A 576,716-nucleotide genomic window follows, 5' to 3' on the forward strand; every position below is an offset into this window, starting at 1 on the left:
AATATCCGCATGCGATTTTCCCGCCAGGGAGAAGCGTAAAAAATATGCTTCAGGTCCGCAACGTGGGCACATAGCCTAAGTAGCTGAATTTCCATTTTGGGTTAACAAACTCCTTTTGAGAGATTCATTGAAGTTACTTTGCTTGTTGATTCACTTTGTAAGGACACACGTGCACACATTTCAGATTTTGTCACCTTTTTTCTGTGCAGATTTGTCACAAAACCTAAAGGGTTTCCCGATGCCAGGAAAGTGACTGAGAATCCTGACGTCTCCTGCACATGTTACTTATTTGTGACTTGCAGGTTTGGTGAAGATATAATTCTGCAGGATGTCAATTCTGTCAGCGTTTTTGCTGCAGATTTCACCCACACTGATGAGTGGGGAAAAATCTGCACCTATTTACAGCATTTTCCAGACAAGAGATGCAGAAATATTGCAGAAACCAAAAGCTTAATGTGTGCACACAGCCTAATAGACGTCATTACTAGTGTTGAGCGAGCATGCTCGTTACTCGCCCGAGCATCTCACTACTCGGGATGTTCGGCGAGCACCGAGCATTTCCGGGTTTCTCGGGCGGGAGCTCGGGTCTCCGCCCTGCATGTTTGGCGCTCTTTACAGAGCCAATGAACATGCAGGGATTGCCAGCCAGTCACTGTAATGCCGCAGCCATGTTGTTTGTGGGCATTACAGTGATTGGGTGGCCGCCCAGCGTCACCTCGAGTATTTAAAACCGGGCGCCGCCATCTTGGACCCAGTCGCCCGGGATCACACAGTGTAGGGAAAGTACTGCTGATTTAGGGAGAGATATATACTGCGAAATAGTTAGTGTAGGGTCTGTAAAAGCTGCCAGATCAAACAAACCATCCTCAGGACTAATATCCATCCCAGATATCAGGCAGGCAGGCAGGCTGTATAGGAAACGCAGTGGTTATACCAGCAAACGCTGCATTACAGTCCTGTGTGCTCCTGCTGCTCAAATTGCTAGACTTAGCTCCAGGTTTCGGGGGCCAGGAAAAATCCTTTTTTTTTCATCTAAATCCTCTTTTTTTCTCCGCTAGAAGTGGTGGAATAGAAGATCCCATGTAGCGATGCCCAAATATTTGAACAGCCATGGCCACAGGAAGGCGACGCTGGCAATTTGTCAAAAGAGGTGGACGATGACGAGACACAATTGCCACGAAGTGAGGAGGAGGATCGTGGTGCGGAAGTGGAAGAGGAGGACGTGGTGGATGATCTAGTAACTGACCCAAGATGGCAGGAGGACACGCAGAGCGAGGCCAGCAGCACACAGGGGGAGGGAGGCAGAGTACCCCAACAGACAGGAAGAAGCAGTGAGGTGGCTGCACACAGAAGGCGGGCAACCGTTCCCCGTAACACTAACACGAGGGACTTTGCCAGTACAACCGGTAGGTCTTCCAGAGTCTGGAATTTTTTTAAAGACTCTGCTGATAACCCCAAAAAGGCCATTTGTACCACCTGCCATGCCAGCGCCAGCAGGGGTGACAAAAGTACCAGCCTGACCACCACCAACATGATCAGGCACATGTCAGCAAAGCACCCGACTTTGTGGGGCGAACCCCAGGGTCCACGACCAGTGTCAGCGGGTGTCACCACTGCTTTTTCCGCCGTTGTGCGTGTAAGAGAACCCCCTGTTGTGCGTGCAAGGTAATCCCCTGTCCATACTGCATGCAAAGATGCCCCCTCCTCTCAGTCTTCACTTGTTATGGCAGTTTCTCAAGAAACCGCATCAACGTCCACGTGCCACCGCAGCGTTCAATTGTCTTTATCCCAGACCTTTGAACGAAAGTGCAAATTCGCAGCCAACGCCCCACAGGCCACAGTCCCAAATTCGCACATTTCACGACTACTTGCGTTGGAAATGCTGCCTTTTAGGTTGGTGGAGACAGAATCTTTCCGCAACCTTGTGGCGGTGGCCGTCCCTCGGTGCTCGGTCCCCAGCCGACACTATTTTGCCCGGTGTGCCATCCCCGCACTACTCAAGCATGTGTCCCAAAACATCTGCCGTGCCCTCAACAACGCAGTTACTGGGAGAGTCCACCTGACAACGGACACGTGGACAAGGGCTTGTGGCCAGGGACGGTGCATCTCCCTGACGGCACACTGGGTAAACATAGTGGAAGTCGGGACCCAGTCGGACCTTGGAACGGAACACATCCTCCCCACACCGAGGATTGCGGGCCCTATGTCAGTCAGAGTTGCCCCCACAGTGTACTGCTCCTGATGATCATCCTCCTCATGTTCAGCCTCCATCTCAGATATCACCGCATCAGTTACAAGCTGGAAGCACTGCAGTACTGCCTCCGCCAAGCAGCAACAGGCTGTGCTGAAACTCATAAGCTTAGGTGATAAACCTCACAGTTGTGGACAGCTGTGAAAGAGCAGGCAGATCTGTGGCTGAGACCGCTGAACCTACATCCTGGCATGGTCGTGTGTGACAATGGCAGTATCCTGGTGGCGGCTCTGAGGCGAGGCGAAATCACACCCGTACCATGCCTGGCTCATGTGCTTAAGCTCGTGGTTCAGCGGTTTCTTAAATCGTACCCCGAGTTGCCAGATCTGCTCGTCGAAGTACGCCGCCTGTCAGCTCATTTTTGGAAGTCAGCTACAGCTTCCGCCGCCCTTGCTGTGTTGCAGCAGCGTTTGCAGCTTCCGTCACACCGACTTGTGTGTGATGTCCCCACACGTTGGAACTCTATCCTCCACATGTTGCAAAGGATTTGTGAGCAGAAGAGCAGTTGTAGAGTACCAGCTGCAACAAGGCCGTCGATATTCAGGTCAGACTCCACACATAAGACCTCAGGAGTGGACCTGGATGTCTGACATATGTACCATCCTGACAAACTTTGAGGAGTCCACCAAGATGGTGAGTGGCGATGACGCCATCATTAGCGTCAGCATCCCACTTGTCTGTCTTTTGCAACGCTCTCTGCAGATAATTAAAGAGGAGGCATTGCAGCCAGAGTATTATGAGATGGATCAAGAAGCCGTAGCGGGTGATTACACCCAGCCCAGCCTCATCTCATCCCAATGTGCATTGGGGGACAATGAGGGAGAGGAGGAGGAGGAAGAAGAACAGGAGCTGGTATCATGTTCTTTAGACGGTAGTACCTGTACAACTGTCATATCATCGGTTTAGCGTGGGTGGCCTGAGGACGGGGAGGAGGAGGAGGAGAAGAGCATGGTCAGTCGTGATCTTGTTGAGCACACGGAAGTCTTGCCCATTACCAGTCTGGCACGCATGGCTGACTTTATGTTACGCTGCCTTAACCGTGACCCTCACGTTGTCAAAATGTTGGGTGACAGTCATTACTGGTTGGTGACACTTTTAGACCCCCGCTACAAGGAGAACTTTCACTCTCTTATTCCTGAGGTGAAGAGGTCTACAAAAATGGGGCAGTACCAGAAGGCTCTTGCTGCAGAACTGTTAAAAAATTCCCATCTGAACACGCTAGCGGCAGAGGTCACAGCTGGTTGCCCAACCAAGGCGTACAGGCGAGCGAGACGCAACTCCAATCCAGCAGAGGCAGGGGAATACTGTCAACGTTCTGGGATAGTTTTCTGAGACCCGCCCAATTTACAGGCCCTGAGGCTCGGGGCACTCTCACAAGGAGTGGAAAGTTTCAAAAGATGGTGAGGGGGAGTACCTTGCCGACCGTACCAGCGTCCTCCGTGATTCCTCTGTGCCTTTTAATTATTGGGTATCCAAGCTGGACACTTGGAATGAACTTTCTCTGTATGCCTTGGAGGTTCTGGCCTTCCCTGCCGCTAGCATGTTATCGGAGCGTGTTTTTAGTGCCGCTGGGGGAATTATAACTGATAAGCGCACTCGCCTGTCAACTGACAATGCTGACCCTTATCAAAATGAACAAGGGCTGGATTGGGCCAGACTTCTCATCATCACCAAATGACAGCAGGGTAACATAAAGTCAAATCCACTGTGTTATTTCGGGAGGTGTATTCCCATGCACCGCTTCACACCCACACATGGGGGTATACGCTTCCTTATTTTGGCTGTATTTTGCTCTTCTCCTTATCCTCAGCCTCCATCACCACTATACCACCAGGGTGACCTTGGTCCGTGTTGCCAGCATTACAAGTTCCTCCGTCCTAATTTTTGGCAGCTTTTGCTTGGAAGGCATAGGCGCAGACTATGGGAGACCCACTCCCTAATTATGGGTATAAGGTTTTTAATATGCTGTACTGCATGGCTCTTGTAAGGGGCATTAAAACCGTCTTGTTAAGCTACTGCGACCTCCACCACTCTTCCAAGGGGCATTAAAACCGTCTTGTTAAACCACCCTGTACTCCACAGCTCTTCCAAGAAGCATTGAAATGTTGTTTTTAATTACCTCTAATCTCCACGACTCTTCCAACGGGCATTGCATTTCCTCCTAATATTAGTCAGCTTTTGCTTTTCAATGCATAGGCAAAAACTAAGGGAGACTCGCTCTCCAATAATGGGTAGAAGGTTTTTAGTACGCTGTAATCCACGCCTGTTTCAAGGGGCATTGCAGTTCCTCATAATTTTTGGAAAGCCTTCCATTCACTGCTTAGGCCAACAGTGTACGGGAGACCCAGTTGCTATAAATGGAAAAAAACGGTTTAATTAAGGTCCTCTGACCTCCATGTCACTTCCAAGGGGCAATGGAGTGCCTCGAAATTTTTGGTAGGCATTGCACTCACTGTATGCCCTATAACTGTGTAGCTGAACCGCTCCTTTTGGTACAGAAACATATCCTACAAAACATGTGTGGTTGACTGGCCTGATATTGATGTGAATGGTCCCTGTTCATTCTGCTCTTTCTCCTTTGCCACCACCTCATCCATCATTCATCACCTGAAGCTTTGTTTTAACGGGAGTCATAGTAGCAGGAAAACATCGAGCAATCTACGGAGGAGGTAGGATATGCGCCAAAACGCTGACCACCTCAGGCCTAGCTGCTACTACATACATGTGCTTGCATTCCAAGGAACAGAAAGCTAAGGAGATGGATGGCCTCATGATCATGAATAATTTGTTCGTTGTATAGGAGGCCGACCACTGCTGCTGTCTACCTTCTGAACCTTGTTTTGAAGCCTGATTGACCCAGGACGCGCAATCCTCTATGTCTGGAGGACGTGTTGCATCCCAGTGTCCAACGGTGTCCCGGCTTCCACAATATTAACCCAGGGTGAAGGCGTCAGTGAGATGGACCATCCCTGGCCACATTCACAAGGACTTGCACGGGGATAGTTGCAAGTCTGCATCTTCTGATGCGGCAAGGATCACTTCAGATGGGCACACTTTTAGGCAGTGACCTGGGTGTCAGAGATGCTTCCAGGGGTCTTCCCCATGCTGTTCCCATGTCTTTTTAGCACTGTATGCATGTGTCATACAGCACATGGCCAGATAAGGTTGTAAAATGTTAAAATGACATTTCCCGGTGAATGCATTTGTCACGGTTGAAAGCAATACAAAAGTGCAAAAACGCTTAAACAATGCTACTTGTGAACATAGCCCAAGGTGTGCAGGAATATTTTTGTTTTTGGTTATTTATTTTACCTTATACACAAGGCTTTACCCTGGAAAGGAAGTTCCTTAACATATTTCACAGGAAAACCGTTTCAGTTTCGTTTTTGAACGTTTTATTGTGAGCCCGTAAAAGTGGCTTAAACGTTGTTGACAGCAGTGACCTGGGGGTCAGAAATGCTTCCTGGGGTGATCCCCATGCTGTCCCCATGTCATTTGAGCACTGTCACTATCGTTTTGGGCACTTTTTAGGCTTTCTACAGACTGTCGGGGTGCTGCCGCAAAAATGCTCGGGTCTCCCATAGACTAACATTGGGCTCGTTGCTCGGATCGAGCACCCGTGTATCACGGTGAGCTGGGCCCGAGCTTCGAGCACCCGAGCATTTTAGTGATCGCTCAACAATAGTAAGCATCATTTATCTGCATTGCAAGCTCCCAAAGCCTGTTTTCTGTATTAATGTATTTTTCCTACTACTTTATGAATTTAGTTATTAGGGTAAGATCAGACTTACTGGATTTTCAAGTGGAAATTGTGAATAGGTAGAAAAATGGCAATATATTAAAATCCACAGCACCAACTTTATCTGAATGAGGCATTTAAACAGCCCTCCAGTCTCATTACTCTTGTTGTGTGTTCGGCAGTTAACGATCAATGATCTTTATTATTTTACTCATTTTTATAGCCCCATTACTTACATGCCACATTACAGACATTGTGAGCCCCAATGGGGACAGTGATGATGATCTACTGTACATTCCCTATCAGAGTGTGGGAGGAAACCAATGAAAACACGGCGAGAAAGAACAAACTCCATGCAGATGTTATCCTTAAGCTCTTCCTGTTCAGCTCTTGTTCTTCTTCCAGGCTCTGCTGTTGACGGGGCGTGATTGCCTAAGTCATGGTGATTGACAGCCGTCTTCACAGTGGCCTGTCAATCAGCAGGACATCAGCAGTCATGCCCCGTCAGCACAGCGGAAAATAAGCATCTGCTCTGTTATATGATGTTATCGGAAGCCACAGAATCGCCGTCAGAACCCATCCGTGATTGCTCAGAGGATTGGTATCGGACACTACAGTCAGGTATTAGCAACTACCTGCCTGTAAGTTGTTATGCCCATGAAAAGAAAAAAATAGACCCTGATAACCCCATTAATGGGAACCTAGCAACCTAGTGCTAACCACTGAGCCACCATGCTGCCCATCTTGCAGTATGTACTTTATCATCATTCTGCCCGCCTTTTAAAAAAAAATGTCCTACTGGTGAGCTTGTGATGGTATTCTGCTGGTATAAAGCAGTCAGTAAGCGGTGACTGAGCTTCCGGGAAAGGGACCAGTAATAATATGGAGTGTCTGACTACCTCCCTCTGTAAGCACCGTACTCGCAGGTCACAGTCCTGATGGAGCGGAGTTAGAGGAGGCTAGCCGCAATGCAGTAGTGAAATAAATGACAGTCATGTATTGACTTGGATATATTATTTTTGTTGTGTTCATGATCCACTTTTAAAGGGGGGGGTGTCTTCTGCTGACACTGGTATAGGGGTAATATCCCCCAATTCTGATAATATCCCCCATCCTGGTATATATGCCCCCCCCCCTTCCTTTTATACATGGTCCCCATCCTGGTATGCCTGGCATCCCTCCATCCTGGTATGCCTGGCATCCCTCCATCCTGGTATGCCTGGCATCCCTCCATCCTGGTATGCCTGGCATCCCTCCATCCTGGTTTGCATGGAACCCCTCCATCCTGGTATGCCTGGCACCTATCATCCCTATCCTGGTGTGCATGGCACCCCTAATCCCTATCCTGGTATGCATGGCACCCCTAATCCCTATCCTGGTATGCATGGCACCCCTAATCCCTATCCTGGTATGCATGGCACCCCTAATCCCTGTCCTGGTATGCATGGCACCCCTCATCCCTGTCCTTGTATGCATGTATCAGCAATCCCCATCCTGGTATGCATGGCACAGCAATCCCCATCCTGGTATGCATGGTACCCCTAATCCCTATCCTGGTATGTATGCCCCTCTCATCTTTATCCTGGCATGTATGGCCCCCTCATCTTTATGCTGGTATGTATGGCCCCCTCATCTTTATCCTGGTATGTATGGCCCCCTCTTATTTACCCTGGTATGTATGGCCCCCCTAATCCTTACCCTGGTATGTATGGCCCCCCTCATCCTTACCCTGGTATGTATGGCCCCCCTCATCCTTACCCTGGTATGTATGGCCCCTTCATCCTTTTTCCTAGTATGCATGGTCCCCGTAATCCCCATCATGCTGCACATAAAAAAAAATAAATATATAAACATTGCTACTCACCTTTCTTCTCTCCTCCAGCGCTGACGCCTGTCTGCCCGCACTGATCTCCCCATGTGAGCCGCGCATGGTGTCACTGCTATGCGCGGCTCACAAGGAGAGATCAGCTGACGGAAGTCACCTCTCCCCGCGCCGGGACTGTGTGCGCGGGGAGCAGTGACTTCATGCTCCTTCATAGCCGGCACACAGCTTAGCCGCGCTGTGTCTCCTGCTGCTGCCGGGTTATCTCGTATGCCCGCTTATTAAAGGGCATGAATATTCACCCCATCCCCACGCCCATGGGCGTGGAGAGAGGTTAAATATTCATGCCCTTTAACAGCGGGCACAGGCGATTCCGGCAGCAGCTGCGGCTACACTGTGTGCTGCTATTAAGGACCATGAATATTCAGTGCTCCCCATGGGCGTGGGGAGCAGTGAATATTCATTTTCTTTAGCAGCGGGGACAGTGTAGGCTGCAGCAGGCGGCTGTTGCCCCCTGTGCCCCTCTCCTCCACCGCTACAGCTCCCCCCAGCACAGTATATATACTCACCCCTCCCCAACATTTGGACTATAAGAATCTCCCCCCATTTTCCTCCAAAATTTTGGAGGAAAAAAATGCGTCTTATAGTCTGAAAAATACGGTACTATTCATGGAGGGGATTAGAAATGCACAGGATAAGGCTTGTATAGGGCGCCAGTCACACAGATACATGTAGTGCAACATGCCAACTTGCTGCCTATTAGTGATGCCAAAGCTATTACAGAATTTCCCCAAAAATAAGCCCTAGCATGATTTTACAGGATTTTTGGAGGATGCTTGACATATAGGCCCTACTCCAAAAATAAGTCTTAGTTAGTCAGGGCTGGCGTTAGGAGAGGGGAGCAACTGGGCAATTTATCAGGGCCCCTACTCTCTTTGGGGCTCTAAGCATTTCTATTCCAAGGCTGCTTAAGGACCTTTGGTGACATCATAGTCATGTGACCATAATGTCAGCAAAGGTTCTTGAACTGTGGGAGCCTAGAGTAACTGAAGAGTAGATAGACTGGTATGTAGGGGGGGAGACTGGACAATTTCTCTAGGTTCCCACTCTGAGGCCCTCAGCGTTTCTATTCCAAGGTTCAGACTACTTAAGGACCTTTGGAGAAATCACTGTCCTATGACCCTGATGTCACCAAAGGTCTTTTAACAGAGGAAGTCTAGAGGAGCTGAGACAGGCTGGTATGTATGTGCAGTGTGTGTGTCTGTGTATATTCTTGTGTATGTGCAATGTGTGTGATATGACATGATTATTATATATGGATAAATGAAGACATTCCCTGAAAATAAGCCCTAACCCATCTTTTTGAGCAAAAAATGATATAAGACCTTGTCTTATTTTCTGTAAAAGATGCTAGATCAGGCGGTCTGCCGAGCACTATATATGTGCACCCTACAAGAACAGACACATGGTTTCCACCAACACTACAAAAGCCTGGCTGCATCCTGCAAGGATGGAAAATTATGTAAGGTATTAGTTAATATTTTGACCAAAATATGTAAGCCTGCACCTACGTCAGGGGTCCTCATTGTCTTTCCAGCGAAAAGACAATATAACGTATTGGAAAACCAGATTTAACGCTGGCAGTAAAATGTTTTACCTCATAGAAAGAATAAGGCTGTGTGCCCACAATGTGTTTTTCAAGCATTTATGCTGCGGAATTTCCGCAGTATAAATGCTTCAAAAACGCTTGGTAATCCGCCCCCCATGGTCCCCAATGACAAGCCGCACTTTCAGTGCCCATGGTGCGTTTTTTTCCGCAGCGTTTATGCTGCGCTCAAAAATCTGCAGCATGTCCATTAATTTTGCGGAAGCGCGGCGTAATCGCCGCTATTGACTTGCATTGAGACGCATATAATCCGTGTCAGTACATTTGTACTCACGGATTATATGCGTTTCTATGTGCGGATGGTACCCAGGTCTGGAGTAGAGTAGACTCTCATCCAGACCTGGGTACCATGAAACTGTAAAAAATAGAATTTAAAATAAAAAATAAGGTTTATACTCACCTTCCGATGTCTTCCCGGTGTTTTGTCTGCTACGTCCAGTGACTTGCAATGTTCGCGTGGTTGTGAAGGACCTGCCATGACGTCACTGAGTCATGTGACCCATCACATGGCTCAATGACGTCACCGCAGGTCCTTCACACCACCGCGAGCAGTGCAAGACACTGGACGGAGCAGACAATACACCGGGAAAACATCGGAAGGTGAGTATAAACTTTATTTTTTTTTGTTTTTCACCATTCTTGTTCTCTTTTTTAACTAACTTGGTCACACTACTATAAATCCATGCCCGTTGCAACAAGGTGGACAAGTTGTCAAGCACTTTTCCAAGTGATGCTAAAATCGCTTGGAAAAGTACTTGATAACCCGCATGCAGAAATGCGCATGCAAAGACGCTTCACAAACGCTTCTACCTGGCGGGAAAAACGCATGTAAAATCCGCATGCGTTTTTCCTGCCAGGGAGAAGCGTAAAAAATATGCAGCATTTCTGCATCGTGGGCACATAGCCTCTGTTATGCACACGCCCGGGCTGAGCGGCGTGTGCGTGTGATTGTAGTGATTCCACTGGACCATGAACCGGAGAGTGCCTGGAGGGGCGTGACTAAGTATCTGGCCGATCCGACCAAGATGGCACGACGGCATACGACGCCAGTGCACCAGGGAGAAACCGGGCAGAGGGACCAGGTGCTACTCCAGGTCAAACTCCGGACACGGGGGTTGACCCACACAGGGATTACTGGATCAGGCTGGTTAGGCTGGCGCACAGACTGGAGGGTATAGGCAGGCACGACTGGTATGCAGGCAGGCGGGTAAAGGCAAGCGCAGCTAGAGTGCAGACAGGGAGGCACTAGCAGGTAGGAACACAGGCGGGATAGGACCCAGTACACACTGGGACTCAGGAACAATACAGGTAGAGGGGTACAGGCAAGCACAGCTAGAGTGCAGACAGGGAGGCACTAGCAGGTAGGAACACAGGCGGGATAGGACCCAGTACACACTGGGACTCAGGAACAGGCAGGTTAGGCTGGCACAGACTGGTGGATATAAGCAAACACGGCAGGTATGCAGATGGGTGGATACAGGCGAGTATGCAGGCAGGGAGGTACTGGCCGAAAGGACGGGCTGGAGCACAGAAAGGTTAAGACCCAGTACAGACTGGGTCACAGAACCGCAGATGCGGTAGACAACCACAGCAGAGAGGGAACGCCCGAAGCGGTGGGCAAGAACAGAGCAGGACGGGGCTGCAGGAGCAGCGAGCACAAGCAGGTCAGGACAGGACTGCCGGAGCAGCGGGCAGAAGCAGGGCAGGACAGGACTGCCGGAGCAGCGGGCAGAAGCAGGGCAGGACAGGACTGCCGGAGCAGCGGGCAGAAGCAGGGCAGGACAGGACTGCCGGAGCAGCGGGCAGAAGCAGGGCAGGACAGGACTGCCGGAGCAGCGGGCAGAAGCAGGGCAGGACAGGACTGCCGGAGCAGCGGGCAGAAGCAGGGCAGGACAGGACTGCCGGAGCAGCGGGCAGAAGCAGGGCAGGACAGGACTGCCGGAGCAGCGGGCAGAAGCAGGGCAGGACAGGACTGCCGGAGCAGTGGGCAGAAGCAGGGCAGGCTAGAACCGCCGGAGCGGTAAGCAAAGGAGTCAGAGCAGGCTAGGCTGAGTAGGGGGGACAGGGCTCTGTTCACACGGAACAGACAGGAAGGGAAAGGCAGAGCCAGACACCCACAGGGTACTAGCAGAGAAGTAGCGAGTGGACCACAAACTCACAAACGGGAGTACAGAGACAACAAGCAGGAGTTAGGTACGAGTTCAGACTCTGCAGAAAAAGGAAGGGAACGGACATAGAGGCAAAACAGGTAAAGGATAGGAGAGAGTTCAGACTGGAACTGAGTGTACGGAGGAGACCGACACTGCAGCGGAATACAGGAGCGGGTCTGGGAATACGGCCCCCAGAGAGGCAGGACGAACAGGCAAGGTGCGTGTTCAGACAGGACAGACAAGATACAGGAGCAGGTCTAGGTAATCGGCCCCTAGAAGGCAGGAGGAACAGGCTAGGAGCGTGTTCAGACAGGTCAGACAAGATACAGGAACGGGTCTAGGTAATCGGCCCCTAGAAGGCAGGAGGAACAGGCTAGGAGCGTGTTCAGACAGGCCTGGAAATACAGCCTCCAGGATAGGCAGACAAGAGAACACAGAACGGGACCTGGCACCTTCAGAGTGCAAGCACACACTGAATGAAACACTATGCTCAGGCAGGGATAGATGGGAGCAGCTGAGCTATATACCAGGTGACAGACAGCAATAGGCTGAGGACGCACAAGGGGTGTGACCCACAGCAGGTACAAAAAGCAGGAAGTGATCGGGCGCCGCCCTTAAGCAGCAGAAACAGACACAAACAGACAGCATGGAGGGAAGCCAGAGAGACATTCTGGACAGGAGATCAAGTGCGCGCTCTTGCACAGTGGGAGATGGACCACTATGCAAGGACGCCGCCAGGTATGTTACAGTACCCCCCCCCCTTACGCCCCCTCTTCTTCAGGCCTGCCAGAATCTTCCGCAGGGAATTCGAGGGCCAATTCTTCACTTCGAAGAGATCACTTCCCCTGTCCACCGGAAAAACTGGTCTCCTCTGGGTAGCTAGGATGCTACCTCCCATCCAGCCACCCTTAGCAACAGACGAAACGGGTGGAGTACCAGGAACAGCACACAAGGAAGTCTCTCTCCACATATTTTCAGGTGGCACCCCAGAGGGTACAGGAGACAACTGGAAGTCCTCCACCGGGTTGGAGGGGGACAGAGACTTGGGGGTAATCTCTGCTTCGAGGTACATCTTGTCAAGCTCACAGGAAGAAATAGACGGGTTATCAGGTACATAATGAGGAAAAGTCACTGTCTCTTTGTTTTCTGGTGGTACCCCGGAGGATTCAGGAAACAACTGGAGGTCCTCCGCCGGGTCAGAAGAGTGCAGAGGCTCAGAGAAAACATCTGCTTCAGAGTACACTAGGTCGGACTCACTGGACGAAGCAGGCGAGGTATCGGGTACCGAGTATAGGAAAGTCTCTGTCCATTCTCCACCAGGTGGCACCCCGAAGGGTTCTGGAGACAACTGGCGGTCCTCCGCCTGGTCAGAGGGGTGTAGAGACTCACGGGTAACCTCTGCTTCAGAGTACACTAGGTCGGACTCACTGGACGAAGCAAGCGAGGTATCAGATCCAGGATATAGGAAAGTCTCTGTCCATTTACCACCAGGTGGCACCCCGAAGGGTTCTGGAGACAACTGGAGGTCCTCCGCCTGGTCAGAGGAGTGTAGAGACTCGGGAGTAACCACTGCTTCAGAGTACACTAGGTTGGACTCACTGGACGAAGCGAGCGAGGTATCAGGTACAGAGTATAGGAGAGTCTCTGTCCTTTCGCTATCAGGTAGCACCCCGAAGGGTTCAGGAGACAACTGGAGGTCCTCCGCCTGGTCGGAGGGGTGTAGAGACTCGGGAGTAACCACTGCTTCAGAGTACACTAGGTTGGACTCACTGGACGAAGCGAGCGAGGTATCAGGTACAGAGTATAGGAGAGTCTCTGTCCTTTCGCTACCAGGTAGCACCCCGAAGGGTTCAGGAGACAACTGGAGGTCCTCCGCCTGGTCGGAGGGGTGTAGAGACTCGGGGGTAACTACCACTTTGGGGTACCCATTGTCAGGCTCACAGGACGAAGCGGACAAAGTATCGAGTACCGGGTGTAGAGAATTCTCTCTCCATTTGTCATAGAGTGGTATCCCGGAGGATTCAGGAGGCAACAGGGGGTCCTCCGCCAGGTAGTAGAGGTGCACAGACTCTGAGGTAACCACAGCTTTGGAGCATCCTTGGACATGCACACCGGTTAAAGTGGGTGAAGCATCTGATGCCGGGTGCAGGAAGTTCTCCTGTGTGGAGTCTGGATGGGCAGAAGTCTCTTCGGGCAGGAGAACTGGTGCACTACCCACGCACATTACCCGTTGGGGCTTCTCCGGGATACAGGGAGATGAAGCTTCAGTAGGGACTTCAAGGTTGGGGTCAGGAGGTCTCAGGGAGGACAGACCCTGGCGTGACGGCTTGCCTCTACGTCTAGCACGTCTGGACTGCCTCTTGAGGTTGGGAGAAGTATTCCGGAAAGCGTAGTCACCCTGTGAGGATTCTGGGTGGGCAGTAGTCTCATTGGGCTGGAGGACTATTGCGCTACCCACACACATTACCCATTGGGGCTGCTCCGGGATATTGGGAAGTGAAGCTTCAGCAGGAGCCTCCGGGTTAGGATCATCGAAGACCATTAGAAAGGCCACCAGGAAGGCCATTAGGTCCAGGAGGATCGGATCCTGTGTTTCATATAGGGGGTTGATCCATTCCAAGGCATCACCCGCCAGGTAAGACATAATGAATGCCACCTTAACCCGATCGGTGGGAAAACATAGAGGGTAGAACTTGAAGTGTAGCATGCATTGCTCCACAAATGCACGACTTTGTCTAGGATCCCCATAATAACGTAGCGGATCCGCGGGAACGAGAGCAGATAGATCCATCTGGACGGGTGCGTAATTCGCCTGGAACTCAGCTAAAGGAAAAAAAAAATATTTATTTATTTATTTTAATGCATGTATTCGCTGGAAAACTTCTCAGAGAGCGAAGGCCGTGGGGCTCAACGGGAACCATGGCCTGAGCATGCTGTTATGCACACGCCCGGGCTGAGCGGCGTGTGCGTGTGATTGTAGTGATTCCACTGGACCATGAACCGGAGAGTGCCTGGAGGGGCGTGACTAAGTATCTGGCCGATCCGACCAAGATGGCACGACGGCATACGACGCCAGTGCACCAGGGAGAAACCGGGCAGAGGGACCAGGTGCTACTCCAGGTCAAACTCCGGACACGGGGGTTGACCCACACAGGGATTACTGGATCAGGCTGGTTAGGCTGGCGCACAGACTGGAGGGTATAGGCAGGCACGACTGGTATGCAGGCAGGCGGGTAAAGGCAAGCGCAGCTAGAGTGCAGACAGGGAGGCACTAGCAGGTAGGAACACAGGCGGGATAGGACCCAGTACACACTGGGACTCAGGAACAATACAGGTAGAGGGGTACAGGCAAGCACAGCTAGAGTGCAGACAGGGAGGCACTAGCAGGTAGGAACACAGGCGGGATAGGACCCAGTACACACTGGGACTCAGGAACAGGCAGGTTAGGCTGGCACAGACTGGTGGATATAAGCAAACACGGCAGGTATGCAGATGGGTGGATACAGGCGAGTATGCAGGCAGGGAGGTACTGGCCGAAAGGACGGGCTGGAGCACAGAAAGGTTAAGACCCAGTACAGACTGGGTCACAGAACCGCAGATGCGGTAGACAACCACAGCAGAGAGGGAACGCCCGAAGCGGTGGGCAAGAACAGAGCAGGACGGGGCTGCAGGAGCAGCGAGCACAAGCAGGGCAGGACAGGACTGCCGGAGCAGCGGGCAGAAGCAGGGCAGGACAGGACTGCCGGAGCAGCGGGCAGAAGCAGGGCAGGACAGGACTGCCGGAGCAGCGGGCAGAAGCAGGGCAGGACAGGACTGCCGGAGCAGCGGGCAGAAGCAGGGCAGGACAGGACTGCCGGAGCAGCGGGCAGAAGCAGGGCAGGACAGGACTGCCGGAGCAGCGGGCAGAAGCAGGGCAGGACAGGACTGCCGGAGCAGCGGGCAGAAGCAGGGCAGGACAGGACTGCCGGAGCAGCGGGCAGAAGCAGGGCAGGACAGGACTGCCGGAGCAGCGGGCAGAAGCAGGGCAGGACAGGACTGCCGGAGCAGCGGGCAGAAGCAGGGCAGGACAGGACTGCCAGAGCAGTGAGCAGAAGCAGGGCAGGACAGGACTGCCGGAGCAGTGGGCAGAAGCAGGGCAGGCTAGAACCGCCGGAGCGGTAAGCAAAGGAGTCAGAGCAGGCTAGGCTGAGTAGGGGGGACAGGGCTCTGTTCACACGGAACAGACAGGAAGGGAAAGGCAGAGCCAGACACCCACAGGGTACTAGCAGAGAAGTAGCGAGTGGACCACAAACTCACAAACGGGAGTACAGAGACAACAAGCAGGAGTTAGGTACGAGTTCAGACTCTGCAGAAAAAGGAAGGGAACGGACATAGAGGCAAAACAGGTAAAGGATAGGAGAGAGTTCAGACTGGAACTGAGTGTACGGAGGAGACCGACACTGCAGCGGAATACAGGAGCGGGTCTGGGAATACGGCCCCCAGAGAGGCAGGACGAACAGGCAAGGTGCGTGTTCAGACAGGACAGACAAGATACAGGAGCAGGTCTAGGTAATCGGCCCCTAGAAGGCAGGAGGAACAGGCTAGGAGCGTGTTCAAACAGGTCAGACAAGATACAGGAACGGGTCTAGGTAATCGGCCCCTAGAAGGCAGGAGGAACAGGCTAGGAGCGTGTTCAGACAGGCCTGGAAATACAGCCTCCAGGATAGGCAGACAAGAGAACACAGAACGGGACCTGGCACCTTCAGAGTGCAAGCACACACTGAATGAAACACTATGCTCAGGCAGGGATAGATGGGAGCAGCTGAGCTATATACCAGGTGACAGACAGCAATAGGCTGAGGACGCACAAGGGGTGTGACCCACAGCAGGTACAAAAAGCAGGAAGTGATCGGGCGCCGCCCTTAAGCAGCAGAAACAGACACAAACAGACAGCATGGAGGGAAGCCAGAGAGACATTCTGGACAGGAGATCAAGTGCGCGCTCTTGCACAGTGGGAGATGGACCACTATGCAAGGACGCCGCCAGGTATGTTACAGCCTCAGCCTCGATCCCATGCTGTCCTGTCTGTATACTTGCTTTTGCTTCATTCTCTGCCCAGGAGCTGTGGTTCCTGCACAGTCAGACAGCCATTACACAGTATACGATTATCTCCACACATTATATTTTTACACATCCAATTGTGGAACTTATTAATCCAATGTATGTTGATTAAAATGTACTTTAATATGACAACCCCTTTTGAACTTGGAGGGACCCTTTACTGCCGTGCAGCAATCATAAATGCCCAAAGGCAAAACCCTCTTGGGGAGGGGAGAATAAGTGAACATGTTTGTTGGTAATGCCTCAGTGTTGTTGGACACGTGCACTTATTGGCACTTGCAGTAATCGTTGTTTATGGCTACTTGTAGCATCTGCACAGTGGAAACCTACCTTACTTAAAGGGGTTGTCCGTACTTGGCCAGTGCCAGTCTCTTGAATGAAATTGGAAAACCCTATACTTACCTCCCACACCAGTGCCGTTCCAGCAGTGTTGGCGCCAGGTCTCTCGGTGCTCACGTGACAATATGAAATCTGCAGCCAATTGGGGGGTGTGATCGTCCACTCTGATGAAATAATAAAGGCAACAGCCGGCGACATAGTGTCATGTGAGTGCCAGGAGACCCGATGCCTAATATTGCTGAAAAGGCGCCAGTGCAGGTAGTATAAGCCTCTCTTATTTAACATGGAGAACTCAGGCATTTAGGATGGGGTTGTCCAAGTAGAACTCTTGTGTATATTATTTAGCCAAAATTAAAATGTACCAAATATCCACATGTGCAAATACCGTATATAAAGCCTTTTACTCCAAATTCCGTTATTTCTCCTCTGATCTCATCGGTGGCCGTTCATTCAAAGCCACAAAGTGTTTGTCTATCCTGATATCTTGTGGAACAGCCTGGCCTCACATGGGTTCTCCTCCCTCTTATCTCGGACCCTCAGTATTGACACCCTCACTTTTTTCATGCCCCTACATCTTTATATTTAATGCGGAAAGACTACCAGGAAATGTAGTTTCTGATCACTTGAGTCTTTTCTAATGTGATCGGTTTCATTATACCCTTATACCATCCACAGCAGTATACGAAAAGGAGTGTAGGTGTGAGTTGTGCAGAGGTAGTGGCTGCACCCAGGCACTGATGCGGAAATCCCAGCTCCCCTCTGCCCATTACCGTTCACCAGTTTTATATGTGATGCATGGTGGTTCAGCAGACAGATTCTAGGGCAAAATAACTACTAAATAATGTCATGTTATAATGACAGATCTGTCACAAGCAGTTTTTCAAGTTGTAGAGCAATAACCTGAATCTCCCCAGTTGTTCTTTCATAACCATATTCACCAGCATTCATAACCATAGTCACCAGCATTCATAACCATATTCACCAGCATTCATAACCATATTCACCAGCATTCATAACCATAGTCACCAGCATTCATAACCATAGTCACCAGCATTCATAACCATAGTCACCAGCATTCATAACCATATTCACCAGCATTCATAACCATAGTCACCAGCATTCATAACCATATTCACCAGCATTCATAACCATATTCACCAGCACTCATAACCATAGTCACCAGCATTCATAACCATATTCACCAGCATTCATAACCATAGTCACCAGCATTCATAACCATAGTCACCAGCATTCATAACCATATTCACCAGCATTCATAATCATAGTCACCAGCATTGGCTGCAATTTCATGAAACCTCATTGTGCGCTAAGGGGATAATATATCATCTAGACATATTCAGAGATAAAGCTAAAATACAACACCAATAGCACAGTAATAATGGCGATCATTTATTGAAAGCAATGTAATATATAGAATTTTTTTATTTTTCCATGTATAATGTAGCCAGCAAGGGTGAGTCTATTTTAGCTTTTAATAATTATTTGCTAAAATAAAGTGGCTGACATTACAAATTATTGCCTAAATGGGCACAAAGCTGCCAGTCAGCGAGCAACAATGACCATAGCACTGGATAGGGGAAAGCTGTGGACCCCGTATAGCCAGGTTGACAATCGCACCAAGGACGGCTGTAGATGCCGCAGTTGTGTCCTGTAATTCATGCGTCACATCTCCCAACAAGGATTCCAGAGTTTGGATTTTATGACTTCACTTCTGAATCCACCTGGGGAACGTGGCACAGGGGCCTCATTGCTGCTTATGCTCCATCCCAGTTGGCACAGAGCAGACTGCCAGTGGTCACGTTGGCAGTGGAGCAGCAGCTTTCAGCCCTCTGTAAGTAGGTCAGATACATTGTGTGACTGCTTTGCCGCAGATCAGCACATATAGAGATGGAGGTAATAGGAAGATGTGGAAGAATGTTCTTCAGATTGGCAGGCCAGCCATGCTTGTTACTGATGACATGAAACATGATGATGTTGGCATTTTGAGTGCAGGTAGTAGGAGCTGATGGTACAGAAATAAATGAACTCCAGTAGATAGTCTTGCGTCAAGATACAGGAGGATTAGATGGTATGACGGTATTATGCTGTTTCTCCGCTTAGTGGTAAGTTGTGCTCCATGCTGGACCCACAAACGGGAAACTCGTGAAAATCCTCTGTTCTCTAGCAGGAATTGTCTCGTTCACGCCATCACTGCGCGGTGCTGGGATCTGCTGTCTCATGGTGACATACGGGTTCCTTCCTATAATAACTGGAGATGGCGCTTTTCCTGTCCTTATGTCTTTCCAGTTTATATTTGAAAAGAAGGGGTGCGTTCTGATTTTTCCATTAACCCCTAGCCGGACATAATGGTCTTTGCAGAGTAGTTTGGACATAATGTCCATAGCATCGTGGTCAGTGAGGTTTTCATATGATGGTTCTTCGTACAAGACATTATTCACAATCTCTTCAGTGGTGTCTCCTGGAAATGGTGAGTCTTGGAAAATCATGTCGTACAATATGACTCCAAAGGCGAACCAGTCCACACCTTCATCATAAGCGTCTCCCATGATCATTTCTGGGGCGCCATACCCAGGTGTTCCACTGAAATCTCTGGCATTAAATCTCTTATCAAACTCGTATAGAGATAGTCCAAAATCAGTAATTTTTATGTGGCCGTCACCAGTCAGCAGGATGTTATCCGGTTTTAAGTCCCGGTGAATGATGTCATTGCTGTGCAGGAATTGTAGGCCACAAACGATTTCTGCTCCTATAAATCTTACAGGTTCCTTCAGGGGAATGGTACTATATATATAGTGAAGCAGATCCCCTCCACTGGCCAGCTCGGTGACAAAATACGCATGGTTTTCCGTATGAAACGCGGCATGGCAATGGGTTAGGAATCTGCTGTTGTGGCTAAGCTTCAGGACATGGTGTTCTACAAGGCATTCAGGGAAGGAGATTAGGCTTTCTTTCTTAATGATTTTAAGGGCCACACTTTCTTTCCTTATTTTATCAGTGGCCAGCATAACCTTCCCATAACTCCCTTGTCCAAGTATGCCATGGCAGATAAACTTATCCCTGGTGAGAGGGACAGTGGTCTTTATTTTTTTGCTACTGGGGCCACTACATTCACCTGAGATGTCATCTTGACTGGTGGCTGGATCTTCATTATGTTTCCTTTTTCTCCCAGTTCTCTTCTCTTCTGCTGCACTTTCATTACCTTTCAGGTTAATGATCCTGGTTGGACCCAAAGTACTCAGTTTTTTTAGATTATCAGCTCGATTTGTGATGTATCCCACAAGCTTTTCACATCTGTTTTGTACAGTGTCTAGGAAGGAAATATTCTGGGTTCCCTCATTGACAGGTAATACCTGACCAACCTGCCCAGATTTCTTGGAATCCATCTTCCTTATCTTTGCTGGAGGTTCCTGGTTATTTCCAGTGTCTTCTCCATCTGGTGTTTCTTTCCTTTTTCTCTTTCTATTCCCTGTAAAGTCCATGTTGCATCAGGCAACAACAGGGCAATTATCCAAAAACGTATGTAAAATTATCAGAGAATGCAATCCACACGTATATTGTAGTCAAAGCCAACTACAACTAAAGCTCAATGGCTGCAGTCAGTTGTTTATGGAACTTTGTGGAATGTGATGTCACTGTGCCGGTGATGTCACACTCACTGTGATGTCAGCAGATGTATGTGAGTGTTCCATCTCTGCTGAACGTGAAAGTCTCGGAAGGGGCGGGGCTTAGTCACCATTGACTATAATGGAGTCTGTTGAGTGGGTAGTATTTAGTGACCTGAAGCTGGAAATCAGTGGGATAAATGACATCAGGATTCAGGAATAAGTTACAGTAGTTTTATATTTGTTTTAATTTATTTTATACAAAAAAAGAGCATGGACCGCACCTCCAAAAAAATCATACATTGATCTAATGCCTCTCAGCAAAAATATACATAACTGAACATGAGGTTCTTAGTTTAACATTCTGATCAGACTGTATGAAGCCCACTGCCACGTCACGGCAAACCTCGTAGTGGGTCCTAACATTTCCTGCCTAAAAGGAGCGGCGCCATGTGCCAACCACCGCTACAGTGAGAATGCACCAGCAGGGCGGGCGGCCTGGTGCCTCACAGCATCCATGCTTCAAGACCGAGTCCCCATGACTCCAGGCCACGCCGCCCCACAAGCACAAAACCACAGCAACAATGGCTGACACATTGCACCAACACCACATGAAAGGAGCATTGTGACTCACCTTCCTCAAGCTCTCAAGTGAGAGCAAAATAGGCTAGACCCTCTTTGCAGACTCCTGCTAATTAAAATTGCCTGTGCCAAATGGGATGAGTGCTGGTCCAAGAAAGGGAAAAGAATAAGCTGGTTCATTGACATGGCAGTGGGCTTCACACAGTCTGATCAGAATGTTAAGCTAAGAACCTCATGTTCAGTAATATGTATTTTTGCTGAGCGGCATTAGATCAAATGTATGATTTTTGGAGGTGCGGTCCATGCTCTTTTTTTATTTTTTTTTATTTTATGTTACATTATTTTGTGTAGGGCTGTGATGATATACATTTTTCAGTTCTTTTGTATCAAATTTAAAGGAAAATGTGTTAACCACTTCCTGACTGCCCACTGCACATAAACGTCCGCGCTTGCTGGGCTCTGTACATCGCCGATGTTTATGAACGGTCGGCGGTCTTTTAGCGCTCAGGGCCCCCAGAGTCCTGCACCCTGCGATTCCTGTGCAGAGCGATAGCTCTAACAGGTGACATCCTCGAGACCGGATTGGATCAGGTTCCAATAAAGTTAACCCTTTGCTATCTTCTACTACCCCTGGCAAAAATTATGGAATCACCGGGCTCGGAGTATGCTCATGCAGTTGTTTAATGTTGTTGAAAAAAAGCAGATCACAGACATGGCACTAAACTAAAGTCATTTCAAATGGCAACTTTAGGGCTTTAAGAAACACTAAAAGAAATCAAGATTAAAAATGTGGTGCTCAGTAAGGGTAATTTTTTTCAGACCAAGCAGAGAGGAAAAAATTATGGAATCACTCAATTCTGAGGAAAAAATTATGGAATCACCCTGTAAATTTTAATTTACAAATCTAACACCTGCATCAAATTAGATCTGCTCGTTAGTCTGCATCTAAAAAGGAGTGATCACACCTTGAAAAGCTGTTGCACCAAGTGGACTGACATGAATCATGGCTCCAACACGAGAGATGTCAATTGAAACAAAGGAGATGATTATCATACTCTTAAAAGAAGGTAAGTCATCACGCAATGTTGCAAAATATGTTGGTTGTTCACATTCAGCTGTGTCTAAAATCTGGACCAAATACAAACAACATGGGAAGGTTGTTAAAAGAAAACATACTGGTAGACCAAGGAAGACCTCAATGCGTCAAGACCGGAAACTAAGCAATATGTCTCCAAAACAGGAAATGCACAACAAAACAAATGAGGAACGAATAGGAGGAAACTGGAGTCAATGTCTGTGACCGAACTGTAAGAAACCGCCTAAAGGAAATGAGATTTACATACAGAAAAGCTAAGCATAAGCCATCATTAACACCTAAACAGAAAAAAACAAGGTTATAATGGGCTAAGGAAAAGCAATCGTGGACTGTGGATGACTGGATGAAAGTCATATTCAGTGATGAATCGCGAATCTGCATTGGGCAAGGTAATGATGCTGGAACTTTTGTTTGGTGCCGTTCTAATGAGATTTATAAAGATGACTGCATGAAGAGAACATACAAATTTTCACAGTCATTGATGATATGGGGCTGCATGTCAGGTAAAGGCACTGGGGAAATGGCTGTCATTACATCTTCAATAAATGCCCAAGTTTACATTGATATTTTGGACAGTTTTCTAATCCCATCAATTGAAAGGATGTTTGCGGATGATAACATCATTTTTCAAGATGATTATGCATCCTGCCATAGAGCAAAAACTGTGAAAACATTCCTTGAAAAGAAGACACATAAGGTCAATATCATGGCCTGCAAATAGTCCGGATCTCAATCCAATTGAAAATCTTTGGAAGTTGAAGAAAATGGTCCATGACAGGGCTCCAACCTGCAAAGCTGATCTGGCAACAGCAATCAGAGAAAGTTGGAGCCAGATTGATAAAGGGTACTGTTTGTCACTCATTAAGTCCATGCCTCAGAGACTGCTTTAAAGCCAGAGGTGGTGCAACAAAATACTAGTGATGTATTGGAGTGTTCTTTTGTATGTTTGTTTTTCATGATTCCATATTTTTTTGCTCAGAATTGAGTGATTCCATAATTTTTTCCCTCTGCTTGGTCTGAAAAAAATTACCCTGACTGAGTGCCACATTTTTTATCTTAATTTCTTTTAGTGTTTCTTAAAGCCCTGAAGTTGCCATTTGGAATGACTTTAGTTTTGTGCCATGTCTGTGATCTGATTTTTTTCAACAGCATTAAACAACTGAATGAACATCCTCAGAGCCCGGTGATTCCATAATTTTTGCCAGGGGTTATAGATGCTGTGATCCATAGCGATCACGGCACATAGAAGAGAGGGAGAGGCAGTTGTGCACTCACCTTTGACGGCCTCCGAGATAAGGTCTGACGTGGTCATGGCAGCCGGAGATCACATGATGACCTCCGAGGCTGCCAGGTACGGTGGCCTGTTAGGCTCAGCCATCAACGGAGTCTAACACGAGATCTACCAGTGTAAAACTGACATCCGGTCTCATGCAATGCAATACATGTGTATTGCATTGCATGAGACCTGTGATGATAAAAATATTCCCATAGAGGGACTAAGTGAGAAAGTTAAAAACAGAAAGTTTAAAAATTGGGTCACTTGAGGGGGATTCAGCTCTTCTAGTGCTTAAGGGCTCTGTATACGTAGTCCGCAAACTATTCTACAATAATTTGTTCTCCAAAAGCGAAATAGTGCTCCTTCCCTCCCGGGTGTCGCCGTGTGCCTAAGCAGTACTGTACAGCCACATATGGGATATTGCCACGTTCAGCAGAAATTGTGTGATACATTTCGGCACCATTTTTACCCATTGCCTTGTGTGAAAATGTAAAATCTGAGGCTAAAACTAATTTTTTTTGTGGTAAAAATAGAATTATTTTTTTCTTCGCTGCCCAATGGTATAAATTTCTGAGAGTCACATGTGGTGTCAGTTTGATCACTGCATCCGTAGAGGAATTCATTGAGAGGTGTAGTTTATAAAATGGGGTCACTTATGGGGGTTTCCTGCTGCTTTAGGACCTCAGTCTCTCCCAGTGGGTCATGGCACCTGCAAAACACAACAGTAAAATCTGCACTGTAATATGACAATTTTTCCCTTCTGAGCTTTGCACTGTGCCTGAAAAGTAGGCTTCCAGTATCCATTGTTTCAGATGCTGCACATCTCGTATCTTGATGGTCTGGTGTGGTATATGGGGTACAAAGATAGTGGGGCCATTCTTCATCAGTGGAAACCTCAATGCCACTGGATATCTGAAATTGCTACACGATGATGTGTTGCCCTCTTTATGCACTGAAGATGGCACGTTCCCTGAGTTTTTCCAACAAGATGGTGCACCACCACATTATGGGTGTCAGGTCCGAGCATTCCTACATGAACAGTTTGCTGGAAAGTGGATTGGTTGTTGTGGACCTGTTGAATGGCCACCAAGGTCTCCCGATCTGACCCCCTTAGACTTTTATCTTTGAGGTCATCTGAAGACAATTGTCTATGCTGTGAAGAAAGGAGATGTGCAGCATCTGAAACAACGGATACTGGAAGCCTGTGCTAGCATTTCTTCTGCAGTGTTGCTATCAGTGTGTCAAGAGTGGAAGAAGAGGGTTGCATTGACAATCCAACACAATGGGCAGCACTTTGAACACATTTGATAAGTGGTCATAAACTTGTAAAAAACTCATGAAAGAATAAAGTTACGTTAAAACCAAGCACATCATTGTTTTTCTTATGAAATTCTCAATAAGTTTGATGTGTCACATGACCCTCTACCCATTGAAAAAAATTAAGTTGAATCCAAAATGGCCAACTTCAAAATGGCCGCCATGGTCACCACCCATCTGGAAAAGTTTTCCCCTTCCCTTATACTAATGTGCCACAAACAGGAAGTTGATATCACCAACCATTCCCATTTTATTTAGGTGTATCCATATAAATGGCCCACCCTGTAGTTTTAATCCTTCTAACTTCCTAACCAAAAAAAATTGTTTAAAAAATTGTGCAGATGTAAAAGAACTATTTTGTGTGACCTAACTCTCTGGTTTAAGGGCATAAAAATTAAAAGTTTAAAAATTGCAAAATTTTCCCAATTTTGCCAAATTTCTGATATTTTAAAAAATAATCTAGTTACCGTATTTTTCGGACTATAAGATGCACCAGACCATGACCATAAGACACACCTGGGTTTTAGAGAAGGAAAATAGAAAAGAAAATTTAAGCAAAAAATGTGGTCATGATGCTCTGTTAAGGGGGATGGGGTCTGCCGCTCACACTGTTAAGGGGTAATGTCCCCCAATTCTGTACTAATATCCCCCATCCTAGTAAATATGCCCCCAACTTTCCTGTTATATATGGCCCTCATCCCCATCCTGGTATGCATGGCACATCTCATCCCCATCCTGGTATGCATGGCACCCCTCATCCCCATCCCGGTATGCATGGCACCCCTCATCCCCATCCTGGTATGCATGGCACCCCTCATCCCCATCCCGGTATGCATGGCACCCCTCCATCCCGGTATGCATGGCACCCCTCCATCCCGGTTTGCATGGCACCCCTCCATCCCGGTTTGCATGGCACCCCTCATCCCCATCCTGGTATGCATGGCACCCCTCATCCCCATCCTGGTATGCATGGCACCCCTCATCCCCATCCTGGTATGCATGGCACCCCTCATCCCCATCCTGGTATGCATGGCACTCCTCATCCCCATCCTGGTATGCATGGCACCCCTCATCCCCATCCCGGTATGCATGGCACCCCTCCATCCTGGTATGCATGGCACCGCTCCATCCCGGTTTGCATGGCACCCCTCCATCCCGGTTTGCATGGCACCCCTCATCCCCATCTTGGTATGCATGGCACCCCTCATCCCCATCCTGGTATGGATGGCACCCCTCATCCCCATCCTGGTATGCATGGCACTCCTCATCCCCATCCTGGTATGCATGGCACCCCTCATCCCCATCCTGGTATGGATGGCACCCCTCATCCCCATCCTGGTATGCATGGCACCCCTCATCCCCATCCTGGTATGCATGGCACCCCTCATCCCCATCCCGGTATGCATGGCACCGCTCCATCCCGGTATGCATGGCACCTCTCCATCCCGGTATGCATGGCACCTCTCCACCCCAAAATTTTGGAGGAAAAAAGTTCGTCTTATTATCCGAAAAATACGGTATATCTAGAAAAAAAATTACTACTATCCTGACTACTATCATGAAGTACAATATGTCACAATAAAACAATCTCAGAACCACTGGGATATGTTGAAGCGTTTCAGAGTTATTACCTCAAAAAGTGACGCTGGTCAGAATTGAAAAAAATTGGCCTGATCACAAAGGCAAAAACTGGCTCTGGCGCGAAAGGGTTAAATCTATAAGTTTAAAAAATATCTATTTCTGCTATTTTTATTAAAAACACAAAATTCTACTGTGGAAGGGCTAAGAAAATGTACTTGTGAACAAATCTTTTGCAAATTACCCAGATATCAAGAGTTTCCAAAAGGTAATTCTGCCCACCTATGGTACATTGGGTAGTAAGAAAAGGGGAGTCAGTGTTTCGCAGGTCTATATTACAGCTCCACAGGGTTTATTACCCCTCTCCCATGACCTTGTAAGGTGAGGCTCCATAGCTAAGCTACAGTATGGAGATTGTGACCGCATATCTGGGCAGATGAGTTCATTACAGCTTCACACAGATCTTTACCCGGCGTTTCTAAGCTTCTGAGTAGCAACCTGACTAGTAATATTATTATACAAGATTTGATCATTTATTACATAGTTTGTAAAGCCGAATAAAGACTTGCGTCCATCAAGTTCGACCTGTTAGTCCTGTAATTGCTACAGTTGATCCAGAGGAGGGCAAAAACCCCAAATGATTTAGCCAATCTTCACCTGAGGAAAAATTCCCTCCCGACTCTGAAACCAGCAGTCAGAATAAATCCCTGCATCAACCTACTATTTTATTTTATTTTTAAGTATATGCTGAAATCTGCCTGGTATCTAAAAATGCATCCAGTCCCCGCTTGAACTGGTGTAGTGAATCCGACATTACCGTCTCCTCACTCAGTGAATTCCATATTCTCACTGCTCTTACCGTAAAGAACCCCTTCCTATGCTGGTGCTGAAACCTTTTCTCTTCCAGTCTTAGTGAATGCCCTCTTGTTACCGTAATATTCCTCCTTTTGAATAAATCCCGGGCAAGGTCTCTATACTGTCCCCTAACATATTTGTACACATTTATTATGTCCCCCCTCAACCTTCTCTTTTCCAGGCTGAATAGTCCTAGTTTTGCCAACCTCTCTGGGTATTGCAGTCCCTCCATTCCCTTTATTAATTTTGTTGCCCTCTTTTGTACCTTTTCAAGCTCATTTATATCCTTTCTATATATTGGGGCCCATAACTGAGCACATTATTCCTAGTGTGGTCTGACCAGTGCTTTGTACAGTGGGAGAACAATGTTCTCATCCTTTGCAGCTATACCTCTTCTGATACATCCCATTACCCTGTTTGCCCTTACAGCAGCGGCCTGACTTTGGGCACTCCAATTTAGTTTGCTATCAATCAAGATGCCCAAGTCCTTCTCCATCTCTGAATTCCCCAATGATTTCCCATTCAGTGAGTACTGGTGACTTCCATTTTTCCTTCCCATATATATGACCTTACATTTCTCCTCATTAAACCTCATTTGCCATTTAATGCTCCACCTACCCAGTTTATCCAAATCCCTCTGTAGGTCTGCACTGTCCTCTTTTATATTAATTGTTTTACATAACTTTGTGTCATCTGCAAATATTGACATTTTACTATTTATCCCGTTGACTATGTCGTTAATAAAGATATTAAATAACATTGGGCCTAGTACAGACCCCTGTGGTACCCCACTAGTGACGCTTACCCAATCTGAGTATATTCCATTTATAACCACCCTCTGCCTTCTATCTTTTAGCCAGTTAGCTACCCACTTGCAGACATTTTCCCCCAGCCCCATCATTCTCATTTTGTATACCAACCTATTATGTGGCACGCTATCGAACGCTTTTGCAAAGTCTAGATACACGACATCCATTGGTTCCCCCTGATCTAATCGAGAGCTAACCTCCTCGTAGAAGTCAATCAGGTTTGTTTGGCAGGAGCGATTCCTCATGAATCCATGTTGGTTCGGGGTTAAAAGATTATTAGCATCAAGATGCTCCGTAATTGCCTCTTTAATGAAGCTTTCAAAAATTTTGCCCACAACGGACGTCAGACTCACCGGCCGATAGTTTCCGGCGTCACTTTTTGCTCCCTTTTTGAATATTGGCACTACATTCGCCTGTCGCCAATCAAGTGGTACAGACCCAGTCTCAACAGAGTCCTTAAATATAAGATATAACGGTCTGTCTATCACATTACTTAGTTCCCTTAGTACCCGTGGGTGTATGCCATCAGGTCCTGGTGATTTGTTTATTTTAATGTTACTGAGGCGTTTCTGTACCCCAACTTGGGTTAGATTAGTCATACTTAGTGGAGGATTAAGCTTGTCACTTCTCATTTCGCCTGTTAGTTCTATTTCCTTTGTGAAAGTTGTCGAAAAAAAATTATTTAATAGGTTAGCTTTATCCTCATCTTTCTCTATGATTTTGCCTTCATCACTTTTTATCGGTCAAATATTATCCGATTTAATCCTTTTACTATTTATATACGTAAAGAACAGTTTGGGATTTGATCTACTTTCCCTAGCAATACGTCTCTCTGTTTCCTCCTTCGCTATTTTTATTTGTTTTTTACAGGTTCTCGTTTTTTCCTTGTAACACATTAGTGCCTCCTTACTGTTTTCCTGTTTTAATCTCTTGAATGCCTCTTTTTTTGCTATTTAACGCCCCTTTTACGTTCTTGTTCAACCATATTGGTTTCCTCTTATTTCTGGCCCATTTATTCCCATATGTTATATACCTCTCGCACTGAGTATTCAGAATTCTTTTGAAGGTTTCCCATTTACTATTCGTATTCCTTTGATTAAGAACTTTGTCCCAGTCAATAAGTTGAAGGTTTTCTATCAGCTGATCAAACTTCGCCCTCCTAAAGTTTAATGTTTTTGTTGTTCCCTTATTGATAACCCTACTGAAGGGCATTTTGAAATTGATAATATTATGATCGCTATTACCTAGGTGCCCCCCTATCTGTACCTCAGTTATTCTATCAGGCCTATTAGTCAATATTAAGTCCAACACGGCCTTCCCTCTCGTTGGTTCCTGCACTAGTTGGGAGAGATAATTATCCTTAATATTTGTCAAGAACCTTTTTCCTTTCTGAGATCTACAGGTTTCTGTTTCCCAGTCAATATCCGGGTAGTTGAAATCCCCCATTACAATCACTTCATTATGTTTTGCTACTTTGTCTATTTGTCCTAATAGCAGACTCTCATTCTCCTCTGTTATATTTGGTGGCTTATAGCAGACCCCCAATAATATTTTATTATTATTTTTTGCCCCCTCTATCTCTACCCACATGGACTCGACCCCCTCTTCTCCCTCTCCTATATCTTCCCTTAGTCTGGGCTTTAGACATGACTTTACATATAAGCAGACTCCTCCGCCTTTCCCCTGTTTCCGGTCCCTTCTAAATAAACTATAATCCTAATAAATTTACCGCCCAGTCGTAGCTATCATCTAGCCAAGTCTCTGTTATACCTACGATGTCATACCTCTCCTCCGATATAAGCGCCCGCAGCTCATTCGCCTTATTGGTCAGGCTTCTTGCGTTGGTCAGCATGCAAGATAAAATTTTGGGGTTATTTAGCTTCCTATTCTTCTCTAGCGATCTAACTGTACTATCCTCACCCCCCTCTCCACCCTCATTATATTCACTTCTCCCCTTCCCCCTTGCTTGCCTCACATCCCACCTATTTCCTTGGCCCCCCCCCCGTCTCTAGTTTAAATACTCCTCCAACCTATTAGCCATCTTCTTCCCCAGCACCGCTGCACCCTCCCCATTGAGGTGCAGCCCGTCCCTACGGTAGAGCCTGTAGCCGACTGCGAAGTCATCCCAGTTCTCCATGAACCCAAACCCTTCTACCTTGCACCAACTCTTTAGCCACTTATTCACCTCCCTAACTTCCCGTTGGCGCTCCTGTGTGGCTCGCGGGATTGGTAGTATTTCTGAGAAAACTACTTTGGAGGTCCTTGCCCTAAGCTTCCTACCTAGGTCCCTGAAATCATTTTTAAGGACCCTCTATCTACCACTCACTTTGTCATTGGTGCCGATGTGGACCATGACCGCTGGGTCTTCGGCAGCCCCACCCAGTAACCTGACAACCCGATCCGCGATGTGCCGGACTCGAGCGCCAGGGAGGCAGCACACCGTTCGGCGATCCCGGTCTTTGTGACAGATTGCCCTGTCTGTCCCCCTAATAATAGAATCACTCACTACCAGGACCTGTCTTGCCTGCCCTACACTTCCCCCCTCCCCCTCATTACTGGAGCATACACTCCCCCGGCGGTCAGAGGATCTGTCGTGCTCCAATAATGCCGGTTCTGAACCAGCCTTCCTATACTTCTTCCCTCTATCCCTCCTAACTGTTATCCAGCTCCCTGCCTGTTCAGCCTGCACTTCCCCTCTATGCTCCACCCCCAGTATTGACCCATTGAGTGTCTGCTCGGTGAGCAGCTAACTCCGTTCCATGTTGTCGATGCTCCTCAGTATCGCTATCTGAGCACTTAGATCCAGAATTTGGGCTTCCAAGTGCACGATATGCTCACATCTCTCGCAGCAGTATAGATCCTCGAGCGGTAGCTCACGGAATGCATACATTGCGCAAGATGTACACTGCACGGCTCCGGCCAAGATGGACGCCATTCTAAATATGGGGATACAGTCAGTATATATATACAAGTACAAAACACAATTATTTATATATAGGTGTATGGACGGGGATCAATTAGGGATGTGCAAGTGTATCAATTAGATATCGGCGGGGGATCAGTTAAGTATGGACGGGGGATCAATTAAGTATGGACCGGGGACTCAGCTGAGTAGGTCAGGTGGATTAATTAAGTATGGACGGTGTGTCAATTGACTATGGACTGGGGATCAATAAATATGGGCTGGGGAAATAATTAATTGTGGACTGGGGAATCAATCAATTAATTATGGACAGGGGGTTAATTAAATATGGATGGGGATAAGGCAAATAAATAGGGACTGGGGGATCAGTAAAAGTGGACAGGGGGAATCTATTAAATATGGACAAGGGGGATCAATTGATTATGGGCTGGGGGGGTCAATCAGTTAAATGTGGTCGGGGGATCAATTTAATATGGACGGGGGGGTCAATTTAAATGTTGTCAGGGGGATCAGTTAAATATGGACGGGGGGTTATCAGGGGATCAATTTAAATATGAACGGGGGGTGATCAATTAAATATGGTCTGGGGGATCACTAAAGATGGCCTGGGGAGTTGTATTAAATATGGATAGGGGGGAGATCGATCAAATATGGACAGGGGATTAATTTAAATAAGGCCGGGGGGGGGAGCACTTAAATAAAATACAATTACAATACAAATACAGTACAATACACGCTCGGGTTCAGTAGGGCCTCTTATCGCGGCCTCCTGCCCCTCACTCACCTCCTCTAGGGACGCTGCACGCTATCACAGCGCGCTCGCCCCTCCGGTCGCCTCCTACCGGTCCTCCCGGTCCACTTGGTCACCTCCGCCTGGCTCCCTCGCCAGAGGGCCGCGAGCCGAGTCGGACCACGCCGCACGCCGCTCACCACAGCCACACCACAGCCCACGTGTTCACACCCCGCGCGCGCTCTCACTTCCGGTCACCTCCACGGTAGTGTTTAGATTGACTGGCCGGGCAGATCTGGCATTCTGCAGACTGGAAAAGCTGGGGAACAACCATTATATAAAATATGAAAAAATAGAAAATATTAGCAATGTTCTATAATGGTTAATTTTTACATAACACTGGTTCAATTCACTTGATATTAACCCGTTCATGATCTTGTGATTTTCTATCTTTGCACTTTAATTTTTTTTCTCCTCTTTTTTCCAGAGCCATAACTTTTATATTTTTTCAATATAACCAAGGGCTTGTTTTTTGCAGGACAAGTTGTACTTTTGAATGACACCATTTTTTTGAAGTGCTACTGACGCGTCCCTGGGCCTGTGTCGCGCTGCCTTGCGCACGCGGGAGCTTACCCGGAGCCGGATCTGTTTAGGGTTGTAGTCTCGTGGCGGTGACCCGGTCCGTGCCCAGGGAGTCAAACTGGACGGCAGTCTGTTAGCGGTAGAAAATGGTTGATGACTACGCCACCCGTTGAATGCAGCCAGGGGGCTGCTGCTGCAGGGCAGACCGCTGAGGCCGGTGGAAGGATGGTGCAGCGTGATAGTATAACCCCCAACGGGAGGGGTATGGCCTCAGGGCAGCCGACGTGGATGATGGGGGTAGCAGGAACCACTCAGAGACGGTATGGTAGCGTTCAGGGTCTTTACTGGTAACAACGATAGACCCTCCCGGAGTACTTGCTAGCGAACGGGGCCTGGTCAGTCCTTGAGCAGATGGGATCTCCCCTGGCCAGGCGTAGTTGTAGGCCTCCCAAGCTGACTGTACTCTTCTGGCTACCTTGCTAGAAGCTGATGTAAGTAGCCCACGTCCCTGAGTGTACCGTGTGGTGCTCACCCGTATGGCCGGTGACTCGGGGCCTTCTAATGGCTTCCGCTCCACGATGGCGGTGCTGGTCCCACGCGTGTGACCGGGCCTTCGGGCTTCTGGGCCAGGGGACCTGAAATCCCCTGCCTGACGGATTCTGCTGCTGGGTAGAAGTTAATCCCCACAGCCTCGGACTCCGGGTCCGGTAAAGAATCTTCTTAGTCAGGGCGAGCTCTTTAGCTGCCAGCCCCTGACTCCTTGTGACTCTGCTGCTTCCTATGCTGCTCTTGTCTCTACTCTTCCTGGACTCACTAACCCTGCCTCAGCCCCGGGTTTATACAGGGGAAGTTCTTCCCCTCCCAAGGCTGGGCAGGAGGTGTGGCATGCACAGGATCCCTGACCAAAGGACCTCCCACCTGCTCTCAGACGTAATATCTCTATCACTGTGACAACCAGACCCCTGGGGTGTCACACTCCCCCCTAGTGAAATTTAGTACTCCGGGACTAAACACTTTTTAGAAAAATATAACAAGGTATATCAAAGAACAATAAAATACAATAAGGAAACACAATAAGATGGTCACGGATGTCCGCAACCGGGTGCAGTCTTTGAAGAAAAGCAAAGGTGTCCATTTCACCAACACAGGGAGACGTAACCAGGTAGGGGTCTGTCCTACCCCGAGTCCTTAACAGTCTCTAGTCCATCCTGGGTTACGCTCCAACTATATACAAAGGATTCCCGGTAAATCCACCAAGGTTTCCTAAAAATAACTAGAAACACAAAATTATACACAAGCAACAATAAACAGGTAAACATTGTAAAACAACTTAAACATTTAGATCCTCCAACGTGCGGGTAACTGGCCTCTAGTGGCCCTAGTGGACCTACGGAGCTGACTGTCTGGCCCTGAACTACAGGGTGTAGGAGCTGTCAAGGGTAAACTGGGCAGCTGTCTACCGGCTCTTTGTCTCACTAGGGGTACGGCAGGCTCACTATAAGCAGAGGGTGGATTCTCCTGTTCCGCTTGGGTGGAGTCTTCTGCCTCCTGGACCGGCTGCTCTTCCAGCTCTACCCGTTGCTCCGTAGGTTCTTGGGATGATGGTTGGAGGAAGGTGAGTACGGGTACCACAACTGCACCATTGACTTGAGTCCAAGACCGAGGGAAGTCCCCGAGCACGGTACTAACCATATCTTCCCTTTCTTCCACGGGTCGATGGTCTTCCTGTTCCTCCTCAGGGTTCCTCAGTTGTTCGGGGCACTTCTTCAGGTGGTCCCGGGATACAATGGCTGTGGTTTCCCCTCCGTCTTTACTGATGGTACAGACCTTCGGGTTCTCGTGGCTTGAGGGCAGTACGGTGTACGGGTCCTTCTCCCACTGGTCGTCCAACTTGTGGAGCCGTCTCTTCCTCTTCAAGACCTGCTCTCCGGGTACCAGGGGAACAGCGGGAGCATACTGGTTGTAAGTCTTCTCTTGTCTTTCCCTAGCCTGACAGAGACTTCACTCCACGCTCTCCTGTACTTTCCGGTACTGCTGCTGCCTCTCTGTGTCCCAGTCTGTTTCTGGTGAAGTGTCCTCGGGCGTCAGGACTCCCATTTCCAGGTCAACAGGTAACTTACCAGGTCTTGCCCTCATTAGGTAAGCCAGGGTACAGTTGGTGGAACCTACCGGGATGTGGTTGTATAGGTCCACCAGATCGGGCAACTTCTCAGGCCACAGACTGCGTTCTTCCAGGGGCAACGTTTTTAGAAGATCCATTACCACCTGGTTCATTTTCTCACAAAGTCCATTAGTTTGCGGATGGTAGGGTGTCGTCCTTATCTTCCGGCAGCCATACAGATTGCAGAATTCCTGGAAGACCTCCGCTTCAAAGGCAGGTCCCTGGTCCGTCAGCACTTGGTCCGGGTACCCGTGTGGACGGCAAAAGTGCTGCTGGAAGGCTCTAGCTGCTGTTCGAGCCGTTAAGTCCTTGACGGGGACGACAACCAGAAACCGGGAGTAATGATCCACGATGGTTAACGCGTAGACGTAGCCACTTCTGCTGGGGGTCAGTTTTACATGATCCAAGGCTACCAGTTCCAACGGTTGCCGGGTGACGATGGACTGCAGGGGAGTCTTCTGGCTGGCCCGGTCCTTCCTTCTCAGATTGCACGGGCCACAGTCTCTGCACCACTTCTCGATGGTTCCCCTCATGCCTACCCAGTGGAACCGCTCGCGCAGCAGGAACTCCAGCTTTTTCCACCCGAAGTGTCCAGCTCCGTCGTGGTATGCCTCCATCACCATGGCTGCGTCTCTTCGTGGCACCACTACTTGCCAGAGTAGTTCATGCGTCCTGGAGTTAACCATTCTGCGGCACAACTTCCCCTTGTAAAGGAACAGTCGACTCTTCTCTGCCCATAGTTGTTTGGCTTCCTCTGGAGCGTCTGATTCCAGGCTAGCCTCCGGGCGAGTCAGCATCTCCTTCACCAGTCGGACGGCAGGGTCGCTGTCTTGCGTTTCCGCCCAGTTGTAGTGAGGTAAGGGGTTCAACGTAGCAGCCTGCTTACTCCTTACCCGGTGGGAATACTGGATAGTCCCATGACGGTGGAACGCAGGGAGTTCAACTTCTTCCAGTCCCTCCGGATCTTCTCCTCCGTCCGGCAGGTTGGGCATCCTGGACAGGGCGTCCGCGTTGGTATTGGAGCGCCCTGCCCGGTATTTAATTGTGAACTCGTAGTTGGACAGACGGGCCATCCACCTCTGCTCCAGGGCACCGAGTCTTGCCGTGTCCAGGTGTGTCAGCGGGTTGTTATCCGTGTATACGGTGAACCGGGAAGAAGCGAGGTAATGCTTAAAGCGCTCGGTGACTGCCCATACCACGGCCAGGAACTCTAGCTTAAATGAGCTATAATTCTCGGGATTCCTTTCGGTGGGTCGCAGTTTTCGGCTGGCATAGGCGATTACTCGCTCTTTCCCCTGCTGAATCTGGGACAGTACGGCTCCTAGCCCGACGTTACTGGCGTCGGTGTAGAGGATGAAGGGCTGGCTATAGTCCGGATACGCCAAGATTTCATCCCCCGTGAGGGCCATCTTCAGCTGGCGGAAGGACTCTTCCTCTAGCTCTTCCCATTTGAAGGGCGGCTTCTGGTTCTTGGCCTTCCGGGACTGGCCTATCAGGAGGTCCTGCATAGGCGCCGCCTTTTTGGTGAAACCGGGAATAAACCTTCGGTAGTAGCCTACCAACCCTAGGAACTGCCGCACTTCTTTTACGCTGGAAGGGCTTGGCCATCCTTTGATTGCGGTGATCTTATCGGGGTCGGGAGCCACTCCGTCAGCGCTCACCACGTGTCCCAGGTATTGCACCTTTGGTTTCAGGAGGTGACACTTGGAGGGTTTCACCTTTACTCCGTAACTCGCCAGAGCTTCGAACACCTCCGCCAGGTGTTTCAGGTGGTCCTCATAAGTTTTGGAGTATACGATGACATCGTCCAGGTACAACAGGACCGTCTCGAAGTTTCTGTGGCCCAGACAGCACTCCATTAATCGTTGGAAGGTTCCTGGGGCGTTGCAGAGTCCGAACGGCATGCAGGTGAACTCGCTAAGTCCCATCGGGGTGGTGAATGCGGTCTTCTCCCGGTCCGCCTCTGCTACAGGAACCTGCCAGTACCCGCTAGTGAGATCCAAGGTAGAGAAGAAGTTAGCAGATCTTAAAGCAGCCAATGACTCCTCTATCCTTGGTAAGGGGTACGCATCCTTGTGTGTGATACGGTTGATTTTCCGGTAATCTACACACATCCTCATGGTGTTGTCTTTCTTTTTGACTAAAACTAGTGGGGCTGCCCAGGGGCTACAGCTATCCCGGATTACCCCAACCTCCTTCATGTCTCTAAGCATCCCCTTGGCGTGTTGGTAATGTGCAGGGGGTACGGGTCGATACCTCTCTTTTATGGGAGGATGATCTCCCGTGGGGATGCGGTGTTCTACCCCCTTGACTCGCCCGAAGTCTAACGGGTGTTTACTAAACACTCTCTCATACTCTTGAACCACCCGATAGACTCCTTGTTTCTGGTGTGAGGGAGTGGAGTCAGTACCCAGATGTAGTTGCTGACACCAGTCCTCCATGTCTTTCTTAGAGCCGTTACCTTCCTCCGGGTGAGATGGAGGCAAGGGTTCCACAGATTGTATAGAATTTTGATTAGTGGTATATAATTTGGCTAGCGTGGCATACCGGGGCAGGTACACTTCCCTCTCCCCGATATTTATTATGCGAACGGGCACCCTCCCATGGCGTACATTGACCACCCCCCGTGCTGTCAAAATGGTGGGCCTACTGTCTGAGTAAACTGGTTCTACCATTGCCTGGTAATCTCTACCTCTCAGACCAATAGCTGCCCGGCACCAAATCATCATTTCACTTTTTGGGGGCATGGCAATAGGAAAAGGGTCACACATTCTTACGCTACCAATCTCACCGCCGGAGAGTTCCACTTGTTGCCGTTGCATCAGTGCCCGGATCTCTTTCTGGAGCACCCGCTGCTCGCCGGAGCTGGCATTCTTGGCAACCTGCTGTAAAAGGAAAATCACCTCTGCAAGACAATTTTCAATTACATTAGTTCCTAGAGTTATTTTTGGGTGACTCTCATGTTTGTCAATATCTACAATGATCAGTCCCTGTGCGGCCAGTTCGACTCTACCAATTTTGATGGTCACCTCTTTAAATCCGATCTGTGGCACGGGCTGACCATTGCTGGCGATGATACTCAAGTCGTCGTCAGGGTAGCGGGTAATATCCGAGTCATTCCAGTACTGCTTGAAGAGCACGTACGGGATGGTGGTGACCTGTGACCCGGTGTCCAGTAGGGCACTCATGGGAATGCCATCCAGTACCACAGGCAAGACTGGACGTCCTCCCACATATCTGTCGCGCCAGTTCGATGGGCCTGGTGATCTTTTTCCTGGGGGTTGGCCCTCTACCCCAGGTTGTGCCCGTTTAAAGAACAGTACCTTTCCATATGTCCGGGTTGATTGCAGCGGCGGCAGATGGGTCGTCCGTCCTCGCTGTATCGGTCACTGGGTCTTCCTCTGGCCGGTGGGGTCCTCCTTGGTCGACGCCACGGGATGTCCTCCGGTCCGGATGCCAGCTGGATCTTCCCTGGAGTGGAAACCTGTAAAGACTGCACAGTTCGGGTTAGCGCAGCAACACTTTTAGCTAGTTCTTGGACCTGATGGTGTAGGTCTGGAGCCGGGTCATTGTCCAAAGCCTGCGCATCAGCTCCCACAGGCCCTGCTGACAAGGGCGCCGCCTCCTGGTAGTAAGTGGTAGTGGGGCGTCTGTGGGTCACAACGCCACCTGGTGCCGGTTCTCGGAGCACCCGGATGGCTCTGTCCTTGAACTGTGCAAATTCTAGATGAGGGTCCTGTAAGGCCATTGCCCGCAACTGGGTGCGGTGGGCATTGCAATATAAACCCTCTATAAATTGTTCGGTCAACAGCCTGTCCTCGTTTCCCACTCCATTAGGGTCGGTCTGCTTAATGGCCCTCAGGGCCTCTTGTAGGTTGAGTGCATAGTCCCTTATACTCTCATGCGCTCGCTGCTTGCACCCGTAGAATCTAAGTTTAATCTCGGCTGAGGTGCGGGTATCAAAAGTGTCCTTCAGCCGGGTTAGTATCCCTGCAACAGTCTTCCTCCCAGGTGGCCAGGATTTTACTTCCCTTTTGGCTGCCCCAGTTAGTTGGGCCACCAGGATGCTCACTTTTTGCTCTTCTGTGAGGGGGTACACCTGGAAGAGGCTATCCAGCTTTTCTCTAAAGTCATGCAGGGTATGTGACTCCCCTGAGTACTGGGGTAGCCAAGCTGCTCCCGGGATATAGGGCATGGTGAAGGGCATAACTGCAACAGCGGTAGCGCTGGCGGGGGTTGAGGCAGTGGAGCTCTCCTCCGTATCCGACATCTTCCTCCCCCCTAGTGGACCGTGGCCTACCTTGCGATGATCCTGTTCCGTAGGCCGCGGCTCCGCAGTGGATCGTCAGGGTTGAGGACCTTCCGTCGCGCTCCTGTGACGTCGGCGTCTGCTGGGCTCCTTCCAGGACCTTACGCAACGTCCGGACGTGAGGCGGGGCTTCAGTTCTCGCGCGCTTTCGGAGTCCACGCCCCTCTTCTTCCCGCGCGGCGTCCTCAAGATGGCGTCCAATGGCGGGAAAACTCCACGGATGGCGGGAAGAAGGCTGAAGATGGCGCCGGATGGCGGGAAACTTCACCGATGGCGGGAAGAAGGCTGAAGATGGCGCCGGATGGCGGGAATCTTCACCGATGGCGGGAATCTTCACCACTGGTAAGTTTGAACAGTCTTTGCTTTTCAGGCACGCAGTACCCGGTGGTTGCGGGCACGTGATCCTGCCGACTACGCCAAAGTTGACGCGCCCCTGGGCCTGTGTCGCGCTGCGTTGCGCACGCGGGAGCTTACCCGGAGCCGGATCTGTTTAGGGTTGTAGTCTCGTGGCGGTGACCCGGTCCGTGCCCAGGGAGTCAAACTGGACGGCAGTCTGTTAGCGGTAGAAAATGGTTGATGACTACGCCACCCGTTGAATGCAGCCAGGGGGCTGCTGCTGCAGGGCAGACCGCTGAGGCCGGTGGAAGGATGGTGCAGCGTGATAGTATAACCCCCAACGGGAGGGGTATGGCCTCAGGGCAGCCGACGTGGATGATGGGGGTAGCAGGAACCACTCAGAGACGGTATGGTAGCGTTCAGGGTCTTTACTGGTAACAACGATAGACCCTCCTGGAGTACTTGCTAGCGAACGGGGCCTGGTCAGTCCTTGAGCAGATGGGATCTCCCCTGGCCAGGCGTAGTTGTAGGCCTCCCAAGCTGACTGTACTCTTCTGGCTACCTTGCTAGAAGCTGATGTAAGTAGCCCACGTCCCTGAGTGTACCGTGTGGTGCTCACCCGTATGGCCGGTGACTCGGGGCCTTCTAATGGCTTCCGCTCCACGATGGCGGTGCTGGTCCCACGCGTGTGACCGGGCCTTCGGGCTTCTGGGCCAGGGGACCTGAAATCCCCTGCCTGACGGATTCTGCTGCTGGGTAGAAGTTAGTCCCCACAGCCTCGGACTCCGGGTCCGGTAAAGAATCTTCTTAGTCAGGGCGAGCTCTTTAGCTGCCAGCCCCTGACTCCTTGTGACTCTGCTGCTTCCTATGCTGCTCTTGTCTCTACTCTTCCTGGACTCACTAACCCTGCCTCAGCCCCGGGTTTATACAGGGGAAGTTCTTCCCCTCCCAAGGCTGGGCAGGAGGTGTGGCATGCACAGGATCCCTGACCAAAGGACCTCCCACCTGCTCTCAGACGTAATATCTCTATCACTGTGACAACCAGACCCCTGGGGTGTCACACTACTTTAGTGAAGTAAAAATAATAAATTTAGGATTTTTTATCTTCGTTATTTTTTTATAGACTTTACATTTATCATATTGCGGGCTACAATTAAGATAGAGATGGGAGAGGCAGCATTTTGTTCAGAATTGTACAGGCTTTAATTCGACATGTCTTAACCAAGTTTGTTATTTTGTTTTCGAGGAGTCAAATTCTAAATTTTGATGGGCGATTTCGGGAAAACTGTGTTTTGTAAAAAAAAAAAAAATGCGTATGTGTTACTTGTGTTATTGGTTACATTCCTTCAGGGATTCAAGTTGGTATTTCTGTAGGATCATATTTTGTTGTGTGATTTTCTAAATACAGTCTCATCCTAGTCATAGGTTTAATGCTAAACTAAAAGAATCAATATTTTAACACCTTTTTAATATACAGTTATACATGTAACAACTTTTTTTTTATTATTACTTCACTAGACATTTCCTTTTTCCAGTTTAAAAAAAAAATGAAAAAAATACAGTAAAATCGTCCAGCGATAAAATAAAACATTATGAATTAGTCTGAACAATTAATAGTACGTCTTTACACTGATCTTTTCTCAATAATTTGTTCTCCCCTCTGGGTGAAATGTAATCTTGTCCACAATCTCTTACTAACAATGGCCGTTTCCTTTTGTGTCAGTATGTACGCCTGTTATGGGGTTTGGGTCCACTTGTGTTAATATCTGATTTTTGGTTACTTTCAAAATGTCTGCTTTCTTGGATACACAAAGGATGGTGATGGACCAGAAGGTGCAGAAAAATGGCTTTACTTCTTCATTGTCCTAGTCTTTGGAGAGTCCATTAGCCAGCAGCCACCAGTGCTGATCATACTCACAGGTCACATATCCAGTTATATCATCCATCGCCAATCTTGTGCCACCTTCAATCACTTCATGGACTTCACTGTCATTTCTGGATGAAAAAATCCTTGTTTATATTTTTGTTTCACTACATGGAATTAAAGTGTGGTATTGCTTAGTTCCTTTGATGGGTTCTGCTTTTTGTAACCAATGTTTTAACAAACTTTCCTCTTCTTCTTAGTCCTGGTTTGTACAGTACGTGAACTGGATGTTAGGAATATTTTTCTCACTCAGTTGGAAAAGTTGCATGGGTGTTAAAATTTGGTCTGAATGTGGTCTATGGAGGCTAGCTTGAGCTGCTAGACATTTCACCGTGCCTCCTAAACCATCACATACACCTTTTGCCAGAAGCTGAATGGCAAAAAAGTGCCATTCAGCTTTCACTCCAAAATGTTTCTTGTGATGGCATACAATTATAAGGTTTCTCCTATTTTTATACTGTGCAGAAGAGTCATCCGAGGAGTAGTAGACCTTGCTCAAACTTGTTAGGATGTCAGTTTTATCACTGAAATCAAATTTTTTTGGAACAAATGAACAGCTGTTGAATCGTGAAGTAAGCACTCAGACATAAAATACATAAGTGTAGTTCTGATATCTGACTGTAAGCAGAGTCGGCTTATTAGTAATAAGTTATTACTATTCAGCTAAGCAGACAACAGACCGGATGCTGCACTTATCGCACAGGGCGCTGAGGGAGACATTGCACGGACCAGCCCCTGAAAACAGCATCACTGATGGGCGGCAAACAAAGCAGGGGAGAGTAGGGATGTCCCAGTCCCCTCCTTTTCGATGATCTTCGTTTCAGTGTGGAAAGGGAAGTGACAGCAGTTTCCACATTTTTGGGTTCACTGTTAAGCCCACGGCTGTGTGCAAATCCACTACTGATTGTACCAGGGACAAGTTGGTATGCCACTTGGTACTAAAGGTAATATCATCCAAATACACCGATACATACTTCTGATAAGGCTCTAACACTATGTCCATCAGCCTCTGGAACATGGCCGAGGCTGCATGTAACCCAAAAGGCAAGACGACCTAGTGATAGAGACCCTCCGGCGTTATGAAGGCTGACTCTGTCCGAGGCACCTGCCAGTAACCCGTGGTGAAGTACTGGGCCTGCCCCATTCTCTCAATCAGCTCGTCCACCCAGGACATTGAATAAAGGTCAAATTTCAACACTTTATTACATTTTCAGAAGTCGTTACAAAATCATAACGATCCGTCCAGCTTCAGAACCAGTACAATGGGGCTAGCCCGCTCCCTCCTGGACTCCTCGATAACTCCTAGCTGGAGCATTTGTTTTTCCTCAGCTGCGATGGCTTGTGTCTGGGCCTCTGTCACACGGTACGGTTTCATTCGTACCCTTACCTGAGGCTCTGTGACAATGTTATGTTGGATCACAGATGTTCGGCCAAGCAGTTCCGAAAATACATCCGTACTCTGCAGCACCAATTTCTGAGTCTCCCGTCGCTTCTGTTTAGAGAGTGTGTCACTTATATTTACCTCTCCCCTGGCCATTGTCGGAGGGTCCCCAGACGATACGACCGGAGTCGCATCCGTAATCATACATTCCCAGTCTTTCCTTGCTTATAGCAAATTTACGTGATATAGCTGTTTGGGTTTTCTCTTCCCAGGTTGATATACTCTCTAATTCATCTCCCCAACCTTTTCCCGGACTTCATATGGCCCTTGCCACTTGGCCATGAGCTTACTTTCTGCTGTGGGCACTAAGACTAATACCTGATCCCCTTGGACATTGACCATGCCAGGGGTGCAACAAAGTGCCATTAGTTGCATAAGGATTAAAAGTGAATTTAGGCTGTGTACCCACGATGTGTTTTTCAAGCGTTTTTGCTGCGGAATTTTCCGCAGCGTAAATGTAGCACCCTGAGGACTCGGCTGCTACAGGGGTATTGCACCTCAGCCAGAGGTGTGATATTCCACTCCCGGGTAAGGATGGAGTGTGGAACTGAGCTCAGTAGGCTGCATGCACTACACACATCCCATTTCCGGGGGACAGATCAATGGTACTCCCACTAGAGAAATGTGCAGGTACGACAGTGTCTGTCCCTGGCTGGAGTGGGAGGGGGGTGGAACATCCCAGTAGTGTAGGGGCAGATAGGGGGAGCAGTCTGGGTAATGCTAGGAGCTCATTGGGTGCTGGTCACCTGAGCTCACACATAGAGGGAGTATATAAGGTGGGAACCATCTTAGATCAGGGTCAGACAGGCAGACAGTTACCAGTCAGTCTGTTGTAGAGGGTCAAGCAGTCCTGAAAGAAGAGAGAGAGGAGAAGAGAAGGACCCAGAGGGGGAGAAGAAGGAACTCCAAGAACCCAAAATTAGACCAGAGGGTGAAGAGTTGGCACAAGGGTACCGGATCCCAAGCTGGTGGAGGGCACTAATCCTCAGCCAGAGACCGGAGGTCGTGGGCAGGATTTGCCACGATCCCCCACTAAATCCACCCGGAAGGCAAACCGAGAATAGGGTCAGGGAACCCAGAGACAAGGGTTTTACCCAACAAGAGGCCCGAGGGAGCCGGACATAGGTGGATCCCTGGTGGGGAAGGCCAGAGAAAAGGAACGTCAGAAAGGGAGCTCAGGACCACGCTCCAGAATTACTTGGGGGTTGGCCGAGTCCAGGACCTGGTGGACGCAGCACAGCTCGGGCGGTCACTCAAGGCCAGAGTGACCACAAGAACAGCAGTAAGTAAAGACCCTGAACTGCACAGCCCGACTCTGAGTCTTCTTACCGTCCACACTGCACCACCACAACCACCATCCTCTACAACTGACCCCCTGAGGCTATACCCCTCCCGTTGGGGGTTATACTACCAGAGCTGCACACACACCACCAGCCTCAGCGGACCCTGCTGCAGCGGCGGCCGTATTGACCGCAAATCAACGGGTGGCGTAGTCGACACTAAAGAACATCCAGTAACATCTGTAGGACTGCCACACACTGAGCTTGACACCCTGGGCACGGACCGGGTCACCGCCACTCGGAGACTACAACCCCCCCATCTGATCCGGCTCCGGGTATCCCCTAAACAACACTGGCCCAGGGGGCGCGTCAACTTTGGCGTAGTCGGCAGGATAACGTGCCCGCAACAACCGCGTACTGCGTGCCTGAAGAAAAGTTCACCGTTACCTCAAAAAGAAGTCTCCCGCCGGTTCCGGAGGGTCCCCGCCAACGGACTCCATCACAGGTCGTTTCCCGCCGGTTGTCCGCCATTTGCAGCTTTTTCCCGCCATCCATGGAGTTTCCCGCCACTGGGAGACGATTCCCGCCATTTCCAAAGATTTCCCGCCTTGGAAGAGCGGACGCCATTATGGGCGTGCCAGAGGGTGGCAAGATGCCACCTCCCATCGTGGGCCAGGTCGAAGAATGGCGCCAAAAGCGGAAACCGCGCCCACCAACAGAGACTGTGATGCTGGAAGTGTCCATCAGCGTGAGAGAACTGCCCCTGGAACTGACAATCACTAAGTTGCCCCGGGACCACCCTCAATGTGGGCGGAGACAGAGAAAAAGAGCAAAGATGGGTGCCGCCTGGAGGAGTCTGGAGAGAGCGCACCCGGAGACAAGAAGTCTGGAGAGGACTCCGGAGAAGTCATACCCGGAGATGGAGGGAGAGACAGGCAGCACCGACCCAGTAGTCAGGAGCCTGCTACAAGCCACAACCCCACTAGGCTTAGTGTAGATCCTGGCACAGCTCCCCCGAGACCGGGAGTGTGCACAGACCGCGCTGGAGGGCCTCGCACGGAGGATGGCCCAGGTGCAGCGAGAGACGTTGGCGGAGTGGAGCCAAGAGATGGCCCAGCAGACCGAAACCCGTCAGCGGAGCACGCCACCCGAGATGAGGAGACAGACCGCCTCTGAGGATGGTGCAGGAGGACTCAAGGCCGGAGACGGCGCCGAGAAGGGAGCCGAACGAACGGAGGCAGGTAAAGGGGATGTCTCTAACCCGAGCCGGGAAACCGCGTGCCTGCCCCAGCTCCCCGTCGCAGAGCCCGAAATTCCCCCTGCCGTGCCCGTCGCTGCATCGTCACCGCCCCGGACTAGGCCTCGAGTAGAAGCCGCGGCCGCGACCCCTGTGACGTCACACGCCTCGACCCTGAGCGCGACCAAACAGGAAATACCACCGGCCTGGTCGCAAGGCCTAGTACCCCCGGGCGCCGCCATTCCAACAGCGCCCCCTACCTCCGCGGAGCCACCGGCCTGGTCGCAGGGCCGAGTAACCCCGGGCACCGCCGTCCTTACGGTGCCCTTTTCCTTTAGGGTGCCCCAAGCCTGGTCGCAAGGCCTGGTCAATCCGGGCGCCGCTACCACCACTGCGCCCATAACATCTAGAGTGCCGCACCTGGGTGAAGATCTATTTGCCCAGCACACGTGCCCGGATGGGCAGCCCTTTGTATGGCCCCAGGAGTACTACCAACTGGAACTCCAAAGAGCAAGGCCCCTGTGCGAGCCCCTGATTCCGGCTCCGAAGCCCGTCAGGAGAACCCCGCTCCCGCTAGTAGAAGCACAATTCGAGTGGGACCCCACCGGAGGAGACCTCATGGGGTTCACTCAAGAAACGCGGGCAGCCGTAGCAGAGCGAGTGGAGTGCTGCCGCCAGCAGTTGGCAGCCTTCGAGCAAGAGCGGAAAGAGAGGCGGATCCGTGAGCAGCGGCTGCAGGAACAGAGCGCAGGGCAGAAGAGCCGGACCAGGAGGAACCCCCGTGCAGCTCATGGTCCCCGTACCACCGGGACTGTGATTAAATTCAACCTGCAGCATGGGTGGGGCTTCATAAGAGACCACCACACCCCCGGCGACGTCTTTGTCACCCGCAGAGACGTAGAGAGACATCTGCCGGAGGGACACAGAGGTCGTGACCTTTACGTAGGGGACGAGGTCACGTTTACCCGGCACAAATGTGCCAAAGGACCCTACGCCCTCCATGTGCATCGCCTGACGGAGGAGGAGCTGCGGTGTGGGGAGGAGCAAGAGGACCCGGACGGGTCTGAAGATAAAGAAGGAGCAGGAGGACGCCGTCATTGAAGTACGGTAAAGAGAGACTGTAAATAGTTACCCATCGGGGTACAGTGAACTGTTGCTGCTTTAAAATATGTTCCCCGTTGGGACAAGTGTGAACTGTTAACCCGTGTGTCCCTTAATGCCACTGACCGAGGACTGAGAGCGGTCATTCCTTCCTTATACCTGGCCGAGGACTGAGAGCGGCCACCTTCCTCCTTGTATATAGTTGCGCCTCCTAAGGCGCCCCCTATTGGTTTTATAAGGAAACCGTTTTTTCTACAAGAGACTGTCGCACTTTACCCGGTCACAAGTCGCACCGTGGCCGGAGGAGCAAGAGTGTTAATATATATATAATGTTTTATATGTTATTGTTGTTATGAAAATTTGTATGTTTGGTGTTTTTATTCTCTTACAGCCCGAGGACGTGCTGTGATTTACCAGGGGGGAATGTAGCACCCTGAGGACTCGGCTGCTACAGGGGTATTGCACCTCAGCCAAGGTGTGATATTCCACTCCCGGGTAAGGATGGAGTGTGGAACTGAGCTCAGTAGGCTGCATGCACTACACACATCCCATTTCCGGGGGACAGATCAATGGTACTCCCACTAGAGAAATGTGCAGGTACGACAGTGTCTGTCCCTGGCTGGAGTGGGAGGGGGGTGGAACATCCCAGTAGTGTAGGGGCAGATAGGGGGAGCAGTCTGGGTAATGCTAGGAGCTCATTGGGTGCTGGTCACCTGAGCTCACACATAGAGGGAGTATATAAGGTGGGAACCATCTTAGATCAGGGTCAGACAGGCAGACAGTTACCAGTCAGTCTGTTGTAGAGGGTCAAGCAGTCCTGAAAGAAGAGAGAGAGGAGAAGAGAAGGACCCAGAGGGGGAGAAGAAGGAACTCCAAGAACCCAAAATTAGACCAGAGGGTGAAGAGTTGGCACAAGGGTACCGGATCCCAAGCTGGTGGAGGGCACTAATCCTCAGCCAGAGACCGGAGGTCGTGGGCAGGATTTGCCACGATCCCCCACTAAATCCACCCGGAAGGCAAACCGAGAATAGGGTCAGGGAACCCAGAGACAAGGGTTTTACCCAACAAGAGGCCCGAGGGAGCCGGACATAGGTGGATCCCTGGTGGGGAAGGCCAGAGAAAAGGAACGTCAGAAAGGGAGCTCAGGACCACGCTCCAGAATTACTTGGGGGTTGGCCGAGTCCAGGACCTGGTGGACGCAGCACGGCTCGGGCGGTCACTCAAGGCCAGAGTGACCACAAGAACAGCAGTAAGTAAAGACCCTGAACTGCACAGCCCGACTCTGAGTCTTCTTACCGTCCACACTGCACCACCACAACCACCATCCTCTACAACTGACCCCCTGAGGCTATACCCCTCCCGTTGGGGGTTATACTACCAGAGCTGCACACACACCACCAGCCTCAGCGGACCCTGCTGCAGCGGCGGCCATATTGACCGCAAATCAACGGGTGGCGTAGTCGACACTAAAGAACATCCAGTAACATCTGTAGGACTGCCACACACTGAGCTTGACACCCTGGGCACGGACCGGGTCACCGCCACTCGGAGACTACAACCCCCCCATCTGATCCGGCTCCGGGTATCCCCTAAACAACACTGGCCCAGGGGGCGCGTCATAAACGCTTGGGAAACGCATGGTAAGCCTTCTGCCATGGTCCCCTATGCAATTCCGCACTTTCAATGCCCATGCTGCGGATTTTTCCGCAGCGTTTATGCTGCTCTCCAAAATCCGCAGCATGTCCCTTAATTTTGCGGAAGCGCTGCGTTTTCGCCGCCATTGACTTGCATTAGAACGCGCCAATTCTGCAAGACTGCTTCTGTACATGCGTAATTGGCGCGTTGTAATGTGCGGATGGTACCTGAGTGTGGAGAAGAGAAGACTCTCATCCACACCCAGGTACCATAGAAACTGTAAAAAAAAAGAATAAAATAAAAAATAAAGATTATATTCACCTACCGACAGCCCCCGGTCTCCTTCCCTGTGCTTGCCAGCAGACTGAAGGACCTGCGCTGACGTCACAGTCATGTGACAGCAGGTCTTTCAGTGCAGTGTCCCGCGATCAGCTGGCAGCCAGGAAGGAGCGCAGCAACACACGCCGGGCCATCGGAAGGTAAGTATCAAGGTTTATTTTTTTATTTTTAACCACTCTAAAGGTCACACTATATAAATCCATGCTGTTTGCATGGATTTATATAGTGTGACCTAGTTGTCAAGCACTTTGCAAGTGATGCTAAAATCGCTTTGAAAGCGCTTGTCAATCCGCATGCGGAAACGCATGTGAATCCGCATGTATTACGCAGGAAAAACGCATGTACAATCCGCATGCGTTTTTTCTGCCAGGGAGATGCAGAAATGCTGCAGAAATTTTCTGCTTCATTTCTGCATTGTGGGCACATAGCCTTTATGTAAATCATTAAGGCTGTGTGCCCACGTAGCGTTTTTCAAGCGTATATGCTGCGGAATTTCCGCAGCGTAAACGCTTGAAAAACGCATGTATATCCGCACCCCATGGTCCCCAGTGGCATTCCGCAATGTCAATGCCCATGCTGCGGATTTTTCCGCAGCGTATATGCTGCAGTCAAAAATCCGCAGCATGTTCATTAATTTTGCGGAAGCGCAGCGGAATCAATGTGCGGATGGTACCCAAGTCTGGCGGAGAGGAGACTCTCATCCAGACCTGGGTACCAAAGAACCTGTAAAAAAATTAATAAAATAAAGTTTATACTTATCTTCTGATGTTTTCCCTCCGTCGCGCTGTTGTCTGAAGGACCTGCCACGTCATTGAGTCATGTGACCCACCACATGACTCAATGACGTCACCGCAGGTCCTGCACACAACAGCGTGAGCCGCTCAAGACTCCGGACGGGGCAGAGGATGCATCAGAAGGTGAGTATAAAGTTTATTTTTTTATTTTTTACCATTCTGAACAAGTTGTCAAGCACTTTTCCAAGTGATGCTTGGAGAAGTGCTTGATAACCCGCATGCGGAAATGCATGCAAAGACGCCTCACAAACGCTTCTACCTGGCGGGAAAACCGCATGTAATATCTGCATGCGATTTTCCCGCCAGGGAGAAGCGTAAAAAATATGCTTCAGGTCCGCAACGTGGGCACATAGCCTAAGTAGCTGAATTTCCATTTTGGGTTAACAAACTCCTTTTGAGAGATTCATTGAAGTTACTTTGCATGTTGATTCACTTTGTAAGGACACACGTGCACACATTTCAGATTTTGTCACCTTTTTTCTGTGCAGATTTGTCACAAAACCTAAAGGGTTTCCCGATGCCAGGAAAGTGACTGAGAATCCTGACGTCTCCTGCACATGTTACTTATTTGTGACTTGCAGGTTTGGTGAAGATATAATTCTGCAGGATGTCAATTCTGTCAGCGTTTTTGCTGCAGATTTCACCCACACTGATGAGTGGGGAAAAATCTGCACCTATTTACAGCATTTTCCAGACAAGAGATGCAGAAATATTGCAGAAACCAAAAGCTTAATGTGTGCACACAGCCTAATAGACGTCATTACTAGTGTTGAGCGAGCATGCTCGTTACTCGCCCGAGCATCTCACTACTCGGGATGTTCGGCGAGCACCGAGCATTTCCGGGTTACTCGGGCGGGAGCTCGGGTCTCCGCCCTGCATGTTTGGCGCTCTTTACAGAGCCAATGAACATGCAGGGATTGCCAGCCAGTCACTGTAATGCCGCAGCCATGTTGTTTGTGGGCATTACAGTGATTGGCTGGCCGCCCAGCGTCACCTCGAGTATTTAAAACCGGGCGCCGCCATCTTGGACCCAGTCGCCCGGGATCACACAGTGTAGGGAAAGTACTGCTGATTTAGGGAGAGATATATACTGCGAAATAGTTAGTGTAGGGTCTGTAAAAGCTGCCAGATCAAACAAACCATCCTCAGGACTAATATCCATCCCAGATATCAGGCAGGCAGGCAGGCTGTATAGGAAACGCAGTGGTTATACCAGCAAACGCTGCATTACAGTCCTGTGTGCTCCTGCTGCTCAAATTGCTAGACTTAGGTCCAGGTTTCGGGGGCCAGGAAAAATCCTTTTTTTTTCATCTAAATCCTCTTTTTTTCTCCGCTAGAAGTGGTGGAAGAGAAGATCCCATGTAGCGATGCCCAAATATTTGAACAGCCATGGCCACAGGAAGGCGACGCTGGCAATTTGTCAAAAGAGGTGGACGATGACGAGACACAATTGCCACGAAGTGAGGAGGAGGATCGTGGTGCGGAAGTGGAAGAGGAGGACGTGGTGGATGATCTAGTAACTGACCCAAGATGGCAGGAGGACACGCAGAGCGAGGCCAGCAGCACACAGGGGGAGGGAGGCAGAGTACCCCAACAGACAGGAAGAAGCAGTGTGGTGGCTGCACACAGAAGGCGGGCAACCGTTCCCCGTAACACTAACACGAGGGACTTTGCCAGTACAACCGGTAGGTCTTCCAGAGTCTGGAATTTTTTTAAAGACTCTGCTGATAACCCCAAAAAGGCCATTTGTACCACCTGCCATGCCAGCGCCCACAGGGGTGACAAAAGTACCAGCCTGACCACCACCAACATGATCAGGCACATGTCAGCAAAGCACCCGACTTTGTGGGGCGAACCCCAGGGTCCACGACCAGTGTCAGCGGGTGTCACCACTGCTTTTTCCGCCGTTGTGCGTGTAAGAGAACCCCCTGTTGTGCGTGCAAGGTAATCCCCTGTCCATACTGCATGCAAAGATGCCCCCTCCTCTCAGTCTTCACTTGTTATGGCAGTTTCTCAAGAAACCGCATCAACGTCCACGTGCCACCGCAGCGTTCAATTGTCTTTATCCCAGACCTTTGAACGAAAGTGCAAATTCGCAGCCAACGCCCCACAGGCCACAGTCCCAAATTCGCACATTTCACGACTACTTGCGTTGGAAATGCTGCCTTTTAGGTTGGTGGAGACAGAATCTTTCCGCAACCTTGTGGCGGTGGCCGTCCCTCGGTACTCGGTCCCCAGCCGACACTATTTTGCCCGGTGTGCCATCCCCGCACTACTCAAGCATGTGTCCCAAAACATCTGCCGTGCCCTCAACAACGCAGTTGCTGGGAGAGTCCACCTGACAACGGACACGTGGACAAGGGCTTGTGGCCAGGGACGGTGCATCTCCCTGACTGCACACTGGGTAAACATAGTGGAAGCCGGGACCCAGTCTGACCTTGGAACGGAACACATCCTCCCCACACCGAGGATTGCGGGCCCTATGTCAGTCAGAGTTGCCCCCACAGTGTACTGCTCCTGATGATCATCCTCCTCATGTTCAGCCTCCATCTCAGATATCACCGCATCAGTTACAAGTTGGAAGCACTGCAGTACTGCCTCCGCCAAGCAGCAACAGGCTGTGCTGAAACTCATAAGCTTAGGTGATAAACCTCACAGTTGTGGACAGCTGTGAAAGAGCAGGCAGATCTGTGGCTGAGACCGCTGAACCTACATCCTGGCATGGTCGTGTGTGACAATGGCCGTATCCTGGTGGCGGCTCTGAGGCGAGGCGAAATCACACCCGTACCATGCCTGGCTCATGTGCTTAAGCTCGTGGTTCAGCGGTTTCTTAAATCGTACCCCGAGTTGCCAGATCTGCTCGTCGAAGTACGCCGCCTGTCAGCTCATTTTTGGAAGTCAGCTACAGCTTCCGCCACACTTGCTGTGTTGCAGCAGCGTTTGCAGCTTCCGTCACACCGACTTGTGTGTGATGTCCCCACACGTTGGAACTCTATCCTCCACATGTTGCAAAGGATTTGTGAGCAGAAGAGCAGTTGTAGAGTACCAGCTGCAACAAGGCCGTCGATATTCAGGTCAGACTCCACACATAAGACCTCAGGAGTGGACCTGGATGTCTGACATATGTACCATCCTGACAAACTTTGAGGAGTCCACCAAGATGGTGAGTGGCGATGACGCCATCATTAGCGTCAGCATCCCACTTGTCTGTCTTTTGCAACGCTCTCTGCAGATAATTAAAGAGGAGGCATTGCAGCCAGAGTATTATGAGATGGATCAAGAAGCCGTAGCGGGCGATTACACCCAGCCCAGCCTCATCTCATCCCAATGTGCATTGGGGGACAATGAGGGAGAGGAGGAGGAGGAAGAAGAATAGGAGCTGGTATCATGTTCTTTAGACGGTAGTACCTGTACAACTGTCATATCATCGGTTTAGCGTGGGTGGCCTGAGGACGGGGAGGAGGAGGAGGAGAAGAGCATGGTCAGTCGTGATCTTGTTGAGCACACGGAAGTCTTGCCCGTTACCAGTCTGGCACGCATGGCTGACTTTATGTTACGCTGCCTTAACCGTGACCCTCGCGTTGTCAAAATGTTGGGTGACAGTCATTACTGGTTGGTGACACTTTTAGACCCCCGCTACAAGGAGAACTTTCACTCTCTTATTCCTGAGGTGAAGAGGTCTACAAAAATGGGGCAGTACCAGAAGGCTCTTGCTGCAGAACTGTTAAAAAATTCCCATCTGAACACGCTAGCGGCAGAGGTCACAGCTGGTTGCCCAACCAAGGCGTACAGGCGAGCGAGACGCAACTCCAATCCAGCAGAGGCAGGGGAACGCTGTCAACGTTCTGGGATAGTTTTCTGAGACCCGCCCAATTTACAGGCCCTGAGGCTCGGGGCACTCTCACAAGGAGTGGAAAGTTTCAAAAGATGGTGAGGGGGAGTACCTTGCCGACCGTACCAGCGTCCTCCGTGATTCCTCTGTGTCTTTTAATTATTGGGTATCCAAGCTGGACACTTGGAATGAACTTTCTCTATATGCCTTGGAGGTTCTGGCCTTCCCTGCCGCTAGCATGTTATCGGAGCGTGTTTTTAGTGCCGCTGGGGGAATTATAACTGATAAGCGCACTCGCCTGTCAACTGACAATGCTGACCCTTATCAAAATGAACAAGGGCTGGATTGGGCCAGACTTCTCATCATCACCAAATGACAGCAGGGTAACATAAAGTCAAATCCACTGTGTTATTTCGGGAGGTGTATTCCCATGCACCGCTTCACACCCACACATGGGGGTATACGCTTCCTTATTTCGGCTGTATTTTGCTCTTCTCCTTATCCTCAGCCTCCATCACCACTATACCACCAGGGTGACCTTGGTCCGTGTTGCCAGCATTACAAGTTCCTCCGTCCTAATTTTTGGCAGCTTTTGCTTGGAAGGCATAGGCGCAGACTATGGGAGACCCACTCCCTAATTATGGGTATAAGGTTTTTAATATGCTGTACTGCATGGCTCTTGTAAGGGGCATTAAAACCGTCTTGTTAAGCTACTGCGACCTCCACCACTCTTCCAAGGGGCATTAAAACCGTCTTGTTAAACCACCCTGTACTCCACAGCTCTTCCAAGAAGCATTGAAATGTTGTTTTTAATTACCTCTAATCTCCACGACTCTTCCAACGGGCATTGCATTTCCTCCTAATATTAGTCAGCTTTTGCTTTTCAATGCATAGGCAAAAACTAAGGGAGACTCGCTCTCCAATAATGGGTAGAAGGTTTTTAGTACGCTGTAATCCACGCCTGTTTCAAGGGGCATTGCAGTTCCTCATAATTTTTGGAAAGCCTTCCATTCACTGCTTAGGCCAACAGTGTACGGGAGACCCAGTTGCTATAAATGGAAAAAAACGGTTTAATTAAGGTCCTCTGACCTCCATGTCACTTCCAAGGGGCAATGGAGTGCCTCGAAATTTTTGGTAGGCATTGCACTCACTGTATGCCCTATAACTGTGTAGCTGAACCGCTCCTTTTGGTACAGAAACATATCCTACAAAACATGTGTGGTTGACTGGCCTGATATTGATGTGAATGGTCCCTGTTCATTCTGCTCTTTCTCCTTTGCCACCACCTCATCCATCATTCATCACCTGAAGCTTTGTTTTAACGGGAGTCATAGTAGCAGGAAAACATCCAGCAATCTACGGAGGAGGTAGGATATGCGCCAAAACGCTGACCACCTCAGGCCTAGCTGCTACTACATACATGTGCTTGCATTCCAAGGAACAGAAAGCTAAGGAGATGGATGGCCTCATGATCATGAATAATTTATTCGTTGTATAGGAGGCCGACCACTGCTGCTGTCTACCTTCTGAACCTTGTTTTGAAGCCTGATTGACCCAGGACGCGCAATCCTCTATGTCTGGAGGACGTGTTGCATCCCAGTGTCCAACGGTGTCCCGGCTTCCACAATATTAACCCAGGGTGAAGGCGTCAGTGAGATGGACCATCCCTGGCCACATTCACAAGGACTTGCACGGGGATAGTTGCAAGTCTGCATCTTCTGATGCGGCAACTATCACTTCAGATGGGCACACTTTTAGGCAGTGACCTGGGTGTCAGAGATGCTTCCAGGGGTCTTCCCCATGCTGTTCCCATGTCTTTTTAGCACTGTATGCATGTGTCATACAGCACATGGCCAGATAAGGTTGTAAAATGTTAAAATGACATTTCCCGGTGAATGCATTTGTCACGGTTGAAAGCAATACAAAAGTGCAAAAACGCTTAAACAATGCTACTTGTGAACATACCCCAAGGTGTGCAGGAATATTTTTGTTTTTGGTTATTTATTTTACCTTATACACAAGGCTTTACCCTGGAAAGGAAGTTCCTTAACATATTTCACAGGAAAACCGTTTCAGTTTCGTTTTTGAACGTTTTATTGTGAGCCCGTAAAAGTGGCTTAAACGTTGTTGACAGCAGTGACCTGGGGGTCAGAAATGCTTCCTGGGGTGATCCCTATGCTGTCCCCATGTCATTTGAGCACTGTCACTATCGTTTTGGGCACTTTTTAGGCTTTCTACAGACTGTCGGGGTGCTGCCTCAAAAATGCTCGGGTCTCCCATAGACTAACATTGGGCTCGTTGCTCGGATCGAGCACCCGTGTATCACGGTGAGCTGGGCCCGAGCTTCGAGCACCCGAGCATTTTAGTGATCGCTCAACAATAGTAAGCATCATTTATCTGCATTGCAAGCTCCCAAAGCCTGTTTTCTGTATTAATGTATTTTTCCTACTACTTTATGAATTTAGTTATTAGGGTAAGATCAGACTTACTGGATTTTCAAGTGGAAATTGTGAATAGGTAGAAAAATGGCAATATATTAAAATCCACAGCACCAACTTTATCTGAATGAGGCATTTAAACAGCCCTCCAGTCTCATTACTCTTGTTGTGTGTTCGGCAGTTAACGATCAATGATCTTTATTATTTTACTCATTTTTATAGCCCCATTACTTACATGCCACATTACAGACATTGTGAGCCCCAATGGGGACAGTGATGATGATCTACTGTACATTCCCTATCAGAGTGTGGGAGGAAACCAATGAAAACACGGCGAGAAAGAACAAACTCCTTGCAGATGTTATCCTTAAGCTCTTCCTGTTCAGCTCTTGTTCTTCTTCCAGGCTCTGCTGTTGACGGGGCGTGATTGCCCAAGTCATGGTGATTGACAGCCGGCTTCACAGTGGCCTGTCAATCAGCAGGACATCAGCAGTCACGCCCCGTCAGCACAGCGGAAAATAAGCATCTGCTGTGTTATATGATGTTATCGGAAGCCACAGAATGGCCGTGAGAACCCATCCGTGATTGCTCAGAGTATTGGTATCGGACACTACAGTCAGGTATTAGCAACTGCTTGCCTGTAAGTTGTGATTCCCATGAAAAGAAAAAAATAGACCCTGATAACCCCATTAATGGGAACCTAGCAACCTAGTGCTAACCACTGAGCCACCATGCTGCCCATCTTGCAGTATGTACTTTATCATCATTCTGCCCGCCTTTTAAAAAAAAATGTCCTACTGGTGAGCTTGTGATGGTATTCTGCTGGTATAAAGCAGTCAGTAAGCGGTGACTGAGCTTTCGGGAAAGGGACCAGTAATAATATGGAGTGTCTGACTACCTCCCTCTGTAAGCACCGTACTCGCAGGTCACAGTCCTGATGGAGCGGAGTTAGAGGAGGCTAGCCGCAATGCAGTAGTGAAATAAATGACAGTCATGTATTGACTTGGATATATTATTTTTGTTTTTTAAAACCCGAGTGTACAATTGCTTACAGGGGACTGCCTGAGCTGAACTGAAACCTCTACAGAATCGTGAATGTGTGCAATGTCCCCAGCTGATCAACGGTCACATAACCGCATGAAAGCAATTTGTATACTTGTGGGCACATGCCAACTATACGTAAGAATTGAGCGAAACTGAGACCATCCACTGACTGGGGAACTATGACAGTGTGTGCTTTACTCATGGGCACAATTCTGTAGTCTGCAAACTTTTAATTTCAGCCCTGACAATCCCGTTCTTTCGTTTTATTACTCTTTTCCAAGAGCAAAAAGGTTTTATTATTTTTCCATTGACACAGCCATGTGAGGATTTTTTTTTTTTGCAGAACGAGTTGTAGTTTTGAATGATGCAATTAATTTTGCTATATAACATACATTATAAAAGAGGCAGCCATACTTGCCAATTCCTAGTCGCATTACTAATGTACAACGGGATGTAGCAGCCCTCAGGTGGAGAGAGAGCTGGTGCAAAATACTAATGAAATAACCACTCACACCTACCATATTGTTTGGACCATAAGACGCACCGGACCATAAGACGCACCTAGGTTTTAGAGGAGAAAAAAAAAATTTAAGCAAAAGATGTGTTCATGATCCACTTTTAAGGGGGGAGTGTCTTCTGCTGACACTGGTATAGGGGTAATATCCCCCAATTCTGACAATATCCCCCATCCTGGTATATATGCCCCCCCCCCTTCCTTTTATACATGGTCCCCATCCTGGTATGCCTGGCATCCCTCCATCCTGCTATGCCTGGCATCCCTCCATCCTGGTATGCCTGGCATCCCTCCATCCTGGTTTGCATGGAACCCCTCCATCCTGGTATGCCTGGCACCCATCATCCCTATCCTGGTGTGCATGGCACCCCTAATCCCTATCCTGGTATGCATGGCACCCCTAATCCCTATCCTGGTATGCATGGCACCCCTAATCCCTATCCTGGTATGCATGGCACCCCTAATCCCTGTCCTGGTATGCATGGCACCCCTCATCCCTGTCCTGGTATGCATGGCACCCCTCATCCCCGTCCTTGTATGCATGTATCAGCAATCCCCATCCTGGTATGCATGGCACAGCAATCCCCATCCTGGTATGCATGGTACCCCTAATCCCTATCCTGGTATGTATGCCCCTCTCATCTTTATCCTGGCATGTATGGCCCCCTCATCTTTATGCTGGGATGTATGGCCCCCTCATCTTTATCCTGGTATGTATGGCCCCCTCATATTTACCCTGGTATGTATGGCCCCCCTAATCTTTACCCTGGTATGTATGGCCCCCCTCATCCTTACCCTGGTATGTATGGCCCCCCTCATCCTTACCCTAGTATGTATGGCCCCTTCATCCTTTTTCCTAGTATGCATGGTCCCCGTAATCCCCATCATGCTGCACATAAAAAAAAATATATGAACATTGCTACTCACCTTTCTTCTCTCCTCCAGCGCTGACGCCTGTCTGCCCGCACTGATCTCCCCATGTGAGCCGCGCATGGCGTCACTGCTATGCGCGGCTCACAAGGAGAGATCAGCTGACGGAAGTCACCTCTCCCCGCGCCGGGACTGTGTGCGCGGGGAGCAGTGACTTCATGCTCCTTCATAGCCGGCACACAGCTTAGCCGCACTGCGTCTCCTGCTGCTGCCGGGTTATCTCGTGTGCCCGCTTATTAAAGGGCATGAATATTCACCCCATCCCCACGCCCATGGGCGTGGAGAGAGGTTAAATATTCATGCCCTTTAACAGCGGGCACAGGCGATTCCGGCAGCAGCTGCGGCTACACTGTGTGCTGCTATTAAGGACCATGAATATTCAGTGCTCCCCATGGGCGTGGGGAGCAGTGAATATTCATTTTCTTTAGCAGCGGGGACAGCGTAGGCTGCTGCCTCCTGTGCCCCGCTCCTCCACCGCTACCGCTCCCCACAGCACAGTATATATACTCACCCCTCCCCAACATTTGGACTATAAGAATCACCCCCCATTTTCCTCCAAAATTTTGGAGGAAAAAAATGCGTCTTATAGTCTGAAACATACGGTACTATTCATGGAGGGGATTAGAAATGCACAGGATAAGGCTTGTATAGGGCGCCAGTCACACAGATACATGTAGTGCAACATGCCAACTTGCAGCCTATTAGTGATGCCAAAGCTATTACAGAATTTCCCCAAAAATAAGCCCTAGCATGATTTTACAGGATTTTTGGAGGATGCTTGACATATAGGCCCTACTCCAAAAATAAGTCTTAGTTAGTCAGGGCTGGCGTTAGGAGAGGGGAGCAACTGGGCAATTTATCAGGGCCCCTACTCTCTTTGGGGCTCTAAGCATTTCTATTCCAAGGCTGCTTAAGGACCTTTGGCGACATCATAGTCATGTGACCATAATGTCAGCAAAGGTTCTTGAACTGTGGGAGCCTAGAGTAACTGAAGAGTAGATAGACTGGTATGTAGGGGGGGAGACTGGACAATTTCTCTAGGTTCCCACTCTGAGGCCCTCAGCGTTTCTATTCCAAGGTTCAGACTACTTAAGGACCTTTGGAGAAATCACTGTCCTATGACCCTGATGTCACCAAAGGTCTTTTAACAGAGGAAGTCTAGAGGAGCTGAGACAGGCTGGTATGTATGTGCAGTGTGTGTGTCTGTGTATATTCTTGTGTATGTGCAATGTGTGTGATATGACATGATTATTATATATGGATAAATGAAGACATTCCCTGAAAATAAGCCCTAACCCATCTTTTTGAGCAAAAAATGATATAAGACCTTGTCTTATTTTCTGTAAAAGATGCTAGATCAGGCGGTCTGCCGAGCACTATATATGTGCACCCTACAAGAACAGACACATGGTTTCCACCAACACTACAAAAGCCTGGCTGCATCCTGCAAGGATGGAAAATTATGTAAGGTATTAGTTAATATTTTGACCAAAATATGTAAGCCTGCACCTACATCAGGGGTCCTCATTGTCTTTCCAGCGAAAAGACAATATAACGTATTGGAAAACCAGATTTAACGCTGGCAGTAAAATGTTTTACCTCACAGAAAGAATAAGGCTGTGTGCCCACAATGTGTTTTTCAAGCATTTATGCTGCGGAATTTCTATGTGCGGATGGTACCCAGGTCTGGAGTAGAGTAGACTCTCATCCAGACCTGGGTACCATAGAAACTGTAAAAAATAGAATTTAAAATAAAAAATAAAGTTTATACTCACCTTCCGATGTCTTCCCAGTGTTTTGTCTGCTACGTCCAGTGACTTGCAATGTTCGCGTGGTTGTGAAGGACCTGCCATGACGTCACTGAGTCATGTGACCCATCACATGGCTCAATGACGTCACCGCAGGTCCTTCACACCACCGCGAGCAGTGCAAGACACTGGACGGAGCAGACAAAACACCGGGAAGACATCGGAAGGAGAGTATAAACTTTATTTTTTTTTATTTTTCACCATTCTTATTCTCTTTTTTAACTAACTTGGTCACACTACTATAAATCCATGCCCGTTGCAACAAGGTGGACAAGTTGTCAAGCACTTTTCCAAGTGATGCTAAAATCGCTTGGAAAAGTACTTGATAACCCGCATGCAGAAATGCGCATGCAAAGATGCTTCACAAACGCTTCTACCTGGTGGGAAAAACGCATGTAAAATCCGCATGCGTTTTTCCTGCCAGGGAGAAGCGTAAAAAATATGCAGCATTTCTGCATCGTGGGCACATAGCCTCAGCCTCGATCCCATGCTGTCCTGTCTGTATACTTGCTTTTGCTTCATTCTCTGCCCAGGAGCTGTGGTTCCTGCACAGTCAGACAGCCATTACACAGTATACGATTATCTCCACACATTATATTTTTACACATCCAATTATAAAACTTATTAATCCAATGTATGTTGATTAAAATGTACTTTAATATGACAACCCCTTTTGAACTTGGAGGGACCCTTTACTGCCGTGCAGCAATCATAAATGCCCAAAGGCAAAACCCTCTTGGGGAGGGGAGAATAAGTGAACATGTTTGTTGGTAATGCCTCAGTGTTGTTGGACACGTGCACTTATTGGCACTTGCAGTAATCGTTGTTTATGGCTACTTGTAGCATCTGCACAGTGGAAACCTACCTTACTTAAAGGGGTTGTCCGTACTTGGCCAGTGCCAGTCTCTTGAATGAAATTGGAAAACCCTATACTTACCTCCCACACCAGTGCCGTTCCAGCAGTGTTGGCGCCAGGTCTCTCGGTGCTCACGTGACAATATGAAATCTGCAGCCAATTGGGGGATGTGATCGTCCACTCTGATGAAATAATAAAGGCAACAGCCGGCGACATAGTGTCATGTGAGTGCCAGGAGACCCGATGCCTAATATTGCTGAAAAGGCGCCAGTGCAGGAGGTGAGTATAAGCCTCTCTTATTTAACATGGAGAACTCAGGCATTTAGGATGGGGTTGTCCAAGTAGAACTCTTGTGTATATTATTTAGCCAAAATTAAAATGTACCAAATATCCACATGTGCAAATACCGTATATAAAGCCTTTTACTCCAAATTCCGTTATTTCTCCTCTGATCTCATCAGTGGCCGTTCATTCAAAGCCACAAATTGTTTGTCTATCCTGATATCTTGTGGAACAGCCTGGCCTCACATGGGTTCTCCTCCCTCTTATCTCGGACCCTCAGTATTGACACCCTCACTTTTTTCATGCCCCTACATCTTTATATTTAATGCGGAAAGACTACCAGGAAATGTAGTTTCTAATCACTTGAGTCTTTTCTAATGTGATCGGTTTCATTATACCCTTATACCATCCACAGCAGTATACGAAAAGGAGTGTAGGTGTGAGTTGTGCAGAGGTAGTGGCTGCACCCAGGCACTGATGCGGAAATCCCAGCTCCCCTCTGCCCATTACCGTTCACCAGTTTTATATGTGATGCATGGTGGTTCAGCAGACAGATTCTAGGGCAAAATAACTACTAAATAATGTCATGTTATAATGACAGATCTGTCACAAGCAGTTTTTCAAGTTGTAGAGCAATAACCTGAATCTCCCCAGTTGTTCTTTCATAACCATATTCACCAGCATTCATAACCATAGTCACCAGCATTCATAACCATATTCACCAGCATTCATAACCATATTCACCAGCATTCATAACCATAGTCACCAGCATTCATAACCATATTCACCAGCATTCATAACCATATTCACCAGCATTCATAACCATATTCACCAGCATTCATAACCATAGTCACCAGCATTCATAACCATATTCACCAGCATTCATAACCATATTCACCAGCATTCATAACCATAGTCACCAGCATTGGCTGCAATTTCATGAAACCTCATTGTGCGCTAAGGGGATAATATATCATCTAGACATATTCAGAGATAAAGCTAAAATACAACACCAATAGCACAGTAATAATGGCGATCATTTATTGAAAGCAATGTAATATATAGAAATTTTTTATTTTTCCATGTATAATGTAGCCAGCAGGGGTGAGTCTATTTTAGCTTTTAATAATTATTTGCTAAAATAAAGTGGCTGACATTACAAATTATTGCCTAAATGGGCACAAAGCTGCCAGTCAGCGAGCAACACTGACCATAGCACTGGATAGGGGAAAGCTGTGGACCCCGTATAGCCAGGTTGACAATCGCACCAAGGACGGCTGTAGATGCCGCAGTTGTGTCCTGTAATTCATGCGTCACATCTCCCAACAAGGATTCCAGAGTTTGGATTTTATGACTTCACTTCTGAATCCACCTGGGGAACGTGGCACAGGGGCCTCATTGCTGCTTATGCTCCATCCCAGTTGGCACAGAGCAGACTGCCAGTGGTCACGTTGGCAGTGGAGCAGCAGCTTTCAGCCCTCTGTAAGTAGGTCAGATACATTGTGTGACTGCTTTGCCGCAGATCAGCACATATAGAGATGGAGGTAATAGGAAGATGTGGAAGAATGTTCTTCAGATTGGCAGGCCAGCCATGCTTGTTACTGATGACATGAAACATGATGATGTTGGCATTTTGAGTGCAGGTAGTAGGAGCTGATGGTACAGAAATAAATGAACTCCAGTAGATAGTCTTGCGTCAAGATACAGGAGGATTAGATGGTATGACGGTATTATGCTGTTTCTCCGCTTAGTGGTAAGTTGTGCTCCATGCTGGACCCACAAACGGGAAACTCGTGAAAATCCTCTGTTCTCTAGCAGGAATTGTCTCGTTCACGCCATCACTGCGCGGTGCTGGGATCTGCTGTCTCATGGTGACATACGGGTTCCTTCCTATAATAACTGGAGATGGCGCTTTTCCTGTCCTTATGTCTTTCCAGTTTATATTTGAAAAGAAGGGGTGCGTTCTGATTTTTCCATTAACCCCTAGCCGGACATAATGGTCTTTGCAGAGTAGTTTGGACATAATGTCCATAGCATCGTGGTCAGTGAGGTTTTCATATGATGGTTCTTCGTACAAGACATTATTCACAATCTCTTCAGTGGTGTCTCCTGGAAATGGTGAGTCTTGGAAAATCATGTCGTACAATATGACTCCAAAGGCGAACCAGTCCACACCTTCACCATAAGCGTCTCCCATGATCATTTCTGGGGCGCCATACCCAGGTGTTCCACTGAAATCTCTGGCATTAAATCTCTTATCAAACTCGTATAGAGATAGTCCAAAATCAGTAATTTTTATGTGGCCGTCACCAGTCAGCAGGATGTTATCCGGTTTTAAGTCCCGGTGAATGATGTCATTGCTGTGCAGGAATTGTAGGCCACAAACGATTTCTGCTCCTATAAATCTTACAGGTTCCTTCAGGGGAATGGTACTATATATATAGTGAAGCAGATCCCCTCCACTGGCCAGCTCGGTGACAAAATACGCATGGTTTTCCGTATGAAACGCGGCATGGCAATGGGTTAGGAATCTGCTGTTGTGGCTAAGCTTCAGGACATGGTGTTCTACAAGGCATTCAGGGAAGGAGATTAGGCTTTCTTTCTTAATGATTTTAAGGGCCACACTTTCTTTCCTTATTTTATCAGTGGCCAGCATAACCTTCCCATAACTCCCTTGTCCAAGTATGCCATGGCAGATAAACTTATCCCTGGTGAGAGGGACAGTGGTCTTTATTTTTTTGCTACTGGGGCCACTACATTCACCTGAGATGTCATCTTGACTGGTGGCTGGATCTTCATGATGTTTCCTTTTTCTCCCAGTTCTCTTCTCTTCTGCTGCACTTTCATTACCTTTCAGGTTAATGATCCTGGTTGGACCCAAAGTACTCAGTTTTTTTAGATTATCAGCTCGATTTGTGATGTATCCCACAAGCTTTTCACATCTGTTTTGTACAGTGTCTAGGAAGGAAATATTCTGGGTTCCCTCATTGACAGGTAATACCTGACCAACCTGCCCAGATTTCTTGGAATCCATCTTCCTTATCTTTGCTGGAGGTTCCTGGTTATTTCCAGTGTCTTCTCCATCTGGTGTTTCTTTCCTTTTTCTCTTTCTATTCCCTGTAAAGTCCATGTTGCATCAGGCAACAACAGGGCAATTATCCAAAAACGTATGTAAAATTATCAGAAAATGCAATCCACACGTATATTGTAGTCAAAGCCAACTACAACTAAAGCTCAATGGCTGCAGTCAGTTGTTTATGGAACTTTGTGGAATGTGATGTCACTGTGCCGGTGATGTCACACTCACTGTGATGTCAGCAGATGCATGCGAGTGTTCCATCTCTGCTGAACGTGAAAGTCTCAGAAGGGGCGGGGCTTAGTCACCATTGACTATAATGGAGTCTGTTGAGTGGGTAGTATTTAGTGACCTGAAGCTGGAAATCAGTGGGATAAATGACATCAGGATTCAGGAATAAGTTACAGTAGTTTTATATTTGTTTTAATTTATTTTATACAAAAAAAGAGCATGGACCGCACCTCCAAAAAAATCATACATTGATCTAATGCCTCTCAGCAAAAATATACATAACTGAACATGAGGTTCTTAGTTTAACATTCTGATCAGACTGTATGAAGCCCACTGCCACGTCACGGCAAACCTCGTAGTGGGTCCTAACATTTCCTGCCTAAAAGGAGCGGCGCCATGTGCCAACCACCGCTACAGTGAGAATGCACCAGCAGGGCGGGCGGCCTGGTGCCTCACAGCATCCATGCTTCAAGACCGAGTCCCCATGACTCCAGGCCGCGGCGCCCCACAAGCACAAAACCACAGCAACAATGGCTGACACACTGCACCAACACCACATGAAAGGAGCATTGTGACTCACCTTCCTCAAGCTCTCAAGTGAGAGCAAAATAGGCTAGACCCTCTTTGCAGACTCCTGCTAATTAAAATTGCCTGTGCCAAATGGGATGAGTGCTGGTCCAAGAAAGGGAAAAGAATAAGCTGGTTCATTGACATGGCAGTGGGCTTCACACAGTCTGATCAGAATGTTAAGCTAAGAACCTCATGTTCAGTAATATGTATTTTTGCTGAGAGGCATTAGATCAAATGTATGATTTTTGGAGGTGCGGTCCATGCTCTTTTTTTATTTTTTTTTATTTTATGTTACATTATTTTGTGTAGGGCTGTGATGATATACATTTTTCAGTTCTTTTGTGTCAAATTTAAATCAAAGTGTGTTAACCACTTCCTGACTGCCCACTGCACATAAACGTCCGCGCTTGCTGGGCTCTGTACATCGCAGATGTTTATGAACGGTCGGCGGTCTTTTAGCGCTCAGGGCCCCCAGGGTCCTGCACCCTGCGATTCCTGTGCAGAGCGATAGCTCTAACAGGTGACATCCTCGAGACCGGATTGGATCAGGTTCCAATAAAGTTAACCCTTTGCTATCTTCTACTACCCCTGGCAAAAATTATGGAATCACCGGGCTCGGAGGATGCTCATGCAGTTGTTTAATGTTGTTGAAAAAAAGCAGATCACAGACATGGCACAAAACTAAAGTCATTTCAAATGGCAACTTTAGGGCTTTAAGAAACACTAAAAGAAATCAAGATTAAAAATGTGGTACTCAGTAAGGGTAATTTTTTTCAGACCAAGCAGAGAGGAAAAAATTATGGAATCACTCAATTCTGAGGAAAAAATTATGGAATCACCCTGTAAATTTTAATTTACAATTCTAACACCTGCATCAAATTAGATCTGCTCGTTAGTCTGCATCTAAAAAGGAGTGATCACACCTTGAAAAGCTGTTGCACCAAGTGGACTGACATGAATCATGGCTCCAACACGAGAGATGTCAATTGAAACAAAGGAGATGATTATCATACTCTTAAAAGAAGGTAAGTCATCACGCAATGTTGCAAAATATGTTGGTTGTTCACATTCAGCTGTGTCTAAAATCTGGACCAAATACAAACAACATGGGAAGGTTGTTAAAAGAAAACATACTGGTAGACCAAGGAAGACATCAATGTGTCAAGACCGGAAACTAAGCAATATGTCTCCAAAACAGGAAATGCACAACAAAACAAATGAGGAACGAATAGGAGGAAACTGGAGTCAATGTCTGTGACCGAACTGTAAGAAACCGCCTAAAGGAAATGAGATTTACATACAGAAAAGCTAAACATAAGCCATCATTAACACCTAAACAGAAAAAAACAAGGTTACAATGGGCTAAGGAAAAGCAATCGTGGACTGTGGATGACTGTATGAAAGTCATATTCAGTGATGAATCGCGAATCTGCATTGGGCAAGGTGATGATGCTGGAACTTTTGTTTGGTGCCGTTCTAATGAGATTTATAAAGATGACTGCATGAAGAGAACATGCAAATTTTCACAGTCATTGATGATATGGGGCTGCATGTCAGGTAAAGGCACTGGGGAAATGGCTGTCATTACATCTTCAATAAATGCCCAAGTTTACATTGATATTTTGGACAGTTTTCTAATCCCATCAATTGAAAGGATGTTTGCGGATGATAACATCATTTTTCAAGATGATTATGCATCCTGCCATAGAGCAAAAACTGTGAAAACATTCCTTGAAAAGAAGACACATAAGGTCAATGTCATAGCCTGCAAATAGTCCGGATCTCAATCCAATTGAAAATCTTTGGAAGTTGAAGAAAATGGTCCATGACAGGGCTCCAACCTGCAAAGCTGATCTGGCAACAGCAATCAGAGAAAGTTGGAGCCAGATTGATAAAGGGTACTGTTTGTCACTCATTAAGTCCATGCCTCAGAGACTGCTTTAAAGCCAGAGGTGGTGCAACAAAATACTAGTGATGTATTGGAGTGTTCTTTTGTGTGTTTGTTTTTCATGATTCCATATTTTTTTCCTCAGAATTGAGTGATTCCATAATTTTTTCCCTCTGCTTGGTCTGAAAAAAATTACCCTGACTGAGTGCCACATTTTTTATCTTAATTTCTTTTAGTGTTTCTTAAAGCCCTGAAGTTGCCATTTGGAATGACTTTAGTTTTGTGCCATGTCTGTGATCTGATTTTTTTCAACAGCATTAAACAACTGAATGAACATCCTCAGAGCCCGGTGATTCCATAATTTTTGCCAGGGGTTATAGATGCTGTGATCCATAGCGATCACGGCACATAGAAGAGAGGGAGAGGCAGTTGTGCACTCACCTTTGACGGCCTCCGAGATAAGGTCTGACGTGGTCATGGCAGCCGGAGATCACATGATGACCTCCGAGGCTGCCAGGTACGGTGGCCTGTTAGGCTCAGCCATCAACGGAGTCTAACACGAGATCTACCAGTGTAAAACTGACATCCGGTCTCATGCAATGCAATACATGTGTATTGCATTGCATGAGACCTGTGATGATAAAAATATTCCCATAGAGGGACTAAGTGAGAAAGTTAAAAACAGAAAGTTTAAAAATTGGGTCACTTGAGGGGGATTCAGCTCTTCTAGTGCTTAAGGGCTCTGTATACGTAGTCCGCAAACTATTCTACAATAATTTGTTCTCCAAAAGCGAAATAGTGCTCCTTCCCTCCCGGGTGTCGCCGTGTGCCTAAGCAGTACTGTACAGCCACATATGGGATATTGCCACGTTCAGCAGAAATTGTGTGATACATTTCGGCACCATTTTTACCCATTGCCTTGTGTGAAAATGTAAAATCTGAGGCTAAAACTAATTTTTTTTGTGGTAAAAATAGAATTATTTTTTTCTTCGCTGCCCAATGGTATAAATTTCTGAGAGTCACATGTGGTGTCAGTTTGATCACTGCATCCGTAGAGGAATTCATTGAGAGATGTAGTTTGTAAAATGGGGTCACTTATGGGGGTTTCCTGCTGCTTTAGGACCTCAGTCTCTCCCAGTGGGTCATGGCACCTGCAAACCACAACAGTAAAATCTGCACTATAATATGACAATTTTTCCCTTCTGAGCTTTGCACTGTGCCTGAAAAGTAGGCTTCCAGTATCCATTGTTTCAGATGCTGCACATCTCGTATCTTGATGGTCTGGTGTGGTATATAGGGTACAAAGATAGTGGGGCCATTCTTCATCAGTGGAAACCTCAATGCCACTGGATATCTGAAATTGCTACACGATGATGTGTTGCCCTCTTTATGCACTGAAGATGGCACGTTCCCTGAGTTTTTCCAACAAGATGGTGCACCACCACATTATGGGTGTCAGGTCCGAGCATTCCTACATGAACAGTTTCCTGGAAAGTGGATTGGTTGTCGTGGACCTGTTGAATGGCCACCAAGGTCTCCCGATCTGACCCCCTTAGACTTTTATCTTTGAGGTCATCTGAAGGCAATTGTCTATGCTGTGAAGATACGAGATGTGCAGCATCTGAAACAACGGATACTGGAAGCCTGTGCTAGCATTTCTTCTGCAGTGTTGCTATCAGTGTGTCAAGAGTGGAAGAAGAGGGTTGCATTGACAATTCAACACAATGGGCAGCACTTTGAACACATTTGATAAGTGGTCATAAACTTGTAAAAAACTCATGAAATAATAAAGTTACGTTAAAACCAAGCACATCATTGTTTTTCTTATGAAATTCTCAATAAGTTTGATGTGTCACATGACCCTCTTCCCATTGAAAAAAATTAAGTTGAATCCAAAATGGCCAACTTCAAAATGGCCGCCATGGTCACCACCCATCTGGAAAAGTTTTCCCCTTCCCTTATACTAATGTGCCCCAAACAGGAAGTTGATATCACCAACCATTCCCATTTTATTTAGGTGTATCCATATAAATGGCCCACCCTGTAGTTTTAATCCTTCTAACTTCCTAACCAAAAAAAATTGTTTAAAAAATTGTGCAGATGTAAAAGAACTATTTTGTGTGACCTAACTCTCTGGTTTAAGGGCATAAAAATTAAAAGTTTAAAAATTGCAAAATTTTCCCAATTTTCTGATATTTTAAAAAATAATCTAGTTACCGTATTTTTCGGACTATAAGATGCACCAGACCATGACCATAAGACACACCTGGGTTTTAGAGAAGGAAAATAGAAAAGAAAATTTAAGCAAAAAATGTGGTCATGATGCTCCCCATCCTGGTATGCATGGCACCCCTCATCCCCATCCCGGTATGCATGGCACCCCTCATCCCCATCCCGGTATGCATGGCACCCCTCCATCCCGGTTTGCATGGCACCCCTCCATCCCGGTTTGCATGGCACCCCTCATCCCCATCCTGGTATGCATGGCACCCCTCATCCCCATCCTGGTATGCATGGCACCCCTCATCCCCATCCTGGTATGCATGGCACCCCTCATCCCCATCCTGGTATGCATGGCACCCCTCATCCCCATCCTGGTATGCATGGAACCCCTCATCCCCATCCTGGTATGCATGGCACCCCTCATCCCTATCCCGGTATGCATGGCACCGCTCCATCCCGGTATGCATGGCACCTCTCCATCCCGGTATGCATGGCACCTCTCCACCCCAAAATTTTGGAAGAAAAAAGTTCGTCTTATAATCCGAGAAATACAGTATATCTAGAAAAAAAATTACTACTATCCTGACTACTATCATGAAGTACAATATGTCACAATAAAACAATCTCAGAACCACTGGGATATGTTGAAGCGTTTCAGAGTTATTACCTCAAAAAGTGACGCTGGTCAGAATTGAAAAAAATTGGCCTGATCACAAAGGCAAAAACTGGCTCTGGCGCGAAAGGGTTAAATCTATAAGTTTAAAAAATATCTATTTCTGCTATTTTTATTAAAAACACAAAATTCTACTGTGGAAGGGCTAAGAAAATGTACTTGTGAACAAATCTTTTGCAAATTACCCAGATATCAAGAGTTTCCAAAAGGTAATTCTGCCCAACTATGGTACATTGGGTAGTAAGAAAAGGGGAGTCAGTGTTTCGCAGGTCTATATTACAGCTCCACAGGGTTTATTACCCCTCTCCCAGGACCTTGTAAGGTGAGGCTCCATAGCTAAGCTACAGTATGGAGATTGGTGACCGCATATCTGGGCAGATGAGTTCATTACAGCTTCACACAGATCTTTAACCGGCGTTTCTAAGCTTCTGAGTAGCAACCTGACTAGTAATATTATTATACAAGATTTGATCCTTTATTACATAGTTTGTAAAGCCGAATAAAGACTTGCCTCCATCAAGTTCGACCTGTTAGTCCTGTAATTGCTACAGTTGATCCAGAGGAGGGCAAAAACCCCAAATGATTTAGCCAATCTTCACCTGAGGAAAAATTCCCTCCCGACTCTGAAACCAGCAGTCAGAATAAATCCCTGTATCAACCTACTATTTTATTTTATTTTTAAGTATATGCTGAAATCTGCCTGGTATCTAAAAATGCATCCAGTCCCCGCTTGAACTGGTGTAGTGAATCCGACATTACCGTCTCCTCACTCAGTGAATTCCATATTCTCACTTCTCTTACCGTAAAGAACCCCTTCCTATGCTGGTGCTGAAACCTTTTCTCTTCCAGTCTTAGTGAATGCCCTCTTGTTACCGTAATATCCCTCTTTTTGAATAAATCCCGGGCAAGGTCTCTATACTGTCCCCTAACATATTTGTACACATTTATTATGTCCCCCCTCAACCTTCTCTTTTCCAGGCTGAATAGTCCTAGTTTTGCCAACCTCTCTGGGTATTGCAGTCCCTCCATTCCCTTTATTAATTGTGTTGCCCTCCTTTGTACCTTTTCAAGCTCATTTATATCCTTTCTATATATTGGGGCCCATAACTGAGCACAGTATTCCTAGTGTGGTCTGACCAGTGCTTTGTACAGTGGAAGAACAATGTTCTCATCCTTTGCAGCTATACCTCTTCTGATACATCCCATTACCCTGTTTGCCCTTACAGCAGCGGCCTGACTTTGGGCACTCCAATTTAGTTTGCTATCAATCAAGATGCCCAAGTCCTTCTCCATCTCTGAATTCCCCAATGATTTCCCATTCAGTGAGTACTGGTGACTTCCATTTTTCCTTCCCATATGTATGACCTTACATTTCTCCTCGTTAAACCTCATTTGCCATTTAATGCTCCACCTACCCAGTTTATCCAAATCCCTCTGTAGGTCTGCACTGTCCTCTTTTATATTAATTGTTTTACATAACTTTGTGTCATCTGCAAATATTGACATTTTACTATTTATCCCGTTGACTGTCGTTAATAAAGATATTAAATAGCATTGGGCCTAGTACAGACCCCTGTGGTACCCCACTAGTGACGCTTACCCAATCTGAGTATATTCCATTTATAACCACCCTCTGCCTTCTATCCCTTAGCCAGTTACCTACCCACTTGCAAACATTTTCCCCCAGCCCCATCATTCTCATTTTGTATACCAACCTATTATGTGGCACGCTATCGAACGCTTTTGCGAAGTCTAGATACACGACATCCACTGGTTCCCCCTGATCTACTCGTGAGCTAACCTCCTCGTAGAAGTCAATCAGGTTTGTTTGGCAGGAGCGATTCCTCATGAATCCATGTTGGTTCGGGATTAAAAGGTTATTAGCATCAAGATGCTCCGTAATTGCCTCTTTAATGAAGCTTTCAAAAATTTTGCCCACAACAGACGTCAGACTCACCGGCCGATAGTTTCCGGCGTCACTTTTTGCTCCCTTTTTGAATATTGGCACTACATTCGCCTGTCGCCAATCAAGTGGTACAGACCCAGTCTCAACAGAGTCCTTAAATATAAGATATAGCGGTCTGTCTATCACATTACTTAGTTCCCTTAGTACCCGTGGGTGTATGCCATCAGGTCCTGGTGATTTGTTTATTTTAATGTTACTGAGGCGTTTCTGTACCCCAACTTGGGTTAGATTAGTCATACTTAGTGGAGGATTAAGCTTGTCACTTCTCATTTCTCCTGTTAGTTCTATTTCCTTTGTGAAAGTTGTCGAAAAAAAATTATTTAATAGGTTAGCTTTATCCTCATCTTTCTCTATGATTTTGCCTTCATCACTTTTTATCGGTCCAATATTATCCGATTTAATCCTTTTACTATTTATATACGTAAGGAACAGTTTGGGATTTGATCTACTTTCCCTAGCAATACGTCTCTCTGTTTCCTCCTTCGCTATTTTTATTTGTTTTTTACAGGTTCTCGTTTTTTCCTTGTAACACATTAGTGCCTCCTTACTATTTTCCTGTTTTAATCTCTTGAATGCCTCTTTTTTGCTATTTAACGCCCCTTTTACGTGTTTGTTCAACCATATTGGTTTCCTCTTATTTCTGGCCCTTTTATTCCCATACGGTATATATCTCTCGCACTGAGTATTCAGAATTCTTTTGAAGGTTTCCCATTTACTATTCGTATTCCTTTGATTAAGAACTTTGTCCCAGTCAATAAGTTGAAGGTTTTCTATCAGCTGATCAAACTTCGCCCTCCTAAAGTTTAATGTTTTTATTGTTCCCTTATTGATAACCCTACTGAAGGGCATTTTGAAATTGATAATATTATGATCGCTATTACCTAGGTGCCCCCCTATCTGTACCTCAGTTATTCTATCAGGCCTATTAGTCAATATTAAGTCCAACACGGCCTTCCCTCTCGTTGGTTCCTGCACTAGTTGGGAGAGATAATTATCCTTAATATTTGTCAAGAACCTTTTTCCTTTCTGAGATCTACAGGTTTCTGTTTCCCAGTCAATATCCGGGTAGTTGAAATCCCCCATTACAATCACTTCATTATGTTTTGCTACTTTGTCTATTTGTCCTAATAGCAGACTCTCATTCTCCTCTGTTATATTTGGTGGCTTATAGCAGACCCCCAATAATATTTTATTATTATTTTTTGCCCCCTCTATCTCTACCCACATGGACTCGACCCCCTCTTCTCCCTCTCCTATATCTTCCCTTAGTCTGGGCTTTAGACATGACTTTACATATAAGCAGACTCCTCCGCCTTTCCCCTGTTTCCGGTCCCTTCTAAATAAACTATAATCCTAATAAATTTACCGCCCAGTTGTAGCTATCATCTAGCCAAGTCTCTGTTATACCTACGATGTCATACCTCTCCTCCGATATAAGCGCCCGCAGCTCATTCGCCTTATTGGTCAGGCTTCTTGCGTTGGTCAGCATGCAAGATAAAATTTTGGGGTTATTTAGCTTCCTATTCTTCTCTAGCGATCTAACTGTACTATCCACACCCCCCTCTCCACCCTCATTATATTCACTTCTCCCCTTCCCCCTTGCTTGCCTCACATCCCACCTATTTCCTTGGTCCCCCCCCCGTCTCTAGTTTAAATACTCCTCCAACCTATTAGCCATCTTCTTCCCCAGCACCGCTGCACCTTCCCCATTGAGGTGCAGCCCGTCCCTACGGTAGAGCCTGTAGCCGACTGCGAAGTCAGCCCAGTTCTCCATGAACCCAAACCCTTCTGCCTTGCACCAACTCTTTAGCCACTTATTCACCTCCCTAACTTCCCGTTGGCGCTCCTGTGTGGCTCGCGGGATTGGTAGTATTTCTGAGAAAACTACTTTGGAGGTCCTTGCCCTAAGCTTCCTACCTAGGTCCCTGAAATCATTTTTAAGGACCCTCTATCTACCACTCACTTTGTCATTGGTGCCGATGTGGACCATGACCGCTGGGTCTTCGCCAGCCCCACCCAGTAACCTGTCAACCCGATCCGCGATGTGCCGGACTCGAGCGCCAGGGAGGCAGCACACCGTTCGGCGATCCCGGTCTTTGTGACAGATTGCCCTGTCTGTCCCCCTAATAATAGAATCACTCACTACCAGGACCTGTCTTGCCTGCCCTACACTTCCCCCCTCCCCCTCATTACTGGAGCATACACTCCCCCGGCGGTCAGAGGATCTGTCGTGCTCCAATAATGCCGGTTCTGAACCAGCCTTCCTATACTTCTTCCCTCTATCCCTCCTAACTGTTATCCAGCTCCCTGCCTGTTCAGCCTGCACTTCCCCTCTATGCTCCACCCCCAGTATTGACCCATTGAGTGTCTGCTCGGTGAGCAGCTAACTCCGTTCCATGTTGTCGATGCTCCTCAGTATCGCTATCTGAGCACTTAGATCCAGAATTTGGGCTTCCAAGTGCACGATATGCTCACAACTCTCGCAGCAGTATGGATCCTCGAGCGGTAGCTCACGGAATGCATACATTGCGCAAGATGTACACTGCACGGCTCCGGCCAAGATGGACGCCATTCTAAATATGGGGATACAGTCAGTATATATATACAAGTACAAAACACAATTATTTATATATAGGTGTATGGACGGGGATCAATTAGGGATGTGCAAGTGTATCAATTAGATATCGGCGGGGGATCAGTTAAGTATGGACGGGGGATCAATTAAGTATGGACCGGGGACTCAGCTGAGTAGGTCAGGTGGATTAATTAAGTATGGACGGTGTGTCAATTGACTATGGACTGGGGATCAATAAATATGGGCTGGGGAAATAATTAATTGTGGACTGGGGAATCAATCAATTAATTATGGACAGGGGGTTAATTAAATATGGATGGGGATAAGGCAAATAAATAGGGACTGGGGGATCAGTAAAAGTGGACAGGGGGAATCTATTAAATATGGATAAGGGGGATCAATTGATTATGGGCTGGGGGGGTCAATCAGTTAAATGTGGTCGGGGGATCAATTTAATATGGACGGGGGGGTCAATTTAAATGTGGTCAGGGGGATCAGTTAAATATGGACGGGGGGTTATCAGGGGATCAATTTAAATATGGACGGGGGGTGATCAATTAAATATGGTCTGGGGGATCACTAAAGATGGCCTGGGGAGTTGTATTAAATATGGATAGGGGGGAGATCGATCAAATATGGACAGGGGATTAATTTAAATAAGGCCGGGGGGGGAGCACTTAAATAAAATGCAATTACAATACAAATACAGTACAATACACGCTTGGGTTCAGTAGGGCCTCTTATCGCGGCCTCCTGCCCCTCACTCACCTCCTCTAGGGACGCTGCACGCTATCACAGCGCGCTCGCCCCTCCGGTCGCCTCTTACCGGTCCTCCTGGTCACCACCACCTGGCGCCCTCCGCCGGCCGGCGCTGCACGATATCACAGCGCTCTCTTGCGCTCGTTCCTCCGGTCTCCTCCTACCGGTCCTCCCGGTCCACTTGGTCACCTCCGCCTGGCTCCCTCGCCAGAGGGCCGCGAGCCGAGTCGGACCACGCCGCACGCCGCTCACCACAGCCACACCACAGCCCACGTGTTCACACCCCGCGCGCGCTCTCACTTCCAGTCACCTCCACGGTAGCGTTTAGATTGACTGGCCGGGCAGATCTGGCATTCTGCAGACTGGAAAAGCTGGGGAACAACCATTATATAAAATATGAAAAAATAGGAAAATATTAGCAATGTTCTGTAATGGTTAATTTTTACATAACACTGGTTCAATTCACTTGATATTAACCCGTTCATGATCTTGTGATTTTCTATCTTTGCACTTTAGTTTTTTTTCTCCTCTTTTTTCCAGAGCCATAACTTTTAACCAAGGGCTTGTTTTTTGCAGGACAAGTTGTACTTTTGAATGACACCATTTTTTTGAAGTGCTACTTTAGTGAAGTAAAAATAATAAATTTAGGATTTTTTATCTTCGTTATTTTTTTATAGACTTTACATTTATCATATTGCGGGCTACAATTAAGATAGAGATGGGAGAGGCAGCATTTTGTTCAGAATTGTACAGGCTTTAATTCGACATGTCTTAACCAAGTTTGTTATTTTGTTTTCGAGGAGTCAAATTCTAAATTTTGATGGGCGATTTCGGGAAAACTGTGTTTTGTAAAAAAAAAAAATAAAAAAAATGCGTATGTGTTACTTGTGTTATTGGTTACATTCCTTCAGGGATTCAAGTTGGTATTTCTGTAGGATCATATTTTGTTGTGTGATTTTCTAAATACAGTCTCATCCTAGTCATAGGTTTAATGCTAAACTAAAAGAATCAATATTTTAACACCTTTTTAATATACAGTTATACATGTAACAACTTTTTTTTTATTATTACTTCACTAGACATTTCCTTTTTCCAGTTTAAAAAAAAAATGAAAAAAATACAGTAAAATCGTCCAGCGATAAAATAAAACATTATGAATTGGTCTGAACAATTAATAGTACGTCTTTACACTGATCTTTTCTCAATAATTTGTTCTCCCTTCTGGGTGAAATGTAATCTTGTCCACAATCTCTTACTAACAATGGCCGTTTCCTTTTGTGTCAGTATGTACGCCTGTTATGGGGTTTGGGTCCACTTGTGTTAATATCTGATTTTTGGTTACTTTCAAAATGTCTGCTTTCTTGGATACACAAAGGATGGTGATGGACCAGAAGGTGCAGAAAAATGGCTTTACTTCTTCATTGTCCTAGTCTTTGGAGAGTCCATTAGCCAGCAGCCACCAGTGCTGATCATACTCACAGGTCACATATCCAGTTATATCATCCATCGCCAATCTTGTGCCACCTTCAATCACTTCATGGACTTCACTGTCATTTCTGGATGAAAAAATCCTTGTTTATATTTTTGTTTCACTACATGGAATTAAAGTGTGGTATTGCTTAGTTCCTTTGATGGGTTCTGCTTTTTGTAACCAATGTTTTAACAAACTTTCCTCTTCTTCTTAGTCCTGGTTTGTACAGTACGTGAACTGGATGTTAGGAATATTTTTCTCACTCAGTTGGAAAAGTTGCATGGGTGTTAAAATTTGGTCTGAATGTGGTCTATGGAGGCTAGCTTGAGCTGCTAGACATTTCACCGTGCCTCCTAAACCATCACATACACCTTTTGCCAGGAGCTGAATGGCAAAAAAGTGCCATTCAGCTTTCACTCCAAAATGTTTCTTGTGATGGCATACAATTATAAGGTTTCTCCTATTTTTATACTGTGCAGAAGAGTCATCCGAGGAGTAGTAGACCTTGCTCAAACTTGTTAGGATGTCAGTTTTATCACTGAAATCAAATTTTTTTGGAACAAATGAACAGCTGTTGAATCGTGAAGTAAGCACTCAGACATAAAATACATAAGTGTAGTTCTGATATCTGACTGTAAGCAGAGTCGGCTTATTAGTAATAAGTTATTACTATTCAGCTAAGCAGACAACAGACCGGATGCTGCACTTATCGCACAGGGCGCTGAGGGAGACATTGCACGGACCAGCCCCTGAAACCAGCATCACTGATGGGCGGCAAACAAAGCAGGGGAGAGTAGGGATGTCCCAGTCCCCTCCTTTTCGATGATCTTCGTTTCAGTGTGGAAAGGGAAGTGACAGCAGTTTCCACATTTTTGGGTTCACTGTTAAGCCCACGGCTGTGTGCAAATCCACTACTGATTGTACCTGGGACAAGTTGGTATGCCACTTGGTACTAAAGGTAATATCCTCCAAATACACCGATACATACTTCTGATAAGGCTCTAACACTATGTCCATCAGCCTCTGGAACATGGCCGAGGCTGCATGTAACCCAAAAGGCAAGACGACCTAGTGATAGAGACCCTCCGGCGTTATGAAGGCTGACTCTGTCCGAGGCACCTGCCAGTAACCCGTGGTGAAGTACTGGGCCTGCCCCAGTCTCTCAATCAGCTCGTCCACCCAGGACATTGAATAAAGGTCAAATTTCAACACTTTATTACATTTTCAGAAGTCGTTACAAAATCATAACGATCCGTCCAGCTTCAGAACCAGTTACAATGGGGCTAGCCCGCTCCCTCCTGGACTCCTCGATAACTCCTAGCTGGAGCATTTGTTTTTCCTCAGCTGCGATGGCTTGTGTCTGGGCCTCTGTGACAATGTTATGTTGTATCACAGATGTTCGGCCAAGCAGTTCCGAAAATACATCCGTACTCTGCAGCACCAATTTCTGAGTCTCCCTTCGCTTCTGTTTAGAGAGTGTGTCACTTATATTTACCTCTCCCCTGGCCATTGTCGGAGGGTCCCCAGACGATACGACCGGAGTCGCATCCGTAATCATACATTCCCAGTCTTTCCTTGCTTATAGCAAATTTACGTGATATAGCTGTTTGGGTTTTCTCTTCCCAGGTTGATATACTCTCTAATTCATCTCCCCAACCTTTTCCCGGACTTCATATGGCCCTTGCCACTTGGCCATGAGCTTACTTTCTGCTGTGGGCACTAAGACTAATACCTGATCCCCTTGGACATTGACCATGCCAGGGGTGCAACAAAGTGCCATTAGTTGCATAAGGATTAAAAGTGAATTTAGGCTGTGTACCCACGATGTGTTTTTCAAGCGTTTTTGCTGCGGAATTTTCCGCAGCGTAAACGCTTGGGAAACGCATGGTAAGCCTTCTGCCATGGTCCCCTATGCAATTCCGCACTTTCAATGTCCATGCTGCGGATTTTTCTGCAGCGTTTATGCTGCTCTCAAAAATCCGCAGCATGGCCATTAATTTTGCGGAAGCGCTGCGTTTTCGCCGCCATTGACTTGCATTAGAACGCGCCAATTCTGCAAGACTGCTTCTGTACATGCTTAATTGGCGCGTTGTAATGTCTGGATGGTACCCGAGTGTGGAGAAGAGAAGATTCTCATCCACACCCAGGTACCATAGAAACTGTAAAAAAAAGAATAAAATAAAAAATAAAGATTATATTCACCTACCGACAGCCCCCGGTCTCCTTCCCTGTGCTTGCCAGCAGACTGAAGGACCTGCGCTGACGTCACAGTCATGTGACAGCAGGTCTTTCAGTGCAGTGTCCCGCGATCAGCTGGCAGCCAGGAAGGAGCTGTTTGCATGGATTTATATAGTGTGACCTAGTTGTCAAGCACTTTCCAAGTGATGCTAAAATCGCTTTGAAAGCACTTGTCAATCCGCATGCGGAAACGCATGTGAATCCACATGTATTACGCTGGAAAAACGCATGTACAATCCGCATGCGTTTTTTCTGCCAGGGAGATGCAGAAATGCTGCAGAAATTTTCTGCTTCATTTCTGCATTGTGGGCACATAGCCTTAATGTAAATCATTAAGTAGCTGAATTTCCATTTTGGGGTAACAAACTCCTTTTGAGAGATTCCTTGCAGTTACTTTGCATGTTGATTTACTTTGTAAGGACACAAGTGCACACATTTCAGATTTTGTCACCTTTTTTCTGTGCAGATTTGTCACAAAACCTAAAGGGTTTCCCGATGCCAGGAAAGTGACTGAGAATCCTGACGTCTCCTGCACGTTACTTATTTGTGACTTGCAGGTTTGGTGAAGATATAATTCTGCAGGATGTCAATTCTGTCAGCGTTTTTGCTGCAGATTTCACCCACACTGATGAGTGGGGAAAAACTTCACCTATTTACAGCATTTTCCAGACAAGAGATGGAGAAACCAAAAGCTTAATGTGTGCACACAGCCTAATAGACGTCATTACTAGTGTTGAGCGAGCATGCTCGACACTGCTCGTTACTCGCCCGAGCATCTCACTACTCGGGATGTTCGGCGAGCACCGAGCATTTCCGGGTTACTCGGGCGGGAGCTCGGGTCTCCGCCCTGCATGTTTGGCGCTCTTTACAGAGACAATGAACATGCAGGGATTGCCAGCCAGTCACTGTAATGCCGCAGCCATGTTGTTTGTGGGCATTACAGTGATTGGCTGGCCGCCCAGCGTCACCTTGAGTATTTAAAACCGGGCGCCGCCATCTTGGACTCAGTCGCCCGAGATCACACAGTCTAGGGAAAGTGCTGCTGATTTAGGGAGAGATATATACTGCGAAATAGTTAGTGTAGGGTCTGTAAAAGCTGCCAGATCAAACAAACCATCCTCAGGACTAATATCCATCCCAGATATCAGGCAGGCAGGCAGGCAGGCTGTATAGGAAACGCAGTGGTTATACCAACAAACGCTGCATTACAGTCCTGTGTGCTCCTGCTGCTCAAATTGCTAGACTTGGCTCCATGTCTCGGGGGCCAGGAAAAATCCTTTTTTTTTCATCTAAATCCTCTTTTCTTTCTCCGCTAGAAGTGGTGGAAGAGAAGATCCCATGTAGCGATGCCCAAATATTTGAACAGCCACGGCCACAGGAAGGCGACGCTGGCAATTTGTCAAAAGAGGTGGACGATGACGAGACACAATTGCCACGAAGTGAGGAGGAGGATCGTGGTGCGGAAGTGGAAGAGGAGGACGTGGTGGATGATCTAGTAACTGACCCAAGATGGCAGGAGGACACGCAGAGCGAGGCCAGCAGCACACAGGGGGAGGGAGGCAGAGTACCCCAACAGACAGGAAGAAGCAGTGTGGTGGCTGCACAGAGAAGGCGGGCAACCGTTCCCCGTAACACTAACACGAGGGACTTTGCCAGTACAACCGGTAGGTCTTCCAGAGTCTGGAATTTTTTTAAAGACTCTGCTGATAACCCCAAAAAGGCCATTTGTACCACCTGCCATGCCAGCGCCAGCAGGGGTGACAAAAGTACCAGCCTGACCACCACCAACATGATCAGGCACATGTCAGCAAAGCACCCGACTTTGTGGGGCGAACCCCAGGGTCCACGACCAGTGTCAGCGGGTGTCACCACTGCTTTTTCCGCCGTTGTGCGTGTAAGAGAACCCCCTGTTGTGCGTGCAAGGTAATCCCCTGTCCATACTGCATGCAAAGATGCCCCCTCCTCTCAGTCTTCACTTGTTATGGCAGTTTCTCAAGAAACCGCATCAATGTCCACGTGCCACCGCAGCGTTCAATTGTCCTTATCCCAGACCTTTGAACGAAAGTGCAAATTCGCAGCCAACGCCCTACAGGCCACAGTCCCAAATTCGCACATTTCACGACTGCTTGCGTTGGAAATGCTGCCTTTTAGGTTGGTGGAGACAGAATCTTTCCGCAACCTTGTGGCGGTGGCCGTCCCTCGGTACTCGGTCCCCAGCCGACACTATTTTGCCCGGTGTGCCATCCCCGCACTACACAAGCATGTGTCCCAAAACATCTGCCGTGCCCTCAACAACGCAGTTACTGGGAGAGTCCACCTGACAACGGACACGTGGACAAGGGCTTGTGGCCAGGGACGGTGCATCTCCCTGACTGCACACTGGGTAAACATAGTGGAAGCCGGGACCCAGTCGGACCTTGGAACGGAACACATCCTCCCCACACCGAGGATTGCGGGCCCTATGTCAGTCAGAGTTGCCCCCACAGTGTACTGCTCCTGATGATCATCCTCCTCATGTTCAACCTCCATCTCAGATATCACCGCATCAGTTACAAGCTGGAAGCACTGCAGTACTGCCTCCGCCAAGCAGCAACAGGCTGTGCTGAAACTCATAAGCTTAGGTGATAAACCTCACAGTTGTGGACAGCTGTGAAAGAGCAGGCAGATCTGTGGCTGAGACCGCTGAACCTACATCCTGGCATGGTCGTGTGTGACAATGGCCGTATCCTGGTGGCGGCTCTGAGGCGAGGCGAGATCACACACGTACCATGCCTGGCTCATGTGCTTAAGCTCGTGGTTCAGCGGTTTCTTAAATCGTACCCCGAGTTGCCAGATCTGCTCGTCGAAGTACGCCGCCTGTCAGCTCATTTTTGGAAGTCAGCTACAGCTTCCGCCGCCCTTGCTGTGTTGCAGCAGCGTTTGCAACTTCCGTCACACCGACTTGTGTGTGATGTCTCCACACGTTGTAACTCTATCCTCCACATGTTGCAAAGGATTTGTGAGCAGAAGAGAGCAGTTGTAGAGTACCAGCTGCAACAAGGCCGTCGATATTCAGGTCAGACTCCACACATAAGACCTCAGGAGTGGACCTGGATGTCTGACATATGTACCATCCTGACAAACTTTGAGGAGTCCACCAAGATGGTGAGTGGCGATGACGCCATCATTAGCGTCAGCATCCCACTTGTCTGTCTTTTGCAACGCTCTCTGCAGAGAATTAAAGAGGAGGCATTGCAGCCAGAGTATTATGAGATGGATCAAGAAGCCGTAGCGGGCGATTACACACAGCCCAGCCTCATCTCATCCCAATGTGCATTGGGGGACAATGAGGGAGAGGAGGAGGAGGAAGAAGAACAGGAGCTGGTATCATGTTCTTTAGACGGTAGTACCTGTACAACTGTCATATCATCGGTTTAGCGTGGGTGGCCTGAGGACGGGGAGGAGGAGGAGTAGAAGAGCATGGTCAGTCGTGATCTTGGTGAGCACACGGAAGTCTTGCCCGTTACCAGTCTGGCACGCATGGCTGACTTTGTTACGCTGCCTTAACCGTGACCCTCGCGTTGTCAAAATGTTGGGTGACAGTCATTACTGGTTGGTGACACTTTTAGACCCCCACTCCAAGAGAACTTTCACTCTCTTATTCCTGAGGTGAAGAGGTCTACAAAAATGGGGCAGTACCAGAAGGCTCTTGCTGCAGAACTGTTAAAAAATTCCCATCTGAACACGCTAGCGGCAGAGGTCACAGCTGGTTGCCCAACCAAGGCGTACAGGCGAGCGAGACGCAACTCCAATCCAGCAGAGGCAGGGGAATACTGTCAACGTTCTGGGATAGTTTTCTGAGACCCGCCCAATTTACAGGCCCTGAGGCTCGGGGCACTCTCACAAGGAGTGGAAAGTTTCAAAAGATGGTGAGGGGGAGTACCTTGCCGACCGTACCAGCGTCCTCCGTGATTCCTCTGTGCCTTTTAATTATTGGGTATCCAAGCTGGACACTTGGAATGAACTTTCTCTGTATGCCTTGGAGGTTCTGGCCTTCCCTGCCGCTACCATGTTATCGGAGCGTGTTTTTAGTGCCGCTGGGGGAATTATAACTGATAAGCGCAGTCGCCTGTCAACTGACAATGCTGACCCTTATCAAAATGAACAAGGGCTGGATTGGGCCAGACTTCTCATCATCACCAAATGACAGCAGGGTAACATAAAGTCAAATCCACTGTGTTATTTCGGGAGGTGTATTCCCATGCACCGCTTAACACCCACACATGGGGGTATACGCTTCCTTATTTCGGCTGTATTTTGCTCTTCTTATCCTCAGCCTCCATCACCACTATACCACCAGGGTGACCTTGGTCCGTGTTGCCAGCATTACAAGTTCCTCCGTCCTAATTTTTGGCAGCTTTTGCTTGGAAGGCATAGGCGCAGACTATGGGAGACCCACTCCCTAATTATGGGTATAAGGTTTTTAATATGCTGTACTGCATGGCTCTTGTAAGGGGCATTAAAACCGTCTTGTTAAGCTACTGCGACCTCCACCACTCTTCCAAGGGGCATTAAAACCGTCTTGTTAAACCACCCTGTACTCCACAGCTCTTCCAAGGGGCATTGAAATGTTTTTTTTAATTACCTCTAATCTCCACGACTCTTCCAACGGGCATTGCATTTCCTCCTAATATTAGTCAGCTTTTGCTTTTCAATGCATAGGCGAAAACTAAGGGAGACTCGCTCTCCAATAATGGGTACAAGGTTTTTAGTACGCTGTAATCCACGCCTGTTTCAAGGGGCATTGCAGTTCCTCATAATTTTTGGAAAGCCTTCCATTCACTGCTTAGGCCAACAGTGTACGGGAGACCCAGTTGCTATAAATGGAAAAAAACGGTTTAATTAAGGTCCTCTGACCTCCATGTCACTTCCAAGGGGCAATGGAGTGCCTCGAAATTTTTGGTAGGCATTGCACTCACTGTATGCCCTATAACTGTGTAGCTTAACCGCTCCTTTTGGTACAGAAACATATCCTACAAAACATGTGTGGTTGACTGGCCTGATATTGATGTGAATGGTCCCTGTTCATCCTGCTCTTTCTCCTTTGCCACCACCTCATCCATCATTCATCACCTGAAGCTTTGTTTTAACGGGAGTCATAGTAGCAGGAAAACATCCAGCAATCTACGGAGGAGGTAGGATATGCGCCAAAACGCTGACCACCTCAGGCCTAACTGCTACTACATACATGCGCTAGCATTCCAAGGAACAGAAAGCTAAGGAGATGGATGGCCTCATGATCATGAATAATTTATTCGTTGTATAGGAGGCCGACCACTGCTGCTGTCTACCTTCTGAACCTTGTTTTGAAGCCTGATTGACCCAGGACCCGCAATCCTCTATGTCTGGAGGACGTGTTGCAGCCCAGTATCCAACGGTGTCCCGGCTTCCACAATATTAACCCAGGGTGAAGGCGTCAGTGAGATGGAGCATCCCTGGCCACATTCACAAGGACTTGCACGGGGATAGTTGCAAGTCTGCATCTTCTGATGCGGCAAGGATCACTTCAGATGGGCACACTTTTAGACAGTGACCTGGGGGTCAGAGATGCTTCCAGGGGTCTTCCCCATCCTGTTCCCATGTCTTTTTAGCACTGTATGCATGTGTCATACAGCACATGGCCAGATAAGGTTGTAAAATGTTAAAATGACATTTCCCGGTGAATGCATTTGTCATGGTTGAAAGCAATACAAAAGTGCAAAAACGCTTAAACAATGCTACTTGTGAACATAGCCCAAGGTGTGCAGGAATATTTTTGTTTTTGGTTATTTATTTTACCTTATACACAAGGCTTTACCCTGGAAAGGAAGTTCCTTAACATATTTCACAGGAAAACCGTTTCAGTTTCGTTTTTGAACGTTTTATTGTGAGCCCGTAAAAGTGGCTTAAACGTTGTTGACAGCAGTGACCTGGGGGTCAGAAATGCTTCCTGGGGTGATCCCCATGCTGTCTCCATGTCATTTGAGCACTGTCACTATCGTTTTGGGCACTTTTTAGGCTTTCTACAGACTGTCGGGGGTGCTGCCGCAAAAATGCTCGGGTCTCCCATAGACTAACATTGGGCTCGTTGCTCGGATCGAGCACCCGTGTATCACGGTGAGCTGGGCCCGAGCTTCGAGCACCCGAGCATTTTAGTGATCGCTCAACAATAGTAAGCATCACTTATCTGCACTGCAAGCTCCCAAAACCTGTTTTCTGTATTAATGTATTTTTTCCTACTACTTTATGAATTTAGTTATTAGGGTAAGATCAGACTTACTGGATTTTCAAGTGGAAATTGTGAATAGGTAGAAAAATGGCAATATATTAAAATCCACAGCACCAACTTTATCTGAATGAGGCATTTAAACAGCCCTCCAGTCTCATTACTCTTGTTGTGTGTTCGGCAGTTAACGATCAATGATCTTTATTATTTTACTCATTTTTATAGCCCCATTACTTACATGCCACATTACAGACATTGTGAGCCCCAATGGGGACAGTGATGATGATCTACTGTACATTCCCTATCAGAGTGTGGGAGGAAACCAATGAAAACACGGCGAGAAAGAACAAACTCCTTGCAGATGTTATCCTTAAGCTCTTCCTGTTCAGCTCTTGTTCTTCTTCCAGGCTCTGCTGTTGACGGGGCGTGATTGCCCAAGTCATGGTGATTGACAGCCGGCTTCACAGTGGCCTGTCAATCAGCAGGACATCAGCAGTCACGCCCCGTCAGCACAGCGGAAAATAAGCATCTGCTCTGTTATATGATGTTATCGGAAGCCACAGAATCGCCGTCAGAACCCATCCTTGATTGCTCAGAGTATTGGTATCGGACACTACAGTCAGGTATTAGCAACTGCTTGCCTGTAAGTTGTGATGCCCATGAAAAGAAAAAAATAGACCCTGATAACCCCATTAATGGGAACCTAGCAACCTAGTGCTAACCACTGAGCCACCATGCTGCCCATCTTGCAGTATGTACTTTATCATCATTCTGCCCGTCTTTTAAAAAAAATGTCCTACTGGTGAGCTTGTGATGGTATTCTGCTGGTATAAAGCAGTCAGTAAGCGGTGACTGAGCTTTCGGGAAAGGGACCAGTAATAATATGGAGTGTCTGACTACCTCCCTCTGTAAGCACCGTACTCGCAGGTCACAGTCCTGATGGAGCGGAGTTAGAGGAGGCTAGCCGCAATGCAGTAGTGAAATAAATGACAGTCATGTATTGACTTGGATATATTATTTTTGTTTTTTAAAACCCGAGTGTACAATTGCTTACAGGGGACTGCCTGAGCTGAACTGAAACCTCTACAGAATTGTGAATGTGTGCAATGTCCCCAGCTGATCAACGGTCACATAACCGCATGAAAGCAATTTGTATACTTGTGGGCACATGCCAACTATACGTAAGAATTGAGCGAAACTGAGACCATCCACTGACTGGGGAACTATGACAGTGTGTGCTTTACTCATGGGCACAATTCTGTAGTCTGCAAACTTTTAATTTCAGCCCTGACAATCCCGTTCTTTCGTTTTATTACTCTTTTCCAAGAGCAAAAAGGTTTTATTATTTTTCCATTGACACAGCCATGTGAGGATTTTTTTTTTTTGCAGAACGAGTTGTAGTTTTGAATGATGCAATTAATTTTGCTATATAACATACATTATAAAAGAGGCAGCCATACTTGCCAATACCTAGTCGCAATACTAATGTACAACGGGATGTAGCAGCCTTCAGGTGGAGAGAGAGCTGGTGCAAAATACTGATGAAATAACCACTCACACCTACCATATTTTTTGGACTATAAGACGCACCGGACCATAAGACGCACCTAGGTTTTAGAGGAGAAAAAAAAAATTTAAGCAAAAGATGTGTTCATGATCCACTTTTAAAGGGGGGGGGGGTCTTCTGCTGACACTGGTATAGGGGTAATATCCCCCAATACTGACAATATCCCCCATCCTGGTATATATGCCCCCCCCCTTCCTTTTATACATGGTCCCCATCCTGGTATGCCTGGCATCCCTCCATCCTGGTATGCCTGGCATCCCTCCATCCTGGTATGCATGGAACCCCTCCATCCTGGTATGCCTGGCACCCATCATCCCTATCCTGGTGTGCATGGCACCCCTAATCCCTATCCTGGTATGCATGGCACCCCTAATCCCTATCCTGGTATGCATGGCACCCCTAATCCCTATCCTGGTATGCATGGCACCCCTAATCCCTATCCTGGTATGCATGGCACCCCTCATCCCTGTCCTGGTATGCATGGCACCCCTCATCCCTGTCCTGGTATGCATGGCACCCCTCATCCCCGTCCTTGTATGCATGTATCAGCAATCCCCATCCTGGTATGCATGGCACAGCAATCCCCATCCTGGTATGCATGTTACCCCTAATCCCTATCCTGGTATGTATGGCCCCCTCAACTTTATCCTGTTATGTATGCCCCCCTCATCTTTATCCTGGCATGTATGGCCCCCTCATCTTTATCCTGGTATGTATGGCCCCCTCATCTTTATCCTGGAATGTATGGCCCCCTCATATTTACCCTGGTATGTATGGCCCCCTCATCCTTTTTCCTAGTATGCATGGTCCCCGTAATCCCCATCATGCTGCACATAAAAAAAAATAAATATATAAACACTGCTACTCACCTTTCTTCTCTCCTCCAGCGCTGACGCCTGTCTGCCCGCACTGATCTCCCCATGTGAGCCGCGCATGGCGTCACTGCCATGCGCGGCTCACAAGGAGAGATCAGCTGACGGAAGTCACCGCTCCCAGCGCCGGGACTGTGTGCGCGGGGAGCAGTGACTTCATGCTCCTTCATAGCCGGCACACAGCTTAGCCGTGCTGCGGCTCCTGCTGCTGCCGGGTTATCTCGTGTGCCAGCTTATTAAAGGCCATGAATATTCACCCCATCCCCACGCCCATGGGCGTGGAGTGAGGTTAAATATTCATGCCCTTTAACAGCGGGCACAGGCGATTCCGGCAGCAGCTGCGGTTACACTGTGTGCTGCTATTAAGGACCATGAATATTCAGTGTTCCCCATGGGCGTGGGGAGCAGTGAATATTCATTTTCTTTAGCAGCGGGGACAGTGTAGGCTGCAGCAGGCGGCTGCTGCCCCCTGTGCCCCTCTCCTCCACCGCTACAGCTCCCCCCAGCACAGTATATATACCCACCCCTCCCCAACATTCGGACTATAAGACGCACCCCCCATTTTCCTCCAAAATTTTGGAGGAAAAAAATGCGTCTTATAGTCTGAAACATACGGTACTATTCATGTAGGGGATTAGAAATGCACAGGATAAGGCTTGTATAGGGCGCCAGTCACACAGATACATGTAGTGCAACATGCCAACTTGCTGCCTATTAGTGATGCCAAAGCTATTACAGAATTTCCCCCAAAATAAGCCCTAGCATGATTTTACAGGATTTTTGGAGGATGCTTGACATATAGGCCCTACTCCAAAAATAAACCTTAGTTAGTCAGGGCTGGCGTTAGGAGAGGGGAGCAACTGGGCAATTTATCAGGGCCCCTACTCTCTTTGGGGCTCCCTAAGCATTTCTATTCCAAGGCTGCTTAAGGACCTTTGGTGACATCATAGTCATGTGACCATAATGTCAGCAAAGGTTCTTGAACTGTGGGAGTCTAGAGTAACTGAAGAGTAGATAGACTGGTATGTAGGGGGGGAGACTGGACAATTTCTCTAGGTTCCCACTCTGAGGCCCTCAGCGTTTCTATTCCAAGGTTCAGACTACTTAAGGACCTTTGGAGAAATCACTGTCCTATGACCCTGATGTCACCAAAGGTCTTTTAACAGAGGAAGTCTAGAGGAGCTGAGACAGGCTGGTATGTATGTGCAGTGTGTGTGTCTGTGTATATTCTTGTGTATGTGCAATGTGTGTGATATGACATGATTATTATATATGGATAAATGAAGACATTCCCTGAAAATAAGCCCTAACCCATCTTTTTGAGCAAAAAATGATATAAGACCTTGTCTTATTTTCTGTAAAAGATGCTAGATCAGGCGGTCTGCCGAGCACTATATATGTGCACCCTACAAGAACAGACACATGGTTTCCACCAACACTACAAAAGCCTGGCTGCATCCTGCAAGGATGGAAAATTATGTAAGGTATTAGTTAATATTTTGACCAAAATATGTAAGCCTGCACCTACGTCAGGGGTCCTCATTGTCTTTCCAGCGAAAAGACAATATAACGTATTGGAAAACCAGATTTAACGCTGGCAGTAAAATGTTTTACCTCACAGAAAGAATAAGGCTGTGTGCCCACAATGTGTTTTTCAAGCATTTATGCTGCGGAATTTCCGCAGTATAAACGCTTCAAAAACGCTTGGTAATCCGCCCCCCATGGTCCCCTATGCAATTCCGCACTTTCAGTGCCCATGCTGCGGTTTTTTCCGCAGCGTTTATGCTGCGCTCAAAAATCTGCAGCATGTCCATTAATTTTGCGGAAGCGCGGCGTAATCGCCGCTATTGACTTGCATTGAGACGCATATAATCCGTGTCAGTACATTTGTACTCACGGATTATATGCGTTTCTATGTGCGGATGGTACCCAGGTCTGGAGTAGAGTAGACTCTCATCCAGACCTGGGTACCATAGAAACTGTAAAAAATAGAATTTAAAATAAAAAATAAGGTTTATACTCACCTTCCGATGTCTTCCCGGTGTTTTGTCTGCTACGTCCAGTGACTTGCAATGTTCGCGTGGTTGTGAAGGACCTGCCATGACGTCACTGAGTCATGTGACCCATCACATGGCTCAATGACGTCACCCCAGGTCCTTCACACCACCGCGAGCAGTGCAAGACACTGGACGGAGCAGACAAAACACCGGGAAGACATCGGAAGGTGAGTATAAACTTTATTTTTTTTTTGTTTTTCACCATTCTTATTCTCTTTTTTAACTAACTTGGTCACACTACTATAAATCCATGCCCGTTGCAACAAGGTGGACAAGTTGTCAAGCACTTTTCCAAGTGATGCTAAAATCGCTTGGAAAAGTACTTGATAACCCGCATGCAGAAATGCGCATGCAAAGACGCTTCACAAACGCTTCTACCTGGCGGGAAAAACGCATGTAAAATCCGCATGCGTTTTTCCTGCCAGGGAGAAGCGTAAAAAATATGCAGCATTTCTGCATCGTGGGCACATAGCCTCAGCCTCGATCCCATGCTGTCCTGTCTGTATACTTGCTTTTGCTTCATTCTCTGCCCAGGAGCTGTGGTTCCTGCACAGTCAGACAGCCATTACACAGTATACGATTATCTCCACACATTATATTTTTACACATCCAATTGTGGAACTTATTAATCCAATGTATGTTGATTAAAATGTACTTTAATATGACAACCCCTTTTGAACTTGGAGGGACCCTTTACTGCCGTGCAGCAATCATAAATGCCCAAAGGCAAAACCCTCTTGGGGAGGGGAGAATAAGTGAACATGTTTGTTGGTAATGCCTCAGTGTTGTTGGACACGTGCACTTATTGGCACTTGCAGTAATCGTTGTTTATGGCTACTTGTAGCATCTGCACAGTGGAAACCTACCTTACTTAAAGGGGTTGTCCGTACTTGGCCAGTGCCAGTCTCTTGAATGAAATTGGAAAACCCTATACTTACCTCCCACACCAGTGCCGTTCCAGCAGTGTTGGCGCCAGGTCTCTCGGTGCTCACGTGACAATATGAAATCTGCAGCCAATTGGGGGGTGTGATCGTCCACTCTGATGAAATAATAAAGGCAACAGCCGGCGACATAGTGTCATGTGAGTGCCAGGAGACCCGATGCCTAATATTGCTGAAAAGGCGCCAGTGCAGGAGGTGAGTATAAGCCTCTCTTATTTAACATGGAGAACTCAGGCATTTAGGATGGGGTTGTCCAATTAGAACTCTTGTGTATATTATTTAGCCAAAATTAAAATGTACCAAATATCCACATGTGCAAATACCATATATAAAGCCTTTTACTCCAAATTCCGTTATTTCTCCTCTGATCTCATCAGTGGCCGTTCATTCAAAGCCACAAAGTGTTTGTCTATCCTGATATCTTGTGGAACAGCCTGGCCTCACATGGGTTCTCCTCCCTCTTATCTCGGACCCTCAGTATTGACACCCTCACTTTTTTCATGCCCCTACATCTTTATATTTAATGCGGAAAGACTACCAGGAAATGTAGTTTCTGATCACTTGAATCTTTTCTAATGTGATCGGTTTCATTATACCCTTATACCATCCACAGCAGTATACGAAAAGGAGTGTAGGTGTGAGTTGTGCAGAGGTAGTGGCTGCACCCAGGCACTGATGCGGAAATCCCAGCTCCCCTCTGCCCATTACCGTTCACCAGTTTTATATGTGATGCATGGTGGTTCAGCAGACAGATTCTAGGGCAAAATAACTACTAAATAATGTCATGTTATAATGACAGATCTGTCACAAGCAGTTTTTCAAGTTGTAGAGCAATAACCTGAATCTCCCCAGTTGTTCTTTCATAACCATATTCACCAGCATTCATAACCATAGTCACCAGCATTCATAACCATATTCACCAGCATTCATAACCATATTCACCAGCATTCATAACCATATTCACCAGCATTCATAACCATAGTCACCAGCATTCATAACCATAGTCACCAGCATTCATAACCATATTCACCAGCATTCATAACCATATTCACCAGCATTCATAACCATAGTCAGCAGCATTCATAACCATAGTCACCAGCATTCATAACCATAGTCACCAGCATTCATAACCATAGTCACCAGCATTCATAACCATAGTCACCAGCATTGGCTGCAATTTCATGAAACCTCATTGTGCGCTAAGGGGATAATATATCATCTAGACATATTCAGAGATAAAGCTAAAATACAACACCAATAGCACAGTAATAATGGCGATCATTTATTGAAAGCAATGTAATATATAGAAATTTTTTATTTTTCCATGTATAATGTAGCCAGCAAGGGTGAGTCTATTTTAGCTTTTAATAATTATTTGCTAAAATAAAGTGGCTGACATTACAAATTATTGCCTAAATGGGCACAAAGCTGCCAGTCAGCGAGCAACACTGACCATAGCACTGGATAGGGGAAAGCTGTGGACCACGTATAGCCAGGTTGACAATCGCACCAAGGACGGCTGTAGATGCCGCAGTTGTGTCCTGTAATTCATGCGTCACATCTCCCAACAAGGATTCCAGAGTTTGGATTTTATGACTTCACTTCTGAATCCACCTGGGGAACGTGGCACAGGGGCCTCATTGCTGCTTATGCTCCATCCCAGTTGGCACAGAGCAGACTGCCAGTGGTCACGTTGGCAGTGGAGCAGCAGCTTTCAGCCCTCTGTAAGTAGGTCAGATACATTGTGTGACTGCTTTGCCGCAGATCAGCACATATAGAGATGGAGGTAATAGGAAGATGTGGAAGAATGTTCTTCAGATTGGCAGGCCAGCCATGCTTGTTACTGATGACATGAAACATGATGATGTTGGCATTTTGAGTGCAGGTAGTAGGAGCTGATGGTACAGAAATAAATGAACTCCAGTAGATAGTCTTGCGTCAAGATACAGGAGGATTAGATGGTATGACGGTATTATGCTGTTTCTCCGCTTAGTGGTAAGTTGTGCTCCATGCTGGACCCACAAACGGGAAACTCGTGAAAATCCTCTGTTCTCTAGCAGGAATTGTCTCGTTCACGCCATCACTGCGCGGTGCTGGGATCTGCTGTCTCATGGTGACATACGGGTTCCTTCCTATAATAACTGGAGATGGCGCTTTTCCTGTCCTTATGTCTTTCCAGTTTATATTTGAAAAGAAGGGGTGCGTTCTGATTTTTCCATTAACCCCTAGCCGGACATAATGGTCTTTGCAGAGTAGTTTGGACATAATGTCCATAGCATCGTGGTCAGTGAGGTTTTCATATGATGGTTCTTCGTACAAGACATTATTCACAATCTCTTCAGTGGTGTCTCCTGGAAATGGTGAGTCTTGGAAAATCATGTCGTACAATATGACTCCAAAGGCGAACCAGTCCACACCTTCACCATAAGCGTCTCCCATGATCATTTCTGGGGCGCCATACCCAGGTGTTCCACTGAAATCTCTGGCATTAAATCTCTTATCAAACTCATATAGAGATAGTCCAAAATCAGTAATTTTTATGTGGCCGTCACCAGTCAGCAGGATGTTATCCGGTTTTAAGTCCCGGTGAATGATGTCATTGCTGTGCAGGAATTGTAGGCCACAAACGATTTCTGCTCCTATAAATGTTACAGGTTCCTTCAGGGGAATGGTACTGTATATATAGTGAAGCAGATCCCCTCCACTGGCCAGCTCGGTGACAAAATACGCATGGTTTTCCGTATGAAACGCGGCATGGCAATGGGTTAGGAATCTGCTGTTGTGGCTAAGCTTCAGGACATGGTGTTCTACAAGGCATTCAGGGAAGGAGATTAGGCTTTCTTTCTTAATGATTTTAAGGGCCACACTTTCTTTCCTTATTTTATCAGTGGCCAGCATAACCTTCCCATAACTCCCTTGTCCAAGTATGCCATGGCAGATAAACTTATCCCTGGTGAGAGGGACAGTGGTCTTTATTTTTTTGCTACTGGGGCCACTACATTCACCTGAGATGTCATCTTGACTGGTGGCTGGATCTTCATGATGTTTCCTTTTTCTCCCAGTTCTCTTCTCTTCTGCTGCACTTTCATTACCTTTCAGGTTAATGATCCTGGTTGGACCCAAAGTACTCAGTTTTTTTAGATTATCAGCTCGATTTGTGATGTATACCACAAGCTTTTCACATCTGTTTTGTACAGTGTCTAGGAAGGAAATATTCTGGGTTCCCTCATTGACAGGTAATACCTGACCAACCTGCCCAGATTTCTTGGAATCCATCTTCCTTATCTTTGCTGGAGGTTCCTGGTTATTTCCAGTGTCTTCTCCATCTGGTGTTTCTTTCCTTTTTCTCTTTCTATTCCCTGTAAAGTCCATGTTGCATCAGGCAACAACAGGGCAATTATCCAAAAACGTATGTAAAATTATCAGGGAATGCAATCCACACGTATATTGTAGTCAAAGCCAACTACAACTAAAGCTCAATGGCTGCAGTCAGTTGTTTATGGAACTTTGTGGAATGTGATGTCACTGTGCCGGTGATGTCACACTCACTGTGATGTCAGCAGATGTATGTGAGTGTTCCATCTCTGCTGAACGTGAAAGTCTCGGAAGGGGCGGGGCTTAGTCACCATTGACTATAATGGAGTCTGTTGAGTGGGTAGTATTTAGTGACCTGAAGCTGGAAATCAGTGGGATAAATGACATCAGGATTCAGGAATAAGTTACAGTAGTTTTATATTTGTTTTAATTTATTTTATACAAAAAAAGAGCATGGACCGCACCTCCAAAAAAATCATACATTGATCTAATGCCTCTCAGCAAAAATATACATAACTGAACATGAGGTTCTTAATTTAACATTCTGATCAGACTGTATGAAGCCCACTGCCACGTCACGGCAAACCTCGTAGTGGGTCCTAACATTTCCTGCCTAAAAGGAGCGGCGCCATGTGCCAACCACCGCTACAGTGAGAATGCACCAGCAGGGCGGGCGGCCTGGTGCCTCACAGCATCCATGCTTCAAGACCGAGTCCCCATGACTCCAGGCCGCGGCGCCCCACAAGCACAAAACCACAGCAACAATGGCTGACACATTGCACCAACACCACATGAAAGGAGCATTGTGACTCACCTTCCTCAAGCTCTCAAGTGAGAGCAAAATAGGCTAGACCCTCTTTGCAGACTCCTGCTAATTAAAATTGCCTGTGCCAAATGGGATGAGTGCTGGTCCAAGAAAGGGAAAAGAATAAGCTGGTTCATTGACATGGCAATGGGCTTCACACAGTCTGATCAGAATGTTAAGCTAAGAACCTCATGTTCAGTAATATGTATTTTTGCTGAGCGGCATTAGATCAAATGTATGATTTTTGGAGGTGCGGTCCATGCTCTTTTTTTTTTTGTATTTATTTTATGTTACATTATTTTGTGTAGGGCTGTGATGATATACATTTTTCAGTTCTTTTGTGTCAAATTTAAAGGAAAGTGTGTTAACCACTTCCTGACTGCCCACTGCACATAAACGTCCGCGCTTGCTGGGCTCTGTACATCGCAGATGTTTATGAACGGTCGGCGGTCTTTTAGCGCTCAGGGCCCCCAGGGTCCTGCACCCTGCGATTCCTGTGCAGAGCGATAGCTCTAACAGGTGACATCCTCGAGACCGGATTGGATCAGGTTCTAATAAAGTTAACCCTTTGCTATCTTCTACTACCCCTGGCAAAAATTATGGAATCACCGGGCTCGGAGGATGCTCATGCAGTTGTTTAATGTTGTTGAAAAAAAGCAGATCACAGACATGGCACAAAACTAAAGTCATTTCAAATGGCAACTTTAGGGCTTTAAGAAACACTAAAAGAAATCAAGATTAAAAATGTGGTACTCAGTAAGGGTAATTTTTTTCAGACCAAGCAGAGAGGAAAAAATTATGGAATCACTCAATTCTGAGGAAAAAATTATGGAATCACCCTGTAAATTTTAATTTACAAATCTAACACCTGCATCAAATTAGATCTGCTCGTTAGTCTGCATCTAAAAAGGAGTGATCACACCTTGAAAAGCTGTTGCACCAAGTGGACTGACATGAATCATGGCTCCAACACGAGAGATGTCAATTGAAACAAAGGAGATGATTATCATACTCTTAAAAGAAGGTAAGTCATCACGCAATGTTGCAAAATATGTTGGTTGTTCACATTCAGCTGTGTCTAAAATCTGGACCAAATACAAACAACATGGGAAGGTTGTTAAAAGAAAACATACTGGTAGACCAAGGAAGACATCAATGTGTCAAGACCGGAAACTAAGCAATATGTCTCCAAAACAGGAAATGCACAACAAAACAAATGAGGAACGAATAGGAGGAAACTGGAGTCAATGTCTGTGACCGAACTGTAAGAAACCGCCTAAAGGAAATGAGATTTACATACAGAAAAGCTAAACATAAGCCATCATTAACACCTAAACAGAAAAAAACAAGGTTACAATGGGCTAAGGAAAAGCAATCGTGGACTGTGGATGACTGGATGAAAGTCATATTCAGTGATGAATCGCGAATCTGCATTGGGCAAGGTGATGATGCTGGAACTTTTGTTTGGTGCCGTTCTAATGAGATTTATAAAGATGACTGCATGAAGAGAACATGCAAATTTTCACAGTCATTGATGATATGGGGCTGCATGTCAGGTAAAGGCACTGGGGAAATGGCTGTCATTACATCTTCAATAAATGCCCAAGTTTACATTGATATTTTGGACAGTTTTCTAATCCCATCAATTGAAAGGATGTTTGCGGATGATAACATCATTTTTCAAGATGATTATGCATCCTGCCATAGAGCAAAAACTGTGAAAACATTCCTTGAAAAGAAGACACATAAGGTCAATGTCATAGCCTGCAAATAGTCCGGATCTCAATCCAATTGAAAATCTTTGGAAGTTGAAGAAAATGGTCCATGACAGGGCTCCAACCTGCAATGCTGATCTGGCAACAGCAATCAGAGAAAGTTGGAGCCAGATTGATAAAGGGTACTGTTTGTCACTCATTAAGTCCATGCCTCAGAGACTGCTTTAAAGCCAGAGGTGGTAGTGATGTATTGGAGTGTTCTTTTGTGTGTTTGTTTTTCATGATTCCATATTTTTTTCCTCAGAATTGAGTGATTGAGTGATTCCATAATTTTTTCCCTCTGCTTGGTCTGAAAAAAATTACCCTGACTGAGTGCCACATTTTTTATCTTCATTTCTTTTAGTGTTTCTTAAAGCCCTGAAGTTGCCATTTGGAATGACTTTAGTTTTGTGCCATGTCTGTGATCTGATTTTTTTCAACAGCATTAAACAACTGAATGAACATCCTCAGAGCCCGGTGATTCCATAATTTTTGCCAGGGGTTATAGATGCTGTGATCCATAGCGATCACGGCACATAGAAGAGAGGGAGAGGCAGTTGTGCACTCACCTTTGACGGCCTCCGAGATAAGGTCTGACGTGGTCATGGCAGCCGGAGATCACATGATGACCTCCGAGGCTGCCAGGTACGGTGGCCTGTTAGGCTCAGCCATCAACGGAGTCTAACAGGAGATCTACCAGTGTAAAACTAACATCCGGTCTCATGCAATGCAATACATGTGTATTGCATTGCATGAGACCTGTGATGATAAAAATATTCCCATAGAGGGACTAAGTGAGAAAGTTAAAAACAGAAAGTTTAAAAATTGGGTCACTTGAGGGGGATTCAGCTCTTCTAGTGCTTAAGGGCTCTGTATACGTAGTCCGCAAACTATTCTACAATAATTTGTTCTCCAAAAGCGAAATAGTGCTCCTTCCCTCCCGGGTGTCGCCGTGTGCCTAAGCAGTACTGTACAGCCACATATGGGATATTGCCACGTTCAGCAGAAATTGTGTGATACATTTCGGCACCATTTTTACCCATTGCCTTGTGTGAAAATGTAAAATCTGAGGCTAAAACTAATTTTTTTTGTGGTAAAAATAGAATTATTTTTTTCTTCGCTGCCCAATGGTATAAATTTCTGAGAGTCACATGTGGTGTCAGTTTGATCACTGCATCCGTAGAGGAATTCATTGAGAGATGTAGTTTGTAAAATGGGGTCACTTATGGGGGTTTCCTGCTGCTTTAGGACCTCAGTCTCTCCCAGTGGGTCATGGCACCTGCAAACCACAACAGTAAAATCTGCACTATAATATGACAATTTTTCCCTTCTGAGCTTTGCACTGTGCCTGAAAAGTAGGCTTCCAGTATCCATTGTTTCAGATGCTGCACATCTCGTATCTTGATGGTCTGGTGTGGTATATGGGGTACAAAGATAGTGGGGCCATTCTTCATCAGTGGAAACCTCAATGCCACTGGATATCTGAAATTGCTACACGATGATGTGTTGCCCTCTTTATGCACTGAAGATGGCACGTTCCCTGAGTTTTTCCAACAAGATGGTGCACCACCACATTATGGGTGTCAGGTCCGAGCATTCCTACATGAACAGTTTCCTGGAAAGTGGATTGGTTGTCGTGGACCTGTTGAATGGCCACCAAGGTCTCCCGATCTGACCCCCTTAGACTTTTATCTTTGAGGTCATCTGAAGGCAATTGTCTATGCTGTGAAGATACGAGATGTGCAGCATCTGAAACAACGGATACTGGAAGCCTGTGCTAGCATTTCTTCTGCAGTGTTGCTATCAGTGTGTCAAGAGTGGAAGAAGAGGGTTGCATTGACAATCCAACACAATGGGCAGCACTTTGAACACATTTGATAAGTGGTCATAAACTTGTAAAAAACTCATGAAATAATAAAGTTACGTTAAAACCAAGCACATCATTGTTTTTCTTATGAAATTCTCAATAAGTTTGATGTGTCACATGACCCTCTTCCCATTGAAAAAAATTAAGTTGAATCCAAAATGGCCAACTTCAAAATGGCCGCCATGGTCAGCACCCATCTGGAAAAGTTTTCCCCTTCCCTTATACTAATGTGCCACAAACAGGAAGTTGATATCACCAACCATTCCCATTTTATTTAGGTGTATCCATATAAATGGCCCACCCTGTAGTTTTAATCCTTCTAACTTCCTAACCAAAAAAAATTGTTTAAAAAATTGCGCAGATGTAAAAGAACTATTTTGTGTGACCTAACTCTCTGGTTTAAGGGCATAAAAATTAAATGTTTAAAAATTGCAAAATTTTCCCAATTTTGCCAAATTTCTGATATTTTAAAAAATAATCTAGTTACCGTATTTTTCGGACTATAAGATGCACCAGACCATGACCATAAGACACACCTGGGTTTTAGAGAAGGAAAATAGAAAAGAAAATTTAAGCAAAAAATGTGGTCATGATGCTCCCCATCCTGGTATGCATGGCACCCCTCATCCCCATCCCGGTATGCATGGCACCCCTCATCCCCATCCCGGTATGCATGGCACCCCTCCATCCCGGTTTGCATGGCACCCCTCCATCCCGGTTTGTATGGCACCCCTCATCCCCATCCTGGTATGCATGGCACCCCTCATCCCCATCCTGGTATGCATGGCACCCCTCATCCCCATCCTGGTATGCATGGCACCCCTCATCCCCATCCTGGTATGCATGGCACCCCTCATCCCCATCCTGGTATGCATGGCACCCCTCATCCCCATCCTGGTATGCATGGCACCCCTCATCCCCATCCCGGTATGCATGGCACCGCTCCATCCCGGTATGCATGGCACCTCTCCATCCCGGTATGCATGGCACCTCTCCACCCCAAAATTTTGGAGGAAAAAAGTTCGTCTTATAATCCGAGAAATACAGTATATCTAGAAAAAAAATTACTACTATCCTGACTACTATCATGAAGTACAATATGTCACAATAAAACAATCTCAGAACCACTGGGATATGTTGAAGCGTTTCAGAGTTATTACCTCAAAAAGTGACGCTGGTCAGAATTGAAAAAAATTGGCCTGATCACAAAGGCAAAAACTGGCTCTGGCGCGAAAGGGTTAAATCTATAAGTTTAAAAAATATCTATTTCTGCTATTTTTATTAAAAACACAAAATTCTACTGTGGAAGGGCTAAGAAAATGTACTTGTGAACAAATCTTTTGCAAATTACCCAGATATCAAGAGTTTCCAAAAGGTAATTCTGCCCAACTATGGTACATTGGGTAGTAAGAAAAGGGGAGTCAGTGTTTCGCAGGTCTATATTACAGCTCCACAGGGTTTATTACCCCTCTCCCAGGACCTTGTAAGGTGAGGCTCCATAGCTAAGCTACAGTATGGAGATTGGTGACCGCATATCTGGGCAGATGAGTTCATTCCAGCTTCACACAGATCTTTACCCGGCGTTTCTAAGCTTCTGAGTAGCAACCTGACTAGTAATATTATTATACAAGATTTGATCATTTATTACATAGTTTGTAAAGCCGAATAAAGACTTGCGTCCATCAAGTTCGACCTGTTAGTCCTGTAATTGCTACAGTTGATCCAGAGGAGGGCAAAAACCCCAAATGATTTAGCCAATCTTCACCTGAGGAAAAATTCCCTCCCGACTCTGAAACCAGCAGTCAGAATAAATCCCTGTATCAACCTACTATTTTATTTTATTTTTAAGTATATGCTGAAATCTGCCTGGTATCTAGAAATGCATCCATTCCCCGCTTGAACTGGTGTAGTGAATCCGACATTACCGTCTCCTCACTCAGTGAATTCCATATTCTCACTGCTCTTACCGTAAAGAACCCCTTCCTATGCTGGTGCTGAAACCTTTTCTCTTCCAGTCTTAGTGAATGCCCTCTTGTTACCGTAATATCCCTCCTTTTGAATAAATCCCGGGCAAGGTCTCTATACTGTCCCCTAACATATTTGTACACATTTATTATGTCCCCCCTCAACCTTCTCTTTTCCAGGCTGAATAGTCCTAGTTTTGCCAACCTCTCTGGGTATTGCAGTCCCTCCATTCCCCTTATTAATTTTGTTGCCCTCCTTTGTACCTTTTCAAGCTCATTTATATCCTTTCTATATATTGGGGCCCATAACTGAGCACAGTATTCCAAGTGTGGTCTGACCAGTGCTTTGTACAGTGGAAGAACAATGTTCTCATCCTTTGCAGCTATACCTCTTCTGATACATCCCATTACCCTGTTTGCCCTTACAGCAGCGGCCTGACTTTGGGCACTCCAATTTAGTTTGCTATCAATCAAGATGCCCAAGTCCTTCTCCATCTCTGAATTCCCCAATGATTTCCCATTCAGTGAGTACTGGTGACTTCCATTTTTCCTTCCCATATGTATGACCTTACATTTCTCCTCATTAAACCTCATTTGCCATTTAATGCTCCACCTACCCAGCTTATCCAAATCCCTCTGTAGGTCTGCACTGTCCTCTTTTGTATTAATTGTTTTACATAACTTTGTGTCATCTGCAAATATTGACATTTTACTATTTATCCCGTTGACTGTCGTTAATAAAGATATTAAATAACATTGGGCCTAGTACAGACCCCTGTGGTACCCCACTAGTGACGCTTACCCAATCTGAGTATATTCCATTTATAACCACCCTCTGCCTTCTATCCCTTAGCCAGTTACCTACCCACTTGCAAACATTTTCCCCCAGCCCCATCATTCTCATTTTGTATACCAACCTATTATGTGGCACGCTATCGAACGCTTTTGCGAAGTCTAGATACACGACATCCACTGGTTCCCCCTGATCTACTCGTGAGCTAACCTCTTCGTAGAAGTCAATCAGGTTTGTTTGGCAGGAGTGATTCCTCATGAATCCATGTTGGTTCGGGATTAAAAGATTATTAGCATCAAGATGCTCCGTAATTGCCTCTTTAATGAAGCTTTCAAAAATTTTGCCCACAACGGACGTCAGACTCACCGGCCGATAGTTTCCGGCGTCACTTTTTGCTCCCTTTTTGAATATTGGCACTACATTCGCCTGTCGCCAATCAAGTGGTACAGACCCAGTCTCAACAGAGTCCTTAAATATAAGATATAACGGTCTGTCTATCACATTACTTAGTTCCCTTAGTACCCGTGGGTGTATGCCATCAGGTCCTGGTGATTTGTTTATTTTAATGTTACTGAGGCGTTTCTGTACCCCAACTTGGGTTAGATTAGTCATACTTAGTGGAGGATTAAGCTTGTCACTTCTCATTTCTCCTGTTAGTTCTATGTCCTTTGTGAAAGTTGTCGAAAAAAAATTATTTAATAGGTTAGCTTTATCCTCATCTTTCTCTATGATTTTGCCTTCATCACTTTTTATCGGTCCAATATTATCCGATTTAATCCTTTTACTATTTATATACGTAAAGAACAGTTTGGGATTTGATCTACTTTCCCTAGCAATACATCTCTCTGTTTCCTCCTTCGCTATTTTTATTTGTTTTTTACAGGTTCTCGTTTTTTCCTTGTAACACATTAGTGCCTCCTTACTATTTTCCTGTTTTAATCTCTTGAATGCCTCTTTTTTGCTATTTAACGCCCCTTTTACGTTCTTGTTCAACCATATTGGTTTCCTCTTATTTCTGGCCCTTTTATTCCCATACGGTATATATCTCTCGCACTGAGTATTCAGAATTCTTTTGAAGGTTTCCCATTTACTATTCGTATTCCTTTGATTAAGAACTTTGTCCCAGTCAATAAGTTGAAGGTTTTCTATCAGCTGATCAAACTTCGCCCTCCTAAAGTTTAATGTTTTTGTTGTTCCCTTATTGATAACCCTACTGAAGGGCATTTTGAAATTGATAATATTATGATCGCTATTACCTAGGTGCCCCCCTATCTGTACCTCAGTTATTCTATCAGGCCTATTAGTCAATATTAAGTCCAACACGGCCTTCCCTCTCGTTGGTTCCTGCACTAGTTGGGAGAGATAATTATCCTTAATATTTGTCCAGAACCTTTTTCCTTTCTGAGATCTACAGGTTTCTGTTTCCCAGTCAATATCCGGGTAGTTGAAATCCCCCATTACAATCACTTCATTATGTTTTGCTACTTTGTCTATTTGTCCTAATAGCAGACTCTCATTCTCCTCTGTTATATTTGGTGGCTTATAGCAGACCCCCAATAATATTTTATTATTATTTTTTGCCCCCTCTATCTCTACCCACATGGACTCGACCCCCTCTTCTCCCTCTCCTATATCTTCCCTTAGTCTGGGCTTTAGACATGACTTTACATATAAGCAGACTCCTCCGCCTTTCCCCTGTTTCCGGTCCCTTCTAAATAAACTATAATCTAATAAATTTACCGCCCAGTCGTAGCTATCGTCTAGCCAAGTCTCTGCTATACCTACGATGTCATACCTCTCCTCCGATATAAGCGCCCGCAGCTCATTCGCCTTATTGGTCAGGCTTCTTGCGTTGGTCAGCATGTAAGATAAAATTTTGGGGTTATTTAGCTTCCTATTCTTCTCTAGCGATCTAACTGTACTATCCTCACCCCCCTCTCCACCCTCATTATATTCACTTCTCCCCTTCCCCCTTGCTTGCCTCACATCCCACCTATTTCCTTGGTCCCCCCCCATCTCTAGTTTAAATACTCCTCCAACCTATTAGCCATCTTCTTCCCCAGCACCGCTGCACCCTCCCCATTGAGGTGCAGCCCGTCCCTACGGTAGAGCCTGTAGCCGACTGCGAAGTCAGCCCAGTTCTCCATGAACCCAAACCCTTCTGCCTTGCACCAACTCTTTAGCCACTTATTCACCTCCCTAACTTCCCGTTGGCGCTCCTGTGTTGCTCGCGGGATTGGTAGTATTTCTGAGAAAACTACTTTGGAGGTCCTTGCCCTAAGCTTCCTACCTAGGTCCCTGAAATCATTTTTAAGGACCCTCTATCTACCACTCACTTTGTCATTGGTGCCGATGTGGACCATGACCGCTGGGTCTTCGCCAGCCCCACCCAGTAACCTGTCAACCCGATCCGCGATGTGCCGGACTCGAGCGCCAGGGAGGCAGCACACCGTTCGGCGATCCCGGTCTTTGTGACAGATTGCCCTGTCTGTCCCCCTAATAATAGAATCACCCACTACCAGGACCTGTCTTGCCTGCCCTACACTTCCCCCCTCCCCCTCATTACTGGAGCATACACTCCCCCGGCGGTCAGAGGATCTGTCGTGCTCCAATAATGCCGGTTCTGAACCAGCCTTCCTATACTTCTTCCCTCTATCCCTCCTAACTGTTATCCAGCTCCCTGCCTGTTCAGCCTGCACTTCCCCTCTATGCTCCACCCCCAGTATTGACCCATTGAGTGTCTGCTCGGTGAGCAGCTAACTCCGTTCCATGTTGTCGATGCTCCTCAGTATCGCTATCTGAGCACTTAGATCCAGAATTTGGGCTTCCAAGTGCACGATATGCTCACATCTCTCGCAGCAGTATGGATCCTCGAGCGGTAGCTCACGGAATGCATACATTGCGCAAGATGTACACTGCACGGCTCCGGCCAAGATGGACGCCATTCTAAATATGGGGATACAGTCAGTATATATATACAAGTACAAAACACAATTATTTATATATAGGTGTATGGACGGGGATCAATTAGGGATGTGCAAGTGTATCAATTAGATATCGGCGGGGGATCAGTTAAGTATGGACGGGGGATCAATTAAGTATGGACCGGGGACTCAGCTGAGTAGGTCAGGTGGATTAATTAAGTATGGACGGTGTGTCAATTGACTATGGACTGGGGATCAATAAATATGGGCTGGGGAAATAATTAATTGTGGACTGGGGAATCAATCAATTAATTATGGACAGGGGGTTAATTAAATATGGATGGGGATAAGGCAAATAAATAGGGACTGGGGGATCAGTAAAAGTGGACAGGGGGAATCTATTAAATATGGATAAGGGGGATCAATTGATTATGGGCTGGGGGGGGCAATCAGTTAAATGTGGTCGGGGGATCAATTTAATATGGACGGGGGGGTCCATTTAAATGTGGTCAGGGGGATCAGTTAAATATGGACGGGGGGTTATCAGGGGATCAATTTAAATATGGACCGGGGGTGATCAATTAAATATGGTCTGGGGGATCACTAAAGATGGCCTGGGGAGTTGTATTAAATATGGATAGGGGGGAGATCGATCAAATATGGACAGGGGATTAATTTAAATAAGGCCGGGGGGGGGAGCACTTAAATAAAATGCAATTACAATACAAATACAGTACAATACACGCTCGGGTTCAGTAGGGCCTCTTATCGCGGCCTCCTGCCCCTCACTCACCTCCTCTAGGGACGCTGCACGCTATCACAGCGCGCTCGCCCCTCCGGTCGCCTCTTACCGGTCCTCCTGGTCACCACCACCTGGCGCCCTCCGCCGGCCGGCGCTGCACGATATCACAGCGCTCTCTTGCGCTCGTTCCTCCGGTCGCCTCCTACCGGTCCTCCCGGTCCACTTGGTCACCTCCGCCTGGCTCCCTCGCCAGAGGGCCGCGAGCCGAGTCGGACCACGCCGCACGCCGCTCACCACAGCCACACCACAGCCCACGTGTTCACACCCCGCGCGCGCTCTCACTTCCGGTCACCTCCACGGTAGTGTTTAGATTGACTGGCCGGGCAGATCTGGCATTCTGCAGACTGGAAAAGCTGGGGAACAACCATTATATAAAATATGAAAAAATAGGAAAATATTAGCAATGTTCTGTAATGGTTAATTTTTACATAACACTGGTTCAATTTACTTGATATTAACCCGTTCATGATCTTGTGATTTTCTATCTTTGCACTTTAGTTTTTTTTCTCCTCTTTTTTCCAGAGCCATAACTTTTATATTTTTTCAATATAACCAAGGGCTTGTTTTTTGCAGGACAAGTTGTACTTTTGAATGACACCATTTTTTTGAAGTGCTACTTTAGTGAAGTAAAAATAATAAATTTAGGATTTTTTATCTTCGTTATTTTTTTATAGACTTTACATTTATCATATTGTGGGCTACAATTAAGATAGAGATGGGAGAGGCAGCATTTTGTTCAGAATTGTACAGGCTTTAATTCGACATGTCTTAACCAAGTTTGTTATTTTGTTTTCGAGGAGTCAAATGCTAAATTTTGATGGGCGATTTCGGGAAAACTGTGTTTTGTAAAAAAAAAAAAAATGCGTTTGTGTTACTTGTGTTATTGGTTACATTCCTTCAGGGATTCAAGTTGGTATTTCTGTAGGATCATATTTTGTTGTGTGATTTTCTAAATACAGTCTCATCCTAGTCATAGGTTTAATGCTAAACTAAAAGAATCAATATTTTAACACCTTTTTAATATACAGTTATACATGTAACAACTTTTTTTTTATTATTACTTCACTAGACATTTCCTTTTTCCAGTTTAAAAAAAAAATGAAAAAAATACAGTAAAATCGTCCAGCGATAAAATAAAACATTATGAATTAGTCTGAACAATTAATAGTACGTCTTTACACTGATCTTTTCTCAATAATTTGTTCTCCCTTCTGGGTGAAATGTAATCTTGTCCACAATCTCTTACTAACAATGGCCGTTTCCTTTTGTGTCAGTATGTATGCCTGTTATGGGGTTTGGGTCCACTTGTGTTAATATCTGATTTTTGGTTACTTTCAAAATGTCTGCTTTCTTGGATACACAAAGGATGGTGATGGACCAGAAGGTGCAGAAAAATGGCTTTACTTCTTCATTGTCCTAGTCTTTGGAGAGTCCATTAGCCAGCAGCCACCAGTGCTGATCATACTCACAGGTCACATATCCAGTTATATCATCCATCGCCAATCTTGTGCCACCTTCAATCACTTCATGGACTTCACTGTCATTTCTGGATGAAAAAATCCTTGTTTATATTTTTGTTTCACTACATGGAATTAAAGTGTGGTATTGCTTAGTTCCTTTGATGGGTTCTGCTTTTTGTAACCAATGTTTTAACAAACTTTCCTCTTCTTCTTAGTCCTGGTTTGTACAGTACGTGAACTGGATGTTAGGAATATTTTTCTCACTCAGTTGGAAAAGTTGCATGGGTGTTAAAATTTGGTCTGAATGTGGTCTATGGAGGCTAGCTTGAGCTGCTAGACATTTCACCGTGCCTCCTAAACCATCACATACACCTTTTGCCAGGAGCTGAATGGCAAAAAAGTGCCATTCAGCTTTCACTCCAAAATGTTTCTTGTGATGGCATACAATTATAAGGTTTCTCCTATTTTTATACTGTGCAGAAGAGTCACCCGAGGAGTAGTAGACCTTGCTCAAACTTGTTAGGATGTCAGTTTTATCACTGAAATCAAATTTTTTGGAACAAATGAACAGCTGTTGAATCATGAAGTAAGCACTCAGACATAAAATACATAAGTGTAGTTCTGATATCTGACTGTAAGCAGAGTCGGCTTATTAGTAATAAGTTATTACTATTCAGCTAAGCAGACAACAGACCGGATACTGCACTTATCGCACAGGGCGCTGAGGGAGACCTTGCACGGACCAGCCCCTGAAACCAGCATCACTGATGGGCGGCAAACAAAGCAGGGGAGAGTAGGGATGTCCCAGTCCCCTCCTTTTCGATGATCTTCGTTTCAGTGTGGAAAGGGAAGTGACAGCAGTTTCCACATTTTTGGGTTCACTGTTAAGCCCACGGCTGTGTGCAAATCCACTACTGATTGTACCTGGGACAAGTTGGTATGCCACTTGGTACTAAAGGTAATATCCTCCAAATACACCGATACATACTTCTGATAAGGCTCTAACACTATGTCCATCAGCCTCTGGAACATGGCCGAGGCTGCATGTAACCCAAAAGGCAAGACGACCTAGTGATAGAGACCCTCCGGCGTTATGAAGGCTGACTCTGTCCGAGGCACCTGCCAGTAACCCGTGGTGAAGTACTGGGCCTGCCCCAGTCTCTCAATCAGCTCGTCCACCCAGGACATTGAATAAAGGTCAAATTTCAACACTTTATTACATTTTCAGAAGTCGTTACAAAATCATAACGATCCGTCCAGCTTCAGAACCAGTTACAATGGGGCTAGCCCGCTCCCTCCTGGACTCCTCGATAACTCCTAGCTGGAGCATTTGTTTTTCCTCAGCTGCGATGGCTTATGTCTGGGCCTCTGTGACAATGTTATGTTGGATCACAGATGTTCGGCCAAGCAGTTCTGAAAATTACGTCCGTATTCCGCAGCACCAATTTCTGAGTCTCCCGTCGCTTCTGTTTAGAGAGTGTGTCACTTATATTTACCTCTCCCCTGGCCATTGTCGGAGGGTCCCCAGACGATACGACCGGAGTCGCATCCGTAATCATACATTCCCAGTCTTTCCTTGCTTATAGCAAATTTACGTGATATAGCTGTTTGGGTTTTCTCTTCCCAGGTTGATATACTCTCTAATTCATCTCCCCAACCTTTTCCCGGACTTCATATGGCCCTTGCCACTTGGCCATGAGCTTACTTTCTGCTGGGGGCACTAAGACTAATACCTGATCCCCTTGGATATTGACCATACCAGGGGTGCAACAAAGTGCCATTAGTTGCATAAGGATTAAAAGTGAATTTAGGCTGTGTACCCACGATGTGTTTTTCAAGCGTTTTTGCTGCGGAATTTTCCGCAGCGTAAACGCTTGGGAAACGCATGGTAAGCCTTCTGCCATGGTCCCCTATGCAATTCCGCACTTTCAATGCCCATGCTGCGGATTTTTCTGCAGCGTTTATGCTGCTCTCAAAAATCCGCAGCATGTCCATTAATTTTGCGGAAGCGCTGCGTTTTCGCCGCCATTGACTTGCATTAGAACGCGCCAATTCTGCAAGACTGCTTCTGTACATGCTTAATTGGCGCGTTGTAATGTCTGGATGGTACCCGAGTGTGGAGAAGAGAAGACTCTCATCCACACCCAGGTACCATAGAAACTGTAAAAAAAAGAATGAAATAAAAAATAAAGATTATATTCACCTACCGACAGCCCCCGGTCTCCTTCCCTGTGCTTGCCAGTAGACTGAAGGACCTGCGCTGACGTCACAGTCATGTGACAGCAGGTCTTTCAGTGCAGTGTCCCGCGATCAGCTGGCAGCCAGGAAGGAGCGCAGCAACACACGCCGGGCCATCGGAAGGTAAGTATCAAGGTTTATTTTTTTATTTTTAACCACTCTAAAGGTCACACTATATAAATCCATGCTGTTTGCATGGATTTATATAGTGTGACCTAGTTGTCAAGCACTTTCCAAGTGATGCTAAAATCGCTTTGAAAGCACTTGTCAATCCGCATGCGGAAACGCATGTGAATCCACATGTATTACGCTGGAAAAACGCATGTACAATCCGCATGCGTTTTTTCTGCCAGGGAGATGCAGAAATGCTGCAGAAATTTTCTGCTTCATTTCTGCATTGTGGGCACATAGCCTTTATGTAAATGATTAAGTAGCTGAATTTCCATTTTGGGGTAACAAACTCCTTTTGAGAGATTCCTTGCAGTTACTTTGCATGTTGATTTACTTTGTAAGGACACAAGTGCACACATTTCAGATTTTGTCACCTTTTTTCTGTGCAGATTTGTCACAAAACCTAAAGCGTTTCCCGATGCCAGGAAAGTGACTGAGAATCCTGACGTCTCCTGCACATGTTACTTATTTGTGACTTGCAGGTTTGGTGAAGATATAATTCTGCAAGATGTCAATTCTGTCAGCGTTTTTGCTGCAGATTTCACCCACACTGATGAGTGGGGAAAAACTTCACCTATTTACAGCATTTTCCAGACAAGAGATGGAGAAACCAAAAGCTTAATGTGTGCACACAGCCTAATAGACGTCATTACTAGTGTTGAGCGAGCATGCTCGACACTGCTCGTTACTCGCCCGAGCATCTCACTACTCGGGATGTTCGGCGAGCACCGAGCATTTCCGGGTTACTCGGGCGGGAGCTCGGGTCTCCGCCCTGCATGTTTGGCGCTCTTTACAGAGCCAATGAACATGCAGGGATTGCCAGCCAGTCACTGTAATGCCGCAGCCATGTTGTTTGTGGGCATTACAGTGATTGGCTGGCCGCCCAGCGTCACCTCGAGTATTTAAAACCGGGCGCCGCCATCTTGGACTCAGTCGCCCGGGATCACACAGTCTAGGGAAAGTGCTGCTGATTTAGGGAGAGATATATACTGCGAAATAGTTAGTGTAGGGTCTGTAAAAGCTGCCAGATCAAACAAACCGTCCTTCTCAGGACTAATATCCATCCCAGATATCAGGCAGGCAGGCAGGCTGTATAGGAAACGCAGTGGTTATACCAGCAAACGCTGCATTACAGTCCTGTGTGCTCCTGCTGCTCAAATTGCTAGACTTAGCTCCAGGTCTCGGGGGCCAGGAAAAATCCTTTTTTTTTTTTTTTCATCTAAATCCTCTTTTTTTCTCCGCTAGAAGTGGTGGAAGAGGAGATCCCATGTAGCGATGCCCAAATATTTGAACAGCCACGGCCACAGGAAGGCGACGCTGGCGCAATTTGTCACAAGAGGTGGACGATGACGAGACACAATTGCCACAAAGTGAGGAGGAGGATCGTGGTGCGGAAGTGGAAGAGGAGGACGTGGTGGATGATCTAGTAACTGACCCAAGGTGGCAGGAGGACACGCAGAGCGAGGCGAGCAGCACACAGGGGGAGGGAGGCAGAGCACCCCAACAGACAGGAAGAAGCAGTGTGGTGGCTGCACACAGAAGGCGGGCAACCGTTCCCCGTAACACCAACACGAGGGACGTTGCCAGTACAACCGGTAGGTCTTCCAGAGTCTGGAATTTTTTTAAAGACTCTGCTGATAACCCCAAAAAGGCCATTTGTACCACCTGCCATGCCAGTGCCAGCAGGGGTGACAAAAGTACCAGCCTGACCTCCACCAACATGATCAGGCACATGTCAGCAAAGCACCCGACTTTGTGGGGCGAACCCCAGGGTCCACGACCAGTGTCAGCGGGTGTCCCCCTGTTGTGCGTGCAAGGCAATCCCCTGTCCATACTGCATGCAAAGATTCCCCCTCCTCTCAGTCTTCACTTGTTATGGCAGTTTCTCAAGAAACAGCATCAACGTCCACGTCAGCGTTCAATTGTCCTTATCCCAGACCTTTGAACGAAAGAGCAAATTCGCAGCCAACGCCCCACCGGCCACAGTCCTAAATTCGCACATTTCACGACTGCTTGCGTTGGAAATGCTGCCTTTTAGGCTGGTGGAGACGGAATCCTTCCGCAACCTTGTGGCGGTGGCCGTCCCTCGGTGCTCGGTCCCCAGCCGACACTATTTTGCCCGGTGTGCCATCCCCGCACTACACAAGCATGTGTCCCAAAACATCTGCCGTGCCCTCAACAACGCAATTACTGGGAGAGTCCACCTGACAACGGACACGTGGACAAGAGCTTGTGGCCAGGGACGGTACATCTCTCTGACGGCACACTGGGTAAACATAGTGGAAGCCGGGAACCAGTCGGACCTTGGGACGGAACACATCCTCTCCACATCGAGGATTGCGTGCCCTATGTCAGTCAGAGTTGCCCCCACAGTGTACAGCTCCTGATGATCATCCTCCTCATGTTCACCCTCCATCTCAGATATCACCGCATCAGTTACAAGCTGGAAGCACTGCCGTACTGCCTCCGCCAAGCAGCAACAGGCTGTGCTGAAACTCATAAACTTAGGTGATAAACCTCACAGTTGTGGACAGCTGTGAAAGAGCAGGCAGATCTGTGGCTGAGACCGCTGAACCTACATCCAGGCATGGTCGTGTGTGACAATGGCCGTAACCTGGTGGCGGCTCTGAGGCGAGATCACACACGTACCATGCCTGGGTCATGTGCTTAAGCTCGTGGTTCAGCGGTTTCTTAAATCGTACCCCGAGTTGCCAGATCTGCTCGTCGAAGTACGCCGCCTGTCAGCTCATTTTCAGAAGTCGGCTACAGCTTCCGCCGCCCTTGCTGTGTTGCAACAGCGTTTGCAGCTTCCGTCACACCGACTTGTGTGTGATGTCCCTGACGCGCCCCTGGGCCTGAGTCGCGCAGCGTTGCGCACGCGGGAGCCTACCCGGAGCCGGATCTGATAGGGGTAGTAGTCTCGTGGCGGTGACCCGGTCCGTGCCCAGGGAGTCAGACTAAGTGGCGGTGTATTAGCAGTAGATGTAGGACGACTACGCCACCCGTTGAATGCAGCTATGGAGCTGCCGCTGCAGGGCAGACCGCTGAGGCCGGTGGAAGGATGGTGCAGCGTGGATGGTATAACCCCCAACGGGAGGGGTATGGCCTCAGGGCAGCCGACGTGGATGATGGGGGTAGCAGGAACCACTCAGAGACGATGCGGTGTAGTTCAGGGTCTTTACTGGTGACAAAGATAGACCCTCCCGGAGTACTGGCTAGCGGTCGGGGCCTGGTCAGTCCTTGAGCAGATGGGATCCCCCTTGGCCAGGCGGAGTTGTAGGCCTCCCCAACTAATTGTACTCTTCTGGCTACCTTGCTAGAGGCGGGTAAAGGTAGCCCACGTCCCTGAGTGTACCGTGTGGTGCTCACCCGTATGGCCGGTGACTCGGGGCCTTCTAGTGGCTTCCGCTCCACGACGGCGGTGCTGGTCCCACGCGTGTGACCGTGCCTTCGGGTTTCTTGGTCAGAGGACCTGAAATCCCCTGCCGGTCGGTTTCTGCTGCTGGGTCAGGGTTAGTCCCCACAGCCTCGGACTCCGGGTCCGGTGGTAACTCTTCAATCAGGGCGAGCTCTTCAGCTGCCAGCCCCTGATTCCTTTTAGCACGACTTCCTCAGAGCTCCTGATCTTTCTTTCCTATAGCTGCTTCTCCTCTTCTCTCTCTACTCTTCTCTTCTCTTCTCTCTAACCCTGCCTCAGCCCCAGTTTTATATAGGGGAAGTTCTTCCCCTCCCAGGACTGGGCAGGAGGTGTGGCATGCATAGGATTCCTGACCAGGAGACCTCCCTCCTGCTCTCAGACATAACATTGCTATTACTGTGGAGACCAGAGCCCTGGGGTGCCACATTCCCCCCTAGTGAAATTTAGTACTCCGGGACTAAACATACTTTTGTAAACATAACAAGGTGTAAACAAAAACAGTACAATAAAGAAAACACATTAGGATGGTCACGGCGTGTCCGCAACCGGGTGTAACTGTTGAGGAAAACAAGGGTGTCCATTTCACCAACACAGGGAGACGTAACCAGGTAGGGGTCTGTCCTGCCCCGAGTCCTTAACAGTCTTTTAGTCCGTCCTGGGTTACGCTCCAACTATATGCACAAAGGATTCCCGGTAAATCCACCAAAGACTCCTATAAATAACTAGAAACACATAATTATACACAAGCAACAATAAACAGGTAAACATTAATAAAACAGCTTGAACATTTAGATCCTCCACCGTATGGGCAACTGGCCTCTAGTGACCCTAGTGGACCTACGGAGCTGGTTGACTGGTCCTGAGCTACAGAGTATAGGAGCTGTCAAGGGTAAACTGGGCAGCCGTCTACGGACTCTTTGGGTCACTAGGGGTATGGCAGGCTCACTATAAGCAGAGGGTTGATTTTCCTGGTCTGCTTGTGTGGGGCCTTCTGCCTCCTGGACCGGCTGTTCTTCCCGCTCTACCTGTGTCTCCTTAGGCACTTGGGATGCTGGTTGGAGGAACGTGAGGACGGGTACCACAACAGCACCATTGACTTGAGTCCAAGACCGAGGGAAGTCTCCGAGCACAGTACTAACCCTATCTTCCCTTTCCTCTACGGGTCGAGGGTCCTCTTGTTCCTCTTCAGGGTTCCGTAGCTGTTCGGGACACTTCTTCAGGTGATCCCGGGATACAATGGCTGTGGTTTCCCCTCCGTCTTTACTGATTGTACAGATCTTTGGGTTGTCGTGGCTTGAGGGCAGTACGGTGTACGGGTCCTTCTCCCACTGGTCGTCCAACTTGTGGAGCCGTCTTTTCCTCTTCAAGACCTGCTCTCCGGGCACCAGGGGAACAGCGGGAGCATACTGGTTGTAAGTTTTCTCTTGTCTTTCCCTAGCTTGACAGAGACTACGCTCCACACTCTCCTGTACTTTTCGGTACTGCTGCTGCCTCTCTGTGTCCCAGTCTGCTTCTGGTGAAGTGTCCTCGGGTGTCAGGACTCCCATCTCCAGATCAACAGGAAGCTTACCAGGTCTTGCCCTCATCAGGTAAGCCGGGGTACAGTTGGTGGAACCTACAGGGATGTGGTTGTATAGGTCCACCAGGTCGGGCAGCTTCTCAGGCCACAGACTGCGTTCCTCCAGGGGCAATGTTTTCAGAAGATCTATCACCACCTGGTTCATTTTCTCACAAAGTCCATTAGTTTGCGGGTGATAGGGTGTTGTTCTTATCTTCCGGCAGCCATACAGGGTGCAGAACTCCTGGAAGACCTCCGCTTCAAAGGCAGGCCCCTGGTCCGTCAGCACCTGCTCCGGGTATCCGTGCGGACGGCAGAAGTGCTGCTGGAAGGCTCTAGCTGCTGTTTGAGCCGTTAAGTCCTTGACGGGGACGACAACCAAGAACCGGGAGTAGTGATCCACGATGGTTAACGGGTAGACGTAGCCACTTCTGCTTGGGGTCAGTTTTACATGATCCAAGGCTACCAGTTCCAACGGCTGTCTGGTGATGATGGACCGCAGGGGAGTCTTCTGGCTGGCACGGTCCCTCCTTCTTAGGTTGCATGGGCCACAGTCTCTGCACCACCTCTCGATGGTTCCTCTCATGCCTACCCAATGGAACCGCCCGCGCAGCAGGAACTCCAGCTTCTTCCATCCGAAATGTCCAGCTCCGTCGTGGTATGCCTCCATCACCATAGCTGCGTCTCTTCTTGGCACCACTACTTGCCAGATTAGTTCATGCGTCCGGGAGTTAACCATTCTGCGGCACAACTTCCCTTTGTAAAGGAACAGTCGACTCTTCTCAGCCCACAGTTGTTTGGCTTCCTCCGGAGCGTCCGGGTCAAGGCGTGCATCTGGCCGAGTCAGCATCTCCTTTACCAGTCGGACGGCAGGGTCACTGTCTTGCGTCTCCACCCAGTTGTAATGAGGTAAGGGGTTGAACGTAGCGGATTGCTTACTCCTTACACGGTGGGAATACTGGATAGTTCCATGACGGTGGAACGCGGGGAGCTCAACTTCTTCCAGTCCCTCTGAATCTTCCCCTACGTCCGGTAGGTTTGGCATCCTGGACAGGGCGTCCGCGTTGGTATTGGAGCGTCCTGCCCGGTATTTGATTGTAAACTCATAGTTGGACAAGCGGGCCATCCATCTCTGCTCTAGGGCACCGAGTCTTGCAGTGTCCAGGTGTGTCAACGGGTTGTTATCCGTGTACACGGTGAACCGGGAAGAAGCGAGGTAGTGCTTAAAGCGTTCGGTGACTGCCCACACCACTGCCAGGAACTCTAGCTTAAATGAGCTGTAATTCTCAGGGTTTCTTTCGGTGGGTCGCAGTTTTCGGCTGGCGTAAGCAATTACCCTTTCTTTCCCCTGCTGGATCTGGGACAGTACGGCTCCTAGCCCGATGTTACTGGCGTCGGTGTAGAGGATAAAGGGCTGGCTATAATCAGGGTACGCCAGGATTTCATCCCCCGTGAGGGCCATCTTCAGCTGGCGGAAGGACTCTTCTTCCAGCTTCTCCCATCTGAAGGGTGGCTTCTGGTTCTTGGCCTTCCTGGACTGGCCTATCAGGAGGTCCTGCATAGGAGCTGCCTTTTTGGTGAAACCGGGAATGAACCTTCGGTAGTAGCCTACCAACCCGAGGAACTGCCTCACTTCCTTTACGCTGGAGGGGCTTGGCCATTCCTTAATTGCGGTGATCTTATCAGGGTCGGGAGCCACTCCGTCAGCACTCACCACGTGTCCCAGGTACTGCACCTTTGGCTTCAGGAGGTGACACTTGGAGGGTTTCACCTTTAGGCCGTAACTTGCCAGAGCTTAGAACACTTCCGCCAGGTGTTTCAGGTGGTCCTCGTAGGTCTTGGAGTAGACGATGACATCGTCCAGGTATAACAGGACCGTCTCAAAGTTTCGGTGTCCCAGACAGCATTCCATCAATCGCTGGAAGGTTCCTGGTGCATTGCAGAGTCCAAATGGCATGCAGGTAAACTCGCTAAGTCCCATCGGGGTGGTGAATGCGGTCTTCTCCCGATCCGCCTCTGCTACAGGAACCTGCCAGTACCCGCTAGTGAGATCCAAGGTGGAGAAGAAGTTAGCAGATTTTAAAGCAGCCAAAGACTCCTCTATTCTTGGTAAGGGGTACGCATCTTTGTGTGTGATACGGTTAATTTTCCGTTAATCTACACACATTCTCATGGTGTTGTCTTTCTTTTTGACCAAGACTAGTGGAGCTGCCCAGGGGCTACAGCTATCCCTGATTACCCCAGCCTCCTTCATGTCTCTAAGCATCCCCTTGGCGTGTTGGTAGTGTGCAGGGGGTACGGGTCGATACCTCTCTTTTATGGGAGGATGGTCTCCCGTGGGGATGTGGTGTTCTACCCCCTTGACTCGCCCGAAGTCTAACGGGTGTTTACTAAACACTCTCTCGTACTCTTGAACCACCCGGTAGACTCCCTGTTTCTGGTGGGAGGGAGTGGAGTCAGTACCCAAATGTAGTTGCTGACACCAATCCTCCATTATTTTCTTAGAGCCGTTACCTTCCTCCGGATGAGATGGAGGCAAGGGTTCCACAGACTGTATAGAATTTTGGTTGATAGTATATAATTTGGCTAGCGTAGCATACCGGGGCAGGTATACTTCCCTTTTCCCGATATTTATTATGCGAACGGGCACCCTCCCATGGCGTACATCAACTACCCCCCGGGCTGTCAAAATGGTGGGCCTACTGTCTGAGTAGACTGGTTCTACCATGGCCTGGTAATCTCTACCTCTCAGACCAATAGCTGCCCGGCACCAAATCATCATTTCACTTTTCGGGGGCATGGCAATAGGGAAAGGGTCACACATTCTTACGCTACCAATCTCACCGCCGGAGAGTTCCACTTGTTGCCGTCGCATCAGTGCCCGGATCTCTTTCTGGAGCACTCGCTGCTGGCCGGAGCTGGCGTTCTTGGCAACCTGCTGTAAAATGAAAATCACCTCTGCAAGACAATTTTCAATCACATTAGTTCCTAGAGTTATCTTTGGGTGACTCTCGCGCTTGTCAATGTCTACAATGATCAGTCCCTGTGCTGCCAGTTCGACTCTACCGATTTTAATGGTCATCTCTTTAAATCCGATCTGCGGCACGGGTTGACCATTGCTGGCGATGATACTCAAGTCGTCGTCAGGGTAGCGGGTTATATCTGAGTCATTCCAGTACTGCTTGAAGAGCATGTACGGGATGGTGGTGACCTGTGACCCGGTGTCCAGTAGGGCACTCATAGGAATGCCATCCAGTACCACAGGCAAGACTGGACGTCCTCCCACATATTTGTCGCGCCAGTTCGATGGGCCTGGTGATCTTTTTCCTGGGGGTTGGCCCTCTACCCCAGGTTGTGCCAGTTTAAAGGACAGTACCTTGCCATATGTCCGGGTTGATTGCAGCGGCGGCAGATGGGTTGTCCGTCCTCGTTGTATCGGTCGCTGGGTCTTCCTCTGGCCGGTGGGGTCCTCCTTGGTCGACGCCACGGGATGTCCTCCGGTCCGGATGCCAGCTGGATCTTCCCTGGAGCAGAAACCTGTAAAGACTGCACAGTTCGGGTTAGCGCAGCAACGCTTTTAGCTAGCTCTTGGACCTGATGGTGCAGGTCTGGAGCCGGGTCATTGTTCAAAGCCTGCGCATCAGCCCCCACAGGCCCTGCCGACAAGGGCGCCGCCTCCTGGTGGTAAGTGATAGCTGGGCGCCTGTGGGTCACAACGCCACCCGGTGCCGGTTCTCGGAGCACCCGGATGGCTCTGTCCTTGAACTGTGCAAAGTCCAGATGAGGATCCTGTAAGGCTATGGCCCGCAACTGGGTTCGGTGGACATTGCAATATAGTCCCTCTATAAATTGTTCGGTCAACAGCCTGTCCTCGTTTCCCACGCTGTCGGGGTCGGTCTGCTTAATGGCTCTCAGGGCCTCTTGTAGGTTTAGTGCATAGTCCCTTATACTCTCATGTGCTCGCTGCTTGCACCCATAGAATTTAAGCTTAATCTCGGCTGAGGTGCGGGTATCAAAGGTGTCCCTCAGCCGGGTTAGTATCCCTGCGACAGTCCTCCTCCCAGGTGGCCAGGAATTTACCTCCCTTTGGGCTGCCCCGGTTAGTTGGGCCACCAGGATGCTCACTTTTTGCTCTTCTGTGAGGGGGTACACCTGGAAGAGGCTATCCAGCTTTTCTCTAAAGTCATTCAGGGTATGTGACTCCCCTGAGTATTGGGGTAGCCAGGCTGCTCCCGGGATATAGGGCATGGTGAAAGGCATGACTGCAGCAGCGCTGGCGCTGGCGGGGGTTGAGGCAGTGAAGCTCTCCTCCGTATCCGACATCTTCCTCCCCCCTAGTGGACCGTGGCCTACCTTGCGATGATCCTCTTCCGTAGGCCGCGGCTCCGCAGTGGATCGTCAGGGTTGAGGACCTTCCGTCGCGCTCCTGTGACGTCGGCGTCTGCTGGGCTCCTTCCAGGACCTTACGCAACGTCCGGACGTGAGGCGGGGCTTCAGTTCTCGCGCGCTTTCGGAGTCCACGCCCCTCTTCTTCCCGCGCGGCGTCTTCAAGATGGCGTCCAACGGCGGGAAAACTTCGCGGATGGCGGGAAGAAGGTAGAAGATGGCGCCGGATGGCGGGAAACTTCACCACTGGTAAGTTTGAACAGTCTTTTTCAGGCACGCAGTACCCGGTGGTTGCGGGCACGTAATCCTGCCGACTACGCCAAAAGTTGACGCGCCCCTGGGCCTGAGTCGCGCAGCGTTGCGCACGCGGGAGCCTACCCGGAGCCGGATCTGATAGGGGTAGTAGTCTCGTGGCGGTGACCCGGTCCGTGCCCAGGGAGTCAGACTAAGTGGCGGTGTATTAGCAGTAGATGTAGGACGACTACGCCACCCGTTGAATGCAGCTATGGAGCTGCCGCTGCAGGGCAGACCGCTGAGGCCGGTGGAAGGATGGTGCAGCGTGGATGGTATAACCCCCAACGGGAGGGGTATGGCCTCAGGGCAGCCGACGTGGATGATGGGGGTAGCAGGAACCACTCAGAGACGATGCGGTGTAGTTCAGGGTCTTTACTGGTGACAAAGATAGACCCTCCCGGAGTACTGGCTAGCGGTCGGGGCCTGGTCAGTCCTTGAGCAGATGGGATCCCCCTTGGCCAGGCGGAGTTGTAGGCCTCCCCAACTAATTGTACTCTTCTGGCTACCTTGCTAGAGGCGGGTAAAAGTAGCCCACGTCCCTGAATGTACCGTGTGGTGCTCACCCGTATGGCCAGTGACTCGGGGCCTTCTAGTGGCTTCCGCTCCACGACGGCGGTGCTGGTCCCACGCGTGTGACCGTGCCTTCGGGTTTCTTGGCCAGAGAACCTGAAATCCCCTGCCGGTCGGTTTCTGCTGCTGGGTCAGGGTTAGTCCCCACAGCCTCGGACTCCGGGTCCGGTGGTAACTCTTCAATCAGGGCGAGCTCTTCAGCTGCCAGCCCCTGATTCCTTTTAGCACGACTTCCTCAGAGCTCCTGATCTTTCTTTCCTATAGCTGCTTCTCCTCTTCTCTCTCTACTCTTCTCTTCTCTTCTCTCTAACCCTGCCTCAGCCCCAGTTTTATATAGGGGAAGTTCTTCCCCCTCCTAGGACTGGGCAGGAGGTGTGGCATGCATAGGATTCCTGACCAAGAGACCTCCCACCTGCTCTCAGACATAACATTGCTATTACTGTGGAGACCAGACCCCTGGGGTGCCACATCCCTACACGTTGGAACTCTACCCTCCACATGTTGCAAAGGATTTGTGAGCAGAAGAGAGCAGTTGTAGAGTACCAGCTGCAACAAGGCCGTCGATATTCAGGTCAGACTCCACACATAAGACCTCAGGAGTGGACCTGGATGTCTGACATATGTACCATCCTGACGATCTTTGAGGAGTCCACCAAGATGGTGAGTGGCGATGACGCCATCATTAGCGTCAGCATCCCACTTGTCTGTCTTTTGCAACGCACTCTGCAGAGAATTAAAGAGGAGGCATTGCAGCCAGAGTATGATGAGATGGATCAAGAAGCCGTAGCGGGCGATTACACACAGCCCAGCCTCATCTCATCCCAATGTGCATTGGGGGACCATGAGGGAGAGGAGGAGGAGGAAGAAAAACAGGAGCTGGTATCATGTTCTTTAGACTGTAGTACCTGTACAACTGTCATATCATCGGTTTAGCGTGGGTGGCCTGAGGACGGGGAGGAGGAGGAGAGCATGGTCAGTCGTGATCTTGGTGAGCACACGGAAGTCTTGCCCGTTACCAGTCTGGCACGCATGGCTGACTTTATGTTACGCTGCCTTAACCGTGACCCTCGCGTTGTCAAAATGTTGGGTGACAGTCATTACTGGTTGGTGACACTTTTAGACCCCCGCTACAAGGAGAACTTTCACTCTCTTATTCCTGAGGTGGAGAGGTCTACAAAAATGGGGCAGTACCAGAAGGCTCTTGCTGCAGAACTGTTAAAAAAAAAAATTCCCATCTGAACACGCTAGCGGCAGAGGTCACAGATGGTTGCCCAACCAAGGCGTACAGGCGAGCGAGACGCAACTCCAATCCAGCAGAGGCAGGGGAACACTGTCAACGTTCTGGGACAGTTTTCTGAGACCCACCCAATTTACAGGCCCTGAGGCTCAGGGTACTCTCACAAGGAGTGGAAAGTTTCAAAAGATGGTGAGGGGGAGTACCTTGCCAACCGTACCAGCGTCCTCCGTGATTCCTCTGTGCCTTTTAATTATTGGGTATCCAAGCTGGACACTTGGAATGAACTTTCTCTGTATGCCTTGGAGGTCCTGGCCTTCCCTGCCGCTAGCGTGTTATCGGAGCGTGTTTTTAGTGCCGCTGGGGGAATTATAACTGATAAGTGTTAGAACTCTCCTGTTAGGTTTTTTCTAGTTTGCTTGTCACATGACCTTTTTTGCCTATTTAAACCTGCTCCGCCCTTCTGGCCTTGCTGGACTTCATTGTAATTTCAACTCTTTATCTAGCCAGGTGCTTTGTTACCTTACTCCGTCAGTTTAGCTAGGTCTCTTGACCTCTATTTTCTATGTTGTTTTGTTTGTCCTTTTCTGCTACAATTTCTGTTAGGAGGTGTCCATCTTACTCCCAGTTCCTAGTTCTTGTAGGGATCCCTCCCTCACATCTATAGGTCTTCGTACAGACTAGCTGAGGACTTTAGCGGGTCTGATCACAGGATCAGGTTCCTCGCTACAACGTAGCGGGCTAAGCTTAGTTCTATTGTAGGGACAGATCTCCTTTCTTTCCTTAGTGCTTGTAGCAGATCATAACAGTAAGTCCAGCCCAAAATTATCTCTTAAGGAAAGACTTCCCATTTCCATCATGGTGTCGGTTCAGGATTTGGCTCAACGCCTGCAGGGACTCTCTCTGGAGGTGGCCGAGCTCCAACAACACGTGAGTAGCTGTTCTGGAGCACATTTTGTGGAGCCAAAGGTACGTTTGCCTGATTTATATTTTGGTGATCAAGAAGATTTTTTTTCCTTTTAAAAATGCTTGTTTATTATATTTTCGTTTGAGACCCAGATCCTCTGGTGATGAATCACAGCGCATAGGGTTCATAATGTCACTTTTGCGCAAAGAACCTCAGGGATGGGCCTTTTCTCTCCAACCTAGTGATCCATGCTTTAGATCAGTGGATAGTTTTTTTTCTGCTTTGGGTCTGTTGTATGATGATCCTGATCGTGTCTCATCAGCTGAGACTGAATTGAGACGTTTGAGGCAGGGATCAGGTAATGTGGAAAAATATTGTTCTCACTTACGTCGGTGGTCTGCCCAGGTGGGGTGGAACGATTCAGCTTTGAAAAGTTTGTTTCTTGCGGGGCTAGGTGAAAGGGTTAAGGATCTGCTGATTGCTTATCCCACACCTGGAAACTTGCAGGAGGCAATGCAATTAGCTATATGGGTGGACAGGAGACTGCGTGCAAAGGTTAATGAGAGTAAAACCTCTGCCATGTCAGCTCCGAGTCTTGAGAGGGTCTGTACTGACATTGGAGAGCCGATGGAGATTGGGGCGATGGCACCCCGCTCTCAGGAAAAAGACCGCAGGTTTTCTGAAGGTTTGTGCTTTTATTGCGGAAAATCTGATCATTTCATTAAGAACTGTGTGCTTCGTATGAACAAAGAAAAAAAAAAAGGTCAGTTACGCCCATATAGCCTGTTTAAATACTAAGCGGGTATTCCTATCTGCTACTACCGTTGCTCAGGAAGAATTAATTGAATTTCGGGTATTTGTGGATTGTGGTTCTACTCTGAATGTGATTGATGGGGGGATTCTTGGAAAAACTTAAATTAAAACCCAAACCTTTGTCATCCCCTATTGCTGTGGTTTCCGTCGATGGCTCTCCCTTGAAGAGTGTTACTCACAAGGTCTGTGAATTTCCCCTCACTATTAATGGTGTTCACCAAGAGAATTTGGATTTGGTAGTATTAAATAATTTGCCTTGTCCAGTAGTTTTGGGGTTGCCCTGGTTAAAATTGTACAATCCTGTACTGGATTGGTCTACCAATGAAATTAAGTCCTGGAGCCCTAAGTGTTATGACAAGTGTTGTAATGGACGTATTGCTGCGGTGGAAAAAGGGGAATTACCTGTACCTATTTAGGATTTTTGGAGAGTTTTTTCTGAGGATGAGTCACAAATTTTGCCTCCCCATAGAGACTATGATTGTACCTTTGAATTTGTCCATGGAGCGACTCTTCCTAAAAGTCGTTTATTTAATCTTACTATTCCTGAGAGAAAGGCTACATACAAACGAGCTTGGCCGCCGGTCACATTAGGCCTTCCAAGTCTCCTGTGGCTGTTGGATTTTTTTTTGTTAAAAAAAAAGGACGGCGGTTTACGTCCTTGTCTGGATTTTCGTGAGATTAATAAAATTACTGTACGCAATCCTTACCCACTGCCATTGATTCCTGATTTGTTTAACCAGTTAGTGGGGGCCAAGTGGTTCTCTAAAATTGATGTCCGGGGGGCATACAATTTGTTGCGCATGAAGGACGGTGATGAATGGAAGACTGCTTTTAACACTCCTGTGGGTCATTTTGAGAATCTGGTTATGCCTTTTGGTCTTACCAATGCACCAGCATTTTTTCAGAATCTTATTAATGACATCCTTAGACCTTTGATCGGCAAAAATTTGGTTGTGTATTTGGATGACATTTTGATTTATTCAACGGATCTGGAGTCTCATTGGCGGAGCGTACGTGAGGTATTACAGTTATTAATTGACAATTCGCTTTTTGCTAAGCTGGAGAAATGTGAGTTCGCTGTACAGAGAATTAGTTTTTTGGGCTACATTATCTCCAGCGAGGGCTTTGAGATGGACCCGGTGAAAGTTCAAGCTGTGCAGGAATGGCCTAGGTCTATTGGTTTGAAATCGATACAGAGGTTTTTGGGTTTCGCCAATTAATACAGAAAATTCATTAAAAATGTTTCTATTATTGTCAAACCACTGACCGATCTCACCAGGAAAGGTGCTAATGCGGTTCAGTGGACTACTGAGGCCATTGAAGCTTTTGTGTTTCTAAAGGAGAGGTTCAGCTCTGCTCCCATCCTTATGCAGCCTGATGTGACTAAGCCGTTTTTGGTTGAGGTTGATGCTTCTTCGGTGGGGGTTGGTGCGGTGTTGTCTCAGAAAAACAAGGATGGAGTACATCCCTGTGCTTTTTTTTCAAAAAAATTTTCTGAGACTGAACTTAATTACGATATTGGTAATCGGGAATTGTTGGCTATTAAACTCGCATTTGAACACTGGCGTCATCTCTTGGAAGGTGCTGAATTTCCCATTCAGGTTTTCACTGATCATAAAAATCTGATCTATCTTGATGCTGCCAAGCGCTTGAATGCCCGTCAGGCTAGGGGGGCACTTTTTTTCTCGCGGTTTAATTTTTCTGTTACTTACATCCCGGGTACCAAGAATGTTAAAGCTGATGCTTTGTCTCGCAGCTCATCTCCCATGGTCGGTGCTGAGGAGGAGGAGAGCATTTTACAAGAAGGTGTTGTGATTGCTGCATTGGACTCCGTTTTGGAAGATGAGATTCTTAAAGCACAGGAGAATGCCCCATCTAACACTCCCCATGGGAGGTTGTTTGTGCCTAGGACCTTTAGGAGAGATTTGTTTGTTGAGTGTCATGAGTCTCGGTTGGCAGGTCATCCAGGAATTTCTGAGACCAAGAGACTTGTGGGTCGCAGTTTTTGGTGGCCTGGATGGCAGAAGGAAGTTATTAAGTGGGTGCGTCAATGTACTGTGTGTGCTAGATCTAAGTCTTCACATGCTCCTGCTGCGGGATTGCTTTGCCCTCTGGAGGTTCCTAGTGCACCTTGGACACATCTGGCTATGGACTTTATTACTGACCTTCCCCCCTCTGAGGGATTCACGGTCATCTGGGTGGTCGTGGACCGTTTTAGCAAGATGTGTCACTTGGTTCTCTTCATCAAACTGCCCTGCGCTAAGACACTCGCTAAGGCCTTTGTCAAGGAGATTGTGAGACTCCATGGCCTTCCTACTGACATTGTTTCTGATAGGGGACCTCAGTTCGTGGCTCGTTTTTGGCGTGCCTTTTGTGACAGGTTGGGAGTTCATTTGTCATCTTAATCTGGATATCATCCTGAGTCTAATGGCCAGACAGAAAGGAAGAACCAGGATGTTGAGCAGTTCTTGCATTGTTTTGTGGCAGACAATCAAGAGGGGTGGTCTGAGTTTCTGCCACTTGCTGAATTTGCTCTTCACAACCATACATCCTCTTCTGCTGGGTGTTCGCCTTTTTTTTGTTGTTCTAGGAGACATCCGTCTTTTGGGTCATTCTCCAAATTGGTATCGGCTGTGCCTGAGGAGGAGAGTTTTTCCGGTGATTTGGAAAGAGTTTGGACGGATGTGCGTGGTAATCTGCAGGAAGCTAACAAAAAATCTAAGAGGTACTTTGACAGGAAACGTCAAAAGGTTTTGTTTACGGCTGGTGACATGGTTTGGTTGTCCTCTAAGAATCTGCGGTTGAGGATTCCTTCTAAAAAATTGGAGATTCCCACCTCCTGGAAGATTAATCCGGTGTTCCATGTTTCTCTATTGAAAAAAGCTGATGTATCTGATAGAGACGCCACTGCCACTGTTCCTCTGGTGGTGGAGGACGGGGAATATGAAATTTCCCGCATCCTTAATTCTAGACGGTATAGAGGGAGTTTGCAGTATCTCATCCCTTGGAAGGGTTTCGGTCCCGAGGATAACTCATGGGTGAGGGCGGATGATGTTTCTGCTTCCAGACTTGTCAGAGCATTTCACAGGAGGTTTCCTGATAAGCCTGGGCCTAGGGGATCCGGAGGATCCTCATAGAAGAGGGGGTACTGTTAGAACTCTCCTGTTGGGTTTTTTCTAGTTTGCTGGTCACATGACCTTTTTTGCCTATTTAAACCTGCTCTGCCCTTCTGGCCTTGCTGGACTTCATTGTAATTTCAACTCTTTATCTAGCCAGGTGCTTTGTTACCTTACTCCGTCAGTTTAGCTAGGTCTCTTGACCTCTATTTTCTATGTTGTTTTGTTTGTCCTTTTCTGCTACAATTTCTGTTAGGAGGTGTCCATCTTACTCCCAGTCCCTAGTTCTTGTAGGGATCCCTCCCTCACATCTATAGGTCTTCATACAGACTAGCTGAGGACTTTAGCAGGTCTGATCACAGGATCAGGTTCCCCGTTACATCGTAGGGATTAAGCTTAGTTCTATTGTAGGGACAGATCTCCTGTCTTTCCTTAGTGCTTGTAGCAGATCATAACAATAAACGCACTCAGCCATGTGAGGATTTTTTTTTTTTTTCAGAACGAGTTGTAGTTTTGAATGATGCAATTAATTTTGCTATAAAACATACATTATAAAAGAGGCAGCCATACTTGCCAATACCTAGTCGCAATACTAATATACTACGGGATGTATCAGCCCTCAGGTGGAGACAGAGCTGGTGCAAAATACTAATGAAATAACCACTCTCACACCTACCATTTTTTTTTTTGGACCATAAGACGCACCTAGGTTTTAGAGGAGAAAAAAAAAATTGAAGCAAAAAACGTGTTCATGATGCACTTTTAAGGGGGAGGAGGTCTTCTTCTGACACTGGTATAGGGGTAATGTCCCCCAATTCTGACAATATCCCCCATCCTGGTATGTATGCATGGCACCCCTAATCCCTATCCTGGTGTGCATGGCACCCCTAATCCCTTTCCTGGTGTGCATGGCACCCCTAATCCCTTTCCTGGTGTGCATGGCACCCCTAATCCCTGTCCTGGTATGCATGGCACCCCTCATTCCTGTCTTGGTATGCATGGCACCCCTCATCCCTGTCCTGGTATGCATGGCACCCATCATCCCTGTCCTGGTATGCATGGCACCCCTCATCCCTGTCCTGGTATGCATGGCACCCCTCATCCCTTTCCTGGTATGCATGGCAACCCTCATCCCTGTCCTGGTATGCATGGCACCCCTCATCCCTGTCCTGGTATGCATGGCACCCCTCATCCCTGTCCTGGTATGCATGGCACCCCTCATCCCTGTCCTGGTATGCATGGCACCCCTCATCCCTGTCCTGGTATGCATGGCACCTCTCATCCCTGTCCTGGTATGCATGGCACCCCTCATCCCTGTCCTGGTATGCATGGCACCCCTCATCCCTGTCCTGGTATGCATAGCACCCCTCATCCCTGTCCTGGTATGCATGGCACCCCTCATCCCTGTCCTGGTATGCATGGCACCCCTCATCCCCGTCCTTGTATCCATGGCACAGCAATCCCCATCCTGGTATGCATGGCACAGCAGTCCCCATCCTGGTATGCATGGCACCCCTAATCCCTATCCTGTTATGTATGACCCCCTCATCTTTATCCTGGTATGTATGGCCCGCTCATCTTTATTCTGGTTTGTATGGCCCCCTCATCTTTATCCTGGTTTGTATGGCCCCCTCATCCTTATCCTAGTATGCATGGTCCCCGTAATCCCCATCATGCTGCACATATAAAAAAATAAATATATAAACACTCCTACTCACCTTTCTTCTCTCCTCCAGCGCTGACGCCTGTCTGCCCGCACTGATCTCCCCATGTGAGCCGCGCATGGCGTCACTGCCATGCGCGGCTCACAAGGAGAGATCAGCTGTTGGAAGTCACTGCTCCCCGCGCCGGGACTGTGTGCGCGGGGATCAGTGACTTCATGCTCCTTCATAGCCGGCACACAGCTTAGCCGCGCTGCGGCTCCTGCTGCTGCCGGGTTATCTCGTGTGCCCGCTTATTAAAGGGCATGAATATTCACTCCCTCCCCACGCCCATGGGCATGGAGAGAGGTTAAATATTCATGCCCTTTAACAGCGGGCACAGGCGATTCCGGCAGCAGCTGCGGCTACACTGTGTGCTGCTATTAAGGAGCATGAATATTCAGTGTTCCCCATGGGCGTGGGGAGCAGTGAATATTCATTTTCTTTAGCAGCGGGGACAGCGTAGGCTGCTGCCTCCTGTGCCCCGCTCCTCCACCGCTACAGCTCCCCCCAGCACAGTATATATACTCACCCCTCCCCAACATTCGGACTATAAGATGCACCCCCCATTTTCCTCCAAAATTTTGGAGGAAAAAAATGCGTCTTATAGTCTGAAAAATACGGTACTATTCATGTAGGGGATTAGAAATGCACAGGATAAGGCTTGTATAGGGCGCCAGTCACACAGATACATGTAGTGCAACATGCCAACTTGCTGCCTATTAGTGATGCCAAAGCTATTACAGAATTTCCCCAAAAATAAGCCCTAGCATGATTTTACAGGATTTTTGGAGGATGCTTACCATATAGGCCCTACTCCAAAAATAAACCTTAGTTAGTCAGGGCTGGCGTTAGGAGAGGGGAGCAACTGGGCAATTTATCAGGGCCCCTACTCTCTTTGGGGCTCCCTAAGCATTTCTATTCCAAGGCTGCTTAAGGACCTTGGGTGACATCATAGTCATGTGACCTTAATGTCAGCAAAGGTTCTTGAACTGTGGGAGCCTAGAGTAACTGAAGAGTAGATAGACTGGTATGTAGGGGGGGAGACTGGACAATTTCTCTAGGTTCCCACTCTGAGGCCCTCAGCGTTTCTATTCCAAGGTTCAGACTACTTAAGGACCTTTGGAGAAATCACTGTCCTATGACCCTGATGTCACCAAAGGTCTTTTAACAGAGGAAGTCTAGAGGAGCTGAGACAGGCTGGTATGTATGTGCAGTGTGTGTGTCTGTGTATATTCTTGTGTATGTGCAATGTGTGTGATATGACATGATTATTATATATGGATAAATGAAGACATTCCCTGAAAATAAGCCCTAACCCATCTTTTTGAGCAAAAAATGATATAAGACCTTGTCTTATTTTCTGTAAAAGATGCTAGATCAGGCGGTCTGCCGAGCACTATATATGTGCACCCTACAAGAACAGACACATGGTTTCCACCAACACTACAAAAGCCTGGCTGCATCCTGCAAGGATGGAAAATTATGTAAGGTATTAGTTAATATTTTGACCAAAATATGTAAGCCTGCACCTACGTCAGGGGTCCTCATTGTCTTTCCAGCGAAAAGACAATATAACGTATTGGAAAACCAGATTTAACGCTGGCAGTAAAATGTTTTACCTCACAGAAAGAATAAGGCTGTGTGCCCACAATGTGTTTTTCAAGCATTTATGCTGCGGAATTTCCGCAGTATAAACGCTTCAAAAACGCTTGGTAATCCGCCCCCCATGGTCCCCAATGACAAGACGCACTTTCAATGCCCATGCTGCGTTTTTTTCCGCAGCGTTTATGCTGCGCTCAAAAATCTGCAGCATGTCCATTAATTTTGCGGAAGCGCGGCGTAATCGCCGCTATTGACTTGCATTGAGACGCATATAATCCGTGTCAGTACATTTGTACTCACGGATTATATGCGTTTCTATGTGCGGATGGTACCCAGGTCTGGAGTAGAGTAGACTCTCATCCAGACCTGGGTACCATAGAAACTGTAAAAAATAGAATTTAAAATAAAAAATAAGGTTTATACTCACCTTCCGATGTCTTCCCGGTGTTTTGTCTGCTACGTCCAGTGACTTGCAATGTTCGCGTGGTTGTGAAGGACCTGCCATGACGTCACTGAGTCATGTGACCCATCACATGGCTCAATGACGTCACCGCAGGTCCTTCACACCACCGCGAGCAGTGCAAGACACTGGACGGAGCAGACAAAACACCGGGAAGACATCGGAAGGTGAGTATAAACTTTATTTTTTTTTTGTTTTTCACCATTCTTATTCTCTTTTTTAACTAACTTGGTCACACTACTATAAATCCATGCCCGTTGCAACAAGGTGGACAAGTTGTCAAGCACTTTTCCAAGTGATGCTAAAATCGCTTGGAAAAGTACTTGATAACCCGCATGCAGAAATGCGCATGCAAAGACGCTTCGCAAACGCTTCTACCTGGCGGGAAAAACGCATGTAAAATCCGTATGCGTTTTTCCTGCCAGGGAGAAGCGTAAAAAATATGCAGCATTTCTGCATCGTGGGCACATAGCCTCAGCCTCGATCCCATGCTGTCCTGTCTGTATACTTGCTTTTGCTTCATTCTCTGCCCAGGAGCTGTGGTTCCTGCACAGTCAGACAGCCATTACACAGTATACGATTATCTCCACACATTATATTTTTACACATCCAATTGTGGAACTTATTAATCCAATGTATGTTGATTAAAATGTACTTTAATATGACAACCCCTTTTGAACTTGGAGGGACCCTTTACTGCCGTGCAGCAATCATAAATGCCCAAAGGCAAAACCCTCTTGGGGAGGGGAGAATAAGTGAACATGTTTGTTGGTAATGCCTCAGTGTTGTTGGACACGTGCACTTATTGGCACTTGCAGTAATCGTTGTTTATGGCTACTTGTAGCATCTGCACAGTGGAAACCTACCTTACTTAAAGGGGTTGTCCGTACTTGGCCAGTGCCAGTCTCTTGAATGAAATTGGAAAACCCTATACTTACCTCCCACACCAGTGCCGTTCCAGCAGTGTTGGTGACGCGCCCCTGGGCCTGTGCTGAGTAGCGTTGCGCACGCGGGGGCCTACCCGGAGCCGGATCTGATAGGGGTAGTAGTCTCGTGGCGGTGACCCGGTCCGTGCCCAGGGAGTCAAACTAAGTGGCGGTGCTTGGCATAAGATGTTATATTGCTCGACTACGCCACCCGTTGAATGCGGTTATGAGACCGCCGCTGCAGGGCAGACCGCTGAGGCCGGTGGTATGGTTGTGCAGTGTGGATGGTATAACCCCCAACGGGAGGGGTATGGCCTCAGGGCAGCGGACGTGGATGATGAAACACTCAGAGACGGTGCGGTGTAGTTCAGGGTCTTTACTGGTGGCAAAGGTAGACCCTCCCGGAGTACTGGCTAGCGATCGGGGCCTGGTCAGTCCGTGAGCAGATGGAATCTCCCCTGGCCAGGCGGAGTTGTAGGCCTCCCCAACTAATCGTACTCTTCTGGCTACCTTGCTAGAAGCGGGTAAAAGTAGCCCACGTCCCTGAGTGTACCGTGTGGTGCTCACCCGTATGGCCGGTGACTCGGGGCCTTCTGGTAGCTTCCGCTCCACTACGGCGGTGCTGGTCCCTTGCGTGTGACCGTGCCTTCGGGTTTCTTGGCCAGAGGACCTGAAATCCCCTGCCGGTCGGTTTCTGCTGCTGGGTAAGGATTAGTCCCCACAGCCTCGGACTCCGGGTCCGGTCAGAACTCTTCAATCAGGGCGAGCTCTACAGCTTCCAGCCCCTGACCTCTTTTAGCACAGCTCCCACAGAGCTCCTGCTCTTTCTTTCCCTAAAGCTGCTCCACTACAGACCAGACTGTGTCTCTGTCTGTGTTCTCTCACTCCACTCTACTCACTAACCCTGCCTCAGCCCCAGTTTTATATAGGGGAAGTTCTTCCCCTCCCAGGACTGGGCAGGAGGTGTGGTATGCTTAGGGTTCCTGACCAGGAGACCTCCCACCTGCTCTCAGACGTAATATTGGTATTACTGTGGAAACCAGACCCCTGGGGTGCCACATTCCCCCCTAGTAAAATTTAGTACTCCGGGACTAAACATATCTTTGTAAACATAACAAGTATAAACAGAAACAGCACAATAAAGAAAAACACATTAGGATGGTCGCGGCGTGTCCGCAACCGGGTGCAGTTTTTTTTTGAAGAAAACAAGGGTGTCCATTTCACCAAGGAACAGGGAGCTGTAACCAGGTAGGGGTCTGTCCTACCCCGAGTCTTTAACAGTCTTAGTCCTTTCCTGGGTTACGCTCCAAACATATATACAAAGGATTCTGGATAATCCATAAAAGACACCTATGAAATAACTAGAAATACATAATTATTTACAGGCAACAATAAACAGGTAAATACAAATAAAACAGTCTAAACACTTAGATCCTCCAACGTACGGGCAACTGGCCTCTAGTGACCCTAGTGGACCTACGGAGCTGACTGACTGGTCCTGAACTACGGGGTGTAGGAGCTGTAAAAGGTAAACTGGGCAGCTGTCTACGGGCTCTTTGGCTCACTAGGGGTACGGCAGGCTCACTATAAGCAGAGGGTCGATTCTCCTGGTCTGCTTGTGTGGGGTCTTCTGCCTCCTGGACCGGCTGCTCTTCCAGCTCTACCTGTTTCTCCGTAGGCACTTGGGATGCTGGTTGGAGGAAGGTGAGGACGGGTACCACAACAGCGCCATTGACATGAGTCCAAGACCGAGGGAAGTCTCCGAGTACAGTACTAACCATCTCCTCCCTTTCCTCTGCGGGTCGAGGGTTTTCTTGTTCTTCTTCAGGGCTTCGTAGCTGTTCGGGACACTTCTTCAGGTGATCTCGGGATACAATGGCTGTGGTTTCTCCTCCGTCCTTACTGATTGTGCAGACTTTCGGGTTCTCATGGCTTGAGGGCAGTACGGTGTACGGGTCCTTCTCCCACTGGTCGTCCAACTTGTGGAGCCGTCTCTTCCTCTTCAAGACCTGCTCTCCAGGTACCAGGGGAACAGTGGGAGCATACTGGTTGTAAGTCTTCTCCTGTCTTTCTCTAGCTTGACAGAGACTTCGCTCCACGCTCTCCTGTACTTTCCGGTACTGCTGCTGCCTTTCTGTGTCCCAGTCTGCTTCTGGTGAAGTGTCCTCGGGTGTCAGGACTCCCATCTCCAGATCAACAGGAAGCTTACCAGGTCTTGCTCTCATTAGGTAAGCCGGGGTACAGTTGGTAGAACCTACCGGGATGTGGTTGTATAGGTCCACCAGATCAGGCAGTTTCTCAGGCCACAGACTGCGTTCTTCCAGGGGCAATGTTTTCAGAAGGTCTATCACCACCTGGTTCATTTTCTCACAGAGTCCATTGGTTTGCGGATGATAGGGTGTTGTTCTTATCTTCCGGCAGCCATACAGAGTGCAGAACTCCTGGAAGACTTCCGCTTCAAAGGCAGGTCCTTGGTCCGTCAGCACCTGCTCTGGGTATCCGTGTGGACGGCAGAAGTGCTGCTGGAAGGCTCTAGCTGCTGTTTGAGCCGTTAAGTCCTTGACGGGGACGACAACCAAGAACCGGGAGTAGTGATCCACGATGGTTAACGCATAGACGTAGCCACTTCTGCTGGGGGTCAGTTTTACATGATCCAAGGCTACCAGTTCCAACGGCTGCCTGGTGACGATGGACTGCAAGGGAGTCTTCTGGCTGGCACGGTCCTTCCTTCTTAGGTTGCATGGGCCACAGTCTCTGCACCACCTCTCGATGGTTCCTCTCATGCCCACCCAGTGGAACCGCCCGCGCAGCAGGAACTCCAGCTTCTTCCATCCGAAGTGCCCAGCTCCATCGTGGTATGCCTCCAGTACCATAGCTGCGTCTCTTCTTGGCACCACTACTTGCCAGATCAGTTCATGCGTCCGGGAGTTAACCATTCTGCGGCACAACTTCCCCTTGTAAAGGAACAGTCGACTCTTCTCAATCCACAGTTGCTTGGCCTCCTCCGGAGCGTCTGGGTCAAGGCGGGCATCTGGCTGAGTCAGCATCTCCTTCACCAGTCGGACGGTGGGGTCACTGTCTTGCGTTTCCGCCCAGTTGTAATGAGGTAAGGGGTTGAACGTAGCGGATTGCTTACTCCTTACACGGTGGGAATACTGGATAGTCCCATGACGGTGGAACGCGGGGAGTTCAACTTCTTCCAGTTCCTCTGGATCTTCCCCTACGTCCGGTAGGTTTGGCATTCTGGACAAGGCATCCGCGTTGGTATTGGAGCGTCCTGCCCGGTACTTGATCGTGAACTCAAAGTTGGACAGGCGGGCCATCCATCTCTGCTCCAGGGCACCGAGTCTTGCAGTGTCCAGGTGTGTCAACGGGTTGTTGTCCGTGTACACGGTGAACCGGGAAGAGGCGAGGTAGTGCTTAAAGCGTTCAGTGACTGCCCACACCACTGCCAGGAATTCTAGCTTGAATGAGCTATAATTCTCAGGGTTTCTTTCGGTGGGTCGCAGTTTTCGGCTGGCGTAAGCAATTACCCGTTCTTTCCCCTGCTGGATCTTTGACAGTACGGCTCCTAGCCCGATGTTACTTGCGTCGGTGTAGAGGATAAAGGGCTGGCTGTAATCAGGGTACGCCAGGATTTCATCCCCCGTGAGGGCCATCTTCAGCTGGCGGAAGGACTCTTCTTCCAACTTCTCCCATCTGAAGGGCAGCTTCTGGTTCTTGGCCTTTCTGGACTGGCCTATCAGGAGGTCCTGCATAGGAGCTGCCTTTTTGGTGAAACCGGGAATGAACCTTCGGTAGTAGCCTACCAACCCGAGGAACTGCCGCACTTCCTTTACGCTGGAGGGTCTTGGCCATTCCTTAATCGCGGTGATCTTATCAGGGTCGGGAGCCACTCCGTCAGCACTCACCACGTGTCCCAGGTACTGCACCTTTGGTTTCAGGAGGTGACACTTGGAGGGTTTCACCTTTAGGCCGTAGTTTGCCAGGGCTTCGAACACTTCTGCCAGGTGTTTCAGGTGGTCCTCGTAGGTCTTAGAGTAGACGATGACATCGTCCAGGTATAACAGGACCGTCTCGAAGTTTCGGTGTCCCAGACAGCATTCCATCAACCGTTGGAAGGTTCCTGGTGCGTTGCAGAGTCCGAACGGCATGCAGGTAAACTCGCTAAGTCCCATCGGGGTGGTGAATGCGGTCTTCTCCCGGTCCGCCTCTGCTACAGGAACCTGCCAGTACCCACTAGTGAGATCCAAAGTGGAGAAGAAATTAGCAGATTTTAAAGCAGCCAAAGACTCCTCTATCCTTGGTAAGGGGTACGCATCTTTGTGGGTGATACGGTTGATTTTCCGGTAATCTACACACATTCTCATGGTGTTGTCTTTCTTTTTAACCAAGACTAGTGGAGCTGCCCAGGGGCTACAGCTATCCCTGATTACCCCAGCCTCCTTCATGTCTCTAAGCATCCCCTTGGCGTGTTGGTAGTGTGCAGGGGGTACGGGTCGGTATCTCTCCTTTATGGGAGGATGGTCTCCCGTGGGGATATGGTGTTCTACCCCCTTTACTCGCCCGAAGTCTAACGGGTGTTTACTAAACACTCTCTCGTACTCTTGAACCACCCGATAGACTCCCTGTTTCTGGTGTGAGGGAGTGGAGTCAGTACCCAAATGTAGTTGCTGACACCAGTCCTCCATTGGTTTCTTAGAGCCGTTACCTTCCTCTGGATGAGATGGAGGCAAGGGTTCCACGGACTGTACAGAATTTTGATTGATGGTATACAATTTGGCTAGCGTAGCATACCGGGGCAAGTACACTTCCCTTTTCCCGATGTTTATTATGCGAACGGCCACCCTCCCATGGCGTACATCAACCACCCCCCGTGCTGTCAAAATGGTGGGCCTACTGTCTGAGTAGACGGGTTCTACCATTGCTTGGTAGTCTCTACCTCTTAGACCAATAGCTGCCCGGCACCAAATCATCATTTCACTTTTTGGGGGCATGGCAATAGGGAAAGGGTCACACATTCTCACGCTTCCAATCTCACCACCGGAGAGTTCCACCTGTTGCCGTCGCATCAGTGCCCGGATCTCTTTTTGGAGCACTCGCTGCTGGCCGGAGCTGGCGTTCTTGGCAACCTGCTGTAAAATGAAAATCACCTCTGCAAGACAATTTTCAATCACATTAGTTCCTAGAGTTATCTTTGGGTGACTCTCGCGCTTGTCAATGTCTACAATGATCAGTCCCTGTGCTGCCAGTTCGACTCTACCGATTTTAATGGTCATCTCTTTGAATCCGATCTGTGGCACGGGTTGACCATTGCTGGCGATGATACTCAAGTCGTCGTCAGGGTTGCGGGTTATATCCGAGTCATTCCAGTACTGCTTGAAGAGCACGTACGGGATGGTGGTAACCTGTGACCCGGTGTCCAGTAGGGCACTCATAGGAATGCCATCCAGTACTACAGGCAAGACTGGACGTCCTCCCACGTATTTGTCACGCCAGTTCGATGGGCCTGGTGATCTTATTCCTAGGGGTTGGCCCTCTACCCCAGGTTGTGCCAGTTTAAAGGACAGTACCTTGCCATATGTCCAGGTTGATTGCAGCGGCGGCAGATGGGTTGTCCGTCCTCGTTGTATCGGTCGCTGGGTCTTCCTCTGGCCGGTGGGGTCCTCCTTGGTCGACGCCACGGGATGTCCTCCGGTCCGGATGCCAGCTGTATCTTCCCTGGAGCAGAAACCTGTAAAGACTGCACAGTTCGGGTTAGCGCAGCAACGCTTTTAGCTAGCTCTTGGACCTGATGGTGCAGGTCTGGAGCCGGGTCATTGTTCAAAGCCTGCGCATCAGCTCCCACAGGCCCTGCCAACAAGGGCGCCGCCTCCTGGTGGTAAGCGGTAGTAGGGCGCCTGTGGGTCACAACGCCACCCGGTGCCGGTTCTCGGAGCACCCGGATGGCTCTGTCCTTGAACTGTGCAAAGTCCAGATGAGGATCCTGTAAGGCCATTGCCCGCAACTTGGTTCGGTGGGCATTGCAATATAGTCCCTCTATAAATTGTTCGGTCAACAGCCTGTCCTCGTTTCCCACGCCGTCAGGGTCGGTCTGCTTAATGGCTCTCAGGGCCTCTTGTAGGTTTAGTGCATAGTCCCTTATATTCTCATGTGCTCGCTGTTTGCACCCGTAGAATCTAAGCTTAATCTCGGCTGAGGTGCGGGTATCAAAGGTGTCCTTCAGCCGGGTTAATATCCCTGCGACAGTCCTCCTCCTCCCAAGTGGCCAGGACTTTACCTCCCTTTGGGCTGCCCCTGTTAATTGAGCCACCAGGATGCTCACTTTTTGCTCTTCTGTGAGGGGGTACACCTGGAAGAGGCTATCCAGCTTTTCTCTAAAGTCATTCAGGGTATGTGACTCCCCTGAGTACTGGGGTAGCCAGGCTGCCCCCGGGATATAGGGCATAGTGAAAGGCATGACCGCAGCTGCGGTGGCGCTGGCCGTGGCTGTGGCAGTGAAGCTCTCCTCCGTATCCGACATCCTCCTCCCCCCTAGTGGACCGTGGCCTACCTTGCGATGATCCTCTTCCGTAGGCCGCGGCTCCGCAGTGGATCGTCAGGGTCGAGGACCTTCCGTCGCGCTCCTGTGACGTCGGCGTCTGCTGGGCTCCTTCCAGGACCTTACGCAACGTCCGGACGTAAGGCGGGGCTTCTGTTCTCGCGCGCTTTCAGAGTCCACGCCCCTCTTCTTCCCGCGCGGCGTCTTCAAGATGGCGTCCAATGGCGGGAAAACTCCATGGATGGCGGGAAGAAGGCAGAAGATGGCGTCCAACGGCGGGAAAACTCCACGGATGGCGGGAAGAAGGTAGAAGATGGCGTCGGATGGCGGGAATCTTCACCACAGGTAAGTTTAAAAGTCTCTTTTTCAGGCACGCAGTACCCGGTGGTTGCGGGCACGATATCCTGCCGACTACGCCAAAAGTTGACGCGCCCCTGGGCCTGTGCTGAGTAGCGTTGCGCACGCGGGGGCCTACCCGGAGCCGGATCTGATAGGGGTAGTAGTCTCGTGGCGGTGACCCGGTCCGTGCCCAGGGAGTCAAACTAAGTGGCGGTGCTTGGCATAAGATGTTATATTGCTCGACTACGCCACCCGTTGAATGCGGTTATGAGTCCGCCGCTGCAGGGCAGACCGCTGAGGCCGGTGGTATGGTTGTGCAGCGTGGATGGTATAACCCCCAACGGGAGGGGTATGGCCTCAGGGCAGCGGACGTGGATGATGAAACACTCAGAGACGGTGCGGTGTAGTTCAGGGTCTTTACTGGTGGCAAAGGTAGACCCTCCCGGAGTACTGGCTAGCGATCGGGGCCTGGTCAGTCCGTGAGCAGATGGAATCTCCCCTGGCCAGGCGGAGTTGTAGGCCTCCCCAACTAATCGTACTCTTCTGGCTACCTTGCTAGAAGCGGGTAAAAGTAGCCCACGTCCCTGAGTGTACCGTGTGGTGCTCACCCGTATGGCCGGTGACTCGGGGCCTTCTGGTAGCTTCCGCTCCACTACGGCGGTGCTGGTCCCTTGCGTGTGACCGTGCCTTCGGGTTTCTTGGCCAGAGGACCTGAAATCCCCTGCCGGTCGGTTTCTGCTGCTGGGTAAGGATTAGTCCCCACAGCCTCGGACTCCGGGTCCGGTCAGAACTCTTCAATCAGGGCGAGCTCTACAGCTTCCAGCCCCTGACCTCTTTTAGCACAGCTCCCACAGAGCTCCTGCTCTTTCTTTCCCTAAAGCTGCTCCACTACAGACCAGACTGTGTCTCTGTCTGTGTTCTCTCACTCCACTCTACTCACTAACCCTGCCTCAGCCCCAGTTTTATATAGGGGAAGTTCTTCCCCTCCCAGGACTGGGCAGGAGGTGTGGTATGCTTAGGGTTCCTGACCAGGAGACCTCCCACCTGCTCTCAGACGTAATATTGGTATTACTGTGGAAACCAGACCCCTGGGGTGCCACATTGGCGCCAGGTCTCTCGGTGCTCACGTGACAATATGAAATCTGCAGCCAATTGGGGGGTGTGATCGTCCACTCTGATGAAATAATAAAGGCAACAGCCAGCGACATAGTGTCATGTGAGTGCCAGGAGACCCGATGCCTAATATTGCTGAAAAGGAGCCAGTGCAGGAGATGAGTATAAGCCTCTCTTATTTAACATGGAGAACTCAGGCATTTAGGATGGGGTTGTCCAAGTAGAACTCTTGTGTATATTATTTAGCCAAAATTAAAATGTACCAAATATCCACATGTGCAAATACCGTATATAAAGCCTTTTACTCCAAATTCCGTTATTTCTCCTCTGATCTCATCAGTGGCCGTTCATTCAAAGCCACAAATTGTTTGTCTATCCTGATATCTTGTGGAACAGCCTGGCCTCACATGGGTTCTCCTCCCTCTTATCTCGGACCCTCAGTATTGACACCCTCACTTTTTTCATGCCCCTACATCTTTATATTTAATGCGGAAAGACTACCAGGAAATGTAGTTTCTGATCACTTGAGTCTTTTCTAATGTGATCGGTTTCATTATACCCTTATACCATCCACAGCAGTATACGAAAAGGAGTGTAGGTGTGAGTTGTGCAGAGGTAGTGGCTGCACCCAGGCACTGATGCGGAAATCCCAGCTCCCCTCTGCCCATTACCGTTCACCAGTTTTATATGTGATGCATGGTGGTTCAGCAGACAGATTCTAGGGCAAAATAACTACTAAATAATGTCATGTTATAATGACAGATCTGTCACAAGCAGTTTTTCAAGTTGTAGAGCAATAACCTGAATCTCCCCAGTTGTTCTTTCATAACCATATTCACCAGCATTCATAACCATAGTCACCAGCATTCATAACCATATTCACCAGCATTCATAACCATATTCACCAGCATTCATAACCATAGTCACCAGCATTCATAACCATAATCACCAGCATTCATAACCATATTCACCAGCATTCATAACCATATTCACCAGCATTCATAACCATAGTCACCAGCATTCATAACCATAGTCACCAGCATTCATAACCATATTCACCAGCATTCATAACCATAGTCACCAGCATTCATAACCATAGTCACCAGCATTCATAACCATAGTCACCAGCATTCATAACCATATTCACCAGCATTCATAACCATATTCACCAGCATTCATAACCATAGTCACCAGCATTCATAACCATAGTCACCAGCATTCATAACCATATTCACCAGCATTCATAACCATAGTCACCAGCATTGGCTGCAATTTCATGAAACCTCATTGTGCGCTAAGGGGATAATATATCATCTAGACATATTCAGAGATAAAGCTAAAATACAACACCAATAGCACAGTAATAATGGCGATCATTTATTGAAAGCAATGTAGTATATAGAATTTTTTTATTTTTCCATGTATAATGTAGCCAGCAAGGGTGAGTCTATTTTAGCTTTTAATAATTATTTGCTAAAATAAAGTGGCTGACATTACAAATTATTGCCTAAATGGGCACAAAGCTGCCAGTCAGCGAGCAACACTGACCATAGCACTGGATAGGGGAAAGCTGTGGACCCCGTATAGCCAGGTTGACAATCGCACCAAGGACGGCTGTAGATGCCGCAGTTGTGTCCTGTAATTCATGCGTCACATCTCCCAACAAGGATTCCAGAGTTTGGATTTTATGACTTCACTTCTGAATCCACCTGGGGAACGTGGCACAGGGGCCTCATTGCTGCTTATGCTCCATCCCAGTTGGCACAGAGCAGACTGCCAGTGGTCACGTTGGCAGTGGAGCAGCAGCTTTCAGCCCTCTGTAAGTAGGTCAGATACATTGTGTGACTGCTTTGCCGCAGATCAGCACATATAGAGATGGAGGTAATAGGAAGATGTGGAAGAATGTTCTTCAGATTGGCAGGCCAGCCATGCTTGTTACTGATGACATGAAACATGATGATGTTGGCATTTTGAGTGCAGGTAGTAGGAGCTGATGGTACAGAAATAAATGAACTCCAGTAGATAGTCTTGCGTCAAGATACAGGAGGATTAGATGGTATGACGGTATTATGCTGTTTCTCCGCTTAGTGGTAAGTTGTGCTCCATGCTGGACCCACAAACGGGAAACTCGTGAAAATCCTCTGTTCTCTAGCAGGAATTGTCTCGTTCACGCCATCACTGCGCGGTGCTGGGATCTGCTGTCTCATGGTGACATACGGGTTCCTTCCTATAATAACTGGAGATGGCGCTTTTCCTGTCCTTATGTCTTTCCAGTTTATATTTGAAAAGAAGGGGTGCGTTCTGATTTTTCCATTAACCCCTAGCCGGACATAATGGTCTTTGCAGAGTAGTTTGGACATAATGTCCATAGCATCGTGGTCAGTGAGGTTTTCATATGATGGTTCTTCGTACAAGACATTATTCACAATCTCTTCAGTGGTGTCTCCTGGAAATGGTGAGTCTTGGAAAATCATGTCGTACAATATGACTCCAAAGGCGAACCAGTCCACACCTTCACCATAAGCGTCTCCCATGATCATTTCTGGGGCGCCATACCCAGGTGTTCCACTGAAATCTCTGGCATTAAATCTCTTATCAAACTCGTATAGAGATAGTCCAAAATCAGTAATCTTTATGTGCCCGTCACCAGTCAGCAGGATGTTATCCGGTTTTAAGTCCCGGTGAATGATGTCATTGCTGTGCAGGAATTGTAGGCCACAAACGATTTCTGCTCCTATAAATGTTACAGGTTCCTTCAGGGGAATGGTACTATATATATAGTGAAGCAGATCCCCTCCACTGGCCAGCTCGGTGACAAAATACGCATGGTTTTCCGTATGAAACGCGGCATGGCAATGGGTTAGGAATCTGCTGTTGTGGCTAAGCTTCAGGACATGGTGTTCTACAAGGCATTCAGGGAAGGAGATTAGGCTTTCTTTCTTAATGATTTTAAGGGCCACACTTTCTTTCCTTATTTTATCAGTGGCCAGCATAACCTTCCCATAACTCCCTTGTCCAAGTATGCCATGGCAGATAAACTTATCCCTGGTGAGAGGGACAGTGGTCTTTATTTTTTTGCTACTGGGGCCACTACATTCACCTGAGATGTCATCTTGACTGGTGGCTGGATCTTCATGATGTTTCCTTTTTCTCCCAGTTCTCTTCTCTTCTGCTGCACTCTCATTACCTTTCAGGTTAATGATCCTGGTTGGACCCAAAGTACTCAGTTTTTTTAGATTATCAGCTCGATTTGTGATGTATCCCACAAGCTTTTCACATCTGTTTTGTACAGTGTCTAGGAAGGAAATATTCTGGGTTCCCTCATTGACAGGTAATACCTGACCAACCTGCCCAGATTTCTTGGAATCCATCTTCCTTATCTTTGCTGGAGGTTCCTGGTTATTTCCAGTGTCTTCTCCATCTGGTGTTTCTTTCCTTTTTCTCTTTCTATTCCCTGTAAAGTCCATGTTGCATCAGGCAACAACAGGGCAATTATCCAAAAACGTATGTAAAATTATCAGAGAATGCAATCCACACGTATATTGTAGTCAAAGCCAACTACAACTAAAGCTCAATGGCTGCAGTCAGTTGTTTATGGAACTTTGTGGAATGTGATGTCACTGTGCCGGTGATGTCACACTCACTGTGATGTCAGCAGATGCATGCGAGTGTTCCATCTCTGCTGAACGTGAAAGTCTCAGAAGGGGCGGGGCTTAGTCACCATTGACTATAATGGAGTCTGTTGAGTGGGTAGTATTTAGTGACCTGAAGCTGGAAATCAGTGGGATAAATGACATCAGGATTCAGGAATAAGTTACAGTAGTTTTATATTTGTTTTAATTTATTTTATACAAAAAAAGAGCATGGACCGCACCTCCAAAAAAATCATACATTGATCTAATGCCTCTCAGCAAAAATATACATAACTGAACATGAGGTTCTTAGTTTAACATTCTGATCAGACTGTATGAAGCCCACTGCCACGTCACGGCAAACCTCGTAGTGGGTCCTAACATTTCCTGCCTAAAAGGCGCGGCGCCATGTGCCAACCACCGCTACAGTGAGAATGCACCAGCAGGGCGGGCGGCCTGGTGCCTCACAGCATCCATGCTTCAAGACCGAGTCCCCATGACTCCAGGCCGCGGCGCCCCACAAGCACAAAACCACAGCAACAATGGCTGACACATTGCACCAACACCACATGAAAGGAGCATTGTGACTCACCTTCCTCAAGCTCTCAAGTGAGAGCAAACTAGGCTAGACCCTCTTTGCAGACTCCTGCTAATTAAAATTGCCTGTGCCAAATGGGATGAGTGCTGGTCCAAGAAAGGGAAAAGAATAAGCTGGTTCATTGACATGGCAGTGGGCTTCACACAGTCTGATCAGAATGTTAAGCTAAGAACCTCATGTTCAGTAATATGTATTTTTGCTGAGAGGCATTAGATCAAATGTATGATTTTTGGAGGTGCGGTCCATGCTCTTTTTTTTTTTGTATTTATTTTATGTTACATTATTTTGTGTAGGGCTGTGATGATATACATTTTTCAGTTCTTTTGTGTAAAATTTAAAGGAAAGTGTGTTAACCACTTCCTGACTGCCCACTGCACATAAACGTCCGCGCTTGCTGGGCTCTGTACATCGCCGATGTTTATGAACCCTGCGATTCCTGTGCAGAGCGATAGCTCTAACAGGTGACATCCTCGAGACCGGATTGGATCAGGTTCCAATAAAGTTAACCCTTTGCTTTCTTCTACAACCCCTGGCAAAAATGATGGAATCACCGGGCTCAGATGATGTTCATTCAGTTGTTTAATGTTGTTGAAAAAAAGCAGATTACAGACATGGCACAAAACTAAAGTCATTTCAAATGGCAACTTTAGGGCTTTAAGAAACAGTAAAAGAAATCAAGATTAAAAATGTGGTGCTCAGTAAGGGTAATTTTTTTCAGACCAAGCAGAGGGAAAAAATTATGGAATCACTCAATTCTGAGGAAAAAATTATGGAATCACCCTGTAAGTTTTGGAAATTAAAATTAACACCTGCATCAAATTAGATCTGCTTTTTTAGTCTGCATCTAAAAAGGAGTGATCACACCTTGGAGAGCTGTTGCACTCAGTGGACTGACATGAATCATGGCTCCAACACGAGAGATGTCAATTGAAACAAAGGAGATGATTATCATTCTCTTAAAAGAAGGTAAAAATCATCACGCAATGTTGCAAAAGATGTTGGTTGTTCACAGTCAGCTGTGTCTAAAATCTGGACCAAATACAAACATGGTAAGGTTGTTAAAGGCAAACATACTGGTAGACCAAGGAAGACATCAAAGCGTCAAGACCGGAAACTTAAAGCAATATGTCTCCAAAACAGGAAATGCACAACAAAACAAATGAGGAACGAATAGGAGGAAACTGGAGTCAATGTCTGTGACTGAACTGTAAGAAACCGCCTAAAGGAAATGAGATTTACATACAGAAAAGCTAAACATAAGCCATCATTAACACCTAAACAGAAAAAAACAAGGTTACAATGGGCTAAGGAAAAGCAATCGTGGACTGTGGATGACTGGATGAAAGTCATATTCAGTGATGAATCGCGAATCTGCATTGGGCAAGGTGATGATGCTGGAACTTTTGTTTGGTGCCGTTCTAATGAGATTTATAAAGATGACTGCATGAAGAGAACATGCAAATTTTCACAGTCATTGATGATATGGGGCTGCATGTCAGGTAAAGGCACTGGGGAAATGGCTGTCATTACATCTTTAATAAATGCCCAAGTTTACATTGATATTTTGGTCAGTTTTCTTATCCCATCAATTGAAAGGATGTTTGCGGATGATAACATAATTTTTCAAGATGATTATGCATCCTGCCATAGAGCAAAAACTGTGAAAACATTCCTTGAAAAGAAGACACAAAAGGTCAATGTCATGGCCTGCAAATAGTCCGGATCTCAATCCAATTGAAAATCTTTGGAAGTTGAAGAAAATGGTTCATGACAGGGCTCCAACCTGCAAAGCTGATCTGGCAACAGCAATCAGAGAAAATTGGAGCCAGATTGATAAAGAGTACTGTTTGTCACTCATTAAGTCCATGCCTCAGAGACTGCTTTAAAGCCAGAGGTGGTGCAACAAAATACTAGTGATGTATTGGAGTGTTCTTTTGTGTGTTTGTTTTTCATGATTCCATATTTTTTTCCTCAGAATTGAGTGATACCATAATTTTTTCCCTCTGCTTGGTCTGAAAAAAATTACCCTGACTGAGTGCCACATTTTTTATCTTAATTTCTTTTTGTGTTTCTTAAAGCCCTAAAGTTGCCATTTGGAATGACTGACTTTAGTTTTGTGCCATGTCTGTGATCTGATTTTTTTCAACAGCATTAAACAACTGAATGAACATCCTCCGAGCCTGGTGATTCCATAATTTTTGCCAGGGGTTATAGATGCTGTGATCCATAGCGATCACGGCACATAGAAGAGAGGGAGAGGCAGTTGTGCACTCACCTTTGACGGCCTCCGAGATAAGGTCTGACGTGGTCATGGCAGCCGGAGATCACATGATGACCTCCGAGGCTGCCAGGTACGGTGGCCTGTTAGCCATCAACTGAGTCTAACAGGAGATCTACCAGTGTAAAACTGACATCCGGTCTCATGCAATGCAATACATGTGTATTGCATTGCATGAGACCTGTGATGATAAAAATATTCCCATAGCGGGACTAAGTGAGAAAGTTAAAAACAGAAAGTTTAAAAATTGGGTCACTTGAGGGGGATTCAGCTCTTCTAGTGCTTAAGGGCTCTGTATACGTAGTCCGCAAACTATTCTACAATAATTTGTTCTCCAAAAGCGAAATAGTGCTCCTTCCCTCCCGGGTGTCGCCGTGTGCCTAAGCAGTACTGTACAGCCACATATGGGATATTGCCACGTTCAGCAGAAATTGTGTGATACATTTCGGCACCATTTTTACCCATTGCCTTGTGTGAAAATGTAAAATCTGAGGCTAAAGCTAATTTTTTTTGTGATAAAAATATAATTATTTTTTTCTTCGCTGCCCAATGGTATAAATTTCTGAGAGTCATATATGGTGTCAGTTTGATCACTGCATCCGTAGAGGAATTCATTGAGAGGTGTAGTTTGTAAAATGGGGTCACTTATGGGGGTTTCCTGCTGCTTTAGGACCTCAGTCTCTCCCAGTGGGTCATGGCACCTGCAAACCACAACAGTAAAATCTGCACTATAATATGACAATTTTTCCCTTCTGAGCTTTGCACTGTGCCTGAAAAGTAGGCTTCCAGTATCCATTGTTTCAGATGCTGCACATCTCGTATCTTGATGGTCTGGTGTGGTATATGGGGTACAAAGATAGTGGGGCCATTCTTCATCAATGGAAACCTCAGTGCCACTGGATATCTGAAATTGCTGCATGATGATGAGTTGCCCTCTTTATGCACTGAAGATGGCACGTTCCCTGAGTTTTTCCAACAAGATGGTGCACCACCACATTATGGGTGTCAGGTCTGAGCATTCCTACATGAACAGTTTCCTGGAAAGTGGATTGGTTGTCGTGGGCCAGTTGAATGGCCACCAAGGTCTCCCGATCTGGCCCTTTTAGACTGTTATCTTTGTGGTCATCAATACAATTGTCTATGCTGTGAAGATACGAGATGTGCAGCATCTGAAACAACGGATACTGGAAGCCTGTGCTAGCATTTCTTCTGCATGTTGCTATCAGTGTGTCAAGAGTGGAAGAAGAGGGTTGAATTGACAATCCAACACAATGGGCAGCACTCTGAACACATTTTATAAGTGGTCATAAACTTGTAAAAACTCATGAAAGAATAAAGTTAAGTTAAAACCAAGCACACCATTGTTTTTCTTATGAAATTCTCAATACGTTTGATGTGTCACATGACCTTCTTCTCATTGAAAAAAATAAAGTTGGATCCAAAATGGCCGACTTCAAAATGGCCACCATGGTCACCACCCATCTGGAAAAGTTTTCCCCTTCCCTTATACTAATGTGCCACAAACAGGAAGTTGATATCACCAACCATTCCCATTTTATTTAGGTGTATCCATATAAATGGCCCACCCTGTAGTTTTAATCCTTCTAACTTCCTAACCAAAAAAAATTGTTTAAAAAATTGTGCGGATGTTAAATAACTATTTTGTGTGACCTAACTCTCTGGTTTAAGGGCATAAAAATTAAAAGTTTAAAAATTGGAAAATTTTCCCAATTTTGCCAAATTTCTGATATTTTAAAAAATAATCGAGTTACCGTATTTTTCGGACTATAAAGTGCACCAGACCATGAACATAAGACACACCTACCTGGGTTTTAGAGACTGAAAATAGAAAAGAAAGTTTAAGCAAAAAATGTGGTCATGATGCTCTGTTAAGGGGGATGGGGTCTGCCGCTCACACTGTTAAGGGGTAATGTCCCCCAATTCTGTACTAATATCCCCCATCCTAGTAAATATGCCTCCCTCCTTCCTGGTATACATGGCCCTCATCCCCATCCTGGTATGCATGGCACCCCTCATCCCCATCCTGGTGTGCATGGCACCCCTTATCCCCATCCTGGTATGCATGGCACCCCTTATCCCCATCCTGGTATGCATGGCACCCCTCATCCCCATCCTGGTATGCATGGCACCCCTCCATCCCGGTATGCATGGCACCCCTCCATCCCGGTATGCATGGCACCCCTCCATCCCGGTATGCATGGCACCCCTCCATCCCGATATGCATGGCACCTCTCCATCCCGATATGCATGGCACCTCTCCATCCCGGTATGCATGGCACCCCTCCATCCCGGTATGTATGGCACCTCTCCACCCTAAAATTTTGGAGGAAAAAAGTTTCTTATAATCCGAAAAATACGGTATATCTAGAAAAAAAATTACTACTATCATGAAGTACAATATGTCACAAAAAACAATCTCCGAACCACTGGGATATGTTGAAGCGTTTCAGAGTTATTACCTCAAAAAGTGACGCTGGTCAGAATTGAAAAAAATTGGCCTGATCACAAAGGCAAAAACTGGCTCTGGCGCGAGAGGGTTAAATCTATAAGTTTAAAAAATATCTATTTCTGCTCTTTTTATTAAAAACACAAAATTCTACTGTGGAAGGGCTAAGAAAATGTACTTGTGAACAAATCTTTTGCAAATTATCCAGATATCAAGAGTTTCCAAAAGGTAATTCTGCCCAACTATGGTACATTGGGTAGTAAGAAAAGGGGAGTCAGTGTTTAGCAGGTCTATATTACAGCTCCACAGGGTTTATTACCCCTCTCCCAGGACCTTGTAAGGTGAGGCTCCATAGCTAAGCTACAGTATGGAGATTGGTGACCCCATATCTGGGCAGATGAGTTCATTACAGCTTCACACAGATCTTTACCCGGCGTTTCTAAGCTTCTGAGTAGCAACCTGACTAGTAATATTATTATACAAGATTTGATCATTTATGAATGACTGGCCCGGCAGATCTGGCATTCTGCAGACTGGAAAAGCTGGGGAACAACCATTATATAAAATATGAAAAAATAGAAAATATTAGCAATGTTCTATAATGGTTAATTTTTACATAACACTGGTTCAATTCACTTGATATTAACCCGTTCATGATCTTGTGATTTTCTATCTTTGCACTTTAGTTTTTTTTCTCCTCTTTTTTCCAGAGCCATAACTTTTATATTTTTTCAATATAACAAAGGGCTTGTTTTTTGCAGGACAAGTTGTACTTTTGAATGACACCATTTTTTTGAAGTGCTACTTTAGTGAAGTAAAAATAATAAATTTAGGATTTTTTATCTTCGTTATTTTTTTATAGACTTTACATTTATCATATTGCGGGTTACAATTAAGATAGAGATGGGAGAGGCAGCATTTTGTTCAGAATTGTACAGGCTTTAATTCGACATGTCTTAACCAAGTTTGTTATTTTGTTTTCGAGGAGTCAAATTCTAAATTTTGATGGGCGATTTCGGGAAAACTGTGTTTTGTAAAAAAATAAATAAAAAAAATGCGTATGTGTTACTTGTGTTATTGGTTACATTCCTTCAGGGATTCAAGTTGGTATTTCTGTAGGATCATATTTTGTTGTGTGATTTTCTAAATACAGTCTCATCCTAGTCATAGGTTTAATGCTAAACTAAAAGAATCAATATTTTAACACCTTTTTAATATACAGTTATACATGTAACAACTTTTTTTTTATTATTACTTCACTAGACATTTCCTTTTTCCAGTTTAAAAAAAAAATGAAAAAAATACAGTAAAATCGTCCAGCGATAAAATAAAACATTATGAATTAGTCTGAACAATTAATAGTACGTCTTTACACTGATCTTTTCTCAATAATTTGTTCTCCCTTCTGGGTGAAATGTAATCTTGTCCACAATCTCTTACTAACAATGGCCGTTTCCTTTTGTGTCAGTATGTACGCCTGTTATGGGGTTTGGGTCCACTTGTGTTAATATCTGATTTTTGGTTACTTTCAAAATGTCTGCTTTCTTGGATACACAAAGGATGGTGATGGACCAGAAGGTGCAGAAAAATGGCTTTACTTCTTCATTGTCCTAGTCTTTGGAGAGTCCATTAGCCAGCAGCCACCAGTGCTGATCATACTCACAGGTCACGTATCCAGTTATATCATCCATCGCCAATCTTGTGCCACCTTCAATCACTTCATGGACTTCACTGTCATTTCTGGATGAAAAAATCCTTGTTTATATTTTTGTTTCACTACATGGAATTAAAGTGTGGTATTGCTTAGTTCCTTTGATGGGTTCTGCTTTTTGTAACCAATGTTTTAACAAACTTTCCTCTTCTTCTTAGTCCTGGTTTGTACAGTACGTGAACTGGATGTTAGGAATATTTTTCTCACTCAGTTGGAAAAGTTGCATGGGTGTTAAAATTTGGTCTGAATGTGGTCTATGGAGGCTAGCTTGAGCTGCTAGACATTTCACCGTGCCTCCTAAACCATCACATACACCTTTTGCCAGGAGCTGAATGGCAAAAAAGTGCCATTCAGCTTTCACTCCAAAATGTTTCTTGTGATGGCATACAATTATAAGGTTTCTCCTATTTTTATACTGTGCAGAAGAGTCATCCGAGGAGTAGTAGACCTTGCTCAAACTTGTTAGGATGTCAGTTTTATCACTGAAATCAAATTTTTTTGGAACAAATGAACAGCTGTTGAATCGTGAAGTAAGCACTCAGACATAAAATACATAAGTGTAGTTCTGATATCTGACTGTAAGCAGAGTCGGCTTATTAGTAATAAGTTATTACTATTCAGCTAAGCACTTATCGCACAGGGCGCTGAGGGAGACATTGCACGGACCAGCCCCTGAAACCAGCATCACTGATGGGCGGCAAACAAAGCAGGGGAGAGTAGGGATGTCCCAGTCCCCTCCTTTTCGATGATCTTCGTTTCAGTGTGGAAAGGGAAGTGACAGCAGTTTCCACATTTTTGGGTTCACTGTTAAGCCCACGGCTGTGTGCAAATCCACTACTGATTGTACCTGGGACAAGTTGGTATGCCACTTGGTACTAAAGGTAATATCCTCCAAATACACCGATACATACTTCTGATAAGGCTCTAACACTATGTCCATCAGCCTCTGGAACATGGCCGAGGCTGCATGTAACCCAAAAGGCAAGACGACCTAGTGATAGAGACCCTCCGGCGTTATGAAGGCTGACTCTGTCCGAGGCACCTGCCAGTAACCCGTGGTGAAGTACTGGGCCTGCCCCAGTCTCTCAATCAGCTCGTCCACCCAGGACATTGAATAAAGGTCAAATTTCAACACTTTATTACATTTTCAGAAGTCGTTACAAAATCATAACGATCCGTCCAGCTTCAGAACCAGTTACAATGGGGCTAGCCCGCTCCCTCCTGGACTCCTCGATAACTCCTAGCTGGAGCATTTGTTTTTCCTCAGCTGCGATGGCTTGTGTCTGGGCCTCTGTGACAATGTTATGTTGGATCACAGATGTTCGGCCAAGCAGTTCTGAAAATTACGTCCGTATTCCGCAGCACCAATTTCTGAGTCTCCCGTCGCTTATGTTTAGAGAGTGTGTCACTTATATTTACCTCTCCCCTGGCCATTGTCGGAGGGTCCCCAGACGATACGACCGGAGTCGCATCCGTAATCATACATTCCCAGTCTTTCCTTGCTTATAGCAAATTTACGTGATATAGCTATTTGGGTTTTCTCTTCCCAGGTTGATATACTCTCTAATTCATCTCCCCAACCTTTTCCCGGACTTCATATGGCCCTTGCCACTTGGCCATGAGCTTACTTTCTGCTGGGGGCACTAATACCTGATCCCCTTGGACATTGACCATACCAGGGGTGCAACAAAGTGCCATTAGTTGCATAAGGATTAAAAGTGAATTTAGGCTGTGTACCCACGATGTGTTTTTCAAGCGTTTTTGCTGCGGAATTTTCCGCAGCGTAAACGCTTGAGAAACGCATGGTAAGCCTTCTGCCATGGTCCCCTATGCAATTCCGCACTTTCAATGCCCATGCTGCGGATTTTTCTGCAGCGTTTATGCTGCTCTCAAAAATCCGCAGCATGTCCATTAATTTTGCGGAAGCGCTGCGTTTTCGCCGCCATTGACTTGCATTAGAACGCACCAATTCTGCAAGACTGCTTCTGTACATGCTTAATTGGCGCGTTGTAATGTCTGGATGGAGCCCGAGTGTGGAGAAGAGAAGACTCTCATCCACACCCAGGTACCATAGAAACTGTAAAAAAAAGAATAAAATAAAAAATAAAGATTATATTCACCTACCGACAGCCCCCGGTCTCCTTCCCTGTGCTTGCCAGCAGACTGAAGGACCTGCGCTGACGTCACAGTCATGTGACAGCAGGTCTTTCAGTGCAGTGTCCCGCGATCAGCTGGCAGCCAGGAAGGAGCGCAGCAACACACGCCGGGCCATCGAAACGTAAGTATCAAGGTTTATTTTTTTATTTTTAACCACTCTAAAGGTCACACTATATAAATCCATGCTGTTTGCATGGATTTATATAGTGTGACCTAGTTGTCAAGCACTTTCCAAGTGATGCTAAAATCGCTTTGAAAGCACGTGTCAATCCGCATGCGGAAACGCATGTGAATCCACATGTATTACGCTGGAAAAACGCATGTACAATCCGCATGCGTTTTTTCTGCCAGGGAGATGCAGAAATGCTGCAGAAATTTTCTGCTTCATTTCTGCATTGTGGGCACATAGCCTTAATGTAAATGATTAAGTAGCTGAATTTCCATTTTGGGGTAACACTCCTTTTGAGAGATTCCTTGCAGTTACTTTGCATGTTGATTTACTTTGTAAGGACACAAGTGCACACATTTCAGATTTTGTCACCTTTTTTCTGTGCAGATTTGTCACAAAACCTAAAGGGTTTCCCGATGCCAGGAAAGTGACTGAGAATCCTGACGTCTCCTGCACATGTTACTTATTTGTGACTTGCAGGTTTGGTGAAGATATAATTCTGCAGGATGTCAATTCTGTCAGCGTTTTTGCTGCAGATTTCACCCACACTGATGAGTGGGGAAAAATCTGCACCTATTTACAGCATTTTCCAGACAAGAGATGGAGAAACCAAAAGCTTAATGTGTGCACACAGCCTAATAGACGTCATTACTAGTGTTGAGCGAGCATGCTCGACACTGCTCGTTACTCGCCCGAGCATCTCACTACTCGGGATGTTCGGCGAGCACCGAGCATTTCCGGGTTACTCGGGCGGGAGCTCGGGTCTCCGCCCTGCATGTTTGGCGCTCTTTACAGAGCCAATGAACATGCAGGGATTGCCAGCCAGTCACTGTAATGCCGCAGCCATGTTGTTTGTGGGCATTACAGTGATTGGCTGGCCGCCCAGCGTCACCTCGAGTATTTAAAACCGGGCGCCGCCATCTTGGACTCAGTCGCCCGGGATCACACAGTCTAGGGAAAGTGCTGCTGATTTAGGGAGAGATATATACTGCGAAATAGTTAGTGTAGGGTCTGTAAAAGCTGCCAGATCAAACAAACCGTCCTTCTCAGGACTAATATCTATCCCAGATATCAGGCAGGCAGGCTGTATAGGAAACGCAGTGGTTATACCAGCAAACGCTGCATTACAGTCCTGTGTGCTCCTGCTGCTCAAATTGCTAGACTTAGCTCCAGGTCTCGGGGGCCAGGAAAAATCCTTTTTTTTTTTTTTCATCTAAATCCTCTTTTTTTCTCCGCTAGAAGTGGTGGAAGAGGAGATCCCATGTAGCGATGCCCAAATATTTGAACAGCCACGGCCACAGGAAGGCGACGCTGGCGCAATTTGTCACAAGAGGTGGACGATGACGAGACACAATTGCCACGAAGTGAGGAGGAGGATCGTGGTGCGGAAGTGGAAGAGGAGGACGTGGTGGATGATCTAGTAACTGACCCAAGGTGGCAGGAGGACACGCAGAGCGAGGCGAGCAGCACACAGGGGGAGGGAGGCAGAGCACCCCAACAGACAGGAAGAAGCAGTGTGGTGGCTGCACACAGAAGGCGGGCAACCGTTCCCCGTAACACCAACACGAGGGACGTTGCCAGTACAACCGGTAGGTCTTCCAGAGTCTGGAATTTTTTTAAAGACTCTGCTGATAACCCCAAAAAGGCCATTTGTACCACCTGCCATGCCAGTGCCAGCAGGGGTGACAAAAGTACCAGCCTGACCTCCACCAACATCATCAGGCACATGTCAGCAAAGCACCCGACTTTGTGGGGCGAACCCCAGGGTCCACGACCAGTGTCAGCGGGTGTCACCACTGCTTTTTCCGCCGTTGTGCGTGTAAGAGAACCCCCTGTTGTGCGTGCAAGGCAATCCCCTGTCCATACTGCATGCAAAGATTCCCCCTCCTCTCAGTCTTCACTTGTTATGGCAGTTTCTCAAGAAACAGCATCAACGTCCACGTCAGCGTTCAATTGTCCTTATCCCAGACCTTTGAACGAAAGAGCAAATTCGCAGCCAACGCCCCACAGGCCACAGTCCTAAATTCGCACATTTCACGACTGCTTGCGTTGGAAATGCTGCCTTTTAGGCTGGTGGAGACGGAATCCTTCCGCAACCTTGTGGCGGTGGCCGTCCCTCGGTGCTCGGTCCCCAGCCGACACTATTTTACCCGGTGTGCCATCCCCGCACTACACAAGCATGTGTCCCAAAACATCTGCCGTGCCCTCAACATCGCAATTACTGGGAGAGTCCACCTGACAACGGACACGTGGACAAGAGCTTGTGGCCAGGGACGGTACATCTCTCTGACGGCACACTGGGTAAACATAGTGGAAGCCGGGAACCAGTCGGACCTTGGGACGGAACACATCCTCTCCACATCGAGGATTGCGTGCCCTATGTCAGTCAGAGTTGCCCCCACAGTGTACAGCTCCTGATGATCATCCTCCTCATGTTCACCCTCCATCTCAGATATCACCGCATCAGTTACAAGCTGGAAGCACTGCCGTACTGCCTCCGCCAAGCAGCAACAGGCTGTGCTGAAACTCATAAACTTAGGTGATAAACCTCACAGTTGTGGACAGCTGTGAAAGAGCAGGCAGATCTGTGGCTGAGACCGCTGAACCTACATCCAGGCATGGTCGTGTGTGACAATGGCCGTAACCTGGTGGCGGCTGTGAGGCGAGATCACACACGTACCATGCCTGGGTCATGTGCTTAAGCTCGTGGTTCAGCGGTTTCTTAAATCGTACCCCGAGTTGCCAGATCTGCTCGTCGAAGTACGCCGCCTGTCAGCTCATTTTCAGAAGTCGGCTACAGCTTCCGCCGCTCTTGCTGTGTTGCAACAGCGTTTGCAGCTTCCGTCACACCGACTTGTGTGTGATGTCCCTTACGCGCCCCTGGGCCTGAGTCGCGCAGCGTTGCGCACGCGGGAGCCTACCCGGAGCCGGATCTGATAGGGGTAGTAGTCTCGTGGCGGTGACCCGGTCCGTGCCCAGGGAGTCAGACTAAGTGGCGGTGTATTAGCAGTAGATGTAGGACGACTACGCCACCCGTTGAATGCAGCTATGGAGCTGCCGCTGCAGGGCAGACCGCTGAGGCCGGTGGAAGGATGGTGCAGCGTGGATGGTATAACCCCCAACGGGAGGAGTATGGCCTCAGGGCAGCCGACGTGGATGATGGGGGTAGCAGGAACCACTCAGAGACGATGCGGTGTAGTTCAGGGTCTTTACTGGTGACAAAGATAGACCCTCCCGGAGTACTGGCTAGTGGTCGGGGCCTGGTCAGTCCTTGAGCAGATGGGATCCCCCTTGGCCAGGCGGAGTTGTAGGCCTCCCCAACTAATTGTACTCTTCTGGCTACCTTGCTAGAGGCGGGTAAAGGTAGCCCACGTCCCTGAGTGTACCGTGTGGTGCTCACCCGTATGGCCGGTGACTCGGGGCCTTCTAGTGGCTTCCGCTCCACGACGGCGGTGCTGGTCCCACGCGTGTGACCGTGCCTTCGGGTTTCTTGGCCAGAGGACCTGAAATCCCCTGCCGGTCGGTTTCTGCTGCTGGGTCAGGGTTAGTCCCCACAGCCTCGGACTCCGGGTCCGGTGGTAACTCTTCAATCAGGGCGAGCTCTTCAGCTGCCAGCCCCTGATTCCTTTTAGCACGACTTCCTCAGAGCTCCTGATCTTTCTTTCCTATAGCTGCTTCTCCTCTTCTCTCTCTACTCTTCTCTTCTCTTCTCTCTAACCCTGCCTCAGCCCCAGTTTTATATAGGGGAAGTTCTTCCCCTCCCAGGACTGGGCAGGAGGTGTGGCATGCATAGGATTCCTGACCAAGAGACCTCCCACCTGCTCTCAGACATAACATTGCTATTACTGTGGAGACCAGAGCCCTGGGGTGCCACATTCCCCCCTAGTGAAATTTAGTACTCCGGGACTAAACATACTTTTGTAAACATAACAAGGTGTAAACAAAAACAGTACAATAAAGAAAACACATTAGGATGGTCACGGCGTGTCCGCAACCGGGTGTAACTTTTGAGGAAAACAAGGGTGTCCATTTCACCAACACAGGGAGACGTAACCAGGTAGGGGTCTGTCCTGCTCCGAGTCCTTAACAGTCTTTTAGTCCGTCCTGGGTTACGCTCCAACTATATGCACAAACGATTCCCGGTAAATCCACCAAAGACTCCTATAAATAACTAGAAACACATAATTATACACAAGCAACAATAAACAGGTAAACATTAATAAAACAGCTTGAACATTTAGATCCTCCACCGTATGGGCAACTGGCCTCTAGTGACCCTAGTGGACCTACGGAGCTGGTTGACTGGTCCTGAGCTACAGGGTATAGGAGCTGTCAAGGGTAAACTGGGCAGCCGTCTACGGACTCTTTGGGTCACTAGGGGTATGGCAGGCTCACTATAAGCAGAGGGTTGATTTTCCTGGTCTGCTTGTGTGGGGCCTTCTGCCTCCTGGACCGGCTGTTCTTCCCGCTCTACCTGTGTCTCCTTAGGCACTTGGGATGCTGGTTGGAGGAACGTGAGGACGGGTACCACAACAGCACCATTGATTTGAGTCCAAAACCGAGGGAAGTCTCCGAGCACAGTACTAACCCTATCTTCCCTTTCCTCTACGGGTCGAGGGTCCTCTTGTTCCTCTTCAGGGTTCCGTAGCTGTTCGGGACACTTCTTCAGGTGATCCCGGGATACAATGGCTGTGGTTTCCCCTCCGTCTTTACTGATCGTACAGATCTTTGGGTTGTCGTGGCTTGAGGGCAGTACGGTGTACGGGTCCTTCTCCCACTGGTCGTCCAACTTGTGGAGCCGTCTTTTCCTCTTCAAGACCTGCTCTCCGGGCACCAGGGGAACAGCGGGAGCATACTGGTTGTAAGTTTTCTCTTGTCTTTCCCTAGCTTGACAGAGACTACGCTCCACGCTCTCCTGTACTTTTCGGTACTGCTGCTGCCTCTCTGTGTCCCAGTCTGCTTCTGGTGAAGTGTCCTCGGGTGTCAGGACTCCCATCTCCAGATCAACAGGAAGCTTACCAGGTCTTGCCCTCATCAGGTAAGCCGGGGTACAGTTGGTGGAACCTACAGGGATGTGGTTGTATAGGTCCACCAGGTCGGGCAGCTTCTCAGGCCACAGACTGCGTTTCTCCAGGGGCAATGTTTTCAGAAGATCTATCACCACCTGGTTCATTTTCTCACAAAGTCCATTAGTTTGCGGGTGATAGGGTGTTGTTCTTATCTTCCGGCAGCCATACAGGGTGCAGAACTCCTGGAAGACCTCCGCTTCAAAGGCAGGCCCCTGGTCCGTCAGCACCTGCTCCGGGTATCCGTGCGGACGGCAGAAGTGCTGCTGGAAGGCTCTAGCTGCTGTTTGAGCCGTTAAGTCCTTGACGGGGACGACAACCAAGAACCGGGAGTAGTGATCCACGATGGTTAACGCGTAGACGTAGCCACTTCTGCTTGGGGTCAGTTTTACATGATCCAAGGCTACCAGTTCCAACGGCTGTCTGGTGATGATGGACCGCAGGGGAGTCTTCTGGCTGGCACGGTCCCTCCTTCTTAGGTTGCATGGGCCACAGTCTCTGCACCACCTCTCGATGGTTCCTCTCATGCCTACCCAATGGAACCGCCCGCGCAGCAGGAACTCCAGCTTCTTCCATCCGAAATGTCCAGCTCCGTCGTGGTATGCCTCCATCACCATAGCTGCGTCTCTTCTTGGCACCACTACTTGCCAGATTAGTTCATGCGTCCGGCAGTTAACCATTCTGCGGCACAACTTCCCTTTGTAAAGGAACAGTCGACTCTTCTCAGCCCACAGTTGTTTGGCTTCCTCCGGAGCGTCCGGGTCAAGGCGTGCATCTGGCCGAGTCAGCATCTCCTTTACCAGTCGGACGGCAGGGTCACTGTCTTGCGTCTCCACCCAGTTGTAATGAGGTAAGGGGTTGAACGTAGCGGATTGCTTACTCCTTACACAGTGGGAATACTGGATAGTTCCATGACGGTGGAACGCGGGGAGCTCAACTTCTTCCAGTCCCTCTGAATCTTCCCCTACGTCCGGTAGGTTTGGCATCCTGGACAGGGCGTCCGCGTTGGTATTGGAGCGTCCTGCCCGGTATTTGATTGTAAACTCATAGTTGGACAAGCGGGCCATCCATCTCTGCTCTAGGGCACCGAGTCTTGCAGTGTCCAGGTGTGTCAACGGGTTGTTATCCGTGTACACGGTGAACCGGGAAGAAGCGAGGTAGTGCTTAAAGCGTTCGGTGACTGCCCACACCACTGCCAGGAACTCTAGCTTAAATGAGCTGTAATTCTCAGGGTTTCTTTCGGTGGGTCGCAGTTTTCGGCTGGCATAAGCAATTACCCTTTCTTTCCCCTGCTGGATCTGGGACAGTACGGCTCCTAGCCCGATGTTACTGGCGTCGGTGTAGAGGATAAAGGGCTGGCTATAATCAGGGTACGCCAGGATTTCATCCCCCGTGAGGGCCATCTTCAGCTGGCGGAAGGACTCTTCTTCCAGCTTCTCCCATCTGAAGGGTGGCTTCTGGTTCTTGGCCTTCCTGGACTGGCCTATCAGGAGGTCCTGCATAGGAGCTGCCTTTTTGGTGAAACCGGGAATGAACCTTCGGTAGTAGCCTACCAACCCGAGGAACTGCCTCACTTCCTTTACGCTGGAGGGGCTTGGCCATTCCTTAATTGCGGTGATCTTATCAGGATCGGGAGCCACTCCGTCAGCACTCACCACGTGTCCCAGGTACTGCACCTTTGGCTTCAGGAGGTGACACTTGGAGGGTTTCACCTTTAGGCCGTAACTTGCCAGAGCTTCGAACACTTCCGCCAGGTGTTTCAGGTGGTCCTCGTAGGTCTTGGAGTAGACGATGACATCGTCCAGGTATAACAGGACCGTCTCAAAGTTTCGGTGTCCCAGACAGCATTCCATCAATCGCTGGAAGGTTCCTGGTGCGTTGCAGAGTCCAAACGGCATGCAGGTAAACTCGCTAAGTCCCATCGGGGTGGTGAATGCGGTCTTCTCCCGATCCGCCTCTGCTACAGGAACCTGCCAGTACCCGCTAGTGAGATCCAAGGTGGAGAAGAAGTTAGCAGATTTTAAAGCAGCCAAAGACTCCTCTATTCTTGGTAAGGGGTACGCATCTTTGTGTGTGATACGGTTAATTTTCCGGTAATCTACACACATTCTCATGGTGTTGTCTTTCTTTTTGACCAAGACTAGTGGAGCTGCCCAGGGGCTACAGCTATCCCTGATTACCCCAGCCTCCTTCATGTCTCTAAGCATCCCCTTGGCGTGTTGGTAGTGTGCAGGGGGTACGGGTCGATACCTCTCTTTTATGGGAGGATGGTCTCCCGTGGGGATGTGGTGTTCTACCCCCTTGACTCGCCAGAAGTCTAACGGGTGTTTACTAAACACTCTCTCGTACTCTTGAACCACCCGGTAGACTCCCTGTTTCTGGTGGGAGGGAGTGGAGTCAGTACCCAAATGTAGTTGCTGACACCAATCCTCCATTACTTTCTTAGAGCCGTTACCTTCCTCCGGATGAGATGGAGGCAAGGGTTCCACAGACTGTATAGAATTTTGGTTGATAGTATATAATTTGGCTAGCGTAGCATACCGGGGCAGGTATACTTCCCTTTTCCCGATATTTATTATGCGAATGGGCACCCTCCCATGGTGTACATCAACTACCCCCCGGGCTGTCAAAATGGTGGGCCTACTGTCTGAGTAGACTGGTTCTACCATGGCCTGGTAATCTCTACCTCTCAGACCAATAGCTGCCCGGCACCAAATCATCATTTCACTTTTCGGGGGCATGGCAATAGGGAAAGGGTCACACATTCTTACGCTACCAATCTCACCGCCGGAGAGTTCCACTTGTTGCCGTCGCATCAGTGCCCGGATCTCTTTCTGGAGCACTCGCTGCTGGCCGGAGCTGGCGTTCTTGGCAACCTGCTGTAAAATGAAAATCACCTCTGCAAGACAATTTTCAATCACATTAGTTCCTAGAGTTATCTTTGGGTGACTCTCGCGCTTGTCAATGTCTACAATGATCAGTCCCTGTGCTGCCAGTTCGACTCTACCGATTTTAATGGTCATCTCTTTAAATCCGATCTGCGGCACGGGTTGACCATTGCTGGCGATGATACTCAAGTCGTCGTCAGGGTAGCGGGTTATATCCGAGTCATTCCAGTACTGCTTGAAGAGCACGTACGAGATGGTGGTGACCTGTGACCCGGTGTCCAGTAGGGCACTCATAGGAATGCCATCCAGTACCACAGGCAAGACTGCACGTCCTCCCACATATTTGTCGCGCCAGTTCGATGGGCCTGGTGATCTTTTTCCTGGGGGTTGGCCCTCTACCCCAGGTTGTGCCAGTTTAAAGGACAGTACCTTGCCATATGTCCGGGTTGATTGCAGCGGCGGCAGATGGGTTGTCCGTCCTCGTTGTATCGGTCGCTGGGTCTTCCTCTGGCCGGTGGGGTCCTCCTTGGTCGACGCCACGGGATTTCCTCCGGTCCGGATGCCAGCTGGATCTTCCCTGGAGCAGAAACCTGTAAAGACTGCACAGTTCGGGTTAGCGCAGCAACGCTTTTAGCTAGCTCTTGGACCTGATGGTGCAGGTCTGGAGCCGGGTCATTGTTCAAAGCCTGCGCATCAGCCCCCACAGGCCCTGCCGACAAGGGCGCCGCCTCCTGGTGGTAAGTGATAGCTGGGCGCCTGTGGGTCACAACGCCACCCGGTGCCGGTTCTCGGAGCACCCGGATGGCTCTGTCCTTGAACTGTGCAAAGTCCAGATGAGGATCCTGTAAGGCTATGGCCCGCAACTGGGTTCGGTGGACATTGCAATATAGTCCCTCTATAAATTGTTCGGTCAACAGCCTGTCCTCGTTTCCCACGCTGTCGGGGTCGGTCTGGTTAATGGCTCTCAGGGCCTCTTGTAGGTTTAGTGCATAGTCCCTTATACTCTCATGTGCTCGCTGCTTGCACCCATAGAATTTAAGCTTAATCTCGGCTGAGGTGCGGGTATCAAAGGTGTCCCTCAGCCGGGTTAGTATCCCTGCGACAGTCCTCCTCCCAGGTGGCCAGGACTTTACCTCCCTTTGGGCTGCCCCGGTTAGTTGGGCCACCAGGATGCTCACTTTTTGCTCTTCTGTGAGGGGGTACACCTGGAAGAGGCTATCCAGCTTTTCTCTAAAGTCATTCAGGGTATGTGACTCCCCTGAGTATTGGGGTAGCCAGGCTGCTCCCGGGATATAGGGCATGGTGAAAGGCATGACTGCAGCAGCGCTGGCGCTGGCGGGGGTTGAGGCAGTGAAGCTCTCCTCCGTATCCGACATCTTCCTCCCCCCTAGTGGACCGTGGCCTACCTTGCGATGATCCTCTTCCGTAGGCCGCGGCTCCGCAGTGGATCGTCAGGGTTGAGGACCTTCCGTCGCGCTCCTGTGACGTCGGCGTCTGCTGGGCTCCTTCCAGGACCTTACGCAACGTCCGGACGTGAGGCGGGGCTTCAGTTCTCGCGCGCTTTCGGAGTCCACGCCCCTCTTCTTCCCGCGCGGCGTCTTCAAGATGGCGTCCAACGGCGGGAAAACTCCACGGATGGCGGGAAGAAGGCAGAAGATGGCGCCGGATGGCGGGAAAACTTCGCGGATGGCGGGAAGAAGGTAGAAGATGGCGCCGGATGGCGGGAAACTTCACCACTGGTAAGTTTGAACAGTCTTTTTCAGGCACGCAGTACCCGGTGGTTGCGGGCACGCAATCCTGCCGACTACGCCAAAAGTTGACGCGCCCCTGGGCCTGAGTCGCGCAGCGTTGCGCACGCGGGAGCCTACCCGGAGCCGGATCTGATAGGGGTAGTAGTCTCGTGGCGGTGACCCGGTCCGTGCCCAGGGAGTCAGACTAAGTGGCGGTGTATTAGCAGTAGATGTAGGACGACTACGCCACCCGTTGAATGCAGCTATGGAGCTGCCGCTGCAGGGCAGACCGCTGAGGCCGGTGGAAGGATGGTGCAGCGTGGATGGTATAACCCCCAACGGGAGGGGTATGGCCTCAGGGCAGCCGACGTGGATGATGGGGGTAGCAGGAACCACTCAGAGACGATGCGGTGTAGTTCAGGGTCTTTACTGGTGACAAAGATAGACCCTCCCGGAGTACTGGCTAGCGGTTGGGGCCTGGTCAGTCCTTGAGCAGATGGGATCCCCCTTGGCCAGGCGGAGTTGTAGGCCTCCCCAACTAATTGTACTCTTCTGGCTACCTTGCTAGAGGCGGGTAAAGGTAGCCCACGTCCCTGAGTGTACCGTGTGGTGCTCACCCGTATGGCCGGTGACTCGGGGCCTTCTAGTGGCTTCTGCTCCACGACGGCGGTGCTGGTCCCACGCGTGTGACCGTGCCTTCGGGTTTCTTGGCCAGAGGACCTGAAATCCCCTGCCGGTCGGTTTCTGCTGCTGGGTCAGGGTTAGTCCCCACAGCCTCGGACTCCGGGTCCGGTGGTAACTCTTCAATCAGGGCGAGCTCTTCAGCTGCCAGCCCCTGATTCCTTTTAGCACGACTTCCTCAGAGCTCCTGATCTTTCTTTCCTATAGCTGCTTCTCCTCTTCTCTCTCTACTCTTCTCTTCTCTTCTCTCTAACCCTGCCTCAGCCCCAGTTTTATATAGGGGAAGTTCTTCCCCTCCCAGGACTGGGCAGGAGGTGTGGCATGCATAGGATTCCTGACCAAGAGACCTCCCACCTGCTCTCAGACATAACATTGCTATTACTGTGGAGACCAGACCCCTGGGGTGCCACATCCCTACACGTTGGAACTCTACCCTCCACATGTTGCAAAGGATTTGTGAGCAGAAGAGAGCAGTTGTAGAGTACCAGCTGCAACAAGGCCGTCGATATTCAGGTCAGACTCCACACATAAGACCTCAGGAGTGGACCTGGATGTCTGACATATGTACCATCCTGACAATCTTTGAGGAGTCCACCAAGATGGTGAGTGGCGATGACGCCATCATTAGCGTCAGCATCCCACTTGTCTGTCTTTTGCAACGCACTCTGCAGAGAATTAAAGAGGAGGCATTGCAGCCAGAGTATGATGAGATGGATCAAGAAGCCGTAGCGGGCGATTACACACAGCCCAGCCTCATCTCATCCCAATGTGCATTGGGGGACCATGAGGGAGAGGAGGAGGAGGAAGAAAAACAGGAGCTGGTATCATGTTCTTTAGACTGTAGTACCTGTACAACTGTCATATCATCGGTTTAGCGTGGGTGGCCTGAGGACGGGGAGGAGGAGGAGAGCATGGTCAGTCGTGATCTTGGTGAGCACACGGAAGTCTTGCCCGTTACCAGTCTGGCACGCATGGCTGACTTTATGTTACGCTGCCTTAACCGTGACCCTCACGTTGTCAAAATGTTGGGTGACAGTCATTACTGGTTGGTGACACTTTTAGACCCCCGCTACAAGGAGAACTTTCACTCTCTTATTCCTGAGGTGGAGAGGTCTACAAAAATGGGGCAGTACCAGAAGACTCTTGCTGCAGAACTGTTAAAAAAAAAATTCCCATCTGAACATGCTAGCGGCAGAGGTCACAGTTGGTTGCCCAACCAAGGCGTACAGGCGAGCGAGACGCAACTCCAATCCAGCAGAGGCAGGGGAACACTGTCAACGTTCTGGGACAGTTTTCTGAGACCCACCCAATTTACAGGCCCTGAGGCTCAGGGTACTCTCACAAGGAGTGGAAAGTTTCAAAAGATGGTGAGGGGGAGTACCTTGCCGACCGTACCAGCGTCCTCCGTGATTCCTCTGTGCCTTTTAATTATTGGGTATCCAAGCTGGACACTTGGAATGAACTTTCTCTGTATGCCTTGGAGGTCCTGGCCTTCCCTGCCGCTAGCGTGTTATCGGAGCGTGTTTTTAGTGCCGCTGGGGGAATTATAACTGATAAGTGTTAGAACTCTCCTGTTAGGTTTTTTCTAGTTTGCTTGTCACATGACCTTTTTTGCCTATTTAAACCTGCTCCGCCCTTCTGGCCTTGCTGGACTTCATTGTAATTTCAACTCTTTATCTAGCCAGGTGCTTTGTTACCTTACTCCGTCAGTTTAGCTAGGTCTCTTGACCTCTATTTTCTATGTTGTTTTGTTTGTCCTTTTCTGCTACAATTTCTGTTAGGAGGTGTCCATCTTACTCCCAGTCCCTAGTTCTTGTAGGGATCCCTCCCTCACATCTATAGGTCTTCGTACAGACTAGCTGAGGACTTTAGCGGGTCTGATCACAGGATCAGGTTCCTCGCTACAACGTAGCGGGTTAAGCTTAGTTCTATTGTAGGGACAGATCTCCTTTCTTTCCTTAGTGCTTGTAGCAGATCATAACAGTAAGTCCAGCCCAAAAATATCTCTTAAGGAAAGACTTCCCATTTCCATCATGGTGTCGGTTCAGGATTTGGCTCAACGCCTGCAGGGACTCTATCTGGAGGTGGCCGAGCTCCAACAACACGTGAGTAGCTGTTCTGGAGCACATTTTGTGGAGCCAAAGGTACGTTTGCCTGATTTATATTTTGGTGATCAAGAAGATTTTTTTTCCTTTTAAAAATGCTTGTTTATTATATTTTCGTTTGAGACCCAGATCCTCTGGTGATGAATCACAGCGCATAGGGTTCATAATGTCACTTTTGCGCAAAGAACCTCAGGGATGGGCCTTTTCTCTCCAACCTAGTGATCCATGCTTTAGATCAGTGGATAGTTTTTTTTCTGCTTTGGGTCTGTTGTATGATGATCCTGATCGTGTCTCATCAGCTGAGACTGAATTGAGACGTTTGAGGCAGGGATCAGGTAATGTGGAAAAATATTGTTCTCACTTACGTCGGTGGTCTGCCCAGGTGGGGTGGAACGATTCAGCTTTGAAAAGTTTGTTTCTTGCGGGGCTAGGTGAAAGGGTTAAGGATCTGCTGATTGCTTATCCCACACCTGGAAACTTGCAGGAGGCAATGCAATTAGCTATATGGGTGGACAGGAGACTGCGTGCAAGGGTTAATGAGAGTAAAACCTCTGCCATGTCAGCTCCGAGTCTTGAGAGGGTCTGTACTGACATTGGAGAGCCGATGGAGATTGGGGCGATGGCACCCCGCTCTCAGGAAAAAGACCGCAGGTTTTCTGAAGGTTTGTGCTTTTATTGCGGAAAATCTGATCATTTCATTAAGAACTGTGTGCTTCGTATGAACAAAGAAAAAAAAAAAGGTCAGTTACGCCCATATAGCCTGTTTAAATACTAAGCGGGTATTCCTATCTGCTACTACCGTTGCTCAGGAAGAATTAATTGAATTTCGGGTATTTGTGGATTGTGGTTCTACTCTGAATGTGATTGATGGGGGGATTCTTGGAAAAACTTAAATTAAAACCCAAACCTTTGTCATCCCCTATTGCTGTGGTTTCCGTCGATGGCTCTCCCTTGAAGAGTGTTACTCACAAGGTCTGTGAATTTCCCCTCACTATTAATGGTGTTCACCAAGAGAATTTGGATTTGGTAGTATTAAATAATTTGCCTTGTCCAGTAGTTTTGGGGTTGCCCTGGTTAAAATTGTACAATCCTGTACTGGATTGGTCTACCAATGAAATTAAGTCCTGGAGCCCTAAGTGTTATGACAAGTGTTGTAACGGACGTATTGCTGCGGTGGAAAAAGGGGAATTACCTGTACCTATTTAGGATTTTTGGAGAGTTTTTTCTGAGGATGAGTCACAAATTTTGCCTCCCCATAGAGACTATGATTGTACCATTGAATTTGTCCATGGAGCGACTCTTCCTAAAAGTCGTTTATTTAATCTTACTATTCCTGAGAGAAAGGCTTTGGAGGAATACATACAAACGAGCTTGGCCGCCGGTCACATTAGGCCTTCCAAGTCTCCTGTGGCTGTTGGATTTTTTTTTGTTAAAAAAAAAGGATGGCGGTTTACGTCCTTGTCTGGATTTTCGTGAGATTAATAAAATTACTGTACGCAATCCTTACCCACTGCCATTGATTCCTGATTTGTTTAACCAGTTAGTGGGGGCCAAGTGGTTCTCTAAAATTGATGTCCGGGGGGCATACAATTTGTTGCGCATGAAGGACGGTGATGAATGGAAGACTGCTTTTAACACTCCTGTGGGTCATTTTGAGAATCTGGTTATGCCTTTCGGTCTTACCAAAGCACCAGCATTTTTTCAGAATCTTATTAATGACATCCTTAGACCTTTGATCGGCAAAAATTTGGTTGTGTATTTGGATGACATTTTGATTTATTCAACAGATCTGGAGTCTCATTGGCGGAGCGTACGTGAGGTATTACAGTTATTAATTGACAATTCGCTTTTTGCTAAGCTGGAGAAATGTGAGTTCGCTGTACAGAGAATTAGTTTTTTGGGCTACATTATCTCCAGCGAGGGCTTTGAGATGGACCCGGTGAAAGTTCAAGCTGTGCAGGAATGGCCTAGGTCTATTGGTTTGAAATCGATACAGAGGTTTTTGGGTTTCGCCAATTAATACAGAAAATTCATTAAAAATTTTTCTATTATTGTCAAACCACTGACCGATCTCACCAGGAAAGGTGCTAATGCGGTTCAGTAGACTACTGAGGCCATTGAAGCTTTTGTGTTTCTAAAGGAGAGGTTCAGCTCTGCTCCCATCCTTATGCAGCCTGATGTGACTAAGCCGTTTTTGGTTGAGGTTGATGCTTCTTCGGTGGGGGTTGGTGCGGTGTTGTCTCAGAAAAACAAGGATGGAGTACATCCCTGTGCTTTTTTTTCAAAAAAATTTTCTGAGACTGAACTTAATTACGATATTGGTAATCGGGAATTGTTGGCTATTAAACTCGCATTTGAACACTGGCGTCATCTCTTGGAAGGTGCTGAATTTCCCATTCAGGTTTTCACTGATCATAAAAATCTGATCTATCTTGATGCTGCCAAGCGCTTGAATGCCCGTCAGGCTAGGGGGGCACTTTTTTTCTCGCGGTTTAATTTTTCTGTTACTTACATCCCGGGTACCAAGAATGTTAAAGCTGATGCTTTGTCTCGCAGCTCATCTCCCATGGTCGGTGCTGAGGAGGAGGAGAGCATTTTACAAGAAGGTGTTGTGATTGCTGCATTGGACTCCGTTTTGGAAGATGAGATTCTTAAAGCACAGGAGAATGCCCCATCTAACACTCCCCATGGGAGGTTGTTTGTGCCTAGGACCTTTAGGAGAGATTTGTTTGTTGAGTGTCATGAGTCTCGGTTGGCAGGTCATCCAGGAATTTCTGAGACCAAGAGACTTGTGGGTCGCAGTTTTTGGTGGCCTGGATGGCAGAAGGAAGTTATTAAGTGGGTGCGTCAATGTACTGTGTGTGCTAGATCTAAGTCTTCACATGCTCCTGCTGCGGGATTGCTTTGCCCTCTGGAGGTTCCTAGTGCACCTTGGACACATCTGGCTATGGACTTTATTACTGACCTTCCCCCCTCTGAGGGATTCACGGTCATCTGGGTGGTCGTGGACCGTTTTAGCAAGATGTGTCACTTGGTTCCCTTCATCAAACTGCCCTGCGCTAAGACACTCGCTAAGGCCTTTGTCAAGGAGATTGTGAGACTCCATGGCCTTCCTACTGACATTGTTTCTGATAGGGGACCTCAGTTCGTGGCTCGTTTTTGGCGTGCCTTTTGTGACAGGTTGGGAGTTCATTTGTCATCTTCATCTGGATATCATCCTGAGTCTAATGGCCAGACAGAAAGGAAGAACCAGGATGTTGAGCAGTTCTTGCATTGTTTTGTGGCAGACAATCAAGAGGGGTGGTCTGAGTTTCTGCCACTTGCTGAATTTGCTCTTCACAACCATACATCCTCTTCTGCTGGGTGTTCGCCTTTTTTTTGTTGTTCTAGGAGACATCCGTCTTTTGGGTCATTCTCCAAATTGGTATCGGCTGTGCCTGAGGAGGAGAGTTTTTCCGGTGATTTGGAAAGAGTTTGGACGGATGTGCGTGGTAATCTGCAGGAAGCTAACAAAAAATCTAAGAGGTACTTTGACAGGAAACGTCAAAAGGTTTTGTTTACGGCTGGTGACATGGTTTGGTTGTCCTCTAAGAATCTGCGGTTGAGGATTCCTTCTAAAAAATTGGGTCCCAAGTTTGTAGTGCCCTTTAAGGTGCTTCAGGTAGTTAACCAATCTGCTGTTAGGTTGGAGATTCCCACCTCCTGGAAGATTAATCCGGTGTTCCATGTTTCTCTATTGAAAAAATCTGATGTATCTGATAGAGACGCCACTGCCACTGTTCCTCTGGTGGTGGAGGACGGGGAATATGAAATTTCCCGCATCCTTAATTCTAGACGGTATAGAGGGAGTTTGCAGTATCTCATCCCTTGGAAGGGTTTCGGTCCCGAGGATAACTCATGGGTGAGGGCGGATGATGTTTCTGCTTCCAGACTTGTCAGAGCATTTCACAGGAGGTTTCCTGATAAGCCTGGGCCTAGGGGATCCGGAGGATCCTCATAGAAGAGGGGGTACTGTTAGAACTCTCCTGTTGGGTTTTTTCTAGTTTGCTGGTCACATGACCTTTTTTGCCTATTTAAACCTGCTCTGCCCTTCTGGCCTTGCTGGACTTCATTGTAATTTCAACTCTTTATCTAGCCAGGTGCTTTGTTACCTTACTCCGTCAGTTTAGCTAGGTCTCTTGACCTCTATTTTCTATGTTGTTTTGTTTGTCCTTTTCTGCTACAATTTCTGTTAGGAGGTGTCCATCTTACTCCCAGTCCCTAGTTCTTGTAGGGATCCCTCCCTCACATCTATAGGTCTTCATACAGACTAGCTGAGGACTTTAGCGGGTCTGATCACAGGATCAGGTTCCCCGTTACATCGTAGGGATTAAGCTTAGTTCTATTGTAGGGACAGATCTCCTGTCTTTCCTTAGTGCTTGTAGCAGATCATAACAATAAACGCACTCAGCCATGTGAGGATTTTTTTTTTTTTTCAGAACGAGTTGTAGTTTTGAATGATGCAATTAATTTTGCTATAAAACATACATTATAAAAGAGGCAGCCATACTTGCCAATACCTAGTCGCAATACTAATATACTACGGGATGTATCAGCCCTCAGGTGGAGACAGAGCTGGTGCAAAATACTAATGAAATAACCACTCTCACACCTACCATTTTTTTTTTGGACCATAAGACGCACCTAGGTTTTAGAGGAGAAAAAAAAAATTGAAGCAAAAAACGTGTTCATGATGCACTTTTAAGGGGGAGGAGGTCTTCTTCTGACACTGGTATAGGGGTAATGTCCCCCAATTCTGACAATATCCCCCATCCTGGTATGTATGCATGGCACCCCTAATCCCTATCCTGGTGTGCATGGCACCCCTAATCCCTTTCCTGGTGTGCATGGCACCCCTAATCCCTTTCCTGGTGTGCATGGCACCCCTAATCCCTGTCCTGGTATGCATGGCACCCCTCATTCCTGTCTTGGTATGCATGGCACCCCTCATCCCTGTCCTGGTATGCATGGCACCCATCATCCCTGTCCTGGTATGCATGGCACCCCTCATCCCTGTCCTGGTATGCATGGCACCCCTCATCCCTTTCCTGGTATGCATGGCAACCCTCATCCCTGTCCTGGTATGCATGGCACCCCTCATCCCTGTCCTGGTATGCATGGCACCCCTCATCCCTGTCCTGGTATGCATGGCACCCCTCATCCCTGTCCTGGTATGCATGGCACCCCTCATCCCTGTCCTGGTATGCATGGCACCCCTCATCCCTGTCCTGGTATGCATGGCACCCCTCATCCCTGTCCTGGTATGCATGGCACCCCTCATCCCTGTCCTGGTATGCATAGCACCCCTCATCCCTGTCCTGGTATGCATGGCACCCCTCATCCCTGTCCTGGTATGCATGGCACCCCTCATCCCCGTCCTTGTATCCATGGCACAGCAATCCCCATCCTGGTATGCATGGCACAGCAGTCCCCATCCTGGTATGCATGGCACCCCTAATCCCTATCCTGTTATGTATGACCCCCTCATCTTTATCCTGTTACATATGCCCCCATCATCTTTATCCTGGTATGTATGGCCCCCTCATCTTTATTCTGGTTTGTATGGCCCCCTCATCTTTATCCTGGTTTGTATGGCCCCCTCATCCTTATCCTAGTATGCATGGTCCCCGTAATCCCCATCATGCTGCACATATAAGAAAATAAATATATAAACACTCCTACTCACCTTTCTTCTCTCCTCCAGCGCTGACGCCTGTCTGCCCGCACTGATCTCCCCATGTGAGCCGCGCATGGCGTCACTGCCATGCGCGGCTCACAAGGAGAGATCAGCTGTCGGAAGTCACTGCTCCCCGCGCCGGGACTGTGTGCGCGGGGAGCAGTGACTTCATGCTCCTTCATAGCCGGCACACAGCTTAGCCGCGCTGCGGCTCCTGCTGCTGCTGGGTTATCTCGTGTGCCCGCTTATTAAAGGGCATGAATATTCACCCCCTCCCCACGCCCATGGACATGGAGAGAGGTTAAATATTCATGCCCTTTAACAGCGGGCACAGGCGATTCCGGCAGCAGCTGCGGCTACACTGTGTGCTGCTATTAAGGAGCATGAATATTCAGTGTTCCCCATGGGCGTGGGGAGCAGTGAATATTCATTTTGTTTAGCAGCGGGGACAGCGTAGGCTGCTGCCTCCTGTGCCCCACTCCTCCACCGCTACCGCTCCCCACAGCACAGTATATATACTCACCCCTCCCCAACATTCGGACTATAAGATGCACCCCCCATTTTCCTCCAAAATTTTGGAGGAAAAAAATGCGTCTTATAGTCTGAAAAATACGGTACTATTCATGTAGGGGATTAGAAATGCACAGGATAAGGCTTGTATAGGGCGCCAGTCACACAGATACATGTAGTGCAACATGCCAACTTGCTGCCTATTAGTGATGCCAAAGCTATTACAGAATTTCCCCAAAAATAAGCCCTAGCATGATTTTACAGGATTTTTGGAGGATGCTTGACATATAGGCCCTACTCCAAAAATAAGCCTTAGTTAGTCAGGGCTGGCGTTAGGAGAGGGGAGCAACTGGGCAATTTATCAGGGCCCCTACTCTCTTTGGGGCTCCCTAAGCATTTCTATTCCAAGGCTGCTTAAGGACCTTTGGAGAAATCACTGTCCTATGACCCTGATGTCACCAAAGGTCTTTTAACAGAGGAAGTCTAGAGGAGCTGAGACAGGCTGGTATGTATGTGCAGTGTGTGTGTCTGTGTATATTCTTGTGTATGTGCAATGTGTGTGATATGACATGATTATTATATATGGATAAATGAAGACATTCCCTGAAAATAAGCCCTAACCCATCTTTTTGAGCAAAAAATGATATAAGACCTTGTCTTATTTTCTGTAAAAGATGCTAGATCAGGCGGTCTGCCGAGCACTATATATGTGCACCCTACAAGAACAGACACATGGTTTCCACCAACACTACAAAAGCCTGGCTGCATCCTGCAAGGATGGAAAATTCTGTAAGGTATTAGTTAATATTTTGACCAAAATATGTAAGCCTGCACCTACGTCAGGGGTCCTCATTGTCTTTCCAGCGAAAAGACAATATAACGTATTGGAAAACCAGATTTAACGCTGGCAGTAAAATGTTTTACCTCACAGAAAGAATAAGGCTGTGTGCCCACAATGTGTTTTTCAAGCATTTATGCTGCGGAATTTCCGCAGTATAAACGCTTCAAAAACGCTTGGTAATCCGCCCCCCATGGTCCCCAATGACAAGACGCACTTTCAATGCCCATGCTGCGTTTTTTTCCGCAGCGTTTATGCTGCGCTCAAAAATCTGCAGCATGTCCATTAATTTTGCGGAAGCGCGGCGTAATCGCCGCTATTGACTTGCTTTGAGACGCATATAATCCGTGTCAGTACATTTGTACTCACGGATTATATGCGTTTCTATGTGCGGATGGTACCCAGGTCTGGAGTAGAGTAGACTCTCATCCAGACCTGGGTACCATAGAAACTGTAAAAAATAGAATTTAAAATAAAAAATAAGGTTTATACTCACCTTCCGATGTCTTCCCGGTGTTTTGTCTGCTACGTCCAGTGACTTGCAATGTTCGCGTGGTTGTGAAGGACCTGCCATGACGTCTCTGAGTCATGTGACCCATCACATGGCTCAATGACGTCACCGCAGGTCCTTCACACCACCGCGAGCAGTGCAAGACACTGGACGGAGCAGACAAAACACCGGGAAGACATCGGAAGGTGAGTATAAACTTTATTTTTTTTTTGTTTTTCACCATTCTTATTCTCTTTTTTAACTAACTTGGTCACACTACTATAAATCCATGCCCGTTGCAACAAGGTGGACAAGTTGTCAAGCACTTTTCCAAGTGATGCTAAAATCGCTTGGAAAAGTACTTGATAACCCGCATGCAGAAATGCGCATGCAAAGACGCTTCGCAAACGCTTCTACCTGGCGGGAAAAACGCATGTAAAATCCGTATGCGTTTTTCCTGGCAGGGAGAAGCGTAAAAAATATGCAGCATTTCTGCATCGTGGGCACATAGCCTCAGCCTCGATCCCATGCTGTCCTGTCTGTATACTTGCTTTTGCTTCATTCTCTGCCCAGGAGCTGTGGTTCCTGCACAGTCAGACAGCCATTACACAGTATACGATTATCTCCACACATTATATTTTTACACATCCAATTGTGGAACTTATTAATCCAATGTATGTTGATTAAAATGTACTTTAATATGACAACCCCTTTTGAACTTGGAGGGACCCTTTACTGCCGTGCAGCAATCATAAATGCCCAAAGGCAAAACCCTCTTGGGGAGGGGAGAATAAGTGAACATGTTTGTTGGTAATGCCTCAGTGTTGTTGGACACGTGCACTTATTGGCACTTGCAGTAATCGTTGTTTATGGCTACTTGTAGCATCTGCACAGTGGAAACCTACCTTACTTAAAGGGGTTGTCCGTACTTGGCCAGTGCCAGTCTCTTGAATGAAATTGGAAAACCCTATACTTACCTCCCACTGTTAGAACCTTGCTGTTAGGTTTTTTTTCCTTTGCTGGTCACATGACCTTGTTGGCCTATTTAATCCTGCTCCGCCCTTCTGGCTTTGCTGGACTTCATTGTATATCTACTTTCTAGCTAGCCTGTGCTCTGTATCTAACTCTGTTAGTTTGCTTGGTCTACGGACCTCTATGTTCTATCTATTTTGTTTGTTCGTCTGTCTGCTACTATTTCTGTTAGGAGGTGTCCCATATTCCTCCCAGTCCTTAGTACTTGTAGGGATTCCCTCCTCACATCTATAGGTCTCCGTACAGACTAGATTAGGACTTTAGCAGGTCTGATCGCAGGATCAGGTTCCCTGTTACATCGTAGGGATTCAGCTGAGTCTTATAGTAGGGACAGATCTCCTCTCTTTCCTTAGCTTTGGTAGCAGAACATAACAGTAAGTCCAGCCTGCAAATTCTCTAAGGAAAGATTTTTTTTTTTTTTTTTTTTTGTTCCATCATGGTGTCGGTTCAGGATTTGGCTAAACACCTGCAGGGACTCTCTCTGGAAGTGGCCGAGCTCCGTCAGCACGTGAGTAACTGTCCTGGAGCACATTTCTTGGAGCCTAAGGTATGTTTGCCGGATTTATTTTTTGGTGAACATCGAGAATTTTTTTCATTTAAAAATGCTTGCTTATTGTATTTTCGTTTGAGACCCAAGTCCTCTGGGGATGAATCCCAGCGCGTAGGGTTCATAATGTCACTTTTGCGCAAAGAGCCTCAGGAGTGGGCCTTTTCTTTGCAACCTAGTGATACATGCTTCAGATCAGTGGATAGTTTTTTTTCTGCTTTAGGACTATTATATGATGATCCTGACCGTGTGGCATCAGCTGAGACTGAGTTGAGACGTTTAAAACAAGGATCAGGTAATGTCGAAAAATATTGTACTCATTTTCGTCGTTGGTCCACTCAAACAGGGTGGAACGATTCTGCTCTGAAAAGTCTATTTCTTGCTGGGCTCAGTGAAAGGGTTAAAGACCTGCTAATTGCTTATCCTACACCTGAGGATTTGCAACAGGCTATGCAATTAGCTATACGGGTGGATAGAAGACTGCGTGCTAGGGTTAATGAGAGCAAATCCTCTGCTATGTCAGTTTCTGGTTATGATAATGTGTGTACTAACAGTGGTGAACCGATGGAGATTGGATCGGTGGCACCTCGCTCTCAAGAAAAAGACCGTCGTTTTTCAGAAGGCTTGTGTTTCTATTGCGGAAAATCTGGTCATTTGATTAAAGGCTGTGAGCTTCGTATGAAGAAAGAAAAAAAAATGGTCAGTCACGCCCGTATTGCCTGTTTAAATTCCAAGGGTATATTTTTAGCTGCTTCCACGATTGCTCAGGAAAAATTAATGGAATTTCGGGTGTTTGTTGATTGCGGGTCTACACTGAATGTAATTGATGGGGGATTCGTGGAAAAACTCAATTTAAAACCTGAACCTTTATCATCCCCCATTGCTGTGGTTTCTGTGGATGGCTCCCCTTTGAAGAATATTACTCTCAAGGTCAGTGAATTTCCTCTCACTATTAATGGTGTTCACCATGAGAAATTGGATTTGGTAGTGTTGAATAACTTGCCTTCTCCAGTAATATTGGGTTTGCCCTGGTTAAAATTTCACAATCCTGTACTGGATTGGTCTACCAGTGAAATTAAATCCTGGAGCCATAAATGTTATGACAAGTGTTGTAACGGGCGTATTGCAGCTTTGGATAGGGGAGAATTGCCTGTTCCTATTCAGGATTTTTGGAGAGTTTTTTCTGAGAAGGAATCGCAGGTTTTGCCTCCCCATAGAGACTATGATTGTTCTATTGAATTTGTCCCTGGAGCGACTCTTCCTAAAAGTCGTTTATTTAACCTTACCATTCCTGAGAGGAAGGCTTTGGAGGAATACATACAGACAAGTTTGGCCGCCGGTCACATTAGGCCCTCTAAGTCTCCTGTGGCGGTTGGATTTTTTTTTGTAAAAAAAAAAAGGACGGCGGTTTACGTCCTTGTCTGGATTTTCGTGAGATTAACAAAATTACGGTACGCAATCCTTACCCACTGCCATTGATTCCTGATCTGTTTAACCAGTTATTGGGGGCCAAGTGGTTCTCTAAAATTGACCTTAAGGGGGCATACAATCTGTTGCGCATGAAGGAGGGTGATGAATGGAAGACTGCTTTTAACACTCCTGTGGGTCATTTTGAGAATCTGGTTATGCCTTTTGGTCTTACTAATGCTCCTGCATTTTTTCAGAATCTGATTAATGACATCCTTAGACCTTTGATCGGTAAAAATGTGGTTGTGTATTTGGATGACATTTTGATTTATTCGCCAGATCTGGAGTCTCATTGGCGGAGCGTGCGTGAGGTATTACAGTTATTAATGGACAATTCGCTTTTTGCTAAGCTGGAGAAATGTGAGTTCGCTGTACAGAGAATTAGTTTTTTGGGCTACATTATCTCCAGCAAAGGTTTTGAGATGGATCCGGTTAAGGTTCAGGCTGTGCAGGAATGGCCTAGGCCTATTGGTTTGAAATCGATACAGAGGTTTTTGGGTTTCGCCAATTACTACAGAAAATTCATAAAAAATTTTTCTAGTATTGTCAAACCTCTGACTGATCTCACCAGGAAAGGTGCTGATGCGGTTCAGTGGTCTTCTGAGGCCATTGAAGCTTTTGTGTATCTCAAGGAGAGGTTCACCTCTGCTCCCATCCTTATGCAGCCTGATGTTACTAGGCCGTTTTTGGTTGAGGTTGATGCTTCCTCTGTGGGGGTTGGCGCAGTATTGTCTCAGGATAACGGGGATGGATTACATCCCTGTGCCTTTTTTTCAAAAAAAATTTCGGAGACTGAATTACGATATTGGTAATCGGGAATTATTGGCTATTAAACTCGCATTTGAACACTGGCGCCACTTCTTGGAAGGTGCGGAATTTCCCGTTCAGGTTCTTACGGATCATAAAAATCTGATATATCTTGATGCTGCCAAGCGCCTGAATGCCCGTCAGGCTAGGTGGGCACTGTTTTTCTCGCGGTTTAATTTCTCCGTTACTTACATCCCTGGTACTAAGAATGTTAAGGCGGATGCCTTGTCTCGCAGTTTTTCTCCTATAGTTGGTGCTGAGAAAGAGGAAAACATTTTACAAGAAGGTGTTGTGATAGCTGCTTTAGACTCCGTTTTGGAAGATGAGATTCTTAAAGCACAGGAGAATGCCCCTTCTAACACTCCTCATGGGAGGTTGTTTGTGCCTGGGACCTTTAGGAGAGATTTTTTTGTTGAGTGTCACGAATCTCGGTTGGCAGGTCATCCCGGAATCTCTGAGACCAAGAGACTGGTGGGTCGCAGTTTTTGGTGGCCTGGATGGCAGAAGGAAGTCATTAAGTGGGTGCGCCAATGTACTATATGTGCTAGATCTAAGTCCTCACATACTCCTGCTGCGGGGTTGCTTTGTCCTTTGGAGGTCCCCAGTGCTCCTTGGACACATTTGGCTATGGACTTTATAACTGACCTTCCCTCCTCTGAGGGTTTTACTGTCATCTGGGTGGTCGTGGACCGTTTTAGCAAGATGTGTCACTTGGTTCCCTTCGTCAAACTGCCCTGCGCTAAAACTCTCGCTAAGGCCTTTGTCAAGGAAATTGTCAGACTTCATGGCGTTCCTACTGACATTGTTTCTGATAGGGGTCCTCAGTTCGTGGCTCGTTTTTGGCGTGCCTTTTGTGACAGGTTGGGAATTCATTTGTCGTTTTCGTCCGGATATCATCCTGAATCTAATGGCCAGACAGAAAGGAAAAACCAGGATGTTGAGCAGTTCTTGCGTTGTTTTGTGGCAGACAATCAAGAGGGGTGGTCTGAGTTTCTGCCACTTGCCGAATTTGCTCTGAACAATCATACATCTTCTTCTGCTGGTTGTTCGCCTTTTTTTTGTTGTTCTGGGAGACATCCGTCGTTTGGGTCGTTCTCCAAGTTGGGATCTGCCGTGCCTGAGGAGGAGAATTTTTCCGGTGATTTGGAAAGAGTTTGGACGGATGTGCGTGGTAATCTTCAGGAGGCCAACAGAAAATCTAAAGACTACTTTGATAGGAAACGACAGGAGGTTTTGTTCGCTGTTGGTGACATGGTTTGGTTGTCCTCTAGGAATCTGCGGTTGAGGATTCCTTCTAAGAAATTGGGTCCCAAGTTTGTAGGGCCCTTTAAGGTGCTTCAGGTTGTCAACCAATCTGCTGTTAGGTTGGAGGTTCCTACCTCCTGGAGAATTAATCCGGTCTTTCATGTCTCTCTGTTAAAAAAAGCTGTTGTGTCGGATGGTGACGCCTCTGCCTCTGTTCCTCCGGTGGTGGAGGACGGGGAATATGAAATTTCTCGCATCCTTGACTCTAGACGGTATAGAGGTAGTTTGCAGTATCTTGTGGCCTGGAAAGGTTTCGGACCCGAGGATAACTCTTGGGTGAGGTCAGATGATGTTTCCGCGTCCAGACTTATCAGAGCGTTTCACAGGAGATTTCCTGATAAGCCTGGTCCTAGGGGATCCGGAGGATCCTCTTAGAAGGGGGGGTACTGTTAGAACCTTGCTGTTAGGTTTTTTTTCCTTTGCTGGTCACATGACCTTGTTGGCCTATTTAATCCTGCTCCGCCCTTCTGGCTTTGCTGGACTTCATTGTATATCTACTTTCTAGCTAGCCTGTGCTCTGTATCTAACTCTGTTAGTTTGCTTGGTCTACGGACCTCTATGTTCTATCTATTTTGTTTGTTCGTCTGTCTGCTACTATTTCTGTTAGGAGGTGTCCCATATTCCTCCCAGTCCTTAGTACTTGTAGGGATTCCCTCCTCACATCTATAGGTCTCCGTACAGACTAGATTAGGACTTTAGCAGGTCTGATCGCAGGATCAGGTTCCCTGTTACATCGTAGGGATTCAGCTGAGTCTTATAGTAGGGACAGATCTCCTCTCTTTCCTTAGCTTTGGTAGCAGAACATAACACCCACACCAGTGCCGTTCCAGCAGTGTTGGCGCCAGGTCTCTCGGTGCTCACGTGACAATATGAAATCTGCAGCCAATTGGGGGGTGTGATCGTCCACTCTGATGAAATAATAAAGGCAACAGCCGGCGACATAGTGTCATGTGAGTGCCAGGAGACCCGATGCCTAATATTGCTGAAAAGGCGCCAGTGCAGGAGGTGAGTATAAGCCTCTCTTATTTAACATGGAGAACTCAGGCATTTAGGATGGGGTTGTCCAAGTAGAACTCTTGTGTATATTATTTAGCCAAAATTAAAATGTACCAAATATCCACATGTGCAAATACCGTATATAAAGCCTTTTACTCCAAATTCCGTTATTTCTCCTCTGATCTCATCAGTGGCCGTTCATTCAAAGCCAAAAAGTGTTTGTCTATCCTGATATCTTGTGGAACAGCCTGGCCTCACATGGGTTCTCCTCCCTCTTATCTCGGACCCTCAGTATTGACACCCTCACTTTTTTCATGCCCCTACATCTTTATATTTAATACGGAAAGACTACCAGGAAATGTAGTTTCTGATCACTTGAGTCTTTTCTAATGTGATCGGTTTCATTATACCCTTATACCATCCACAGCAGTATACGAAAAGGAGTGTAGGTGTGAGTTGTGCAGAGGTAGTGGCTGCACCCAGGCACTGATGCGGAAATCCCAGCTCCCCTCTGCCCATTACCGTTCACCAGTTTTATATGTGATGCATGGTGGTTCAGCAGACAGATTCTAGGGCAAAATAACTACTAAATAATGTCATGTTATAATGACAGATCTGTCACAAGCAGTTTTTCAAGTTGTAGAGCAATAACCTGAATCTCCCCAGTTGTTCTTTCATAACCATATTCACCAGCATTCATAACCATAGTCACCAGCATTCATAACCATAGTCACCAGCATTCATAACCATAGTCACCAGCATTCATAACCATAGTCACCAGCATTCATAACCATAGTCACCAGCATTCATAACCATAGTCACCAGCATTCATAACCATAGTCACCAGCATTCATAACCATAGTCACCAGCATTGGCTGCAATTTCATGAAACCTCATTGTGCGCTAAGGGGATAATATATCATCTAGACATATTCAGAGATAAAGCTAAAATACAACACCAATAGCACAGTAATAATGGCGATCATTTATTGAAAGCAATGTAATATATAGAATTTTTTTATTTTTCCATGTATAATGTAGCCAGCAAGGGTGAGTCTATTTTAGCTTTTAATAATTATTTGCTAAAATAAAGTGGCTGACATTACAAATTATTGCCTAAATGGGCACAAAGCTGCCAGTCAGCGAGCAACACTGACCATAGCACTGGATAGGGGAAAGCTGTGGACCCCGTATAGCCAGGTTGACAATCGCACCAAGGACGGCTGTAGATGCCGCAGTTGTGTCCTGTAATTCATGCGTCACATCTCCCAACAAGGATTCCAGAGTTTGGATTTTATGACTTCACTTCTGAATCCACCTGGGGAACGTGGCACAGGGGCCTCATTGCTGCTTATGCTCCATCCCAGTTGGCACAGAGCAGACTGCCAGTGGTCACGTTGGCAGTGGAGCAGCAGCTTTCAGCCCTCTGTAAGTAGGTCAGATACATTGTGTGACTGCTTTGCCGCAGATCAGCACATATAGAGATGGAGGTAATAGGAAGATGTGGAAGAATGTTCTTCAGATTGGCAGGCCAGCCATGCTTGTTACTGATGACATGAAACATGATGATGTTGGCATTTTGAGTGCAGGTAGTAGGAGCTCATGGTACAGAAATAAATGAACTCCAGTAGATAGTCTTGCGTCAAGATACAGGAGGATTAGATGGTATGACGGTATTATGCTGTTTCTCCGCTTAGTGGTAAGTTGTGCTCCATGCTGGACCCACAAACGGGAAACTCGTGAAAATCCTCTGTTCTCTAGCAGGAATTGTCTCGTTCACGCCATCACTGCGCGGTGCTGGGATCTGCTGTCTCATGGTGACATACGGGTTCCTTCCTATAATAACTGGAGATGGCGCTTTTCCTGTCCTTATGTCTTTCCAGTTTATATTTGAAAAGAAGGGGTGCGTTCTGATTTTTCCATTAACCCCTAGCCGGACATAATGGTCTTTGCAGAGTAGTTTGGACATAATGTCCATAGCATCGTGGTCAGTGAGGTTTTCATATGATGGTTCTTCGTACAAGACATTATTCACAATCTCTTCAGTGGTGTCTCCTGGAAATGGTGAGTCTTGGAAAATCATGTCGTACAATATGACTCCAAAGGCGAACCAGTCCACACCTTCATCATAAGCGTCTCCCATGATCATTTCTGGGGCGCCATACCCAGGTGTTCCACTGAAATCTCTGGCATTAAATCTCTTATCAAACTCGTATAGAGATAGTCCAAAATCAGTAATCTTTATGTGGCCGTCACCAGTCAGCAGGATGTTATCCGGTTTTAAGTCCCGGTGAATGATGTCATTGCTGTGCAGGAATTGTAGGCCACAAACGATTTCTGCTCCTATAAATGTTACAGGTTCCTTCAGGGGAATGGTACTATATATATAGTGAAGCAGATCCCCTCCACTGGCCAGCTCGGTGACAAAATACGCATGGTTTTCCGTATGAAACGCGGCATGGCAATGGGTTAGGAATCTGCTGTTGTGGCTAAGCTTCAGGACATGGTGTTCTACAAGGCATTCAGGGAAGGAGATTAGGCTTTCTTTCTTAATGATTTTAAGGGCCACACTTTCTTTCCTTATTTTATCAGTGGCCAGCATAACCTTCCCATAACTCCCTTGTCCAAGTATGCCATGGCAGATAAACTTATCCCTGGTGAGAGGGACAGTGGTCTTTATTTTTTTGCTACTGGGGCCACTACATTCACCTGAGATGTCATCTTGACTGGTGGCTGGATCTTCCTGATGTTTCCTTTTTCTCCCAGTTCTCTTCTCTTCTGCTGCACTTTCATTACCTTTCAGGTTAATGATCCTGGTTGGACCCAAAGTACTCAGTTTTTTTAGATTATCAGCTCGATTAGTGATGTATCCCACAAGCTTTTCACATCTGTTTTGTACAGTGTCTAGGAAGGAAATATTCTGGGTTCCCTCATTGACAGGTAATACCTGACCAACCTGCCCAGATTTCTTGGAATCCATCTTCCTTATCTTTGCTGGAGGTTCCTGGTTATTTCCAGTGTCTTCTCCATCTGGTGTTTCTTTCCTTTTTCTCTTTCTATTCCCTGTAAAGTCCATGTTGCATCAGGCAACAACAGGGCAATTATCCAAAAACGTATGTAAAATTACCAGAAAATGCAATCCACACGTATATTGTAGTCAAAGCCAACTACAACTAAAGCTCAATGGCTGCAGTCAGTTGTTTATGGAACTTTGTGGAATGTGATGTCACTGTGCCGGTGATGTCACACTCACTGTGATGTCAGCAGATGCATGCGAGTGTTCCATCTCTGCTGAACGTGAAAGTCTCGGAAGGGGCGGGGCTTAGTCACCATTGACTATAATGGAGTCTGTTGAGTGGGTAGTATTTAGTGACCTGAAGCTGGAAATCAGTGGGATAAATGACATCAGGATTCAGGAATAAGTTACAGTAGTTTTATATTTGTTTTAATTTATTTTATACAAAAAAAGAGCATGGACCGCACCTCCAAAAAAATCATACATTGATCTAATGCCTCTCAGCAAAAATATACATAACTGAACATGAGGTTCTTAGTTTAACATTCTGATCAGACTGTATGAAGCCCACTGCCACGTCACGGCAAACCTCGTAGTGGGTCCTAACATTTCCTGCCTAAAAGGAGCGGCGCCATGTGCCAACCACCGCTACAGTGAGAATGCACCAGCAGGGCGGGCGGCCTGGTGCCTCACAGCATCCATGCTTCAAGACCGAGTCCTCATGACTCCAGGCCGCGGCGCCCCACAAGCACAAAACCACAGCAACAATGGCTGACACACTGCACCAACACCACATGAAAGGAGCATTGTGACTCACCTTCCTCAAGCTCTCAAGTGAGAGCAAACTAGGCTAGACCCTCTTTGCAGACTCCTGCTAATTAAAATTGCCTGTGCCAAATGGGATGAGTGCTGGTCCAAGAAAGGGAAAAGAATAAGCTGGTTCATTGACATGGCAGTGGGCTTCACACAGTCTGATCAGAATGTTAAGCTAAGAACCTCATGTTCAGTAATATGTATTTTTGCTGAGAGGCATTAGATCAAATGTATGATTTTTGGAGGTGCGGTCCATGCTCTTTTTATTTATTTTTTTTTATTTTATGTTACATTATTTTGTGTAGGGCTGTGATGATATACATTTTTCAGTTCTTTTGTGTCAAATTTAAAGGAAAATGTGTTAACCACTTCCTGACTGCCCACTGCACATAAACGTCCGCGCTTGCTGGGCTCTGTACATCGCCGATGTTTATGAACGGTCGGCGGTCTTTTAGCGCTCAGGGCCCCCAGGGTCCTGCACCCTGCGATTCCTGTGCAGAGCGATAGCTCTAACAGGTGACATCCTCGAGACCGGATTGGATCAGGTTCCAATAAAGTTAACCCTTTGCTATCTTCTACTACCCCTGGCAAAAATTATGGAATCACCGGGCTCGGAGTATGCTCATGCAGTTGTTTAATGTTGTTGAAAAAAAGCAGATCACAGACATGGCACTAAACTAAAGTCATTTCAAATGGCAACTTTAGGGCTTTAAGAAACACTAAAAGAAATCAAGATTAAAAATGTGGTACTCAGTAAGGGTAATTTTTTTCAGACGAAGCAGAGAGAAAAAAATTATGGAATCACTCAATTCTGAGGAAAAAATTATGGAATCACCCTGTAAATTTTAATTTACAAATCTAACACCTGCATCAAATTAGATCTGCTCGTTAGTCTGCATCTAAAAAGGAGTGATCACACCTTGAAAAGCTGTTGCACCAAGTGGACTGACATGAATCATGGCTCCAACACGAGAGATGTCAATTGAAACAAAGGAGATGATTATCATACTCTTAAAAGAAGGTAAGTCATCACGCAATGTTGCAAAATATGTTGGTTGTTCACATTCAGCTGTGTCTAAAATCTGGACCAAATACAAACAACATGGGAAGGTTGTTAAAAGAAAACATACTGGTAGACCAAGGAAGACCTCAATGCGTCAAGACCGGAAACTAAGCAATATGTCTCCAAAACAGGAAATGCACAACAAAACAAATGAGGAACGAATAGGAGGAAACTGGAGTCAATGTCTGTGACCAAACTGTAAGAAACCGCCTAAAGGAAATGAGATTTACATACAGAAAAGCTAAACATAAGCCATCATTAACACCTAAACAGAAAAAAACAAGGTTACAATGGGCTAAGGAAAAGCAATCGTGGACTGTGGATGACTGGATGAAAGTCATATTCAGTGATGAATCGCGAATCTGCATTGGGCAAGGTGATGATGCTGGAACTTTTGTTTGGTGCCGTTCTAATGAGATTTATAAAGATGACTGCATGAAGAGAACATACAAATTTTCACAGTCATTGATGATATGGGGCTGCATGTCAGGTAAAGGCACTGGGGAAATGGCTGTCATTACATCTTCAATAAATGCCCAAGTTTACATTGATATTTTGGACAGTTTTCTAATCCCATCAATTGAAAGGATGTTTGCGGATGATAACATCATTTTTCAAGATGATTATGCATCCTGCCATAGAGCAAAAACTGTGAAAACATTCCTTGAAAAGAAGACACATAAGGTCAATATCATGGCCTGCAAATAGTCCGGATCTCAATCCAATTGAAAATCTTTGGAAGTTGAAGAAAATGGTCCATGACAGGGCTCCAACCTGCAAAGCTGATCTGGCAACAGCAATCAGAGAAAGTTGGAGCCAGATTGATAAAGGGTACTGTTTGTCACTCATTAAGTCCATGCCTCAGAGACTGCTTTAAAGCCAGAGGTGGTGCAACAAAATACTAGTGATGTATTGGAGTGTTCTTTTGTATGTTTGTTTTTCATGATTCCATATTTTTTTGCTCAGAATTGAGTGATTCCATAATTTTTTCCCTCTGCTTGGTCTGAAAAAAATTACCCTGACTGAGTGCCACATTTTTTATCTTAATTTCTTTTAGTGTTTCTTAAAGCCCTGAAGTTGCCATTTGGAATGACTTTAGTTTTGTGCCATGTCTGTGATCTGATTTTTTTCAACAGCATTAAACAACTGAATGAACATCCTCAGAGCCCGGTGATTCCATAATTTTTGCCAGGGGTTATAGATGCTGTGATCCATAGCGATCACGGCACATAGAAGAGAGGGAGAGGCAGTTGTGCACTCACCTTTGACGGCCTCCGAGATAAGGTCTGACGTGGTCATGGCAGCCGGAGATCACATGATGACCTCCGAGGCTGCCAGGTACGGTGGCCTGTTAGGCTCAGCCATCAACGGAGTCTAACACGAGATCTACCAGTGTAAAACTGACATCCGGTCTCATGCAATGCAATACATGTGTATTGCATTGCATGAGACCTGTGATGATAAAAATATTCCCATAGAGGGACTAAGTGAGAAAGTTAAAAACAGAAAGTTTAAAAATTGGGTCACTTGAGGGGGATTCAGCTCTTCTAGTGCTTAAGGGCTCTGTATACGTAGTCCACAAACTATTCTACAATAATTTGTTCTCCAAAAGCGAAATAGTGCTCCTTCCCTCCCGGGTGTCGCCGTGTGCCTAAGCAGTACTGTACAGCCACATATGGGATATTGCCACGTTCAGCAGAAATTGTGTGATACATTTCGGCACCATTTTTACCCATTGCCTTGTGTGAAAATGTAAAATCTGAGGCTAAAACTAATTTTTTTTGTGGTAAAAATAGAATTATTTTTTTCTTCGCTGCCCAATGGTATAAATTTCTGAGAGTCACATGTGGTGTCAGTTTGATCACTGCATCCGTAGAGGAATTCATTGAGAGGTGTAGTTTATAAAATGGGGTCACTTATGGGGGTTTCCTGCTGCTTTAGGACCTCAGTCTCTCCCAGTGGGTCATGGCACCTGCAAACCACAACAGTAAAATCTGCACTGTAATATGACAATTTTTCCCTTCTGAGCTTTGCACTGTGCCTGAAAAGTAGGCTTCCAGTATCCATTGTTTCAGATGCTGCACATCTCGTATCTTGATGGTCTGGTGTGGTATATGGGGTACAAAGATAGTGGGGCCATTCTTCATCAGTGGAAACCTCAATGCCACTGGATATCTGAAATTGCTACACGATGATGTGTTGCCCTCTTTATGCACTGAAGATGGCACGTTCCCTGAGTTTTTCCAACAAGATGGTGCACCACCACATTATGGGTGTCAGGTCCGAGCATTCCTACATGAACAGTTTCCTGAAAAGTGGATTGGTTGTTGTGGACCTGTTGAATGGCCACCAAGGTCTCCCGATCTGACCCCCTTAGACTTTTATCTTTGAGGTCATCTGAAGACAATTGTCTATGCTGTGAAGAAAGGAGATGTGCAGCATCTGAAACAACGGATACTGGAAGCCTGTGCTAGCATTTCTTCTGCAGTGTTGCTATCAGTGTGTCAAGAGTGGGAGAAGAGGGTTGCATTGACAATCCAACACAATGGGCAGCACTTTGAACACATTTGATAAGTGGTCATAAACTTGTAAAAAACTCATGAAAGAATAAAGTTACGTTAAAACCAAGCACATCATTGTTTTTCTTATGAAATTCTCAATAAGTTTGATGTGTCACATGACCCTCTACCCATTGAAAAAAATTAAGTTGAATCCAAAATGGCCAACTTCAAAATGGCCGCCATGGTCACCACCCATCTGGAAAAGTTTTCCCCTTCCCTTATACTAATGTGCCACAAACAGGAAGTTGATATCACCAACCATTCCCATTTTATTTAGGTGTATCCATATAAATGGCCCACCCTGTAGTTTTAATCCTTCTAACTTCCTAACCAAAAAAAATTGTTTAAAAAATTGTGCAGATGTAAAAGAACTATTTTGTGTGACCTAACTCTCTGGTTTAAGGGCATAAAAATTAAAAGTTTAAAAATTGCAAAATTTTCCCAATTTTGACAAATTTCTGATATTTTAAAAAATAATCTAGTTACCATATTTTTCGGACTATAAGATGCACCAGACCATGACCATAAGACACACCTGGGTTTTAGAGAAGGAAAATAGAAAAGAAAATTTAAGCAAAAAATGTGGTCATGATGCTCTGTTAAGGGGGATGGGGTCTGCCGCTCACACTGTTAAGGGGTAATGTCCCCCAATTCTGTACTAATATCCCCCATCCTAGTAAATATGCCCCCATCCTTCCTGTTATACATGGCCCTCATCCCCATCCTGGTATGCATGGCACCCCTCATCCCCATCCTGGTATGCATGGCACCCCTCATCCCCATCCTGGTATGCATGGCACCCCTCATCCCCATCCCGGTATGCATGGCACCCCTCATCCCCATCCTGGTATGCATGGCACCCCTCATCCCCATCCCGGTTTGCATGGCACCCCTCCATCCCGGTTTGCATGGCACCCCTCCATCCTGGTTTGCATGGCACCCCTCCATCCCGGTTTGCATGGCACCCCTCATCCCCATCCTGGTATGCATGGCACCCCTCATCCCCATCCTGGTATGCATGGCACCCCTCATCCCCATCCTGGTATGCATGGCACCCCTCATCCCCATCCTGGTATGCATGGCACTCCTCATCCCCATCCTGGTATGCATGGCACCCCTCATCCCCATCCTGGTATGCATGGCACCGCTCCATCCTGGTATGCATGGCACCGCTCCATCCCGGTTTGCATGGCACCCCTCCATCCCGGTTTGCATGGCACCCCTCATCCCCATCCTGGTATGCATGGCACCCCTCATCCCCATCCTGGTATGCATGGCACCCCTCATCCCCAATCCTGGCATGCATGGCACCCCTCATCCCCATCCTGGTATGCATGGCACCCCTCATCCCCATCCTGGTATGCATGGCACTCCTCATCCCCATCCTGGTATGCATGGCACCCCTCATCCCCATCCTGGTATGCATGGCACCCCTCATCCCCATCCCGGTATGCATGGCACCCCTCATCCCCATCCTGGTATGCATGGCACCCCTCATCCCCATCCCGGTATGCATGGCACCGCTCCATCCCGGTATGCATGGCACCTCTCCATCCCGGTATGTATGGCACCTCTCCACCCCAAAATTTTGGAGTAAAAAAGTTTGTCTTATAATCCGAAAAATACGGTATATCTAGAAAAAAAATTACTACTATCCTGACTACTATCATGAAGTATAATATGTCACAATAAAGCAATCTCAGAACCACTGGGATATGTTGAAGCGTTTCAGAGTTATTACCTCAAAAAGTGCCGCTGGTCAGAATTGAAAAAAATTGGCCTGATCACAAAGGCAAAAACTGGCTCTGGCGCGAAAGGGTTAAATCTATAAGTTTAAAAAATATCTATTTCTGCTATTTTTATTAAAAACACAAAATTCTACTGTGGAAGGGCTAACAAAATGTACTTGTGAACAAATCTTTTGCAAATTACCCAGATATCAAGAGTTTCCAAAAGGTAATTCTGCCCAACTATGGTACATTGGGTAGTAAGAAAAGGGGAGTCAGTGTTTCGCAGGTCTATATTACAGCTCCACAGGGTTTATTACCCCTCTCCCATGACCTTGTAAGGTGAGGCTCCATAGCTAAGCTACAGTATGGAGATTGGTGACCGCATATCTGGGCAGATGAGTTCATTACAGCTTCACACAGATCTTTACCCGGCGTTTCTAAGCTTCTGAGTAGCAACCTGACTAGTAATATTATTATACAAGATTTGATCATTTATTACATAGTTTGTAAAACCGAATAAAGACTTGCGTCCATCAAGTTCGACCTGTTAGTCCTGTAATTGCTACAGTTGATCCAGAGGAGGGCAAAAACCCCAAATGATTTAGCCAATCTTCACCTGAGGAAAAATTCCCTCCCGACTCTGAAACCAGCAGTCAGAATAAATCCCTGTATCAACCTACTATTTTATTTTATTTTTAAGTATACGCTGAAATCTGCCTGGTATCTAGAAATGCATCCAGTCCCCGCTTGAACTGGTGTAGTGAATCCGACATTACCGTCTCCTCACTCAGTGAATTCCATATTCTCACTGCTCTTACCGTAATGAACCCCTTCCTATGCTGGTGCTGAAACCTTTTCTCTTCCAGTCTTAGTGAATGCCCTCTTGTTACCGTAATATTTCTCCTTTTGAATAAATCCCGGGCAAGGTCTCTATACTGTCCCCTAACATATTTGTACACATTTATTATGTCCCCCCTCAACCTTCTCTTTTCCAGGCTGAATAGTCCTAGTTTTGCCAACCTCTCTGGGTATTGCAGTCCCTCCATTCCCTTTATTAATTTTGTTGCCCTCCTTTGTACCTTTTCAAGCTCATTTATATCCTTTCTATATATTGGGGCCCATAACTGAGCACAGTATTCCAAGTGTGGTCTGACCAGTGCTTTGTACAGTGGAAGAACAATGTTCTCATCCTTTGCAGCTATACCTCTTCTGATACATCCCATTACCCTGTTTGCCCTTACAGCAGCGGCCTGACTTTGGGCACTCCAATTTAGTTTGCTATCAATCAAGATGCCCAAGTCCTTCTCCATCTCTGAATTCCCCAATGATTTCCCATTCAGTGAGTACTGGTGACTTCCATTTTTCCTTCCCATATATATGACCTTACATTTCTCCTCATTAAACCTCATTTGCCATTTAATGCTCCACCTACCCAGTTTATCCAAATCCCTCTGTAGGTCTGCACTGTCCTCTTTTATATTAATTGTTTTACATAACTTTGTGTCATCTGCAAATATTGACATTTTACTATTTATCCCGTTGACTATGTCGTTAATAAAGATATTAAATAACATTGGGCCTAGTACAGACCCCTGTGGTACCCCACTAGTGACGCTTACCCAATCTGAGTATATTCCATTTATAACCACCCTCTGCCTTCTATCCTTTAGCCAGTTAGCTACCCACTTGCAGACATTTTCCCCCAGCCCCATCATTCTCATTTTGTATACCAACCTATTATGTGGCACGCTATCGAATGCTTTTGCAAAGTCTAGATACACGACATCCATTGGTTCCCCCTGATCTAATCGAGAGCTAACCTCCTCGTAGAAGTCAATCAGGTTTGTTTGGCAGGAGCGATTCCTCATGAATCCATGTTGGTTCGGGGTTAAAAGATTATTAGCATCAAGATGCTCCGTAATTGCCTCTTTAATGAAGCTTTCAAAAATTTTGCCCACAACGGACGTCAGACTCACCGGCCGATAGTTTCCGGCGTCACTTTTTGCTCCCTTTTTGAATATTGGCACTACATTCGCCTGTCGCCAATCAAGTGGTACAGACCCAGTCTCAACAGAGTCCTTAAATATAAGATATAACGGTCTGTCTATCACATTACTTAGTTCCCTTAGTACCCGTGGGTGTATGCCATCAGGTCCTGGTGATTTGTTTATTTTAATGTTACTGAGGCGTTTCTGTACCCCAACTTGGGTTAGATTAGTCATACTTAGTGGAGGATTAAGCTTGTCACTTCTCATTTCGCCTGTTAGTTCTATTTCCTTTGTGAAAGTTGTCGAAAAAAAATTATTTAATAGGTTAGCTTTATCCTCATCTTTCTCTATGATTTTGCCTTCATCACTTTTTATCGGTCCAATATTATCTGATTTAATCCTTTTACTATTTATATACGTAAAGAACAGTTTGGGATTTGATCTACTTTCCCTAGCAATACGTCTCTCTGTTTCCTCCTTCGCTATTTTTATTTGTTTTTTACAGGTTCTCGTTTTTTCCTTGTAACACATTAGTGCCTCCTTACTGTTTTCCTGTTTTAATCTCTTGAATGCCTCTTTTTTTGCTATTTAACGCCCCTTTTACGTTCTTGTTCAACCATATTGGTTTCCTCTTATTTCTGGCCCTTTTATTCCCATACGGTATATACCTCTCGCACTGAGTATTCAGAATTCTTTTGAAGGTTTCCCATTTACTATTCGTATTCCTTTGATTAAGAACTTTGTCCCAGTCAATAAGTTGAAGGTTTTCTATCAGCTGATCAAACTTCGCCCTCCTAAAGTTTAATGTTTTAGTTGTTCCCTTATTGATAACCCTACTGAAGGGCATTTTGAAATTGATAATATTATGATCGCTATTACCTAGGTGCCCCCCTATCTGTACCTCAGTTATTCTATCAGGCCTATTAGTCAATATTAAGTCCAACACGGCCTTCCCTCTCGTTGGTTCCTGCACTAGTCGGGAGAGATAATTATCCTTAATATTTGTCAAGAACCTTTTTCCTTTCTGAGATCTACAGGTTTCTGTTTCCCAGTCAATATCCGGGTAGTTGAAATCCCCCATTACAATCACTTCATTATGTTTTGCTACTTTGTCTATTTGTCCTAATAGCAGACTCTCATTCTCCTCTGTTATATTTGGTGGCTTATAGCAGACCCCCAATAATATTTTATTATTATTTTTTGCCCCCTCTATCTCTACCCACATGGACTCGACCCCCTCTTCTCCCTCTCCTATATCTTCCCTTATTCTGGGCTTTAGACATGACTTTACATATAAGCAGACTCCTCCGCCTTTCCCCTGTTTCCGGTCCCTTCTAAATAAACTATAATCCTAATAAATTTACCACCCAGTCGTAGCTATCATCTAGCCAAGTCTCTGTTATACCTACGATGTCATACCTCTCCTCCGATATAAGCGCCCGCAGCTCATTCGCCTTATTGGTCAGGCTTCTTGCGTTGGTCAGCATGCAAGATAAAATTTTGGGGTTATTTAGCTTCCTATTCTTCTCTAGCGATCTAACTGTACTATCCTCACCCCCCTCTCCACCCTCATTATATTCACTTCTCCCCTTCCCCCTTGCTTGCCTCACATCCCACCTATTTCCTTGGCCCCCCCCACCCGTCTCTAGTTTAAATACTCCTCCAACCTATTAGCCATCTTCTTCCCCAGCACCGCTGCACCCTCCCCATTGAGGTGCAGCCCGTCCCTACGGTAGAGCCTGTAGCCGACTGCGAAGTCAGCCCAGTTCTCCATGAACCCAAACCCTTCTGCCTTGCACCAACTCTTTAGCCACTTATTCACCTCCCTAACTTCCCGTTGGCGCTCCTGTGTGGCTCGCGGGATTGGTAGTATTTCTGAGAAAACTACTTTGGAGGTCCTTGCCCTAAGCTTCCTACCTAGGTCCCTGAAATCATTTTTAAGGACCCTCTATCTACCACTCACTTTGTCATTGGTGCCGATGTGGACCATGACCGCTGGGTCTTCGCCAGCCCCACCCAGTAACCTGTCAACCCGATCCGCGATGTGCCGGACTCGAGCGCCAGGGAGGCAGCACACCGTTCGGCGATCCCGGTCTTTGTGACAGATTGCCCTGTCTGTCCCCCTAATAATAGAATCACTCACTACCAGGACCTGTCTTGCCTGCCCTACACTTCCCCCCCTCCCCCTCATTACTGGAGCATACACTCCCCCGGCGGTCAGAGGATCTGTCGTGCTCCAATAATGCCGGTTCTGAACCAGCCTTCCTATACTTCTTCCCTCTATCCCTCCTAACTGTTATCCAGCTCCCTGCCTGTTCAGCCTGCACTTCCCCTCTATGCTCCACCCCCAGTATTGACCCATTGAGTGTCTGCTCGGTGAGCAGCTAACTCCGTTCCATGTTGTCGATGCTCCTCAGTATCGCTATCTGAGCACTTAGATCCAGAATTTGGGCTTCCAAGTGCACAATATGCTCACATCTCTCGCAGCAGTATGGATCCTCGAGCGGTAGCTCACGGAATGCATACATTGCGCAAGATGTACACTGCACGGCTCCGGCCAAGATGGACGCCATTCTAAATATGGGGATACAGTCAGTATATATATACAAGTACAAAACACAATTATTTATATATAGGTCTATGGACGGGGATCAATTAGGGATGTGCAAGTGTATCAATTAGATATCGGCGGGGGATCAGTTAAGTATGGACGGGGGATCAATTAAGTATGGACCGGGGACTCAGCTGAGTAGGTCAGGTGGATTAATTAAGTATGGACGGTGTGTCAATTGACTATGGACTGGGGATCAATAAATATGGGCTGGGGAAATAATTAATTGTGGACTGGGGAATCAATCAATTAATTATGGACAGGGGGTTAATTAAATATGGATGGGGATAAGGCAAATAAATAGGGACTGGGGGATCAGTAAAAGTGGACAGGGGGAATCTATTAAATATGGACAAGGGGGATCAATTGATTATGGGCTGGGGGGGTCAATCAGTTAAATGTGGTCGGGGGATCAATTTAATATGGACGGGGTGGTCAATTTAAATGTTGTCAGGGGGATCAGTTAAATATGGACGGGGGGTTATCAGGGGATCAATTTAAATATGGACGGGGGGTGATCAATTAAATATGGTCTGGGGGATCACTAAAGATGGCCTGGGGAGTTGTATTAAATATGGATAGGGGGGAGATCGATCAAATATGGACAGGGGATTAATTTAAATAAGGCCGGGGGGGGGAGCACTTAAATAAAATACAATTACAATACAAATACAGTACAATACACGCTTGGGTTCAGTAGGGCCTCTTATCGCGGCCTCCTGCCCCTCACTCACCTCCTCTAGGGACGCTGCACGCTATCACAGCGCGCTCGCCCCTCCGGTCGCCTCTTACCGGTCCTCCTGGTCACCACCACCTGGCGCCCTCCGCCGGCCGGCGCTGCACGATATCACAGCGCTCTCTTGCGCTCGTTCCTCCGGTCGCCTCCTACCGGTCCTCCCGGTCCACTTGGTCACCTCCGCCTGGCTCCCTCGCCAGAGGGCCGCGAGCCGAGTCGGACCACGCCGCACGCCGCTCACCACAGCCACACCACAGCCCACGTGTTCACACCCCGCGCGCGCTCTCACTTCCGGTCACCTCCACGGTAGCGTTTAGATTGACTGGCCGGGCAGATCTGGCATTCTGCAGACTGGAAAAGCTGGGGAACAACCATTATATAAAATATGAAAAAATAGGAAAATATTAGCAATGTTCTGTAATGGTTAATTTTTACACAACACTGGTTCAATTTACTTGATATTAACCCGTTCATGATCTTGTGATTTTCTATCTTTGCACTTTAGTTTTTTTCCTCCTCTTTTTTCCAGAGCCATAACTTTTATATTTTTTCAATATAACCAAGGGCTTGTTTTTTGCAGGACAAGTTGTACTTTTGAATGACACCATTTTTTTGAAGTGCTACTTTAGTGAAGTAAAAATAATAAATTTAGGATTTTTTATTTTCGTTATTTTTTTATAGACTTTACATTTATCATATTGCGGGCTACAATTAAGATAGAGATGGGAGAGGCAGCATTTTGTTCAGAATTGTACAGGCTTTAATTCGACATGTCTTAACCAAGTTTGTTATTTTGTTTTCGAGGAGTCAAATTCTAAATTTTGATGGGCGATTTCGGGAAAACTGTGTTTTGTAAAAAAAAAAATAAAAAAAATGCGTATGTGTTACTTGTGTTATTGGTTACATTCCTTCAGGGATTCAAGTTGGTATTTCTGTAGGATCATATTTTGTTGTGTGATTTTCTAAATACAGTCTCATCCTAGTCATAGGTTTAATGCTAAACTAAAAGAATCAATATTTTAACACCTTTTTAATATACAGTTATACATGTAACAACTTTTTTTTTATTATTACTTCACTAGACATTTCCTTTTTCCAGTTTAAAAAAAAAATGAAAAAAATACAGTAAAATCGTCCAGCGATAAAATAAAACATTATGAATTGGTCTGAACAATTAATAGTACGTCTTTACACTGATCTTTTCTCAATAATTTGTTCTCCCTTCTGGGTGAAATGTAATCTTGTCCACAATCTCTTACTAACAATGGCCGTTTCCTTTTGTGTCAGTATGTACGCCTGTTATGGGGTTTGGGTCCACTTGTGTTAATATCTGATTTTTGGTTACTTTCAAAATGTCTGCTTTCTTGGATACACAAAGGATGGTGATGGACCAGAAGGTGCAGAAAAATGGCTTTACTTCTTCATTGTCCTAGTCTTTGGAGAGTCCATTAGCCAGCAGCCACCAGTGCTGATCATACTCACAGGTCACATATCCAGTTATATCATCCATCGCCAATCTTGTGCCACCTTCAATCACTTCATGGACTTCACTGTCATTTCTGGATGAAAAAATCCTTGTTTATATTTTTGTTTCACTACATGGAATTAAAGTGTGGTATTGCTTAGTTCCTTTGATGGGTTCTGCTTTTTGTAACCAATGTTTTAACAAACTTTCCTCTTCTTCTTAGTCCTGGTTTGTACAGTACGTGAACTGGATGTTAGGAATATTTTTCTCACTCAGTTGGAAAAGTTGCATGGGTGTTAAAATTTGGTCTGAATGTGGTCTATGGAGGCTAGCTTGAGCTGCTAGACATTTCACCGTGCCTCCTAAACCATCACATACACCTTTTGCCAGGAGCTGAATAGCAAAAAAGTGCCATTCAGCTTTCACTCCAAAATGTTTCTTGTGATGGCATACAATTATAAGGTTTCTCCTATTTTTATACTGTGCAGAAGAGTCATCCGAGGAGTAGTAGACCTTGCTCAAACTTGTTAGGATGTCAGTTTTATCACTGAAATCAAATTTTTTTGGAACAAATGAACAGCTGTTGAATCGTGAAGTAAGCACTCAGACATAAAATACATAAGTGTAGTTCTGATATCTGACTGTAAGCAGAGTCGGCTTATTAGTAATAAGTTATTACTATTCAGCTAAGCAGACAACAGACCGGATGCTGCACTTATCGCACAGGGCGCTGAGGGAGACATTGCACGGACCAGCCCCTGAAACCAGCATCACTGATGGGCGGCAAACAAAGCAGGGGAGAGTAGGGATGTCCCAGTCCCCTCCTTTTCGATGATCTTCGTTTCATTGTGGAAAGGGAAGTGACAGCAGTTTCCACATTTTTGGGTTCACTGTTAAGCCCACGGCTGTGTGCAAATCCACTACTGATTGTACCTGGGACAAGTTGGTATGCCACTTGGTACTAAAGGTAATATCCTCCAAATACACCGATACATACTTCTGATAAGGCTCTAACACTATGTCCATCAGCCTCTGGAACATGGCCGAGGCTGCATGTAACCCAAAAGGCAAGACGACCTAGTGATAGAGACCCTCCGGCGTTATGAAGGCTGACTCTGTCCGAAGCACCTGCCAGTAACCCGTGGTGAAGTACTGGGCCTGCCCCAGTCTCTCAATCAGCTCGTCCACCCAGGACATTGAATAAAGGTCAAATTTCAACACTTTATTACATTTTCAGAAGTCGTTACAAAATCATAACGATCCGTCCAGCTTCAGAACCAGTACAATGGGGCTAGCCCGCTCCCTCCTGGACTCCTCGATAACTCCTAGCTGGAGCATTTGTTTTTCCTCAGCTGCGATGGCTTGTGTCTGGGCCTCTGTGACAATGTTATGTTGGATCACAGATGTTCGGCCAAGCAGTTCTGAAAATTACGTCCGTACTCTGCAGCACCAATTTCTGAGTCTCCCGTCGCTTCTGTTTAGAGAGTGTGTCACTTATATTTACCTCTCCCCTGGCCATTGTCGGAGGGTCCCCAGACGATACGACCGGAGTCGCATCCGTAATCATACATTCCCAGTCTTTCCTTGCTTATAGCAAATTTACGTGATATAGCTGTTTGGGTTTTCTCTTCCTAGATTGATATACTCTCTAATTCATCTCCCCAACCTTTTCCCGGACTTCATATGGCCCTTGCCACTTGGCCATGAGCTTACTTTCTGCTGGGGGCACTAAGACTAATACCTGATCCCCTTGGACATTGACCATGCCAGGGGTGCAACAAAGTGCCATTAGTTGCATAAGGATTAAAAGTGAATTTAGACTGTGTACCCACGATGTGTTTTTCAAGCGTTTTTGCTGCGGAATTTTCCGCAGCGTAAACGCTTGGGAAACGCATGGTAAGCCTTCTGCCATGGTCCCCTATGCAATTCCGCACTTTCAATGCCCATGCTGCGGATTTTTCTGCAGCGTTTATGCTGCTCTCAAAAATCCGCAGCATGTCCATTAATTTTGCGGAAGCGCTGCGTTTTCGCCGCCATTGACTTGCATTAGAACGCGCCAATTCTGCAAGACTGCTTCTGTACATGCGTAATTGGCGCGTTGTAATGTGCGGATGGTACCTGAGTGTGGAGAAGAGAAGACTCTCATCCACACCCAGGTACCATAGAAACTGTAAAAAAAAAGAATAAAATAAAAAATAAAGATTATATTCACCTACCGACAGCCCCCGGTCTCCTTCCCTGTGCTTGCCAGCAGACTGAAGGACCTGCGCTGACGTCACAGTCATGTGACAGCAGGTCTTTCAGTGCAGTGTCCCGCGATCAGCTGGCAGCCAGGAAGGAGCGCAGCAACACACGCCGGGCCATCGGAAGGTAAGTATCAAGGTTTATTTTTTTATTTTTAACCACTCTAAAGGTCACACTATATAAATCCATGCTGTTTGCATGGATTTATATAGTGTGACCTAGTTGTCAAGCACTTTGCAAGTGATGCTAAAATCGCTTTGAAAGTGTAGCACCCTGAGGATTCGGCTGCTACAGGGGTATTGCACCTCAACCCAGAGGTGTGATATTCCACTCCCGGGTAAGGATGGAGTGTGGAACTGAGCTCGGTAGGCTGCATGCACTACACACATCCCATTTCCGAGGAGCAGACCGACGGTACTCCCACTTAGAAATGTGCAGGTACGACCGAGTCTGTTCCTGGCTGGAGTGGGAGGGGGGGTGGTACATCCCAAGTAGTGTAGGGGCAGATAGGGGCAGCAGCCTGGGTAAAGATAGGAGCTCATTGGGTGCTGGTCACCTGAGCTCACACATAGAGGGTGTATATAAGGTGGGCACCAACTAAGAACAGGGTCAGTTGCAGAGAGAAAGTCAGCGAGCAGAGGAGAAGAGAGACCCAGAGTGATAGAGGAGAAAAAGAGACCCAGAGGGGGAAACAGAAGAAAAGGACTCCAAGAACCCAACTTAAATCCCCGGGTGAAGAGTCGGCACAGGGTACCGGAACCCAAGCTGGTGGGGGCAAAAACACTCCCCAGCCAGAGACCGGAGACCGTGGGCAGCGTTTGTCACGGTCACCCACCACATCCACCACGAAGGCATACCACGAGGAGGGTCAGGGAACCCAAGGCCAAGGGTCTCCCAACAGAAGGCCCGAGGGAGCTGGACCTGGGTGGATCAATAGTGGGGACGGCCAGAGAAAGGACAGAAGGAGAGCTCAGGGTCACGCTCCGGACTTATTTGGGGGTTGGCTGGATCCAGAACCTGGTGGACGCAGCACGGCTCGGGAGGTCACTCGAAGCTGGAGTGACCAGAACATCAGCAGTGAGTAAACATCCTAAACTGCATAACCCGACTCTGTCTCTGATTGCCGTCTACACTGCATCACCACAACTCCCATCCTCTGCACCTGATCCCCCTGAGGCTATACCCCACCCGTTGGGGGTTATATCACCAAAGCTGCACCTACACCACCAGCCTCAGCGGACCCTGCTGCAGCGGCGGCCACAGTGACCGCAACACAACGGGTGGCGTAGTCGACATTAAGAACTTAGTAACATCTGTAGGACTGCCACATACAACTGAGTTTGACACCCTGGGCACGGACCGGGTCACAGCCACTCGGAAGACTACAACCCCCATCTGATCCGGCTCCGGATATTCCCCCTTGAAAGAAAGGAATATGTCCCAGGGGGCGCGTCAACTTTGGCGTAGTCGGCAGGATTACGTGCCCACAACCACCGGGTACTGCGTGCCTGAAGAAAAGTGCAAGTTTAGCTCAAAAAGAAGTCTCCTGCCGGTTCCGGAGGGTCCCCGCCATCGGACCCCATCACCAGTCGATTCCCGCCGGTTGTCCGCCATTAACAGCTTTTTCCCGCCATCTGCAGAGTTTCCCGCCACTGGGAAGCGGTTCCCGCCATTTCCAAGGATTTCCCGCCTTGCCAGAGCGGACGCCATTATGGGCGTGCCAGAGGGTGGCGAGAGGCCACCTCCCATCGTGGGCCAGGACCGAAAATGGCGCCAAAAGTGGAAACCGCCCCCACCAACAGAGACTGTGATGCTAGAGGTGTCTGTCAGCGTGAAAGAACCGCCCCTGGAGCTGACAGTCACCCAGTGGCCCCGGGACCGCCCTCGAAGTGGGAGGAGACGAAAGAAAAGAACGAAGATGGGTGCCGCCTGGAGCAGTCTGGAGCGAGCGCACCCGGAGGCAGGAAGCCTGGAGAAGAGTATCAGAGAAGCTCACCCGGAGATGGCGAGAGAGCAGAGCAGCACCGGCCCGCTGGCCAGGAGCCTGCTGGAAGAAGAGCAGAGCAGCACCGACCCGTTGGTCAGGAGCCTGCTGGAAACCACGACCCCACTAGGCCTAGTGGAGGTCTTGGCACAGCTCCCCCGAGATCGGGAGTGTGCGCAGACCGCGCTGGAGGGCCTCGCACGGAGGATGGCCCGGGTGCAGCGAGAGACGTTGGCGGAGTGGAGCCGAGAGATGGCCCAGCAAACCAAGACCCGGAGCACGCCAGCCAAGATGAGGAGACAGACCGCCTCTGAGGATGGCGCGGGAGGACCCAAGGCCGGAGACGGCGCCGAGAAGGGAGCCGAACGCATGGAGGCAGGTAAAGGGGACGTCTATACCCCAAACCGGGACACCGCTTACCTGCCCCAGCTCCCCGTCGCAGAGCCCGAAAGTCCCCCCTGCTGTGCCTGAAAACGCCATGTCACCGACGCAGACTAGGCCCCAACCGGAAGCCGCCGCCGCGACCCCTGTGACGCCATGCGCAACGACCCCGAGCGTGGCAAAACAGGAAGTACCACCAGCCTGGTCGCAAGGCCTAGTACCCCCGGGCGTCGCATCACCAACAGCGCCCCCTACCTCCGCGGAGCCTCCGGCCTGGCCGCAAGGCCAGGTAGCCCAGGGCGCCGCCGTCCTAACGGTGCCCTTCACCTTCCAGGTGCCCCAGGCCTGGCCGCAAGGCCTGGGCAACCCGGGCGCCACCACCACCGCGCCCGCACCCGTAAAACCAAGGGTGCCGCGTCTGGGAGAGAACTTGTTTGCCCAGCACACGTGGCCGGACGGGCAGCCTTTCATCTGGCCCCAGAAATATTATGAACTGGAGCACCAGAGGAGAGTTGGGGCCATGTGTGCACCCCTGATTCCGGCTCCGAAGCCCGTGATAAGGATCTCGCCCCCGCTTGAAGAGACCCAATTTGAGTGGGACCCCACCGGAGAAGACCTAATGGGGTTCACTCAGGAAACCAGGGCAGCTGCAGCGGAGCGTGCTGAGTGCTGCCGACAGCAGCTCGAGGAGTTTGCGAGGGAGCGGAGAGAGAGGCGGGTCCGGGAACAACAGGCCCAAATAAGGAGCGCCGAGCAGAAGAGCCGAACCAGGAGGGACCCCCGTGCAGCGCACAGTCCCCGCACCACCGGGACTGTAATTAAGTTCAATATGCAGCATGGGTGGGGCTTCATCAGAGACCACAACACCACCGGCGACGTCTTTGTCACGCGCAGAGATGTGGAGTCCCATCTGCCGGAGGGGCACAGAGGTCGTGACCTTTATATCGGGGACGAGGTCACCTTTACCCGGCACAAGTGTGCCAAAGGACCTTACGCCCTCCATGTGCATCGCCTGACAGAGGAGGAGCTGCGATGTGAGGAGGAAGAGCAAGAGGATCCGGACGGGTCTGAAGCTGAGATCCCCAAAGAAGGAGCAGGAGGAAGACGTTGTTGAGTACAGCGGCGTAGGAGCTGTAAATAGTTACCCGATCGGGGTACAAAGAAACTGTTATTGCTAATATAGTCCCCGTTGGGACCAGCTGAGTGAACTGTTTACCCGTTTACCTTAATCCCACAGGCTGAGGACTGTGAGCAGCCATTCCCTTTCCCTCCTTAACTGGCCGAGGACTGAGAGCGGCCATATCCCTGTATATAGTTGCGCGTCCTAAAGCGCCCCCTACCGGTTTTATAGGAAAACCATTTTTCTAGAAAGACTGTCGCATTTTGCCCGGTCAACAGTTGCCCAGTGACCAAAGGAGGAACAAGAGACGACGAGAATGTTTATTATAAAAAGTTTTATTGATGCTGCTAATTTATATAATGTTTTATATGTTTTATATGTTTATGAAAAATTTTGTATGTTTTGTGATGTTTTTGTCTTACAGCCCGAGGACGTGCTGTGATTTACCAGGGGGGAATGTAGCACCCTGAGGATTCGGCTGCTACAGGGGTATTGCACCTCAACCCAGAGGTGTGATATTCCACTCCCGGGTAAGGATGGAGTGTGGAACTGAGCTCGGTAGGCTGCATGCACTACACACATCCCATTTCCGAGGAGCAGACCGACGGTACTCCCACTTAGAAATGTGCAGGTACGACCGAGTCTGTTCCTGGCTGGAGTGGGAGGGGGGGTGGTACATCCCAAGTAGTGTAGGGGCAGATAGGGGGAGCAGCCTGGGTAAAGATAGGAGCTCATTGGGTGCTGGTCACCTGAGCTCACACATAGAGGGTGTATATAAGGTGGGCACCAACTAAGAACAGGGTCAGTTGCAGAGAGAAAGTCAGCGAGCAGAGGAGAAGAGAGACCCAGAGTGATAGAGGAGAAAGAGAGACCCAGAGGGGGAAACAGAAGAAAAGGACTCCAAGAACCCAACTTAAATCCCCGGGTGAAGAGTCGGCACAGGGTACCGGAACCCAAGCTGGTGGGGGCAAAAACACTCCCCAGCCAGAGACCGGAGACCGTGGGCAGCGTTTGTCACGGTCACCCACCACATCCACCACGAAGGCATACCACGAGGAGGGTCAGGGAACCCAAGGCCAAGGGTCTCCCAACAGAAGGCCCGAGGGAGCTGGACCTGGGTGGATCAATAGTGGGGACGGCCAGAGAAAGGACAGAAGGAGAGCTCAGGGTCACGCTCCGGACTTATTTGGGGGTTGGCTGGATCCAGAACCTGGTGGACGCAGCACGGCTCGGGAGGTCACTCGAAGCTGGAGTGACCAGAACATCAGCAGTGAGTAAACATCCTAAACTGCATAACCCGACTCTGTCTCTGATTGCCGTCTACACTGCATCACCACAACTCCCATCCTCTGCACCTGATCCCCCTGAGGCTATACCCCACCCGTTGGGGGTTATATCACCAAAGCTGCACCTACACCACCAGCCTCAGCGGACCCTGCTGCAGCGGCGGCCACAGTGACCGCAACACAACGGGTGGCGTAGTCGACATTAAGAACTTAGTAACATCTGTAGGACTGCCACATACAACTGAGTTTGACACCCTGGGCACGGACCGGGTCACAGCCACTCGGAAGACTACAACCCCCATCTGATCCGGCTCCGGATATTCCCCCTTGAAAGAAAGGAATATGTCCCAGGGGGTGCGTCAAAAGCGCTTGTCAATCCGCATGCGGAAACGCATGTGAATCCGCATGTATTACGCAGGAAAAACGCATGTACAATCCGCATGCGTTTTTTCTGCCAGGGAGATGCAGAAATGCTGCAGAAATTTTCTGCTTCATTTCTGCATTGTGGGCACATAGCCTTTATGTAAATCATTAAGGCTGTGTGCCCACGTAGCGTTTTTCAAGCGTATATGCTGCGGAATTTCCGCAGCGTAAACGCTTGAAAAACGCATGTATATCCGCACCCCATGGTCCCCAATGGCATTCCGCAATGTCAATGCCCATGCTGCGGATTTTTCCGCAGCGTATATGCTGCAGTCAAAAATCCGCAGCATGTTCATTAATTTTGCGGAAGCGCAGCGGAATCAATGTGCGGATGGTACCCAAGTCTGGCGGAGAGGAGACTCTCATCCAGACCTGGGTACCAAAGAACCTGTAAAAAAATTAATAAAATAAAGTTTATACTTATCTTCTGATGTTTTCCCTCCGTCGCGCTGTTGTCTGAAGGACCTGCCACGTCATTGAGTCATGTGACCCACCACATGACTCAATGATGTCACCGCAGGTCCTGCACACAACAGCGTGAGCCGCTCAAGACTCCGGACGGGGCAGAGGATGCATCAGAAGGTGAGTATAAAGTTTATTTTTTTATTTTTTACCATTCTGAACAAGTTGTCAAGCACTTTTCCAAGTGATGCTTGGAGAAGTGCTTGATAACCGCATGCGGAAATGCATGCAAAGACGCCTCACAAACGCTTCTACCTGGCGGGAAAACCGCATGTAATATCCGCATGCGATTTTCCCGCCAGGGAGAAGCGTAAAAAATATGCTTCAGGTCCGCAACGTGGGCACATAGCCTAAGTAGCTGAATTTCCATTTTGGGTTAACAAACTCCTTTTGAGAGATTCATTGAAGTTACTTTGCTTGTTGATTCACTTTGTAAGGACACACGTGCACACATTTCAGATTTTGTCACCTTTTTTCTGTGCAGATTTGTCACAAAACCTAAAGGGTTTCCCGATGCCAGGAAAGTGACTGAGAATCCTGACGTCTCCTGCACATGTTACTTATTTGTGACTTGCAGGTTTGGTGAAGATATAATTCTGCAGGATGTCAATTCTGTCAGCGTTTTTGCTGCAGATTTCACCCACACTGATGAGTGGGGAAAAATCTGCACCTATTTACAGCATTTTCCAGACAAGAGATGCAGAAATATTGCAGAAACCAAAAGCTTAATGTGTGCACACAGCCTAATAGACGTCATTACTAGTGTTGAGCGAGCATGCTCGTTACTCGCCCGAGCATCTCACTACTCGGGATGTTCGGCGAGCACCGAGCATTTCCGGGTTTCTCGGGCGGGAGCTCGGGTCTCCGCCCTGCATGTTTGGCGCTCTTTACAGAGCCAATGAACATGCAGGGATTGCCAGCCAGTCACTGTAATGCCGCAGCCATGTTGTTTGTGGGCATTACAGTGATTGGGTGGCCGCCCAGAGTCACCTCGAGTATTTAAAACCGGGCGCCGCCATCTTGGACCCAGTCGCCCGGGATCACACAGTGTAGGGAAAGTACTGCTGATTTAGGGAGAGATATATACTGCGAAATAGTTAGTGTAGGGTCTGTAAAAGCTGCCAGATCAAACAAACCATCCTCAGGACTAATATCCATCCCAGATATCAGGCAGGCAGGCAGGCTGTATAGGAAACGCAGTGGTTATACCAGCAAACGCTGCATTACAGTCCTGTGTGCTCCTGCTGCTCAAATTGCTAGACTTAGCTCCAGGTTTCGGGGGCCAGGAAAAATCCTTTTTTTTTCATCTAAATCCTCTTTTTTTCTCCGCTAGAAGTGGTGGAATAGAAGATCCCATGTAGCGATGCCCAAATATTTGAACAGCCATGGCCACAGGAAGGCGACGCTGGCAATTTGTCAAAAGAGGTGGACGATGACGAGACACAATTGCCACGAAGTGAGGAGGAGGATCGTGGTGCGGAAGTGGAAGAGGAGGACGTGGTGGATGATCTAGTAACTGACCCAAGATGGCAGGAGGACACGCAGAGCGAGGCCAGCAGCACACAGGGGGAGGGAGGCAGAGTACCCCAACAGACAGGAAGAAGCAGTGAGGTGGCTGCACACAGAAGGCGGGCAACCGTTCCCCGTAACACTAACACGAGGGACTTTGCCAGTACAACCGGTAGGTCTTCCAGAGTCTGGAATTTTTTTAAAGACTCTGCTGATAACCCCAAAAAGGCCATTTGTACCACCTGCCATGCCAGCGCCAGCAGGGGTGACAAAAGTACCAGCCTGACCACCACCAACATGATCAGGCACATGTCAGCAAAGCACCCGACTTTGTGGGGCGAACCCCAGGGTCCACGACCAGTGTCAGCGGGTGTCACCACTGCTTTTTCCGCCGTTGTGCGTGTAAGAGAACCCCCTGTTGTGCGTGCAAGGTAATCCCCTGTCCATACTGCATGCAAAGATGCCCCCTCCTCTCAGTCTTCACTTGTTATGGCAGTTTCTCAAGAAACCGCATCAACGTCCACGTGCCACCGCAGCGTTCAATTGTCTTTATCCCAGACCTTTGAACGAAAGTGCAAATTCGCAGCCAACGCCCCACAGGCCACAGTCCCAAATTCGCACATTTCACGACTACTTGCGTTGGAAATGCTGCCTTTTAGGTTGGTGGAGACAGAATCTTTCCGCAACCTTGTGGCGGTGGCCGTCCCTCGGTGCTCGGTCCCCAGCCGACACTATTTTGCCCGGTGTGCCATCCCCGCACTACTCAAGCATGTGTCCCAAAACATCTGCCGTGCCCTCAACAACGCAGTTACTGGGAGAGTCCACCTGACAACGGACACGTGGACAAGGGCTTGTGGCCAGGGACGGTGCATCTCCCTGACGGCACACTGGGTAAACATAGTGGAAGTCGGGACCCAGTCGGACCTTGGAACGGAACACATCCTCCCCACACCGAGGATTGCGGGCCCTATGTCAGTCAGAGTTGCCCCCACAGTGTACTGCTCCTGATGATCATCCTCCTCATGTTCAGCCTCCATCTCAGATATCACCGCATCAGTTACAAGCTGGAAGCACTGCAGTACTGCCTCCGCCAAGCAGCAACAGGCTGTGCTGAAACTCATAAGCTTAGGTGATAAACCTCACAGTTGTGGACAGCTGTGAAAGAGCAGGCAGATCTGTGGCTGAGACCGCTGAACCTACATCCTGGCATGGTCGTGTGTGACAATGGCAGTATCCTGGTGGCGGCTCTGAGGCGAGGCGAAATCACACCCGTACCATGCCTGGCTCATGTGCTTAAGCTCGTGGTTCAGCGGTTTCTTAAATCGTACCCCGAGTTGCCAGATCTGCTCGTCGAAGTACGCCGCCTGTCAGCTCATTTTTGGAAGTCAGCTACAGCTTCCGCCGCCCTTGCTGTGTTGCAGCAGCGTTTGCAGCTTCCGTCACACCGACTTGTGTGTGATGTCCCCACACGTTGGAACTCTATCCTCCACATGTTGCAAAGGATTTGTGAGCAGAAGAGCAGTTGTAGAGTACCAGCTGCAACAAGGCCGTCGATATTCAGGTCAGACTCCACACATAAGACCTCAGGAGTGGACCTGGATGTCTGACATATGTACCATCCTGACAAACTTTGAGGAGTCCACCAAGATGGTGAGTGGCGATGACGCCATCATTAGCGTCAGCATCCCACTTGTCTGTCTTTTGCAACGCTCTCTGCAGATAATTAAAGAGGAGGCATTGCAGCCAGAGTATTATGAGATGGATCAAGAAGCCGTAGCGGGCGATTACACCCAGCCCAGCCTCATCTCATCCCAATGTGCATTGGGGGACAATGAGGGAGAGGAGGAGGAGGAAGAAGAACAGGAGCTGGTATCATGTTCTTTAGACGGTAGTACCTGTACAACTGTCATATCATCGGTTTAGCGTGGGTGGCCTGAGGACGGGGAGGAGGAGGAGGAGAAGAGCATGGTCAGTCGTGATCTTGTTGAGCACACGGAAGTCTTGCCCATTACCAGTCTGGCACGCATGGCTGACTTTATGTTACGCTGCCTTAACCGTGACCCTCACGTTGTCAAAATGTTGGGTGACAGTCATTACTGGTTGGTGACACTTTTAGACCCCCGCTACAAGGAGAACTTTCACTCTCTTATTCCTGAGGTGAAGAGGTCTACAAAAATGGGGCAGTACCAGAAGGCTCTTGCTGCAGAACTGTTAAAAAATTCCCATCTGAACACGCTAGCGGCAGAGGTCACAGCTGGTTGCCCAACCAAGGCGTACAGGCGAGCGAGACGCAACTCCAATCCAGCAGAGGCAGGGGAATACTGTCAACGTTCTGGGATAGTTTTCTGAGACCCGCCCAATTTACAGGCCCTGAGGCTCGGGGCACTCTCACAAGGAGTGGAAAGTTTCAAAAGATGGTGAGGGGGAGTACCTTGCCGACCGTACCAGCGTCCTCCGTGATTCCTCTGTGCCTTTTAATTATTGGGTATCCAAGCTGGACACTTGGAATGAACTTTCTCTGTATGCCTTGGAGGTTCTGGCCTTCCCTGCCGCTAGCATGTTATCGGAGCGTGTTTTTAGTGCCGCTGGGGGAATTATAACTGATAAGCGCACTCGCCTGTCAACTGACAATGCTGACCCTTATCAAAATGAACAAGGGCTGGATTGGGCCAGACTTCTCATCATCACCAAATGACAGCAGGGTAACATAAAGTCAAATCCACTGTGTTATTTCGGGAGGTGTATTCCCATGCACCGCTTCACACCCACACATGGGGGTATACGCTTCCTTATTTTGGCTGTATTTTGCTCTTCTCCTTATCCTCAGCCTCCATCACCACTATACCACCAGGGTGACCTTGGTCCGTGTTGCCAGCATTACAAGTTCCTCCGTCCTAATTTTTGGCAGCTTTTGCTTGGAAGGCATAGGCGCAGACTATGGGAGACCCACTCCCTAATTATGGGTATAAGGTTTTTAATATGCTGTACTGCATGGCTCTTGTAAGGGGCATTAAAACCGTCTTGTTAAGCTACTGCGACCTCCACCACTCTTCCAAGGGGCATTAAAACCGTCTTGTTAAACCACCCTGTACTCCACAGCTCTTCCAAGAAGCATTGAAATGTTGTTTTTAATTACCTCTAATCTCCACGACTCTTCCAACGGGCATTGCATTTCCTCCTAATATTAGTCAGCTTTTGCTTTTCAATGCATAGGCAAAAACTAAGGGAGACTCGCTCTCCAATAATGGGTAGAAGGTTTTTAGTACGCTGTAATCCACGCCTGTTTCAAGGGGCATTGCAGTTCCTCATAATTTTTGGAAAGCCTTCCATTCACTGCTTAGGCCAACAGTGTACGGGAGACCCAGTTGCTATAAATGGAAAAAAACGGTTTAATTAAGGTCCTCTGACCTCCATGTCACTTCCAAGGGGCAATGGAGTGCCTCGAAATTTTTGGTAGGCATTGCACTCACTGTATGCCCTATAACTGTGTAGCTGAACCGCTCCTTTTGGTACAGAAACATATCCTACAAAACATGTGTGGTTGACTGGCCTGATATTGATGTGAATGGTCCCTGTTCATTCTGCTCTTTCTCCTTTGCCACCACCTCATCCATCATTCATCACCTGAAGCTTTGTTTTAACGGGAGTCATAGTAGCAGGAAAACATCGAGCAATCTACGGAGGAGGTAGGATATGCGCCAAAACGCTGACCACCTCAGGCCTAGCTGCTACTACATACATGTGCTTGCATTCCAAGGAACAGAAAGCTAAGGAGATGGATGGCCTCATGATCATGAATAATTTGTTCGTTGTATAGGAGGCCGACCACTGCTGCTGTCTACCTTCTGAACCTTGTTTTGAAGCCTGATTGACCCAGGACGCGCAATCCTCTATGTCTGGAGGACGTGTTGCATCCCAGTGTCCAACGGTGTCCCGGCTTCCACAATATTAACCCAGGGTGAAGGCGTCAGTGAGATGGACCATCCCTGGCCACATTCACAAGGACTTGCACGGGGATAGTTGCAAGTCTGCATCTTCTGATGCGGCAAGGATCACTTCAGATGGGCACACTTTTAGGCAGTGACCTGGGTGTCAGAGATGCTTCCAGGGGTCTTCCCCATGCTGTTCCCATGTCTTTTTAGCACTGTATGCATGTGTCATACAGCACATGGCCAGATAAGGTTGTAAAATGTTAAAATGACATTTCCCGGTGAATGCATTTGTCACGGTTGAAAGCAATACAAAAGTGCAAAAACGCTTAAACAATGCTACTTGTGAACATAGCCCAAGGTGTGCAGGAATATTTTTGTTTTTGGTTATTTATTTTACCTTATACACAAGGCTTTACCCTGGAAAGGAAGTTCCTTAACATATTTCACAGGAAAACCGTTTCAGTTTCGTTTTTGAACGTTTTATTGTGAGCCCATAAAAGTGGCTTAAACGTTGTTGACAGCAGTGACCTGGGGGTCAGAAATGCTTCCTGGGGTGATCCCCATGCTGTCCCCATGTCATTTGAGCACTGTCACTATCGTTTTGGGCATTTTTTAGGCTTTCTACAGACTGTCGGGGTGCTGCCGCAAAAATGCTCGGGTCTCCCATAGACTAACATTGGGCTCGTTGCTCGGATCGAGCACCCGTGTATCACGGTGAGCTGGGCCCGAGCTTCGAGCACCCGAGCATTTTAGTGATCGCTCAACAATAGTAAGCATCATTTATCTGCATTGCAAGCTCCCAAAGCCTGTTTTCTGTATTAATGTATTTTTCCTACTACTTTATGAATTTAGTTATTAGGGTAAGATCAGACTTACTGGATTTTCAAGTGGAAATTGTGAATAGGTAGAAAAATGGCAATATATTAAAATCCACAGCACCAACTTTATCTGAATGAGGCATTTAAACAGCCCTCCAGTCTCATTACTCTTGTTGTGTGTTCGGCAGTTAACGATCAATGATCTTTATTATTTTACTCATTTTTATAGCCCCATTACTTACATGCCACATTACAGACATTGTGAGCCCCAATGGGGACAGTGATGATGATCTACTGTACATTCCCTATCAGAGTGTGGGAGGAAACCAATGAAAACACGGCGAGAAAGAACAAACTCCATGCAGATGTTATCCTTAAGCTCTTCCTGTTCAGCTCTTGTTCTTCTTCCAGGCTCTGCTGTTGACGGGGCGTGATTGCCTAAGTCATGGTGATTGACAGCCGGCTTCACAGTGGCCTGTCAATCAGCAGGACATCAGCAGTCATGCCCCGTCAGCACAGCGGAAAATAAGCATCTGCTCTGTTATATGATGTTATCGGAAGCCACAGAATGGCCGTGAGAACCCATCCGTGATTGCTCAGAGGATTGGTATCGGACACTACAGTCAGGTATTAGCAACTACCTGCCTGTAAGTTGTGATGCCCATGAAAAGAAAAAAATAGACCCTGATAACCCCATTAATGGGAACCTAGCAACCTAGTGCTAACCACTGAGCCACCATGCTGCCCATCTTGCAGTATGTACTTTATCATCATTCTGCCCGCCTTTTAAAAAAAAATGTCCTACTGGTGAGCTTGTGATGGTATTCTGCTGGTATAAAGCAGTCAGTAAGCGGTGACTGAGCTTCCGGGAAAGGGACCAGTAATAATATGGAGTGTCTGACTACCTCCCTCTGTAAGCACCGTACTCGCAGGTCACAGTCCTGATGGAGCGGAGTTAGAGGAGGCTAGCCGCAATGCAGTAGTGAAATAAATGACAGTCATGTATTGACTTGGATATATTATTTTTGTTGTGTTCATGATCCACTTTTAAAGGGGGGGGTGTCTTCTGCTGACACTGGTATAGGGGTAATATCCCCCAATTCTGATAATATCCCCCATCCTGGTATATATGCCCCCCCCCTTCCTTTTATACATGGTCCCCATCCTGGTATGCCTGGCATCCCTCCATCCTGGTATGCCTGGCATCCCTCCATCCTGGTTTGCATGGAACCCCTCCATCCTGGTATGCCTGGCACCTATCATCCCTATCCTGGTGTGCATGGCACCCCTAATCCCTATCCTGGTATGCATGGCACCCCTAATCCCTATCCTGGTATGCATGGCACCCCTAATCCCTATCCTGGTATGCATGGCACCCCTAATCCCTGTCCTGGTATGCATGGCACCCCTCATCCCTGTCCTTGTATGCATGTATCAGCAATCCCCATCCTGGTATGCATGGCACAGCAATCCCCATCCTGGTATGCATGGTACCCCTAATCCCTATCCTGGTATGTATGCCCCTCTCATCTTTATCCTGGCATGTATGGCCCCCTCATCTTTATGCTGGTATGTATGGCCCCCTCATCTTTATCCTGGTATGTATGGCCCCCTCTTATTTACCCTGGTATGTATGGCCCCCCTAATCCTTACCCTGGTATGTATGGCCCCCCTCATCCTTACCCTGGTATGTATGGCCCCCCTCATCCTTACCCTGGTATGTATGGCCCCTTCATCCTTTTTCCTAGTATGCATGGTCCCCGTAATCCCCATCATGCTGCACATAAAAAAAAATAAATATATAAACATTGCTACTCACCTTTCTTCTCTCCTCCAGCGCTGACGCCTGTCTGCCCGCACTGATCTCCCCATGTGAGCCGCGCATGGTGTCACTGCTATGCGCGGCTCACAAGGAGAGATCAGCTGACGGAAGTCACCTCTCCCCGCGCCGGGACTGTGTGCGCGGGGAGCAGTGACTTCATGCTCCTTCATAGCCGGCACACAGCTTAGCCGCGCTGCGTCTCCTGCTGCTGCCGGGTTATCTCGTATGCCCGCTTATTAAAGGGCATGAATATTCACCCCATCCCCACGCCCATGGGCGTGGAGAGAGGTTAAATATTCATGCCCTTTAACAGCGGGCACAGGCGATTCCGGCAGCAGCTGCGGCTACACTGTGTGCTGCTATTAAGGACCATGAATATTCAGTGCTCCCCATGGGCGTGGGGAGCAGTGAATATTCATTTTCTTTAGCAGCGGGGACAGTGTAGTCTGGAGCAGGCGGCTGCTGCCCCCTGTGCCCCGCTCCTCCACCGCTACAGCTCCCCCCAGCACAGTATATATACTCACCCCTCCCCAACATTTGGACTATAAGAATCACGCCCCATTTTCCTCCAAAATTTTGGAGGAAAAAAATGCGTCTTATAGTCTGAAAAATACGGTACTATTCATGGAGGGGATTAGAAATGCACAGGATAAGGCTTGTATAGGGCGCCAGTCACACAGATACATGTAGTGCAACATGCCAACTTGCTGCCTATTAGTGATGCCAAAGCTATTACAGAATTTCCCCAAAAATAAGCCCTAGCATGATTTTACAGGATTTTTGGAGGATGCTTGACATATAGGCCCTACTCCAAAAATAAACCTTAGTTAGTCAGGGCTGGCGTTAGGAGAGGGGAGCAACTGGGCAATTTATCAGGGCCCCTACTCTCTTTGGGGCTCTAAGCATTTCTATTCCAAGGCTGCTTAAGGACCTTTGGTGACATCATAGTCATGTGACCATAATGTCAGCAAAGGTTCTTGAACTGTGGGAGCCTAGAGTAACTGAAGAGTAGATAGACTGGTATGTAGGGGGGGAGACTGGACAATTTCTCTAGGTTCCCACTCTGAGGCCCTCAGCGTTTCTATTCCAAGGTTCAGACTACTTAAGGACCTTTGGAGAAATCACTGTCCTATGACCCTGATGTCACCAAAGGTCTTTTAACAGAGGAAGTCTAGAGGAGCTGAGACAGGCTGGTATGTGCAGTGTGTGTGTCTGTGTATATTCTTGTGTATGTGCAATGTGTGTGATATGACATGATTATTATATATGGATAAATGAAGACATTCCCTGAAAATAAGCCCTAACCCATCTTTTTGAGCAAAAAATGATATAAGACCTTGTCTTATTTTCTGTAAAAGATGCTAGATCAGGCGGTCTGCCGAGCACTATATATGTGCACCCTACAAGAACAGACACATGGTTTCCACCAACACTACAAAAGCCTGGCTGCATCCTGCAAGGATGGAAAATTATGTAAGGTATTAGTTAATATTTTGACCAAAATATGTAAGCCTGCACCTACGTCAGGGGTCCTCATTGTCTTTCCAGCGAAAAGACAATATAACGTATTGGAAAACCAGATTTAACGCTGGCAGTAAAATGTTTTACCTCATAGAAAGAATAAGGCTGTGTGCCCACAATGTGTTTTTCAAGCATTTATGCTGCGGAATTTCCGCAGTATAAATGCTTCAAAAACGCTTGGTAATCCGCCCCCCATGGTCCCCAATGACAAGCCGCACTTTCAGTGCCCATGGTGCGTTTTTTTCCGCAGCGTTTATGCTGCGCTCAAAAATCTGCAGCATGTCCATTAATTTTGCGGAAGCGCGGCGTAATCGCCGCTATTGACTTGCATTGAGACGCATATAATCCGTGTCAGTACATTTGTACTCACGGATTATATGCGTTTCTATGTGCGGATGGTACCCAGGTCTGGAGTAGAGTAGACTCTCATCCAGACCTGGGTACCATAGAAACTGTAAAAAATAGAATTTAAAATAAAAAATAAGGTTTATACTCACCTTCCGATGTCTTCCCGGTGTTTTGTCTGCTACGTCCAGTGACTTGCAATGTTCGCGTGGTTGTGAAGGACCTGCCATGACGTCACTGAGTCATGTGACCCATCACATGGCTCAATGACGTCACCGCAGGTCCTTCACACCACCGCGAGCAGTGCAAGACACTGGACGGAGCAGACAATACACCGGGAAAACATCGGAAGGTGAGTATAAACTTTATTTTTTTTTGTTTTTCACCATTCTTGTTCTCTTTTTTAACTAACTTGGTCACACTACTATAAATCCATGCCCGTTGCAACAAGGTGGACAAGTTGTCAAGCACTTTTCCAAGTGATGCTAAAATCGCTTGGAAAAGTACTTGATAACCCGCATGCAGAAATGCGCATGCAAAGACGCTTCACAAACGCTTCTACCTGGCGGGAAAAACGCATGTAAAATCCGCATGCGTTTTTCCTGCCAGGGAGAAGCGTAAAAAATATGCAGCATTTCTGCATCGTGGGCACATAGCCTCTGTTATGCACACGCCCGGGCTGAGCGGCGTGTGCGTGTGATTGTAGTGATTCCACTGGACCATGAACCGGAGAGTGCCTGGAGGGGCGTGACTAAGTATCTGGCCGATCCGACCAAGATGGCACGACGGCATACGACGCCAGTGCACCAGGGAGAAACCGGGCAGAGGGACCAGGTGCTACTCCAAGTCAAACTCCGGACACGGGGGTTGACCCACACAGGGATTACTGGATCAGGCTGGTTAGGCTGGCGCACAGACTGGAGGGTATAGGCAGGCACGACTGGTATGCAGGCAGGCGGGTAAAGGCAAGCGCAGCTAGAGTGCAGACAGGGAGGCACTAGCAGGTAGGAACACAGGCGGGATAGGACCCAGTACACACTGGGACTCAGGAACAATACAGGTAGAGGGGTACAGGCAAGCACAGCTAGAGTGCAGACAGGGAGGCACTAGCAGGTAGGAACACAGGCGGGATAGGACCCAGTACACACTGGGACTCAGGAACAGGCAGGTTAGGCTGGCACAGACTGGTGGATATAAGCAAACACGGCAGGTATGCAGATGGGTGGATACAGGCGAGTATGCAGGCAGGGAGGTACTGGCCGAAAGGACGGGCTGGAGCACAGAAAGGTTAAGACCCAGTACAGACTGGGTCACAGAACCGCAGATGCGGTAGACAACCACAGCAGAGAGGGAACGCCCGAAGCGGTGGGCAAGAACAGAGCAGGACGGGGCTGCAGGAGCAGCGAGCACAAGCAGGTCAGGACAGGACTGCCGGAGCAGCGGGCAGAAGCAGGGCAGGACAGGACTGCCGGAGCAGCGGGCAGAAGCAGGGCAGGACAGGACTGCCGGAGCAGCGGGCAGAAGCAGGGCAGGACAGGACTGCCGGAGCAGCGGGCAGAAGCAGGGCAGGACAGGACTGCCGGAGCAGCGGGCAGAAGCAGGGCAGGACAGGACTGCCGGAGCAGCGGGCAGAAGCAGGGCAGGACAGGACTGCCGGAGCAGCGGGCAGAAGCAGGGCAGGACAGGACTGCCGGAGCAGCGGGCAGAAGCAGGGCAGGACAGGACTGCCGGAGCAGTGGGCAGAAGCAGGGCAGGCTAGAACCGCCGGAGCGGTAAGCAAAGGAGTCAGAGCAGGCTAGGCTGAGTAGGGGGGACAGGGCTCTGTTCACACGGAACAGACAGGAAGGGAAAGGCAGAGCCAGACACCCACAGGGTACTAGCAGAGAAGTAGCGAGTGGACCACAAACTCACAAACGGGAGTACAGAGACAACAAGCAGGAGTTAGGTACGAGTTCAGACTCTGCAGAAAAAGGAAGGGAACGGACATAGAGGCAAAACAGGTAAAGGATAGGAGAGAGTTCAGACTGGAACTGAGTGTACGGAGGAGACCGACACTGCAGCGGAATACAGGAGCGGGTCTGGGAATACGGCCCCCAGAGAGGCAGGACGAACAGGCAAGGTGCGTGTTCAGACAGGACAGACAAGATACAGGAGCAGGTCTAGGTAATCGGCCCCTAGAAGGCAGGAGGAACAGGCTAGGAGCGTGTTCAGACAGGTCAGACAAGATACAGGAACGGGTCTAGGTAATCGGCCCCTAGAAGGCAGGAGGAACAGGCTAGGAGCGTGTTCAGACAGGCCTGGAAATACAGCCTCCAGGATAGGCAGACAAGAGAACACAGAACGGGACCTGGCACCTTCAGAGTGCAAGCACACACTGAATGAAACACTATGCTCAGGCAGGGATAGATGGGAGCAGCTGAGCTATATACCAGGTGACAGACAGCAATAGGCTGAGGACGCACAAGGGGTGTGACCCACAGCAGGTACAAAAAGCAGGAAGTGATCGGGCGCCGCCCTTAAGCAGCAGAAACAGACACAAACAGACAGCATGGAGGGAAGCCAGAGAGACATTCTGGACAGGAGATCAAGTGCGCGCTCTTGCACAGTGGGAGATGGACCACTATGCAAGGACGCCGCCAGGTATGTTACAGTACCCCCCCCCTTACGCCCCCTCTTCTTCAGGCCTGCCAGAATCTTCCGCAGGGAATTCGAGGGCCAATTCTTCACTTCGAAGAGATCACTTCCCCTGTCCACCGGAAAAACTGGTCTCCTCTGGGTAGCTAGGATGCTACCTCCCATCCAGCCACCCTTAGCAACAGACGAAACGGGTGGAGTACCAGGAACAGCACACAAGGAAGTCTCTCTCCACATATTTTCAGGTGGCACCCCAGAGGGTACAGGAGACAACTGGAAGTCCTCCACCGGGTTGGAGGGGGACAGAGACTTGGGGGTAATCTCTGCTTCGAGGTACATCTTGTCAAGCTCACAGGAAGAAATAGACGGGTTATCAGGTACATAATGAGGAAAAGTCACTGTCTCTTTGTTTTCTGGTGGTACCCCGGAGGATTCAGGAAACAACTGGAGGTCCTCCGCCGGGTCAGAAGAGTGCAGAGGCTCAGAGAAAACATCTGCTTCAGAGTACACTAGGTCGGACTCACTGGACGAAGCAGGCGAGGTATCGGGTACCGAGTATAGGAAAGTCTCTGTCCATTCTCCACCAGGTGGCACCCCGAAGGGTTCTGGAGACAACTGGCGGTCCTCCGCCTGGTCAGAGGGGTGTAGAGACTCACGGGTAACCTCTGCTTCAGAGTACACTAGGTCGGACTCACTGGACGAAGCAAGCGAGGTATCAGATCCAGGATATAGGAAAGTCTCTGTCCATTTACCACCAGGTGGCACCCCGAAGGGTTCTGGAGACAACTGGAGGTCCTCCGCCTGGTCAGAGGAGTGTAGAGACTCGGGAGTAACCACTGCTTCAGAGTACACTAGGTTGGACTCACTGGACGAAGCGAGCGAGGTATCAGGTACAGAGTATAGGAGAGTCTCTGTCCTTTCGCTATCAGGTAGCACCCCGAAGGGTTCAGGAGACAACTGGAGGTCCTCTGCCTGGTCGGAGGGGTGTAGAGACTCGGGAGTAACCTCTGCTTCGGAGTACACTAGGTTGGACTCACTGGACGAAGCGAGCGAGGTATCAGGTACAGAGTATAGGAGAGTCTCTGTCCTTTCGCTACCAGGTAGCACCCCGAAGGGTTCAGGAGACAACTGGAGGTCCTCCGCCTGGTCGGAGGGGTGTAGAGACTCGGGGGTAACTACCACTTTGGGGTACCCATTGTCAGGCTCACAGGACGAAGCGGACAAAGTATCGAGTACCGGGTGTAGAGAATTCTCTCTCCATTTGTCATCGAGTGGTATCCCGGAGGATTCAGGAGGCAACAGGGGGTCCTCCGCCAGGTAGTAGAGGTGCACAGACTCTGAGGTAACCACAGCTTTGGAGCATCCTTGGACATGCACACCGGTTAAAGTGGGTGAAGCATCTGATGCCGGGTGCAGGAAGTTCTCCTGTGTGGAGTCTGGATGGGCAGAAGTCTCTTCGGGCAGGAGAACTGGTGCACTACCCACGCACATTACCCGTTGGGGCTTCTCCGGGATACAGGGAGATGAAGCTTCAGTAGGGACTTCAAGGTTGGGGTCAGGAGGTCTCAGGGAGGACAGACCCTGGCGTGACGGCTTGCCTCTACGTCTAGCACGTCTGGACTGCCTCTTGAGGTTGGGAGAAGTATTCCGGAAAGCGTAGTCACCCTGTGAGGATTCTGGGTGGGCAGTAGTCTCATTGGGCTGGAGGACTATTGCGCTACCCACACACATTACCCATTGGGGCTGCTCCGGGATATTGGGAAGTGAAGCTTCAGCAGGAGCCTCCGGGTTAGGATCATCGAAGACCATTAGAAAGGCCACCAGGAAGGCCATTAGGTCCAGGAGGATCGGATCCTGTGTTTCATATAGGGGGTTGATCCATTCCAAGGCATCACCCGCCAGGTAAGACATAATGAATGCCACCTTAACCCGATCGGTGGGAAAACATAGAGGGTAGAACTTGAAGTGTAGCATGCATTGCTCCACAAATGCACGACTTTGTCTAGGATCCCCATAATAACGTAGCGGATCCGCGGGAACGAGAGCAGATAGATCCATCTGGACGGGTGCGTAATTCGCCTGGAACTCAGCTAAAGGAAAAAAAAAAAATTTATTTATTTATTTTAATGCATGTATTCGCTGGAAAACTTCTCAGAGAGCGAAGGCCGTGGGGCTCAACGGGAACCATGGCCTGAGCATGCTGTTATGCACACGCCCGGGCTGAGCGGCGTGTGCGTGTGATTGTAGTGATTCCACTGGACCATGAACCGGAGAGTGCCTGGAGGGGCGTGACTAAGTATCTGGCCGATCCGACCAAGATGGCACGACGGCATACGACGCCAGTGCACCAGGGAGAAACCGGGCAGAGGGACCAGGTGCTACTCCAGGTCAAACTCCGGACACGGGGGTTGACCCACACAGGGATTACTGGATCAGGCTGGTTAGGCTGGCGCACAGACTGGAGGGTATAGGCAGGCACGACTGGTATGCAGGCAGGCGGGTAAAGGCAAGCGCAGCTAGAGTGCAGACAGGGAGGCACTAGCAGGTAGGAACACAGGCGGGATAGGACCCAGTACACACTGGGACTCAGGAACAATACAGGTAGAGGGGTACAGGCAAGCACAGCTAGAGTGCAGACAGGGAGGCACTAGCAGGTAGGAACACAGGCGGGATAGGACCCAGTACACACTGGGACTCAGGAACAGGCAGGTTAGGCTGGCACAGACTGGTGGATATAAGCAAACACGGCAGGTATGCAGATGGGTGGATACAGGCGAGTATGCAGGCAGGGAGGTACTGGCCGAAAGGACGGGCTGGAGCACAGAAAGGTTAAGACCCAGTACAGACTGGGTCACAGAACCGCAGATGCGGTAGACAACCACAGCAGAGAGGGAACGCCCGAAGCGGTGGGCAAGAACAGAGCAGGACGGGGCTGCAGGAGCAGCGAGCACAAGCAGGGCAGGACAGGACTGCCGGAGCAGCGGGCAGAAGCAGGGCAGGACAGGACTGCCGGAGCAGCGGGCAGAAGCAGGGCAGGACAGGACTGCCGGAGCAGCGGGCAGAAGCAGGGCAGGACAGGACTGCCGGAGCAGCGGGCAGAAGCAGGGCAGGACAGGACTGCCGGAGCAGCGGGCAGAAGCAGGGCAGGACAGGACTGCCGGAGCAGCGGGCAGAAGCAGGGCAGGACAGGACTGCCGGAGCAGCGGGCAGAAGCAGGGCAGGACAGGACTGCCGGAGCAGCGGGCAGAAGCAGGGCAGGACAGGACTGCCGGAGCAGCGGGCAGAAGCAGGGCAGGACAGGACTGCCAGAGCAGTGAGCAGAAGCAGGGCAGGACAGGACTGCCGGAGCAGTGGGCAGAAGCAGGGCAGGCTAGAACCGCCGGAGCGGTAAGCAAAGGAGTCAGAGCAGGCTAGGCTGAGTAGGGGGGACAGGGCTCTGTTCACACGGAACAGACAGGAAGGGAAAGGCAGAGCCAGACACCCACAGGGTACTAGCAGAGAAGTAGCGAGTGGACCACAAACTCACAAACGGGAGTACAGAGACAACAAGCAGGAGTTAGGTACGAGTTCAGACTCTGCAGAAAAAGGAAGGGAACGGACATAGAGGCAAAACAGGTAAAGGATAGGAGAGAGTTCAGACTGGAACTGAGTGTACGGAGGAGACCGACACTGCAGCGGAATACAGGAGCGGGTCTGGGAATACGGCCCCCAGAGAGGCAGGACGAACAGGCAAGGTGCGTGTTCAGACAGGACAGACAAGATACAGGAGCAGGTCTAGGTAATCGGCCCCTAGAAGGCAGGAGGAACAGGCTAGGAGCGTGTTCAAACAGGTCAGACAAGATACAGGAACGGGTCTAGGTAATCGGCCCCTAGAAGGCAGGAGGAACAGGCTAGGAGCGTGTTCAGACAGGCCTGGAAATACAGCCTCCAGGATAGGCAGACAAGAGAACACAGAACGGGACCTGGCACCTTCAGAGTGCAAGCACACACTGAATGAAACACTATGCTCAGGCAGGGATAGATGGGAGCAGCTGAGCTATATACCAGGTGACAGACAGCAATAGGCTGAGGACGCACAAGGGGTGTGACCCACAGCAGGTACAAAAAGCAGGAAGTGATCGGGCGCCGCCCTTAAGCAGCAGAAACAGACACAAACAGACAGCATGGAGGGAAGCCAGAGAGACATTCTGGACAGGAGATCAAGTGCGCGCTCTTGCACAGTGGGAGATGGACCACTATGCAAGGACGCCGCCAGGTATGTTACAGCCTCAGCCTCGATCCCATGCTGTCCTGTCTGTATACTTGCTTTTGCTTCATTCTCTGCCCAGGAGCTGTGGTTCCTGCACAGTCAGACAGCCATTACACAGTATACGATTATCTCCACACATTATATTTTTACACATCCAATTGTGGAACTTATTAATCCAATGTATGTTGATTAAAATGTACTTTAATATGACAACCCCTTTTGAACTTGGAGGGACCCTTTACTGCCGTGCAGCAATCATAAATGCCCAAAGGCAAAACCCTCTTGGGGAGGGGAGAATAAGTGAACATGTTTGTTGGTAATGCCTCAGTGTTGTTGGACACGTGCACTTATTGGCACTTGCAGTAATCGTTGTTTATGGCTACTTGTAGCATCTGCACAGTGGAAACCTATCTTACTTAAAGGGGTTGTCCGTACTTGGCCAGTGCCAGTCTCTTGAATGAAATTGGAAAACCCTATACTTACCTCCCACACCAGTGCCGTTCCAGCAGTGTTGGCGCCAGGTCTCTCGGTGCTCACGTGACAATATGAAATCTGCAGCCAATTGGGGGGTGTGATCGTCCACTCTGATGAAATAATAAAGGCAACAGCCGGCGACATAGTGTCATGTGAGTGCCAGGAGACCCGATGCCTAATATTGCTGAAAAGGCGCCAGTGCAGGTAGTATAAGCCTCTCTTATTTAACATGGAGAACTCAGGCATTTAGGATGGGGTTGTCCAAGTAGAACTCTTGTGTATATTATTTAGCCAAAATTAAAATGTACCAAATATCCACATGTGCAAATACCGTATATAAAGCCTTTTACTCCAAATTCCGTTATTTCTCCTCTGATCTCATCGGTGGCCGTTCATTCAAAGCCACAAAGTGTTTGTCTATCCTGATATCTTGTGGAACAGCCTGGCCTCACATGGGTTCTCCTCCCTCTTATCTCGGACCCTCAGTATTGACACCCTCACTTTTTTCATGCCCCTACATCTTTATATTTAATGCGGAAAGACTACCAGGAAATGTAGTTTCTGATCACTTGAGTCTTTTCTAATGTGATCGGTTTCATTATACCCTTATACCATCCACAGCAGTATACGAAAAGGAGTGTAGGTGTGAGTTGTGCAGAGGTAGTGGCTGCACCCAGGCACTGATGCGGAAATCCCAGCTCCCCTCTGCCCATTACCGTTCACCAGTTTTATATGTGATGCATGGTGGTTCAGCAGACAGATTCTAGGGCAAAATAACTACTAAATAATGTCATGTTATAATGACAGATCTGTCACAAGCAGTTTTTCAAGTTGTAGAGCAATAACCTGAATCTCCCCAGTTGTTCTTTCATAACCATATTCACCAGCATTCATAACCATAGTCACCAGCATTCATAACCATATTCACCAGCATTCATAACCATATTCACCAGCATTCATAACCATAGTCACCAGCATTCATAACCATAGTCACCAGCATTCATAACCATAGTCACCAGCATTCATAACCATATTCACCAGCATTCATAACCATATTCACCAGCATTCATAACCATAGTCACCAGCATTCATAACCATATTCACCAGCATTCATAACCATATTCACCAGCGCTCATAACCATATTCACCAGCATTCATAACCATAGTCACCAGCATTCATAACCATAGTCACCAGCATTCATAACCATAGTCACCAGCATTCATAACCATAGTCACCAGCATTGGCTGCAATTTCATGAAACCTCATTGTGCGCTAAGGGGATAATATATCATCTAGACATATTCAGAGATAAAGCTAAAATACAACACCAATAGCACAGTAATAATGGCGATCATTTATTGAAAGCAATGTAATATATAGAATTTTTTTATTTTTCCATGTATAATGTAGCCAGCAAGGGTGAGTCTATTTTAGCTTTTAATAATTATTTGCTAAAATAAAGTGGCTGACATTACAAATTATTGCCTAAATGGGCACAAAGCTGCCAGTCAGCGAGCAACAATGACCATAGCACTGGATAGGGGAAAGCTGTGGACCCCGTATAGCCAGGTTGACAATCGCACCAAGGACGGCTGTAGATGCCGCAGTTGTGTCCTGTAATTCATGCGTCACATCTCCCAACAAGGATTCCAGAGTTTGGATTTTATGACTTCACTTCTGAATCCACCTGGGGAACGTGGCACAGGGGCCTCATTGCTGCTTATGCTCCATCCCAGTTGGCACAGAGCAGACTGCCAGTGGTCACGTTGGCAGTGGAGCAGCAGCTTTCAGCCCTCTGTAAGTAGGTCAGATACATTGTGTGACTGCTTTGCTGCAGATCAGCACATATAGAGATGGAGGTAATAGGAAGATGTGGAAGAATGTTCTTCAGATTGGCAGGCCAGCCATGCTTGTTACTGATGACATGAAACATGATGATGTTGGCATTTTGAGTGCAGGTAGTAGGAGCTGATGGTACAGAAATAAATGAACTCCAGTAGATAGTCTTGCGTCAAGATACAGGAGGATTAGATGGTATGACGGTATTATGCTGTTTCTCCGCTTAGTGGTAAGTTGTGCTCCATGCTGGACCCACAAACGGGAAACTCGTGAAAATCCTCTGTTCTCTAGCAGGAATTGTCTCGTTCACGCCATCACTGCGCGGTGCTGGGATCTGCTGTCTCATGGTGACATACGGGTTCCTTCCTATAATAACTGGAGATGGCGCTTTTCCTGTCCTTATGTCTTTCCAGTTTATATTTGAAAAGAAGGGGTGCGTTCTGATTTTTCCATTAACCCCTAGCCGGACATAATGGTCTTTGCAGAGTAGTTTGGACATAATGTCCATAGCATCGTGGTCAGTGAGGTTTTCATATGATGGTTCTTCGTACAAGACATTATTCACAATCTCTTCAGTGGTGTCTCCTGGAAATGGTGAGTCTTGGAAAATCATGTCGTACAATATGACTCCAAAGGCGAACCAGTCCACACCTTCATCATAAGCGTCTCCCATGATCATTTCTGGGGCGCCATACCCAGGTGTTCCACTGAAATCTCTGGCATTAAATCTCTTATCAAACTCGTATAGAGATAGTCCAAAATCAGTAATCTTTATGTGGCCGTCACCAGTCAGCAGGATGTTATCCGGTTTTAAGTCCCGGTGAATGATGTCATTGCTGTGCAGGAATTGTAGGCCACAAACGATTTCTGCTCCTATAAATCTTACAGGTTCCTTCAGGGGAATGGTACTATATATATAGTGAAGCAGATCCCCTCCACTGGCCAGCTCGGTGACAAAATACGCATGGTTTTCCGTATGAAACGCGGCATGGCAATGGGTTAGGAATCTGCTGTTGTGGCTAAGCTTCAGGACATGGTGTTCTACAAGGCATTCAGGGAAGGAGATTAGGCTTTCTTTCTTAATGATTTTAAGGGCCACACTTTCTTTCCTTATTTTATCAGTGGCCAGCATAACCTTCCCATAACTCCCTTGTCCAAGTATGCCATGGCAGATAAACTTATCCCTGGTGAGAGGGACAGTGGTCTTTATTTTTTTGCTACTGGGGCCACTACATTCACCTGAGATGTCATCTTGACTGGTGGCTGGATCTTCCTGATGTTTCCTTTTTCTCCCAGTTCTCTTCTCTTCTGCTGCACTTTCATTACCTTTCAGGTTAATGATCCTGGTTGGACCCAAAGTACTCAGTTTTTTTAGATTATCAGCTCGATTTGTGATGTATCCCACAAGCTTTTCACATCTGTTTTGTACAGTGTCTAGGAAGGAAATATTCTGGGTTCCCTCATTGACAGGTAATACCTGACCAACCTGCCCAGATTTCTTGGAATCCATCTTCCTTATCTTTGCTGGAGGTTCCTGGTTATTTCCAGTGTCTTCTCCATCTGGTGTTTCTTTCCTTTTTCTCTTTCTATTCCCTGTAAAGTCCATGTTGCATCAGGCAACAACAGGGCAATTATCCAAAAACGTATGTAAAATTATCAGAGAATGCAATCCACACGTATATTGTAGTCAAAGCCAACTACAACTAAAGCTCAATGGCTGCAGTCAGTTGTTTATGGAACTTTGTGGAATGTGATGTCACTGTGCCGGTGATGTCACACTCACTGTGATGTCAGCAGATGTATGTGAGTGTTCCATCTCTGCTGAACGTGAAAGTCTCGGAAGGGGCGGGGCTTAGTCACCATTGACTATAATGGAGTCTGTTGAGTGGGTAGTATTTAGTGACCTGAAGCTGGAAATCAGTGGGATAAATGACATCAGGATTCAGGAATAAGTTACAGTAGTTTTATATTTGTTTTAATTTATTTTATACAAAAAAAGAGCATGGACCGCACCTCCAAAAAAATCATACATTGATCTAATGCCTCTCAGCAAAAATATACATAACTGAACATGAGGTTCTTAGTTTAACATTCTGATCAGACTGTATGAAGCCCACTGCCACGTCACGGCAAACCTCGTAGTGGGTCCTAACATTTCCTGCCTAAAAGGAGCGGCGCCATGTGCCAACCACCGCTACAGTGAGAATGCACCAGCAGGGCGGGCGGCCTGGTGCCTCACAGCATCCATGCTTCAAGACCGAGTCCCCATGACTCCAGGCCACGGCGCCCCACAAGCACAAAACCACAGCAACAATGGCTGACACATTGCACCAACACCACATGAAAGGAGCATTGTGACTCACCTTCCTCAAGCTCTCAAGTGAGAGCAAAATAGGCTAGACCCTCTTTGCAGACTCCTGCTAATTAAAATTGCCTGTGCCAAATGGGATGAGTGCTGGTCCAAGAAAGGGAAAAGAATAAGCTGGTTCATTGACATGGCAGTGGGCTTCACACAGTCTGATCAGAATGTTAAGCTAAGAACCTCATGTTCAGTAATATGTATTTTTGCTGAGAGGCATTAGATCAAATGTATGATTTTTGGAGGTGCGGTCCATGCTCTTTTTATTTATTTTTTTTTATTTTATGTTACATTATTTTGTGTAGGGCTGTGATGATATACATTTTTCAGTTCTTTTGTATCAAATTTAAAGGAAAATGTGTTAACCACTTCCTGACTGCCCACTGCACATAAACGTCCGCGCTTGCTGGGCTCTGTACATCGCCGATGTTTATGAACGGTCGGCGGTCTTTTAGCGCTCAGGGCCCCCAGAGTCCTACACCCTGCGATTCCTGTGCAGAGCGATAGCTCTAACAGGTGACATCCTCGAGACCGGATTGGATCAGGTTCCAATAAAGTTAACCCTTTGCTATCTTCTACTACCCCTGGCAAAAATTATGGAATCACCGGGCTCGGAGTATGCTCATGCAGTTGTTTAATGTTGTTGAAAAAAAGCAGATCACAGACATGGCACTAAACTAAAGTCATTTCAAATGGCAACTTTAGGGCTTTAAGAAACACTAAAAGAAATCAAGATTAAAAATGTGGTGCTCAGTAAGGGTAATTTTTTTCAGACCAAGCAGAGAGGAAAAAATTATGGAATCACTCAATTCTGAGGAAAAAATTATGGAATCACCCTGTAAATTTTAATTTACAAATCTAACACCTGCATCAAATTAGATCTGCTCGTTAGTCTGCATCTAAAAAGGAGTGATCACACCTTGAAAAGCTGTTGCACCAAGTGGACTGACATGAATCATGGCTCCAACACGAGAGATGTCAATTGAAACAAAGGAGATGATTATCATACTCTTAAAAGAAGGTAAGTCATCACGCAATGTTGCAAAATATGTTGGTTGTTCACATTCAGCTGTGTCTAAAATCTGGACCAAATACAAACAACATGGGAAGGTTGTTAAAAGAAAACATACTGGTAGACCAAGGAAGACCTCAATGCGTCAAGACCGGAAACTAAGCAATATGTCTCCAAAACAGGAAATGCACAACAAAACAAATGAGGAACGAATAGGAGGAAACTGGAGTCAATGTCTGTGACCGAACTGTAAGAAACCGCCTAAAGGAAATGAGATTTACATACAGAAAAGCTAAGCATAAGCCATCATTAACACCTAAACAGAAAAAAACAAGGTTATAATGGGCTAAGGAAAAGCAATCGTGGACTGTGGATGACTGGATGAAAGTCATATTCAGTGATGAATCGCGAATCTGCATTGGGCAAGGTAATGATGCTGGAACTTTTGTTTGGTGCCGTTCTAATGAGATTTATAAAGATGACTGCATGAAGAGAACATACAAATTTTCACAGTCATTGATGATATGGGGCTGCATGTCAGGTAAAGGCACTGGGGAAATGGCTGTCATTACATCTTCAATAAATGCCCAAGTTTACATTGATATTTTGGACAGTTTTCTAATCCCATCAATTGAAAGGATGTTTGCGGATGATAACATCATTTTTCAAGATGATTATGCATCCTGCCATAGAGCAAAAACTGTGAAAACATTCCTTGAAAAGAAGACACATAAGGTCAATATCATGGCCTGCAAATAGTCCGGATCTCAATCCAATTGAAAATCTTTGGAAGTTGAAGAAAATGGTCCATGACAGGGCTCCAACCTGCAAAGCTGATCTGGCAACAGCAATCAGAGAAAGTTGGAGCCAGATTGATAAAGGGTACTGTTTGTCACTCATTAAGTCCATGCCTCAGAGACTGCTTTAAAGCCAGAGGTGGTGCAACAAAATACTAGTGATGTATTGGAGTGTTCTTTTGTATGTTTGTTTTTCATGATTCCATATTTTTTTGCTCAGAATTGAGTGATTCCATAATTTTTTCCCTCTGCTTGGTCTGAAAAAAATTACCCTGACTGAGTGCCACATTTTTTATCTTAATTTCTTTTAGTGTTTCTTAAAGCCCTGAAGTTGCCATTTGGAATGACTTTAGTTTTGTGCCATGTCTGTGATCTGATTTTTTTCAACAGCATTAAACAACTGAATGAACATCCTCAGAGCCCGGTGATTCCATAATTTTTGCCAGGGGTTATAGATGCTGTGATCCATAGCGATCACGGCACATAGAAGAGAGGGAGAGGCAGTTGTGCACTCACCTTTGACGGCCTCCGAGATAAGGTCTGACGTGGTCATGGCAGCCGGAGATCACATGATGACCTCCGAGGCTGCCAGGTACGGTGGCCTGTTAGGCTCAGCCATCAACGGAGTCTAACACGAGATCTACCAGTGTAAAACTGACATCCGGTCTCATGCAATGCAATACATGTGTATTGCATTGCATGAGACCTGTGATGATAAAAATATTCCCATAGAGGGACTAAGTGAGAAAGTTAAAAACAGAAAGTTTAAAAATTGGGTCACTTGAGGGGGATTCAGCTCTTCTAGTGCTTAAGGGCTCTGTATACGTAGTCCGCAAACTATTCTACAATAATTTGTTCTCCAAAAGCGAAATAGTGCTCCTTCCCTCCCGGGTGTCGCCGTGTGCCTAAGCAGTACTGTACAGCCACATATGGGATATTGCCACGTTCAGCAGAAATTGTGTGATACATTTCGGCACCATTTTTACCCATTGCCTTGTGTGAAAATGTAAAATCTGAGGCTAAAACTAATTTTTTTTGTGGTAAAAATAGAATTATTTTTTTCTTCGCTGCCCAATGGTATAAATTTCTGAGAGTCACATGTGGTGTCAGTTTGATCACTGCATCCGTAGAGGAATTCATTGAGAGGTGTAGTTTATAAAATGGGGTCATTTATGGGGGTTTCCTGCTGCTTTAGGACCTCAGTCTCTCCCAGTGGGTCATGGCACCTGCAAAACACAACAGTAAAATCTGCACTGTAATATGACAATTTTTCCCTTCTGAGCTTTGCACTGTGCCTGAAAAGTAGGCTTCCAGTATCCATTGTTTCAGATGCTGCACATCTCGTATCTTGATGGTCTGGTGTGGTATATGGGGTACAAAGATAGTGGGGCCATTCTTCATCAGTGGAAACCTCAATGCCACTGGATATCTGAAATTGCTACACGATGATGTGTTGCCCTCTTTATGCACTGAAGATGGCACGTTCCCTGAGTTTTTCCAACAAGATGGTGCACCACCACATTATGGGTGTCAGGTCCGAGCATTCCTACATGAACAGTTTGCTGGAAAGTGGATTGGTTGTTGTGGACCTGTTGAATGGCCACCAAGGTCTCCCCATCTGACCCCCTTAGACTTTTATCTTTGAGGTCATCTGAAGACAATTGTCTATGCTGTGAAGAAAGGAGATGTGCAGCATCTGAAACAACGGATACTGGAAGCCTGTGCTAGCATTTCTTCTGCAGTGTTGCTATCAGTGTGTCAAGAGTGGAAGAAGAGGGTTGCATTGACAATCCAACACAATGGGCAGCACTTTGAACACATTTGATAAGTGGTCATAAACTTGTAAAAAACTCATGAAAGAATAAAGTTACGTTAAAACCAAGCACATCATTGTTTTTCTTATGAAATTCTCAATAAGTTTGATGTGTCACATGACCCTCTACCCATTGAAAAAAATTAAGTTGAATCCAAAATGGCCAACTTCAAAATGGCCGCCATGGTCACCACCCATCTGGAAAAGTTTTCCCCTTCCCTTATACTAATGTGCCACAAACAGGAAGTTGATATCACCAACCATTCCCATTTTATTTAGGTGTATCCATATAAATGGCCCACCCTGTAGTTTTAATCCTTCTAACTTCCTAACCAAAAAAAATTGTTTAAAAAATTGTGCAGATGTAAAAGAACTATTTTGTGTGACCTAACTCTCTGGTTTAAGGGCATAAAAATTAAAAGTTTAAAAATTGCAAAATTTTCCCAATTTTGCCAAATTTCTGATATTTTAAAAAATAATCTAGTTACCGTATTTTTCGGACTATAAGATGCACCAGACCATGACCATAAGACACACCTGGGTTTTAGAGAAGGAAAATAGAAAAGAAAATTTAAGCAAAAAATGTGGTCATGATGCTCTGTTAAGGGGGATGGGGTCTGCCGCTCACACTGTTAAGGGGTAATGTCCCCCAATTCTGTACTAATATCCCCCATCCTAGTAAATATGCCCCCAACTTTCCTGTTATACATGGCCCTCATCCCCATCCTGGTATGCATGGCACCCCTCATCCCCATCCTGGTATGCATGGCACCCCTCATCCCCATCCCGGTATGCATGGCACCCCTCATCCCCATCCTGGTATGCATGGCACCCCTCATCCCCATCCCGGTATGCATGGCACCCCTCCATCCCGGTATGCATGGCACCCCTCCATCCCGGTTTGCATGGCACCCCTCCATCCCGGTTTGCATGGCACCCCTCATCCCCATCCTGGTATGCATGGCACCCCTCATCCCCATCCTGGTATGCATGGCACCCCTCATCCCCATCCTGGTATGCATGGCACCCCTCATCCCCATCCTGGTATGCATGGCACTCCTCATCCCCATCCTGGTATGCATGGCACCCCTCATCCCCATCCCGGTATGCATGGCACCCCTCCATCCTGGTATGCATGGCACCGCTCCATCCCGGTTTGCATGGCACCCCTCCATCCCGGTTTGCATGGCACCCCTCATCCCCATCCTGGTATGCATGGCACCCCTCATCCCCATCCTGGTATGGATGGCACCCCTCATCCCCATCCTGGTATGCATGGCACTCCTCATCCCCATCCTGGTATGCATGGCACCCCTCATCCCCATCCTGGTATGGATGGCACCCCTCATCCCCATCCTGGTATGCATGGCACCCCTCATCCCCATCCTGGTATGCATGGCACCCCTCATCCCCATCCCGGTATGCATGGCACCGCTCCATCCCGGTATGCATGGCACCTCTCCATCCCGGTATGCATGGCACCTCTCCACCCCAAAATTTTGGAGGAAAAAAGTTCGTCTTATTATCCGAAAAATACGGTATATCTAGAAAAAAAATTACTACTATCCTGACTACTATCATGAAGTACAATATGTCACAATAAAACAATCTCAGAACCACTGGGATATGTTGAAGCGTTTCAGAGTTATTACCTCAAAAAGTGACGCTGGTCAGAATTGAAAAAAATTGGCCTGATCACAAAGGCAAAAACTGGCTCTGGCGCGAAAGGGTTAAATCTATAAGTTTAAAAAATATCTATTTCTGCTATTTTTATTAAAAACACAAAATTCTACTGTGGAAGGGCTAAGAAAATGTACTTGTGAACAAATCTTTTGCAAATTACCCAGATATCAAGAGTTTCCAAAAGGTAATTCTGCCCACCTATGGTACATTGGGTAGTAAGAAAAGGGGAGTCAGTGTTTAGCAGGTCTATATTACAGCTCCACAGGGTTTATTACCCCTCTCCCATGACCTTGTAAGGTGAGGCTCCATAGCTAAGCTACAGTATGGAGATTGGTGACCGCATATCTGGGCAGATGAGTTCATTACAGCTTCACACAGATCTTTACCCGGCGTTTCTAAGCTTCTGAGTAGCAACCTGACTAGTAATATTATTATACAAGATTTGATCATTTATTACATAGTTTGTAAAGCCGAATAAAGACTTGCGTCCATCAAGTTCGACCTGTTAGTCCTGTAATTGCTACAGTTGATCCAGAGGAGGGCAAAAACCCCAAATGATTTAGCCAATCTTCACCTGAGGAAAAATTCCCTCCCGACTCTGAAACCAGCAGTCAGAATAAATCCCTGTATCAACCTACTATTTTATTTTATTTTTAAGTATATGCTGAAATCTGCCTGGTATCTAGAAATGCATCCAGTCGCCGCTTGAACTGGTGTAGTGAATCCGACATTACCGTCTCCTCACTCAGTGAATTCCATATTCTCACTGCTCTTACCGTAAAGAACCCCTTCCTATGCTGGTGCTGAAACCTTTTCTCTTCCAGTCTTAGTGAATACCCTCTTGTTACCGTAATATTCCTCCTTTTGAATAAATCCCGGGCAAGGTCTCTATACTGTCCCCTAACATATTTGTACACATTTATTATGTCCCCCCTCAACCTTCTCTTTTCCAGGCTGAATAGTCCTAGTTTTGCCAACCTCTCTGGGTATTGCAGTCCCTCCATTCCCTTTATTAATTTTGTTGCCCTCTTTTGTACCTTTTCAAGCTCATTTATATCCTTTCTATATATTGGGGCCCATAACTGAGCACAGTATTCCAAGTGTGGTCTGACCAGTGCTTTGTACAGTGGGAGAACAATGTTCTCATCCTTTGCAGCTATACCTCTTCTGATACATCCCATTACCCTGTTTGCCCTTACAGCAGCGGCCTGACTTTGGGCACTCCAATTTAGTTTGCTATCAATCAAGATGCCCAAGTCCTTCTCCATCTCTGAATTCCCCAATGATTTCCCATTCAGTGAGTACTGGTGACTTCCATTTTTCCTTCCCATATATATGACCTTACATTTCTCCTCATTAAACCTCATTTGCCATTTAATGCTCCACCTACCCAGTTTATCCAAATCCCTCTGTAGGTCTGCACTGTCCTCTTTTATATTAATTGTTTTACATAACTTTGTGTCATCTGCAAATATTGACATTTTACTATTTATCCCGTTGACTGTCGTTAATAAAGATATTAAATAACATTGGGCCTAGTACAGACCCCTGTGGTACCCCACTAGTGACGCTTACCCAATCTGAGTATATTCCATTTATAACCACCCTCTGCCTTCTATCTTTTAGCCAGTTAGCTACCCACTTGCAGACATTTTCCCCCAGCCCCATCATTCTCATTTTGTATACCAACCTATTATGTGGCACGCTATCGAACGCTTTTGCAAAGTCTAGATACACGACATCCATTGGTTCCCCCTGATCTAATCGAGAGCTAACCTCCTCGTAGAAGTCAATCAGGTTTGTTTGGCAGGAGCGATTCCTCATGAATCCATGTTGGTTCGGGGTTAAAAGATTATTAGCATCAAGATGCTCCGTAATTGCCTCTTTAATGAAGCTTTCAAAAATTTTGCCCACAACGGACGTCAGACTCACCGGCCGATAGTTTCCGGCGTCACTTTTTGCTCCCTTTTTGAATATTGGCACTACATTCGCCTGTCGCCAATCAAGTGGTACAGACCCAGTCTCAACAGAGTCCTTAAATATAAGATATAACGGTCTGTCTATCACATTACTTAGTTCCCTTAGTACCCGTGGGTGTATGCCATCAGGTCCTGGTGATTTGTTTATTTTAATGTTACTGAGGCGTTTCTGTACCCCAACTTGGGTTAGATTAGTCATACTTAGTGGAGGATTAAGCTTGTCACTTCTCATTTCGCCTGTTAGTTCTATTTCCTTTGTGAAAGTTGTCGAAAAAAAATTATTTAATAGGTTAGCTTTATCCTCATCTTTCTCTATGATTTTGCCTTCATCACTTTTTATCGGTCCAATATTATCCGATTTAATCCTTTTACTATTTATATACGTAAAGAACAGTTTGGGATTTGATCTACTTTCCCTAGCAATACGTCTCTCTGTTTCCTCCTTCGCTATTTTTATTTGTTTTTTACAGGTTCTCGTTTTTTCCTTGTAACACATTAGTGCCTCCTTACTGTTTTCCTGTTTTAATCTCTTGAATGCCTCTTTTTTGCTATTTAACGCCCCTTTTACGTTCTTGTTCAACCATATTGGTTTCCTCTTATTTCTGGCCCATTTATTCCCATATGTTATATACCTCTCGCACTGAGTATTCAGAATTCTTTTGAAGGTTTCCCATTTACTATTCGTATTCCTTTGATTAAGAACTTTGTCCCAGTCAACAAGTTGAAGGTTTTCTATCAGCTGATCAAACTTCGCCCTCCTAAAGTTTAATGTTTTTGTTGTTCCCTTATTGATAACCCTACTGAAGGGCATTTTGAAATTGATAATATTATGATCGCTATTACCTAGGTGCCCCCCTATCTGTACCTCAGTTATTCTATCAGGCCTATTAGTCAATATTAAGTCCAACACGGCCTTCCCTCTCGTTGGTTCCTGCACTAGTTGGGAGAGATAATTATCCTTAATATTTGTCAAGAACCTTTTTCCTTTCTGAGATCTACAGGTTTCTGTTTCCCAGTCAATATCCGGGTAGTTGAAATCCCCCATTACAATCACTTCATTATGTTTTGCTACTTTGTCTATTTGTCCTAATAGCAGACTCTCATTCTCCTCTGTTATATTTGGTGGCTTATAGCAGACCCCCAATAATATTTTATTATTATTTTTTGCCCCCTCTATCTCTACCCACATGGACTCGACCCCCTCTTCTCCCTCTCCTATATCTTCCCTTAGTCTGGGCTTTAGACATGACTTTACATATAAGCAGACTCCTCCGCCTTTCCCCTGTTTCCGGTCCCTTCTAAATAAACTATAATCCTAATAAATTTACCGCCCAGTCGTAGCTATCATCTAGCCAAGTCTCTGTTATACCTACGATGTCATACCTCTCCTCCGATATAAGCGCCCGCAGCTCATTCGCCTTATTGGTCAGGCTTCTTGCGTTGGTCAGCATGCAAGATAAAATTTTGGGGTTATTTAGCTTCCTATTCTTCTCTAGCGATCTAACTGTACTATCCTCACCCCCCTCTCCACCCTCATTATATTCACTTCTCCCCTTCCCCCTTGCTTGCCTCACATCCCACCTATTTCCTTGGCCCCCCCCCCCGTCTCTAGTTTAAATACTCCTCCAACCTATTAGCCATCTTCTTCCCCAGCACCGTTGCACCCTCCCCATTGAGGTGCAGCCCGTCCCTACGGTAGAGCCTGTAGCCGACTGCGAAGTCATCCCAGTTCTCCATGAACCCAAACCCTTCTACCTTGCACCAACTCTTTAGCCACTTATTCACCTCCCTAACTTCCCGTTGGCGCTCCTGTGTGGCTCGCGGGATTGGTAGTATTTCTGAGAAAACTACTTTGGAGGTCCTTGCCCTAAGCTTCCTACCTAGGTCCCTGAAATCATTTTTAAGGACCCTCTATCTACCACTCACTTTGTCATTGGTGCCGATGTGGACCATGACCGCTGGGTCTTCGGCAGCCCCACCCAGTAACCTGACAACCCGATCCGCGATGTGCCGGACTCGAGCGCCAGGGAGGCAGCACACCGTTCGGCGATCCCGGTCTTTGTGACAGATTGCCCTGTCTGTCCCCCTAATAATAGAATCACTCACTACCAGGACCTGTCTTGCCTGCCCTACACTTCCCCCCTCCCCCTCATTACTGGAGCATACACTCCCCCGGCGGTCAGAGGATCTGTCGTGCTCCAATAATGCCGGTTCTGAACCAGCCTTCCTATACTTCTTCCCTCTATCCCTCCTAACTGTTATCCAGCTCCCTGCCTGTTCAGCCTGCACTTCCCCTCTATGCTCCACCCCCAGTATTGACCCATTGAGTGTCTGCTCGGTGAGCAGCTAACTCCGTTCCATGTTGTCGATGCTCCTCAGTATCGCTATCTGAGCACTTAGATCCAGAATTTGGGCTTCCAAGTGCACGATATGCTCACATCTCTCGCAGCAGTATAGATCCTCGAGCGGTAGCTCACGGAATGCATACATTGCGCAAGATGTACACTGCACGGCTCCGGCCAAGATGGACGCCATTCTAAATATGGGGATACAGTCAGTATATATATACAAGTACAAAACACAATTATTTATATATAGGTGTATGGACGGGGATCAATTAGGGATGTGCAAGTGTATCAATTAGATATCGGCGGGGGATCAGTTAAGTATGGACGGGGGATCAATTAAGTATGGACCGGGGACTCAGCTGAGTAGGTCAGGTGGATTAATTAAGTATGGACGGTGTGTCAATTGACTATGGACTGGGGATCAATAAATATGGGCTGGGGAAATAATTAATTGTGGACTGGGGAATCAATCAATTAATTATGGACAGGGGGTTAATTAAATATGGATGGGGATAAGGCAAATAAATAGGGACTGGGGGATCAGTAAAAGTGGACAGGGGGAATCTATTAAATATGGACAAGGGGGATCAATTGATTATGGGCTGGGGGGGTCAATCAGTTAAATGTGGTCGGGGGATCAATTTAATATGGACGGGGGGGTCAATTTAAATGTTGTCAGGGGGATCAGTTAAATATGGACGGGGGGTTATCAGGGGATCAATTTAAATATGAACGGGGGGTGATCAATTAAATATGGTCTGGGGGATCACTAAAGATGGCCTGGGGAGTTGTATTAAATATGGATAGGGGGGAGATCGATCAAATATGGACAGGGGATTAATTTAAATAAGGCCGGGGGGGGGAGCACTTAAATAAAATACAATTACAATACAAATACAGTACAATACACGCTCGGGTTCAGTAGGGCCTCTTATCGCGGCCTCTTGCCCCTCACTCACCTCCTCTAGGGACGCTGCACGCTATCACAGCGCGCTCGCCCCTCCGGTCGCCTCCTACCGGTCCTCCCGGTCCACTTGGTCACCTCCGCCTGGCTCCCTCGCCAGAGGGCCGCGAGCCGAGTCGGACCACGCCGCACGCCGCTCACCACAGCCACACCACAGCCCACGTGTTCACACCCCGCGCGCGCTCTCACTTCCGGTCACCTCCACGGTAGTGTTTAGATTGACTGGCCGGGCAGATCTGGCATTCTGCAGACTGGAAAAGCTGGGGAACAACCATTATATAAAATATGAAAAAATAGGAAAATATTAGCAATGTTCTGTAATGGTTAATTTTTACATAACACTGGTTCAATTTACTTGATATTAACCCGTTCATGATCTTGTGATTTTCTATCTTTGCACTTTAGTTTTTTTTCTCCTCTTTTTTCCAGAGCCATAACTTTTATATTTTTTCAATATAACCAAGGGCTTGTTTTTTGCAGGACAAGTTGTACTTTTGAATGACACCATTTTTTTGAAGTGCTACTTTAGTGAAGTAAAAATAATAAATTTAGGATTTTTTATCTTCGTTATTTTTTTATAGACTTTACATTTATCATATTGTGGGCTACAATTAAGATAGAGATGGGAGAGGCAGCATTTTGTTCAGAATTGTACAGGCTTTAATTCGACATGTCTTAACCAAGTTTGTTATTTTGTTTTCGAGGAGTCAAATTCTAAATTTTGATGGGCGATTTCGGGAAAACTGTGTTTTGTAAAAAAAAAAAATAAAAAAAATGCGTATGTGTTACTTGTGTTATTGGTTACATTCCTTCAGGGATTCAAGTTGGTATTTCTGTAGGATCATATTTTGTTGTGTGATTTTCTAAATACAGTCTCATCCTAGTCATAGGTTTAATGCTAAACTAAAAGAATCAATATTTTAACACCTTTTTAATATACAGTTATACATGTAACAACTTTTTTTTTATTATTACTTCACTAGACATTTCCTTTTTCCAGTTTAAAAAAAAAAATGAAAAAAATACAGTAAAATCGTCCAGCGATAAAATAAAACATTATGAATTAGTCTGAACAATTAATAGTACGTCTTTACACTGATCTTTTCTCAATAATTTGTTCTCCCTTCTGGGTGAAATGTAATCTTGTCCACAATCTCTTACTAACAATGGCCGTTTCCTTTTGTGTCAGTATGTACGCCTGTTATGGGGTTTGGGTCCTCTTGTGTTAATATCTGATTTTTGGTTACTTTCAAAATGTCTGCTTTCTTGGATACACAAAGGATGGTGATGGACCAGAAGGTGCAGAAAAATGGCTTTACTTCTTCATTGTCCTAGTCTTTGGAGAGTCCATTAGCCAGCAGCCACCAGTGCTGATCATACTCACAGGTCACATATCCAGTTATATCATCCATCGCCAATCTTGTGCCACCTTCAATCACTTCATGGACTTCACTGTCATTTCTGGATGAAAAAATCCTTGTTTATATTTTTGTTTCACTACATGGAATTAAAGTGTGGTATTGCTTAGTTCCTTTGATGGGTTCTGCTTTTTGTAACCAATGTTTTAACAAACTTTCCTCTTCTTCTTAGTCCTGGTTTGTACAGTACGTGAACTGGATGTTAGGAATATTTTTCTCACTCAGTTGGAAAAGTTGCATGGGTGTTAAAATTTGGTCTGAATGTGGTCTATGGAGGCTAGCTTGAGCTGCTAGACATTTCACCGTGCCTCCTAAACCATCACATACACCTTTTGCCAGGAGCTGAATGGCAAAAAAGTGCCATTCAGCTTTCACTCCAAAATGTTTCTTGTGATGGCATACAATTATAAGGTTTCTCCTATTTTTATACTGTGCAGAAGAGTCACCCGAGGAGTAGTAGACCTTGCTCAAACTTGTTAGGATGTCAGTTTTATCACTGAAATCAAATTTTTTTGGAACAAATGAACAGCTGTTGAATCATGAAGTAAGCACTCAGACATAAAATACATAAGTGTAGTTCTGATATCTGACTGTAAGCAGAGTCGGCTTATTAGTAATAAGTTATTACTATTCAGCTAAGCAGACAACAGACCGGATACTGCACTTATCGCACAGGGCGCTGAGGGAGACCTTGCACGGACCAGCCCCTGAAACCAGCATCACTGATGGGCGGCAAACAAAGCAGGGGAGAGTAGGGATGTCCCAGTCCCCTCCTTTTCGATGATCTTCGTTTCAGTGTGGAAAGGGAAGTGACAGCAGTTTCCACATTTTTGGGTTCACTGTTAAGCCCACGGCTGTGTGCAAATCCACTACTGATTGTACCTGGGACAAGTTGGTATGCCACTTGGTACTAAAGGTAATATCCTCCAAATACACCGATACATACTTCTGATAAGGCTCTAACACTATGTCCATCAGCCTCTGGAACATGGCCGAGGCTGCATGTAACCCAAAAGGCAAGACGACCTAGTGATAGAGACCCTCCGGCGTTATGAAGGCTGACTCTGTCCGAGGCACCTGCCAGTAACCCGTGGTGAAGTACTGGGCCTGCCCCAGTCTCTCAATCAGCTCGTCCACCCAGGACATTGAATAAAGGTCAAATTTCAACACTTTATTACATTTTCAGAAGTCGTTACAAAATCATAACGATCCGTCCAGCTTCAGAACCAGTTACAATGGGGCTAGCCCGCTCCCTCCTGGACTCCTCGATAACTCCTAGCTGGAGCATTTGTTTTTCCTCAGCTGCGATGGCTTATGTCTGGGCCTCTGTGACAATGTTATGTTGGATCACAGATGTTCGGCCAAGCAGTTCTGAAAATTACGTCCGTATTCCGCAGCACCAATTTCTGAGTCTCCCGTCGCTTCTGTTTAGAGAGTGTGTCACTTATATTTACCTCTCCCCTGGCCATTGTCGGAGGGTCCCCAGACGATACGACCGGAGTCGCATCCGTAATCATACATTCCCAGTCTTTCCTTGCTTATAGCAAATTTACGTGATATAGCTGTTTGGGTTTTCTCTTCCCAGGTTGATATACTCTCTAATTCATCTCCCCAACCTTTTCCCGGACTTCATATGGCCCTTGCCACTTGGCCATGAGCTTACTTTCTGCTGGGGGCACTAAGACTAATACCTGATCCCCTTGGATATTGACCATACCAGGGGTGCAACAAAGTGCCATTAGTTGCATAAGGATTAAAAGTGAATTTAGGCTGTGTACCCACGATGTGTTTTTCAAGCGTTTTTGCTGCGGAATTTTCCGCAGCGTAAACGCTTGGGAAACGCATGGTAAGCCTTCTGCCATGGTCCCCTATGCAATTCCGCACTTTCAATGCCCATGCTGCGGATTTTTCTGCAGCGTTTATGCTGCTCTCAAAAATCCGCAGCATGTCCATTAATTTTGCGGAAGCGCTGCGTTTTCGCCGCCATTGACTTGCATTAGAACGCGCCAATTCTGCAAGACTGCTTCTGTACATGCTTAATTGGCGCGTTGTAATGTCTGGATGGTACCCGAGTGTGGAGAAGAGAAGACTCTCATCCACACCCAGGTACCATAGAAACTGTAAAAAAAAGAATAAAATAAAAAATAAAGATTATATTCACCTACCGACAGCCCCCGGTCTCCTTCCCTGTGCTTGCCAGTAGACTGAAGGACCTGCGCTGACGTCACAGTCATGTGACAGCAGGTCTTTCAGTGCAGTGTCCCGCGATCAGCTGGCAGCCAGGAAGGAGCGCAGCAACACACGCCGGGCCATCGGAAGGTAAGTATCAAGGTTTATTTTTTTATTTTTAACCACTCTAAAGGTCACACTATATAAATCCATGCTGTTTGCATGGATTTATATAGTGTGACCTAGTTGTCAAGCACTTTCCAAGTGATGCTAAAATCGCTTTGAAAGCACTTGTCAATCCGCATGCGGAAACGCATGTGAATCCACATGTATTACGCTGGAAAAACGCATGTACAATCCGCATGCGTTTTTTCTGCCAGGGAGATGCAGAAATGCTGCAGAAATTTTCTGCTTCATTTCTGCATTGTGGGCACATAGCCTTTATGTAAATGATTAAGTAGCTGAATTTCCATTTTGGGGTAACAAACTCCTTTTGAGAGATTCCTTGCAGTTACTTTGCATGTTGATTTACTTTGTAAGGACACAAGTGCACACATTTCAGATTTTGTCACCTTTTTTCTGTGCAGATTTGTCACAAAACCTAAAGCGTTTCCCGATGCCAGGAAAGTGACTGAGAATCCTGACGTCTCCTGCACATGTTACTTATTTGTGACTTGCAGGTTTGGTGAAGATATAATTCTGCAGGATGTCAATTCTGTCAGCGTTTTTGCTGCAGATTTCACCCACACTGATGAGTGGGGAAAAACTTCACCTATTTACAGCATTTTCCAGACAAGAGATGGAGAAACCAAAAGCTTAATGTGTGCACACAGCCTAATAGACGTCATTACTAGTGTTGAGCGAGCATGCTCGACACTGCTCGTTACTCGCCCGAGCATCTCACTACTCGGGATGTTCGGCGAGCACCGAGCATTTCCGGGTTACTCGGGCGGGAGCTCGGGTCTCCGCCCTGCATGTTTGGCGCTCTTTACAGAGCCAATGAACATGCAGGGATTGCCAGCCAGTCACTGTAATGCCGCAGCCATGTTGTTTGTGGGCATTACAGTGATTGGCTGGCCGCCCAGCGTCACCTCGAGTATTTAAAACCGGGCGCCGCCATCTTGGACTCAGTCGCCCGGGATCACACAGTCTAGGGAAAGTGCTGCTGATTTAGGGAGAGATATATACTGCGAAATAGTTAGTGTAGGGTCTGTAAAAGCTGCCAGATCAAACAAACCGTCCTTCTCAGGACTAATATCCATCCCAGATATCAGGCAGGCAGGCAGGCTGTATAGGAAACGCAGTGGTTATACCAGCAAACGCTGCATTACAGTCCTGTGTGCTCCTGCTGCTCAAATTGCTAGACTTAGCTCCAGGTCTCGGGGGCCAGGAAAAATCCTTTTTTTTTTTTTTTCATCTAAATCCTCTTTTTTTCTCCGCTAGAAGTGGTGGAAGAGGAGATCCCATGTAGCGATGCCCAAATATTTGAACAGCCACGGCCACAGGAAGGCGACGCTGGCGCAATTTGTCACAAGAGGTGGACGATGACGAGACACAATTGCCACAAAGTGAGGAGGAGGATCGTGGTGCGGAAGTGGAAGAGGAGGACGTGGTGGATGATCTAGTAACTGACCCAAGGTGGCAGGAGGACACGCAGAGCGAGGCGAGCAGCACACAGGGGGAGGGAGGCAGAGCACCCCAACAGACAGGAAGAAGCAGTGTGGTGGCTGCACACAGAAGGCGGGCAACCGTTCCCCGTAACACCAACACGAGGGACGTTGCCAGTACAACTGGTAGGTCTTCCAGAGTCTGGAATTTTTTTAAAGACTCTGCTGATAACCCCAAAAAGGCCATTTGTACCACCTGCCATGCCAGTGCCAGCAGGGGTGACAAAAGTACCAGCCTGACCTCCACCAACATGATCAGGCACATGTCAGCAAAGCACCCGACTTTGTGGGGCGAACCCCAGGGTCCACGACCAGTGTCAGCGGGTGTCCCCCTGTTGTGCGTGCAAGGCAATCCCCTGTCCATACTGCATGCAAAGATTCCCCCTCCTCTCAGTCTTCACTTGTTATGGCAGTTTCTCAAGAAACAGCATCAACGTCCACATCAGCGTTCAATTGTCCTTATCCCAGACCTTTGAACGAAAGAGCAAATTCGCAGCCAACGCCCCACAGGCCACAGTCCTAAATTCGCACATTTCACGACTGCTTGCGTTGGAAATGCTGCCTTTTAGGCTGGTGGAGACGGAATCCTTCCGCAACCTTGTGGCGGTGGCCGTCCCTCGGTGCTCGGTCCCCAGCCGACACTATTTTGCCCGGTGTGCCATCCCCGCACTACACAAGCATGTGTCCCAAAACATCTGCCGTGCCCTCAACAACGCAATTACTGGGAGAGTCCACCTGACAACGGACACGTGGACAAGAGCTTGTGGCCAGGGACGGTACATCTCTCTGACGGCACACTGGGTAAACATAGTGGAAGCCGGGAACCAGTCGGACCTTGGGACGGAACACATCCTCTCCACATCGAGGATTGCGTGCCCTATGTCAGTCAGAGTTGCCCCCACAGTGTACAGCTCCTGATGATCATCCTCCTCATGTTCACCCTCCATCTCAGATATCACCGCATCAGTTACAAGCTGGAAGCACTGCAGTACTGCCTCCGCCAAGCAGCAACAGGCTGTGCTGAAACTCATAAACTTAGGTGATAAACCTCACAGTTGTGGACAGCTGTGAAAGAGCAGGCAGATCTGTGGCTGAGACCGCTGAACCTACATCCAGGCATGGTCGTGTGTGACAATGGCCGTAACCTGGTGGCGGCTCTGAGGCGAGATCACACACGTACCATGCCTGGGTCATGTGCTTAAGCTCGTGGTTCAGCGGTTTCTTAAATCGTACCCCGAGTTGCCAGATCTGCTCGTCGAAGTACGCCGCCTGTCAGCTCATTTTCAGAAGTCGGCTACAGCTTCCGCCGCCCTTGCTGTGTTGCAACAGCGTTTGCAGCTTCCGTCACACCGACTTGTGTGTGATGTCCCTGACGCGCCCCTGGGCCTGAGTCGCGCAGCGTTGCGCACGCGGGAGCCTACCCGGAGCCGGATCTGATAGGGGTAGTAGTCTCGTGGCGGTGACCCGGTCCGTGCCCAGGGAGTCAGACTAAGTGGCGGTGTATTAGCAGTAGATGTAGGACGACTACGCCACCCGTTGAATGCAGCTATGGAGCTGCCGCTGCAGGGCAGACCGTTGAGGCCGGTGGAAGGATGGTGCAGCGTGGATGGTATAACCCCCAACGGGAGGGGTATGGCCTCAGGGCAGCCGACGTGGATGATGGGGGTAGCAGGAACCACTCAGAGACGATGCGGTGTAGTTCAGGGTCTTTACTGGTGACAAAGATAGACCCTCCCGGAGTACTGGCTAGCGGTCGGGGCCTGGTCAGTCCTTGAGCAGATGGGATCCCCCTTGGCCAGGCGGAGTTGTAGGCCTCCCCAACTAATTGTACTCTTCTGGCTACCTTGCTAGAGGCGGGTAAAGGTAGCCCACGTCCCTGAGTGTACCGTGTGGTGCTCACCCGTATGGCCGGTGACTCGGGGCCTTCTAGTGGCTTCCGCTCCACGACGGCGGTGCTGGTCCCACGCGTGTGACCGTGCCTTCGGGTTTCTTGGCCAGAGGACCTGAAATCCCCTGCCGGTCGGTTTCTGCTGCTGGGTCAGGGTTAGTCCCCACAGCCTCGGACTCCGGGTCCGGTGGTAACTCTTCAATCAGGGCGAGCTCTTCAGCTGCCAGCCCCTGATTCCTTTTAGCACGACTTCCTCAGAGCTCCTGATCTTTCTTTCCTATAGCTGCTTCTCCTCTTCTCTCTCTACTCTTCTCTTCTCTTCTCTCTAACCCTGCCTCAGCCCCAGTTTTATATAGGGGAAGTTCTTCCCCTCCCAGGACTGGGCAGGAGGTGTGGCATGCATAGGATTCCTGACCAGGAGACCTCCCACCTGCTCTCAGACATAACATTGCTATTACTGTGGAGACCAGAGCCCTGGGGTGCCACATTCCCCCCTAGTGAAATTTAGTACTCCGGGACTAAACATACTTTTGTAAACATAACAAGGTGTAAACAAAAACAGTACAATAAAGAAAACACATTAGGATGGTCACGGCGTGTCCGCAACCGGGTGTAACTTTTGAGGAAAACAAGGGTGTCCATTTCACCAACACAGGGAGACGTAACCAGGTAGGGGTCTGTCCTGCCCCGAGTCCTTAACAGTCTTTTAGTCCGTCCTGGGTTACGCTCCAACTATATGCACAAAGGATTCCCGGTAAATCCACCAAAGACTCCTATAAATAACTAGAAACACATAATTATACACAAGCAACAATAAACAGGTAAACATTAATAAAACAGCTTGAACATTTAGATCCTCCACCGTATGGGCAACTGGCCTCTAGTGACCCTAGTGGACCTACGGAGCTGGTTGACTGGTCCTGAGCTACAGAGTATAGGAGCTGTCAAGGGTAAACTGGGCAGCCGTCTACGGACTCTTTGGGTCACTAGGGGTATGGCAGGCTCACTATAAGCAGAGGGTTGATTTTCCTGGTCTGCTTGTGTGGGGCCTTCTGCCTCCTGGACCGGCTGTTCTTCCCGCTCTACCTGTGTCTCCTTAGGCACTTGGGATGCTGGTTGGAGGAACGTGAGGACGGGTACCACAACAGCACCATTGACTTGAGTCCAAGACCGAGGGAAGTCTCCGAGCACAGTACTAACCCTATCTTCCCTTTCCTCTACGGGTCGAGGGTCCTCTTGTTCCTCTTCAGGGTTCCGTAGCTGTTCGGGACACTTCTTCAGGTGATCCCGGGATACAATGGCTGTGGTTTCCCCTCCGTCTTTACTGATTGTACAGATCTTTGGGTTGTCGTGGCTTGAGGGCAGTACGGTGTACGGGTCCTTCTCCCACTGGTCGTCCAACTTGTGGAGCCGTCTTTTCCTCTTCAAGACCTGCTCTCCGGGCACCAGGGGAACAGCGGGAGCATACTGGTTGTAAGTTTTCTCTTGTCTTTCCCTAGCTTGACAGAGACTACGCTCCACACTCTCCTGTACTTTTCGGTACTGCTGCTGCCTCTCTGTGTCCCAGTCTGCTTCTGGTGAAGTGTCCTCGGGTGTCAGGACTCCCATCTCCAGATCAACAGGAAGCTTACCAGGTCTTGCCCTCATCAGGTAAGCCGGGGTACAGTTGGTGGAACCTACAGGGATGTGGTTGTATAGGTCCACCAGGTCGGGCAGCTTCTCAGGCCACAGACTGCGTTCCTCCAGGGGCAATGTTTTCAGAAGATCTATCACCACCTGGTTCATTTTCTCACAAAGTCCATTAGTTTGCGGGTGATAGGGTGTTGTTCTTATCTTCCGGCAGCCATACAGGGTGCAGAACTCCTGGAAGACCTCCGCTTCAAAGGCAGGCCCCTGGTCCGTCAGCACCTGCTCCGGGTATCCGTGCGGACGGCAGAAGTGCTGCTGGAAGGCTCTAGCTGCTGTTTGAGCCGTTAAGTCCTTGACGGGGACGACAACCAAGAACCGGGAGTAGTGATCCACGATGGTTAACGGGTAGACGTAGCCACTTCTGCTTGGGGTCAGTTTTACATGATCCAAGGCTACCAGTTCCAACGGCTGTCTGGTGATGATGGACCGCAGGGGAGTCTTCTGGCTGGCACGGTCCCTCCTTCTTAGGTTGCATGGGCCACAGTCTCTGCACCACCTCTCGATGGTTCCTCTCATGCCTACCCAATGGAACCGCCCGCGCAGCAGGAACTCCAGCTTCTTCCATCCGAAATGTCCAGCTCCGTCGTGGTATGCCTCCATCACCATAGCTGCGTCTCTTCTTGGCACCACTACTTGCCAGATTAGTTCATGCGTCCGGGAGTTAACCATTCTGCGGCACAACTTCCCTTTGTAAAGGAACAGTCGACTCTTCTCAGCCCACAGTTGTTTGGCTTCCTCCGGAGCGTCCGGGTCAAGGCGTGCATCTGGCCGAGTCAGCATCTCCTTTACCAGTCGGACGGCAGGGTCACTGTCTTGCGTCTCCACCCAGTTGTAATGAGCTAAGGGGTTGAACGTAGCGGATTGCTTACTCCTTACACGGTGGGAATACTGGATAGTTCCATGACGGTGGAACGCGGGGAGCTCAACTTCTTCCAGTCCCTCTGAATCTTCCCCTACGTCCGGTAGGTTTGGCATCCTGGACAGGGCGTCCGCGTTGGTATTGGAGCGTCCTGCCCGGTATTTGATTGTAAACTCATAGTTGGACAAGCGGGCCATCCATCTCTGCTCTAGGGCACCGAGTCTTGCAGTGTCCAGGTGTGTCAACGGGTTGTTATCCGTGTACACGGTGAACCGGGAAGAAGCGAGGTAGTGCTTAAAGCGTTCGGTGACTGCCCACACCACTGCCAGGAACTCTAGCTTAAATGAGCTGTAATTCTCAGGGTTTCTTTCGGTGGGTCGCAGTTTTCGGCTGGCGTAAGCAATTACCCTTTCTTTCCCCTGCTGGATCTGGGACAGTACGGCTCCTAGCCCGATGTTACTGGCGTCGGTGTAGAGGATAAAGGGCTGGCTATAATCAGGGTACGCCAGGATTTCATCCCCCGTGAGGGCCATCTTCAGCTGGCGGAAGGACTCTTCTTCCAGCTTCTCCCATCTGAAGGGTGGCTTCTGGTTCTTGGCCTTCCTGGACTGGCCTATCAGGAGGTCCTGCATAGGAGCTGCCTTTTTGGTGAAACCGGGAATGAACCTTCGGTAGTAGCCTACCAACCCGAGGAACTGCCTCACTTCCTTTACGCTGGAGGGGCTTGGCCATTCCTTAATTGCGGTGATCTTATCAGGGTCGGGAGCCACTCCGTCAGCACTCACCACGTGTCCCAGGTACTGCACCTTTGGCTTCAGGAGGTGACACTTGGAGGGTTTCACCTTTAGGCCGTAACTTGCCAGAGCTTAGAACACTTCCGCCAGGTGTTTCAGGTGGTCCTCGTAGGTCTTGGAGTAGACGATGACATCGTCCAGGTATAACAGGACCGTCTCAAAGTTTCGGTGTCCCAGACAGCATTCCATCAATCGCTGGAAGGTTCCTGGTGCATTGCAGAGTCCAAATGGCATGCAGGTAAACTCGCTAAGTCCCATCGGGGTGGTGAATGCGGTCTTCTCCCGATCCGCCTCTGCTACAGGAACCTGCCAGTACCCGCTAGTGAGATCCAAGGTGGAGAAGAAGTTGGCAGATTTTAAAGCAGCCAAAGACTCCTCTATTCTTGGTAAGGGGTACGCATCTTTGTGTGTGATACGGTTAATTTTCCGTTAATCTACACACATTCTCATGGTGTTGTCTTTCTTTTTGACCAAGACTAGTGGAGCTGCCCAGGGGCTACAGCTATCCCTGATTACCCCAGCCTCCTTCATGTCTCTAAGCATCCCCTTGGCGTGTTGGTAGTGTGCAGGGGGTACGGGTCGATACCTCTCTTTTATGGGAGGATGGTCTCCCGTGGGGATGTGGTGTTCTACCCCCTTGACTCGCCCGAAGTCTAACGGGTGTTTACTAAACACTCTCTCGTACTCTTGAACCACCCGGTAGACTCCCTGTTTCTGGTGGGAGGGAGTGGAGTCAGTACCCAAATGTAGTTGCTGACACCAATCCTCCATTATTTTCTTAGAGCCGTTACCTTCCTCCGGATGAGATGGAGGCAAGGGTTCCACAGACTGTATAGAATTTTGGTTGATAGTATATAATTTGGCTAGCGTAGCATACCGGGGCAGGTATACTTCCCTTTTCCCGATATTTATTATGCGAACGGGCACCCTCCCATGGCGTACATCAACTACCCCCCGGGCTGTCAAAATGGTGGGCCTACTGTCTGAGTAGACTGGTTCTACCATGGCCTGGTAATCTCTACCTCTCAGACCAATAGCTGCCCGGCACCAAATCATCATTTCACTTTTCGGGGGCATGGCAATAGGGAAAGGGTCACACATTCTTACGCTACCAATCTCACCGCCGGAGAGTTCCACTTGTTGCCGTCGCATCAGTGCCCGGATCTCTTTCTGGAGCACTCGCTGCTGGCCGGAGCTGGCGTTCTTGGCAACCTGCTGTAAAATGAAAATCACCTCTGCAAGACAATTTTCAATCACATTAGTTCCTAGAGTTATCTTTGGGTGACTTTCGCGCTTGTCAATGTCTACAATGATCAGTCCCTGTGCTGCCAGTTCGACTCTACCGATTTTAATGGTCATCTCTTTAAATCCGATCTGCGGCACGGGTTGACCATTGCTGGCGATGATACTCAAGTCGTCGTCAGGGTAGCGGGTTATATCTGAGTCATTCCAGTACTGCTTGAAGAGCATGTACGGGATGGTGGTGACCTGTGACCCGGTGTCCAGTAGGGCACTCATAGGAATGCCATCCAGTACCACAGGCAAGACTGGACGTCCTCCCACATATTTGTCGCGCCAGTTCGATGGGCCTGGTGATCTTTTTCCTGGGGGTTGGCCCTCTACCCCAGGTTGTGCCAGTTTAAAGGACAGTACCTTGCCATATGTCCGGGTTGATTGCAGCGGCGGCAGATGGGTTGTCCGTCCTCGTTGTATCGGTCGCTGGGTCTTCCTCTGGCCGGTGGGGTCCTCCTTGGTCGACGCCACGGGATGTCCTCCGGTCCGGATGCCAGCTGGATCTTCCCTGGAGCAGAAACCTGTAAAGACTGCACAGTTCGGGTTAGCGCAGCAACGCTTTTAGCTAGCTCTTGGACCTGATGGTGCAGGTCTGGAGCCGGGTCATTGTTCAAAGCCTGCGCATCAGCCCCCACAGGCCCTGCCGACAAGGGCGCCGCCTCCTGGTGGTAAGTGATAGCTGGGCGCCTGTGGGTCACAACGCCACCCGGTGCCGGTTCTCGGAGCACCCGGATGGCTCTGTCCTTGAACTGTGCAAAGTCCAGATGAGGATCCTGTAAGGCTATGGCCCGCAACTGGGTTCGGTGGACATTGCAATATAGTCCCTCTATAAATTGTTCGGTCAACAGCCTGTCCTCGTTTCCCACGCTGTCGGGGTCGGTCTGCTTAATGGCTCTCAGGGCCTCTTGTAGGTTTAGTGCATAGTCCCTTATACTCTCATGTGCTCGCTGCTTGCACCCATAGAATTTAAGCTTAATCTCGGCTGAGGTGCGGGTATCAAAGGTGTCCCTCAGCCGGGTTAGTATCCCTGCGACAGTCCTCCTCCCAGGTGGCCAGGAATTTACCTCCCTTTGGGCTGCCCCGGTTAGTTGGGCCACCAGGATGCTCACTTTTTGCTCTTCTGTGAGGGGGTACACCTGGAAGAGGCTATCCAGCTTTTCTCTAAAGTCATTCAGGGTATGTGACTCCCCTGAGTATTGGGGTAGCCAGGCTGCTCCCGGGATATAGGGCATGGTGAAAGGCATGACTGCAGCAGCGCTGGCGCTGGCGAGGGTTGAGGCAGTGAAGCTCTCCTCCGTATCCGACATCTTCCTCCCCCCTAGTGGACCGTGGCCTACCTTGCGATGATCCTCTTCCGTAGGCCGCGGCTCCGCAGTGGATCGTCAGGGTTGAGGACCTTCCGTCGCGCTCCTGTGACGTCGGCGTCTGCTGGGCTCCTTCCAGGACCTTACGCAACGTCCGGACGTGAGGCGGGGCTTCAGTTCTCGCGCGCTTTCGGAGTCCACGCCCCTCTTCTTCCCGCGCGGCGTCTTCAAGATGGCGTCCAACGGCGGGAAAACTTCGCGGATGGCGGGAAGAAGGTAGAAGATGGCGCCGGATGGCGGGAAACTTCACCACTGGTAAGTTTGAACAGTCTTTTTCAGGCACGCAGTACCCGGTGGTTGCGGGCACGTAATCCTGCCGACTACGCCAAAAGTTGACGCGCCCCTGGGCCTGAGTCGCGCAGCGTTGCGCACGCGGGAGCCTACCCGGAGCCGGATCTGATAGGGGTAGTAGTCTCGTGGCGGTGACCCGGTCCGTGCCCAGGGAGTCAGACTAAGTGGCGGTGTATTAGCAGTAGATGTAGGACGACTACGCCACCCGTTGAATGCAGCTATGGAGCTGCCGCTGCAGGGCAGACCGCTGAGGCCGGTGGAAGGATGGTGCAGCGTGGATGGTATAACCCCCAACGGGAGGGGTATGGCCTCAGGGCAGCCGACGTGGATGATGGGGGTAGCAGGAACCACTCAGAGACGATGCGGTGTAGTTCAGGGTCTTTACTGGTGACAAAGATAGACCCTCCCGGAGTACTGGCTAGCGGTCGGGGCCTGGTCAGTCCTTGAGCAGATGGGATCCCCCTTGGCCAGGCGGAGTTGTAGGCCTCCCCAACTAATTGTACTCTTCTGGCTACCTTGCTAGAGGCGGGTAAAAGTAGCCCACGTCCCTGAGTGTACCGTGTGGTGCTCACCCGTATGGCCAGTGACTCGGGGCCTTCTAGTGGCTTCCGCTCCACGACGGCGGTGCTGGTCCCACGCGTGTGACCGTGCCTTCGGGTTTCTTGGCCAGAGAACCTGAAATCCCCTGCCGGTCGGTTTCTGCTGCTGGGTCAGGGTTAGTCCCCACAGCCTCGGACTCCGGGTCCGGTGGTAACTCTTCAATCAGGGCGAGCTCTTCAGCTGCCAGCCCCTGATTCCTTTTAGCACGACTTCCTCAGAGCTCCTGATCTTTCTTTCCTATAGCTGCTTCTCCTCTTCTCTCTCTACTCTTCTCTTCTCTTCTCTCTAACCCTGCCTCAGCCCCAGTTTTATATAGGGGAAGTTCTTCCCCCTCCTAGGACTGGGCAGGAGGTGTGGCATGCATAGGATTCCTGACCAAGAGACCTCCCACCTGCTCTCAGACATAACATTGCTATTACTGTGGAGACCAGACCCCTGGGGTGCCACATCCCTACACGTTGGAACTCTACCCTCCACATGTTGCAAAGGATTTGTGAGCAGAAGAGAGCAGTTGTAGAGTACCAGCTGCAACAAGGCCGTCGATATTCAGGTCAGACTCCACACATAAGACCTCAGGAGTGGACCTGGATGTCTGACATATGTACCATCCTGACGATCTTTGAGGAGTCCACCAAGATGGTGAGTGGCGATGACGCCATCATTAGCGTCAGCATCCCACTTGTCTGTCTTTTGCAACGCACTCTGCAGAGAATTAAAGAGGAGGCATTGCAGCCAGAGTATGATGAGATGGATCAAGAAGCCGTAGCGGGCGATTACACACAGCCCAGCCTCATCTCATCCCAATGTGCATTGGGGGACCATGAGGGAGAGGAGGAGGAGGAAGAAAAACAGGAGCTGGTATCATGTTCTTTAGACTGTAGTACCTGTACAACTGTCATATCATCGGTTTAGCGTGGGTGGCCTGAGGACGGGGAGGAGGAGGAGAGCATGGTCAGTCGTGATCTTGGTGAGCACACGGAAGTCTTGCCCGTTACCAGTCTGGCACGCATGGCTGACTTTATGTTACGCTGCCTTAACCGTGACCCTCGCGTTGTCAAAATGTTGGGTGACAGTCATTACTGGTTGGTGACACTTTTAGACCCCCGCTACAAGGAGAACTTTCACTCTCTTATTCCTGAGGTGGAGAGGTCTACAAAAATGGGGCAGTACCAGAAGGCTCTTGCTGCAGAACTGTTAAAAAAAAAAATTCCCATCTGAACACGCTAGCGGCAGAGGTCACAGATGGTTGCCCAACCAAGGCGTACAGGCGAGCGAGACGCAACTCCAATCCAGCAGAGGCAGGGGAACACTGTCAACGTTCTGGGACAGTTTTCTGAGACCCACCCAATTTACAGGCCCTGAGGCTCAGGGTACTCTCACAAGGAGTGGAAAGTTTCAAAAGATGGTGAGGGGGAGTACCTTGCCAACCGTACCAGCGTCCTCCGTGATTCCTCTGTGCCTTTTAATTATTGGGTATCCAAGCTGGACACTTGGAATGAACTTTCTCTGTATGCCTTGGAGGTCCTGGCCTTCCCTGCCGCTAGCGTGTTATCGGAGCGTGTTTTTAGTGCCGCTGGGGGAATTATAACTGATAAGTGTTAGAACTCTCCTGTTAGGTTTTTTCTAGTTTGCTTGTCACATGACCTTTTTTGCCTATTTAAACCTGCTCCGCCCTTCTGGCCTTGCTGGACTTCATTGTAATTTCAACTCTTTATCTAGCCAGGTGCTTTGTTACCTTACTCCGTCAGTTTAGCTAGGTCTCTTGACCTCTATTTTCTATGTTGTTTTGTTTGTCCTTTTCTGCTACAATTTCTGTTAGGAGGTGTCCATCTTACTCCCAGTTCCTAGTTCTTGTAGGGATCCCTCCCTCACATCTATAGGTCTTCGTACAGACTAGCTGAGGACTTTAGCGGGTCTGATCACAGGATCAGGTTCCTCGCTACAACGTAGCGGGCTAAGCTTAGTTCTATTGTAGGGACAGATCTCCTTTCTTTCCTTAGTGCTTGTAGCAGATCATAACAGTAAGTCCAGCCCAAAATTATCTCTTAAGGAAAGACTTCCCATTTCCATCATGGTGTCGGTTCAGGATTTGGCTCAACGCCTGCAGGGACTCTCTCTGGAGGTGGCCGAGCTCCAACAACACGTGAGTAGCTGTTCTGGAGCACATTTTGTGGAGCCAAAGGTACGTTTGCCTGATTTATATTTTGGTGATCAAGAAGATTTTTTTTCCTTTTAAAAATGCTTGTTTATTATATTTTCGTTTGAGACCCAGATCCTCTGGTGATGAATCACAGCGCATAGGGTTCATAATGTCACTTTTGCGCAAAGAACCTCAGGGATGGGCCTTTTCTCTCCAACCTAGTGATCCATGCTTTAGATCAGTGGATAGTTTTTTTTCTGCTTTGGGTCTGTTGTATGATGATCCTGATCGTGTCTCATCAGCTGAGACTGAATTGAGACGTTTGAGGCAGGGATCAGGTAATGTGGAAAAATATTGTTCTCACTTACGTCGGTGGTCTGCCCAGGTGGGGTGGAACGATTCAGCTTTGAAAAGTTTGTTTCTTGCGGGGCTAGGTGAAAGGGTTAAGGATCTGCTGATTGCTTATCCCACACCTGGAAACTTGCAGGAGGCAATGCAATTAGCTATATGGGTGGACAGGAGACTGCGTGCAAAGGTTAATGAGAGTAAAACCTCTGCCATGTCAGCTCCGAGTCTTGAGAGGGTCTGTACTGACATTGGAGAGCCGATGGAGATTGGGGCGATGGCACCCCGCTCTCAGGAAAAAGACCGCAGGTTTTCTGAAGGTTTGTGCTTTTATTGCGGAAAATCTGATCATTTCATTAAGAACTGTGTGCTTCGTATGAACAAAGAAAAAAAAAAAGGTCAGTTACGCCCATATAGCCTGTTTAAATACTAAGCGGGTATTCCTATCTGCTACTACCGTTGCTCAGGAAGAATTAATTGAATTTCGGGTATTTGTGGATTGTGGTTCTACTCTGAATGTGATTGATGGGGGGATTCTTGGAAAAACTTAAATTAAAACCCAAACCTTTGTCATCCCCTATTGCTGTGGTTTCCGTCGATGGCTCTCCCTTGAAGAGTGTTACTCACAAGGTCTGTGAATTTCCCCTCACTATTAATGGTGTTCACCAAGAGAATTTGGATTTGGTAGTATTAAATAATTTGCCTTGTCCAGTAGTTTTGGGGTTGCCCTGGTTAAAATTGTACAATCCTGTACTGGATTGGTCTACCAATGAAATTAAGTCCTGGAGCCCTAAGTGTTATGACAAGTGTTGTAATGGACGTATTGCTGCGGTGGAAAAAGGGGAATTACCTGTACCTATTTAGGATTTTTGGAGAGTTTTTTCTGAGGATGAGTCACAAATTTTGCCTCCCCATAGAGACTATGATTGTACCTTTGAATTTGTCCATGGAGCGACTCTTCCTAAAAGTCGTTTATTTAATCTTACTATTCCTGAGAGAAAGGCTACATACAAACGAGCTTGGCCGCCGGTCACATTAGGCCTTCCAAGTCTCCTGTGGCTGTTGGATTTTTTTTTGTTAAAAAAAAAGGACGGCGGTTTACGTCCTTGTCTGGATTTTCGTGAGATTAATAAAATTACTGTACGCAATCCTTACCCACTGCCATTGATTCCTGATTTGTTTAACCAGTTAGTGGGGGCCAAGTGGTTCTCTAAAATTGATGTCCAGGGGGCATACAATTTGTTGCGCATGAAGGACGGTGATGAATGGAAGACTGCTTTTAACACTCCTGTGGGTCATTTTGAGAATCTGGTTATGCCTTTTGGTCTTACCAATGCACCAGCATTTTTTCAGAATCTTATTAATGACATCCTTAGACCTTTGATCGGCAAAAATTTGGTTGTGTATTTGGATGACATTTTGATTTATTCAACGGATCTGGAGTCTCATTGGCGGAGCGTACGTGAGGTATTACAGTTATTAATTGACAATTCGCTTTTTGCTAAGCTGGAGAAATGTGAGTTCGCTGTACAGAGAATTAGTTTTTTGGGCTACATTATCTCCAGCGAGGGCTTTGAGATGGACCCGGTGAAAGTTCAAGCTGTGCAGGAATGGCCTAGGTCTATTGGTTTGAAATCGATACAGAGGTTTTTGGGTTTCGCCAATTAATACAGAAAATTCATTAAAAATGTTTCTATTATTGTCAAACCACTGACCGATCTCACCAGGAAAGGTGCTAATGCGGTTCAGTGGACTACTGAGGCCATTGAAGCTTTTGTGTTTCTAAAGGAGAGGTTCAGCTCTGCTCCCATCCTTATGCAGCCTGATGTGACTAAGCCGTTTTTGGTTGAGGTTGATGCTTCTTCGGTGGGGGTTGGTGCGGTGTTGTCTCAGAAAAACAAGGATGGAGTACATCCCTGTGCTTTTTTTTCAAAAAAATTTTCTGAGACTGAACTTAATTACGATATTGGTAATCGGGAATTGTTGGCTATTAAACTCGCATTTGAACACTGGCGTCATCTCTTGGAAGGTGCTGAATTTCCCATTCAGGTTTTCACTGATCATAAAAATCTGATCTATCTTGATGCTGCCAAGCGCTTGAATGCCCGTCAGGCTAGGGGGGCACTTTTTTTCTCGCGGTTTAATTTTTCTGTTACTTACATCCCGGGTACCAAGAATGTTAAAGCTGATGCTTTGTCTCGCAGCTCATCTCCCATGGTCGGTGCTGAGGAGGAGGAGAGCATTTTACAAGAAGGTGTTGTGATTGCTGCATTGGACTCCGTTTTGGAAGATGAGATTCTTAAAGCACAGGAGAATGCCCCATCTAACACTCCCCATGGGAGGTTGTTTGTGCCTAGGACCTTTAGGAGAGATTTGTTTGTTGAGTGTCATGAGTCTCGGTTGGCAGGTCATCCAGGAATTTCTGAGACCAAGAGACTTGTGGGTCGCAGTTTTTGGTGGCCTGGATGGCAGAAGGAAGTTATTAAGTGGGTGCGTCAATGTACTGTGTGTGCTAGATCTAAGTCTTCACATGCTCCTGCTGCGGGATTGCTTTGCCCTCTGGAGGTTCCTAGTGCACCTTGGACACATCTGGCTATGGACTTTATTACTGACCTTCCCCCCTCTGAGGGATTCACGGTCATCTGGGTGGTCGTGGACCGTTTTAGCAAGATGTGTCACTTGGTTCTCTTCATCAAACTGCCCTGCGCTAAGACACTCGCTAAGGCCTTTGTCAAGGAGATTGTGAGACTCCATGGCCTTCCTACTGACATTGTTTCTGATAGGGGACCTCAGTTCGTGGCTCGTTTTTGGCGTGCCTTTTGTGACAGGTTGGGAGTTCATTTGTCATCTTAATCTGGATATCATCCTGAGTCTAATGGCCAGACAGAAAGGAAGAACCAGGATGTTGAGCAGTTCTTGCATTGTTTTGTGGCAGACAATCAAGAGGGGTGGTCTGAGTTTCTGCCACTTGCTGAATTTGCTCTTCACAACCATACATCCTCTTCTGCTGGGTGTTCGCCTTTTTTTTGTTGTTCTAGGAGACATCCGTCTTTTGGGTCATTCTCCAAATTGGTATCGGCTGTGCCTGAGGAGGAGAGTTTTTCCGGTGATTTGGAAAGAGTTTGGACGGATGTGCGTGGTAATCTGCAGGAAGCTAACAAAAAATCTAAGAGGTACTTTGACAGGAAACGTCAAAAGGTTTTGTTTACGGCTGGTGACATGGTTTGGTTGTCCTCTAAGAATCTGCGGTTGAGGATTCCTTCTAAAAAATTGGAGATTCCCACCTCCTGGAAGATTAATCCGGTGTTCCATGTTTCTCTATTGAAAAAAGCTGATGTATCTGATAGAGACGCCACTGCCACTGTTCCTCTGGTGGTGGAGGACGGGGAATATGAAATTTCCCGCATCCTTAATTCTAGACGGTATAGAGGGAGTTTGCAGTATCTCATCCCTTGGAAGGGTTTCGGTCCCGAGGATAACTCATGGGTGAGGGCGGATGATGTTTCTGCTTCCAGACTTGTCAGAGCATTTCACAGGAGGTTTCCTGATAAGCCTGGGCCTAGGGGATCCGGAGGATCCTCATAGAAGAGGGGGTACTGTTAGAACTCTCCTGTTGGGTTTTTTCTAGTTTGCTGGTCACATGACCTTTTTTGCCTATTTAAACCTGCTCTGCCCTTCTGGCCTTGCTGGACTTCATTGTAATTTCAACTCTTTATCTAGCCAGGTGCTTTGTTACCTTACTCCGTCAGTTTAGCTAGGTCTCTTGACCTCTATTTTCTATGTTGTTTTGTTTGTCCTTTTCTGCTACAATTTCTGTTAGGAGGTGTCCATCTTACTCCCAGTCCCTAGTTCTTGTAGGGATCCCTCCCTCACATCTATAGGTCTTCATACAGACTAGCTGAGGACTTTAGCAGGTCTGATCACAGGATCAGGTTCCCCGTTACATCGTAGGGATTAAGCTTAGTTCTATTGTAGGGACAGATCTCCTGTCTTTCCTTAGTGCTTGTAGCAGATCATAACAATAAACGCACTCAGCCATGTGAGGATTTTTTTTTTTTTTCAGAACGAGTTGTAGTTTTGAATGATGCAATTAATTTTGCTATAAAACATACATTATAAAAGAGGCAGCCATACTTGCCAATACCTAGTCGCAATACTAATATACTACGGGATGTATCAGCCCTCAGGTGGAGACAGAGCTGGTGCAAAATACTAATGAAATAACCACTCTCACACCTACCATTTTTTTTTTTGGACCATAAGACGCACCTAGGTTTTAGAGGAGAAAAAAAAAATTGAAGCAAAAAACGTGTTCATGATGCACTTTTAAGGGGGAGGAGGTCTTCTTCTGACACTGGTATAGGGGTAATGTCCCCCAATTCTGACAATATCCCCCATCCTGGTATGTATGCATGGCACCCCTAATCCCTATCCTGGTGTGCATGGCACCCCTAATCCCTTTCCTGGTGTGCATGGCACCCCTAATCCCTTTCCTGGTGTGCATGGCACCCCTAATCCCTGTCCTGGTATGCATGGCACCCCTCATTCCTGTCTTGGTATGCATGGCACCCCTCATCCCTGTCCTGGTATGCATGGCACCCATCATCCCTGTCCTGGTATGCATGGCACCCCTCATCCCTGTCCTGGTATGCATGGCACCCCTCATCCCTTTCCTGGTATGCATGGCAACCCTCATCCCTGTCCTGGTATGCATGGCACCCCTCATCCCTGTCCTGGTATGCATGGCACCCCTCATCCCTGTCCTGGTATGCATGGCACCCCTCATCCCTGTCCTGGTATGCATGGCACCCCTCATCCCTGTCCTGGTATGCATGGCACCTCTCATCCCTGTCCTGGTATGCATGGCACCCCTCATCCCTGTCCTGGTATGCATGGCACCCCTCATCCCTGTCCTGGTATGCATAGCACCCCTCATCCCTGTCCTGGTATGCATGGCACCCCTCATCCCTGTCCTGGTATGCATGGCACCCCTCATCCCCGTCCTTGTATCCATGGCACAGCAATCCCCATCCTGGTATGCATGGCACAGCAGTCCCCATCCTGGTATGCATGGCACCCCTAATCCCTATCCTGTTATGTATGACCCCCTCATCTTTATCCTGTTACATATGCCCCCATCATCTTTATCCTGGTATGTATGGCCCGCTCATCTTTATTCTGGTTTGTATGGCCCCCTCATCTTTATCCTGGTTTGTATGGCCCCCTCATCCTTATCCTAGTATGCATGGTCCCCGTAATCCCCATCATGCTGCACATATAAAAAAATAAATATATAAACACTCCTACTCACCTTTCTTCTCTCCTCCAGCGCTGACGCCTGTCTGCCCGCACTGATCTCCCCATGTGAGCCGCGCATGGCGTCACTGCCATGCGCGGCTCACAAGGAGAGATCAGCTGTTGGAAGTCACTGCTCCCCGCGCCGGGACTGTGTGCGCGGGGATCAGTGACTTCATGCTCCTTCATAGCCGGCACACAGCTTAGCCGCGCTGCGGCTCCTGCTGCTGCCGGGTTATCTCGTGTGCCCGCTTATTAAAGGGCATGAATATTCACTCCCTCCCCACGCCCATGGGCATGGAGAGAGGTTAAATATTCATGCCCTTTAACAGCGGGCACAGGCGATTCCGGCAGCAGCTGCGGCTACACTGTGTGCTGCTATTAAGGAGCATGAATATTCAGTGTTCCCCATGGGCGTGGGGAGCAGTGAATATTCATTTTCTTTAGCAGCGGGGACAGCGTAGGCTGCTGCCTCCTGTGCCCCGCTCCTCCACCGCTACAGCTCCCCCCAGCACAGTATATATACTCACCCCTCCCCAACATTCGGACTATAAGATGCACCCCCCATTTTCCTCCAAAATTTTGGAGGAAAAAAATGCGTCTTATAGTCTGAAAAATACGGTACTATTCATGTAGGGGATTAGAAATGCACAGGATAAGGCTTGTATAGGGCGCCAGTCACACAGATACATGTAGTGCAACATGCCAACTTGCTGCCTATTAGTGATGCCAAAGCTATTACAGAATTTCCCCAAAAATAAGCCCTAGCATGATTTTACAGGATTTTTGGAGGATGCTTACCATATAGGCCCTACTCCAAAAATAAACCTTAGTTAGTCAGGGCTGGCGTTAGGAGAGGGGAGCAACTGGGCAATTTATCAGGGCCCCTACTCTCTTTGGGGCTCCCTAAACATTTCTATTCCAAGGCTGCTTAAGGACCTTGGGTGACATCATAGTCATGTGACCTTAATGTCAGCAAAGGTTCTTGAACTGTGGGAGCCTAGAGTAACTGAAGAGTAGATAGACTGGTATGTAGGGGGGGAGACTGGACAATTTCTCTAGGTTCCCACTCTGAGGCCCTCAGCGTTTCTATTCCAAGGTTCAGACTACTTAAGGACCTTTGGAGAAATCACTGTCCTATGACCCTGATGTCACCAAAGGTCTTTTAACAGAGGAAGTCTAGAGGAGCTGAGACAGGCTGGTATGTATGTGCAGTGTGTGTGTCTGTGTATATTCTTGTGTATGTGCAATGTGTGTGATATGACATGATTATTATATATGGATAAATGAAGACATTCCCTGAAAATAAGCCCTAACCCATCTTTTTGAGCAAAAAATGATATAAGACCTTGTCTTATTTTCTGTAAAAGATGCTAGATCAGGCGGTCTGCCGAGCACTATATATGTGCACCCTACAAGAACAGACACATGGTTTCCACCAACACTACAAAAGCCTGGCTGCATCCTGCAAGGATGGAAAATTATGTAAGGTATTAGTTAATATTTTGACCAAAATATGTAAGCCTGCACCTACGTCAGGGGTCCTCATTGTCTTTCCAGCGAAAAGACAATATAACGTATTGGAAAACCAGATTTAACGCTGGCAGTAAAATGTTTTACCTCACAGAAAGAATAAGGCTGTGTGCCCACAATGTGTTTTTCAAGCATTTATGCTGCGGAATTTCCGCAGTATAAACGCTTCAAAAACGCTTGGTAATCCGCCCCCCATGGTCCCCAATGACAAGACGCACTTTCAATGCCCATGCTGCGTTTTTTTCCGCAGCGTTTATGCTGCGCTCAAAAATCTGCAGCATGTCCATTAATTTTGCGGAAGCGCGGCGTAATCGCCGCTATTGACTTGCATTGAGACGCATATAATCCGTGTCAGTACATTTGTACTCACGGATTATATGCGTTTCTATGTGCGGATGGTACCCAGGTCTGGAGTAGAGTAGACTCTCATCCAGACCTGGGTACCATAGAAACTGTAAAAAATAGAATTTAAAATAAAAAATAAGGTTTATACTCACCTTCCGATGTCTTCCCGGTGTTTTGTCTGCTACGTCCAGTGACTTGCAATGTTCGCGTGGTTGTGAAGGACCTGCCATGACGTCACTGAGTCATGTGACCCATCACATGGCTCAATGACGTCACCGCAGGTCCTTCACACCACCGCGAGCAGTGCAAGACACTGGACGGAGCAGACAAAACACCGGGAAGACATCGGAAGGTGAGTATAAACTTTATTTTTTTTTTGTTTTTCACCATTCTTATTCTCTTTTTTAACTAACTTGGTCACACTACTATAAATCCATGCCCGTTGCAACAAGGTGGACAAGTTGTCAAGCACTTTTCCAAGTGATGCTAAAATCGCTTGGAAAAGTACTTGATAACCCGCATGCAGAAATGCGCATGCAAAGACGCTTCGCAAACGCTTCTACCTGGCGGGAAAAACGCATGTAAAATCCGTATGCGTTTTTCCTGCCAGGGAGAAGCGTAAAAAATATGCAGCATTTCTGCATCGTGGGCACATAGCCTCAGCCTCGATCCCATGCTGTCCTGTCTGTATACTTGCTTTTGCTTCATTCTCTGCCCAGGAGCTGTGGTTCCTGCACAGTCAGACAGCCATTACACAGTATACGATTATCTCCACACATTATATTTTTACACATCCAATTGTGGAACTTATTAATCCAATGTATGTTGATTAAAATGTACTTTAATATGACAACCCCTTTTGAACTTGGAGGGACCCTTTACTGCCGTGCAGCAATCATAAATGCCCAAAGGCAAAACCCTCTTGGGGAGGGGAGAATAAGTGAACATGTTTGTTGGTAATGCCTCAGTGTTGTTGGACACGTGCACTTATTGGCACTTGCAGTAATCATTGTTTATGGCTACTTGTAGCATCTGCACAGTGGAAACCTACCTTACTTAAAGGGGTTGTCCGTACTTGGCCAGTGCCAGTCTCTTGAATGAAATTGGAAAACCCTATACTTACCTCCCACACCAGTGCCGTTCCAGCAGTGTTGGTGACGCGCCCCTGGGCCTGTGCTGAGTAGCGTTGCGCACGCGGGGGCCTACCCGGAGCCGGATCTGATAGGGGTAGTAGTCTCGTGGCGGTGACCCGGTCCGTGCCCAGGGAGTCAAACTAAGTGGCGGTGCTTGGCATAAGATGTTATATTGCTCGACTACGCCACCCGTTGAATGCGGTTATGAGACCGCCGCTGCAGGGCAGACCGCTGAGGCCGGTGGTATGGTTGTGCAGCGTGGATGGTATAACCCCCAACGGGAGGGGTATGGCCTCAGGGCAGCGGACGTGGATGATGAAACACTCAGAGACGGTGCGGTGTAGTTCAGGGTCTTTACTGGTGGCAAAGGTAGACCCTCCCGGAGTACTGGCTAGCGATCGGGGCCTGGTCAGTCCGTGAGCAGATGGAATCTCCCCTGGCCAGGCGGAGTTGTAGGCCTCCCCAACTAATCGTACTCTTCTGGCTACCTTGCTAGAAGCGGGTAAAAGTAGCCCACGTCCCTGAGTGTACCGTGTGGTGCTCACCCGTATGGCCGGTGACTCGGGGCCTTCTGGTAGCTTCCGCTCCACTACGGCGGTGCTGGTCCCTTGCGTGTGACCGTGCCTTCGGGTTTCTTGGCCAGAGGACCTGAAATCCCCTGCCGGTCGGTTTCTGCTGCTGGGTAAGGATTAGTCCCCACAGCCTCGGACTCCGGGTCCGGTCAGAACTCTTCAATCAGGGCGAGCTCTACAGCTTCCAGCCCCTGACCTCTTTTAGCACAGCTCCCACAGAGCTCCTGCTCTTTCTTTCCCTAAAGCTGCTCCACTACAGACCAGACTGTGTCTCTGTCTGTGTTCTCTCACTCCACTCTACTCACTAACCCTGCCTCAGCCCCAGTTTTATATAGGGGAAGTTCTTCCCCTCCCAGGACTGGGCAGGAGGTGTGGTATGCTTAGGGTTCCTGACCAGGAGACCTCCCACCTGCTCTCAGACGTAATATTGGTATTACTGTGGAAACCAGACCCCTGGGGTGCCACATTCCCCCCTAGTAAAATTTAGTACTCCGGGACTAAACATATCTTTGTAAACATAACAAGTATAAACAGAAACAGCACAATAAAGAAAAACACATTAGGATGGTCGCGGCGTGTCCGCAACCGGGTGCAGTTTTTTTTTGAAGAAAACAAGGGTGTCCATTTCACCAAGGAACAGGGAGCTGTAACCAGGTAGGGGTCTGTCCTACCCCGAGTCTTTAACAGTCTTAGTCCTTTCCTGGGTTACGCTCCAAACATATATACAAAGGATTCTGGATAATCCATAAAAGACACCTATGAAATAACTAGAAATACATAATTATTTACAGGCAACAATAAACAGGTAAATACAAATAAAACAGTCTAAACACTTAGATCCTCCAACGTACGGGCAACTGGCCTCTAGTGACCCTAGTGGACCTACGGAGCTGACTGACTGGTCCTGAACTACGGGGTGTAGGAGCTGTAAAAGGTAAACTGGGCAGCTGTCTACGGGCTCTTTGGCTCACTAGGGGTACGGCAGGCTCACTATAAGCAGAGGGTCGATTCTCCTGGTCTGCTTGTGTGGGGTCTTCTGCCTCCTGGACCGGCTGCTCTTCCAGCTCTACCTGTTTCTCCGTAGGCACTTGGGATGCTGGTTGGAGGAAGGTGAGGACGGGTACCACAACAGCGCCATTGACATGAGTCCAAGACCGAGGGAAGTCTCCGAGTACAGTACTAACCATCTCCTCCCTTTCCTCTGCGGGTCGAGGGTTTTCTTGTTCTTCTTCAGGGCTTCGTAGCTGTTCGGGACACTTCTTCAGGTGATCTCGGGATACAATGGCTGTGGTTTCTCCTCCGTCCTTACTGATTGTGCAGACTTTCGGGTTCTCATGGCTTGAGGGCAGTACGGTGTACGGGTCCTTCTCCCACTGGTCGTCCAACTTGTGGAGCCGTCTCTTCCTCTTCAAGACCTGCTCTCCAGGTACCAGGGGAACAGTGGGAGCATACTGGTTGTAAGTCTTCTCCTGTCTTTCTCTAGCTTGACAGAGACTTCGCTCCACGCTCTCCTGTACTTTCCGGTACTGCTGCTGCCTTTCTGTGTCCCAGTCTGCTTCTGGTGAAGTGTCCTCGGGTGTCAGGACTCCCATCTCCAGATCAACAGGAAGCTTACCAGGTCTTGCTCTCATTAGGTAAGCCGGGGTACAGTTGGTAGAACCTACCGGGATGTGGTTGTATAGGTCCACCAGATCAGGCAGTTTCTCAGGCCACAGACTGCGTTCTTCCAGGGGCAATGTTTTCAGAAGGTCTATCACCACCTGGTTCATTTTCTCACAGAGTCCATTGGTTTGCGGATGATAGGGTGTTGTTCTTATCTTCCGGCAGCCATACAGAGTGCAGAACTCCTGGAAGACTTCCGCTTCAAAGGCAGGTCCTTGGTCCGTCAGCACCTGCTCTGGGTATCCGTGTGGACGGCAGAAGTGCTGCTGGAAGGCTCTAGCTGCTGTTTGAGCCGTTAAGTCCTTGACGGGGACGACAACCAAGAACCGGGAGTAGTGATCCACGATGGTTAACGCATAGACGTAGCCACTTCTGCTGGGGGTCAGTTTTACATGATCCAAGGCTACCAGTTCCAACGGCTGCCTGGTGACGATGGACTGCAAGGGAGTCTTCTGGCTGGCACGGTCCTTCCTTCTTAGGTTGCATGGGCCACAGTCTCTGCACCACCTCTCGATGGTTCCTCTCATGCCCACCCAGTGGAACCGCCCGCGCAGCAGGAACTCCAGCTTCTTCCATCCGAAGTGCCCAGCTCCATCGTGGTATGCCTCCAGTACCATAGCTGCGTCTCTTCTTGGCACCACTACTTGCCAGATCAGTTCATGCGTCCGGGAGTTAACCATTCTGCGGCACAACTTCCCCTTGTAAAGGAACAGTCGACTCTTCTCAATCCACAGTTGCTTGGCCTCCTCCGGAGCGTCTGGGTCAAGGCGGGCATCTGGCTGAGTCAGCATCTCCTTCACCAGTCGGACGGCGGGGTCACTGTCTTGCGTTTCCGCCCAGTTGTAATGAGGTAAGGGGTTGAACGTAGCGGATTGCTTACTCCTTACACGGTGGGAATACTGGATAGTCCCATGACGGTGGAACGCGGGGAGTTCAACTTCTTCCAGTTCCTCTGGATCTTCCCCTACGTCCGGTAGGTTTGGCATTCTGGACAAGGCATCCGCGTTGGTATTGGAGCGTCCTGCCCGGTACTTGATCGTGAACTCAAAGTTGGACAGGCGGGCCATCCATCTCTGCTCCAGGGCACCGAGTCTTGCAGTGTCCAGGTGTGTCAACGGGTTGTTGTCCGTGTACACGGTGAACCGGGAAGAGGCGAGGTAGTGCTTAAAGCGTTCAGTGACTGCCCACACCACTGCCAGGAATTCTAGCTTGAATGAGCTATAATTCTCAGGGTTTCTTTCGGTGGGTCGCAGTTTTCGGCTGGCGTAAGCAATTACCCGTTCTTTCCCCTGCTGGATCTTTGACAGTACGGCTCCTAGCCCGATGTTACTTGCGTCGGTGTAGAGGATAAAGGGCTGGCTGTAATCAGGGTACGCCAGGATTTCATCCCCCGTGAGGGCCATCTTCAGCTGGCGGAAGGACTCTTCTTCCAACTTCTCCCATCTGAAGGGCAGCTTCTGGTTCTTGGCCTTTCTGGACTGGCCTATCAGGAGGTCCTGCATAGGAGCTGCCTTTTTGGTGAAACCGGGAATGAACCTTCGGTAGTAGCCTACCAACCCGAGGAACTGCCGCACTTCCTTTACGCTGGAGGGTCTTGGCCATTCCTTAATCGCGGTGATCTTATCAGGGTCGGGAGCCACTCCGTCAGCACTCACCACGTGTCCCAGGTACTGCACCTTTGGTTTCAGGAGGTGACACTTGGAGGGTTTCACCTTTAGGCCGTAGTTTGCCAGGGCTTCGAACACTTCTGCCAGGTGTTTCAGGTGGTCCTCGTAGGTCTTAGAGTAGACGATGACATCGTCCAGGTATAACAGGACCGTCTCGAAGTTTCAGTGTCCCAGACAGCATTCCATCAACCGTTGGAAGGTTCCTGGTGCGTTGCAGAGTCCGAACGGCATGCAGGTAAACTCGCTAAGTCCCATCGGGGTGGTGAATGCGGTCTTCTCCCGGTCCGCCTCTGCTACAGGAACCTGCCAGTACCCACTAGTGAGATCCAAAGTGGAGAAGAAATTAGCAGATTTTAAAGCAGCCAAAGACTCCTCTATCCTTGGTAAGGGGTACGCATCTTTGTGGGTGATACGGTTGATTTTCCGGTAATCTACACACATTCTCATGGTGTTGTCTTTCTTTTTAACCAAGACTAGTGGAGCTGCCCAGGGGCTACAGCTATCCCTGATTACCCCAGCCTCCTTCATGTCTCTAAGCATCCCCTTGGCGTGTTGGTAGTGTGCAGGGGGTACGGGTCGGTATCTCTCCTTTATGGGAGGATGGTCTCCCGTGGGGATATGGTGTTCTACCCCCTTTACTCGCCCGAAGTCTAACGGGTGTTTACTAAACACTCTCTCGTACTCTTGAACCACCCGATAGACTCCCTGTTTCTGGTGTGAGGGAGTGGAGTCAGTACCCAAATGTAGTTGCTGACACCAGTCCTCCATTGGTTTCTTAGAGCCGTTACCTTCCTCTGGATGAGATGGAGGCAAGGGTTCCACGGACTGTACAGAATTTTGATTGATGGTATACAATTTGGCTAGCGTAGCATACCGGGGCAAGTACACTTCCCTTTTCCCGATGTTTATTATGCGAACGGCCACCCTCCCATGGCGTACATCAACCACCCCCCGTGCTGTCAAAATGGTGGGCCTACTGTCTGAGTAGACGGGTTCTACCATTGCTTGGTAGTCTCTACCTCTTAGACCAATAGCTGCCCGGCACCAAATCATCATTTCACTTTTTGGGGGCATGGCAATAGGGAAAGGGTCACACATTCTCACGCTTCCAATCTCACCACCGGAGAGTTCCACCTGTTGCCGTCGCATCAGTGCCCGGATCTCTTTTTGGAGCACTCGCTGCTGGCCGGAGCTGGCGTTCTTGGCAACCTGCTGTAAAATGAAAATCACCTCTGCAAGACAATTTTCAATCACATTAGTTCCTAGAGTTATCTTTGGGTGACTCTCGCGCTTGTCAATGTCTACAATGATCAGTCCCTGTGCTGCCAGTTCGACTCTACCGATTTTAATGGTCATCTCTTTGAATCCGATCTGTGGCACGGGTTGACCATTGCTGGCGATGATACTCAAGTCGTCGTCAGGGTTGCGGGTTATATCCGAGTCATTCCAGTACTGCTTGAAGAGCACGTACGGGATGGTGGTAACCTGTGACCCGGTGTCCAGTAGGGCACTCATAGGAATGCCATCCAGTACTACAGGCAAGACTGGACGTCCTCCCACGTATTTGTCACGCCAGTTCGATGGGCCTGGTGATCTTATTCCTAGGGGTTGGCCCTCTACCCCAGGTTGTGCCAGTTTAAAGGACAGTACCTTGCCATATGTCCAGGTTGATTGCAGCGGCGGCAGATGGGTTGTCCGTCCTCGTTGTATCGGTCGCTGGGTCTTCCTCTGGCCGGTGGGGTCCTCCTTGGTCGACGCCACGGGATGTCCTCCGGTCCGGATGCCAGCTGTATCTTCCCTGGAGCAGAAACCTGTAAAGACTGCACAGTTCGGGTTAGCGCAGCAACGCTTTTAGCTAGCTCTTGGACCTGATGGTGCAGGTCTGGAGCCGGGTCATTGTTCAAAGCCTGCGCATCAGCTCCCACAGGCCCTGCCAACAAGGGCGCCGCCTCCTGGTGGTAAGCGGTAGTAGGGCGCCTGTGGGTCACAACGCCACCCGGTGCCGGTTCTCGGAGCACCCGGATGGCTCTGTCCTTGAACTGTGCAAAGTCCAGATGAGGATCCTGTAAGGCCATTGCCCGCAACTTGGTTCGGTGGGCATTGCAATATAGTCCCTCTATAAATTGTTCGGTCAACAGCCTGTCCTCGTTTCCCACGCCGTCAGGGTCGGTCTGCTTAATGGCTCTCAGGGCCTCTTGTAGGTTTAGTGCATAGTCCCTTATATTCTCATGTGCTCGCTGTTTGCACCCGTAGAATCTAAGCTTAATCTCGGCTGAGGTGCGGGTATCAAAGGTGTCCTTCAGCCGGGTTAATATCCCTGCGACAGTCCTCCTCCTCCCAAGTGGCCAGGACTTTACCTCCCTTTGGGCTGCCCCTGTTAATTGAGCCACCAGGATGCTCACTTTTTGCTCTTCTGTGAGGGGGTACACCTGGAAGAGGCTATCCAGCTTTTCTCTAAAGTCATTCAGGGTATGTGACTCCCCTGAGTACTGGGGTAGCCAGGCTGCCCCCGGGATATAGGGCATAGTGAAAGGCATGACCGCAGCTGCGGTGGCGCTGGCCGTGGCTGTGGCAGTGAAGCTCTCCTCCGTATCCGACATCCTCCTCCCCCCTAGTGGACCGTGGCCTACCTTGCGATGATCCTCTTCCGTAGGCCGCGGCTCCGCAGTGGATCGTCAGGGTCGAGGACCTTCCGTCGCGCTCCTGTGACGTCGGCGTCTGCTGGGCTCCTTCCAGGACCTTACGCAACGTCCGGACGTGAGGCGGGGCTTCTGTTCTCGCGCGCTTTCAGAGTCCACGCCCCTCTTCTTCCCGCGCGGCGTCTTCAAGATGGCGTCCAATGGCGGGAAAACTCCATGGATGGCGGGAAGAAGGCAGAAGATGGCGTCCAACGGCGGGAAAACTCCACGGATGGCGGGAAGAAGGTAGAAGATGGCGTCGGATGGCGGGAATCTTCACCACAGGTAAGTTTAAAAGTCTCTTTTTCAGGCACGCAGTACCCGGTGGTTGCGGGCACGATATCCTGCCGACTACGCCAAAAGTTGACGCGCCCCTGGGCCTGTGCTGAGTAGCGTTGCGCACGCGGGGGCCTACCCGGAGCCGGATCTGATAGGGGTAGTAGTCTCGTGGCGGTGACCCGGTCCGTGCCCAGGGAGTCAAACTAAGTGGCGGTGCTTGGCATAAGATGTTATATTGCTCGACTACGCCACCCGTTGAATGCGGTTATGAGTCCGCCGCTGCAGGGCAGACCGCTGAGGCCGGTGGTATGGTTGTGCAGCGTGGATGGTATAACCCCCAACGGGAGGGGTATGGCCTCAGGGCAGCGGACGTGGATGATGAAACACTCAGAGACGGTGCGGTGTAGTTCAGGGTCTTTACTGGTGGCAAAGGTAGACCCTCCCGGAGTACTGGCTAGCGATCGGGGCCTGGTCAGTCCGTGAGCAGATGGAATCTCCCCTGGCCAGGCGGAGTTGTAGGCCTCCCCAACTAATCGTACTCTTCTGGCTACCTTGCTAGAAGCGGGTAAAAGTAGCCCACGTCCCTGAGTGTACCGTGTGGTGCTCACCCGTATGGCCGGTGACTCGGGGCCTTCTGGTAGCTTCCGCTCCACTACGGCGGTGCTGGTCCCTTGCGTGTGACCGTGCCTTCGGGTTTCTTGGCCAGAGGACCTGAAATCCCCTGCCGGTCGGTTTCTGCTGCTGGGTAAGGATTAGTCCCCACAGCCTCGGACTCCGGGTCCGGTCAGAACTCTTCAATCAGGGCGAGCTCTACAGCTTCCAGCCCCTGACCTCTTTTAGCACAGCTCCCACAGAGCTCCTGCTCTTTCTTTCCCTAAAGCTGCTCCACTACAGACCAGACTGTGTCTCTGTCTGTGTTCTCTCACTCCACTCTACTCACTAACCCTGCCTCAGCCCCAGTTTTATATAGGGGAAGTTCTTCCCCTCCCAGGACTGGGCAGGAGGTGTGGTATGCTTAGGGTTCCTGACCAGGAGACCTCCCACCTGCTCTCAGACGTAATATTGGTATTACTGTGGAAACCAGACCCCTGGGGTGCCACATTGGCGCCAGGTCTCTCGGTGCTCACGTGACAATATGAAATCTGCAGCCAATTGGGGGGTGTGATCGTCCACTCTGATGAAATAATAAAGGCAACAGCCAGCGACATAGTGTCATGTGAGTGCCAGGAGACCCGATGCCTAATATTGCTGAAAAGGAGCCAGTGCAGGAGATGAGTATAAGCCTCTCTTATTTAACATGGAGAACTCAGGCATTTAGGATGGGGTTGTCCAAGTAGAACTCTTGTGTATATTATTTAGCCAAAATTAAAATGTACCAAATATCCACATGTGCAAATACCGTATATAAAGCCTTTTACTCCAAATTCCGTTATTTCTCCTCTGATCTCATCAGTGGCCGTTCATTCAAAGCCACAAATTGTTTGTCTATCCTGATATCTTGTGGAACAGCCTGGCCTCACATGGGTTCTCCTCCCTCTTATCTCGGACCCTCAGTATTGACACCCTCACTTTTTTCATGCCCCTACATCTTTATATTTAATGCGGAAAGACTACCAGGAAATGTAGTTTCTGATCACTTGAGTCTTTTCTAATGTGATCGGTTTCATTATACCCTTATACCATCCACAGCAGTATACGAAAAGGAGTGTAGGTGTGAGTTGTGCAGAGGTAGTGGCTGCACCCAGGCACTGATGCGGAAATCCCAGCTCCCCTCTGCCCATTACCGTTCACCAGTTTTATATGTGATGCATGGTGGTTCAGCAGACAGATTCTAGGGCAAAATAACTACTAAATAATGTCATGTTATAATGACAGATCTGTCACAAGCAGTTTTTCAAGTTGTAGAGCAATAACCTGAATCTCCCCAGTTGTTCTTTCATAACCATATTCACCAGCATTCATAACCATAGTCACCAGCATTCATAACCATATTCACCAGCATTCATAACCATATTCACCAGCATTCATAACCATAGTCACCAGCATTCATAACCATAATCACCAGCATTCATAACCATATTCACCAGCATTCATAACCATATTCACCAGCATTCATAACCATAGTCACCAGCATTCATAACCATAGTCACCAGCATTCATAACCATATTCACCAGCATTCATAACCATAGTCACCAGCATTCATAACCATAGTCACCAGCATTCATAACCATATTCACCAGCATTCATAACCATATTCACCAGCATTCATAACCATAGTCACCAGCATTCATAACCATAGTCACCAGCATTCATAACCATATTCACCAGCATTCATAACCATAGTCACCAGCATTGGCTGCAATTTCATGAAACCTCATTGTGCGCTAAGGGGATAATATATCATCTAGACATATTCAGAGATAAAGCTAAAATACAACACCAATAGCACAGTAATAATGGCGATCATTTATTGAAAGCAATGTAATATATAGAATTTTTTTATTTTTCCATGTATAATGTAGCCAGCAAGGGTGAGTCTATTTTAGCTTTTAATAATTATTTGCTAAAATAAAGTGGCTGACATTACAAATTATTGCCTAAATGGGCACAAAGCTGCCAGTCAGCGAGCAACACTGACCATAGCACTGGATAGGGGAAAGCTGTGGACCCCGTATAGCCAGGTTGACAATCGCACCAAGGACGGCTGTAGATGCCGCAGTTGTGTCCTGTAATTCATGCGTCACATCTCCCAACAAGGATTCCAGAGTTTGGATTTTATGACTTCACTTCTGAATCCACCTGGGGAACGTGGCACAGGGGCCTCATTGCTGCTTATGCTCCATCCCAGTTGGCACAGAGCAGACTGCCAGTGGTCACGTTGGCAGTGGAGCAGCAGCTTTCAGCCCTCTGTAAGTAGGTCAGATACATTGTGTGACTGCTTTGCCGCAGATCAGCACATATAGAGATGGAGGTAATAGGAAGATGTGGAAGAATGTTCTTCAGATTGGCAGGCCAGCCATGCTTGTTACTGATGACATGAAACATGATGATGTTGGCATTTTGAGTGCAGGTAGTAGGAGCTGATGGTACAGAAATAAATGAACTCCAGTAGATAGTCTTGCGTCAAGATACAGGAGGATTAGATGGTATGACGGTATTATGCTGTTTCTCCGCTTAGTGGTAAGTTGTGCTCCATGCTGGACCCACAAACGGGAAACTCGTGAAAATCCTCTGTTCTCTAGCAGGAATTGTCTCGTTCACGCCATCACTGCGCGGTGCTGGGATCTGCTGTCTCATGGTGACATACGGGTTCCTTCCTATAATAACTGGAGATGGCGCTTTTCCTGTCCTTATGTCTTTCCAGTTTATATTTGAAAAGAAGGGGTGCGTTCTGATTTTTCCATTAACCCCTAGCCGGACATAATGGTCTTTGCAGAGTAGTTTGGACATAATGTCCATAGCATCGTGGTCAGTGAGGTTTTCATATGATGGTTCTTCGTACAAGACATTATTCACAATCTCTTCAGTGGTGTCTCCTGGAAATGGTGAGTCTTGGAAAATCATGTCGTACAATATGACTCCAAAGGCGAACCAGTCCACACCTTCACCATAAGCGTCTCCCATGATCATTTCTGGGGCGCCATACCCAGGTGTTCCACTGAAATCTCTGGCATTAAATCTCTTATCAAACTCGTATAGAGATAGTCCAAAATCAGTAATCTTTATGTGCCCGTCACCAGTCAGCAGGATGTTATCCGGTTTTAAGTCCCGGTGAATGATGTCATTGCTGTGCAGGAATTGTAGGCCACAAACGATTTCTGCTCCTATAAATCTTACAGGTTCCTTCAGGGGAATGGTACTATATATATAGTGAAGCAGATCCCCTCCACTGGCCAGCTCGGTGACAAAATACGCATGGTTTTCCGTATGGAACGCGGCATGGCAATGGGTTAGGAATCTGCTGTTGTGGCTAAGCTTCAGGACATGGTGTTCTACAAGGCATTCAGGGAAGGAGATTAGGCTTTCTTTCTTAATGATTTTAAGGGCCACACTTTCTTTCCTTATTTTATCAGTGGCCAGCATAACCTTCCCATAACTCCCTTGTCCAAGTATGCCATGGCAGATAAACTTATCCCTGGTGAGAGGGACAGTGGTCTTTATTTTTTTGCTACTGGGGCCACTACATTCACCTGAGATGTCATCTTGACTGGTGGCTGGATCTTCCTGATGTTTCCTTTTTCTCCCAGTTCTCTTCTCTTCTGCTGCACTTTCATTACCTTTCAGGTTAATGATCCTGGTTGGACCCAAAGTACTCAGTTTTTTTAGATTATCAGCTCGATTTGTGATGTATCCCACAAGCTTTTCACATCTGTTTTGTACAGTGTCTAGGAAGGAAATATTCTGGGTTCCCTCATTGACAGGTAATACCTGACCAACCTGCCCAGATTTCTTGGAATCCATCTTCCTTATCTTTGCTGGAGGTTCCTGGTTATTTCCAGTGTCTTCTCCATCTGGTGTTTCTTTCCTTTTTCTCTTTCTATTCCCTGTAAAGTCCATGTTGCATCAGGCAACAACAGGGCAATTATCCAAAAACGTATGTAAAATTATCAGAGAATGCAATCCACACGTATATTGTAGTCAAAGCCAACTACAACTAAAGCTCAATGGCTGCAGTCAGTTGTTTATGGAACTTTGTGGAATGTGATGTCACTGTGCCGGTGATGTCACACTCACTGTGATGTCAGCAGATGCATGCGAGTGTTCCATCTCTGCTGAACGTGAAAGTCTCAGAAGGGGCGGGGCTTAGTCACCATTGACTATAATGGAGTCTGTTGAGTGGGTAGTATTTAGTGACCTGAAGCTGGAAATCAGTGGGATAAATGACATCAGGATTCAGGAATAAGTTACAGTAGTTTTATATTTGTTTTAATTTATTTTATACAAAAAAAGAGCATGGACCGCACCTCCAAAAAAATCATACATTGATCTAATGCCTCTCAGCAAAAATATACATAACTGAACATGAGGTTCTTAGTTTAACATTCTGATCAGACTGTATGAAGCCCACTGCCACGTCACGGCAAACCTCGTAGTGGGTCCTAACATTTCCTGCCTAAAAGGCGCGGCGCCATGTGCCAACCACCGCTACAGTGAGAATGCACCAGCAGGGCGGGCGGCCTGGTGCCTCACAGCATCCATGCTTCAAGACCGAGTCCTCATGACTCCAGGCCGCGGCGCCCCACAAGCACAAAACCACAGCAACAATGGCTGACACATTGCACCAACACCACATGAAAGGAGCATTGTGACTCACCTTCCTCAAGCTCTCAAGTGAGAGCAAACTAGGCTAGACCCTCTTTGCAGACTCCTGCTAATTAAAATTGCCTGTGCCAAATGGGATGAGTGCTGGTCCAAGAAAGGGAAAAGAATAAGCTGGTTCATTGACATGGCAGTGGGCTTCACACAGTCTGATCAGAATGTTAAGCTAAGAACCTCATGTTCAGTAATATGTATTTTTGCTGAGAGGCATTAGATCAAATGTATGATTTTTGGAGGTGCGGTCCATGCTCTTTTTTTTTTTGTATTTATTTTATGTTACATTATTTTGTGTAGGGCTGTGATGATATACATTTTTCAGTTCTTTTGTGTAAAATTTAAAGGAAAGTGTGTTAACCACTTCCTGACTGCCCACTGCACATAAACGTCCGCGCTTGCTGGGCTCTGTACATCGCCGATGTTTATGAACCCTGCGATTCCTGTGCAGAGCGATAGCTCTAACAGGTGACATCCTCGAGACCGGATTGGATCAGGTTCCAATAAAGTTAACCCTTTGCTTTCTTCTACAACCCCTGGCAAAAATGATGGAATCACCGGGCTCAGATGATGTTCATTCAGTTGTTTAATGTTGTTGAAAAAAAGCAGATTACAGACATGGCACAAAACTAAAGTCATTTCAAATGGCAACTTTAGGGCTTTAAGAAACAGTAAAAGAAATCAAGATTAAAAATGTGGTGCTCAGTAAGGGTAATTTTTTTCAGACCAAGCAGAGGGAAAAAATTATGGAATCACTCAATTCTGAGGAAAAAATTATGGAATCACCCTGTAAGTTTTGGAAATTAAAATTAACACCTGCATCAAATTAGATCTGCTTTTTTAGTCTGCATCTAAAAAGGAGTGATCACACCTTGGAGAGCTGTTGCACTCAGTGGACTGACATGAATCATGGCTCCAACACGAGAGATGTCAATTGAAACAAAGGAGATGATTATCATTCTCTTAAAAGAAGGTAAAAATCATCACGCAATGTTGCAAAAGATGTTGGTTGTTCACAGTCAGCTGTGTCTAAAATCTGGACCAAATACAAACATGGTAAGGTTGTTAAAGGCAAACATACTGGTAGACCAAGGAAGACATCAAAGCGTCAAGACCGGAAACTTAAAGCAATATGTCTCCAAAACAGGAAATGCACAACAAAACAAATGAGGAACGAATAGGAGGAAACTGGAGTCAATGTCTGTGACTGAACTGTAAGAAACCGCCTAAAGGAAATGAGATTTACATACAGAAAAGCTAAACATAAGCCATCATTAACACCTAAACAGAAAAAAACAAGGTTACAATGGGCTAAGGAAAAGCAATCGTGGACTGTGGATGACTGGATGAAAGTCATATTCAGTGATGAATCGCGAATCTGCATTGGGCAAGGTGATGATGCTGGAACTTTTGTTTGGTGCCGTTCTAATGAGATTTATAAAGATGACTGCATGAAGAGAACATGCAAATTTTCACAGTCATTGATGATATGGGGCTGCATGTCAGGTAAAGGCACTGGGGAAATGGCTGTCATTACATCTTTAATAAATGCCCAAGTTTACATTGATATTTTGGTCAGTTTTCTTATCCCATCAATTGAAAGGATGTTTGCGGATGATAACATAATTTTTCAAGATGATTATGCATCCTGCCATAGAGCAAAAACTGTGAAAACATTCCTTGAAAAGAAGACACAAAAGGTCAATGTCATGGCCTGCAAATAGTCCGGATCTCAATCCAATTGAAAATCTTTGGAAGTTGAAGAAAATGGTTCATGACAGGGCTCCAACCTGCAAAGCTGATCTGGCAACAGCAATCAGAGAAAATTGGAGCCAGATTGATAAAGAGTACTGTTTGTCACTCATTAAGTCCATGCCTCAGAGACTGCTTTAAAGCCAGAGGTGGTGCAACAAAATACTAGTGATGTATTGGAGTGTTCTTTTGTGTGTTTGTTTTTCATGATTCCATATTTTTTTCCTCAGAATTGAGTGATACCATAATTTTTTCCCTCTGCTTGGTCTGAAAAAAATTACCCTGACTGAGTGCCACATTTTTTATCTTAATTTCTTTTTGTGTTTCTTAAAGCCCTAAAGTTGCCATTTGGAATGACTGACTTTAGTTTTGTGCCATGTCTGTGATCTGATTTTTTTCAACAGCATTAAACAACTGAATGAACATCCTCCGAGCCTGGTGATTCCATAATTTTTGCCAGGGGTTATAGATGCTGTGATCCATAGCGATCACGGCACATAGAAGAGAGGGAGAGACAGTTGTGCACTCACCTTTGACGGCCTCCGAGATAAGGTCTGACGTGGTCATGGCAGCCGGAGATCACATGATGACCTCCGAGGCTGCCAGGTACGGTGGCCTGTTAGCCATCAACTGAGTCTAACAGGAGATCTACCAGTGTAAAACTGACATCCGGTCTCATGCAATGCAATACATGTGTATTGCATTGCATGAGACCTGTGATGATAAAAATATTCCCATAGCGGGACTAAGTGAGAAAGTTAAAAACAGAAAGTTTAAAAATTGGGTCACTTGAGGGGGATTCAGCTCTTCTAGTGCTTAAGGGCTCTGTATACGTAGTCCGCAAACTATTCTACAATAATTTGTTCTCCAAAAGCGAAATAGTGCTCCTTCCCTCCCGGGTGTCGCCGTGTGCCTAAGCAGTACTGTACAGCCACATATGGGATATTGCCACGTTCAGCAGAAATTGTGTGATACATTTCGGCACCATTTTTACCCATTGCCTTGTGTGAAAATGTAAAATCTGAGGCTAAAGCTAATTTTTTTTGTGGTAAAAATATAATTATTTTTTTCTTCGCTGCCCAATGGTATAAATTTCTGAGAGTCATATATGGTGTCAGTTTGATCACTGCATCCGTAGAGGAATTCATTGAGAGGTGTAGTTTGTAAAATGGGGTCACTTATGGGGGTTTCCTGCTGCTTTAGGACCTCAGTCTCTCCCAGTGGGTCATGGCACCTGCAAACCACAACAGTAAAATCTGCACTATAATATGACAATTTTTCCCTTCTGAGCTTTGCACTGTGCCTGAAAAGTAGGCTTCCAGTATCCATTGTTTCAGATGCTGCACATCTCGTATCTTGATGGTCTGGTGTGGTATATGGGGTACAAAGATAGTGGGGCCATTCTTCATCAATGGAAACCTCAGTGCCACTGGATATCTGAAATTGCTGCATGATGATGAGTTGCCCTCTTTATGCACTGAAGATGGCACGTTCCCTGAGTTTTTCCAACAAGATGGTGCACCACCACATTATGGGTGTCAGGTCTGAGCATTCCTACATGAACAGTTTCCTGGAAAGTGGATTGGTTGTCGTGGGCCAGTTGAATGGCCACCAAGGTCTCCCGATCTGGCCCTTTTAGACTGTTATCTTTGTGGTCATCAATACAATTGTCTATGCTGTGAAGATACGAGATGTGCAGCATCTGAAACAACGGATACTGGAAGCCTGTGCTAGCATTTCTTCTGCATGTTGCTATCAGTGTGTCAAGAGTGGAAGAAGAGGGTTGAATTGACAATCCAACACAATGGGCAGCACTCTGAACACATTTTATAAGTGGTCATAAACTTGTAAAAACTCATGAAAGAATAAAGTTAAGTTAAAACCAAGCACACCATTGTTTTTCTTATGAAATTCTCAATACGTTTGATGTGTCACATGACCTTCTTCTCATTGAAAAAAATAAAGTTGGATCCAAAATGGCCGACTTCAAAATGGCCACCATGGTCACCACCCATCTGGAAAAGTTTTCCCCTTCCCTTATACTAATGTGCCACAAACAGGAAGTTGATATCACCAACCATTCCCATTTTATTTAGGTGTATCCATATAAATGGCCCACCCTGTAGTTTTAATCCTTCTAACTTCCTAACCAAAAAAAATTGTTTAAAAAATTGTGCGGATGTTAAATAACTATTTTGTGTGACCTAACTCTCTGGTTTAAGGGCATAAAAATTAAAAGTTTAAAAATTGGAAAATTTTCCCAATTTTGCCAAATTTCTGATATTTTAAAAAATAATCGAGTTACCGTATTTTTCGGACTATAAAGTGCACCAGACCATGAACATAAGACACACCTACCTGGGTTTTAGAGACTGAAAATAGAAAAGAAAGTTTAAGCAAAAAATGTGGTCATGATGCTCTGTTAAGGGGGATGGGGTCTGCCGCTCACACTGTTAAGGGGTAATGTCCCCCAATTCTGTACTAATATCCCCCATCCTAGTAAATATGCCTCCCTCCTTCCTGGTATACATGGCCCTCATCCCCATCCTGGTATGCATGGCACCCCTCATCCCCATCCTGGTGTGCATGGCACCCCTTATCCCCATCCTGGTATGCATGGCACCCCTTATCCCCATCCTGGTATGCATGGCACCCCTCATCCCCATCCTGGTATGCATGGCACCCCTCCATCCCGGTATGCATGGCACCCCTCCATCCCGGTATGCATGGCACCCCTCCATCCCGGTATGCATGGCACCCCTCCATCCCGATATGCATGGCACCTCTCCATCCCGATATGCATGGCACCTCTCCATCCCGGTATGCATGGCACCCCTCCATCCCGGTATGTATGGCACCTCTCCACCCTAAAATTTTGGAGGAAAAAAGTTTCTTATAATCCGAAAAATACGGTATATCTAGAAAAAAAATTACTACTATCATGAAGTACAATATGTCACAAAAAACAATCTCCGAACCACTGGGATATGTTGAAGCGTTTCAGAGTTATTACCTCAAAAAGTGACGCTGGTCAGAATTGAAAAAAATTGGCCTGATCACAAAGGCAAAAACTGGCTCTGGCGCGAGAGGGTTAAATCTATAAGTTTAAAAAATATCTATTTCTGCTCTTTTTATTAAAAACACAAAATTCTACTGTGGAAGGGCTAAGAAAATGTACTTGTGAACAAATCTTTTGCAAATTATCCAGATATCAAGAGTTTCCAAAAGGTAATTCTGCCCAACTATGGTACATTGGGTAGTAAGAAAAGGGGAGTCAGTGTTTAGCAGGTCTATATTACAGCTCCACAGGGTTTATTACCCCTCTCCCAGGACCTTGTAAGGTGAGGCTCCATAGCTAAGCTACAGTATGGAGATTGGTGACCCCATATCTGGGCAGATGAGTTCATTACAGCTTCACACAGATCTTTACCCGGCGTTTCTAAGCTTCTGAGTAGCAACCTGACTAGTAATATTATTATACAAGATTTGATCATTTATGAATGACTGGCCCGGCAGATCTGGCATTCTGCAGACTGGAAAAGCTGGGGAACAACCATTATATAAAATATGAAAAAATAGAAAATATTAGCAATGTTCTATAATGGTTAATTTTTACATAACACTGGTTCAATTCACTTGATATTAACCCGTTCATGATCTTGTGATTTTCTATCTTTGCACTTTAGTTTTTTTCTCCTCTTTTTTCCAGAGCCATAACTTTTATATTTTTTCAATATAACCAAGGGCTTGTTTTTTGCAGGACAAGTTGTACTTTTGAATGACACCATTTTTTTGAAGTGCTACTTTAGTGAAGTAAAAATAATAAATTTAGGATTTTTTATCTTCGTTATTTTTTTATAGACTTTACATTTATCATATTGCGGGTTACAATTAAGATAGAGATGGGAGAGGCAGCATTTTGTTCAGAATTGTACAGGCTTTAATTCGACATGTCTTAACCAAGTTTGTTATTTTGTTTTCGAGGAGTCAAATTCTAAATTTTGATGGGCGATTTCGGGAAAACTGTGTTTTGTAAAAAAATAAATAAAAAAAATGCGTATGTGTTACTTGTGTTATTGGTTACATTCCTTCAGGGATTCAAGTTGGTATTTCTGTAGGATCATATTTTGTTGTGTGATTTTCTAAATACAGTCTCATCCTAGTCATAGGTTTAATGCTAAACTAAAAGAATCAATATTTTAACACCTTTTTAATATACAGTTATACATGTAACAACTTTTTTTTTATTATTACTTCACTAGACATTTCCTTTTTCCAGTTTAAAAAAAAAATGAAAAAAATACAGTAAAATCGTCCAGCGATAAAATAAAACATTATGAATTAGTCTGAACAATTAATAGTACGTCTTTACACTGATCTTTTCTCAATAATTTGTTCTCCCTTCTGGGTGAAATGTAATCTTGTCCACAATCTCTTACTAACAATGGCCGTTTCCTTTTGTGTCAGTATGTACGCCTGTTATGGGGTTTGGGTCCACTTGTGTTAATATCTGATTTTTGGTTACTTTCAAAATGTCTGCTTTCTTGGATACACAAAGGATGGTGATGGACCAGAAGGTGCAGAAAAATGGCTTTACTTCTTCATTGTCCTAGTCTTTGGAGAGTCCATTAGCCAGCAGCCACCAGTGCTGATCATACTCACAGGTCACATATCCAGTTATATCATCCATCGCCAATCTTGTGCCACCTTCAATCACTTCATGGACTTCACTGTCATTTCTGGATGAAAAAATCCTTGTTTATATTTTTGTTTCACTACATGGAATTAAAGTGTGGTATTGCTTAGTTCCTTTGATGGGTTCTGCTTTTTGTAACCAATGTTTTAACAAACTTTCCTCTTCTTCTTAGTCCTGGTTTGTACAGTACGTGAACTGGATGTTAGGAATATTTTTCTCACTCAGTTGGAAAAGTTGCATGGGTGTTAAAATTTGGTCTGAATGTGGTCTATGGAGGCTAGCTTGAGCTGCTAGACATTTCACCGTGCCTCCTAAACCATCACATACACCTTTTGCCAGGAGCTGAATGGCAAAAAAGTGCCATTCAGCTTTCACTCCAAAATGTTTCTTGTGATGGCATACAATTATAAGGTTTCTCCTATTTTTATACTGTGCAGAAGAGTCATCCGAGGAGTAGTAGACCTTGCTCAAACTTGTTAGGATGTCAGTTTTATCACTGAAATCAAATTTTTTTGGAACAAATGAACAGCTGTTGAATCGTGAAGTAAGCACTCAGACATAAAATACATAAGTGTAGTTCTGATATCTGACTGTAAGCAGAGTCGGCTTATTAGTAATAAGTTATTACTATTCAGCTAAGCACTTATCGCACAGGGCGCTGAGGGAGACATTGCACGGACCAGCCCCTGAAACCAGCATCACTGATGGGCGGCAAACAAAGCAGGGGAGAGTAGGGATGTCCCAGTCCCCTCCTTTTCGATGATCTTCGTTTCAGTGTGGAAAGGGAAGTGACAGCAGTTTCCACATTTTTGGGTTCACTGTTAAGCCCACGGCTGTGTGCAAATCCACTACTGATTGTACCTGGGACAAGTTGGTATGCCACTTGGCACTAAAGGTAATATCATCCAAATACACCGATACATACTTCTGATAAGGCTCTAACACTATGTCCATCAGCCTCTGGAACATGGCCGAGGCTGCATGTAACCCAAAAGGCAAGACGACCTAGTGATAGAGACCCTCCGGCGTTATGAAGGCTGACTCTGTCCGAGGCACCTGCCAGTAACCCGTGGTGAAGTACTGGGCCTGCCCCAGTCTCTCAATCAGCTCGTCCACCCAGGACATTGAATAAAGGTCAAATTTCAACACTTTATTACATTTTCAGAAGTCGTTACAAAATCATAACGATCCGTCCAGCTTCAGAACCAGTTACAATGGGGCTAGCCCGCTCCCTCCTGGACTCCTCGATAACTCCTAGCTGGAGCATTTGTTTTTCCTCAGCTGCGATGGCTTGTGTCTGGGCCTCTGTGACAATGTTATGTTGGATCACAGATGTTCGGCCAAGCAGTTCTGAAAATGACGTCCGTATTCCGCAGCACCAATTTCTGAGTCTCCCGTCGCTTATGTTTAGAGAGTGTGTCACTTATATTTACCTCTCCCCTGGCCATTGTCGGAGGGTCCCCAGACGATACGACCGGAGTCGCATCCGTAATCATACATTCCCAGTCTTTCCTTGCTTATAGCAAATTTACGTGATATAGCTGTTTGGGTTTTCTCTTCCTAGATTGATATACTCTCTAATTCATCTCCCCAACCTTTTCCCGGACTTCATATGGCCCTTGCCACTTGGCCATGAGCTTACTTTCTGCTGGGGGCACTAATACCTGATCCCCTTGGACATTGACCATACCAGGGGTGCAACAAAGTGCCATTAGTTTCATAAGGATTAAAAGTGAATTTAGGCTGTGTACCCACGATGTGTTTTTCAAGCGTTTTTGCTGCGGAATTTTCCGCAGCGTAAACGCTTGGGAAACGCATGGTAAGCCTTCTGCCATGGTCCCCTATGCAATTCCGCACTTTCAATGCCCATGCTGCGGATTTTTCTGCAGCGTTTATGCTGCTCTCAAAAATCCGCAGCATGTCCATTAATTTTGCGGAAGCGCTGCGTTTTCGCCGCCATTGACTTGCATTAGAACGCACCAATTCTGCAAGACTGCTTCTGTACATGCTTAATTGGCGCGTTGTAATGTCTGGATGGTGCCCGAGTGTGGAGAAGAGAAGACTCTCATCCACACCCAGGTACCATAGAAACTGTAAAAAAAAGAATAAAATAAAAAATAAAGATTATATTCACCTACCGACAGCCCCCGGTCTCCTTCCCTGTGCTTGCCAGCAGACTGAAGGACCTGCGCTGACGTCACAGTCATGTGACAGCAGGTCTTTCAGTGCAGTGTCCCGCGATCAGCTGGCAGCCAGGAAGGAGCGCAGCAACACACGCCGGGCCATCGGAAGGTAAGTATCAAGGTTTATTTTTTTATTTTTAACCACTCTAAAGGTCACACTATATAAATCCATGCTGTTTGCATGGATTTATATAGTGTGACCTAGTTGTCAAGCACTTTCCAAGTGATGCTAAAATCGCTTTGAAAGCACGTGTCAATCCGCATGCGGAAACGCATGTGAATCCACATGTATTACGCTGGAAAAACGCATGTACAATCCGCATGCGTTTTTTCTGCCAGGGAGATGCAGAAATGCTGCAGAAATTTTCTGCTTCATTTCTGCATTGTGGGCACATAGCCTTTATGTAAATGATTAAGTAGCTGAATTTCCATTTTGGGGTAACACTCCTTTTGAGAGATTCCTTGCAGTTACTTTGCATGTTGATTTACTTTGTAAGGACACAAGTGCACACATTTCAGATTTTGTCACCTTTTTTCTGTGCAGATTTGTCACAAAACCTAAAGGGTTTCCCGATGCCAGGAAAGTGACTGAGAATCCTGACGTCTCCTGCACATGTTACTTATTTGTGACTTGCAGGTTTGGTGAAGATATAATTCTGCAGGATGTCAATTCTGTCAGCGTTTTTGCTGCAGATTTCACCCACACTGATGAGTGGGGAAAAATCTGCACCTATTTACAGCATTTTCCAGACAAGAGATGGAGAAACCAAAAGCTTAATGTGTGCACACAGCCTAATAGACGTCATTACTAGTGTTGAGCGAGCATGCTCGACACTGCTCGTTACTCGCCCGAGCATCTCACTACTCGGGATGTTCGGCGAGCACCGAGCATTTCCGGGTTACTCGGGCGGGAGCTCGGGTCTCCGCCCTGCATGTTTGGCGCTCTTTACAGAGCCAATGAACATGCAGGGATTGCCAGCCAGTCACTGTAATGCCGCAGCCATGTTGTTTGTGGGCATTACAGTGATTGGCTGGCCGCCCAGCGTCACCTCGAGTATTTAAAACCGGGCGCCGCCATCTTGGACTCAGTCGCCCGGGATCACACAGTCTAGGGAAAGTGCTGCTGATTTAGGGAGAGATATATACTGCGAAATAGTTAGTGTAGGGTCTGTAAAAGCTGCCAGATCAAACAAACCGTCCTTCTCAGGACTAATATCTATCCCAGATATCAGGCAGGCAGGCTGTATAGGAAACGCAGTGGTTATACCAGCAAACGCTGCATTACAGTCCTGTGTGCTCCTGCTGCTCAAATTGCTAGACTTAGCTCCAGGTCTCGGGGGCCAGGAAAAATCCTTTTTTTTTTTTTTCATCTAAATCCTCTTTTTTTCTCCGCTAGAAGTGGTGGAAGAGGAGATCCCATGTAGCGATGCCCAAATATTTGAACAGCCACGGCCACAGGAAGGCGACGCTGGCGCAATTTGTCACAAGAGGTGGACGATGACGAGACACAATTGCCACGAAGTGAGGAGGAGGATCGTGGTGCGGAAGTGGAAGAGGAGGACGTGGTGGATGATCTAGTAACTGACCCAAGGTGGCAGGAGGACACGCAGAGCGAGGCGAGCAGCACACAGGGGGAGGGAGGCAGAGCACCCCAACAGACAGGAAGAAGCAGTGTGGTGGCTGCACACAGAAGGCGGGCAACCGTTCCCCGTAACACCAACACGAGGGACGTTGCCAGTACAACCGGTAGGTCTTCCAGAGTCTGGAATTTTTTTAAAGACTCTGCTGATAACCCCAAAAAGGCCATTTGTACCACCTGCCATGCCAGTGCCAGCAGGGGTGACAAAAGTACCAGCCTGACCTCCACCAACATCATCAGGCACATGTCAGCAAAGCACCCGACTTTGTGGGGCGAACCCCAGGGTCCACGACCAGTGTCAGCGGGTGTCACCACTGCTTTTTCCGCCGTTGTGCGTGTAAGAGAACCCCCTGTTGTGCGTGCAAGGCAATCCCCTGTCCATACTGCATGCAAAGATTCCCCCTCCTCTCAGTCTTCACTTGTTATGGCAGTTTCTCAAGAAACAGCATCAACGTCCACGTCAGCGTTCAATTGTCCTTATCCCAGACCTTTGAACGAAAGAGCAAATTCGCAGCCAACGCCCCACAGGCCACAGTCCTAAATTCGCACATTTCACGACTGCTTGCGTTGGAAATGCTGCCTTTTAGGCTGGTGGAGACGGAATCCTTCCGCAACCTTGTGGCGGTGGCCGTCCCTCGGTGCTCGGTCCCCAGCCGACACTATTTTACCCGGTGTGCCATCCCCGCACTACACAAGCATGTGTCCCAAAACATCTGCCGTGCCCTCAACATCGCAATTACTGGGAGAGTCCACCTGACAACGGACACGTGGACAAGAGCTTGTGGCCAGGGACGGTACATCTCTCTGACGGCACACTGGGTAAACATAGTGGAAGCCGGGAACCAGTCGGACCTTGGGACGGAACACATCCTCTCCACATCGAGGATTGCGTGCCCTATGTCAGTCAGAGCTGCCCCCACAGTGTACAGCTCCTGATGATCATCCTCCTCATGTTCACCCTCCATCTCAGATATCACCGCATCAGTTACAAGCTGGAAGCACTGCCGTACTGCCTCCGCCAAGCAGCAACAGGCTGTGCTGAAACTCATAAACTTAGGTGATAAACCTCACAGTTGTGGACAGCTGTGAAAGAGCAGGCAGATCTGTGGCTGAGACCGCTGAACCTACATCCAGGCATGGTCGTGTGTGACAATGGCCGTAACCTGGTGGCGGCTGTGAGGCGAGATCACACACGTACCATGCCTGGGTCATGTGCTTAAGCTCGTGGTTCAGCGGTTTCTTAAATCGTACCCCGAGTTGCCAGATCTGCTCGTCGAAGTACGCCGCCTGTCAGCTCATTTTCAGAAGTCGGCTACAGCTTCCGCCGCTCTTGCTGTGTTGCAACAGCGTTTGCAGCTTCCGTCACACCGACTTGTGTGTGATGTCCCTTACGCGCCCCTGGGCCTGAGTCGCGCAGCGTTGCGCACGCGGGAGCCTACCCGGAGCCGGATCTGATAGGGGTAGTAGTCTCGTGGCGGTGACCCGGTCCGTGCCCAGGGAGTCAGACTAAGTGGCGGTGTATTAGCAGTAGATGTAGGACGACTACGCCACCCGTTGAATGCAGCTATGGAGCTGCCGCTGCAGGGCAGACCGCTGAGGCCGGTGGAAGGATGGTGCAGCGTGGATGGTATAACCCCCAATGGGAGGAGTATGGCCTCAGGGCAGCCGACGTGGATGATGGGGGTAGCAGGAACCACTCAGAGACGATGCGGTGTAGTTCAGGGTCTTTACTGGTGACAAAGATAGACCCTCCCGGAGTACTGGCTAGTGGTCGGGGCCTGGTCAGTCCTTGAGCAGATGGGTTCCCCCTTGGCCAGGCGGAGTTGTAGGCCTCCCCAACTAATTGTACTCTTCTGGCTACCTTGCTAGAGGCGGGTAAAGGTAGCCCACGTCCCTGAGTGTACCGTGTGGTGCTCACCCGTATGGCCGGTGACTCGGGGCCTTCTAGTGGCTTCCGCTCCACGACGGCGGTGCTGGTCCCACGCGTGTGACCGTGCCTTCGGGTTTCTTGGCCAGAGGACCTGAAATCCCCTGCCGGTCGGTTTCTGCTGCTGGGTCAGGGTTAGTCCCCACAGCCTCGGACTCCGGGTCCGGTGGTAACTCTTCAATCAGGGCGAGCTCTTCAGCTGCCAGCCCCTGATTCCTTTTAGCACGACTTCCTCAGAGCTCCTGATCTTTCTTTCCTATAGCTGCTTCTCCTCTTCTCTCTCTACTCTTCTCTTCTCTTCTCTCTAACCCTGCCTCAGCCCCAGTTTTATATAGGGGAAGTTCTTCCCCTCCCAGGACTGGGCAGGAGGTGTGGCATGCATAGGATTCCTGACCAAGAGACCTCCCACCTGCTCTCAGACATAACATTGCTATTACTGTGGAGACCAGAGCCCTGGGGTGCCACATTCCCCCCTAGTGAAATTTAGTACTCCGGGACTAAACATACTTTTGTAAACATAACAAGGTGTAAACAAAAACAGTACAATAAAGAAAACACATTAGGATGGTCACGGCGTGTCCGCAACCGGGTGTAACTTTTGAGGAAAACAAGGGTGTCCATTTCACCAACACAGGGAGACGTAACCAGGTAGGGGTCTGTCCTGCTCCGAGTCCTTAACAGTCTTTTAGTCCGTCCTGGGTTACGCTCCAACTATATGCACAAACGATTCCCGGTAAATCCACCAAAGACTCCTATAAATAACTAGAAACACATAATTATACACAAGCAACAATAAACAGGTAAACATTAATAAAACAGCTTGAACATTTAGATCCTCCACCGTATGGGCAACTGGCCTCTAGTGACCCTAGTGGACCTACGGAGCTGGTTGACTGGTCCTGAGCTACAGGGTATAGGAGCTGTCAAGGGTAAACTGGGCAGCCGTCTACGGACTCTTTGGGTCACTAGGGGTATGGCAGGCTCACTATAAGCAGAGGGTTGATTTTCCTGGTCTGCTTGTGTGGGGCCTTCTGCCTCCTGGACCGGCTGTTCTTCCCGCTCTACCTGTGTCTCCTTAGGCACTTGGGATGCTGGTTGGAGGAACGTGAGGACGGGTACCACAACAGCACCATTGATTTGAGTCCAAAACCGAGGGAAGTCTCCGAGCACAGTACTAACCCTATCTTCCCTTTCCTCTACGGGTCGAGGGTCCTCTTGTTCCTCTTCAGGGTTCCGTAGCTGTTCGGGACACTTCTTCAGGTGATCCCGGGATACAATGGCTGTGGTTTCCCCTCCGTCTTTACTGATCGTACAGATCTTTGGGTTGTCGTGGCTTGAGGGCAGTACGGTGTACGGGTCCTTCTCCCACTGGTCGTCCAACTTGTGGAGCCGTCTTTTCCTCTTCAAGACCTGCTCTCCGGGCACCAGGGGAACAGCGGGAGCATACTGGTTGTAAGTTTTCTCTTGTCTTTCCCTAGCTTGACAGAGACTACGCTCCACGCTCTCCTGTACTTTTCGGTACTGCTGCTGCCTCTCTGTGTCCCAGTCTGCTTCTGGTGAAGTGTCCTCGGGTGTCAGGACTCCCATCTCCAGATCAACAGGAAGCTTACCAGGTCTTGCCCTCATCAGGTAAGCCGGGGTACAGTTGGTGGAACCTACAGGGATGTGGTTGTATAGGTCCACCAGGTCGGGCAGCTTCTCAGGCCACAGACTGCGTTTCTCCAGGGGCAATGTTTTCAGAAGATCTATCACCACCTGGTTCATTTTCTCACAAAGTCCATTAGTTTGCGGGTGATAGGGTGTTGTTCTTATCTTCCGGCAGCCATACAGGGTGCAGAACTCCTGGAAGACCTCCGCTTCAAAGGCAGGCCCCTGGTCCGTCAGCACCTGCTCCGGGTATCCGTGCGGACGGCAGAAGTGCTGCTGGAAGGCTCTAGCTGCTGTTTGAGCCGTTAAGTCCTTGACGGGGACGACAACCAAGAACCGGGAGTAGTGATCCACGATGGTTAACGCGTAGACGTAGCCACTTCTGCTTGGGGTCAGTTTTACATGATCCAAGGCTACCAGTTCCAACGGCTGTCTGGTGATGATGGACCGCAGGGGAGTCTTCTGGCTGGCACGGTCCCTCCTTCTTAGGTTGCATGGGCCACAGTCTCTGCACCACCTCTCGATGGTTCCTCTCATGCCTACCCAATGGAACCGCCCGCGCAGCAGGAACTCCAGCTTCTTCCATCCGAAATGTCCAGCTCCGTCGTGGTATGCCTCCATCACCATAGCTGCGTCTCTTCTTGGCACCACTACTTGCCAGATTAGTTCATGCGTCCGGCAGTTAACCATTCTGCGGCACAACTTCCCTTTGTAAAGGAACAGTCGACTCTTCTCAGCCCACAGTTGTTTGGCTTCCTCCGGAGCGTCCGGGTCAAGGCGTGCATCTGGCCGAGTCAGCATCTCCTTTACCAGTCGGACGGCAGGGTCACTGTCTTGCGTCTCCACCCAGTTGTAATGAGGTAAGGGGTTGAACGTAGCGGATTGCTTACTCCTTACACAGTGGGAATACTGGATAGTTCCATGACGGTGGAACGCGGGGAGCTCAACTTCTTCCAGTCCCTCTGAATCTTCCCCTACGTCCGGTAGGTTTGGCATCCTGGACAGGGCGTCCGCGTTGGTATTGGAGCGTCCTGCCCGGTATTTGATTGTAAACTCATAGTTGGACAAGCGGGCCATCCATCTCTGCTCTAGGGCACCGAGTCTTGCAGTGTCCAGGTGTGTCAACGGGTTGTTATCCGTGTACACGGTGAACCGGGAAGAAGCGAGGTAGTGCTTAAAGCGTTCGGTGACTGCCCACACCACTGCCAGGAACTCTAGCTTAAATGAGCTGTAATTCTCAGGGTTTCTTTCGGTGGGTCGCAGTTTTCGGCTGGCATAAGCAATTACCCTTTCTTTCCCCTGCTGGATCTGGGACAGTACGGCTCCTAGCCCGATGTTACTGGCGTCGGTGTAGAGGATAAAGGGCTGGCTATAATCAGGGTACGCCAGGATTTCATCCCCCGTGAGGGCCATCTTCAGCTGGCGGAAGGACTCTTCTTCCAGCTTCTCCCATCTGAAGGGTGGCTTCTGGTTCTTGGCCTTCCTGGACTGGCCTATCAGGAGGTCCTGCATAGGAGCTGCCTTTTTGGTGAAACCGGGAATGAACCTTCGGTAGTAGCCTACCAACCCGAGGAACTGCCTCACTTCCTTTACGCTGGAGGGGCTTGGCCATTCCTTAATTGCGGTGATCTTATCAGGATCGGGAGCCACTCCGTCAGCACTCACCACGTGTCCCAGGTACTGCACCTTTGGCTTCAGGAGGTGACACTTGGAGGGTTTCACCTTTAGGCCGTAACTTGCCAGAGCTTCGAACACTTCCGCCAGGTGTTTCAGGTGGTCCTCGTAGGTCTTGGAGTAGACGATGACATCGTCCAGGTATAACAGGACCGTCTCAAAGTTTCGGTGTCCCAGACAGCATTCCATCAATCGCTGGAAGGTTCCTGGTGCGTTGCAGAGTCCAAACGGCATGCAGGTAAACTCGCTAAGTCCCATCGGGGTGGTGAATGCGGTCTTCTCCCGATCCGCCTCTGCTACAGGAACCTGCCAGTACCCGCTAGTGAGATCCAAGGTGGAGAAGAAGTTAGCAGATTTTAAAGCAGCCAAAGACTCCTCTATTCTTGGTAAGGGGTACGCATCTTTGTGTGTGATACGGTTAATTTTCCGGTAATCTACACACATTCTCATGGTGTTGTCTTTCTTTTTGACCAAGACTAGTGGAGCTGCCCAGGGGCTACAGCTATCCCTGATTACCCCAGCCTCCTTCATGTCTCTAAGCATCCCCTTGGCGTGTTGGTAGTGTGCAGGGGGTACGGGTCGATACCTCTCTTTTATGGGAGGATGGTCTCCCGTGGGGATGTGGTGTTCTACCCCCTTGACTCGCCAGAAGTCTAACGGGTGTTTACTAAACACTCTCTCGTACTCTTGAACCACCCGGTAGACTCCCTGTTTCTGGTGGGAGGGAGTGGAGTCAGTACCCAAATGTAGTTGCTGACACCAATCCTCCATTACTTTCTTAGAGCCGTTACCTTCCTCCGGATGAGATGGAGGCAAGGGTTCCACAGACTGTATAGAATTTTGGTTGATAGTATATAATTTGGCTAGCGTAGCATACCGGGGCAGGTATACTTCCCTTTTCCCGATATTTATTATGCGAATGGGCACCCTCCCATGGTGTACATCAACTACCCCCCGGGCTGTCAAAATGGTGGGCCTACTGTCTGAGTAGACTGGTTCTACCATGGCCTGGTAATCTCTACCTCTCAGACCAATAGCTGCCCGGCACCAAATCATCATTTCACTTTTCGGGGGCATGGCAATAGGGAAAGGGTCACACATTCTTACGCTACCAATCTCACCGCCGGAGAGTTCCACTTGTTGCCGTCGCATCAGTGCCCGGATCTCTTTCTGGAGCACTCGCTGCTGGCCGGAGCTGGCGTTCTTGGCAACCTGCTGTAAAATGAAAATCACCTCTGCAAGACAATTTTCAATCACATTAGTTCCTAGAGTTATCTTTGGGTGACTCTCGCGCTTGTCAATGTCTACAATGATCAGTCCCTGTGCTGCCAGTTCGACTCTACCGATTTTAATGGTCATCTCTTTAAATCCGATCTGCGGCACGGGTTGACCATTGCTGGCGATGATACTCAAGTCGTCGTCAGGGTAGCGGGTTATATCCGAGTCATTCCAGTACTGCTTGAAGAGCACGTACGAGATGGTGGTGACCTGTGACCCGGTGTCCAGTAGGGCACTCATAGGAATGCCATCCAGTACCACAGGCAAGACTGCACGTCCTCCCACATATTTGTCGCGCCAGTTCGATGGGCCTGGTGATCTTTTTCCTGGGGGTTGGCCCTCTACCCCAGGTTGTGCCAGTTTAAAGGACAGTACCTTGCCATATGTCCGGGTTGATTGCAGCGGCGGCAGATGGGTTGTCCGTCCTCGTTGTATCGGTCGCTGGGTCTTCCTCTGGCCGGTGGGGTCCTCCTTGGTCGACGCCACGGGATTTCCTCCGGTCCGGATGCCAGCTGGATCTTCCCTGGAGCAGAAACCTGTAAAGACTGCACAGTTCGGGTTAGCGCAGCAACGCTTTTAGCTAGCTCTTGGACCTGATGGTGCAGGTCTGGAGCCGGGTCATTGTTCAAAGCCTGCGCATCAGCCCCCACAGGCCCTGCCGACAAGGGCGCCGCCTCCTGGTGGTAAGTGATAGCTGGGCGCCTGTGGGTCACAACGCCACCCGGTGCCGGTTCTCGGAGCACCCGGATGGCTCTGTCCTTGAACTGTGCAAAGTCCAGATGAGGATCCTGTAAGGCTATGGCCCGCAACTGGGTTCGGTGGACATTGCAATATAGTCCCTCTATAAATTGTTCGGTCAACAGCCTGTCCTCGTTTCCCACGCTGTCGGGGTCGGTCTGGTTAATGGCTCTCAGGGCCTCTTGTAGGTTTAGTGCATAGTCCCTTATACTCTCATGTGCTCGCTGCTTGCACCCATAGAATTTAAGCTTAATCTCGGCTGAGGTGCGGGTATCAAAGGTGTCCCTCAGCCGGGTTAGTATCCCTGCGACAGTCCTCCTCCCAGGTGGCCAGGACTTTACCTCCCTTTGGGCTGCCCCGGTTAGTTGGGCCACCAGGATGCTCACTTTTTGCTCTTCTGTGAGGGGGTACACCTGGAAGAGGCTATCCAGCTTTTCTCTAAAGTCATTCAGGGTATGTGACTCCCCTGAGTATTGGGGTAGCCAGGCTGCTCCCGGGATATAGGGCATGGTGAAAGGCATGACTGTAGCAGCGCTGGCGCTGGCGGGGGTTGAGGCAGTGAAGCTCTCCTCCGTATCCGACATCTTCCTCCCCCCTAGTGGACCGTGGCCTACCTTGCGATGATCCTCTTCCGTAGGCCGCGGCTCCGCAGTGGATCGTCAGGGTTGAGGACCTTCCGTCGCGCTCCTGTGACGTCGGCGTCTGCTGGGCTCCTTCCAGGACCTTACGCAACGTCCGGACGTGAGGCGGGGCTTCAGTTCTCGCGCGCTTTCGGAGTCCACGCCCCTCTTCTTCCCGCGCGGCGTCTTCAAGATGGCGTCCAACGGCGGGAAAACTCCACGGATGGCGGGAAGAAGGCAGAAGATGGCGCCGGATGGCGGGAAAACTTCGCGGATGGCGGGAAGAAGGTAGAAGATGGCGCCGGATGGCGGGAAACTTCACCACTGGTAAGTTTGAACAGTCTTTTTCAGGCACGCAGTACCCGGTGGTTGCGGGCACGCAATCCTGCCGACTACGCCAAAAGTTGACGCGCCCCTGGGCCTGAGTCGCGCAGCGTTGCGCACGCGGGAGCCTACCCGGAGCCGGATCTGATAGGGGTAGTAGTCTCGTGGCGGTGACCCGGTCCGTGCCCAGGGAGTCAGACTAAGTGGCGGTGTATTAGCAGTAGATGTAGGACGACTACGCCACCCGTTGAATGCAGCTATGGAGCTGCCGCTGCAGGGCAGACCGCTGAGGCCGGTGGAAGGATGGTGCAGCGTGGATGGTATAACCCCCAACGGGAGGGGTATGGCCTCAGGGCAGCCGACGTGGATGATGGGGGTAGCAGGAACCACTCAGAGACGATGCGGTGTAGTTCAGGGTCTTTACTGGTGACAAAGATAGACCCTCCCGGAGTACTGGCTAGCGGTTGGGGCCTGGTCAGTCCTTGAGCAGATGGGATCCCCCTTGGCCAGGCGGAGTTGTAGGCCTCCCCAACTAATTGTACTCTTCTGGCTACCTTGCTAGAGGCGGGTAAAGGTAGCCCACGTCCCTGAGTGTACCGTGTGGTGCTCACCCGTATGGCCGGTGACTCGGGGCCTTCTAGTGGCTTCTGCTCCACGACGGCGGTGCTGGTCCCACGCGTGTGACCGTGCCTTCGGGTTTCTTGGCCAGAGGACCTGAAATCCCCTGCCGGTCGGTTTCTGCTGCTGGGTCAGGGTTAGTCCCCACAGCCTCGGACTCCGGGTCCGGTGGTAACTCTTCAATCAGGGCGAGCTCTTCAGCTGCCAGCCCCTGATTCCTTTTAGCACGACTTCCTCAGAGCTCCTGATCTTTCTTTCCTATAGCTGCTTCTCCTCTTCTCTCTCTACTCTTCTCTTCTCTTCTCTCTAACCCTGCCTCAGCCCCAGTTTTATATAGGGGAAGTTCTTCCCCTCCCAGGACTGGGCAGGAGGTGTGGCATGCATAGGATTCCTGACCAAGAGACCTCCCACCTGCTCTCAGACATAACATTGCTATTACTGTGGAGACCAGACCCCTGGGGTGCCACATCCCTACACGTTGGAACTCTACCCTCCACATGTTGCAAAGGATTTGTGAGCAGAAGAGAGCAGTTGTAGAGTACCAGCTGCAACAAGGCCGTCGATATTCAGGTCAGACTCCACACATAAGACCTCAGGAGTGGACCTGGATGTCTGACATATGTACCATCCTGACAATCTTTGAGGAGTCCACCAAGATGGTGAGTGGCGATGACGCCATCATTAGCGTCAGCATCCCACTTGTCTGTCTTTTGCAACGCACTCTGCAGAGAATTAAAGAGGAGGCATTGCAGCCAGAGTATGATGAGATGGATCAAGAAGCCGTAGCGGGCGATTACACACAGCCCAGCCTCATCTCATCCCAATGTGCATTGGGGGACCATGAGGGAGAGGAGGAGGAGGAAGAAAAACAGGAGCTGGTATCATGTTCTTTAGACTGTAGTACCTGTACAACTGTCATATCATCGGTTTAGCGTGGGTGGCCTGAGGACGGGGAGGAGGAGGAGAGCATGGTCAGTCGTGATCTTGGTGAGCACACGGAAGTCTTGCCCGTTACCAGTCTGGCACGCATGGCTGACTTTATGTTACGCTGCCTTAACCGTGACCCTCACGTTGTCAAAATGTTGGGTGACAGTCATTACTGGTTGGTGACACTTTTAGACCCCCGCTACAAGGAGAACTTTCACTCTCTTATTCCTGAGGTGGAGAGGTCTACAAAAATGGGGCAGTACCAGAAGACTCTTGCTGCAGAACTGTTAAAAAAAAAATTCCCATCTGAACATGCTAGCGGCAGAGGTCACAGTTGGTTGCCCAACCAAGGCGTACAGGCGAGCGAGACGCAACTCCAATCCAGCAGAGGCAGGGGAACACTGTCAACGTTCTGGGACAGTTTTCTGAGACCCACCCAATTTACAGGCCCTGAGGCTCAGGGTACTCTCACAAGGAGTGGAAAGTTTCAAAAGATGGTGAGGGGGAGTACCTTGCCGACCGTACCAGCGTCCTCCGTGATTCCTCTGTGCCTTTTAATTATTGGGTATCCAAGCTGGACACTTGGAATGAACTTTCTCTGTATGCCTTGGAGGTCCTGGCCTTCCCTGCCGCTAGCGTGTTATCGGAGCGTGTTTTTAGTGCCGCTGGGGGAATTATAACTGATAAGTGTTAGAACTCTCCTGTTAGGTTTTTTCTAGTTTGCTTGTCACATGACCTTTTTTGCCTATTTAAACCTGCTCCGCCCTTCTGGCCTTGCTGGACTTCATTGTAATTTCAACTCTTTATCTAGCCAGGTGCTTTGTTACCTTACTCCGTCAGTTTAGCTAGGTCTCTTGACCTCTATTTTCTATGTTGTTTTGTTTGTCCTTTTCTGCTACAATTTCTGTTAGGAGGTGTCCATCTTACTCCCAGTCCCTAGTTCTTGTAGGGATCCCTCCCTCACATCTATAGGTCTTCGTACAGACTAGCTGAGGACTTTAGCGGGTCTGATCACAGGATCAGGTTCCTCGCTACAACGTAGCGGGTTAAGCTTAGTTCTATTGTAGGGACAGATCTCCTTTCTTTCCTTAGTGCTTGTAGCAGATCATAACAGTAAGTCCAGCCCAAAAATATCTCTTAAGGAAAGACTTCCCATTTCCATCATGGTGTCGGTTCAGGATTTGGCTCAACGCCTGCAGGGACTCTCTCTGGAGGTGGCCGAGCTCCAACAACACGTGAGTAGCTGTTCTGGAGCACATTTTGTGGAGCCAAAGGTACGTTTGCCTGATTTATATTTTGGTGATCAAGAAGATTTTTTTTCCTTTTAAAAATGCTTGTTTATTATATTTTCGTTTGAGACCCAGATCCTCTGGTGATGAATCACAGCGCATAGGGTTCATAATGTCACTTTTGCGCAAAGAACCTCAGGGATGGGCCTTTTCTCTCCAACCTAGTGATCCATGCTTTAGATCAGTGGATAGTTTTTTTTCTGCTTTGGGTCTGTTGTATGATGATCCTGATCGTGTCTCATCAGCTGAGACTGAATTGAGACGTTTGAGGCAGGGATCAGGTAATGTGGAAAAATATTGTTCTCACTTACGTCGGTGGTCTGCCCAGGTGGGGTGGAACGATTCAGCTTTGAAAAGTTTGTTTCTTGCGGGGCTAGGTGAAAGGGTTAAGGATCTGCTGATTGCTTATCCCACACCTGGAAACTTGCAGGAGGCAATGCAATTAGCTATATGGGTGGACAGGAGACTGCGTGCAAGGGTTAATGAGAGTAAAACCTCTGCCATGTCAGCTCCGAGTCTTGAGAGGGTCTGTACTGACATTGGAGAGCCGATGGAGATTGGGGCGATGGCACCCCGCTCTCAGGAAAAAGACCGCAGGTTTTCTGAAGGTTTGTGCTTTTATTGCGGAAAATCTGATCATTTCATTAAGAACTGTGTGCTTCGTATGAACAAAGAAAAAAAAAAAGGTCAGTTACGCCCATATAGCCTGTTTAAATACTAAGCGGGTATTCCTATCTGCTACTACCGTTGCTCAGGAAGAATTAATTGAATTTCGGGTATTTGTGGATTGTGGTTCTACTCTGAATGTGATTGATGGGGGGATTCTTGGAAAAACTTAAATTAAAACCCAAACCTTTGTCATCCCCTATTGCTGTGGTTTCCGTCGATGGCTCTCCCTTGAAGAGTGTTACTCACAAGGTCTGTGAATTTCCCCTCACTATTAATGGTGTTCACCAAGAGAATTTGGATTTGGTAGTATTAAATAATTTGCCTTGTCCAGTAGTTTTGGGGTTGCCCTGGTTAAAATTGTACAATCCTGTACTGGATTGGTCTACAAATGAAATTAAGTCCTGGAGCCCTAAGTGTTATGACAAGTGTTGTAACGGACGTATTGCTGCGGTGGAAAAAGGGGAATTACCTGTACCTATTTAGGATTTTTGGAGAGTTTTTTCTGAGGATGAGTCACAAATTTTGCCTCCCCATAGAGACTATGATTGTACCATTGAATTTGTCCATGGAGCGACTCTTCCTAAAAGTCGTTTATTTAATCTTACTATTCCTGAGAGAAAGGCTTTGGAGGAATACATACAAACGAGCTTGGCCGCCGGTCACATTAGGCCTTCCAAGTCTCCTGTGGCTGTTGGATTTTTTTTTGTTAAAAAAAAAGGATGGCGGTTTACGTCCTTGTCTGGATTTTCGTGAGATTAATAAAATTACTGTACGCAATCCTTACCCACTGCCATTGATTCCTGATTTGTTTAACCAGTTAGTGGGGGCCAAGTGGTTCTCTAAAATTGATGTCCGGGGGGCATACAATTTGTTGCGCATGAAGGACGGTGATGAATGGAAGACTGCTTTTAACACTCCTGTGGGTCATTTTGAGAATCTGGTTATGCCTTTCGGTCTTACCAATGCACCAGCATTTTTTCAGAATCTTATTAATGACATCCTTAGACCTTTGATCGGCAAAAATTTGGTTGTGTATTTGGATGACATTTTGATTTATTCAACAGATCTGGAGTCTCATTGGCGGAGCGTACGTGAGGTATTACAGTTATTAATTGACAATTCGCTTTTTGCTAAGCTGGAGAAATGTGAGTTCGCTGTACAGAGAATTAGTTTTTTGGGCTACATTATCTCCAGCGAGGGCTTTGAGATGGACCCGGTGAAAGTTCAAGCTGTGCAGGAATGGCCTAGGTCTATTGGTTTGAAATCGATACAGAGGTTTTTGGGTTTCGCCAATTAATACAGAAAATTCATTAAAAATTTTTCTATTATTGTCAAACCACTGACCGATCTCACCAGGAAAGGTGCTAATGCGGTTCAGTAGACTACTGAGGCCATTGAAGCTTTTGTGTTTCTAAAGGAGAGGTTCAGCTCTGCTCCCATCCTTATGCAGCCTGATGTGACTAAGCCGTTTTTGGTTGAGGTTGATGCTTCTTCGGTGGGGGTTGGTGCGGTGTTGTCTCAGAAAAACAAGGATGGAGTACATCCCTGTGCTTTTTTTTCAAAAAAATTTTCTGAGACTGAACTTAATTACGATATTGGTAATCGGGAATTGTTGGCTATTAAACTCGCATTTGAACACTGGCGTCATCTCTTGGAAGGTGCTGAATTTCCCATTCAGGTTTTCACTGATCATAAAAATCTGATCTATCTTGATGCTGCCAAGCGCTTGAATGCCCGTCAGGCTAGGGGGGCACTTTTTTTCTCGCGGTTTAATTTTTCTGTTACTTACATCCCGGGTACCAAGAATGTTAAAGCTGATGCTTTGTCTCGCAGCTCATCTCCCATGGTCGGTGCTGAGGAGGAGGAGAGCATTTTACAAGAAGGTGTTGTGATTGCTGCATTGGACTCCGTTTTGGAAGATGAGATTCTTAAAGCACAGGAGAATGCCCCATCTAACACTCCCCATGGGAGGTTGTTTGTGCCTAGGACCTTTAGGAGAGATTTGTTTGTTGAGTGTCATGAGTCTCGGTTGGCAGGTCATCCAGGAATTTCTGAGACCAAGAGACTTGTGGGTCGCAGTTTTTGGTGGCCTGGATGGCAGAAGGAAGTTATTAAGTGGGTGCGTCAATGTACTGTGTGTGCTAGATCTAAGTCTTCACATGCTCCTGCTGCGGGATTGCTTTGCCCTCTGGAGGTTCCTAGTGCACCTTGGACACATCTGGCTATGGACTTTATTACTGACCTTCCCCCCTCTGAGGGATTCACGGTCATCTGGGTGGTCGTGGACCGTTTTAGCAAGATGTGTCACTTGGTTCCCTTCATCAAACTGCCCTGCGCTAAGACACTCGCTAAGGCCTTTGTCAAGGAGATTGTGAGACTCCATGGCCTTCCTACTGACATTGTTTCTGATAGGGGACCTCAGTTCGTGGCTCGTTTTTGGCGTGCCTTTTGTGACAGGTTGGGAGTTCATTTGTCATCTTCATCTGGATATCATCCTGAGTCTAATGGCCAGACAGAAAGGAAGAACCAGGATGTTGAGCAGTTCTTGCATTGTTTTGTGGCAGACAATCAAGAGGGGTGGTCTGAGTTTCTGCCACTTGCTGAATTTGCTCTTCACAACCATACATCCTCTTCTGCTGGGTGTTCGCCTTTTTTTTGTTGTTCTAGGAGACATCCGTCTTTTGGGTCATTCTCCAAATTGGTATCGGCTGTGCCTGAGGAGGAGAGTTTTTCCGGTGATTTGGAAAGAGTTTGGACGGATGTGCGTGGTAATCTGCAGGAAGCTAACAAAAAATCTAAGAGGTACTTTGACAGGAAACGTCAAAAGGTTTTGTTTACGGCTGGTGACATGGTTTGGTTGTCCTCTAAGAATCTGCGGTTGAGGATTCCTTCTAAAAAATTGGGTCCCAAGTTTGTAGTGCCCTTTAAGGTGCTTCAGGTAGTTAACCAATCTGCTGTTAGGTTGGAGATTCCCACCTCCTGGAAGATTAATCCGGTGTTCCATGTTTCTCTATTGAAAAAATCTGATGTATCTGATAGAGACGCCACTGCCACTGTTCCTCTGGTGGTGGAGGACGGGGAATATGAAATTTCCCGCATCCTTAATTCTAGACGGTATAGAGGGAGTTTGCAGTATCTCATCCCTTGGAAGGGTTTCGGTCCCGAGGATAACTCATGGGTGAGGGCGGATGATGTTTCTGCTTCCAGACTTGTCAGAGCATTTCACAGGAGGTTTCCTGATAAGCCTGGGCCTAGGGGATCCGGAGGATCCTCATAGAAGAGGGGGTACTGTTAGAACTCTCCTGTTGGGTTTTTTCTAGTTTGCTGGTCACATGACCTTTTTTGCCTATTTAAACCTGCTCTGCCCTTCTGGCCTTGCTGGACTTCATTCTAATTTCAACTCTTTATCTAGCCAGGTGCTTTGTTACCTTACTCCGTCAGTTTAGCTAGGTCTCTTGACCTCTATTTTCTATGTTGTTTTGTTTGTCCTTTTCTGCTACAATTTCTGTTAGGAGGTGTCCATCTTACTCCCAGTCCCTAGTTCTTGTAGGGATCCCTCCCTCACATCTATAGGTCTTCATACAGACTAGCTGAGGACTTTAGCGGGTCTGATCACAGGATCAGGTTCCCCGTTACATCGTAGGGATTAAGCTTAGTTCTATTGTAGGGACAGATCTCCTGTCTTTCCTTAGTGCTTGTAGCAGATCATAACAATAAACGCACTCAGCCATGTGAGGATTTTTTTTTTTTTTCAGAACGAGTTGTAGTTTTGAATGATGCAATTAATTTTGCTATAAAACATACATTATAAAAGAGGCAGCCATACTTGCCAATACCTAGTCGCAATACTAATATACTACGGGATGTATCAGCCCTCAGGTGGAGACAGAGCTGGTGCAAAATACTAATGAAATAACCACTCTCACACCTACCATTTTTTTTTTGGACCATAAGACGCACCTAGGTTTTAGAGGAGAAAAAAAAAATTGAAGCAAAAAACGTGTTCATGATGCACTTTTAAGGGGGAGGAGGTCTTCTTCTGACACTGGTATAGGGGTAATGTCCCCCAATTCTGACAATATCCCCCATCCTGGTATGTATGCATGGCACCCCTAATCCCTATCCTGGTGTGCATGGCACCCCTAATCCCTTTCCTGGTGTGCATGGCACCCCTAATCCCTTTCCTGGTGTGCATGGCACCCCTAATCCCTGTCCTGGTATGCATGGCACCCCTCATTCCTGTCTTGGTATGCATGGCACCCCTCATCCCTGTCCTGGTATGCATGGCACCCATCATCCCTGTCCTGGTATGCATGGCACCCCTCATCCCTGTCCTGGTATGCATGGCACCCCTCATCCCTTTCCTGGTATGCATGGCAATCCTCATCCCTGTCCTGGTATGCATGGCACCCCTCATCCCTGTCCTGGTATGCATGGCACCCCTCATCCCTGTCCTGGTATGCATGGCACCCCTCATCCCTGTCCTGGTATGCATGGCACCCCTCATCCCTGTCCTGGTATGCATGGCACCCCTCATCCCTGTCCTGGTATGCATGGCACCCCTCATCCCTGTCCTGGTATGCATGGCACCCCTCATCCCTGTCCTGGTATGCATAGCACCCCTCATCCCTGTCCTGGTATGCATGGCACCCCTCATCCCTGTCCTGGTATGCATGGCACCCCTCATCCCCGTCCTTGTATCCATGGCACAGCAATCCCCATCCTGGTATGCATGGCACAGCAGTCCCCATCCTGGTATGCATGGCACCCCTAATCCCTATCCTGTTATGTATGACCCCCTCATCTTTATCCTGTTACATATGCCCCCATCATCTTTATCCTGGTATGTATGGCCCCCTCATCTTTATTCTGGTTTGTATGGCCCCCTCATCTTTATCCTGGTTTGTATGGCCCCCTCATCCTTATCCTAGTATGCATGGTCCCCGTAATCCCCATCATGCTGCACATATAAGAAAATAAATATATAAACACTCCTACTCACCTTTCTTCTCTCCTCCAGCGCTGACGCCTGTCTGCCCGCACTGATCTCCCCATGTGAGCCGCGCATGGCGTCACTGCCATGCGCGGCTCACAAGGAGAGATCAGCTGTCGGAAGTCACTGCTCCCCGCGCCGGGACTGTGTGCGCGGGGAGCAGTGACTTCATGCTCCTTCATAGCCGGCACACAGCTTAGCCGCGCTGCGGCTCCTGCTGCTGCTGGGTTATCTCGTGTGCCCGCTTATTAAAGGGCATGAATATTCACCCCCTCCCCACGCCCATGGACATGGAGAGAGGTTAAATATTCATGCCCTTTAACAGCGGGCACAGGCGATTCCGGCAGCAGCTGCGGCTACACTGTGTGCTGCTGTTAAGGAGCATGAATATTCAGTGTTCCCCATGGGCGTGGGGAGCAGTGAATATTCATTTTGTTTAGCAGCGGGGACAGCGTAGGCTGCTGCCTCCTGTGCCCCACTCCTCCACCGCTACCGCTCCCCACAGCACAGTATATATACTCACCCCTCCCCAACATTCGGACTATAAGATGCACCCCCCATTTTCCTCCAAAATTTTGGAGGAAAAAAATGCGTCTTATAGTCTGAAAAATACGGTACTATTCATGTAGGGGATTAGAAATGCACAGGATAAGGCTTGTATAGGGCGCCAGTCACACAGATACATGTAGTGCAACATGCCAACTTGCTGCCTATTAGTGATGCCAAAGCTATTACAGAATTTCCCCAAAAATAAGCCCTAGCATGATTTTACAGGATTTTTGGAGGATGCTTGACATATAGGCCCTACTCCAAAAATAAGCCTTAGTTAGTCAGGGCTGGCGTTAGGAGAGGGGAGCAACTGGGCAATTTATCAGGGCCCCTACTCTCTTTGGGGCTCCCTAAGCATTTCTATTCCAAGGCTGCTTAAGGACCTTTGGAGAAATCACTGTCCTATGACCCTGATGTCACCAAAGGTCTTTTAACAGAGGAAGTCTAGAGGAGCTGAGACAGGCTGGTATGTATGTGCAGTGTGTGTGTCTGTGTATATTCTTGTGTATGTGCAATGTGTGTGATATGACATGATTATTATATATGGATAAATGAAGACATTCCCTGAAAATAAGCCCTAACCCATCTTTTTGAGCAAAAAATGATATAAGACCTTGTCTTATTTTCTGTAAAAGATGCTAGATCAGGCGGTCTGCCGAGCACTATATATGTGCACCCTACAAGAACAGACACATGGTTTCCACCAACACTACAAAAGCCTGGCTGCATCCTGCAAGGATGGAAAATTCTGTAAGGTATTAGTTAATATTTTGACCAAAATATGTAAGCCTGCACCTACGTCAGGGGTCCTCATTGTCTTTCCAGCGAAAAGACAATATAACGTATTGGAAAACCAGATTTAACGCTGGCAGTAAAATGTTTTACCTCACAGAAAGAATAAGGCTGTGTGCCCACAATGTGTTTTTCAAGCATTTATGCTGCGGAATTTCCGCAGTATAAACGCTTCAAAAACGCTTGGTAATCCGCCCCCCATGGTCCCCAATGACAAGACGCACTTTCAATGCCCATGCTGCGTTTTTTTCCGCAGCGTTTATGCTGCGCTCAAAAATCTGCAGCATGTCCATTAATTTTGCGGAAGCGCGGCGTAATCGCCGCTATTGACTTGCTTTGAGACGCATATAATCCGTGTCAGTACATTTGTACTCACGGATTATATGCGTTTCTATGTGCGGATGGTACCCAGGTCTGGAGTAGAGTAGACTCTCATCCAGACCTGGGTACCATAGAAACTGTAAAAAATAGAATTTAAAATAAAAAATAAGGTTTATACTCACCTTCCGATGTCTTCCCGGTGTTTTGTCTGCTACGTCCAGTGACTTGCAATGTTCGCGTGGTTGTGAAGGACCTGCCATGACGTCTCTGAGTCATGTGACCCATCACATGGCTCAATGACGTCACCGCAGGTCCTTCACACCACCGCGAGCAGTGCAAGACACTGGACGGAGCAGACAAAACACCGGGAAGACATCGGAAGGTGAGTATAAACTTTATTTTTTTTTTGTTTTTCACCATTCTTATTCTCTTTTTTAACTAACTTGGTCACACTACTATAAATCCATGCCCGTTGCAACAAGGTGGACAAGTTGTCAAGCACTTTTCCAAGTGATGCTAAAATCGCTTGGAAAAGTACTTGATAACCCGCATGCAGAAATGCGCATGCAAAGACGCTTCGCAAACGCTTCTACCTGGCGGGAAAAACGCATGTAAAATCCGTATGCGTTTTTCCTGGCAGGGAGAAGCGTAAAAAATATGCAGCATTTCTGCATCGTGGGCACATAGCCTCAGCCTCGATCCCATGCTGTCCTGTCTGTATACTTGCTTTTGCTTCATTCTCTGCCCAGGAGCTGTGGTTCCTGCACAGTCAGACAGCCATTACACAGTATACGATTATCTCCACACATTATATTTTTACACATCCAATTGTGGAACTTATTAATCCAATGTATGTTGATTAAAATGTACTTTAATATGACAACCCCTTTTGAACTTGGAGGGACCCTTTACTGCCGTGCAGCAATCATAAATGCCCAAAGGCAAAACCCTCTTGGGGAGGGGAGAATAAGTGAACATGTTTGTTGGTAATGCCTCAGTGTTGTTGGACACGTGCACTTATTGGCACTTGCAGTAATCGTTGTTTATGGCTACTTGTAGCATCTGCACAGTGGAAACCTACCTTACTTAAAGGGGTTGTCCGTACTTGGCCAGTGCCAGTCTCTTGAATGAAATTGGAAAACCCTATACTTACCTCCCACTGTTAGAACCTTGCTGTTAGGTTTTTTTTCCTTTGCTGGTCACATGACCTTGTTGGCCTATTTAATCCTGCTCCGCCCTTCTGGCTTTGCTGGACTTCATTGTATATCTACTTTCTAGCTAGCCTGTGCTCTGTATCTAACTCTGTTAGTTTGCTTGGTCTACGGACCTCTATGTTCTATCTATTTTGTTTGTTCGTCTGTCTGCTACTATTTCTGTTAGGAGGTGTCCCATATTCCTCCCAGTCCTTAGTACTTGTAGGGATTCCCTCCTCACATCTATAGGTCTCCGTACAGACTAGATTAGGACTTTAGCAGGTCTGATCGCAGGATCAGGTTCCCTGTTACATCGTAGGGATTCAGCTGAGTCTTATAGTAGGGACAGATCTCCTCTCTTTCCTTAGCTTTGGTAGCAGAACATAACAGTAAGTCCAGCCTGCAAATTCTCTAAGGAAAGATTTTTTTTTTTTTTTTTTTTTGTTCCATCATGGTGTCGGTTCAGGATTTGGCTAAACACCTGCAGGGACTCTCTCTGGAAGTGGCCGAGCTCCGTCAGCACGTGAGTAACTGTCCTGGAGCACATTTCTTGGAGCCTAAGGTATGTTTGCCGGATTTATTTTTTGGTGAACATCGAGAATTTTTTTCATTTAAAAATGCTTGCTTATTGTATTTTCGTTTGAGACCCAAGTCCTCTGGGGATGAATCCCAGCGCGTAGGGTTCATAATGTCACTTTTGCGCAAAGAGCCTCAGGAGTGGGCCTTTTCTTTGCAACCTAGTGATACATGCTTCAGATCAGTGGATAGTTTTTTTTCTGCTTTAGGACTATTATATGATGATCCTGACCGTGTGGCATCAGCTGAGACTGAGTTGAGACGTTTAAAACAAGGATCAGGTAATGTCGAAAAATATTGTACTCATTTTCGTCGTTGGTCCACTCAAACAGGGTGGAACGATTCTGCTCTGAAAAGTCTATTTCTTGCTGGGCTCAGTGAAAGGGTTAAAGACCTGCTAATTGCTTATCCTACACCTGAGGATTTGCAACAGGCTATGCAATTAGCTATACGGGTGGATAGAAGACTGCGTGCTAGGGTTAATGAGAGCAAATCCTCTGCTATGTCAGTTTCTGGTTATGATAATGTGTGTACTAACAGTGGTGAACCGATGGAGATTGGATCGGTGGCACCTCGCTCTCAAGAAAAAGACCGTCGTTTTTCAGAAGGCTTGTGTTTCTATTGCGGAAAATCTGGTCATTTGATTAAAGGCTGTGAGCTTCGTATGAAGAAAGAAAAAAAAATGGTCAGTCACGCCCGTATTGCCTGTTTAAATTCCAAGGGTATATTTTTAGCTGCTTCCACGATTGCTCAGGAAAAATTAATGGAATTTCGGGTGTTTGTTGATTGCGGGTCTACACTGAATGTAATTGATGGGGGATTCGTGGAAAAACTCAATTTAAAACCTGAACCTTTATCATCCCCCATTGCTGTGGTTTCTGTGGATGGCTCCCCTTTGAAGAATATTACTCTCAAGGTCAGTGAATTTCCTCTCACTATTAATGGTGTTCACCATGAGAAATTGGATTTGGTAGTGTTGAATAACTTGCCTTCTCCAGTAATATTGGGTTTGCCCTGGTTAAAATTTCACAATCCTGTACTGGATTGGTCTACCAGTGAAATTAAATCCTGGAGCCATAAATGTTATGACAAGTGTTGTAACGGGCGTATTGCAGCTTTGGATAGGGGAGAATTGCCTGTTCCTATTCAGGATTTTTGGAGAGTTTTTTCTGAGAAGGAATCGCAGGTTTTGCCTCCCCATAGAGACTATGATTGTTCTATTGAATTTGTCCCTGGAGCGACTCTTCCTAAAAGTCGTTTATTTAACCTTACCATTCCTGAGAGGAAGGCTTTGGAGGAATACATACAGACAAGTTTGGCCGCCGGTCACATTAGGCCCTCTAAGTCTCCTGTGGCGGTTGGATTTTTTTTTGTAAAAAAAAAAAGGACGGCGGTTTACGTCCTTGTCTGGATTTTCGTGAGATTAACAAAATTACGGTACGCAATCCTTACCCACTGCCATTGATTCCTGATCTGTTTAACCAGTTATTGGGGGCCAAGTGGTTCTCTAAAATTGACCTTAAGGGGGCATACAATCTGTTGCGCATGAAGGAGGGTGATGAATGGAAGACTGCTTTTAACACTCCTGTGGGTCATTTTGAGAATCTGGTTATGCCTTTTGGTCTTACTAATGCTCCTGCATTTTTTCAGAATCTGATTAATGACATCCTTAGACCTTTGATCGGTAAAAATGTGGTTGTGTATTTGGATGACATTTTGATTTATTCGCCAGATCTGGAGTCTCATTGGCGGAGCGTGCGTGAGGTATTACAGTTATTAATGGACAATTCGCTTTTTGCTAAGCTGGAGAAATGTGAGTTCGCTGTACAGAGAATTAGTTTTTTGGGCTACATTATCTCCAGCAAAGGTTTTGAGATGGATCCGGTTAAGGTTCAGGCTGTGCAGGAATGGCCTAGGCCTATTGGTTTGAAATCGATACAGAGGTTTTTGGGTTTCGCCAATTACTACAGAAAATTCATAAAAAATTTTTCTAGTATTGTCAAACCTCTGACTGATCTCACCAGGAAAGGTGCTGATGCGGTTCAGTGGTCTTCTGAGGCCATTGAAGCTTTTGTGTATCTCAAGGAGAGGTTCACCTCTGCTCCCATCCTTATGCAGCCTGATGTTACTAGGCCGTTTTTGGTTGAGGTTGATGCTTCCTCTGTGGGGGTTGGCGCAGTATTGTCTCAGGATAACGGGGATGGATTACATCCCTGTGCCTTTTTTTCAAAAAAAATTTCGGAGACTGAATTACGATATTGGTAATCGGGAATTATTGGCTATTAAACTCGCATTTGAACACTGGCGCCACTTCTTGGAAGGTGCGGAATTTCCCGTTCAGGTTCTTACGGATCATAAAAATCTGATATATCTTGATGCTGCCAAGCGCCTGAATGCCCGTCAGGCTAGGTGGGCACTGTTTTTCTCGCGGTTTAATTTCTCCGTTACTTACATCCCTGGTACTAAGAATGTTAAGGCGGATGCCTTGTCTCGCAGTTTTTCTCCTATAGTTGGTGCTGAGAAAGAGGAAAACATTTTACAAGAAGGTGTTGTGATAGCTGCTTTAGACTCCGTTTTGGAAGATGAGATTCTTAAAGCACAGGAGAATGCCCCTTCTAACACTCCTCATGGGAGGTTGTTTGTGCCTGGGACCTTTAGGAGAGATTTTTTTGTTGAGTGTCACGAATCTCGGTTGGCAGGTCATCCCGGAATCTCTGAGACCAAGAGACTGGTGGGTCGCAGTTTTTGGTGGCCTGGATGGCAGAAGGAAGTCATTAAGTGGGTGCGCCAATGTACTATATGTGCTAGATCTAAGTCCTCACATACTCCTGCTGCGGGGTTGCTTTGTCCTTTGGAGGTCCCCAGTGCTCCTTGGACACATTTGGCTATGGACTTTATAACTGACCTTCCCTCCTCTGAGGGTTTTACTGTCATCTGGGTGGTCGTGGACCGTTTTAGCAAGATGTGTCACTTGGTTCCCTTCGTCAAACTGCCCTGCGCTAAAACTCTCGCTAAGGCCTTTGTCAAGGAAATTGTCAGACTTCATGGCGTTCCTACTGACATTGTTTCTGATAGGGGTCCTCAGTTCGTGGCTCATTTTTGGCGTGCCTTTTGTGACAGGTTGGGAATTCATTTGTCGTTTTCGTCCGGATATCATCCTGAATCTAATGGCCAGACAGAAAGGAAAAACCAGGATGTTGAGCAGTTCTTGCGTTGTTTTGTGGCAGACAATCAAGAGGGGTGGTCTGAGTTTCTGCCACTTGCCGAATTTGCTCTGAACAATCATACATCTTCTTCTGCTGGTTGTTCGCCTTTTTTTTGTTGTTCTGGGAGACATCCGTCGTTTGGGTCGTTCTCCAAGTTGGGATCTGCCGTGCCTGAGGAGGAGAATTTTTCCGGTGATTTGGAAAGAGTTTGGACGGATGTGCGTGGTAATCTTCAGGAGGCCAACAGAAAATCTAAAGACTACTTTGATAGGAAACGACAGGAGGTTTTGTTCGCTGTTGGTGACATGGTTTGGTTGTCCTCTAGGAATCTGCGGTTGAGGATTCCTTCTAAGAAATTGGGTCCCAAGTTTGTAGGGCCCTTTAAGGTGCTTCAGGTTGTCAACCAATCTGCTGTTAGGTTGGAGGTTCCTACCTCCTGGAGAATTAATCCGGTCTTTCATGTCTCTCTGTTAAAAAAAGCTGTTGTGTCGGATGGTGACGCCTCTGCCTCTGTTCCTCCGGTGGTGGAGGACGGGGAATATGAAATTTCTCGCATCCTTGACTCTAGACGGTATAGAGGTAGTTTGCAGTATCTTGTGGCCTGGAAAGGTTTCGGACCCGAGGATAACTCTTGGGTGAGGTCAGATGATGTTTCCGCGTCCAGACTTATCAGAGCGTTTCACAGGAGATTTCCTGATAAGCCTGGTCCTAGGGGATCCGGAGGATCCTCTTAGAAGGGGGGGTACTGTTAGAACCTTGCTGTTAGGTTTTTTTTCCTTTGCTGGTCACATGACCTTGTTGGCCTATTTAATCCTGCTCCGCCCTTCTGGCTTTGCTGGACTTCATTGTATATCTACTTTCTAGCTAGCCTGTGCTCTGTATCTAACTCTGTTAGTTTGCTTGGTCTACGGACCTCTATGTTCTATCTATTTTGTTTGTTCGTCTGTCTGCTACTATTTCTGTTAGGAGGTGTCCCATATTCCTCCCAGTCCTTAGTACTTGTAGGGATTCCCTCCTCACATCTATAGGTCTCCGTACAGACTAGATTAGGACTTTAGCAGGTCTGATCGCAGGATCAGGTTCCCTGTTACATCGTAGGGATTCAGCTGAGTCTTATAGTAGGGACAGATCTCCTCTCTTTCCTTAGCTTTGGTAGCAGAACATAACACCCACACCAGTGCCGTTCCAGCAGTGTTGGCGCCAGGTCTCTCGGTGCTCACGTGACAATATGAAATCTGCAGCCAATTGGGGGGTGTGATCGTCCACTCTGATGAAATAATAAAGGCAACAGCCGGCGACATAGTGTCATGTGAGTGCCAGGAGACCCGATGCCTAATATTGCTGAAAAGGCGCCAGTGCAGGAGGTGAGTATAAGCCTCTCTTATTTAACATGGAGAACTCAGGCATTTAGGATGGGGTTGTCCAAGTAGAACTCTTGTGTATATTATTTAGCCAAAATTAAAATGTACCAAATATCCACATGTGCAAATACCGTATATAAAGCCTTTTACTCCAAATTCCGTTATTTCTCCTCTGATCTCATCAGTGGCCGTTCATTCAAAGCCAAAAAGTGTTTGTCTATCCTGATATCTTGTGGAACAGCCTGGCCTCACATGGGTTCTCCTCCCTCTTATCTCGGACCCTCAGTATTGACACCCTCACTTTTTTCATGCCCCTACATCTTTATATTTAATACGGAAAGACTACCAGGAAATGTAGTTTCTGATCACTTGAGTCTTTTCTAATGTGATCGGTTTCATTATACCCTTATACCATCCACAGCAGTATACGAAAAGGAGTGTAGGTGTGAGTTGTGCAGAGGTAGTGGCTGCACCCAGGCACTGATGCGGAAATCCCAGCTCCCCTCTGCCCATTACCGTTCACCAGTTTTATATGTGATGCATGGTGGTTCAGCAGACAGATTCTAGGGCAAAATAACTACTAAATAATGTCATGTTATAATGACAGATCTGTCACAAGCAGTTTTTCAAGTTGTAGAGCAATAACCTGAATCTCCCCAGTTGTTCTTTCATAACCATATTCACCAGCATTCATAACCATAGTCACCAGCATTCATAACCATAGTCACCAGCATTCATAACCATAGTCACCAGCATTCATAACCATAGTCACCAGCATTCATAACCATAGTCACCAGCATTCATAACCATAGTCACCAGCATTCATAACCATAGTCACCAGCATTCATAACCATAGTCACCAGCATTGGCTGCAATTTCATGAAACCTCATTGTGCGCTAAGGGGATAATATATCATCTAGACATATTCAGAGATAAAGCTAAAATACAACACCAATAGCACAGTAATAATGGCGATCATTTATTGAAAGCAATGTAATATATAGAATTTTTTTATTTTTCCATGTATAATGTAGCCAGCAAGGGTGAGTCTATTTTAGCTTTTAATAATTATTTGCTAAAATAAAGTGGCTGACATTACAAATTATTGCCTAAATGGGCACAAAGCTGCCAGTCAGCGAGCAACACTGACCATAGCACTGGATAGGGGAAAGCTGTGGACCCCGTATAGCCAGGTTGACAATCGCACCAAGGACGGCTGTAGATGCCGCAGTTGTGTCCTGTAATTCATGCGTCACATCTCCCAACAAGGATTCCAGAGTTTGGATTTTATGACTTCACTTCTGAATCCACCTGGGGAACGTGGCACAGGGGCCTCATTGCTGCTTATGCTCCATCCCAGTTGGCACAGAGCAGACTGCCAGTGGTCACGTTGGCAGTGGAGCAGCAGCTTTCAGCCCTCTGTAAGTAGGTCAGATACATTGTGTGACTGCTTTGCCGCAGATCAGCACATATAGAGATGGAGGTAATAGGAAGATGTGGAAGAATGTTCTTCAGATTGGCAGGCCAGCCATGCTTGTTACTGATGACATGAAACATGATGATGTTGGCATTTTGAGTGCAGGTAGTAGGAGCTCATGGTACAGAAATAAATGAACTCCAGTAGATAGTCTTGCGTCAAGATACAGGAGGATTAGATGGTATGACGGTATTATGCTGTTTCTCCGCTTAGTGGTAAGTTGTGCTCCATGCTGGACCCACAAACGGGAAACTCGTGAAAATCCTCTGTTCTCTAGCAGGAATTGTCTCGTTCACGCCATCACTGCGCGGTGCTGGGATCTGCTGTCTCATGGTGACATACGGGTTCCTTCCTATAATAACTGGAGATGGCGCTTTTCCTGTCCTTATGTCTTTCCAGTTTATATTTGAAAAGAAGGGGTGCGTTCTGATTTTTCCATTAACCCCTAGCCGGACATAATGGTCTTTGCAGAGTAGTTTGGACATAATGTCCATAGCATCGTGGTCAGTGAGGTTTTCATATGATGGTTCTTCGTACAAGACATTATTCACAATCTCTTCAGTGGTGTCTCCTGGAAATGGTGAGTCTTGGAAAATCATGTCGTACAATATGACTCCAAAGGCGAACCAGTCCACACCTTCATCATAAGCGTCTCCCATGATCATTTCTGGGGCGCCATACCCAGGTGTTCCACTGAAATCTCTGGCATTAAATCTCTTATCAAACTCGTATAGAGATAGTCCAAAATCAGTAATCTTTATGTGGCCGTCACCAGTCAGCAGGATGTTATCCGGTTTTAAGTCCCGGTGAATGATGTCATTGCTGTGCAGGAATTGTAGGCCACAAACGATTTCTGCTCCTATAAATGTTACAGGTTCCTTCAGGGGAATGGTACTATATATATAGTGAAGCAGATCCCCTCCACTGGCCAGCTCGGTGACAAAATACGCATGGTTTTCCGTATGAAACGCGGCATGGCAATGGGTTAGGAATCTGCTGTTGTGGCTAAGCTTCAGGACATGGTGTTCTACAAGGCATTCAGGGAAGGAGATTAGGCTTTCTTTCTTAATGATTTTAAGGGCCACACTTTCTTTCCTTATTTTATCAGTGGCCAGCATAACCTTCCCATAACTCCCTTGTCCAAGTATGCCATGGCAGATAAACTTATCCCTGGTGAGAGGGACAGTGGTCTTTATTTTTTTGCTACTGGGGCCACTACATTCACCTGAGATGTCATCTTGACTGGTGGCTGGATCTTCCTGATGTTTCCTTTTTCTCCCAGTTCTCTTCTCTTCTGCTGCACTTTCATTACCTTTCAGGTTAATGATCCTGGTTGGACCCAAAGTACTCAGTTTTTTTAGATTATCAGCTCGATTAGTGATGTATCCCACAAGCTTTTCACATCTGTTTTGTACAGTGTCTAGGAAGGAAATATTCTGGGTTCCCTCATTGACAGGTAATACCTGACCAACCTGCCCAGATTTCTTGGAATCCATCTTCCTTATCTTTGCTGGAGGTTCCTGGTTATTTCCAGTGTCTTCTCCATCTGGTGTTTCTTTCCTTTTTCTCTTTCTATTCCCTGTAAAGTCCATGTTGCATCAGGCAACAACAGGGCAATTATCCAAAAACGTATGTAAAATTACCAGAAAATGCAATCCACACGTATATTGTAGTCAAAGCCAACTACAACTAAAGCTCAATGGCTGCAGTCAGTTGTTTATGGAACTTTGTGGAATGTGATGTCACTGTGCCGGTGATGTCACACTCACTGTGATGTCAGCAGATGCATGCGAGTGTTCCATCTCTGCTGAACGTGAAAGTCTCGGAAGGGGCGGGGCTTAGTCACCATTGACTATAATGGAGTCTGTTGAGTGGGTAGTATTTAGTGACCTGAAGCTGGAAATCAGTGGGATAAATGACATCAGGATTCAGGAATAAGTTACAGTAGTTTTATATTTGTTTTAATTTATTTTATACAAAAAAAGAGCATGGACCGCACCTCCAAAAAAATCATACATTGATCTAATGCCTCTCAGCAAAAATATACATAACTGAACATGAGGTTCTTAGTTTAACATTCTGATCAGACTGTATGAAGCCCACTGCCACGTCACGGCAAACCTCGTAGTGGGTCCTAACATTTCCTGCCTAAAAGGAGCGGCGCCATGTGCCAACCACCGCTACAGTGAGAATGCACCAGCAGGGCGGGCGGCCTGGTGCCTCACAGCATCCATGCTTCAAGACCGAGTCCTCATGACTCCAGGCCGCGGCGCCCCACAAGCACAAAACCACAGCAACAATGGCTGACACACTGCACCAACACCACATGAAAGGAGCATTGTGACTCACCTTCCTCAAGCTCTCAAGTGAGAGCAAACTAGGCTAGACCCTCTTTGCAGACTCCTGCTAATTAAAATTGCCTGTGCCAAATGGGATGAGTGCTGGTCCAAGAAAGGGAAAAGAATAAGCTGGTTCATTGACATGGCAGTGGGCTTCACACAGTCTGATCAGAATGTTAAGCTAAGAACCTCATGTTCAGTAATATGTATTTTTGCTGAGAGGCATTAGATCAAATGTATGATTTTTGGAGGTGCGGTCCATGCTCTTTTTATTTATTTTTTTTTATTTTATGTTACATTATTTTGTGTAGGGCTGTGATGATATACATTTTTCAGTTCTTTTGTGTCAAATTTAAAGGAAAATGTGTTAACCACTTCCTGACTGCCCACTGCACATAAACGTCCGCGCTTGCTGGGCTCTGTACATCGCCGATGTTTATGAACGGTCGGCGGTCTTTTAGCGCTCAGGGCCCCCAGGGTCCTGCACCCTGCGATTCCTGTGCAGAGCGATAGCTCTAACAGGTGACATCCTCGAGACCGGATTGGATCAGGTTCCAATAAAGTTAACCCTTTGCTATCTTCTACTACCCCTGGCAAAAATTATGGAATCACCGGGCTCGGAGTATGCTCATGCAGTTGTTTAATGTTGTTGAAAAAAAGCAGATCACAGACATGGCACTAAACTAAAGTCATTTCAAATGGCAACTTTAGGGCTTTAAGAAACACTAAAAGAAATCAAGATTAAAAATGTGGTACTCAGTAAGGGTAATTTTTTTCAGACGAAGCAGAGAGAAAAAAATTATGGAATCACTCAATTCTGAGGAAAAAATTATGGAATCACCCTGTAAATTTTAATTTACAAATCTAACACCTGCATCAAATTAGATCTGCTCGTTAGTCTGCATCTAAAAAGGAGTGATCACACCTTGAAAAGCTGTTGCACCAAGTGGACTGACATGAATCATGGCTCCAACACGAGAGATGTCAATTGAAAGGAAAGGATTATCATAGTCTTAAAAGAAGGTAAGTCATCACGCAATGTTGCAAAATATGTTGGTTGTTCACATTCAGCTGTGTCTAAAATCTGGACCAAATACAAACAACATGGGAAGGTTGTTAAAAGAAAACATACTGGTAGACCAAGGAAGACCTCAATGCGTCAAGACCGGAAACTAAGCAATATGTCTCCAAAACAGGAAATGCACAACAAAACAAATGAGGAACGAATAGGAGGAAACTGGAGTCAATGTCTGTGACCAAACTGTAAGAAACCGCCTAAAGGAAATGAGATTTACATACAGAAAAGCTAAACATAAGCCATCATTAACACCTAAACAGAAAAAAACAAGGTTACAATGGGCTAAGGAAAAGCAATCGTGGACTGTGGATGACTGGATGAAAGTCATATTCAGTGATGAATCGCGAATCTGCATTGGGCAAGGTGATGATGCTGGAACTTTTGTTTGGTGCCGTTCTAATGAGATTTATAAAGATGACTGCATGAAGAGAACATACAAATTTTCACAGTCATTGATGATATGGGGCTGCATGTCAGGTAAAGGCACTGGGGAAATGGCTGTCATTACATCTTCAATAAATGCCCAAGTTTACATTGATATTTTGGACAGTTTTCTAATCCCATCAATTGAAAGGATGTTTGCGGATGATAACATCATTTTTCAAGATGATTATGCATCCTGCCATAGAGCAAAAACTGTGAAAACATTCCTTGAAAAGAAGACACATAAGGTCAATATCATGGCCTGCAAATAGTCCGGATCTCAATCCAATTGAAAATCTTTGGAAGTTGAAGAAAATGGTCCATGACAGGGCTCCAACCTGCAAAGCTGATCTGGCAACAGCAATCAGAGAAAGTTGGAGCCAGATTGATAAAGGGTACTGTTTGTCACTCATTAAGTCCATGCCTCAGAGACTGCTTTAAAGCCAGAGGTGGTGCAACAAAATACTAGTGATGTATTGGAGTGTTCTTTTGTATGTTTGTTTTTCATGATTCCATATTTTTTTGCTCAGAATTGAGTGATTCCATAATTTTTTCCCTCTGCTTGGTCTGAAAAAAATTACCCTGACTGAGTGCCACATTTTTTATCTTAATTTCTTTTAGTGTTTCTTAAAGCCCTGAAGTTGCCATTTGGAATGACTTTAGTTTTGTGCCATGTCTGTGATCTGATTTTTTTCAACAGCATTAAACAACTGAATGAACATCCTCAGAGCCCGGTGATTCCATAATTTTTGCCAGGGGTTATAGATGCTGTGATCCATAGCGATCACGGCACATAGAAGAGAGGGAGAGGCAGTTGTGCACTCACCTTTGACGGCCTCCGAGATAAGGTCTGACGTGGTCATGGCAGCCGGAGATCACATGATGACCTCCGAGGCTGCCAGGTACGGTGGCCTGTTAGGCTCAGCCATCAACGGAGTCTAACACGAGATCTACCAGTGTAAAACTGACATCCGGTCTCATGCAATGCAATACATGTGTATTGCATTGCATGAGACCTGTGATGATAAAAATATTCCCATAGAGGGACTAAGTGAGAAAGTTAAAAACAGAAAGTTTAAAAATTGGGTCACTTGAGGGGGATTCAGCTCTTCTAGTGCTTAAGGGCTCTGTATACGTAGTCCACAAACTATTCTACAATAATTTGTTCTCCAAAAGCGAAATAGTGCTCCTTCCCTCCCGGGTGTCGCCGTGTGCCTAAGCAGTACTGTACAGCCACATATGGGATATTGCCACGTTCAGCAGAAATTGTGTGATACATTTCGGCACCATTTTTACCCATTGCCTTGTGTGAAAATGTAAAATCTGAGGCTAAAACTAATTTTTTTTGTGGTAAAAATAGAATTATTTTTTTCTTCGCTGCCCAATGGTATAAATTTCTGAGAGTCACATGTGGTGTCAGTTTGATCACTGCATCCGTAGAGGAATTCATTGAGAGGTGTAGTTTATAAAATGGGGTCACTTATGGGGGTTTCCTGCTGCTTTAGGACCTCAGTCTCTCCCAGTGGGTCATGGCACCTGCAAACCACAACAGTAAAATCTGCACTGTAATATGACAATTTTTCCCTTCTGAGCTTTGCACTGTGCCTGAAAAGTAGGCTTCCAGTATCCATTGTTTCAGATGCTGCACATCTCGTATCTTGATGGTCTGGTGTGGTATATGGGGTACAAAGATAGTGGGGCCATTCTTCATCAGTGGAAACCTCAATGCCACTGGATATCTGAAATTGCTACACGATGATGTGTTGCCCTCTTTATGCACTGAAGATGGCACGTTCCCTGAGTTTTTCCAACAAGATGGTGCACCACCACATTATGGGTGTCAGGTCCGAGCATTCCTACATGAACAGTTTCCTGAAAAGTGGATTGGTTGTTGTGGACCTGTTGAATGGCCACCAAGGTCTCCCGATCTGACCCCCTTAGACTTTTATCTTTGAGGTCATCTGAAGACAATTGTCTATGCTGTGAAGAAAGGAGATGTGCAGCATCTGAAACAACGGATACTGGAAGCCTGTGCTAGCATTTCTTCTGCAGTGTTGCTATCAGTGTGTCAAGAGTGGGAGAAGAGGGTTGCATTGACAATCCAACACAATGGGCAGCACTTTGAACACATTTGATAAGTGGTCATAAACTTGTAAAAAACTCATGAAAGAATAAAGTTACGTTAAAACCAAGCACATCATTGTTTTTCTTATGAAATTCTCAATAAGTTTGATGTGTCACATGACCCTCTACCCATTGAAAAAAATTAAGTTGAATCCAAAATGGCCAACTTCAAAATGGCCGCCATGGTCACCACCCATCTGGAAAAGTTTTCCCCTTCCCTTATACTAATGTGCCACAAACAGGAAGTTGATATCACCAACCATTCCCATTTTATTTAGGTGTATCCATATAAATGGCCCACCCTGTAGTTTTAATCCTTCTAACTTCCTAACCAAAAAAAATTGTTTAAAAAATTGTGCAGATGTAAAAGAACTATTTTGTGTGACCTAACTCTCTGGTTTAAGGGCATAAAAATTAAAAGTTTAAAAATTGCAAAATTTTCCCAATTTTGACAAATTTCTGATATTTTAAAAAATAATCTAGTTACCATATTTTTCGGACTATAAGATGCACCAGACCATGACCATAAGACACACCTGGGTTTTAGAGAAGGAAAATAGAAAAGAAAATTTAAGCAAAAAATGTGGTCATGATGCTCTGTTAAGGGGGATGGGGTCTGCCGCTCACACTGTTAAGGGGTAATGTCCCCCAATTCTGTACTAATATCCCCCATCCTAGTAAATATGCCCCCATCCTTCCTGTTATACATGGCCCTCATCCCCATCCTGGTATGCATGGCACCCCTCATCCCCATCCTGGTATGCATGGCACCCCTCATCCCCATCCTGGTATGCATGGCACCCCTCATCCCCATCCCGGTATGCATGGCACCCCTCATCCCCATCCTGGTATGCATGGCACCCCTCATCCCCATCCCGGTTTGCATGGCACCCCTCCATCCCGGTTTGCATGGCACCCCTCCATCCTGGTTTGCATGGCACCCCTCCATCCCGGTTTGCATGGCACCCCTCATCCCCATCCTGGTATGCATGGCACCCCTCATCCCCATCCTGGTATGCATGGCACCCCTCATCCCCATCCTGGTATGCATGGCACCCCTCATCCCCATCCTGGTATGCATGGCACTCCTCATCCCCATCCTGGTATGCATGGCACCCCTCATCCCCATCCTGGTATGCATGGCACCGCTCCATCCTGGTATGCATGGCACCGCTCCATCCCGGTTTGCATGGCACCCCTCCATCCCGGTTTGCATGGCACCCCTCATCCCCATCCTGGTATGCATGGCACCCCTCATCCCCATCCTGGTATGCATGGCACCCCTCATCCCCAATCCTGGCATGCATGGCACCCCTCATCCCCATCCTGGTATGCATGGCACCCCTCATCCCCATCCTGGTATGCATGGCACTCCTCATCCCCATCCTGGTATGCATGGCACCCCTCATCCCCATCCTGGTATGCATGGCACCCCTCATCCCCATCCCGGTATGCATGGCACCCCTCATCCCCATCCTGGTATGCATGGCACCCCTCATCCCCATCCCGGTATGCATGGCACCGCTCCATCCCGGTATGCATGGCACCTCTCCATCCCGGTATGCATGGCACCTCTCCACCCCAAAATTTTGGAGTAAAAAAGTTTGTCTTATAATCCGAAAAATACGGTATATCTAGAAAAAAAATTACTACTATCCTGACTACTATCATGAAGTATAATATGTCACAATAAAGCAATCTCAGAACCACTGGGATATGTTGAAGCGTTTCAGAGTTATTACCTCAAAAAGTGCCGCTGGTCAGAATTGAAAAAAATTGGCCTGATCACAAAGGCAAAAACTGGCTCTGGCGCGAAAGGGTTAAATCTATAAGTTAAAAAAATATCTATTTCTGCTATTTTTATTAAAAACACAAAATTCTACTGTGGAAGGGCTAACAAAATGTACTTGTGAACAAATCTTTTGCAAATTACCCAGATATCAAGAGTTTCCAAAAGGTAATTCTGCCCAACTATGGTACATTGGGTAGTAAGAAAAGGGGAGTCAGTGTTTCGCAGGTCTATATTACAGCTCCACAGGGTTTATTACCCCTCTCCCATGACCTTGTAAAGTGAGGCTCCATAGCTAAGCTACAGTATGGAGATTGGTGACCGCATATCTGGGCAGATGAGTTCATTACAGCTTCACACAGATCTTTACCCGGCGTTTCTAAGCTTCTGAGTAGCAACCTGACTAGTAATATTATTATACAAGATTTGATCATTTATTACATAGTTTGTAAAACCGAATAAAGACTTGCGTCCATCAAGTTCGACCTGTTAGTCCTGTAATTGCTACAGTTGATCCAGAGGAGGGCAAAAACCCCAAATGATTTAGCCAATCTTCACCTGAGGAAAAATTCCCTCCCGACTCTGAAACCAGCAGTCAGAATAAATCCCTGTATCAACCTACTATTTTATTTTATTTTTAAGTATACGCTGAAATCTGCCTGGTATCTAGAAATGCATCCAGTCCCCGCTTGAACTGGTGTAGTGAATCCGACATTACCGTCTCCTCACTCAGTGAATTCCATATTCTCACTGCTCTTACCGTAATGAACCCCTTCCTATGCTGGTGCTGAAACCTTTTCTCTTCCAGTCTTAGTGAATGCCCTCTTGTTACCGTAATATTCCTCCTTTTGAATAAATCCCGGGCAAGGTCTCTATACTGTCCCCTAACATATTTGTACACATTTATTATGTCCCCCCTCAACCTTCTCTTTTCCAGGCTGAATAGTCCTAGTTTTGCCAACCTCTCCGGGTATTGCAGTCCCTCCATTCCCTTTATTAATTTTGTTGCCCTCCTTTGTACCTTTTCAAGCTCATTTATATCCTTTCTATATATTGGGGCCCATAACTGAGCACAGTATTCCAAGTGTGGTCTGACCAGTGCTTTGTACAGTGGAAGAACAATGTTCTCATCCTTTGCAGCTATACCTCTTCTGATACATCCCATTACCCTGTTTGCCCTTACAGCAGCGGCCTGACTTTGGGCACTCCAATTTAGTTTGCTATCAATCAAGATGCCCAAGTCCTTCTCCATCTCTGAATTCCCCAATGATTTCCCATTCAGTGAGTACTGGTGACTTCCATTTTTCCTTCCCATATATATGACCTTACATTTCTCCTCATTAAACCTCATTTGCCATTTAATGCTCCACCTACCCAGTTTATCCAAATCCCTCTGTAGGTCTGCACTGTCCTCTTTTATATTAATTGTTTTACATAACTTTGTGTCATCTGCAAATATTGACATTTTACTATTTATCCCGTTGACTATGTCGTTAATAAAGATATTAAATAACATTGGGCCTAGTACAGACCCCTGTGGTACCCCACTAGTGACGCTTACCCAATCTGAGTATATTCCATTTATAACCACCCTCTGCCTTCTATCCTTTAGCCAGTTAGCTACCCACTTGCAGACATTTTCCCCCAGCCCCATCATTCTCATTTTGTATACCAACCTATTATGTGGCACGCTATCGAATGCTTTTGCAAAGTCTAGATACACGACATCCATTGGTTCCCCCTGATCTAATCGAGAGCTAACCTCCTCGTAGAAGTCAATCAGGTTTGTTTGGCAGGAGCGATTCCTCATGAATCCATGTTGGTTCGGGGTTAAAAGATTATTAGCATCAAGATGCTCCGTAATTGCCTCTTTAATGAAGCTTTCAAAAATTTTGCCCACAACGGACGTCAGACTCACCGGCCGATAGTTTCCGGCGTCACTTTTTGCTCCCTTTTTGAATATTGGCACTACATTCGCCTGTCGCCAATCAAGTGGTACAGACCCAGTCTCAACAGAGTCCTTAAATATAAGATATAACGGTCTGTCTATCACATTACTTAGTTCCCTTAGTACCCGTGGGTGTATGCCATCAGGTCCTGGTGATTTGTTTATTTTAATGTTACTGAGGCGTTTCTGTACCCCAACTTGGGTTAGATTAGTCATACTTAGTGGAGGATTAAGCTTGTCACTTCTCATTTCGCCTGTTAGTTCTATTTCCTTTGTGAAAGTTGTCGAAAAAAAATTATTTAATAGGTTAGCTTTATCCTCATCTTTCTCTATGATTTTGCCTTCATCACTTTTTATCGGTCCAATATTATCTGATTTAATCCTTTTACTATTTATATACGTAAAGAACAGTTTGGGATTTGATCTACTTTCCCTAGCAATACGTCTCTCTGTTTCCTCCTTCGCTATTTTTATTTGTTTTTTACAGGTTCTCGTTTTTTCCTTGTAACACATTAGTGCCTCCTTACTGTTTTCCTGTTTTAATCTCTTGAATGCCTCTTTTTTTGCTATTTAACGCCCCTTTTACGTTCTTGTTCAACCATATTGGTTTCCTCTTATTTCTGGCCCTTTTATTCCCATACGGTATATACCTCTCGCACTGAGTATTCAGAATTCTTTTGAAGGTTTCCCATTTACTATTCGTATTCCTTTGATTAAGAACTTTGTCCCAGTCAATAAGTTGAAGGTTTTCTATCAGCTGATCAAACTTCGCCCTCCTAAAGTTTAATGTTTTAGTTGTTCCCTTATTGATAACCCTACTGAAGGGCATTTTGAAATTGATAATATTATGATCGCTATTACCTAGGTGCCCCCCTATCTGTACCTCAGTTATTCTATCAGGCCTATTAGTCAATATTAAGTCCAACACGGCCTTCCCTCTCGTTGGTTCCTGCACTAGTCGGGAGAGATAATTATCCTTAATATTTGTCAAGAACCTTTTTCCTTTCTGAGATCTACAGGTTTCTGTTTCCCAGTCAATATCCGGGTAGTTGAAATCCCCCATTACAATCACTTCATTATGTTTTGCTACTTTGTCTATTTGTCCTAATAGCAGACTCTCATTCTCCTCTGTTATATTTGGTGGCTTATAGCAGACCCCCAATAATATTTTATTATTATTTTTTGCCCCCTCTATCTCTACCCACATGGACTCGACCCCCTCTTCTCCCTCTCCTATATCTTCCCTTATTCTGGGCTTTAGACATGACTTTACATATAAGCAGACTCCTCCGCCTTTCCCCTGTTTCCGGTCCCTTCTAAATAAACTATAATCCTAATAAATTTACCACCCAGTCGTAGCTATCATCTAGCCAAGTCTCTGTTATACCTACGATGTCATACCTCTCCTCCGATATAAGCGCCCGCAGCTCATTCGCCTTATTGGTCAGGCTTCTTGCGTTGGTCAGCATGCAAGATAAAATTTTGGGGTTATTTAGCTTCCTATTCTTCTCTAGCGATCTAACTGTACTATCCTCACCCCCCTCTCCACCCTCATTATATTCACTTCTCCCCTTCCCCCTTGCTTGCCTCACATCCCACCTATTTCCTTGGTCCCCCCCACCCGTCTCTAGTTTAAATACTCCTCCAACCTATTAGCCATCTTCTTCCCCAGCACCGCTGCACCCTCCCCATTGAGGTGCAGCCCGTCCCTACGGTAGAGCCTGTAGCCGACTGCGAAGTCAGCCCAGTTCTCCATGAACCCAAACCCTTCTGCCTTGCACCAACTCTTTAGCCACTTATTCACCTCCCTAACTTCCCGTTGGCGCTCCTGTGTGGCTCGCGGGATTGGTAGTATTTCTGAGAAAACTACTTTGGAGGTCCTTGCCCTAAGCTTCCTACCTAGGTCCCTGAAATCATTTTTAAGGACCCTCTATCTACCACTCACTTTGTCATTGGTGCCGATGTGGACCATGACCGCTGGGTCTTCGCCAGCCCCACCCAGTAACCTGTCAACCCGATCCGCGATGTGCCGGACTCGAGCGCCAGGGAGGCAGCACACCGTTCGGCGATCCCGGTCTTTGTGACAGATTGCCCTGTCTGTCCCCCTAATAATAGAATCACTCACTACCAGGACCTGTCTTGCCTGCCCTACACTTCCCCCCCTCCCCCTCATTACTGGAGCATACACTCCCCCGGCGGTCAGAGGATCTGTCGTGCTCCAATAATGCCGGTTCTGAACCAGCCTTCCTATACTTCTTCCCTCTATCCCTCCTAACTGTTATCCAGCTCCCTGCCTGTTCAGCCTGCACTTCCCCTCTATGCTCCACCCCCAGTATTGACCCATTGAGTGTCTGCTCGGTGAGCAGCTAACTCCGTTCCATGTTGTCGATGCTCCTCAGTATCGCTATCTGAGCACTTAGATCCAGAATTTGGGCTTCCAAGTGCACAATATGCTCACATCTCTCGCAGCAGTATGGATCCTCGAGCGGTAGCTCACGGAATGCATACATTGCGCAAGATGTACACTGCACGGCTCCGGCCAAGATGGACGCCATTCTAAATATGGGGATACAGTCAGTATATATATACAAGTACAAAACACAATTATTTATATATAGGTCTATGGACGGGGATCAATTAGGGATGTGCAAGTGTATCAATTAGATATCGGCGGGGGATCAGTTAAGTATGGACGGGGGATCAATTAAGTATGGACCGGGGACTCAGCTGAGTAGGTCAGGTGGATTAATTAAGTATGGACGGTGTGTCAATTGACTATGGACTGGGGATCAATAAATATGGGCTGGGGAAATAATTAATTGTGGACTGGGGAATCAATCAATTAATTATGGACAGGGGGTTAATTAAATATGGATGGGGATAAGGCAAATAAATAGGGACTGGGGGATCAGTAAAAGTGGACAGGGGGAATCTATTAAATATGGACAAGGGGGATCAATTGATTATGGGCTGGGGGGGTCAATCAGTTAAATGTGGTCGGGGGATCAATTTAATATGGACGGGGGGGTCAATTTAAATGTTGTCAGGGGGATCAGTTAAATATGGACGGGGGGTGATCAATTAAATATGGTCTGGGGGATCACTAAAGATGGCCTGGGGAGTTGTATTAAATATGGATAGGGGGGAGATCGATCAAATATGGACAGGGGATTAATTTAAATAAGGCCGGGGGGGGGAGCACTTAAATAAAATACAATTACAATACAAATACAGTACAATACACGCTTGGGTTCAGTAGGGCCTCTTATCGCGGCCTCCTGCCCCTCACTCACCTCCTCTAGGGACGCTGCACGCTATCACAGCGCGCTCGCCCCTCCGGTCGCCTCTTACCGGTCCTCCTGGTCACCACCACCTGGCGCCCTCCGCCGGCCGGCGCTGCACGATATCACAGCGCTCTCTTGCGCTCGTTCCTCCGGTCGCCTCCTACCGGTCCTCCCGGTCCACTTGGTCACCTCCGCCTGGCTCCCTCGCCAGAGGGCCGCGAGCCGAGTCGGACCACGCCGCACGCCGCTCACCACAGCCACACCACAGCCCACGTGTTCACACCCCGCGCGCGCTCTCACTTCCGGTCACCTCCACGGTAGCGTTTAGATTGACTGGCCGGGCAGATCTGGCATTCTGCAGACTGGAAAAGCTGGGGAACAACCATTATATAAAATATGAAAAAATAGGAAAATATTAGCAATGTTCTGTAATGGTTAATTTTTACACAACACTGGTTCAATTTACTTGATATTAACCCGTTCATGATCTTGTGATTTTCTATCTTTGCACTTTAGTTTTTTTTCTCCTCTTTTTTCCAGAGCCATAACTTTTATATTTTTTCAATATAACCAAGGGCTTGTTTTTTGCAGGACAAGTTGTACTTTTGAATGACACCATTCTTTTGAAGTGCTACTTTAGTGAAGTAAAAATAATAAATTTAGGATTTTTTATTTTCGTTATTTTTTTATAGACTTTACATTTATCATATTGCGGGCTACAATTAAGATAGAGATGGGAGAGGCAGCATTTTGTTCAGAATTGTACAGGCTTTAATTCGACATGTCTTAACCAAGTTTGTTATTTTGTTTTCGAGGAGTCAAATTCTAAATTTTGATGGGCGATTTCGGGAAAACTGTGTTTTGTAAAAAAAAAAATAAAAAAAATGCGTATGTGTTACTTGTGTTATTGGTTACATTCCTTCAGGGATTCAAGTTGGTATTTCTGTAGGATCATATTTTGTTGTGTGATTTTCTAAATACAGTCTCATCCTAGTCATAGGTTTAATGCTAAACTAAAAGAATCAATATTTTAACACCTTTTTAATATACAGTTATACATGTAACAACTTTTTTTTATTATTACTTCACTAGACATTTCCTTTTTCCAGTTTAAAAAAAAAATGAAAAAAATACAGTAAAATCGTCCAGCGATAAAATAAAACATTATGAATTGGTCTGAACAATTAATAGTACGTCTTTACACTGATCTTTTCTCAATAATTTGTTCTCCCTTCTGGGTGAAATGTAATCTTGTCCACAATCTCTTACTAACAATGGCCGTTTCCTTTTGTGTCAGTATGTACGCCTGTTATGGGGTTTGGGTCCACTTGTGTTAATATCTGATTTTTGGTTACTTTCAAAATGTCTGCTTTCTTGGATACACAAAGGATGGTGATGGACCAGAAGGTGCAGAAAAATGGCTTTACTTCTTCATTGTCCTAGTCTTTGGAGAGTCCATTAGCCAGCAGCCACCAGTGCTGATCATACTCACAGGTCACATATCCAGTTATATCATCCATCGCCAATCTTGTGCCACCTTCAATCACTTCATGGACTTCACTGTCATTTCTGGATGAAAAAATCCTTGTTTATATTTTTGTTTCACTACATGGAATTAAAGTGTGGTATTGCTTAGTTCCTTTGATGGGTTCTGCTTTTTGTAACCAATGTTTTAACAAACTTTCCTCTTCTTCTTAGTCCTGGTTTGTACAGTACGTGAACTGGATGTTAGGAATATTTTTCTCACTCAGTTGGAAAAGTTGCATGGGTGTTAAAATTTGGTCTGAATGTGGTCTATGGAGGCTAGCTTGAGCTGCTAGACATTTCACCGTGCCTCCTAAACCATCACATACACCTTTTGCCAGGAGCTGAATAGCAAAAAAGTGCCATTCAGCTTTCACTCCAAAATGTTTCTTGTGATGGCATACAATTATAAGGTTTCTCCTATTTTTATACTGTGCAGAAGAGTCATCCGAGGAGTAGTAGACCTTGCTCAAACTTGTTAGGATGTCAGTTTTATCACTGAAATCAAATTTTTTTGGAACAAATGAACAGCTGTTGAATCGTGAAGTAAGCAATCAGACATAAAATACATAAGTGTAGTTCTGATATCTGACTGTAAGCAGAGTCGGCTTATTAGTAATAAGTTATTACTATTCAGCTAAGCAGACAACAGACCGGATGCTGCACTTATCGCACAGGGCGCTGAGGGAGACATTGCACGGACCAGCCCCTGAAACCAGCATCACTGATGGGCGGCAAACAAAGCAGGGGAGAGTAGGGATGTCCCAGTCCCCTCCTTTTCGATGATCTTTGTTTCAGTGTGGAAAGGGAAGTGACAGCAGTTTCCACATTTTTGGGTTCACTGTTAAGCCCACGGCTGTGTGCAAATCCACTACTGATTGTACCTGGGACAAGTTGGTATGCCACTTGGTACTAAAGGTAATATCATCCAAATACACCGATACATACTTCTGATAAGGCTCTAACACTATGTCCATCAGCCTCTGGAACATGGCCGAGGCTGCATGTAACCCAAAAGGCAAGACGACCTAGTGATAGAGACCCTCCGGCGTTATGAAGGCTGACTCTGTCCGAGGCACCTGCCAGTAACCCGTGGTGAAGTACTGGGCCTGCCCCAGTCTCTCAATCAGCTCGTCCACCCAGGACATTGAATAAAGGTCAAATTTCAACACTTTATTACATTTTCAGAAGTCGTTACAAAATCATAACGATCCGTCCAGCTTCAGAACCAGTTACAATGGGGCTAGCCCGCTCCCTCCTGGACTCCTCGATAACTCCTAGCTGGAGCATTTGTTTTTCCTCAGCTGCGATGGCTTGTGTCTGGGCCTCTGTGACAATGTTATGTTGGATCACAGATGTTCGGCCAAGCATTTCTGAAAATTACGTCCGTATTCCGCAGCACCAATTTCTGAGTCTCCCGTCGCTTCTGTTTAGAGAGTGTGTCACTTATATTTACCTCTCCCCTGGCCATTGTCGGAGGGTCCCCAGACGATACGACCGGAGTCGCATCCGTAATCATACATTCCCAGTCTTTCCTTGCTTATAGCAAATTTACGTGATATAGCTGTTTGGGTTTTCTCTTCCCAGGTTGATATACTCTCTAATTCATCTCCCCAACCTTTTCCCGGACTTCATATGGCCCTTGCCACTTGGCCATGAGCTTACTTTCTGCTGGGGGCACTAAGACTAATACCTGATCCCCTTGGACATTGACCATACCAGGGGTGCAACAAAGTGCCATTAGTTGCATAAGGATTAAAAGTGAATTTAGGCTGTGTACCCACGATGTGTTTTTCAAGCGTTTTTGCTGCGGAATTTTCCGCAGCGTAAACGCTTGGGAAACACATGGTAAGCCTTCTGCCATGGTCCCCTATGCAATTCCGCACTTTCAATGCCCATGCTGCGGATTTTTCTGCAGCGTTTATGCTGCTCTCAAAAATCCGCAGCATGTCCATTAATTTTGCGGAAGCGCTGCGTTTTCGCCGCCATTGACTTGCATTAGAACGCACCAATTCTGCAAGACTGCTTCTGTACATGCTTAATTGGCGCGTTGTAATGTGTGGATGGTGCCCGAGTGTGGAGAAGAGAAGACTCTCATCCACACCCATGTACCATAGAAACTGTAAAAAAAAGAATAAAATAAAAAATAAAGATTATATTCACCTACCGACAGCCCCCGGTCTCCTTCCCTGTGCTTGCCAGCAGACTGAAGGACCTGCGCTGACGTTACAGTCATGTGACAGCAGGTCTTTCAGTGCAGTGTCCCGCGATCAGCTGGCAGCCAGGAAGGAGCGCAGCAACACACGCCGGGCCATCGGAAAGTAAGTATCAAGGTTTATTTTTTTATTTTTAACCACTCTAAAGGTCACACTATATAAATCCATGCTGTTTGCATGGATTTATATAGTGTGACCTACAGTCATGGCCAAAAGTTTTGAGAATGACACCAAAATTATATTTTCACATGATCTGCTGGCCTCTGGTTTTTATTAGTGTTTGTCTGATGTTTATATCACATACAGAAATATAATTGCAATCATATTATGAGTACCAATAGGTTATATTGACAGTTAGAATGAGTTAATGCAGCAAGTCAATATTTGCAGTGTTGCCCCTTCTTCTTCAAGACCTCTGTAATTCTCCCTGGCATGCTCTCAATCAACTTTTGGACCAAATCCTGACTGATAGCAGTCCATTCTTGCATAATCAATGCTTGCATTTTGCCAGAATTTGTTGCTTTTTATTTGTCCACCCGTCTCTTGATGATTGACCACAAGTTCTCAATGGGATTAAGATCTGGGGAGTTTCCAGGCCATGGACCCAAAATCTCTATGTTTTGTTCCATGAGCCATTTAGTTATCACCTTTGCTTTATGGCAAGGTGCTCCATCATGCTGGAAAAGGCATTGTTGGGCGCCAAACTGCTCTTGGACGGTTGGGAGAAGTTGCTCTTGGAGGACATTCTGGTACCATTCTTTATTCATGGCTGTGCTTTTAGGCAAGACTGTGAGTGAGCCGATTTCCTTGGCTGAGAAGCAACCCCACACATGAATGGTTTCAGGATGCTTTACAGTTGGCATGAGACAAGACTGGTGGTAGCGCTCACCTCTTCTTCTCCGAATAAGCTGTTTTCCAGATGTCCCAAACAATCGAAAAGGGGATTCATCAGAGAAAATGACTTTGCCCCAGTCCTCAGCAGTCCACTCCCTGTACCTTTTGCAGAATATCAGTCGGTCCCTGATGTTTTTTCTGGAGAGAAGTGGCTTCTTTGCTGCCCTCCTTGAAACCAGCCCTTGCTCAAAGAGTCTCCGCCTCACAGTGTGTGCAGAAGCACTCACACCAGCCTGCTGCCATTCCTGAGCAAGCTCGGCACTGCTGGTAGTCCGATCCCGCAGCTGAAACAGTTTTAAGATACGGTCCTTGCGCTTGCTGGTCTTTCTTGTTCGCCCTGGAGCCTTTTTGACAACAATGGAAGCTCTCTCCTTGAAGTTCTTAATGATGCGATAGATTGTTGACTGAGGTGCAATCTTTGTAGCTGCGATACTCTTCCCTGTTAGGTCATTTTTGTGCAGTGCAATGATGGCTGCACGTGTTTCTTTAGAGATAACCATGGTTAACTGAAGAGAAACAATGATACCAAGAACCAGCCTCCTTTTAAAGTGTCCAGTGATGTCATTCTTACTTAATCATCACTGATTGATCGCCAGCCCTGTCCTCATCAACACCCACACCTGTGTTAATGGATCAATCACTAAAACGATGTTAGCTGCTCCTTTTAAGGCAGGACTGCAATGATGTTGAAATATGTTTTGGGGGTTAAAGTTCATTTTCTGGGCAAATATTGACTTTGCAAGTACAGTAATTGCTGTTAAGCTGATCACTCTGACATTCAGGAGTATATGCAAATTGCCATTACAAAAAATGAAGCAGTAAACTTTGGAAAAATTACTATTTGTCTCATTCTCAATACTTTTGGCCATGACTGTAGTTGTCAAGCACTTTCCAAGTGATGCTAAAATCGCATGCGTTTTTTCTGCCAGGGAGATGCAGAAATGCTGCAGAAATTTTCTGCTTCATTTCTGCATTGTGGGCACATAGCCTTAATGTAAATGATTAAGTAGCTGAATTTCCATTTTGGGGTAACACTCCTTTTGAGAGATTCCTTGCAGTTACTTTGCATGTTGATTTACTTTGTAAGGACACAAGTGCACACATTTCAGATTTTGTCACCTTTTTTCTGTGCAGATTTGTCACAAAACCTAAAGGGTTTCCCGATGCCAGGAAAGTGACTGAGAATCCTGACGTCTCCTGCACATGTTACTTATTTGTGACTTGCAGGTTTGGTGAAGATATAATTCTGCAGGATGTCAATTCTGTCAGCGTTTTTGCTGCAGATTTCACCCACACTGATGAGTGGGGAAAAACTTCACCTATTTACAGCATTTTCCAGACAAGAGATGGAGAAACCAAAAGCTTAATGTGTGCACACAGCCTAATAGACGTCATTACTAGTGTTGAGCGAGCATGCTCGACACTGCTCGTTACTCGCCCGAGCATCTCACTACTCGGGATGTTCGGCGAGCACCGAGCATTTCCGGGTTACTCGGGCGGGAGCTCGGGTCTCCGCCCTGCATGTTTGGCGCTCTTTACAGAGCCAATGAACATGCAGGGATTGCCAGCCAGTCACTGTAATGCCGCAGCCATGTTGTTTGTGGGCATTACAGTGATTGGCTGGCCGCCCAGCGTCACCTCGAGTATTTAAAACCGGGCGCCGCCATCTTGGACTCAGTCGCCCGGGATCACACAGTCTAGGGAAAGTACTGTTGATTTAGGGAGAGATATATACTGCGAAATAGTTAGTGTAGGGTCTGTAAAAGCTGCCAGATCAAACAAACCGTCCTTCTCAGGACTAATATCCATCCCAGATATCAGGCAGGCAGGCAGGCTGTATAGGAAACGCAGTGGTTATACCAGCAAACGCTGCATTACAGTCCTGTGTGCTCCTGCTGCTCAAATTGCTAGACTTAGCTCCAGGTCTCGGGGGCCAGGAAAAATCCTTTTTTTTTTTTTTCATTCAAATCCTCTTTTTTTCTCCGCTAGAAGTGGTGGAAGAGGAGATCCCATGTAGCGATGCCCAAATATTTGAACAGCCATGGCCACAGGAAGGCGACGCTGGCGCAATTTGTCACAAGAGGTGGACGATGACGAGACACAATTGCCACGAAGTGAGGAGGAGGATCGTGGTGCGGAAGTGGAAGAGGAGGACGTGGTGGATGATCTAGTAACTGACCCAAGGTGGCAGGAGGACACGCAGAGCGAGGCGAGCAGCACACAGGGGGAGGGAGGCAGAGCACCCCAACAGACAGGAAGAAGCAGTGTGGTGGCTGCACACAGAAGGCGGGCAACCGTTCCCCGTAACACCAACACGAGGGACGTTGCCAGTACAACCGGTAGGTCTTCCAGAGTCTGGAATTTTTTTAAAGACTCTGCTGATAACCCCAAAAAGGCCATTTGTACCACCTGCCATGCCAGTGCCAGCAGGGGTGACAAAAGTACCAGCCTGACCACCACCAACATGATCAGGCACATGTCAGCAAAGCACCCGACTTTGTGTGGCGAACCCCAGGGTCCACGACCAGTGTCAGCGGGTGTCACCACTGCTTTTTCCGCCGTTGTGCGTGTAAGAGAACCCCCTGTTGTGCGTGCAAGGCAATCCCCTGTCCATACTGCATGCAAAGATTCCCCCTCCTCTCAGTCTTCACTTGTTATGGCAGTTTCTCAAGAAACAGCATCAACGTCCACGTCAGCGTTCAATTGTCCTTATCCCAGACCTTTGAACGAAAGCGCAAATTCGCAGCCAACGCCCCACAGGCCACAGTCCTAAATTCGCACATTTCACGACTGCTTGCGTTGGAAATGCTGCCTTTTAGGCTGGTGGAGACGGAATCCTTCCGCAACCTTGTGGCGGTGGCCGTCCCTCGGTGCTCGGTCCTCAGCCGACACTATTTTGCCCGGTGTGCCATCCCCGCACTACACAAGCATGTGTCCCAAAACATCTGCCGTGCCCTCAACAACGCAGTTACTGGGAGAGTCCACCTGACAACGGACACGTGGACAAGAGCTTGTGGCCAGGGACGGTACATCTCTCTGACGGCACACTGAGTAAAGATAGTGGAAGCCGGGAACCAGTCGGACCTTGGGACGGAACACATCCTCCCCACACCGAGGATTGCGCGGCCTATGTCAGTCAGAGTTGCCCCCACAGTGTACAGCTCCTGATGATCATCTTCCTCATGTTCACCCTCCATCTCAGATATCACCGCATCAGTTACAAGCTGGAAGCACTGCCTTACTGCCTCCGCCAAGCAGCAACAGGCTGTGCTGAAACTCATAAACTTAGGTGATAAACCTCACAGTTGTGGACAGCTGTGAAAGAGCAGGCAGATCTGTGACTGAGACCGCTGAACCTACATCCAGGCATGGTCGTGTGTGACAATGGCCGTAACCTGGTGGCGGCTCTGAGGCGAGATCACACACGTACCATGCCTGGGTCATGTGCTTAAGCTCGTGGTTCAGCGGTTTCTTAAATCGTACCCCGAGTTGCCAGATCTGCTCGTCGAAGTACGCCGCCTGTCAGCTCATTTTCAGAAGTCGGCTACAGCTTCCGCCGCCCTTGCTGTGTTGCAACAGCGTTTGCAGCTTCCGTCACACCGACTTGTGTGTGATGTCCCTACACGTTGGAACTCTACCCTCCACATGTTGCAAAGGACTTGTGAGCAGAAGAGAGCAGTTGTAGAGTACCAGCTGCAACAAGGCCGTCGATATTCAGGTCAGACTCCACACATAAGACCTCAGGAGTGGACCTGGATGTCTGACATATGTACCATCCTGACAAACTTTGAGGAGTCCACCAAGATGGTGAGTGGCGATGACGCCATCATTAGCGTCAGCATCCCACTTGTCTGTCTTTTGCAACGCACTCTGCAGAGAATTAAAGAGGAGGCATTGCAGCCAGAGTATGATGAGATGGATCAAGAAGCCGTAGCGGGCTATTACACACAGCCCAGCCTCATCTCATCCCAATGTGCATTGGGGGACCATGAGGGAGAGGAGGAGGAGGAAGAAAAACAGGAGCTGGTATCATGTTCTTTAGACGGTAGTACCTGTACAACTGTCATATCATCGGTTTAGCGTGGGTGGCCTAAGGACGGGGAGGAGGAGGAGAGCATGGTCAGTCGTGATCTTGGTGAGCACACGGAAGTCTTGCCCGTTACCAGTCTGGCACGCATGGCTGACTTTGTTACGCTGCCTTAACCGTGACCCTCGCGTTGTCAAAATGTTGGGTGACAGTCATTACTGGTTGGTGACACTTTTAGACCCCCGCTACAAGGAGAACTTTCACTCTCTTATTCCTGAGGTGGAGAGGTCTACAAAAATGGGGCAGTACCAGAAGGCTCTTGCTGCAGAACTGTTAAAAAAAAAATTCCCATCTGAACACGCTATCGGCAGAGGTCACAGTTGGTTGCCCAACCAAGGCGTACAGGCGAGCGAGACGCAACTCCAATCCAGCAGAGGCAGGGGAACACTGTCAACGTTCTGGGACAGTTTTCTGAGACCCACCCAATTTACAGGCCCTGAGGCTCAGGGTTCTCTCACAAGGAGTGGAAAGTTTCAAAAGATGGTGAGGGGGAGTACCTTGCCGACCGTACCAGCGTCCTCCGTGATTCCTCTGTGCCTTTTAATTATTGGGTATCCAAGCTGGATGCTTGGAATGAACTTTCTCTGTATGCCTTGGAGGTCCTGGCCTTCCCTGCCGCTAGCGTGTTATCGGAGCGTGTTTTTAGTGCCGCTGGGGGAATTATAACTGATAAGTGTTAGAACTCTCCTGTTAGGTTTTTTCTAGTTTGCTTGTCACATGACCTTTTTTGCCTATTTAAACCTGCTCTGCCCTTCTGGCCTTGCTGGACTTCATTGTAATTTCAACTCTTTATCTAGCCAGGTGCTTTGTTACCTTACTCCGTCAGTTTAGCTAGGTCTCTTGACCTCTATTTTCTATGTTGATTTGTTTGTCCTTTTCTGCTACAATTTCTGTTAGGAGGTGTCCATCTTACTCCTAGTTCTTGTAGGGATCCCTCCCTCACATCTATAGGTCTTCGTACAGACTAGCTGAGGACTTTAGCGGGTCTGATCACAGGATCAGGTTCCTCGCTACAACGTAGCGGGTTAAGCTTAGTTCTATTGTAGGGACAGATCTCCTGTCTTTCCTTAGTGCTTGTAGCAGATCATAACAGTAAGTCCAGCCCAAAAATATCTAAGGAAAGACTTCCCATTTCCATCATGGTGTCGGTTAAGGATTTGGCTCAACGCCTGCAGGGACTCTCTCTGGAGGTGGCCGAGCTCCAACAACACGTGAGTAGCTGTTCTGGAGCACATTTTGTGGAGCCAAAGGTATGTTTGCCTGATTTATATTTTGGTGATCAAGAAGATTTTTTTTCCTTTTAAAAATGCTTGTTTATTATATTTTCGTTTGAGACCCAGATCCTCTGGTGATGAATCACAGCGCATAGGGTTCATAATGTCACTTTTGCGCAAAGAACCTCAGGGATGGGCCTTTTCTCTCCAACCTAGTGATCCATGCTTTAGATCAGTGGATAGTTTTTTTTCTGCTTTGGGTCTGTTGTATGATGATCCTGATCGTGTCTCATCAGCTGAGACTGAATTGAGACGTTTGAGGCAGGGATCAGGTAATGTGGAAAAATATTGTTCTCACTTACGTCGGTGGTCTGCCCAGGTGGGGTGGAACGATTCAGCTTTGAAAAGTTTGTTTCTTGCGGGGCTAGGTGAAAGGGTTAAGGATCTGCTGATTGCTTATCCCACACCTGGAAACTTGCAGGAGGCAATGCAATTAGCTATACGGGTGGACAGGAGACTGCGTGCAAGGGTTAATGAGAGTAAAACCTCTGCCATGTCAGCTCCGAGTCTTGAGAGGGTCTGTACTGACATTGGAGAGCCGATGGAGATTGGGGCGATGGCACCCCGCTCTCAGGAAAAGGACCGCAGGTTTTCTGAAGGTTTGTGCTTTTATTGCGGAAAATCTGATCATTTCATTAAGAACTGTGTGCTTCGTATGAACAAAGAAAAAAAAAAGGTCAGTTACGCCCATATAGCCTGTTTAAATACTAAGCGGGTATTCCTCTCTGCTACTACCGTTGCTCAGGAAGAATTAATTGAATTTCGGGTATTTGTGGATTGTGGTTCTACTCTGAATGTGATTGATGGGGGGATTCTTGGAAAAACTTAAATTAAAACCCAAACCTTTGTCATCCCCTATTGCTGTGGTTTCCGTCGATGGCTCTCCCTTGAAGAGTGTTACTCACAAGGTCTGTGAATTTCCCCTCACTATTAATGGTGTTCACCAAGAGAATTTGGATTTGGTAGTATTAAATAATTTGCCTTGTCCAGTAGTTTTGGGGTTGCCCTGGTTAAAATTGTACAATCCTGTACTGGATTGGTCTACCAATGAAATTAAGTCCTGGAGCCCTAAGTGTTATGACAAGTGTTGTAACGGACGTATTGCTGCGGTGGAAAAAGGGGAATTACCTGTACCTATTCAGGATTTTTGGAGAGTTTTTTCTGAGGAGGAGTCACAAAATTTGCCTCCCCATAGAGACTATGATTGTACCATTGAATTTGTCCATGGAGCGACTCTTCCTAAAAGTCGTTTATTTAATCTTACTATTCCTGAGAGAAAGGCTTTGGAGGAATACATACAGACAAGCTTGGCCGCTGGTCACATTAGGCCTTCCAAGTCTCTTGTGGCTGTTGGATTTTTTTTTGTTAAAAAAAAGGACGGCGGTTTACGTCCTTGTCTGGATTTTCGTGAGATTAATAAAATTACTGTACGCAATCCTTACCCACTGCCATTGATTCCTGATTTGTTTAACCAGTTAGTGGCGGCCAAGTGGTTCTCTAAAATTGATGTCCGGGGGGCATACAATTTGTTGCGCATGAAGGACGGTGATGAATGGAAGACTGCTTTTAACACTCCTGTGGGTCATTTTGAGAATCTGGTTATGCCTTTCGGTCTTACCAATGCACCAGCATTTTTTCAGAATCTTATTAATGACATCCTTAGACCTTTGATCGGCAAAAATTTGGTTGTGTATTTGGATGACATTTTGATTTATTCAACAGATCTGGAGTCTCATTGGCGGAGCGTACGTGAGGTATTACAGTTATTAATTGACAATTCGCTTTTTGCTAAGCTGGAGAAATGTGAGTTCGCTGTACAGAGAATTAGTTTTTTGGGCTACATTATCTCCAGTGAAGGTTTTGAGATGGACCCGGTGAAAGTTCAAGCTGTGCAGGAATTGCCTAGGCCTATTGGTTTGAAATCGATACAGAGGTTTTTGGGTTTCGCCAATTAATACAGAAAATTCATTAAAAATGTTTCTATTATTGTCAAACCACTGACCGATCTCACCAGGAAAGGTGCTAATGCGGTTCAGTGGACTACTGAGGCCATTGAAGCTTTTGTGTTTCTAAAGGAGAGGTTCAGCTCTGCTCCCATCCTTATGCAGCCTGATGTGACTAAGCCGTTTTTGGTTGAGGTTGATGCTTCTTCGGTGGGGGTTGGTGCGGTGTTGTCTCAGAAAAACAAGGATGGAGTACATCCCTGTGCTTTTTTTTCCAAAAAATTTTCTGAGACTGAACTTAATTACGATATTGGTAATCGGGAATTGTTGGCTATTAAACTCGCATTTGAACACTGGCGTCATCTCTTGGAAGGTGCTGAATTTCCCATTCAGGTTTTCACTGATCATAAAAATCTGATCTATCTTGATGCTGCCAAGCGCTTGAATGCCCGTCAGGCTAGGGGGGCACTTTTTTTCTCGCGGTTTAATTTTTCTGTTACTTACATCCCGGGTACCAAGAATGTTAAATCTGATGCTTTGTCTCGCAGCTTGTCTCCCATGGTCGGTGCTGAGGAGGAGGAGAGCATTTTACAAGAAGGTGTTGTGATTGCTGCATTGGACTCCGTTTTGGAAGATGAGATTCTTAAAGCACAGGAGAATGCCCCATCTAACACTCCCCATGGGAGGTTGTTTGTGCCTAGGACCTTTAGGAGAGATTTGTTTGTTGAGTGTCATGAGTCTCGGTTGGCAGGTCATCCAGGAATTTCTGAGACCAAGAGACTTGTGGGTCGCAGTTTTTGGTGGCCTGGATGGCAGAAGGAAGTTATTAAGTGGGTGCGTCAATGTACTGTGTGTGCTAGATCTAAGTCTTCACATGCTCCTGCTGCGGGATTGCTTTGCCCTCTGGAGGTTCCTAGTGCACCTTGGACACATCTGGCTATGGACTTTATTACTGACCTTCCCCCCTCTGAGGGTTTCACGGTCATCTGGGTGGTCGTGGACCGTTTTAGCAAGATGTGTCACTTGGTTCCCTTCATCAAACTGCCCTGCGCTAAGACGCTCGCTAAGGCCTTTGTCAAGGAGATTGTCAGACTCCATGGCCTTCCTACTGACATTGTTTCTGATAGGGGACCTCAGTTCGTGGCTCGTTTTTGGCGTGCTTTTTGTGACAGGTTGGGAGTTCATTTGTCATTTTCATCTGGATATCATCCTGAGTCTAATGGCCAGACAGAAAGGAAGAACCAGGATGTTGAGCAGTTCTTGCATTGTTTTGTGGCAGACAATCAAGAGGGGTGGTCTGAGTTTCTGCCACTTGCTGAATTTGCTCTTCACAACCATACATCCTCTTCTGCTGGGTGTTCGCCTTTTTTTTGTTGTTCTAGGAGACATCCGTCTTTTGGGTCATTCTCCAAATTGGTATCGGCTGTGCCTGAGGAGGAGAGTTTTTCCGGTGATTTGGAAAGAGTTTGGACGGATGTGCGTGGTAATCTGCAGGAAGCTAACAAAAAATCTAAGAGGTACTTTGACAGGAAACGTCAAAAGGTTTTGTTTACGGCTGGTGACATGGTTTGGTTGTTCTCTAAGAATCTGCGGTTGAGGATTCCTTCTAAAAAATTGGGTCCCAAGTTTGTAGGGCCCTTTAAGGTGCTTCAGGTAGTTAACCAATCTGCTGTTAGGTTGGAGATTCCCACCTCCTGGAAGATTAATCCGGTGTTCCATGTTTCTCTATTGAAAAAAGCTGATGTATCTGATAGAGACGCCACTGCCACTGTTCCTCTGGTGGTGGAGGACGGTGAATATGAAATTTCCCGCATCCTTAATTCTAGACGGTATAGAGGGAGTTTGCAGTATCTCATCCCTTGGAAGAGTTTCGGTCCCGAGGATAACTCATGGGTGAGGGCGGATGATGTTTCTGCTTCCAGACTTGTCAGAGCATTTCACAGGAGGTTTCCTGATAAGCCTGGGCCTAGGGGATCCGGAGGATCCTCATAGAAGAGGGGGTACTGTTAGAACTCTCCTGTTGGGTTTTTTCTAGTTTGCTGGTCACATGACCTTTTTTGCCTATTTAAACCTGCTCTGCCCTTCTGGCCTTGCTGGACTTCATTGTAATTTCAACTCTTTATCTAGCCAGGTGCTTTGTTACCTTACTCCGTCAGTTTAGCTAGGTCTCTTGACCTCTATTTTCTATGTTGTTTTGTTTGTCCTTTTCTGCCACAATTTCTGTTAGGAGGTGTCCATCTTTCTCCCAGTCCCTAGTTCTTGTAGGGATCCCTCCCTCACATCTATAGGTCTTCATACAGACTAGCTGAGGACTTTAGCAGGTCTGATCACAGGATCAGGTTCCCCGTTACATCGTAGGGATTAAGCTTAGTTCTATTGTAGGGACAGATCTCCTGTCTTTCCTTAGTGCTTGTAGCAGATCATAACAATAAACGCACTCAGCCATGTGAGGATTTTTTTTTTTTTTCAGAACGAGTTGTAGTTTTGAATGATGCAATTAATTTTGCTATAAAACATACATTATAAAAGAGGCAGCCATACTTGCCAATACCTAGTCGCAATACTAATATACTACGGTATGTATCAGCCCTCAGGTGAAGACAGAGCTGGTGCAAAATACTAATGAAATAACCACTCTCACACCTACCATTTTTTTTTTGGACCATAAGACGCACCTAGGTTTTAGAGGAGAAAAAAAAAATTGAAGCAAGAAACGTGTTCATGATGCACTTTTAAGGGGGAGGAGGTCTTCTTCTGACACTGGTATAGGGGTAATGTCCCCCAATTCTGACAATATCCCCCATCCTGGTATGTATGTGACGCGCCCCCTGGGCCAGTGTTGTTTGGGGAATACCCGGAGCCGGATCAGATGGGGGTTGTAGTCTCCGAGTGGCGGTGACCCATTCCGTGCCCAGGGTGTCAAGCTCAGTGTGTGGCAGTCCTACAGGTGTTACTGGATGTTCTTTAGTGTCGACTACGCCACCCGTTGATTTGCGGTCAATACGGCCGCCGCTGCAGCAGGGTCCGCTGAGGCTGGTGGTGTTTGTGCAGCTCCGGTAGTATAACCCCCAACGGGAGGGGTATAGCCTCAGGGGGTCAGGTGTAGAGGATGGTGGTGGTGGTGGTGCAGTGTGGACGGTAAGAAGACTCAGAGTCTGGCTGTGCAGTTCAGGGTCTTTACTTACTGCTGTTCTTGTGGTCACTCTGGCCTTGAGTCCCCCGGAAATGGGATGTGTGTAGTGCATGCAGCCTACTGAGCTCAGTTCCACACTCCATCCTTACCCGGGAGTGGAATATCACACCTCTGGCTGAGGTGCAATACCCCTGTAGCAGCCGAATCCTCAGGGTGCTACATATGCATGGCACCCCTAATCCCTATCCTGGTGTGCATGGCACCCCTAATCCCTTTCCTGGTGTGCATGGCACCCCTAATCCCTTTCCTGGTGTGCATGGCACCCCTAATCCCTGTCCTGGTATGCATGGCACCCCTCATTCCTGTCTTGGTATGCATGGCACCCCTCATTCCTGTCCTGGTATGCATGGCACCCATCATCCCTGTCCTGGTATGCATGGCACCCCTCATCCCTGTCCTGGTATGCATGGCACCCCTCATCCCTGTCCTGGTATGCATGGCAACCCTCATCCCTTTCCTGGTATGCATGGCAACCCTCATCCCTGTCCTGGTATGCATGGCACCCCTCATCCCTGTCCTGGTATGCATGGCACCCCTCATCCCTGTCCTGGTATGCATGGCACCCCTCATCCCTGTCCTGGTATGCATGGCACCCCTCATCCCTGTCCTGGTATGCATGGCACCCCTCATCCCTGTCCTGGTATGCATGGCACCCCTCATCCCTGTCCTGGTATGCATGGCACCCCTCATCCCTGTCCTGGTATGCATGGCACCCCTCATCCCTGTCCTGGTATGCATGGCACCCCTCATCCCTGTCCTGGTATGCATGGCACCCCTCATCCCTGTCCTGGTATGCATGGCACCCCTCATCCCTGTCCTGGCATGCATGGCACCCCTCATCCCTGTCCTGGTATGCATGGCACCCCTCATCCCCGTCCTTGTATCCATGGCACAGCAATCCCCATCCTGGTATGCATGGCACAGCAGTCCCCATCCTGGTATGCATGGCACCCCTAATCCCTATCCTGTTATGTATGACCCCCTCATCTTTATCCTGTTACATATGCCCCCATCATCTTTATCCTGGTATGTATGGCCCGCTCATCTTTATTCTGGTTTGTATGGCCCCCTCATCTTTATCCTGGTTTGTATGGCCCCCTCATCCTTATCCTAGTATGCATGGTCCCCGTAATCCCCATCATGCTGCACATATAAAAAAATAAATATATAAACACTCCTACTCACCTTTCTTCTCTCCTCCAGCGCTGACGCCTGTCTGCCCGCACTGATCTCCCCATGTGAGCCGCGCATGGCGTCACTGCCATGCGCGGCTCACAAGGAGAGATCAGCTGTCGGAAGTCACTGCTCCCCGCGCCGGGACTGTGTGCGCGGGGATCAGTGACTTCATGCTCCTTCATAGCCGGCACACAGCTTAGCCGCGCTGCGGCTCCTGCTGCTGCCGGGTTATCTCGTGTGCCCGCTTATTAAAGGGCATGAATATTCACCCCCTCCCCACGCCCATGGGCATGGAGAAAGGTTAAATATTCATGCCCTTTAACAGCGGGCACAGGCGATTCCGGCAGCAGCTGCGGCTACACTGTGTGCTGCTATTAAGGACCATGAATATTCAGTGTTCCCCATGGGCGTGGGGAGCAGTGAATATTCATTTTCTTTAGCAGCAGGGACAGCGTAGGCTGCTGCCTCCTGTGCCCCGCTCCTCCACCGCTACCGCTCCCCCCAGCACAGTATATATACTCACCCCTCCCCAACATTTGGACTATAAGAATCACCCCCCATTTTCCTCCAAAATTTTGGAGGAAAAAAATGCGTCTTATAGTCTGAAAAATACGGTACTATTCATGTAGGGGATTAGAAATGCACAGGATAAGGCTTGTATAGGGCGCCAGTCACACAGATACATGTAGTGCAACATGCCAACTTGCAGCCTATTAGTGATGCCAAAGCTATTACAGAATTTCCCCAAAAATAAGCCCTAGCATGATTTTACAGGATTTTTGGAGGATGCTTGACATATAGGCCCCACTCCAAAAATAAGCCTTAGTTAGTCAGGGCTGGCGTTAGGAGAGGGGAGCAACTGGGCAATTTATCAGGGCCCCTACTCTCTTTGGGGCTCTAAGCATTTCTATTCCAAGGCTGCTTAAGGACCTTTGGTGACATCATAGTCATGTGACCATAATGTCAGCAAAGGTTCTTGAACTGTGGGAGCCTAGAGTAACTGAAGAGTAGATAGACTGGTATGTAGGGGGGGAGACTGGACAATTTCTCTAGGTTCCCACTCTGAGGCCCTCAGCGTTTCTATTCCAAGGTTCAGACTACTTAAGGACCTTTGGAGAAATCACTGTCCTATGACCCTGATGTCACCAAAGGTCTTTTAACAGAGGAAGTCTAGAGGAGCTGAGACAGGCTGGTATGTATGTGCAGTGTGTGTGTCTGTGTATATTCTTGTGTATGTGCAATGTGTGTGATATGACATGATTATTATATATGGATAAATGAAGACATTCCCTGAAAATAAGCCCTAACCCATCTTTTTGAGCAAAAAATGATATAAGACCTTGTCTTATTTTCTGTAAAAGATGCTAGATCAGGCGGTCTGCCGAGCACTATATATGTGCACCCTACAAGAACAGACACATGGTTTCCACCAACACTACAAAAGCCTGGCTGCATCCTGCAAGGATGGAAAATTATGTAAGGTATTAGTTAATATTTTGACCAAAATATGTAAGCCTGCACCTACGTCAGGGGTCCTCATTGTCTTTCCAGCGAAAAGACAATATAACGTATTGGAAAACCAGATTTAACGCTGGCAGTAAAATGTTTTACCTCACAGAAAGAATAAGGCTGTGTGCCCACAATGTGTTTTTCAAGCATTTATGCTGCGGAATTTCCGCAGTATAAACGCTTCAAAAACGCTTGGTAATCCGCCCCCCATGGTCCCCAATGACAAGCCGCACTTTCAATGCCCATGCTGCGTTTTTTTCCGCAGCGTTTATGCTGCGCTCAAAACTCTGCAGCATGTCCATTAATTTTGCGGAAGCGCGGCGTAATCGCCGCCATTGACTTGCTTTGAGACGCATATAATCCGTGTCAGTACATTTGTACTCACGGATTATATGCGTTTCTATGTGCGGATGGTACCCAGGTCTGGAGTAGAGTAGACTCTCATCCAGACCTGGGTACCATAGAAACTGTAAAAAATAGAATTTAAAATAAAAAATAAAGTTTATACTCACCTTCCGATGTCTTCCCGGTGTTTTGTCTGCTACGTCCAGTGACTTGCAATGTTCGCGTGGTTGTGAAGGACCTGCCATGACGTCACTGAGTCATGTGACCCATCACATGGCTCAATGACGTCACCGCAGGTCCTTCACACCACCGCGAGCAGTGCAAGACACTGGACGGAGCAGACAAAACACCGGGAAGACATCGGAAGGAGAGTATAAACTTTATTTTTTTTTATTTTTCACCATTCTTATTCTCTTTTTTAACTAACTTGGTCACACTACTATAAATCCATGCCCGTTGCAACAAGGTGGACAAGTTGTCAAGCACTTTTCCAAGTGATGCTAAAATCGCTTGGAAAAGTACTTGATAACCCGCATGCAGAAATGCGCATGCAAAGACGCTTCACAAACGCTTCTACCTGGCGGGAAAAACGCATGTAAAATCCGCATGCGTTTTTCCTGCCAGGGAGAAGCGTAAAAAATATGCAGCATTTCTGCATCGTGGGCACATAGCCTCAGCCTCGATCCCATGCTGTCCTGTCTGTATACTTGCTTTTGCTTCATTCTCTGCCCAGGAGCTGTGGTTCCTGCACAGTCAGACAGCCATTACACAGTATACGATTATCTCCACACATTATATTTTTACACATCCAATTGTGGAACTAATTAATCCAATGTATGTTGATTAAAATGTACTTTAATATGACAACCCCTTTTGAACTTGGAGGGACCCTTTACTGCCGTGCAGCAATCATAAATGCCCAAAGGCAAAACCCTCTTGGGGAGGGGAGAATAAGTGAACATGTTTGTTGGTAATGCCTCAGTGTTGTTGGACACGTGCACTTATTGGCACTTGCAGTAATCGTTGTTTATGGCTACTTGTAGCATCTGCACAGTGGAAACCTACCTTACTTAAAGGGGTTGTCCGTACTTGGCCAGTGCCAGTCTCTTGAATGAAATTGGAAAACCCTATACTTACCTCCCACACCAGTGCCGTTCCAGCAGTGTTGGCGCCAGGTCTCTCGGTGCTCACGTGACAATATGAAATCTGGAGCCAATTGGGGGGTGTGATCGTCCACTCTGATGAAATAATAAAGGCAACAGCCGGCGACATAGTGTCATGTGAGTGCCAGGAGACCCGATGCCTAATATTGCTGAAAAGGCGCCAGTGCAGGAGATGAGTATAAGCCTCTCTTATTTAACATGGAGAACTCAGGCATTTAGGATGGGGTTGTCCAAGTAGAACTCTTGTGTATATTATTTAGCCAAAATTAAAATGTACCAAATATCCACATGTGCAAATACCGTATATAAAGCCTTTTACTCCAAATTCCGTTATTTCTCCTCTGATCTCATCAGTGGCCGTTCATTCAAAGCCACAAAGTGTTTGTCTATCCTGATATCTTGTGGAACAGCCTGGCCTCACATGGGTTCTCCTCCCTCTTATCTCGGACCCTCAGTATTGACACCCTCACTTTTTTCATGCCCCTACATCTTTATATTTAATGCGGAAAGACTACCAGGAAATGTAGTTTCTGATCACTTGAGTCTTTTCTAATGTGATCGGTTTCATTATACCCTTGTACCATCCACAGCAGTATACGAAAAGGAGTGTAGGTGTGAGTTGTGCAGAGGTAGTGGCTGTGTGGCACCCCAGGGGTCTGGTTTTCCACAGTAATGTAATGTTATGTCTGAGAGCAGGTGGGAGGTCCTTTGGTCAGGGATCCTGTGCATGCCACACCTCCTGCCCAGTCTTGGGAGGGGAAGAACTTCCCCTGTATAAACCCGGGGCTGAGGCAGGGTGAGTCAGACAAGGAGAGTGGAGTCAAGAAGCAGCATAGGAAACAGCAGAGTTACAAGGAGTCAGGGGCTGGCAGCTACAGAGCTCGCCCTGACTAAGAAGATTCTTTACCGGACCCGGAGTCCGAGGCTGTGGGGACTAACTCCTACCCAGCAGCAGAATCCGTCAGGCAGGGGATTTCAGGTCCTCTGGCCCAGAAGCCCGAAGGCACGGTCACACGCGTGGGACCAGCACCGCCATCGTGGAGCGGAAGCCATTAGAAGGCCCCGAGTCACCGGCCATACGGGTGAGCACCACACGGTACACTCAGGGACGTGGGCTACTTACATCAGCTTCTAGCAAGGTAGCCAGAAGAGTACAGTCAGTTTGGGAGGCCTACAACTACGCCTGGCCAGGGGAGATCCCATCTGCTCAAAGACTGACCAGGCCCCGTTTGCTAGCAAGTACTCCGGGAGGGTCTATCGTTGTTACCAGTAAAGACCCTGAACTACACCGTACCGTCTCTGAGTGGTTCCTGCTACCCCCATCATCCACGTCGGCTGCCCTGAGGCCATACCCCTCCCGTTGGGGGTTATACTATCACGCTGCACAATCCTACCACCGGCCTCAGCGGTCTGCCCTGCAGCAGCAGCTTCCTGGCTGCACTCAACGGGTGGCGTAGTCATCAACCATCTACTGCTAGTACATCGCCGCTCAGTTTGACTCCCTGGGCACGGACCGGGTCGCCGCCACGAGTCTACAACCCTCAAGAGATCCGGCTCCGGGTAAGCTCCCGCGTGCGCATCGCAGCGCGACACAGGCCCAGGGGCGCGTCAACTTTGGCGTAGTTGGCAGGATTTCGTGCCCGCAACCACCGGGTACTGCGTGCCTGAAAAGCAAAGACTGTTCAAACTTACCAGTGGTGAAGATTCCCGCTATCCGTGGAGGTTTCCCGCCATCCGGCGCCATCTTCTACCTTCTTCCCGCCATCCGCGAAGTTTTCCCGCCATCCGGCGCCATCTTCGACCTTCTTCCCGCCATCCGTGGAGTTTTCCCGCCATTGGACGCCATCTTGAGGACGCCGCGCGGGAAGAAGAGGGGCGTGGACTCCGAAAGCGCGCGAGAACTGAAGCCCCGCCTCACGTCCGGACGTTGCGTAAGGTCCTGGAAGGAGCCCAGCAGACGCCGACGTCACAGGAGCGCGACGGAAGGTCCTCAACCCTGACGATCCACTGCGGAGCCGCGGCCTACGGAATAGGATCATCGCAAGGTAGGCCACGGTCCACTAGGGGGGAGGAAGATGTCGGATACGGAGGAGAGCTTCACTGCCTCAACCCCCGCCAGCGCTACCGCTGCTGCAGTTATGCCCTTCACCATGCCCTATATCCCGGGAGCAGCTTGGCTACCCCAGTACTCAGGGGAGTCACATACCCTGCATGACTTTAGAGAAAAGCTGGATAGCCTCTTCCAGGTGTACCCCCTCGCAGAAGAGCAAAAAGTGAGCATCCTGGTGGCCCAACTAACAGGGGCAGCCAAAAGGGAAGTAAAATCCTGGCCACCTGGGAGGAAGACTGTCGCAGGGATACTAACCCGGCTGAAGGACACCTTTGATACCCGCACCTCAGCCGAGATTAAGCTTAGATTCTACGGGTGCAAGCAGCGAGCGCATGAGAGTATAAGGGACTATGCACTAAACCTACAAGAGGCCCTGAGGGCCATTAAGCAGACCGACCCTGATGGGGTGGGAAACGAGGACAGGCTGTTGACTGAACAATTTATAGAGGGTTTATATTGCAATGCCCACCGAACCCAGTTGCGGGCAATGGCCTTACAGGATCCCCATCTGGACTTTGCACAGTTCAAGGACAGAGCCATCCGGGTGCTCCGAGAACCGGCACCAGGTGGCGTTGTGACCCACAGACGCCCCACTACCACTTACTACCAGGAGGCGGCGCCCTTGTCAGCAGGGCCTGTGGGAGCTGATGCGCAGGCTCTGGACAATGACCCGGCTCCAGACCTACACCATCAGGTCCAAGAGCTAGCTAAGAGCGTTGCTGCGCTAACCCGAACTGTGCAGTCTTTACAGGTTTCCACCCCAGGGAAGATCCAGCTGGCATCCGGACCGGAGGACATCCCGTGGCGTCGACCAAGGAGGACCCCACCGGCCAGAGGAAGACCCAGTGACCGATACAGTGAGGACGGACGACCCATCTGCCGCCGCTGCAATCAACCCGGACATATGGCAAGGTACTGTTCTTTAAACGGGCACAACCTGGGGTAGAGGGCCAACCCCCAGGAAAAAGATCACCAGGCCCATCGAACTGGCGCGACAGATATGTGGGAGGACGTCCAGTCTTGCCTGTGGTACTGGATGGCATTCCCATGAGTGCCCTACTGGACACCGGGTCACAGGTCACCACCATCCCGTACGTGCTCTTCAAGCAGTACTGGAATGACTCGGATATTACCCGCTACCCCGACGACGACTTGAGTATCATCGCCAGCAATGGTCAGCCCGTGCCACAGATCGGATTTAAAGAGGTGACCATCAAAATTGGTAGAGTCGAACTGGCCGCACAGGGACTGATCATTGTAGATATTGATAAACATGAGAGTCACCCAAAAATAACTCTAGGAACTAATGTAATTGAAAATTGTCTTGCAGAGGTGATTTTCCTTTTACAGCAGGTTGCCAAGAATGCCAGCTCCGGCGAGCAGCGGGTGCTCCAGAAAGAGATCCGGGCACTGATGCAACGGCAACAAGTGGAACTCTCCGGCGGTGAGATTGGTAGCGTAAGAATGTGTGACCCTTTTCCTATTGCCATGCCCCCAAAAAGTGAAATGATGATTTGGTGCCGGGCAGCTATTGGTCTGAGAGGTAGAGATTACCAGGCAATGGTAGAACCAGTTTACTCAGACAGTAGGCCCACCATTTTGACAGCACGGGGGGTCGTCAATGTACGCCATGGGAGGGTGCCCGTTCGCATAATAAATATCGGGGAGAGGGAAGTGTACCTGCCCCGGTATGCCACGCTAGCCAAATTATATATCACTAATCAAAATTCTATACAATCTGTGGAACCCTTGCCTCCATCTCACCCGGAGGAAGGTAACGGCTCTAAGAAAGACATGGAGGACTGGTGTCAGCAACTACATCTGGGTACTGACTCCACTCCCTCACATCAGAAACAAGGAGTCTATCGGGTGGTTCAAGAGTATGAGAGAGTGTTTAGTAAACACCCGTTAGACTTCGGGCGAGTCAAGGGGGTAGAACATCGCATCCCCACGGGAGATCATCCTCCCATAAAAGAGAGGTATCGACCCGTACCCCCTGCACATTACCAACACGCCAAGGGGATGCTTAGAGACATGAAGGAGGCTGGGGTAATCCGGGATAGCTGTAGCCCCTGGGCAGCCCCGCTAGTTTTAGTCAAAAAGAAAGACAACACCATGAGGATGTGTGTAGATTACCGGAAAATCAACCGTATCACACACAAGGATGCGTACCCCTTACCAAGGATAGAGGAGTCATTGGCTGCTTTAAGATCTGCTAACTTCTTCTCTACCTTGGATCTCACTAGCGGGTACTGGCAGGTTCCTGTAGCAGAGGCGGACCGGGAGAAGACCGCATTCACCACCCCGATGGGACTTAGTGAGTTCACCTGCATGCCGTTCGGACTCTGCAACGCCCCAGGAACCTTCCAACGATTAATGGAGTGCTGTCTGGGCCACAGAAACTTCGAGACGGTCCTGTTGTACCTGGACGATGTCATCGTATACTCCAAAACTTATGAGGACCACCTGAAACACCTGGCGGAGGTGTTCGAAGCTCTGGCGAGTTACGGCCTAAAGGTGAAACCCTCCAAGTGTCACCTCCTGAAACCAAAGGTGCAGTACCTGGGACACGTGGTGAGCGCTGACGGAGTGGCTCCCGACCCCGATAAGATCACCGCAATTAAGGGATGGCCAAGCCCCTCCAGCGTAAAAGAAGTGCGGCAGTTCCTCGGGTTGGTAGGCTACTACCGAAGGTTTATTCCCGGTTTCACCAAAAAGGCAGCGCCTATGCAGGACCTCCTGATAGGCCAGTCCCGGAAGGCCAAGAACCAGAAGCCGCCCTTCAAATGGGAAGAGCTGGAAGAAGAGTCCTTCCGCCAGCTGAAGATGGCCCTCACGGGGGACGAAATCCTGGCGTACCCGGATTATAGCCAGCCCTTTATCCTCTACACCGACGCCAGTAACATCGGGCTAGGAGCCGTACTGTCCCAGATCCAGCAGGGGAAGGAACGAGTAATCGCCTACGCCAGCCGAAAACTGCGACCCACCGAAAGGAACCCCGAGAATTACAGCTCATTTAAGTTAGAGTTCCTGGCCGTAGTATGGGCAATCACTGAGCGCTTTAAGCATTACCTCGCTTCTTCCCGGTTCACCGTGTACACGGATAACAACCCGCTGACACACCTGGACACGGCAAGACTCGGTGCCCTGGAGCAGAGGTGGATGGCCCGTCTGTCCAACTACGAGTTCACAATTAAATACCGGGCAGGACGCTCCAATACCAACGCGGACGCCCTGTCCAGGATGCCCAACCTGCCGGACGGAGGAGAAGATCCGGAGGGACTGGAAGAAGTTGAACTCCCTGCGTTCCACCGTCATGGGACTATTCAGTATTCCCACCGGGTAAGGAGTAAGCAGGCTGCTACGTTGAACCCCTTACCCCACTACAACTGGGCGGAAACGCAAGACAGCGACCCTGCCGTCCGACTGGTGAAGGAGATGCTGACTCGGCCGGAGGCTCGCCTTGAACCAGACGCTCCGGAGGAAGCCAAACAACTATGGGCAGAGAAGAGTCGACTGTTCCTTTACAAAGGGAAGTTGTGCCGCAGAATGGTTAACTCCCGGACGCATGAATTACTCTGGCAAGTAGTGGTGCCACGAAGAGACGCAGCCATGGTGATGGAGGCATACCACGACGGAGCTGGACACTTTGGGTGGAAAAAGCTGGAGTTCCTGCTGCGCGAGCGGTTCCACTGGGTAGGCATGAGGGAAACCATCGAGAAGTGGTGCAGAGATTGTGGCCCGTGCAACCTGAGAAGGAAGGACCGAGCCAGCCAGAAGACTCCCCTGCAGTCCATCGTCACCCGGCAACCGTTGGAACTGGTAGCCTTGGATCATGTAAAACTGACCCCAAGCAGAAGTGGCTACGTCTACGCGTTAACCATCGTGGATCATTACTCCCGGTTCTTGGTTGTCGTCCCCGTCAAGGACTTAACGGCTCAAACAGCAGCTAGAGCCTTCCAGCAGCACTTCTGCCGTCCACACGGGTACCCGGACCAAGTGCTGACGGACCAGGGACCTGCCTTTGAAGCGGAGGTCTTTCAGGAATTCTGCAATCTGTATGGCTGCCGGAAGATAAGGACGACACCCTACCATCCGCAGACTAATGGACTTTGTGAAAAAATGAACCAGGTGGTAATGGATCTTCTAAAAACGTTGCCCCTGGAAGAACGCAGTCTGTGGCCTGAAAAGTTGCCCGATCTGGTGGACCTATACAACCACATCCCGGTAGGTTCCACCAACTGTACCCCGGCTTACCTAATGAGGGCAAGACCTGGTAAGTTACCTGTTGACCTGGAAATGGGAGTCCTGACCCCCGAGGACACTTCACCAGAAACAGACTGGGACACAGAGAGGCAGCAGCAGTACCGGAGAGTACAGGAGAGCGTGGAGCGAAGTCTCTGTCAGGCTAGGGAAAGACAAGAGAAAACTTACAACCAGTATGCTCCCGCTGTTCCCCTGGTACCCGGAGAGCAGGTCTTGAAGAGGAAGAGACGGCTCCACAAGTTGGACGACCAGTGGGAGAAGGACCCGTACACCGTACTGCCCTCAAGCCACGAGAACCCGAAGGTCTGTACCATCAGTAAAGACGGAGGGGAAACCACAGCCATTGTATCCCGGGACCACCTGAAGAAGTGTCCCGAACAACTGAGGAACCCTGAAGAGGAACAAGAAGACCATCGACCCGTGGAAGAAAGGGAAGATATGGTTAGTACCGTGCTCGGGGACTTCCCTCAGTCTTGGACTCAAGTCAATGGTGCAGTTGTGGTACCCGTACTCACCTTCCTCCAACCATCATCCCAAGAACCTACGGAGCAACGGGTAGAGCTGGAAGAACAGCCGGTCCAGGAGGCAGAAGACTCCACACAAGCAGAACAGGAATATCAACCCTCTGCTTATAGTGAGCCTGCCGTACCCCTAGTGAGACAAAGAGCCGGTAGACAGCTGCCCAGTTTACCCTTGACAGTTCCTACACCCTGTAGTTCAGGGCCAGACAGTCAGCTCCGTAGGTCCACTCGGGCCACTAGAGGCCAGTTACCCGCACGCTGGAGAATTTGAAGTGTATAAATTGTTTTATTTATGTTTTTCTGTGTCTTGTTGCTTGTGTATAATTTTGTGTTTCTAGTTATTTTTAGGGATCCTTGGTGGATTTACCGGGAATCCTTGTACATAGTTGGAGCGTAACCCAGGTTGGACTAGAGACTGTTAAGGACTCGGGGTAGGACAGACCCCTACCTGGTTACGTCTCCCTGTGTTGGTGAAATGGACACCTTGCTTCTTTCAGAGACTGCACCCGGTTGCGGACACGCCGTAACCATCTTTATATGTTTTCTTATTGTATTATTAATGTTTTTTTTTTGCCTTGTTATGTTTTTCTAAATGTGTTTAGTCCCGGAGTACTAAATTTCACTAGGGGGGAATGTGGCACCCCAGGGGTCTGGTTTTCCACAGTAATGTAATGTTATGTCTGAGAGCAGGTGGGAGGTCCTTTGGTCAGGGATCCTGTGCATGCCACACCTCCTGCCCAGTCTTGGGAGGGGAAGAACTTCCCCTGTATAAACCCGGGGCTGAGGCAGGGTGAGTCAGACAAGGAGAGTGGAGTCAAGAAGCAGCATAGGAAACAGCAGAGTTACAAGGAGTCAGGGGCTGGCAGCTACAGAGCTCGCCCTGACTAAGAAGATTCTTTACCGGACCCGGAGTCCGAGGCTGTGGGGACTAACTCCTACCCAGCAGCAGAATCCGTCAGGCAGGGGATTTCAGGTCCTCTGGCCCAGAAGCCCGAAGGCACGGTCACACGCGTGGGACCAGCACCGCCATCGTGGAGCGGAAGCCATTAGAAGGCCCCGAGTCACCGGCCATACGGGTGAGCACCACACGGTACACTCAGGGACGTGGGCTACTTACATCAGCTTCTAGCAAGGTAGCCAGAAGAGTACAGTCAGTTTGGGAGGCCTACAACTACGCCTGGCCAGGGGAGATCCCATCTGCTCAAAGACTGACCAGGCCCCGTTTGCTAGCAAGTACTCCGGGAGGGTCTGTCGTTGTTACCAGTAAAGACCCTGAACTACACCGTACCGTCTCTGAGTGGTTCCTGCTACCCCCATCATCCACGTCGGCTGCCCTGAGGCCATACCCCTCCCGTTGGGGGTTATACTATCACGCTGCACAATCCTACCACCGGCCTCAGCGGTCTGCCCTGCAGCAGCAGCTTCCTGGCTGCACTCAACGGGTGGCGTAGTCATCAACCATCTACTGCTAGTACATCGCCGCTCAGTTTGACTCCCTGGGCACGGACCGGGTCGCCGACACGAGACTACAACCCTCAAGAGATCCGGCTCCGGGTAAGCTCCCGCGTGCGCATCGCAGCGCGACACAGGCCCAGGGGCGCGTCAGCTGCACCCAGGCACTGATGCGGAAATCCCAGCTCCCCTCTGCCCATTACCGTTCACCAGTTTTATATGTGATGCATGGTGGTTCAGCAGACAGATTCTAGGGCAAAATAACTACTAAATAATGTCATGTTATAATGACAGATCTGTCACAAGCAGTTTTTCAAGTTGTAGAGCAATAACCTGAATCTCCCCAGTTGTTCTTTCATAACCATAGTCACCAGCATTCATAACCATAGTCACCAGCATTCATAACCATATTCACCAGCATTCATAACCATAGTCACCAGCATTCATAACCATAGTCACCAGCATTCATAACCATAGTCACCAGCATTCATAACCATAGTCACCAGCATTCATAACCATATTCACCAGCATTCATAACCATAGTGACCAGCATTCATAACCATATTCACCAGCATTCATAATCATAGTCACCAGCATTGGCTGCAATTTCATGAAACCTCATTGTGCGCTAAGGGGATAATATATCATCTAGACATATTCAGAGATAAAGCTAAAATACAACACCAATAGCACAGTAATAATGGCGATCATTTATTGAAAACAATGTAATATATAGAATTTTTTTATTTTTCCATGTATAATGTAGCCAGCAAGGGTGAGTCTATTTTAGCTTTTAATAATTATTTGCTAAAATAAAGTGGCTGACATTACAAATTATTGCCTAAATGGGCACAAAGCTGCCAGTCAGCGAGCAACACTGACCATAGCACTGGATAGGGGAAAGCTGTGGACCCCGTATAGCCAGGTTGACAATCGCACCAAGGACGGCTGTAGATGCCGCAGTTGTGTCCTGTAATTCATGCGTCACATCTCCCAACAAGGATTCCAGAGTTTGGATTTTATGACTTCACTTCTGAATCCACCTGGGGAACGTGGCACAGGGGCCTCATTGCTGCTTATGCTCCATCCCAGTTGGCACAGAGCAGACTGCCAGTGGTCACGTTGGCAGTGGAGCAGCAGCTTTCAGCCCTCTGTAAGTAGGTCAGATACATTGTGTGACTGCTTTGCCGCAGATCAGCACATATAGAGATGGAGGTAATAGGAAGATGTGGAAGAATGTTCTTCAGATTGGCAGGCCAGCCATGCTTGTTACTGATGACATGAAACATGATGATGTTGGCATTTTGAGTGCAGGTAGTAGGAGCTGATGGTACAGAAATAAATGAACTCCAGTAGATAGTCTTGCGTCAAGATACAGGAGGATTAGATGGTATGACGGTATTATGCTGTTTCTCCGCTTAGTGGTAAGTTGTGCTCCATGCTGGACCCACAAACGGGAAACTCGTGAAAATCCTCTGTTCTCTAGCAGGAATTGTCTCGTTCACGCCATCACTGCGCGGTGCTGGGATCTGCTGTCTCATGGTGACATACGTGTTCCTTCCTATAATAACTGGAGATGGCGCTTTTCCTGTCCTTATGTCTTTCCAGTTTATATTTGAAAAGAAGGGGTGCGTTCTGATTTTTCCATTAACCCCTAGCCGGACATAATGGTCTTTGCAGAGTAGTTTGGACATAATGTCCATAGCATCGTGGTCAGTGAGGTTTTCATATGATGGTTCTTCGTACAAGACATTATTCACAATCTCTTCAGTGGTGTCTCCTGGAAATGGTGAGTCTTGGAAAATCATGTCGTACAATATGACTCCAAAGGCGAACCAGTCCACACCTTCACCATAAGCGTCTCCCATGATCATTTCTGGGGCGCCATACCCAGGTGTTCCACTGAAATCTCTGGCATTAAATCTCTTATCAAACTCGTATAGAGATAGTCCAAAATCAGTAATCTTTATGTGGCCGTCACCAGTCAGCAGGATGTTATCCGGTTTTAAGTCCCGGTGAATGATGTCATTGCTGTGCAGGAATTGTAGGCCACAAACGATTTCTGCTCCTATAAATGTTACAGGTTCCTTCAGGGGAATGGTACTATATATATAGTGAAGCAGATCCCCTCCACTGGCCAGCTCGGTGACAAAATACGCATGGTTTTCCGTATGAAACGCGGCATGGCAATGGGTTAGGAATCTGCTGTTGTGGCTAAGCTTCAGGACATGGTGTTCTACAAGGCATTCAGGGAAGGAGATTAGGCTTTCTTTCTTAATGATTTTAAGGGCCACACTTTCTTTCCTTATTTTATCAGTGGCCAGCATAACCTTCCCATAACTCCCTTCTCCAAGTATGCCATGGCAGATAAACTTATCCCTGGTGAGAGGGACAGTGGTCTTTATTTTTTTGCTACTGGGGCCACTACATTCACCTGAGATGTCATCTTGACTGGTGGCTGGATCTTCCTGATGTTTCCTTTTTCTCCCAGTTCTCTTCTCTTCTGCTGCACTTTCATTACCTTTCAGGTTAATGATCCTGGTTGGACCCAAAGTACTCAGTTTTTTTAGATCATCAGCTCGATTTGTGATGTATCCCACAAGCTTTTCACATCTGTTTTGTACAGTGTCTAGGAAGGAAATATTCTGGGTTCCCTCATTGACAGGTAATACCTGACCAACCTGCCCAGATTTCTTGGAATCCATCTTCCTTATCTTTGCTGGAGGTTCCTGGTTATTTCCAGTGTCTTCTCCATCTGGTGTTTCTTTCCTTTTTCTCTTTCTATTCCCTGTAAAGTCCATGTTGCATCAGGCAACAACAGGGCAATTATCCAAAAACGTATGTAAAATTATCAGAAAATGCAATCCACACGTATATTGTAGTCAAAGCCAACTACAACTAAAGCTCAATGGCTGCAGTTAGTTGTTTATGGAACTTTGTGGAATGTGATGTCACTGTGCCGGTGATGTCACACTCACTGTGATGTCAGCAGATGTATGTGAGTGTTCCATCACTGCTGAACGTGAAAGTCTCAGAAGGGGCGGGGCTTAGTCACCATTGACTATAATGGAGTCTGTTGAGTGGGTAGTATTTAGTGACCTGAAGCTGGAAATCAGTGGGATAAATGACATCAGGATTCAGGAATAAGTTACAGTAGTTTTATATTTGTTTTAATTTATTTTATACAAAAAAAGAGCATGGACCGCACCTCCAAAAAAATCATACATTGATCTAATGCCTCTCAGCAAAAATATACATAACTGAACATGAGGTTCTTAGTTTAACATTCTGATCAGACTGTATGAAGCCCACTGCCACGTCACGGCAAACCTCGTAGTGGGTCCTAACATTTCCTGCCTAAAAGGAGCGGCGCCATGTGCCAACCACCGCTACAGTGAGAATGCACCAGCAGGGCGAGCGGCCTGGTGCCTCACAGCATCCATGCTTCAAGACCGAGTCCCCATGACTCCAGGCCGCGGCGCCCCACAAGCACAAAACCACAGCAACAATGGCTGACACATTGCACCAACACCACATGAAAGGAGCAAAAACCACTCACCTTCCTCAAGCTCTCAAGTGAGAGCAAAATAGGCTAGACCCTCTTTGCAGACTCCTGCTAATTAAAATTGCCTGTGCCAAATGGGATGAGTGCTGGTCCAAGAAAGGGAAAAGAATAAGCTGGTTCATTGACATGGCAGTGGGCTTCACACAGTCTGATCAGAATGTTAAGCTAAGAACCTCATGTTCAGTAATATGTATTTTTGCTGAGCGGCATTAGATCAATGTATGATTTTTGGAGGTGCGGTCCATGCTCTTTTTTTTTTGTATTTATTTTATGTTACATTATTTTGTGTAGGGCTGTGATGATATACATTTTTCAGTTCTTTTGTGTCAAATTTAAAGGAAAGTGTGTTAACCACTTCCTGACTGCCCACTGCACATAAACGTCCGCGCTTGCTGGGCTCTGTACATCGCAGATGTTTATGAACGGTCGGCGGTCTTGTAGCGCTCAGGGCCCCCAGGGTCCTGCACCCTGCGATTCCTGTGCAGAGCGATAGCTCTAACAGGTGACATCCTCGAGACTGGATTGGATCAGGTTCCAATAAAGTTAACCCTTTGCTATCTTCTACAACCCCTGGCAAAAATTATGGAATCACCGGGCTCGGAGGATGTTCATTCAGTTGTTTAATGTTGTTGAAAAAAAGCAGATTACAGACATGGCACAAAACTAAAGTCATTTCAAATGGCAACTTTAGGGCTTTAAGAAACACTAAAAGAAATCAAGATTAAAAATGTGGTGCTCAGTAAGGGTAATTTTTTTCAGACCAAGCAGAGGGAAAAAATTATGGAATCACTCAATTCTGAGGAAAAAATTATGGAATCACCCTGTAAGTTTTGGAAATTAAAATTAACACCTGCATCAAATTAGATCTGCTTTTTTAGTCTGCATCTAAAAAGGAGTGATCACACCTTGGAGAGCTGTTGCACTCAGTGGACTGACATGAATCATGGCTCCAACACGAGAGATGTCAATTGAAACAAAGGAGATGATTATCATACTCTTAAAAGAAGGTAAAAATCATCACGCAATGTTGCAAAAGATGTTGGTTGTTCACAGTCAGCTGTGTCTAAAATCTGGACCAAATACAAACATGGGAAGGTTGTTAAAGGCAAACATACTGGTAGACCAAGGAAGACATCAAAGCGTCAAGACCGGAAACTTAAAGCAATATGTCTCCAAAACAGGAAATGCACAACAAAACAAATGAGGAACGAATAGGAGGAAACTGGAGTCAATGTCTGTGACTGAACTGTAAGAAACCGCCTAAAGGAAATGAGATTTACATACAGAAAAGCTAAACATAAGCCATCATTAACACCTAAACAGAAAAAAACAAGGTTACAATGGGCTAAGGAAAAGCAATCGTGGACTGTGGATGACTGGATGAAAGTCATATTCAGTGATGAATCGCGAATCTGCATTGGGCAAGGTGATGATGCTGGAACTTTTGTTTGGTGCCGTTCTAATGAGATTTATAAAGATGACTGCATGAAGAGAACATGCAAATTTTCACAGTCATTGATGATATGGGGCTGCATGTCAGGTAAAGGCACTGGGGAAATGGCTGTCATTACATCTTTAATAAATGCCCAAGTTTACATTGATATTTTGGTCAGTTTTCTTATCCCATCAATTGAAAGGATGTTTGCGGATGATAACATAATTTTTCAAGATGATTATGCATCCTGCCATAGAGCAAAAACTGTGAAAACATTCCTTGAAAAGAAGACACATAAGGTCAATGTCATGGCCTGCAAATAGTCCGGATCTCAATCCAATTGAAAATCTTTGGAAGTTGAAGAAAATGGTCCATGACAGGGCTCCAACCTGCAAAGCTGATCTGGCAACAGCAATCAGAGAAAATTGGAGCCAGATTGATAAAGAGTACTGTTTGTCACTCATTAAGTCCATGCCTCAGAGACTGCTTTAAAGCCAGAGGTGGTGCAACAAAATACTAGTGATGTATTGGAGTGTTCTTTTGTGTGTTTGTTTTTCATGATTCCATATTTTTTTCCTCAGAATTGAGTGATACCATAATTTTTTCCCTCTGCTTGGTCTGAAAAAAATTACCCTGACTGAGTGCCACATTTTTTATCTTAATTTCTTTTTGTGTTTCTTAAAGCCCTAAAGTTGCCATTTGGAATGACTGACTTTAGTTTTGTGCCATGTCTGTGATCTGATTTTTTTCAACAGCATTAAACAACTGAATGAACATCCTCCGAGCCTGGTGATTCCATAATTTTTGCCAGGGGTTATAGATGCTGTGATCCATAGCGATCACGGCACATAGAAGAGAGGGAGAGGCAGTTGTGCACTCACCTTTGACGGCCTCCGAGATAAGGTCTGACGTGGTCATGGCAGCCGGAGATCACATGATGACCTCCGAGGCTGCCAGGTACGGTGGCCTGTTAGCCATCAACGGAGTCTAACAGGAGATCTACCAGTGTAAAACTGACATCCGGTCTCATGCAATGCAATACATGTGTATTGCATTGCATGAGACCTGTGATGATAAAAATATTCCCATAGCGGGACTAAGTGAGAAAGTTAAAAACAGAAAGTTTAAAAATTGGGTCACTTGAGGGGGATTCAGCTCTTCTAGTGCTTAAGGGCTCTGTATACGTAGTCCGCAAACTATTCTACAATAATTTGTTCTCCAAAGGCGAAATAGTGCTCCGTCCCTCCCGGGTGTCGCCGTGTGCCTAAGCAGTACTGTAAAGCCACTTATGGGATATTGCCACGTTCAGCAGAAATTGTGTGATACATTTCGGCACCATTTTTACCCATTGCCTTGTGTGAAAATGTAAAATCTGAGGCTAAAACTAATTTTTTTTGTGGTAAAAATAGAATTATTTTTTTCTTCGCTGCCCAATGGTATAAATTTCTGAGAGTCATATATGGTGTCAGTTTGATCACTGCATCCGTAGAGGAATTCATTGAGAGGTGTAGTTTGTAAAATGGGGTCACTTATGGGGGTTTCCTGCTGCTTTAGGACCTCAGTCTCTCCCAGTGGGTCATGGCACCTGCAAACCACAACAGTAAAATCTGCACTATAATATGACAATTTTTCCCTTCTGAGCTTTGCACTGTGCCTGAAAAGTAGGCTTCCAGTATCCATTGTTTCAGATGCTGCACATCTCGTATCTTGATGGTCTGGTGTGGTATATGGGGTACAAAGATAGTGGGGCCATTCTTCATCAATGGAAACCTCAGTGCCACTGGATATCTGAAATTGCTGCATGATGATGAGTTGCCCTCTTTATGCACTGAAGATGGCACGTTCCCTGAGTTTTTCCAACAAGATGGTGCACCACCACATTATGGGTGTCAGGTCTGAGCATTCCTACATGAACAGTTTCCTGGAAAGTGGATTGGTTGTCGTGGGCCAGTTGAATGGCCACCAAGGTCTCCCGATCTGGCCCTTTTAGACTGTTATCTTTGTGGTCATCAATACAATTGTCTATGCTGTGAAGATACGAGATGTGCAGCATCTGAAACAACGGATACTGGAAGCCTGTGCTAGCATTTCTTCTGCATGTTGCTATCAGTGTGTCAAGAGTGGAAGAAGAGGGTTGCATTGACAATCCAACACAATGGGCAGCACTTTGAACACATTTTATAAGTGGTCATAAACTTGTAAAAACTCATGAAAGAATAAAGTTAAGTTAAAACCAAGCACACCATTGTTTTTCTTATGAAATTCTCAATACGTTTGATGTGTCACATGACCTTCTCATTGAAAAAAATAAAGTTGGATCCAAAATGGCCGACTTCAAAATGGCCACCATGGTCACCACCCATCTGGAAAAGTTTTCCCCTTCCCTTATACTAATGTGCCACAAACAGGAAGTTGATATCACCAACCATTCCCATTTTATTTAGGTGTATCCATATAAATGGCCCACCCTGTAGTTTTAATCCTTCTAACTTCCTAACCAAAAAAAATTGTTTAAAAAATTGTGCGGATGTTAAATAACTATTTTGTGTGACCTAACTCTCTGGTTTAAGGGCATGAAAATTAAAAGTTTAAAAATTGCAAAATTTTCCCAATTTTGCCAAATTTCTGATATTTTAAAAAATAATCGAGTTACCGTATTTTTCGGACTATAAAGTGCACCAGACCATGAACATAAGACACACCTACCTGGGTTTTAGAGACTGAAAATAGAAAAGAAAGTTTAAGCAAAAAATGTGTTCATGATGCTCTGTTAAGGGGGATGGGGTCTGCCGCTCACACTGTTAAGGGGTAATGTCCCCCAATTCTGTACTAATATCCCCCATCCTAGTAAATATGCCTCCCTCCTTCCTGGTATACATGGCCCTCATCCCCATCCTGGTATGCATGGCACCCATCATCCCCATCCTGGTATGCATGGCACCCCTTATCCCCATCCTGGTATGCATGGCACCCCTTATCCCCACCCTGGTATGCATGGCACCCCTCATCCCCATCCTGGTATGCATGGCACCCCTCCATCCCGGTATGCATGGCACCCCTCCATCCCGGTATGCATGGTACCCCTCCATCCCGGTATGCATGGCACCCCTCCATCCCGATATGCATGGCACCTCTCCATCCCGATATGCATGGCACCTCTCCATCCCGGTATGCATGGCACCCCTCCATCCCGGTATGTATGGCACCTCTCCACCCTAAAATTTTGGAGGAAAAAAGTTTCTTATAATCCGAAAAATACGGTATATCTAGAAAAAAAATTACTACTATCATGAAGTACAATATGTCACAAAAAACAATCTCCGAACCACTGGGATATGTTGAAGCGTTTCAGAGTTATTACCTCAAAAAGTGACGCTGGTCAGAATTGAAAAAAATTGGCCTGATCACAAAGGCAAAAACTGGCTCTGGCGCGAAAGGGTTAAATCTATAAGTTTAAAAAATATCTATTTCTGCTCTTTTTATTAAAAACACAAAATTCTACTGTGGAAGGGCTAAGAAAATGTACTTGTGAACAAATCTTTTGCAAATTACCCAGATATCAAGTTTCCAAAAGGTAATTCTGCCCAACTATGGTACATTGGGTAGTAAGAAAAGGGGAGTCAGTGTTTCGCAGGTCTATATTACAGCTCCACAGGGTTTATTACCCCTCTCCCAGGACCTTGTAAGGTGAGGCTCCATAGCTAAGCTACAGTATGGAGATTGGTGACCCCATATCTGGGCAGATGAGTTCATTACAGCTTCACACAGATCTTTACCCGGCGTTTCTAAGCTTCTGAGTAGCAACCTGACTAGTAATATAATTATACAAGATTTGATCATTTATGAATGACTGGCCGGGCAGATCTGGCATTCTGCAGACTGGAAAAGCTGGGGAACAACCATTATATAAAATATGAAAAAATAGAAAATATTAGCAATGTTCTATAATGGTTAATTTTTACATAACACTGGTTCAATTCACTTGATATTAACCCGTTCATGATCTTGTGATTTTCTATCTTTGCACTTTAGTTTTTTTCTCCTCTTTTTTCCAGAGCCATAACTTTTATATTTTTTAAATATAACCAAGGGCTTGTTTTTTGCAGGACAAGTTGTACTTTTGAATGACACCATTTTTTTGAAGTGCTACTTTAGTGAAGTAAAAATAATAAATTTAGGATTTTTTATCTTCGTTATTTTTTTATAGACTTTACATTTATCATATTGCGGGCTACAATTAAGATAGAGATGGGAGAGGCAGCATTTTGTTCAGAATTGTACAGGCTTTAATTCGACATGTCTTAACCAAGTTTGTTATTTTGTTTTCGAGGAGTCAAAGTCTAAATTTTGATGGGCGATTTCGGGAAAACTGTGTTTTGTAAAAAAAAAAATAAAAAAAATGCGTATGTGTTACTTGTGTTATTGGTTACATTCCTTCAGGGATTCAAGTTGGTATTTCTGTAGGATCATATTTTGTTGTGTGATTTTCTAAATACAGTCTCATCCTAGTCATAGGTTTAATGCTAAACTAAAAGAATCAATATTTTAACACCTTTTTAATATACAGTTATACATGTAACAACTTTTTTTTTATTATTACTTCACTAGACATTTCCTTTTTCCAGTTTAAAAAAAAAATGTAAAAAATACAGTAAAATCGTCCAGCGATAAAATAAAACATTATGAATTGGTCTGAACAATTAATAGTACGTCTTTACACTGATCTTTTCTCAATAATTTGTTCTCCCTTCTGGGTGAAATGTAATCTTGTCCACAATCTCTTACTAACAATGGCCGTTTCCTTTTGTGTCAGTATGTACGCCTGTTATGGGGTTTGGGTCCACTTGTGTTAATATCTGATTTTTGGTTACTTTCAAAATGTCTGCTTTCTTGGATACACAAAGGATGGTGATGGACCAGAAGGTGCAGAAAAATGGCTTTACTTCTTCATTGTCCTAGTCTTTGGAGAGTCCATTAGCCAGCAGCCACCAGTGCTGATCATACTCACAGGTCACATATCCAGTTATATCATCCATCGCCAATCTTGTGCCACCTTCAATCACTTCATGGACTTCACTGTCATTTCTGGATGAAAAAATCCTTGTTTATATTTTTGTTTCACTACATGGAATTAAAGTGTGGTATTGCTTAGTTCCTTTGATGGGTTCTGCTTTTTGTAACCAATGTTTTAACAAACTTTCCTCTTCTTCTTAGTCCTGGTTTGTACAGTACGTGAACTGGATGTTAGGAATATTTTTCTCACTCAGTTGGAAAAGTTGCATGGGTGTTAAAATTTGGTCTGAATGTGGTCTATGGAGGCTAGCTTGAGCTGCTAGACATTTCACCGTGCCTCCTAAACCATCACATACACCTTTTGCCAGGAGCTGAATGGCAAAAAAGTGCCATTCAGCTTTCACTCCAAAATGTTTCTTGTGATGGCATACAATTATAAGGTTTCTCCTATTTTTATACTGTGCAGAAGAGTCATCCGAGGAGTAGTAGACCTTGCTCAAACTTGTTAGGATGTCAGTTTTATCACTGAAATCAATTTTTTTTGGAACAAATGAACAGCTGTTGAATCATGAAGTAAGCACTCAGACATAAAATACATAAGTGTAGTTCTGATATCTGACTGTAAGCAGAGTCGGCTTATTAGTAATAAGTTATTACTATTCAGCTAAGCAGACAACAGACCGGATGCTGCACTTATCGCACAGGGCGCTGAGGGAGACATTGCACGGACCAGCCCCTGAAACCAGCATCACTGATGGGCGGCAAACAAAGCAGGGGAGAGTAGGGATGTCCCAGTCCCCTCCTTTTCGATGATCTTCGTTTCAGTGTGGAAAGGGAAGTGACAGCAGTTTCCACATTTTTGGGTTCACTGTTAAGCCCACGGCTGTGTGCAAATCCACTACTGATTGTACCTGGGACAAGTTGGTATGCCACTTGGTACTAAAGGTAATATCATCCAAATACACCGATACATACTTCTGATAAGGCTCTAACACTATGTCCATCAGCCTCTGGAACATGGCCGAGGCTGCATGTAACCCAAAAGGCAAGACGACCTAGTGATAGAGACCCTCTGGCGTTATGAAGGCTGACTCTGTCCGAGGCACCTGCCAGTAACCCGTGGTGAAGTACTGGGCCTGCCCCAGTCTCTCAATCAGCTCGTCCACCCAGGACATTGAATAAAGGTCAAATTTCAACACTTTATTACATTTTCAGAAGTCGTTACAAAATCATAACGATCCGTCCAGCTTCAGAACCAGTTACAATGGGGCTAGCCCGCTCCCTCCTGGACTCCTCGATAACTCCTAGCTGGAGCATTTGTTTTTCCTCAGCTGCGATGGCTTGTGTCTGGGTCTCTGTGACAATGTTATGTTGGATCACAGATGTTCGGCCAAGCAGTTCCGAAAATACATCCGTACTCTGCAGCACCAATTTCTCAGTCTCCCGTCGCTTCTGTTTAGAGAGTGTGTCACTTATATTTACCTCTCCCCTTGCCATTGTCGGAGGGTCCCCAGACGATACGACCGGAGTCGCATCCGTAATCATACATTCCCAGTCTTTCCTTGCTTATAGCAAATTTACGTGATATAGCTGTTTGGGTTTTCTCTTCCCAGGTTGATATACTCTCTAATTCATCTCCCCAACCTTTTCCCGGACTTCATATGGCCCTTGCCACTTGGCCATGAGCTTACTTTCTGCTGGGGGCACTAAGACTAATACCTGATCCCCTTGGACATTGATCATGCCAGGGGTGCAACAAAGTGCCATTAGTTGCATAAGGATTAAAAGTGAATTTAGGCTGTGTACCCACGATGTGTTTTTCAAGCGTTTTTGCTGCGGAATTTTCCGCAGCGTAAACGCTTGGGAAACGCATGGTAAGCCTTCTGCCATGGTCCCCTATGCAATTCCGCACTTTCAATGCCCATGCTGCGGATTTTTCCGCAGCGTTTATGCTGCTCTTAAAAATCCGCAGCATGTCCATTAATTTTGCGGAAGCGCTGCGTTTTCGCCGCCATTGACTTGCATTAGAACGCGCCAATTCTGCAAGACTGCTTCTGTACATGCTTAATTGGCGCGTTGTAATGTCTGGATGGTACCCGAGTGTGGAGAAGAGAAGACTCATCCACACCCAGGTACCATAGAAACTGTAAAAAAAAGAATAAAATAAAAAATAAAGATTATATTCACCTACCGACAGCCCCCGGTCTCCTTCCCTGTGCTTGCCAGCAGACTGAAGGACCTGCGCTGACGTCACAGTCATGTGACAGCAGGTCTTTCAGTGCAGTGTCTCGCGATCAGCTGGCAGCCAGGAAGGAGCGCAGCAACACACGCCGGGCCATCGAAAGGTAAGTATCAAGGTTTATTTTTTTATTTTTAACCATTCTCTCAGGTCACACTATATAAATCCATGCTGTTTGCATGGATTTATATAGTGTGACCTAGTTGTCAAGCACTTTCCAAGTGATGCTAAAATCGCTTTGAAAGCACTTGTCAATCCGCATGCGGAAACGCATGTGAATCCACATGTATTACGCTGGAAAAACGCATGTACAATCCGCATGCGTTTTTTCTGCCAGGGAGATGCAGAAATGCTGCAGAAATTTTCTGCTTCATTTCTGCATTGTGGGCACATAGCCTTAATGTAAATGATTAAGTAGCTGAATTTCCATTTTGGGGTAACAAACTCCTTTTGAGAGATTCCTTGCAGTTACTTTGCATGTTGATTTACTTTGTAAGGACACAAGTGCACACATTTCAGATTTTGTCACCTTTTTTCTGTGCAGATTTGTCACAAAACCTAAAGGGTTTCCCGATGCCAGGAAAGTGACTGAGAATCCTGACGTCTCCTGCACATGTTACTTATTTGTGACTTGCAGGTTTGGTGAAGATATAATTCTGCAGGATGTCAATTCTGTCAGCGTTTTTGCTGCAGATTTCACCCACACTGATGAGTGGGGAAAAATCTGCACCTATTTACAGCATTTTCCAGACAAGAGATGGAGAAACCAAAAGCTTAATGTGTGCACACAGCCTAATAGACGTCATTACTAGTGTTGAGCGAGCATGCTCGACACTGCTCGTTACTCGCCCGAGCATCTCACTACTCGGGATGTTCGGCGAGCACCGAGCATTTCCGGGTTACTCGGGCGGGAGCTCGGGTCTCCGCCCTGCATGTTTGGCGCTCTTTACAGAGCCAATGAACATGCAGGGATTGCCAGCCAGTCACTGTAATGCCGCAGCCATGTTGTTTGTGGGCATTACAGTGATTGGCTGGCCGCCCAGTGTCACCTCGAGTATTTAAAACCGGGCGCCGCCATCTTGGACTCAGTCGCCCGGGATCACACAGTCTAGGGAAAGTGCTGCTGATTTAGGGAGAGATATATACTGCGAAATAGTTAGTGTAGGGTCTGTAAAAGCTGCCAGATCAAACAAACCATCCTTCTCAGGACTAATATCCATCCCAGATATCAGGCAGGCAGGCAGGCTGTATAGGAAACGCAGTGGTTATACCAGCATACGCTGCATTACAGTCCAGTGTGCTCCTGCTGCTCAAATTGCTAGACTTAGCTCCAGGTCTCGGGGGCCAGGAAAAATCCTTTTTTTTTTTTTTTCATCTAAATCCTCTTTTTTTCTCCGCTAGAAGTGGTGGAAGAGGAGATCCCATGTAGCGATGCCCAAATATTTGAACAGCCACGGCCACAGGAAGGCGACGCTGGCGCAATTTGTCACAAGAGGTGGACGATGACGAGACACAATTGCCACGAAGTGAGGAGGAGGATCGTGGTGCGGAAGTGGAAGAGGAGGACGTGGTGGATGATCTAGTAACTGACCCAAGGTGGCAGGAGGACACGCAGAGCGAGGCGAGCAGCACACAGGGGGAGGGAGGCAGAGCACCCCAACAGAAAGGAAGAAGCAGTGTGGTGGCTGCACACAGAAGGCGGGCAACCGTTCCCCGTAACACCAACACGAGGGACGTTGCCAGTACAACCGGTAGGTCTTCCAGAGTCTGGAATTTTTTTAAAGACTCTGCTGATAACCCCAAAAAGGCCATTTGTACCACCTGCCATGCCAGTGCCAGCAGGGGTGACAAAAGTACCAGCCTGACCTCCACCAACATGATCAGGCACATGTCAGCAAAGCACCCGACTTTGTGGGGCGAACCCCAGGGTCCACGACCAGTGTCAGCGGGTGTCACCACTGCTTTTTCCGCCGTTGTGCGTGTAAGAGAACCCCCTGTTGTGCGTGCAAGGCAATCCCCTGTCCATACTGCATGCAAAGATTCCCCCTCCTCTCAGTCTTCACTTGTTATGGCAGTTTCTCAAGAAACAGCATCAACGTCCACGTCAGCGTTCAATTGTACATATCCCAGACCTTTGAACGAAAGAGCAAATTCGCAGCCAACGCCCCACAGGCCACAGTCCTAAATTCGCACATTTCACGACTGCTTGCGTTGGAAATGCTGCCTTTTAGGCTGGTGGAGACGGAATCCTTCCGCAACCTTGTGGCGGTGGCCGTCCCTCGGTGCTCGGTCCCCAGCCGACACTATTTTGCCCGGTGTGCCATCCCCGCACTACACAAGCATGTGTCCCAAAACATCTGCCGTGCCCTCAACAACGCAATTACTGGGAGAGTCCACCTGACAACGGACACGTGGACAAGAGCTTGTGGCCAGGGACGGTACATCTCTCTGACGGCACACTGGGTAAACATAGTGGAAGCCGGGAACCAGTCGGACCTTGGGACGGAACACATCCTCTCCACATCGAGGATTGCGTGCCCTATGTCAGTCAGAGTTGCCCCCACAGTGTACAGCTCCTGATGATCATCCTCCTCATGTTCACCCTCCATCTCAGATATCACCGCATCAGTTACAAGCTGGAAGCACTGCCGTACTGCCTCCGCCAAGCAGCAACAGGCTGTGCTGAAACTCATAAACTTAGGTGATAAACCTCACAGTTGTGGACAGCTGTGAAAGAGCAGGCAGATCTGTGGCTGAGACCGCTGAACCTACATCCAGGCATGGTCGTGTGTGACAATGGCCGTAACCTGGTGGCGGCTCTGAGGCGAGATCACACACGTACCATGCCTGAGTCATGTGCTTAAGCTCGTGGTTCAGCGGTTTCTTAAATCGTACCCCGAGTTGCCAGATCTGCTCGTCGAAGTACGCCGCCTGTCAGCTCATTTTCAGAAGTCGGCTACAGCTTCCGCCGCCCTTGCTGTGTTGCAACAGCGTTTGCAGCTTCCGTCACACCGACTTGTGTGTGATGTCCCTGACGCGCCCCTGGGCCTGAGTCGCGCAGCGTTGCGCACGCGGGAGCCTACCCGGAGCCGGATCTGATAGGGGTAGTAGTCTCGTGGCGGTGACCCGGTCCGTGCCCAGGGAGTCAGACTAAGTGGCGGTGTATTAGCAGTAGATGTAGGACGACTACGCCACCCGTTGAATGCAGCTATGGAGCTGCCGCTGCAGGGCAGACCGCTGAGGCCGGTGGAAGGATGGTGCAGCGTGGATGGTATAACCCCCAACGGGAGGGGTATGGCCTCAGGGCAGCCGACGTGGATGATGGGGGTAGCAGGAACCACTCAGAGACGATGCGGTGTAGTTCAGGGTCTTTACTGGTGACAAAGATAGACCCTCCCGGAGTACTGGCTAGCGGTCGGGGCCTGGTCAGTCCTTGAGCAGATGGGATCCCCCTTGGCCAGGCGGAGTTGTAGGCCTCCCCAACTAATTGTACTCTTCTGGCTACCTTGCTAGAGGCGGGTAAAGGTAGCCCACGTCCCTGAGTGTACCGTGTGGTGCTCACCCGTATGGCCGGTGACTCGGGGCCTTCTAGTGGCTTCCGCTCCACGACGGCGGTGCTGGTCCCACGCGTGTGACCGTGCCTTCGGGTTTCTTGGCCAGAGGACCTGAAATCCCCTGCCGGTCGGTTTCTGCTGCTGGGTCAGGGTTAGTCCCCACAGCCTCGGACTCCGGGTCCGGTGGTAACTCTTCAATCAGGGCGAGCTCTTCAGCTGCCAGCCCCTGATTCCTTTTAGCACAACTTCCTCAGAGCTCCTGATCTTTCTTTCCTATAGCTGCTTCTCCTCTTCTCTCTCTACTCTTCTCTTCTCTTCTCTCTAACCCTGCCTCAGCCCCAGTTTTATATAGGGGAAGTTCTTCCCCTCCCAGGACTGGGCAGGAGGTGTGGCATGCATAGGATTCCTGACCAAGAGACCTCCCACCTGCTCTCAGACATAACATTGCTATTACTGTGGAGACCAGAGCCCTGGGGTGCCACATTCCCCCCTAGTGAAATTTAGTACTCCGGGACTAAACATACTTTTGTAAACATAACAAGGTGTAAACAAAAACAGTACAATAAAGAAAACACATTAGGATGGTCACGGCGTGTCCGCAACCGGGTGTAACTTTTGAGGAAAACAAGGGTGTCCATTTCACCAACACAGGGAGACGTAACCAGGTAGGGGTCTGTCCTGCCCCGAGTCCTTAACAGTCTTTTAGTCCGTCCTGGGTTACGCTCCAACTATATGCACAAAGGATTCCCGGTAAATGCACCAAAGACTCCTATAAATAACTAGAAACACATAATTATACACAAGCAACAATAAACAGGTAAACATTAATAAAACAGCTTGAACATTTAGATCCTCCACCGTATGGGCAACTGGCCTCTAGTGACCCTAGTGGACCTACGGAGCTGGTTGACTGGTCCTGAGCTACAGGGTATAGGAGCTGTCAAGGGTAAACTGGGCAGCCGTCTACGGACTCTTTGGGTCACTAGGGGTATGGCAGGCTCACTATAAGCAGAGGGTTGATTTTCCTGGTCTGCTTGTGTGGGGCCTTCTGCCTCCTGGACCGGCTGTTCTTCCCGCTCTACCTGTGTCTCCTTAGGCACTTGGGATGCTGGTTGGAGGAACGTGAGGACGGGTACCACAACAGCACCATTGACTTGAGTCCAAGACCGAGGGAAGTCTCCGAGCACAGTACTAACCCTATCTTCCCTTTCCTCTACGGGTCGAGGGTCCTCTTGTTCCTCTTCAGGGTTCCGTAGCTGTTCGGGACACTTCTTCAGGTGATCCCGGGATACAATGACTGTGGTTTCCCCTCCGTCTTTACTGATCGTACAGATCTTTGGGTTGTCGTGGCTTGAGGGCAGTACGGTGTACGGGTCCTTCTCCCACTGGTCGTCCAACTTGTGGAGCCGTCTTTTCCTCTTCAAGACCTGCTCTCCGGGCACCAGGGGAACAGCGGGAGCATACTGGTTGTAAGTTTTCTCTTGTCTTTCCCTAGCTTGACAGAGACTACGCTCCACGCTCTCCTGTACTTTTCGGTACTGCTGCTGCCTCTCTGTGTCCCAGTCTGCTTCTGGTGAAGTGTCCTCGGGTGTCAGGACTCCCATCTCCAGATCAACAGGAAGCTTACCAGGTCTTGCCCTTATCAGGTAAGCCGGGGTACAGTTGGTGGAACCTACAGGGATGTGGTTGTATAGGTCCACCAGGTCGGGCAGCTTCTCAGGCCACAGACTGCGTTCCTCCAGGGGCAATGTTTTCAGAAGATCTATCACCACCTGGTTCATTTTCTCACAAAGTCCATTAGTTTGCGGGTGATAGGGTGTTGTTCTTATCTTCCGGCAGCCATACAGGGTGCAGAACTCCTGGAAGACCTCCGCTTCAAAGGCAGGCCCCTGGTCCGTCAGCACCTGCTCCGGGTATCCGTGCGGACGGCAGAAGTGCTGCTGGAAGGCTCTAGCTGCTGTTTGAGCCGTTAAGTCCTTGACGGGGACGACAACCAAGAACCGGGAGTAGTGATCCACGATGGTTAACGCGTAGACGTAGCCACTTCTGCTTGGGGTCAGTTTTACATGATCCAAGGCTACCAGTTCCAACGGCTGTCTGGTGATGATGGACCGCAGGGGAGTCTTCTGGCTGGCACGGTCCCTCCTTCTTAGGTTGCATGGGCCACAGTCTCTGCACCACCTCTCGATGGTTCCTCTCATGCCTACCCAATGGAACCGCCCGCGCAGCAGGAACTCCAGCTTCTTCCATCCGAAATGTCCAGCTCCGTCGTGGTATGCCTCCATCACCATAGCTGCGTCTCTTCTTGGCACCACTACTTGCCAGATTAGTTCATGCGTCCGGGAGTTAACCATTCTGCGGCACAACTTCCCTTTGTAAAGGAACAGTCGACTCTTCTCAGCCCACAGTTGTTTGGCTTCCTCCGGAGCGTCCGGGTCAAGGCGTGCATCTGGCCGAGTCAGCATCTCCTTTACCAGTCGGACGGCAGGGTCACTGTCTTGCGTCTCCACCCAGTTGTAATGAGGTAAGGGGTTGAACGTAGCGGATTGCTTACTCCTTACACGGTGGGAATACTGGATAGTTCCATGACGGTGGAACGCGGGGAGCTCAACTTCTTCCAGTCCCTCTGAATCTTCCCCTACGTCCGGTAGGTTTGGCATCCTGGACAGGGCGTCCGCGTTGGTATTGGAGCGTCCTGCCCGGTATTTGATTGTAAACTCATAGTTGGACAAGCGGGCCATCCATCTCTGCTCTAGGGCACCGAGTCTTGCAGTGTCCAGGTGTGTCAACGGGTTGTTATCCGTGTACACGGTGAACCGGGAAGAAGCGAGGTAGTGCTTAAAGCGTTCGGTGACTGCCCACACCACTGCCAGGAACTCTAGCTTAAATGAGCTGTAATTCTCAGGGTTTCTTTCGGTGGGTCGCAGTTTTCGGCTGGCGTAAGCAATTACCCTTTCTTTCCCCTGCTGGATCTGGGACAGTACGGCTCCTAGCCCGATGTTACTGGCGTCGGTGTAGAGGATAAAGGGCTGGCTATAATCAGGGTACGCCAGGATTTCATCCCCCGTGAGGGCCATCTTCAGCTGGCGGAAGGACTCTTCTTCCAGCTTCTCCCATCTGAAGGGTGGCTTCTGGTTCTTGGCCTTCCTGGACTGGCCTATCAGGAGGTCCTGCATAGGAGCTGCCTTTTTGGTGAAACCGGGAATGAACCTTCGGTAGTAGCCTACCAACCCGAGGAACTGCCTCACTTCCTTTACGCTGGAGGGGCTTGGCCATTCCTTAATTGCGGTGATCTTATCAGGGTCGGGAGCCACTCCGTCAGCACTCACCACGTGTCCCAGGTACTGCACCTTTGGCTTCAGGAGGTGACACTTGGAGGGTTTCACCTTTAGGCCGTAACTTGCCAGAGCTTCGAACACTTCCGCCAGGTGTTTCAGGTGGTCCTCGTAGGTCTTGGAGTAGACGATGACATCGTCCAGGTATAACAGGACCGTCTCAAAGTTTCGGTGTCCCAGACAGCATTCCATCAATCGCTGGAAGGTTCCTGGTGCGTTGCAGAGTCCAAACGGCATGCAGGTAAACTCGCTAAGTCCCATCGGGGTGGTGAATGCGGTCTTCTCCCGGTCCGCCTCTGCTACAGGAACCTGCCAGTACCCGCTAGTGAGATCCAAGGTGGAGAAGAAGTTAGCAGATTTTAAAGCAGCCAAAGACTCCTCTATTCTTGGTAAGGGGTACGCATCTTTGTGTGTGATACGGTTAATTTTCCGGTAATCTACACACATTCTCATGGTGTTGTCTTTCTTTTTGACCAAGACTAGTGGAGCTGCCCAGGGGCTACAGCTATCCCTGATTACCCCAGCCTCCTTCATGTCTCTAAGCATCCCCTTGGCGTGTTGGTAGTGTGCAGGGGGTACGGGTTGATACCTCTCTTTTATGGGAGGATGGTCTCCCGTGGGGATGTGGTGTTCTACCCCCTTGACTCGCCCGAAGTCTAACGGGTGTTTACTAAACACTCTCTCGTACTCTTGAACCACCCGGTAGACTCCCTGTTTCTGGTGGGAGGGAGTGGAGTCAGTACCCAAATGTAGTTGCTGACACCAATCCTCCATTATTTTCTTAGAGCCGTTACCTTCCTCCGGATGAGATGGAGGCAAGGGTTCCACAGACTGTATAGAATTTTGGTTGATAGTATATAATTTGGCTAGCGTAGCATACCGGGGCAGGTATACTTCCCTTTTCCCGATATTTATTATGCGAACGGGCACCCTCCCATGGCGTACATCAACTACCCCCCGGGCTGTCAAAATGGTGGGCCTACTGTCTGAGTAGACTGGTTCTACCATGGCCTGGTAATCTCTACCTCTCAGACCAATAGCTGCCCGGCACCAAATCATCATTTCACTTTTCGGGGGCATGGCAATAGGGAAAGGGTCACACATTCTTACGCTACCAATCTCACCGCCGGAGAGTTCCACTTGTTGCCGTCGCATCAGTGCCCGGATCTCTTTCTGGAGCACTCGCTGCTGGCCGGAGCTGGCGTTCTTGGCAACTTGCTGTAAAATGAAAATCACCTCTGCAAGACAATTTTCAATCACATTAGTTCCTAGAGTTATCTTTGGGTGACTCTCGCGCTTGTCAATGTCTACAATGATCAGTCCCTGTGCTGCCAGTTCGACTCTACCGATTTTAATGGTCATCTCTTTAAATCCGATCTGCGGCACGGGTTGACCATTGCTGGCGATGATACTCAAGTCGTCGTCAGGGTAGCGGGTTATATCCGAGTCATTCCAGTACTGCTTGAAGAGCACGTACGGGATGGTGGTGACCTGTGACCCGGTGTCCAGTAGGGCACTCATAGGAATGCCATCCAGTACCACAGGCAAGACTGCACGTCCTCCCACATATTTGTCGCGCCAGTTCGATGGGCCTGGTGATCTTTTTCCTGGGGGTTGGCCCTCTACCCCAGGTTGTGCCAGTTTAAAGGACAGTACCTTGCCATATGTCCGGGTTGATTGCAGCGGCGGCAGATGGGTTGTCCGTCCTCGTTGTATCGGTCGCTGGGTCTTCCTCTGGCCGGTGGGGTCCTCCTTGGTCGACGCCACGGGATGTCCTCCGGTCCGGATGCCAGCTGGATCTTCCCTGGAGCAGAAACCTGTAAAGACTGCACAGTTCGGGTTAGCGCAGCAACGCTTTTAGCTAGCTCTTGGACCTGATGGTGCAGGTCTGGAGCCGGGTCATTGTTCAAAGCCTGCGCATCAGCCCCCACAGGCCCTGCCGACAAGGGCGCCGCCTCCTGGTGGTAAGTGATAGCTGGGCGCCTGTGGGTCACAACGCCACCCGGTGCCGGTTCTCGGAGCACCCGGATGGCTCTGTCCTTGAACTGTGCAAAGTCCAGATGAGGATCCTGTAAGGCTATGGCCCGCAACTGGGTTCGGTGGACATTGCAATATAGTCCCTCTATAAATTGTTCGGTCAACAGCCTGTCCTCGTTTCCCACGCTGTCGGGGTCGGTCTGCTTAATGGCTCTCAGGGCCTCTTGTAGGTTTAGTGCATAGTCCCTTATACTCTCATGTGCTCGCTGCTTGCACCCATAGAATTTAAGCTTAATCTCGGCTGAGGTGCGGGTATCAAAGATGTCCCTCAGCCGGGTTAGTATCCCTGCGACAGTCCTCCCAGGTGGCCAGGACTTTACCTCCCTTTGGGCTGCCCCGGTTAGTTGGGCCACCAGGATGCTCACTTTTTGCTCTTCTGTGAGGGGGTACACCTGGAAGAGGCTATCCAGCTTTTCTCTAAAGTCATTCAGGGTATGTGACTCCCCTGAGTATTGGGGTAGCCAGGCTGCTCCCGGGATATAGGGCATGGTGAAAGGCATGACTGCAGCAGCGCTGGCGGGGGTTGAGGCAGTGAAGCTCTCCTCCGTATCCGACATCTTCCTCCCCCCTAGTGGACCGTGGCCTACCTTGCGATGATCCTCTTCCGTAGGCCGCGGCTCCGCAGTGGATCGTCAGGGTTGAGGACCTTCCGTCGCGCTCCTGTGACGTCGGCGTCTGCTGGGCTCCTTCCAGGACCTTACGCAACGTCCGGACGTGAGGCGGGGCTTCAGTTCTCGCGTGCTTTCGGAGTCCACGCCCCTCTTCTTCCCACGCGGCGTCTTCAAGATGGCGTCCAACGGCGGGAAAACTCCACGGATGGCGGGAAGAAGGCAGAAGATGGCGCCGGATGGCGGGAAAACTTCACGGATGGCGGGAAGAAGGTAGAAGATGGCGCCGGATGGCGGGAAACTTCACCACTGGTAAGTTTGAACAGTCTTTTTCAGGCACGCAGTACCCGGTGGTTGCGGGCACGTATTCCTGCCGACTACGCCAAAAGTTGACGCGCCCCTGGGCCTGAGTCGCGCAGCGTTGCGCACGCGGGAGCCTACCCGGAGCCGGATCTGATAGGGGTAGTAGTCTTGTGGCGGTGACCCGGTCCGTGCCCAGGGAGTCAGACTAAGTGGCGGTGTATTAGCAGTAGATGTAGGACGACTACGCCACCCGTTGAATGCAGCTATGGAGCTGCCGCTGCAGGGCAGACCGCTGAGGCCGGTGGAAGGATGGTGCAGCGTGGATGGTATAACCCCGAACGGGAGGGGTATGGCCTCAGGGCAGCCGACGTGGATGATGGGGGTAGCAGGAACCACTCAGAGACGATGCGGTGTAGTTCAGGGTCTTTACTGGTGACAAAGATAGACCCTCCCGGAGTACTGGCTAGCGGTCGGGGCCTGGTCAGTCCTTGAGCAGATGGGATCCCCCTTGGCCAGGCGGAGTTGTAGGCCTCCCCAACTAATTGTACTCTTCTGGCTACCTTGCTAGAGGCGGGTAAAGGTAGCCCACGTCCCTGAGTGTACCGTGTGGTGCTCACCCGTATGGCCGGTGACTCGGGGCCTTCTAGTGGCTTCCGCTCCACGACGGCGGTGCTGGTCCCACGCGTGTGACCGTGCCTTCGGGTTTCTTGGCCAGAGGACCTGAAATCCCCTGCCGGTCGGTTTCTGCTGCTGGGTCAGGGTTAGTCCCCACAGCCTCGGACTCCGGGTCCGGTGGTAACTCTTCAATCAGGGCGAGCTCTTCAGCTGCCAGCCCCTGATTCCTTTTAGCACGACTTCCTCAGAGCTCCTGATCTTTCTTTCCTATAGCTGCTTCTCCTCTTCTCTCTCTACTCTTCTCTTCTCTTCTCTCTAACCCTGCCTCAGCCCCAGTTTTATATAGGGGAAGTTCTTCCCCTCCCAGAACTGGGCAGGAGGTGTGGCATGCATAGGATTCCTGACCAAGAGACCTCCCACCTGCTCTCAGACATAACATTGCTATTACTGTGGAGACCAGACCCCTGGGGTGCCACATCCCTACACGTTGGAACTCTACCCTCCACATGTTGCAAAGGATTTGTGAGCAGAAGAGAGCAGTTGTAGAGTACCAGCTGCAACAAGGCCGTCGATATTCAGGTCAGACTCCACACATAAGACCTCAGGAGTGGACCTGGATGTCTGACATATGTACCATCCTGACAATCTTTGAGGAGTCCACCAAGATGGTGAGTGGCGATGACGCCATCATTAGCGTCAGCATCCCACTTGTCTGTCTTTTGCAACGCACTCTGCAGAGAATTAAAGAGGAGGCATTGCAGCCAGAGTATGATGAGATGGATCAAGAAGCCGTAGCGGGCGATTACACACAGCCCAGCCTCATCTCATCCCAATGTGCATTGGGGGACCATGAGGGAGAGGAGGAGGAGGAAGAAAAACAGGAGCTGGTATCATGTTCTTTAGACTGTAGTACCTGTACAACTGTCATATCATCGGTTTAGCGTGGGTGGCCTGAGGACGGGGAGGAGGAGGAGAGCATGGTCAGTCGTGATCTTGGTGAGCACACGGAAGTCTTGCCCGTTACCAGTCTGGCACGCATGGCTGACTTTATGTTACGCTGCCTTAACCGTGACCCTCGCGTTGTCAAAATGTTGGGTGACAGTCATTACTGGTTGGTGACACTTTTAGACCCCCGCTACAAGGAGAACTTTCACTCTCTTATTCCTGAGGTGGAGAGGTCTACAAAAATGGGGCAGTACCAGAAGGCTCTTGCTGCAGAGCTGTTAAAAAAAAAATTCCCATCTGAACACGCTAGCGGCAGAGGTCACAGTTGGCCAACCAAGGCGTACAGGCGAGCGAGACGCAACTCCAATCCAGCAGAGGCAGGGGAACACTGTCAACGTTCTGGGACAGTTTTCTGAGACCCACCCAATTTACAGGCCCTGAGGCTCAGGGTACTCTCACAAGGAGTGGAAAGTTTCAAAAGATGGTGAGGGGGAGTACCTTGCCGACCGTACCAGCGTCCTCCGTGATTCCTCTGTGCCTTTTAATTATTGGGTATCCAAGCTGGACACTTGGAATGAACTTTCTCTGTATGCCTTGGAGGTCCTGGCCTTCCCTGCCGCTAGCGTGTTATCGGAGCGTGTTTTTAGTGCCGCTGGGGGAATTATAACTGATAAGTGTTAGAACTCTCCTGTTAGGTTTTTTCTAGTTTGCTTGTCACATGACCTTTTTTGCCTATTTAAACCTGCTCCGCCCTTCTGACCTTGCTGGACTTCATTGTAATTTTAACTCTTTATCTAGCCAGGTGCTTTGTTACCTTACTCCGTCAGTTTAGCTAGGTCTCTTGACCTCTATTTTCTATGTTGTTTTGTTTGTCCTTTTCTGCTACAATTTCTGTTAGGAGGTGTCCATCTTACTCCCAGTCCCTAGTTCTTGTAGGGATCCCTCCCTCACATCTATAGGTCTTCGTACAGACTAGCTGAGGACTTTAGCGGGTCTGATCACAGGATCAGGTTCCTCGCTACAACGTAGCGGGTTAAGCTTAGTTCTATTGTAGGGACAGATCTCCTTTCTTTCCTTAGTGCTTGTAGCAGATCATAACAGTAAGTCCAGCCCAAAAATATCTCTTAAGGAAAGACTTCCCATTTCCATCATGGTGTCGGTTCAGGATTTGGCTCAACGCCTGCAGGGACTCTCTCTGGAGGTGGCCGAGCTCCAACAACACGTGAGTAGCTGTTCTGGAGCACATTTTGTGGAGCCAAAGGTACGTTTGCCTGATTTATATTTTGGTGATCAAGAAGATTTTTTTTCCTTTTAAAAATGCTTGTTTATTAGCTGAGACTGAATTGAGACGTTTGAGGCAGGGATCAGGTAATGTGGAAAAATATTGTTCTCACTTACGTCGGTGGTCTGCCCAGGTGGGGTGGAACGATTCAGCTTTGAAAAGTTTGTTTCTTGCGGGGCTAGGTGAAAGGGTTAAGGATCTGCTGATTGCTTATCCCACACCTGGAAACTTGCAGGAGGCAATGCAATTAGCTATATGGGTGGACAGGAGACTGCGTGCAAGGGTTAATGAGAGTAAAACCTCTGCCATGTCAGCTCCGAGTCTTGAGAGGGTCTGTACTGACATTGGAGAGCCGATGGAGATTGGGGCGATGGCACCCCGCTCTCAGGAAAAAGACCGCAGGTTTTCTGAAGGTTTGTGCTTTTATTGCGGAAAATCTGATCATTTCATTAAGAACTGTGTGCTTCGGATGAACAAAGAAAAAAAAAAGGTCAGTTACGCCCATATAGCCTGTTTAAATACTAAGCGGGTATTCCTATCTGCTACTACCGTTGCTCAGGAAGAATTAATTGAATTTCGGGTATTTGTGGATTGTGGTTCTACTCTGAATGTGATTGATGGGGGGATTCTTGGAAAAACTTAAATTAAAACCCAAACCTTTGTCATCCCCTATTGCTGTGGTTTCCGTCGATGGCTCTCCCTTGAAGAGTGTTACTCACAAGGTCTGTGAATTTCCCCTCACTATTAATGGTGTTCACCAAGAGAATTTGGATTTGGTAGTATTAAATAATTTGCCTTGTCCAGTAGTTTTGGGGTTGCCCTGGTTAAAATTGTACAATCCTGTACTGGATTGGTCTACCAATGAAATTAAGTCCTGGAGCCCTAAGTGTTATGACAAGTGTTGTAACGGACGTATTGCTGCGGTGGAAAAAGGGGAATTACCTGTACCTATTTAGGATTTTTGGAGAGTTTTTTCTGAGGATGAGTCACAAATTTTGCCTCCCCATAGAGACTATGATTGTACCATTGAATTTGTCCATGGAGCGACTCTTCCTAAAAGTCGTTTATTTAATCTTACTATTCCTGAGAGAAAGGCTTTGGAGGAATACATACAAACGAGCTTGGCCGCCGGTCACATTAGGCCTTCCAAGTCTCCTGTGGCTGTTGGATTTTTTTTTGTTAAAAAAAAAGGACGGCGGTTTACGTCCTTGTCTGGATTTTCGTGAGATTAATAAAATTACTGTACGCAATCCTTACCCACTGCCATTGATTCCTGATTTGTTTAACCAGTTAGTGGGGGCCAAGTGGTTCTCTAAAATTGATGTCCGGGGGGCATACAATTTGTTGCGCATGAAGGACGGTGATGAATGGAAGACTGCTTTTAACACTCCTGTGGGTCATTTTGAGAATCTGGTTATGCCTTTCGGTCTTACCAATGCACCAGCATTTTTTCAGAATCTTATTAATGACATCCTTAGACCTTTGATCGGCAAAAATTTGGTTGTGTATTTGGATGACATTTTGATTTATTCAACGGATCTGGAGTCTCATTGGCGGAGCGTACGTGAGGTATTACAGTTATTAATTGACAATTCGCTTTTTGCTAAGCTGGAGAAATGTGAGTTCGCTGTACAGAGAATTAGTTTTTTGGGCTACATTATCTCCAGCGAGGGCTTTGAGATGGACCCGGTGAAAGTTCAAGCTGTGCAGGAATGGCCTAGGTCTATTGGTTTGAAATCGATACAGAGGTTTTTGGGTTTCGCCAATTAATACAGAAAATTCATTAAAAATTTTTCTATTATTGTCAAACCACTGACCGATCTCACCAGGAAAGGTGCTAATGCGGTTCAGTGGACTACTGAGGCCATTGAAGCTTTTGTGTTTCTAAAGGAGAGGTTCAGCTCTGCTCCCATCCTTATGCAGCCTGATGTGACTAAGCCGATTTTGGTTGAGGTTGATGCTTCTTCGGTGGGGGTTGGTGCGGTGTTGTCTCAGAAAAACAAGGATGGAGTACATCCCTGTGCTTTTTTTTCAAAAAAATTTTCTGAGACTGAACTTAATTACGATATTGGTAATCGGGAATTGTTGGCTATTAAACTCGCATTTGAACACTGGCGTCATCTCTTGGAAGGTGCTGAATTTCCCATTCAGGTTTTCACTGATCATAAAAATCTGATCTATCTTGATGCTGCCAAGCGCTTGAATGCCCGTCAGGCTAGGGGGGCACTTTTTTTCTCGCGGTTTAATTTTTCTGTTACTTACATCCCGGGTACCAAGAATGTTAAAGCTGATGCTTTGTCTCGCAGCTCATCTCCCATGGTCGGTGCTGAGGAGGAGGAGAGCATTTTACAAGAAGGTGTTGTGATTGCTGCATTGGACTCCGTTTTGGAAGATGAGATTCTTAAAGCACAGGAGAATGCCCCATCTAACACTCCCCATGGGAGGTTGTTTGTGCCTAGGACCTTTAGGAGAGATTTGTTTGTTGAGTGTCATGAGTCTCGGTTGGCAGGTCATCCAGGAATTTCTGAGACCAAGAGACTTGTGGGTCGCAGTTTTTGGTGGCCTGGATGGCAGAAGGAAGTTATTAAGTGGGTGCGTCAATGTACTGTGTGTGCTAGATCTAAGTCTTCACATGCTCCTGCTGCGGGATTGCTTTGCCCTCTGGAGGTTCCTAGTGCACCTTGGACACATCTGGCTATGGACTTTATTACTGACCTTCCCCCCTCTGAGGGATTCACGGTCATCTGGGTGGTCGTGGACCGTTTTAGCAAGATGTGTCACTTGGTTCCCTTCATCAAACTGCCCTGCGCTAAGACACTCGCTAAGGCCTTTGTCAAGGAGATTGTGAGACTCCATGGCCTTCCTACTGACATTGTTTCTGATAGGGGACCTCAGTTCGTGGCTCGTTTTTGGCATCCCTTTTGTGACAGGTTGGGAGTTCATTTGTCATCTTCATCTGGATATCATCCTGAGTCTAATGGCCAGACAGAAAGGAAGAACCAGGATGTTGAGCAGTTCTTGCATTGTTTTGTGGCAGACAATCAAGAGGGGTGGTCTGAGTTTCTGCCACTTGCTGAATTTGCTCTTCACAACCATACATCCTCTTCTGCTGGGTGTTCGCCTTTTTTTTGTTGTTCTAGGAGACATCCGTCTTTTGGGTCATTCTCCAAATTGGTATCGGCTGTGCCTGAGGAGGAGAGTTTTTCCGGTGATTTGGAAAGAGTTTGGACGGATGTGCGTGGTAATCTGCAGGAAGCTAACAAAAAATCTAAGAGGTACTTTGACAGGAAACGTCAAAAGGTTTTGTTTACGGCTGGTGACATGGTTTGGTTGTCCTCTAAGAATCTGCGGTTGAGGATTCCTTCTAAAAAATTGGGTCCCAAGTTTGTAGTGCCCTTTAAGGTGCTTCAGGTAGTTAACCAATCTGCTGTTAGGTTGGAGATTCCCACCTCCTGGAAGATTAATCCGGTGTTCCATGTTTCTCTATTGAAAAAAGCTGATGTATCTGATAGAGACGCCACTGCCACTGTTCCTCTGGTGGTGGAGGACGGGGAATATGAAATTTCCCGCATCCTTAATTCTAGACGGTATAGAGGGAGTTTGCAGTATCTCATCCCTTGGAAGGGTTTCGGTCCCGAGGATAACTCATGGGTGAGGGCGGATGATGTTTCTGCTTCCAGACTTGTCAGAGCATTTCACAGGAGGTTTCCTGATAAGCCTGGGCCTAGGGGATCCGGAGGATCCTCATAGAAGAGGGGGTACTGTTAGAACTCTCCTGTTGGGTTTTTTCTAGTTTGCTGGTCACATGACCTTTTTTGCCTATTTAAACCTGCTCTGCCCTTCTGGCCTTGCTGGACTTCATTGTAATTTCAACTCTTTATCTAGCCAGGTGCTTTGTTACCTTACTCCGTCAGTTTAGCTAGGTCTCTTGACCTCTATTTTCTATGTTGTTTTGTTTGTCCTTTTCTGCTACAATTTCTGTTAGGAGGTGTCCATCTTACTCCCAGTCCCTAGTTCTTGTAGGGATCCCTCCCTCACATCTATAGGTCTTCATACAGACTAGCTGAGGACTTTAGCAGGTCTGATCACAGGATCAGGTTCCCCGTTACATCGTAGGGATTAAGCTTAGTTCTATTGTAGGGACAGATCTCCTGTCTTTCCTTAGTGCTTGTAGCAGATCATAACAATAAACGCACTCAGCCATGTGAGGATTTTTTTTTTTTTCAGAACGAGTTGTAGTTTTGAATGATGCAATTAATTTTGCTATAAAACATACATTATAAAAGAGGCAGCCATACTTGCCAATACCTAGTCGCAATACTAATATACTACGGGATGTATCAGCCCTCAGGTGGAGACAGAGCTGGTGCAAAATACTAATGAAATAACCACTCACACCTACCATTTTTTTTTTTGGACCATAAGACGCACCTAGGTTTTAGAGGAGAAAAAAAAAATTGAAGCAAAAAACGTGTTCATGATGCACTTTTAAGGGGGAGGAGGTCTTCTTCTGACACTGGTATAGGGGTAATGTCCCCCAATTCTGACAATATCCCCCATCCTGGTATGTATGCATGGCACCCCTAATCCCTATCCTGGTGTGCATGGCACCCCTAATCCCTTTCCTGGTGTGCATGGCACCCCTAATCCCTTTCCTGGTGTGTATGGCACCCCTAATCCCTGTCCTGGTATGCATGGCACCCCTCATTCCTGTCTTGGTATGCATGGCACCCCTCATCCCTGTCCTGGTATGCATGGCACCCATCATCCCTGTCCTGGTATGCATGGCACCCCTCATCCCTGTCCTGGTATGCATGGCACCCCTCATCCCTTTCCTGGTATGCATGGCAACCCTCATCCCTGTCCTGGTATGCATGGCACCCCTCATCCCTGTCCTGGTATGCATGGCACCCCTCATCCCTGTCCTGGTATGCATGGCACCCCTCATCCCTGTCCTGGTATGCATGGCACCCCTCATCCCTGTCCTGGTATGCATGGCACCCCTCATCCCTGTCCTGGTATGCATGGCACCCCTCATCCCTGTCCTGGTATGCATGGCACCCCTCATCCCTGTCCTGGTATGCATAGCACCCCTCATCCCTGTCCTGGTATGCATGGCACCCCTCATCCCTGTCCTGGTATGCATGGCACCCCTCATCCCCGTCCTGGTATGCATGGCACAGCAGTCCCCATCCTGGTATGCATGGCACAGCAGTCCCCATCCTGGTATGCATGGCACCCCTAATCCCTATCCTGTTATGTATGACCCCCTCATCTTTATCCTGTTACATATGCCCCCATCATCTTTATCCTGGTATGTATGGCCCGCTCATCTTTATTCTGGTTTGTATGGCCCCCTCATCTTTATCCTGGTTTGTATGGCCCCCTCATCCTTATCCTAGTATGCATGGTCCCCGTAATCCCCATCATGCTGCACATATAAAAAAATAAATATATAAACACTCCTACTCACCTTTCTTCTCTCCTCCAGCGCTGACGCCTGTCTGCCCGCACTGATCTCCCCATGTGAGCTGCGCATGGCGTCACTGCCATGCGCGGCTCACAAGGAGAGATCAGCTGTCGGAAGTCACTGCTCCCCACGCCGGGACTGTGTGCGCGGGGATCAGTGACTTCATGCTCCTTCATAGCCGGCACACAGCTTAGCCGCGCTGCGGCTCCTGCTGCTGCCGGGTTATCTCGTGTGCCCGCTTATTAAAGGGCATGAATATTCACCCCCTCCCCACGCCCATGGGCATGGAGAGAGGTTAAATATTCATGCCCTTTAACAGCGGGCACAGGCGATTCCGGCAGCAGCTGCGGCTACACTGTGTGCTGCTATTAAGGAGCATGAATATTCAGTGTTCCCCATGGGCGTGGGGAGCAGTGAATATTCATTTTCTTTAGCAGCGGGGACAGCGTAGGCTGCTGCCTCCTGTGTCCGCTCCTCCACCGCTACAGCTCCCCACAGCACAGTATATATACTCACCCCTCCCCAACATTCGGACTATAAGATGCACCCCCCATTTTCCTCCAAAATTTTGGAGGAAAAAAATGCGTCTTATAGTCTGAAAAATACGGTACTATTCATGTAGGGGATTAGAAATGCACAGTATAAGGCTTGTATAGGGCGCCAGTCACACAGATACATGTAGTGCAACATGCCAACTTGCTGCCTATTAGTGATGCCAAAGCTATTACAGAATTTCCCCAAAAATAAGCCCTAGCATGATTTTACAGGATTTTTGGAGGATGCTTGACATATAGGCCCTACTCCAAAAATAAGCCTTAGTTAGTCAGGACTGGCGTTAGGAGAGGGGAGCAACTGGGCAATTTATCAGGGCCCCTACTCTTTGGGGCTCCCTAAGCATTTCTATTCCAAGGCTGCTTAAGGACCTTTGGTGACATCATAGTCATGTGACCATAATGTCAGCAGAGGTTCTTGAAATGTGGGAGCCTAGAGTAACTGAAGAGTAGATAGACTGGTATGTAGGGGGGGAGACTGGACAATTTCTCTAGGTTCCCACTCTGAGGCCCTCAGCGTTTCTATTCCAAGGTTCAGACTACTTAAGGACCTTTGGAGAAATCACTGTCCTATGACCCTGATGTCACCAAAGGTCTTTTAACAGAGGAAGTCTAGAGGAGCTGAGACAGGCTGGTATGTATGTGCAGTGTGTGTGTCTGTGTATATTCTTGTGTATGTGCAATGTGTGTGATATGACATGATTATTATATATGGATAAATGAAGACATTCCCTGAAAATAAGCCCTAACCCATCTTTTTGAGCAAAAAATGATATAAGACCTTGTCTTATTTTCTGTAAAAGATGCTAGATCAGGCGGTCTGCCGAGCACTATATATGTGCACCCTACAAGAACAGACACATGGTTTCCACCAACACTACAAAAGCCTGGCTGCATCCTGCAAGGATGGAAAATTATGTAAGGTATTAGTTAATATTTTGACCAAAATATGTAAGCCTGCACCTACGTCAGGGGTCCTCATTGTCTTTCCAGCGAAAAGACAATATAACGTATTGGAAAACCAGATTTAACGCTGGCAGTAAAATGTTTCACCTCATAGAAAGAATAAGGCTGTGTGCCCACAATGTGTTTTTCAAGCATTTATGCTGCGGAATTTCCGCAGTATAAACGCTTCAAAAACGCTTGGTAATCCGCCCCCCATGGTCCCCAATGACAAGACGCACTTTCAATGCCCATGCTGCGTTTTTTTCCGCAGCTTTTATGCTGCGCTCAAAAATCTGCAGCATGTCCATTAATTTTGCGGAAGCGCGGCGTAATCGCCGCCATTGACTTGCTTTGAGACGCATATAATCCGTGTCAGTACATTTGTACTCACGGATTATATGCGTTTCTATGTGCGGATGGTACCCAGGTCTGGAGTAGAGTAGACTCTCATCCAGACCTGGGTACCATAGAAACTGTAAAAAATAGAATTTAAAATAAAAAATAAAGTTTATACTCACCTTCCGATGTCTTCCCGGTGTTTTGTCTGCTACGTCCAGTGACTTGCAATGTTCGCGTGGTTGTGAAGGACCTGCCATGACGTCACTGAGTCATGTGACCCATCACATGGCTCAATGACGTCACCGCAGGTCCTTCACACCACCGCGAGCAGTGCAAGACACTGGACGGAGCAGACAAAACACCGGGAAGACATCGGAAGGTGAGTATAAACTTTATTTTTTTTTATTTTTCACCATTCTTATTCTCTTTTTTAACTAACTTGGTCACACTACTATAAATCCATGCCCGTTGCAACAAGGTGGACAAGTTGTCAAGCACTTTTCCAAGTGATGCTAAAATCGCTTGGAAAAGTACTTGATAACCCCCATGCAGAAATGCGCATGCAAAGACGCTTCACAAACGCTTCTACCTGGCGGGAAAAACGCATGTAAAATCCGCATGCGTTTTTCCTGCCAGGGAGAAGCGTAAAAAATATGCAGCATTTCTGCATCGTGGGCACATAGCCTCAGCCTTGATCCCATGCTGTCCTGTCTGTATACTTGTGACGCGCCCCCTGGGACATATTCCTTTTTGAGGGGAATACCCGGCACCGGATCAGATGGGGGGGGTTGTAGTCTCCGAGCGGCTGTGACCCGGTCCCGTGCCCAGGGCGTCAAGCTAAGTGTTATGTGGCAGCTTTACAGATGTTACTAAAGTTCTTTTGTGTCGACTACGCCACCCGTTGTGATGCGGTCACTGTGGCCGCCGCTGCTGCAGGGTCCGCTGAGGCTGATGGTGGGTGCGCAGCTTGGTGAGATAACCCCCAACGGGAGGGGTATAGCCTCAGAGGGGACAGGCGCAGAGGATGGGGGTTGTGGTGGTGCGATGCAGCCGGCAATGAAGACAGACTCGGGTTGTGCAGTTAAGGGTGTTTACTTACTGCTGATGTTGTACTGGTCACTCCAGCTGCTAGTGACCACCCGAGCCATGCTGCGTCCACCAGGTCCTGGATCCGGCCAACCCCCAAACAAGTCCAGAGCGTGGCCCTGAGCTCTCCCTCTGTCCTTTCTTCAGCCGTCCCCACCAGTGATTCACCTAGGTCCAGCTCCCTCGGGCCTTCTTTTGGGACACCCTTGGCCCTGGGTTCCCTGACCCTTCATGTGGTGTGCCTTCGGGGTGAATGTGGTGGGTGACCGTGACAGACACTGCCCACGGTCTCCGGTCTCTGGCTGGGGAATGTCTTTGCCCCCACCAGCTTGGGTTCCGGTACCCTCTTGCTGACTCCTCACCCGGTGCTCTAATTTGGGTTCTTGGGTCCCTTCAGTCTTCCCCCTCTGGGTCTTTCTCTGCTCCACTCTCTCTCTCTCCAGGGCTGCTGTTTCCTTCTCTCTCCTCTCCAACTGACTTGTTCTCAGCGTCTGACCCTGATCTAAGTTGGTGCCCTCCTTATATATCCCTCTATGTGTGAGCTCAGGTGACCAGCACCCAATGAGCTCCTATCACTACCCAGACTGCTCCCCCTATCTGCCCCTACACTACATGGGATGTACCACCCCCCTCCCACTCCAGCCAGGAACAGGCTCGGTTGTACCTGCACATTTCTAAGTGGGAGTACCGTCGGCCTGCTCCTCTGGAATGGGATGTATGTAGTGCATGCAGTCTATCTGAGCTCAGTTCCACACTCCTTCCTTACCCGGGAGTGGAATATCACACCTCTGGGTTGAGGTGCAATACCCCTGTAGCAGCCGAATCCTCAGGGTGCTACATTCCCCCCTGGTAAATCACAGCACGTCCTCGGGCTGTAAGACATAAAACACCAAAACATACAAAATTTTTATATGAACATATAAAACATATAAACATTATATATATATAAACTTTTTATATAAACATTCTCGTAGACTTCTCTTGTCTCTGGTTCCTCCTCCGGACACTGTGCAACGTGTGTCCGGGAAAAGTGCGACAGTCTCTTAGTAAAACTGGTTTTCTATAAAACCGGTAGGGGGCGCTTTAGGAAGCGCAACTATATACAGGGGTTGAAAGTTGGCCGCTCTCAGTCCTCGGCCAGGTAGAGGGTAGGGAATGGCTGCTCACAGTCCTCAGCCTGTAGGATGAAGGGGTTAACGGGTAAACAGTTCCCTGGTCCCAACGGGGACTATTTTTGCAGCAACAGTTTCAGTTTCTATATACCCCGATTGGGTAACTATTTACAGCTCCTGCTCTGCCGCACTCAACGGCGTCTTCCTCCTGCTCTTTCTTGATATGATGTTTCTTCAGACCCGTCCGGGTCCTCTGGCTCCTCCTCCCCGTACCGCAACTCCTCCTCCGTCAAGCGGTGTACGTGGAGGGCGTAAGGTCCTTTGGCACACTTGTGCCGGGTGAAAGTGACCTCGTCTCCGACGTAGAGGTCACGGCCTTTGTGACCTTCCGGCAGGTGGGACTCGACGTCTCTGCGGGTCACAAAAACGTCACCGCGGTTGTTACGGTCCCCAATAAAGCCCCACCCATGCTGCGGGTTGAACTTTATCACTGTCCCGATGGTGCGGGGACAATGCGCTGCACGGGGGTTCCTCCTAGTCCGGCTCTTCTGCTCCGCGCTCTGGATTTGGGCCTGTTGTTCTCTGACCCGCCTCTCCTCCCGTTCTCTCTTAAACTCTGCCAGCTGTTGACGGCAACACTCTGTACGTTCAGCTGCGGCTGCCCGAGTTTCTCCGGTGAACCCCATCAAATCTTCTCCCGTGGGGTCCCACACGAATTGGGCTTCTGCTAGAGGAGGCGAGACCCGAGCCACGGGCTTCGGAGCCGGGATTAGGGGCTCACACAAGGGCCCTAGTCTTTGCTGCCGCTCCAGCTCAGGGTACCCTTCGGGCCTGATGAAGGGCCGCCCATCCGGCCATGTGAGCTGGCCGAAGAGGTCCTCCCCCAGGTGTGGCACCCTAGGTATTGCGGGCGCGGGCGCGGTGGTGGTGGCACCCGGGTTGCCCAGGCCTTGCGGCCAGGCCTGGGGCACCTGGAAGGTGAAGGGCACCGTTAGGACGGCGGCGCCCTGGGCTACCTGGCCTTGCGGCCAGGCCGGAGGCTCCGCGGAGGTAGGGGGCGCTGTTGGTGGTGCGGCGCCCGGGGGTACTAGGCCTTGCGACCAGGCTGGTGGTAATTCCTGCTTTGTCACGCTCCGGGTCGGGGCGCGTGACGTCACAGGGGTCGCTGCAGCGGCTTCCGGTCGGGGCCTAGTCCATGGCGGTGACCTGGCGGCTACGGGCACAGCAGGGGGACTTTCGGGCTCTGCGACGGGGAGCTGGGGCAGGTAAGCGGTGTCACGGCTTGGGGTATAGGCGTCCCCTTTACCTGCCTCCACGCGTTCGGCTCCCTCCTCGGCGCCGTCTCCGGCCTTGGGTCCTCCTGCGCCATCCTCAGAGGCGGTCTGCTTCCTCTTCCAGGGTAGCGTGCTCCGTTGACTGGTCTCTGCTTGCTGGGTCATCTCCCGGCCCCACTCCGCCAGTATCTCGCGCTGTACCCGGGCCATCCTCCTTGCGAGGCCCTCCAGGGCAGTTTGTGCACACTCCCGATCTCGGGGGAGCTGCGCTAGGATCTCCGCTAGACCTAGCGGGGTTGTGGACTCTAGCAGGCTCCTGACCATCGGGTCGGTGCTGCTCTGCTCGGCTTCCGGCAGGCTCCTGGCCAGCGGGCCGGTGCTGCTCTGCCCTCCTTCCTCGGTCTCTAGCAGACTCCTGGCCAGCGGGCCGGTGCTGTTCTGCTTTCTTTCCATCTCCGGGTGAGCTTCTCCGCTACTCCTTGTTAGACCTCTTGCCTCCGGGTGCGCTCGCTCCAGACTGCTCCAAGCGACACCCATCTTTTCTCTTCTCTTTCGTCTCCTCCCACTTCGAGGGCGGTCCCGGGGCAACTCGGTGACTGTCAGCTCCAGGGGGAGTTCTTTCACGCTGACAGACACCTCCAGCATCACAGTCTCTGTTGGTGGGGGCGGTTTCCACTTTTGGCGCCATTTTCTGTCCCGGCCCACGATGGGATGTGGCCTCTTGCCCTCCTTTGGCACGCCCATAATGGCGTCCGCTGCTCTTCCAAGGCGGGAAATCTGCGGTTTTGGCGGGAAGCGTCGCCCAGTGGCGGGAAACTCTGCAGATGGCGGGAACAAGTTGGAAATGGCGGACAATCGGCGGGAAACGACTGGTGATGGAGTCCGATGGCGTGGACCCCCCGGAACCGGCGGGAGACTTCTTTCTGAGGTAAACTTGCACTTTTCTTCAGGCACGCAGTACCCGGGTGTGGCGGGCACGTAATCCTGCCGACTACGCCAAAGTTGACGCGCCCCCCTGGGACATATTCCTTTTTGAGGGGAATACCCGGCACCGGATCAGATGGGGGGGGTTGTAGTCTCCGAGCGGCTGTGACCCGGTCCCGTGCCCAGGGCGTCAAGCTAAGTGTTATGTGGCAGCTTTACAGATGTTACTAAAGTTCTTTTGTGTCGACTACGCCACCCGTTGTGATGCGGTCACTGTGGCCGCCGCTGCTGCAGGGTCCGCTGAGGCTGATGGTGGGTGCGCAGCTTGGTGAGATAACCCCCAACGGGAGGGGTATAGCCTCAGAGGGGACAGGCGCAGAGGATGGGGGTTGTGGTGGTGCGATGCAGCCGGCAATGAAGACAGACTCGGGTTGTGCAGTTAAGGGTGTTTACTTACTGCTGATGTTGTACTGGTCACTCCAGCTGCTAGTGACCACCCGAGCCATGCTGCGTCCACCAGGTCCTGGATCCGGCCAACCCCCAAACAAGTCCAGAGCGTGGCCCTGAGCTCTCCCTCTGTCCTTTCTTCAGCCGTCCCCACCAGTGATTCACCTAGGTCCAGCTCCCTCGGGCCTTCTTTTGGGACACCCTTGGCCCTGGGTTCCCTGACCCTTCATGTGGTGTGCCTTCGGGGTGAATGTGGTGGGTGACCGTGACAGACACTGCCCACGGTCTCCGGTCTCTGGCTGGGGAATGTCTTTGCCCCCACCAGCTTGGGTTCCGGTACCCTCTTGCTGACTCCTCACCCGGTGCTCTAATTTGGGTTCTTGGGTCCCTTCAGTCTTCCCCCTCTGGGTCTTTCTCTGCTCCACTCTCTCTCTCTCCAGGGCTGCTGTTTCCTTCTCTCTCCTCTCCAACTGACTTGTTCTCAGCGTCTGACCCTGATCTAAGTTGGTGCCCTCCTTATATATCCCTCTATGTGTGAGCTCAGGTGACCAGCACCCAATGAGCTCCTATCACTACCCAGACTGCTCCCCCTATCTGCCCCTACACTACATGGGATGTACCACCCCCCTCCCACTCCAGCCAGGAACAGGCTCGGTTGTACCTGCACATTTCTAAGTGGGAGTACCGTCGGCCTGCTCCTCTGGAATGGGATGTATGTAGTGCATGCAGTCTATCTGAGCTCAGTTCCACACTCCTTCCTTACCCGGGAGTGGAATATCACACCTCTGGGTTGAGGTGCAATACCCCTGTAGCAGCCGAATCCTCAGGGTGCTACATTTGCTTTTGCTTCATTCTCTGCCCAGGAGCTGTGGTTCCTGCACAGTCAGACAGCCATTACACAGTATACGATTATCTCCTCACATTATATTTTTACACATCCAATTGTGGAACTTATTAATCCAATGTATGTTGATTAAAATGTACTTTAATATGACAACCCCTTTTGAACTTGGAGGGACCCTTTACTGCCGTGCAGCAATCATAAATGCCCAAAGGCAAAACCCTCTTGGGGAGGGGAGAATAAGTGAACATGTTTGTTGGTAATGCCTCAGTGTTGTTGGACACGTGCACTTATTGGCACTTGCAGTAATCGTTGTTTATGGCTACTTGTAGCATCTGCACAGTGGAAACCTACCTTACTTAAAGGGGTTGTCCGTACTTGGCCAGTGCCAGTCTCTTGAATGAAATTGGAAAACCCTATACTTACCTCCCACACCAGTGCCGTTCCAGCAGTGTTGGCGCCAGGTCTCTCGGTGCTCACGTGACAATATGAAATCTGCAGCCAATTGGGGGGTGTGATCGTCCACTCTGATGAAATAATAAAGGCAACAGCCGGCGACATAGTGTCATGTGAGTGCCAGGAGACCCGATGCCTAATATTGCTGAAAAGGCGCCAGTGCAGGAGATGAGTATAAGCCTCTCTTATTTAACATGGAGAACTCAGGCATTTAGGATGGGGTTGTCCAAGTAGAACTCTTGTGTATATTATTTAGCCAAAATTAAAATGTACCAAATATCCACATGTGCAAATACCGTATATAAAGCCTTTTACTCCAAATTCCGTTATTTCTCCTCTGATCTCATCAGTGGCCGTTCATTCAAAGCCACAAAGTGTTTGTCTATCCTGATATCTTGTGGAACAGCCTGGCCTCACATGGGTTCTCCTCCCTCTTATCTCGGACCCTCAGTATTGACACCCTCACTTTTTTCATGCCCCTACATCTTTATATTTAATGCGGAAAGACTACCAGGAAATGTAGTTTCTGATCACTTGAGTCTTTTCTAATGTGATCGGTTTCATTATACCCTTGTACCATCCACAGCAGTATACGAAAAGGAGTGTAGGTGTGAGTTGTGCAGAGGTAGTGGCTGCACCCAGGCACTGATGCGGAAATCCCAGCTCCCCTCTGCCCATTACCATTCACCAGTTTTATATGTGATGCATGGTGGTTCAGCAGACAGATTCTAGGGCAAAATAACTACTAAATAATGTCATGTTATAATGACAGATCTGTCACAAGCAGTTTTTCAAGTTGTAGAGCAATAACCTGAATCTCCCCAGTTGTTCTTTCATAACCATATTCACCAGCATTCATAACCATAGTCACCAGCATTCATAACCATATTCACCAGCATTCATAACCATATTCACCAGCATTCATAACCATATTCACCAGCATTCATAACCATATTCACCAGCATTCATAACCATAGTCACCAGCATTCATAACCATAGTCACCAGCATTCATAACCATAGTCACCAGCATTCATAACCATATTCACCAGCATTCATAACCATAGTCACCAGCATTCATAACCATATTCACCAGCATTCATAACCATATTCACCAGCATTCATAACCATATTCACCAGCATTCATAACCATATTCACCAGCATTCATAACCATAGTCACCAGCATTGGCTGCAATTTCATGAAACCTCATTGTGCGCTAAGGGGATAATATATCATCTAGACATATTCAGAGATAAAGCTAAAATACAACACCAATAGCACAGTAATAATGGCGATCATTTATTGAAAGCAATGTAATATATAGAATTTTTTAATTTTTCCATGTATAATGTAGCCAGCAAGGGTGAGTCTATTTTAGCTTTTAATAATTATTTGCTAAAATAAAGTGGCTGACATTACAAATTATTGCCTAAATGGGCACAAAGCTGCCAGTCAGCGAGCAACACTGACCATAGCACTGGATAGGGGAAAGCTGTGGACCCCGTATAGCCAGGTTGACAATCGCACCAAGGACGGCTGTAGATGCCGCAGTTGTGTCCTGTAATTCATGCGTCACATCTCCCAACAAGGATTCCAGTTTGGATTTTATGACTTCACTTCTGAATCCACCTGGGGAACGTGGCACAGGGGCCTCATTGCTGCTTATGCTCCATCCCAGTTGGCACAGAGCAGACTGCCAGTGGTCACGTTGGCAGTGGAGCAGCAGCTTTCAGCCCTCTGTAAGTAGGTCAGATACATTGTGTGACTGCTTTGCCGCAGATCAGCACATATAGAGATGGAGGTAATAGGAAGATGTGGAAGAATGTTCTTCAGATTGGCAGGCCAGCCATGCTTGTTACTGATGACATGAAACATGATGATGTTGGCATTTTGAGTGCAGGTAGTAGGAGCTGATGGTACAGAAATAAATGAACTCCAGTAGATAGTCTTGCGTCAAGATACAGGAGGATTAGATGGTATGACGGTATTATGCTGTTTCTCCGCTTAGTGGTAAGTTGTGCTCCATGCTGGACCCACAAACGGGAAACTTGTGAAAATCCTCTGTTCTCTAGCAGGAATTGTCTCGTTCACGCCATCACTGCGCGGTGCTGGGATCTGCTGTCTCATGGTGACATACGGGTTCCTTCCTATAATAACTGGAGATGGCGCTTTTCCTGTCCTTATGTCTTTCCAGTTTATATTTGAAAAGAAGGGGTGCGTTCTGATTTTTCCATTAACCCCTAGCCGGACATAATGGTCTTTGCAGAGTAGTTTGGACATAATGTCCATAGCATCGTGGTCAGTGAGGTTTTCATATGATGGTTCTTCGTACAAGACATTATTCACAATCTCTTCAGTGGTGTCTCCTGGAAATGGTGAGTCTTGGAAAATCATGTCGTACAATATGACTCCAAAGGCGAACCAGTCCACACCTTCACCATAAGCGTCTCCCATGATCATTTCTGGGGCGCCATACCCAGGTGTTCCACTGAAATCTCTGGCATTAAATCTCTTATCAAACTCGTATAGAGATAGTCCAAAATCAGTAATCTTTATGTGGCCGTCACCAGTCAGCAGGATGTTATCCGGTTTTAAGTCCCGGTGAATGATGTCATTGCTGTGCAGGAATTGTAGGCCACAAACGATTTCTGCTCCTATAAATCTTACAGGTTCCTTCAAGGGAATGGTACTATATATATAGTGAAGCAGATCCCCTCCACTGGCCAGCTCGGTGACAAAATACGCATGGTTTTCCGTATGAAACGCGGCATGGCAATGGGTTAGGAATCTGCTGTTGTGGCTAAGCTTCAGGACATGGTGTTCTACAAGGCATTCAGGGAAGGAGATTAGGCTTTCTTTCTTAATGATTTTAAGGGCCACACTTTCTTTCCTTATTTTATCAGTGGCCAGCATAACCTTCCCATAACTCCCTTGTCCAAGTATGCCATGGCAGATAAACTTATCCCTGGTGAGAGGGACAGTGATCTTTATTTTTTTGCTACTGGGGCCACTACATTCACCTGAGATGTCATCTTGACTGGTGGCTGGATCTTCCTGATGTTTCCTTTTTCTCCCAGTTCTTTTCTCTTCTGCTGCACTTTCATTACCTTTCAGGTTAATGATCCTGGTTGGACCCAAAGTACTCAGTTTTTTTAGATTATCAGCTCGATTTGTGATGTATCCCACAAGCTTTTCACATCTGTTTTGTACAGTGTCTAGGAAGGAAATATTCTGGGTTCCCTCATTGACAGGTAATACCTGACCAACCTGCCCAGATTTCTTGGAATCCATCTTCCTTATCTTTGCTGGAGGTTCCTGGTTATTTCCAGTGTCTTCTCCATCTGGTGTTTCTTTCCTTTTTCTCTTTCTATTCCCTGTAAAGTCCATGTTGCATCAGGCAACAACAGGGCAATTATCCAAAAACGTATGTAAAATTATCAGAGAATGCAATCCACACGTATATTGTAGTCAAAGCCAACTACAACTAAAGCTCAATGGCTGCAGTCAGTTGTTTATGGAACTTTGTGGAATGTGATGTCACTGTGCCGGTGATGTCACACTCACTGTGATGTCAGCAGATGTATGTGAGTGTTCCATCTCTGCTGAACGTGAAAGTCTCGGAAGGGGGGGGGCTTAGTCACCATTGACTATAATGGAGTCTGCTGAGTGGGTAGTATTTAGTGACCTGAAGCTGGAAATCAGTGGGATAAATGACATCAGGATTCAGGAATAAGTTACAGTAGTTTTATATTTGTTTTAATTTATTTTATACAAAAAAAGAGCATGGACCGCACCTCCAAAAAAATCATACATTGATCTAATGCCTCTCAGCAAAAATATACATAACTGAACATGAGGTTCTTAGTTTAACATTCTGATCAGACTGTATGAAGCCCACTGCCACGTCACGGCAAACCTCGTAGTGGGTCCTAACATTTCCTGCCTAAAAGGAGCGGCGCCATGTGCCAACCACCGCTACAGTGAGAATGCACCAGCAGGGCGGGCGGCCTGGTGCCTCACAGCATCCATGCTTCAAGACCGAGTCCCCATGACTCCAGGCCGCGGCGCCCCACAAGCACAAAACCACAGCAACAATGGCTGACACATTGCACCAACACCACATGAAAGGAGCATTGTGACTCACCTTCCTCAAGCTCTCAAGTGAGAGCAAAATAGGCTAGACCCTCTTTGCAGACTCCTGCTAATTAAAATTGCCTGTGCCAAATGGGATGAGTGCTGGTCCAAGAAAGGGAAAAGAATAAGCTGGTTCATTGACGTGGCAGTGGGCTTCACACAGTCTGATCAGAATGTTAAGCTAAGAACCTCATGTTCAGTAATATGTATTTTTGCTGAGAGGCATTAGATCAAATGTATGATTTTTGGAGGTGCGGTCCATGCTCTTTTTTTTTTTTGTATTTATTTTATGTTACATTATTTTGTGTAGGGCTGTGATGATATACATTTTTCAGTTCTTTTGTGTCAAATTTAAAGGAAAGTGTGTTAACCACTTCCTGACTGCCCACTGCACATAAACGTCCGCGCTTGCTGGGCTCTGTACATCGCAGATGTTTATGAACGGTCGGCGGTCTTTTAGCGCTCAGGGCCCCCAGGGTCCTGCACCCTGCGATTCCTGTGCAGAGCGATAGCTCTAACAGGTGACATCCTCGAGACCGGATTGGATCAGGTTCCAATAAAGTTAACCCTTTGCTATCTTCTACTACCCCTGGCAAAAATTATGGAATCACCGGGCTCGGAGGATGCTCATGCAGTTGTTTAATGTTGTTGAAAAAAAGCAGATCACAGACATGGCACAAAACTAAAGTCATTTCAAATGGCAACTTTAGGGCTTTAAGAAACACTAAAAGAAATCAAGATTAAAAATGTGGTACTCAGTAAGGGTAATTTTTTTCAGACCAAGCAGAGAGGAATAAATTATGGAATCACTCAATTCTGAGGAAAAAATTATGGAATCACCCTGTAAATTTTAATTTACAAATCTAACACCTGCATCAAATTAGGTCTGCTCGTTAGTCTGCATCTAAAAAGGAGTGATCACACCTTGAAAAGCTGTTGCACCAAGTGGACTGACATGAATCATGGCTCCAACACGAGAGATGTCAATTGAAACAAAGGAGATGATTATCATACTCTTAAAAGAAGGTAAGTCATCACGCAATGTTGCAAAATATGTTGGTTGTTCACATTCAGCTGTGTCTAAAATCTGGACCAAATACAAACAACATGGGAAGGTTGTTAAAAGAAAACATACTGGTAGACCAAGGAAGACCTCAATGCGTCAAGACCGGAAACTAAGCAATATGTCTCCAAAACAGGAAATGCACAACAAAACAAATGAGGAACGAATAGGAGGAAACTGGAGTCAATGTCTGTGACCGAACTGTAAGAAACCGCCTAAAGGAAATGAGATTTACATACAGAAAAGCTAAACATAAGCCATCATTAACACCTAAACAGAAAAAAACAAGGTTACAATGGGCTAAGGAAAAGCAATCGTGGACTGTGGATGACTGGATGAAAGTCATATTCAGTGATGAATCGCGAATCTGCATTGGGCAAGGTGATGATGCTGGAACTTTTGTTTGGTGCCGTTCTAATGAGATTTATAAAGATGACTGCATGAAGAGAACATACAAATTTTCACAGTCATTGATGATATGGGGCTGCATGTCAGGTAAAGGCACTGGGGAAATGGCTGTCATTACATCTTCAATAAATGCCCAAGTTTACATTGATATTTTGGACAGTTTTCTAATCCCATCAATTGAAAGGATGTTTGCGGATGATAACATCATTTTTCAAGATGATTATGCATCCTGCCATAGAGCAAAAACTGTGAAAACATTCCTTGAAAAGAAGACACATAAGGTCAATATCATGGCCTGCAAATAGTCCGGATCTCAATCCAATTGAAAATCTTTGGAAGTTGAAGAAAATGGTCCATGACAGGGCTCCAACCTGCAAAGCTGATCTGGCAACAGCAATCAGAGAAAGTTGGAGCCAGATTGATAAAGGGTACTGTTTGTCACTCATTAAGTCCATGCCTCAGAGACTGCTTTAAAGCCAGAGGTGGTGCAACAAAATACTAGTGATGTATTGGAGTGTTCTTTTGTATGTTCGTTTTTCATGATTCCATATTTTTTTGCTCAGAATTGAGTGATTCCATAATTTTTTCCCTCTGCTTGGTCTGAAAAAAATTACCCTGACTGAGTGCCACATTTTTTATCTTAATTTCTTTTAGTGTTTCTTAAAGCCCTGAAGTTGCCATTTGGAATGACTTTAGTTTTGTGCCATGTCTGTGATCTGATTTTTTTCAACAGCATTAAACAACTGAATGAACATCCTCAGAGCCCGGTGATTCCATAATTTTTGCCAGGGGTTATAGATGCTGTGATCCATAGCGATCACGGCACATAGAAGAGAGGGAGAGGCAGTTGTGCACTCACCTTTGACGGCCTCCGAGATAAGGTCTGACGTGGTCATGGCAGCCGGAGATCACATGATGACCTCCGAGGCTGCCAGGTACGGTGGCCTGTTAGGCTCAGCCATCAACGGAGTCTAACACGAGATCTACCAGTGTAAAACTGACATCCGGTCTCATGCAATGCAATACATGTGTATTGCATTGCATGAGACCTGTGATGATAAAAATATTCCCATAGAGGGACTAAGTGAGAAAGTTAAAAACAGAAAGTTTAAAAATTGGGTCACTTGAGGGGGATTCAGCTCTTCTAGTGCTTAAGGGCTCTGTATACGTAGTCCGCAAACTATTCTACAATAATTTGTTCTCCAAAAGCGAAATAGTGCTCCGTCCCTCCCGGGTGTCGCCGTGTGCCTAAGCAGTACTGTACAGCCACATATGGGATATTGCCACGTTCAGCAGAAATTGTGTGATACATTTCGGCACCATTTTTACCCATTGCCCTGTGTGAAAATGTAAAATCTGAGGCTAAAACTAATTTTTTTTGTGGTAAAAATAGAATTATTTTTTTCTTCGCTGCCCAATGGTATAAATTTCTGAGAGTCACATGTGGTGTCAGTTTGATCACTGCATCCGTAGAGGAATTCATTGAGAGGTGTAGTTTATAAAATGGGGTCACTTATGGGGGTTTCCTGCTGCTTTAGGACCTCAGTCTCTCCCAGTGGGTCATGGCACCTGCAAACCACAACAGTAAAATCTGCACTGTAATATGACAATTTTTCCCTTCTGAGCTTTGCACTGTGCCTGAAAAGTAGGCTTCCAGTATCCATTGTTTCAGATGCTGCACATCTCGTATCTTGATGGTCTGGTGTGGTATATGGGGTACAAAGATAGTGGGGCCATTCTTCATCAGTGGAAACCTCAATGCCACTGGATATCTGAAATTGCTACACGATGATGTGTTGCCCTCTTTATGCACTGAAGATGGCACGTTCCCTGAGTTTTTCCAACAAGATGGTGCACCACCACATTATGGGTGTCAGGTCCGAGCATTCCTACATGAACAGTTTCCTGGAAAGTGGATTGGTTGTTGTGGACCTGTTGAATGGCCACCAAGGTCTCCTGATCTGACCCCCTTAGACTTTTATCTTTGAGGTCATCTGAAGACAATTGTCTATGCTGTGAAGAAAGGAGATGTGCAGCATCTGAAACAACGGATACTGGAAGCCTGTGCTAGCATTTCTTCTGCAGTGTTGCTATCAGTGTGTCAAGAGTGGGAGAAGAGGGTTGCATTGACAATCCAACACAATGGGCAGCACTTTGAACACATTTGATAAGTGGTCATAAACTTGTAAAAAACTCATGAAAGAATAAAGTTACGTTAAAACCAAGCACATCATTGTTTTTCTTATGAAATTCTCAATAAGTTTGATGTGTCACATGACCCTCTACCCATTGAAAAAAATTAAGTTGAATCCAAAATGGCCAACTTCAAAATGGCCGCCATGGTCACCACCCATCTGGAAAAGTTTTCCCCTTCCCTTATACTAATGTGCCACAAACAGGAAGTTGATATCACCAACCATTCCCATTTTATTTAGGTGTATCCATATAAATGGCCCACCCTGTAGTTTTAATCCTTCTAACTTCCTAACCAAAAAAAATTGTTTAAAAAATTGTGCAGATGTAAAAGAACTATTTTGTGTGACCTAACTCTCTGGTTTAAGGGCATAAAAATTAAAAGTTTAAAAATTGCAAAATTTTCCCAATTTTGCCAAATTTCTGATATTTTAAAAAATAATCTAGTTACCATATTTTTCGGACTATAAGATGCACCAGACCATGACCATAAGACACACCTGGGTTTTAGAGAAGGAAAATAGAAAAGAAAATTTAAGCAAAAAATGTGGTCATGATGCTCTGTTAAGGGGGATGGGGTCTGCCGCTCACACTGTTAAGGGGTAATGTCCCCCAATTCTGTACTAATATCCCCCATCCTAGTAAATATGCCCCCATCCTTCCTGTTATACATGGCCCTCATCCCCATCCTGGTATGCATGGCACCCCTCATCCCCATCCCGGTATGCATGGCACCCCTCATCCCCATCCCGGTATGCATGGCACCCCTCATCCCCATCCTGGTATGCATGGCACCCCTCATCCCCATCCCGGTATGCATGGCACCCCTCCATCCCGGTATGCATGGCACCCCTCCATCCCGGTTTGCATGGCACCCCTCCATCCCGGTTTGCATGGCACCCCTCATCCCCATCCTGGTATGCTTGGCACCCCTCATCCCCATCCTGGTATGCATGGCACCCCTCATCCCCATCCTGGTATGCATGGCACCCCTCATCCCCATCCTGGTATGCATGGCACTCCTCATCCCCATCCTGGTATGCATGGCACCCCTCATCCCCATCCCGGTATGCATGGCACCCCTCCATCCTGATATGCATGGCACCGCTCCATCCCGGTTTGCATGGCACCCCTCCATCCCGGTTTGCATGGCACCCCTCATCCCCATCCTGGTATGCATGGCACCCCTCATCCCCATCCTGGTATGCATAGCACCCCTCATCCCCAATCCTGGCATGCATGGCACCCCTCATCCCCATCCTGGTATGCATGGCACCCCTCATCCCCATCCTGGTATGCATGGCACTCCTCATCCCCATCCTGGTATGCATGGCACCCCTCATCCCCATCCTGGTATGCATGGCACCCCTCATCCCCATCCCGGTATGCATGGCACCGCTCCATCCCGGTATGCATGGCACCTCTCCATCCCGGTATGCATGGCACCTCTCCACCCCAAAATTTTGGAGGAAAAAAGTTCGTCTTATAATCCGAAAAATACGGTATATCTAGAAAAAAAATTACTACTATCCTGACTACTATCATGAAGTACAATATGTCACAATAAAACAATCTCAGAACCACTGGGATATGTTGAAGCGTTTCAGAGTTATTACCTCAAAAAGTGACGCTGGTCAGAATTGAAAAAAATTGGCCTGATCACAAAGGCAAAAACTGGCTCTGGCGCGAAAGGGTTAAATCTATAAGTTTAAAAAATATCTATTTCTGCTATTTTTATTAAAAACACAAAATTCTACTGTGGAAGGGCTAAGAAAATGTACTTGTGAACAAATCTTTTGCAAATTACCCAGATATCAAGAGTTTCCAAAAGGTAATTCTGCCCAACTATGGTACATTGGATAGTAAGAAAAGGGGAGTCAGTGTTTCGCAGGTCTATATTACAGCTCCACAGGGTTTATTACCCCTCTCCCATGACCTTGTAAGGTGAGGCTCCATAGCTAAGCTACAGTATGGAGATTGGTGACCCCATATCTGGGCAGATGAGTTCATTACAGCTTCACACAGATCTTTACCCGGCGTTTCTAAGCTTCTGAGTAGCAACCTGACTAGTAATATTATTATACAAGATTTGATCATTTATTACATAGTTTGTAAAGCCGAATAAAGACTTGCGTCCATCAAGTTCGACCTGTTAGTCCTGTAATTGCTACAGTTGATCCAGAGGAGGGCAAAAACCCCAAATGATTTAGCCAATCTTCACCTGAGGAAAAATTCCCTCCCGACTCTGAAACCAGCAGTCAGAATAAATCCCTGTATCAACCTACTATTTTATTTTATTTTTAAGTATACGCTGAAATCTACCTGGTATCTAGAAATGCATCCAGTCCCCGCTTGAACTGGTGTAGTGAATCCGACATTACCGTCTCCTCACTCAGTGAATTCCATATTCTCACTGCTCTTACCGTAATGAACCCCTTCCTATGCTGGTGCTGAAACCTTTTCTCTTCCAGTCTTAGTGAATGCCCTCTTGTTACCGTAATATCCCTCTTTTTGAATAAATCCCTGGCAAGGTCTCTATACTGTCCCCTAACATATTTGTACACATTTATTATGTCCCCCCTCAACCTTCTCTTTTCCAGGCTGAATAGTCCTAGTTTTGCCAACCTCTCTGGGTATTGCAGTCCCTCCATTCCCTTTATTAATTTTGTTGCCCTCCTTTGTACCTTTTCAAGCTCATTTATATCCTTTCTATATATTGGGGCCCATAACTGAGCACATTATTCCAAGTGTGGTCTGACCAGTGCTTTGTACAGTGGAAGAACAATGTTCTCATCCTTTGCAGCTATACCTCTTCTGATACATCCCATTACCCTGTTTGCCCTTACAGCAGCGGCCTGACTTTGGGCACTCCAATTTAGTTTGCTATCAATCAAGTTGCCCAAGTCCTTCTCCATCTCTGAATTCCCCAATGATTTCCCATTCAGTGAGTACTGGTGACTTCCATTTTTCCTTCCAATATATATGACCTTACATTTCTCCTCATTAAACCTCATTTGCCATTTAATGCTCCACCTACCCAGTTTATCCAAATCCCTCTGTAGGTCTGCACTGTCCTCTTTTGTATTAATTGTTTTACATAACTTTGTGTCATCTGCAAATATTGACATTTTACTATTTATCCCGTTGACTATGTCGTTAATAAAGATATTAAATAACATTGGGCCTAGTACAGACCCCTGTGGTACCCCACTAGTGACGCTTACCCAATCTGAGTATATTCCATTTATAACCACCCTCTGCCTTCTATCCTTTAGCCAGTTAGCTACCCACTTGCAGACATTTTCCCCCAGCCCCATCATTCTCATTTTGTATACCAACCTATTATGTGGCACGCTATCGAACGCTTTTGCAAAGTCTAGATACACGACATCCATTGGTTCCCCCTGATCTAATCGAGAGCTAACCTCCTCGTAGAAGTCAATCAGGTTTGTTTGGCAGGAGCGATTCCTCATGAATCCATGTTGGTTCGGGGTTAAAAGATTATTAGCATCAAGATGCTCCGTAATTGCCTCTTTAATGAAGCTTTCAAAAATTTTGCCCACAACGGACGTCAGACTCACCGGCCGATAGTTTCCGGCGTCACTTTTTGCTCCCTTTTTGAATATTGGCACTACATTCGCCTGTCGCCAATCAAGTGGTACAGACCCAGTCTCAACAGAGTCCTTAAATATAAGATATAACGGTCTGTCTATCACATTACTTAGTTCCCTTAGTACCCGTGGGTGTATGCCATCAGGTCCTGGTGATTTGTTTATTTTAATGTTACTGAGGCGTTTCTGTACCCCAGCTTGGGTTAGATTTGTCATACTTAGTGGAGGATTAAGCTTGTCACTTCTCATTTCTCCTGTTAGTTCTATTTCCTTTGTGAAAGTTGTCGAAAAAAAATTATTTAATAGGTTAGCTTTATCCTCATCTTTCTCTATGATTTTGCCTTCATCACTTTTTATCGGTCCAATATTATCCGATTTAATCCTTTTACTATTTATATACGTAAAGAACAGTTTGGGATTTGATCTACTTTCCCTAGCAATACGTCTCTCTGTTTCCTCCTTCGCTATTTTTATTTGTTTTTTACAGGTTCTCGTTTTTTCCTTGTAACACATTAGTGCCTCCTTACTGTTTTCCTGTTTTAATCTCTTGAATGCCTCTTTTTTTGCTATTTAACGCCCCTTTTACGTTCTTGTTCAACCATATTGGTTTCCTCTTATTTCTGGCCCTTTTATTCCCATACGGTATATACCTCTCGCACTGAGTATTCAGAATTCTTTTGAAGGTTTCCCATTTACTATTCGTATTCCTTTGATTAAGAACTTTGTCCCAGTCAATAAGTTGAAGGTTTTCTATCAGCTGATCAAACTTCGCCCTCCTAAAGTTTAATGTTTTTGTTGTTCCCTTATTGATAACCCTACTGAAGGGCATTTTGAAATTGATAATATTATGATCGCTATTACCTAGGTGCCCCCTTATCTGTACCTCAGTTATTCTATCAGGCCTATTAGTCAATATTAAGTCCAACACGGCCTTCCCTCTCGTTGGTTCCTGCACTAGTTGGGAGAGATAATTATCCTTAATATTTGTCAAGAACCTTTTTCCTTTCTGAGATCTACAGGTTTCTGTTTCCCAGTCAATATCCGGGTAGTTGAAATCCCCCATTACAATCACTTCATTATGTTTTGCTACTTTGTCTATTTGTCCTAATAGCAGACTCTCATTCTCCTCTGTTATATTTGGTGGCTTATAGCAGACCCCCAATAATATTTTATTATTATTTTTTGCCCCCTCTATCTCTACCCACATGGACTCGACCCCCTCTTCTCCCTCTCCTATATCTTCCCTTATTCTGGGCTTTAGACATGACTTTACATATAAGCAGACTCCTCCGCCTTTCCCCTGTTTCCGGTCCCTTCTAAATAAACTATAATCCTAATAAATTTACCACCCAGTCGTAGCTATCATCTAGCCAAGTCTCTGTTATACCTACGATGTCATACCTCTCATCCGATATAAGCGCCCGCAGCTCATTCGCCTTATTGGTCAGGCTTCTTGCGTTGGTCAGCATGCAAGATAAAATTTTGGGGTTATTTAGCTTCCTATTCTTCTCTAGCGATCTAACTGTACTATCCTCACCCCCCTCTCCACCCTCATTATATTCACTTCTCCCCTTCCCCCTTGCTTGCCTCACATCCCACCTATTTCCTTGGTCCCCCCCCCCATCTCTAGTTTAAATACTCCTCCAACCTATTAGCCATCTTCTTCCCCAGCACCGCTGCACCCTCCCCATTGAGGTGCAGCCCGTCCCTACGGTAGAGCCTGTAGCCGACTGCGAAGTCAGCCCAGTTCTCCATGAACCCAAACCCTTCTGCCTTGCACCAACTCTTTAGCCACTTATTCACCTCCCTAACTTCCCGTTGGCGCTCCTGTGTGGCTCGCGGGATTGGTAGTATTTCTGAGAAAACTACTTTGGAGGTCCTTGCCCTAAGCTTCCTACCTAGGTCCCTGAAATCATTTTTAAGGACCCTCTATCTACCACTCACTTTGTCATTGGTGCCGATGTGGACCATGACCGCTGGGTCTTCGCCAGCCCCACCCAGTAACCTGTCAACCCGATCCGCGATGTGCCGGACTCGAGCGCCAGGGAGGCAGCACACCGTTCGGCGATCCCGGTCTTTGTGACAGATTGCCCTGTCTGTCCCCCTAATAATAGAATCACCCACTACCAGGACCTGTCTTGCCTGCCCTACACTTCCCCCCTCCCCCTCATTACTGGAGCATACACTCCCCCGGCGGTCAGAGGATCTGTCGTGCTCCAATAATGCCGGTTCTGAACCAGCCTTCCTATACTTCTTCCCTCTATCCCTCCTAACTGTTATCCAGCTCCCTGCCTGTTCAGCCTGCACTTCCCCTCTATGCTCCACCCCCAGTATTGACCCATTGAGTGTCTGCTCGGTGAGCAGCTAACTCCGTTCCATGTTGTCGATGCTCCTCAGTATCGCTATCTGAGCACTTAGATCCAGAATTTGGGCTTCCAAGTGCACGATATGCTCACATCTCTCGCAGCAGTATGGATCCTCGAGCGGTAGCTCACGGAATGCATACATTGCTCAAGATGTACACTGCACGGCTCCGGCCAAGATGGACGCCATTCTAAATATGGGGATACAGTCAGTATATATATACAAGTACAAAACACAATTATTTATATATAGGTGTATGGACGGGGATCAATTAGGGATGTGCAAGTGTATCAATTAGATATCGGCGGGGGATCAGTTAAGTATGGACGGGGGATCAATTAAGTATGGACCGGGGACTCAGCTGAGTAGGTCAGGTGGATTAATTAAGTATGGACGGTGTGTCAATTGACTATGGACTGGGGATCAATAAATATGGGCTGGGGAAATAATTAATTGTGGACTGGGGAATCAATCAATTAATTATGGACAGGGGGTTAATTAAATATGGATGGGGAAAAGGCAAATAAATAGGGACTGGGGGATCAGTAAAAGTGGACAGGGGGAATCTATTAAATATGGACAAGGGGGATCAATTGATTATGGGCTGGGGGGGGCAATCAGTTAAATGTGGTCGGGGGATCAATTTAATATGGACGGGGGGTGGACGGGGGGGTCAATTTAAATGTGGTCAGGGGGATCAGTTAAATATGGACGGGGGGTTATCAGGGGATCAATTTAAATATGGACGGGGGGTGATCAATTAAATATGGTCTGGGGGATCACTAAAGATGGCCTGGGGAGTTGTATTAAATATGGATAGGGGGGAGATCGATCAAATATGGACAGGGGATTAATTTAAATAAGGCCGGGGGGGGAGCACTTAAATAAAATACAATTACAATACAAATACAGTACAATACACGCTCGGGTTCAGTAGGGCCTCTTATCGCGGCCTCCTGCCCCTCACTCACCTCCTCTAGGGACCCTGCACGCTATCACAGCGCGCTCGCCCCTCCGGTCGCCTCTTACCGGTCCTCCTGGTCACCACCACCTGGCGCCCTCCGCCGGCCGGCGCTGCACGATATCACAGCGCTCTCTTGCGCTCGTTCCTCCGGTCGCCTCCTACCGGTCCTCCCGGTCCACTTGGTCACCTCCGCCTGGATCCCTCGCCAGAGGGCCGCGAGCCGAGTCGGACCACGCCGCACGCCGCTCACCACAGCCACACCACAGCCCACGTGTTCACACCCCGCGCGCGCTCTCACTTCCGGTCACCTCCACGGTAGCGTTTAGATTGACTGGCCGGGCAGATCTGGCATTCTGCAGACTGGAAAAGCTGGGGAACAACCATTATATAAAATATGAAAAAATAGGAAAATATTAGCAATGTTCTGTAATGGTTAATTTTTACATAACACTGGTTCAATTTACTTGATATTAACCCGTTCATGATCTTGTGATTTTCTATCTTTGCACTTTAGTTTTTTTTCTCCTCTTTTTTCCAGAGCCATAACTTTTATATTTTTTCAATATAACCAAGGGCTTGTTTTTTGCAGGACAAGTTGTACTTTTGAATGACACCATTTTTTTGAAGTGCTACTTTAGTGAAGTAAAAATAATAAATTTAGGATTTTTTATCTTCGTTATTTTTTTATAGACTTTACATTTATCATATTGCGGGCTACAATTAAGATAGAGATGGGAGAGGCAGCATTTTGTTCAGAATTGTACAGGCTTTAATTCGACATGTCTTAACCAAGTTTGTTATTTTGTTTTCGAGGAGTCAAATTCTAAATTTTGATGGGCGATTTCGGGAAAACTGTGTTTTGTAAAAAAAAAAATAAAAAAAATGCGTATGTGTTACTTGTGTTATTGGTTACATTCCTTCAGGGATTCAAGTTGGTATTTCTGTAGGATCATATTTTGTTGTGTGATTTTCTAAATACAGTCTCATCCTAGTCATAGGTTTAATGCTAAACTAAAAGAATCAATATTTTAACACCCTTTTAATATACAGTTATACATGTAATAACTTTGTTTTTATTATTACTTCACTAGACATTTCCTTTTTCCAGTTTAAAAAAAAAATGAAAAAAATACAGTAAAATCGTCCAGCGATAAAATAAAACATTATGAATTAGTCTGAACAATTAATAGTACGTCTTTACACTGATCTTTTCTCAATAATTTGTTCTCTCTTCTGGGTGAAATGTAATCTTGTCCACAATCTCTTACTAACAATGGCCGTTTCCTTTTGTGTCAGTATGTACGCCTGTTATGGGGTTTGGGTCCACTTGTGTTAATATCTGATTTTTGGTTACTTTCAAAATGTCTGCTTTCTTGGATACACAAAGGATGGTGATGGACCAGAAGGTGCAGAAAAATGGCTTTACTTCTTCATTGTCCTAGTCTTTGGAGAGTCCATTAGCCAGCAGCCACCAGTGCTGATCATACTCACAGGTCACATATCCAGTTATATCATCCATCGCCAATCTTGTGCCACCTTCAATCACTTCATGGACTTCACTGTCATTTCTGGATGAAAAAATCCTTGTTTATATTTTTGTTTCACTACATGGAATTAAAGTGTGGTATTGCTTAGTTCCTTTGATGGGTTCTGCTTTTTGTAACCAATGTTTTAACAAACTTTCCTCTTCTTCTTAGTCCTGGTTTGTACAGTACGTGAACTGGATGTTAGGAATATTTTTCTCACTCAGTTGGAAAAGTTGCATGGGTGTTAAAATTTGGTCTGAATGTGGTCTATGGAGGCTAGCTTGAGCTGCTAGACATTTCACCGTGCCTCCTAAACCATCACATACACCTTTTGCCAGGAGCTGAATAGCAAAAAAGTGCCATTCAGCTTTCACTCCAAAATGTTTCTTGTGATGGCATACAATTATAAGGTTTCTCCTATTTTTATACTGTGCAGAAGAGTCATCCGAGGAGTAGTAGACCTTGCTCAAACTTGTTAGGATGTCAGTTTTATCACTGAAATCAAATTTTTTTGGAACAAATGAACAGCTGTTGAATCATGAAGTAAGCACTCAGACATAAAATACATAAGTGTAGTTCTGATATCTGACTGTAAGCAGAGTCGGCTTATTAGTAATAAGTTATTACTATTCAGCTAAGCACTTATCGCACAGGGCGCTGAGGGAGACATTGCACGGACCAGCCCCTGAAACCAGCATCACTGATGGGCGGCAAACAAAGCAGGGGAGAGTAGGGATGTCCCAGTCCCCTCCTTTTCGATGATCTTCGTTTCAGTGTGGAAAGGGAAGTGACAGCAGTTTCCACATTTTTGGGTTCACTGTTAAGCCCACGGCTGTGTGCAAATCCACTACTGATTGTACCTGGGACAAGTTGGTATGCCACTTGGTACTAAAGGTAATATCCTCCAAATACACCGATACATACTTCTGATAAGGCTCTAACACTATGTCCATCAGCCTCTGGAATATGGCCGAGGCTGCATGTAACCCAAAAGGCAAGACGACCTAGTGATAGAGACCCTCCGGCGTTATGAAGGCTGACTCTGTCCGAGGCACCTGCCAGTAACCCGTGGTGAAGTACTGGGCCTGCCCCAGTCTCTCAATCAGCTCGTCCACCCAGGACATTGAATAAAGGTCAAATTTCAACACTTTATTACATTTTCAGAAGTCGTTACAAAATCATAACGATCCGTCCAGCTTCAGAACCAGTTACAATGGGGCTAGCCCGCTCCCTCCTGGACTCCTCGATAACTCCTAGCTGGAGCATTTGTTTTTCCTCAGCTGCGATGGCTTGTGTCTGGGCCTCTGTGACAATGTTATGTTGGATCACAGATGTTCGGCCAAGCAGTTCCGAAAATACATCCGTACTCTGCAGCACCAATTTCTCAGTCTCCCGTCGCTTCTGTTTAGAGAGTGTGTCACTTATATTTACCTCTCCCCTGGCCATTGTCGGAGGGTCCCCAGACGATACGACCGGAGTCGCATCCGTAATCATACATTCCCAGTCTTTCCTTGCTTATAGCAAATTTACGTGATATAGCTGTTTGGGTTTTCTCTTCCCAGGTTGATATACTCTCTAATTCATCTCCCCAACCTTTTCCCGGACTTCATATGGCCCTTGCCACTTGGCCATGAGCTTACTTTCTGCTGTGGGCACTAAGACTAATACCTGATCCCCTTGGACATTGACCATGCCAGGGGTGCAACAAAGTGCCATTAGTTGCATAAGGATTAAAAGTGAATTTAGGCTGTGTACCCACGATGTGTTTTTCAAGCGTTTTTGCTGCGGAATTTTCCGCAGCGTAAACGCTTGGGAAACGCATGGTAAGCCTTCTGCCATGGTCCCCTATGCAATTCCGCACTTTCAATGCCCATGCTGCGGATTTTTCCGCAGCGTTTATGCTGCTCTCAAAAATCCGCAGCATGTCCATTAATTTTGCGGAAGCGCTGCGTTTTCGCCGCCATTGACTTGCATTAGAACGCGCCAATTCTGCAAGACTGCTTCTGTACATGCTTAATTGGCGCGTTGTAATGTCTGGATGGTACCCGAGTGTGGAGAAGAGAAGACTCTCATCCACACCCAGGTACCATAGAAACTGTAAAAAAAAGAATAAAATAAAAAATAAAGATTATATTCACCTACCGACAGCCCCCGGTCTCCTTCCCTGTGCTTGCCAGCAGACTGAAGGACCTGCGCTGACGTCACAGTCATGTGACAGCAGGTCTTTCAGTGCAGTGTCCCGCGATCAGCTGGCAGCCAGGAAGGAGCGCAGCAACACACGCCGGGCCATCGGAAAGTAAGTATCAAGGTTTATTTTTTTATTTTTAACCACTCTAAAGGTCACACTATATAAATCCATGCTGTTTGCATGGATTTATATAGTGTGACCTAGTTGTCAAGCACTTTCCAAGTGATGCTAAAATCGCTTTGAAAGCACTTGTCCTGGAAAAACGCATGTACAATCCGCATGCGTTTTTTCTGCCAGGGAGATGCAGAAATGCTGCAGAAATTTTCTGCTTCATTTCTGCATTGTGGGCACATAGCCTTAATGTAAATGATTAAGTAGCTGAATTTCCATTTTGGGGTAACAAACTCCTTTTGAGAGATTCCTTGCAGTTACTTTGCATGTTGATTTACTTTGTAAGGACACAAGTGCACACATTTCAGATTTTGTCACCTTTTTTCTGTGCAGATTTGTCACAAAACCTAAAGGGTTTCCCGATGCCAGGAAAGTGACTGAGAATCCTGACGTCTCCTGCACATGTTACTTGTTTGTGACTTGCAGGTTTGGTGAAGATATAATTCTGCAGGATGTCAATTCTGTCAGCGTTTTTGCTGCAGATTTCACCCACACTGATGAGTGGGGAAAAATCTGCACCTATTTACAGCATTTTCCAGACAAGAGATGGAGAAACCAAAAGCTTAATGTGTGCACACAGCCTAATAGACGTCATTACTAGTGTTGAGCGAGCATGCTCGACACTGCTCGTTACTCGCCCGAGCATCTCACTACTCGGGATGTTCGGCGAGCACCGAGCATTTCCGGGTTACTCGGGCGGGAGCTCGGGTCTCCGCCCTGCATGTTTGGGGCTCTTTACAGAGCCAATGAACATGCAGGGATTGCCAGCCAGTCACTGTAATGCCGCAGCCATGTTGTTTGTGGGCATTACAGTGATTGGCTGGCCGCCCAGCGTCACCTCGAGTATTTAAAACCGGGCGCCGCCATCTTGGACTCAGTCGCCCGGGATCACACAGTCTAGGGAAAGTGCTGCTGATTTAGGGAGAGATATATACTGCGAAATAGTTAGTGTAGGGTCTGTAAAAGCTGCCAGATCAAACAAACCGTCCTTCTCAGGACTAATATCCATCCCAGATATCAGGCAGGCAGGCTGTATAGGAAACGCAGTGGTTATACCAGCAAACGCTGCATTACAGTCCTGTGTGCTCCTGCTGCTCAAATTGCTAGACTTAGCTCCAGGTCTCGGGGGCCAGGAAAAATCCTTTTTTTTTTTTTTCATCTAAATCCTCTTTTTTTCTCCGCTAGAAGTGGTGGAAGAGGAGATCCCATGTAGCGATGCCCAAATATTTGAACAGCCACGGCCACAGGAAGGCGACGCTGGCGCAATTTGTCACAAGAGGTGGACGATGACGAGATACAATTGCCACGAAGTGAGGAGGAGGATCGTGGTGCGGAAGTGGAAGAGGAGGACGTGGTGGATGATCTAGTAACTGACCCAAGGTGGCAGGAGGACACGCAGAGCGAGGCGAGCAGCACACAGGGGGAGGGAGGCAGAGCACCCCAACAGACAGGAAGAAGCAGTGTGGTGGCTGCACACAGAAGGCGGGCAACCGTTCCCCGTAACACCAACACGAGGGACGTTGCCAGTACAACCGGTAGGTCTTCCAGAGTCTGGAATTTTTTTAAAGACTCTGCTGATAACCCCAAAAAGGCCATTTGTACCACCTGCCATGCCAGTGCCAGCAGGGGTGACAAAAGTACCAGCCTGACCTCCACCAACATGATCAGGCACATGTCAGCAAAGCACCCGACTTTGTGGGGCGAACCCCAGGGTCCACGACCAGTGTCAGCGGGTGTCACCACTGCTTTTTCCGCCGTTGTGCGTGTAAGAGAACCCCCTGTTGTGCGTGCAAGGCAATCCCCTGTCCATACTGCATGCAAAGATTCCCCCTCCTCTCAGTCTTCACTTGTTATGGCAGTTTCTCAAGAAACAGCATCAACGTCCACGTCAGCGTTCAATTGTCCTTATCCCAGACCTTTGAACGAAAGAGCAAATTCGCAGCCAACGCCCCACAGGCCACAGTCCTAAATTCGCACATTTCACGACTGCTTGCGTTGGAAATGCTGCCTTTTAGGCTGGTGGAGACGGAATCCTTCCGCAACCTTGTGGCGGTGGCCGTCCCTCGGTGCTCGGTCCCCAGCCGACACTATTTTGCCCGGTGTGCCATCCCCGCACTACACAAGCATGTGTCCCAAAACATCTGCCGTGCCCTCAACAACGCAATTACTGGGAGAGTCCACCTGACAACGGACACGTGGACAAGAGCTTGTGGCCAGGGACGGTACATCTCTCTGACGGCACACTGGGTAAACATAGTGGAAGCCGGGAACCAGTCGGACCTTGGGACGGAACACATCCTCTCCACATCGAGGATTGCGTGCCCTATGTCAGTCAGAGTTGCCCCCACAGTGTACAGCTCCTGATGATCATCCTCCTCATGTTCACCCTCCATCTCAGATATCACCGCATCAGTTACAAGCTGGAAGCACTGCCGTACTGCCTCCGCCAAGCAGCAACAGGCTGTGCTGAAACTCATAAACTTAGGTGATAAACCTCACAGTTGTGGACAGCTGTGAAAGAGCAGGCAGATCTGTGGCTGAGACCGCTGAACCTACATCCAGGCATGGTCGTGTGTGACAATGGCCGTAACCTGGTGGCGGCTCTGAGGCGAGATCACACACGTACCATGCCTGGGTCATGTGCTTAAGCTCGTGGTTCAGCGGTTTCTTAAATCGTACCCCGAGTTGCCAGATCTGCTCGTCGAAGTACGCCGCCTGTCAGCTCATTTTCAGAAGTCGGCTACAGCTTCCGCCGCCCTTGCTGTGTTTCAACAGCGTTTGCAGCTTCCGTCACACCGACTTGTGTGTGATGTCCCTGACGCGCCCCTGGGCCTGAGTCGCGCAGCGTTGCGCACGCGGGAGCCTACCCGGAGCCGGATCTGATAGGGGTAGTAGTCTCGTGGCGGTGACCCGGTCCGTGCCCAGGGAGTCAGACTAAGTGGCGGTGTATTAGCAGTAGATGTAGGACGACTACGCCACCCGTTGAATGCAGCTATGGAGCTGCCGCTGCAGGGCAGACCGCTGAGGCCGGTGGAAGGATGGTGCAGCGTGGATGGTATAACCCCCAACGGGAGGGGTATGGCCTCAGGGCAGCCGACGTGGATGATGGGGGTAGCAGGAACCACTCAGAGACGATGCGGTGTAGTTCAGGGTCTTTACTGGTGACAAAGATAGACCCTCCCGGAGTACTGGCTAGCGGTCGGGGCCTGGTCAGTCCTTGAGCAGATGGGATCCCCCTTGGCCAGGCGGCGTTGTAGGCCTCCCCAACTAATTGTACTCTTCTGGCTACCTTGCTAGAGGCGGGTAAAGGTAGCCCACGTCCCTGAGTGTACCGTGTGGTGCTCACCCGTATGGCCGGTGACTCGGGGCCTTCTAGTGGCTTCCGCTCCACGACGGCGGTGCTGGTCCCACGCGTGTGACCGTGCCTTCGGGTTTCTTGGCCAGAGGACCTGAAATCCCCTGCCGGTCGGTTTCTGCTGCTGGGTCAGGGTTAGTCCCCACAGCCTCGGACTCCGGGTCCGGTGGTAACTCTTCAATCAGGGCGAGCTCTTCAGCTGCCAGCCCCTGATTCCTTTTAGCACGACTTCCTCAGAGCTCCTGATCTTTCTTTCCTATAGCTGCTTCTCCTCTTCTCTCTCTACTCTTCTCTTCTCTCTAACCCTGCCTCAGCCCCAGTTTTATATAGGGGAAGTTCTTCCCCTCCCAGGACTGGGCAGGAGGTGTGGCATGCATAGGATTCCTGACCAAGAGACCTCCCACCTGCTCTCAGACATAACATTGCTATTACTGTGGAGACCAGACCCCTGGGGTGCCACATCCCTACACGTTGGAACTCTACCCTCCACATGTTGCAAAGGATTTGTGAGCAGAAGAGAGCAGTTGTAGAGTACCAGCTGCAACAAGGCCGTCAATATTCAGGTCAGACTCCACACATAAGACCTCAGGAGTGGACCTGGATGTCTGACATATGTACCATCCTGACAATCTTTGAGGAGTCCACCAAGATGGTGAGTGGCGATGACGCCATCATTAGCGTCAGCATCCCACTTGTCTGTCTTTTGCAACGCACTCTGCAGAGAATTAAAGAGGAGGCATTGCAGCCAGAGTATTATGAGATGGATCAAGAAGCCGTAGCGGGCGATTACACACAGCCCAGCCTCATCTCATCCCAATGTGCATTGGGGGACCATGAGGGAGAGGAGGAGGAGGAAGAAAAACAGGAGCTGGTATCATGTTCTTTAGACTGTAGTACCTGTACAACTGTCATATCATCGGTTTAGCGTGGGTGGCCTGAGGACGGGGAGGAGGAGGAGAGCATGGTCAGTCGTGATCTTGGTGAGCACACGGAAGTCTTGCCCGTTACCAGTCTGGCACGCATGGCTGACTTTATGTTACGCTGCCTTAACCGTGACCCTCGCGTTGTCAAAATGTTGCGTGACAGTCATTACTGGTTGGTGACACTTTTAGACCCCCGCTACAAGGAGAACTTTCACTCTCTTATTCCTGAGGTGGAGAGGTCTACAAAAATGGGGCAGTACCAGAAGGCTCTTGCTGCAGAACTGTTAAAAAAAAAATTCCCATCTGAACACGCTAGCGGCAGAGGTCACAGTTGGTTGCCCAACCAAGGCGTACAGGCGAGCGAGACGCAACTCCAATCCAGCAGAGGCAGGGGAACACTGTCAACGTTCTGGGACAGTTTTCTGAGACCCACCCAATTTACAGGCCCTGAGGCTCAGGGTACTCTCACAAGGAGTGGAAAGTTTCAAAAGATGGTGAGGGGGAGTACCTTGCCGACCGTACCAGCGTCCTCCGTGATTCCTCTGTGCCTTTTAATTATTGGGTATCCAAGCTGGACACTTGGAATGAACTTTCTCTGTATGCCTTGGAGGTCCTGGCCTTCCATGCCGCTAGCGTGTTATCGGAGCGTGTTTTTAGTGCCGCTGGGGGAATTATAACTGATAAGTGTTAGAACTCTCCTGTTAGGTTTTTTCTAGTTTGCTTGTCACATGACCTTTTTTGCCTATTTAAACCTGCTCCGCCCTTCTGGCCTTGCTGGACTTCATTGTAATTTCAACTCTTTATCTAGCCAGGTGCTTTGTTACCTTACTCCGTCAGTTTAGCTAGGTCTCTTGACCTCTATTTTCTATGTTGTTTTGTTTGTCCTTTTCTGCTACAATTTCTGTTAGGAGGTGTCCATCTTACTCCCAGTCCCTAGTTCTTGTAGGGATCCCTCCCTCACATCTATAGGTCTTCGTACAGACTAGCTGAGGACTTTAGCGGGTCTGATCACAGGATCAGGTTCCTCGCTACAACGTAGCGGGTTAAGCTTAGTTCTATTGTAGGGACAGATCTCCTTTCTTTCCTTAGTGCTTGTAGCAGATCATAACAGTAAGTCCAGCCCAAAAATATCTCTTAAGGAAAGACTTCCCATTTCCATCATGGTGTCGGTTCAGGATTTGGCTCAACGCCTGCAGGGACTCTCTCTGGAGGTGGCCGAGCTCCAACAACACGTGAGTAGCTGTTCTGGAGCACATTTTGTGGAGCCAAAGGTACGTTTGCCTGATTTATATTTTGGTGATCAAGAAGATTTTTTTTCCTTTTAAAAATGCTTGTTTATTATATTTTCGTTTGAGACCCAGATCCTCTGGTGATGAATCACAGCGCATAGGGTTCATAATGTCACTTTTGAGCAAAGAACCTCAGGGATGGGCCTTTTCTCTCCAACCTAGTGATCCATGCTTTAGATCAGTGGATAGTTTTTTTTCTGCTTTGGGTCTGTTGTATGATGATCCTGATCGTGTCTCATCAGCTGAGACTGAATTGAGACGTTTGAGGCAGGGATCAGGTAATGTGGAAAAATATTGTTCTCACTTACGTCGGTGGTCTGCCCAGGTGGGGTGGAACGATTCAGCTTTGAAAAGTTTGTTTCTTGCGGGGCTAGGTGAAAGGGTTAAGGATCTGCTGATTGCTTATCCCACACCTGGAAACTTGCAGGAGGCAATGCAATTAGCTATACGGGTGGACAGGAGACTGCGTGCAAGGGTTAATGAGAGTAAAACCTCTGCCATGTCAGCTCCGAGTCTTGAGAGGGTCTGTACTGACATTGGAGAGCCGATGGAGATTCGGGCGATGGCACCCCGCTCTCAGGAAAAAGACCGTAGGTTTTCTGAAGGTTTGTGCTTTTATTGCGGAAAATCTGATCATTTCATTAAGAACTGTGTGCTTCGTATGAGCAAAGAAAAAAAAAAAGGTCAGTTACGCCCATATAGCCTGTTTAAATACTAAGCGGGTATTCCTATCTGCTACTACCGTTGCTCAGGAAGAATTAATTGAATTTCGGGTATTTGTGGATTGTGGTTCTACTCTGAATGTGATTGATGGGGGGATTCTTGGAAAAACTTAAATTAAAACCCAAACCTTTGTCATCCCCTATTGCTGTGGTTTCCGTCGATGGCTCTCCCTTGAAGAGTGTTACTCACAAGGTCTGTGAATTTCCCCTCACTATTAATGGTGTTCACCAAGAGAATTTGGATTTGGTAGTATTAAATAATTTGCCTTGTCCAGTAGTTTTGGGGTTGCCCTGGTTAAAATTGTACAATCCTGTACTGGATTGGTCTACCAATGAAATTAAGTCCTGGAGCCCTAAGTGTTATGACAAGTGTTGTAACGGACGTATTGCTGCGGTGGAAAAAGGGGAATTACCTGTACCTATTTAGGAATTTTGGAGAGTTTTTTCTGAGGATGAGTCACAAATTTTGCCTCCCCATAGAGACTATGATTGTACCATTGAATTTGTCCATGGAGCGACTCTTCCTAAAAGTCGTTTATTTAATCTTACTATTCCTGAGAGAAAGGCTTTGGAGGAATACATACAAACGAGCTTGGCCGCCAGTCACATTAGGCCTTCCAAGTCTCCTGTGACTGTTGGATTTTTTTTTGTTAAAAAAAAAAGGACGGCGGTTTACGTCCTTGTCTGGATTTTCGTGAGATTAATAAAATGACTGTACGCAATCCTTACCCACTGCCATTGATTCCTGATTTGTTTAACCAGTTAGTGGGAGCCAAGTGGTTCTCTAAAATTGATGTCCGGGGGGCATACAATTTGTTGCGCATGAAGGACGGTGATGAATGGAAGACTGCTTTTAACACTCCTGTGGGTCATTTTGAGAATCTGGTTATGCCTTTCGGTCTTACCAATGCACCAGCATTTTTTCAGAATCTTATTAATGACATCCTTAGACCTTTGATCGGCAAAAATTTGGTTGTGTATTTGGATGACATTTTGATTTATTCAACGGATCTGGAGTCTCATTGGCGTAGCGTACGTGAGGTATTACAGTTATTAATTGACAATTCGCTTTTTGCTAAGCTGGAGAAATGTGAGTTCGCTGTACAGAGAATTAGTTTTTTGGGCTACATTATCTCCAGCGAGGGCTTTGAGATGGACCCGGTGAAAGTTCAAGCTGCAGGAATGGCCTAGGTCTATTGGTTTGAAATCGATACAGAGGTTTTTGGGTTTCGCCAATTAATACAGAAAATTCATTAAAAATGTTTCTATTATTGTCAAACCACTGACCGATCTCACCAGGAAAGGTGCTAATGCGGTTCAGTGGACTACTGAGGCCATTGAAGCTTTTGTGTTTCTAAAGGAGAGGTTCAGCTCTGCTCCCATCCTTATGCAGCCTGATGTGACTAAGCCGTTTTTGGTTGAGGTTGATGCTTCTTCGGTGGGGGTTGGTGCGGTGTTGTCTCAGAAAAACAAGGATGGAGTACATCCCTGTGCTTTTTTTTCAAAAAAATTTTCTGAGACTGAACTTAATTACGATATTGGTAATCGGGAATTGTTGGCTATTAAACTCGCATTTGAACACTGGCGTCATCTCTTGGAAGGTGCTGAATTTCCCATTCAGGTTTTCACTGATCATAAAAATCTGATCTATCTTGATGCTGCCAAGCGCTTGAATGCCCGTCAGGCTAGGGGGGCACTTTTTTTCTCGCGGTTTAATTTTTCTGTTACTTACATCCCGGGTACCAAGAATGTTAAAGCTGATGCTTTGTCTCGCAGCTCATCTCCCATGGTCGGTGCTGAGGAGGAGGAGAGCATTTTACAAGAAGGTGTTGTGATTGCTGCATTGGACTCCGTTTTGGAAGATGAGATTCTTAAAGCACAGGAGAATGCCCCATCTAACACTCCCCATGGGAGGTTGTTTGTGCCTAGGACCTTTAGGAGAGATTTGTTTGTTGAGTGTCATGAGTCTCGGTTGGCAGGTCATCCAGGAATTTCTGAGACCAAGAGACTTGTGGGTCGCAGTTTTTGGTGGCCTGGATGGCAGAAGGAAGTTATTAAGTGGGTGCGTCAATGTACTGTGTGTGCTAGATCTAAGTCTTCACATGCTCCTGCTGCGGGATTGCTTTGCCCTCTGGAGGTTCCTAGTGCACCTTGGACACATCTGGCTATGGACTTTATTACTGACCTTCCCCCCTCTGAGGGATTCACGGTCATCTGGGTGGTCGTGGACCGTTTTAGCAAGATGTGTCACTTGGTTCCCTTCATCAAACTGCCCTGCGCTAAGACACTCGCTAAGGCCTTTGTCAAGGAGATTGTGAGACTCCATGGCCTTCCTACTGACATTGTTTCTGATAGGGGACCTCAGTTCGTGGCTCGTTTTTGGCGTGCCTTTTGTGACAGGTTGGGAGTTCATTTGTCATCTTCATCTGGATATCATCCTGCGTCTAATGGCCAGACAGAAAGGAAGAACCAGGATGTTGAGCAGTTCTTGCATTGTTTTGTGGCAGACAATCAAGAGGGGTGGTCTGAGTTTCTGCCACTTGCTGAATTTGCTCTTCACAACCATACATCCTCTTCTGCTGGGTGTTCGCATTTTTTTTGTTGTTGTAGGAGACATCCGTCTTTTGGGTCATTCTCCAAATTGGTATCGGCTGTGCCTGAGGAGGAGAGTTTTTCCGGTGATTTGGAAAGAGTTTGGACAGATGTGCGTGGTAATCTGCAGGAAGCTAACAAAAAATCTAAGAGGTACTTTGACAGGAAACGTCAAAAGGTTTTGTTTACGGCTGGTGACATGGTTTGGTTGTCCTCTAAGAATCTGCGGTTGAGGATTCCTTCTAAAAAATTGGGTCCCAAGTTTGTAGTGCCCTTTAAGGTGCTTCAGGTAGTTAACCAATCTGCTGTTAGGTTGGAGATTCCCACCTCCTGGAAGATTAATCCGGTGTTCCATGTTTCTCTATTGAAAAAAGCTGATGTATCTGATAGAGACGCCACTGCCACTGTTCCTCTGGTGGTGGAGGACGGGGAATATGAAATTTCCCGCATCCTTAATTCTAGACGGTATAGAGGGAGTTTGCAGTATCTCATCCCTTGGAAGGGTTTCGGTCCCGAGGATAACTCATGGGTGAGGGCGGATGATGTTTCTGCTTCCAGACTTGTCAGAGCATTTCACAGGAGGTTTCCTGATAAGCCTGGGCCTAGGGGATCCAGAGGATCCCCATAGAAGAGGGGGTACTGTTAGAACTCTCCTGTTGGGTTTTTTCTAGTTTGCTGGTCACATGACCTTTTTTGCCTATTTAAACCTGCTCTGCCCTTCTGGCCTTGCTGGACTTCATTGTAATTTCAACTCTTTATCTAGCCAGGTGCTTTGTTACCTTACTCCGTCAGTTTAGCTAGGTCTCTTGACCTCTATTTTCTATGTTGTTTTGTTTTTCCTTTTCTGCTACAATTTCTGTTAGGAGGTGTCCATCTTACTCCCAGTCCCTAGTACTTGTAGGGATCCCTCCCTCACATCTATAGGTCTTCATACAGACTAGCTGAGGACTTTAGCAGGTCTGATCACAGGATCAGGTTCCCCGTTACATCGTAGGGATTAAGCTTAGTTCTATTGTAGGGACAGATCTCCTGTCTTTCCTTAGTGCTTGTAGCAGATCATAACAATAAACGCACTCAGCCATGTGAGGATTTTTTTTTTTTTTCAGAACGAGTTGTAGTTTTGAATGATGCAATTAATTTTGCTATAAAACATACATTATAAAAGAGGCAGCCATACTTGCCAATACCTAGTCGCAATACTAATATACTACGGGATGTATCAGCCCTCAGGTGGAGACAGAGCTGGTGCAAAATACTAATGAAATAACCACTCTCACACCTACCATTTTTTTTTTGGACCATAAGACGCACCTAGGTTTTAGAGGAGAAAAAAAAAATTGAAGCAAAAAACGTGTTCATGATGCACTTTTAAGGGGGAGGAGGTCTTCTTCTGACACTGGTATAGGGGTAATGTCCCCCAATTCTGACAATATCCCCCATCCTGGTATGTATGCATGGCACCCCTAATCCCTATCCTGGTGTGCATGGCACACCTAATCCCTTTCCTGGTGTGTATGGCACCCCTAATCCCTTTCCTGGTGTGCATGGCACCCCTAATCCCTGTCCTGGTATGCATGGCACCCCTCATTCCTGTCTTGGTATGCATGGCACCCCTCATCCCTGTCCTGGTATGCATGGCACCCATCATCCCTGTCCTGGTATGCATGGCACCCCTCATCCCTGTCCTGGTATGCATGGCACCCCTCATCCCTTTCCTGGTATGCATGGCAACCCTCATCCCTGTCCTGGTATGCATGGCACCCCTCATCCCTGTCCTGGTATGCATGGCACCCCTCATCCCTGTCCTGGTATGCATGGCACCCCTCATCCCTGTCCTGGTATGCATGGCACCCCTCATCCCCGTCCTGGTATGCATGGCACCCCTCATCCCTGTCCTGGTATGCATGGCACCCCTCATCCCTGTCCTGGTATGCATGGCACCCCTCATCCCTGTCCTGGTATGCATGGCACAGCAATCCCCATCCTGGTATGCATGGCACAGCAGTCCCCATCCTGGTATGACCCCCTCATCTTTATCCTGTTACATATGCCCCCATCATCTTTATCCTGGTATGTATGGCCCGCTCATCTTTATTCTGGTTTGTATGGCCCCCTCATCTTTATCCTGGTTTGTATGGCCCCCTCATCCTTATCCTAGTATGCATGGTCCCCGTAATCCCCATCATGCTGCACATATAAAAAAATAAATATATAAACACTCCTACTCACCTTTCTTCTCTCCTCCAGCGCTGACGCCTGTCTGCCCGCACTGATCTCCCCATGTGAGCCGCGCATGGCGTCACTGCCATGCGCGGCTCACAAGGAGAGATCAGCTGTCGGAAGTCACTGCTCCCCGCGCCGGGACTGTGTGCGCGGGGATCAGTGACTTCATGCTCCTTCATAGCCGGCACACAGCTTAGCCGCGCTGCGGCTCCTGCTGCTGCCGGGTTATCTCGTGTGCCCGCTTATTAAAGGGAATGAATATTCACCCCCTCCCCACGCCCATGGGCATGGAGAGAGGTTAAATATTCATGCCCTTAACAGCGGGCACAGGCGATTCCGGCAGCAGCTGCGGCTACACTGTGTGCTGCTATTAAGGAGCATGAATATTCAGTGTTCCCCATGGGCGTGGGGAGCAGTGAATATTCATTTTCTTTAGCAGCGGGGACAGCGTAGGCTGCTGCCTCCTGTGCCCCGCTCCTCCACCGCTACAGCTCCCCACAGCACAGTATATATACTCACCCCTCCCCAACATTCGGACTATAAGATGCACCCCCCATTTTCCTCCAAAATTTTGGAGGAAAAAAATGCGTCTTATGTAGCACCCTGAGGATTCGGCTGCTACAGGAGTATTACACCTCAAGCCAGAGGTGTGGTATTCCACTCCCGGGTAAGGATGGAGTGTGGAACTGAGCTCAGTAGGCTGCATGCACTACATACATCCCATTTCCGGGGGACAGATCAATGGTACTCCCACTAGAGAAATGTGCAGGTACGACAGTGTCTGTCCCTGGCTGGAGTGGGAGGGGGGTGGAACATCCCAGTAGTGTAGGGGCAGATAGGGGGAGCAGTCTGGGTAATGCTAGGAGCTCATTGGGTGCTGGTCACCTGAGCTCACACATAGAGGGAGTATATAAGGTGGGAACCATCTTAGATCAGGGTCAGACAGGCAGACAGCTACCAGTCAGTCTTTGTAGAGGAAGAGAGCAGAGGAGAAGAGCAGCTCCAAGGCCAAGAGAGAGAGAGAGGAGAAAGAAGGACCCAGAGGGGGAGAAGAGGGAACCCCAAGAGCCCAAATACAACCAGAAGGGTGAAGGGTTGGCACAAGGGTACCGGATCCCAAGCTGGTGGAGGGCACTAATCCTCAGCCAGAGACCGGAGGTCGTGGGCAGGATCTGCCACGACCCCCCCCACTAAATCCACCTGGAAGGCAAACCAAGCATAGGGTCAGGGAACCCAGAGACAAGGGTTTTACCAACAAGAGGCCCGAGGGAGCCGGACATAGGTGGATCCCTGGTGGGGAAGGCCAGAGAGAAGGATCGTCAGAAAGGGAGCTCAGGATCACGCTCCAGAATTACTTGGGGGTTGGCCGAGTCCAGGACCTGGTGGACGCAGCACGGCTCGGGCGGTCACTCAAGGCCGGAGTGACCAACACAAAAGCAGTAAGTAAAAACCCTGAACTGCACAGCCCGACTCTGAGTCTCATTACCATCCTCACTGCACCTCCACAACCACCATCCTCTGCAACTGACCCCCTGAGGCTATACCCCTCCCGTTGGGGGTTATACTACCAGAGCTGCACAAACACCACCAGCCTCAGCGGACCCTGCTGCAGCGGCGGCCGTATTGACCGCAAATCAACGGGTGGCGTAGTCGACACTAAAGAACATCCAGCAACATCTGTAGGACTGCCACACACTGAGCTTGACACCCTGGGCACGGACAGGGTCACCGCCACTCGGAGACTACAACCCCCATCTGATCCGGCTCCGGGTATCCCCCAAACAACACTGGCCCAGGGGGCGCGTCAACTTTGGCGTAGTCGGCAGGATAACGTGCCCGCAACAACCGGGTACTGCGTGCCTGAAGAAAAGTTCACCGTTACCTCAAAAAGAAGTCTCCCGCCGGTTCCGGAGGGTCCCCGCCAACGGACCCCATCACAGGTCGATTCCCGCCGGTTGTCCGCCATTTGCAGCTTTTTCCCGCCATCCATGGAGTTTCCCGCCACTGGGAGACGATTCCCGCCATTTCCAAAGATTTCCCGCCTTGGAAGAGCGGACGCCATTATGGGCGTGCCAGAGGGTGGCAAAAGGCCACCTCCCATCGTGGGCCAGGTCGAAGAATGGCGCCAAAAGCGGAAACCGCGCCCACCAACAGAGACTGTGATGCTGGAAGTGTCCATCAGCGTGAGAGAACTGCCCCTGGAACTGAAGTTGCCCCGGAACCACCCTCAATGTGGGCGGAGACAGAACAAAAGAAAGAAGATGGGTGCAGCCTGGAGAAGTCTGGAGAGAGCGCACCCGGAGACAAGAAGTCTGGAGAGGAGTCCAGAGAGAACACACCCGGAGATGGAAGGAGAGACAGGCAGCACCGACCCAGTGGTCAGGAGCCTGCTGCAAGCAACAAGCCCACTAGGCTTAGTGGAGGTCCTGGCACAGCTCCCCCGAGACCGGGAGTGTGCACAGACCGCGCTGGAGGGCCTCGCACGGAGGATGGCCCGGGTGCAGCGGGAGACGTTGGCGGAGTGGAGCCGAGAGATGGCCCAGCAGACCGAAACCCGTCAGCAGAGCACACCACCCGAGACGAGGAGACAGACCGCCTCTGAGGATGGTGCAGGAGGACTCAAGGCCGGAGACGGCGCCGAGAAGGGAGCTGAACGGACGGAGGCAGGTAAAGGGGACGTCTCTACCCCGAGCCGGGAAACCGCGTGCCTGCCCCAGCTCCCCGTCGCAGAGCCCGAAGTTCCCCCTGCCGTGCCCGACGCTGCATCGTCACCGCCGCAGACTAGGCCTCAATCGGAAACCGCGGCCGCGACCTCTGTGACGTCACGCGCTTCGACCCTGAGCGCGGCAAAGCAGGAAATACCATCGGCCTGGTCGCAAGGCCTAGTACACCCGGGCGCCGCAATTCCAACAGCGCCCCCTACCTCCGCGGAGCCACCGGCCTGGTCGCAGGGCCAAGTAACCACGGGCGCCGCCGTTCTTACGGTGCCCTTTTCCTTTAGGGTGCCCCAAGCCTGGTCGCAAGGCCTGGTCAATCCGGGCGCCGCTACCACCACAGCGCCCATAACATCTAAAGTACCGCACCTGGGTGAAGACCTGTTCGCCCAGCATACGTGCCCGGATGGGCAGCCCTTCATATGGCCCCAGGAGTACTATGAATTGGAACTCCAAAGGGCGAGGCCCCTGTGTGAGCCCCTGATTCCGGCTCCGAAGCCCGCTAGGAGGACCCAGCCCCCGCTAGAGGAGGCACAGTTTGAGTGGGACCCCACCGGAGAAGACCTCATGGGGTTCATTCAGGAGACTCGGGCGGCCGCAGCGGAGCGTGCAGAGTGCTGCCGGCAGCAGCTCGAGGTCTTCGAGAGGGAGCGGAGAGAGAGGCGGGTCCGGGAACAGCAAACGCAGATAAGGAGCGCGGAGCAGAAGAGCCGGACCAGGAGAGATCCCCGTGCAGCGCATGGTCCCCGTACCACCGGGACTGTGATAAAATTCAATATGCAGCACGGATGGGGCTTTATAAGAGACCACCACACCCCCGGCGACGTCTTTGTCACCCGCAGAGACGTAGAAAGCCATCTGCCGGAGGGACACAGAGGTCGTGACCTGTACGTAGGGGACGAGGTCACGTTCACCCGGCACAAGTGTGCCAAAGGACCCTACGCCCTCAATGTGCATCGCCTGACGGAGGAGGAGCTGCGGTGTGAGGAGGAGCAAGAGGACCCGGACGGGTCTGAAGAATCTAAAGAAGGAGCAGGAGGACGCCGTCGTTGAAGTACGGTAGAGAGAGACTGTAAATAGTTACCCGTTGGGGTACCAGAACTGTTGCTGAGTTACATATGTTCCCCGTTGGGACAAAGAGTGAACTTAAACCCGTGTGTCCCCTATCCCTTAACAGCCATCCCTTTTTCCCACTGGCCGAGGACTGAGAGCGGCCATATCCCCTTGTATATAGTTGTGCCTCCTAAGGCGCCCCCTACTGGTTTTATAGGAAACCGTGTTTCTAAAAGAGACTGTCGCACTTTACCCGGTCACAAGTTGCACCGTGGCCGGAGGAACAAGAATGTTTCTAATGAGAAGTTTTATATGAAAAGTTTTATGATATATATATATGATGTTTTATATGTTATGTTGTTATGAAAAAAAAAAAAAAATTGTATGTTTTGAAGTTTTATTCTCTTACAGCCCGAGGACGTGCTGTGATTTACCAGGGGGGAATGTAGCACCCTGAGGATTCGGCTGCTACAGGAGTATTACACCTCAAGCCAGAGGTGTGGTATTCCACTCCCGGGTAAGGATGGAGTGTGGAACTGAGCTCAGTAGGCTGCATGCACTACATACATCCCATTTCCGGGGGACAGATCAATGGTACTCCCACTAGAGAAATGTGCAGGTACGACAGTGTCTGTCCCTGGCTGGAGTGGGAGGGGGGTGGAACATCCCAGTAGTGTAGGGGCAGATAGGGGGAGCAGTCTGGGTAATGCTAGGAGCTCATTGGGTGCTGGTCACCTGAGCTCACACATAGAGGGAGTATATAAGGTGGGAACCATCCTAGATCAGGGTCAGACAGGCAGACAGCTACCAGTCAGTCTTTGTAGAGGAAGAGAGCAGAGGAGAAGAGCAGCTCCAAGGCCAAGAGAGAGAGAGAGGAGAAAGAAGGACCCAGAGGAGGAGAAGAGGGAACCCCAAGAGCCCAAATACAACCAGAAGGGTGAAGGGTTGGCACAAGGGTACCGGATCCCAAGCTGGTGGAGGGCACTAATCCTCAGCCAGAGACCGGAGGTCATGGGCAGGATCTGCCACGACCCCCCCACTAAATCCACCCGGAAGGCAAACCAAGCATAGGGTCAGGGAACCCAGAGACAAGGGTTTTACCAACAAGAGGCCCGAGGGAGCCGGACATAGGTGGATCCCTGGTGGGGAAGGCCAGAGAGAAGGAACGTCAGAAAGGGAGCTCAGGATCACGCTCCAGAATTACTTGGGGGTTGGCCGAGTCCAGGACCTGGTGGACGCAGCACGGCTCGGGCGGTCACTCAAGGCCGGAGTGACCAACACAAAAGCAGTAAGTAAAAACCCTGAACTGCACAGCCCGACTCTGAGTCTCATTACCATCCTCACTGCACCTCCACAACCACCATCCTCTGCAACTGACCCCCTGAGGCTATACCCCTCCCGTTGGGGGTTATACTACCAGAGCTGCACAAACACCACCAGCCTCAGCGGACCCTGCTGCAGCGGCGGCCGTATTGACCGCAAATCAACGGGTGGCGTAGTCGACACTAAAGAACATCCAGCAACATCTGTAGGACTGCCACACACTGAGCTTGACACCCTGGGCACGGACCGGGTCACCGCCACTCGGAGACTACAACCCCCATCTGATCCGGCTCCGGGTATCCCCCAAACAACACTGGCCCAGGGGGCGCGTCATCTTATAGTCTGAAAAATATGGTACTATTCATGTAGGGGATTAGAAATGCACAGGATAAGGCTTGTATAGGGCGCCAGTCACACAGATACATGTAGTGCAACATGCCAACTTGCTGCCTATTAGTGATGCCAAAGCTATTACAGAATTTCCCCAAAAATGAGCCCTAGCATGATTTTACAGGATTTTTGGAGGATGCTTGAGATATAGGCCCTACTCCAAAAATAAACCTTAGTTAGTCAGGGCTGGCGTTAGGAGAGGGGAGCAACTGGGCAATTTATCAGGGCCCCTACTCTCTTTGGGGCTCCCTAAGCATTTCTATTCCAAGGCTGCTTAAGGACCTTTGGTGACATCATAGTCATGTGACCATAATGTCAGCAAAGGTTCTTGAACTGTGGGAGCCTAGAGTAACTGAAGAGTAGATAGACTGGTATGTAGGGGGGGAGACTGGACAATTTCTCTAGGTTCCCACTCTGAGGCCCTCAGCGTTTCTATTCCAAGGTTCAGACTACTTAAGGACCTTTGGAGAAATCACTGTCCTATGACCCTGATGTCACCAAAGGTCTTTTAACAGAGGAAGTCTAGAGGAGCTGAGACAGGCTGGTATGTATGTGCAGTGTGTGTGTCTGTGTATATTCTTGTGTATGTGCAATGTGTGTGATATGACATGATTATTATATATGGATAAATGAAGACATTCCCTGAAAATAAGCCCTAACCCATCTTTTTGAGCAAAAAATGATATAAGACCTTGTCTTATTTTCTGTAAAAGATGCTAGATCAGGCGGTCTGCCGAGCACTATATATGTGCACCCTACAAGAACAGACACATGGTTTCCACCAACACTACAAAAGCCTGGCTGCATCCTGCAAGGATGGAAAATTATGTAAGGTATTAGTTAATATTTTGACCAAAATATGTAAGCCTGCACCTACGTCAGGGGTCCTCATTGTCTTTCCAGCGAAAAGACAATATAACGTATTGGAAAACCAGATTTAACGCTGGCAGTAAAATGTTTTACCTCATAGAAAGAATAAGGCTGTGTGCCCACAATGTGTTTTTCAAGCATTTATGCTGCGGAATTTCCGCAGTATAAACGCTTCAAAAACGCTTGGTAATCCGCCCCCCATGGTCCCCAATGACAAGACGCACTTTCAGTGCCCATGCTGCGTTTTTTTCCGCAGCGTTTATGCTGCGCTCAAAAATCTGCAGCATGTCCATTAATTTTGCGGAAGCGCGGCGTAATCGCCGCTATTGACTTGCATTGAGACGCATATAATCCGTGTCAGTACATTTGTACTCACGGATTATATGCGTTTCTATGTGCGGATGGTACCCAGGTCTGGAGTAGAGTAGACTCTCAACCAGACCTGGGTACCATAGAAACTGTAAAAAATAGAATTTAAAATAAAAAATAAAGTTTATACTCACCTTCCGATGTCTTCCCGGTGTTTTGTCTGCTACGTCCAGTGACTTGCAATGTTCGCGTGGTTGTGAAGGACCTGCCATGACGTCACTGAGTCATGTGACCCATCACATGGCTCAATGACGTCACCGCAGGTCCTTCACACCACCGCGAGCAGTGCAGGACACTGGACGGAGCAGACAAACACCGGGAAGACATCGGAAGGAGAGTATAAACTTTATTTTTTTTTATTTTTCACCATTCTTATTCTCTTTTTTAACTAACTTGGTCACACTACTATAAATCCATGCCCGTTGCAACAAGGTGGACAAGTTGTCAAGCACTTTTCCAAGTGATGCTAAAATCGCTTGGAAAAGTACTTGATAACCCGCATGCAGAAATGCGCATGCAAAGATGCTTCACAAACGCTTCTACCTGGCGGGAAAAACGCATGTAAAATCCGCATGCGTTTTTCCTGCCAGGGAGAAGCGTAAAAAATATGCAGCATTTCTGCATCGTGGGCACATAGCCTCAGCCTCGATCCCATGCTGTCCTGTCTGTATACTTGCTTTTGCTTCATTCTCTGCCCAGGAGCTGTGGTTCCTGCACAGTCAGACAGCCATTACACAGTATACGATTATCTCCACACATTATATTTTTACACATCCAATTGTGGAACTTATTAATCCAATGTATGTTGATTAAAATGTACTTTAATATGACAACCCCTTTTGAACTTGGAGGGACCCTTTACTGCCGTGCAGCAATCATAAATGCCCAAAGGCAAAACCCTCTTGGGGAGGGGAGAATAAGTGAACATGTTTGTTGGTAATGCCTCAGTGTTGTTGGACACGTGCACTTATTGGCACTTGCAGTAATCGTTGTTTATGGCTACTTGTAGTATCTGCACAGTGGAAACCTACCTTACTTAAAGGGGTTGTCCGTACTTGGCCAGTGCCAGTCTCTTGAATGAAATTGGAAAACCCTATACTTACCTCCCACACCAGTGCCGTTCCAGCAGTGTTGGCGCCAGGTCTCTCGGTGCTCACGTGACAATATGAAATCTGCAGCCAATTGGGGGGTGTGATCGTCCACTCTGATGAAATAATAAAGGCAACAGCCGGCGACATAGTGTCATGTGAGTGCCAGGAGACCCGATGCCTAATATTGCTGAAAAGGCGCCAGTGCAGGAGATGAGTATAAGCCTCTCTTATTTAACATGGAGAACTCAGGCATTTAGGATGGGGTTGTCCAAGTAGAACTCTTGTGTATATTATTTAGCCAAAATTAAAATGTACCAAATATCCACATGTGCAAATACCGTATATAAAGCCTTTTACTCCAAATTCCGTTATTTCTCCTCTGATCTCATCAGTGGCCGTTCATTCAAAGCCACAAATTGTTTGTCTATCCTGATATCTTGTGGAACAGCCTGGCCTCACATGGGTTCTCCTCCCTCTTATCTCGGACCCTCAGTATTGACACCCTCACTTTTTTCATGCCCCTACATCTTTATATTTAATGCGGAAAGACTACCAGGAAATGTAGTTTCTGATCACTTGAGTCTTTTCTAATGTGATCGGTTTCATTATACCCTTATACCATCCACAGCAGTATACGAAAAGGAGTGTGGTGTGAGTTGTGCAGAGGTAGTGGCTGCACCCAGGCACTGATGCGGAAATCCCAGCTCCCCTCTGCCCATTACCGTTCACCAGTTTTATATGTGATGCATGGTGGTTCAGCAGACAGATTCTAGGGCAAAATAACTACTAAATAATGTCATGTTATAATGACAGATCTGTCACAAGCAGTTTTTCAAGTTGTAGAGCAATAACCTGAATCTCCCCAGTTGTTCTTTCATAACCATGTTCACCAGCATTCATAACCATAGTCACCAGCATTCATAACCATATTCACCAGCATTCATAATCATATTCACCAGCATTCATAACCATAGTCACCAGCATTCATAACCATATTCACCAGCATTCATAACCATATTCACCAGCATTCATAACCATATTCACCAGCATTCATAACCATAGTCACCAGCATTCATAACCATATTCACCAGCATTCATAACCATATTCACCAGCATTCATAACCATAGTCACCAGCATTCATAACCATATTCACCAGCATTCATAACCATATTCACCAGCATTCATAACCATAGTCACCAGCATTCATAACCATATTCACCAGCATTCATAACCATAGTCACCAGCATTCATAACCATAGTCACCAGCATTCATAACCATATTCACCAGCATTCATAACCATATTCACCAGCATTCATAACCATATTCACCAGCATTCATAACCATAGTCACCAGCATTCATAACCATATTCACCAGCATTCATAACCATAGTCACCAGCATTCATAACCATATTCACCAGCATTCATAACCATAGTCACCAGCATTGGCTGCAATTTCATGAAACCTCATTGTGCGCTAAGGGGATAATATATCATCTAGACATATTCAGAGATAAAGCTAAAATACAACACCAATAGCACAGTAATAATGGCGATCATTTATTGAAAGCAATGTAATATATAGAATTTTTTTATTTTTCCATGTATAATGTAGCCAGCAAGGGTGAGTCTATTTTAGCTTTTAATAATTATTTGCTAAAATAAAGTGGCTGACATTACAAATTATTGCCTAAATGGGCACAAAGCTGCCAGTCAGCGAGCAACACTGACCATAGCACTGGATAGGGGAAAGCTGTGGACCCCGTATAGCCAGGTTGACAATCGCACCAAGGACGGCTGTAGATGCCGCAGTTGTGTCCTGTAATTCATGCGTCACATCTCCCAACAAGGATTCCAGAGTTTGGATTTTATGACTTCACTTCTGAATCCACCTGGGGAACGTGGCACAGGGGCCTCATTGCTGCTTATGCTCCATCCCAGTTGGCACAGAGCAGACTGCCAGTGGTCACGTTGGCAGTGGAGCAGCAGCTTTCAGCCCTCTGTAAGTAGGTCAGATACATTGTGTGACTGCTTTGCCGCAGATCAGCACATATAGAGATGGAGGTAATAGGAAGATGTGGAAGAATGTTCTTCAGATTGGCAGGCCAGCCATGCTTCTTACTGATGACATGAAACATGATGATGTTGGCATTTTGAGTGCAGGTAGTAGGAGCTGATGGTACAGAAATAAATGAACTCCAGTAGATAGTCTTGCGTCAAGATACAGGAGGATTAGATGGTATGACGGTATTATGCTGTTTCTCCGCTTAGTGGTAAGTTGTGCTCCATGCTGGACCCACAAACGGGAAACTCGTGAAAATCCTCTGTTCTCTAGCAGGAATTGTCTCGTTCACGCCATCACTGCGCGGTGCTGGGATCTGCTGTCTCATGGTGACATACGGGTTCCTTCCTATAATAACTGGAGATGGCGCTTTTCCTGTCCTTATGTCTTTCCAGTTTATATTTAAAAAGAAGGGGTGCGTTCTGATTTTTCCATTAACCCCTAGCCGGACATAATGGTCTTTGCAGAGTAGTTTGGACATAATGTCCATAGCATCGTGGTCAGTGAGGTTTTCATATGATGGTTCTTCGTACAAGACATTATTCACAATCTCTTCAGTGGTGTCTCCTGGAAATGGTGAGTCTTGGAAAATCATGTCGTACAATATGACTCCAAAGGCGAACCAGTCCACACCTTCATCATAAGCGTCTCCCATGATCATTTCTGGGGCGCCATACCCAGGTGTTCCACTGAAATCTCTGGCATTAAATCTCTTATCAAACTCGTATAGAGATAGTCCAAAATCAGTAATCTTTATGTGGCCGTCACCAGTCAGCAGGATGTTATCCGGTTTTAAGTCCCGGTGAATGATGTCATTGCTGTGCAGGAATTGTAGGCCACAAACGATTTCTGCTCCTATAAATCTTACAGGTTCCTTCAGGGGAATGGTACTATATATATAGTGAAGCAGATCCCCTCCACTGGCCAGCTCGGTGACAAAATACGCATGGTTTTCCGTATGAAACGCGGCATGGCAATGGGTTAGGAATCTGCTGTTGTGGCTAAGCTTCAGGACATGGTGTTCTACAAGGCATTCAGGGAAGGAGATTAGGCTTTCTTTCTTAATGATTTTAAGGGCCACACTTTCTTTCCTTATTTTATCAGTGGCCAGCATAACCTTCCCATAACTCCCTTGTCCAAGTATGCCATGGCAGATAAACTTATCCCTGGTGAGAGGGACAGTGGTCTTTATTTTTTTGCTACTGGGGCCACTACATTCACCTGAGATGTCATCTTGACTGGTGGCTGGATCTTCCTGATGTTTCCTTTTTCTCCCAGTTCTCTTCTCTTCTGCTGCACTTTCATTACCTTTCAGGTTAATGATCCTGGTTGGACCCAAAGTACTCAGTTTTTTTAGATTATCAGCTCGATTTGTGATGTATCCCACAAGCTTTTCACATCTGTTTTGTACAGTATCTAGGAAGGAAATATTCTGGGTTCCCTCATTGACAGGTAATACCTGACCAACCTGCCCAGATTTCTTGGAATCCATCTTCCTTATCTTTGCTGGAGGTTCCTGGTTATTTACAGTGTCTTCTCCATCTGGTGTTTCTTTCCTTTTTCTCTTTCTATTCCCTGTAAAGTCCATGTTGCATCAGGCAACAACAGGGCAATTATCCAAAAACGTATGTAAAATTATCAGAGAATGCAATCCACACGTATATTGTAGTCAAAGCCAACTACAACTAAAGCTCAATGGCTGCAGTCAGTTGTTTATGGAACTTTGTGGAATGTGATGTCACTGTGCCGGTGATGTCACACTCACTGTGATGTCAGCAGATGCATGCGAGTGTTCCATCTCTGCTGAACGTGAAAGTCTCAGAAGGGGCGGGGCTTAGTCACCATTGACTATAATGGAGTCTGTTGAGTGGGTAGTATTTAGTGACCTGAAGCTGGAAATCAGTGGGATAAATGACATCAGGATTCAGGAATAAGTTACAGTAGTTTTATATTTGTTTTAATTTATTTTATACAAAAAAAGAGCATGGACCGCACCTCCAAAAAAATCATACATTGATCTAATGCCTCTCAGCAAAAATATACATAACTGAACATGAGGTTCTTAGTTTAACATTCTGATCAGACTGTATGAAGCCCACTGCCACGTCACGGCAAACCTCGTAGTGGGTCCTAACATTTCCTGCCTAAAAGGAGCGGCGCCATGTGCCAACCACCGCTACAGTGAGAATGCACCAGCAGGGCGGGCGGCCTGGTGCCTCACAGCATCCATGCTTCAAGACCGAGTCCCCATGACTCCAGGCCGCGGCGCCCCACAAGCACAAAACCACAGCAACAATGGCTGACACATTGCACCAACACCACATGAAAGGAGCATTGTGACTCACCTTCCTCAAGCTCTCAAGTGAGAGCAAAATAGGCTAGACCCTCTTTGCAGACTCTTGCTAATTAAAATTGCCTGTGCCAAATGGGATGAGTGCTGGTCCAAGAAAGGGAAAAGAATAAGCTGGTTCATTGACATGGCAGTGGGCTTCACACAGTCTGATCAGAATGTTAAGCTAAGAACCTCATGTTCAGTAATATGTATTTTTGCTGAGCGGCATTAGATCAAATGTATGATTTTTGGAGGTGCGGTCCATGCTCTTATTTTTTTTGTATTTATTTTATGTTACATTATTTTGTGTAGGGCTGTGATGATATACATTTTTCAGTTCTTTTGTGTAAAATTTAAAGGAAAGTGTGTTAACCACTTCCTGACTGCCCACTGCACATAAACGTCCGCGCTTGCTGGGCTCTGTACATCGCAGATGTTTATGAACGGTCGGCGGTCTTTTAGCGCTCAGGGCCCCCAGGGTCCTGCACCCTGCGATTCCTGTGCAGAGCGATAGCTCTAACAGGTGACATCCTCGAGACTGGATTGGATCAGGTTCCAATAAAGTTAACCCTTTGCTTTCTTCTACAACCCCTGGCAAAAATGATGGAATCACCGGGCTCGGATGATGTTCATTCAGTTGTTTAATGTTGTTGAAAAAAAGCAGATTACAGACATGGCACAAAACTAAAGTCATTTCAAATGGCAACTTTAGGGCTTTAAGAAACAGTAAAAGAAATCAAGATTAAAAATGTGGTGCTCAGTAAGGGTAATTTTTTTCAGACCAAGCAGAGGGAAAAAATTATGGAATCACTCAATTCTGAGGAAAAAATTATGGAATCACCCTGTAAGTTTTGGAAATTAAAATTAACACCTGCATCAAATTAGATCTGCTCGTTAGTCTGCATCTAAAAAGGAGTGATCACACCTTGAAAAGCTGTTGCACCAAGTGGACTGACATGAATCATGGCTCCAACACGAGAGATGTCAATTGAAACAAAGGAGATGATTATCATACTCTTAAAAGAAGGTAAAAATCATCACGCAATGTTGCAAAAGATGTTGGTTGTTCACAGTCAGCTGTGTCTAAAATCTGGACCAAATACAAACATGGGAAGGTTGTTAAAGGCAAACATACTGGTAGACCAAGGAAGACATCAAAGCGTCAAGACCGGAAACTTAAAGCAATATGTCTCCAAAACAGGAAATGCACAACAAAACAAATGAGGAACGAATAGGAGGAAACTGGAGTCAATGTCTGTGACTGAACTGTAAGAAACCGCCTAAAGGAAATGAGATTTACATACAGAAAAGCTAAACATAAGCCATCATTAACACCTAAACAGAAAAAAACAAGGTTACAATGGGCTAAGGAAAAGCAATCGTGGACTGTGGATGACTGGATGAAAGTCATATTCAGTGATGAATCGCGAATCTGCATTGGGCAAGGTGATGATGCTGGAACTTTTGTTTGGTGCCGTTCTAATGAGATTTATAAAGATGACTGCATGAAGAGAACATGCAAATTTTCACAGTCATAGATGATATGGGGCTGCATGTCAGGTAAACGCACTGGGGAAATGGCTGTCATTACATCTTTAATAAATGCCCAAGTTTACATTGATATTTTGGTCAGTTTTCTTATCCCATCAATTGAAAGGATGTTTGCGGATGATAACATAATTTTTCAAGATGATTATGCATCCTGCCATAGAGCAAAAACTGTGAAAACATTCCTTGAAAAGAAGACACATAAGGTCAATGTCATGGCCTGCAAATAGTCCGGATCTCAATCCAATTGAAAATCTTTGGAAGTTGAAGAAAATGGTCCATGACAGGGCTCCAACCTGCAAAGCTGATCTGGCAACAGCAATCAGAGAAAATTGGAGCCAGATTGATAAACAGTACTGTTTGTCACTCATTAAGTCCATGCCTCAGAGACTGCTTTAAAGCCAGAGGTGGTGCAACAAAATACTAGTGATGTATTGGAGTGTTCTTTTGTGTGTTTGTTTTTCATGATTCCATATTTTTTTCCTCAGAATTGAGTGATACCATATTTTTTTCCCTCTGCTTGGTCTGAAAAAAATTACCCTGACTGAGTGCCACATTTTTTATCTTAATTTCTTTTTGTGTTTCTTAAAGCCCTAAAGTTGCCATTTGGAATGACTGACTTTAGTTTTGTGCCATGTCTGTGATCTGATTTTTTTCAACAGCATTAAACAACTGAATGAACATCCTCAGAGCCTGGTGATTCCATAATTTTTGCCAGGGGTTATAGATGCTGTGATCCATAGCGATCACGGCACATAGAAGAGAGGGAGAGGCAGTTGTGCACTCACCTTTGACGGCCTCCGAGATAAGGTCTGACGTGGTCATGGCAGCCGGAGATCACATGATGACCTCAGAGAGCTGCCAGGTACGGTGGCCTGTTAGCCATCAACTGAGTCTAACAGGAGATCTACCAGTGTAAAACTGACATCCGGTCTCATGCAATGCAATACATGTGTATTGCATTGCATGAGACCTGTGATGATAAAAATATTCCCATAGCGGGACTAAGTGAGAAAGTTAAAAACAGAAAGTTTAAAAATTGGGTCACTTGAGGGGGATTCAGCTCTTCTAGTGCTTAAGGGCTCTGTATACGTAGTCCGCAAACTATTCTACAATAATTTGTTCTCCAAAAGCGAAATAGTGCTCCGTCCCTCCCGGGTGTCGCCGTGTGCCTAAGCAGTACTGTACAGCCACATATGGGATATTGCCACGTTCAGCAGAAATTGTGTGATACATTTCGGCACCATTTTTACCCATTGCCTTGTGTGAAAATGTAAAATCTGAGGCTAAAACTAATTTTTTTTGTGATAAAAATATAATTATTTTTTTCTTCGCTGCCCAATGGTATAAATTTCTGAGAGTCATATATGGTGTCAGTTTGATCACTGCATCCGTAGAGGAATTCATTGAGAGGTGTAGTTTGTAAAATGGGGTCACTTATGGGGGTTTCCTGCTGCTTTAGGACCTCAGTCTCTCCCAGTGGGTCATGGCACCTGCAAACCACAACAGTAAAATCTGCACTATAATATGACAATTTTTCCCTTCTGAGCTTTGCACTGTGCCTGAAAAGTAGGCTTCCAGTATCCATTGTTTCAGATGCTGCACATCTCGTATCTTGATGGTCTGGTGTGGTATATGGGGTACAAAGATAGTGGGGCCATTCTTCATCAATGGAAACCTCAGTGCCACTGGATATCTGAAATTGCTGCATGATGATGAGTTGCCCTCTTTATGCACTGAAGATGGCACGTTCCCTGAGTTTTTCCAACAAGATGGTGCACCACCACATTATGGGTGTCAGGTCTGAGCATTCCTACATGAACAGTTTCCTGGAAAGTGGATTGGTTGTCGTGGGCCAGTTGAATGGCCACCAAGGTCTCCCGATCTGGCCCTTTTAGACTGTTATCTTTGTGGTCATCAATACAATTGTCTATGCTGTGAAGATACGAGATGTGCAGCATCTGAAACAACGGATACTGGAAGCATGTGCTAGCATTTCTTCTGCATGTTGCTATCAGTGTGTCAAGAGTGGAAGAAGAGGGTTGCATTGACAATCCAACACAATGGGCAGCACTCTGAACACATTTTATAAGTGGTCATAAACTTGTAAAAACTCATGAAAGAATAAAGTTAAGTTAAAACCAAGCACACCATTGTTTTTCTTATGAAATTCTCAATACGTTTGATGTGTCACATGACCTTCTTCTCATTGAAAAAAATAAAGTTGGATCCAAAATGGCCGACTTCAAAATGGCCACCATGGTCACCACCCATCTGGAAAAGTTTTCCCCTTCCCTTATACTAATGTGCCACAAACAGGAAGTTGATATCACCAACCATTCCCATTTTATTTAGGTGTATCCATATAAATGGCCCACCCTGTAGTTTTAATCCTTCTAACTTCCTAACCAAAAAAAATTGTTTAAAAAATTGTGCGGATGTTAAATAACTATTTTGTGTGACCTAACGCTCTGGTTTAAGGGCATAAAAATTAAAAGTTTAAAAATTGCAAAATTTTCCCAATTTTGCCAAATTTCTGATATTTTAAAAAATAATCGAGTTACCGTATTTTTCGGACTATAAAGTGCACCAGACCATGACCATAAGACACACCTACCTGGGTTTTAGAGACTGAAAATAGAAAAGAAAGTTTAAGCAAAAAATGTGGTCATGATGCTCTGTTAAGGGGGATGGGGTCTGCCGCTCACACTGTTAAGGGGTAATGTCCCCCAATTCTGTACTAATATCCCCCATCCTAGTAAATATGCCTCCCTCCTTCCTGGTATACATGGCCCTCATCCCCATCCTGGTATGCGTGGCACCCCTCATCCCCATCCTGGTATGCATGGCACCCCTTATCCCCATCCTGGTATGCATGGCACCCCTCATCCCCATCCTGGTATGCATGGCACCCCTCATCCCCATCCTGGTATGCATGGCACCCCTCCATCCCGGTATGCATGGCACCCCTCCATCCCGGTATGCATGGCACCCCTCCATCCCGATATGCATGGCACCCCTCCATCCCGGTATGTATGGCACCTCTCCACCCTAAAATTTTGGAGGAAAAAAGTTTCTTATAATCCGAAAAATACGGTATATCTAGAAAAAAAATTACTACTATCATGAAGTACAATATGTCACAAAAAACAATCTCCGAACCACTGGGATATGTTGAAGCGTTTCAGAGTTATTACCTCAAAAAGTGACGCTGGTCAGAATTGAAAAAAATTGGCCTGATCACAAAGGCAAAAACTGGCTCTGGCGCGAAAGGGGTAAATCTATAAGTTTAAAAAATATCTATTTCTGCTCTTTTTATTAAAAACACAAAATTCTACTGTGGAAGGGCTAAGAAAATGTACTTGTGAACAAATCTTTTGCAAATTATCCAGATATCAAGAGTTTCCAAAAGGTAATTCTGCCCAACTATGGTACATTGGGTAGTAAGAAAAGGGGAGTCAGTGTTTCGCAGGTCTATATTACAGCTCCACAGGGTTTATTACCCCTCTCCCAGGACCTTGTAAGGTGAGGCTCCATAGCTAAGCTACAGTATGGAGATTGGTGACCGCATATCTGGGCAGATGAGTTCATTACAGCTTCACACAGATCTTTACCCGGCGTTTCTAAGCTTCTGAGTAGCAACCTGACTAGTAATATTATTATACAAGATTTGATCATTTATGAATGACTGGCCGGGCAGATCTGGCATTCTGCAGACTGGAAAAGCTGGGGAACAACCATTATATAAAATATGAAAAAATAGAAAATATTAGCAATGTTCTATAATGGTTAATTTTTACATAACACTGGTTCAATTCACTTGATATTAACCCGTTCATGATCTTGTGATTTTCTATCTTTGCACTTTAGTTTTTTTTCTCCTCTTTTTTCCAGAGCCATAACTTTTATATTTTTTCAATATAACCAAGGGCTTGTTTTTTGCAGGACAAGTTGTACTTTTGAATGACACCATTTTTTTGAAGTGCTACTTTAGTGAAGTAAAAATAATAAATTTAGGATTTTTTATCTTCGTTATTTTTTTATAGACTTTACATTTATCATATTGCGGGCTACAATTAAGATAGAGATGGGAGAGGCAGCATTTTGTTCAGAATTGTACAGGCTTTAATTCGACATGTCTTAACCAAGTTTGTTATTTTGTTTTCGAGGAGTCAAATTCTAAATTTTGATGGGCGATTTCGGGAAAACTGTGTTTTGTAAAAAAATAAATAAAAAAAATGCGTATGTGTTACTTGTGTTATTGGTTACATTCCTTCAGGGATTCAAGTTGGTATTTCTGTAGGATCATATTTTGTTGTGTGATTTTCTAAATACAGTCTCATCCTAGTCATAGGTTTAATGCTAAACTAAAAGAATCAATATTTTAACACCTTTTTAATATACAGTTATACATGTAATAACTTTTTTTTTATTATTACTTCACTAGACATTTCCTTTTTCCAGTTTAAAAAAAAAATGAAAAAAATACAGTAAAATCGTCCAGCGATAAAATAAAACATTATGAATTGGTCTGAACAATTAATAGTACGTCTTTACACTGATCTTTTCTCAATAATTTGTTCTCTCTTCTGGGTGAAATGTAATCTTGTCCACAATCTCTTACTAACAATGGCCGTTTCCTTTTGTGTCAGTATGTACGCCTGTTATGGGGTTTGGGTCCACTTGTGTTAATATCTGATTTTTGGTTACTTTCAAAATGTCTGCTTTCTTGGATACACAAAGGATGGTGATGGACCAGAAGGTGCAGAAAAATGGCTTTACTTCTTCATTGTCCTAGTCTTTGGAGAGTCCATTAGCCAGCAGCCACCAGTGCTGATCATACTCACAGGTCACATATCCAGTTATATCATCCATCGCCAATCTTGTGCCACCTTCAATCACTTCATGGACTTCACTGTCATTTCTGGATGAAAAAATCCTTGTTTATATTTTTGTTTCACTACATGGAATTAAAGTGTGGTATTGCTTAGTTCCTTTGATGGGTTCTGCTTTTTGTAACCAATGTTTTAACAAACTTTCCTCTTCTTCTTAGTCCTGGTTTGTACAGTACGTGAACTGGATGTTAGGAATATTTTTCTCACTCAGTTGGAAAAGTTGCATGGGTGTTAAAATTTGGTCTGAATGTGGTCTATGGAGGCTAGCTTGAGCTGCTAGACATTTCACCGTGCCTCCTAAACCATCACATACACCTTTTGCCAGGAGCTGAATGGCAAAAAAGTGCCATTCAGCTTTCGCTCCAAAATGTTTCTTGTGATGGCATACAATTATAAGGTTTCTCCTATTTTTATACTGTGCAGAAGAGTCATCCGAGGAGTAGTAGACCTTGCTCAAACTTGTTAGGATGTCAGTTTTATCACTGAAATCAAATTTTTTTGGAACAAATGAACAGCTGTTGAATCATGAAGTAAGCACTCAGACATAAAATACATAAGTGTAGTTCTGATATCTGACTGTAAGCAGAGTCGGCTTATTAGTAATAAGTTATTACTATTCAGCTAAGCACTTATCGCACAGGGCGCTGAGGGAGACATTGCACGGACCAGCCCCTGAAACCAGCATCACTGATGGGCGGCAAACAAAGCAGGGGAGAGTAGGGATGTCCCAGTCCCCTCCTTTTCGATGATCTTCGTTTCAGTGTGGAAAGGGAAGTGACAGCAGTTTCCACATTTTTGGGTTCACTGTTAAGCCCACGGCTGTGTGCAAATCCACTACTGATTGTACCTGGGACAAGTTGGTATGCCACTTGGTACTAAAGGTAATATCCTCCAAATACACCGATACATACTTCTGATAAGGCTCTAACACTATGTCCATCAGCCTCTGGAACATGGCCGAGGCTGCATATAACCCAAAAGGCAAGACGACCTAGTGATAGAGACCCTCCGGCGTTATGAAGGCTGACTCTGTCCGAGGCACCTGCCAGTAACCCGTGGTGAAGTACTGGGCCTGCCCCAGTCTCTCAATCAGCTCGTCCACCCAGGACATTGAATAAAGGTCAAATTTCAACACTTTATTACATTTTCAGAAGTCGTTACAAAATCATAACGATCCGTCCAGCTTCAAAACCAGTTACAATGGGGCTAGCCCGCTCCCTCCTGGACTCCTCGATAACTCCTAGCTGGAGCATTTGTTTTTCCTCAGCTGCGATGGCTTGTGTCTGGGCCTCTGTGACAATGTTATGTTGGATCACAGATGTTCGGCCAAGCAGTTCTGAAAATTACGTCCGTATTCCGCAGCACTAATTTCTGAGTCTCCCGTCGCTTCTGTTTAGAGAGTGTGTCACTTATATTTACCTCTCCCCTGGCCATTGTCGGAGGGTCCCCAGACGATACGACCGGAGTCGCATCCGTAATCATACATTCCCAGTCTTTCCTTGCTTATAGCAAATTTACGTGATATAGCTGTTTGGGTTTTCTCTTCCCAGGTTGATATACTCTCTAATTCATCTCCCCAACCTTTTCCCGGACTTGATATGGCCCTTGCCACTTGGCCATGAGCTTACTTTCTGCTGGGGGCACTAAGACTAATACCTGATCCCCTTGGACATTGACCATGCCAGGGGTGCAACAAAGTGCCATTAGTTGCATAAGGATTAAAAGTGAATTTAGGCTGTGTACCCACGATGCGTTTTTCAAGCGTTTTTGCTGCGGAATTTTCCGCAGCGTAAACGCTTGGGAAACGCATGGTAAGCTTTCTGCCATGGTCCCCTATGCAATTCCGCACTTTCAATGCCCATGCTGCGGATTTTTCTGCAGCGTTTATGCTGCTCTCAAAAATCCGCAGCATGTCCATTAATTTTGCGGAAGCGCTGCGTTTTCGCCGCCATTGACTTGCATTAGAACGCGCCAATTCTGCAAGACTGCTTCTGTACATGCTTAATTGGCGCGTTGTAATGTCTGGATGGTACCCGAGCGTGGAGAAGAGAAGACTCTCATCCACACCCAGGTACCATAGAAACTGTAAAAAAAAGAATAAAATAAAAAATAAAGATTATATTCACCTACCGACAGCCCCCGGTCTCCTTCCCTGTGCTTGCCAGCAGACTGAAGGACCTGCGCTGACGTCACAGTCATGTGACAGCAGGTCTTTCAGTGCAGTGTCCCGCGATCAGCTGGCAGCCAGGAAGGAGCGCAGCAACACACGCCGGGCCATCGGAAGGTAAGTATCAAGGTTTATTTTTTTATTTTTAACCACTCTAAAGGTCACACTATATAAATCCATGCTGTTTGCATGGATTTATATAGTGTGACCTAGTTGTCAAGCACTTTCCAAGTGATGCTAAAATCGCTTTGAAAGCACTTGTCAATCCGCATGCGGAAACGCATGTGAATCCACATGTATTACGCTGGAAAAACGCATGTACAATCCGCATGCGTTTTTTCTGCCAGGGAGATGCAGAAATGCTGCAGAAATTTTCTGCTTCATTTCTGCATTGTGGGCACATAGCCTTTATGTAAATGATTAAGTAGCTGAATTTCCATTTTGGAGTAACAAACTCCTTTTGAGAGATTCCTTGCAGTTACTTTGCATGTTGATTTACTTTGTAAGGACACAAGTGCACACATTTCAGATTTTGTCACCTTTTTTCTGTGCAGATTTGTCACAAAACCTAAAGGGTTTCCCGATGCCAGGAAAGTGACTGAGAATCCTGACGTCTCCTGCACATGTTACTTGTTTGTGACTTGCAGGTTTGGTGAAGATATAATTCTGCAGGATGTCAATTCTGTCAGCGTTTTTGCTGCAGATTTCACCCACACTGATGAGTGGGGAAAAACTTCACCTATTTACAGCAAGAGATGGAGAAACCAAAAGCTTAATGTGTGCACACAGCCTAATAGACGTCATTACTAGTGTTGAGCGAGCATGCTCGACACTGCTCGTTACTCGCCCGAGCATCTCACTACTCGGGATGTTCGGCGAGCACCGAGCATTTCCGGGTTACTCGGGCGGGAGCTCGGGTCTCCACCCTGCATGTTTGGCGCTCTTTACAGAGCCAATGAACATGCAGGGATTGCCAGCCAGTCACTGTAATGCCGCAGCCATGTTGTTTGTGGGCATTACAGTGATTGGCTGGCCGCCCAGCGTCACCTCGAGTATTTAAAACCGGGCGCCGCCATCTTGGACTCAGTCGCCCGGGATCACACAGTCTAGGGAAAGTGCTGCTGATTTAGGGAGAGATATATACTGCGAAATAGTTAGTGTAGGGTCTGTAAAAGCTGCCAGATCAAACAAACCGTCCTTCTCAGGACTAATATCCATCCCAGATATCAGGCAGGCAGGCAGGCTGTATAGGAAACGCAGTGGTTATACCAGCAAACGCTGCATTACAGTCCTGTGTGCTCCTGCTGCTCAAATTGCTAGACTTAGCTCCAGGTTTCGGGGGCCAGGAAAAATCCTTTTTTTTTTTTTCATCTAAATCCTCTTTTTTTCTCCGCTAGAAGTGGTGGAAGAGAAGATCCCATGTAGCGATGCCCAAATATTTGAACAGCCATGGCCACAGGAAGGCGACGCTGGCAATTTGTCAAAAGAGGTGGACGATGACGAGACACAATTGCCACGAAGTGAGGAGGAGGATCGTGGTGCGGAAGTGGAAGAGGAGGACGTGGTGGATGATCTAGTAACTGACCCAAGGTGGCAGGAGGACACGCAGAGCGAGGCGAGCAGCACACAGGGGGAGGGAGGCAGAGCACCCCAACAGACAGGAAGAAGCAGTGTGGTGGCTGCACACAGAAGGCGGGCAACCGTTCCCCGTAACACCAACACGAGGGACGTTGCCAGTACAACCGGTAGGTCTTCCAGAGTCTGGAATTTTTTTAAAGACTCTGCTGATAACCCCAAAAAGGCCATTTGTACCACCTGCCATGCCAGTGCCAGCAGGGGTGACAAAAGTACCAGCCTGACCTCCACCAACATGATCAGGCACATGTCAGCAAAGCACCCGACTTTGTGGGGCGAACCCCAGGGTCCACGACCAGTGTCAGCGGGTGTCACCACTGCTTTTTCCGCCGTTGTGCGTGTAAGAGAACCCCCTGTTGTGCGTGCAAGGTAATCCCCTGTCCATACTGCATGCAAAGATGCCCCCTCCTCTCAGTCTTCACTTGTTATGGCAGTTTCTCAAGAAACAGCATCAACGTCCACGTCAGCGTTCAGTTGTCCTTATCCCAGACCTTTGAACGAAAGAGCAAATTTGCAGCCAACGCCCCACAGGCCACAGTCCTAAATTCGCACATTTCACGACTGCTTGCGTTGGAAATGCTGCCTTTTAGGCTGGTGGAGACGGAATCCTTCCGCAACCTTGTGGCGGTGGCCGTCCCTCGGTGCTCGGTCCCCAGCCGACACTATTTTGCCTGGTGTGCCATCCCCGCACTACACAAGCATGTGTCCCAAAACATCTGCCGTGCCCTCAACAACGCAATTACTGGGAGAGTCCACCTGACAACGGACACATGGACAAGAGCTTGTGGCCAGGGACGGTACATCTCTCTGACGGCACACTGGGTAAACATAGTGGAAGCCGGGAACCAATCGGACCTTGGGACGGAACACATCCTCTCCACATCGAGGATTGCGTGCCCTATGTCAGTCAGAGTTGCCCCCACAGTGTACAGCTCCTGATGATCATCCTCCTCATGTTCACCCTCCATCTCAGATATCACCGCATCAGTTACAAGCTGGAAGCACTGCCTTACTGCCTCCGCCAAGTAGCAACAGGCTGTGCTGAAACTCATAAACTTAGGTGATAAACCTCACAGTTGTGGACAGCTGTGAAAGAGCAGGCAGATCTGTGGCTGAGACCGCTGAACCTACATCCAGGCATGGTCGTGTGTGACAATGGCCGTAACCTGGTGGCGGCTCTGAGGCGAGATCACACACGTACCATGCCTGGGTCATGTGCTTAAGCTCGTGGTTCAGCGGTTTCTTAAATCGTACCCCGAGTTGCCAGATCTGCTCGTCGAAGTACGCCGCCTGTCAGCTCATTTTCAGAAGTCGGCTACAGCTTCCGCCGCCCTTGCTGTGTTGCAACAGCGTTTGCAGCTTCCGTCACACCGACTTGTGTGTGATGTCCCTGACGCGCCCCTGGGCCTGAGTCGCGCAGCGTTGCGCACGCGGGAGCCTACCCGGAGCCGGATCTGATAGGGGTAGTAGTCTCGTGGCGGTGACCCGGTCCGTGCCCAGGGAGTCAGACTAAGTGGCGGTGTATTAGCAGTAGATGTAGGACGACTACGCCACCCGTTGAATGCAGCTATGGAGCTGCCGCTGCAGGGCAGACCGCTGAGGCCGGTGGAAGGATGGTGCAGCGTGGATGGTATAACCCCCAACGGGAGGAGTATGGCCTCAGGGCAGCCGACGTGGCTGATGGGGGTAGCAGGAACCACTCAGAGACGATGCGGTGTAGTTCAGGGTCTTTACTGGTGACAAAGATAGACCCTCCCGGAGTACTGGCTAGCGGTCGGGGCCTGGTCAGTCCTTGAGCAGATGGGATCCCCCTTGGCCAGGCGGAGTTGTAGGCCTCCCCAACTAATTGTACTCTTCTGGCTACCTTGCTAGAGGCGGGTAAAGGTAGCCCACGTCCCTGAGTGTACCGTGTGGTGCTCACCCGTATGGCCGGTGACTCGGGGCCTTCTAGTGGCTTCCGCTCCACGACGGCGGTGCTGGTCCCACGCGTGTGACCGTGCCTTCGGGTTTCTTGGCCAGAGGACCTGAAATCCCCTGCCGGTCGGTTTCTGCTGCTGGGTCAGGGTTAGTCCCCACAGCCTCGGACTCCGGGTCCGGTGGTAACTCTTCAATCAGGGCGAGCTCTTCAGCTGCCAGCCCCTGATTCCTTTTAGCACGACTTCCTCAGAGCTCCTGATCTTTCTTTCCTATAGCTGCTTCTCCTCTTCTCTCTCTACTCTTCTCTTCTCTCTAACCCTGCCTCAGCCCCAGTTTTATATAGGGGAAGTTCTTCCCCTCCCAGGACTGGGCAGGAGGTGTGGCATGCATAGGATTCCTGACCAAGAGACCTCCCACCTGCTCTCAGACATAACATTGCTATTACTGTGGAGACCAGAGCTCTGGGGTGCCACATTCCCCCCTAGTGAAATTTAGTACTCCGGGACTAAACATACTTTTGTAAACATAACAAGGTGTAAACAAAAACAGTACAATAAAGAAAACACATTAGGATGGTCACGGCGTGTCCGCAACCGGGTGTAACTTTTGAGGAAAACAAGGGTGTCCATTTCACCAACACAGGGAGACGTAACCAGGTAGGGGTCTGTCCTGCCCCGAGTCCTTAACAGTCTTTTAGTCCGTCCTGGGTTACGCTCCAACTATATGCACAAAGGATTCCCGGTAAATCCACCAAAGACTCCTATAAATAACTAGAAACACATAATTATACACAATCAACAATAAACAGGTAAACATTAATAAAACAGCTTGAACATTTAGATCCTCCACCGTATGGGCAACTGGCCTCTAGTGACCCTAGTGGACCTACGGAGCTGGTTGACTGGTCCTGAGCTACAGGGTATAGGAGCTGTCAAGGGTAAACTGGGCAGCCGTCTACGGACTCTTTGGGTCACTAGGGGTATGGCAGGCTCACTATAAGCAGAGGGTTGATTTTCCTGGTCTGCTTGTGTGGGGCCTTCTGCCTCCTGGACCGGCTGTTCTTCCCGCTCTACCTGTGTCTCCTTAGGCACTTGGGATGCTGGTTGGAGGAACGTGAGGACGGGTACCACAACAGCACCATTGACTTGAGTCCAAGACCGAGGGAAGTCTCCGAGCACAGTACTAACCCTATCTTCCCTTTCCTCTACGGGTCGAGGGTCCTCTTGTTCCTCTTCAGGGTTCCGTAGCTGTTCGGGACACTTCTTCAGGTGATCCCGGGATACAATGGCTGTGGTTTCCCCTCCGTCTTTACTGATCGTACAGATCTTTGGGTTGTCGTGGCTTGAGGGCAGTACGGTGTACGGGTCCTTCTCCCACTGGTCGTCCAACTTGTGGAGCCGTCTTTTCCTCTTCAAGACCTGCTCTCCGGGCACCAGGGGAACAGCGGGAGCATACTGGTTGTAAGTTTTCTCTTGTCTTTCCCTAGCTTGACAGAGACTACGCTCCACGCTCTCCTGTACTTTTCGGTACTGCTGCTGCCTCTCTGTGTCCCAGTCTGCTTCTGGTGAAGTGTCCTCGGGTGTCAGGACTCCCATCTCCAGATCAACAGGAAGCTTACCAGGTCTTGCCCTCATCAGGTAAGCCGGGGTACAGTTGGTGGAACCTACAGGGATGTGGTTGTATAGGTCCACCAGGTCGGGCAGCTTCTCAGGCCACAGACTGCGTTCCTCCAGGGGCAATGTTTTCAGAAGATCTATCACCACCTGGTTCATTTTCTCACAAAGTCCATTAGTTTGCGGGTGATAGGGTGTTGTTCTTATCTTCCGGCAGCCATACAGGGTGCAGAACTCCTGGAAGACCTCCGCTTCAAAGGCAGGCCCCTGGTCCGTCAGCACTTGCTCCGGGTATCTGTGCGGACGGCAGAAGTGCTGCTGGAAGGCTCTAGCTGCTGTTTGAGCCGTTAAGTCCTTGACGGGGACGACAACCAAGAACCGGGAGTAGTGATCCACGATGGTTAACGCGTAGACGTAGCCACTTCTGCTTGGGGTCAGTTTTACATGATCCAAGGCTACCAGTTCCAACGGCTGTCTGGTGATGATGGACCGCAGGGGAGTCTTCTGGCTGGCACGGTCCCTCCTTCTTAGGTTGCATGGGCCACAGTCTCTGCACCACCTCTCGATGGTTCCTCTCATGCCTACCCAATGGAACCGCTAGCGCAGCAGGAACTCCAGCTTCTTCCATCCGAAATGTCCAGCTCCGTCGTGGTATGCCTCCATCACCATAGCTGCGTCTCTTCTTGGCACCACTACTTGCCAGATTAGTTCATGCGTCCGGGAGTTAACCATTCTGCGGCACAACTTCCTTTTGTAAAGGAACAGTCGACTCTTCTCAGCCCACAGTTGTTTGGCTTCCTCCGGAGCGTCCGGGTCAAGGCGTGCATCTGGCCGAGTCAGCATCTCCTTTACCAGTCGGACGGCAGGGTCACTGTCTTGCGTCTCCACCCAGTTGTAATGAGGTAAGGGGTTGAACGTAGCGGATTGCTTACTCCTTACACGGTGGGAATACTGGATAGTTCCATGACGGTGGAACGCGGGGAGCTCAACTTCTTCCAGTCCCTCTGAATCTTCCCCTACGTCCGGTAGGTTTGGCATCCTGGACAGGGCGTCCGCGTTGGTATTGGAGCGTCCTGCCCGGTATTTGATTGTAAACTCATAGTTGGACAAGCGGGCCATCCATCTCTGCTCTAGGGCACCGAGTCTTGCAGTGTCCAGGTGTGTCAACGGGTTGTTATCCGTGTACACGGTGAACCGGGAAGAAGCGAGGTAGTGCTTAAAGCGTTCGGTGACTGCCCACACCACTGCCAGGAACTCTAGCTTAAATGAGCTGTAATTCTCAGGGTTTCTTTCGGTGGGTCGCAGTTTTCGGCTGGCGTAAGCAAATACCCTTTCTTTCCCCTGCTGGATCTGGGACAGTACGGCTCCTAGCCCGATGTTACTGGCGTCGGTGTAGAGGATAAAGGGCTGGCTATAATCAGGGTACGCCAGGATTTCATCCCCCGTGAGGGCCATCTTCAGCTGGCGGAAGGACTCTTCTTCCAGCTTCTCCCATCTGAAGGGTGGCTTCTGGTTCTTGGCCTTCCTGGACTGGCCTATCAGGAGGTCCTGCATTGGAGCTGCCTTTTTGGTGAAACCGGGAATGAACCTTCGGTAGTAGCCTACCAACCCGAGGAACTGCCTCACTTCCTTTACGCTGGAGGGGCTTGGCCATTCCTTAATTGCGGTGATCTTATCAGGGTCGGGAGCCACTCCGTCAGCACTCACCACGTGTCCCAGGTACTGCACCTTTGGCTTCAGGAGGTGACACTTGGAGGGTTTCACCTTTAGGCCGTAACTTGCCAGAGCTTCGAACACTTCCGCCAGGTGTTTCAGGTGGTCCTCGTAGGTCTTGGAGTAGACGATGACATCGTCCAGGTATAACAGGACCGTCTCAAAGTTTCGGTGTCCCAGACAGCATTTCATCAATCGCTGGAAGGTTCCTGGTGCGTTGCAGAGTCCAAACGGCATGCAGGTAAACTCGCTAAGTCCCATCGGGGTGGTGAATGCGGTCTTCTCCCGATCCGCCTCTGCTACAGGAACCTGCCAGTACCCGCTAGTGAGATCCAAGGTGGAGAAGAAGTTAGCAGATTTTAAAGCAGCCAAAGACTCCTCTATTCTTGGTAAGGGGTACGCATCTTTGTGTGTGATACGGTTAATTTTCCGGTAATCTACACACATTCTCATGGTGTTGTCTTTCTTTTTGACCAAGACTAGTGGAGCTGCCCAGGGGCTACAGCTATCCCTGATTACCCCAGCCTCCTTCATGTCTCTAAGCATCCCCTTGGCGTGTTGGTAGTGTGCAGGGGGTACGGGTTGATACCTCTCTTTTATGGGAGGATGGTCTCCCGTGGGGATGTGGTGTTCTACCCCCTTGACTCGCCCGAAGTCTAACGGGTGTTTACTAAACACTCTCTCGTACTCTTGAACCACCCGGTAGACTCCCTGTTTCTGGTGGGAGGGAGTGGAGTCAGTACCCAAATGTAGTTGCTGACACCAATCCTCCATTATTTTCTTAGAGCCGTTACCTTCCTCCGGATGAGATGGAGGCAAGGGTTCCACAGACTGTATAGAATTTTGGTTGATAGTATATAATTTGGCTAGCGTAGCATACCGTCGCAGGTATACTTCCCTTTTCCCGATATTTATTATGCGAACGGGCACCCTCCCATGGCGTACATCAACTACCCCCCGGGCTGTCAAAATGGTGGGCCTACTGTCTGAGTAGACTGGTTCTACCATGGCCTGGTAATCTCTACTTCTCAGACCAATAGCTGCCCGGCACCAAATCATCATTTCACTTTTCGGGGGCATGGCAATAGGGAAAGGGTCACACATTCTTACGCTACCAATCTCACCGCCGGAGAGTTCCACTTGTTGCCGTCGCATCAGTGCCCGGATCTCTTTCTGGAGCACTCGCTGCTGGCCGGAGCTGGCGTTCTTGGCAACCTGCTGTAAAATGAAAATCACCTCTGCAAGACAATTTTCAATCACATTAGTTCCTAGAGTTATCTTTGGGTGACTCTCGCGCTTGTCAATGTCTACAATGATCAGTCCCTGTGCTGCCAGTTCGACTCTACCGATTTTAATGGTCATCTCTTTAAATCCGATCTGCGGCACGGGTTGACCATTGCTGGCGATGATACTCAAGTCGTCGTCAGGGTAGCGGGTTATATCCGAGTCATTCCAGTACTGCTTGAAGAGCACGTTCGGGATGGTGGTGACCTGTGACCCGGTGTCCAGTAGGGCACTCATAGGAATGCCATCCAGTACCACAGGCAAGACTGGACGTCCTCCCACATATTTGTCGCGCCAGTTCGATGGGCCTGGTGATCTTTTTCCTGGGGGTTGGCCCTCTACCCCAGGTTGTGCCAGTTTAAAGGACAGTACCTTGCCATATGTCCGGGTTGATTGCAGCGGCGGCAGATGGGTTGTCCGTCCTCGTTGTATCGGTCGCTGGGTCTTCCTCTGGCCGGTGGGGTCCTCCTTGGTCGACGCCACGGGATGTCCTCCGGTCCGGATGCCAACTGGATCTTCCCTGGAGCAGAAACCTGTAAAGACTGCACAGTTCGGGTTAGCGCAGCAACGCTTTTAGCTAGCTCTTGGACCTGATGGTGCAGGTCTGGAGCCGGGTCATTGTTCAAAGCCTGCGCATCAGCCCCCACAGGCCCTGCCGACAAGGGCGCCGCCTCCTGGTGGTAAGTGATAGCTGGGCGCCTGTGGGTCACAACGCCACCCGGTGCCGGTTCTCGGAGCACCCGGATGGCTCTGTCCTTGAACTGTGCAAAGTCCAGATGAGGATCCTGTAAGGCTATGGCCCGCAACTGGGTTCGGTGGACATTGCAATATAGTCCCTCTATAAATTGTTCGGTCAACAGCCTGTCCTCGTTTCCCACGCTGTCGGGGTCGGTCTGCTTAATGGCTCTCAGGGCCTCTTGTAGGTTTAGTGCATAGTCCCTTATACTCTCATGTGCTCGCTGCTTGCACCCATAGAATTTAAGCTTAATCTCGGCTGAGGTGCGGGTATCAAAGGTGTCCCTCAGCCGGGTTAGTATCCCTGCGACAGTCCTCCTCCCAGGTGGCCAGGACTTTACCTCCCTTTGGGCTGCCCCGGTTAGTTGGGCCACCAGGATGCTCACTTTTTGCTCTTCTGTGAGGGGGTACACCTGGAAGAGGCTATCCAGCTTTTCTCTAAAGTCATTCAGGGTATGTGACTCCCCTGAGTATTGGGGTAGCCAGGCTGCTCCCGGGATATAGGGCATGGTGAAAGGCATGACTGCAGCAGCGCTGGCGCTGGCGGGGGTTGAGGCAGTGAAGCTCTCCTCCGTATCCGACATCTTCCTCCCCCCTAGTGGACCGTGGCCTACCTTGCGATGATCCTCTTCCGTAGGCCGCGGCTCCGCAGTGGATCGTCAGGGTTGAGGACCTTCCGTCGCGCTCCTGTGACGTCGGCGTCTGCTGGGCTCCTTCCAGGACCTTACGCAACGTCCGGACGTGAGGCGGGGCTTCAGTTCTCGCGCGCTTTCGGAGTCCACGCCCCTCTTCTTCCCGCGCGACGTCTTCAAGATGGCGTCCAACGGCAGGAAAACTCCACGGATGGCGGGAAGAAGGCAGAAGATGGCGCCGGATGGCGGGAAAACTTTGCGGATGGCGGGAAGAAGGTAGAAGATGGCGCCGGATGGCGGGAAACTTCACCACTGGTAAGTTTGAACAGTCTTTTTCAGGCACGCAGTACCCGGTGGTTGCGGGCACGTAATCCTGCCGACTACGCCAAAAGTTGACGCGCCCCTGGGCCTGAGTCGCGCAGCGTTGCGCACGCGGGAGCCTACCCGGAGCCGGATCTGATAGGGGTAGTAGTCTCGTGGCGGCGACCCGGTCCGTGCCCAGGGAGTCAGACTAAGTGGCGGTGTATTAGCAGTAGATGTAGGACGACTACGCCACCCGTTGAATGCAGCTATGGAGCTGCCGCTGCAGGGCAGACCGCTGAGGCCGGTGGAAGGATGGTGCAGCGTGGATGGTATAACCCCCAACGGGAGGGGTATGGCCTCAGGGCAGCCGACGTGGATGATGGGGGTAGCAGGAACCACTCAGAGACGATGCGGTGTAGTTCAGGGTCTTTACTGGTGACAAAGATAGACCCTCCCGGAGTACTGGCTAGCGGTCGGGGTCTGGTCAGTCCTTGAGCAGATGGGATCCCCCTTGGCCAGGCGGAGTTGTAGGCCTCCCCAACTAATTGTACTCTTCTGGCTACCTTGCTAGAGGCGGGTAAAGGTAGCCCACGTCCCTGAGTGTACCGTGTGGTGCTCACCCGTATGGCCGGTGACTCGGGGCCTTCTAGTGGCTTCCGCTCCACGACGGCGGTGCTGGTCCCACGCGTGTGACCGTGCCTTCGGGTTTCTTGGCCAGAGGACCTGAAATCCCCTGCTGGTCGGTTTCTGCTGCTGGATCAGGGTTAGTCCCCACAGCCTCGGACTCCGGGTCCGGTGGTAACTCTTCAATCAGGGCGAGCTCTTCAGCTGCCAGCCCCTGATTCCTTTTAGCACGACTTCCTCAGAGCTCCTGATCTTTCTTTCCTATAGCTGCTTCTCCTCTTCTCTCTCTACTCTTCTCTTCTCTTCTCTCTAACCCTGCCTCAGCCCCAGTTTTATATAGGGGAAGTTCTTCCCCTCCCAGGACTGGGCAGGAGGTGTGGCATGCATAGGATTCCTGACCAAGAGACCTCCCACCTGCTCCCAGACATAACATTGCTATTACTGTGGAGACCAGACCCCTGGGGTGCCACATCCCTACATGTTGGAACTCTACCCTCCACATGTTGCAAAGGATTTGTGAGCAGAAGAGAGCAGTTGTAGAGTACCAGCTGCAACAAGGCCGTCGATATTCAGGTCAGACTCCACACATAAGACCTCAGGAGTGGACCTGGATGTCTGACATATGTACCATCCTGACAATCTTTGAGGAGTCCACCAAGATGGTGAGTGGCGATGACGCCATCATTAGCGTCAGCATCCCACTTGTCTGTCTTTTGCAACGCACTCTGCAGAGAATTAAAGAGGAGGCATTGCAGCCAGAGTATGATGAGATGGATCAAGAAGCCGTAGCGGGCGATTACACACAGCCCAGCCTCATCTCATCCCAATGTGCATTGGGGGACCATGAGGGAGAGGAGGAGGAGGAAGAAAAACAGGAGCTGGTATCATGTTCTTTAGACTGTAGTACCTGTACAACTGTCATATCATCTGTTTAGCGTTGGTGGCCTGAGGACGGGGAGGAGGAGGAGAGCATGGTCAGTCGTGATCTTGATGAGCACACGGAAGTCTTGTCCGTTACCAGTCTGGCACGCATGGCTGACTTTATGTTACGCTGCCTTAACCGTGACCCTCGCGTTGTCAAAATGTTGGGTGACAGTCATTACTGGTTGGTGACACTTTTAGACCCCCGCTACAAGGAGAACTTTCACTCTCTTATTCCTGAGGTGGAGAGGTCTACAAAAATGGGGCAGTACCAGAAGGCTCTTGCTGCAGAACTGTTAAAAAAAAAATTCCCATCTGAACACGCTAGCGGCAGAGGTCACAGTTGGTTGCCCAACCAAGGCGTACAGGCGAGCGAGACGCAACTCCAATCCAGCAGAGGCAGGGGAACACTGTCAACGTTCTGGGACAGTTTTCTGAGACCCACCCAATTTACAGGCCCTGAGGCTCAGGGTACTCTCACAAGGAGTGGAAAGTTTCAAAAGATGGTGAGGGGGAGTACCTTGCCGACCGTACCAGCGTCCTCCGTGATTCCTCTGTGCCTTTTAATTATTGGGTATCCAAGCTGGACACTTGGAATGAACTTTCTCTGTATGCCTTGGAGGTCCTGGCCTTCCCTGCCGCTAGCGTGTTATCGGAGCGTGTTTTTAGTGCCGCTGGGGGAATTATAACTGATAAGTGTTAGAACTCTCCTGTTAGGTTTTTTCTAGTTTGCTTGTCACATGACCTTTTTTGCCTATTTAAACCTGCTCCGCCCTTCTGGCCTTGCTGGACTTCATTGTAATTTCAACTCTTTATCTAGCCAGGTGCTTTGTTACCTTACTCCGTCAGTTTAGCTAGGTCTCTTGACCTCTATTTTCTATGTTGTTTTGTTTGTCCTTTTCTGCTACAATTTCTGTTAGGAGGTGTCCATCTTACTCCCAGTCACTAGTTCTTGTAGGGATCCCTCCCTCACATCTATAGGTCTTCGTACAGACTAGCTGAGGACTTTAGCGGGTCTGATCACAGGATCAGGTTCCTCGCTACAACGTAGCGGGTTAAGCTTAGTTCTATTGTAGGGACAGATCTCCTTTCTTTCCTTAGTGCTTGTAGCAGATCATAACAGTAAGTCCAGCCCAAAAATATCTCTTAAGGAAAGACTTCCCATTTCCATCATGGTGTCGGTTCAGGATTTGGCTCAACGCCTGCAGGGACTCTCTCTGGAGGTGGCCGAGCTCCAACAACACGTGAGTAGCTGTTCTGGAGCACATTTTGTGGAGCCAAAGGTACGTTTGCCTGATTTATATTTTGGTGATCAAGAAGATTTTTTTTCCTTTTAAAAATGCTTGTTTATTATATTTTCGTTTGAGACCCAGATCCTCTGGTGATGAATCACAGCGCATAGGGTTCATAATGTCACTTTTGCGCAAAGAACCTCAGGGATGGGCCTTTTCTCTCCAACCTAGTGATCCATGCTTTAGATCAGTGGATAGTTTTTTTTCTGCTTTGGGTCTGTTGTATGATGATCCTGATCGTGTCTCATCAGCTGAGACTGAATTGAGACGTTTGAGGCAGGGATCAGGTAATGTGGAAAAATATTGTTCTCACTTACGTCGGTGGTCTGCCCAGGTGGGGTGGAACGATTCAGCTTTGAAAAGTTTGTTTCTTGCGGGGCTAGGTGAAAGGGTTAAGGATCTGCTGATTGCTTATCCCACACCTGGAAACTTGCAGGAGGCAATGCAATTAGCTATATGGGTGGACAGGAGACTGCGTGCAAGGGTTAATGAGAGTAAAACCTCTGCCATGTCAGCTCCGAGTCTTGAGAGGGTCTGTACTGACATTGGAGAGCCGATGGAGATTGGGGCGATGGCACCCCGCTCTCAGGAAAAGGACCGCAGGTTTTCTGAAGGTTTGTGCTTTTATTGCGGAAAATCTGATCATTTCATTAAGAACTGTGTGCTTCGTATGAACAAAGAAAAAAAAAAAGGTCAGTTACGCCCATATAGCCTGTTTAAATACTAAGCGGGTATTCCTATCTGCTACTACCGTTGCTCAGGAAGAATTAATTGAATTTCGGGTATTTGTGGATTGTGGTTCTACTCTGAATGTGATTGATGGGGGGATTCTTGGAAAAACTTAAATTAAAACCCAAACCTTTGTCATCCCCTATTGCTGTGGTTTCCGTCGATGGCTCTCCCTTGAAGAGTGTTACTCACAAGGTCTGTGAATTTCCCCTCACTATTAATGGTGTTCACCAAGAGAATTTGGATTTGGTAGTATTAAATAATTTGCCTTGTCCAGTAGTTTTGGGGTTGCCCTGGTTAAAATTGTACAATCCTGTACTGGATTGGTCTACCAATGAAATTAAGTCCTGGAGCCCTAAGTGTTATGACAAGTGTTGTAACGGACGTATTGCTGCGGTGGAAAAAGGGGAATTACCTGTACCTATTTAGGATTTTTGGAGAGTTTTTTCTGAGGATGAGTCACAAATTTTGCCTCCCCATAGAGACTATGATTGTACCATTGAATTTGTCCATGGAGCGACTCTTCCTAAAAGTCGTTTATTTAATCTTACTATTCCTGAGAGAAAGGCTTTGGAGGAATACATACAAACGAGCTTGGCCGCCGGTCACATTAGGCCTTCCAAGTCTCCTGTGGCTGTTGGATTTTTTTTTGTTAAAAAAAAAGGACGGCGGTTTACGTCCTTGTCTGGATTTTCGTGAGATTAATAAAATTACTGTACGCAATCCTTACCCACTGCCATTGATTCCTGATTTGTTTAACCAGTTAGTGGGGGCCAAGTGGTTCTCTAAAATTGATGTCCGGGGGGCATACAATTTGTTGCGCATGAAGGACGGTGATGAATGGAAGACTGCTTTTAACACTCCTGTGGGTCATTTTGAGAATCTGGTTATGCCTTTCGGTCTTACCAATGCACCAGCATTTTTTCAGAATCTTATTAATGACATCCTTAGACCTTTGATCGGCAAAAATTTGGTTGTGTATTTGGATGACATTTTGATTTATTCAACGGATCTGGAGTCTCATTGGCGGAGCGTACGTGAGGTATTACAGTTATTAATTGACAATTCGCTTTTTGCTAAGCTGGAGAAATGTGAGTTCGCTGTACAGAGAATTAGTTTTTTGGGCTACATTATCTCCAGCGAGGGCTTTGAGATGGACCCGGTGAAAGTTCAAGCTGTGCAGGAATGGCCTAGGTCTATTGGTTTGAAATCGATACAGAGGTTTTTGGGTTTCGCCAATTAATACAGAAAATTCATTAAAAATTTTTCTATTATTGTCAAACCACTGACCGATCTCACCAGGAAAGGTGCTAATGCGGTTCAGTGGACTACTGAGGCCATTGAAGCTTTTGTGTTTCTAAAGGAGAGGTTCAGCTCTGCTCCCATCCTTATGCAGCCTGATGTGACTAAGCCGTTTTTGGTTATGGTTGATGCTTCTTCGGTGGGGGTTGGTGCGGTGTTGTCTCAGAAAAACAAGGATGGAGTACATCCCTGTGCTTTTTTTTCAAAAAAATTTTCTGAGACTGAACTTAATTACGATATTGGTAATCGGGAATTGTTGGCTATTAAACTCGCATTCGAACACTGGCGTCATCTCTTGGAAGGTGTTGAATTTCCCATTCAGGTTTTCACTGATCATAAAAATCTGATCTATCTTGATGCTGCCAAGCGCTTGAATGCCCGTCAGGCTAGGGGGGCACTTTTTTTCTCGCGGTTTAATTTTTCTGTTACTTACATCCCGGGTACCAAGAATGTTAAAGCTGATGCTTTGTCTCGCAGCTCATCTCCCATGGTCGGTGCTGAGGAGGAGGAGAGCATTTTACAAGAAGGTGTTGTGATTGCTGCATTGGACTCCGTTTTGGAAGATGAGATTCTTAAAGCACAGGAGAATGCCCCATCTAACACTCCCCATGGGAGGTTGTTTGTGCCTAGGACCTTTAGGAGAGATTTGTTTGTTGAGTGTCATGAGTCTCGGTTGGCAGGTCATCCAGGAATTTCTGAGACCAAGAGACTTGTGGGTCGCAGTTTTTGGTGGCCTGGATGGCAGAAGGAAGTTATTAAGTGGGTGCGTCAATGTACTGTGTGTGCTAGATCTAAGTCTTCACATGCTCCTGCTGCGGGATTGCTTTGCCCTCTGGAGGTTCCTAGTGCACCTTGGACACATCTGGCTATGGACTTTATTACTGACCTTCCCCCCTCTGAGGGATTCACGGTCATCTGGGTGGTCGTGGACCGTTTTAGCAAGATGTGTCACTTGGTTCCCTTCATCAAACTGCCCTGCGCTAAGACACTCGCTAAGGCCTTTGTCAAGGAGATTGTGAGACTCCATGGCCTTCCTACTGACATTGTTTCTGATAGGGGACCTCAGTTCGTGGCTCGTTTTTGGCGTGCCTTTTGTGACAGGTTGGGAGTTCATTTGTCATCTTCATCTGGATATCATCCTGAGTCTAATGGCCAGACAGAAAGGAAGAACCAGGATGTTGAGCAGTTCTTGCATTGTTTTGTGGCAGACAATCAAGAGGGGTGGTCTGAGTTTCTGCCACTTGCTGAATTTGCTCTTCACAACCATACATCCTCTTCTGCTGGGTGTTCGCCTTTTTTTTGTTGTTCTAGGAGACATCCGTCTTTTGGGTCATTCTCCAAATTGGTATCGGCTGTGCCTGAGGAGGAGAGTTTTTCCGGTGATTTGGAAAGAGTTTGGACGGATGTGCGTGGTAATCTGCAGGAAGCTAACAAAAAATCTAAGAGGTACTTTGACAGGAAACGTCAAAAGGTTTTGTTTACGGCTGGTGACATGGTTTGGTTGTCCTCTAAGAATCTGCGGTTGAGGATTCCTTCTAAAAAATTGGGTCCCAAGTTTGTAGTGCCCTTTAAGGTGCTTCAGGTAGTTAACCAATCTGCTGTTAGGTTGGAGATTCCCACCTCCTGGAAGATTAATCCGGTGTTCCATGTTTCTCTATTGAAAAAAGCTGATGTATCTGATAGAGACGCCACTGCCACTGTTCCTCTGGTGGTGGAGGACGGGGAGTATGAAATTTCCCGCATCCTTAATTCTAGACGGTATAGAGGGAGTTTGCAGTATCTCATCCCTTGGAAGGGTTTCGGTCCCGAGGATAACTCATGGGTGAGGGCGGATGATGTTTCTGCTTCCAGACTTGTCAGAGCATTTCACAGGAGGTTTCCTGATAAGCCTGGGCCTAGGGGATCCGGAGGATCCTCACAGAAGAGGGGGTACTGTTAGAACTCTCCTGTTGGGTTTTTTCTAGTTTGCTGGTCACATGACCTTTTTTGCCTATTTAAACCTGCTCTGCCCTTCTGGCCTTGCTGGACTTCATTGTAATTTCAACTCTTTATCTAGCCAGGTGCTTTGTTACCTTACTCCGTCAGTTTAGCTAGGTCTCTTGACCTCTATTTTCTATGTTGTTTTGTTTGTCCTTTTCTGCTACAATTTCTGTTAGGAGGTGTCCATCTTACTCCCAGTCCCTAGTTCTTGTAGGGATCCCTCCCTCACATCTATAGGTCTTCATACAGACTAGCTGAGGACTTTAGCAGGTCTGATCACAGGATCAGGTTCCCCGTTACATCGTAGGGATTAAGCTTAGTTCTATTGTAGGGACAGATCTCCTGTCTTTCCTTAGTGCTTGTAGCAGATCATAACAATAAACGCACTCAGCCATGTGAGGATTTTTTTTTTTTTTCAGAACGAGTTGTAGTTTTGAATGATGCAATTAATTTTGCTATAAAACATACATTATAAAAGAGGCAGCCATACTTGCCCTTGCCAATACCTAGTCACAATACTAATATACTACGGGATGTATGAGCCCTCAGGTGGAGACAGAGCTGGTGCAAAATACTAATGAAATAACCACTCTCACACCTACCATTTTTTTTTTTGGACCATAAGACGCACCTAGGTTTTAGAGGAGAAAAAAAAAATTGAAGCAAAAAACGTGTTCATGATGCACTTTTAAGGGGGAGGAGGTCTTCTTCTGACACTGGTATAGGGGTAATGTCCCCCAATTCTGACAATATCCCCCATCCTGGTATGTATGCATGGCACCCCTAATCCCTATCCTGGTGTGCATGGCACCCCTAATCCCTTTCCTGGTGTGCATGGCACCCCTAATCCCTTTCCTGGTGTGCATGGCACCCCTAATCCCTGTCCTGGTATGCATGGCACCCCTCATTCCTGTCTTGGTATGCATGGCACCCCTCATCCCTGTCCTGGTATGCATGGCACCCATCATCCCTGTCCTGGTATGCATGGCACCCCTCATCCCTGTCCTGGTATGCATGGCACCCCTCATCCCTTTCCTGGTATGCATGGCAACCCTCATCCCTGTCCTGGTATGCATGGCACCCCTCATCCCTGTCCTGGTATGCATGGCACCCCTCATCCCTGTCCTGGTATGCATAGCACCCCTCATCCCTGTCCTGGTATGCATGGCACCCCTCATCCCTGTCCTGGTATGCATGGCACCCCTCATCCCTGTCCTGGTATGCATGGCACCCCTCATCCCTGTCCTGGTATGCATGGCACCCCTCATCCCTGTCCTGGTATGCATGGCACCCCTCATCCCTGTCCTGGTATGCATGGCACCCCTCATCCCTGTCCTGGTATGCATGGCACCCCTCATCCCTGTCCTGGTATGCATGGCACCCCTCATCCCTGTCCTGGTATGCATGGCACCCCTCATCCCTGTCCTGGTATGCATGGCACCCCTCATCCCTGCCCTGGTATGCATAGCACCCCTCATCCCTGTCCTGGTATGCATGGCACCCCTCATCCCTGTCCTGGTATGCATGGCACCCCTCATCCCCGTCCTTGTATCCATGGCACAGCAATCCCCATCCTGGTATGCATGGCACAGCAGTCCCCATCCTGGTATGCATGGCACCCCTAATCCCTATCCTGTTATGTATGACCCCCTCATCTTTATCCTGTTACATATGCCCCCATCATCTTTATCCTGGTATGTATGGCCCGCTCATCTTTATTCTGGTTTGTATGGCCCCCTCATCTTTATCCTGGTTTGTATGGCCCCCTCATCCTTATCCTAGTATGCATGGTCCCCGTAATCCCCATCATGCTGCACATATAAAAAAATAAATATATAAACACTCCTACTCACCTTTCTTCTCTCCTCCAGCGCTGACGCCTGTCTGCCCGCACTGATCTCCCCATGTGAGCCGCGCATGGCGTCACTGCCATGCGCGGCTCACAAGGAGAGATCAGCTGTCGGAAGTCACTGCTCCCCGCGCCGGGACTGTGTGCGCGGGGATCAGTGACTTCATGCTCCTTCATAGCCGGCACACAGCTTAGCCGCGCTGCGGCTCCTGCTGCTGCCGGGTTATCTCGTGTGCCCGCTTATTAAAGGGCATGAATATTCACCCCCTCCCCACGCCCATGGGCATGGAGAGAGGTTAAATATTCATGCCCTTTAACAGCGGGCACAGGCGATTCCGGCAGCAGCTGCGGCTACACTGTGTGCTGCTATTAAGGAGCATGAATATTCAGTGTTCCCCATGGGCGTGGGGAGCAGTGAATATTCATTTTCTTTAGCAGCGGGGACAGCGTAGGCTGCTGCCTCCTGTGCCCCGCTCCTCCACCGCTACCGCTCCCCACAGCACAGTATATATACTCAGCCCTCCCCAACATTCGGACTATAAGATGCACCCCCCATTTTCCTCCAAAATTTTGGAGGAAAAAAATGCGTCTTATAGTCTGAAAAATACGGTACTATTCATGTAGGGGATTAGAAATGCACAGGATAAGGCTTGTATAGGGCGCCAGTCACACAGATACATGTAGTGCAACATGCCAACTTGCAGCCTATTAGTGATGCCAAAGCTATTACAGAATTTCCCCAAAAATAAGCCCTAGCATGATTTTACAGGATTTTTGGAGGATGCTTGCCATATAGGCCCTACTCCAAAAATAAACTTTAGTTAGTCAGGGCTGGCGTTAGGAGAGGGGAGCAACTGGGCAATTTATCAGGGCCCCTACTCTCTTTGGGGCTCTAAGCATTTCTATTCCAAGGCTGCTTAAGGACCTTTGGTGACATCACAGTCATGTGACCATAATGTCAGCAAAGGTTCTTGAACTGTGGGAGCCTAGAGTAACTGAAGAGTAGATAGACTGGTATGTAGGGGGGGAGACTGGACAATTTCTCTAGGTTCCCACTCTGAGGCCCTCAGCGTTTCTATTCCAAGGTTCAGACTACTTAAGGACCTTTGGAGAAATCACTGACCTATGACCCTGATGTCACCAAAGGTCTTTTAACAGAGGAAGTCTAGAGGAGCTGAGACAGGCTGGTATGTATGTGCAGTGTGTGTGTCTGTGTATATTCTTGTGTATGTGCAATGTGTGTGATATGACATGATTATTATATATGGATAAATGAAGACATTCCCTGAAAATAAGCCCTAACCCATCTTTTTGAGCAAAAAATGATATAAGACCTTGTCTTATTTTCTGTAAAAGATGCTAGATCAGGCGGTCTGCCGAGCACTATATATGTGCACCCTACAAGAACAGACACATGGTTTCCACCAACACTACAAAAGCCTGGCTGCATCCTGCAAGGATGGAAAATTATGTAAGGTATTAGTTAATATTTTGACCAAAATATGTAAGCCTGCACCTACGTCAGGGGTCCTCATTGTCTTTCCAGCGAAAAGACAATATAACGTATTGGAAAACCAGATTTAACGCTGGCAGTAAAATGTTTTACCTCATAGAAAGAATAAGGCTGTGTGCCCACAATGTGTTTTTCAAGCATTTATGCTGCGGAATTTCCGCAGTATAAACGCTTCAAAAACGCTTGGTAATCCGCCCCCCATGGTCCCCAATGACAAGCCGCACTTTCAATGCCCATGCTGCGTTTTTTTCCGCAGCTTTTATGCTGCGCTCAAAAATCTGCAGCATGTCCATTAATTTTGCGGAAGCGCGGCGTAATCGCCGCCATTGACTTGCTTTGAGACGCATATAATCCGTGTCAGTACATTTGTACTCACGGATTATATGCGTTTCTATGTGCGGATGGTACCCAGGTCTGGAGTAGAGTAGACTCTCATCCAGACCTGGGTACCATAGAAACTGTAAAAAATAGAATTTAAAATAAAAAATAAAGTTTATACTCACCTTCCGATGTCTTCCCGGTGTTTTGTCTGCTACGTCCAGTGACTTGCAATGTTCGCGTGGTTGTGAAGGACCTGCCATGACGTCACTGAGTCATGTGACCCATCACATGGCTCAATGACGTCACCGCAGGTCCTTCACACCACCGCGAGCAGTGCAAGACACTGGACGGAGCAGACAAAACACCGGGAAGACATCGGAAGGAGAGTATAAACTTTATTTTTTTTTATTTTTCACCATTCTTATTCTCTTTTTTAACTAACTTGGTCACACTACTATAAATCCATGCCCGTTGCAACAAGGTGGACAAGTTGTCAAGCACTTTTCCAAGTGATGCTAAAATCGCTTGGAAAAGTACTTGATAACCCGCATGCAGAAATGCGCATGCAAAGACGCTTCACAAACGCTTCTACCTGGCGGGAAAAACGCATGTAAAATCCGTATGCGTTTTTCCTGCCAGGGAGAAGCGTAAAAAATATGCAGCATTTCTGCATCGTGGGCACATAGCCTCAGCCTCGATCCCATGCTGTCCTGTCTGTATACTTGCTTTTGCTTCATTCTCTGCCCAGGAGCTGTGGTTCCTGCACAGTCAGACAGCCATTACACAGTATACGATTATCTCCACACATTATATTTTTACACATCCAATTGTGGAACTTATTAATCCAATGTATGTTGATTAAAATGTACTTTAATATGACAACCCCTTTTGAACTTGGAGGGACCCTTTACTGCCGTGCAGCAATCATAAATGCCCAAAGGCAAAACCCTCTTGGAGAGGGGAGAATAAGTGAACATGTTTGTTGGTAATGCCTCAGTGTTGTTGGACACGTGCACTTATTGGCACTTGCAGTAATCGTTGTTTATGGCTACTTGTAGCATCTGCACAGTGGAAACCTACCTTACTTAAAGGGGTTGTCCGTACTTGGCCAGTGCCAGTCTCTTGAATGAAATTGGAAAACCCTATACTTACCTCCCACACCAGTGCCGTTCCAGCAGTGTTGGCGCCAGGTCTCTCGGTGCTCACGTGACAATATGAAATCTGCAGCCAATTGGGGGGTGTGATCGTCCACTCTGATGAAATAATAAAGGCAACAGCCGGCGACATAGTGTCATGTGAGTGCCAGGAGACCCGATGCCTAATATTGCTGAAAAGGCGCCAGTGCAGGAGATGAGTATAAGCCTCTCTTATTTAACATGGAGAACTCAGGCATTTAGGATGGGGTTGTCCAAGTAGAACTCTTGTGTATATTATTTAGCCAAAATTAAAATGTACCAAATATCCACATGTGCAAATACCGTATATAAAGCCTTTTACTCCAAATTCCGTTATTTCTCCTCTGATCTCATCAGTGGCCGTTCATTCAAAGCCAAAAAGTGTTTGTCTATCCTGATATCTTGTGGAACAGCCTGGCCTCACATGGGTTCTCCTCCCTCTTATCTCGGACCCTCAGTATTGACACCCTCACTTTTTTCATGCCCCTACATCTTTATATTTAATGCGGAAAGACTACCAGGAAATGTAGTTTCTGATCACTTGAGTCTTTTCTAATGTGATCGGTTTCATTATACCCTTATACCATCCACAGCAGTATACGCAAAGGAGTGTAGGTGTGAGTTGTGCAGAGGTAGTGGCTGCACCCAGGCACTGATGCGGAAATCCCAGCTCCCCTCTGCCCATTACCGTTCACCAGTTTTATATGTGATGCATGGTGGTTCAGCAGACAGATTCTAGGGCAAAATAACTACTAAATAATGTCATGTTATAATGACAGATCTGTCACAAGCAGTTTTTCAAGTTGTAGAGCAATAACCTGAATCTCCCCAGTTGTTCTTTCATAACCATAGTCACCAGCATTCATAACCATAGTCACCAGCATTCATAACCATAGTCACCAGCATTCATAACCATAGTCACCAGCATTCATAACCATAGTCACCAGCATTCATAACCATAGTCACCAGCATTCATAACCATAGTCACCAGCATTCATAACTATAGTCACCAGCATTCATAACCATAGTCACCAGCATTCATAACCATAGTCACCAGCATTCATAACCATAGTCACCAGCATTGGCTGCAATTTCATGAAACCTCATTGTGCGCTAAGGGGATAAGATATCATCTAGACATATTCAGAGATAAAGCTAAAATACAACACCAATAGCACAGTAATAATGGCGATCATTTATTGAAAGCAATGTAATATATAGAATTTTTTAATTTTTCCATGTATAATGTAGCCAGCAAGGGTGAGTCTATTTTAGCTTTTAATAATTATTTGCTAAAATAAAGTGGCTGACATTACAAATTATTGCCTAAATGGGCACAAAGCTGCCAGTCAGCGAGCAACACTGACCATAGCACTGGATAGGGGAAAGCTGTGGACCCCGTATAGCCAGGTTGACAATCGCACCAAGGACGGCTGTAGATGCCGCAGTTGTGTCCTGTAATTCATGCGTCACATCTCCCAACAAGGATTCCAGAGTTTGGATTTTATGACTTCACTTCTGAATCCACCTGGGGAACGTGGCACAGGGGCCTCATTGCTGCTTATGCTCCATCCCAGTTGGCACAGAGCAGACTGCCAGTGGTCACGTTGGCAGTGGAGCAGCAGCTTTCAGCCCTCTGTAAGTAGGTCAGATACATTGTGTGACTGCTTTGCTGCAGATCAGCACATATAGAGATGGAGGTAATAGGAAGATGTGGAAGAATGTTCTTCAGATTGGCAGGCCAGCCATGCTTGTTACTGATGACATGAAACATGATGATGTTGGCATTTTGAGTGCAGGTAGTAGGAGCTGATGGTACAGAAATAAATGAACTCCAGTAGATAGTCTTGCGTCAAGATACAGGAGGATTAGATGGTATGACGGTATTATGCTGTTTCTCCGCTTAGTGGTAAGTTGTGCTCCATGCTGGACCCACAAACGGGAAACTCGTGAAAATCCTCTGTTCTCTAGCAGGAATTGTCTCGTTCACGCCATCACTGCGCGGTGCTGGGATCTGCTGTCTCATGGTGACATACGGGTTCCTTCCTATAATAACTGGAGATGGCGCTTTTCCTGTCCTTATGTCTTTCCAGTTTATATTTGAAAAGAAGGGGTGCGTTCTGATTTTTCCATTAACCCCTAGCCGGACATAATGGTCTTTGCAGAGTAGTTTGGACATAATGTCCATAGCATCGTGGTCAGTGAGGTTTTCATATGATGGTTCTTCGTACAAGACATTATTCACAATCTCTTCAGTGGTGTCTCCTGGAAATGGTGAGTCTTGGAAAATCATGTCGTACAATATGACTCCAAAGGCGAACCAGTCCACACCTTCATCATAAGCGTCTCCCATGATCATTTCTGGGGCGCCATACCCAGGTGTTCCACTGAAATCTCTGGCATTAAATCTCTTATCAAACTCGTATAGAGATAGTCCAAAATCAGTAATCTTTATGTGCCCGTCACCAGTCAGCAGGATGTTATCCGGTTTTAAGTCCCGGTGAATGATGTCATTGCTGTGCAGGAATTGTAGGCCACAAACTATTTCTGCTCCTATAAATGTTACAGGTTCCTTCAGGGGAATGGTACTATATATATAGTGAAGCAGATCCCCTCCACTGGCCAGCTCGGTGACAAAATACGCATGGTTTTCCGTATGAAACGCGGCATGGCAATGGGTTAGGAATCTGCTGTTGTGGCTAAGCTTCAGGACATGGTGTTCTACAAGGCATCCAGGGAAGGAGATTAGGCTTTCTTTCTTAATGATTTTAAGGGCCACACTTTCTTTCCTTATTTTATCAGTGGCCAGCATAACCTTCCCATAACTCCCTTGTCCAAGTATGCCATGGCAGATAAACTTATCCCTGGTGAGAGGGACAGTGGTCTTTATTTTTTTGCTACTGGGGCCACTACATTCACCTGAGATGTCATCTTGACTGGTGGCTGGATCTTCCTGATGTTTCCTTTTTCTCCCAGTTCTCTTCTCTTCTGCTGCACTTTCATTACCTTTCAGGTTAATGATCCTGGTTGGACCCAAAGTACTCAGTTTTTTTAGATTATCTGCTCGATTTGTGATGTATCCCACAAGCTTTTCACATCTGTTTTGTACAGTGTCTAGGAAGGAAATATTCTGGGTTCGCTCATTGACAGGTAATACCTGACCAACCTGCCCAGATTTCTTGGAATCCATCTTCCTTATCTTTGCTGGAGGTTCCTGGTTATTTCCAGTGTCTTCTCCATCTGGTGTTTCTTTCCTTTTTCTCTTTCTATTCCCTGTAAAGTCCATGTTGCATCAGGCAACAACAGGGCAATTATCCAAAAACGTATGTAAAATTATCAGAAAATGCAATCCACACGTATATTGTAGTCAAAGCCAACTACAACTAAAGCTCAATGGCTGCAGTCAGTTGTTTATGGAACTTTGTGGAATGTGATGTCACTGTGCCGGTGATGTCACACTCACTGTGATGTCAGCAGATGTATGTGAGTGTTCCATCTCTGCTGAACGTGAAAGTCTCAGAAGGGGCGGGGCTTAGTCACCATTGACTATAATGGAGTCTGTTGAGTGGGTAGTATTTAGTGACCTGAAGCTGGAAATCAGTGGGATAAATGACATCAGGATTCAGGAATAAGTTACAGTAGTTTTATATTTGTTTTAATTTATTTTATACAAAAAAAGAGCATGGACCGCACCTCCAAAAAAATCATACATTGATCTAATGCCTCTCAGCAAAAATATACATAACTGAACATGAGGTTCTTAGTTTAACATTCTGATCAGACTGTATGAAGCCCACTGCCACGTCACGGCAAACCTCGTAGTGGGTCCTAACATTTCCTGCCTAAAAGGAGCGGCGCCATGTGCCAACCACCGCTACAGTGAGAATGCACCAGCAGGGCGGGCGGCCTGGTGCCTCACAGCATCCATGCTTCAAGACCGAGTCCTCATGACTCCAGGCCGCGGCGCCCCACAAGCACAAAACCACAGCAACAATGGCTGACACATTGCACCAACACCACATGAAAGGAGCATTGTGACTCACCTTCCTCAAGCTCTCAAGTGAGAGCAAAATAGGCTAGACCCTCTTTGCAGACTCCTGCTAATTAAAATTGCCTGTGCCAAATGGGATGAGTGCTGGTCCAAGAAAGGGAAAAGAATAAGCTGGTTCATTGACATGGCAGTGGGCTTCACACAGTCTGATCAGAATGTTAAGCTAAGAACCTCATGTTCAGTAATATGTATTTTTGCTGAGCGGCATTAGATCAAATGTATGATTTTTGGAGGTGCGGTCCATGCTCTTTTTTTTTTTTTTGTATTTATTTTATGTTACATTATTTTGTGTAGGGCTGTGATGATATACATTTTTCAGTTCTTTTGTGTCAAATTTAAAGGAAAATGTGTTAACCACTTCCTGACTGCCCACTGCACATAAACGTCCGCGCTTGCTGGGCTCTGTACATCGCAGATGTTTATGAACGGTCGGCGGTCTTTTAGCGCTCAGGGCCCCCAGGGTCCTGCACCCTGCGATTCCTGTGCAGAGCGATAGCTCTAACAGGTGACATCCTCGAGACCGGATTGGATCAGGTTCCAATAAAGTTAACCCTTTGCTATCTTCTACTACCCCTGGCAAAAATTATGGAATCACCGGGCTCGGAGTATGCTCATGCAGTTGTTTAATGTTGTTGAAAAAAAGCAGATCACAGACATGGCACTAAACTAAAGTCATTTCAAATGGCAACTTTAGGGCTTTAAGAAACACTAAAAGAAATCAAGATTAAAAATGTGGTACTCAGTAAGGGTAATTTTTTTCAGACCAAGCAGAGAGGAAAAAATTATGGAATCACTCAATTCTGAGGAAAAAATTATGGAATCACCCTGTAAATTTTAATTTACAAATCTAACACCTGCATCAAATTAGATCTGCTCGTTAGTCTGCATCTAAAAAGGAGTGATCACACCTTGAAAAGCTGTTGCACCAAGTGGACTGACATGAATCATGGCTCCAACATGAGAGATGTCAATTGAAACAAAGGAGATGATTATCATACTCTTAAAAGAAGGTAAGTCATCACGCAATGTTGCAAAATATGTTGGTTGTTCACATTCAGCTGTGTCTAAAATCTGGACCAAATACAAACAACATGGGAAGGTTGTTAAAAGAAAACATACTGGTAGACCAAGGAAGACCTCAATGCGTCAAGACCGGAAACTAAGCAATATGTCTCCAAAACAGGAAATGCACAACAAAACAAATGAGGAATGAATAGGAGGAAACTGGAGTCAATGTCTGTGACCGAACTGTAAGAAACCGCCTAAAGGAAATGAGATTTACATACAGAAAACCTAAACATAAGCCATCATTAACACCTAAACAGAAAAAAACAAGGTTACAATGGGCTAAGGAAAAGCAATCGTGGACTGTGGATGACTGGATGAAAGTCATATTCAGTGATGAATCGCGAATCTGCATTGGGCAAGGTGATGATGCTGGAACTTTTGTTTGGTGCCGTTCTAATGAGATTTATAAAGATGACTGCATGAAGAGAACATGCAAATTTTCACAGTCATTGATGATATGGGGCTGCATGTCAGGTAAAGGCACTGGGGAAATGGCTGTCATTACATCTTCAATAAATGCCCAAGTTTACATTGATATTTTGGACAGTTTTCTAATCCCATCAATTGAAAGGATGTTTGCGGATGATAACATCATTTTTCAAGATGATTATGCATCCTGCCATAGAGCAAAAACTGTGAAAACATTCCTTGAAAAGAAGACACATAAGGTCAATGTCATAGCCTGCAAATAGTCCGGATCTCAATCCAATTGAAAATCTTTGGAAGTTGAAGAAAATGGTCCATGACAGGGCTCCAACCTGCAAAGCTGATCTGGCAACAGCAATCAGAGAAAGTTGGAGCCAGATTGATAAAGGGTACTGTTTGTCACTCATTAAGTCCATGCCTCAGAGACTGCTTTAAAGCCAGAGGTGGTGCAACAAAATACTAGTGATGTATTGGAGTGTTCTTTTGTATGTTTGTTTTTCATGATTCCATATTTTTTTGCTCAGAATTGAGTGATTCCATAATTTTTTCCCTCTGCTTGGTCTGAAAAAAATTACCCTGACTGAGTGCCACATTTTTTATCTTAATTTCTTTTAGTGTTTCTTAAAGCCCTGAAGTTGCCATTTGGAATGACTTTAGTTTTGTGCCATGTCTGTGATCTGATTTTTTTCAACAGCATTAAACAACTGAATGAACATCCTCAGAGCCCGGTGATTCCATAATTTTTGCCAGGGGTTATAGATGCTGTGATCCATAGCGATCACGGCACATAGAAGAGAGGGAGAGGCAGTTGTGCACTCACCTTTGACGGCCTCCGAGATAAGGTCTGACGTGGTCATGGCAGCCGGAGATCACATGATGACCTCCGAGGCTGCCAGGTACGGTGGCCTGTTAGGCTCAGCCATCAACGGAGTCTAACACGAGATCTACCAGTGTAAAACTGACATCCGGTCTCATGCAATGCAATACATGTGTATTGCATTGCATGAGACCTGTGATGATAAAAATATTCCCATAGAGGGACTAAGTGAGAAAGTTAAAAACAGAAAGTTTAAAAATTGGGTCACTTGAGGGGGATTCAGCTCTTCTAGTGCTTAAGGGCTCTGTATATGACGCGCCCCTGGGCCTGTGTCGCGCTGCGTTGCGCATGCGGGAGCCTACCCGGAGCCGGATCAGTGGAGGGTTGTAGTCTCGTGGCGGTGACCCGGTCCGTGCCCAGGGAGTCAAACTAGACGGCAGTCTATTAGTAGTAAATAGTTGATGACTACGCCACCCGTTGAGTGCAGCCAGGGAGCTGCTGCTGCAGGGCAGACCGCTGAGGCCGGTGGTAGGATTGTGCAGCGTGATAGTATAACCCCCAACGGGACGGGTATGGCCTCAGGGCAGCCGACGTGGATGATGGGGGTAGCAGGAACCACTCAGAGACGGTACGGTGTAGTTCAGGGTCTTTACTGGTAACAACGATAGACCCTCCCGGAGTACTTGCTAGCAAACGGGGCCTGGTCAGTCTTTGAGCAGATGGGATCTCCCCTGGCCAGGCGTAGTTGTAGGCCTCACAAACTGACTGTACTCTTCTGGCTACCTTGCTAGAAGCTGATGTAAGTAGCCCACGTCCCTGAGTGTACCGTGTGGTGCTCACCCGTATGGCCGGTGACTCGGGGCCTTCTAATGGCTTCCGCTCCACGATGGCGGTGCTGGTCCCACGCGTGTGACCGTGCCTTCGGGCTTCTGGGCCAGAGGACCTGAAATCCCCTGCCTGACGGATTCTGCTGCTGGGTAGAAGTTAGTCCCCACAGCCTCGGACTCCGGGTCCGGTAAAGAATCTTCTTAGTCAGGGCGAGCGCTGCAGCTGCCAGCCCCTGACTCCTTGGAACTCTCCTGTTTCCTATGCTGCTTCTTGTCTCCACTCTCCTTGTCTGACTCACCCTGCCTCAGCCCCGGGTTTATACAGGGGAAGTTCTTCCCCTCCCAAGACTGGGCAGGAGGTGTGGCATGCACAGGATCCCTGACCAAAGGACCTCCCACCTGCTCTCAGACATAACATTACATTACTGTGGAAAACCAGACCCCTGGGGTGCCACATTCCCCCCTAGTGAAATTTAGTACTCCGGGACTAAACACATTTAGAAAAACATAACAAAGTATAACAATAACAATACTATAAGAAAAACACATAAGATGGTTACGGCGTGTCCGCAACCGGATGCAGTCTTTGAAGAAAAGCAAAGGTGTCCATTTCACCAACACAGGGAGACGTAACCAGGTAGGGGTCTGTCCTACCCCGAGTCCTTAACAGTCTCTAGTCCATCCTGGGTTACGCTCCAACTATATACAAGGATTCCCGGTAAATCCACCAAGGTTTCCTAAAAACAACTGGAAACACAAAATTATTCACAAGCAACAATACACAGAAAAACATAAATAAAACAATTTATACACTTTAAATTCTCCAGCGTGCGGGTAACTGGCCTCTAGTGGCCCGAGTGGACCTACGGAGCTGACTGTCTGGCCCTGAACTACAGGGTGTAGGAGCTGTCAAGGGTAAACTGGGCAGCTGTCTACCGGCTCTTTGTCTCACTAGGGGTACGGCAGGCTCACTATAAGCAGAGGGTTGATTCTCCTGTTCTGCTTGTGTGGAGTCTTCTGCCTCCTGGACCGGCTGTTCTTCCAGCTCTACCCGTTGCTCCGTAGGTTCTTGGGATGATGGTTGGAGGAAGGTGAGTACTGGTACCACAACTGCACCATTGACTTGAGTCCAAGACTGAGGGAAGTCCCCGAGCACGGTACTAACCATATCTTCCCTTTCTTCCACGGGTCGATGGTCTTCTTGTTCCTCTTCAGGGTTCCTCAGTTGTTCGGGACACTTCTTCAGGTGGTCCCGGGATACAATGGCTGTGGTTTCCCCTCCGTCTTTACTGATGGTACAGACCTTCGGGTTCTCGTGGCCTGAGGGCAGTACGGTGTACGGGTCCTCCTCCCACTGGTCATCCAACTTGTGGAGCCGTCTTTTCCTCTTCAAGACCTGCTCTCCGGGTACCAGGGGAACAGCGGGAGCATACTGGTTGTAAGTCTTCTCTTGTCTTTCCCTAGCCTGACAGAGACTTCGCTCCACGCTCTCTTGTACTCTCCGGTACTGCTGCTGCCTCTCTGTGTCCCAGTCTGTTTCTGGTGAAGTGTCCTCAGGTGTCAGGACTCCCATTTCCAGGTCAACAGGTAACTTACCAGGTCTCGCCCTCATTAGGTAAGCCGGGGTACAGTTGGTGGAACCTACCGGGATGTGGTTGTATAGGTCCACCAGATCGGGCAACTTCTCAGGCCACAGACTGCGTTCTTCCAGGGGCAATGTTTTTAGCAGATCCATTACCACCTGGTTCATTTTTTCACAAAGTCCATTAGTTTGCGGATGGTAGGGTGTCGTCCTTATCTTCCGGCAGCCATACAGATTGCAGAATTCCTGGAAGACCTCCGCTTCAAAGGCAGGTCCCTGGTCCGTCAGCACTTGGTCCGGGTACCCGTGTGGACGGCAGAAGTGCTGCTGGAAGGCTCTAGCTGCTGTTTGAGCCGTTAAGTCCTTGACGGGGACGACAACCAAGAACCGGGAGTAATGATCCACGATGGTTAACGCGTAGACGTAGCCACTTCTGCTTGGGGTCAGTTTTACATGATCCAAGGCTACCAGTTCCAACGGTTGCCGGGTGACGATGGACTGCAGGGGAGTCTTCTGGCTGGCCCGGTCCTTCCTTCTCAGATTGCACGGGCCACAGTCTCTGCACCACTTCTCGATGGTTCCCCTCATGCCTACCCAGTGGAACCGCTCACGCAGCAGGAACTCCAGCTTTTTCCACCCGAAGTGTCCAGCTCCGTCGTGGTATGCCTCCATCACCATGGCTGCGTCTCTTCGTGGCACCACTACTTGCCAGAGTAGTTCATGCGTCCGGGAGTTGACCATTCTGCGGCACAACTTCCCCTTGTAAAGGAATAGTCGACTCTTCTCCGCCCATAGTTGTTTGGCTTCCTCCGGAGCGTCTGGTTCAAGTCGAGCCTCCGGCCGAGTCAGCATCTCCTTCACCAGTCGGACGGCAGGGTCGCTGTCTTGCGTTTCCGCCCAGTTGTAGTGGGGTAAGGGGTTCAACGTAGCAGCCTGTTTACCCCTTACCCGGTGGGAATACTGGATAGTCCCATGACGGTGGAACGCAGGGAGTTCAACTTCTTGCAGTCCCTCCGGATCTTCTCCTTCGTCCGGCAGGTTGGGCATCCTGGACAGGGCATCCGCGTTAGTATTGGAGCGTCCTGCCCGGTATTTGATTGTGAACTCGTAGTTGGACAGACGGGCCATCCACCTCTGCTCCAGGGCACCGAGTCTTGCCGTGTCCAGGTGTATCAACGGGTTGTTATCCGTGTATACGGTGAACCGGGAAGAAGCGAGGTAATGCCTAAAGCGCTCGGTGACTGCCCATACCACGGCCAGGAACTCTAGCTTAAATGAGCTGTAATTCTCGGGGTTCCTTTCGGTGGGTCGCAGTTTTCGGCTGGCATAGGAGATCACTCGTTCTCTCCCCTGCTGAATCTGGGATAGTACGGCTCCTAGCCCGATGTTACTGGCGTCGGTGTAGAGGATGAAGGGCTGGCTATAGTCTGGGTACGCCAAGATTTCATCCCCCGTGAGGGCCATCTTCAGCTGGCGGAAGGACTCTTCTTCTAGCTCTTCCCATTTGAAGGGCGGCTTCTGGTTCTTGGCCTTCCGGGACTGGCCTATCAGGAGGTCCTGCATAGGCGCTGCCTTTTTGGTGAAACCGGGAATAAACCTTCGGTAGTAGCCTACCAACCCTAGGAACTGCCGCACTTCTTTTACGCTGGAGGGGCTTGGCCATCCCTTAATTGCGGTGATCTTATCGGGGTCGGGAGCCACTCCGTCAGCGCTCACCACGTGTCCCAGGTATTGCACCTTTGGTTTCAGGAGGTGACACTTGGAGGGTTTCACCTTTAGGCCGTAACTCGCCAGAGCTTCGAACACCTCCGCCAGGTGTTTCAGGTGGTCCTCATAAGTTTTGGAGTATACGATGACATCGTCCAGGTACAACAGGACCGTCTCGAAGTTTCTGTGGCCCAGACAGCACTCCATTAATCGTTGGAAGGTTCCTGGGGCGTTGCAGAGTCCGAACGGCATGCAGGTGAACTCACTAAGTCCCATCGGGGTGGTGAATGCGGTCTTCTCCCGGTCCGCCTCTGCTACAGGAACCTGCCAGTACCCGCTAGTGAGATCCAAGGTAGAGAAGAAGTTAGCAGATCTTAAAGCAGCCAATGACTCCTCTATCCTTGGTAAGGGGTACGCATCCTTGTGTGTGATACGGTTGATTTTCCGGTAATCTACACACATCCTCATGGTGTTGTCTTTCTTTTTGACTAAAACTAGTGGGGCTGCCCAGGGGCTACAGCTATCCCGGATTACCCCAGCCTCCTTCATGTCTCTAAGCATCCCCTTGGCGTGTTGGTAATGTGCAGGGGGTACGGGTCGATACCTCTCTTTTATGGGAGGATGATCTCCCGTGGGGATGCGGTGTTCTACCCCCTTGACTCGCCCGAAGTCTAACGGGTGTTTACTAAACACTCTCTCATACTCTTGAACCACCCGATAGACTCCTTGTTTCTGATGTGAGGGAGTGGAATCAGTGCCCAAATGTAGTTGCTGACACCAGTCCTCCATGTCTTTCTTAGAGCCGTTACCTTCCTTCGGGTGAGATGGAGGCAAGGGTTCCACAGATTGTATAGAATTTTGATTAGTGGTATATAATTTGGCTAGCGTGGCATACCGGGGCAGGTACACTTCCCTCTCCCCGATATTTATTATGCGAATGGGCACCCTCCCATGGCGTACATTGACCACCCCCCGTGCTGTCAAAATGGTGGGCCTACTGTCTGAGTAAACTGGTTCTACCATTGCCTGGTAATCTCTTCCTCTCAGACCAATAGCTGCCCGGCACCAAATCATCATTTCACTTTTTGGGGGCATGGCAATAGGAAAAGGGTCACACATTCTTACGCTACCAATCTCACCGCCGGAGAGTTCCACTTGTTGCCGTTGCATCAGTGCCCGGATCTCTTTCTGGAGCACCCGCTGCTCGCCGGAGCTGGCGTTCTTGGCAACCTGCTGTAAAAGGAAAATCACCTCTGCAAGACAATTTTCAATTACGTTAGTTCCTAGAGTTATTTTTGGGTGACTCTCATGTTTATCAATATCTACAATGATCAGTCCCTGTGCGGCCAGTTCGACTCTACCGATTTTGAGGGCCACCTCCTTAAATCCGATCTGTGGCACGGGCTGGCCATTGCTGGCGATGATACTCAAGTCGTCGTCAGGGTAGTGGGTAATATCCAAGTCATTCCAGTACTGCTTGAAGAGCACGTACGGGATGGTGGTGACCTGTGACCCGGTATCCAGTAGGGCACTCATGGGAATGCCATCCAGTACCACAGGCAAGACTGGACGTCCTCCCACATATCTGTCGCGCCAGTTCGATGGGCCTGGTGATCTTTTTCCTGGGGGTTGGCCCTCTACCCCAGGTTGTGCCCGTTTAAAGAACAGTACCTTTCCATATGTCCGGGTTGATTGCAGCGGCGGCAGATGGGTCGTCCGTCCTCGCTGTATCGGTCACTGGGTCTTCTTCTGGCCGGTGGGGTCCTCCTTGGTCGACGCCACGGGATGTCCTCCGGTCCGGATGCCAGCTGGATCTTCCCTGGGGTGGAAACCTGTAAAGACTGCACAGTTCGGGTTAGCGCAGCAACGCTCTTAGCTAGCTCTTGGACCTGATGGTGTAGGTCTGGAGCCGGGTCATTGTCCAAAGCCTGCGCATCAGCTCCCACAGGCCCTGCTGACAAGGGCGCCGCCTCCTGGTAGTAAGTGGTAGTGGGGCGTCTGTGGGTCACAACGCCACCTGGTGCCGGTTCTCGGAGCACCCGGATGGCTCTGTCCTTGAACTGTGCAAAGTCCAGATGGGGATCTTGTAAGGCCATTGCCCGCAACTGGGTTCGGTGGGCATTGCAATATAAACCCTCTATAAATTGTTCAGTCAACAGCCTGTCCTCGTTTCCCACCCCATCAGGGTCGGTCTGCTTTATGGCCCTCAGGGCCTCTTGTAGGTTTAGTGCATAGTCCCTTATACTCTCATGCGCTCGCTGCTTGCACCCGTAGAATCTAAGCTTAATCTCGGCTGAGGTGCGGGTATCAAAGGTGTCCTTCAGCCGGGTTAGTATCCCTGCGACAGTCTTCCTCCCAGGTGGCCAGGATTTTACTTCCCTTTTGGCTGCCCCGGTTAGTTGGGCCACCAGGATGCTCACTTTTTGCTCTTCTGTGAGGGGGTACACCTGGAAGAGGCTATCCAGCTTTTCTCTAAAGTCATGCAGGGTATGTGACTCCCCTGAGTACTGGGGTAGCCAAGCTGCTCCCGGGATATAGGGCATGGTGAAGGGCATAACTGCAGCAGCGGTGGCGCTGGCGGGGGTTGAGGCAGTGAAGCTCTCCTCCGTATCCGACATCTTCCTCCCCCCTAGTGGACCGTGGCCTACCTTGCGATGATCCTGTTCCGTAGGCTGCGGCTCCGCAGTGGATCGTCAGGGTTGAGGACCTTCCGTCGCGCTCCGGTGACGTCGGCGTCTGCTGGGCTCCTTCCAGGACCTTACGCAACGTCCGGACGTGAGGCGGGGCTTCAGTTCTCGCGCGCTTTCGGAGTCCACGCCCCTCTTCTTCCCGTGCGGCGTCCTCAAGATGGCGTCCAATGGCGGGAAAACTCCACGGATGGCGGGAAGAAGGTCGAAGATGGCGCCGGATGGCGGGAAAACTTCGCGGATGGCGGGAAGAAGGTAGAAGATGGCGCCGGATGGCGGGAAACCTCCACGGATAGCGGGAATCTTCACCACTGGTAAGTTTGAACAGTCTTTGCTTTTCAGGCACGCAGTACCCGGTGGTTGCGGGCACGAAATCCTGCCGACTACGCCAAAGTTGACGCGCCCCTGGGCCTGTGTCGCGCTGCGTTGCGCATGCGGGAGCCTACCCGGAGCCGGATCAGTGGAGGGTTGTAGTCTCGTGGCGGTGACCCGGTCCGTGCCCAGGGAGTCAAACTAGACGGCAGTCTATTAGTAGTAAATAGTTGATGACTACGCCACCCGTTGAGTGCAGCCAGGGAGCTGCTGCTGCAGGGCAGACCGCTGAGGCCGGTGGTAGGATTGTGCAGCGTGATAGTATAACCCCCAACGGGAGGGGTATGGCCTCAGGGCAGCCGACGTGGATGATGGGGGTAGCAGGAACCACTCAGAGACGGTACGGTGTAGTTCAGGGTCTTTACTGGTAACAACGATAGACCCTCCCGGAGTACTTGCTAGCAAACGGGGCCTGGTCAGTCTTTGAGCAGATGGGATCTCCCCTGGCCAGGCGTAGTTGTAGGCCTCACAAACTGACTGTACTCTTCTGGCTACCTTGCTAGAAGCTGATGTAAGTAGCCCACGTCCCTGAGTGTACCGTGTGGTGCTCACCCGTATGGCCGGTGACTCGGGGCCTTCTAATGGCTTCCGCTCCACGATGGCGGTGCTGGTCCCACGCGTGTGACCGTGCCTTCGGGCTTCTGGGCCAGAGGACCTGAAATCCCCTGCCTGACGGATTCTGCTGCTGGGTAGAAGTTAGTCCCCACAGCCTCGGACTCCGGGTCCGGTAAAGAATCTTCTTAGTCAGGGCGAGCGCTGCAGCTGCCAGCCCCTGACTCCTTGGAACTCTCCTGTTTCCTATGCTGCTTCTTGTCTCCACTCTCCTTGTCTGACTCACCCTGCCTCAGCCCCGGGTTTATACAGGGGAAGTTCTTCCCCTCCCAAGACTGGGCAGGAGGTGTGGCATGCACAGGATCCCTGACCAAAGGACCTCCCACCTGCTCTCAGACATAACATTACATTACTGTGGAAAACCAGACCCCTGGGGTGCCACATATACGTAGTCCGCAAACTATTCTACAATAATTTGTTCTCCAAAAGCGAAATAGTGCTCCTTCCCTCCCGGGTGTCGCCGTGTGCCTAAGCAGTACTGTACAGCCACATATGGGATATTGCCACGTTCAGCAGAAATTGTGTGATACATTTCGGCACCATTTTTACCCATTGCCTTGTGTGAAAATGTAAAATCTGAGGCTAAAACTAATTTTTTTTGTGGTAAAAATAGAATTATTTTTTTCTTCGCTGCCCAATGGTATAAATTTCTGAGAGTCACATGTGGTGTCAGTTTGATCACTGCATCCGTAGAGGAATTCATTGAGAGGTGTAGTTTATAAAATGGGGTCACTTATGGGGGTTTCCTGCTGCTTTAGGACCTCAGTCTCTCCCAGTGGGTCATGGCACCTGCAAACCACAACAGTAAAATCTGCACTGTAATATGACAATTTTTCCCTTCTGAGCTTTGCACTGTGCCTGAAAAGTAGGCTTCCAGTATCCATTGTTTCAGATGCTGCACATCTCGTATCTTGATGGCCTGGTGTGGTATATGGGGTACAAAGATAGTGGGGCCATTCTTCATCAGTGGAAACCTCAATGCCACTGGATATCTGAAATTGCTACACGATGATGTGTTGCCCTCTTTATGCACTGAAGATGGCACGTTCCCTGAGTTTTTCCAACAAGATGGTGCACCACCACATTATGGGTGTCAGGTCCGAGCATTCCTACATGAACAGTTTCCTGGAAAGTGGATTGGTTGTTGTGGACCTGTTGAATGGCCACCAAGGTCTCCCGATCTGACCCCCTTAGACTTTTATCTTTGAGGTCATCTGAAGACAATTGTCTATGCTGTGAAGAAAGGAGATGTGCAGCATCTGAAACAACGGATACTGGAAGCCTGTGCTAGCATTTCTTCTGCAGTGTTGCTATCAGTGTGTCAAGAGTGGGAGAAGAGGGTTGCATTGACAATCCAACACAATGGGCAGCACTTTGAACACATTTGAAAAGTGGTCATAAACTTGTAAAAAACTCATGAAAGAATAAAGTTACGTTAAAACCAAGCACATCATTGTTTTTCTTATGAAATTCTCAATAAGTTTGATGTGTCACATGACCCTCTACCCATTGAAAAAAATTAAGTTGAATCCAAAATGGCCAACTTCAAAATGGCCGCCATGGTCACCACCCATCTGGAAAAGTTTTCCCCTTCCCTTATACTAATGTGCCACAAACAGGAAGTTGATATCACCAACCATTCCCATTTTATTTAGGTGTATCCATATAAATGGCCCACCCTGTAGTTTTAATCCTTCTAACTTCCTAACCAAAAAAAATTGTTTAAAAAATTGTGCAGATGTAAAAGAACTATTTTGTGTGACCTAACTCTCTGGTTTAAGGGCATAAAAATTAAAAGTTTAAAAATTGCAAAATTTTCCCAATTTTGCCAAATTTCTGATATTTTAAAAAATAATCTAGTTACCATATTTTTCGGACTATAAGATGCACCAGACCATGACCATAAGACACACCTGGGTTTTAGAGAAGGAAAATAGAAAAGAAAATTTGAGCAAAAAATGTGGTCATGATGCTCTGTTAAGGGGGATGGGGTCTGCCGCTCACACTGTTAAGGGGTAATGTCCCCCAATTCTGTACTAATATCCCCCATCCTAGTAAATATGCCCCCATCCTTCCTGTTATACATGGCCCTCATCCCCATCCTGGTATGCATGGCACCCCTCATCCCCATCCTGGTATGCATGGCACCCCTCATCCCCATCCCGGTATGCATGGCACCCCTCATCCCCATCCTGGTATGCATGGCACCCCTCATCCCCATCCCGGTATGCATGGCACCCCTCCATCCCGGTATGCATGGCACCCCTCCATCCCGGTTTGCATGGCACCCCTCCATCCCGGTTTGCATGGCACCCCTCATCCGCATCCTGGTATGCATGGCACCCCTCATCCCCATCCTGGTATGCATGGCACCCCTCATCCCCATCCTGGTATGCATGGCACCCCTCATCCCCATCCTGGTATGCATGGCACTCCTCATCCCCATCCTGGTATGCATGGCACCCCTCATCCCCATCCCGGTATGCATGGCACCCCTCCATCCTGGTATGCATGGCACCGCTCCATCCCGATTTGCATGGCACCCCTCCATCCCGGTTTGCATGGCACCCCTCATCCCCATCCTGGTATGCATGGCACCCCTCATCCCCATCCTGGTATGCATGGCACCCCTCATCCCCAATCCTGGCATGCATGGCACCCCTCATCCCCATCCTGGTATGCATGGCACCCCTCATCCCCATCCTGGTATGCATGGCACTCCTCATCCCCATCCTGGTATGCATGGCACCCCTCATCCCCATCCTGGTATGCATGGCACCCCTCATCCCCATCCCGGTATGCATGGCACCTCTCCATCCCGGTATGCATGGCACCTCTCCACCCCAAAATTTTGGAGGAAAAAAGTTCGTCTTATAATCCGAAAAATACGGTATATCTAGAAAAAAAATTACTACTATCCTGACTACTATCATGAAGTACAATATGTCACAATAAAACAATCTCAGAACCACTGGGATATGTTGAAGCGTTTCAGAGTTATTACCTCAAAAAGTGACGCTGGTCAGAATTGAAAAAAATTGGCCTGATCACAAAGGCAAAAACTGGCTCTGGCGCGAAAGGGTTAAATCTATAAGTTTAAAAAATATCTATTTCTGCTATTTTTATTAAAAACACAAAATTCTACTGTGGAAGGGCTAAGAAAATGTACTTGTGAACAAATCTTTTGCAAATTACCCAGATATCAAGAGTTTCCAAAAGGTAATTCTGCCCAACTATGGTACATTGGGTAGTAAGAAAAGGGGAGTCAGTGTTTCGCAGGTCTATATTACAGCTCCACAGGGTTTATTACCCCTCTCCCATGACCTTGTAAGGTGAGGCTCCATAGCTAAGCTACAGTATGGAGATTGGTGACCGCATATCTGGGCAGATGAGTTCATTACAGCTTCACACAGATCTTTACCCGGCGTTTCTAAGCTTCTGAGTAGCAACCTGACTAGTAATATTATTATACAAGATTTGATCATTTATTACATAGTTTGTAAAGCCGAATAAAGACTTGCGTCCATCAAGTTCGACCTGTTAGTCCTGTAATTGCTACAGTTGATCCAGAGGAGGGCAAAAACCCCAAATGATTTAGCCAATCTTCACCTGAGGAAAAATTCCCTCCCGACTCTGAAACCAGCAGTCAGAATAAATCCCTGTATCAACCTACTATTTTATTTTATTTTTAAGTATACGCTGAAATCTGCCTGGTATCTAGAAATGCATCCAGTCCCCGCTTGAACTGGTGTAGTGAATCCGACATTACCGTCTCCTCACTCAGTGAATTCCATATTCTCACTGCTCTTACCGTAAAGAACCCCTTCCTATGCTGGTGCTGAAACCTTTTCTCTTCCAGTCTTAGTGAATGCCCTCTTGTTACCGTAATATTCCTCCTTTTGAATAAATCCCGGGCAAGGTCTCTATACTGTCCCCTAACATATTTGTACACATTTATTATGTCCCCCCTCAACCTTCTCTTTTCCAGGCTGAATAGTCCTAGTTTTGCCAACCTCTCTGGGTATTGCAGTCCCTCCATTCCCTTTATTAATTTTGTTGCCCTCCTTTGTACCTTTTCAAGCTCATTTATATCCTTTCTATATATTGGGGCCCATAACTGAGCACATTATTCCAAGTGTGGTCTGACCAGTGCTTTGTACAGTGGAAGAACAATGTTCTCATCCTTTGCAGCTATACCTCTTCTGATACATCCCATTACCCTGTTTGCCCTTACAGCAGCGGCCTGACTTTGGGCACTCCAATTTAGTTTGCTATCAATCAAGATGCCCAAGTCCTTCTCCATCTCTGAATTCCCCAATGATTTCCCATTCAGTGAGTACTGGTGACTTCCATTTTTCCTTCCCATATATATGCCCTTATATTTCTCCTCATTAAACCTCATTTGCCATTTAATGCTCCACCTACCCAGTTTATCCAAATCCCTCTGTAGGTCTGCACTGTCCTCTTTTATATTAATTGTTTTACATAACTTTGTGTCATCTGCAAATATTGACATTTTACTATTTATCCCGTTGACTATGTCGTTAATAAAGATATTAAATAACAATGGGCCTAGTACAGACCCCTGTGGTACCCCACTAGTGACGCTTACCCAATCTGAGTATATTCCATTTATAACCACCCTCTGCCTTCTATCCTTTAGCCAGTTAGCTACCCACTTGCAGACATTTTCCCCCAGCCCCATCATTCTCATTTTGTATACCAACCTATTATGTGGCACGCTATCGAACGCTTTTGCAAAGTCTAGATACACGACATCCATTGGTTCCCCCTGATCTAATCGAGAGCTAACCTCCTCGTAGAAGTCAATCAGGTTTGTTTGGCAGGAGCGATTCCTCATGAATCCATGTTGGTTCGGGGTTAAAAGATTATTAGCATCAAGATGCTCCGTAATTGCCTCTTTAATGAAGCTTTCAAAAATTTTGCCCACAACGGACGTCAGACTCACCGGCCGATAGTTTCCGGCGTCACTTTTTGCTCCCTTTTTGAATATTGGCACTACATTCGCCTGTCGCCAATCAAGTGGTACAGACCCAGTCTCAACAGAGTCCTTAAATATAAGATATAACGGTCTGTCTATCACATTACTTAGTTCCCTTAGTACCCGTGGGTGTATGCCATCAGGTCCTGGTGATTTGTTTATTTTAATGTTACTGAGGCGTTTCTGTACCCCAACTTGGGTTAGATTAGTCATACTTAGTGGAGGATTAAGCTTGTCACTTCTCATTTCGCCTGTTAGTTCTATTTCCTTTGTGAAAGTTGTCGAAAAAAAATTATTTAATAGGTTAGCTTTATCCTCATCTTTCTCTATGATTTTGCCTTCATCACTTTTTATCGGTCCAATATTATCCGATTTAATCCTTTTACTATTTATATACGTAAAGAACAGTTTGGGATTTGATCTACTTTCCCTAGCAATACGTCTCTCTGTTTCCTCCTTCGCTATTTTTATTTGTTTTTTACAGGTTCTCGTTTTTTCCTTGTAACACATTAGTGCCTCCTTACTGTTTTCCTGTTTTAATCTCTTGAATGCCTCTTTTTTTGCTATTTAACGCCCCTTTTACGTTCTTGTTCAACCATATTGGTTTCCTCTTATTTCTGGCCCTTTTATTCCCATACGGTATATATCTCTCGCACTGAGTATTCAGAATTCTTTTGAAGGTTTCCCATTTACTATTCGTATTCCTTTGATTAAGAACTTTGTCCCAGTCAATAAGTTGAAGGTTTTCTATCAGCTGATCAAACTTCGCCCTCCTAAAGTTTAATGTTTTTGTTGTTCCCTTATTGATAACCCTACTGAAGGGCATTTTGAAATTGATAATATTATGATCGCTATTACCTAGGTGCCCCCCTATCTGTACCTCAGTTATTCTATCAGGCCTATTAGTCAATATTAAGTCCAACACGGCCTTCCCTCTCGTTGGTTCCTGCACTAGTTGGGAGAGATAATTATCCTTAATATTTGTCAAGAACCTTTTTCCTTTCTGAGATCTACAGGTTTCTGTTTCCCAGTCAATATCCGGGTAGTTGAAATCCCCCATTACAATCACTTCATTATGTTTTGCTACTTTGTCTATTTGTCCTAATAGCAGACTCTCATTCTCCTCTGTTATATTTGGTGGCTTATAGCAGACCCCCAATAATATTTTATTATTATTTTTTGCCCCCTCTATCTCTACCCACATGGACTCGACCCCCTCTTCTCCCTCTCCTATATCTTCCCTTATTCTGGGCTTTAGACATGACTTTACATATAAGCAGACTCCTCCGCCTTTCCCCTGTTTCCGGTCCCTTCTAAATAAACTATAATCCTAATAAATTTACCACCCAGTCGTAGCTATCATCTAGCCAAGTCTCTGTTATACCTACGATGTCATACCTCTCATCCGATATAAGCGCCCGCAGCTCATTCGCCTTATTGGTCAGGCTTCTTGCGTTGGTCAGCATGCAAGATAAAATTTTGGGGTTATTTAGCTTCCTATTCTTCTCTAGCGATCTAACTGTACTATTCTCACCCCCCTCTCCACCCTCATTATATTCACTTCTCCCCTTCCCCCTTGCTTGCCTCACATCCCACCTATTTCCTTGGTCCCCCCCCCGTCTCTAGTTTAAATACTCCTCCAACTTATTAGCCATCTTCTTCCCCAGCACCGCTGCACCCTCCCCATTGAGGTGCAGCCCGTCCCTACGGTAGAGCCTGTAGCCGACTGCGAAGTCAGCCCAGTTCTCCATGAACCCAAACCCTTCTGCCTTGCACCAACTCTTTAGCCACTTATTCACCTCCCTAACTTCCCGTTGGCGCTCCTGTGTGGCTCGCGGGATTGGTAGTATTTCTGAGAAAACTACTTTGGAGGTCCTTGCCCTAAGCTTCCTACCTAGGTCCCTGAAATCATTTTTAAGGACCCTCTATCTACCACTCACTTTGTCATTGGTGCCGATGTGGACCATGACCGCTGGGTCTTCGCCAGCCCCACCCAGTAACCTGTCAACCCGATCCGCGATGTGCCGGACTCGAGCGCCAGGGAGGCAGCACACCGTTCGGCGATCCCGGTCTTTGTGACAGATTGCCCTGTCTGTCCCCCTAATAATAGAATCACTCACTACCAGGACCTGTCTTGCCTGCCCTACACTTCCCCCCTCCCCCTCATTACTGGAGCATACACTCCCCCGGCGGTCAGAGGATCTGTCGTGCTCCAATAATGCCGGTTCTGAACCAGCCTTCCTATACTTCTTCCCTCTATCCCTCCTAACTGTTATCCAGCTCCCTGCCTGTTCAGCCTGCACTTCCCCTCTATGCTCCACCCCCAGTATTGACCCATTGAGTGTCTGCTCGGTGAGCAGCTAACTCCGTTCCATGTTGTCGATGCTCCTCAGTATCGCTATCTGAGCACTTAGATCCAGAATTTGGGCTTCCAAGTGCACAATATGCTCACATCTCTCGCAGCAGTATGGATCCTCGAGCGGTAGCTCACGGAATGCATACATTGTGCAAGATGTACACTGCACGGCTCCAGCCAAGATGGACGCCATTCTAAATATGGGGATACAGTCAGTATATATATACAAGTACAAAACACAATTATTTATATATAGGTCTATGGACGGGGATCAATTAGGGATGTGCAAGTGTATCAATTAGATATCGGCGGGGGATCAGTTAAGTATGGACGGGGGATCAATTAAGTATGGACCGGGGACTCAGCTGAGTAGGTCAGGTGGATTAATTAAGTATGGACGGTGTGTCAATTGACTATGGACTGGGGATCAATAAATATGGGCTGGGGAAATAATTAATTGTGGACTGGGGAATCAATCAATTAATTATGGACAGGGGGTTAATTAAATATGGATGGGGATAAGGCAAATAAATAGGGACTGGGGGATCAGTAAAAGTGGACAGGGGGAATCTATTAAATATGGACAAGGGGGATCAATTGATTATGGGCTGGGGGGGTCAATCAGTTAAATGTGGTCGGGGGATCAATTTAATATGGACGGGGGGGTCAATTTAAATGTTGTCAGGGGGATCAGTTAAATATGGACGGGGGGTTATCAGGGGATCAATTTAAATATGGATGGGGGGTGATCAATTAAATATGGTCTGGGGGATCACTAAAGATGGCCTGGGGAGTTGTATTAAATATGGATAGGGGGGAGATCGATCAAATATGGACAGGGGATTAATTTAAATAAGGCCGGGGGGGGGGAGCACTTAAATAAAATACAATTACAATACAAATACAGTACAATACACGCTCGGGTTCAGTAGGGCCTCTTATCGCGGCTTCCTGCCCCTCACTCACCTCCTCTAGGGACGCTGCACGCTATCACAGCGCGCTCGCCCCTCCGGTCGCCTCTTACCGGTCCTCCTGGTCACCACCACCTGGCGCCCTCCGCCGGCCGGCGCTGCACGATATCACAGCGCTCTCTTGCGCTCGTTCCTCCGGTCGCCTCCTACCGGTCCTCCCGGTCCACTTGGTCACCTCCGCCTGGCTCCCTCGCCAGAGGGCCGCGAGCCGAGTCGGACCACGCCGCACGCCGCTCACCACAGCCACACCACAGCCCACGTGTTCACACCCCGCGCGCGCTTTCACTTCCGGTCACCTCCACGGTAGCGTTTAGATTGACTGGCCGGGCAGATCTGGCATTCTGCAGACTGGAAAAGCTGGGGAACAACCATTATATAAAATATGAAAAAATAGGAAAATATTAGCAATGTTCTGTAATGGTTAATTTTTACATAACACTGGTTCAATTTACTTGATATTAACCCGTTCATGATCTTGTGATTTTCTATCTTTGCACTTTAGTTTTTTTTCTCCTCTTTTTTCCAGAGCCATAACTTTTATATTTTTTCAATATAACCAAGGGCTTGTTTTTTGCAGGACAAGTTGTACTTTTGAATGACACCATTTTTTTGAAGTGCTACTTTAGTGAAGTAAAAATAATAAATTTAGGATTTTTTATCTTCGTTATTTTTTTATAGACTTTACATTTATCATATTGCGGGCTACAATTAAGATAGAGATGGGAGAGGCAGCATTTTGTTCAGAATTGTACAGGCTTTAATTCGACATGTCTTAACCAAGTTTGTTATTTTGTTTTCGAGGAGTCAAATTCTAAATTTTGATGGGCGATTTCGGGAAAACTGTGTTTTGTAAAAAAAAAAAAATAAAAAAAATGCGTATGTGTTACTTGTGTTATTGGTTACATTCCTTCAGGGATTCAAGTTGGTATTTCTGTAGGATCATATTTTGTTGTGTGATTTTCTAAATACAGTCTCATCCTAGTCATAGGTTTAATGCTAAACTAAAACAATCAATATTTTAACACCTTTTTAATATACAGTTATACATGTAACAACTTTTTTTTTATTATTACTTCACTAGACATTTCCTTTTTCCAGTTTAAAAAAAAAATGAAAAAAATACAGTAAAATCGTCCAGCGATAAAATAAAACATTATGAATTAGTCTGAACAATTAATAGTACGTCTTTACACTGATCTTTTCTCAATAATTTGTTCTCTCTTCTGGGTGAAATGTAATCTTGTCCACAATCTCTTACTAACAATGGCCGTTTCCTTTTGTGTCAGTATGTACGCCTGTTATGGGGTTTGGGTCCACTTGTGTTAATATCTGATTTTTGGTTACTTTCAAAATGTCTGCTTTCTTGGATACACAAAGGATGGTGATGGACCAGAAGGTGCAGAAAAATGGCTTTACTTCTTCATTGTCCTAGTCTTTGGAGAGTCCATTAGCCAGCAGCCACCAGTGCTGATCATACTCACAGGTCACATATCCAGTTATATCATCCATCGCCAATCTTGTGCCACCTTCAATCACTTCATGGACTTCACTGTCATTTCTGGATGAAAAAATCCTTGTTTATATTTTTGTTTCACTACATGGAATTAAAGTGTGGTATTGCTTAGTTCCTTTGATGGGTTCTGCTTTTTGTAACCAATGTTTTAACAAACTTTCCTCTTCTTCTTAGTCCTGGTTTGTACAGTACGTGAACTGGATGTTAGGAATATTTTTCTCACTCAGTTGGAAAAGTTGCATGGGTGTTAAAATTTGGTCTGAATGTGGTCTATGGAGGCTAGCTTGAGCTGCTAGACATTTCACCGTGCCTCCTAAACCATCACATACACCTTTTGCCAGGAGCTGAATGGCAAAAAAGTGCCATTCAGCTTTCACTCCAAAATGTTTCTTGTGATGGCATACAATTATAAGGTTTCTCCTATTTTTATACTGTGCAGAAGAGTCATCCGAGGAGTAGTAGACCTTGCTCAAACTTGTTAGGATGTCAGTTTTATCACTGAAATCAAATTTTTTTGGAACAAATGAACAGCTGTTGAATCATGAAGTAAGCACTCAGACATAAAATACATAAGTGTAGTTCTGATATCTGACTGTAAGCAGAGTCTGCTTATTAGTAATAAGTTATTACTATTCAGCTAAGCAGACAACAGACCGGATGCTGCACTTATCGCACAGGGCGCTGAGGGAGACATTGCACGGACCAGCCCCTGAAACCAGCATCACTGATGGGCGGCAAACAAAGCAGGGGAGAGTAGGGATGTCCCAGTCCCCTCCTTTTCGATGATCTTCGTTTCAGTGTGGAAAGGGAAGTGACAGCAGTTTCCACATTTTTGGGTTCACTGTTAAGCCCACGGCTGTGTGCAAATCCACTACTGATTGTACCTGGGACAAGTTGGTATGCCACTTGGTACTAAAGGTAATATCCTCCAAATACACCGATACATACTTCTGATAAGGCTCTAACACTATGTCCATCAGCCTCTGGAACATGGCCGAGGCTGCATGTAACCCAAAAGGCAAGACGACCTAGTGATAGAGACCCTCCGGCGTTATGAAGGCTGACTCTGTCCGAGGCACCTGCCAGTAACCCGTGGTGAAGTACTGGGCCTGCCCCAGTCTCTCAATCAGCTCGTCCACCCAGGACATTGAATAAAGGTCAAATTTCAACACTTTATTACATTTTCAGAAGTCGTTACAAAATCATAACGATCCGTCCAGCTTCAGAACCAGTTACAATGGGGCTAGCCCGCTCCCTCCTGGACTCCTCGATAACTCCTAGCTGGAGCATTTGTTTTTCCTCAGCTGCGATGGCTTGTGTCTGGGCTTCTGTGACAATGTTAGGTTGGATCACAGATGTTCGGCCAAGCAGTTCTGAAAATTACGTCCGTATTCCGCAGCACCAATTTCTGAGTCTCCCGTCGCTTCTGTTTAGAGAGTGTGTCACTTATATTTACCTCTCCCCTGGCCATTGTCGGAGGGTCCCCAGACGATACGACCGGAGTTGCATCCGTAATCATACATTCCCAGTCTTTCCTTACTTATAGCAAATTTACGTGATATAGCTGTTTGGGTTTTCTCTTCCCAGGTTGATATACTCTCTAATTCATCTCCCCAACCTTTTCCCGGACTTCATATGGCCCTTGCCACTTGGCCATGAGCTTACTTTCTGCTGGGGGCACTAAGACTAATACCTGATCCCCTTGGACATTGACCATGCCAGGGGTGCAACAAAGTGCCATTAGTTGCATAAGGATTAAAAGTGAATTTAGGCTGTGTACCCACGATGCGTTTTTCAAGCGTTTTTGCTGCGGAATTTTCCGCAGCGTAAACGCTTGGGAAACGCATGGTAAGCCTTCTGCCATGGTCCCCTATGCAATTCCACACTTTCAATGCCCATGCTGCGGATTTTTCTGCAGCGTTTATGCTGCTCTCAAAAATCCGCAGCATGTCCATTAATTTTGCGGAAGCGCTGCGTTTTCGCCGCCATTGACTTGCATTAGAACGCGCCAATTCTGCAAGACTGCTTCTGTACATGCTTAATTGGCGCGTTGTAATGTCTGGATGGTACCCGAGTGTGGAGAAGAGAAGACTCATCCACACCCAGGTACCATAGAAACTGTAAAAAAAAGAATAAAATAAAAAATAAAGATTATATTCACCTACCGACAGCCCCCGGTCTCCTTCCCTGTGCTTGCCAGCAGACTGAAGGACCTGCGCTGACGTTACAGTCATGTGACAGCAGGTCTTTCAGTGCAGTGTCCCGCGATCAGCTGGCAGCCAGGAAGGAGCGCAGCAACACACGCCGGGCCATCGGAAAGTAAGTATCAAGGTTTTTTTTTTTATTTTTAACCACTCTAAAGGTCACACTATATAAATCCATGCTGTTTGCATGGATTTATATAGTGTGACCTAGTTGTCAAGCACTTTGCAAGTGATGCTAAAATCGCTTTGAAAGCGCTTGTCAATCCGCATGCGGAAACGCATGTGAATCCACATGTATTACGCTGGAAAAACGCATGTACAATCCGCATGCGTTTTTTCTGCCAGGGAGATGCAGAAATGCTGCAGAAATTTTCTGCTTCATTTCTGCATTGTGGGCACATAGCCTTAATGTAAATGATTAAGTAGCTGAATTTCCATTTTGGGGTAACACTCCTTTTGAGAGATTCCTTGCAGTTACTTTGCATGTTGATTTACTTTGTAAGGACACAAGTGCACACATTTCAGATTTTGTCACCTTTTTTCTGTGCAGATTTGTCACAAAACCTAAAGGGTTTCCCGATGCCAGGAAAGTGACTGAGAATCCTGACGTCTCCTGCACATGTTACTTATTTGTGACTTGCAGGTTTGGTGAAGATATAATTCTGCAGGATGTCAATTCTGTCAGCGTTTTTGCTGCAGATTTCACCCACACTGATGAGTGGGGAAAAATCTGCACCTATTTACAGCATTTTCCAGACAAGAGATGGAGAAACCAAAAGCTTAATGTGTGCACACAGCCTAATAGACGTCATTACTAGTGTTGAGCGAGCATGCTCGACACTGCTCGTTACTCGCCCGAGCATCTCACTACTCGGGATGTTCGGCGAGCACCGAGCATTTCCGGGTTACTCGGGCGGGAGCTCGGGTCTCCGCCCTGCATGTTTGGCGCTCTTTACAGAGACAATGAACATGCAGGGATTGCCAGCCAGTCACTGTAATGCCGCAGCCATGTTGTTTGTGGGCATTACAGTGATTGGCTGGCCGCCCAGCGTCACCTTGAGTCTTTAAAACCGGGCGCCGCCATCTTGGACTCAGTCGCCCAGGATCACACAGTCAAGGGAAAGTGCTGCTGATTTAGGGAGAGATATATACTGCGAAATAGTTAGTGTAGGGTCTGTAAAAGCTGCCAGATCAAACAAACCGTCCTTCTCAGGACTAATATCCATCCCAGATATCAGGCAGGCAGGCAGGCTGTATAGGAAACGCAGTGGTTATAACAGCAAACGCTGCATTACAGTCCTGTGTGCTCCTGCTGCTCAAATTGCTAGACTTAGCTCCAGGTCTCGGGGGCCAGGAAAAATCCTTTTTTTTTTTTTTTTTTCATCTAAATCCTCTTTTTTTCTCCGCTAGAAGTGGTGGAAGAGGAGATCCCATGTAGCGATGCCCAAATATTTGAACAGCCACGGCCACAGGAAGGCGACGCTGGCGCAATTTGTCACAAGAGGTGGACGATGACGAGACACAATTGCCACGAAGTGAGGAGGAGGATCGTGGTGCGGAAGTGGAAGAGGAGGACGTGGTGGATGATCTAGTAACTGACCCAAGGTGGCAGGAGGACACGCAGAGCGAGGCGAGCAGCACACAGGGGGAGGGAGGCAGAGTACCCCAACAGACAGGAAGAAGCAGTGTGGTGGCTGCACACAGAAGGCGGGCAACCGTTCCCCGTAACACCAACACGAGGGACGTTGCCAGTACAACCGGTAGGTCTTCCAGAGTCTGGAATTTTTTTAAAGACTCTGCTGATAACCCCAAAAAGGCCATTTGTACCACCTGCCATGCCAGTGCCAGCAGGGGTGACAAAAGTACCAGCCTGACCACCACCAACATGATCAGGCACATGTCAGCAAAGCACCCGACTTTGTGGGGCGAACCCCAGGGTCCACGACCAGTGTCAGCGGGTGTCACCACTGCTTTTTCCGCCGTTGTGCGTGTAAGAGAACCCCCTGTTGTGCGTGCAAGGCAATCCCCTGTCCATACTGCATGCAAAGATTCCCCCTCCTCTCAGTCTTCACTTGTTATGGCAGTTTCTCAAGAAACAGCATCAACGTCCACGTCAGCGTTCAATTGTCCTTATCCCAGACCTTTGAACGAAAGAGCAAATTCGCAGCCAACGCCCCACAGGCCACAGTCCTAAATTCGCACATTTCACGACTGCTTGCGTTGGAAATGCTGCCTTTTAGGCTGGTGGAGATGGAATCCTTCCGCAACCTTGTGGCGGTGGCCGTCCCTCGGTGCTCGGTCCCCAGCCGACACTATTTTGCCTGGTGTGCCATCCCCGCACTACACAAGCATGTGTCCCAAAACATCTGCCGTGCCCTCAACAACGCAGTTACTGGGAGAGTCCACCTGACAACGGACACGTGGACAAGAGCTTGTGGCCAGGGACGGTACATCTCTCTGACGGCACACTGGGTAAACATAGTGGAAGCCGGGAACCAGTCGGACCTTGGGACGGAACACATCCTCTCCACACCGAGGATTGCGTGCCCTATGTCAGTCAGAGTTGCCCCCACAGTGTATAGCTCCTGATGATCATCCTCCTCATGTTCACCCTCCATCTCAGATATCACCGCATCAGTTACAAGCTGGAAGCACTGCCGTACTGCCTCCGCCAAGCAGCAACAGGCTGTGCTGAAACTCATAAACTTAGGTGATAAACCTCACAGTTGTGGACAGCTGTGAAAGAGCAGGCAGATCTGTGGCTGAGACCGCTGAACCTACATCCAGGCATGGTCGTGTGTGACAATGGCCGTAACCTGGTGGCGGCTCTGAGGCGAGATCACACACGTACCATGCCTGGGTCATGTGCTTAAGCTCGTGGTTCAGCGGTTTCTTAAATCGTACCCCGAGTTGCCAGATCTGCTCGTCGAAGTACGCCGCCTGTCAGCTCATTTTCAGAAGTCGGCTACAGCTTCCGCCGCCCTTGCTGTGTTGCAACAGCGTTTGCAGCTTCCGTCACACCGACTTGTGTGTGATGTACCTACACGTTGGAACTCTACCCTCCACATGTTGCAAAGGATTTGTGAGCAGAAGAGAGCAGTTGTAGAGTACCAGCTGCAACAAGGCCGTCGATATTCAGGTCAGACTCCACACATAAGACCTCAGGAGTGGACCTGGATGTCTGACATATGTACCATCCTGACAATCTTTGAGGAGTCCACCAAGATGGTGAGTGGCGATGACGCCATCATTAGCGTCAGCATCCCACTTGTCTGTCTTTTGCAACGCACTCTGCAGAGAATTAAAGAGGAGGCATTGCAGCCAGAGTATGATGAGATGGATCAAGAAGCCGTAGCGGGCGATTACACACAGCCCAGCCTCATCTCATCCCAATGTGCATTGGGGGACCATGAGGGAGAGGAGGAGGAGGAAGAAAAACAGGAGCTGGTATCATGTTCTTTAGACTGTAGTACCTGTACAACTGTCATATCATCGGTTTAGCGTGGGTGGCCTGAGGACGGGGAGGAGGAGGAGAGCATGGTCAGTCGTGATCTTGGTGAGCACACGGAAGTCTTGCCCGTTACCAGTCTGGCACGCATGGCTGACTTTATGTTACGCTGCCTTAACCGTGACCCTCGCGTTGTCAAAATGTTGGGTGACAGTCATTACTTGTTGGTGACACTTTTAGACCCCCGCTACAAGGAGAACTTTCACTCTCTTATTCCTGAGGTGGAGAGGTCTACAAAAATGGGGCAGTACCAGAAGGCTCTTGCTGCAGAACTGTTAAAAAAAAAAATTCCCATCTGAACACGCTAGCGGCAGAGGTCACAGTTGGTTGCCCAACCAAGGCGTACAGGCGAGCAAGACGCAACTCCAATCCAGCAGAGGCAGGGGAACACTGTCAACGTTCTGGGACAGTTTTCTGAGACCCACCCAATTTACAGGCCCTGAGGCTCAGGGTACTCTCACAAGGAGTGGAAAGTTTCAAAAGATGGTGAGGGGGAGTACCTTGCCGACCGTACCAGCGTCCTCCGTGATTCCTCTGTGCCTTTTAATTATTGGGTATCCAAGCTGGACACTTGGAATGAACTTTCTCTGTATGCCTTGGAGGTCCTGGCCTTCCCTGCCGCTAGCGTGTTATCGGAGCGTGTTTTTAGTGCCGCTGGGGGAATTATAACTGATAAGTGTTAGAACTCTCCTGTTAGGTTTTTTCTAGTTTGCTTGTCACATGACCTTTTTTGCCTATTTAAACCTGCTCCGCCCTTCTGGCCTTGCTGGACTTCATTGTAATTTCAACTCTTTATCTAGCCAGGTGCTTTGTTACCTTACTCCGTCAGTTTAGCTAGGTCTCTTGACCTCTATTTTCTATGTTGTTTTGTTTGTCCTTTTCTGCTACAATTTCTGTTAGGAGGTGTCCATCTTACTCCCAGTCCCTAGTTCTTGTAGGGATCCCTCCCTCACATCTATAGGTCTTCGTACAGACTAGCTGAGGACTTTAGCGGGTCTGATCACAGGATCAGGTTCCTCGCTACAACGTAGCGGGTTAAGCTTAGTTCTATTGTAGGGACAGATCTCCTTTCTTTCCTTAGTGCTTGTAGCAGATCATAACAGTAAGTCCAGCCCAAAAATATCTCTTAAGGAAAGACTTCCCATTTCCATCATGGTGTCGGTTCAGGATTTGGCTCAACGCCTGCAGGGACTCTCTCTGGAGGTGGCCGAGCTCCAACAACACGTGAGTAGCTGTTCTGGAGCACATTTTGTGGAGCCACAGGTACGTTTGCCTGATTTATATTTTGGTGATCAAGAAGATTTTTTTTCCTTTTAAAAATGCTTGTTTATTATATTTTCGTTTGAGACCCAGATCCTCTGGTGATGAATCACAGCGCATAGGGTTCATAATGTCACTTTTGCGCAAAGAACCTCAGGGATGGGCCTTTTCTCTCCAACCTAGTGATCCATGCTTTAGACCAGTGGATAGTTTTTTTTCTGCTTTGGGTCTGTTGTATGATGATCCTGATCGTGTCTCATCAGCTGAGACTGAATTGAGACGTTTGAGGCAGGGATCAGGTAATGTGGAAAAATATTGTTCTCACTTACGTCGGTGGTCTGCCCAGGTGGGTTGGAACGATTCAGCTTTGAAAAGTTTGTTTCTTGCGGGGCTAGGTGAAAGGGTTAAGGATCTGCTGATTGCTTATCCCACACCTGGAAACTTGCAGGAGGCAATGCAATTAGCTATACGGGTGGACAGGAGACTGCGTGCAAGGGTTAATGAGAGTAAAACCTCTGCCATGTCAGCTCCGAGTCTTGAGAGGGTCTGTACTGACATTGGAGAGCCGATGGAGATTGGGGCGATGGCACCCCGCTCTCAGGAAAAAGACCGCAGGTTTTCTGAAGGTTTGTGCTTTTATTGCGGAAAATCTGATCATTTCATTAAGAACTGTGTGCTTCGTATGAACAAAGAAAAAAAAAAGGTCAGTTACGCCCATATAGCCTGTTTAAATACTAAGCGGGTATTCCTATCTGCTACTACCGTTGCTCAGGAAGAATTAATTGAATTTCGGGTATTTGTGGATTGTGGTTCTACTCTGAATGTGATTGATGGGGGGATTCTTGGAAAAACTTAAATTAAAACCCAAACCTTTGTCATCCCCTATTGCTGTGGTTTCCGTCGATGGCTCTCCCTTGAAGAGTGTTACTCACAAGGTCTGTGAATTTCCCCTCACTATTAATGGTGTTCACCAAGAGAATTTGGATTTGGTAGTATTAAATAATTTGCCTTGTCCAGTAGTTTTGGGGTTGCCCTGGTTAAAATTGTACAATCCTGTACTGGATTGGTCTACCAATGAAATTAAGTCCTGGAGCCCTAAGTGTTATGACAAGTGTTGTAACGGACGTATTGCTGCGGTGGAAAAAGGGGAATTACCTGTACCTATTTAGGATTTTTGGAGAGTTTTTTCTGAGGATGAGTCACAAATTGTGCCTCCCCATAGAGACTATGATTGTACCATTGAATTTGTCCATGGAGCGACTCTTCCTAAAAGTCGTTTATTTAATCTTACTATTCCTGAGAGAAAGGCTTTGGAGGAATACATACAAACGAGCTTGGCCGCCGGTCACATTAGGCCTTCCAAGTCTCCTGTGGCTGTTGGATTTTTTTTTGTTAAAAAAAAGGACGGCGGTTTACGTCCTTGTCTGGATTTTCGTGAGATTAATAAAATTACTGTACGCAATCCTTACCCACTGCCATTGATTCCTGATTTGTTTAACCAGTTAGTGGGGGCCAAGTGGTTCTCTAAAATTGATGTCCGGGGGGCATACAATTTGTTGCGCATGAAGGACGGTGATGAATGGAAGACTGCTTTTAACACTCCTGTGGGTCATTTTGAGAATCTGGTTATGCCTTTCGGTCTTACCAATGCACCAGCATTTTTTCAGAATCTTATTAATGACATCCTTAGACCTTTGATCGGCAAAAATTTGGTTGTGTATTTGGATGACATTTTGATTTATTCAACGGATCTGGAGTCTCATTGGCGGAGCGTACGTGACGTATTACAGTTATTAATTGACAATTCGCTTTTTGCTAAGCTGGAGAAATGTGAGTTCGCTGTACAGAGAATTAGTTTTTTGGGCTACATTATCTCCAGCGAGGGCTTTGAGATGGACCCGGTGAAAGTTCAAGCTGTGCAGGAATGGCCTAGGTCTATTGGTTTGAAATCGATACAGAGGTTTTTGGGTTTCGCCAATTAATAAAGAAAATTCATTAAAAATTTTTCTATTATTGTCAAACCACTGACCGATCTCACCAGGAAAGGTGCTAATGCGGTTCAGTGGACTACTGAGGCCATTGAAGCTTTTGTGTTTCTAAAGGAGAGGTTCAGCTCTGCTCCCATCCTTATGCAGCCTGATGTGACTAAGCCGTTTTTGGTTGAGGTTGATGCTTCTTCGGTGGGGGTTGGTGCGGTGTTGTCTCAGAAAAACAAGGATGGAGTACATCCCTGTGCTTTTTTTTCAAAAAAATTTTCTGAGACTGAACTTAATTACGATATTGGTAATCGGGAATTGTTGGCTATTAAACTCGCATTTGAACACTGGCGTCATCTCTTGGAAGGTGCTGAATTTCCCATTCAGGTTTTCACTGATCATAAAAATCTGATCTATCTTGATGCTGCCAAGCGCTTGAATGCCCGTCAGGCTAGGGGGGCACTTTTTTTCTCGCGGTTTAATTTTTCTGTTACTTACATCCCGGGTACCAAGAATGTTAAAGCTGATGCTTTGTCTCGCAGCTCATCTCCCATGGTCGGTGCTGAGGAGGAGGAGAGCATTTTACAAGAAGGTGTTGTGATTGCTGCATTGGACTCCGTTTTGGAAGATGAGATTCTTAAAGCACAGGAGAATGCCCCATCTAACACTCCCCATGGGAGGTTGTTTGTGCCTAGGACCTTTAGGAGAGATTTGTTTGTTGAGTGTCATGAGTCTCGGTTGGCAGGTCATCCAGGAATTTCTGAGACCAAGAGACTTGTGGGTCGCAGTTTTTGGTGGCCTGGATGGCAGAAGGAAGTTATTAAGTGGGTGCGTCAATGTACTGTGTGTGCTAGATCTAAGTCTTCACATGCTCCTGCTGCGGGATTGCTTTGCCCTCTGGAGGTTCCTAGTGCACCTTGGACACATCTGGCTATGGACTTTATTACTGACCTTCCCCCCTCTGAGGGATTCACGGTCATCTGGGTGGTCGTGGACCGTTTTAGCAAGATGTGTCACTTGGTTCCCTTCATCAAACTGCCCTGCGCTAAGACACTCGCTAAGGCCTTTGTCAAGGAGATTGTGAGACTCCATGGCCTTCCTACTGACATTGTTTCTGATAGGGGACCTCAGTTCGTGGCTCGTTTTTGGCGTGCCTTTTGTGACAGGTTGGGAGTTCATTTGTCATCTTCATCTGGATATCATCCTGAGTCTAATGGCCAGACAGAAAGGAAGAACCAGGATGTTGAGCAGTTCTTGCATTGTTTTGTGGCAGACAATCAAGAGGGGTGGTCTGAGTTTCTGCCACTTGCTGAATTTGCTCTTCACAACCATACATCCTCTTCTGCTGGGTGCTCGCCTTTTTTTTGTTGTTCTAGGAGACATCCGTCTTTTGGGTCATTCTCCAAATTGGTATCGGCTGTGCCTGAGGAGGAGAGTTTTTCCGGTGATTTGGAAAGAGTTTGAACGGATGTGCGTGGTAATCTGCAGGAAGCTAACAAAAAATCTAAGAGGTACTTTGACAGGAAACGTCAAAAGGTTTTGTTTACGGCTGGTGACATGGTTTGGTTGTCCTCTAAGAATCTGCGGTTGAGGATTCCTTCTAAAAAATTGGGTCCCAAGTTTGTAGTGCCCTTTAAGGTGCTTCAGGTAGTTAACCAATCTGCTGTTAGGTTGGAGATTCCCACCTCCTGGAAGATTAATCCGGTGTTCCATGTTTCTCTATTGAAAAAAGCTGATGTATCTGATAGAGACGCCACTGCCACTGTTCCTCTGGTGGTGGAGGACGGGGAATATGAAATTTCCCGCATCCTTAATTCTAGACGGTATAGAGGGAGTTTGCAGTATCTCATCCCTTGGAAGGGTTTCGGTCCCGAGGATAACTCATGGGTGAGGGCGGATGATGTTTCTGCTTCCAGACTTGTCAGAGCATTTCACAGGAGGTTTCCTGATAAGCCTGGGCCTAGGGGATCCGGAGGATCCTCATAGAAGAGGGGGTACTGTTAGAACTCTCCTGTTGGGTTTTTTCTAGTTTGCTGGTCACATGACCTTTTTTGCCTATTTAAACCTGCTCTGCCCTTCTGGCCTTGCTGGACTTCATTGTAATTTCAACTCTTTATCTAGCCAGGTGCTTTGTTACCTTACTCCGTCAGTTTAGCTAGGTCTCTTGACCTCTATTTTCTATGTTGTTTTGTTTGTCCTTTTCTGCTACAATTTCTGTTAGGAGGTGTCCATCTTACTCCCAGTCCCTAGTTCTTGTAGGGATCCCTCCCTCACATCTATAGGTCTTCATACAGACTAGCTGAGGACTTTAGCAGGTCTGATCACAGGATCAGGTTCCCCGTTACATCGTAGGGATTAAGCTTAGTTCTATTGTAGGGACAGATCTCCTGTCTTTCCTTAGTGCTTGTAGCAGATCATAACAATAAACGCACTCAGCCATGTGAGGATTTTTTTTTTTTTTCAGAACGAGTTGTAGTTTTGAATGATGCAATTAATTTTGCTATAAAACATACATTATAAAAGAGGCAGCCATACTTGCCAATACCTAGTCGCAATACTAATATACTACGGGATGTATCAGCCCTCAGGTGGAGACAGAGCTGGTGCAAAATACTAATGAAATAACCACTCTCACACCTACCATTTTTTTTTTGGACCATAAGACGCACCTAGGTTTTAGAGGAGAAAAAAAAAATTGAAGCAAAAAACGTGTTCATGATGCACCTTTAAGGGGGAGGAGGTCTTCTTCTGACACTGGTATAGGGGTAATGTCCCCTAATTCTGACAATATCCCCCATCCTGGTATGTATGCATGGCACCCCTAATCCCTATCCTGGTGTGCATGGCACCCCTAATCCCTTTCCTGGTGTGCATGGCACCCCTAATCCCTTTCCTGGTATGCATGGCACCCATCATCCCTGTCCTGGTATGCATGGCACCCCTCATCCCTGTCCTGGTATGCATGGCACCCCTCATCCCTTTCCTGGTATGCATGGCAACCCTCATCCCTGTCCTGGTATGCATGGCACCCCTCATCCCTGTCCTGGTATGCATGGCACCCCTCATCCCTGTCCTGGTATGCATGGCACCCCTCATCCCTGTCCTGGTATGCATGGCACCCCTCATCCCTGTCCTGGTATGCATGGCACCCCTCATCCCTGTCCTGGTATGCATGGCACCCCTCATCCCTGTCCTGGTATGCATGGCACCCCTCATCCCTGTCCTGGTATGCATGGCACCCCTCATCCCTGTCCTGGTATGCATGGCACCCCTCATCCCTGTCCTGGTATGCATGGCACCCCTCATCCCTGTCCTGGTATGCATGGCACCCCTCATCCCTGTCCTGGTATGCATAGCACCCCTCATCCCTGTCCTGGTATGCATGGCACCCCTCATCCCTGTCCTGGTATGCATGGCACCCCTCATCCCCATCCTTGTATCCATGGCACAGCAATCCCCATCCTGGTATGCATGGCACAGCAGTCCCCATCCTGGTATGCATGGCACCCCTAATCCCTATCCCGTTATGTATGACCCCCTCATCTTTATCCTGTTACATATGCCCCCATCATCTTTATCCTGGTATGTATGGCCCGCTCATCTTTATTCTGGTTTGTATGACCCCCTCATCCTTATCCTAGTATGCATGGTCCCCGTAATCCCCATCATGCTGCACATATAAAAAAATAAATATATAAACACTCCTACTCACCTTTCTTCTCTCCTCCAGCGCTGACGCCTGTCTGCCCGCACTGATCTCCCCATGTGAGCCGCGCATGGCGTCACTGCCATGCGCGGCTCACAAGGAGAGATCAGCTGTCGGAAGTCACTGCTCCCCGCGCCGGGACTGTGTGCGCGGGGATCAGTGACTTCATGCTCCTTCATAGCCGGCACACAGCTTAGCCGCGCTGCGGCTCCTGCTGCTGCCGGGTTATCTCGTGTGCCCGCTTATTAAAGGGCATGAATATTCACCCCCTCCCCACGCCCATGGGCATGGAGAGAGGTTAAATATTCATGCCCTTTAACAGCGGGCACAGGCGATTCCGGCAGCAGCTGCGGCTACACTGTGTGCTGCTGTGGCACCCCAGGGGTCTGGTTTCCACAGTAATAGCAATATTACGTCTGTGAGCAGGTGGGAGGTTTCCTGGTCAGGCACCCTAAGCATGCCACACCTCCTGCCCAGTCCTGGGAGGGGAAGAACTTCCCCTATATAAAACTGGGGCTGAGGCAGGGTTAGTGAGTAGAGAGAGAGTTAAGAAGGAGAGACATCAGGAGCTCTGTGGGAGCCAAGGAGAAGCGCCAGGGGCTGGAGCTGTGCAGAGCTCGCCCTGGGAGAGAAGGTACTAAAACCGGACACAGGAGTCCGAGGCTGTGGGGACTAAGATATACCCAGCAGCAGAATCCATCCGGCAGGGGATTCCAGGTCCTCTGGCCATAAAAGCCCGGAGGCTCAGTCGCAACAAAGGGACCAGCACCGCCATCCCGGAGCGGAGGCTATCAGAAGGCCCCAAGTCACCAGCGATACGGGTGAGCACCACACGGTATACCCAGGGACGTGGGCTACTTGTAACCGCCGAAAGCAGGGTAGCCAGAAAGGGTACAGACTAACGGGAAGGCCTACACCTCCGCCTGGCCAGGGGAACTCCGGCTTACCCGCAGACTAACCAGGCCCCAACTACTAGCCAGTACTCCCGGGAGGGTCTGCCTTGTACCATCAGTAAAGACCCTGAACTGTACCTTCACGTCTCCGTGCTTTCTTGTCGCATCATCCGTACTGGGACATCCACACCATCACTCCCATCATCATCCCCGCACCTGCTGCCCTGAGGCTATACCTCTCCCGTTGGGGGTTATTTCATCTTCGCTGCATACACGTAACATCAGCCTCAGCGGACTGTTTGGCAGCGGCGGTCTCGTACCGCAATCAACGGGTGGCGTAGTCATAACAACATTACAAATAGACTGCCGTCGGCTTGACCACCCTGGGCACGGACCGGGTCCTCGCCACTCGGAGACTACAACCCCCATCGGATCCGGCTCCGGGTATTCCCCCGTGCACACGTGTGCCGCACTACAGCACTGGCCCAGGGGGCGCGTCAACTTTTGGCGTAGTCGGCAGGATTACATGCCCGCAACCACCGGGTACTGCGTGCCTGAAAAAAAGAGACTTTCATACTTACCTGTGGTGAAGTTTCCCGCCGTCCGGAGTCGTTTCCCGCCATCTGGAGCCGATTCCCCCGTCCGACGCCATCTTCTGCCTTCTTCCCGCCATCCGTGGAGTTTTCCCGCCATTGGACGCCATCTTCGGGACGCCGAGCAGGAAGAAGAGGGGCGTGGACGCCGAAAGCGCGCGAGAACCGAAGCTCCGCCCCACGCTGACGCTGCGCAAGGTCCTGGAAGGGAGGAAGAGCGACACTGACGTCATCGGAACGCGACGCCAGGTCCTCAACCCTGACGATCCACTGCGGAGCCGCGGCCTACGGAAGAGGATCATCGCCAGGTAGGCCACGGTCCACTAGGGGGGAGGAGGATGTCGGATACGGAGGAGAGCTTCACAGCCACCGCCAGCGCTACCGCTGCTGCGGTCATGCCTTTCACCATGCCCTATATCCCGGGGGCAGCCTGGCTACCTCAGTACTCAGGGGAGTCACATACCCTAAATGACTTCAGAGAAAGGCTGGATAGCCTCTTCCAGGTGTATCCCCTCACGGAGGCGCAAAAAGTGAGCATCCTGGTGGCCCAATTAATCGGGGCAGCCCAAAGGGAGGTAAAGTCCTGGCCACCTGGGAGGAAGAGCACTGTCAGAGACATACTAACCCGGCTGAAAGACACATTTGACACCCGCACCTCAGCCGAAATAAAACTAAGATTTTATGGGTGCAAACAACGGGCACATGAGAGTATAAGAGACTATGCTCTAAACCTACAAGAGGCCCTGAGAGCCATTAAGCAGGCAGACCCTGACAGCGTGGGAAATGAAGATAAGCTGTTGACTGAACAATTCATTGAGGGTCTACTGTGCAATGCCCACCGAACCCAGTTGCGGGCAATGGCCTTACAGGACCCTGACCTGGACTTTGCACAGTTCAAGGACAGAGCCATCCGGGTGCTCCGAGAACCGGCACCAGGTGGCGCTGTGACCCACAGGCGCCCTGCTATCACTTATCACCAGGAGACGGCGCCCTTGTCTGCAGGGCCTGTGGGAGCTGATGTGCAGGTTTTAAACAATGACCCAGCTACAGACCTGCACCATCAGGTCCAAGAGCTAACTAAAAGCGTTGCCGCGCTAACCCGAACTGTGCAGTCTTTACAGGTTTCTACTGCAGGGAAGATCGAGCTGGCATCCGGACCGGAGGACATCCCGTGGCGCCGACCAAGGAGGACCCCACCGGCCAGAGGAAGACCCAGCGATCGATACAACGAGGACGGACGACCTATTTGCCGCCGCTGCAATCAACCCGGACATGTGGCAAGGTACTGTCATTTAAACGGGCACAACCTGGGGTAGAGGGCCAACCCCCAGGCATAAGACCATCAGGCCCATCAAACTGGCGTGATAAATACGTAGGGGGACGTCCAATCTTGCCTGTGGTACTGGATGGCATTCCTATGAGTGCCCTACTAGACACTGGGTCACAGGTCACCACCATCCCGTACGTGCTCTTCAAGCAGTACTGGAATGATTCGGACATAACCCGCTACCCAGACGACGACCTGAGTATCATCGCCAGCAATGGTCAGCCCGTGCCGCAGGTGGGATTCAAGGAGGTGACCATTAAAATCGGTAAAGTCGAACTAGCGGCACAAGGACTGATTATAGTGGACATAGACCGTCATGAGAGTCACCCTAGAATCACCCTGGGAACCAATGTAATTGAAAATTGTCTTGCAGAGGTGATTCTCATTTTACAGCAGGTTGCCAAGAACGCCAGTTCCGGCCAGCAGCGTGTGCTCCAAAAAGAGATCCGGGCACTGATGAAGCGGCAACAGGTGGAACTATCTGGTGGTGAGATAGGTAGCGTGAGAATGTGTGACCCGTTCCCTATTGCCATGCCCCCAAAAAGTGAGATGATGATATGGTGTCGGGCAGCTATTGGTCTAAGAGGTAGAGACTACCAAGCAATGGTAGAACCCGTCTACTCAGACAGTAGGCCCACCATTTTGACAGCACGGGGGGTGGTCGATGTACGCCATGGGAGGGTGTCCGTTCGCATCATAAATATCGGTGAGAGAGAAGTACACCTGCCCCGGTATGCCACGCTAGCCAAATTGTTCACCATAAACCAGAATTCTGTACAGGCCGTGGAACCCTTGCCTCCATCTCAACCAGAGGAAGGTAACGGCTCTAAGAAACCAATGGAGGACTGGTGTCAGCAACTACATCTGGGTACTGACTCCACTCCCTCACACCAGAAACAAGGAGTCTATCGGGTGGTTCAAGAGTACGAGAGAGTGTTTAGTAAACACCCGTTAGACTTCGGGCGAGTAAAGGGGGTAGAACACCACATCCCCACGGGAGACCATCCTCCCATAAAGGAGAGATACCGACCCGTACCCCCTGCACACTACCAACACGCCAAGGGGATGCTTAGAGACATGAAGGAGGCTGGGGTAATCAGGGACAGCTGTAGCCCCTGGGCAGCTCCACTAGTCTTAGTGAAAAAGAAGGACAACACTATGAGAATGTGTGTAGACTACAGGAAGGTCAACCGTATCACACACAAAGATGCGTACCCGTTACCAAGGATAGAAGAGTCCTTAGCTGCTTTAAGATCTGCTAACTTCTTCTCTACTTTGGATCTCACTAGCAGGTACTGGCAGGTTCCTGTAGCAGAGGCGGACCAGGAGAAGACCGCATTCACCACCCCGATGGGTCTCAGCGAATTTAACTGCATGCCGTTCGGGCTCTGCAACGCACCAGGAACCTTCCAACGGTTGATGGAATGCTGTCTGGGACACCGGAACTTCGAGACGGTCCTGTTATACCTGGACGATATCATCGTCTATTCCAAGACCTACGAGGACCACCTGAAACACCTGGCAGAAGTGTTCGAAGCTCTGGCAAACTACGGCCTAAAGGTGAAACCCTCCAAGTGTCACCTCCTGAAACCAAAGGTGCAATACCTGGGACACGTGGTGAGTGCTGACGGAGTGGCTCCCGACCCTGATAAGATCACCGTAATTAAGGACTGGCCAAGACCCTCCAGCATAAAGGAAGTGCGGCAGTTCCTCGGGTTGGTAGGCTACTACCGAAGATTCATTCCCGGTTTCACCAAAATGGCAGCCCCTATGCAGGACCTCCTGATAGGCCAATCTCGGAAAGCCAAAAACCAGAAGCCGCCCTTCAGGTGGGAAAAGCTGGAAGAGGAGTCCTTTTGCCAGCTGAAGATGGCCCTCACGGGGGATGAAATCCTGGCATATCCAGACTACAGCCAGCCCTTTATCCTCCACACGGACGCAAGCAACATCGGACTAGGAGCCGTGCTGTCCCAGATCCAGCAAGGAAAAGAACGGGTAATCGCTTACGCTAGCCGAAAGCTACGACCCACCGAGAGGAACCCTGAGAATTATAGCTCATTCAAGCTGGAGTTCCTGGCAGTAGTGTGGGCAGTGACCGAACGTTTCAAGCATTACCTTGCCTCCTCCAAATTCATCGTGTACACGGATAACAACCCGTTGACACACCTGGACACTGCAAGGCTCGGTGCTCTGGAACAGAGATGGATGGCTCGCCTGTCCAACTTTGAATTCACCATCAAATACCGGGCAGGACGCTCCAATGCCAACGCGGATGCCCTGTCTAGAATGCCGAACTTACCGGACGTAGGGGAAGATCCAGAAGATCTGGAAGAAGTCGAGCTCCCTGCATTCCACCGTCATGGGATTACCCTGTATTCCCACCGTGTGAAGGACAGGCGCTCCGCGACGTTCAATCCCTTGCCCCACTACAACTGGGCGGAGACGCAAGACAGTGATCCCGCAGTCCGTCTGGTGAAGGAAATGCTGACCCAAGCCGATGCCAGTCTGGACCCAGACGCCCCAGAGGAGACTAAGCAACTGTGGAAGGAGAAAAGTAGGCTGTTCCTCTACAGGGAGAAGTTGTGCCGGAGAATGGTTAACTCTCGAACACATGAGTTGACCTGGCAGGTAGTGGTCCCTAGACGAGACGCGGCTATGATTCTGGAGGCGTACCACAACGGAGCAGGACATTTCGGGTGGAAGAAGCTGGAGTTCTTGTTGCGTGAACGGTTCTACTGGGTAGGCATGAGAGGAGCCATCGAGAGGTGGTGCAGAGACTGTGGACCGTGCCACCTAAGAAGGAAGGACCGTGCCAGCCAGAAGACTCCCTTGCAGCCCATCATCACCCGACAGCCACTGGAACTGGTAGCCCTGGACCATGTGAAACTGGCTCCAAGCAGATCTGGGTATGTCTACGCCCTCACAATCGTAGATCATTACTCCCGGTTCCTGGTGGTGGTCCCGGTCAAGGACTTAACGGCTCAAACAGCAGCTAGAGCCTTCCAGCAGCACTTCTGCCGTCCACACGGGTACCCGGACCAAGTGCTGACAGACCAAGGGCCAGCCTTCGAAGCGGAAGTCTTCCAGGAGTTCTGCAACCTGTATGGCTGCACGAAGATAAGAACAACGCCCTATCACCCACAAACTAATGGACTCTGCGAGAAGATGAACCAGGTGGTGATAGACCTCCTGAAAACATTGCCCCTGGAAGAACGCAGTCTGTGGCCTGAGAAGCTGCCTGATCTGGTGGACCTATACAACCACATCCCTGTAGGTTCTACCAACTGTACCCCGGCTTACCTAATGAGAGCGAGACCTGGTAAGCTGCCTATCGACCTGGATATGGGAGTCCTGACGCCCGAGGACACCTCGCCAGAGGCAGACTGGGATACAGGACGGCAGCAGCAGTATCGGAAAGTGCAGGAGAGCGTGGAGCGAAGTCTGTCTCAAGCTAGGGAAAGGCAAGAGAGGGCTTATAATCAGTATGCTCCCGCTGTTCCCCTAGTACCTGGAGAGCAGGTCTTGAAGAGGAAAAGACGGCTCCACAAGTTGGGCGACCAGTGGGAGAAGGACCCATACACCGTACTGCCTTCAAGCCATGAGAACCCAAAGATTTGCGTGATCAGTAAGGATGGAGGAGAAACCACAGCCGTTGTCTCCAGAGACCACCTGAAGAAGTGTCCCGAGCAGCTGCAAAACCCTGAAGAAGGAGATCAAGAAAACCCTCGACCCGCAGAGGAAAGGGAAGAAATGATCAGGACTGTACTCGGAGACTTCCCCCGGTCTTGGACACAAGTAAACGGTGCTGTCGTGCTACCCGTCCTCACCTTTCTCCAGCCAGCCCCGCAAGTGCCTACAGAGGAACCGGTAGAGCTGGAAGAGCAGCCGGCCCAAGAGGCAGAAGAGTCCACACCAGCAGTACAGGAGGATCAACCCTCTGCTAGTAGTGAGCCTGCCGTGCCCCTAGTGAGCCAAAGAGTGCGCAGAAAGCTGCCCAGCTTGCCCATAACACCTCCTACACCCTGTAGTGCAGACCCGGTGAGTGAGCTCCGTAGGTCCACTAGGGTTACCAGAGGCCAGATGCCCGTACGTTGGAGAATCTAAGTTGGCTAATTGCTTTAACTATTTTATGTTTACCTGTTTTGTTGTAGCCGTTGCTAATTATGTTTTTCAGTTACAGATTTCTTTATATGGACAGTGAGTAACCGGAACTCTGTTGTAAATATGTTTGGAGCGTAACCCAGGAATGGACTAAAGACTGTTAAAGACTCGGGGCAGGACAGACCCCTACCTGGTTACGGCTCCCTGTTCTTTGGTGAAATGGACACCCTTATTGCTTCCTGGTTGCGGACACGCCGTGACCATCTCATGTATTTAATTGTTATTGTTATACCCTGTTATGTTTTGAAAATATGTTTAGTCCGGGAGTACTAAATTTCACTAGGGGGGAATGTGGCACCCCAGGGGTCTGGTTTCCACAGTAATAGCAATATTACGTCTGTGAGCAGGTGGGAGGTTTCCTGGTCAGGCACCCTAAGCATGCCACACCTCCTGCCCAGTCCTGGGAGGGAAAGAACTTCCCCTATATAAAACTGGGGCTGAGGCAGGGTTAGTGAGTAGAGAGAGAGTTAAGAAGGAGAGACATCAGGAGCTCTGTGGGAGCCAAGGAGAAGCGCCAGGGGCTGGAGCTGTGCAGAGCTCGCCCTGGGAGAGAAGGTACTAAAACCGGACACAGGAGTCCGAGGCTGTGGGGACTAAGATATACTCAGCAGCAGAATCCATCCGGCAGGGGATTCCAGGTCCTCTGGCCATAAAAGCCCGGAGGCTCAGTCGCAACAAAGGGACCAGCACCGCCATCCCGGAGCGGAGGCTATCAGAAGGCCCCAAGTCACCAGCCATACGGGTGAGCACCACACGGTATACCCAGGGATGTGGGCTACTTGTAACCGCCGAAAGCAGGGTAGCCAGAAAGGGTACAGACTAACGGGAAGGCCTACAACTCCGCCTGGCCAGGGGAACTCCGGCTTACCCGCAGACTAACCAGGCCCCAACTACTAGCCAGTACTCCCGGGAGGGTCTGCCTTGTACCATCAGTAAAGACCCTGAACTGTACCTTCACGTCTCCGTGCTTTCTTGTCGCATCATCCGTACTGGGACATTCACACCATCACTCCCATCATCATCCCCGCACCTGCTGCCCTGAGGCTATACCTCTCCCGTTGGGGGTTATTTCATCGTCGCTGCATACACGTAACATCAGCCTCAGCGGACTGTTTGGCAGCGGCGGTCTCGTACCGCAATCAACGGGTGGCGTAGTCATAACAACATTACAAATAGACTGCTGTCGGCTTGACCACCCTGGGCACGGACCGGGTCCCCGCCACTCGGAGACTACAACCCGCATCGGATCCGGCTCCGGGTATTCCCCCGCGCACACGTGCGCCGCACTACAGCACTGGCCCAGGGGGCGCGTCACTGCTATTAAGGAGCATGAATATTCAGTGTTCCCCATGGGCGTGGGGAGCAGTGAATATTCATTTTCTTTAGCAGCGGGGACAGCGTAGGCTGCTGCCTCCTGTGCCCCGCTCCTCCACTGCTACCGCTCCCCACAGCACAGTATATATACTCACCCCTCCCCAACATTCGGACTATAAGATGCACCCCCCATTTTCCTCCAAAATTTTGGAGGAAAAAAATGCGTCTTATAGTCTGAAAAATACGGTACTATTCATGTAGGGGATTAGAAATGCACAGGATAAGGCTTGTATAGGGCGCCAGTCACACAGATACATGTAGTGCAACATGCCAACTTGCAGCCTATTAGTGATGCCAAAGCTATTACAGAATTTCCCCAAAAATGAGCCCTAGCATGATTTTACAGGATTTTTGGAGGATGCTTGACATATAGGCCCTACTCCAAAAATAAACCTTAGTTAGTCAGGGCTGGCGTTAGGAGAGGGGAGCAACTGGGCAATTTATCAGGGCCCCTACTCTCTTTGGGGCTCTAAGCATTTCTATTCCAAGGCTGCTTAAGGACCTTTGGTGACATCATAGTCATGTGACCATAATGTCAGCAAAGGTTCTTGAACTGTGGGAGCCTAGAGTAACTGAAGAGTAGATAGACTGGTATGTAGGGGGGAGACTGGACAATTTCTCTAGGTTCCCACTCTGAGGCCCTCAGCGTTTCTATTCCAAGGTTCAGACTACTTAAGGACCTTTGGAGAAATCACTGTCCTATGACCCTGATGTCACCAAAGGTCTTTTAACAGAGGAAGTCTAGAGGAGCTGAGACAGGCTGGTATGTATGTGCAGTGTGTGTGTCTGTGTATATTCTTGTGTATGTGCAATGTGTGTGATATGACATGATTATTATATATGGATAAATGAAGACATTCCCTGAAAATAAGCCCTAACCCATCTTTTTGAGCAAAAAATGATATAAGACCTTGTCTTATTTTCTGTAAAAGATGCTAGATCAGGCGGTCTGCCGAGCACTATATATGTGCACCCTACAAGAACAGACACATGGTTTCCACCAACACTACAAAAGCCTGGCTGCATCCTGCAAGGATGGAAAATTATGTAAGGTATTAGTTAATATTTTGACCAAAATATGTAAGCCTGCACCTACGTCAGGGGTCCTCATTGTCTTTCCAGCGAAAAGACAATATAACGTATTGGAAAACCAGATTTAACGCTGGCAGTAAAATGTTTTACCTCACAGAAAGAATAAGGCTGTGTGCCCACAATGTGTTTTTCAAGCATTTATGCTGCGGAATTTCCACAGTATAAACGCTTCAAAAACGCTTGGTAATCCGCCCCCCATGGTCCCCAATGACAAGACGCACTTTCAATGCCCATGCTGCGGTTTTTTCCGCAGCGTTTATGCTGCGCTCAAAAATCTGCAGCATGTCCATTAATTTTGCGGAAGCGCGGCGTAATCGCCGCCATTGACTTGCTTTGAGACGCATATAATCCGTGTCAGTACATTTGTACTCACGGATTATATGCGTTTCTATGTGCGGATGGTACCCAGGTCTGGAGTAGAGTAGACTCTCATCCAGACCTGGGTACCATAGAAACTGTAAAAAATAGAATTTAAAATAAAAAATAAAGTTTATACTCACCTTCCGATGTCTTCCCGGTGTTTTGTCTGCTACGTCCAGTGACTTGCAATGTTCGCGTGGTTGTGAAGGACCTGCCATGACGTCACTGAGTCATGTGACCCATCACATGGCTCAATGACGTCACCGCAGGTCCTTCACACCACCGCGAGCAGTGCAACACACTGGACGGAGCAGACAAAACACCGGGAAGACATCGGAAGGTGAGTATAAACTTTATTTTTTTTTATTTTTCACCATTCTTATTCTCTTTTTTAACTAACTTGGTCACACTACTATAAATCCATGCCCGTTGCAACAAGGTGGACAAGTTGTCAAGCACTTTTCCAAGTGATGCTAAAATCGCTTGGAAAAGTACTTGATAACCCGCATGCAGAAATGCGCATGCAAAGACGCTTCACAAACGCTTCTACCTGGCGGGAAAAACGCATGTAAAATCCGCATGCGTTTTTCCTGCCAGGGAGAAGCGTAAAAAATATGCAGCATTTCTGCATCGTGGGCACATAGCCTCAGCCTCGATCCCATGCTGTCCTGTCTGTATACTTGCTTTTGCTTCATTCTCTGCCCAGGAGCTGTGGTTCCCGCACAGTCAGACAGCCATTACACAGTATACGATTATCTCCACACATTATATTTTTACACATCCAATTGTGGAACTTATTAATCCAATGTATGTTGATTAAAATGTACTTTAATATGACAACCCCTTTTGAACTTGGAGGGACCCTTTACTGCCGTGCAGCAATCATAAATGCCCAAAGGCAAAACCCTCTTGGGGAGGGGAGAATAAGTGAACATGTTTGTTGGTAATGCCTCAGTGTTGTTGGACACGTGCACTTATTGGCACTTGCAGTAATCGTTGTTTATGGCTACTTGTAGCATCTGCACAGTGGAAACCTACCTTACTTAAAGGGGTTGTCCGTACTTGGCCAGTGCCAGTCTCTTGAATGAAATTGGAAAACCCTATACTTACCTCCCACACCAGTGCCGTTCCAGCAGTGTTGGCGCCAGGTCTCTCGGTGCTCACGTGACAATATGAAATCTGCAGCCAATTGGGGGGTGTGATCGTCCACTCTGATGAAATAATAAAGGCAACAGCCGGCGACATAGTGTCATGTGAGTGCCAGGAGACCCGATGCCTAATATTGCTGAAAAGGCGCCAGTGCAGGAGGTGAGTATAAGCCTCTCTTATTTAACATGGAGAACTCAGGCATTTAGGATGGGGTTGTCCAAGTAGAACTCTTGTGTATATTATTTAGCCAAAATTAAAATGTACCAAATATCCACATGTGCAAATACCGTATATAAAGCCTTTTACTCCAAATTCCGTTATTTCTCCTCTGATCTCATCAGTGGCCGTTCATTCAAAGCCACAAATTGTTTGTCTATCCTGATATCTTGTGGAACAGCCTGGCCTCACATGGGTTCTCCTCCCTCTTATCTCGGACCCTCAGTATTGACACCCTCACTTTTTTCATGCCCCTACATCTTTATATTTAATGCGGAAAGACTACCAGGAAATGTAGTTTCTGATCACTTGAGTCTTTTCTAATGTGATCGGTTTCATTATACCCTTGTACCATCCACAGCAGTATACGAAAAGGAGTGTAGGTGTGAGTTGTGCAGAGGTAGTGGCTGCACCCAGGCACTGATGCGGAAATCCCAGCTCCCCTCTGCCCATTACCGTTCACCAGTTTTATATGTGATGCATGGTGGTTCAGCAGACAGATTCTAGGGCAAAATAACTACTAAATAATGTCATGTTATAATGACAGATCTGTCACAAGCAGTTTTTCAAGTTGTAGAGCAATAACCTGAATCTCCCCAGTTGTTCTTTCATAACCATAGTCACCAGCATTCATAACCATAGTCACCAGCATTTATAACCATATTCACCAGCATTCATAATCATATTCACCAGCATTCATAACCATAGTCACCAGCATTCATAACCATATTCACCAGCATTCATAACCATATTCACCAGCATTCATAACCATAGTCACCAGCATTCATAACCATAGTCACCAGCATTCATAACCATATTCACCAGCATTCATAACCATATTCACCAGCATTCATAACCATATTCACCAGCATTCATAACCATAGTCACCAGCATTCATAACCATAGTCACCAGCATTCATAACCATATTCACCAGCATTCATAACCATAGTCACCAGCATTCATAACCATATTCACCAGCATTCATAGCCATATTCACCAGCATTCATAACCATAGTCACCAGCATTCATAACAATAGTCACCAGCATTCATAACCATAGTCACCAGCATTCATAACCATAGTCACCAGCATTCATAACCATATTCACCAGCATTCATAACCATATTCACCAGCATTCATAACCATATTCACCAGCATTCATAACCATAGTCACCAGCATTCATAACAATAGTCACCAGCATTCATAACCATATTCACCAGCATTCATAACCATATTCACCAGCATTCATAACCATATTCACCAGCATTCATAACCATAGTCACCAGCATTGGCTGCAATTTCATGAAACCTCATTGTGCGCTAAGGGGATAATATATCATCTAGACATATTCAGAGATAAAGCTAAAATACAACACCAATAGCACAGTAATAATGGCGATCATTTATTGAAAGCAATGTAATATATAGAATTTTTTTATTTTTCCATGTACAATGTAGCCAGCAAGGGTGAGTCTATTTTAGCTTTTAATAATTATTTGCTAAAATAAAGTGGCTGACATTACAAATTATTGCCTAAATGGGCACAAAGCTGCCAGTCAGCGAGCAGCACTGACCATAGCACTTGATAGGGGAAAGCTGTGGACCCCGTATAGCCAGGTTGACAATCGCACCAAGGACGGCTGTAGATGCCGCAGTTGTGTCCTGTAATTCATGCGTCACATCTCCCAACAAGGATTCCAGAGTTTGGATTTTATGACTTCACTTCTGAATCCACCTGGGGAACGTGGCACAGGGGCCTCATTGCTGCTTATGCTCCATCCCAGTTGGCACAGAGCAGACTGCCAGTGGTCACGTTGGCAGTGGAGCAGCAGCTTTCAGCCCTCTGTAAGTAGGTCAGATACATTGTGTGACTGCTTTGCCGCAGATCAGCACATATAGAGATGGAGGTAATAGGAAGATGTGGAAGAATGTTCTTCAGATTGGCAGGCCAGCCATGCTTGTTACTGATGACATGAAACATGATGATGTTGGCATTTTGAGTGCAGGTAGTAGGAGCTGATGGTACAGAAATAAATGAACTCCAGTAGATAGTCTTGCGTCAAGATACAGGAGGATTAGATGGTATGACGGTATTATGCTGTTTCTCCGCTTAGTGGTAAGTTGTGCTCCATGCTGGACCCACAAACGGGAAACTCGTGAAAATCCTCTGTTCTCTAGCAGGAATTGTCTCGTTCACGCCATCACTGCGCGGTGCTGGGATCTGCTGTCTCATGGTGACATACGGGTTCCTTCCTATAATAACTGGAGATGGCGCTTTTCCTGTCCTTATGTCTTTCCAGTTTATATTTGAAAAGAAGGGGTGCGTTCTGATTTTTCCATTAAACCCTAGCCGGACATAATGGTCTTTGCAGAGTAGTTTGGACATAATGTCCATAGCATCGTGGTCAGTGAGGTTTTCATATGATGGTTCTTCGTACAAGACATTATTCACAATCTCTTCAGTGGTGTCTCCTGGAAATGGTGAGTCTTGGAAAATCATGTCGTACAATATGACTCCAAAGGCGAACCAGTCCACACCTTCATCATAAGCGTCTCCCATGATCATTTCTGGGGCGCCATACCCAGGTGTTCCACTGAAATCTCTGGCATTAAATCTCTTATCAAACTCGTATAGAGATAGTCCAAAATCAGTAATCTTTATGTGGCCGTCACCAGTCAGCAGGATGTTATCCGGTTTTAAGTCCCGGTGAATGATGTCATTGCTGTGCAGGAATTGTAGGCCACAAACGATTTCTGCTCTTATAAATGTTACAGGTTCCTTCAGGGGAATGGTACTATATATATAGTGAAGCAGATCCCCTCCACTGGCCAGCTCGGTGACAAAATACGCATGGTTTTCCGTATGAAACGCGGCATGGCAATGGGTTAGGAATCTGCTGTTGTGGCTAAGCTTCAGGACATGGTGTTCTACAAGGCATTCAGGGAAGGAGATTAGGCTTTCTTTCTTAATGATTTTAAGGGCCACACTTTCTTTCCTTATTTTATCAGTGGCCAGCATAACCTTCCCATAACTCCCTTGTCCAAGTATGCCATGGCAGATAAACTTATCCCTGGTGAGAGGGACAGTGGTCTTTATTTTTTTGCTACTGGGGCCACTACATTCACCTGAGATGTCATCTTGACTGGTGGCTGGATCTTCCTGATGTTTCCTTTTTCTCCCAGTTCTCTTCTCTTCTGCTGCACTTTCATTACCTTTCAGGTTAATGATCCTGGTTGGACCCAAAGTACTCAGTTTTTTTAGATTATCAGCTCGATTTGTGATGTATCCCACAAGCTTTTCACATCTGTTTTGTACAGTGTCTAGGAAGGAAATATTCTGGGTTCCCTCATTGACAGGTAATACCTGACCAACCTGCCCAGATTTCTTGGAATCCATCTTCCTTATCTTTGCTGGAGGTTCCTGGTTATTTCCAGTGTCTTCTCCATCTGGTGTTTCTTTCCTTTTTCTCTTTCTATTCCCTGTAAAGTCCATGTTGCATCAGGCAACAACAGGGCAATTATCCAAAAACGTATGTAAAATTATCAGAGAATGCAATCCACACGTATATTGTAGTCAAAGCCAACTACAACTAAAGCTCAATGGCTGCAGTCAGTTGTTTATGGAACTTTGTGGAATGTGATGTCACTGTGCCGGTGATGTCACACTCACTGTGATGTCAGCAGATGCATGCGAGTGTTCCATCTCTGCTGAACGTGAAAGTCTCAGAAGGGGCGGGGCTTAGTCACCATTGACTATAATGGAGTCTGTTGAGTGGGTAGTATTTAGTGACCTGAAGCTGGAAATCAGTGGGATAAATGACATCAGGATTCAGGAATAAGTTACAGTAGTTTTATATTTGTTTTAATTTATTTTATACAAAAAAAGAGCATGGACCGCACCTCCAAAAAAATCATACATTGATCTAATGCCTCTCAGCAAAAATATACATAACTGAACATGAGGTTCTTAGTTTAACATTCTGATCAGACTGTATGAAGCCCACTGCCACGTCACGGCAAACCTCGTAGTGGGTCCTAACATTTCCTGCCTAAAAGGAGCGGCGCCATGTGCCAACCACCGCTACAGTGAGAATGCACCAGCAGGGCGGGCGGCCTGGTGCCTCACAGCATCCATGCTTCAAGACCGAGTCCCCATGACTCCAGGCCGCGGCGCCCCACAAGCACAAAACCACAGCAACAATGGCTGACACATTGCACCAACACCACATGAAAGGAGCATTGTGACTCACCTTCCTCAAGCTCTCAAGTGAGAGCAAAATAGGCTAGACCCTCTTTGGAGACTCCTGCTAATTAAAATTGCCTGTGCCAAATCTGATGAGTGCTGGTCCAAGAAAGGGAAAAGAATAAGCTGGTTCATTGACATGGCAGTGGGCTTCACACAGTCTGATCAGAATGTTAAGCTAAGAACCTCATGTTCAGTAATATGTATTTTTGCTGAGAGGCATTAGATCAAATGTATGATTTTTGGAGGTGCGGTCCATGCTCTTTTTATTTATTTTTTTTTATTTTATGTTACATTATTTTGTGTAGGGCTGTGATGATATACATTTTTCAGTTCTTTTGTATCAAATTTAAAGGAAAATGTGTTAACCACTTCCTGACTGCCCACTGCACATAAACGTCCGCGCTTGCTGGGCTCTGTACATCGCCGATGTTTATGAACGGTCGGCGGTCTTTTAGCGCTCAGGGCCCCCAGAGTCCTGCACCCTGCGATTCCTGTGCAGAGCGATAGCTCTAACAGGTGACATCCTCGAGACCGGATTGGATCAGGTTCCAATAAAGTTAACCCTTTGCTATCTTCTACTACCCCTGGCAAAAATTATGGAATCACCGGGCTCGGAGTATGCTCATGCAGTTGTTTAATGTTGTTGAAAAAAAGCAGATCACAGACATGGCACTAAACTAAAGTCATTTCAAATGGCAACTTTAGGGCTTTAAGAAACACTAAAAGAAATCAAGATTAAAAATGTGGTGCTCAGTAAGGGTAATTTTTTTCAGACCAAGCAGAGAGGAAAAAATTATGGAATCACTCAATTCTGAGGAAAAAATTATGGAATCACCCTGTAAATTTTAATTTACAAATCTAACACCTGCATCAAATTAGATCTGCTCGTTAGTCTGCATCTAAAAAGGAGTGATCACACCTTGAAAAGCTGTTGCACCAAGTGGACTGACATGAATCATGGCTCCAACACGAGAGATGTCAATTGAAACAAAGGAGATGATTATCATACTCTTAAAAGAAGGTAAGTCATCACGCAATGTTGCAAAATATGTTGGTTGTTCACATTCAGCTGTGTCTAAAATCTGGACCAAATACAAACAACATGGGAAGGTTGTTAAAAGAAAACATACTGGTAGACCAAGGAAGACCTCAATGCGTCAAGACCGGAAACTAAGCAATATGTCTCCAAAACAGGAAATGCACAACAAAACAAATGAGGAACGAATAGGAGGAAACTGGAGTCAATGTCTGTGACCGAACTGTAAGAAACCGCCTAAAGGAAATGAGATTTACATACAGAAAAGCTAAGCATAAGCCATCATTAACACCTAAACAGAAAAAAACAAGGTTATAATGGGCTAAGGAAAAGCAATCGTGGACTGTGGATGACTGGATGAAAGTCATATTCAGTGATGAATCGCGAATCTGCATTGGGCAAGGTAATGATGCTGGAACTTTTGTTTGGTGCCGTTCTAATGAGATTTATAAAGATGACTGCATGAAGAGAACATACAAATTTTCACAGTCATTGATGATATGGGGCTGCATGTCAGGTAAAGGCACTGGGGAAATGGCTGTCATTACATCTTCAATAAATGCCCAAGTTTACATTGATATTTTGGACAGTTTTCTAATCCCATCAATTGAAAGGATGTTTGCGGATGATAACATCATTTTTCAAGATGATTATGCATCCTGCCATAGAGCAAAAACTGTGAAAACATTCCTTGAAAAGAAGACACATAAGGTCAATATCATGGCCTGCAAATAGTCCGGATCTCAATCCAATTGAAAATCTTTGGAAGTTGAAGAAAATGGTCCATGACAGGGCTCCAACCTGCAAAGCTGATCTGGCAACAGCAATCAGAGAAAGTTGGAGCCAGATTGATAAAGGGTACTGTTTGTCACTCATTAAGTCCATGCCTCAGAGACTGCTTTAAAGCCAGAGGTGGTGCAACAAAATACTAGTGATGTATTGGAGTGTTCTTTTGTATGTTTGTTTTTCATGATTCCATATTTTTTTGCTCAGAATTGAGTGATTCCATAATTTTTTCCCTCTGCTTGGTCTGAAAAAAATTACCCTGACTGAGTGCCACATTTTTTATCTTAATTTCTTTTAGTGTTTCTTAAAGCCCTGAAGTTGCCATTTGGAATGACTTTAGTTTTGTGCCATGTCTGTGATCTGATTTTTTTCAACAGCATTAAACAACTGAATGAACATCCTCAGAGCCCGGTGATTCCATAATTTTTGCCAGGGGTTATAGATGCTGTGATCCATAGCGATCACGGCACATAGAAGAGAGGGAGAGGCAGTTGTGCACTCACCTTTGACGGCCTCCGAGATAAGGTCTGACGTGGTCATGGCAGCCGGAGATCACATGATGACCTCCGAGGCTGCCAGGTACGGTGGCCTGTTAGGCTCAGCCATCAACGGAGTCTAACACGAGATCTACCAGTGTAAAACTGACATCCGGTCTCATGCAATGCAATACATGTGTATTGCATTGCATGAGACCTGTGATGATAAAAATATTCCCATAGAGGGACTAAGTGAGAAAGTTAAAAACAGAAAGTTTAAAAATTGGGTCACTTGAGGGGGATTCAGCTCTTCTAGTGCTTAAGGGCTCTGTATACGTAGTCCGCAAACTATTCTACAATAATTTGTTCTCCAAAAGCGAAATAGTGCTCCTTCCCTCCCGGGTGTCGCCGTGTGCCTAAGCAGTACTGTACAGCCACATATGGGATATTGCCACGTTCAGCAGAAATTGTGTGATACATTTCGGCACCATTTTTACCCATTGCCTTGTGTGAAAATGTAAAATCTGAGGCTAAAACTAATTTTTTTTGTGGTAAAAATAGAATTATTTTTTTCTTCGCTGCCCAATGGTATAAATTTCTGAGAGTCACATGTGGTGTCAGTTTGATCACTGCATCCGTAGAGGAATTCATTGAGAGGTGTAGTTTATAAAATGGGGTCACTTATGGGGGTTTCCTGCTGCTTTAGGACCTCAGTCTCTCCCAGTGGGTCATGGCACCTGCAAAACACAACAGTAAAATCTGCACTGTAATATGACAATTTTTCCCTTCTGAGCTTTGCACTGTGCCTGAAAAGTAGGCTTCCAGTATCCATTGTTTCAGATGCTGCACATCTCGTATCTTGATGGTCTGGTGTGGTATATGGGGTACAAAGATAGTGGGGCCATTCTTCATCAGTGGAAACCTCAATGCCACTGGATATCTGAAATTGCTACATGATGATGTGTTGCCCTCTTTATGCACTGAAGATGGCACGTTCCCTGAGTTTTTCCAACAAGATGGTACACCACCACATTATGGGTGTCAGGTCCGAGCATTCCTACATGAACAGTTTCCTGGAAAGTGGATTGGTTGTTGTGGACCTGTTGAATGGCCACCAAGGTCTCCCGATCTGACCCCCTTAGACTTTTATCTTTGAGGTCATCTGAAGACAATTGTCTATGCTGTGAAGAAAGGAGATGTGCAGCATCTGAAACAACGGATACTGGAAGCCTGTGCTAGCATTTCTTCTGCAGTGTTGCTATCAGTGTGTCAAGAGTGGAAGAAGAGGGTTGCATTGACAATCCAACACAATGGGCAGCACTTTGAACACATTTGATAAGTGGTCATAAACTTGTAAAAAACTCATGAAAGAATAAAGTTACGTTAAAACCAAGCACATCATTGTTTTTCTTATGAAATTCTCAATAAGTTTGATGTGTCACATGACCCTCTACCCATTGAAAAAAATTAAGTTGAATCCAAAATGGCCAACTTCAAAATGGCCGCCATGGTCACCACCCATCTGGAAAAGTTTTCCCCTTCCCTTATACTAATGTGCCACAAACAGGAAGTTGATATCACCAACCATTCCCATTTTATTTAGGTGTATCCATATAAATGGCCCACCCTGTAGTTTTAATCCTTCTAACTTCCTAACCAAAAAAAATTGTTTAAAAAATTGTGCAGATGTAAAAGAACTATTTTGTGTGACCTAACTCTCTGGTTTAAGGGCATAAAAATTAAAAGTTTAAAAATTGCAAAATTTTCCCAATTTTGCCAAATTTCTGATATTTTAAAAAATAATCTAGTTACCGTATTTTTCGGACTATAAGATGCACCAGACCATGACCATAAGACACACCTGGGTTTTAGAGAAGGAAAATAGAAAAGAAAATTTAAGCAAAAAATGTGGTCATGATGCTCTGTTAAGGGGGATGGGGTCTGCCGCTCACACTGTTAAGGGGTAATGTCCCCCAATTCTGTACTAATATCCCCCATCCTAGTAAATATGCCCCCAACTTTCCTGTTATACATGGCCCTCATCCCCATCCTGGTATGCATGGCACCCCTCATCCCCATCCTGGTATGCATGGCACCCCTCATCCGCATCCCGGTATGCATGGCACCCCTCATCCCCATCCTGGTATGCATGGCACCCCTCATCCCCATCCCGGTATGCATGGCACCCCTCCATCCCGGTATGCATGGCACCCCTCCATCCCGGTTTGCATGGCACCCCTCCATCCCGGTTTGCATGGCACCCCTCATCCCCATCCTGGTATGCTTGGCACCCCTCATCCCCATCCTGGTATGCATGGCACCCCTCATCCCCATCCTGGTATGCATGGCACCCCTCATCCCCATCCTGGTATGCATGGCACTCCTCATCCCCATCCTGGTATGCATGGCACCCCTCATCCCCATCCCGGTATGCATGGCACCCCTCCATCCTGGTATGCATGGCACCGCTCCATCCCGGTTTGCATGGCACCCCTCCATCCCGGTTTGCATGGCACCCCTCATCCCCATCTTGGTATGCATGGCACCCCTCATCCCCATCCTGGTATGGATGGCACCCCTCATCCCCATCCTGGTATGCATGGCACTCCTCATCCCCATCCTGGTATGCATGGCACCCCTCATCCCCATCCTGGTATGGATGGCACCCCTCATCCCCATCCTGGTATGCATGGCACCCCTCATCCCCATCCTGGTATGCATGGCACCCCTCATCCCCATCCCGGTATGCATGGCACCGCTCCATCCCGGTATGCATGGCACCTCTCCATCCCGGTATGCATGGCACCTCTCCACCCCAAAATTTTGGAGGAAAAAAGTTCGTCTTATTATCCGAAAAATACGGTATATCTAGAAAAAAAATTACTACTATCCTGACTACTATCATGAAGTACAATATGTCACAATAAAACAATCTCAGAACCACTGGGATATGTTGAAGCGTTTCAGAGTTATTACCTCAAAAAGTGACGCTGGTCAGAATTGAAAAAAATTGGCCTGATCACAAAGGCAAAAACTGGCTCTGGCGCGAAAGGGTTAAATCTATAAGTTTAAAAAATATCTATTTCTGCTATTTTTATTAAAAACACAAAATTCTACTGTGGAAGGGCTAAGAAAATGTACTTGTGAACAAATCTTTTGCAAATTACCCAGATATCAAGAGTTTCCAAAAGGTAATTCTGCCCACCTATGGTACATTGGGTAGTAAGAAAAGGGGAGTCAGTGTTTCGCAGGTCTATATTACAGCTCCACAGGGTTTATTACCCCTCTCCCATGACCTTGTAAGGTGAGGCTCCATAGCTAAGCTACAGTATGGAGATTGGTGACCGCATATCTGGGCAGATGAGTTCATTACAGCTTCACACAGATCTTTACCCGGCGTTTCTAAGCTTCTGAGTAGCAACCTGACTAGTAATATTATTATACAAGATTTGATCATTTATTACATAGTTTGTAAAGGTGAATAAAGACTTGCGTCCATCAAGTTCGACCTGTTAGTCCTGTAATTGCTACAGTTGATCCAGAGGAGGGCAAAAACCCCAAATGATTTAGCCAATCTTCACCTGAGGAAAAATTCCCTCCCGACGCTGAAACCAGCAGTCAGAATAAATCCCTGTATCAACCTACTATTTTATTTTATTTTTAAGTATATGCTGAAATCTGCCTGGTATCTAGAAATGCATCCAGTCCCCGCTTGAACTGGTGTAGTGAATCCGACATTACCGTCTCCTCACTCAGTGAATTCCATATTCTCACTGCTCTTACCGTAAAGAACCCCTTCCTATGCTGGTGCTGAAACCTTTTCTCTTCCAGTCTTAGTGAATGCCCTCTTGTTACCGTAATATTCCTCCTTTTGAATAAATCCCGGGCAAGGTCTCTATACTGTCCCCTAACATATTTGTACACATTTATTATGTCCCCCCTCAACCTTCTCTTTTCCAGGCTGAATAGTCCTAGTTTTGCCAACCTCTCTGGGTATTGCAGTCCCTCCATTCCCTTTATTAATTTTGTTGCCCTCTTTTGTACCTTTTCAAGCTCATTTATATCCTTTCTATATATTGGGGCCCATAACTGAGCACATTATTCCTAGTGTGGTCTGACCAGTGCTTTGTACAGTGGAAGAACAATGTTCTCATCCTTTGCAGCTATACCTCTTCTGATACATCCCATTACCCTGTTTGCCCTTACAGCAGCGGCCTGACTTTGGGCACTCCAATTTAGTTTGCTATCAATCAAGATGCCCAAGTCCTTCTCCATCTCTGAATTCCCCAATGATTTCCCATTCAGTGAGTACTGGTGACTTCCATTTTTCCTTCCCATATATATGACCTTACATTTCTCCTCATTAAACCTCATTTGCCATTTAATGCTCCACCTACCCAGTTTATCCAAATCCCTCTGTAGGTCTGCACTGTCCTCTTTTATATTAATTGTTTTACATAACTTTGTGTCATCTGCAAATATTGACATTTTACTATTTATCCCGTTGACTATGTCGTTAATAAAGATATTAAATAACATTGGGCCTAGTACAGACCCCTGTGGTACCCCACTAGTGACGCTTACCCAATCTGAGTATATTCCATTTATAACCACCCTCTGCCTTCTATCTTTTAGCCAGTTAGCTACCCACTTGCAGACATTTTCCCCCAGCCCCATCATTCTCATTTTGTATACCAACCTATTATGTGGCACGCTATCGAACGCTTTTGCAAAGTCTAGATACACGACATCCATTGGTTCCCCCTGATCTAATCGAGAGCTAACCTCCTCGTAGAAGTCAATCAGGTTTGTTTGGCAGGAGCGATTCCTCATGAATCCATGTTGGTTCGGGGTTAAAAGATTATTAGCATCAAGATGCTCCGTAATTGCCTCTTTAATGAAGCTTTCAAAAATTTTGCCCACAACGGACGTCAGACTCACCGGCCGATAGTTTCCGGCGTCACTTTTTGCTCCCTTTTTGAATATTGGCACTACATTCGCCTGTCGCCAATCAAGTGGTACAGACCCAGTCTCAACAGAGTCCTTAAATATAAGATATAACGGTCTGTCTATCACATTACTTAGTTCCCTTAGTACCCGTGGGTGTATGCCATCAGGTCCTGGTGATTTGTTTATTTTAATGTTACTGAGGCGTTTCTGTACCCCAACTTGGGTTAGATTAGTCATACTTAGTGGAGGATTAAGCTTGTCACTTCTCATTTCGCCTGTTAGTTCTATTTCCTTTGTGAAAGTTGTCGAAAAAAAATTATTTAATAGGTTAGCTTTATCCTCATCTTTCTCTATGATTTTGCCTTCATCACTTTTTATCGGTCCAATATTATCCGATTTAATCCTTTTACTATTTATATACGTAAAGAACAGTTTGGGATTTGATCTACTTTCCCTAGCAATACGTCTCTCTGTTTCCTCCTTCGCTATTTTTATTTGTTTTTTACAGGTTCTCGTTTTTTCCTTGTAACACATTAGTGCCTCCTTACTGTTTTCCTGTTTTAATCTCTTGAATGCCTCTTTTTTTGCTATTTAACGCCCCTTTTACGTTCTTGTTCAACCATATTGGTTTCCTCTTATTTCTGGCCCATTTATTCCCATATGTTATATACCTCTCGCACTGAGTATTCAGAATTCTTTTGAAGGTTTCCCATTTACTATTCGTATTCCTTTGATTAAGAACTTTGTCCCAGTCAATAAGTTGAAGGTTTTCTATCAGCTGATCAAACTTCGCCCTCCTAAAGTTTAATGTTTTTGTTGTTCCCTTATTGATAACCCTACTGAAGGGCATTTTGAAATTGATAATATTATGATCGCTATTACCTAGGTGCCCCCCTATCTGTACCTCAGTTATTCTATCAGGCCTATTAGTCAATATTAAGTCCAACACGGCCTTCCCTCTCGTTGGTTCCTGCACTAGTTGGGAGAGATAATTATCCTTAATATTTGTCAAGAACCTTTTTCCTTTCTGAGATCTACAGGTTTCTGTTTCCCAGTCAATATCCGGGTAGTTGAAATCCCCCATTACAATCACTTCATTATGTTTTGCTACTTTGTCTATTTGTCCTAATAGCAGACTCTCATTCTCCTCTGTTATATTTGGTGGCTTATAGCAGACCCCCAATAATATTTTATTATTATTTTTTGCCCCCTCTATCTCTACCCACATGGACTCGACCCCCTCTTCTCCCTCTCCTATATCTTCCCTTAGTCTGGGCTTTAGACATGACTTTACATATAAGCAGACTCCTCCGCCTTTCCCCTGTTTCCGGTCCCTTCTAAATAAACTATAATCCTAATAAATTTACCGCCCAGTCGTAGCTATCATCTAGCCAAGTCTCTGTTATACCTACGATGTCATACCTCTCCTCCGATATAAGCGCCCGCAGCTCATTCGCCTTATTGGTCAGGCTTCTTGCGTTGGTCAGCATGCAAGATAAAATTTTGGGGTTATTTAGCTTCCTATTCTTCTCTAGCGATCTAACTGTACTATCCTCACCCCCCTCTCCACCCTCATTATATTCACTTCTCCCCTTCCCCCTTGCTTGCCTCACATCCCACCTATTTCCTTGGCCCCCCCCCCCGTCTCTAGTTTAAATACTCCTCCAACCTATTAGCCATCTTCTTCCCCAGCACCGCTGCACCCTCCCCATTGAGGTGCAGCCCGTCCCTACGGTAGAGCCTGTAGCCGACTGCGAAGTCATCCCAGTTCTCCATGAACCCAAACCCTTCTACCTTGCACCAACTCTTTAGCCACTTATTCACCTCCCTAACTTCCCGTTGGCGCTCCTGTGTGGCTCGCGGGATTGGTAGTATTTCTGAGAAAACTACTTTGGAGGTCCTTGCCCTAAGCTTCCTACCTAGGTCCCTGAAATCATTTTTAAGGACCCTCTATCTACCACTCACTTTGTCATTGGTGCCGATGTGGACCATGACCGCTGGGTCTTCGGCAGCCCCACCCAGTAACCTGACAACCCGATCCGCGATGTGCCGGACTCGAGCGCCAGGGAGGCAGCACACCGTTCGGCGATCCCGGTCTTTGTGACAGATTGCCCTGTCTGTCCCCCTAATAATAGAATCACTCACTACCAGGACCTGTCTTGCCTGCCCTACACTTCCCCCCTCCCCCTCATTACTGGAGCATACACTCCCCCGGCGGTCAGAGGATCTGTCGTGCTCCAATAATGCCGGTTCTGAACCAGCCTTCCTATACTTCTTCCCTCTATCCCTCCTAACTGTTATCCAGCTCCCTGCCTGTTCAGCCTGCACTTCCCCTCTATGCTCCACCCCCACTATTGACCCATTGAGTGTCTGCTCGGTGAGCAGCTAACTCCGTTCCATGTTGTCGATGCTCCTCAGTATCGCTATCTGAGCACTTAGATCCAGAATTTGGGCTTCCAAGTGCACGATATGCTCACATCTCTCGCAGCAGTATAGATCCTCGAGCGGTAGCTCACGGAATGCATACATTGCGCAAGATGTACACTGCACGGCTCCGGCCAAGATGGACGCCATTCTAAATATGGGGATACAGTCAGTATATATATACAAGTACAAAACACAATTATTTATATATAGGTGTATGGACGGGGATCAATTAGGGATGTGCAAGTGTATCAATTAGATATCGGCGGGGGATCAGTTAAGTATGGACGGGGGATCAATTAAGTATGGACCGGGGACTCAGCTGAGTAGGTCAGGTGGATTAATTAAGTATGGACAGTGTGTCAATTGACTATGGACTGGGGATCAATAAATATGGGCTGGGGAAATAATTAATTGTGGACTGGGGAATCAATCAATTAATTATGGACAGGGGGTTAATTAAATATGGATGGGGATAAGGCAAATAAATAGGGACTGGGGGATCAGTAAAAGTGGACAGGGGGAATCTATTAAATATGGACAAGGGGGATCAATTGATTATGGGCTGGGGGGGTCAATCAGTTAAATGTGGTCGGGGGATCAATTTAATATGGACGGGGGGGTCAATTTAAATGTTGTCAGGGCGATCAGTTAAATATGGACGGGGGGTTATCAGGGGATCAATTTAAATATGAACGGGGGGTGATCAATTAAATATGGTCTGGGGGATCACTAAAGATGGCCTGGGGAGTTGTATTAAATATGGATAGGGGGGAGATCGATCAAATATGGACAGGGGATTAATTTAAATAAGGCCGGGGGGGGGAGCACTTAAATAAAATACAATTACAATACAAATACAGTACAATACACGCTCGGGTTCAGTAGGGCCTCTTATCGCGGCCTCCTGCCCCTCACTCACCTCCTCTAGGGACGCTGCACGCTATCACAGCACGCTCGCCCCTCCGGTCGCCTCCTACCGGTCCTCCCGGTCCACTTGGTCACCTCCGCCTGGCTCCCTCGCCAGAGGGCCGCGAGCCGAGTCGGACCACGCCGCACGCCGCTCACCACAGCCACACCACAGCCCACGTGTTCACACCCCGCGCGCGCTCTCACTTCCGGTCACCTCCACGGTAGTGTTTAGATTGACTGGCCGGGCAGATCTGGCATTCTGCAGACTGGAAAAGCTGGGGAACAACCATTATATAAAATATGAAAAAATAGAAAATATTAGCAATGTTCTATAATGGTTAATTTTTACATAACACTGGTTCAATTCACTTGATATTAACCCGTTCATGATCTTGTGATTTTCTATCTTTGCACTTTAGTTTTTTTTCTCCTCTTTTTTCCAGAGCCATAACTTTTATATTTTTTCAATATAACCAAGGGCTTGTTTTTTGCAGGACAAGTTGTACTTTTGAATGACACCATTTTTTTGAAGTGCTACTTTAGTGAAGTAAAAATAATAAATTTAGGATTTTTTATCTTCGTTATTTTTTTATAGACTTTACATTTATCATATTGCGGGCTACAATTAAGATAGAGATGGGAGAGGCAGCATTTTGTTCAGAATTGTACAGGCTTTAATTCGACATGTCTTAACCAAGTTTGTTATTTTGTTTTCGAGGAGTCAAATTCTAAATTTTGATGGGCGATTTCGGGAAAACTGTGTTTTGTAAAAAAAAAAAAAATGCGTATGTGTTACTTGTGTTATTGGTTACATTCCTTCAGGGATTCAAGTTGGTATTTCTGTAGGATCATATTTTGTTGTGTGATTTTCTAAATACAGTCTCATCCTAGTCATAGGTTTAATGCTAAACTAAAAGAATCAATATTTTAACACCTTTTTAATATACAGTTATACATGTAACATCTTTTTTTTTATTATTACTTCACTAGACATTTCCTTTTTCCAGTTTAAAAAAAAAATGAAAAAAATACAGTAAAATCGTCCAGCGATAAAATAAAACATTATGAATTAGTCTGAACAATTAATAGTACGTCTTTACACTGATCTTTTCTCAATAATTTGTTCTCTCTTCTGGGTGAAATGTAATCTTGTCCACAATCTCTTACTAACAATGGCCGTTTCCTTTTGTGTCAGTATGTACGCCTGTTATGGGGTTTGGGTCCACTTGTGTTAATATCTGATTTTTGGTTACTTTCAAAATGTCTGCTTTCTTGGATACACAAAGGATGGTGATGGACCAGAAGGTGCAGAAAAATGGCTTTACTTCTTCATTGTCCTAGTCTTTGGAGAGTCCATTAGCCAGCAGCCACCAGTGCTGATCATACTCACAGGTCACATATCCAGTTATATCATCCATCGCCAATCTTGTGCCACCTTCAATCACTTCATGGACTTCACTGTCATTTCTGGATGAAAAAATCCTTGTTTATATTTTTGTTTCACTACATGGAATTAAAGTGTGGTATTGCTTAGTTCCTTTGATGGGTTCTGCTTTTTGTAACCAATGTTTTAACAAACTTTCCTCTTCTTCTTAGTCCTGGTTTGTACAGTACGTGAACTGGATGTTAGGAATATTTTTCTCACTCAGTTGGAAAAGTTGCATGGGTGTTAAAATTTGGTCTGAATGTGGTCTATGGAGGCTAGCTTGAGCTGCTAGACATTTCACCGTGCCTCCTAAACCATCACATACACCTTTTGCCAGAAGCTGAATGGCAAAAAAGTGCCATTCAGCTTTCACTCCAAAATGTTTCTTGTGATGGCATACAATTATAAGGTTTCTCCTATTTTTATACTGTGCAGAAGAGTCATCCGAGGAGTAGTAGACCTTGCTCAAACTTGTTAGGATGTCAGTTTTATCACTGAAATCAAATTTTTTTGGAACAAATGAACAGCTGTTGAATCGTGAAGTAAGCACTCAGACATAAAATACATAAGTGTAGTTCTGATATCTGACTGTAAGCAGAGTCTGCTTATTAGTAATAAGTTATTACTATTCAGCTAAGCAGACAACAGACCGGATGCTGCACTTATCGCACAGGGCGCTGAGGGAGACATTGCACGGACCAGCCCCTGAAAACAGCATCACTGATGGGCGGCAAACAAAGCAGGGGAGAGTAGGGATGTCCCAGTCCCCTCCTTTTCGATGATCTTCGTTTCAGTGTGAAAAGGGAAGTGACAGCAGTTTCCACATTTTTGGGTTCACTGTTAAGCCCACGGCTGTGTGCAAATCCACTACTGATTGTACCAGGGACAAGTTGGTATGCCACTTGGTACTAAAGGTAATATCATCCAAATACACCGATACATACTTCTGATAAGGCTCTAACACTATGTCCATCAGCCTCTGGAACATGGCCGAGGCTGCATGTAACCCAAAAGGCAAGACGACCTAGTGATAGAGACCCTCCGGCGTTATGAAGGCTGACTCTGTCCGAGGCACCTGCCAGTAACCCGTGGTGAAGTACTGGGCCTGCCCCATTCTCTCAATCAGCTCGTCCACCCAGGACATTGAATAAAGGTCAAATTTCAACACTTTATTACATTTTCAGAAGTCGTTACAAAATCATAACGATCCGTCCAGCTTCAGAACCAGTACAATGGGGCTAGCCCGCTCCCTCCTGGACTCCTCGATAACTCCTAGCTGGAGCATTTGTTTTTCCTCAGCTGCGATGGCTTGTGTCTGGGCCTCTGTCACACGGTACGGTTTCATTCGTACCCTTACCTGAGGCTCTGTGACAATGTTATGTTGGATCACAGATGTTCGGCCAAGCAGTTCCGAAAATACATCCGTACTCTGCAGCACCAATTTCTGAGTCTCCCGTCGCTTCTGTTTAGAGAGTGTGTCACTTATATTTACCTCTCCCCTGGCCATTGTCGGAGGGTCCCCAGACGATACGACCGGAGTCGCATCCGTAATCATACATTCCCAGTCTTTCCTTGCTTATAGCAAATTTACGTGATATAGCTGTTTGGGTTTTCTCTTCCCAGGTTGATATACTCTCTAATTCATCTCCCCAACCTTTTCCCGGACTTCATATGGCCCTTGCCACTTGGCCATGAGCTTACTTTCTGCTGTGGGCACTAAGACTAATACCTGATCCCCTTGGACATTGACCATGCCAGGGGTGCAACAAAGTGCCATTAGTTGCATAAGGATTAAAAGTGAATTTAGGCTGTGTACCCACGATGTGTTTTTCAAGCGTTTTTGCTGCGGAATTTTCCGCAGCGTAAATGTAGCACCCTGAGGACTCGGCTGCTACAGGGGTATTGCACCTCAGCCAGAGGTGTGATATTCCACTCCCGGGTAAGGATGGAGTGTGGAACTGAGCTCAGTAGGCTGCATGCACTACACACATCCCATTTCCGGGGGACAGATCAATGGTACTCCCACTAGAGAAATGTGCAGGTACGACAGTGTCTGTCCCTGGCTGGAGTGGGAGGGGGGTGGAACATCCCAGTAGTGTAGGGGCAGATAGGGGGAGCAGTCTGGGTAATGCTAGGAGCTCATTGGGTGCTGGTCACCTGAGCTCACACATAGAGGGAGTATATAAGGTGGGAACCATCTTAGATCAGGGTCAGACAGGCAGACAGTTACCAGTCAGTCTGTTGTAGAGGGTCAAGCAGTCCTGAAAGAAGAGAGAGAGGAGAAGAGAAGGACCCAGAGGGGGAGAAGAAGGAACTCCAAGAACCCAAAATTAGACCAGAGGGTGAAGAGTTGGCACAAGGGTACCGGATACCAAGCTGGTGGAGGGCACTAATCCTCAGCCAGAGACCGGAGGTCGTGGGCAGGATTTGCCACGATCCCCCACTAAATCCACCCGGAAGGCAAACCGAGAATAGGGTCAGGGAACCCAGACACAAGGGTTTTACCCAACAAGAGGCCCGAGGGAGCCGGACATAGGTGGATCCCTGGTGGGGAAGGCCAGAGAAAAGGAACGTCAGAAAGGGAGCTCAGGACCACGCTCCAGAATTACTTGGGGGTTGGCCGAGTCCAGGACCTGGTGGACGCAGCACAGCTCGGGCGGTCACTCAAGGCCAGAGTGACCACAAGAACAGCAGTAAGTAAAGACCCTGAACTGCACAGCCCGACTCTGAGTCTTCTTACCGTCCACACTGCACCACCACAACCACCATCCTCTACAACTGACCCCCTGAGGCTATACCCCTCCCGTTGGGGGTTATACTACCAGAGCTGCACACACACCACCAGCCTCAGCGGACCCTGCTGCAGCGGCGGCCGTATTGACCGCAAATCAACGGGTGGCGTAGTCGACACTAAAGAACATCCAGTAACATCTGTAGGACTGCCACACACTGAGCTTGACACCCTGGGCACGGACCGGGTCACCGCCACTCGGAGACTACAACCCCCCCATCTGATCCGGCTCCGGGTATCCCCTAAACAACACTGGCCCAGGGGGCGCGTCAACTTTGGCGTAGTCGGCAGGATAACGTGCCCGCAACAACCGGGTACTGCGTGCCTGAAGAAAAGTTCACCGTTACCTCAAAAAGAAGTCTCCCGCCGGTTCCGGAGGGTCCCCGCCAACGGACTCCATCACAGGTCGTTTCCCGCCGGTTGTCCGCCATTTGCAGCTTTTTCCCGCCATCCATGGAGTTTCCCGCCACTGGGAGACGATTCCCGCCATTTCCAAAGATTTCCCGCCTTGGAAGAGCGGACGCCATTATGGGCGTGCCAGAGGGTGGCAAGAGGCCACCTCCCATCGTGGGCCAGGTCGAAGAATGGCGCCAAAAGCGGAAACCGCGCCCACCAACAGAGACTGTGATGCTGGAAGTGTCCATCAGCGTGAGAGAACTGCCCCTGGAACTGACAATCACTAAGTTGCCCCGGGACCACCCTCAATGTGGGCGGAGACAGAGAAAAAGAGCAAAGATGGGTGCCGCCTGGAGGAGTCTGGAGAGAGCGCACCCGGAGACAAGAAGTCTGGAGAGGACTCCGGAGAAGTCATACCCGGAGATGGAGGGAGAGACAGGCAGCACCGACCCAGTAGTCAGGAGCCTGCTACAAGCCACAACCCCACTAGGCTTAGTGGAGATCCTGGCACAGCTCCCCCGAGACCGGGAGTGTGCACAGACCGCGCTGGAGGGCCTCGCACGGAGGATGGCCCAGGTGCAGCGAGAGACGTTGGCGGAGTGGAGCCGAGAGATGGCCCAGCAGACCGAAACCCGTCAGCGGAGCACGCCACCCGAGATGAGGAGACAGACCGCCTCTGAGGATGGTGCAGGAGGACTCAAGGCCGGAGACGGCGCCGAGAAGGGAGCCGAACGAACGGAGGCAGGTAAAGGGGATGTCTCTAACCCGAGCCGGGAAACCGCGTGCCTGCCCCAGCTCCCCGTCGCAGAGCCCGAAATTCCCCCTGCCGTGCCCGTCGCTGCATCGTCACCGCCCCGGACTAGGCCTCGAGTAGAAGCCGCGGCCGCGACCCCTGTGACGTCACACGCCTCGACCCTGAGCGCGACCAAACAGGAAATACCACCGGCCTGGTCGCAAGGCCTAGTACCCCCGGGCGCCGCCATTCCAACAGCGCCCCCTACCTCCGCGGAGCCACCGGCCTGGTCGCAGGGCCGAGTAACCCCGGGCACCGCCGTCCTTACGGTGCCCTTTTCCTTTAGGGTGCCCCAAGCCTGGTCGCAAGGCCTGGTCAATCCGGGCGCCGCTACCACCACTGCGCCCATAACATCTAGAGTGCCGCACCTGGGTGAAGATCTATTTGCCCAGCACACGTGCCCGGATGGGCAGCCCTTTGTATGGCCCCAGGAGTACTACCAACTGGAACTCCAAAGAGCAAGGCCCCTGTGCGAGCCCCTGATTCCGGCTCCGAAGCCCGTCAGGAGAACCCCGCTCCCGCTAGTAGAAGCACAATTCGAGTGGGACCCCACCGGAGGAGACCTCATGGGGTTCACTCAAGAAACGCGGGCAGCCGTAGCAGAGCGAGTGGAGTGCTGCCGCCAGCAGTTGGCAGCCTTCGAGCAAGAGCGGAAAGAGAGGCGGATCCGTGAGCAGCGGCTGCAGGAACAGAGCGCAGGGCAGAAGAGCCGGACCAGGAGGAACCCCCGTGCAGCTCATGGTCCCCGTACCACCGGGACTGTGATTAAATTCAACCTGCAGCATGGGTGGGGCTTCATAAGAGACCACCACACCCCCGGCGACGTCTTTGTCACCCGCAGAGACGTAGAGAGACATCTGCCGGAGGGACACAGAGGTCGTGACCTTTACGTAGGGGACGAGGTCACGTTTACCCGGCACAAATGTGCCAAAGGACCCTACGCCCTCCATGTGCATCGCCTGACGGAGGAGGAGCTGCGGTGTGGGGAGGAGCAAGAGGACCCGGACAGGTCTGAAGATAAAGAAGGAGCAGGAGGACGCCGTCATTGAAGTACAGTAAAGAGAGACTGTAAATAGTTACCCATCGGGGTACAGTGAACTATTGCTGCTTTAAAATATGTTCCCCGTTGGGACAAGTGTGAACTGTTAACCCGTGTGTCCCTTAATCCCACTGACCGAGGACTGAGAGCGGTCATTCCTTCCTTATACCTGGCCGAGGACTGAGAGCGGCCACCTTCCTCCTTGTATATAGTTGCGCCTCCTAAGGCGCCCCCTATTGGTTTTATAAGGAAACCGTTTTTTCTACAAGAGACTGTCGCACTTTACCCGGTCACAAGTCGCACCGTGGCCGGAGGAGCAAGAGTGTTAATATATATATAATGTTTTATATGTTATTGTTGTTATGAAAATTTGTATGTTTGGTGTTTTTATTCTCTTACAGCCCGAGGACGTGCTGTGATTTACCAGGGGGGAATGTAGCACCCTGAGGACTCGGCTGCTACAGGGGTATTGCACCTCAGCCAAGGTGTGATATTCCACTCCCGGGTAAGGATGGAGTGTGGAACTGAGCTCAGTAGGCTGCATGCACTACACACATCCCATTTCCGGGGGACAGATCAATGGTACTCCCACTAGAGAAATGTGCAGGTACGACAGTGTCTGTCCCTGGCTGGAGTGGGAGGGGGGTGGAACATCCCAGTAGTGTAGGGGCAGATAGGGGGAGCAGTCTGGGTAATGCTAGGAGCTCATTGGGTGCTGGTCACCTGAGCTCACACATAGAGGGAGTATATAAGGTGGGAACCATCTTAGATCAGGGTCAGACAGGCAGACAGTTACCAGTCAGTCTGTTGTAGAGGGTCAAGCAGTCCTGAAAGAAGAGAGAGAGGAGAAGAGAAGGACCCAGAGGGGGAGAAGAAGGAACTCCAAGAACCCAAAATTAGACCAGAGGGTGAAGAGTTGGCACAAGGGTACCGGATCCCAAGCTGGTGGAGGGCACTAATCCTCAGCCAGAGACCGGAGGTCGTGGGCAGGATTTGCCACGATCCCCCACTAAATCCACCCGGAAGGCAAACCGAGAATAGGGTCAGGGAACCCAGAGACAAGGGTTTTACCCAACAAGAGGCCCGAGGGAGCCGGACATAGGTGGATCCCTGGTGGGGAAGGCCAGAGAAAAGGAACGTCAGAAAGGGAGCTCAGGACCACGCTCCAGAATTACTTGGGGGTTGGCCGAGTCCAGGACCTGGTGGACGCAGCACGGCTCGGGCGGTCACTCAAGGCCAGAGTGACCACAAGAACAGCAGTAAGTAAAGACCCTGAACTGCACAGCCCGACTCTGAGTCTTCTTACCGTCCACACTGCACCACCACAACCACCATCCTCTACAACTGACCCCCTGAGGCTATACCCCTCCCGTTGGGGGTTATACTACCAGAGCTGCACACACACCACCAGCCTCAGCGGACCCTGCTGCAGCGGCGGCCATATTGACCGCAAATCAACGGGTGGCGTAGTCGACACTAAAGAACATCCAGTAACATCTGTAGGACTGCCACACACTGAGCTTGACACCCTGGGCACGGACCGGGTCACCGCCACTCGGAGACTACAACCCCCCCATCTGATCCGGCTCCGGGTATCCCCTAAACAACACTGGCCCAGGGGGCGCGTCATAAACGCTTGGGAAACGCATGGTAAGCCTTCTGCCATGGTCCCCTATGCAATTCCGCACTTTCAATGCCCATGCTGCGGATTTTTCCGCAGCGTTTATGCTGCTCTCCAAAATCCGCAGCATGTCCCTTAATTTTGCGGAAGCGCTGCGTTTTCGCCGCCATTGACTTGCATTAGAACGCGCCAATTCTGCAAGACTGCTTCTGTACATGCGTAATTGGCGCGTTGTAATGTGCGGATGGTACCTGAGTGTGGAGAAGAGAAGACTCTCATCCACACCCAGGTACCATAGAAACTGTAAAAAAAAAGAATAAAATAAAAAATAAAGATTATATTCACCTACCGACAGCCCCCGGTCTCCTTCCCTGTGCTTGCCAGCAGACTGAAGGACCTGCGCTGACGTCACAGTCATGTGACAGCAGGTCTTTCAGTGCAGTGTCCCGCGATCAGCTGGCAGCCAGGAAGGAGCGCAGCAACACACGCCGGGCCATCGGAAGGTAAGTATCAAGGTTTATTTTTTTATTTTTAACCACTCTAAAGGTCACACTATATAAATCCATGCTGTTTGCATGGATTTATATAGTGTGACCTAGTTGTCAAGCACTTTGCAAGTGATGCAAAAATCGCTTTGAAAGCGCTTGTCAATCCGCATGCGGAAACGCATGTGAATCCGCATGTATTACGCAGGAAAAACGCATGTACAATCCGCATGCGTTTTTTCTGCCAGGGAGATGCAGAAATGCTGCAGAAATTTTCTGCTTCATTTCTGCATTGTGGGCACATAGCCTTTATGTAAATCATTAAGGCTGTGTGCCCACGTAGCGTTTTTCAAGCGTATATGCTGCGGAATTTCCGCAGCGTAAACGCTTGAAAAACGCATGTATATCCGCACCCCATGGTCCCCAGTGGCATTCCGCAATGTCAATGCCCATGCTGCGGATTTTTCCGCAGCGTATATGCTGCAGTCAAAAATCCGCAGCATGTTCATTAATTTTGCGGAAGCGCAGCGGAATCAATGTGCGGATGGTACCCAAGTCTGGCGGAGAGGAGACTCTCATCCAGACCTGGGTACCAAAGAACCTGTAAAAAAATTAATAAAATAAAGTTTATACTTATCTTCTGATGTTTTCCCTCCGTCGCGCTGTTGTCTGAAGGACCTGCCACGTCATTGAGTCATGTGACCCACCACATGACTCAATGACGTCACCGCAGGTCCTGCACACAACAGCGTGAGCCGCTCAAGACTCCGGACGGGGCAGAGGATGCATCAGAAGGTGAGTATAAAGTTTATTTTTTTATTTTTTACCATTCTGAACAAGTTGTCAAGCACTTTTCCAAGTGATGCTTGGAGAAGTGCTTGATAACCCGCATGCGGAAATGCATGCAAAGACGCCTCACAAACGCTTCTACCTGGCGGGAAAACCGCATGTAATATCTGCATGCGATTTTCCCGCCAGGGAGAAGCGTAAAAAATATGCTTCAGGTCCGCAACGTGGGCACATAGCCTAAGTAGCTGAATTTCCATTTTGGGTTAACAAACTCCTTTTGAGAGATTCATTGAAGTTACTTTGCATGTTGATTCACTTTGTAAGGACACACGTGCACACATTTCAGATTTTGTCACCTTTTTTCTGTGCAGATTTGTCACAAAACCTAAAGGGTTTCCCGATGCCAGGAAAGTGACTGAGAATCCTGACGTCTCCTGCACATGTTACTTATTTGTGACTTGCAGGTTTGGTGAAGATATAATTCTGCAGGATGTCAATTCTGTCAGCGTTTTTGCTGCAGATTTCACCCACACTGATGAGTGGGGAAAAATCTGCACCTATTTACAGCATTTTCCAGACAAGAGATGCAGAAATATTGCAGAAACCAAAAGCTTAATGTGTGCACACAGCCTAATAGACGTCATTACTAGTGTTGAGCGAGCATGCTCGTTACTCGCCCGAGCATCTCACTACTCGGGATGTTCGGCGAGCACCGAGCATTTCCGGGTTACTCGGGCGGGAGCTCGGGTCTCCGCCCTGCATGTTTGGCGCTCTTTACAGAGCCAATGAACATGCAGGGATTGCCAGCCAGTCACTGTAATGCCGCAGCCATGTTGTTTGTGGGCATTACAGTGATTGGCTGGCCGCCCAGCGTCACCTCGAGTATTTAAAACCGGGCGCCGCCATCTTGGACCCAGTCGCCCGGGATCACACAGTGTAGGGAAAGTACTGCTGATTTAGGGAGAGATATATACTGCGAAATAGTTAGTGTAGGGTCTGTAAAAGCTGCCAGATCAAACAAACCATCCTCAGGACTAATATCCATCCCAGATATCAGGCAGGCAGGCAGGCTGTATAGGAAACGCAGTGGTTATACCAGCAAACGCTGCATTACAGTCCTGTGTGCTCCTGCTGCTCAAATTGCTAGACTTAGCTCCAGGTTTCGGGGGCCAGGAAAAATCCTTTTTTTTTCATCTAAATCCTCTTTTTTTCTCCGCTAGAAGTGGTGGAAGAGAAGATCCCATGTAGCGATGCCCAAATATTTGAACAGCCATGGCCACAGGAAGGCGACGCTGGCAATTTGTCAAAAGAGGTGGACGATGACGAGACACAATTGCCACGAAGTGAGGAGGAGGATCGTGGTGCGGAAGTGGAAGAGGAGGACGTGGTGGATGATCTAGTAACTGACCCAAGATGGCAGGAGGACACGCAGAGCGAGGCCAGCAGCACACAGGGGGAGGGAGGCAGAGTACCCCAACAGACAGGAAGAAGCAGTGTGGTGGCTGCACACAGAAGGCGGGCAACCGTTCCCCGTAACACTAACACGAGGGACTTTGCCAGTACAACCGGTAGGTCTTCCAGAGTCTGGAATTTTTTTAAAGACTCTGCTGATAACCCCAAAAAGGCCATTTGTACCACCTGCCATGCCAGCGCCAGCAGGGGTGACAAAAGTACCAGCCTGACCACCACCAACATGATCAGGCACATGTCAGCAAAGCACCCGACTTTGTGGGGCGAACCCCAGGGTCCACGACCAGTGTCAGCGGGTGTCACCACTGCTTTTTCCGCCGTTGTGCGTGTAAGAGAACCCCCTGTTGTGCGTGCAAGGTAATCCCCTGTCCATACTGCATGCAAAGATGCCCCCTCCTCTCAGTCTTCACTTGTTATGGCAGTTTCTCAAGAAACCGCATCAACGTCCACGTGCCACCGCAGCGTTCAATTGTCTTTATCCCAGACCTTTGAACGAAAGTGCAAATTCGCAGCCAACGCCCCACAGGCCACAGTCCCAAATTCGCACATTTCACGACTACTTGCGTTGGAAATGCTGCCTTTTAGGTTGGTGGAGACAGAATCTTTCCGCAACCTTGTGGCGGTGGCCGTCCCTCGGTACTCGGTCCCCAGCCGACACTATTTTGCCCGGTGTGCCATCCCCGCACTACTCAAGCATGTGTCCCAAAACATCTGCCGTGCCCTCAACAACGCAGTTGCTGGGAGAGTCCACCTGACAACGGACACGTGGACAAGGGCTTGTGGCCAGGGACGGTGCATCTCCCTGACTGCACACTGGGTAAACATAGTGGAAGCCGGGACCCAGTCTGACCTTGGAACGGAACACATCCTCCCCACACCGAGGATTGCGGGCCCTATGTCAGTCAGAGTTGCCCCCACAGTGTACTGCTCCTGATGATCATCCTCCTCATGTTCAGCCTCCATCTCAGATATCACCGCATCAGTTACAAGCTGGAAGCACTGCAGTACTGCCTCCGCCAAGCAGCAACAGGCTGTGCTGAAACTCATAAGCTTAGGTGATAAACCTCACAGTTGTGGACAGCTGTGAAAGAGCAGGCAGATCTGTGGCTGAGACCGCTGAACCTACATCCTGGCATGGTCGTGTGTGACAATGGCCGTATCCTGGTGGCGGCTCTGAGGCGAGGCGAAATCACACCCGTACCATGCCTGGCTCATGTGCTTAAGCTCGTGGTTCAGCGGTTTCTTAAATCGTACCCCGAGTTGCCAGATCTGCTCGTCGAAGTACGCCGCCTGTCAGCTCATTTTTGGAAGTCAGCTACAGCTTCCGCCACACTTGCTGTGTTGCAGCAGCGTTTGCAGCTTCCGTCACACCGACTTGTGTGTGATGTCCCCACACGTTGGAACTCTATCCTCCACATGTTGCAAAGGATTTGTGAGCAGAAGAGCAGTTGTAGAGTACCAGCTGCAACAAGGCCGTCGATATTCAGGTCAGACTCCACACATAAGACCTCAGGAGTGGACCTGGATGTCTGACATATGTACCATCCTGACAAACTTTGAGGAGTCCACCAAGATGGTGAGTGGCGATGACGCCATCATTAGCGTCAGCATCCCACTTGTCTGTCTTTTGCAACGCTCTCTGCAGATAATTAAAGAGGAGGCATTGCAGCCAGAGTATTATGAGATGGATCAAGAAGCCGTAGCGGGCGATTACACCCAGCCCAGCCTCATCTCATCCCAATGTGCATTTGGGGACAATGAGGGAGAGGAGGAGGAGGAAGAAGAATAGGAGCTGGTATCATGTTCTTTAGACGGTAGTACCTGTACAACTGTCATATCATCGGTTTAGCGTGGGTGGCCTGAGGACGGGGAGGAGGAGGAGGAGAAGAGCATGGTCAGTCGTGATCTTGTTGAGCACACGGAAGTCTTGCCCGTTACCAGTCTGGCACGCATGGCTGACTTTATGTTACGCTGCCTTAACCGTGACCCTCGCGTTGTCAAAATGTTGGGTGACAGTCATTACTGGTTGGTGACACTTTTAGACCCCCGCTACAAGGAGAACTTTCACTCTCTTATTCCTGAGGTGAAGAGGTCTACAAAAATGGGGCAGTACCAGAAGGCTCTTGCTGCAGAACTGTTAAAAAATTCCCATCTGAACACGCTAGCGGCAGAGGTCACAGCTGGTTGCCCAACCAAGGCGTACAGGCGAGCGAGACGCAACTCCAATCCAACAGAGGCAGGGGAACGCTGTCAACGTTCTGGGATAGTTTTCTGAGACCCGCCCAATTTACAGGCCCTGAGGCTCGGGGCACTCTCACAAGGAGTGGAAAGTTTCAAAAGATGGTGAGGGGGAGTACCTTGCCGACCGTACCAGCGTCCTCCGTGATTCCTCTGTGCCTTTTAATTATTGGGTATCCAAGCTGGACACTTGGAATGAACTTTCTCTGTATGCCTTGGAGGTTCTGGCCTTCCCTGCCGCTAGCATGTTATCGGAGCGTGTTTTTAGTGCCGCTGGGGGAATTATAACTGATAAGCGCACTCGCCTGTCAACTGACAATGCTGACCCTTATCAAAATGAACAAGGGCTGGATTGGGCCAGACTTCTCATCATCACCAAATGACAGCAGGGTAACATAAAGTCAAATCCACTGTGTTATTTCGGGAGGTGTATTCCCATGCACCGCTTCACACCCACACATGGGGGTATACGCTTCCTTATTTCGGCTGTATTTTGCTCTTCTCCTTATCCTCAGCCTCCATCACCACTATACCACCAGGGTGACCTTGGTCCGTGTTGCCAGCATTACAAGTTCCTCCGTCCTAATTTTTGGCAGCTTTTGCTTGGAAGGCATAGGCGCAGACTATGGGAGACCCACTCCCTAATTATGGGTATAAGGTTTTTAATATGCTGTACTGCATGGCTCTTGTAAGGGGCATTAAAACCGTCTTGTTAAGCTACTGCGACCTCCACCACTCTTCCAAGGGGCATTAAAACCGTCTTGTTAAACCACCCTGTACTCCACAGCTCTTCCAAGAAGCATTGAAATGTTGTTTTTAATTACCTCTAATCTCCACGACTCTTCCAACGGGCATTGCATTTCCTCCTAATATTAGTCAGCTTTTGCTTTTCAATGCATAGGCAAAAACTAAGGGAGACTCGCTCTCCAATAATGGGTAGAAGGTTTTTAGTACGCTGTAATCCACGCCTGTTTCAAGGGGCATTGCAGTTCCTCATAATTTTTGGAAAGCCTTCCATTCACTGCTTAGGCCAACAGTGTACGGGAGACCCAGTTGCTATAAATGGAAAAAAACGGTTTAATTAAGGTCCTCTGACCTCCATGTCACTTCCAAGGGGCAATGGAGTGCCTCGAAATTTTTGGTAGGCATTGCACTCACTGTATGCCCTATAACTGTGTAGCTGAACCGCTCCTTTTGGTACAGAAACATATCCTACAAAACATGTGTGGTTGACTGGCCTGATATTGATGTGAATGGTCCCTGTTCATTCTGCTCTTTCTCCTTTGCCACCACCTCATCCATCATTCATCACCTGAAGCTTTGTTTTAACGGGAGTCATAGTAGCAGGAAAACATCCAGCAATCTACGGAGGAGGTAGGATATGCGCCAAAACGCTGACCACCTCAGGCCTAGCTGCTACTACATACATGTGCTTGCATTCCAAGGAACAGAAAGCTAAGGAGATGGATGGCCTCATGATCATGAATAATTTATTCGTTGTATAGGAGGCCGACCACTGCTGCTGTCTACCTTCTGAACCTTGTTTTGAAGCCTGATTGACCCAGGACGCGCAATCCTCTATGTCTGGAGGACGTGTTGCATCCCAGTGTCCAACGGTGTCCCGGCTTCCACAATATTAACCCAGGGTGAAGGCGTCAGTGAGATGGACCATCCCTGGCCACATTCACAAGGACTTGCACGGGGATAGTTGCAAGTCTGCATCTTCTGATGCGGCAACTATCACTTCAGATGGGCACACTTTTAGGCAGTGACCTGGGTGTCAGAGATGCTTCCAGGGGTCTTCCCCATGCTGTTCCCATGTCTTTTTAGCACTGTATGCATGTGTCATACAGCACATGGCCAGATAAGGTTGTAAAATGTTAAAATGACATTTCCCGGTGAATGCATTTGTCACGGTTGAAAGCAATACAAAAGTGCAAAAACGCTTAAACAATGCTACTTGTGAACATACCCCAAAGTGTGCAGGAATATTTTTGTTTTTGGTTATTTATTTTACCTTATACACAAGGCTTTACCCTGGAAAGGAAGTTCCTTAACATATTTCACAGGAAAACCGTTTCAGTTTCGTTTTTGAACGTTTTATTGTGAGCCCGTAAAAGTGGCTTAAACGTTGTTGACAGCAGTGACCTGGGGGTCAGAAATGCTTCCTGGGGTGATCCCTATGCTGTCCCCATGTCATTTGAGCACTGTCACTATCGTTTTGGGCACTTTTTAGGCTTTCTACAGACTGTCGGGGTGCTGCCTCAAAAATGCTCGGGTCTCCCATAGACTAACATTGGGCTCGTTGCTCGGATCGAGCACCCGTGTATCACGGTGAGCTGGGCCCGAGCTTCGAGCACCCGAGCATTTTAGTGATCGCTCAACAATAGTAAGCATCATTTATCTGCATTGCAAGCTCCCAAAGCCTGTTTTCTGTATTAATGTATTTTTCCTACTACTTTATGAATTTAGTTATTAGGGTAAGATCAGACTTACTGGATTTTCAAGTGGAAATTGTGAATAGGTAGAAAAATGGCAATATATTAAAATCCACAGCACCAACTTTATCTGAATGAGGCATTTAAACAGCCCTCCAGTCTCATTACTCTTGTTGTGTGTTCGGCAGTTAACGATCAATGATCTTTATTATTTTACTCATTTTTATAGCCCCATTACTTACATGCCACATTACAGACATTGTGAGCCCCAATGGGGACAGTGATGATGATCTACTGTACATTCCCTATCAGAGTGTGGGAGGAAACCAATGAAAACACGGCGAGAAAGAACAAACTCCATGCAGATGTTATCCTTAAGCTCTTCCTGTTCAGCTCTTGTTCTTCTTCCAGGCTCTGCTGTTGACGGGGCGTGATTGCCCAAGTCATGGTGATTGACAGCCGGCTTCACAGTGGCCTGTCAATCAGCAGGACATCAGCAGTCACGCCCCGTCAGCACAGCGGAAAATAAGCATCTGCTCTGTTATATGATGTTATCGGAAGCCACAGAATCGCCGTCAGAACCCATCCGTGATTGCTCAGAGTATTGGTATCGGACACTACAGTCAGGTATTAGCAACTGCTTGCCTGTAAGTTGTGATTCCCATGAAAAGAAAAAAATAGACCCTGATAACCCCATTAATGGGAACCTAGCAACCTAGTGCTAACCACTGAGCCACCATGCTGCCCATCTTGCAGTATGTACTTTATCATCATTCTGCCCGCCTTTTAAAAAAAAATGTCCTACTGGTGAGCTTGTGATGGTATTCTGCTGGTATAAAGCAGTCAGTAAGCGGTGACTGAGCTTCCGGGAAAGGGACCAGTAATAATATGGAGTGTCTGACTACCTCCCTCTGTAAGCACCGTACTCGCAGGTCACAGTCCTGATGGAGCGGAGTTAGAGGAGGCTAGCCGCAATGCAGTAGTGAAATAAATGACAGTCATGTATTGACTTGGATATATTATTTTTGTTTTTTAAAACCCGAGTGTACAATTGCTTACAGGGGACTGCCTGAGCTGAACTGAAACCTCTACAGAATTGTGAATGTGTGCAATGTCCCCAGCTGATCAACGGTCACATAACTGCATGAAAGCAATTTGTATACTTGTGGGCACATGCCAACTATACGTAAGAATTGAGCGAAACTGAGACCATCCACTGACTGGGGAACTATGACAGTGTGTGCTTTACTCATGGGCACAATTCTGTAGTCTGCAAACTTTTAATTTCAGCCCTGACAATCCCGTTCTTTCGTTTTATTACTCTTTTCCAAGAGCAAAAAGGTTTTATTATTTTTCCATTGACACAGCCATGTGAGGATTTTTTTTTTTGCAGAACGAGTTGTAGTTTTGAATGATGCAATTAATTTTGCTATAAAACATACATTTATAAAAAAGGCAGCCATACTTGCCAATACCTAGTCGCAATACTAATGTACTACGGGATGTAGCAGCCCTCAGGTGGAGACAGAGCTGGTGCAAAATACTGATGAAATAACCACTCTCACACCTACCGTATTTTTTGGACTATAAGACGCACCGGACCATAAGACGCACCTAGGTTTTAGAGGAGAAAAAAAAAATTTGAGCAAAAGATGTGTTCATGATCCACTTTTAAAGGGGGGGGGGTCTTCTGCTGACACTGGTATAGGGGTAATATCCCCCAATTCTGACAATATCCCCCATCCTGGTATATATGCCCCCCCCCCTTCCTTTTATACATGGTCCCCATCCTGGTATGCCTGGCATCCCTCCATCCTGGTATGCCTGGCATCCCTCCATCCTGGTATGCCTGGCATCCCTCCATCCTGGTATGCCTGGCATCCCTCCATCCTGGTATGCATGGAACCCCTCCATCCTGGTATGCCTGGCACCCATCATCCCTATCCTGGTGTGCCTGGCACCCCTAATCCCTATCCTGGTATGCATGGCACCCCTAATCCCTATCCTGGTATGCATGGCACCCCTAATCCCTATCCTGGTATGCATGGCAACCCTCATCCCTGTCCTGGTATGCATGGCACCCCTCATCCCTGTCCTGGTATGCATGGCACCCCTCATCCCCGTCCTTGTATGCATGTATCAGCAATCCCCATCCTGGTATGCATGGCACAGCAATCCCCATCCTGGTATGCATGTTACCCCTAATCCCTATCCTGGTATGTATGGCCCCCTCATCTTTATCCTGTTATGTATGCCCCCCTCATCTTTATCCTGGCATGTATGGCCCCCTCATCTTTATCCTGGTATGTATGGCCCCCTCATCTTTATCCTGGTATGTATGGCCCCCTTATCTTTATCCTGGTATGTATGGCCCCGTCATATTTACCCTGGTATGTATGCCCCCCTCATACTTACCCTGGTATGTATGGCCCCCTCATCCTTTTTCCTAGTATGCATGGTCCCCGTAATCCCCATCATGCTGCACATATAAAAAAAATAAATATATAAACACTGCTACTCACCTTTCTTTTCTCCTCCAGTGCTGACGCCTGTCTGCCCGCACTGATCTCCCCATGTGAGCCGCGCATGGCGTCACTGCCATGCGCGGCTCACAAGGAGAGATCAGCTGACGGAAGTCACCGCTCCCAGCGCCGGGACTGTGTGCGCGGGGAGCAGTGACTTCATGCTCCTTCATAGCCGGCACACAGCTTAGCCGTGCTGCGGCTCCTGCTGCTGCCGGGTAATCTCGTGTGCCAGCTTATTAAAGGGCATGAATATTCACCCCATCCCCACGCCCATGGGCGTGGAGAGAGGTTAAATATTCATGCCCTTTAACAGCGGGCACAGGCGATTCCGGCAGCAGCTGCGGCTACACTGTGTGCTGCTATTAAGGACCATGAATATTCAGTGCTCCACATGCCCCATGGGCGTGGGGAGCAGTGAATATTAATTTTCTTTAGCAGCGGGGACAGTGTAGGCTGCAGCAGGCGGCTGCTGCCTCCTGTGCCCCTCTCCTCCACCGCTACAGCTCCCCCCAGCACAGTATATATACCCACCCCTCCCCAACATTCGGACTATAAGACGCACCCCCCATTTTCCTCCAAAATTTTGGAGGAAAAAAATGCGTCTTATAGTCTGAAACATATGGTACTATTCATGGAGGGGATTAGAAATGCACAGGATAAGGCTTGTATAGGGCGCCAGTCACACAGATACATGTAGTGCAACATGCCAACTTGCAGCCTATTAGTGATGCCAAAGCTATTACAGAATTTCCCCAAAAATAAGCCCTAGCATGATTTTACAGGATTTTTGGAGGATGCTTGACATATAGGCCCTACTCCAAAAATAAACCTTAGTTAGTCAGGGCTGGCGTTAGGAGAGGGGAGCAACTGGGCAATTTATCAGGGCCCCTACTCTCTTTGGGGCTCTAAGCATTTCTATTCCAAGTCTGCTTAAGGACCTTTGGTGACATCATATTCATGTGACCATAATGTCAGCAAAGGTTCTTGAACTGTGGGAGCCTAGAGTAACTGAAGAGTAGATAGACTGGTATGTAGGGGGGGAGACTGGACAATTTCTCTAGGTTCCCACTCTGAGGCCCTCAGCGTTTCTATTCCAAGGTTCAGACTACTTAAGGACCTTTGGAGAAATCACTGTCCTATGACCCTGATGTCACCAAAGGTCTTTTAACAGAGGAAGTCTAGAGGAGCTGAGACAGGCTGGTATGTATGTGCAGTGTGTGTGTCTGTGTATATTCTTGTGTATGTGCAATGTGTGTGATATGACATGATTATTATATATGGATAAATGAAGACATTCCCTGAAAATAAGCCCTAACCCATCTTTTTGAGCAAAAAATGATATAAGACCTTGTCTTATTTTCTGTAAAAGATGCTAGATCAGGCGGTCTGCCGAGCACTATATATGTGCACCCTACAAGAACAGACACATGGTTTCCACCAACACTACAAAAGCCTGGCTGCATCCTGCAAGGATGGAAAATTATGTAAGGTATTAGTTAATATTTTGACCAAAATATGTAAGCCTGCACCTACGTCAGGGGTCCTCATTGTCTTTCCAGCGAAAAGACAATATAACGTATTGGAAAACCAGATTTAACGCTGGCAGTAAAATGTTTTACCTCATAGAAAGAATAAGGCTGTGTGCCCACAATGTGTTTTTCAAGCATTTATGCTGCGGAATTTCCGCAGTATAAACGCTTCAAAAACGCTTGGTAATCCGCCCCCCATGGTCCCCAATGACAAGACGCACTTTCAATGCCCATGCTGCGTTTTTTTCCGCAGCATTTATGCTGCGCTCAAAAATCTGCAGCATGTCCATTAATTTTGCGGAAGTGCGGCGTAATCGCCGCCATTGACTTGCTTTGAGACGCATATAATCCGTGTCAGTACATTTGTACTCACGGATTATATGCGTTTCTATGTGCGGATGGTACCCAGGTCTGGAGTAGAGTAGACTCTCATCCAGACCTGGGTACCATAGAAACTGTAAAAAATAGAATTTAAAATAAAAAATAAAGTTTATACTCACCTTCCGATGTCTTCCTGGTGTTTTGTCTGCTCCGTCCAGTGACTTGCAATGTTCGCGTGGTTGTGAAGGACCTGCCATTACGTCACTGAGTCATGTGACCCATCACATGGCTCAATGACGTCACCGCAGGTCCTTCACACCACCGCGAGCAGTGCAAGACACTGGACGGAGCAGACAAAACACCGGGAAGACATCGGAAGGAGAGTATAAACTTTTTTTTTTTTATTTTTCACCATTCTTATTCTCTTTTTTAACTAACTTGGTCACACTACTATAAATCCATGCCCGTTGCAACAAGGTGGACAAGTTGTCAAGCACTTTTCCAAGTGATGCTAAAATCGCTTGGAAAAGTACTTGATAACCCGCATGCAGAAATGCGCATGCAAAGACGCTTCACAAACGCTTCTACCTGGCGGGAAAAACGCATGTAAAATCCGCATGCGTTTTTCCTGCCAGGGAGAAGCGTAAAAAATATGCAGCATTTCTGCATCGTGGGCACATAGCCTCAGCCTCGATCCCATGCTGTCCTGTCTGTATACTTGCTTTTGCTTCATTCTCTGCCCAGGAGCTGTGGTTCCTGCACAGTCAGACAGCCATTACACAGTATACGATTATCTCCACACATTATATTTTTACACATCCAATTGTGGAACTTATTAATCCAATGTATGTTGATTAAAATGTACTTTAATATGACAACCCCTTTTGAACTTGGAGGGACCCTTTACTGCCGTGCAGCAATCATAAATGCCCAAAGGCAAAACCCTCTTGGGGAGGGGAGAATAAGTGAACATGTTTGTTGGTAATGCCTCAGTGTTGTTGGACACGTGCACTTATTGGCACTTGCAGTAATCGTTGTTTATGGCTACTTGTAGCATCTGCACAGTGGAAACCTACCTTACTTAAAGGGGTTGTCCGTACTTGGCCAGTGCCAGTCTCTTGAATAAAATTGGAAAACCCTATACTTACCTCCCACACCAGTGCCGTTCCAGCAGTGTTGGCGCCAGGTCTCTCGGTGCTCACGTGACAATATGAAATCTGCAGCCAATTGGGGGGTGTGATCGTCCACTCTGATGAAATAATAAAGGCAACAGCCGGCGACATAGTGTCATGTGAGTGCCAGGAGACCCGATGCCTAATATTGCTGAAAAGGCGCCAGTGCAGGAGGTGAGTATAAGCCTCTCTTATTTAACATGGAGAACTCAGGCATTTAGGATGGGGTTGTCCAAGTAGAACTCTTGTGTATATTATTTAGCCAAAATTAAAATGTACCAAATATCCACATGTGCAAATACCGTATATAAAGCCTTTTACTCCAAATTCCGTTATTTCTCCTCTGATCTCATCAGTGGCCGTTCATTCAAAGCCACAAATTGTTTGTCTATCCTGATATCTTGTGGAACAGCCTGGCCTCACATGGGTTCTCCTCCCTCTTATCTCGGACCCTCAGTATTGACACCCTCACTTTTTTCATGCCCCTACATCTTTATATTTAATGCGGAAAGACTACCAGGAAATGTAGTTTCTGATCACTTGAGTCTTTTCTAATGTGATCGGTTTCATTATACCCTTGTACCATCCACAGCAGTATACGAAAAGGAGTGTAGGTGTGAGTTGTGCAGAGGTAGTGGCTGCACCCAGGCACTGATGCGGAAATCCCAGCTCCCCTCTGCCCATTACCGTTCACCAGTTTTATATGTGATGCATGGTGGTTCAGCAGACAGATTCTAGGGCAAAATAACTACTAAATAATGTCATGTTATAATGACAGATCTGTCACAAGCAGTTTTTCAAGTTGTAGAGCAATAACCTGAATCTCCCCAGTTGTTCTTTCATAACCATATTCACCAGCATTCATAACCATATTCACCAGCATTCATAACCATAGTCACCAGCATTCATAACCATATTCACCAGCATTCATAACCATATTCACCAGCATTCATAACCATAGTCACCAGCATTCATAACCATAGTCACCAGCATTCATAACCATATTCACCAGCATTCATAACCATATTCACCAGCATTTATAACTATAGTCACCAGCATTGGCTGCAATTTCATGAAACCTCATTGTGCGCTAAGGGGATAATATATCATCTAGACATATTCAGAGATAAAAGCTAAAATACAACACCAATAGCACAGTAATAATGGCGATCATTTATTGAAAACAATGTAATATATAGAAATTTTTTATTTTTCCATGTATAATGTAGCCAGCAAGGGTGAGTCTATTTTAGCTTTTAATAATTATTTGCTAAAATAAAGTGGCTGACATTACAAATTATTGCCTAAATGGGCACAAAGCTGCCAGTCAGCGAGCAACACTGACCATAGCACTGGATAGGGGAAAGCTGTGGACCCCGTATAGCCAGGTTGACAATCGCACCAAGGACGGCTGTAGATGCCGCAGTTGTGTCCTGTAATTCATGCGTCACATCTCCCAACAAGGATTCCAGAGTTTGGATTTTATGACTTCACTTCTGAATCCACCTGGGGAACGTGGCACAGGGGCCTCATTGCTGCTTATGCTCCATCCCAGTTGGCACAGAGCAGACTGCCAGTGGTCACGTTTGCAGTGGAGCAGCAGCTTTCAGCCCTCTGTAAGTAGGTCAGATACATTGTGTGACTGCTTTGCCGCAGATCAGCACATATAGAGATGGAGGTAATAGGAAGATGTGGAAGAATGTTCTTCAGATTGGCAGGCCAGCCATGCTTGTTACTGATGACATGAAACATGATGATGTTGGCATTTTGAGTGCAGGTAGTAGGAGCTGATGGTACAGAAATAAATGAACTGTAGTAGATAGTCTTGCGTCAAGATACAGTAGGATTAGATAATATGACGGTATTATGCTGCTTCTCCGCTTAGTGGTAAGTTGTGCTCCATGCTGGACCCACAAACGGGAAACTCGTGAAAATCCTCTGTTCTCTAGCAGGAATTGTCTCGTTCACGCCATCACTGCGCGGTGCTGAGATCTGCTGTCTCATGGTGACATACGGGTTCCTTCCTATAATAACTGGAGATGGCGCTTTTCCTGTCCTTATGTCTTTCCAGTTTATATTTGAAAAGAAGGGGTGCGTTCTGATTTTTCCATTAACCCCTAGCCGGACATAATGGTCTTTGCAGAGTAGTTTGGACATAATGTCCATAGCATCGTGGTCAGTGAGGTTTTCATATGATGGTTCTTCGTACAAGACATTATTCACAATCTCTTCAGTGGTGTCTCCTGGAAATGGTGAGTCTTGGAAAATCATGTCGTACAATATGACTCCAAAGGCGAACCAGTCCACACCTTCATCATAAGCGTCTCCCATGATCATTTCTGGGGCGCCATACCCAGGTGTTCCACTGAAATCTCTGGCATTAAATCTCTTATCAAACTCGTATAGAGATAGTCCAAAATCAGTAATCTTTATGTGGCCGTCACCAGTCAGCAGGATGTTATCCGGTTTTAAGTCTCGGTGAATGATGTCATTGCTGTGCAGGAATTGTAGGCCACAAACGATTTCTGCTCCTATAAATCTTACAGGTTCCTTCAGGGGAATGGTACTATATATATAGTGAAGCAGATCCCCTCCACTGGCCAGCTCGGTGACAAAATACGCATGGTTTTCCGTATGAAACGCGGCATGGCAATGGGTTAGGAATCTGCTGTTGTGGCTAAGCTTCAGGACATGGTGTTCTACAAGGCATTCAGGGAAGGAGATTAGGCTTTCTTTCTTAATGATTTTAAGGGCCACACTTTCTTTCCTTATTTTATCAGTGGCCAGCATAACCTTCCCATAACTCCCTTGTCCAAGTATGCCATGGCAGATAAACTTATCCCTGGTGAGAGGGACAGTGGTCTTTATTTTTTTGCTACTGGGGCCACTACATTCACCTGAGATGTCATCTTGACTGGTGGCTGGATCTTCATGATGTTTCCTTTTTCTCCCAGTTCTCTTCTCTTCTGCTGCACTTTCATTACCTTTCAGGTTAATGATCCTGGTTGGACCCAAAGTACTCAGTTTTTTTAGATTATCAGCTCGATTTGTGATGTATCCCACAAGCTTTTCACATCTGTTTTGTACAGTGTCTAGGAAGGAAATATTCTGGGTTCCCTCATTGACAGGTAATACCTGACCAACCTGCCCAGATTTCTTGGAATCCATCTTCCTTATCTTTGCTGGAGGTTCCTGGTTATTTCCAGTGTCTTCTCCATCTGGTGTTTCTTTCCTTTTTCTCTTTCTATTCCCTGTAAAGTCCATGTTGCATCAGGCAACAACAGGGCAATTATCCAAAAACGTATGTAAAATTATCAGAGAATTCAATCCACACGTATATTGTAGTCAAAGCCAACTACAACTAAAGCTCAATGGCTGCAGTCAGTTGTTTATGGAACTTTGTGGAATGTGATGTCACTGTGCCGGTGATGTCACACTCACTGTGATGTCAGCAGATGTATGTGAGTGTTCCATCTCTGCTGAACGTGAAAGTCTCAGAAGGGGCGGGGCTTAGTCACCATTGACTATAATGGAGTCTGTTGAGTGGGTAGTATTTAGTGACCTGAAGCTGGAAATCAGTGGGATAAATGACATCAGGATTCAGGAATAAGTTACAGTAGTTTTATATTTGTTTTAATTTATTTTATACAAAAAAAGAGCATGGACCGCACCTCCAAAAAAATCATACATTGATCTAATGCCTCTCAGCAAAAATATACATAACTGAACATGAGGTTCTTAGTTTAACATTCTGATCAGACTGTATGAAGCCCACTGCCACGTCACGGCAAACCTCGTAGTGGGTCCTAACATTTCCTGCCTAAAAGGAGCGGCGCCATGTGCCTACCACCGCTACAGTGAGAATGCACCAGCAGGGCGGGCGGCCTGGTGCCTCACAGCATCCATGCTTCAAGACCGAGTCCCCATGACTCCAGGCCGCGGCGCCCCACAAGCACAAAACCACAGCAACAATGGCCGACACATTGCACCAACACCACATGAAAGGAGCATTGTGACTCACCTTCCTCAAGCTCTCAAGTGAGAGCAAAATAGGCTAGACCCTCTTTGCAGACTCCTGCTAATTAAAATTGCCTGTGCCAAATGGGATGAGTGCTGGTCCAAGAAAGGGAAAAGAATAAGCTGGTTCATTGACGTGGCAGTGGGCTTCACACAGTCTGATCAGAATGTTAAGCTAAGAACCTCATGTTCAGTAATATGTATTTTTGCTGAGCGGCATTAGAACAAATGTATGATTTTTGGAGGTGCGGTCCATGCTCTTTTTTTTTTGTATTATTTATTTTATGTTACATTATTTTGTGTAGGGCTGTGATGATATACATTTTTCAGTTCTTTTGTGTAAAATTTAAAGGAAAGTGTGTTAACCACTTCCTGACTGCCCACTGCACATAAACGTCCGCGCTTGCTGGGCTCTGTACATCGCAGATGTTTATGAACGGTCGGCGGTCTTGTAGCGCTCAGGGCCCCCAGGGTCCTGCACCCTGTGATTCCTGTGCAGAGCGATAGCTCTAACAGGTGACATCCTCGAGACTGGATTGGATCAGGTTCCAATAAAGTTAACCCTTTGCTATCTTCTACAACCCCTGGCAAAAATGATGGAATCACCGGGCTCGGATGATGTTCATTCAGTTGTTTAATGTTGTTGAAAAAAAGCAGATTACAGACATGGCACAAAACTAAAGTCATTTCAAATGGCAACTTTAGGGCTTTAAGAAACACTAAAAGAAATCAAGATTAAAAATGTGGTGCTCAGTAAGGGTAATTTTTTTCAGACCAAGCAGAGGGAAAAAATTATGGAATCACTCAATTCTGAGGAAAAAATTATGGAATTACCCTGTAAGTTTTGGAAATTAAAATTAACACCTGCATCAAATTAGATCTGCTTTTTTAGTCTGCATCTAAAAAGGAGTGATCACACCTTGGAGAGCTGTTGCACTCAGTGGACTGACATGAATCATGGCTCCAACACGAGAGATGTCAATTGAAACAAAGGAGATGATTATCATACTCTTAAAAGAAGGTAAAAATCATCACGCAATGTTGCAAAAGATGTTGGTTGTTCACAGTCAGCTGTGTCTAAAATCTGGACCAAATACAAACATGGGAAGGTTGTTAAAGGCAAACATACTGGTAGACCAAGGAAGACATCAAAGCGTCAAGACCGGAAACTTAAAGCAATATGTCTCCAAAACAGGAAATGCACAACAAAACAAATGAGGAACGAATAGGAGGAAACTGGAGTCAATGTCTGTGACTGAACTGTAAGAAACCGCCTAAAGGAAATGAGATTTACATACAGAAAAGCTAAACATAAGCCATCATTAACACCTAAACAGAAAAAAACAAGGTTACAATGGGCTAAGGAAAAGCAATCGTGGTGATGATGCTGGAACTTTTGTTTGGTGCCGTTCTAATGAGATTTATAAAGATGACTGCATGAAGAGAACATGCAAATTTTCACAGTCATTGATGATATGGGGCTGCATGTCAGGTAAAGGCACTGGGGAAATGGCTGTCATTACATCTTTAATAAATGCCCAAGTTTACATTGATATTTTGGTCAGTTTTCTTATCCCATCAATTGAAAGGATGTTTGCGGATGATAACATAATTTTTCAAGATGATTATGCATCCTGCCATAGAGCAAAAACTGTGAAAACATTCCTTGAAAAGAAGACACATAAGGTCAATGTCATGGCCTGCAAATAGTCCGGATCTCAATCCAATTGAAAATCTTTGGAAGTTGAAGAAAATGGTCCATGACAGGGCTCCAACCTGCAAAGCTGATCTGGCAACAGCAATCAGAGAAAATTGGAGCCAGATTGATAAAGAGTACTGTTTGTCACTCATTAAGTCCATGCCTCAGAGACTGCTTTAAAGCCAGAGGTGGTGCAACAAAATACTAGTGATGTATTGGAGTGTTCTTTTGTGTGTTTGTTTTTCATGATTCCATATTTTTTTCCTCAGAATTGAGTGATACCATAATTTTTTCCCTCTGCTTGGTCTGAAAAAAATTACCCTGACTGAGTGCCACATTTTTTATCTTAATTTCTTTTTATGTTTCTTAAAGCCCTAAAGTTGCCATTTGGAATGACTGACTTTAGTTTTGTGCCATGTCTGTGATCTGATTTTTTTCAACAGCATTAAACAACTGAATGAACATCCTCCGAGCCTGGTGATTCCATAATTTTTGCCAGGGGTTATAGATGCTGTGATCCATAGCGATCACGGCACATAGAAGAGAGGGAGAGGCAGTTGTGCACTCACCTTTGACGGCCTCCGAGATAAGGTCTGACGTGGTCATGGCAGCCGGAGATCACATGATGACCTCCGAGGCTGCCAGGTACGGTGGCCTGTTAGCCATCAACTGAGTCTAACAGGAGATCTACCAGTGTAAAACTGACATCCGGTCTCATGCAATGCAATACATGTGTATTGCATTGCATGAGACCTGTGATGATAAAAATATTCCCATAGCGGGACTAAGTGAGAAAGTTAAAAACAGAAAGTTTAAAAATTGGGTCACTTGAGGGGGATTCAGCTCTTCTAGTGCTTAAGGGCTCTGTATACGTAGTCCGCAAACTATTCTACAATAATTTGTTCTCCAAAAGCGAAATAGTGCTCCGTCCCTCCCGGGTGTCGCCGTGTGCCTAAGCAGTACTGTAAAGCCACTTATGGGATATTGCCACGTTCAGCAGAAATTGTGTGATACATTTCGGCACCATTTTTACCCATTGCCTTGTGTGAAAATGTAAAATCTGAGGCTAAAACTAATTTTTTTTGTGATAAAAATATAATTATTTTTTTCTTCGCTGCCCAATGGTATAAATTTCTGAGAGTCATATATGGTGTCAGTTTGATCACTGCATCCGTAGAGGAATTCACTAAGAGGTGTAGTTTGTGAAATGGGGTCACTTATGTGGGTTTCCTGCTGCTTTAGGACCTCAGTCTCTCCCAGTGGGTCATGGCACCTGCAAACCACAACAGTAAAATCTGCACTATAATATGACAATTTTTCCCTTCTGAGCTTTGCACTGTGCCTGAAAAGTAGGCTTCCAGTATCCATTGTTTCAGATGCTGCACATCTCGTATCTTGATGGTCTGGTGTGGTATATGGGGTACAAAGATAGTGGGGCCATTCTTCATCAATGGAAACCTCAGTGCCACTGGATATCTGAAATTGCTGCATGATGATGAGTTGCCCTCTTTATGCACTGAAGATGGCACGTTCCCTGAGTTTTTCCAACAAGATGGTGCACCACCACATTATGGGTGTCAGGTCTGAGCATTCCTACATGAACAGTTTCCTGGAAAGTGGATTGGTTGTCGTGGGCCAGTTGAATGGCCACCAAGGTCTCCCGATCTGGCCCTTTTAGACTGTTATCTTTGTGGTCATCAATACAATTGTCTATGCTGTGAAGATACGAGATGTGCAGCATCTGAAACAACGGATACTGGAAGCCTGTGCTAGCATTTCTTCTGCATGTTGCTATCAGTGTGTCAAGAGTGGAAGAAGAGGGTTGCATTGACAATCCAATACAATGGGCAGCACTCTGAACACATTTTATAAGTGGTCATAAACTTGTAAAAACTCATGAAAGAATAAAGTTAAGTTAAAACCAAGCACACCATTGTTTTTCTTATGAAATTCTCAATACGTTTGATGTGTCACATGACCTTCTTCTCATTGAAAAAAATAAAGTTGGATCCAAAATGGCCGACTTCAAAATGGCCGCCATGGTCACCACCCATCTGGAAAAGTTTTCCCCTTCCCTTATACTAATGTGCCACAAACAGGAAGTTGATATCACCAACCATTCCCATTTTATTTAGGTGTATCCATATAAATGGCCCACCCTGTAGTTTTAATCCTTCTAACTTCCTAACCAAAAAAAATTGTTTAAAAAATTGTGCGGATGTTAAATAACTATTTTGTGTGACCTAACTCTCTGGTTTAAGGGCATAAAAATTAAAAGTTTAAAAATTGCAAAATTTTCCCAATTTTGCCAAATTTCTGATATTTTAAAAAATAATCGAGTTACCGTATTTTTCGGACTATAAAGTGCACCAGACCATGAACATAAGACACACCTACCTGGGTTTTAGAGACTGAAAATAGAAAAGAAAGTTTAAGCAAAAAATGTGTTCATGATGCTCTGTTAAGGGGGATGGGGTCTGCCGCTCACACTGTTAAGGGGTAATGTCCCCCAATTCTGTACTAATATCCCCCATCCTAGTAAATATGCCTCCCTCCTTCCTGGTATACATGGCCCTCATCCCCATCCTGGTATGCATGGCACCCATCATCCCCATCCTGGTATGCATGGCACCCCTTATCCCCATCCTGGTATGCATGGCACCCCTTATCCCCATCCTGGTATGCATGGCACCCCTCATCCCCATCCTGGTATGCATGGCACCCCTCCATCCCGGTATGCATGGCACCCCTCCATCCCGGTATGCATGGTACCCCTCCATCCCGGTATGCATGGCACCCCTCCATCCCGATATGCATGGCACCTCTCCATCCCGATATGCATGGCACCTCTCCATCCCGGTATGCATGGCACCCCTCCATCCCGGTATGTATGGCACCTCTCCACCCTAAAATTTTGGAGGAAAAAAGTTTCTTATAATCCGAAAAATACGGTATATCTAGAAAAAAAATTACTACTATCATGAAGTACAATATGTCACAAAAAACAATCTCAGAACCACTGGGATATGTTGAAGCGTTTCAGAGTTATTACCTCAAAAAGTGACGCTGGTCAGAATTGAAAAAAATTGGCCTGATCACAAAGGCAAAAACTGGCTCTGGCGCGAAAGGGGTAAATCTATAAGTTTAAAAAATATCTATTTCTGCTCTTTTTATTAAAAACACAAAATTCTACTGTGGAAGGGCTAAGAAAATGTACTTGTGAACAAATCTTTTGCAAATTATCCAGATATCAAGAGTTTCCAAAAGGTAATTCTGCCCAACTATGGTACATTGGGTAGTAAGAAAAGGGGAGTCAGTGTTTCGCAGGTCTATATTACAGCTCCACAGGGTTTATTACCCCTCTCCCAGGACCTTGTTAGGTGAGGCTCCATAGCTAAGCTACAGTATGGAGATTGGTGACCCCATATCTGGGCAGATGAGTTCATTACAGCTTCACACAGATCTTTACCCGGCGTTTCTAAGCTTCTGAGTAGCAACCTGACTAGTAATATTATTATACAAGATTTGATCATTTATGAATGACTGGCCGGGCAGATCTGGCATTCTGCAGGCTGGAAAAGCTGGGGAACAACCATTATATAAAATATGAAAAAATAGAAAATATTAGCAATGTTCTATAATGGTTAATTTTTACATAACACTGGTTCAATTCACTTGATATTAACCCGTTCATGATCTTGTGATTTTCTATCTTTGCACTTTAGTTTTTTTTCTCCTCTTTTTTCCAGAGCCATAACTTTTATATTTTTTCAATATAACCAAGGGCTTGTTTTTTGCAGGACAAGTTGTACTTTTGAATGACACCATTTTTTTGAAGTGCTACTTTAGTGAAGTAAAAATAATAAATTTAGGATTTTTTATCTTCGTTATTTTTTTATAGACTTTACATTTATCATATTGCGGGCTACAATTAAGATAGAGATGGGAGAGGCAGCATTTTGTTCAGAATTGTACAGGCTTTAATTCGACATGTCTTAACCAAGTTTGTTATTTTGTTTTCGAGGAGTCAAATTCTAAATTTTGATGGGCGATTTCGGGAAAACTGTGTTTTGTAAAAAAAAAAATAAAAAAAAATGCGTATGTGTTACTTGTGTTATTGGTTACATTCCTTCAGGGATTCAAGTTGGTATTTCTGTAGGATCATATTTTGTTGTGTGATTTTCTAAATACAGTCTCATCCTAGTCATAGGTTTAATGCTAAACTAAAAGAATCAATATTTTAACACCTTTTTAATATACAGTTATACATGTAACAACTTTTTTTTTTATTATTACTTCACTAGACATTTCCTTTTTCCAGTTTAAAAAAAAAATGAAAAAAATACAGTAAAATCGTCCAGCGATAAAATAAAACATTATGAATTAGTCTGAACAATTAATAGTACGTCTTTACACTGATCTTTTCTCAATAATTTGTTCTCTCTTCTGGGTGAAATGTAATCTTGTCCACAATCTCTTACTAACAATGGCCGTTTCCTTTTGTGTCAGTATGTACGCCTGTTATGGGGTTTGGGTCCACTTGTGTTAATATCTGATTTTTGGTTACTTTCAAAATGTCTGCTTTCTTGGATACACAAAGGATGGTGATGGACCAGAAGGTGCAGAAAAATGGCTTTACTTCTTCATTGTCCTAGTCTTTGGAGAGTCCATTAGCCAGCAGCCACCAGTGCTGATCATACTCACAGGTCACATATCCAGTTATATCATCCATCGCCAATCTTGTGCCACCTTCAATCACTTCATGGACTTCACTGTCATTTCTGGATGAAAAAATCCTTGTTTATATTTTTGTTTCACTACATGGAATTAGAGTGTGGTATTGCTTAGTTCCTTTGATGGGTTCTGCTTTTTGTAACCAATGTTTTAACAAACTTTCCTCTTCTTCTTAGTCCTGGTTTGTACAGTACGTGAACTGGATGTTAGGAATATTTTTCTCACTCAGTTGGAAAAGTTGCATGGGTGTTAAAATTTGGTCTGAATGTGGTCTATGGAGGCTAGCTTGAGCTGCTAGACATTTCACCGTGCCTCCTAAACCATCACATACACCTTTTGCCAGGAGCTGAATGGCAAAAAAGTGCCATTCAGCTTTCACTCCAAAATGTTTCTTGTGATGGCATACAATTATAAGGTTTCTCCTATTTTTATACTGTGCAGAAGAGTCATCCGAGGAGTAGTAGACCTTGCTCAAACTTGTTAGGATGTCAGTTTTATCACTGAAATCAAATTTTTTTGGAACAAATGAACAGCTGTTGAATCGTGAAGTAAGCACTCAGACATAAAATACATAAGTGTAGTTCTGATATCTGACTGTAAGCAGAGTCGGCTTATTAGTAATAAGTTATTACTATTCAGCTAAGCAGACAACAGACCGGATGCTGCACTTATCGCACAGGGCGCTGAGGGAGACATTGCACGGACCAGCCCCTGAAACCAGCATCACTGATGGGCGGCAAACAAAGCAGGGGAGAGTAGGGATGTCCCAGTCCCCTCCTTTTCGATGATCTTCGTTTCAGTGTGGAAAGGGAAGTGACAGCAGTTTCCACATTTTTGGGTTCACTGTTAAGCCCACGGCTGTGTGCAAATCCACTACTGATTGTACCTGGGACAAGTTGGTATGCCACTTGGTACTAAAGGTAATATCATCCAAATACACCGATACATACTTCTGATAAGGCTCTAACACTATGTCCATCAGCCTCTGGAACATGGCCGAGGCTGCATGTAACCCAAAAGGCAAGACGACCTAGTGATAGAGACCCTCCGGCGTTATGAAAGCTGACTCTGTCCGAGGCACCTGCCAGTAACCCGTGGTGAAGTACTGGGCCTGCCCCAGTCTCTCAATCAGCTCGTCCACCCAGGACATTGAATAAAGGTCAAATTTCAACACTTTATTACATTTTCAGAAGTCGTTACAAAATCATAACGATCCGTCCAGCTTCAGAACCAGTTACAATGGGGCTAGCCCGCTCCCTCCTGGACTCCTCGATAACTCCTAGCTGGAGCATTTGTTTTTCCTCAGCTGCGATGGCTTGTGTCTGGGCCTCTGTGACAATGTTATGTTGGATCACAGATGTTCGGCCAAGCATTTCTGAAAATTACGTCCGTATTCCGCAGCACCAATTTCTGAGTCTCCCGTCGCTTCTGTTTAGAGAGTGTGTCACTTATATTTACCTCTCCCCTGGCCATTGTCGGAGGGTCCCCAGACGATACGACTGGAGTCGCATCCGTAATCATACATTCCCAGTCTTTCCTTGCTTATAGCAAATTTACGTGATATAGCTGTTTGGGCTTTCTCTTCCCAGGTTGATATACTCTCTAATTTATCTCCCCAACCTTTTCCCGGACTTCATATGGCCCTTGCCACTTGGCCATGAGCTTACTTTCTGCTGGGGGCACTAAGACTAATACCTGATCCCCTTGGACATTGACCATGCCAGGGGTGCAACAAAGTGCCATTAGTTGCATAAGGATTAAAAGTGAATTTAGGCTGTGTACCCACGATGTGTTTTTCAAGCGTTTTTGCTGCGGAATTTTCCGCAGCGTAAACGCTTGGGAAACGCATGGTAAGCCTTCTGCCATGGTCCGCTATGCAATTCCGCACTTTCAATGCCCATGCTGCGGATTTTTCTGCAGCGTTTATACTGCTCTCAAAAATCCGCAGCATGTCCATTAATTTTGCGGAAGCGCTGCGTTTTCGCCGCCATTGACTTGCATTAGAACGCGCCATTTCTGCAAGACTGCTTCTGTACATGCTTAATTGGCGCGTTGTAATGTCTGGATGGTACCCGAGTGTGGAGAAGAGAAGACTCTCATCCACACCCAGGTACCATAGAAACTGTAAAAAAAAGAATAAAATAAAAAATAAAGATTATATTCACCTACTGACAGTCCCCGGTCTCCTTCCCTGTGCTTGCCAGCAGACTGAAGGACCTGCGCTGACGTCACAGTCATGTGACAGCAGGTCTTTCAGTGCAGTGTCCCGCGATCAGCTGGCAGCCAGGAAGGAGCGCAGCAACACACGCCGGGCCATCGGAAGGTAAGTATCAAGGTTTATTTTTTTATTTTTAACCACTCTAAAGGTCACACTATATAAATCCATGCTGTTTGCATGGATTTATATAGTGTGACCTAGTTGTCAAGCACTTTCCAAGTGATGCTAAAATCGCTTTGAAAGCACTTGTCAATCCGCATGCGGAAACGCATGTGAATCCACATGTATTACGCAGGAAAAACGCATGTACAATCCGCATGCGTTTTTTCTGCCAGGGAGATGCAGAAATGCTGCAGAAATTTTCTGCTTCATTTCTGCATTGTGGGCACATAGCCTTAATGTAAATGATTAAGTAGCTGAATTTCCATTTTGGGGTAACACTCCTTTTGAGAGATTCCTTGCAGTTACTTTGCATGTTCATTTACTTTGTAAGGACACAAGTGCACACATTTCAGATTTTGTCACCTTTTTTCTGTGCAGATTTGTCACAAAACCTAAAGGGTTTCCCGATGCCAGGAAAGTGACTGAGAATCCTGACGTCTCCTGCACATGTTACTTGTTTGTGACTTGCAGGTTTGGTGAAGATATAATTCTGCAGGATGTCAATTCTGTCAGCGTTTTTGCTGCAGATTTCACCCACACTGATGAGTGGGGAAAAATCTGCACCTATTTACAGCATTTTCCAGACAAGAGATGGAGAAACCAAAAGCTTAATGTGTGCACACAGCCTAATAGACGTCATTACTAGTGTTGAGCGAGCATGCTCGACACTGCTCGTTACTCGCCCGAGCATCTCACTACTCGGGATGTTCGGCGAGCACCGAGCATTTCCGGGTTACTCGGGCGGGAGCTCGGGCCTCCGCCCTGCATGTTTGGCGCTCTTTACAGAGCCAATGAACATGCAGGGATTGCCAGCCAGTCACTGTAATGCCGCAGCCATGTTGTTTGTGGGCATTACAGTGATTGGCTGGCCGCCCAGCGTCACCTCGAGTATTTAAAACCGGGCGCCGCCATCTTGGACTCAGTCGCCCGGGATCACACAGTGTAGGGAAAGTACTGCTGATTTAGGGAGAGATATATACTGCGAAATAGTTAGTGTAGGGTCTGTAAAAGCTGCCAGATCAAACAAACTGTCATTCTCAGGACTAATATCCATCCCAGATATCAGGCAGGCAGGCAGGCAGGCTGTATAGGAAATGCAGTGGTTATACCAGCAAACGCTGCATTACAGTCCTGTGTGCTCCTGCTGCTCAAATTGCTAGACTTAGCTCCAGGTCTCGGGGGCCAGGAAAAATCCTTTTTTTTTTTTTTTCATCTAAATCCTCTTTTTTTCTCCGCTAGAAGTGGTGGAAGAGGAGATCCCATGTAGCGATGCCCAAATATTTGAACAGCCACGGCCACAGGAAGGCGACGCTAGCGCAATTTGTCACAAGAGGTGGACGATGACGAGACACAATTGCCACGAAGTGAGGAGGAGGATCGTGGTGCGGAAGTGGAAGAGGAGGACGTGGTGGATGATCTAGTAACTGACCCAAGGTGGCAGGAGGACACGCAGAGCGAGGCGAGCAGCACACAGGGGGAGGGAGGCAGAGCACCCCAACAGACAGGAAGAAGCAGTGTGGTGGCTGCACACAGAAGGCGGGCAACCGTTCCCCGTAACACCAACACGAGGGACGTTGCAAGTACAACCGGTAGGTCTTCCAGAGTCTGGAATTTTTTTAAAGACTCTGCTGATAACCCCAAAAAGGCCATTTGTACCACCTGCCATGCCAGTGCCAGCAGGGGTGACAAAAGTACCAGCCTGACCACCACCAACATGATCAGGCACATGTCAGCAAAGCACCCGACTTTGTGGGGCGAACCCCAGGGTCCACGACCAGTGTCAGCGGGTGTCACCACTGCTTTTTCCGCCGTTGTGCGTGTAAGAGAACCCCCTGTTGTGCGTGCAAGGCAATCCCCTGTCCATACTGCATGCAAAGATTCCCCCTCCTCTCAGTCTTCACTTGTTATGGCAGTTTCTCAAGAAACAGCATCAACGTCCACGTCAGCGTTCAATTGTCCTTATCCCAGACCTTTGAACGAAAGCACAAATTCGCAGCCAACGCCCCACAGGCCACAGTCCTAAATTCGCACATTTCACGACTGCTTGCGTTGGAAATGCTGCCTTTTAGGCTGGTGGAGACGGAATCCTTCCGCAACCTTGTGGCGGTGGCCGTCCCTCGGTGCTCGGTCCTCAGCCGACACTATTTTGCCCGGTGTGCCATCCCCGCACTACACAAGCATGTGTCCCAAAACATCTGCCGTGCCCTCAACAACGCAGTTACTGGGAGAGTCCACCTGACAACGGACACGTGGACAAGAGCTTGTGGCCAGGGACGGTACATCTCTCTGACGGCACACTGGGTAAACATAGTGGAAGCCGGGAACCAGTCGGACCTTGGGACGGAACACATCCTCCCCACACCGAGGATTGCGCGGCCTATGTCAGTCAGAGTTGCCCCCACAGTGTACAGCTCCTGATGATCATCTTCCTCATGTTCACCCTCCATCTCAGATATCACCGCATCAGTTACAAGCTGGAAGCACTGCCGTACTGCCTCCGCCAAGCAGCAACAGGCTGTGCTGAAACTCATAAACTTAGGTGATAAACCTCACAGTTGTGGACAGCTGTGAAAGAGCAGGCAGATCTGTGACTGAGACCGCTGAACCTACATCCAGGCATGGTCGTGTGTGACAATGGCCGTAACCTGGTGGCGGCTCTGAGGCGAGATCACACACGTACCATGCCTGGGTCATGTGCTTAAGCTCGTGGTTCAGCAGTTTCTTAAATCGTACCCCGAGTTGCCAGATCTGCTCGTCGAAGTACGCCGCCTGTCAGCTCATTTTCAGAAGTCAGCTACAGCTTCCGCCGCCCTTGCTGTGTTGCAACAGCGTTTGCAGCTTCCGTCACACCGACTTGTGTGTGATGTCCCTACACGTTGGAACTCTACCCTCTACATGTTGCAAAGGATTTGTGAGCAGAAGAGAGCAGTTGTAGAGTACCAGCTGCAACAAGGCCGTCGATATTCAGGTCAGACTCCACACATAAGACCTCAGGAGTGGACCTGGATGTCTGACATATGTACCATCCTGACAATCTTTGAGGAGTCCACCAAGATGGTGAGTGGCGATGACGCCATCATTAGCGTCAGCATCCCACTTGTCTGTCATTTGCAACGCACTCTGCAGAGAATTAAAGAGGAGGCATTGCAGCCAGAGTATGATGAGATGGATCAAGAAGCCGTAGCGGGCTGTTACACACAGCCCAGCCTCATCTCATCCCAATGTGCATTGGGGGACCATGAGGGAGAGGAGGAGGAGGAAGAAAAACAGGAGCTGGTTTCATGTTCTTTAGACGGTAGTACCTGTACAACTGTCATATCATCGGTTTAGCGTGGGTGGCCTGAGGACGGGGAGGAGGAGGAGAGCATGGTCAGTCGTGATCTTGGTGAGCACACGGAAGTCTTGCCCGTTACCAGTCTGGCACGCATGGCTGACTTTATGTTACGCTGCCTTAACCGTGACCTTCGCGTTGTCAAAATGTTGGGTGACAGTCATTACTGGTTGGTGACACTTTTAGACCCCCGCTACAAGGAGAACTTTCACTCTCTTATTCCTGAGGTGGAGAGGTCTACAAAAATGGGGCAGTACCAGAAGGCTCTTGCTGCAGAACTGTTAAAAAAAAAATTCCCATCTGAACACGCTATCGGCAGAGGTCACAGTTGGTTGCCCAACCAAGGCGTACAGGCGAGCGAGACGCAACTCCAATCCAGCAGAGGCAGGGGAACACTGTCAACGTTCTGGGACAGTTTTCTGAGACCCACCCAATTTACAGGCCCTGAGGCTCAGGGTTCTCTCACAAGGAGTGGAAAGTTACAAAAGATGGTGAGGGGGAGTACCTTGCCGACCGTACCAGCGTCCTCCGTGATTCCTCTGTGCCTTTTAATTATTGGGTATCCAAGCTGGACGCTTGGAATGAACTTTCTCTGTATGCCTTGGAGGTCCTGGCCTTCCCTGCCGCTAGCGTGTTATCGGAGCGTGTTTTTAGTGCCGCTGGGGGAATTATAACTGATAAGTGTTAGAACTCTCCTGTTAGGTTTTTTCTAGTTTGCTTGTCACATGACCTTTTTTGCCTATTTAAACCTGCTCCGCCCTTCTGGCCTTGCTGGACTTCATTGTAATTTCAACTCTTTATCTAGCCAGGTGCTTTGTTACCTTACTCCGTCAGTTTAGCTAGGTCTCTTGACCTTTATTTTCTATGTTGATTTGTTTGTCCTTTTCTGCTACAATTTCTGTTAGGAGGTGTCCATCTTACTCCCAGTCCCTAGTTCTTGTAGGGATCCCTCCCTCACATCTATAGGTCTTCGTACAGACTAGCTGAGGACTTTAGCGGGTCTGATCACAGGATCAGGTTCCTCGCTACAACGTAGCGGGTTAAGCTTAGTTCTATTGTAGGGACAGATCTCCTGTCTTTCCTTAGTGCTTGTAGCAGATCATAACAGTAAGTCCAGCCCAAAAATCTCTAAGGAAAGACTTCCCATTTCCATCATGGTGTCGGTTCAGGATTTGGCTCAACGCCTGCAGGGACTCTCTCTGGAGGTGGCCGAGCTCCAACAACACGTGAGTAGCTGTTCTGGAGCACATTTTGTGGAGCCACAGGTATGTTTGCCTGATTTATATTTTGGTGATCAAGAAGATTTTTTTTCCTTTTAAAAATGCTTGTTTATTATATTTTCGTTTGAGACCCAGATCCTCTGGTGATGAATCACAGCGCATAGGGTTCATAATGTCACTTTTGCGCAAAGAACCTCAGGGATGGGCCTTTTCTCTCCAACCTAGTGATCCATGCTTTAGATCAGTGGATAGTTTTTTTTCTGCTTTGGTCTGTTGTATGATGATCCTGATCGTGTCTCATCAGCTGAGACTGAATTGAGACGTTTGAGGCAGGGATCAGGTAATGTGGAAAAATATTGTTCTCACTTACGTCGGTGGTCTGCCCAGGTGGGGTGGAACGATTCAGCTTTGAAAAGTTTGTTTCTTGCGGGGCTAGGTGAAAGGGTTAAGGATCTGCTGATTGCTTATCCCACACCTGGAAACTTGCAGGAGGCAATGCAATTAGCTATACGGGTGGACAGGAGACTGCGTGCAAGGGTTAATGAGAGTAAAAGCTCTGCCATGTCAGCTCCGAGTCTTGAGAGGGTCTGTACTGACATTGGAGAGCCGATGGAGATTGGGGCGATGGCACCCCGCTCTCAGGAAAAAGACCGCAGGTTTTCTGAAGGTTTGTGCTTTTATTGCGGAAAATCTGATCATTTCATTAAGAACTGTGTGCTTCGTATGAACAAAGAAAAAAAAAAGGTCAGTTACGCCCATATAGCCTGTTTAAATACTAAGCGGGTATTCCTATCTGCTACTACCGTTGCTCAGGAAGAATTAATTGAATTTCGGGTATTTGTGGATTGTGGTTCTACTCTGAATGTGATTGATGGGGGGATTCTTGGAAAAACTTAAATTAAAACCCAAACCTTTGTCATCCCCTATTGCTGAGGTTTCCGTCGATGGCTCTCCCTTGAAGAGTGTTACTCACAAGGTCTGTGAATTTCCCCTCACTATTAATGGTGTTCACCAAGAGAATTTGGATTTGGTAGTATTAAATAATTTGCCTTGTCCAGTAGTTTTGGGGTTGCCCTGGTTAAAATTGTACAATCCTGTACTGGATTGGTCTACCAATGAAATTAAGTCCTGGAGCCCTAAGTGTTATGACAAGTGTTGTAACGGACGTATTGCTGCGGTGGAAAAAGGGGAATTTCCTGTACCTATTCAGGATTTTTGGAGAGTTTTTTCTGAGGAGGAGTCACAAATTTTGCCTCCCCATAGAGACTATGATTGTACCATTGAATTTGTCCATGGAGCGACTCTTCCTAAAAGTCGTTTATTTAATCTTACTATTCCTGAGAGAAAGGCTTTGGAGGAATACATACAGACAAGCTTGGCCGCTGGTCACATTAGGCCTTCCAAGTCTCCTGTGGCTGTTGGATTTTTTTTTGTTAAAAAAAAGGACGGTGGTTTACGTCCTTGTCTGGATTTTCGTGAGATTAATAAAATTACTGTACGCAATCCTTACCCACTGCCATTGATTCCTGATTTGTTTAACCAGTTAGTGGGGGCTAAGTGGTTCTCTAAAATTGATGTCCGGGGGGCATACAATTTGTTGCGCATGAAGGACGGTGATGAATGGAAGACTGCTTTTAACACTCCTGTGGGTCATTTTGAGAATCTGGTTATGCCTTTCGGTCTTACCAATGCACCAGCATTTTTTCAGAATCTTATTAATGACATCCTTAGACCTTTGATCGGCAAAAATTTGGTTGTGTATTTGGATGACATTTTGATTTATTCAACGGATCTGGAGTCTCATTGGCGGAGCGTACGTGAGGTATTACAGTTATTAATTGACAATTCGCTTTTTGCTAAGCTGGAGAAATGTGAGTTCGCTGTACAGAGAATTAGTTTTTTGGGCTACATTATCTCCAGCGAGGGCTTTGAGATGGACCCGGTGAAAGTTCAAGCTGTGCAGGAATTGCCTAGGCCTATTGGTTTGAAATCGATACAGAGGTTTTTGGGTTTCGCCAATTAATACAGAAAATTCATTAAAAATTTTTCTATTATTGTCAAACCACTGACCGATCTCACCAGGAAAGGTGCTAATGCGGTTCAGTGGACTACTGAGGCCATTGAAGCTTTTGTGTTTCTAAAGGAGAGGTTCAGCTCTGCTCCCATCCTTATGCAGCCTGATGTGACTAAGCCGTTTTTGGTTGAGGTTGATGCTTCTTCGGTGGGGGTTGGTGCGGTGTTGTCTCAGAAAAACAAGAATGGAGTACATCCCTGTGCTTTTTTTTCAAAAAAAATTTCTGAGACTGAACTTAATTACGATATTGGTAATCGGGAATTGTTGGCTATTAAACTCGCATTTGAACACTGGCGTCATCTCTTGGAAGGTGCTGAATTTCCCATTCAGGTTTTCACTGATCATAAAAATCTGATCTATCTTGATGCTGCCAAGCGTTTGAATGCCCGTCAGGCTAGGGGGGCACTTTTTTTCTCGCGGTTTAATTTTTCTGTTACTTACATCCCGGGTACCAAGAATGTTAAAGCTGATGCTTTGTCTCGCAGCTTGTCTCCCATGGTCGGTGCTGAGGAGGAGGAGAGCATTTTACAAGAAGGTGTTGTGATTGCTGCATTGGACTCCGTTTTGGAAGATGAGATTCTTAAAGCACAGGAGAATGCCCCATCTAACACTCCCCATGGGAGGTTGTTTGTGCCTAGGACCTTTAGGAGAGATTTGTTTGTTGAGTGTCATGAGTCTCGGTTGGCAGGTCATCCAGGAATTTCTGAGACCAAGAGACTTGTGGGTCGCAGTTTTTGGTGGCCTGGATGGCAGAAGGAAGTTATTAAGTGGGTGCGTCAATGTACTGTGTGTGATAGATCTAAGTCTTCACATGCTCCTGCTGCGGGATTGCTTTGCCCTCTGGAGGTTCCTAGTGCACCTTGGACACATCTGGCTATGGACTTTATTACTGACCTTCCCCTCTCTGAGGGTTTCACGGTCATCTGGGTGGTCGTGGACCGTTTTAGCAAGATGTGTCACTTGGTTCCCTTCATCAAACTGCCCTGCGCTAAGACGCTCGCTAAGGCCTTTGTCAAGGAGATTGTCAGACTCCATGGCCTTCCTACTGACATTGTTTCTGATAGGGGACCTCAGTTCGTGGCTCGTTTTTGGCGTGCCTTTTGTGACAGGTTGGGAGTTCATTTGTCATTTTCATCTGGATATCATCCTGAGTCTAATGGCCAGACAGAAAGGAAGAACCAGGATGTTGAGCAGTTCTTGCATTGTTTTGTGGCAGACAATCAAGAGGGGTGGTCTGAGTTTCTGCCACTTGCTGAATTTGCTCTTCACAACCATACATCCTCTTCTGCTGGGTGTTCGCCTTTTTTTTGTTGTTCTAGGAGACATCCGTCTTTTGGGTCATTCTCCAAATTGGTATCGGCTGTGCCTGAGGAGGAGAGTTTTTCCGGTGATTTGGAAAGAGTTTGGACGGATGTGCGTGGTAATCTGCAGGAAGCTAACAAAAAATCTAAGAGGTACTTTGACAGGAAACGTAAAAAGGTTTTGTTTACGGCTGGTGACATGGTTTGGTTGTTCTCTAAGAATCTGCGGTTGAGGATTCCTTCTAAAAAATTGGGTCCCAAGTTTGTAGGGCCCTTTAAGGTGCTTCAGGTAGTTAACCAATCTGCTGTTAGGTTGGAGATTCCCACCTCCTGGAAGATTAATCCGGTGTTCCATGTTTCTCTATTGAAAAAAGCTGATGTATCTGATAGAGACGCCACTGCCACTGTTCCTCTGGTGGTGGAGGACGGTGAATATGAAATTTCCCGCATCCTTAATTCTAGACGGTATAGAGGGAGTTTGCAGTATCTCATCCCTTGGAAGGGTTTCGGTCCCGAGGATAACTCATGGGTGAGGGCGGATGATGTTTCTGCTTCCAGACTTGTCAGAGCATTTCATAGGAGGTTTCCTGATAAGCCTGGGCCTAGGGGATCCGGAGGATCCTCATAGAAGAGGGGGTACTGTTAGAACTCTCCTGTTGGGTTTTTTCTAGTTTGCTGGTCACATGACCTTTTTTGCCTATTTAAACCTGCTCTGCCCTTCTGGCCTTGCTGGACTTCATTGTAATTTCAACTCTTTATCTAGCCAGGTGCTTTGTTACCTTACTCCGTCAGTTTAGCTAGGTCTCTTGACCTCTATTTTATATGTTGTTTTGTTTGTCCTTTTCTGCTACAATTTCTGTTAGGAGGTGTCCATCTTTCTCCCAGTCCCTAGTTCTTGTAGGGATCCCTCCCTCACATCTATAGGTCTTCATACAGACTAGCTGAGGACTTTAGCAGGTCTGATCACAGGATCAGGTTCCCCGTTACATCGTAGGGATTAAGCTTAGTTCTATTGTAGGGACAGATCTCCTGTCTTTCCTTAGTGCTTGTAGCAGATCATAACAATAAACGCACTCAGCCATGTGAGGATTTTTTTTTTTTTTCAGAACGAGTTGTAGTTTTGAATGATGCAATTAATTTTGCTATAAAACATACATTATAAAAGAGGCAGCCATACTTGCCAATACCTAGTCGCAATACTAATATACTACGGTATGTATCAGCCCTCAGGTGAAGACAGAGCTGGTGCAAAATACTAATGAAATAACCACTCTCACACCTACCATTTTTTTTTTTGGACCATAAGACGCACCTAGGTTTTAGAGGAGAAAAAAAAATTGAAGCAAAAAACGTGTTCATGATGCACTTTTAAGGGGGAGGAGGTCTTCTTCTGACACTGGTATAGGGGTAATGTCCCCCAATTCTGACAATATCCCCCATCCTGGTATGTATGCATGGCACCCCTAATCCCTATCCTGGTGTGCATGGCACCCCTAATCCCTTTCCTGGTGTGCATGGCACCCCTAATCCCTTTCCTGGTGTGCATGGCACCCCTCATTCCTGTCTTGGTATGCATGGCACCCCTCATCCCTGTCCTGGTATGCATGGCACCCATCATCCCTGTCCTGGTATGCATGGCACCCCTCATCCCTGTCCTGGTATGCATGGCACCCCTCATCCCTGTCCTGGTATGCATGGCAACCCTCATCCCTTTCCTGGTGTGCATGGCACCCCTAATCCCTGTCCTGGTATGCATGGCACCCCTCATTCCTGTCTTGGTATGCATGGCACCCCTCATCCCTGTCCTGGTATGCATGGCACCCATCATCCCTGTCCTGGTATGCATGGCACCCCTCATCCCTGTCCTGGTATGCATGGCACCCCTCATCCCTGTCCTGGTATGCATGGCAACCCTCATCCCTTTCCTGGTATGCATGCCAACCCTCATCCCTGTCCTGGTATGCATGGCACCCCTCATCCCTGTCCTGGTATGCATGGCACTCCTCATCCCTGTCCTGGTATGCATGGCACCCCTCATCCCTGTCCTGGTATGCATGGCACCCCTCATCCCTGTCCTGGTATGCATGGCACCCCTCATCCCTGTCCTGGTATGCATGGCACCCCTCATCCCTGTCCTGGTATGCATGGCACCCCTCATCCCTGTCCTGGTATGCATGGCACCCCTCATCCCTGTCCTGGTATGCATGGCACCCCTCATCCCTGTCCTGGTATGCATGGCACCCCTCATCCCTGTCCTGGTATGCATGGCACCCCTCATCCCTGTCCTGGTATGCATGGCACCCCTCATCCCCGTCCTTGTATCCATGGCACAGCAATCCCCATCCTGGTATGCATGGCACAGCAGTCCCCATCCTGGTATGCATGGCACCCCTAATCCCTATCCTGTTATGTATGACCCCCTCATCTTTATCCTGTTACATATGCCCCCATCATCTTTATCCTGGTATGTATGGCCCGCTCATCTTTATTCTGGTTTGTATGGCCCCCTCATCTTTATCCTGGTTTGTATGGCCCCCTCATCCTTATCCTAGTATGCATGGTCCCCGTAATCCCCATCATGCTGCACATATAAAAAAATAAATATATAAACACTCCTACTCACCTTTCTTCTCTCCTCCAGCGCTGACGCCTGTCTGCCCGCACTGATCTCCCCATGTGAGCCGCGCATGGCGTCACTGCCATGCGCGGCTCACAAGGAAAGATCAGCTGTCGGAAGTCACTGCTCCCCGCGCCGGGACTGTGTGCGCGGGGATCAGTGACTTCATGCTCCTTCATAGCCGGCACACAGCTTAGCCGCGCTGCGGCTCCTGCTGCTGCTGGGTTATCTCGTGTGCCCGCTTATTAAAGGGCATGAATATTCACCCCCTCCCCACGCCCATGGGCATGGAGAGAGGTTAAATATTCATGCCCTTTAACAGCGGGCACAGGCGATTCCGGCAGCAGCTGCGGCTACACTGTGTGCTGCTATTAAGGAGCATGAATATTCAGTGTTCCCCATGGGCGTGGGGAGCAGTGAATATTCATTTTCTTTAGCAGCGGGGACAGCGTAGGCTGCTGCCTCCTGTGCCCCGCTCCTCCACCGCTACAGCTCCCCACAGCACAGTATATATACCCACCCCTCCCCAACATTCGGACTATAAGATGCACCCCCCATTTTCCTCCAAAATTTTGGAGGAAAAAAATGCGTCTTATAGTCTGAAAAATATGGTACTATTCATGTAGGGGATTAGAAATGCACAGGATAAGGCTTGTATAGGGCGCCAGTCACACAGATACATGTAGTGCAACATGCCAACTTGCTGCCTATTAGTGATGCCAAAGCTATTACAGAATTTCCCCAAAAATGAGCCCTAGCATGATTTTACAGGATTTTTGGAGGATGCTTGACATATAGGCCCTACTCCAAAAATAAACCTTAGTTAGTCAGGGCTGGCGTTAGGAGAGGGGAGCAACTGGGCAATTTATCAGGGCCCCTACTCTCTTTGGGGCTCTAAGCATTTCTATTCCAAGGCTGCTTAAGGACCTTTGGTGACATCATAGTCATGTGACCATAATGTCAGCAAAGGTTCTTGAACTGTGGGAGCCTAGAGTAACTGAAGAGTAGATAGACTGGTATGTAGGGGGGGAGACTGGACAATTTCTCTAGGTTCCCACTCTGAGGCCCTCAGCGTTTCTATTCCAAGGTTCAGACTACTTAAGGACCTTTGGAGAAATCACTGTCCTATGACCCTGATGTCACCAAAGGTCTTTTAACAGAGGAAGTCTAGAGGAGCTGAGACAGGCTGGTATGTATGTGCAGTGTGTGTGTCTGTGTATATTCTTGTGTATGTGCAATGTGTGTGATATGACATGATTATTATATATGGATAAATGAAGACATTCCCTGAAAATAAGCCCTAACCCATCTTTTTGAGCAAAAAATGATATAAGACCTTGTCTTATTTTCTGTAAAAGATGCTAGATCAGGCGGTCTGCCGAGCACTATATATGTGCACCCTACAAGAACAGACACATGGTTTCCACCAACACTACAAAAGCCTGGCTGCATCCTGCAAGGATGGAAAATTATGTAAGGTATTAGTTAATATTTTGACCAAAATATGTAAGCCTGCACCTACGTCAGGGGTCCTCATTGTCTTTCCAGCGAAAAGACAATATAACGTATTGGAAAACCAGATTTAACGCTGGCAGTAAAATGTTTTACCTCATAGAAAGAATAAGGCTGTGTGCCCACAATGTGTTTTTCAAGCATTTATGCTGCGGAATTTCCGCAGTATAAACGCTTCAAAAACGCTTGGTAATCCGCCCCCCATGGTCCCCAATGACAAGACGCACTTTCAATGCCCATGCTGCGTTTTTTTCCGCAGCGTTTATGCTGCGCTCAAAAATCTGCAGCATGTCCATTAATTTTGCGGAAGCGCGGCGTAATCGCCGCCATTGACTTGCTTTGAGACGCATATAATCCGTGTCAGTACATTTGTACTCACGGATTATATGCGTTTCTATGTGCGGATGGTACCCAGGTCTGGAGTAGAGTAGACTCTCATCCAGACCTGGGTACCATAGAAACTGTAAAAAATAGAATTTAAAATAAAAAATAAAGTTTATACTCACCTTCCGATGTCTTCTCGGTGTTTTGTCTGCTACGTCCAGTGACTTGCAATGTTCGCGTGGTTGTGAAGGACCTGCCATGACGTCACTGAGTCATGTGACCCATCACATGGCTCAATGACGTCACCGCAGGTCCTTCACACCACCGCGAGCAGTGCAAGACACTGGACGGAGCAGACAAAACACCGGGAAGACATCGGAAGGTGAGTATAAACTTTATTTTTTTTTTGTTTTTCACCATTCTTATTCTCTTTTTTAACTAACTTGGTCACACTACTATAAATCCATGCCCGTTGCAACAAGGTGGACAAGTTGTCAAGCACTTTTCCAAGTGATGCTAAAATCGCTTGGAAAAGTACTTGATAACCCGCATGCAGAAATGCGCATGCAAAGACGCTTCACAAACGCTTCTACCTGGCGGGAAAAACGCATGTAAAATCCGCATGCGTTTTTCCTGCCAGGGAGAAGCGTAAAAAATATGCAGCATTTCTGCATCGTGGGCACATAGCCTCAGCCTCGATCCCATGCTGTCCTGTCTGTATACTTGCTTTTGCTTCATTCTCTGCCCAGGAGCTGTGGTTCCTGCACAGTCAGACAGCCATTACACAGTATACGATTATCTCCACACATTATATTTTTACACATCCAATTGTGGAACTTATTAATCCAATGTATGTTGATTAAAATGTACTTTAATATGACAACCCCTTTTGAACTTGGAGGGACCCTTTACTGCCGTGCAGCAATCATAAATGCCCAAAGGCAAAACCCTCTTGGGGAGGGGAGAATAAGTGAACATGTTTGTTGGTAATGCCTCAGTGTTGTTGGACACGTGCACTTATTGGCACTTGCAGTAATCGTTGTTTATGGCTACTTGTAGCATCTGCACAGTGGAAACCTACCTTACTTAAAGGGGTTGTCCGTACTTGGCCAGTGCCAGTCTCTTGAATGAAATTGGAAAACCCTATACTTACCTCCCACACCAGTGCCGTTCCAGCAGTGTTGGCGCCAGGTCTCTCGGTGCTCACGTGACAATATGAAATCTGCAGCCAATTGGGGGGTGTGATCGTCCACTCTGATGAAATAATAAAGGCAACAGCCGGCGACATAGTGTCATGTGAGTGCCAGGAGACCCGATGCCTAATATTGCTGAAAAGGCGCCAGTGCAGGAGATGAGTATAAGCCTCTCTTATTTAACATGGAGAACTCAGGCATTTAGGATGGGGTTGTCCAAGTAGAACTCTTGTGTATATTATTTAGCCAAAATTAAAATGTACCAAATATCCACATGTGCAAATACCGTATATAAAGCCTTTTACTCCAAATTCCGTTATTTCTCCTCTGATCTCATCAGTGGCCGTTCATTCAAAGCCACAAATTGTTTGTCTATCCTGATATCTTGTGGAACAGCCTGGCCTCACATGGGTTCTCCTCCCTCTTATCTCGGACCCTCAGTATTGACACCCTCACTTTTTTCATGCCCCTACATCTTTATATTTAATGCGGAAAGACTACCAGGAAATGTAGTTTCTGATCACTTGAGTCTTTTCTAATGTGATCGGTTTCATTATACCCTTATACCATCCACAGCAGTATACGAAAAGGAGTGTAGGTGTGAGTTGTGCAGAGGTAGTGGCTGCACCCAGGCACTGATGCGGAAATCCCAGCTCCCCTCTGCCCATTACCGTTCACCAGTTTTATATGTGATGCATGGTGGTTCAGCAGACAGATTCTAGGGCAAAATAACTACTAAATAATGTCATGTTATAATGACAGATCTGTCACAAGCAGTTTTTCAAGTTGTAGAGCAATAACCTGAATCTCCCCAGTTGTTCTTTCATAACCATATTCACCAGCATTCATAACCATAGTCACCAGCATTCATAACCATATTCACCAGCATTCATAACCATATTCACCAGCATTCATAACCATAGTCACCAGCATTCATAACCATAGTCACCAGCATTCATAACCATATTCACCAGCATTCATAACCATAGTCACCAGCATTCATAACCATAGTCACCAGCATTCATAACCATAGTCACCAGCATTGGCTGCAATTTCATGAAACCTCATTGTGCGCTAAGGGGATAATATATCATCTAGACATATTCAGAGATAAAGCTAAAATACAACACCAATAGCACAGTAATAATGGCGATCATTTATTGAAAGCAATGTAATATATAGAATTTTTTTATTTTTCCATGTATAATGTAGCCAGCAAGGGTGAGTCTATTTTAGCTTTTAATAATTATTTGCTAAAATAAAGTGGCTGACATTACAAATTATTGCCTAAATGGGCACAAAGCTGCCAGTCAGCGAGCAACACTGACCATAGCACTGGATAGGGGAAAGCTGTGGACCCCGTATAGCCAGGTTGACAATCGCACCAAGCACGGCTGTAGATGCCGCAGTTGTGTCCTGTAATTCATGCGTCACATCTCCCAACAAGGATTCCAGAGTTTAGATTTTATGACTTCACTTCTGAATCCACCTGGGGAACGTGGCACATGGGGCCTCATTGCTGCTTATGCTCCATCCCAGTTGGCACAGAGCAGACTGCCAGTGGTCACGTTGGCAGTGGAGCAGCAGCTTTCAGCCCTCTGTAAGTAGGTCAGATACATTGTGTGACTGCTTTGCTGCAGATCAGCACATATAGAGATGGAGGTAATAGGAAGATGTGGAAGAATGTTCTTCAGATTGGCAGGCCAGCCATGCTTGTTACTGATGACATGAAACATGATGATATTGGCATTTTGAGTGCAGGTAGTAGGAGCTGATGGTACAGAAATAAATGAACTGTAGTAGATAGTCTTGCGTCAAGATACAGTAGGATTAGATAATATGACGGTATTATGCTGTTTCTCCGCTTAGTGGTAAGTTGTGCTCCATGCTGGACCCACAAACGGGAAACTCGTGAAAATCCTCTGTTCTCTAGCAGGAATTGTCTCGTTCACGCCATCACTGCGCGGTGCTGGGATCTGCTGTCTCATGGTGACATACGGGTTCCTTCCTATAATAACTGGAGATGGCGCTTTTCCTGTCCTTATGTCTTTCCAGTTTATATTTGAAAAGAAGGGGTGCGTTCTGATTTTTCCATTAACCCCTAGCCGGACATAATGGTCTTTGCAGAGTAGTTTGGACATAATGTCCATAGCATCGTGGTCAGTGAGGTTTTCATATGATGGTTCTTCGTACAAGACATTATTCACAATCTCTTCAGTGGTGTCTCCTGGAAATGGTGAGTCTTGGAAAATCATGTCGTACAATATGACTCCAAAGGCGAACCAGTCCACACCTTCATCATAAGCGTCTCCCATGATCATTTCTGGGGCGCCATACCCAGGTGTTCCACTGAAATCTCTGGCATTAAATCTCTTATCAAACTCGTATAGAGATAGTCCAAAATCAGTAATTTTTATGTGGCCGTCACCAGTCAGCAGGATGTTATCCGGTTTTAAGTCCCGGTGAATGATGTCATTGCTGTGCAGGAATTGTAGGCCACAAACGATTTCTGCTCCTATAAATCTTACAGGTTCCTTCAGGGGAATGGTACTATATATATAGTGAAGCAGATCCCCTCCACTGGCCAGCTCGGTGACAAAATACGCATGGTTTTCCGTATGAAACGCGGCATGGCAATGGGTTAGGAATCTGCTGTTGTGGCTAAGCTTCAGGACATGGTGTTCTACAAGGCATTCAGGGAAGGAGATTAGGCTTTCTTTCTTAATGATTTTAAGGGCCACACTTTCTTTCCTTATTTTATCAGTGGCCAGCATAACCTTCCCATAACTCCCTTGTCCAAGTATGCCATGGCAGATAAACTTATCCCTGGTGAGAGGGACAGTGGTCTTTATTTTTTTGCTACTGGGGCCACTACATTCACCTGAGATGTCATCTTGACTGGTGGCTGGATCTTCATGATGTTTCCTTTTTCTCCCAGTTCTCTTCTCTTCTGCTGCACTTTCATTACCTTTCAGGTTAATGATCCTGGTTGGACCCAAAGTACTCAGTTTTTTTAGATTATCAGCTCGATTTGTGATGTATCCCACAAGCTTTTCACATCTGTTTTGTACAGTGTCTAGGAAGGAAATATTCTGGGTTCCCTCATTGACAGGTAATACCTGACCAACCTGCCCAGATTTCTTGGAATCCATCTTCCTTATCTTTGCTGGAGGTTCCTGGTTATTTCCAGTGTCTTCTCCATCTGGTGTTTCTTTCCTTTTTCTCTTTCTATTCCCTGTAAAGTCCATGTTGCATCAGGCAACAACAGGGCAATTATCCAAAAACGTATGTAAAATTATCAGAAAATGCAATCCACACGTATATTGTAGTCAAAGCCAACTACAACTAAAGCTCAATGGCTGCAGTCAGTTGTTTATGGAACTTTGTGGAATGTGATGTCACTGTGCCGGTGATGTCACACTCACTGTGATGTCAGCAGATGTATGTGAGTGTTCCATCTCTGCTGAACGTGAAAGTCTCGGAAGGGGCGGGGCTTAGTCACCATTGACTATAATGGAGTCTGTTGAGTGGGTAGTATTTAGTGACCTGAAGCTGGAAATCAGTGGGATAAATGACATCAGGATTCAGGAATAAGTTACAGTAGTTTTATATTTGTTTTAATTTATTTTATACAAAAAAAGAGCATGGACCGCACCTCCAAAAAAATCATACATTGATCTAATGCCTCTCAGCAAAAATATACATAACTGAACATCAGGTTCTTAGTTTAACATTCTGATCAGACTGTATGAAGCCCACTGCCACGTCACGGCAAACCTCGTAGTGGGTCCTAACATTTCCTGCCTAAAAGGAGCGGCGCCATGTGCCAACCACCGCTACAGTGAGAATGCACCAGCAGGGCGGGCGGCCTGGTGCCTCACAGCATCCATGCTTCAAGACCGAGTCCCCATGACTCCAGGCCGCGGCGCCCCACAAGCACAAAACCACAGCAACAATGGCTGACACATTGCACCAACACCACATGAAAGGAGCATTGTGACTCACCTTCCTCAAGCTCTCAAGTGAGAGCAAAATAGGCTAGACCCTCTTTGCAGACTCCTGCTAATTAAAATTGCCTGTGCCAAATGGGATGAGTGCTGGTCCAAGAAAGGGAAAAGAATAAGCTGGTTCATTGACATGGCAGTGGGCTTCACACAGTCTGATCAGAATGTTAAGCTAAGAACCTCATGTTCAGTAATATGTATTTTTGCTGAGCGGCATTAGATCAAATGTATGATTTTTGGAGGTGCGGTCCATGCTCTTTTTTTTTTTGTATTATTTATTTTATGTTACATTATTTTGTGTAGGGCTGTGATGATATACATTTTTCAGTTCTTTTGTGTCAAATTTAAAGGAAAATGTGTTAACCACTTCCTGACTGCCCACTGCACATAAACGTCCGCGCTTGCTGGGCTCTGTACATCGCAGATGTTTATGAACGGTCGGCGGTCTTTTAGCGCTCAGGGCCCCCAGGGTCCTGCACCCTGCGATTCCTGTGCAGAGCGATAGCTCTAACAGGTGACATCCTCGAGACTGGATTGGATCAGGTTCCAATAAAGTTAACCCTTTGCTATCTTCTACAACCCCTGGCAAAAATTATGGAATCACCGGGCTCGGAGGATGTTCATTCAGTTGTTTAATGTTGTTGAAAAAAAGCAGATCACAGACATGGCACAAAACTAAAGTCATTTCAAATGGCAACTTTACGGCTTTAAGAAACACTAAAAGAAATCAAGATTAAAATTGTGGTGCTCAGTAAGGGTAATTTTTTTCAGACCAAGCACAGGGAAAAAATTATGGAATCACTCAATTCTTAGGAAAAAAATATGGAATCACCCTGTAAGTTTTGGAAATTAAAATTAACACCTGCATCAAATTAGATCTGCTCGTTAGTCTGCATCTAAAAAGGAGTGATCACACCTTGGAGAGCTGTTACACTCAGTGGACTGACATGAATCATGGCTCCAACACGAGAGATGTCAATTGAAAGGAAAGGATTATCATAGTCTTAAAAGAAGGTAAAAATCATCACGCAATGTTGCAAAAGATGTTGGTTGTTCACAGTCAGCTATGTCTAAAATCTGGACCAAATACAAACATGGGAAGGTTGTTAAAGGCAAACATACTGGTAGACCAAGGAAGACATCAATGCGTCAAGACCGGAAACTTAAAGCAATATGTCTCCAAAACAGGAAATGCACAACAAAACAAATGAGGAACGAATGGGAGGAAACTGGAGTCAATGTCTGTGACCGAACTGTAAGAAACCGCCTAAAGGAAATGGGATTTACATACAGAAAAGCTAAACATAAGCCATCATTAACACCTAAACAGAAAAAAGCAAGGTTACAATGGGCTAAGGAAAAGCAATCGTGGACTGTGGATGACTGGATAAAAGTCATATTCAGTGATGAATCGTGAATCTGCATTGGGCAAGGTGATGATGCTGGAACTTTTGTTTGGTGCCGTTCTAATGAGATTTATAAAGATGACTGAAGAGAACATGCAAATTTCCACAGTCATTGATGATATGGGGCTGCATGTCAGGTAAAGGCACTGGAGAGATAGCTGTCATTACATCTTCAATAAATGCCCAAGTTTACATTGATATTTTGGACAGTTTTCTTATCCCATCAATTGAAAGGATGTTTGGGGATGATGACATCATTTTTCAAGATGATAATGCATCCTGCCATAGAGCAAAAACAGTGAAAACATTCCTTGAAAAGAAGACACATAAGGTCAATGTCATGGTCTGCAAATAGTCCGGATCTCAATCCAATTGAAAATCTTTGGAAGTTGAAGAAAATGGTCCATGACAGGGCTCCAACCTGCAAAGCTGATCTGGCAACAGCAATCAGAGAAAGTTGGAGCCAGATTGATAAAGAGTACTGTTTGTCACTCATTAAGTCCATGCCTCAGAGACTGCTTTAAAGCCAGAGGTGGTGCAACAAAATACTAGTGATGTATTGGAGTGTTCTTTTGTGTGTTTGTTTTTCATGATTCCATAATTTTTTCCTCAGAATTGAGTGATTCCATAATTTTTTCCCTCTCCTTGGTCTGAAAAAAATTACCCTGACTGAGTGCCACATTTTTTATCTTAATTTCTTTTTGTGTTTCTTAAAGCCCTAAAGTTGCCATTTGGAATGACTGACTTTAGTTTTGTGCCATGTCGGTGATCTGATTTTTTTCAACAGCATTAAACAACTGAATGAACATCCTCCGAGCCCGGTGATTCCATAATTTTTGCCAGGGGTTATAGATGCATAGCGATCACGGCACATAGAAGAGAGGGAGAGGCAGTTGTGCACTCACCTTTGACGGCCTCCGAGAATAAGGTCTGACGTGGTCATGGCAGCCGGAGATCACATGATGACCTCCGAGGCTGCCAGGTACGGTGGCCTGTTAGCCATCAACTGAGTCTAACAGGAGATCTACCAGTGTAAAACTGACATCCGGTCTCATGCAATGCAATACATGTGTATTGCATTGCATGAGACCTGTGATGATAAAAATATTCCCATAGAGGGACTAAGTGAGAAAGTTATAAACAGAAAGTTTAAAAATTGGGTCACTTGAGGGGGATTCAGCTCTTCTAGTGCTTAAGGGCTCTGTATACGTAGTCCGCAAACTATTCTACAATAATTTGTTCTCCAAAAGCGAAATAGTGCTCCGTCCCTCCGGGGTGTCGCTGTGTGCCTAAGCAGTACTGTACAGCCACATATGGGATATTGCCACGTTCAGCAGAAATTGTGTGATACATTTCGGCACCATTTTTACCCATTGCCTTGTGTGAAAATGTAAAATCTGAGGCTAAAACAAATTTTTTTTGTGATAAAAATATAATTATTTTTTTCTTCGCTGCCCAATGGTATAAATTTCTGAGAGTCACATGTGGTGTCAGCTTGATCACTGCATCCGTAGAGGAATTCATTGAGAGGTGTAGTTTGTAAAATGGGGTCACTTATGGGGGTTTCCTGCTGCTTTAGGACCTCAGTCTCTCCCAGTGGGTCATGGCACCTGCAAACCACAACAGTAAAATCGGCACTGTAATATGACAATTTTTCCCTTTTGAGCTTTGCACTGTGCCTGAAAAGTAGGCTTCCAGTATCCATTGTTTCAGATGCTGCACATCTCGTATCTTGATGGTCTGGTGTGGTATATGGGGTACAAAGATAGTGGGGCCATTCTTCATCAATGGAAACCTCAGTGCTACTGGATATCTGAAATTGCTGCATGATGATGAGTTGCCCTCTTTATGCACTGAAGATGGCACGTTCCCTGAGTTTTTCCAACAAGATGGTGCACCACCACATTATGGGTGTCAGGTCTGAGCATTCCTACATGAACAGTTTCCTGGAAAGTGGATTGGTTGTCGTGGGCCAGTTGAATGGCCACCAAGGTCTCCCGATCTGGCCCTTTTAGACTGTTATCTTTGTGGTCATCAATACAATTGTCTATGCTGTGAAGATACGAGATGTGCAGCATCTGAAACAACGGATACTGGAAGCCTGTGCTAGCATTTCTTCTGCAGTGTTGCTATCAGTGTGTCAAGAGTGGAAGAAGAGGGTTGCATTGACAATCCAACACAATGGGCAGCACTCTGAACACATTTGATAAGTGGTCATAAACTTGTAAAAAACTCATGAAAGAATAAAGTTAAGTTAAAACCAAGCACACCATTGTTTTTCTTATGAAATTCTCAATACGTTTGATGTGTCACATGACCTTCTTCTCATTGAAAAAAATAAAGTTGGATCCAAAATGGCCGACTTCAAAATGGCCACCATGGTCACCACCCATCTGGAAAAGTTTTCCCCTTCCCTTATACTAATGTGCCACAAACAGGAAGTTGATATCACCAACCATTCCCATTTTATTTAGGTGTATCCATATAAATGGCCCACCCTGTAGTTTTAATCCTTCTAACTTCCTAACCAAAAAAATTGTTTAAAAAATTGTGCAGATGTAAAATAACTATTTTGTGTGACCTAACTCTCTGGTTTAAGGGCATAAAAATTAAAAGTTTAAAAATTGCAAAATTTTCCCAATTTTGCCAGATTTCTGATATTTTAAAAAATAATCGAGTTACCGTATTTTTCGGACTATAAAATGCACCAGACCATGACCATAAGACACACCTACCTGGGTTTTAGAGAAGGAAAATAGAAAAGAAAGTTTAAGCAAAAAATGTGGTCATGATGCTCTGTTAAGGGGGATGGGGTCTGCCGCTCACACTGTTAAAGGGGTAATGTCCCCCAATTCTGTACTAATATCCCCCATCCTAGTAAATATGCCCCCCTCCTTCCTGTTATACATGGCTCTCATCCCCATCCTGGTATGCATGGCACCCCTCATCCCCATCCTGGTATGCATGGCACCCCTTATCCCCATCCTGGTATGTATGGCACCCCTTATCCCCATCCTGGTATGCATGGCACCCCTTATCCCCATCCCAGTATGCATGGCACCCCTCCATCCCGGTATGCATGGCACCCCTCCATCCCGGTATGCATGGCACCCCTCCATCCCGGTATGCATGGCACCCCTCCATCCCGATATGCATGGCACCTCTCCATCCCGGTATGCATGGCACCCCTCCATCCCGGTATGTATGGCACCTCTCCATCCTAAAATTTTGGAGGAAAAAAGTTTGTCTTATAATCCGAAAAATACGGTATATCTAGAAAAAAAATTACTACTATCCTGACTACTATCATGAAGTACAATATTTCACAAAAAACAATCTCCGAACCACTGGGATATGTTGAAGCGTTTCAGAGTTATTACCTCAAAAAGTGACGCTGGTCAGAATTGAAAAAAATTGGCCTGATCACAAAGGCAAAAACTGGCTCTGGCGCGAAAGGGTTAAATCTATAAGTTTAAAAAATATCTATTTCTGCTCTTTTTATTAAAAACACAAAATTCTACTGTGGAAGGGCTAAGAAAATGTACTTGTGAACAAATCTTTTGCAAATTACCCAGATATCAAGTTTCCAAAAGGTAATTCTGCCCAACTATGGTACATTGGGTAGTAAGAAAAGGGGAGTCAGTGTTTCGCAGGTCTATATTACAGCTCCACAGGGTTTATTACCCCTCTCCCAGGACCTTGTAAGGTGAGGCTCCATAGCTAAGCTACAGTATGGAGATTGGTGACCCCATATCTGGGCAGATGAGTTCATTACAGCTTCACACAGATCTTTACCCGGCGTTTCTAAGCTTCTGAGTAGCAACCTGACTAGTAATATAATTATACAAGATTTGATCATTTATGAATGACTGGCCGGGCAGATCTGGCATTCTGCAGACTGGAAAAGCTGGGGAACAACCATTATATAAAATATGAAAAAATAGAAAATATTAGCAATGTTCTATAATGGTTAATTTTTACATAACACTGGTTCAATTCACTTGATATTAACCCGTTCATGATCTTGTGATTTTCTATCTTTGCACTTTAGTTTTTTTTCTCCTCTTTTTTCCAGAGCCATAACTTTTATATTTTTTCAATATAACCAAGGGCTTGTTTTTTGCAGGACAAGTTGTACTTTTGAATGACACCATTTTTTTGAAGTGCTACTTTAGTGAAGTAAAAATAATAAATTTAGGATTTTTTATCTTCGTTATTTTTTTATAGACTTTACATTTATCATATTGCGGGCTACAATTAAGATAGAGATGGGAGAGGCAGCATTTTGTTCAGAATTGTACAGGCTTTAATTCGACATGTCTTAACCAAGTTTGTTATTTTGTTTTCGAGGAGTCAAATTCTAAATTTTGATGGGCGA

This window comes from Phyllobates terribilis, unplaced genomic scaffold (genome assembly GCF_046119375.1).
Source record: "Phyllobates terribilis strain yellow unplaced genomic scaffold, ASM4611937v1 Scaffold_17__1_contigs__length_24005725, whole genome shotgun sequence".
NCBI classification, from domain to species: Eukaryota; Metazoa; Chordata; class Amphibia; order Anura; family Dendrobatidae; genus Phyllobates; species Phyllobates terribilis.